This window comes from Pseudophryne corroboree, chromosome 3 (genome assembly GCF_028390025.1).
Source record: "Pseudophryne corroboree isolate aPseCor3 chromosome 3, aPseCor3.hap2, whole genome shotgun sequence".
Lineage (NCBI taxonomy): Eukaryota > Metazoa > Chordata > Amphibia > Anura > Myobatrachidae > Pseudophryne > Pseudophryne corroboree.
This window is the reverse complement of record NC_086446.1, coordinates 584,471,392-584,992,169: the sequence shown is the minus strand read 5'-3', so window position 1 is coordinate 584,992,169 and position 520,778 is coordinate 584,471,392. Positions and strand designations below refer to the sequence as shown.

The following is a 520,778-nucleotide window of genomic DNA, read 5'->3' as shown; positions in this document are numbered from 1 at the left end:
AACCCTGCTTCTGCTATTGTAACTAATACCCCTTTCACATCGCACAAATAACCCGGTACCGACACGGCATATTGCCGTGTCGAACCGGGTCAGTGTGCGATGTGAAAGCACACTGGGCGATTTAGCGGGTCGCCTGACCCGGTAAATCAACCCGGTAAAAAAGAAGGGTTTTACCCGGGTTGATTACCGGGTCAGGTGCGGTGTGAATGGGAGCCGTGTCGATGCGACACGGTTCCCATTCACAAGATTGGGAGAGGCGGCGCTGGAGATGAGCTCATCTCCCGACGCCGCCTCCACCCCCGCCCCTGCTGCTGCTGCGGCCTCCGTTGTCATGGCAACCGACCCGGTATATTGCCGGGTCGGGAAGCCTGCAACGGAGCGCAAATGCCGGATCCCACCCGGTAAGTACACGTTTGTCTTACCGGGTAGGACCCGGCATTTGCGGTGTGAATGCAGCATTAGTAAGCACTCATTTTTAGTATCCCTAAAAAGGCAAAAAAAACAGTAACAATAGCAAATATGCATTTATTGTGATAAAATAATACATTTGCAACACTAAGGGGTACATTTACTAAGCAGTGATAAGAGCAGAGAAGTGAGCCAGTGGAGAAATTTCCCCATCAACCAATCAGCAGCTCTGTATCATTTTATAGTATGCAAAATGTAGATATTACTTCAGTGCTGATTGGTTGCCATGGGCACTTCTCCACTAGCTCACTTCTCCGCTCTTATCACTGCTTAGTAAATGTACCCCTAAGTAAGTTGAGGTTTAAATTGCACCTAGCCGTGAAGGTGTTAACAAAAAATATATACTTTAGTGGTAAGCTCTCATAAGACAGAGGCTTGGAACCTTTGTTATTACTCATTCATCTGGAATGGCCTTTCTTAAGAGTGTAAGCAAAAGCTACTCAATTGAGAATGTGAACATTTATTATGTTCTTCACTTGAATTTTCTATGAATGTTTTTATGAATATGCAGAGGATAAGACTGGATGTGCACACTTGCCCTGTGGCCACATTCTGGTAAACACCAATCTTCTTTAGATGCAAGTCCACTCAACTTGCACCTGTACAAATGCAGAGACTGAATGACACCCAATATTATCCAGCCAACTGCTATATTCCTGTGCCATAAATAACGTGTGGGCGAACCGAATCAACAACAATGTTTGCTGCGTGACTGTAAAGGGGTGGATCCAAAGGGAAAGGGGCGGGGATTTGTTGGACCCCAGTTCCAGTCACTGTGGGGGCGTGCCCAGCAACTCTCCAAAATGCTGGGTTGCCCCCAGGTTCCCTGTACACTGTGAATAGATGCCATGCGCACGGCATCTATTCACCCGCTGCTTACCCTATATCCTGCTATGCAGAGCAGCGGTGTGTGCTCCCCCCAATTCCACCAAAGGATACTGTGGCCCGCGGGTGGGACAGCCATAGGAAAATGGGACAGTTCAGAGGTCCGTGTGTGTTGTATATTTATGGCGCAGGTGCCGCGACAAGACAAGGACCTAGTCTTTAATTTATCCAGTAAAACACTGGATGACGCCTTTAAAAAAACTCCTGTCCAGGGGTCTCTCATTTGTTCCCATGTCCACATAAGCCATTTGACACAGCAGTTGATGTGTATAAATTTGGCCGCAAACTCAGATTACGTGAACATTTCATGTCCGAGTTAGGCACTAATGCTGCACCATTTCATAAACCATCCACGTTTGACTCCACCTCCTCTAACCCTAGTATCAAAACCTTTATCCGCTTGGTTGAGCATGATATCAATACCACTACACCTAATAGATGTTTTGACAATCTTCCCAGAACTGAACGACAAGCCTCGACTCTTCTGAAACAGGATAACAGTATTGTAATCAGACCAGCAGACAAAGGTGGTGCTGTCATTGTGCAGGACTGGGATGATTACAATACTGAGATTCTCAGACAACTAGCGGTTGATAATACCTATACATGCCTGAACATGAATCCCATTTCTGGCTTCAAAGATCGTGTATTACAGAAAGGTCATAACCTACACTGGATTGAGAAAGATACTTTCGAATTTCTTACAGTAGATTATCCAGTTTGTCCTATTATTTACACTCTCCCAAAAGATCCACAAAATACTCTCTCACCCGCCTGGCAGGCCAATCATCTCAGCTACAAATTCATTACTGCAAACCCTTGCAGTATATATCGACTCCTTTTTATAACCCATAGTACACCAGAGTGATAGCTATGTGTGGGATACCTCCAATTTTTTACACAAACTCTCCCATCTCCCTCAGCATTTGGATATTGTATTGGCGACCATGGACGTAGGCTCTCTCTAAACGATTATTCCTCATGAACAAGGCCTACGCACACTTGAAAATGCTTTAAACCAACAACCTCCTGATGGTCCACCTGTTGAATTCATACTTGAACTAGTAAGCCTTGTTCTTAAATACAATCATTTCGTTTACCAAGGAAAATACTATGTACAGTGCTCGGGGATTGCAAAGGGGTTGAACCTAGCACCGGCCTATGTGAATATCTACATGACGGCCTATGAGCAAGAATATAATCTACCCATATATGGTGAACAGATACTGTTCTATAAATGGTTTATTGACGATATATTCTTATTGTGGAAAGGGTCCATGGACACATTTAATGAGATGGTTTTGACTCTGAATGATCTGGACAATCCCGTTAAATTCACCCATTAAACTGATGCACATCAAATAAACTTTTTGAACATTACTGTTATGCTTAAAGGTAATGCTATCAGTACTAAACTTTTCAGAAAACCCACAGACAGAAATACCTTACTATTATCCAGTAGCCAACATCCACCCGCGCTCAAGGACAATCTACCCATCTCCCAATTTTTGAGGGTTATGCGTAATAACTCCAATAAGGATGGAAGAACAACTCCCTGAAATGACTATACGCTTTCATGAGCGAGGCTACATGAAAACTATTCGAAACTGTCTTTTGAAAGCAAGGAAAAAGTTTGGTTCACCAACCATCAGCCAAAACACAACCCCTTCGTCAGATCGTATGGTATTTACCACTACTTATGACAACATGTCCAACAAGGTCAGTGGAGCTCTCCGTAAGAATTGGCCGATCCTTACCACTGATACACACCTAAAAATTGAAAAGAAGTCCTCCACCTATGATGGCATACCGTAGAGCACCTAACCTTAAACAAATTTTACTATGTCCGATGGCTAGTCCAAGTAAATCTACTTCTACAACATGGTTACAAAAGAGAAAGCCCGGTTGCTATAAATGCACCAGTTGTGTTACTTGTAGGATTATGCTGACTGGCCCGACATTCCCACATCCACATACAGGATGACTAATCAAGATTAGATTTAAACTATGCTGCACCATTGAGTATGTACTGTATATCCTGACGTGCCCTTGTGGCACTTATTATGTGGGAATGACCACCAGATGATTTCGTGACCGGATGGCGAATCACAGAACGTCTATACATCAAGCTATCAAATCAGGTACCGCAGAACTACCAGTTGCACAACATTTTTTAAACTCACAACATCAGGTCTCTGACCTACGATGCAAATTGATAGACTGGATACCTCCAACTGTACGCAGTGGTAACCGAGCACTCCTATTAAGAAAAAGGGAAAGCTATTGGATTCACAGATTGGACACGATTGCCCCAAGAGGCATGAATGAGAATAATCTATTGTCTATTTTTTTTAAATAATAATAACTTGTCTCTATTCCTATATTTATGTGTAGTAATATTATGGTTCTCGGTCATCAACAGCTTCTGTTTATGTGATGTACCTATTTTGTAGCATATAATTTATAATATGCTTCATTTATTATTTCGTCTTATTGAGACTGGTTTATAGTTCACCTGCATATGTTATGTTTTATCACTTATTATCTTGTTTTGAATTATTCTTGCTGCACTGTTTTTCACCCCGGGCGTTTGCTCCTCCCAGGTCTGTTTTATACCCCATACCACCAGGTGTTGTCACTACATTTAGATTACATAGTTTAATACTCTACAGTGATCAGCCTGCATGATATGCCATTTAATAATTATCCTTATCTATTATTGAATGCTTGACCACGTGTAGGGTATTTAACAGTCCCGCCCTTATCGGATGTCACGCTAGTATTTCTGGTAGTTGGAACGTACATCCCGGCGCTATGAGTGGCAGTGGGACTAGAGATGAGCGGGTTCGGTTCCTCGGAATCCGAACCCGCCCGAACTTCAGCTTTTTTCTCACGGGTCCGAGCGACTCGTATCCTCACGCCTTGCTCGGTTAACCCGAGCGCGCCCGAACGTCATCATCCCGCTGTCGGATTCTCGCGAGACTCGGATTCTATATAAGGATCCGCGCGTCGCCGCCATTTTCACACGTGCATTGAGATTGATAGGGAGAGGACGTGGCTGGCGTCCTCTCCGTTTATAGAGAAGAGACTAGAGTAGAGAGAAACACAGTATTTAGTAATTTTGGGGAGCATTTTTAGGAGTACTACTACTTGCTGAAGTGTAGTGTGACTGTATATGTATATCTGACTTGTGGGGGAGACAGTGGGGAGCAGTTAGAGTCTGAGAGCAGGAGTACATATTTTAACGTACAGTGCACACTTTTGCTGCCAGAGTGCCAGCCACACTGCCATTGTGACCACACTGACCACCAGTATATATTGTGATTGTCTGCTTAGGAATACTACTTGCAAGTTGCTGATAGTGTGACCAGTGACCTGACCACCAGTTTAATTAATCACCACCAGTTTAATATATATATATAATTGTATAGACATGAGGCAGGGGTCCGGCACAGCCACTGAATAGATAATCACACTAGGTGCCCTCACGAGACGGGTAAACATATACTCAAAGAAGGTGCGGCACTCTAATGATTTTCACACGTCCACGTATAATAACCACAACGTTTCAATGCCTTTAATCGTACGGCATTTTCATCAGGTAGTACAACAATGATTAAAATCTCTTACCTTATAAAGAAGGTATCACCTCGTGGCGCCGACGCCGTAACGGGACTGCACACCCGGCGGCCGCGCTTAATAGTGACGTCATGGCGCTCTACCTGAGTAAGCCAGACGACGTGTAAAAGAACAGCCATCACCATAGTTACATACAAAACAAAACACATTTAACGCACTGTAAAAAATATTCAAATTATCAAAGCAATAAAAACAGATATAAATATATGAAAAAGTATCATATATTACAACTGGAAACATAATGATGGATACCAGAATGTATCAAAGTAGCATAAGTTAATAGCGCATGTTGCATATAAAGATCAATCACTATAGACCAAAAGCTGATATATGTATACAAATATATGAAAACAGCAAATTAACTATTGGTGGCAAGAACATTAATACCTGAATGTTCGTTCAAGCCTCTAGGGGCCAAGGTCCCCAATTTAAAAATCCAACGAGCCTCACACTGCACTAATTTAAAGCCACGATTGCCACCCCTCAACGACAGCGGTATGTGGTCAATCATCCGATATTTGAGTGTGGTCAAATTGTGTGCCGCTACTGCAAAATGTCTCGCGACAGGCTGATCACTAGTACCCGATATCAAGGCTGCCTTAATAGCCGATCTATGGGCAGCCATTCTCTCTTTAAATGTACGTTCTGTCTTGCCTATGTATGATAGGCCACATGGGCAGATGATCTGATAGACTATAAATTTTGAGTTGCAAGTAAGTCTATGTTTAATATATAGAGTTTTGCCTGTCTGTGGGTGATAAAAAGTGTCCCCTGGGATCAGAAATTTACATGTGACACAAGTGCATCGGATACAACCAAATTTGCCTCTATATATATTGGGTACTGGCTCTGAGATATCTGATTTGACCAAAATGTCACGTAGGTTACGACCTCTCTTGTAACATGACAATAAATTAGTGTCAGTTACATTGCATTCCGGGTCAGATTTAACAATAGGCCACAATTTTTTAGAGATCTTGTTAATAGTTGAGCTGGCTGATGTAAATTGAGTGACCCATGGCAAAATCTTCTTGTCATTCTTAATTTTAGGTGCAAGTAAAGTTTCTCGCTCAATATTAAGTACCTTAATTTTAGCTTGCTGTAAAAGGGAAAAATCATAACCACGCTCCAAAAATTTATTAAACAAAATGTCAATCTCTATTTCCGCCTGCTTAGCATCAGATGCAATGCGTTTGGCTCGAATGAATTGAGAATATGGGAGCCCTTTGATAAGGGAAGCCGGGTGACAACTACTGGATAATAGTAGATTATTGCGGTCAGTTTTTTTAGAGTACAGGTTGGTCGCAATCACACCATCCTGGATAGAGATAGCGACATCCAAAAATTGGACCACCTCAGAACTATAAGTAAAAGTAAATTTAACCGGGCTGGTGCCCGAATTATGTAAATTAATATGATTAACCAAATCATTACTTTCTCCCTTCCAAAAAATTAACAAGTCGTCAATATAGCGACAAAAGAAAAGAATCCTGCTAGAAATCATTGGATCAGAAAAAAATATAGACTGCTCTATCTCAAACATGAAAATATTGGCATATGACGGGGCTACCGCCGCCCCCATAGCACAGCCAACCAATTGGAGGTAAAACGACCCATTATACAAGAAAAAATTGCGTGTAAGGACAAATTCTAACAATTTAAGCACAAAAGAGATGTCAGGCCCATTATAGGAGGTTTGACCTCTAAGAAAACGGCCTACTGCCGCCATACCTACCTCATGGGGTATGACGGTATAAAGGCTGGCTACATCTATGGTAAACATGACTACATCCGAGTCCAACCTAGGCAAAGCTAATAATTTAATCAATAATGAAGTAGTATCCAAAAGGTATCTAGGGTGGGCTCTAATGTATGGCTGTAATAAACTGTCTAAATAGACAGAAAAAAATTGAGACAATCCACCACGGGCGGCGATAATGGGTCTGCCCGGGGGGTCAACCAAAGATTTATGTATCTTAGGGGTAGTATAAAATAACGGGACAAGAGGAAATGCAGGTAAAAGGGCTTTATAAAGCTGGTCAGAAATAAATCCATTATCCATGGCTTCCTTCAGGATCCTTCTACTATATTTAAAATGGAACTTTCAAGGATCCTGAAGGAAGCCATGGATAATGGATTTATTTCTGACCAGCTTTATAAAGCCCTTTTACCTGCATTTCCTCTTGTCCAGTTTTTGGATACTACTTCATTATTGATTAAATTATTAGCTTTGCCTAGGTTGGACTCGGATGTAGTCATGTTTACCATAGATGTAGCCAGCCTTTATACCGTCATACCCCATGATGTAGGTATGGCGGCAGTAGGCCGTTTTCTTAGAGGTCAAACCTCCTATAATGAGCCTGACATCTCTTTTGTGCTTAAATTGTTAGAATTTGTCCTTACACGCAATTTTTTCTTGTATAATGGGTCGTTTTACCTCCAATTGGTTGGCTGTGCTATGGGGGCGGCGGTAGCCCCGTCATATGCCAATATTTTCATGTTTGAGATAGAGCAGTCTATATTTTTTTCTGATCCAATGATTTCTAGCAGGATTCTTTTCTTTTGTCGCTATATTGACGACTTGTTAATTTTTTGGAAGGGAGAAAGTAATGATTTGGTTAATCATATTAATTTACATAATTCGGGCACCAGCCCGGTTAAATTTACTTTTACTTATAGTTCTGAGGTGGTCAAATTTTTGGATGTCGCTATCTCTATCCAGGATGGTGTGATTGCGACCAACCTGTACTCTAAAAAAAACTGACCGCAATAATCTACTATTATCCAGTAGTTGTCACCCGGCTTCCCTTATCAAAGGGCTCCCATATTCTCAATTCATTCAAGCCAAACGCATTGCATCTGATGCTAAGCAGGCGGAAATAGAGATTGACATTTTGTTTAATAAATTTTTGGAGCGTGGTTATGATTTTTCCCTTTTACAGCAAGCTAAAATTAAGGTACTTAATATTGAGCGAGAAACTTTACTTGTACCTAAAATTAAGAATGACAAGAAGATTTTGCCATGGGTCACTCAATTTACATCAGCCAGCTCAACTATTAACAAGATCTCTAAAAAATTGTGGCCTATTGTTAAATCTGACCCGGAATGCAATGTAACGGACACTAATTTATTGTCATGTTACAAGAGAGGTCGTAACCTACGTGACATTTTGGTCAAATCAGATATCTCAGAGCCAGTACCCAATATATATAGAGGCAAATTTGGTTGTATCCGATGCACTTGTGTCACATGTAAATTTCTGATCCCAGGGGACACTTTTTATCACCCACAGACAGGCAAAACTCTATATATTAAACATAGACTTACTTGCAACTCAAAATTTATAGTCTATCAGATCATCTGCCCATGTGGCCTATCATACATAGGCAAGACAGAACGTACATTTAAAGAGAGAATGGCTGCCCATAGATCGGCTATTAAGGCAGCCTTGATATCGGGTACTAGTGATCAGCCTGTCGCGAGACATTTTGCAGTAGCGGCACACAATTTGACCACACTCAAATATCGGATGATTGACCACATACCGCTGTCGTTGAGGGGTGGCAATCGTGGCTTAAAATTAGTGCAGTGTGAGGCTCGTTGGATTTTTAAATTGGGGACCTTGGCCCCTAGAGGCTTGAACGAACATTCAGGTATTAATGTTCTTGCCACCAATAATTAATTTGCTGTTTTCATATATTTGTATACATATATCAGCTTTTGGTCTATAGTGATTGATCTTTATATGCAACATGCGCTATTAACTTATGCTACTTTGATACATTCTGGTATCCATCATTATGTTTCCAGTTGTAATATATGATACTTTTTCATATATTTATATGTTTTTATTGCTTTGATAATTTGAATATTTTTTACAGTGCGTTAAATGTGTTTTGTTTTGTATGTAGCTATGGTGATGGCTGTTCTTTTACACGTCGTCTGGCTTACTCCCGTAGAGCGCCATGACGTCACTATTAAGCGCGGCCGCCGGGTGTGCAGTCCCGTTATGGCGTCGGCGCCACGAGGTGATACCTTCTTTATAAGGTAAGAGATTTTAATCATTGTTGTACTACCTGATGAAAATGCCGTACGATTAAAGGCATTGAAACGTTGTGGTTATTATACGTGGACGTGTGAAAATCATTAGAGTGCCGCACCTTCTTTGAGTATATATATAATTGTATATATATATATATATATATATATATATATATATAATTGTATACCACCTACCCGTGTTTTTTTTTTTTTTTCTTTCTTCTTGATACATACTATAGTAGCTTACTGTAGCAGTCTGCGGTGCTGAGCTGACAGTGTCCATCAGGTCCGTCATCAGTCATTACATAATAAATATATATACCTATCCGGCTGCAGTACTAGTGTAGTGATATTATATATATATATATTAATTTAATCTCATTATCATCCAGTCTATATTAGCAGCAGACACAGTACGGTAGTCCACAGCTGTAGCTACCTCTGTGTCGGCAGTCGCTCGTCCATCCATAATTGTATACCACCTACCCGTGTTTTTTTCTTTTCTTTCTTCTTGATACATACTACTATAGTAGCTTACTGTAGCAGTCTGCGGTGCTGAGCTGACAGTGTCCAGCAGGTCCGTCATTACATAATAAATATATATACCTGTCCGGCTGCAGTACTAGTGATATTATATATATATATTAATTTCATCTCATTATCATCCAGTCTATATTAGCAGCAGACACAGTACGGTAGTCCACGGCTGTAGCTACCTCTGTGTCGGCAGTCGCTCGTCCATCCATAATTGTATACCACCTACCCGTGTTTTTTTTTTCTTCTTTCTTCTTGATACATACTACTATAGTAGCTTACTGTAGCAGTCTGCGGTGCTGAGCTGACAGTGTCCAGCAGGTCCGTCATCAGTCATTACATAATAAATATATATACCTGTCCGGCTGCAGTACTAGTGATATTATATATATATATATATATATATATATATTAATTTCATCTCATTATCATCCAGTCTATATTAGCAGCAGACACAGTACGGTAGTCCACGGCTGTAGCTACCTCTGTGTCGGCAGTCGCTCGTCCATCCATAATTGTATACCACCTACCCGTGGTTTTTTTTTTCTTTCTTCTTGATACATACTACTATAGTAGCTTACTGTAGCAGTCTGCGGTGCTGAGCTGACAGTGTCCAGCAGGTCCGTCATCAGTCATTACATAATAAATATATATACCTGTCCGGCTGCAGTACTAGTGATATTATATAATTATATATATATATTTCATCTCATTATCATCCAGTCTATATTAGCAGCAGACACAGTACGGTAGTCCACGGCTGTAGCTACCTCTGTGTCGGCAGTCGCTCGTCCATCCATAATTGTATACCACCTACCCGTGGTTTTTTTTTTCTTTCTTCTTGATACATACTACTATAGTAGCTTACTGTAGCAGTCTGCGGTGCTGAGCTGACAGTGTTCAGCAGGTCCGTCATCAGTCATTACATAATAAATATATATACCTGTCCGGCTGCAGTACTAGTGATATTATATATATATATATTAATTTCATCTCATTATCATCGTCTATATTAGCAGCAGACACAGTACGGTAGTCCACGGCTGTAGCTACCTCTGAGTCGGCAGTCGCTCGTCCATCCATAATTGTATACCACCTACCCGTGTTTTTTTTTTTCTTTCTTCTTGATACATACTACTATAGTAGCTTACTGTACCAGTCTGCGGTGCTGAGCTGACAGTGTCCAGCAGGTCCGTCATCAGTCATTACATAATAAATATATATACCTGTCCGGCTGCAGTACTAGTGATATTATATATATATATATATTAATTTCATCTCATTATCATCCAGTCTATATTAGCAGCAGACACAGTACGGTAGTCCACGGCTGTAGCTACCTCTGTGTCGGCAGTCGCTCGTCCATCCATAATTGTATACTAGTATCCATCCATCTCCATTGTTTACCTGAGGTGCCTTTTAGTTGTGCCTATTAAAATATGGAGAACAAAAATGTTGAGGTTCCAAAAATAGGGAAAGATCAAGATCCACTTCCACCTCGTGCTGAAGCTGCTGCCACTAGTCATGGCCGAGACGATGAAATGCCATCAACGTCGTCTGCCAAAGCCGATGCCCAATGTCTTAGTACGGAGCATGTAAAATCCAAAACACCAAATATCAGTAAAAAAAGGACTCCAAAATCTAAAATAAAATTTTCGGCGGAGAAGCGTAAACTTGCCAATATGCCATTTACCACACGGAGTGGCAAGGAACGGCTGAGGCCCTGGCCTATGTTCATGGCTAGTGGTTCAGCTCCACATGAGGATGGAAGCACTCAGCCTCTCGCTAGAAAAATGAAAAGACTCAAGCTGGCAAAAGCACCGCAAAGAACTGTGCATTCTTCGAAATCCCAAATCCACAAGGAGAGTCCAATTGTGTCGGTTGCGATGCCTGGCCTTCCCAACACTGGACGTGAAGAGCATGCGCCTTCCACCATTTGCACGCCCCCTGCAAGTGCTGGAAGGAGCACCCGCAGTCCAGTTCCTGATAGTCATATTGAAGATGTCAGTGTTGAAGTACACCAGGATGAGGAGGATATGGGTGTTGCTGGCGCTGGGGAGGAAATTGACAAGGAGGATTCTGATGGTGAGGTGGTTTGTTTAAGTCAGGCACCCGGGGAGACACCTGTTGTCCGTGGGAGGAATATGGCCGTTGACATGCCTGGTGAAAATACCAAAAAAATCAGCTCTTCGGTGTGGAAGTATTTCAACAGAAATGCGGACAACATTTGTCAAGCCGTGTGTTGCCTTTGTCAAGCTGTAATAAGTAGGGGTAAGGACGTTAACCACCTCGGAACATCCTCCCTTATACGTCACCTGCAGCGCATTCATAATAAGTCAGTGACAAGTTCAAAAACTTTGGGCGACAGCGGAAGCAGTCCACTGACCAGTAAATCCCTTCCTCTTGTAACCAAGCTCACGCAAACCACCCCACCAACTCCCTCAGTGTCAATTTCCTCCTTCCCCAGGAATGCCAATAGTCCTGCAGGCCATGTCACTGGCAATTCTGACGAGTCCTCTCCTGCCTGGGATTCCTCCGATGCATCCTTGCGTGTAACGCCTACTGCTGCTGTTGTTGCTGCTGGGAGTCGATGGTCATCCCAGAGGGGAAGTCGTAAGCCCACTTTTACTACTTCCACCAAGCAATTGACTGTCCAACAGTCCTTTGCGAGGAAGATGAAATATCACAGCAGTCATCCTGTTGCAAAGCGGATAACTGAGGCCTTGACAACTATGTTGGTGTTAGACGTGCGTCCGGTATCCGCCGTTAGTTCACAGGGAACTAGACAATTTCTTGAGGTAGTGTGCCCCCGTTACCAAATACCATCTAGGTTCCACTTCTCTAGGCAGGCGATACCGAGAATGTACACGGACGTCAGAAAAAGACTCACCAGTGTCCTAAAAAATGCAGTTGTACCCAATGTCCACTTAACCACGGACATGTGGACAAGTGGAGCAGGGCAGGGTCAGGACTATATGACTGTGACAGCCCACTGGGTAGATGTATGGACTCCCACCGCAAGAACAGCAGCGGCGGCACCAGTAGCAGCATCTCGCAAACGCCAACTCTTTCCTAGGCAGGCTACGCTTTGTATCACCGGTTTCCAGAATACGCACACAGCTGAAAACCTCTTACGGCAACTGAGGAAGATCATCGCGGAATGGCTTACCCCGATTGGACTCTCCTGTGGATTTGTGGCATCGAACAACGCCAGCAATATTGTGTGTGCATTAAATATGGGCAAATTCCAGCACGTCCCATGTTTTGCACATACCTTGAATTTGGTGGTGCAGAATTTTTAAAAAAACGACAGGGGCGTGCAAGAGATGCTGTCGGTGGCCAGAAGAATTGCGGGACACTTTCGGCGTACAGGCACCACGTACAGAAGACTGGAGCACCACCAAAAACGCCTGAACCTGCCCTGCCATCATCTGAAGCAAGAAGTGGTAACGAGGTGGAATTCAACCCTCTATATGCTTCAGAGGATGGAGGAGCAGCAAAAGGCCATTCAAGCCTATACAATTGAGCACGATATAGGTGGTGGAATGTACCTGTCTCAAGCGCAGTGGAGAATGATTTCAACGTTGTGCAAGGTTCTGCAACCTTTTGAACTTGCCACACGTGAAGTCAGTTCAGACACTGCCAGCCTGAGTCAGGTCATTCCCCTCATCAGGCTTTTGCAGAAGAAGCTGGAGGCATTGAAGGAGGAGCTAAAAGGGAGCGATTCCGCTAGGCATGTGGGACTTGTGGATGGAGCCCTTAATTCGCTTAACAAGGATTCATGGGTGGTCAATCTGTTGAAATCAGAGCACTACATTTTGGCCACCGTGCTCGATCCTAGATTTAAAACCTACCTTGGATCTCTCTTTCCGGCACACACAAGTCTGCTGGGGTTCAAAGACCTGCTGGTGACAAAATTGTCAAGTCAAGCGGAACGCGACCTGTCAACATCTCCTCCTTCACATTCTCCCGCAACTGGGGGTGCGAGGAAAAGGCTCAGAATTCCGAGCCCACCCGCTGGCGGTGATGCAGGGCAGTCTGGAGCGACTGCTGATGCCGACATCTGGTCCGGACTGAAGGACCTGACAATGATTACGGACATGTCGTCTACTGTCACTGCATATGATTCTCTCACCATTGAAAGAATGGTGGAGGATTATATGAGTGACCGCATCCAAGTAGGCACGTCAGACAGTCCGTACTTATACTGGCAGGAAAAAGAGGCAATTTGGAGGCCCTTGCACAAACTGGCTTTATTCTACCTAAGTTGCCCTCCCACAAGTGTGTACTCCGAAAGAGTGTTTAGTGCCGCTGCTCACCTTGTCAGCAATCGGCGTACGAGGTTACTTCCAGAAAATGTGGAGAAGATGATGTTCATTAAAATGAATTATAATCAATTCCTCCGTGGAGACATTGGCCAGCAGCAATTGCCTCCACAAAGTACACAGGGAGCTGAGATGGTGGATTCCAGTGGGGACGAATTGATAATCTGTGAGGAGCGGGATGTACACGGTGATATATCGGAGGATGATGATGAGGTGGACATCTTGCCTCTGTAGAGCCAGTTTGTGCAAGGAGAGATTAATTGCTTCTTTTTCGGTGGGGGTCCAAACCAACCCGTCATTTCAGTCACAGTCGTGTGGCAGACCCTGTCACTGAAATGATGGGTTGGTTAAAGTGTGCATGTCCTGATTATACAACCTAAGGGTGGGTGGGAGGGCCCAAGGACAATTCCATCTTGCACCTCTTTTTTCTTTCATTTTTATTTGCGTCATGTGCTGTTTGGGGAGTGTTTTTTGGAAGGGCCATCCTGCGTGACACTGCAGTGCCACTCCTAGATGGGCCAGGTGTTTGTGTCGGCCACTAGGGTCGCTTAGCTTACTCACACAGCTACCTCATTGCGCCTCTTTTTTTCTTCTTTGCGTCATGTGCTGTTTGGGGAGTGTTTTTTGGAAGGGCCATCCTGCGTGACACTGCAGTGCCACTCCTAGATGGGCCAGGTGTTTGTGTCGGCCACTAGGGTCGCTTAGCTTACTCACACAGCTACCTCATTGCGCCTCTTTTTTTCTTCTTTGCGACATGTGCTGTTTGGGGAGTGTTTTTTGGAAGGGCCATCCTGCGTGACACTGCAGTGCCACTCCTAGATGGGCCGGGTGTTTGTGTCGGCCACTAGGGTCGCTTAGCTTACTCACACAGCTACCTCATTGCGCCTCTTTTTTTCTTCTTTGCGTCATGTGCTGTTAGATGGGCCGGGTGTTTGTGTCGGCCACTAGGGTCGCTTAGCTTACTCACACAGCTACCTCATTGCGCCTCTTTTTTTCTTCTTTGCGTCATGTGCTGTTTGGGGAGTGTTTTTTGGAAGGGCCATCCTGCGTGACACTGCAGTGCCACTCCTAGATGGGCCAGGTGTTTGTGTCGGCCACTAGGGTCGCTTAGCTTACTCACACAGCTACCTCATTGCGCCTCTTTTTTTCTTCTTTGCGTCATGTGCTGTTTGGGGAGTGTTTTTTGGAAGGGCCATCCTGCGTGACACTGCAGTGCCACTCCTAGATGGGCCAGGTGTTTGTGTCGGCCACTAGGGTCGCTTAGCTTACTCACACAGCTACCTCATTGCGCCTCTTTTTTTCTTCTTTGCGTCATGTGTTGTTTGGGGAGTGTTTTTTGGAAGGGCCATCCTGCGTGACACTGCAGTGCCACTCCAAGATGGGCCAGGTGTTTGTGTCGGCCACTAGGGTCGCTTAGCTTAGTCATCCAGCGACCTCGGTGCACCTTTTTTTCTTTGCGTCATGTGCTGTTTGGGGAGTGTTTTTTGGAAGGGCCATCCTGCGTGACACTGCAGTGCCACTCCTAGATGGGCCAGGTGTTTGTGTCGGCCACTAGGGTCGCTTAGCTTACTCACACAGCTACCTCATTGCACCTCTTTTCTTCTTCTTTGCGTCATGTGCTGTTTGGGGAGTGTTTTTTGGAAGGGCCATCCTGCGTGACACTGCAGTGCCACTCCTAGATGGGCCAGGTGTTTGTGTCGGCCACTAGGGTCGCTTAGCTTACTCACACAGCTACCTCATTGCGCCTCTTTTTTCCTTCTTTGCGTCATGTGCTGTTTGGGGAGTGTTTTTTGGAAGGGCCATCCTGCGTGACACTGCAGTGCCACTCCAAGATGGGCCAGGTGTTTGTGTCGGCCACTAGGGTCGCTTAGCTTAGTCATCCAGCGACCTCGGTGCACCTCTTTTTTTCTTTGCGTCATGTGCTGTTTGGGGAGTGTTTTTTGGAAGGGCCATCCTGCGTGACACTGCAGTGCCACTCCTAGATGGTCCAGGTGTTTGTGTCGGCCACTAGGGTCGCTTATCTTACTCACACAGCTACCTCATTGCGCCTCTTTTTTTCTTTGCGTCATGTGCTGTTTGGGGAGTGTTTTTTGGAAGGGCCATCCTGCGTGACACTGCAGTGCCACTCCAAGATGGGCCAGGTATTTGTGTCGGCCACTAGGGTCGCTTAGCTTAGTCATCCAGCGACCTCGGTGCAAATTTTAGGACTAAAAATAATATTGTGAGGTATTCAGAATAGACTGAAAATGAGTGGAAATTATGGTTTTTGAGGTTAATAATACTTTGGGATCAAAATGACCCCCAAATTCTATGATTTAAGCTGTTTTTTAGTGTTTTTTGAAAAAAACACCCGAATCCAAAACACACCCGAATCCGACAAAAAAAATTCGGTGAGGTTTTGCCAAAACGCGGTCGAACCCAAAACACGGCCGCGGAACCGAACCCAAAACCAAAACACAAAACCCGAAAAATTTCAAGTGCACATCTCTAAGTGGGACATGATGAATTGACACCACTCGGCCACCTGTCACCCCTATGTGTATAGACAATTAACATTTATTACATCAACCGTGGGTAACCTTGAATCTTGATTTTTTTTATGCTTACACATATGTTCATCCGGACCCCTTCCGGTGTCACCGGAAGTGATGCGTGAGCAGCTGAGTCAATGTAGTCGAATATCTTTTATTTTGATCGGTTCATACAACGGTGCGCCATTAATTTATTAGTGTATTGCTTGACCATCTGGAGGGTATGTAATACCTTGTACTGTGTTGATGTTGCGCTACAGATTCCCGCCTCGACCAGAAGTGATGTGAATAGTTCTGGTCGGTGGAATGCAAATTCCGGACGGACGAGTGGCGGTGGTACATGACATAATGACACCACTGAGCCGCCTGTTACTATTGTGCATAGTGCTATTAAGCATATTAATGTACTAGCTGTGTGTATTGCTGATCATAGACTTATACTCCGTCCGGACCACTTCCGGTAATACCAGAAGTGACGCGTGCGCTTCAGTCCATGGAGCGCACCAACCCCCGTTGATGGGGCGGTACTGGCGCTTCTTTCCATAGTTGAAGTGGGTATTTAAAAGGGGCCTGGGATGCTTAGTCCTCAGTTCCAGTTCCTGGGTTTTTATCTCTGTTACTGCTGTGTTTCTGTGACTGTGTTGCTGACACCTTGAGAAAGGTCCTGGTTTGGACTGAAACGTTGGTGAACTTCTTGCATCCCTTATGGAACTGTGAGATAAGATTTCCTATTCTTTATAATTTTTATTTATTGGAAGTCTGGAGAGTGCTATCATTCCCACACCTGTGGGAAACACTGTACTATACATATATATATATATATATATATACAAATATATATCAGAATCAGCTTTATTGGCCAGGTATACTTGCGTATACTAGGAATTTGTCTTCGGTTTGCTATACAACAGCCAAGTAGGTAACAGATAAGCAGGTGGGGGTGGGGCAAATAAAGTCACACAGATAGGTATACCGTCGGGACACAATTTAGTTACATGTACGTCTAGTCAGTCAATATTCAGGAGTTCAGCAGGCGGACCGCTTGGGGAAATAAACTTTCGAGGCTTCTGGTGGACATGGCGGGGACAGCCCTGTAACGCTTATACACACACACGTTATATATATTTACATACACATAGTCGAGTCACATTACTATGACCTCCTCTTACCTTTGATGTTGGCAGCTTGTAGCCCATGAAGTACGTCACGTGTCATGCGCTGGCTTGGTGGGTATATAATGTGTGCGATAGGCTGTGTGCACACATCACTCGTTGCTATCATGGGTAAAAGCGGCAATTTATCACAGTTTCAAAAAGGATGATTATCGGCTTGCGTACCTAGGGTGGCAGTTTTTCTGACAGCACAGTTTGTGAACTGTTCGCGTGCTGCTTTGGTGAAGGTGTATCGTGAGAGGTGAACGTCGGCTCCTCTGCCACGCACCCTCCAGCAGTTGTAGGATGCACTGCAGTCAGCATAGCTCCAGACACAGTACCTGTGCCAACCTAGCAGCACCTTTTTGAGTCACTCCCAGCACATCTAGCTGCTGTCCATGCTGCAAACGGCAGTTACTCTGGCTATTAGGTGGTGGTCATAATAATGTGACTCAACCGTGTACATTCACATATTTTTTATTACACATTATCTTTCGCCATGTGCTATTTTGGTACCAAAGGGGGAAAAAAAATTAAAATAAATCTCTTCACCATGGACCAGAACTTCATCTCACTAATCAGAAAAAAAATGTTAATATCTGCGGAATGTGGTACAGAAGGAAGAAACAGGGAGCGGGGAAGGGGTAAATCTGGGGGAAAACAAGATGGAACATGAACATTTCATAAACAACTGTAATAAAACAAGGCATAAGAAGCAGCAGACCATGGTTGAGGTCATTTAAAACCCCCCAAAACAAAACAACCAGTAACACATAGAACTAAAGGTCTGATTCATTAAGGATTGCAAATGCAGAGCTGCTCGCAGCAGCTTTACATCTGCAATCCAAATGCAGGAGGAGTTGCATGCCACCTCCTCGCTGCATTTGTGATGCAACCGCATATTAGATGAACATCGCAACCATCGGTCACAATGTTCAGCTGTGACGGCAGGCTAAGCTTCAGCTTACTCAGCCATGCCGTCGCAGTGCGGTTTGCGGGGCCAAGAAAACTGCGTCTCGTAATGCAGTCCATGGCCTTGTCACTCCCAGAAAATGGCGGTGATACGCCCTCATTTTCCCGAACACCGGCCACCTCCATCCCTCCCTGAGAACATCTCTGTCTGTCAATGAGGCAGAGGCGTTTGCATATGTGCGCCGCGACAACAGGACCCGTTCTGCACATGCACAGAACGGGTCCTGCGTATGTGCAGCTTCCCTCCTATCGGGAAACTGCACATAGGATTGCCATAATGAATCAGGCCCTAAGATGGGTAAGTTATAGCATTCAAGTTAAATGGTATACGTATCACCCAATAGTGGAACAGACCAGCACCATTTCCTGAAGGAGGATTAAGTAGAATAAAAGGGAATGTCCAGTCTCCATTTCAAAATGGTTCTTGGCGACAATCTTAGCAATGGAGGGAAGTGACAGATTTGTAATTGTAAGGAATGCAAATGTGTGAAAGAAATGTTGGTACAGAACACATACAAACATAGTGCATTCTTGTATTACATGTATATAGGCTGGCATTGCATGTCTTTTCACAGTGTAAGCTGTTAATGTGCAGCTAAGACTGCTTTTTGCGAGCTAACCCTAATGACTCAATAGGAGGACACATACGTTTTATTGTCTACTACTATTATACTGAGCAAACCTACCTGTGCCTTCATGTATAATCTTGAATTACAGTAAGGTTATATGAGAACTCACATGTTTTGGATCCAGTATGAAAAACCAGCGGCTGGGATCCCGGCCATCAGTATACCGACAGCGGAGTCCCGGCTGTCAGTATGCCGGCAGTGGGGTGAGCGCTAGAAAGCCTCTTGCAGGCTTGCCACGCTGTGGGCACGGTGGCTCTCTGCGTTCGCCACAGCTTATATTCTCCTTCTATGGGTGGCCTGAATCCACATTACATTGAGTCCACAAATTAATTTTGCAACCTATTTCAAAATATTTGCATACAGCAGCGATACATGTCAAACACAAATTTATTTTCACATTCTTTAATCCTCTGAGCACATCATTTCTATATTTTAACATATTTTGCTGCTGGTACTGAATAAAACATTTTATTTTATATTTAATAAGTTTTATTATAACCCCCTTGTCCTAGGGCACCACTAGATGACAATCTTTGCTTTCCATGTTTTCTATGTACTTACCCGTTTTCATTGGTAGCACCCCCACTCTAAATGATTATATTGGACACTGAGCCCTAATTATATATATATATATATATATAGCTATCTACAGTACACAAAAATCTGCAAAGTGCATCCAAATACTTAAGACATAATGTAAGGAATAGTAAAAAAAAAAAAAAAAATAATAATAATAATATAATATATATATATATATATATATATATATATATACACTGTATACCATTAATTTAGGCAGCAAAAACATGTTAAAGGCCACCATGTGACCCAACTAGGACCCTATGTAAGGGCAGTAATTTGGGAGATCAAAGGAAAAGTCTGCAATCTGATTTTCCAGATACAGTACTGTAGGTCAATGATGTTTTCTTACATAAATATGACATTTTAGTCTGGAGGAATAGGAGTTTAAATGGTGACATATTGTTGAAGAACCTCAGTTTCAATTTATAGTAGGAGGTCAATCTAGAACAGAGGTTCTCAAACTCGGTCCTCGGGGGCACACACAGTGCATGTTTTGCAGGTAACCCAGCAGGTGCACAGGTGTATTAATTACTCACTGACACATTTTAAAAGGTCCACAGGTGGAGTTAATTATTTCACTTGTAATTCTGTGAGGAGATCTGCAAAACATGCACTGTGTGTGCCCCCGAGGACCGAGTTTGAGAACCTCTGATCTAGAAGACTTAACTATATATTAGGCCAACTCCAAGGTCTCTGGTTTTGTCACAAACAAAGGCACATAATCTGCAAATAAACATAGTTTGTGTAAGGTATTATTAGACCTGGAAAGGCTGAGGAGCTAAGGATTTGTTTAGCTTGATAATCAACACAAAAGTAAGGGGTGGAAAGCAGTACCTCAAAAAGTCAGAAAGAAAGCATAATGGAGTCTAAATGGCTCCCTGAAAGGAAAAAGTAGATGTTGAGTGAAAAGACAACAAATCCATCCCTTGATCTCGACACCACCCAGGTGTAAGCCAGACGGGAGATAGAGGGGCTCAGACAACTAACACTCATTTTAGCAAAAAGCTTGACATCTGTATTTGACAAAGTAAAGGATCTGTAGTTCTTAAAAATCAACTTGTATGCTACAAGAGGAGTCTGTTAAGTCACAATAATAACATAAAAGTGCAGTGTCGGACTGGGGCATGAAGGGCCCACTGGGGAGATGCTTTAGTACGGGCCCATATCTAGGGTTGTGGCCACTCTCCAGAGGGGGTATGGCCAGCAACCACAAAGGCTTGGCTAACCATTAAAGAGTACATGGTCTGGGCCCCTTGATAAATTTATATAGTAAATACTGCTTGTGCATGCATGATAACCAGATTAATAACAGCAATGCACTATAGTCCTGTGCAGTATAAGCCAGGTAACATTTGTATAATGTATAGTACAAGTGCACAGTCTGGAATCTGATCCTTAGAGGAGGAGTTGGGGGGAGGGCAGGCAGTGGGGCCCACCAGGGGATTCCCTTGTACCCCTGTCCGACCCTGTAAAAGTGGGATGTGCTTAAAACATATTTACTAAATTATTTCCACAGTGCACACATTCTGCATAAATTTACAGAGAATAATTCAGTTATTCACATTAGTTTGTGCCTCAGCGGAGTTTACAATCTATGGGGCAGATACATTAAGCATGGAGAAGTGATAAAGCAGTGATAAGTGCAAAGTGATAACGCACCAGCCAATCAGCTCCAATATGTAAATTGGTAGTTAGGAGCTGACTGGCTGCTGCGTTATCACCTTGCACTTATCACTGCTTTATCACTTCTCCATACATCTGCCCCTATATTTCCTATCCCATGGACACATGTACACACCAGAGTTAACTTTTTGTCAGGACTTGGATTGAGTAAAATCTGAACATCCCAAGGAAACCAACCCAAAAACTGGGGCCAGGGCCGTAGAGAGCCATGGAGGACCCCAGTAAAGGGGGTGGGCGTGGCTTAAAAATAGGGCGTGGTGACACCCTTTACTAGTAAAACATTTACATAATATAATCTGCAAGCGGGGGCTACACAGGTGGGAGCTGTTTTAACACGGGGGGGTGGGCTTCCTACCTTACTTTTATCAGGAAGCCGGCCCCTACACTCAGGCCAGTGCCATCTTCCCAAGGATATTTGGGAAGATGATGCTGGCCACTAAAGAGCAAAGACTCTGGTACGGTGCCAAAGTATTTGCTTTCTGTTTTGCTTTCTGTGTGCGGCAGCCATCTTCCAGAAGAGATCACCGAGAAGTTGGCGCCGCCGACGCCAGCAACAGACAAGTAAACCGAGGGCAGGGGTATAGGACCTGGGGCCAATCCAGCCCGGGTAATTTGTACCCGTCCCCCCTCACACTCGGCGCCACTGACTGGGACAATATACAAAGGGCCATGATCTCCATGTTTTTGTCTGGTAAGGGCAGCAAAGGGAGTAAAGGAACATGTAGTGAATATTAAAACTAATATTAAAGCATGGAACATGACCACTGTTTTAAAATGTATTTGCAAACATTTAAAAGCCATTATCAGAGTACACGCTGCTTTGCTATCTGATCTTTGTATTGCCTGCAATCTGTACTTCCAATACAGAATTCAGGGCCTGATTTAGAGATGGACAAAAATGCAAATCTGCTTGCAAGCAGCGTTGCATTTCCGTCCTATTATAAGGAGGAACATGCAGGAGATGTCTCAGTAGAAGAGACGCCACCTGCATGTAGCTGCGATCCAAGCACTGCGACTGACAACGTAAGCTGGGATTCAACATTGTGACCAACGCAAAGGGCCAGCTGATTAAGGTCCAGCTTACTCAGCTGACCGACGGGAGTGGGGGCTGTGAAATTAGGAAGTCTGCATGGTAACAATTAGACCCTGGACTCTCCCCTCCCAGAAAAGGAGGGTGACATGCACCTGTTTCTGGGAATGCAGGCCTTCACCCACCTTCTGCCTACCCCCTCAATGCCGCCTATCAATCAGGCAGAGGAAGAGGGAACTGCAGGTGACAGCGCAAGACACGTTCTGTGCATGTGCAGAATGGACCTTGCGCAGCTGCAACTTGCAGATAATCGGGAACCTGCGTCCCAATCTGAATTAGGCCCTCAATGCAAGTGCAACTATGGGTGATGCTAAGTCGTACACAGCTCAGTCGCATCTCCACTTCAGTTGAAGGGGCTGTAACTGGGTGGTAATGAGGTATTTGCACGTTCAGCTCTGCACTGACCATTGTATGTTTGGCTGAAAGGAATATTCTATGATACTTTAAACAAAGCTTTACAAGGAAATCCATGCCACTGCATAAAACTCACATGAATCACACATAAAAATGGATGTTTTCACTTTTTGAGTCTGTTAGTCCGTTAGGGATGGCACTTTAACTTCATCAACCTAAACAGCGTTACCATTTTCATATGGGGCACACTAATGGTTTCTACACAGATAATTATTTATTATATTTAGAGTGGTTACAAAGCAAATGAAAGGTTCACTGCCTGGGTGTAATTAGGCGCTTCCTCTACTCATAACAGAGACTCCTCTTATGGAAAGAAACACAATCATTTTCCATTTCCCAAGGCATGTGTCAGTTTCACGCCTTTCAGAAAGCTCCTCATTAACAGGAACATTCATCTTTTCTTACACCTTTCATGTAAGGGGAGAATTTGGATAGTGCACAACACAAAGCACAGGGAGGGGGAAACAACACAGATATCAATGCTCATAAATTCTCTTTTCATAATCCTGCTCATTCACTGTTTGTGTTTCCCTGTCTTTGCCAGCAGGCAGCTCTCAATGCCTTTCACACAGTGCCTAGTAGCACATCTCTGTATGTCATGTGATGTGAACCTACTATGGAGGTTCCCATTCACTGCAGTGGCACCTGCTGCCAAGAGCAAAACACTTTGAGCCCTCCTGTAGCTTCAACAAACCATTACTCTGCTGCGGACTTTGTCATCCAGATCTGCTCGTATTTGTTTCCCATGGACAACGTGACAGGCTGAGGGGGAAGTTTAGGGGCCAAAGGCCAAAACAGCCAAAACTACCACAAAGAAAACTCAAAGAATGGTCTATATGGAACTCCAGAAACTGTTGTGTCACCCACTAAAAAGCCAAATTGAAACAAATTCTTTCTAAATAAACATATTTCATATGTCACATCTAAATATTAGATTTAATTACAATCAGCTGTGTAGTGTAGATTCTGCAAAAAAATTACGCAAGGCCCGGCAATTTATTGAAGGTAAATACTGTATAACATAGGCCTATTTGTGGACTGAGCCAACATCCATGAGAACATGACTTATCTTTTCCTTATAAATCGGAAACCACTGAGACAGCTCACAGAATTGACTATTGTAAATTGTAAAAGGATTGAACCATTATAAAAATAATAATTACAGTAATAATTACTAATAATCAAAACCGCTACTACTATTCATAAACCATATATTATTGGTATTCTATACCATACCTCAATAAGTAAGTGCATATTAAAAGGAAATACATACAGTATTAGATGCTCAATTACCTCTTTACTTTTCGATAATAATTTTTTTTATATATACGGCAGCTAATATTTATTTGTAGTCTCAAATGTACCAAAACAGTAACATAAATAAAAGAGCCAATAGGGGTATCCAATTAGCCATGAAATGCAATAAAATATTGCAAAACCATGTTACCGTGCATAATTGGATACCCCTCAATAAGTACAACCATAACGTGAGTAGTTTTCAACATAACAACAAAAAAAAGAACAAAAAGATGTATGAACAAAAAACAAGGAAAGAAAATTGGGGGTGGGTGGCGGAATGTTGACTAAGGGGTAAGCAATTGGGCATAGGAAAATTACACAGTTCTTCGCACAGTCTACTTATTCTCTACAAATGAGCCCAATATTCAGAAGATTCTTTGAATTCCAACCAGGCAAACTATGTAGCAGTAAACTCCTGGGGGTAATATTTACAAAAATGTGATTTTGGGAAGGACTTTATGAATCTTCTAAATCGATTGAAATCAATTCCTTTTGGTGTTTCTAAACTTTTTGAAATTTGCCTTATTTATTAAAAATCGATTTTGCATTCGATTTTGAAATCAAATTCGATGTGGATTCATGTTTGGAAGGGTTTCAGAATTAAATGTATGAAATCCCCTCCTAAATCGAACCTCAAATCCCCATTGAAATCCCCAGCAACAGCGAATGTAAAATCGAATAGAACACCCTCATTGCTTCCTACTGGTCCAAATGTATCACATAAACACAAATTGAAGGGGAAGCTCTCTCTTTACACAGTCTTATACATGAGAACAAATTATTTTATTTATTTGTGGGGGGGGGGTTAATTTTTTGGCGCAATTAACGTCAGCAGAGCACGTCGATTTTGTTTAGCAAAAATATATAAAAATATGCATTTTTAATAAAAAAAATGCATTCCGTCATGGATTGGGTGGCAATATGTGCCTTATTATTAGATGCTTTATTTTTGTACATAGTGGTATCTTACACAACAATCCCTCTGGCATTTGTCCAACAAGATTTTTGACAGATAGGGATGAATTGCTGAGGATGTAGGCATCATAGGATGAATCAGGATAGGCAGTTACTTCACTAATGTTTTTGGTAAATTTCAACGTATTTTTCAGCAAAATTACCACATATTGTGCTAGGGTGCAATCTATTGCATAATAGAAAAAAAATGATTCTAGAAGTTGAAATATCTGCACTATTCAACTCATGAAGCTGCTGATGGTGCTCAGGTTGATACTCCAGGGTTTTCTCAGTTAGGTGGTGCTTTGCATTGTGTAGGTAGGTGCACAACATACCATAGCCTAGGGCTCCATTTTTGCTACTTCCACACTGCCCTATGTGTTTTTGGGTACTTAAAAAGTCATCACTATCAAATTCCTATCTTTACAATAGGTTTAGAAGCCAAAATCGAATGTCTAGGATCATTCTAAACATTTGGAGATTTGAGGTTCGATTTTGAGGTCCATTTCAAATTGAACTTTAAGAAATTTGGGGATTTCATGTTGTTCTATGGAAAAACATTATGTTTTTCAGAAATTCGATTTCTATTGGGATATGACTTGAATCTGCCTTAAGAATCGATTTGACATTCAATTTGGGCTTTAGTAAATCTGTTCAATGGCATTGTGGGTTGCTATTGCACCAGGACTTATTGATATTATGTAATTACCCCGAAATTTAGTATATATGTTATTGATAAATCCAATTGGAGGTGCTGCCGCAGACCAATATTGTATAAAGAAACAAAGGAAAGGCAAAGTGTCTGGTTGTGGCGCACTAGTTAAGGAGGTTCATTAAAAAATACCTTTTATTTATTCAATATTAAAATTATTCAGTTATGATCATATATCGAAACAGCAAAATATTGGATAAAGACTAATGAAGTGAATGAAAAAATATTTTTTTTTTGGTTCATTAAAAACTCAACTGTGTACCCAAATTTTGTCTGTCTCTTTTATAATTAACTTGACTTTACTATCTTCTTGCTTCTACCTACTCACTCTCTTAGGAGTGATTTATCCGGGATTGGTGGGTATATTCGTTATTACCAAATGACTTTAATTTTGGCTATAAAGACTGTGTCACCAATCCTGTGGATAAACTCAATACAGTGTTGCCTTAAATAATTAGATAAATATTCTGTAATAACAACGAATATACCCACCAATCCCGGATAAATCACTCCTAAGAGAGTGAGTAGGTAGAAGCAAGAGGATAGTAAAGTCAAGTTAATTACTAGAGACAGACAAAATTTGGGTACACAGTTTAGTTTTGAATACACATTTTCTTTCTTTTTTCACTTACTTTATTCGTTTTTATTCAATATTTCACTGTTTTGATATATGAATAATTTTAATATTGAATAAATAAAAGGTATTTTTTAAAGAACCTCAACTAGTGCACCAGAACCAGACACTTTGCCTTTCCTATGTTTTTTCATAAATTTGTTCAACCCAAATCGAATTGAAACAGAATTCTAAATTCATTAAATCACCAAAATCGAACTTCAGTAAATTTTGTACCTGGTAATTATTATGGCTGGATAGTGATATGCATGTACTGTTCTGTGAAACCATACAGATATCAAGGGATGATGAGAGGCCTTCCAGTAAAGCGGGATTATAGTTTTTGCTGCATTGATGAAACGCTTGAGCAGAGATTTCTTATATCTAGAAATGGGTTGGTCTATGAATTAAGCAACCAGTATCCAGGGTCAGATGGCATCCCCTCCCTAACCACACCTTTAGTAATCTATATAACAGTTATCCAAAACTCCTGAATTTTATGAAAATCCCACCAGATATGGAGGGAGACCCCGATGTACCGCCATAGTGCCAACATGAGTTAGGAAAACTAGGAAACATTTTACAAAGAACACTCAGGCGCCTATAACATCTTGTAAGAAACGTAAAATGTGTCTAGACATCTCAGGAAAAGTGGGTATATACAGTGCCTTACTAAAGTATTCACCCCCCTTGGCTTTTTACCTATTTTGTTACAAACAAACCTGTAATTGAAAAAATATTTTTACCTGAATTTTATGTGATGAATCTGCACAAAATAGTCTAAGTTGGTGAAGTGAAATGAGAAAAACATTATATAAAAATAATTTTTATAAATAAAAAATTTAAAATTGGCATGTGCATATGTATTCACCCCCTTTGCTATGAAGCCCCTCAAAAGTTCTGGTGCAACCAATTACCTTCAGAAGTCACATAATTAGTGAAATGAAGTGCACCTGTGTGCAATCTAAGTGTCACATGATCTGTCAGTATAAACACACCTTTTCTAAAAGGCCCCAAAGGCTGCAACACCACTAAGCAAGAGGAATCATATCATGAAGACCAAGGTGCTCTCCAAACAAGTCAGGGACAAAGTTGTTGAGAAGTACAAGTCAGGGATGGGTTATAAAAAAATATCCAAATCTTTGATGATCCCCCAGAGCACCACCAAATCCATCATCTTCCAATGGAAAGAACATGGTACCACAACAAACCTGCCAAGATAGGGCCGGCCACCAAAATTCACAGACCGGGCAAGGAGGGCATTAATCAGAGGCAGCACAGAAACCAAAGGTAACCCTGAAGTTGCAGAGTTCCACAGCAGAGACTGGTTTATCTGTGCGTGTAACCACAATAAGCCGTACACTCCATAGAGGTGGGCTTTATGGAAGAGTGGCCAGAAAAAAAGCCATTACTTAGTGTTAAAAATAAGAAGGCACGTTTTGAGTTTGCCAAAAGGCATGTGGACGACACACCAAATGTATGGAGGAAGGTGCTCTGGTCAGATGAGACTAAAATTGAACTTTTTGTCCACCAAGGAAAACGCTATGTCTGGCGCAAACCCAACACATCCCATTACCTCAAGAACACCATCCCCACAGTGAAACATGGTGGTGGCAGCATCATGGTGTAGGGATGTTTTTCAGCAGCACGGACTGGTAAACTGTTTCGAGTTGAGGGAAAGATGGATGGTGCTAAATACAGGGTTATTCTTGAGCAAAACCTGTTTCAGTCTGCCTGTGATTTGAGACTGGGATGGAGGTTCAACTTCCAGCAGGACAATGACCCGAAACATACTGCTAAAGCAACACTCGAGTGGTTTAAGGTGAAACATTTAAATGTGTTGGAATGGCCTAGTCAAAGCCCAGATCTCAATCCAATTGAGAATCTGTGGTCAGACTTGAAGATTGCTGTTCACAAGCGGAAACCATCCAAATTGAAGGAGCTGGAGCAGTTTCACCTTGAGGAATGGGCAAAAATCCCAGTGGCAAGATGTGGCAAGCTCATAGAGACTTATCCAAAGCAACTTGCAGCTGTAATTGTCACAAAAGGTGGCTCTACAAAGTACTGACTTTAGGTGGGTGAATAGTTATGCGCGCTAAAGTTTTCTGTTATTTTGTTCAATTTGTTGTTTGCTTCACAATAAAATAAAAATCTTCCAAGTTGTAGCCATGTTTTGTGAATGAAAAGATGCAAACCTTCAAACAATCCATTTTAATTCCAGGTTGTGAGGCAACAAAACATGAAAAATGCAAAGGGGGGGGGGTGAATACTTTAGCAAGGCACTGTAGGTCCAGATTGTTTTTACCATTGGGCCTCATTCAGCAAGGATTGCAGTTTCTGCTAAAAACCAGTTGCTGTGATCAAATAGTTGCTGTCACGAAATAGAGAAAAACACTTCTTTCTTCTCTTTCTGGGGTATATATACTAAGATTCGTGTTTCTCCCGATTTTGTTAGAGTTTGGACTCGAATTCCATCGTTCGTGTTTTTCTGCAATTTTTTGTGGTCATAATCAGTAATTTACTAAGCTACCACATTTTTGGTTTTTGTATTTTCCGATGTCGATGCTATTCGTATTTTAAAACACATTTCTCGGCCGGATTAGATTTGTTCGGCTGGACATGGGCGGTTGTTCCTTCAGATTCACAATTTTACTACCGCGGCAGTGTGTTTTTTGTTCTCGGCTGCGTTTCCACTTGTACTTTCATTTTTGTCACTTGGTCGTAATTGGTTGAATTTCAGAGGTAGGAGTGTCTTTACATAACCATATAAATACGCCCCAAACCGCTCGAACCTCGTGGGTTTAGTTAGTGGAGAGGTTGTGTTCTGTGGAGTTGGCGAGTAGGTTGGTGGATTGGTGGCTTTTAGCGATTTCTGAGTGCTGTATTATGTGTCATTCTTGTAGCATAGTCATTTATTAGTTTGTCTGAGTTTTGATCCTTGGCTTATTTAATTTTGTGTTTTGGTCCTTGTCTTTTGTTAGTGTTTGTGTGTGGGGTTGGTGTGTGCTGTGTAGTGGTAATGGAGGAGTGTGTTGTTTGTTCTTTTATTTCTCAGTGTTCATTGTTGTTTGTCTTAACGATGTGTGACTCTGAGGTGGAAGGAGATGAGTAAGGTGGAGGAGGTGAGTGAGAGGAAGGAGGTGGGAGAGGTTGCTGCTGCAGCCTCTAGTGACAGTGATGCAGCTCTGCAGCCACGCACCACTACTAAGACTGGCTGCAATGTGAAATTTAATTTCGCTGAGAGCTACTTATGTTCAGGATTCGGACCGGCCCAGGCAGGATCGTGAGTGTATTTTATGTGTTAAAAGTTGTCGTTTTTATTTGGTGTGTATTTTTGTCCGCATGTCTTGCATTTTTTTTTAAATGCTGTAAGTCACCTTCTGCATGTGTCTTATAGTTGTGCATTTTTAAACGTTTTTTTTTATTTGTTAATTTTTCATTTGGCACTTAAGTATATTCACATTAGTGCAGTAATGTTTTCTTGTGTAATGCATATATTGTAATACTTTATACTTATTTGTCTGGGTCATGAGCCTGAGCGCTTTACTCTTGTTTTTTTTTTTTTTTTTAATGTTCAACGGATGTATGTCGTTTAAATTGGCCATAGTTTGGTGTTTTGGAGAAGCTAGTGCATTTGGCTATGTACATGTTATTGTTTATGTTACATTTTTGGTCACTTTGTCTTAAAACAACACCACCACCTTTTTTCCTGTTTTGTCTGGTTGAGGCCATTTTATTATGGTATTGTAAAGGACTAATTCAATCCTGTATATGTTGTAGGGTCATTTTGCTAGGTGAAATAGTGTTTTTTTATACATTTTATTTGGTTTATTTGTTTGCTTTGAAAAAATAGGATTTTAATTACCTACCGGTAAATCCTTTTCTCGTAGTCCATAGGGGATACTGGGAATCCATTTAGCACCATGGGGTATAGACGGGTCCACTTGGAGCCATGGGCACTATAGAAGTTTGATACTGTGTGTTGGCTCCTCCCTCCATGCCCCTCCTACCAGACTCAGTCTAGGAAACTGTGCCCGAGGAGACGGACATACTTTTGAGAGAAAAAAATAGAGAAGGAAAGTGGTGAGATTATGAACCAGCAAAACCATAACAAGAGGAAAGCCATGGTAACCAAACTTGAAAACAGGGACAGCAACAACTGAACCAACAACAGTATGTAAACAAGTAACCGTGCAGGAAGAATGAAGCACCGGGCGGACGCCCAGCATCCTCTACAGACTACGAGAAAAGGATTTACCGGTAGGTAATTAAAATCCTATTTTCTCTTACGTCCTAGGGGATACTGGGAATCCATTTAGTACCATGGGGAAGCACCAAAGCTCCCAAACCTGGTGGGAGAGTGCTGAGGTTCCTGCAGAACAGATTGACCAAACTGAAGGTCTTCAGAGGCCAAGGTATCAAACTTGTAAAATTTAGCAAACGTGTTCGAATCCGACCAGGTAGCTGCTTGGCAGAGCTGTAATGCCGAGACACCCCGGGCAGCTGCCCAAGAGGAACCCACCTAGTAGAGTGGGCCTGTACAGATTTCAGAATCGGCAAATCTGCCGTGGAATAATCATGCTGGATAGTGAGCCTCATCCAGCGTGCAACTGACTGCTTTGAAGCAGGACATCCAATTTTATTGGCATCATAAAGAACAAACAGCGAGTCCGATTTCCTGTGATGAGCAATTCGCTTTGCATATACCTTCAAAGCCCGTACAACATCCAAAGACTTTGAAGTAGCAGAGGTGTCAGGAACAACCGGAAACACAATCGGCTGGTTGATGTGAAACACCTACACCACCTTAGGAAGGAATTGCTGACGAGTCTTGAGTTCAGCTCTGTCCTCATGAAAAATCAAGTAGGGGTTCTTGTGAGACAACGGCCCCAGCTCTGACACGCACCTTGCCGAAGCCAAGGCCAACAGCGTGACTGTCTTCCACATAATATACTTTGTCTACCCCCTGTATCGGTTCAAACCAGTCCGATTGGAGGAATGTCAGAACTAAATTGAGATCCCAAGGTGCCGTGAGAGGCCCAAAGGGAGGTTGGATGTGAACACCACCTTTCAAGAACGTCTGGACCTCAGGTAGAGAAACCAATTGTTTCTGAAAGAAAATAAACAAGGCCGAAATCTGAACTTTTATGGAGACTAGGCGTAGGCCCACATCAACTCTCGATGCAGAAAAAGCAGGAAACATCCCAGATGAAATTCCACCGTGGAATAATGCCTGATCTCACACCAAGAGACATTGGGGGGCATTCCGACCCATTCGCACGCAGCGGTTTATCGCCGCTGTGCGAACGGGTCCAGAATGCGCATGAGCGGTGGCCGCAATGCACGTGCGCGACGTTGCCCGGCGACAGGGGTCGCCGGGTTACGTCGTGTCCTACGAAGAAAGCGGTCGTAGAGCCGACCGCAAGAAGAGTGACAAGAAGGCGTTCCTGGGCGGATCCGGACCGTTGGCTGCCGTTTTCGGGGAGTGGCAAGGAAAACGCAGGTGTGTCTAGGAGAATGGAGGGTGGATGTCTGACGTCAAATCCGGCTCCAGCATCGCAGAGATCGTTGCACAGGGTAAGTAGGCATAGGGCTGGTCTTGATCTGCTTGAAAATTTTTTAGCTTAGCAGGGCTGCACAAGCGATCGCTGCCTGCTAAGCTAAAATACACTCCCCCATAAGCGTGTACTAGTTGATCGCAGCAGCAGCAAAAAGTTGCTGGCTGCGATCAACTCGGAATGACCACCATATTTCTTACAGATACGATGGTAATGCTTCGACGTTACCCCCTTCCTGGCCTGGATCATAGTCTGGATGACCTTGTCAGGAATCCCTCTCCTGGCTAGAATCCGCCATTCAACTTCCATGCCGTCAAACGTAGCCGTGGTAAGTCTTGATAAACGAACAGACCCTGTTGCAGAAGATACTCTCGATGAGGCAGAGGGCATGGATCTTCAATTAGCATCTCGAGAAGTTCCGCATACCAGGCCCTTCGTGGACAGTCCTGAGCAATGAGGATTGCTTGAACCTTTTCCCTTTTTATTCTTTTGAGAATTCTTTGGATAAGAGGAATGGGAGGAAACAAGTACACCAGCTGGTAGACCCACGGAGTAGATAGGGTGACGACCGCTACAGCTTGTGGGTCCCTCGACCTGGAACAATACTGCTTGAGCTTCTTGTTGAGTCAAGAGGCCATCCTGTCGATTTGTGGATACCCCCACTGTGTCAGTCACTGGAACACCTCCGGGTGGAGCCCCATTCCCCTGGGTGCATGTCGTGTCTGCTGAGGAAATCTGCTTCCCAGTTGTCTACTCCTGGAATGAAGATCGCTGACAACGCCAGGGTGTGTTTTTCCACCCAGAGGAGAATTCTTGACACCTCTGACATTGCGCCTCTGCTTTTCATTCCACCCTGTCGGTTTATGTAAGTTACCACCGTCACATTGTCCGACTGGACTTGAATGGCCTGATTCTGAAGAAGAGATGAGGCCCGCAGCAGGGCGTTGTAGATAGCCCTGAACGACAGGATGTTTATTGGAAGAACGACTTCCTGACTTGACCATCTTCCCTGAAACTGTACCCCCTGGATGACTGCACCCCAACCTCTGAGGCTTGCATCTGTGGTTAGAAAGATCCAATTCTGAATCACGAACCTTCGACACTTCACTAGGTGAGAAGTTTGTAGCCACCACATGAGGGAGAACCTGGCTTTCGGCGACAGACGAATCCTCTGGTGCATGTGAAGATGCGATCCGGACCATTTGTCCAACAGATCCAGCTGGAAGGGCCTCGCATGAAACCTTCTGTACTGAATTGCTCTGTAAGAAGCCACCATTTTTCCCAGAAGGCGGATGCATAGGTGTACTGAGATTCGGGTTAGCTTCAAGACGGATGGATTACCATTGCCTTTTACAAGGGAAGGAACACTCTGAGACACTTTCTCCAGTATCATTCCCAGGAAATGAAGCTTCTGCATTGGTTCTAGGTGAGATTTTGGTAGGTTCAGAATCCACCCATGATCCAGGTGTAACCTGGTTGTCAGACCAATGTTCTCCGACAACTGCTCCCTGGACGCAGCCTTTAGCAGAAGATTGTCCAGGTAAGGAATTACGTTCACTCCCTGTTTGCGGAGTAGTATCATCATCTCTGCCATCACTTTGGTGAACACCCTCGCTGCTGTGGAAAGACCAAATGGCAGGGCCTGAAACTGGTAGTGACAGTCCTGCAGTGCAAACCATAGATAACCCTGATAAGGCGGCTAGATCGGAATGTGAAGGTACGCATCCTTGATATCCACAGACACTAGGAATTCCCCCTCTTCCAGACCGGAGATCACTGCTCTCAGAGACTCCATCTTGAATTTGGACACTCGTAAGTATGGGTTCAATGACTTGAGGTTCAGAATCGGTCTTACCGAACCGTCTTGTTTCAGTACTACAAACAGCTGGAATAGTAACCCTTGTTTTGTAGATGAGGTGGAACTGGAACAATGACCTGTAACAGTTTCTGAATGGCATCCTGTAAGGTTATTCTTGCCTCTTATGAAACTGGTAAGCCTGATTTGAAGAATCTGTGAGGTGGGAGATCCTGGAACTCCAGTCTGTAGCCCTGGGATATAAGGTCTATGACCCAGGGATACTGGAAAGATCTTGTCCAGATAGGACTGAAGAATTTTAGCCGGGCTCCCACCCGTCTGTCTCCCAGGCATCGCGGTCCACCGTCATGCGGAAGGTTTTGAGAAGGCAGAGCCTGAGCTCTGTTCCCGTGAACCAGCAGTCGCTGGTTTGCGCGGCTTAGCTCTAGCACCTCTGGTGGCGGTAGAACCTCTGGCCTTGCCCCTAAACTTGGCAGTCTGAAAGGACTGTAAATTGGGTCCTGAGTAGGCCTCCCTAGCTGGCAGAGCTGCAGGAGGTAGATAGGCAGACTTACCCGCAGTAGATCGTGAGATCCACTTGTCGAGTTCGTCGCCAAATAAGGCCTCACCTGTGAAAGGCCCATTTTTTACGGTCTGTCCCGCTGTCCCACCAGCGGGTCGCAGTGTCCCGCAGTGGAGGGGCAGTTGGGAGATCCCCCGTTACTCACTGCTCTGATCAGAGCACCGGTGAATAGATGCTGTGCGCATGCGCACAGTGTCTATTCACGGCAGAGAGGGACAGGGAGCATGACCAGCAGCTCTCTGAGCGCTGTTCATGCCCCCATAATGACAAAAACGGGGCATGGCTTGCGATCGCGGCACTTGCCGCGAGGCCATGCCCCTTTCTGATAGGCCACACCCCCTAATTTCGGGCGCATAATAATGTCCCTCCCTGGTCCACAGCAAAGTTGGGAGGTATGGCTAAACCAGTGCCTTGCCGGGCAGAAACTAGAGCCTTAGATAAGGAAACTAGTTTTAACAGACAATATATTGCTCCCCTCCTTCTACTAAACCTCCTGGCACCAGTGTAAGGTGCTTTAGAGGGTCGTTGGAGTAAAAGTGCTTCCCTGCATGCAGTCTGTAGTGTGATGCAGCAGGAAATGGCGCCTCTGAGCCGCTGGTCCCGCTCTCCGGGAAGCCCCGCCCTTTCATTGCGTGCGGCCCCTGTACTTTATTATACTGGCAAGTCTCTCCAATCTACAGAAAACGGGGACCCGCTAATCGGGACCCCGATTCCTGTACTCACCACACCAGCGTCTTCAGCTCTATTAGGGGTGGCAGCATGCTGTTGGAGTGCGCGCACACACGGGGGGGCGAGCGAAACACCACCACAGGAGCTATGTCCAGTCAGCGGGGATCCGGACCATTAACTCTTCAAGAGGTTGGCACGGTTTCTCCCCTAAGTGCCACCATGCAGGCAGACTGGTGCCAGCCAGTGCTGCCTGAAAATAACAAACTAAAATAAAGTTTTTGAAGAAAACACTCTGGAGCTCCAGAGAATGCACCCGACTCCTTGGGCACATTTTTCTAAACAGAGTCTGCAGGAGGGGCATAGAGGGGAGAAGCCAGCACACTAAAGAAATTTAAAGTGCCAAGGCTCCAATCGACACCATCTATACCCCATGGTGCTAAGACCAACCCAGTATCCCCTAGGACATTAGACAAATTATCGGTAAGTACAATTTGCTATTTTCTTCTACACTACTTCATGGCAGCTATTACTCTGGGACATACCAAAGCATAATAATATAGGAAAGGTGACAAATAGTCCAACAGAGAGAAATTCATGCTTATTGACCCCATTTTATTAATTACTATGCCCCTTCAAGGACATCAGTGTCAAAGTGGGCGCCAACCACATCCAGATAATAGTGACTAGAGAATGTCTGAACAGACAAAGAGGTGGCTACTGTACATACAGATGGAGTCACGCTAATCGTGGCTTCATCTGTGCCTGGGCGTGCCCATCGCAGCATCCGTGATGTGCATGCGTCCCATTCACTTTAATGGGAGTGTCTCTGTGCACTCCAGTAGCAGGGCTAGGTTTCAGGTTTGGATGGAATAATGGTCCCTGTTGTAATAGACCTGGTGTGAGTGGTAACATCCATGGGCTCTCTGCTGCCATTCTCACAACTGTTGGGAAATTACACTTTCGGCCAGAAAGGAAGAACTATAATCACATCTACTTGCTCTTTTCCGATTTTTTTTTAAGACACGAGCAATCATAGGGAAAAGAAGGGAACACATAATCTAGTGTGAAGTTCCATGCTAGGGAGAACACGTTTACTCCGCTTGTTCATGGAAATGGTATCCAGTAAAGAAGATATGGATATTTTTTTTTGCATTCTGATGAGTGCCCATCTGGGACCGTCCAAACCTTATTACAATCTCTTGAATTATCTTTGTGTCCAGTTCCTTTTCTTCTGGCAATACCTTGTGTCTGCTGAGAAAGTCTGCAAAAATGTTTACATGACTATGAAAGCAATTTAATGCAGTCCAAACTGCCCTCGTTTCTCACTTGTTCAAAGAACCTATCTTTCCTGAGGATCCCAGAAACCATGACAACTTTATTGCAATAGATGCACTTCCCAACCTGTTGCACTTACATCGATTGTAAATACCAAGCAGTGGTGTGCTGCAAGGAAGTTGTTCTGTAATTAGATCTGGAATGTTCACCAAGACAAAGAGTCTCCTGTGGCATGACAAGGCTTTAGCTGGTAATTCAAGAAGATTCCTTCTCTGCTGTACTATAGCTAATTCCATTGTAACATTCTCATCCTCCATCTTACCCAACGGATACAGTATGTCCATATTTGATGATGTTGTTGGGGGCATTTTGTGTAACTGGCACTATACTGGGAACTTTATGTGCAACTGGAACTATACTGGGGACATGTGTAACTGGCACTGTACTGGGACATTATGCGTAACTGGCACTACACTGGTGCATTATGTGTATCTAGCACTACAGTGGGCATTACTGGGGCCGTATGTGTAAGCAGCTATTACTGGGGCCATTATGTGTAAGGGGCACTAATGTGGGCATTATGTGTAAGACCACAGCCACTTTCTTAGAAGTGCAGCATGCTCTTTTGGGGGTGGGGGCACACTTCAAAAATGATCCACAAATGATGTTAAAAAATCCAACTGGCCCTTGGCAGAAAAAAGGTTTTTCCACCACTGCCTTAGAACCACATAATAAAAAAATCTTGCAGAAGACTGACTAGCAATAGGTGAAAGCTTCTTATCTCATACAAAATCTTGTGCTGAGAAGGAAACAGTAAAGCTAGAAGAACACAAAAAACAAACAAACGTGTAGATATCTGGATTAGAATATATGTTCAGATTTTGTTTTTTAAATGTCTACAGCACCTGGTATTACCGGTTGTTCTACCATCCAAGTACTAACCAGGCACAACACTGCTTAGCTTTCAAGATCAGACGTATGGCTGAAGTTTGGTATATTTTACTTGATGGACTGGTCCTAAATACATAATGGTGCAGAAAAAATTAACAAGTTCAGGGTGTAGCCCACAGCTCTTTAATTGGAACTTAGATAAATTGAGCAAACACACAGACTATGAGGTGTGCCGAATGCACTACAAGGAAAGCGATCTTTAAGCACTTCAAAACAGATACCGGTTCTTGCATCATGACTTCTATAAGAAGCACAATAAAAGTGAGGTTTCTTATACGTTTTCTTCCTAGCGCCAACGCTGGAGACCCAATGCAGCATAGCATGGTAACCAGACTATAAACACTGACTAAAACTATATTAATAAAGTGCCCTCTACGAGGACCTGCCTGTTTTTTGGGCACATACAGGCTTTTGGGGAGAAGGCCCTCCTTCATATTGGTTCCGAATGCAAAAGCAGACATACCACAGACTTGTAGCACCAATTGGAGGGACCAACAGCTCCATTATTTCTTGGTGTGCGACACCATTTTCTCTGCCGCTGACTGCTAACTTGGGGTGAGTGCATGCTCAGACCATCCCTAACAGTTTCATTCCTTCCTGGGATGGCTATCATCCGCCCCATGCACCGCTCACCTCCACCAGCTGCTCTACAGGGCCAGAGCCGGGAAGCACAGAAACACATGCGGCTGCAGACTGAGGACAGCCAACAGTGAGCAGGACTTGTAAAACATACAGACAGGCACTTATTCGACTGGCCCTTAAAAATTGCCGCACACCAGCCTCTTCCCAGGGTGCCACCCCATCCAGACTCCGGATACCAAGAGGTGCATCTACTGGGTATAGATAATAAGGTATGCCCTAATTAAAGTAAGCCCTTAAACTGCCTCCACAGTGTTTTACAGCTGATGTTGTATAATTCGGATCATAAGCCATTCCAAGGCTTATCCATATTTTTTTTGTTCCCTTCATTTTGGTACATGTTGATCTTCGTTTTATCTGTGCAAAGAATGCTGGTCAAGAACTGGGCTGGCTGTTTTAGATGTTTTTGGCAAAGTTTAATCTGGCCTTTCTGTTCTTGAGGCTTATGAATGGTTTGTACCTTGTGGTAAACCCTTAATATTTGCTCCTGTGAAGTCTTCTCTTTATAGTAGACTTGGAAATGGTATGCCTGTCTCCTGGAGAGTGAAGCGCCTTTTCTTTACCGTGTATTGGATTCTACAATCATACACCACAGTTGTTTTCCGCGGATATCCAGGCTTTTTTGTCTTGCAGAGCTCACCAGTGCTTTTTTTTTCTCAGACTGTAACAAACTGTTGATTTGTCCACCCCTAATGTTCCCGCTTTCTTTCTAATGGATTTATTTTATTTTATTCAGCCTAAGGATGGCCTATTTCACTTGCATTGAAAGCTTCTTTGACAGCATGTTGTGGGTACACAGAAAACAGCTTCCAAATGCAAATGATACACTTGGAATCAACTCCAGCTTAAATTATAAAAAAAATTATGAAGGAATAGCCCACACCTTTCCACAAAGCAGCTTTTGAATGAAATGTCCAATTAAGTTTGGTCCCTTGAAAAAGAGGGGGTTACATATTTAACAACTGTAATTCCTAAACCCTTCCTCCAATTTGGATGTGAATACCCTCAAATTAAAGCTGATAGACTGCACTGTAAAACCATATTCCTTAAATAACTAACATTATTATTATTATTATTATTAACAGTTTCTTATATAGCGCAGCATATTCCGTTGCGCTTTACAATTAGAACAACAGTAATAGAACAAAACTGGGTAAAAACAGGCAGACATAGAGGTAGGAAGGCCCTGCTCGCAAGCTTACAATTTATGGGGAAATAGGCATTGATACACAAGGATAGATGCTACCTATTGCATAATGGTCCACCAGATTGCTAGGTTCTTAATGGGTTGTATGATATGATCACCCCGCAATGTTGGCCAAGTGTCAGGAGGGTGTGAGAGTAAAGAAAGACAAGATATGTGATGTTATGTGTACTGTACAGAGAGGATGTAATTAGATAGGGAAGCACTGACGGTTATGTGGGTGGGTCTGGAATTTGATAGGCTTGTCTGAAGAGGTGAGTTTTCAGGGAACGTTTAAAGGTTGGAGACTAGAGGCAAATCTTATTGTGCATGGGAGGGCATTCCACAAAGTGGGTGAAACCCGGATAAAGTCCTGTAATTTTGAGTGTGAACAAGTAATACGTGTGGATGAGAGATGCAGATCTTGTGCAGAGTGGAGAGGTCGGGTAGGGAGATATTTTGAGATGAGTGAAGAGATGTATGTTGGTGCAGTTTGGTTAATAGCCTTGTATGTCAGTAAAAGTATTTTATATTTAATACGGTAACCAATGGAGGGACTGACAGAGCGGATCTGCAGACGATGAACATCTAGCAAGGAAGATTAGCCTCATAGCTGCATTCAAAATGGATTGTAGTGGTGAGAGCCTATGTTTGGGAAGACCGGTCAGGAGACTATTACAATAATCAATGCGGGAGATAATGAGAGCATGGATTAGAGTTTCTGCGGTGTCTTGGGTAAGATATGGTCGTATTTTGGATATGTTTCTTAGATGTATGTAACATGATCTTGAGACAGATTGAATGTGGGGAACAAAGGACAGTTCAGAGTCAAGAATGACACCTAGGCAGCGAGCTTGTGGGGTAGGGATGATTCCCGAGTTCTCAACAGTGATAGAGATATCAGGTTGGTAACTACTATTGGCCGGTGGAAATATAATTAATTCTGTTTTGGAAATATTAAGTTTGAGGTGGCGAGATGTCATCCAAGATGAAATGGCAGAAAGGCATTCAGTGACACGGCCCAATACAGATGATGACAAATCTGGGGAGGATAGGTAGATTTGAGTATCATCCGCATACAGATGGTATTGAAATCCAAAAAAGTTGATTAGTTTGCCAAGAGATGTGGTATAGATAGAGAAAAGCAGAGGACCTAAGACTGAGCCTTGCGGTACTCTAACTGAGAGAGGTAGCGAAGGAGAGGTGGAATCAGAGAAACGAACACTGAAGATGCGATTAGATAGGTAGGATGAGAACCAAGAAAGGGCTGTGTCCTGAATACCTAGGGATTGTAGTGTTTGTATGAGAAGAGAGTGGTCAACAGTGTCAAAAGCAGCAGAGAGATTAAGGAGAATAAGTAGTGAGTAATGGCCTTTAGATTTAGCAGTGACCAAATCATTCACTACCTTAGTCAGTGCTGTCTCTGTGGAGTGTTGGGCACGAAATCCTGACTAAAGTGGGTCCAGTAGGCTGTGTGAGTTAAGAAAGTATGTGAGGCGAGTGTATGCAAGTCTCTCAAGTAGTTTGGAGGCGCATGGGAGCTCAGAGATGGGACGATAGTTTGAGAGAGAGAGTTACGGTCAAAGTTTTGTTTTTTCAGAATGAGAGTAATCACTGCATGCTTGTACAGAGAAGGAAAGATACCAGTAGACAGAGAGAGATTAAGGGGAGAGGTAGTGTAGTAGGCAGATGAAAAGAATGCAGATACTTAATCTTCATTTGTAAGATCAAATGAAGAGAAGGTGTTAGAGGGTTCAGGCAGTTGAGCAGGTCACTGGCTGTGGAAGAGCGTACCATTTTATTTTGGATCTTATCAATCTTGTCCTTGAAATAGGAAGCAAGATCTTGCACACTGTCAGTGGCTGGTGGGTTGCGTGAGGGAGGAACAAGAATTGATTTAAATGTATTAAAAAGTCGCTTGGGTAAGAGGCTTGAGCAGAGATGAGAGATTGAAAATATGTTTGTTTGGCAGTGTCAAGAGCATTACGATAAGAGTGGTACACGGTCTTATATGTGAGAAAACTTGATTTGCATATCCATATTAATCCCAAAATTAGTCTGGCATGTCCCCTTTCAAAATATTTTAAGTATTCTCACACATCAATTATTCACATGTATGTCTCCAATCCTATGTAACATACATTTCTTTTGCATGCCCAATGCTCAGTAGTTCCATCCTAATTTGGCCCATAAAAATATGTATCTGGTGGTAGTGGGGAAAAGAAAAAAGGGAGATATACCTGCTAATTTTTAAGGCAATGCAATCCAAGAGAGAAGGAAAAAGAGTTTGCAGCAGGTACAGGCCTACCATCATCTTGTGTTTATGTGTATGAATGTATGTATATATGTATGTTGACATCATTAAAGACGCATAAAGGACATCAGCTGGCATCTATGTCTGTGCTGCACAATATGCTCACAAGCCTTTGCATGCTCCATTCCAGTACACCTACTGCATATATGCTGGGGTGTTTAGTATACCTCGGTAAGAACATACTCCGCTACTTTGACATTATTGCTGATGAGGGACCTGATTTTAATAAACAAACAATCTGCAAAACTTTATGACATATTAAAAAGGAATGTTATGGTAGACTTACCATGGTTAACACTCTTTCTGTGAGGTACATTGGTTCCACAGGAAAACATCGGGGTGTACAGTGGATCTTGATCCAGAGGTACCAACAGGCTAAAGATTAGGCTGCCCCAGGATGCATTGGGGCCTCCCCTATAAACCCCGCCTCCAGGTACTGAGAGCTCAGTTTCCTTAACCAGTCAAATGCAGGAGCAGGCAAGAGAGAAGGCAGATGTTAGTCACATAGAACCACATTCTCATGACGAGAGAAGGTACCAGCGGCTAATGCCATACAAACCCAAAGAAGCAAGGTACGCCAGGGTGGGCACCCTGTGGAACCAATGTACCTCGCAGAAAGAGTGTTTACCATAAGCTCCTTTTCTGCAGGATACATTGGTTTCCACAGGGAAACATCGGGGATGTCCTAAAGCAGTTCCTCAAGGGAGGGGACGCACCTTAGCGGGTATGAGAACTCGGCTTCCAAAGGAAGCATCCTGGGAGGCGGAAGTATCATAGACATAGAACCTAATAAACGTGTTCACTGAGGACCACGTAGCCGCCTTGCACAATTGTTCTGCGGATGCGCCACGGCGGGCCGCCCAAGAAGGTCCAACAGAGTAGAATGGGCTTTAATAGCAGCAGGAGCTGAGAGTCCAGCCTGCAGGGCCGTAACTACGTGTGCGCCAAGTGGGCTTGGCACACAGCGCAGTTGCCCTGAGGGCGCACGGCCAGCGGCATGTAATGAGTCAAATTGACTCATTACATGCCTCTGAAGTCTGCGCAGTGCGCCGCCGCCGCGCTGCGGAGGAGAGCTACCAGCGCCGGGCAGGTGAGAAGGAGGAGGAGGAGGGAGGGGGACTGGAGCCGCAGCAGCGCTATTTCATTGGTAGTAAGCGCCGCTGCAGCATCCCCCTCTCCTTCCGTATTGGCTGCCCGGTGCTGCTGTGGATGCTGGGATGCGGTTCCTCCATCCCAGCATCCACAGCAGCGCCGGGCAGCCAATACAGAAGGAGAGGGGGATGCTGCAGCGGCGCTTACTACCAATGAAATAGCGCTGCTGCGGCTCCAGTCCCCCTCCCTCCTCATCCTCCTTCTCACCTGCCTGCACCGAGGGAGCTGCACGAGGAGCCTGACTGCCAGATAGTAAGTATTTCTCTCTCTCTCTCGGGGACACCGTCTGCCATAATGTGTAAAAAGGGAGCCTGGCTGCCGCAATGTGTAAAAAGGGGGCCTGGCTGCCGCAATGTGTGAAAAGGGGGCCTGGCTGCCGCAATGTGTGAAAAGGGGGACTGGATGCCGCAATGTGTGAAAAGGGGGACTGGATGCCGCAATGTGTAAAAAGGGGGACTGGATGCCGCAATGTGTAAAAAGGGGGCCTTGCTGCCGCAATGTGTAAAAAGGGGGCCTGGCTGCCGCAATGTGTAAAAAGGGGGCCTGGCTGCCGCAATGTGTAAAAAGGGGGACTGGCTGCCGCAATGTGTAAAAAGGGGGACTGGCTGCCGCAATGTGTATAAAGGGGGACACCGTCTGCCGTAATGTATAAAAACGGGGACGCTGTCTGCTGTAATGTGTAAAAAGGGGACGCTGTCTGCCGTAATGTTAAAAAAGGGGACGCTGTCTGCTGTAATGTGTAAAAAAGGGGACGCTGTCTGCCGCAATGTGTAAAAAGGGGGACTGGCTGCCGCAATGTGTTAAAAGGGAGACTGTCTGCTGTAATGTGTAAAAAGGGGGATGCTGTCTGCTGTAATGTATAAAAGGGGCTCTACCTGGTGTAGTGGCGCTACTGTGCAGCGTAATTTAATGTAGACTACTGTGCACCGTAGTATGAATTGCTATTATTTTGTGGCCACGCCCCTTCCCCATGAAGCCACGCCCTATATATTTTTCGCGCGCCTGCGGCGCGCACTGCCCCTGTCTTACATGGGGGGGGCGCCAATGTCGTTTCTTGCACACAGCGCTAAAATGCCTAGTTACGGCACTGCCAGCCTGCGCATAAGCTTTTGCAATCACCATTCTAATCCTTCTGGCCAAGGTTTGCTTATTCGCAGGCCAGCCACGTATGTGGAAAACAAACAGTTCAAAAAGGGAATCTGACCTCCTGATCGAGGCAGTCCTCTCCACATAAATACGGAGAGCCCTTACCACATCCAAAGAACGCTCTTTGGAAGACAAGTCTGAATAGATAAAGGCCAGAACCACAATCTTTTGGTTAAGGCGAAAAGATGACACCAACTTAGGCAAATAACCTGGTTGAGTTCGTAGAACTGCCCGTTCACGGTGAAAAATCAAAAAGGGTGGACGACAGGACAAAAGCGCCTAAGTCCAACACTCGTCTTGCAGAGGCAATAGCCAGCAAGAACAGGATCTTGGCCATGAGCCATTTAAGGTCCGCTAACTCAAGAGGTTTAAATGGAGACTCTTGCAGGGCTTTTAGTATAACAGTCAAATCCCATGGAGCCACAGGAGGGACATAGGGAGGCTGAATCATAACTACGCCCTGAGTGAAAGTATGAACGTCAGGTATAGACACAATTTTTCTCTGAAACCATACTGACAGGGCAGATATGTGAACCTTGACGGAGGCTAGACAGAGATCTAAATCAAGGCCTCGTTGCAGAAAAGCCAGAATTCTGGAAGTTCTGAATGTAGAGACATCATAATTCTTATCAGCACACCATGTGAAGTAAGAATTCCAAACCCTGTAATAAATCCGGGCAGAGGCCGGTTTGTGGGCTTTCAACATTCTGGATAACCACCTCAGAGAAACCTTTGGCCCTCAGGAGTGATACTTTGAGAGCCACGCCGGCAAAGCCAGTCTGGCCAGCTCTGGGTAGACACAAGGACCCTGTACGAGTAGGTCCGGGTGCTGAGGAAGTAGAAGGGAATTCTCTGTCAACAGGCCCTGCAGGTCTGAGAACCATTACCTTCAAGGCCACGCTGGAGCGACTAGTAGAAGTATTCCTCCTTCTTGTTTGAACTTCCGTAGTAGCCTGGGCAGGAGTGACACTGTAGGAAACACGTAGGGCAGCCGAAAGTTCCATGAAACCGCCAGTGTGTCCACGAACGCTGCTTGAGGATCCCTGGTTCTTGATCCAAAGACAGGAACTTTGTGATTGTGTTGAGACGCTATTAGGTCTACGGCCGGTAGGCCACATCTGTCCACTAGGAGTCGAAAGACTTCCGGATGAAGAATCCACTCTCCAGCATGCATGTCCTGGCAACTGAGGTAGTCCGCTTCCCAGATTAGGACGCCCGGAATTAACATTGCCGATATGGCTGGCAGATGACGTTCCGCCCAACAAAGGATTTTTGACACTTCCATCATTGCCATGCAGTTTCAAGTGCCACCTTGATGGTTTATGTATGCCAGATGACTGAGGAGGACATCGTGGGAATTTGCCAGAATCAGCAGGCTGTCCAGATATGGCAGGACTCTGATCCCCTGGCGACGGAGATGTGCCGTCATCACGGCCATGAACTTGGTGAAAATCCGAGGAGCTGTAGCCAGTCCAAATGGTAGAGCCTGAAATTGAAAGTGTAGGTTGCCAACAGGAAACCACAGAAACTGCTGGTGTGACGTGGCAATAGGTATATGCAGGTATGCATTCTGTATATCCAAGGATACCATATAGTCTCCGGGTTCCAAAGCCAGTACAATTGAGCGCAGACTTTCCATACGAAACCTGGACACACTCACAAACTTGTTCAGGGATTTGAGGTTGAGTATAGGCCGGAATGACCCATTTGGTTTCGGGACAAGAAACAGGGTCGAGTAATAACCTCTGCCTCTCTGGGACTGAGGTACCGGCACAACCACTCCTGTACTCAGGAGAGGACTGACACTCGTTTGCAAAGCTTGCGCCTTTAATGGATTCGTAGGTAGAACTGTGGTGCAAAACTTGCGAGGGGGATGTCTCATGAAAGAGGCAGCGTACCCATGAGGGGTTCACTATGGTATGCCGGCGGTCGGGCTCCCGGCGACCAGCATACCAGCGGCGGGAGCCCGACCGCCGGCTTACCGACAGTGTGGCAAGCGCAAATGAGCCCCTTGCGGGCTTGCTGCGCTCGCCACGCTACGAGAATAAGTGTCAGTATGCCGGCTGTCGGGATCCCGGCGCCGGTATACTGTGCGCCGGGATCCCGTCAGTCGGCATACTGAAGACCACCCCCCATGAGAGACAACTTCCAGCACCCATGCATCTGAAGTGGTCTTTAAACAGACCTGGGCGAACTGTAGAAGTTGGCCTCCCACCCTGGGGTCCCCCAGGGGGAGGTCCGCCCCATCATGCAGCAGGCTTGTCTTGTCTAGAAGCAGGCTGACGGGCTGCCCAGGATTGTTTGGCCTTGGGCTTTGTGGTTTTGGGTGCACGAGATTGTCTCTGGTATGCCTGACCTCCTTCTTTCCCCTGAGCCCGAAAAAGTGGTACCTTTTGCCTTCTCTGCAGAGGGATTAGTATTTGGGAGGAAAGCAGTCTTAGCAGCTGTTAACTCAGACACAATTTTATTTAGGTCTTCACAAAACAAAATGTCCCCAGTGAAGGGGAGTACCTCCAAGGTCTTTTTGGAGTCTAGGTCCACCTTCCATGACCTCAACCACAAAATACGGCGAGCCAGGACAGACGTAGTTGACGCTTTGGCCGCCAGCATACTTGCCTCAGAGGACGCCTCCTGAATGTAATAGGTGGCGGTGGAAATGTGAGACAGGTATTGTCTGGCACTGTCAGATATATCCTCGGGCAGCTCTTCCTCTAATGCCTGAACCCACGTTTCAATCCCTTTTGCAGCCCAGGAGGCAGCAATAGTGGGCCTATGCACAGCTCCTTTAAGGGAGTAAATAGATTTCTGTCGGTTCCTTCAGTGAGGTGACAGTGGTAACAGGCAGAGTTTATGACACCAAGAGTCGGGTGATGTGAGAATCCACCAGCAGTACATTTTTCCACTTGTTACATAACTCTGCAGGGAGAGGATAGCGAGCCAAGGCCCATTTATGCAGAGGGAATTTCTTCCCTGGAGTAGACTATGGTTTCCTTCTGATGTCCACTAAATGGTCAGAATGGGGTAACAGAGTTTTAACCACTTTTTGCCGTTTAAACATATCAGTTTTCTTTGCCACAGTAGTGGAATCCTCATCAACAACAGAGATTTGTAGGATTTGTTTAATAGGAACCACTAAGGCAGGGACATCAATCTGCAAAGGAGAATCCTCATCAGTAACACCAGATTCAGTGTCTGACAGGACCATAAGCTCCCCCTCCTCTTCAGATAAAACATCTGAGAGGTATGTGGACTGTGAGGAGGAAGTAGCTCGCTTAGATGACCCAGAGACATGAGAGTGACCTAGAGTGGGTTTCTGTCTAACCAAAGACTGAATTAATTGTTGCAGCTGGGTAGATACATTTTCTGCCCAAAGCGGATTAACCATAGGGACAATATGTTGCTGTAGTGGCACAGGCGGTCCCATAGGGGGCATAAGGCGTTCTACCAGAGTACCCAGTATGTCTGTGAACTGCAGCCCAGGGTGGCTCGAGTAGACCCAGAGGCTGCGGACTGGCAAGGAGGTGTATGACACATAGTACACTGACCATCATACAAAACTTTCCCCTCTGGTAAATCCTTGGAGCACGCTCTGCATGATGCAGGAGCTTCCACTGATTTTCTGCCCTTTCTGTTAAGACATTATGATATGAAAGCAACAACAGAGCGACTTAGGGGGTCATTCAGACCTGATCGCACGCTAGGTTTTTTCGCTGCGATCAGGTCAGAACTGCGCATGCGTATACATTGCAGCGTGCAGGCACGTCGCACGGGTACAAAGCGGACTGTTGCTCTTAGTACGATGAGCCACACAAAGTACAATACCTGCGAATAAATCCAGTATTATGGTACACAGTATAATATATGTATACGGATAAATACTGTGTCGCACTATATATATGACCCAGACGTACCTAGTCCTTCAGGGTACAGAATATAGTGACAGATATATCTGGGAAATACTGAAAGTGAAACCATACAGCAGGAACAGGTACACACAGTCACAGGTAATGGAGAAATTATTACAACATTAAGGCTGCACTGGACTAAAATATATACACTGCTCAAAAAAAGCAAAAATAAAGGGAACACTAAAATAACTCATCCTAGATCTGAATGAATGAAATATTCTTATTAAATACTTTATTCTTTACATAGTTGAATGTGCCGACAACATCAAACAAAAATTATCATTGGAAATCAAATTTATGAACCCATGGAGGTCTGGATTTGGAGTCACACTCAAAATTAAAGTGGAAAAACACACTACAGGCTGATCCAACTTTGATGTAATGTCCTTAAAACAAGTCAAAATGAGGCTCAGTAGTGTGTGTGGCCTCCACGTGCCTGTATGACCTCCCTACAACACCTGGGCATGCTCCTGATGAGGTGGCGGATGGTCTCCTGAGGGATTTCCTCCCAGACCAGGACTAAAGCATCCGCCAACTCCTGGACAGTCTGTGGTGCAACGCGGCGTTGGTGGATGGAGCGAGACATGATGTCCCAGATGTGCTCAACTGGATTCAGGTCTGGGGAACGGGCGGGCCAGTCCATAGCATCAATGCCTTCTTCTCGCAGGAACTGCTGACACCCTCCAGCCACATGAGGTCTAGCATTATCTTGCATTAGGAGGAACCCAGGGCCAACCGCACCAGCATATGGTCTCACAAGGGGTCTGAGGATCTCATCTCGGTACCTAATGGCAGTAAGGCTACCTCTGGCGAGCACATGTAGGGCTGTGCAGCCCCCCAAAGAAATGCCGCCCCACACCATTACTGACCCACTGCCAAACCGGTCATGCTGGAGGATGTTGCAGGCAGCAGAAGGTTCTCCTTGGCGTCTCCAGACTCTGTCACGTCTGTCACATGTGCTCAGTGAGAACCTGATTTCATCTGTGAAGAGCACAGGGCGCCAGTGGCGAATTTGCCAATCTTGGTGTTCTCTGGCAAATGCCAAACGTCCTGCATGGTGTTGGACTGTAAGCACAACCCCCACCTGTGGACGTCGGGCCCTCATACCACCCTCATGGAGTCTGTTTCTGATCGTTTAAGTGGACACATGCACATTTGTGGCTTGCTGGAGGTCATTTTGTAGGGCTCTGGCAGTGTTCCTCCTGTTCCTCCTTGCACAAAGGTGGAGGTAGCGGTCCTGCTGCTGGGTTGTTGCCCTCCTACGGCCTCCTCCACGTCTCCTGATGTACTGGCCTGTCTCCTGGTAGCGCCTCCATGCTCTGGACACTACGCTGACAGACAAAGCAAACCTTCTTGCCACAGCTCGCATTGATGTGCCATCCTGGATGAGCTGCACTACCTGAGCCACTTGTGTGGCTTGTAGACTCCGTCTCATGCTACCACTAGAGCAGTGATTTGCTTCTGTTTGGCCACATATTTTATGATTGGCAGCCACCAGCACTGGTTTTGCCTATTATATTGACCATGAATAATTTGAATTGGTCCTGGACCACTAACCCAGGGCACCCCTGCAAGTGTCCCGAGGCACCCCAGGGAGCCAGGGCACACAGTTTGGGAACCTCTGCACTAGAGTGAAAGCACCACCAGCTTTCAAAAGTGACCAAAACATCAGCCAGAAAGCATAGGAGAAGTGGTCTGTGGTCACCACCTGCAGAACAACTCCTTTATTGGGGGTGTCTTGCTAATTGCCTATAATTTCCACCTGTTGTCTATTCCATTTGCACAACAGCATGTGAAATTGATTGTCAATCAGTGTTGCCTCCTAAGTGGACAGTTTGATTTCACAGAAGTGTGATTGACTTGGAGTTACATTGTGTTGTTTAAGTGTTCCCTTTATTTTTTTGAGCAGTGTGTATATATATATATATATATATATATACACACACACACACACACACACACACACACACACATATATATATATATATATATATGTATATATATATATATATATATATATATAACACAGACCAGAGGTATATATTAGAATACTCTTACAATGTATTCTATAACAGGTGCACGCTTTCTTAACTAGCGCTGTCTGTATAAAGACATGTAGAATACTCAAGTGTTTGTAAAGTTACAGCACTGTACACAGGCGGCTTTACAAGGGAGACCTTGCCCTGCAGTCCCGGAGACCAGCCGCAGCTCAGAAGAAGGTGCCCAGTGTCTCAGTCAGGGAGTGCGGGAGAGTGTGAGGCAGCTCCAGGGCGGGAAAATCTACTCAGAGATGGCGCCCTGGGCCGGGGGCAAGCGCCACCTGCCCTGTGCTGGACTTCCGCCCCGGGTACTGTGAGTCTTACTAAATGGGGTGTTAGTACACCCGACCTGTACTCACACGCCCTGGAAGACTAGCGGGATACCGGCTCAAAAACAGTGTCCATGAAGCACCGTGACCCGTCTTCCTAGGTCGCCTACGCAACACGATTTAATGGCGGGTCCCGCCTGGGGAACCCTCTTACCTCCTCCCCGTAGCAGCCACGCGAACTAGGAGAGTGTCTGCGACCAAGTGCCTGAGCCAGGAACTGAGCCGCGGGAGTATGCGACGCCACTTGGGAGGTGATGGAGCTGCAGCGCTGAAGTGTCACCCTGACATACAGCGCTGACAGCCCAGAGAAGAATTCTTCAGGCACCAACTCAAAACTGAGCTCTCAGTGCCTGGAGGCGGGGTTTATAGGTGAGGCTCCAATGCATCCTGGGACAGCCTAAAGCTTTAGCCTGTTGGTGCCTCTGGATCAAGATCCACTCTACATCCCGATGTTTTCCTGTGGAAACCAATGTAGCCTGCTGCTGAAACTAAAATCCAAAATGGTGTGGGTAATTAAAACACGCTTTGGGCAGAGCAGGCAAAAAATCAGTTTGTGCAGTGTAAAGAATGCAACTTAGTTGCAGTGTGTACGCACACAACTTGTGACCATATTTCAAATTCAGCGTCATTTATACCCATTTTCCACTAGCTAAATTTACCAGTGTTTTTGCACTGGGGCGCGCATCGACACAGGTTTTTAGTAAGTGGAAAAAGCTCCCAAACAAAAAACATGGGTTGAGTGACCCCGGAATCTTACTCGGGTAGCTACCTGGGTTGAACACGGTAATGACCCAGGTAATTGTGCAGTGGAAACGGACATTACCCGTGTTTTCAGACCCGAGTAACGCTCTGATTGGTGCTACTGGGTCATCCCTGGGAGACACGCTGGGTACAGCTATTGAAACAGCTTGCACAAAGACACTCCACTCGGCACATGCAGGCATTGAAGCAGCTCGCAAATAAACACTCTGAAGTCACGCTGGGCACATGCAGATATTGCAGCAGCTTCCAAACAGACACTATACAGCAGCAGAAGCTTCAGCACAGCAACATGGCTACCCATACCTGGTCAGACACAGAGATAAAAGAGCTGCTTAATATTCGGGGAAAGGAAGAAATTAGAAGGCAGGTGACTGAAACAGTTAAGGATGCTGTCGTCTACAAGAACATATCCCTTATGCTGGTAGAGAGAGGCATCCAAAAAACCCAGCAACAAGTCGTTAACAAACTGAAGGCACTACGCAAACAATTTACTAAAGTACACGACCATAAGCGCAAGAAAAGTTGCGCTGGTCGGATTTAATGGGCATATTATGACCTATGCTATAGTGTCTTCGGCAAAACTACACTAGCAAATTCCATAGCACTATCGTCATCCAGCTGTGCCAGTAGCCAGATGTCAGTACAGGAGGACCGTGAGGAAACACAACACAGCCTTCCCAGCTCCCAATGCAGTCCACCATCCCTGCTGCTTATATCGGGCAGCAGTTTTGAAGAATCAACCGGCAACAATAATTCCATCAGTGCCACCATTGAGGACATACCAAAGTCTCAGGCGTAGACATCGCAAACCCCCCCCCCCCCCCTCCCCCCAAGACCACGACTTTGCGCTCAAATAGTATTACCATTTACAAACATTTTTATTTACATACATACAAACCACCGTACAGCAGGGGTATAAAAACTCCAGGCACTGCAGCATATGTAGAACTACATATCCTAGCATGCCCTGCCACAGTTGCAGCAGTCCCTACACAAAATCTATGTAAAGGCATGCCGAGATGTGTAGTTCCACAACAGCTGGAGTGCTGCGAGTTTAACACTCCAGTCCTACAGGCTCATTTCTCAACAAGTTTTAGCCATTTCAGTCACAGTGAGGGTACTCCAGTCAATACTGTGGTTTTGCTTTGTCAATGATTGGAACATGGAAATGTTGCAGAGTATAGCTAGTGTGCAGGTGGGAGAAGGCCACAAACACGTATTTGCTACCACTGCTATTTTTATATATAATCATTTGTTGATTAAAAAAAAAATGTTATCCCCTTCACAGTCTATAACGTTCCACAGCGGAAAAAGAAAATGAACAAAACAGAACAAATGGTCAGAGCATTGATGTCCATTATCGTGGAGCACCTGCATGAGGTGGATAGTGAGCCGAACTCCCATGAAAACGCACAAATTGGGAGATATCTTGTGTCCAAAAAGGAAATGCATCAATCATTTATGACGCAATTAATGGCCATGCATGATAGGCAAATGTCATTTTTTAAGCGTACATTTGCATGTACTCTAGCGAATACAACACAAGCACAACAACAAGACCCAGCCTACCCACAGCACCCATATGGTCCATACAACTATGAGCCTCCCTCAAATCTCACAACACAAATCCCGCAATCTTCAGAATATCGGGTGTATAGACATTGGCCTTAAATAAGGCCAGCTGTTGATAAAACAATGTTTGTGTGTTAAGGTTCTGTTTGCATTTTTCTATGTTATATTGTTACCTCAAAGATGTGTGGCAGTGGGATCCACATATTGGCGTTACCCTGATACCTAGAAAGCCAAACGTTAGGGGATTTTTACAGAGTGTTCTGTTTGCACTTTACGCTTTTATAATGTAACCTTAGAAAATGTGCGGCAGTGGGATCCAAATATTGGGGTTACCCTCATACCTGCCAAACATTAGGGCAGGAGTCTTCAACCTGTGGCCCTCTAGCTGCTGTGGAAATACATAGAAAGGCATGCTGGGACATGTAGTTTCACAACAGCTGGAGGGCCACATGTTGAAGACCCCCTGCGTTATAGGGATTTTTACGGAGTGTTCTGCTGGCACTTCAATATTTTATATTGCTATCTCAGAAAATGTGTGCCAACTGTTTGCCAACTGCTTAAAATAAAAAAAAACAACTAATAACTTTTGAACAATTTTTGCAACTGAGAAATTGTAGAAAACAAAATAAACCCAAAACTGTTTGCACACTAAAACTTGTTTGTCTTCTCTATCTACTGCAACATTGAGGGAAGATTGACTGCAATGGTGGCCCTGATGCGCTCACCGGCTATGTCATGCCCCCCCCACCAAGCCTGATGCATCATGTACAGTGATCCCCACCCCATGATCATGCACATTCCACTCGGGGAGAAAGTTTTCCTTTTGTATCTCACATATATTATGGAGAATGCAGCAGGCTGCTACTATATCTGGCATGGTTTTCAAGTCCACATCATTCCTCTTCATGAGGCAGCAACAGCGTCCTTTTAAATGCCCAAACGCATTCTCAACTGCCTGATAATGCTGATTTATATACAGGAATGAAAAGCTATACCTTAAACACACTTTAAATACACTTTACCATGGAGCCGCTGCGGCCGCTATACTTAATACACACTCTACGTACTCTTTACGCTGTTAGCGTAAAGAGTCCCGTACTGTGTACGGACTTTGCGCACAAACGTCGCGCTGAAGGTACAAAGTACACACAGCGCCGTACACACCCAGAGATACACCGCAAACCCTTAACAGCTATGCAATGCGATAATAATACACTTTAAACCTTAGCAGGGAAAGGAAGACACGACACCAGATTGTAATTAAACTGCTGGGTTCCGACACCACAGCATATTATTACTGAAAGGGGGTTACAATATATATAATACAATAGAATAATGGCTACAGTCAATGGTACATACGTGATTGGATTCACCGCGCTACCCAGTCTGGTCCTCAGTCATCTGATAGATAACTTTGTGAGTCTTGTGTCTGACCAGGCCTGCAGCAGGCTCTCTTTATACAATTCATCCAAAACCTAACACAATGGATACTGTAATCTCTTTGTCCATTGGACACAGGGATGGTCATTTACAGTACAGGAGAGGTCATAGGTTGGTTTGAATAGGTGGGCGATGTCTGTTCCAACTGCTCTTGTGGGTGGTCTCCTCTGGATTCCCGCCGCATACATAATATACAGTTTATATCTATATTCTGCTCCTGCACATAACTATTCGCAGGAACATGCGATCTTCTTCAAACCAACACCGGAATATTACCCTTACAATACCCTACGGCTGGATACCAAACACCACCTTATAACCTTGTTCTGTCCCATCCTATCCTGTAAAAGTGAATCCCTTTGTTCTGTTACCATTTAAACTGCTGTAACTTACTGATGTGGTGCAGGGAGACTATTTGTACATTGTGCACTATTTGGATTAAATATGTAATGTGTTTTGATAGCTTTCCATGCGTTCACAAACTCTACCGTAAATACCCATACCACGTGCTAATGCGCAGTAACGACCATAGGCAAATTGCGGATATGTGTACGCACGGCAGAACAAGAACATGCGCGGAGGCCATCTGTGTGTAGTTTGTACTTGATGTGTGTACTGCAATATTTTTCGACTTTGACAGTCCACCCTTTGGCAGTCACCAATAACTGCCACTATCTAATCAATAAACAGAAAAATATCTACACAATATCTACAGAAGTTTGGATGGTCGGGGAAGAGTTGTAGGTGGGAAAAATATGATCTAGTGGGATAGTAAAAAGCATGTATGTATGAATCCATGTCTGAGGGGCATATATCATCGTGCCGTATATGTAATAAGCTTCGAGGTATTGCGAAGTATACATTAAATCCTTCTCATCCCGTATCAAGGGTCTGTAAATGGGCCAACAAACACTACCGAGCTCTTTTCGTCTTCTTGTTCCAACAAATGGGGTGCACATTTAGTTGATGATACATGGAGGGGGAAACATATGTGAGTGCTAGTATATTTGGATATCACCTGTCGACTATGTGGGCCGTTAACTGTAGGTTGCAGAGATGAAGATAAGACACATATATGAAAATACATTCACGTAAACATTTTGGGTAGGGCTGACGTCTTTTTCCGGATGGATGTATCTGGGTAGAGGGGGAGACAAAAGAAAAACGGGTGAAAGAAACAGGCCATGGAATTCATTTGCAATCCTTATCATAACCCTGTCTCTATGGATGGGTCATAAATTAAATCTGCTGCTATAACAGCCCCCTCGCTCCTTAGACTCATTAGAGTTGTGCCGTGCTTGCGCCGCATTAGAATTCAAACACACCTAAATATCGAACCTTATAATTATGACGACTCCCAGGATACAAAGGAGAAACTTCCCAACACCAATAATGACATTCTGAGTCCACTCTCCTAAACCTGAGAACCATTTGCGTGGGTTCAACCATGAGACCCAGCCGGTCAATTCATTACTCACAGTCGCTAAGGTAAGGTTGTGCTTCCTCCTGAACTCCCACTTCAACTGCAAGGTATCGTCCATCTTTTGATCGATGATCTCCGTGGGGTCGTCAGTGCTGTTCGTAATATACGTACAGCACTTCACACCATATTGAGTTGCCAGAGTAACACAGTACCCACCTGTCACGGCTGTGACATAATTAAGGACCAATCTGTGCTGAATCAGTTCCTTCTTGTAAGCTTGTAACTCCCTTCCCGTATACCTGAAGGTGTCATCATACATCTCAGTGATATTATCTATCAAGTTCGCTAGCGCATGGATATACCCATAGGCGTGCACAGGACATTTTATTAGGGGGTGCACGATTAGAAGGGCGTGTTTAGCACCGCCTATTGGACATGGCTATCAGGTGTGTCTACCTCCGCATATTGGCACTCAGTGCAAACTAAATAATATAGAGAATTGATGCACAGATTTTATATATATATATATATATATATATATATAAATCTGTTTACTATATGTTAAATTTGTATATTGTATTACAATAGATTATACCCTAATCTCTCGAAATATATATTGATATTGAATTTGAACTTCTCCTCCAAGAGCAATGCTGTATTCTGAGGCATTGGCGTGGCACATGATGAGGAGAGAGAGAGCGTGGGTGGGAGCATGAGTGGGTATGTGCGTGGCATAACATCATCACAACACATCACACAGGTTAGAGGAACTGGGAGTAGGATTACGTCAGTGATGCTGCACCCATACAAATGAATCATTAACCGTCCCGGGTGTCCGGGCAGCCAGGCTGAGCAGAGGGGGTGGCGGGCGCAACGGGCGGAGGACAGGAATGAGCACACTCGGTGATCGTCGATCACTGCAGCAGCAGGCGTGTGTGAGGGGGTGACAGACATTAGGGGGTGCCTGTGCGCACCAGGAACCCCCCCTGCGCACACCTATGGATATACCTATAATTTATAGTTCCTCTGGCAGTACGGGTGATGTCTAATGCGAGAAGGAACTGAATCCCGGTGGATTCATGGATCAAATCAGAGGCTGCGTGCTCTGCCCTATCTATGAGGTGTCTCTTGATGATGTGTTCATAGTGAGTATGAGTATAAGGAGCCTGAGCACTGCAGTGAACGTCTTTCATCTTATCATGGGTTATGGTCATGACCTCTGGCAGTACTCTCCCAATGTAACACAATCCCTCTGAGCTCGGGGCAAGCCACTTGTACGCCTTCCTCCCACATATAAAATAGGCATCATCTGGGAGAACATAGGGGACAAAATATAACATCACCATATTACAAACTTTCCAATTAAAGAAACCAATCCCTAGTTCTCCCATCTGCTCAGTACAAGTATCGGGCTGGATGATATGGGCACAATACCCTGGCGATACTTTTCCAACCCACACGTCTTGCTTGCACGAGTATACCTATACCAAAAATATCTTCCACTGTTGGCTATTTGGTGTACAAGTTCAGAGTCTATGGGTATCCTATCAGCTCTGTGTGAAAAGGTCAGTTTCTGGTTATTCCATGTCACTTCCCAATTTCCCGGTTTTCGGTAATTGGAAATATTAAAACATAATAAGGACCTGTCTACATGATACTGGTGGAGCTTCAAACTAGGGGGCCTAGAGATGTTGAATTTCTTGTCCACCGGTCTCCCACCCCGTAATTCGAGTACCTCATCTATTGCTAAAGGGTATGGTACTAATCCTGACTTGCTCTGACCTTGAGGTACCTGTGAGCACACCCAGCATTCTGTCTGGTTTAAGACCTTACCCACTAGTGAGTGGTAATCACTCAATGGATGACGATCCATGTCGATATTAAGGTTGGACTGACATCTCTGGATGCACCCATCCTCTACTATATTCTCACAATTCCTACAAATACAATATTCATCAGACAATAACCCCTCACAGTGCCTCCGAGCTCCCTGACTACCAGAGCGCTTACTGATGCCAGCCTTTATTAAAGTGATGTGCTGCTCCTGAGATCCTACAAATTCATACTCGCCATCAGAACCCATTCCAGATCCCTGCTCGACCTCTCTGGGACCCTCACCAAAGCAAACTGTCCTGATCAAAACCAGAATTACTAACAGAACCCGAAACGCAGTCTCTTGTGATCGATCCATTTCGTTAGGGGAAAGGAGGAAAATAAGAAGGAGAAAAGAAAGGAAAATGCAGTGGGAGGTGAAAAAAGAGAAAATGGCACGACAACCGTTCTAGATCTTGTTACTCTCTGTGCTCAGATGCCCTTCAACAGTCCTGCCTCTCAACTTTCCCGGAACAGACACTCCAGTGATACGAGGTTCTCTACACTCTGCTCTTTGTCACGAGTTCTCTCCGGGTCAGCGACCTTTTTGCAATGGGACGAGTGGATCCAAGTCTCTCTTTCGGTGACCTTCAATGCTGTTGTGCTGGTTAACAAGACTTGGTATGGTCCTTCCCACCTGTCTATGAGGCAACCTGAGCGTAAGAAATTTCGAATCATCACATAATCCCCAGGTTCAATTATATATTATAATTATATATTAGCTGACTTACCCTTGGCCAATTCACACGCTCTGGTTAGGGCGACCAACTCAGCAACTTTCACACCAAGACACATTTTCTCCAAATACGGTGGTTAATGTCTAGACGTTACTCCTTTCCTGGCCTGAATAAAAGTGGGAATGACTTCTTTGGGAATACCCTTACGGGCTAGGATCCGACGCTCAACAACCATGCCGTCAAACGTAGCCGCGGTAAGTCTTGATACACGCACGGCCCCTGCTGCAGCATGTCCTCGCGAAGAGGAAGAGGCCGAGGATCTTCTATGAGTAATTCCTGAAGATATGGATACCAAGCCCTCCTTGGCCAGTCTGGGACAATGAGGATCGCTCGAACTCCTGTTCTTCTTATGATTTTGAGAACTTTTGGTATCAGTGGAAGTGGAGAGAAGACATACACCAACCGAAACACCCACTGGGACACTAGTGCATCCACTGCTATTGCTTGAGGGTCTCTCGACCTGGAACAATATCTCTGAAGCTTCTTGTTGAGACGAGATGCCATCAGGTCTACTTGAGGAACTCCCCAAAGACCTGTCACCTCCGCGAAGACTTCTTGGTGGAGGCCCCATTCTCCTGGATGGAGATCGTGTCTGCTGAGGAAGTCTGCTTCCCAGTTGTCCACTGCCCAGAGGAGGATCTTTGTCATCTCTGCCATTGCCGCTCTGCTTTTCGTTCCGCCTTGACGGTTTATGTACGCCACTGCTGTTACATTGTCCGACTTGATCTGTATGGGTTGATCTTGAAGAAGATGCACCGCTTGTAGAAGGCCGTTGTAAATGGCTCTCAACTCCAGAACGTTTATGTGAAGACAGGCTTCTTGACTTGACCATCTTCCTTGGAAGCTTTTCACCTGTGTGACTGCTTCCCAGCCTCGGAGACTTGCATCTGTGGTTACGAAGACCCAGTCCTGAATCCCAAAATTGCGCCCTTCCAGGAGGTGAGAACTGTGCAGCCATCACAGCAGCAAAATTCTGGCTTTGGATGACAGGATTATCCTCTGATGCATGGGTAGATGGGATCCGGACCACTTGTCCAATAGGTTCCACTGGAATACTCTAGCATGGAATCGGCCAAACTGTAAGGCCTCGTAGGCCGCTACCATCTTCCCCAACAACCGAATGCATTGATGAATCGACACTCATGTTGGTTTCAGAATTTGTTTGACCATTCTCTGGATTTCCAGAGCCTTTTCTACTGGAAGAAATACCCTCTGTACTTCTGTGTCCAGTATCATCCCCAGAAACGATAATCTTGTCGTCGGTTCCAACTGTGACTTTGGAAAATGTATGATCCAACCGTGTTGTTGAAGTACTGTCAGGGAGAGTGCAATGTTCTGCACCAACCTTTCCCTGGACCTCGCTTTTATCAGGAGATCATCCAGGTAAGGAATTATATTGACTCCTTGCTGTCGAAGGATGACCATCATCTCCGCTATCACCTTGGTGAACACCCTCGGTGCCGTGAAGAGTCCGAACGGCAACGTCTGAAACTGGTAATGACAATCCCGCACTGCAAATCTTGATGTGGAGGATATATAGGAACATGTAAGCAGGCATCTTTTATGACACCATGAAGTCCCTTTCCTCCAGACTGGAAATCACTGCCCTCAGAGATTCCATCTTGAATTTGAACCTTTGCAGGTAGAGATTCAGTGTTTTCAGATTTAGAATCGGTCTGACCGAGCCGTCCGGCTTCGGAAGTACGAAAAGGCTTGAATAAAACCCTTCTCCTTGTTGCGACAAGGGAACCAGGACAATCACTTGATCCTGACACAATTTTTGTATTGCTGCTGATACCACTTCCCTATCTGGGATAGAAGCCGGTAAGGCCGATTTGAAAAAACGGCATGGGGAAAGTCTTGAAACTCCAGCTTGTACCCGTGGGACACTATATGTAAGACCCATGGGTCCAGGCCAGATTGAACCCAAATCTGACTGAAGAGTTTCAGACGTGCCCCCACTTGAGCGGACTCACGCAAGGGAGCCCCAGCGTCATGCTGAAGATTTGGCAGAAGCAGAGGTTGATTTCTGCTCCTGTGATCCTGGAGACGCTGTGGATTTTTTACCTTTTCCCCTTCCTTTACCGGCAAAGAAAGGGGAACCTTTACCCTTCTTGTATTTATTGGGCCAAAAGGACTGCATCTGAGAGTGATGTGTCTTTTTCGCCGGAGCATTAGGCAAAAAATAAGATTTTAAACCTACCGGTAAATCTTTTTCTCCTTGTCCGTAGAGGATGCTGGGGACTCCGTAAGGAACATGGGTATAGACGGGCTCCGCAGGAGACATGTGCACTATAAAGAACTTTAGAATGGGTGTGCACTGGATCCTCCCTCTATGCCCCTCCTCCAGACCTCAGTTAGAGAAACTGTGCCCAGAGGAGACGGACAGTACGAGGAAAGGATTTTTGTTAATCGAAGGGCAAGATTCATACCAGCCCACACCATCCACAACGTATAACATGGAATATACTAACCTGTTAACAGTATGAAACAAAACAGCATCAGTCCAAGACTGATCAAAACTGTAACATAACCCTTATGTAAGCAATAACTATATACAAGTCTTGCAGAAATATGTCCGCACTGGGACGGGCGCCCAGCATCCTCTACAGACTAGGAGAAAAAGATTTACTGGTAGGTTTAAAATCTTATTTTCTCTTACGTCCTAGAGGATGCTGGGGACTCCGTAAGGACCATGGGGATTATACCAAAGCTCCAGACCGGGCGGGGGAGTGCGGATGACTCTGCAGCACCGATTGAGCAAACATGAGGTCCTCATCAGCCAGGGTATCAAACTTGTAGAACTTTGCAAAAGTGTTTGAACCCGACCAAGTCGCCGCTCGGCAAAGCTGGAATGCCGAGACACCTCGGGCAGCCGCCCAAGAAGAGCCCACCTACCTAGTGCAGTGGGCCTTTACCAAATTTGGGAACGGCAATCCAGCCGTAGAATGAGCCTGCTGAATTGTGTTACATATCCAGCGAGCAATAGTCTGCTTAGAAGCAGGAGCGCCAACCTGCATACAGGATAAACAGAGCCTCTGTTTTCCTAACCCGAGCCGTCCTGGCTACATACATTTTTAAGGCCCAGACTACATCCAGGGACTTGGAATCCTCCAAGTCACTCGTAGCCACCGGTACCACAATAGGTTGGTTCATATGAAACGAAGAAACCACCTTAGGCAAAAATTGAGGACGAGTCCTCAACTCCGCTCTATCCACATGAAAAATCAGATAGGGGCTTTTGTGAGACAAAGCCGCCAATTCAGACACCCGCCTTGCAGACGCCAAGGCCAACAACATGACCACCTTCCAAGTGAGAAACTTTAATTCCACTGTTTGAAGGGGCTCAAACCAGTGAGATTTCAGGAACTGTAACACCACGTTAAGATCCCATGGTGCCACAGGAGGCACAAGAGGAGGCTGCATGTGCAGCACTCCCTTTACAAAAGTCTGGACTTCTGGGAGAGAAGCCAATTCCTTCTGAAAGAAAATCGATAAGGCCGAAATCTGTACTTTAATGGAGCCCAATTTAAGGCCCATATCCACTCCTGTCTGCAGAAAGTGGAGAAAACGGCCCAGATGGAAATCTTCCGTAGGAGCATTCTTAGCCTCACACCAAGATATATACTTTCTCCAGATACGGCAATAATATGTCGCCGTCACCTCCTTCCTAGCCTTTATCAGAGTAGGGATGACTTCTTCCAGAATGCCTTTCCCAGCTAGGATTCGGTGTTCAACCGCCATGCCGTCAAACGTAACCACAGTAAGTCGTGGAACACGCAGCGCCCCTGTTGCAACATGTCCTCTCTGAGAGGAAGAGGCCACGGATCTTCTGCGAGCATTTCCTGAAGATCTGAATACCAGGCCCTTCGAGGCCAATCTGGAACAATGAGCATTGTCCGCACTCTTTTTCGTCATATGATTCTCAATATCTTTGAGATGAGTGGCAGAGGAGGGAACACATAGACGACTGAAACACCCACGGTGTCACAAGGGCGTCCACTGCTGCTGCCTGAGTGTCCCTTGACCTGGCACAAGACCTCCGAAGCTTCTTGTTGAGGCGTGACGCCATCATGTCTATTTGAGGATGTCCCCAACGATCTGTTATCTCTGCAAAAACTCCTTGATGAAGTCCCCACTCTCCTGGATGGAGATCGTGTCTGCTGAGGAAGTCTGCTTCCCAGTTGTCCACACCTGGAATGAATACAGCTGACAGAGCGCTTACGTGATTTTCCGCCCAGCAAAGAATCCTGGTAGCTTCCGCCATTGCCACTCTGCTCCTTGTCCCGCCTTGGCGGTTTACATGAGCCACGGCTGTGACTTTGTCTGATTGAATCAAAACCGGTAGGTCGCGAAGGAGATTCTCCGCTTGACGAAGGCCGTTGTATATGGCCCTCAATTCCAGTACATTGATGTGTAGACAAGCCTCCTGGCTTGACCATATCCCCTGAAAGTTTCTTCCTTGTGTGACTGCTCCCCATCCTCGGAGGCTCACGTCCGTGGTCACCAGAACCCAGTCTTGAATGCCGAACCTGCGACCCTCTAGTAGGTGAGCACTCTGCAGCCACCACAGGAGAGACACCCTGGCCCTGGGGGACAGGCTTATTGTTTGATGAAGTTGAAGATGGGACCCGGACCACTTGACCAGAAGGTCCCAATGAAACATCCGTGCATGAAACCTGCCGAAGGGGATGGCCTCGTAGGACGCCACCATTTTCCCCAGAACTCGAGTGCATTGATGGCCTGACACACTCTTCGGTTTTAACATGTCTCTGACCATGTTCTGGAGTTCCTGGGCTTTTTCCACTGGGAGAAAAAACAAGATTTTAAACCTACCGGTAAATCTATTTCTCCTAGTCTGTAGAGGATGCTGGGGACTCCGTAAGGACCATGGGGTATAGGGCTCCGCAGGAGATAGGGCACCTAAAAAGAACTTTTACTATGGATGTGCACTGGCTCCTCCCTCTATGCCCCTCCCCCACACCTCAGTTAGAGAACTGTGCCCAGAGGAGATGGACAATACAAGGCAGGATTTAGCAATCCAAGGGCAAGATTCATACCAGCCCACACCAATCATACCATGTAACCTGGAACATACATAACCAGTTAACAGTATGAACAAAACAACAGTAACGGTCCAAGACCTATTCCAACTGTAACATAACCCTTATGTAAGCAACAACTATATACAAGTCTTGCAGAGTTTCCGCACTGGGACGGGCGCCCAGCATCCTCTACGGACTAGGAGAAATAGATTTACCGGTAGGTTTAAAATCTTTTTTTCTCTTACGTCCTAGAGGATGCTGGGGACTCCGTAAGGACCATGGGGTTTATAACAAAAGCATCCAATCGGGCGGGAGAGTGCGTATGACTCTGCAGCACCGACTGAGCAAACGCTAGGTCCTCATCAGCGAGGGTATCAAACTTGTAGAATTTAGCAAAAGTGTTTGACCCCGACCAAGTCGCCGCTCGGCAAAGCTGTAATGCCGAGACGCCTCGGGCAGCCGCCCAAGAAGAGCCCACCTTCCTAGTGGAATGGGCTTTAACCGAATTTGGTACCGGCAATCCAGCCGTAGAATGAGCCTGCTGAATCGTATTACAGATCCAGCGAGCAATAGCCTGCTTCGAAGCAGGTGCGCCAATCTTATTAGCAGCACACAGGACAAACAGAGCCTCTGTTTTCCTAATTTTAGCCGTTCTGGCTACATAAATTTTTAAGGCCCTGACTACATCCAGGGATCTGGAATCCTCCAGGTCACTTGTAGCCACAGGCACCACAATAGGTTGATTCATATGGAATGAAGAAACCACTTTAGGCAAAAATTGCGGACGTATCCTCAATTCAGCTCGATCCACATGAAAAATCAAATAGGGGCTCTTGTGTGACAAAGCCGCCAATTCAGACACTCGCCTTGCTGATGCCAAGGCCAACAGCATGACCACCTTCCAGGTAAGAAATTTCAACTCAACCTTGTTCAGCGGTTCAAACCAGTGTGATTTTAGGAACTACAACACCACGTTCAGGTCCCATGGAGCCACTGGAGGCACAAAAGGGGGCTGTATATGCAGCACTCCCTTTACAAACGTCTGGACTTCTGGAAGAGAAGCCAATTCCTTCTCAAAGAAAATCGAGAGGGCCGAAATCTGTACCTTAACAGAGCCTAATTTCAGGCCCATATCCACTCCTGTCTGTAGGAAGTGGAGAAAACGACCCAGATGAAAATCTTCCGTAGGTGCATTCTTGGTCTCACACCAAGACACATACTTTCGCCAGATACGGTGATAATGCTTAAGCGTCACCTCCTTCCTAGCCTTTATTAAAGTAGGGATGACCTCTTCCGGAATCCCCTTTTTCGCTAGGATTCGGCGTTCAATCGCCATGCCGTCAAACGTAACCGCGTTAAGTCTTGAAATACACAGGGCCCCTGTTGCAACAGGTCTTCCCTCAGAGGAAGAGGCCAGGGATCTCCTGTGAGCATCTCTTGTAGATCTGAGTACCAGGCCCTTCGAGGCCAGTCTGGGACAATGAGTATTGTCTGTACGTTTCTTTGCCTTATGATCCTCAACACTTTTGTGATGAGAGGAAGAGGAGGAAACACGTAGACCGATCTGAACAGCCACGGTGTTATCAGAGCATCTACTTCCACTGCCTGAGGGTCCCGAGACCTGGCATAATACCTCCGAAGCTTTTTGTTGAGGCATGACGCCATCATGTCTATTTGAGGAGTTCCCCAAAGATGTGTTACGTCTGCAAAGACTTCTTGATGAAGTCCCCACTCTCCTGGATGGAGATCGTGTCTGCTGAGGAAGTCTGCTTCCCAGTTGTCCACTCCCGGAATGAAGACAGCCGACAGAGCGCTTACATGATTTTCCGCCCAGCGAAGAATCCTTGTGGCTTCCGCCATCGCGACTCTGCTTCTTGTCCCGCCTTGGCGGTTCACATGAGCCACTGCTGTGACATTGTCTGATTGAATCAGAACCGGTAGGTTTCGAAGAAGACTCTCCGCTTGTCGAAGGCCGTTGTAAATGGCCCTGAGTTCCAACACATTGATGTGTAGACAGGACTCCTGGTCTGACCAAAGACCCTGAAAATTTTTTTCCTGTGTGACCGCTCCCCATCCTCGGAGGCTCGCGTCCGTGGTAACCAGGATCCAATCCTGAATTCCGAACCTGCGACCCTCCAGCAGGTGAGCACTTTGCAACCACCACAGGAGAGACACACTGGCCCCTGGGGACAGAGTTATTTTCCGATGTAAGTGCAGATGGGAACCGGACCACTTGTCCAGAAGGTCCCATTGAAAAGTCCTTGCATGGAACCTTCCGAAGGTAATGGCCTCATAGGCCGCCACCATTTTTCCCAGAACTCGAGTGCATTGGTGAACTGACACCCTTTTCGGTTTTAGCAGGTCTCTGACCATGTTCTGGATGTCCTGGGCTTTCTCTATGGGGAGGAAGACCTTCATTTGTTCCGTATCCAGTATCATACCTAGGAACGGTAGTCGAGGTGTCGGAATCAACTGTGACTTCGGTAGATTTAGAATCCAACCGTGTTGCTGGAGCACTCTCAGAGAGAGCGTCACACTGCTCAGCAATTTCTCCCTTGATCTCGCTTTTATCAGGAGATCGTCCAAGTATGGGATAATTGTGACTCCATGCTTGCGCAGGACCACCATAATTTCCGCCATTATCTTGGTGAAAATCCTCGGGGCCGTGGAAAGTCCAAACGGCAACGTCTGAAATTGGTAATGACAAGCTCAGGTATTCCTGATGGGGGGCATATATGGGGACATGAAGGTGCGCATCCTTTATGTCCAGAGACACCATAAACTCCCCCTCCTCCATGTTGGCTATTATCGCTCTGAGTGATTCCATTTTGAATTTGAATCTTTTTATGTACAGGTTTAGGGATTTCAGATTCAAAATAGGTCTGACCGAACCGTCCGGTTTCGGGACCACAAATAGGGTTGAGTAGTAACCTCTTCCCTGCTGGTGCAGGGGAACCTTGATTATCACTTGCTGTGTAGACAGCGTTTGAATTACAGCTAACACTATATCCCTTTCCGATGTGGAAGCTGGTAGGGCCGATTTGAAAAATCGGCGCGGGGACACCTCCTCGAATTCCAATTTGTAACCCTGGGAAACTATTTCCAACACCCAGGGATTCAGGTCTGAACTGACCCAGGCCTGGCTGAAAAGTCGAAGATGTGCCCCCACCGGTGCGGACTCCCTCAGGGGAGCCCCAGCGTCATGCTGTGGGTTTTGGAGCAGCCGGGGAGGACTTTTGTTCCTGGGCACCTGCCGAAGCAGGTGCTCTTATGGCTCTGCCCTTACCTCTGGCGAGGAAAGAGGATCCCCGACCTCTTCTGGACTTGTGCGACCGAAAGGACTGCATCTGATAGGGTGTTACTTTCTTTTGCTGTTGGGGAACATATGGTAAAAAAATTAATTTACCTGCTGTAGCTGTGGAAACCAGGTCCGTCAGCCCATCCCCAAACAATACATCACCCTTATAGGGTAGTACTTCCATATGTTTTTTGGAATCCGCATCACCCGTCCATTGGCGAGTCCATAAGGATCTTCTCGCTGAGATAGACATGGCATTGGCCCTAGAAGCTAGCAATCCAATGTCCCTTTGAGCATCCCTCATAAATAAGACTGCGTCTTTTATATGGGCTAGAATTAAGAATATAGTATCCTTATCCATATTATCAAATTGATCTGTCAGCTCATCTGTCCAAGCTACAATTGCGCTACACACCCATGCCGACGCAATTGTCGGTCTTAGCACAGCACCCGTATGAGAATAAATACACTTTAAGGTAGTTTCTTGCCTGCGATCTGCAGGGTCCTTAAGGGCCGCTGTGTCAGGAGACGGTAGCGCCACTTTCTTAGACAAGCGCGTCAGGGCCTTGTCCACCGTGGGGGATGATTCCCAAATCTCCCTGTCCTGCTTAGGGAAGGGGTATGCAATATAAATTCTTTTGGGGATCTGCGGTCTCATTTCCGGAGTCTCCCAAGCTTTTCCAAAGAAATCATGGGATGCGGGAAAATTAATAATCTGTTTCTTTCCCTTAAACATGTGTACCCTTGTGTCAGGGACCGAGGGTTCATCCTCAATATGCAACACATCCCCTATTGCCACAATCATACACTGAATGGTTTTAGTCACCCTAGGGTGCAATTTTACTTTGTCGTAGTCGACACTGGAGTCAGAATCCGTGTCGGTAGTAGTGTCTTGTGTTAAGGGACGCTTTTGAGCCCCCGACGGGCCCTGTGAGTCTGTCCAATCCGAGGATTGACCCCCTGATGTCCCCCCTAAGTCGGCCTTATCAAGCCTTTTGTGTAAAGATGCCACACTTGCATTCAACATATGCCACATGTCCATCCAATCCGGAGTCGGCACAACCAACGGGGACACAACACTTATTTGCTCCACCTCCTCCTTGGAGAAGCCTTCCGCCTCAGACATGTCGACACACACGTACCTACACCCCACACACACAGGGATTAACCCATAAGGGGATAAAACCCCAACCAGGCCCTTAGGAAAGACAGAGATAGAGTATGCCAGCAAACACCAGCGCTTAAAAACACTGGAAAAAATATGACCAGATAGCGCTTTTTTATATATAATATACCAATTCCCACTCACTGCGTCGCTAATGTGCCCCCCTCCTCTTTTTTCCAGCCTGTGAAGTTCAGCAGGGGAGAGACCAGGGAGCCAGCGTTCATGTATGCAGCTTCTGTGGAGAAAATGGCGCTGGTTAGTGCTGAGGATCAAGCCCCGCCCACCCGACTGCGGGCTACGGTCCCAGTGACTTTTCTATTAAAATGGCGGGGGATCTTAGATTTACTGCCTCCGCAGCCTAATCTATCTGAATTTTCCCAAAATTGAGGAATATTGCTGCCCAGGGCTCCGCGCCCCCCCCCCCCCCCCCCTCCCCTCTGCGCCCTGCACCCTTCAGTGCTGCTCTGTGTGTGTGACCGGGAGCAATGGCGCGCACCTCATGAAGATCTGATGTCTTCTGCCGCTTAAGATGTTTTCTGCACCCGGCTTCTATCTTCGGCATCTGTGAGGAGGACAGCGGCGCGGCTCCGGGACGAACCCCAGGTGAGACCTGTGTTTTCCGACACCCTCTGGAGCTAATGGTGTCCAGTAGCCTTAGAAGCAGTGCCCAACTTGACAAGCCAGCTCTGTTTCTCTCTCCTCAGTCCCACGATGCAGGGAGCCTGTTGCCAACAGGACTCCCTGAAAATAAAAAACCTAACAAAATTATTTTTCAACAGATAACTCTGGAGAGCTCTCTGCAGTGCACCCAGTCTCCTCTGGGCACAAGATCTAACTGAGGTCTGGAGGAGGGGCATAGAGGGAGGAGCCAGTGCACACCCATAGTAAAAGTTCTTTTTAGGTGCCCTATCTCCTGCGGAGCCCGTCTATACCCCATGGTCCTTACGGAGTCCCCAGCATCCTCTAGGACGTAAGAGAAACCCTCTTTAGTTCCGTGTCCAGAATCATGCCCAAGAAAGATAGCAAAGTCGTTGGAACCAACTGCGACTTTGGAAGATTTAGAATCCAGCCATGCTGCTGCAGCACACTCAGGGAGAGTGACACGCTGCTCAGCAACTGATCTCTCGATCTCGCTTTTATCAGGAGATCGTCCAAGTACGTGATAATTGTGACTCCCTGCCTGCGCAGGAGCACCATCATTTCCGCCATTACCTTGGTGAAAACCCTCGGGGCCGTGGAAAGCCCAAACGTCAACGTCTGAAACTGGTAATGACAGTCCTGTACAGCGAATCTCAGGTACGCCTGATGAGGGGGATATATGGGGACATGAAGTTTTGCATCCTTTATGTCTAGAGACACCATAAAATCCCCCCTTCCAAGCTGGAGATAACCGCCCTGAGCGATTCCATCTTGAATTTGAACTTTTTTAAGTACAGGTTTAGGGATTTTAAATTTAGAATGGGTCTGACCGAACCATCCGGTTTCGGGACCACAAATAGGGTTGAGTAGTACCCCTTCCCCTGTTGAACTAGGGGAACCTCGACAACCACTTGTTGTTGACACAGTTTTTGAATCGCAGCTAACACTATCTCCCTGTCTGGGGAATAAGCTGGTAAAGCCGATTTGAAAAACCGACGAGGAGGCACGTCTTCGAATTCCAGCTTGTAGCCTTGGGATACAATTTCCATTGCCCAAGGATCCACGTCTGACTGAACCCAGACGTGGCTGAAGAGTGTAAGACATGCCCCCACCAGGGCGGACTCCCTCAGTGGAGTCCCAGCGTCATGCTTTGGATTTAGTAGAAGCCGGGGAGGACTTCTGCTCCTGGGAACTAGCCGTAGCAGGCAGTTTTTTCCCTCTACCCTTACCTTTGGCGAGGAAAGAAGAACCCCAACCTCTTCTGGACTTATGCGTTCGTAAGGACTGCATCTGATATTGCGGCGTTTTCTTCTTTTGCTGTGGAGAAACATAAGGTAAAAAGGTAGATTTACCGGCGGTAGCTGTGGAAACCAGGCCTGCGAGACCTTCCCCAAATAAATCCTCACCTTTGTAAGGTAAAACTTCCATATGTTTCTTTGAGTCGGCATCACCCGACCATTGGCGGGTCCACAAGGCTCGCCTAGCAGAAAATCGCCATGGCGTTGGCTCTCGAACATAGCAGACCAACGTCTCTCTGAGCGTCTCTCATATACAAGACTGCGTCTTTTATGTGACCTAAGGTCAATAAAATGGTATCCCTATCTAGGGTATCAAAGTCAGCTGACAAGGTATCAGTCCAAGCTGCTACAGTGCTACAAACACAAGCCGACGCTATTGCCGGTCTGAGCAAGGTCCCTGTATGTGTATACATTGATTTTAAGGTAGTTTCCTGTCCGCGATCAGCAGGATCCTTGAGGGCTGCTGTGTCTGGAGACGGTAGTGCCACCTTTTGGACAAGCGCGTCAACGCCTTGTCCACCCTGGGTGAGGATTCCCACCGCAACCTGTCCTTCGCAGGGAAAGAATACGCCATAAGAATTCTTTTGGGAATCTGCAGCTTCTTGTCTGGAGTTTCCCAAGCCTTTTCAAATAACTCGTTCAGCTCATGAGATGGGGAAAAAGTTACCTCAGGTTTCTTTTCTTTAAACATGTGAACCCTCTTGTCAGGGACAGAGGGGTCATCCGTGATATGCAAAATATCTTTTATTGCAATAATCATATAATGAATACTCTTGGCCACCCTTGGGTGTAACCTTGCATTCTCGTAGTCGACACTGGAGTCAGAATCCATGTCGGTATCAGTGTCTGTTATTTGGGACAGGGGACGTTTTTGAGACCCTGAAGGGCCCTGTGACACCGTCAAAGCCATTGATTGACTACCTGTATTATCCCTGGACTCTGCTTTGTCCAATCTCTTATGTAACAAAGCCACATTTGCATTTAAAACATTCAGCATATCCATCCAATCATGTGTCGGCGTTGCCGACGGAGACACCACAATCATCTGCTCCACCCCCTCCTTAGAAGAGCCTTCCACTTCAGACATGCCGACACGCGTACCGACACCCCCACACACTCAGGGATATATGTATTAGGAGACAGTTCCCCAATAAGGCCCTTTGGAGAGACAGAGAGAGAGTATGCCAGCACACACCCAGCACCAACTGACACTGGAAACCAAATTCCCAAACAGCGCTTTTATACAAATATATAATATACACTCACTGCGCCAATAAAAAAAGCCGCCCCCCCCCCTCTTTTTTGCCCTCTGTGACCGTGTTCAGCAGGGGAGAGTCCGGGGAGCCAGCTTCTCTGCATGTGCTGTGGAGAAAATGGCGCTGGTTAGTGCTGGAGGATCAAGCCCCGCCCCCTCAGCGGCGGGCTTCGGTCCCGCTCAAAAAATCCAAAAACTGGCGGGGGTAAATAATATACTGCCTCCGCAGTATATGTACATCTGCCAGTGTCCCTTGAGGCTATTAATTGCTGCCCAGGGCGCCCCCCCTGCGCCCTTACAGTGCCCGCTGTTGTGTGTGTGGGAGCAATGGCGTGCAGCGTTACCGCTACGCGTTCCCTCACTGAAGAACTGAAGTCTTCTGCCGCCTTTCAAGTCTTCTTTCTTCTGCTACTCACCCGGCCTCTATCTTCCGGCTCCGTGAGGAGGACGGCGGCACGGCTCCGGGTCGAACGGCGAGGGTGAGACCTGCGTTCCGACCCTCTGGAGCTAATGGTGTCCAGTAGCCTAAGAAGCAGAGCCTATCAGTTAAGTAGGTATGCTTCTCTCCCCTCAGTCCCACGATGCAGGGAGCCTGTTGCCAGCAGTGCTCCCTGAAAATAAAAAATCTAACAAAATTCTTTTTACAGAGAAACTCAGGAGAGCTCCCCTGCAATGCACCCAGTCTCCTCTGGGAACAGGATCTAACTGAGGTCTGGTGGAGGGGCATAGAGGGAGGAGCCAGTGCACACCCATAGTAAAAGTTCTTTTTAGGTGCCCTATCTCCTGCGGAGCCCGTCTATACCCCATGGTCCTTACGGAGTCCCCAGCATCCTCTAGGACGTTAGAGAAATGTAAATTTATCCACGGTAGCCGCAGAAACTAAGGCATCCAGCCCATCTCCAAACAAGACCTCGCCTTTATACGGGAGAGCCTCCATATTTCTTTTGGAGCATGCGTCAGCATTCCATTGGCGAATCCACAACGCCCTACGTGCTGAGATCGCCATGGTTGCGGCTCTTGATCCCAAGAGACCAATATCTTTCATGGCTTCCAGCATGTATGTAGCAGCGTCTTTGATTGACCTAACGTTAGGAGTATCTCGTCTCTATCTATTGTGTCAATGTCTGATGACAAGTTTTCTGACCACTTTTCATTTGCACCCCGATACTTGATTCAGAAGTGGAGAGGAGGATCAGCGGTTCTTCCCCTGCAGCAGGTGGGAGAAAATGGCGCTGAACAGTGTGCTGGCTGCCTGAGGAAGAAGCTCCGCCCCCTATAATGGAGTGTTTCCCCTCAGAGCTAATTTCTAATCTTTATACTGGCGGGGGTGTAGGACTGTGCCACAACATCATATGCTACCTCTTGCCAGTGAGAGTAGGTTTCATGCTGCCCAGGCCCCCCCCCCCCCCCCGCGCCCTGCTGGGCTCTGCGTTATGGATAGCATGCTCGCACAGCGTTCCCGCTCGCTGCGCAGTACCTTAAAGCCATCACGATGACTGGAGGTCCCTCTCTGCAGATCTTCGGTAACACTACTCACCAGTCTTCTGACTTCTGGCTCTGTTAGGGGGGTGACGGCGTGCTGTGGGAGTGAGCGCATAGCCGCAGCTAGTGTTTAGTACCCTTCAGGGGCTAATGGTGTCCTGTCAGCAGAAGCAGAGCCATGAAACTATTTAGGAAGTTGGTTCCTACTTTTTCCCCCTAAGTCCCAAGAAGCAGGGAGACTTTTGCCAGCAGTCTCCCTGTAAAATAAAAAGCCTAAATAAAGTCTTTTAGCAGAGCTCCACTAGAGTGCGACCAGTCTGCCTGGGCACATTTTCTAAACTGAGGTCTGAAGGAGGGGCATAGAGGCAGGAGCCAGTTCACACTCTGAATAAGTCTTAAAGTGCCCATGGCTCCTGCAGAACAGTCTATACCCCATGGTACTAAAGTGGACCCCAGCATCCTCTAGGACGTATGAGAAACCGTGCTTACCAGTATTTGTGGTCCACTACGGCTTGCAGGACAATGGAATGCCAACCCTCGCGATTATAGCAATCTGCTGGGTTGTCACGGGGGGCGATGATGGGGATGTGGGTCTCATCTATGGCACCTGCACACTGTGGGTAGCCACGCTTCTTAAATCCTTTTAGTCTCATCTAGCCGCTGTCCTTGTGGCAAGGAAATAAAGCGATGGTACATGGTATCCAGTAATGCCCGCGTGACCTGGTAGACAATCTTGCAGACCGTACCAATCCCTTCTCCAAATAAACAGGAGTGTGCGATACTCTCCAGGGGTAGCATACCACCAGAGAGCAATCGCTAATCTCCTGCTCAGCTCAATGGGCTTTTCGGAACCTGGTGGTCTGCTTGGAGATTGTGGGGGACAGTAGTTCTAAAATATAATCGAATGTAGCATGAGACATCCTGAAATGTGCCAGCCACTGCTCCTTCCAACAAGCTAGAATGGGCTGCATGAATGCTTCTCCATGTCTGCGATCTCTCACCCACATTCTTTGGCTTGATGTAGAGCTCATTCTTATGAGAAAATCAACAATGGCTAATATCAGCACTCTCCTCTTCAAATAAGGGCGTCGAGAACTAGCCCTCTCCACAAATAATTGTGCCCTCCTCCTCCAGCTCAGCAGTGGTTAGCACAGGGTGAGAAGCTGCATCAAGCTGTCTGTAGCAGATATAAGCCAAAAAAACTGCAAACAATCTGCAACTCCATGCTAGACACAGCTACTGCATCGGTCTCCATTGCTGCAATGCTGTGAGCAGGCCCCACCCCTCCCTTTTGTTCCCTTTCATGACATCATCTTGTTGAGACAGTAAAAAGCCCATTTTTAATGACATCAATAGGCTTCTACAGAGCTTACCTGGGTTAAGTGGAAACTAATTTAACCTGGGAATAACCAGTGTCGAAGTGCAGTGGAAACGGCGTCTAAAGCCGGGACCGTGACGGGTAGTAAAAATCCGAGGTTGGACCCGATTTTCAGGTGGAAAAGGGGTATTATGAATAAGTTCAGTGCAGTAAGGTGACTCATCTATACTGTAGATTTAAACACAAGGTACTAAAATTAACGTAAGCGTATGAAGGTACTTTGACATGTACAGTATGCAAATGTAGAAATAAGGAGATTTATGGTAAGAACTTACCTTTGTTAAATCTCTTTCTGCGAGGTACACTGGATTCCACAGGGAGTAACATCAGGGTGTAGAGTTGGATCTTGGTCCGAGGCACCAACAGGCTAAAGCTTTGACTGTTCCCAGGATGCCTTGCACCGCCTCCTCTATAACCCCGCCTCCAGGCACTGGAGCTCAGTTTTGTTAACCAATCCAATGCAGTAGCAGGTAAAAGAGACGATAACAGTTAGTAGCCACAGCGAACCACATTCTCACGACAGAAGGTACCAGCGGCTAATGCCATACAAACCCAAAGAAGTTAAGTGCGTCAGGGTGGGCACCCTGTGGAATCCAGTGTACCTTGCAGAAGGAGATTTAACAAAGGTAAGTTCTTACCATAAACCTCCTTTTCTGCAGCGGGGTACACTGGTATTACACAGGGAATGACATCGGGGAGGTCCTAAAGCAGTCCCTCATGGGAGCAGACACACTATAGCGGGCACAAGAATCCGGCGTCCAAAGGAAGCATCCTGAGAGGCGGAAGTATCAAAGGCATAGAACCTGATGAACGTGTTCACTGAGGACCACGTAGCCGCCTTGCACAATTGTTCAAGGGATGCGCCCCGGCGGGCCGCCCAGGAAGGTCCAACAGACCGAGTAGAATGGGCCTTGATAGTAGCAGGAGCTGGAAATCCAGCCTGTACATAAGCTTGTGCAATCACATTTCTAATCCATCTGGCCAAGGTTTGCTTATTCGCAGGCAAGCCACGTTTGTGAAAACCAAAAAACCCCCCCCAGAAAATCAGATCTCCTAAGGGAGGCAGTTCTCTTCACATAGATGCCAAGAGCCCGTACCACATCCAAAGACCGCTCTTTGGAGGAAAAACCAGGAGAGATAAAGGCCGGAACCTCAATCTCTTGGTTAAGGTGGAAAGACGACACCACCTTAGGTAGATAACTAGGGCGAGGTCTAAGAACCGCACGGTCACGGTGAAAAATCAGAAAGGGTGACAGACATGATAAGGCACCCAAGTCTGAAACCAGTCGAGCAGAGGTAATAGCCAGCAAAAACAAGACCTTAAGCGTAAGCCATTTAAGGTCCACAAACTCAAGAGGTTCAAACAGAGACCCTTGCAGGGCATCCAGAACTAGCGACAAATCCCAAGGAGCCACAGGAGGGACATAGGGAGGTTGAACACGTAAAATACCCTGAGTGAAGGTATGAACGTCAGGCAGAGTCGCAATTTCTCTGAAACCACACCGACAAGGCAGATATATGAACCTTTAGGGAGGCCAGATGAAGGCCTGATTCCATGCCCTGTTGCAGAAACGGCAAAAGTTTGGCAGTACTGAACTTGTATGCATCAAAATTCTTAGCAGCACACCAGGTGAAGTAAGAATTTCAGACTCTATAATAAATCCAAGCCGAAGTCGGTTTGCGGGCTTGCAACATCGTCTGAATGACCCCCTCAGAAAAAACTTTGGCCCTCAGGACTGAAGCTTCAAGAGCCACGACGTCAAAGCCAGTCGGGCCAAATCCTGGTATACACAGGGGGTCTGGGCGTTGAGGAAGTAGAAGAGGACGCTCTATCGAGAGACCCTGCAGGTCTGAGAACCAATGCCGTCTGGGCCACGCTGGAGCGAGTAGAATCAGCATTCCTCCTTCTTGCTTGAACTTCCAAATTACCCTGGGCAGGAGTGACACCAGAGGGAACACGTATGGCAGCTGAAAGTTCCATGGAACTGCCAGTGCGTCCACGAACGCTGCTTGAGGATCCCTTGTCCTTGCTCCGAAGACCGTAACCTTGTGATTGTGTCGAGACGCCATTAGGTCTACATCTGGTAGGCCCCACTTGTCCACTAGGAGTTGAAATACTTCTGGATGGAGGCTCCACTCTTTGGTGTGTACGTCTGGATGACTGAGGAAGTCCGCTTCCCAGTTGAGGACACCCGGAATGAACACTGCCGATATGGCTGGCAGATGGCGTTCCGCCCATCAAAGAATCTTTGACACTTCCAACATCGCCATGTGGCTTCGAATGCTGCCTTGATGATTTATGTATGCCACCGTGGTGGCATTGTCCGACTGTATGCCACCATGGTGGCATTGTCCGACTGTACTTGAACAGGCCTGTACTGTACCATAGGCAGTGCCAGTTCAAAAGCATTGAACTCCAGAATATTTATAGGGAGGAGAGATTCCTCCCTGGACCACCGACCCCGAAGAGAGTGTTGCTCCAACACTGCGCCCCAACCCTGCAGACTGGCATCTGCTGTTAGAAGGACCCAGTTGGAGATCCAGAAGGGATGACCCCTGCTCAATTGTTGGTCCTGCAGCCATCAGCTCAGTGACAGACAAACCTCCGGAGTCAAGGAGATCATGTGAGATCTGATCCGGTGAGGCAGGCCGTCCCACTTGGAGAGGATTAACCTCTGCAGAGGGCGGGAATGAAATTGAGCGTACTCTACTATGTAGAAAGCCGACACCATGAGGCCTAGTACTTGCATCGCCGAGTGTATCGACACTCTTGGACGAGAAAGGAAGTATCTTATCCTGTCCTGAAACTTCAGGACTTTCTCCAGAGACAAGAACAACCATTGGTTGTGTGTGTCCAACAATGTCCCCAGGTGCACCATGCTCTGAGCAGGGACCAGGGAGGATTTCTTCCAGTTGATGAGCCACCCGTGAGTTTGCAGGAATTGGACAGTCAGTTCCAGATGACGGAGGAGAACCTTTGGGGAATTCGTCAGGATCAGCTAGTTTTCGAGACACGGCAGGATCCTGATACACTGACGGTGAAGCAGAGCCGTCATAACCGCCATGACCTTGATGAAGATTCTCGGAGCCATGGCCAGTCCAAAAGGTAAGGCCTGGAATTGATAATGTACAGTAGGTTGCCAATAGCAAACTGCAGGTACTGCTGATGCGACATGGCAATAGGTATATGTAGGTAAGCATCCTGAATGTCCAGGGATACCATATAGTTCTTGGGCTACAAGGCCAGAACAGTAGAGCAAAGAGTTTCCATACGGAATTTGTAAACCTTCACAAATTTGTTCAAAGACTTGAGGTTGAGAATGGGCCGTAAGGTTCCATTCGGTTTCGGAACTAGGAACAACGTCTGAGCCAGAGGCACCGGCACTACCACGCCTGTGTCCAGGAGGGATTCTACCACCAAATGGAGAGATTTTGCTTTCACCGAATCCGAAGGGATATTTGTTGAGCAAAACTGGCGAGGGGGACGTTTCTTGAAAGAGATGGCGTATCCGTGAGTGACGACTTCCCTTACCCAGGCGTCTGAAGTGGTCTGTAACTATACCTTAGCAAACTGTAGAAGTCGGCCTCCCAACCTGGGATCCCCCAGGAGGAGGCACGCCCCGTCATGCAGGCTTCTCTGGTTTGGAAGCAGGCTGACGGGCAGCCCAGGAACGTTTAGGTTTGGGCTTGGAGGTTTTGGAAGTGCGAGCCTCTTTCGGGTAAGCCTGACCCTTTGCTTTGGTCGAAAGGAACGAAAGGTGGTACTTTTAGCCTTCGGAGCCGAAGGATTAGTACCAGGCAGACATGCAGTTTTAGCAGACGCTAAGTCAGCAACAATCTACTTCAGATCTTCCCCAACAAGGATGTCTCCCTTAAAAGGGATAACCTCCAAGGTCTTTTTAGAGTCCAGATCAACAGACCAGGACCACACCACAGAATCCGGCGAGCCAGAATGGATGTAGTAAATGCTTTGGCCGCCAGGACACCGGCAACAGAGGCCGCCTCCTGAATATAATGGGAGGCTGTGATAATATATGAAAGACACTGTCTGGCATTATCAGAGAAAGTAGAAGCTAGCTTTGCTTCAACTTCTTGAGCCCAGGCTTCAATAGCCTTTGCAGCCCAAGAAGCCGCTATAGTGGGTCTATGCACAGCACCTGCAAGGGTGTAAATAGACTTCAAGCAACCCTCCACATGCGTATCCATCGGTTCCTTCAGAAAGGTGACGGTAGTAACAGGCAGAGTAGATGACACCACCAGACGTGCGACATGTGAGTCCAATTTTTACTTAACTCTGCAGCGAGGAGATAACGAGCTAGCATCTTCTTAGACAGGGAGAATTTATTTCCCGGAGACTCCCAGGATTCCTGCGTATGTCAAGTAAATGGTCAGAATGGGGCAAAACTAATTAAGTGACCTTCTGACGTTTGAATTTATCAGGTTTCTTAGACATATCTGGAGGTGCATATTCATCATCAATCTGAAGAATCAGTTTGATAGCCTCCAAAAGGTCAGGAACATCCACCTGTGAAATAGATTCCTCATCAGAAGCATCTGCATCAGTGTCTGAGGGGTCAGTGTATATGCCATCTTCATCGGATAAAGTATCCAAAACATGCGTGGATTGTGAGGAATAGCCCGCTTAGATGACCCTTTGATTCCAGGAGAGCGAGGGTTAGGTTTTTATTTAACCAAAGACTGATTTAAATTGCTGTAACTGAGTTGACAAGAGTATCTGACCATGGAGGATTAACTGCAGGGACTCCTGTGGCTGCAATGGCAAAGGAGGTCCCACAGGGGGGCGTAAGTCTCGTTACTAGCGTAGTCAGCAGATTAAAAAAAAGCAGCCCAAGGTGGGTCTTGGTGTGCCACCGGTGCTGCCGGCTGAACGAGGGGTATTGGACCCCAGTACCTAGACCCTCAGCTGGAATATTTTCCTCTGGTGCATCTGTGGTGTCAGCACTGCATGACGCAGGATCCGCCACGGATCTTCCGCAGACATCATTTGGAAACGTAGCCTTAGGGTGTAACAGTACAATTAGCCAGACAAAGTACCAGACAAAAACCCCCTGTGGAGTGTGACTGCTGATGCAGAACAAAAACAGAGGATTTAAGTGGTATATGGTGACTGAAATGCACAGAGAAAAATACCAAGGTAGTATAATCTGTGAAACACTAAAATATATATATAAAACCCTGACGCACATAACCCCCTCAGGGTACAGAATATAGGGACAGCAATATGTGTGAGATACATGGAATATGAACCACACAGCAGTTATCGGCACACACAGTCGCATGTACAATGCAGAAATTATTACAAACAACAATAAAACTGAACTGGACTAGCAATACTAAGTAAAGCTATATATGTATACAGATAATAAGATTTTAATTACCTACCAGTAAATCCTTTTCTCGTAGTCCGTAGAGGATACTGGGGTCCACATTAGTACCATGGGGTATAGACAGGTCCCTTGGGAGCCATGGGTACTTTAAGAGTTTAAATAGTGTGAGCTGTGACCCTCTATGACCCGCCTACCAGACTCAGTCTAGAAACTGTGCCCGAGGAGACAGACATACTTCGAGAGAAGGAAATACACAGATAGTGGCGAGATTCACACCAGCTCACACATAACAACAGAAAGCCAAGCCAACCAGCTTGAAACAATTCAGCAACGGCTGAACAACAGTACTTAACCAAGTAACAGTGCAGTACTTAACCGAGTAACAAAATGCAGGAAAACGAAGCACTGGCCGGGCACCCAGCATCCTCTACGGACTACGAGAAAAGGATTTACCGGTAGTTAATTAAATCCTATTTTCTCTTACGTCCTAGAGGATGCTGGGGTCCACATTAGTACCACCATGGGGATGTACCAAAGCTCCCGGTATGGGAGGGAGAGTGCGGAGGCTCCTGCAGCACCAATTGACCAAACTTCAGGTCCTCAGAGGCCAAAGTATCGAACTTGTAGAACTTAGCAAAGTGTTCGACCCTGACCAAGTAGCCGCTCGGCTAAGTTGTAAAGCCGAGACACCCCGGGCAGCCGCCGAGGAAGAACCCACTTTACGAGTAGAGTGGGCCTTAACAGATTTTGGACACGGCAATCCTGCTGTAGAATAAGTATGCTGGATAGTAAACCTGATCCAGCGAGAAATCGTCTGCTTAGAAGCAGGACACCCAACCCTGTTGGGATCATAAAGGACAAACAAAGCGTCCGACTTTCTGTGACAAGAAGTTCTCTTCACATAAATCTTCAAAGCCCTCACAACATCCAAGGACTGTGAGGTAACTGAGGAGTCAGTAGCCACCGGCACAATAGGTTGGCTGATATGACAAGCCGACACAACCTTCGGAAGGATGGAATCTGGACTTTTATGGAGCCCAAACGCAGGCCCACATCCACACCTGCTTGCACAAAGAGTAGAAACTGCCCAAGTTGAAACTCCACCGTAGGAAACTTCTTGGATCCACGCCAAGACACGTACTTTTTCCAAATTCGATGGTAATGTTTTGACGTTACTCCTTTCCTTGCCTGTATCAGGGTAGGAATAACCTTGTTCGGAATGCCCTTACGAGCTAAGATCTGGCGTTCAACCTCCAAACGTCAAACGTAGCCGTGGTAAGTCTTGTTAAGCGAACGATCACTGTCACAGAAGGTCCTCGCGAAGAGGAAAAGGCCTCGGATCTTCCAGCAGTAACTCCAGAAGATCCGCGTACCAAGCCTTTCTTGGCCAGTCCGGAGCAATGAGGATCGCCTGAACTCTTGTTTTCTTTATTAGTTTGAGAATCCTTGGGATGAGTGGAAGTGGAGGGAACACATACACTGACTTGAACACCCACGGAGTCACCAGGGCGTCCACCGCTGCTGCCTGTGGGTCTCTTGACCTGGAACAGTACAGCCGAAGCCTCTTGTTGAGGAGGGAAGCCATCATGTCTATTTGAGGTACGCCCCAAAGACCTGTCACCTCCGCGAACACCTCTGGGTGGAGGCCCCACTCTCCTGGATAGAGATTGTGTCTGCTGAGGAAGTCCGCTTCCCAGTTGTCCACTCCCAGAATGAAGATTTCAGACAGCACCACCGCGCACTTTTCTGCCCAGAGGATGATTCTTGTTACCTCTGACATTGCAGCTCTGCTCTTCGTTCCGCCTTGTCGGTTTATGTAGGCCACCATCATCATTACATTGTCCGACTGAACCTGAATGGCCTGATCTTTCAGAAGATGTGCCGCTTGTAGAAGACCGTTGTACACGGCCCTTAGTTCCAGAATGTTTTTAGGAAGGATGGATTCCAGACTTGACCACCTTCCTTGGAAGTTTTCCCCCTGGGTGACTGCTCCCCAACCTCTGAGACTTGCATCCGTGGTTTAGAAGGATCCAATTCTGAATCCCGAACCTGCGGCCCTCCAGTAGGTGAGAAGTTTGCCGCCACCAGAGGTGCGAGACTCTGGCTTTCGGCGACAGACGTATCCTCTGGCGCATGTGAAGATGAGATCCCGACCATTTGTCCAGGAGATCCAGTTGGAAGGACCGTGCATGAAATCTTCCATACGGCAGAGCCTCATAGGAGGCAACCATCTTCCCCAGAAGGCGAATGCACTGATGAATTGATACCCGGGCTGGCTTCAGGACATCCCGGACCATTGTTTGCATCACCAACGCTTTCTCCGCCGGCAGAAACACCCTCTGTATTTCCGTGTTGAGGATCATCCCCAGGAAGGACAGGAAGGACAGTCTCCTTGTCGCCTCCAAATGCAATTTTGGAAGATTCAGGATTCATCCATGATCGTGGAGTAGTTGAGTTGAGAGAGCAATGCTCTGCAACAGCTTCTCCCTGGAAGACCCTTTTATCAGCAGATCGTCCAGATAAGGAATTATGATCACACCCTGCTTGCGGCGGAGGAGCATCAACTCCACCATGACCTTGGTGAACACCCTCGATGCCGTGGAGAGGCCAAACGGCAGTGCCTGGAACTGATAATGATAGTCCAGCAGCGCAAATCTTAGATAAGCCTGGTGAAGCGGCCAGATCGGAATGTGAAGGTACTCATCCTTGATATCTAGGGAAACTAAAAATTCCCCCTCCTCCAGACCTGAGATCACCCATCTTGAATTTGAATTCCCTCAAATAAGGGTTCAATGACTTTATGTTCAATATTGGCCTGACCGAACCATCCGGTTTCGGTACCACAAACAGGTTTGAGTAATAACCCTTGTTTGTGAGGTGGAACTGGAACAATGACATTTGACTTTAGCAATTTTTGAATGGCTTCCTGTAGGATAGCACTGTCTGTCAGCAAAGCTGGTAAGCCTGATTTGAAAAATCTGTGAGGTGGGAGTTCTTGAAACTCCAGTCTGTACCCCTGGGTAACAATATCTTGTACCCAGGGGTCCAGGCATGATGACGCCCAGACATGACTGAAATTTCTTTCCCAGCCCGATCTCCAGGCTGGGAGGTCCACCGTCATGCCGAGGATTTTGAGGAAGCAGAACCAGGTTTCTGTTCCTTGGAACCTGTTGGCGCAGGTTTTCTGGATTTTCCCCGACCTCCTCTAAAGAAAGTGGAAGGGGGTTTTGACTTTCGCGGTCCGAAAGGACTGCATTGTAGACGTAGGATAAGATTTCCTAGTCGGCGGTGTTGCGGAGGGAAGAAATGTTGACAAACCCGCAGTTGCCGTGGAGATCCACGCATCTAATGCTTCCCCAAACAGAGCCTGACCTGTGAAGGGTAGGTGCTCCACACTTTTCTTGGATTCTGCATCTGCAGACCATTGACGCAGCCAGAGTCCTCTGCGTGCTGAGACAGCCCTGGAAGAAGCCCTCACATTAAGATGGCCAAGGTCCTTCATGGCTTCCACCATGAAACCTGCAGAATCCTGTATGTCACATAACAATTCAATGTCACTTCTATCCATAGAATCTAATTCCTCTAGTAATGTGCCTGACCACTTTACTATGGCTTTAGAAATCCACGCACAAGCAATAGTGGGTCTTAAAGCTACTCCAGTAGCTGTGTATAGTGATTTGAGCGAAGACTCAATCTTGCAGTCAGCCAGCTCTTTTAAAAAGTGGTGGACCCAGGGAGAGGTAAACCTACCTTTTTAGACAACCCAGATACAGAAGCGTCTACTACAGGCGGGATTTCCCACTTTTTCCTGTCCTCCTCAGGGAAAGGAAAAGCAAGGAGAACCCTTTTTGGGATCTGGAATTTTTTCTCCGGGTTCTCCTAGGATTTTTCAAACAATGCGTTTAATTCCTTAGACGCACGGAAAAGTAAGAGAGGTTTTCTTATTGTCTGTAAAGTAAGCCTCCTCTATCTGCTCAGGTACCTTATCAGTAATGCGTAAAATCATGAGTTGCACCCTCTTAGCAAGGGATGCATCTCCCCCCTTTATATCCCCATCACCGTCCCCTGTATCAGAGTCGGTATCCGTGTCAGCTTGCATTATCTGGGAAAGAGCACGCTTTTTGGGGTATATAATGGGGGCTTTAGATGAGGTAGTGGGAACTGAATACGACAAAACCTCAACAGACTTTCTTAAAATCTGTGTTTCAGTTTCATTTTGAGCTATCCGAGATGAGATCTGGGATATCATGCCCCTAATAGATTCCACCCATGGGGGTTCGGATTAAGAAAGCCGAGAAAGAACCTGGCATTCCTGAGTACATGGGGTTAAATTTACTAAAATTCGTATTTGTGCCGATTTGGAGGGAGAATCATCACGAATGACATCGAATGTGTGATTTTGCAACTTTTTGAAAAATTTTACGCCTAATTTACTAAGCTGTCGTATTTGTATTTTTCTTGTTTTCCGAGGTCGATGTAATTCGTGGTTTTGTAAGCTAGAATGCGGCCGATTTTGTGGTTTTGCGGCCGTGTTCTCAGGTTTTTTTTACGACTGCGTCACATTCCTGTTACGGCAGTGTTTGTCCATTCCCGGCCGCGTTTTTTTTCTAAGTTTCGTTTTTGTCACTCGTCCGTGATTGGTTTGATTCGTGATGGAGGAGTGTCTGTGCACATTACTATAAAAACGCCCCAAACCGTCCAAACCTCGTGGGTTTAGCTAGTGGAGAGGTGAGAGGAAGGTGTGTTAGGAGTTGGTGAGTTTTTTGGAGTTTGTGGAGGATTTGAGAAGGTTATTTTCGATTGTTGAGTGCTGTACTGTGTGTGTAAGTAGTATTGTCATACTTGTTGTGTAGTTATTTAAAAGTCGGTCTAGTTTTTTGTCATTGTTTTTTTTTTTTTTAACGCCTATTGTCATCGTTTGTGAGTGAGTGTGTGTGTGTGTGTGTTTGGTGTGTGGTGTGTAGTGGTAGTGGAGGAGTGTGTTTACTGTTTTTTTTTCTCAGTGTTATTTGTTGTTTGTCCTGATTATGTCCCAGTCAGAAGTGAGTGTGGTGGAGGAGGTGAGTGAGAGGGAGGAGGTGAGTGAAAGGGAGAAGGTGAGTGAAAGGGAGAAGGTGAGTGAGGTGGAGGAGGTTAGTGAGGAGGAGGGGGAGGTTGCTGCTGCGGCCTCCAGTAATAGTGAGAGTGATGGTGTTGTTGCTCCGCAGCCACGCACCACTACAAAGACGGGCCGCAATGTTAAATTCAGCTACGCTGAGAATATGGCTTTGGTGCGGGAGCTGATGAGGCATCTTCGGCAGTTGTTTGGCCATGATGCTGCAAAGGTGTCGTCACGCAGGAAGACTGTTCTGTGGGGGAAGGTCGTTGCGGCTGTTAATATGAGGGTGTGGTGAGGCGGACCGAGGACACGTGTCGTAAGCGTTTCTACGACATAAAGCGCCGTGTCAAGGCGAAGATGGCCAAGGAGGCTAAATCAGCCCGCCAAACCGGGGGTGGACACCCCTTCCGAGCGTCTTATCGGAATTGGGAGGAGCCTGTGCGTACTCTCATTCCGCCAGAAGTGGTTGGTGCGACTCATGTCCGGGATTCGGATCGGCCATGGCAGGATGGTGAGTTATTTGTCTTGTTTAAAATTTAAACATCTGTGCTTTGTCCTTAGTTGTCTGAAATGTCTTCTAGCTAATTGTGATTGTAAGTTGGTTCATTCTTCTAATGTGTTGGTGATGTAGTGCAGGCCTGGCCAACCTGTGGCTCTCCAGCTGTTGTAAAACTACAAGTCCCATCATGCCTTGCCACAGTTTTGCTATTAGGGAATGCTAAAACTGTGGCAGGGCATGCTGGGATGTGTAGTTTCACTACATCTGGAGAGCCACAGGTTGCCCAGGCCTGATGTAGTGTTAATATCAATTATGTATGTTTTTATCCTTTGTATAGTATTTTTTTCTGGTTGCCTTGGCCTTTTTCTGGTGTTTTATGTCAAAAGTAAATGTTTGTAGGTGTATTTTAAAGAAGTGTGATGAATATGTTTTATGCAAAGTATTTTTTTTTTACAATTTCATAGGATTTATGTTTATTGTGTGTTGTTCTGGGTTGTCCTTTGTGTGCTTGATGTGATTTTTCATGCATATTTGGTTTTTATGTTTACATTTTTTGCAGATATTTGTGGCTAGTGTTTTCTTGTTAGCATCAAATATTGGTACCTTAGCGTGCAATATTGTGGTTGTGTCAAGCTACGACGTTTGGGTTTTAAGTAGTATAATATTGTGCATTATGCGCCTTTGTGTATTGATTATTTGGTGAAATTGTTTCTTATTTAAAGTATACACACCCAATGAAGTCAGGCAGAAAAGCATAAGCATCGTTTAGTTTACTTCTCATCAGGTTCCACATATGTTTACATCACAATAAGGAATTTGCATAAACATATCAACAAAATAGTATGTTCATAAGGACATTCTTCATATTTCTACAGTACGAAAGAGAAGCAGCACAGCCAGGCCACATCCAACACTGCCAAGAGATGCAGATGGTGGCAATGCAGGTAAGATTTTACTGTAAACACATATTCTGCAAACACATAGAAATACAAAATGTTAATGTTTATCATATCACATAGGTTCTTCTTCTGCAAACCCCCCTCCACTAAGGCGCCCATCACAGGGCTCGGTTACTGTGGCTAGGAGGCCAACCAAGAGACGCCGTCTTGAGGCTGAATCTCCAGCACCAGCATCACCACCCCAACGGCGCATCTCCGCAGTGTCGGCCCTGCCACCACTAGCTCTTTTGGCCAGCCCACAAAGTGAGGATCCACAATCCCCTCAGTTGTCTGGTGAGTAAACATAACAATTACCTGTACATAAGTAAAAAAAAAACAGTGGGGTAGATTTATTAACCTGGAGAAGGCAGCAGCACAAAATAAACACAACTGTTAATTTACATATTGGAGCTGTTTGCCTTGTGCCTTGTACCTTGCACATATCACTGGTTTTTCAATTCCTTATGCCTTCTCCAGGTTTATACATCTGCACCACTGTTTGTGCACAGCAAAAAAAATGACACAAATGACCAGTCATCCTTGTAATAATCACCAACAACAAGCACATGGTGGTAAGGTTTTTTTAGATGGTTAATTGTCAGATGTGATGTTGGCCATATCAACAAATATTTATAGTTTTCATTTTTGCTAAAAACACCTACATAAATGTTCAGTCTCATCCAATTGTTTTGCATGACCAACATCACCAGTTTGAAACATAGGGCACCTTAATACTTTTTCACCCATTGTTAAGGTGTACATTTTAGACCACTATATTTGTTAACGTTTTGGGCAGACCACTGACTGCCTTGAACAATGTATGAGTGTATTGGTCAACACATTTATTGTATTGTGTGTGTTGTTCCAAAGGAAGCTTCATACCCAATATGTAAATGTAGTAATTTGTATATGTTAGAGTTCTTCGTGTTCGCACATTAATTATGGCTCAGAATCCAACAATTCCCACAAACATTTTACAACTGAGTAGTGAACGTTAGAAGGCACATATTTTTACAAAAAGGTGAACAACATAGTTAAGCTTAGGCCACAATCTATTTAGCAATTCCAACATGAATATTAAGAAGTAATGCATGTTGACGTAAAGCTATAGTAAGACCAATGCTAAATATTTACTAAATAGTGGCTGTCTTCAACCCCATACAGACCTAGCCATCATCACCGAGGATGTCCATCAGGAAAGTGACCAGCAGGATACTTTCACACTACACCTGGAGGCCATCGATCCTACCCAGCCAACCACGCCGCAGGACATACCCCAACCACCCCAAACATCCCACAGCCCCCAATTGAACACAACACCACCCCAGACACAAATGGGCCCTGAGTTTTGGAGCCGTTGAGCCACACAACAGGCGCAACACTATGCGTGCCTCAACACCCACAGCCAATAACTGTCAAGTCTGCCCCATCATCTGCCTAGACTGAGTCGCAACTCAGGCAGACTTATAGTGCAGGTGGACAGAATTGCCAACTCAATGGAGCAGATGAGGGCAGACAACAGCCAAATGCAAGCAAACCTCCAACGCATCATGGATGATCAACAGCGGCAGCAACAATCCCTAATCCAGATAATACAACACAACCAAATTATCAACAACAACCTCTCAAGAATAATAGCAAGCCACACTGCCGCTAATACGCAACTCACTGCAAGCTTAAACATACTTAGTCAAAGCCTTAATGTGTTGGCATCACACCAAGTCACCTCTAGCTCGGGGACAACTACACCAAGCCAGACCCCAGTTCAATCCCCAGTTAGACGCTCAAGTCGAACCCGGACCAACGAGCCAGCCCAATCCTCGGCACCCAGCGCACACACAAAAAAATAAAATAATCATGCCTGCTGATAATAGTTTGTACATTAAAAAATGATGTTTATTTGTTTGAACAAAAATGCCTGTGTTCAACTTAATAAATTGTTAACACGGAATATGTGTATTGTTTAATTAGCTACACAAACCACCTGCACATTAGTGTCTTGGGCCAGATGTCTATTGGTATAAATATATTGCCTGCCCCTAGGTGGCCTCAGCTCAACGTGTGTGTAATCTATGGCACCCAGCACATTGGGCATGGCCGCAAGATCAGATAAAGCTACCCTGACTGCATGCCACTGCGACTCCTGGGTAGGGAAGCAGAGAGAGGCATCTATGTGGCCATCCAAGACTAACAAAACCTGAGTGGACATTCCTAAATTAAAGGTGAGTGTCATGACCTGTAATCAATACAGTACTGTGTTATATTACATTACAGAAGCACCACTTAGACATAGACGTGTATGTATGTTTTAACTCACATGAATTAAATATTTAGAAAAGGTGGCCTGTGAGATACTAATGACATCGCCAGTCACAGGCTGGAAGCTGCCAGTAGACATAAAATGCAACACAGCCAGGAGTTTGTGCAGGCCTGAGACAGAGCGAGAGCGTGCTGTCTCAGGGCCTAGGTTCAGTTTGGCAAGGTCATACAGACGGAAAAATAAGATTTTACTTACCGGTAAATCTTTTTCTCGTAGTCCGTAGTAGATGCTGGGGACTCCGTAAGGACCATGGGGAATAGACGGGCTCCGCAGGAGACATGGGCACTTTAAGAAAGAATTTTAGATTCTGGTGTGCTCTGTCTCCTCCCTCTATGACCCTCCTCCAGACCTCAGTTAGAGAAACTGTGCCCGGAAGAGCTGACAGTACAAGGAAAGGATTTTGATAATCCAGGGCAAGATACATACCAGCCACACCAATCACACCGTATAACTTGTGATAACCTTACCCAGTTAACAGTATGAACAACAACAGAGCATCAGATCAACCCTGATGCAACTATAACATAACCCTTATTTAAGCAATAACTATATACAAGCATTGCAGAAGAAGTCCGCACTTTGGACCGGCGCCCAGCATCCACTACGGACTACGAGAAATAGATTTACCGGTAAGTAAAATCTTATTTTCTCTAACGTCCTAGTGGATGCTGGGGACTCCGTAAGGACCATGGGGATTATACCAAAGCTCCCAAACGGGCGGGAGAGTGCGGATGACTCTGCAGCACCGAATGAGCAAACACAAGGTCCTCCTCAGCCAGTGTATCAAACTTGTAGAACGTTGCAAAAGTGTTTGAACCTGACCAAGTAGCCGCTCGGCAAAGCTGTAATGCCGAGACCCCTCGGGCAGCCGCCCAAGAAGAGCCCACCTTCCTTGTGGAATGGGCCTTAACCGATTTAGGCAGCGGCAATCCAGCCGCAGAATGAGCCTGCTGAATCGTGTTACAGATCCAGCTAGCAATAGTTTGCTTTGAAGCAGGCGCCCCAAGTTTGTTGGAAGCATACAGGATAAACAAAGATTCTGTTTTCCTGACCCTAGCCGTTCTGGCTACATAAACCTTCAAAGCCCTGACCACATCAAGTAACTCGGAATCCTCCAAGTCAGTAGTAGCCACAGGCACCACAATAGGTTGATTTATATGAAAGGATGAAACCACTTTCGGCAGAAATTGTGGGCGGGTCCGCAATTCTGCTCTATCCGCATGGAAAACCAGATAGGGGCTTTTATGTGACAAAGCCGCCAATTCTGACACACGCCTAGCCGAAGCCAAGGCTAGTAGCATGACCACCTTCCACGTGAGATATTTCAATTCCACAATTTTGAGTGGTTCAAACCAGTGTGATTTCAGTAAACTCAACACCACGTTAAGATCCCAAGGTGCCACTGGAGGCACAAAAGGGGGCAGAATATGCAGCACTCCCTTTACAAACGTCTGAACTTCAGGTAGAGAAGCCAGTTCTCTTTGAAAGAAAATGGATAGGGCCGAAATCTGGACCTTAATGGAACCCAATTTTAGGCCCAAAGTCACTCCCGACTGTAGGAAGTGAAGGAAACGGCCCAGCTGGAATTCCAAGCAACATATTTTCGCCATATACGGTGATAATGTTGAGCCGTCACGTCCTTCCTAGCCTTTATCAGCGTAGGAATGACCTCATCCGGAATGCCTTTTTCTGCTAGGATCCGGCGTTCAACCGCCATGCCGTCAAACGCAGCCGCGGTAAGTCTTGGAACAGACAGGGCCCCTGTTGCAACAAGTCCTGTCTTAGAGGCAGAGGCCACGGGTCCTCTGTGAGCATTTCTTGCAGATCTGGATACCAAGTCCTTCTTGGCCAATCCAGAACAATGAGTATTGGTGGTCATTCCGAGTTGTTCGCTCGGTAATTTTCTTCGCATCGCAGCGATTTTCCGCTAATTGTGCATGTGCAATGTTCGCACTGCGACTGCACCAAGTAAATTTGCTAAGAAGTTTGGTATTTTACTCACGGCATTACGAGGTTTTTTCTTCGTTCTGGTGATCGTAATGTGATTGACAGGAAGTGGGTGTTTCTGGGCGGAAACTGGCCGTTTTATGGGAGTGTGCGAAAAAACGCTGCCGTTTCTGGGAAAAACGCGGGAGTGCCTGGGCGAACGCTGGGTGTGTTTGTGACGTCAAACCAGGAACGAAACTGACTGAACTGATCGCAGTGGCAGAGTAAGTCCCGAGCTACTCAGAAACTGCAAAGAAATTTCTATTCGCAATTTTGAGAATCTTTCGTTCGCAATTTTGCTAAGCTAAGATTCACTCCCAGTAGGCGGCGGCTTAGCGTGTGCAATGCTGCTAAAAGCAGCTTGCGAGCGAACAACTCGGAATGAGGGCCATTGTTCTCACTCCTCTTTTTCTTATGATTCTCAGCACCTTGTGTATGAGAGGAAGAGGAGGAAATACATAGACCGACTGGAACACCCACGGTGTCACCAGTGCATCCACAGCTATCGCCTGAGGGTCTCTTGACCTGGCGCAATACCTCTGTAGCTTTTTGTTGAGGCGGGATGCCATCATGTCCACCTGTGGCAGTTCTCACCGACTTGCAATCTGCGCGAAGACTTCATGATGAAGTCCCCACTCTCCCGGGTTGAGGTCGTGCCTGCTGAGGAAGTCTGCTTCCCAGTTGTCCACTCCCGGAATGAACACTGCTGACAGTGCGCTTACGTGATTCTCCGCCCAGCGAAGAATTCTGGTGGCTTCTACCATCGCCACCCTGCTCCTTGTGCCGCCTTGGCGGTTTACATGAGCCACTGCGGTGATGTTGTCTGACTGAATCAGAACCGGTTGGTCGCGAAGCAGGGACTCCGCTTGACGTAGGGCGTTGTATATGGCCCTTAGTTCCAGGATGTTGATGTGAAGGCAAGTCTCCTGACTTGACCACAGACCTTGGAAATTTCTTCCGTGTGAGACTGCCCCCCACCCTCGGAGGCTTGCATCCGTGGTCACCAGGACCCAGTCCTGAATGCCGAATCTGCGGCCCTCGAGAAGGTGAGCACTCTGCAGCCACCACAGGAGAGACACCCTGGCCCTGGGGGATAGGGTGATTAACCGATGCATCTGAAGATGTGATCCGGACCATTTGTCCAATAGATCCCATTGAAAGGTCCTCGCATGGAACCTGCCGAAGGGAATGGCCTCGTATGATGCCACCATCTTTCCCAGGACTCGCGTGCAGTGATGCACCGACACCTGTTTTGGTTTTAATAGGTTTCTGACCAGTGTCATGAGTTCCTGAGCCTTCTCCATCGGGAGATAAACCCTTTTCTGGTCTGTGTCCAGAATCATGCCCAGGAAAGGCAGACGAGTCGTAGGAATCAACTGCGACTTTGGAATATTTAGAATCCAGCCGTGTTGTCGTAACACTTCCAGAGAGCGTGCTGCGCTGATCAGCAACTGCTCTCTTGACCTCGCTTTTATGAGGAGATCGTCCAAGTACGGGATAATTGTGACCCCTTGCTTCCGCAAGAGTACCATCATTTCCGCCATTACCTTGGTAAATATTCTCGGTGCCGTGGAGAGACCAAACGGCAACATCTGAAATTGGTAATGACAATCATGTACCACAAATCTGAGGTACGCCTGATGAGGTGGATAAATGGGGACATGAAGGTATGCATCCTTTATGTCCAGAGACACCATTAAATCCCCCCCTTCCAGGCTTGCAATGACCGCTCTGAGCGATTCCATCTTGAACTTGAACCTTTTCAGGTATATGTTCAGGGATTTTAAATTCAATATGGGTCTGACCGAACCGTCTGGTTTCGGTACTACAAACATGGTCGAATAATAACCCCTTCCTGTTGAAGGAGGGGAACCTTGACCACCACCTGTTGAAGATACAATTTGTGAATTGCAGTTAACACTATTTCCCTCTCGAGGGGGGAAGCTGGCAGGGCCGATTTGAGGTATCGGTGAGGGGGCATCTCTTCGAATTCCAGCTTGTATCCCTGAGACACAATATCTATTGCCCAGGGATCCAACTGGGAGTGAACCCACTTGTGGCTGAAATTTCGGAGACGCGCCCCCACCGGGCCTAGCTCCGCCTGTGGAGCCCCAGCGTCATGCGGTGGATTTAGTGGAAGCCGGGCAGGACTTCTGTTCCTGGGAACTAGCTGCGTTGTGCAGCTTCCTTCCTCTGCCCCTGGCAAGAAAGGATGAACCTCGGACTTTCTTGCCTTTTTGCGATCGAAAGGAATGCATTTGGTAATACGGTGCTTTCTTAGGTTGTGAGGAAACATATGGCAAAAATTTTTACTTTCCAGCAGTAGCTGTGGAGACCAGGTCCGAGAGACCCTCCCCAAACAATTCCTCACCCTTGTAAGGTAGAACCTCCATGTGCCTTTTTCAGTCGGCATCACCTGTCCATTGCCGAGTCCACAGGACCCTTCTGGCAGAAATCGACATAGCATTTGTTCTAGAGCCCAGTAGACTAATGTCTCTTTGAGCATCTCTCATATATAGGACAGCGTCTTTTATATGCCCCAGGGTCATTAATATAGTATCCTTGTCTAAGGTATCAAGTTCCTCAGACAGGGTGTCCGTCCATGCTGCTACAGCACTACACACCCAGGCCGACGCGATCGCTGGCCTCAGTAAGGTACCTGAATGTATATAAATGGACTTCAGGGTACCCTCTTGCTTTCTATCTGCAGCATCTTTTAGGGTGGCCGTATCCTGTGACGGCAGGGCTACCCTCTTGGATAAGCATGTTTAAGCTTTGTCCACCCTAGGGGAGGATTCCCAGCGTAACCTGTCCGTTGGCGGGAAAGGATACGCCATAAGCATCAGTTTGGAAATCTGCAGTTTTTTATCTGGAGATTCCCAAGCCTTTTCACATAACTCATTTAGCTCGTGTGAAGGGGGAAAGGTCACCACCTGCCTTTTTTCCCCATACATATGAACCCTCTTGTCAGGGACTGGGGTTTCCTTTGTGATGTGCAACACATCCTTAATTGCTATAATCATATAACGGATGGATTTAGCCAATTTAGGCAGTAACTTTGCATCATCGTAATCGACACTGGAGTCAGAATCCATGTCGGTATCTGTGTCAACAATTTGGGATAGTGGGCGCTTCTGAGACCCTGACGGCCTCTGCGACATAGGATCAGGCACAGGCTGAGGCCCTGACTGTCCTAAGGTTTCAGCTTTATCCAACCTTTTATGCAAGGAATTAACATTATCATTTAAAACCTTCCACATATTCATCCAATCAGGTGTCGGCGCCGTCGGCGGAGACACCACATTCATTTGCTCCCGCTTTGTTTCCACATAGCCTTCCTCGTCAAACATGTCGACACAAGCGTACCGACACACCACACACACAGGGAATGCTCTTTTTGAAGACAGTTCCCCCACAAGGCCCTTTGGAGAGACAGAGAGAGAGTATGCCAGCACACACCCCAGCGCTATATAACCCAGGAATAACACAGTAACTTAATGTTAACCCAGTAGCCGCTGTTATATTGTTTTTTGCGCCTAATTATGTGCCCCCCTCTCTTTTTACCCTCTTCTACCGTGTATCTGCAGGGGAGAGCCTGGGGAGTTTTCTCTCAGCGGAGCTGTGGAGAAAAAATGGCGCTGGTGAGTGCTGAGGAAGAAGCCCCGCCCCCTCAGCGGCGGGCTTCTGTCCCGCTTCAATGTACAATTTTTGGCGGGGGCTCATACATATATACAGTGCCCAACTGTATATATGCCAAACTTTTGCCAAAGAGTTCCTAATTGCTGCCCAGGGCGCCCCCCCCCCCCTGCGCCATGCACCCTTACAGTGACCGGAGTATGTGAGGTGTGTGTGGGAGCAATGGCGCACAGCTGCAGTGCTGTGCGCTACCTCAGTGAAGACTGGAGTCTTCTGCCGCCGATTTCGAAGTCTACTTGCTTCTTATGTTCACCCGGCTTCTGTCTTCCGGCTCTGCGAGGGGGACGGCGGCGCGGCTCTGGGATCGGACGACGAGGGTGAGATCCTGTGTACGATCCCTCTGGAGCTAATGGTGTCCAGTAGTCTAAGAAGCAGGACCTAGCTTCAGAGAGTAGGGCTGCTTCTCTCCCCTCAGTCCCACGATGCAGGGAGTCTGTTGCCAGCAGAGCTCCCTGAAAATAAAAAACCTAACAAAATACTTTCTTACAGCAAGCTCAGGAGAGCTCACTGAACAGCACCCAGCTCGTCCGGGCACAGATTCAAACTGAGGTCTGGAGGAGGGTCATAGAGGGAGGAGCCAGAGCACACCAGAATCTAAATTCTTTCTTAAAGTGCCCATGTCTCCTGCGGAGCCCGTCTATTCCCCATGGTCCTTACGGAGTCCCCAGCATCCACTAGGCCTTTATTGAAATGTTATTTACATTTAGTCGGACCATTTGTATAACATGGTCATCAGCCAATTTGTAATCGTTTAAACGCCCACTAAAAAAACAAGCCATGCCCAGCCTATGCGGAACCTGTACAACCTGCTGACCATGTTGATTTTCCTGGCCTGGGTTTATTGTAGCCTCATGGAGCAGTGTCAGGTATCCCCCAGCAAACAAGACAGCAGTACTACACACAGTAGCAGCCATTTCAGAGTGAGAGAGGAGAAAAATGTGTTGGGGCCCCTTTTAAAGGTCCAAAAAGTCAGGTGTGAGTAATGTAGAATTGGCAACACATGTAAACACGCTTCTCAAAAGCAGGTCTATTTTTTTTTAGGCTTTTTGTACGATTAGTATTTTTTCACGGCCGCACATGCATTTTCACGGAAGAGATTTCAAATACGAATGGTTAGTAAATGACCGTGTTCAATACCTAAACAGCCGCGGTTGACCGATGGTGTATTCATTCGTAATTTTACTACACAGCCGTAATAAAAATACGAATGCCCTCATCACTGCCGTGATTTGAGTTTAGTAAATTCCCGAGATGACACTTTGAAGAAAAAACACCATCTCGGTCAAAATCGGGAGTTTAGTAGATATACCCCATGGAATAGACTTTTCTGGAGAAGATACACACTCTACAGCACAAGACACAGAGTTCTTAGACATGCTTATGTGAGATATATAAACACACAGGAAAATTCAGACACAGTTTTCCCCCAGAGTACCTTCAGAAAGCCACAGAGTATAAGGAGCCAGCCACACAGCGCTCCAGTAGGCAGTTAATACAAGAAAACGGCTGAACTGAATAACCTTAATAGGATTAAACAGCTATGATAACACTCTCCTACCCTGTCTATAACACCCTGTTACCCGCAGAGGTATGCTGGAGTTATGTGGGGGGCAGCGCTCCCTGACAGTGTCTCTTCAGTGTGATCTGCAGGGAGAAAATGGCGCTGGCGAGTGCTGGATCCGCTCTGAGGAGAAGCCTCGCCCCCTGTAATGGCGCAACTTCCCGCTTTCACAGATTATACTGGCCTGAGGTGTTTTTGCTGCTAACAGTGGGATTAGCCCGTTAGTATATGTGACCAGTATAGGGTATGTTGCGCTGGCCCAGGACTCTCCTCACAGCGCCGTACACTAAGTGCCGCTGAGCCTTCCGGAGCGCAGCCTGTCAGAGCTGCGCTCCCACCTTTGTGCCGCCATTCCCGTCATACTCACCACTCTTCTATTTTCTGGCTCTGTTAGGGGGTGGCGGCTGTGCTGCGGGAGTGAGCAGTCACCTCGTGGGCTTGCGATCAGCACCCTCAGGAGCTCAGTGATTTGTCAGTGGAGATAGAGAACCATTAACTTCTAGAGTTGTTTCCTACTCCCCCCCTAAGTCCCACGAAGCATGGGGGCTGTTGCCAGCAGCCTCTCTGTACCTAACATCTTAAAAAACACAATAAAACCAGAAAAACTCCTTGGAGCTTCTCCTAGCTGTGACTGACTCCACCGGGCACATTTTCTAAACTGAGTCTGTTAGGAGGGGCATAGAGGGAGGAGCCAGCCCACACAATTAAACTCTTGAAGTGCCCATGGCTCCCAAGGGACCTGTCTATACCCCATGGTACTAATGTGGACCCCAGCATTCTCTAGGACGTAAGATAAATTACAATGCACAGTAAATACTGGATGTATGTCACAGGATACTTGTACTAAATACCCCTGTAGTTATGCACTTGTTCTTAACTAACACTGTCTAAACAACATGTAGAATACTTAAAGTGTCCTGTAAATGCACCGCGCTGATGAGGCAGGCAGCTTTACAGAGGAGACAATGCCCAGCAGTCCCAGGATCAGCGCAGCTCTGTGTAATGGCGCCCAAAGGCTGAGAGGGAGTGAGTGGGAGAGAGAGATGCAGCTCCAGGGTGGGAACATCTGCTGTAGATGGCGCCTGGGGCTACAGGTCAGAGCCTTATCCCCTCTGCTGGACTTCACCACCGGGCACTGCGGGGCCTATAGTAAACAGATTTTGGTAAATCCGACCTGTGCCCCTTGCCCTTGTCGATATAGTAGGGTCCCTGCACGGCCGCAGTGTCCACGCCAGCGGCGCTGTCCATCTTCAGAGACCGCGCCGGATCGCGATTTCGGCGGGTCCTGCCTGGGGGACCCTCTTACCTCCTCTCGATGATGCGGCCATGCAATCTAGGACAGGAGCAGCGGTGATGTGTGCCTTATGGGAACTGGAGGAGCCTCCGCTGTATGTACCCGGCAACCAGGGTGTGGGAGTAATACAGCGCCGCTGGGGGAGGTGATGGAGCCGCAGCAGGATATGTCAGTGACATATAGCATCTTGTGCCTGTGCTGCTGCCCTTGAAGTCTTCTTTCTCTTCAGAAAAGCTCTTATCAGGGCTGCTTAGAGCAGCCCATCCTGTTAGCTGCCTGCACTGCAGGCACCAACTTACAAACTGAGCTCCAGGGCCTGGAGGCGGGGACATAGAGGAGGTGGTGCAAGGCATCCTGAGAACAGTCAAAGTTTTTAACCTGTTGGTGCCTCGGATCAAGATCCAACTCTACAACTCACATCCCTGTGGAATACCAGCGTACCCCGCTGCAAAAAACGAGATTTATGGTAAGAACTTACCGTTGTTAAATCTCTTTCTGCGAGGTACACTGGGCTCCACAAGGATTAACATCGGGGTGTAGAGTAGGATCTTGATCCAAGGCACCAACAGGCTCAAAGCTTTTGACTGTTCCCAAGATGCTCAGCGCCGCCTCCTCTATAACCCCGCCTCCATACACAGGGAGCTCAGTTTAGTTAACCAGCCCAATGCAGTAGCAGGTACCAGAGACGACAACCGCTCGTAGCCAAGTACCCCACACACTCACCACAGGAGAGGGTGTCAGTGGCCATGCCAATACCAACCCAAAGAAGCTAAGTGCATCAGGGTGGGAGCCTTGTGGAGCCCAGTGTAACTCGCAGAAAGAGATTTAACAACGGTAAGTTCATACCATAAATCTCATTTTCTGCTGCGGGGTACACTAGGCTCCACAAGGATTAACATCGGGGATATCCTAAAGCAGTTCCTTATGGGAGGGGACGCACTGTAGCGGGCACAAGAACCCGGCGCCCAAAGGAAGCATACTGGGAAGCGGCTGTATCGAAGGCATAGAACCTTATAAACGTGTTCCCCGAGGACCACGTAGCCGCCTTGCACAACTGTTCAAGGGTTGCACCACGGTGGGCCGCCCAAGAAGGTCCAACCGACCAAGTAGAATGGGCCTTGATGGTAGCAGGAGCTGGATGACCAGCCTGTACATAAGCATGTGCAATCACCATTCTAATCCATCTGGCCAGAGTCTGCTTGGAAGCAGGCCAGCCACGTTTGTGAAAACCAAACAAAACAAACAGAGAATCAGTTTTCCGAACAGAGGAAGTTCTCTTCACATAGATACGGAGAGCCCGTACCACATCCAAAGACCGTTCTTTGGGAGATAATTCAGGAGAAATAAAGGCCGGAACCACAATCTCCTGGTTAAGGTGGAAGGTAGACACCACCTTAGGTAAAAAACCTGGTCATGTTCTAAGAACCGCCCGGTCACGGTGAAAAATCAAATAAGGAGACTTGCAGGATAAGGTACCCAAGTCCGATACCCTTCTAGCTGAAGCAATAGCCAGCAAGAGGACCTTAAGAGAAAGCCACTTAAGATCAGCAGAGGCAAGAGGCTCAAAAAGAGACACTTGCAAGCCCTCCAAAACCACCGACAAGTCCCATGGGGCCACAGGTGGCACATAAGGAGGCTGAATCCTGCAACACACCCTGAGTGAATGTATGGACATCAGGTACCCCTCCCCTTTAGAATGTAAGCTCTCACGAGCAGGGCCCTCTTCCCTCATGTGCTTATCCTTTCTTACTTTAATAATCTTCAACTGCATCAACTCCAGCAGTCTTCTGCTACCTGATACTTATTCCAGTGTCATCTGCTGATGTAACTATGTTTATTTACGCTGTACTTGTCCTACACTGTCATCAACTGTAAGTTGCTGTTTTCCTGTTTGATTATTCATGTACTCTGTAATTGGGCGCTGCGGAACCCTTGTGGCGCCATATAAATAAAGGATAATAATAATAATCTTTCGCTGAAACCAAACCGACAAGGCAGAAATATGAACCTTGAGGGAGGCCAGACTCAAACCTAAGTCTAGGCCCTGTTGTAGAAAAGCCAATAGTTTGGCCGTACTAAACTTGAAAACGTCATGATTATGAGATGCACACCAAGTAAAGTAAGCATTCCAGACCCTATGGTATATCCGAGCAAAAGCCGCCTTACGGGCCTTCAACATAGTTTGAACGACCGCCTCAGAAAAACCCTTGGCTCTCATGACGAAAGCTTCAAGAGCCATGCCGTCAAAGCCAGACGGGACAAATCCTGGTAAACGCAAGGGCCCTGAACGAGGAGGTCTGGTCGTTGTTGAAGTAGAAGGGGACGATCCAACGAGAGACCCAGGAGATCGGAGAACCAGTGCCGTCTGGGCCACGCTGGAGCTAGCAGAAATAGGTTTCCTGCTTCTTGCTTGAACTTCCGTATTACTCTGGGCAGCAGTGACACCGGAGGGAATACATACGGCAGTCAAAAGTTCCATGGGATTGACAGAGCATCCACGAACGCTGCGTGAGGATCTCTTGTCCTTGCTCCGAACACCGGAACCTTGTGATTGTGTCCAGACGCCATCAGGTCCACATCTGGGAGGCCCCACTTGTCCACGAGAAGTTGAAACACATCTGGATGTAGGCTCCATTCTCTGGCATGCACGTCCTGACGACTGAGATAGTCCGTCTCCCAGTTCAGAACGCCCGGAATGAACACTGCTGATATGGCCGGCAGATGGCGTTCTGCCCACTGAAGAATCCTTGATACTTCCTTCATTGCCATGCGGCTTCGAGTGCCGCCCTGATGATTTATGTACGCCACCGTGGTGGCGTTGTCCGATTGCACCTGAACAGGTTTGTTCTGTATGAGATGCTGGGCCATAGTCAACGCATTGAACACTGCCCGCAGTTCCAGAATATTTATCGGGAGTAGAGACTCCTCATTGGTCCACCGACCCTGAAGACAGTGTTGTTTCAACACCGCGTCCCAACCTCTAAGACTGGCATCCGTTGTCAGGAGGACCCAGTCGGATATCCAGAATGGACAGCCCCTGCTCAATTGATGGTCCTGCAGCCACCAGCTCAGTGACAGGCGGACCTCCGGAGACAAAGAGATCATGTGAGATCTTATCCGGTGAGGCAGGCCATCCCAATTGATCAGAACTAACTTCTGCAGAGGGTGAGAGTGGAATTGAGCATTCTCCACCATGTCGAAAGCCGACACCATGAGACCAAGCACTTGCATTGCCGAATGTATCGACACTTGTGGACGAGATAGGAAGCATCGAATCCTGTCCTGAAGCATCAGGACTTTCTCCTGAGACAGGTAAAACCGTTGGTTGTGAGTGTCCAGTAACGCTCCCAGGTGTAACATGCTCCGAGCAGGGACCAGGGAGGATTTCTTCAGTTGATCAGCCACCCGTGGGCTGTCATACACTGGACCGTCAGATCGAGATGACACAGGAGACGTTCTGGGGAATTTGCCAGGATCAACAAATCGTCCAAGTACGGTAGGATCCTGACCCCTTGACGGCGGAGGGTAGTCGTCATTACAGCCATTACTTTGGTGAAAACTCGGGGAGTCGCTGTCAAACCAAAGGGTAACAGCCGAACTTAGTAATGAAGGTTGCCCACCGCAAACCGCAGGTACTGTTGATGAGACACCGCAATAGGAATATGCAGGTAGGCATCCTGTATGTCCAAGGAGACCATATAGTCCCCAGGTTCCAAGGCCAGAACAATAGAGCGCAGAGTTTCCATACGAAACTTGGAGATCCACACATGCTTGTTCAGGGACTTCAAATTGAGAATGGGCCGCGAGGACCCGTTCGGCTTTGGGACTAGAAACAGCGGTGAATAGTACCCCTTGCCTCTCTGAGCCAGAGGCACCTGTACTGCCACTCCTGTTGTCAGGAGAGAATGTACCACCAAGTGCAACGTGTTTGCTTTTGCCGGATCCAAAAGCACATCTGTCAGGCACAACCGTTGCGGGGGACGATTCTTAAAGGGTATGGCGTAACCTCGAGCGACGACTTCCCTCGCCCAGGTATCTGAAGTGGTCTTCAACCATTCCTGGGCAAAACCTAGAAGTCGGCCCCCCCACCTTGGGATCCCCCAGAGGGAGGCCCACCCCATCATGCAGCAGGCTTGTCCGTTTTGGAAGCTGGCTGACGGGCGGCCCAGGCACGCTTCAGTCTGGGCTTGGCAGGCATGGAAGCACGCGCTTGCTTTGGGTACGCCTGACCTTTTGCTTTTCCTGGAAGACGAAAGGGCCGAGGGAAAGTACTTTTAGCCTTCTGCGTTGAAGGAGCCGTACTAGGTAGGCAAGCTGTTTTAGCAGTAGCCAGCCACAATCTTATTGAGGTCTTCCCCAAAGAGAATGTCTCCCTTGAAAGGAAGCACCTCCAGGGTTTACTTTGAATCCATATCCACCGACCAGGATCTCAACCAAAGGATACGTCTGGCCAAGACGGACGTAGTAGCAGCCTTGGCCGCGAGCACCCCCGGCATCGGAGGCCGCCTCCTTAAGGTATAGAGAAGCCGTGGCGATATACGAGAGACATTGTTTGGCATGCTCAGATGCATTGGAAGGCAGTTCCGCCTCAAGTACCTGAGCCCTTGCCTCAACAGCTTCAGCAGCCCAAGTCGCTGCAATTGTTGGCCTATGCACAACCCCCGTTAGGGTATAAAAATTTTTTAAACAGCCCTCCACATGTCGATCCGTTGGTTCCTTCAGAGAGGTGACGGTAGTTACTGGCAGAGCAGAGGAAACAACCATACGTGCCACATGAGAATCTACAAGCGGAGGGGTTTCCCAATTTTTACATATATCCGGAGAGAGAGGATAGCGAGCCAACAGTCTCTTATTCGGTATAAATTTAGTCCCTGGATTTTCCCAGGATTCCTGGCGTATGTCAGCCAGGTGATCAGAATGGGGTAAAACTTGTTTAACCACCTTCTTACGCTTAAGCCTATCCGGTTTCTTGGAGACAGACTCAGGCTCAGGATCATCAGTCACCTGAAGAATGAGTCTGATCGCATCAATCAAATCCGGGACATCCACTAATGATTTTCCTTCCCCATCAGAAACATCTGAGTCAGTGTCAGTGGGATCAGTATATGCACCGTCCTTGTCAGAGGATGTATCTGGAATAGCCGTGGATTGGGAGGAGGTAATGGCCCGTTTAGAAGACGACTTAGTATTAGGCGGGCGAGAGTAACCCTTAGAATTAGTCATGGATCGGTTCAAGTGCTGTAACTGAGTAGAAAGCTGATCCTGAAGGAAAAGGGCATTCCGGAGGAAGTTATCCCTACGCTAATTAAAGCTAGGAAAGAAGTGACCGCAAACCATTATCACCGCATATGGCGGAAATATGTTGCGTGGTGTGAGGCCAGGAAGGCCCCAACGGAGGAATTCAGCTAGGTCGATTTCTGCACTTCCTACAGTCAGGGGTGACTATGGGCCTAAAATTGGGTTCCATTAAGATCCAGATTTCGGCTCTATCGATTTTCTTCCAAAAAGAACTGGCTTCACTACATGAAGTTCAGACATTTGTTAAGGGAGTGCTGCATATTCAGCCCCCTTTTGTGCTCCCAGTGGCACCTTGGGATCTCAACGTGGTGTTGGATTTCCTAAAGTCGCATTGGTTTGAACCACTTAAAACCGTGGAACTAAAATATCTCACGTGAAAAGTGGTCATGCTGTTGCCTTGGCTTCGGCCAGGCGTGTGTCAGAATTGGCGGCTTTGTCTTGTAAAAGCCCTTATCTGATTTTCCATATGGATAGGGCGGAATTGAGGACTCGTCCCCAATTTCTCCCAAAGGTGGTTTCAGCGTTTCATTTGAACCAGCCTATTGTGGTGCCTGCGGCTACTAAGGACTTGGAGGATTACAGTACTAATTGTAAAGCGCAACGGAATATGCTGCGCTATATAAGAAACTGTTAATAAATAAATAGTAAACACTTAATATATATCACAGGGTGTTTGTACCACACAACCCTGAATGTATGCACTCTTTCTTAACTAACACTGTCCCAGTGACAGGTAGAATACTTAAGTGTCCTGTAAGAAGCACAGCACTGGCAATCAGGCGGTTGTACAGAGGAGGATTTGCTCCAGCAGTCCTAGAAACAGCTCAGCTCACTCTGTGATGGCCGCTGGTCAGGAGTGAGGGAGAAATATGCAGCTCCAGGGCGGGAACATTGCAGAAATGGCGCCCTGGGGCTGGGAGGAGGGGCCTCAGGTCTAGCCAGCTCCCCCTGCTGGCATCACCACCGGGCGCTGCGGGCAGTACAAAAATAAAATTTTACTCACCGGTAAATCTATTTCTCGTAGTCCGTAGTGGATGCTGGGAACTCCGTAAGGACCATGGGGAATAGCGGCTCCGCAGGAGACTGGGCACAACTAAAGAAAGCTTTAGGACTACCTGGTGTGCACTGGCTCCTCCCTCTATGACCCTCCTCCAGACCTCAGTTAGGATACTGTGCCCGGAAGAGCCGACACAATAAGGAAAGGATTTTGAATCCCTGGTAAGACTCATACCAGCCACACCAATCACACCGTATAACTCGTGATACTATACCCAGTTAACAGTATGAAATATAACTGAGCCTCTCAACAGATGGCTCAACAATAACCCTTTAGTTAAACAATAACTATATACAAGTATTGCAGACAATCCGCACTTGGGACGGGCGCCCAGCATCCACTACGGACTACGAGAAATAGATTTACCGGTGAGTAAAATCTTATTTTCTCTGACGTCCTAGTGGATGCTGGGAACTCCGTAAGGACCATGGGGATTATATCAAAGCTCCCAAACGGGCGGGAGAGTGCGGATGACTCTGCAGCACCGAATGAGCGAACTCTAGGTCCTCCTCAGCCAGGGTATCAAACTTGTAGAATTTAGCAAATGTGTTTGACCCCGACCAAGTAGCTGCTCGGCAAAGTTGTAAAGCCGAGACCCCTCGGGCAGCCGCCCAAGAAGAGCCCACCTTCCTCGTGGAATGGGCTTTTACAGATGTAGGATGCGGCAGTCCAGCCGCAGAATGTGCAAGTTGAATCGTGCTACAGATCCAGCGAGCAATAGTCTGCTTTGAAGCAGGCGCACCCAACTTGTTGGGCGCATGCAGGATAAATAGCGAGTCAGTCTTTCTGACTCCAGCTGTCCTGGAAACATAGATTTTTAGGGCCCGGACTACGTCCAGCAACTTGGAGTCCTCCAAGTCACGAGTAGCCGCAGGCACCACAATAGGCTGGTTCAAATGAAATGCTGAAACCACCTTTGGGAGAAATTGGGGACGAGTCCTCAATTCCGCCCTATCCATATGGAAAATCAGATAAGGGCTTTTACAAGACAAAGCCGCCAATTCTGACACACGCCTGGCCGAAGCCAAGGCCAACAGCATGACCACTTTCCACGTGAGATATTTTAGTTCCACGGTTTTAAGTGGTTCAAACCAATGCGACTTTAGGAAATCCAACACCACGTTGAGATCCCAAGGTGCCACTGGGGGCACAAAAGGGGGCTGAATATGCAGCACTCCCTTAACAAATGTCTGAACTTCAGGTAGTGAAGCCAGTTCTTTTTGGAAGAAAATCGTTAGAGCCGAAATGTGGATCTTAATGGAACTCAATTTTAGGCCCATAGTCACCCCTGACTGTAGGAAGTGCAGAAATCGACCTAGCTGAATTCCTCCGTTGGGGCCTTCCTGGCCTCACACCACGCAACATATTTCCGCCATATGCGGTGATAATGGTTTGCGGTCACTTCTTTCCTAGCTTTAATTAGCGTAGGGATAACTTCCTCCGGAATGCCCTTTTCCTTCAGGATCCGGTGTTCAACCGCCATGCCGTCAAACGCAGCCGCGGTAAGTTCCCTGGACCTCGCCTTTATAAGGAGATCGTCCAAGTACGGGATAATTATAACTCCCTTCCTTCGAAGGAGTATCATCATCTCTGCCATTACCTTGGTAAATACCCTCGGTGCCGTGGACAGACCAAACGGCAATGTCTGGAATTGGTAATGACAGTCCTGTACCACAAATCTGAGGTACTCCTGGTGAGGGGGGTAAATGGGGACATGCAGGTAAGCATCCTTGATGTCCAGTGATACCATGTAATCCCCTTCGTCCAGGCTTGCAATAACCGCCCTGAGCCATTCCATTTTGAACTTGAACCTTCGTATATAAGTGTTCAAGGATTTCAATTTTAAAATGGGTCTCACCGAACCGTCCGGTTTCGGTACCACAAACATTGTGGAATAGTAACCCCGTCCCTGTTGAAGAAGGGGTACCTTGACTATCACCTGCTGCGAATACAGCTTGTGAATTGCCTCCAGCACTGCCTCCCTGTCTGAGGGAGCCGTCGGCAAGGCAGATTTGAGGAAACGGTGAGGGGGAGACGTCTCGAATTCCAGCTTGTACCCCTGAGATACTACCTGTAGAATCCAGGGATCCACCCGTGAGCGAGCCCACTGGTCGCTGAAATGCTTGAGACGGGCCCCCACCGTACCTGGCTCCGCCTGTGGAGCCCCAGCGTCATGCGGTGGACTTAGAGGAAGCGGGGGAGGACTTTTGTTCCTGGGAACTGGCTGTATGCTGCAGCTTTTTCCCTCTACCTCTGCCTCTGGGCAGAAAGGACGCGCCTTTAACCCGCTTGCCTTTCTGGGGCCGAAAGGACTGTACCTGATAATACGGTGCTTTCTTTGGCTGTGAGGGAACATGGGGCAAACTGTTGATTTCCCAGCTGTAGCTGTGGAAACGAGGTCCGAGAGACCATCCCCAAACAACTCCTCACCCTTGTAAGGCAAAACTTCCATGTGCCTTTTAGAATCAGCATCACCTGTCCACTGCCGAGTTCCTGGCAGAAATGGACATTGCGTTTATTTTAGATGCCAGTCGGCAATTATCCCTCTGTGTCTTTAATATGCTCTATGGTTAGCAATATAGTGTCCCTGTCTTAAGGTACAGATAATCCGACCACGCAGCTGCAGCACTGCACATTCATGCTGAAGCAATAGCTGGTCTCAGTATAATTCCTGAGTGTGTATATATACAGACTTCAGGATAGCCTCCTGCATTCTATCTGCAGGCTCCTCTAGGGCGGCCGTGTCCTGAGACGGTAGTGCCACCTTCTTTGACAGACGTGTGAGCGCTTTATCCACCCTAGGGGATGTCTCCCAACGTGACCTATCCTCTGGCGGGAAAGGGTACGCCATTAGTAATCTTTTAGAAATTACCAGTTTCTTATCGGGGGAAACTCACGCTTCTTCACAAATTTAGTTCATCAGATGGGGGAAAAAATAAGAATTTACTTACCGATAATTCTATTTCTCGTAGTCCGTAGTGGATGCTGGGAACTCCGTAAGGACCATGGGGAATAGCGGCTCCGCAGGAGACTGGGCACAAAAGTAAAAGCTTTCTGACTAGCTGGTGTGCACTGGCTCCTCCCCCTATGACCCTCCTCCAAGCCTCAGTTAGGATACTGTGCCCGGACGAGCGTACATAATAAGGAAGGATCTTGAATCCCGGGTAAGACTCATACCAGCCACACCAATCACACCGTACAACTTGTGATCTGAACCCAGTTAACAGTATGATAAACGTAGGAGCCTCTGAAAAGATGGCTCACAACAATAAACAACCCGATTTTTGTAACAATAACTATATACAAGTATTGCAGACAATCCGCACTTGGGATGGGCGCCCAGCATCCACTACGGACTACGAGAAATAGAATTATCGGTAAGTAAATTCTTATTTTCTCTGACGTCCTAGTGGATGCTGGGAACTCCGTAAGGACCATGGGGATTATACCAAAGCTCCCAAACGGGCGGGAGAGTGCGGATGACTCTGCAGCACCGAATGAGAGAACTCCAGGTCCTCCTCAGCCAGGGTATCAAATTTGTAGAATTTAGCAAACGTGTTTGCCCCTGACCAAGTAGCTGCTCGGCAAAGTTGTAAAGCCGAGACCCCTCGGGCAGCCGCCCAAGATGAGCCCACTTTCCTTGTGGAATGGGCTTTTACAGATTTTGGCTGTGGCAGGCCTGCCACAGAATGTGCAAGCTGAATTGTACTACAAATCCAACGAGCAATCGTCTGCTTAGAAGCAGGAGCACCCAGCTTGTTGGGTGCATACAGGATAAACAGCGAGTCAGATTTTCTGACTCCAGCTGTCCTGGAAACATATATTTTCAGGGCCCTGACTACGTCCAGCAACTTGGAGTCCTCCAAGTCCCTAGTAGCCGCAGGCACCACAATAGGCTGGTTCATGTGAAACGCTGAAACCACCTTAGGGAGAAATTGAGGGCGAGTCCTCAGTTCTGCCCTGTCTGAATGAAAAATTAGGTAAGGGCTTTTATATGACAAAGCCGCCAATTCTGAGACACGCCTGGCTGAAGCCAGGGCTAACAGCATGACCACTTTCCATGTGAGATATTTCAATTCCACAGTGGTGAGTGGTTCAAACCAATGTGATTTTAGGAGACTGAACACTACATTGAGATCCCAAGGTGCCACTGGAGGCACAAAAGGAGGCTGTATATGCAGTACCCCTTTTACAAACGTCTGAACTTCAGGCACTGAAGCCAGTTCTTTTTGGAAGAAGATCGACAGGGCCGAAATTTGAACCTTAATGGACCCTAATTTTAGGCCCATAGATGGTCCTGTTTGCAGGAAATGCAGGAAACGACCCAGTTGAAATTCCTCTGTAGGGGCCTTCTTGGCCTCACACCACGCAACATATTTTCGCCAAATGCGGTGATAATGTTTTGCGGTTACATCCTTTCTGGCCTTGACCAGGGTAGGGATGACTTCATCTGGAATGCCTTTTTCCTTCAGGATCCGGCGTTCAACCTCCATGCCGTCAAACGCAGCCGAGGTAAGTCTTGGAACAGACAAGGTCCCTGCTGGAGCAGGTCCTTCCTTAGAGGTAGAGGCCACGGGTCCTCTGTGAGCATCTCTTGAAGTTCCGGGTACCAAGTCCTTCTTGGCCAATCCGGAGCCACGAGTATAGTTCTTACTCCTCTCCGTCTTATAATTCTCAATACCTTGGGTATGAGAGGCAGAGGAGGGAACACATACACTGACTGGTACACCCACGGTGTTACCAGAGCGTCCACAGCTATTGCCTGAGGGTCCCTTGACCTTGCGCAATATCTGTCTAGTTTTTTGTTGAGGCGGGACGCCATCATGTCCACCTTTGGTTTTTCCCAACGGTTTACAATCATGTGGAAGACTTCTGGATGAAGTCCCCACTCTCCCGGGTGGAGGTCGTGTCTGCTGAGGAAGTCTGCTTCCCAGTTGTCCACTCCCGGAATGAACACTGCTGACAGTGCTATCACATGATTTTCCGCCCAGCGAAGAATCCTTGCAGCTTCTGCCATTGCCCTCCTGCTTCTTGTGCCGCCCTGTCTGTTTACGTGGGCGACTGCCGTGATGTTGTCCGATTGGATCAATACCGACTGACCCTGAAGCAGAGGCCTTGCTTGGCTTAGGGCATTGTAAATTGCCCTTAGTTCCAGGATATTTATGTGAAGAGACGTTTCCATGCTTGACCACAAGCCCTGGAAATTTCTTCCCTGTGTGACTGCTCCCCAGCCTCTCAGGCTGGCATCCGTGGTCACCAGAATCCAGTCCTGAATGCCGAATCTGCGGCCCTCTAGAAGATGAGCACTCTGCAACCACCACAGGAGAGACACCCTTGTCCTTGGAGATAGGGTTATCCGCTGATGCATCTGAAGATGCGATCCGGACCATTTGTCCAGCAGATCCCACTGAAAAGTTCTTGCATGGAATCTTCCGAATGGAATCGCTTCGTAAGAAGCCACCATCTTTCCCAGGACCCTTGTGCATTGATGCACTGACACTTGTCCTGGTTTCAGGAGGTTCCTGACTAGCTCGGATAACTCCCTGGCCTTCTCCTCCGGGAGAAACACCTTTTTCTGGACTGTGTCCAGAATCATCCCTAGGAACAGTAGACGTGTTGTTGGAATCAGCTGCGATTTTGGAATATTTAGAATCCACCCGTGCTGACGTAGTACCACCTGAGATAGTGCTACTCCGACCTCTAACTGTTCCCTGGATCTTGCCCTTATCAGGAGATCGTCCAAGTAAGGGATAATTAAGACGCCTTTTCTTCGAAGAAGAATCATCATTTCGGCCATTACCTTGGTAAAGACCCGTGGTGCCGTGGACAATCCAAACGGCAGCGTCTGAAACTGATAATGACAGTTCTGTACCACAAACCTGAGGTACCCTTGGTGAGAAGGGTAGATTGGGACATGGAGATAAGCATCTTTGATGTCCAGAGACACCATATAGTCCCCTTCTTCCAGGTTCGCTATCACTGCTCTGAGTGATTCCATCTTGAATTTGAACCTTTTTATGTAAGTGTTCAATGATTTCAGATTTAAAATCGGTCTCACCGAGCCGTCCGGCTTCGGTACCACAAACAGCGTGGAATAATACCCCTTTCCCTGTTGTAGGAGGGGCACCTTGATTATCACCTGCTGGGAATACAGCTTGTGAATAGCTTCCAATACTGCCTCCCTGTCGGAGGGAGACGTTGGTAGAGCAGACTTCAGGAACCGGCGAGGGGGAGACGTCTCGAATTCCAATTTGTACCCCTGTGATACTACCTGCAGGATCCAGGGGTCCACTTGCGAGTGAGCCCACTGCGCGTTGAAATTTTTGAGACGGGCCCCCACCGTGCCTGAGTCCGCTTGTAAAGCCCCAGCGTCATGCTGAAGACTTGGCAGAAGCAGGGGAGGGCTTCTGATCCTGGGAAGAGGCTGCCTGCTGCAGTCTTTTTCCCCTTCCTCTGCCCCGGGGCAGAAATGAGTGGCCTTTTGCCCGCTTGCCCTTATGGGGACGAAAGGACTGAGTTTGAAAAGACGGTGTCTTTTTCTGCTGAGAGGTGACCTGGGGTAAAAAGGTGGATTTCCCAGTCGTCGCCGTGGCCACCAGGTCTGACAGACCGACCCCAAATAACTCCTCCCCTTTATACGGCAAAACTTCCATATGCCGTTTGGAATCCGCATCACCTGACCACTGTCGTGTCCATAAACTTCTTCTGGCAGAAATGGACAACGTACTTACTCTTGATGCCAGGGTGCAAATATCCCTCTGTGCATCTCGCATATATAGTAATGCATCCTTTAAATGCTCTATAGTCAATAATATACTGTCCCTATCCAGGGTATCAATATTTTCAGTCAGGGAATCCGACCAAGCCACTCCAGCGCTGCACATCCAGGCTGAGGCGATTGCTGGTCGTAGTATAACACCAGTATGTGTGTATATACCTTTTAGGATATTTTCCAGCTTTCTATCAGCTGGTTCCTTGAGGGCGGCCGTATCAGGAGACGGTAACGCCACTTGTTTTGATAAGCGTGTGAGCGCCTTATCTACCCTAGGGGGTGTTTCCCAACGCGCCCTAACCTCTGGCGGGAAAGGGTATAATGCCAATAATTTATTAGAAATCAGCAGTTTTTTATCGGGGGAAACCCACGCTTTGTCACACACCTCATTTAATTCATCTGATTCAGGAAAAACTATGGGTAGTTTTTTCACACCCCACATAATACCCCTTTTTGTGGTACTTGTAGTATCAGAAATGTTCAAAGCCTCCTTCATTGCCGTGATCATGTAACGTGTGGCCCTACTGGACATTACGTTTGTCTCGTCACCGTCGACACTGGAGTCAGTATCCGTGTCTGGGTCTGTGTCGACCATCTGAGGTAACGGGCGCTTTAGAGCCCCTGATGGTGTTTGAGACGCCTGGACAGGCACTAACTGATTTGCCGGCTGTCTCATGTCGTCAACAGTTTTTTGCAAAGTGCTGACACTGTCACGTCATTCCTTCCATACGACCATCCAGTCAGGTGTCGACTCCCTAGGGGGTGACATCACTATTACAGGCAATTGCTCCGCCTCCACATCATTTTCCTCCTCATACATGTCGACACAATCGTACCGACACATAGCACACACACACAGGGAATGCTCTGATAGAGGACAGGACCCCGCGAGCCCTTTGGGGAGAGAGAGGGAGAGTTTGCCAGCACACACCAGAGCGCTATATATATGCAGGGATAACCTTTATAAGTGTTTCTCCCTTCTATAGCTGCTGTATAAGTATTTTCTGCCAATTAGTGCCCCCCCTCTCTTGTTTTACCCTGATTCTGTAGCAGGACTGCAGGGGAGAGTCAGGGAGCCGTCCTTCCAGCGGAGCTGTGAGGGAAAATGGCGCTTGTGTGCTGAGGAGATAGGCTCCGCCCCCTTTTCGGCTGCCTTTTCTCCCGCTTTTTTTAGGAAAACTGGCAGGGGTTAAATGCATCCATATAGCCCAGGAGCTATATGTGATGCATTTCTTTAGCCATATAAGGTTTAAAACATGTTTTATTGCGTCTCAAGGCGCTCCCCCCCAGCGCCCTGCACCCTCAGTGACCGGAGTGTGAAGTGTGCTGAGAGCAATGGCGCACAGCTGCAGTGCTGTGCGCTACCTTATTGAAGACAGGAACGTCTTCTGCCGCCGATTTTTCCGGACCTCTTCGCTCTTCTGGCTCTGTAAGGGGGCCGGCGGCGCGGCTCCGGGACCCATCCAGGCTGAACCTGTGATCGTCCCTCTGGAGCTAATGTCCAGTAGCCAAGAAGCCCAATCCACTCTGCATGCAGGTGAGTTCGCTTCTTCTCCCCTTAGTCCCACGATGCAGTGAGCCTGTTGCCAGCAGGTCTCACTGAAAATAAAAAAAAAACCTATTTAAAACTTTTACTCTAAGCAGCTCTGGAGAGCTACCTAGCATGCACCCTTCTCGGCCGGGCACAAAAATCTAACTGAGGCTTGGAGGAGGGTCATAGGGGGAGGAGCCAGTGCACACCAGCTAGTCAGAAAGCTTTTACTTTTGTGCCCAGTCTCCTGCGGAGCCGCTATTCCCCATGGTCCTTACGGAGTCCCCAGCATCCACTAGGACGTCAGAGAAACCACTGGAAGCTTTTTTCTCCCCAAACATAATACCCTTTTTTGTGGTACCTGGCGTAATATCAGAAATGTGCAACACATTTTTTATTGCCGTAATCATGTAACGGGTGGCTCTATTGGAATGTACAGTAGTCTCATCGTCGTCGACACTGGAGTCAGTATCCGTGTCGACATCTGTCTGCCATCTGAGGTAGTGGGCGTTTTAGGGCCCCTGATGGCTTTTGAGACGCCTGGGCAGGCACGGGCTGAGAAGCCGGCTGTCCCACATCTGCTATGTCGTCAAACCTTTTATGTAAGGAGTTGACACGGTCACGTAATTCCTTCCACATGTCCATCCACTCAGGTGTCGACCCCGCAGGGGGTGACATCACATTTATCGGCATCTGCTCCGCCTCCACATAAGCCTCCTCATCAAACATGTCGACACAGCCGTACCGACACACCGCACACACACAGGGAATGCTCTGACTGAGGACAGGACCCCACAAAGTCCTTTGGGGAGACAGAGAGAGAGTATGCCAGCACACACCAGAGCGCTATATAATGCAGGGATTCACACTACCCACAGTGATTTTTCCCTTATAGCTGCTATAATACACATATTTGCGCCTAAATTTAGTGCCCCCCCTCTCTTTTTAACCCTTTGAGCCTGAAAACTACAGGGGAGAGCCTGGGGAGCTGTCTTCCAGCTGCACTGTGAAGAGAAAATGGCGCCAGTGTGCTGAGGGAGATAGCCCCGCCCCTTTTTCGGCTGACTTCTCCCGCTCTTATAATCATAATGTGGCAGGGGTATTTTACACATATATAGCTTATTAGGCTATATTATGTGTGATTTGCCACTCTTAAGGTACTCTAATTGCTGCCCAGGGCGCCCCCCCCCCCCCAGCGCCCTGCACCCATCAGTGACCGGAGTATGTGGTGTGCACAGGGAGCAATGGCGCACAGCTGCAGTGCTGTGCGCTACCTTAATGAAGACCGGAGTCTTCTGCCGCCGATTTCCTGGACGTTCTTCTTGCTTCTGGCTCTGCAAGGGGGACGGCGGCGCGGCTCCGGGACCGGACGACCGAGGCTGGGCCTGTGTTCGATCCCTCTGGAGCTAATGGTGTCCAGTAGCCTAAGAAGCCCAAGCTAGCTGCAAGCAGGTAGGTCCGCTTCTCTCCCCTAAGTCCCTCGTAGCAGTGAGTCTGTTGCCAGCAGATCTCACTGAAAATAAAAAACCTAAAATATACTTTCTTTTCTAGGAGCTCAGGAGAGCCCCTAGTGTGCATCCAGCTCGGCCGGGCACAAAATTCCAACCGAGGTCTGGAGGAGGGTCATAGAGGGAGGAGCCAGTGCACACCAGGTAGTCCTAAAGCTTTCTTTAGTTGTGCCCAGTCTCCTGCGGAGCCGCTATTCCCCATGGTCCTTACGGAGTTCCCAGCATCCACTAGGACGTCAGAGAAACGGGGTTAATATAGGAGAAAAAACCACCAGACCTGTGCCCCTTAACTATCCCTGGTGGCTAGTGGAGCGGCTGCCCAGTAATCAGTGTCCACGCCAGCGCGCGCCCACTACGGCCGCGCTGGATCGCGGTAAAGTGCGGGCACAGAAGCCCCTTACCTCCCCTTTGTCAGCGGCCTCGCGATCCGTGAGGTCGGTGTGTGTGTGACTGACCTTTGGAAGAAACCGGAGCCTCCGCTGCAGTGACCCGGCAACCAGGGCGCGGGAGTATACAGCGCCGCTGGGGGTGATGGAGCTGCAGCAGAGATGTCTATTAGACCTAGCCTGCTGCAGCCCTTGTAGATTCTTATAAAAAATTTCTTCTTTTCTGTCAAATTTAATAGCTAAGAACAGGCTGCCTGAGGCAGCCCCCGGTTAAGTGACCTGCTACTGCAGGCACCAACTACAAACTGAGCTCCCCGTGCATGGAGGCGGGGTAATAGAGGAGGCGGCGCTGAGCATCTTGGGAACAGTCAAAAGCTTTGAGCCTGTTGGTGCCTTGGATCAAGATCCTACTCTACACCCCGATGTTAATCCTTGTGGAGCCCAGTGTACCCCGCAGCAGAAATTACTTTTAACAGTAAATCAGACCCATAGTAAGTCAGTAATACCACTAATTCTACTGATGGACATATTGATGACATCACATGGACAAAACAAGCAAATTGGCAAAATAATCTACTAGTAAGAGACAAATGGGGTTATACACAGAATTTAACGGCAGATAAGGACCACTTGGCCCACCTAGTCTGACCCTTTTTTATCCTTTAGGTAATCTCAACCTTTTTTGAACCTTACTATATTATCAAGGAAGATCATTTCTTAAATATAGAATCTACATATTACTTACCTTGTAATGCTGATGTAGCTAAATACTTGGGATAACTTTACTGCTCTATGTGGTATACAACTGAGGTCTGTACTTTTCCATGATCTAGATAAACACTGCAACAAAACAATCATTCACCATAATATAAGTGACACTGAAGCATAGTATTCACGGCAGCTAATCCATCTAATCATTGTGTCTTGCTTTAAGCCACTTCCTCAATGGCTAAGGTAAGATATCGGTGCAGAACACCAGCTCCCTGCAGATTGTTTCTTTTTCGAGTTAAGTTCGTGGCCTCTATGTGTTTCTAAACCCAACAGAGAAGGATATCTTTTTTTTGTCCAACCTATATTTAAACAAAGACTTCAGAGTTCATCAACCTCCCACCGAAATTCACAGCTGCTGAACACACTAATCCCCTCTCCCTTCCTTTATGTCTTTCAATGAGTTCCTCGCATCAAAGACATTTTGGGAAAAGACTTTGCCGAGTTGCGTAGAATTCCCTCAATAGAAGTTAGTGCAAGCATTATTCTCAGAGCAAGTGGCTTTACAAACAAATACTGCCTAACAATCCCCTCTTCCCTCCCAAACACACATATGGACACAAAAACATTCTAGCCCCCCAGACATGATGTTATCTAAAACAGGATTAGAGGCCTGATCTCAATGTGGTGGATCTGCCAACTATCGGCCTATCACCTCTCTGTTCCCTTTGTCATAACAAATCCCATTCCTGTATGTGTAATGTGCTGGCCCAGCTCTGTTGCAGCCGGATGTTTGGGGACTGAAGTGACAGAGAATGCTACTATCACAGGACAAAATTACTCCTCATTTAAATATTAATTTATGAGAAAAACGCAGTGGTTAAAAGTTCAATGAGTATCTGTTATTTAAAAATAGATTTTAAAGTCAATGTCATATCCTCTCTAATCACATTTCATTAGGTCCACACAATGACGACAGGTAAAGTATCAACATTATCAGACTAATCTAGTATTTAATTGGCTGCTCAATATCACACATAGGGGCATACTGTAAGTGGTGACATAAACTACCAACCGATTAGCTCTTGTCATTTTTCAAAAACAGCCTGCAACATGGCAGCTAGAAACAGACTGGCTGGTACTTTCTCACTCTCCACTTTATCTCTCTGAAGCTTAATACATCTCCCCCATCAAACTTACACATTGTCAGAATGTCGACATTAGTGTTAGGCTGCACAGGGGTGGGGGTGGGGGGTAGGGTTAGGCATTATTTACAAAGCTACTTTTATGGGGGGGGGTTAAAAAGAAATGTGCAGATGCTTTCACGTGCTTAATAGTCTGTGCTCAGAGTCTTTGAAAGAATTTAAACAAAATAATGCAGCAGGAGGTTAAAATAAAAATAGTCACCTGATTATTCACATGTCGCACTTAGAGCATGGAGTGGCTTGCATTCTTCTATCACAAGAGATTGGTCACGCACATTGTTTGAGGTGTTTATTTTAATGAAATGGGCAGTAAACTACAGGCATACCGTAATTCATTGTGTAAAAAATAGGATTTTAATACCTACCGGTAAATAATTTTTTCATGGTCCATAAGGGATATTGGGGGAAACTAATATGATGGGGTATAGACGGGGTCCAAAGGAGCAGTGCACTTTAAATTTCTTCAACTGGGTGGTGTGCTGGCTCCTCCCCTCTATGCCCCCTCCCACAGACAGTTTAGAAAAAAGTGCCCTCAGGAGAGGATGCACACTCTGGAGCTCCAGAGAGTTTTCTTCAGTTTATTTTAAAACTTTATTATTTTCGGTATGCTCCCACAGGCAGATATAGGTAAAAACGTGACCAAAGGAGAAAGGACATATATGAGAGAAGGAACATAATAACAGAAAGGGTGGTGAGATTTACACACCAGCACACCACTAACATACAACAATCAGCAACAGCTGAACAGGTAACTATAGAACAAGAACCTGCAGAAAAGTGCACGCACTGAGGCGGGCGCCCAATATCCCTTATGGACTACGAGAAAAGGATTTACCGGTAGGTATTAAAATCCTATTTTCTCTAGCATCCATAAGGGATATTGGGGTAAACCAGTATGATGAGGATGTCCCAAAGCTTCCAGAATGGGCAGGAATGTGCGGAGACTGCTGCAGCACTGCTTTCCCAGACTGGGTATCCTCTTTGGCCAGAGTATCAAATTTGCAGAACTTCACAAAAGTGTTCTTCCCCGACCAGGTAGCAGCTCGGCATAGTTGCAAGGCCGAGACTCCACGGGCAGCCACCCAGGAAGAGCCCACTGATCTTGTAGAGTGGGCCTTTAGAGACTTGGGAACAGGTAAGGCTGCCGACACATAGGCCTGTTGGATAGCAAGACTAATCCAACGAGCAATAGACTACTTTGAAGCAGGGCAACCCTTCTTCTGCGCATCATAGAGCACGAACAAGGAATCCATCTTTCTGACCCGAGCTGTATGCTTGACATAGATCTTCAAGGCACGCACAGCATCCTGTGGATCCTCCTCTGGAGGAGCTGAAGCGTCAGAACTTGACAGAACTACAATAGGTTGATTCAGATGAAATGCGGAGATAACCATTGGCAGGAACTGCTGTCTAGTCTGGAGCTCCACTCTGTCTTTGTAAAAGACCAAGGGGGTCATTCCGACCCGTTCGCACGGTGCGATTCATCGAAATCTGTATGACCGAAAGGACTGGACAGATGGCCCCGGATAGGAGCGTCTCGCCGGCGGGGCCCCAGTGGGGAGAAACATGGATTTCCCAGCCGTAACTTTGGAAATCCAGATATCCAATTCGACCCCAAAAAGCCATTCCCCTGAAAAGGGGAGGGATTCCACACTATGCTTGGATTCTGCGTCCGCAATCCACTGACGCAACCACAAGGCTCTGCGCGCTGATACTGCCATGGCAGAACTACGAGCATTAATGTTCCCCATCTCCTTGAGCGAATCACAGAGGACACAGGTAGTGTCCTGAATGAGCTTCATGAGGGTTACCATAGTAACTAAGGGCATATCTCCCAAGAGACCCCCCTGAATTTGAGTGCCCCAAAGATGAATAGCATGGGTCATCCACCAACCCGCAATGACCGGTCTTTGCGATATACCGGCTGCTGTGTATATAGATTTTAGGGTAGTCTCAATCTTCTTATCCCCTGGATTCTTCATGTAAAAGGAGGGTGCGGGTAGCACCGCCTTTCTAGACAAGCGAGATACTGAGACATCCACCCCAGGGTGTTCCTCCCAACATTTTCTACCTTCAGGAGCAAATGGGAAAGTGCGCAAAAACTTTTTAGACACTTTGAATTTTTTATCTGGATTTTTCCAGGCCTGTTTGAATAAGGGAAAAAGACAGGAGGCTTGCTTTGCACAAAGAAAAACGACTGCTGTGATGCAGCATCCTCTAGAGGGAGCTGTAACACATCCCTTACAGGCAAAATGAGGGGTTCAATACCCTGAGCATCATCGGGATCCCCACTAATGAGGTACAGGTCATCCCCATCATCCTGTACATCATCATCTGTATCAGACCACGCTTCTCGGGACCTGCATGAGAGAGGGGGGGGGGGGTTTGCATATGCCCTAACAGCTAAATCTGCAACAGCTTGTGGTAGTAGCTGAGTTTTCTGCACATTAGCATTGAGTTAGGATGACATAGCTGACATTATGGTTTTTAGAGACCCTAACCAGTGGGGCTCTAGACGCTCTCCCTCAGCCCCTTCACTGATTTGTGAAGATTGACTGCATTGTTCACAGGAAACAGAGTCATTACATAAAGGAGAGAATCTAGTGTGACATATACTGCACAGCTTGTGCTTACCCATATTTACTGTAAGCACAATAACAGACACACAGTTATAATGCAAGCCTGCCCTACTGTATGTGAGAGGAGACACAGAGAGAGAGGACACCAGCACACCCTGAGCTGCACAGCCCCAGTAATACTGTCCCCTGTACCACATTTCCAGTGTGTCTGAGGATCAGGAAGCGCTGTGTGTGCTGTCTGTGCTGCAGTAAGCAGAGGAAGGCACCAAAACGCCTTAGGTCCCACTCTGAGGTAGCTCCGCCCCTTCCTATGGCGCCTGGCGCCAGAGTTACATACATAGATTATACTGCCAAAAGTCTCCGCCTGTGGTCAGCCGCATTTTAGACCAGGGACCCCCGGTTTGTACTCTCCACCAATGTCACCTTCAGGCAGCATTAGGGGTGTGCGGCGGCTGTGACAGCCAAGGCGCAGTGCCCCCCTGAACAACCACCCCTCAGGACGGTGGTCCTGCAGCTGGGAAGCGGCTCTGCACCTCGCAAGGCCGATGACTGTCCCCCTACCTAACGGTGCAGGTATCCTGTTACCCAGACAGCAATACCAAAAATAATGAAAGATTTAAAAGAAATTGAAGAAAACTCTCTGGAGCTGCAGAGATGTGCAACCGCTCCTGAGGGCACTTTTTTCTAAACTGCCTATGGGAGGGGGCATAGAGGGGAGGAGCCAGCACACCCAGTTGAAGAAATTTAAAGTGCACTGGCTCCTTTGGACCCCGTCTATACTTCATCATACTAGTTTCCCCCAATGTCCCTTATGGATGCTAGAGAAAGAGGGCTTCAACAATTTTAATCATGTAAAAATGGTGAGACCTAGCTCACTATAGTAACAATGGACAGATTTATTATTATAACCAGTTATTTATTAACTGCTTATTGACCAGAGAGTTTTCACCCTTTCATGACCAGATTAATCAACTTTACGTTGTATTGGTATCACTGTGAATAACTTGTCTATATAGCAATCTATCCAAGAAAATGTTATATAGAGAAAGAGCTTCTTTGGCAATGTATTGGAACAAATGGAATCAGCATGTTAAGCCCAGCGACCGGGATCCCGGCAAGAATAATACTCCCGCCCCTTAAGGAGTTCCGGCGTCGGGATTCCAACGAGTATCGGGATACTGGCATCGGTATTTCGACTGCTGAGATACCGACAGCCGGCACCTTTACCATATCACGAACAGATATCTTGTTATTTTATTGGCTCAATAAAATAGAAGACATAAAATATACTATTCCACGTTTCATCCCAGAACTACTTGTATGTATTTACTCCCAAACTGAGCTGGCTAGTACTCCTTTGTAAAAGCCAATTAAAGGGTTCTGGAGGTTTGAATGGCGAGAGAGGATGAGCTCCATTCATTAGGCCCAGTCCGGGTCTTGAAGGCCTGTAGCCTCAGAGAAGGCTGTGAGCCTGGACAGGAAGTCTCTCATTGCCTGGGGGAACAAGCAGTTAGCTTGCAGAGAGAGAGAGAGACCATTACTGCCTGAAGTTATGACTGTGTTGAACTGCTGTTTTGCGACGCTGGACAGTAGGTCCTACTAACATATAGACCCCGAAAACCTTTGTACAGTTAGTGCCCAGATAGGCTAGGATTTATGTTTATGCTTTGTTTTACTTTTGCTGCAAATAAAATTAGCTGATGCTATTTGCACCAAATAACCTGGACTGAGGGGTCACTATTTCGGCTGCTGTAAGAAAGTGCATCTGTCTATCCCAGTAGACAGCATCATTACCCCAATCCGCTCACAGTAGGGTTAACAAAGATGTGCACATTGTACAATGTCTGACAACATTATGACCTCCTGGGAAAATATTATCTTCTTTACTCATAGAAGCTTTGTTCTTCTGAAGTTCTATCACAACTGCAAGCATTAGTGCATAAATCCTTAAGGTAGGAATAAGTAGGGATGCACAACATTTGGGGCAATTTTTTTTTTCCATTCCAGATCTGAGATCACATGCATTCTTCATGATTATCTATGCATTTTCCATGTCAGTGTCACAAGGAGCGATTAACATCTCTATTTGGGGGCTTGAAAGTAATCTTGGGGGTGATGGGTGTTGGGACAGCTACTGGATAAGTCTTTCTTGATAAGCTATAGAACGGTATTTTTTTATCCCACAATCTTCCCTGAGTGTTTATGCTGGAACAAAGAAGAATATTTTGCAACAATGGGTACCATTTGTAAGCCTAGGTTTTATTGTTATTTTAACTTTTTTTTAAAAAACTTTTAGATTTTGGGCTCCAATGCTACATAGGGGTTAATTCAATTAGGAATACAATTATGAGAGACACCTGTGATGTGTTATGACGGCACTGGCACGCTGGCAACGACGCTCTAAATTTCTTCAGATTCTAGCATATTGCTTTGCAGCTTTATAGGAGTGCTTATCAAAATTTACAGTTTAGTAGCTACGGTAAGTGCAGCCAATGTGCACACTGCATTGCTCACATGTTCCTAACTGAATCAACCCCTTGGAGGGGGGCCCCAAATCCACCTTCATCTTCATGTGCAGTTTTAAAATATATCTGCATGTGTCCAAGTCTTGATGTTTGAGGACATATCTTTAGGATTCATGTGGAATAAGCATGAAAAAACTACAGGCACAGTCTAATTTAAAGCATCTAACTGCAACTCACAATAACTATGCAGAAATGTGTAGTCACACATCAATTACTAGTAGTCATACTTTTCTGGCAGCTTGCATAGATATCTAGCTCTCTCAACTCAGGGTTAATAGCATATAACTGCTTGATACAGGTTAGTTCAAAGATCACAATTAAAAATAAATAAATCTGATAAGCAGATATTGCTTGCATAATGTTCCAGTACTTTGATCTATAGTCCTTGTACGAGCGGTGTGTAATGGGCTGGCATGTACATTGATCAAAGCACAAAGCAAGACTTTCCACAGACTACATAAGCTACTTATGTGGTAGTACCACCTAGTCTGTAATCCGGGCAGTTCAGTCTTTTCAATATTGGGGAAAAACACCCCCTGTAAACCTACAAAATTACACAAATGTTTCAACTAACCCCTGAGGGTCCATAGCAAGAGTTGATTGATATAACTAAAATACCTTTTTAATTACCTTTTAACAAATCCTTGGACTTCATGGAAATTATGACACACCTCAAGTGACCATGTCACTTGTCCAATAGCACCATGGTCCAAAGGGCATTAATGTGTGGCTTCCCAACTCTACAACATAGACTGGATCCTCATGGTCTGCCTCAAAATGAGAAGTGAATAATTTACAACAACTGTAATACAATAAAAAATATGCAAGGCAACTTTATTTTATTGAATGAAAATACACCATGTTTATAATCAAAACACATACACTTGCCCAAAAAATAGCATGATGTATTAAGAGGTTCACAATTGAGGCACTTAACACTAATTGGGGGGAATTTTTTTTTTAACATTTCAAGACTCCAATTCCCGGCACATAGCACCGATACTTATACTAAAAGTTATTTACATTTAGATTGCAATCGAAGTGCTAAAGGGAGGATATATTATTTCTATAGATGACCACGTAATGTTTAACAAACATAAAGCTACTTGTATCTCACATTTGTCTAGATGTTTGAGGAACCTTTGGTAGCCCAGGAATAACTTGTAGGGTTTCCAGAAGTTTCCTGGTTTAAAGAGGATCTATAGTGAGAATGTTATTTCTTTTCTACTTATGGACATGTTAGAAGGTCCCGCAAGGTGTTTTACATTAACTATAAGGCAAGAATCACTTAATCACTTCACCAGCAGAAGGGTGCAAATTAAAAGGACACATGTAGTTCTTGTTAAGATTGTCAGTTATATATTAACCTACCCAGAAGCATGTACACAGCCTATAAAATATGTGCTTTTATTTCATTTGCAGACTATAAAGCAAAATAAAAGTGCATTTGACATGGCTTTAACAGTTAGCTGCAAATGGGTCTGCACTATATTATTATGGATTCTTGTTAGTAATATGATTTTAAAACAAACACCATTTCCACTGCCCAGAGACAAGGACACGTTAGTATAAAATGATGGCACCCACAAATCGTGAGATCAATTTAATGTCAATTGAAGGCAGAGAGCTATGCATCATAGTCACTGGCTTGGTAAACAAAAGCATGAATGTCTTTAGGAGTAAAATGGGATAGAAAAGTCTTTAGCCGTGGAGATATGATTAATAAAGGAAGTCAGTGAGTAGAGTATAGGATAAAAGCAAATTACCTAGAACAGAGAGAGGATGAGAACATTCCTTGATGTAGATGTGGAATCAGGTACATCCATGTATAGTGACAACATACAATTGAAGAATGACCAAGAAAAGGGAATAGGAGGGTAGTTGAATGGAGATAAAGGTTGAGAAAGTCCTTGCATGACAGATCTGGGGGGTCCATGATGATGGGCCTTGCATGGAAACCTGAACCATTACACTCTGGGACAATACTCAGTTACAGAATTTCTAACTTATTTTTCAATTACATCATTCAGCTGAACACAAGATCAAGTTTTAATAACAGGGAGAGATGTTGATAAAATAAGGTATAATAAGGAAATGACCCAGAAAGATGACCTTCATTTCCAGAACATGTAATCTCACCAAAACTTTCTAATGTTTTATATTAGGTAATGCAAGTATTACATTAAGGTCTGTAGCAAATTAGCTATGGTAATTTACAGCAGCTAATGGATTCGGCTGGGGCTATCCAATAAGCCCCGATACGCTGCACTTATCAGGGATTATGCTTCAGGTGCCTGAGCTTAATCTTTGATAAGTAGCCATCTGAGACGTGATGATGATCGCGGGCTATTTTTCCGGCCTAGAAAAATGGCCAATAATTGGATAGTTTGATAATGAAAAATCGCGCTATGAGGCTGAAAAAGGATCGTACCTAATAGGACACCGGCCTAACACTCAAAGCATTAGGAGCTGCTATGATGTTTAATATTTGGACCAATGATAAGAAATACTTGCCATAAGTAAATTCAATATCTGCAGCAAGATATCTAGGTCTCATCTGCATAAAGATTTACTGAACGGACTTCAGAGTAACTGAGACATCTGTTGCTTTGCTCTAACCAATGCAATCCTGTTATTCCCTTCAGCATCCAATCCAGTGATAAGCCATGTTGAACGTTTATTTAGAATATTGTGCTTTCATAAACATATGTAAAATAACGCAATAACTTAAAAGAACAGACCACATGCTATTGAAAAAGACTGAGGTTTAAGTTGTTGGTCATCTATGCTGGTCCAAACTTTAGATGAGATTATTTGAAGAGGAGTTAATACCCCAGAGTCAATGTTATTGCCACGACACAGCATTTTCTCATCTTTACACAGTAATAAATAGGTCCTGGACTTTTAACAATAGTCATTAAAACAAGATTTAGCCACAGTAACAACAAAAATAGATATAAATCGAGCAAACAAAAACCCTGCTGCATAAATAGTATGGGACAACCAAGCATTCAGTAAGTAATCCAATTCTCAAAATGTTTTTAATAATGATTGGTGTAAAGTTGGGAATATACAGAAATAATAGGTAATCCAGATTGTCTTCTGCAGCCAGCCGAACTGTGCAAGGGAATGCAAATCCAAATGGATTCCAGTGATGTACAGTCTAGTATGGTTCATGAGACAGTAGGACACACACATGCTCGGTATGCAGTTATGTACTGATCACACTTCATCTAACAAAGCCCTTTAAATACAGAAACCGTGGGACCATCCTTAACTACTGACATTTACTGTATGTCACACCTCTGGACCTCATACTAAACCTTCAAAAAACACAAGTATATGTAGTTGCAAATTTGTAAAATTGCATAAAAAATTTAAGATGGCTGCCTGCTATTTCTGTGTTAAACTTTTCAGTAATAGTAATGTTTAAGAAGAATATATTGCACTGCTTATATATGAATGAATATGTATATGTTAAATCACTCAGTTAAACTGAGAAAGCTGTGACAGTGGAGCACAAACTATCACCATCATATAGTAAAAAAAAACAAAACTCAAAAACGTTGCAATGTGGACAGATTACATGTGCACACCTCAAATGTCCGCAAGATTGGCTGATGCTACACACCCAACTTGCTGGCGATAGTCATAAGCATTTTCAAGATGGGCATGAAACCGGAGACTTCACTGAAGTTACTGCTGCTGACCACTTGTGTGTGCACAAGAAGACCCTGCTGATAATTCCGACTCTCCACGCAATAGGCAATTTCATGTAGCCCGGCCAGGATGTGCGGGGATAGCTGTGCGAGGGAAAACAAAAGCATACAGGTGTAGACACAATAAGTATATATAATACTGTATACATTATATTTGGGCAAAGGTTTTATAGGTAGGGCTTTTTCCATAACTAAAGCTGGTCCTACACCTGTTTGTCCACCTATTTTATGAATGGCTACCATTCATAAAATATGTGGACAAACAGAAGCGAATCCTGTTCCTCACCTTATAAAGGGGCCTAAAGATGACCTATAAGCACAATTTACGTAATGTAATATTTTTTGGGGAATTTCTCAAAAAGAAATTTATGGCTTAGGGGTACTGCAAAAAAAATTCTGGTACTCTAGGGCGCTGTGATTCAAAAAAGTTTGGGAACCACCTAACTAGTCTGTAGAGAATTCTGAAATATATAATAGGTACATTGGTACTGGCTAACACTTATGCTCTCTAATAATTGATGCCAGCTCTCGCCCTTTTTCTTAAAAGTATAGATCAATGAAAGTTATTTTTTAATAAATTTCATCATATCAAAAAAAATTTCAAGTGTGCCCAGGAAAAGGCCTATAGTTGCTTTTTTTGGTCCTTTTTCTTCTCCTAAGGACCATACCTGTTGTTTTATAGTTGTCATAACTATTTTTCTGGAGCACCACCAACCATTTGCTGAAGCTATTATTTAAGTAGGCATTTATGTTGGTTTAATAACAATACTTATAAATTTACTGAATTGAAATTGTTACATCCTGTGCAGATTTATCTCTTTTTGATAAAATTGCATTTATTGTGCACACAACTCATCCCTAGCTTGAGTCCTCATGTGTTGGGAGTCAGACAATTGTAACTGAGCATAGATCTGCTGCTACTACATACATGTGGGTTCCAAGGTATGGATCCCCACCGTACTCCAATCAGAGGTCAGTTATGAAGTTAATATTATGCCCTCATTTGTAGTAAGCCAAAGCTGCATTTCAGTAAATTGTGTATACTGTGAAGAAGCGTAGCTTTTGATTCAAAGGACAGAAATAAATGAACATTGTAAGCCTATTATAACATTGTTCATAGATACAGGTAACTGACTTACTGTATACAAGTAATATGGTTAATACACCATGATTTTAAAATGATGAAAATAAACCCATCGGCACTTCAACCTTAGTATTAGTTTAATTGATTTTGAATGATGTAAATGTGCAAATGGCTAATCAGTGTGCAGCAAATGAGAACAATGGGACAGATGTACTAACCTGGAGAAGGCATAAGGAAGTGATAAACCAGTGATAAGTGCAAGGTGATAAAAGCACCAGCCAATCAGCTCCAATATGTAAATTAACAGTTAGGAGCTGATGGCTGGTTTGTTTATCCCCTTGCACTTTTCACTGGTTTATCACTTCCTTATGCTGTCTTCAGGCTTAATACATCTGCCCCAATGTGTGCAGAGGAATGAATGAAACAGCAACGTATACATTAGAGATATGGGCGCTCGGATTTACCCGGATCTCCTTATTGGCTCTCGGATGTCATGTGTTTTGGTTAGTCAATAAGAAAAATCCGGAAAATCTGAACTTGCATTAATTCTGGCGTTAAGAACCGAGTAAATCCGAACCCGCTCATCTCTACTATACATACGGAATACATACCGTATACCAGCGGCCGGGATACCAGCCACCAGTATGCCGGCAGCGGGGTTGCTGCATCCGACACAGGTTATATTCTTCCACTATGGTGTGGACACCCAACAGAGGGAGAAAAGTCTGTGGCGCTGGTATTCTGGCGGCGGGATTTCACCACCTGTCGGGTTCTGGCGTCGGCATTGTAGCCCTCCGGGATCCCGACAGGCGGTCTTGTGATCGCCTCCCATACATACATATGTATAGACATATACTTACAGTGTTCTCCCTCAGCTTATCATACAAACACTCCAACTTCTGCAATGCATCCTCCAACTTCCTTTTAGTTTTCTGCAGACACAAAACACATACATAAAATGCATCACACATTATGGACTGTGACCTGGCTTTTTCCTTTCCGAAACAGGATTTCCTCATTTTACAGTATTTTAGGCTCTAAAAATTGTGATGCAAATTGACAATTACTTAGAACTAAAAACGTCCCCTCCTCCTCCCCATACCTTACTTTAAATTGTCTTGTAAATAATCCATGTCAGACTGTAAGACTTTAAGATTACTGTTAGAAAGCTCCTACTGTTTGATTGTGTTATAATGTAATACTTCAAACTCCTCAACAGTGGTGGAACATCAGTCCCGGTACCCAGGTTTTTCCACTGGAGAAAGGAGCAGGTAAAACCAAACCCTCAACTAGAACATTAGAATGATTACTCAAACCGAAGGAGAAATGTATCAAGTCTTGGAGAGAAATAAAGTATTGCAGTTGCCTAAACCAACCAATCAGCTTCTGTCATTTATCTAGCAGTGTCTTTGAAATGACAGAAGCTGTCAAAGAGTAAGGACAGAGCGTAAGACAATAATAGATTTAGAGTAAGTAACAATAATCCTCTCTTTTTCATGATGTACCAAAGTTGTCCCTAGGGGAGTTTATGTCCAGATTAGAATGTGCGCAAAACTGTAAAAATGCTGAATTTCAATGTATCATGTATTAATGGGGGACAAACTGGCTGCCTTGCACAATTCTTCCGCTGGCCAGGCCATCCACGAACCAGTACCCAGCCTGGTAGAATCAGCTCCCTCCAAAATACATAGATGTGATACAGCTAGTGTCAATTTGCCATGCAGTGCGAGACATGTAGAGCGGTGTAGTGTAGCAAATTTCTTGTTTAGATTTGTATCTTATTCACACCTCAGATGCAGCGAAACACCACTCAATCTGTACCAGAGACACCAGGATGGAACTTAAACTGCACAGAAAATAGGTTTATATACTGTAGAGTATGTACAAAGTAACAGGTGAAGCACAATAAAATATGACGTAAAAAAAGGCCACGGCCACTGCATCGTAGCACTTTGTATACAGATTCAGACTCATTCACACACAGATGTACACATACCAAATTAACCAGTGCAGTCTTGTGAAGCGTTTTTGGTCACATCACATTGTAACCAATATAAATAATCAAGCTAATAAGATACTTGGCGCAGTCACACAGGACCTGGCGCGCTGAGAAGGGCCCTTAGGCGAGACTGCGGCAATAGTGTGTAAGGACACATCTGTATGTTTGTTGGTGTCCATCTGGCCAATTTACTGGCTAATCCCTATCTAGTAGCATCTTCCATAAAGGCTGAATCTCTTACGAGCAGGGCACTCTTCCCTTTTGTGCTTTTCTGTCTCTCACTTATACCATCATCTCCTCGCTGCCAACAATGGCACCAACGTTTGGGTTCATCCGTTCCGATGCCAATTTGGGTCTTATGACCGTTGAAGCAGCAATGTTTATAAACCTTGTCCTTGTTCTGCAAAGTACTGTAAGCCACTTTTTTTTGGTGTCATACTGTTCCTGTCTATGTATATTGTAAGGCACTGCGGACCCCTTGTGGCACCATATAAATAATGGAGTATAATAATAATCTATGCAAATAGACAGTGAAAGCCCAAAAAACATAAGGGAGACAAAAATAGCTGCTAATGCCCAAGGCAAGTTCCTGGCCTAGATCTTGCTCAAGATGGAACCAACCTCATGGGAAAACCAGAACCCTAACGCTGATACCCCCTGAGCAGAAGAAAAGACCAGCAAGAAATATACCTTCCAGGTGAGGAAATTCATACCAACAGCATACGAAAGGCATATTTTTGCAATACCAAGAGGAACAATTTAAGATCCCAAAGCAACTGGAGGGACATGTGGCAGCTGACTATAAAGTACCCCCAAGGAAATGAATGAACTTCAGTAATTCTGGCCAACTTGTGCTAATAGAAAATGGAGAGAGCGGAAAACCTGAACCTTTAGGGAGGTCAACTTCAAGCCACTGTGGACACATCCTGCAAGAGACAAGCCAAATGCATAATGTGTCAATCCTTTTATCCTTTCACTCCAAGAGATGTAAATCTTCCAAAACCTATAACAGAATTCTTGTTCATAATTTGAATGACAGTATTAAATAACCTGAAGCAACCGGACCTCAAAAGCCATGCTGACAAAGCGCACCTATGTCTTGATATAAAAACAGGCCTGACATAAAAGATCCACCTGAACGGCCAGTGACCAAGGTGGGTCTGTAACCAGTGATTAAACCTCCTTGAACTTTTTGAGTATGTGAGGAAGCATCAAAATTGTCAAAAGAAGTAAGCCAGTTGGTATCACGGACCATTATTGCATCCACTAGAAATTCGCTGGTATGTACCCCATATTGTGCCACTTTGTGTTTCCTCTGAAAAGGCCACAAAATAGACATTTGGCAGACCCCAATGTTCTACAAGCTGATCTAACACCTACAGGTATTGAGACCACTCAACTGAGATGAATTGCAAGCAAGCTCAGGCTTTCCAGTTTTCTACCCCTGGGATCAAAAATTATGGAAACACAGAACATTCTTTTCTGCTTTATTTTTTTGCATCGCCAAGGAACTCAGGTTATTCCTTGGTGGTTTATGTATGCCGTGGCATTGTCTGGTTGGATATTATGGGACCTGCTGTATAGAAAGAAGTGATCTTGAAGCATGCCAAGGACCAAGATCCTTGAAGAAAAAATAAACAGTGTCACTACACCACAACCCTGCAGACTTGTTGTCACAATGTTCAACTCTCGGAACAGTCAGAGGCCAACCCTGGCTGAGATTGTGTCTGTTCAGTCATCAAAGAAGGGACTAACTGATAGGTCACTGATGACAATATAACACTTGAGTCGCCAAGTGAGGATTCACACATGTGAATCAAATCCCCTCAAAGTAGTTGCTGATGGATCCAGAGAAGAGCGGTCAACCTTGCTTTGATTAGAAGGACATCAACGTATGTAGTAAGAGTAAACCCTTTCTACCATTAAAGCAATGGCATGACAGCCATAAGCTTGGTTAACATGACCTTGGTTAATATTCTCAATACAATGGTGGTCATTCCGACCTGATCGCACGCTAGCTATTTTTTGCAATGCTGCGATCAGGTCAAAACTCTGCAGAACTGCACATGCGTATGCACCGAAAAGCGCAGGCGCGTCGTAAGGGTACACAGCGGATCGGTGCTGGGCGATGGATTTAATGAAGAATCCATTCGCACAGCCAATCGCAAGAAGATTGACAGGAAGAAGGCGTTTATGGGTGTCAACTGACCAATTTCAGGGAGTGGTTGGGAAAACGCAGGCGTGTCCAAGCATTTGCAGGGCGGGTGTCTGACGTCAATTCCGGGACCGGACAGGCTGACGTGATCGCAGCGGCTGAATAAGTTCAGTCCTACTCAGAAACTGCACAAAACTTTTTTGTAGTGCTCGGCTGCACAAGCATTCGCACACTTGCAAAACGAAAATACACTCCCCCATGGGCGGCGACTATCTGTTCGCAGCGCTGCAAAAAATAGCTAGCGAGCGATCAACTCGGAATTACCCCCAAAAAGCTGGGGCCGGTCAGAAGGGAATCACCTTTAAATGGAACTGGGTGTTGCCCACTACAAACATGAGAAACGGCGATGCTCTTCCTACATAGATTGGGACATGTACATAGGAGATTTCTTTTATTTATGGAGATGAAGAATTTGGCCACTTCATGGAACTGGTGATGGAATGAAGAAACACCACAGCAGATGGTCTACCACCATAGACCATATGCGGTCTATCAGCAGCATTGGGACAAGCTTGGCTGCCCGCCTCTGCATACGGGTGGTCTTCTGTATGCCGACTGACGGGATCCCGGCGCACAGTATACCGGCGCCGGGATCCCGACAGCTGGCATACCGACACTTATTCCCCCTCGTGGGGGTCCACGACCCCCCTGGAGGGAGAATAAAATAGTGTGCTAGCGCGCCACCGTGCCTGTAGCGTGGCGAGCGCAGCAAGCCCGCAAGGGGCTCATTTGCGCTCGCCACACTGTCGGTAAGCCGGCGGTCGGGCTCCCGGCGCCGGTATGCTGGTCGCTGGGAGCCCGACCGCCGGCATATCGTAGTGAACCCCTGCATACACCTGCATGTACAGCTTCAGAGTGCATATGGCCACAGCAGACATCTGGAACAAGCAGAGAGCCGTGTCTAAGACAGCATGACCCATGTAGGCTAAAACTGGTCTGATCTACCAAACGTAACAAGTGCGATCTGGACGATCCAGACTGCACTTTCTCTCAACTGCTCATTCTACCTTGCTGGCTTAACAATTCTCTGACAGTTCCTAACTGAAATTTTATTTAAGGGTGCTGTGTTAGGTACTGGGAAAGTGGTGGCATTGTCAAGCCCAGCAATGGGGGCATCCACATAGTACACATCTGCACATTTACCCAAATCCTTCTCAGAGGAAACATAGGAAGAACTAAAATCTCTTCAGGACCTTATACTATGGATTCGGCTTCTATAAAGTCTTCAAATAGAAAGTGTTTAGATGAGAACTGGACTGGGGGAAAAAATATTATTAAAGGAAATTCCATAAACTCAAGATACACTAGCTTCTTGAAAAGCCTGGCTGACTCAACCACACCTGTGCCCTGGAGGAGTCCTTACTCCAGTCTGCAGGGCTCACGATAGTTCAGAGTCTCTACCAACCTCATTTTCAGAGTGGTCTGAACCACGGTCTGTTAGAGAATGAGGCATCACAGAGCTTTTAAAGCACAGAAGTCATAAAGGCCATAATAGTCTGCATGGAGCTGAGTCATAGGGGATCCTAAATAACCATTCTGGGATATATTTCTTTATTTCCCTATATTTCCATAGTAATAAACATTTACATGCCTGGCAGACTAAATATTACTATATTAATGTATAAAAACAGGATGAAGTACCAACATTGCCGCAGAAATACTGGAATTTTATATGGATCCTGGGATATGGGGTATGGCTTGGAAAATTCTAAGGTAGGATAGCCGAATACACAATAGTAAATTTAGTAATAGCTTGGGAAAAAGACAACCTTGATTAGCAAGCACTGATATTGGAAAGTATTCCTGCTAAAATAATAAAACTGCAAACATTAGTAGAATACCACCTGTAAGGCAACAATTTATGGAGAAGATAGCACGAACAAAACATTAGTTTAGGTGGCGTAATAGTGGCTATACAATTAGTGCATAGAATGCACTGCAGACATCTACTTTGTTTAATGCTAGCCAATTCATTACAAATTGAAACCTGAAAACTTTCCCAACCAACTTCAGGTCACAGATGTGCTTGTGAATGGGAGACATTGTACAAATAAAATGAGGTGTGCCCAAGACGCAATGATTATGTCCTGCTTAGCGTAGGGGGCTATGTACAGGCAAGTGAATATACGTATTCACTACCAGCTTTTGTCTCACAATCTATTTAACATCTCATACAAGCAAATTTCCGTGCTGAGATCTTATTATTCATCCTGCTGGGACCCATCCTTCCTGCTGCTTTACCTAGGCAGCCTTCCCTCAGGCATCTTGGTAGATCTGCCAGTCTAATGATGCTCCTCTTATGCTCATTCCATTTAAGATTAATAAGCACAAACATTCTTTTGCAACAATCCAACAATCCTTCCCTTGCCTCCCACTGGAGCGCTGCAGCTTGCAATCTAAGGCTAGAAGATTGAAGTCTCCTATTGCAATTAGGAGCTGCTAATCTTTCTATACATTTCACAACGTGAATTCTGCTTTAGCTGTGTGACAGTTGTCGATTCATTTATCTGCAGATTGTATGACCATGGGCCTTTTCACACACAACGGTTTTGTCCGTACAGAATAAAATTGTAAGATTTTTTCCGTAGACTGTAGTTAAACACAAAAATACATGCTAGCTTTCAGGCGAGACTAATAGGACACGGTCGCCGTGTTACAGCCGTGAATAAACACTGCCAAGGACGGCTGACGTGCAGTCACTGTAAGGATAGTGACATACGTGACATTATGCACGCTTTCACACACCACGGAATTTAGAAGTCCATTGACCTTCTACCTGTACACAGTTTTCAGTTTGACAAGTGTTGTCGTGCAATTAGTGTCAAAATAGATTTTGACACTGACGTACTCATTTCTTTAATCGAGGCTAGACCTGTATTTTGGGACAAAACGCAAGAGATTTATAAAAATAGAACCCAATAAACAGGGCTATGCTTCCAGTTTCGCCGCCACCGATGGAACAACCACATTGCCATGATACGTTTGGGACTCGTGCTCAAGTGAGCCAGTGGAGAAGTTGCCCATGGCAACCAATCAGCTGCTCTGTATAATTTTATAGCATGCAAATTATCAATGTTCCTTCAATGCTGATTGGTTGCCATTGGCAAATTCTACACTCTTATCACTGCTTCATACATTTACCCCTGAGATCCATCTGCATTGTGACTGTCGGGAAAAGTGTAATTTGCAATTTTTTAGGGGCTGTTTAGTTGTAAATTAATAAGTATCTGATTACAGTACTGATATATGTGCAAGGGATCTATCCAATGTGTGCTCTCTTGTTACAACTACAGACAGCAGGTGAATACAGACACAAAAGGGATCAATGATCCCTATGCATGGGATGTCTCATGTACAAGTAATACACACAAAAAACTGGACACAAAAAAATAAAATTGTTCTGTTGCATTTAGGTTTCAGAATGTTCTGTGTTATGAAGCATGTATGCACATACTGTATTTCAGGTGTTCAAATAAATATATATATATATATATATATATATATATATATATCCCCATGGCTAACTTCTGTCTGCAAATACAAGACCAAAACTCAAGCATGGCAGGCTGCCAGGTTGGTCATTCATTCAAGTATAAAAAAAATAAGAATTTACTTACCGATAATTCTATTTCTCATAGTCCGTAGTGGATGCTCGGGACTCCGTAAGGACCATGGGGAATAGCGGCTCCGCAGGAGACTGGGCACATCTAAAGAAAGCTTTAGGACTATCTGGTGTGCACTGGCTCCTCCCCCTATGACCCTCCTCCAAGCCTCAGTTAGGATACTGTGCCCGGACGAGCGTACACAATAAGGAAGGATTTTGAATCCCGGGTAAGACTCATACCAGCCACACCAATCACACCGTATAACCTGTGATCTGAACCCAGTTAACAGCATGATAACAGAGGAGCCTCTGAAAGATGGCTCACAACAATAATAACCCGATTTTTGTAATAATAACTATGTACAAGTATTGCAGACAATCCGCACTTGGGATGGGCGCCCAGCATCCACTACGGACTACGAGAAATAGAATTATCGGTAAGTAAATTCTTATTTTCTCTAACGTCCTAAGTGGATGCTGGGGACTCCGTAAGGACCATGGGGATTATACCAAAGCTCCCAAACGGGCGGGAGAGTGCGGATGACTCTGCAGCACCAAATGAGAGAACTCCAGGTCCTCCTCAGCCAGGATATCAATTTTGTAGAATTTTACAAACGTATTTGCTCCTGACCAAGTAGCTGCTCGGCAAAGTTGTAAAGCCGAGACCCCTCGGGCAGCCGCCCAAGATGAGCCCACCTTCCTTGTGGAGTGGGCATTTACAGATTTTTGGCTGTGGCAGGCCTGCCACAGAATGTGCAAGCTGAATTGTACTACAAATCCAACGAGCAATAGTCTGCTTAGAAGCAGGAGCACCCAGCTTGTTGGGTGCATACAGGATAAACAGCGAGTCAGATTTCCTGACTCCAGCCGTCCTGGAAACATATATTTTCAGGGCACTGACAACGTCTAGCAACTTGGAGGCCTCCAAGTCCCTAGTAGCCGCAGGCACCACAAATAGGTTGGTTCAGGTGAAAACGCTGAAACCACCTTGGGGAGAAACTGAGGACGAGTCCTCAATTCCGCCCTGTCCGAATGGAAAATCAGATAAGGGCTTTTTCAGGATAAAGCCGCCAATTCTGACACGCGCCTGGCCCAGGCCAGGGCCAACAGCATGACCACTTTTCATGTGAGATATTTTAACTCCACAGATTTAAGTGGTTCAAACCAATGTGACTTTTGGAACCCAAAACTACATTGAGATCCCAAAGTGCCACTGGAGGCACAAAAGGAGGCTGTATATGCAGTACCCCTTTTACAAACGTCTGAACTTCAGGGACTGAAGCTAGTTCTTTTTTTTTTGGAAGAAAATTGACAGGGCCGAAATTTGAACCTTAATGGACCCCAATTTCAGGCCCATAGACACTCCTGTTTGCAGGAAATGTAGGAATCGACCCAGTTGAATTTCCTCCGTCGGGCCTTACTGGCATCGCACCACGCAACATATTTTCGCCAATTGCGGTGATAATGTTTTTGCGGTTTACATCCTTCCTGGCTTTGATCAGGATAGGGATGACTTCATCCGGAATGCCTTTTTTTTTCTTCAGGATCCGGCGTTCAACCGCCATGCCGTCAAACGCAGCAACGGTAAGTCTTGGAACAGACAGGGTCCTTGCTGGAGCAGGTCCCTTCTTAGAGGTAGAGGCCACGGATCCTCCGTGAGCATCTCTTGAAGTTCCGGTTACCAAGTCCTTCTTGGCCAATCCGGAACCACGAATATAGTGTTTACTCCTCTCCATCTTATCAATCTCAGTACCTTGGGTATGAGAGGCAGAGGAGGGAACACATACCCTGACTGGTACACCCACGGTGTTACCAGAGCGTCTACAGCTTATTGCCTGAGGGTCCCTGGACCTGGCGCAATACCTGTCGAGTTTTTAATCATGTGGAAGACTTCTGGGTGAAGTCCCCACTCTCCCGGGTGGAGGTCGTGCTGAGGAAGTCTGCTTCCCAGTTGTCCACTCCCGGAATGAATACTGCTGACAGTGCTATCACATGATTTTTTTACGTGGGTGACTGCCGTGATGTTGTCCGACTGGATCAACACCGGCTGACCTTGAAGCAGAGGTCTTGCTAAGCTTAGAGCATTGTAAATGTCCCTTAGCTTCAGGATATTTATGTGAAGTGATGTCTCCAGGCTTGACCATAAGCCCTTGATATTCCTTCCCTGTGTGACTGCTCCCCAGCCTCGCAGGCTGGCATCCGTGGTCACCAGGACCCAGTCCTGAATGCCTAATCTGCGGCCCTCTAGAAGATGAGCACTCTGCAACCACCACAGGAGGGACACCCTTGTCTTTGGTGACAGGGTTATCCGCTGATGCATCTGAAGATGCGACCCGGACCAATTGTCCAGCAGGTCCCACTGGAAAGTTCTTGCGTGGAATCTGCCGAATGGGATTGCTTCGTAGGAAGCCACCATTTTACTCAGAACCCTTGTGCATTGATGCACTGAGACTTGGCTCGGTTTTAGGAGGTTCCTGACTAGCTCGGATAACTCCCTGGCTTTCTCCTCCGGGAGAAACACCTTTTTCTGGACTGTGTCCAGGATCATCCCTAGGAACAGAAGACACGTCGTCGGAACCAGGTGCGATTTTGGAATATTGAGAATCCAATCGTGCTGCCGCAACACTACCTGAGATAGTGCTACACCGACCTCCAACTGTTCCCTGGATCTTACCCTTATCAGGGAATTGTCCAAGTAAGGGATAACTAAAATTCACTTCCTTCGAAGGAATATCATTATTTCGGCCATTACCTTGGTAAAGACCCGGGGTGCCGTGGACCATCCATACGGCAGTGTCTGAACTGATAGTGACAGTTCTGTACCATAAACCTGAGGTACCCTTGGTGAGAAGGGTAAATTATTGACATGAAGGTAAGCATCCTTGATGTCCCGAGACATCATGTAGTCCCCTTCTTCCAGGTTCGCAATCACTGCTCTGAGTGACTCAATCTTGAATTTGAACCTCTGTATGTAAGTGTTCAAAGATTTTAGATTTAGAATCGGTCTCACCGAGCCGTCTGGCTTCGGTACCACAACAGTGTGGAATAATACCCCGTTCCCTGTTGCAGGAGGGGTATCTTGATTATCACCTGCTGGGAATACAGCTTGTGAATGGCTTCCAAAACTGTCTCCCTGTCAGAAGGAGACATCGGTAAAGCCGACTTTAGGAAACGGCGAGGGGGAGACGTCTCGAATTCTAATTTGTACCCCTGAGATATCACCTGAAGGATCCAGGGGTCTACTTGCGAGTGAGCCCACTGCGCGCTGAAATTCATTGAGACGGGCCCCCCACCGTGCCTGATTCTGCTTGTAAAGCCCCAGCGTATACTGAGGGCTTGGCAGAGGCGGGAGAGGGTTTCTGTTCCTGGGAACTGGCTGATTTCTGCAGCCTTTTTCCTCTCCCTCTGTCACGGGGCAGAAATGAGGAACCTTTTGCCCGCTTGTCCACGAAAAGACTGCGCCTGATAATACGGCGTCTTCTCATGTTGAGAGGCGACCTGGGGTACAAACGTGGAATTCCCAGCTGTTGCCGTGGCCACCAGGTCTGAAAGACCGACCCCAAATAACTCCTCCCTTAATAAAGCAATACTTCCAAATGCCGTTTGGAATACGCATCACCTGACCACTGACGTGTCCATAACCCTCTACTGGTAGAAATGGACAACGCGCTTAGACTTGATGCCAGTCGGCAAATATTCCGCTGTGCATCACGCATATATAAAAATGCATCTTTTAAATGCTCTATAGGCAAAAATATACTGTCCCTATCTAGGGTATCAATATTTTCAGTCAGGGAATCCGACCACGCCAACCCAGCACTGCACATCCAGGCTGAGGCGATTGCTGGTCGCAGTATAACACCAGTATGTGTGTAAATACCTTTTAGGATACCCTCCTGCTTTCTATCAGCAGGATCCTTAAGGGCGGCCATCTCAGGCGAAGGTAGAGCCCTTACAAGCGTGTGAGCGCTTTATCCACCCTAGGGGGTGTTTCCCAACGCACCCTAACCTCTGGCGGGAAAGGATATAATGCCAATAACATTTAGAAATTATCAGTTGTCATCGGGGGAAACCCACGCATCATCACACACCTCATTTAATTTCTCAGATTCAGGAAAACTACAGGTAGTTTTTCCTCACCGAACATAATACCCCTTTTTTTGGTGGTACTCGTATTATCAGAAATGTGTAAAACATTTTTTATTGCCTCAATCATGTAACATGTGGCCCTACTGGAAGTCACATTCGTCTCTTCACCGTCGACACTGGAGTCAGTATCCGTGTCGGCGTCTATATCTGCCATCTGAGGTAACGGGCGCTTTAGAGCCCCTGACGGCCTATGAGACGTCTGGACAGGCACAAGCTGAGTAGCCGGCTGTCTCATGTCAACCACTGTCTTTTATACAGAGCTGACACTGTCACGTAATTCCTTCCAACAGTTCATCCACACAGGTGTCGACCCCCTAGGGGGTGACATCACTATTACAGGCAATCTGCTCCGTCTCCACATCATTTTTCTCCTCATACATGTCGACACAAAAGTACCGACATACAGCACACACACAGGGAATGCTCTGATAGAGGACAGGACCCCACTAGCCCTTTGGGGAGACAGAGGGAGAGTTTGCCAGCACACACCAGAGCGCTATATATATATATATATATATATATATATATATAGGGATAACCTTATATAAGTGTTTTTCCCCTTATAGCTGCTGTATAGTTAATACTGCGCCTAATTAGTGCCCCCCTCTCTTTTTTAACCCTTTCTGTAGTGTAGTGACTGCAGGGGAGAGACAGGGAGCTTCCCTCCAACGGAGCTGTGAGGGAAAATGGCGCCAGTGTGCTGAGGAGATAGGCTCCGCCCCCTTATCGGCGGCCTTATCCCCCGTTTTTCTATGTATTTTGGCAGGGGTTAAATGCATCCATATAGCCCTGGAGCTATATGTGATGCATTTTTTTGCCATCCAAGGTGTTTTTATTGCGTCTCAGGGCGCCCCCACCTAGCGCCCTGCACCCTCAGTGACCGAAGTGTGCTGAGAGCAATGGCGCACAGCTGCAGTGCTGTGCGCTACCTTGTTGAAGACAGGACGTCTTCTGCCGCCGATTTTCCGGACCTCTTCTGCCTTCTGGCTCTGTAAGGGGGTCGGCGGCGCGGCTCTCGGACCCATCCAAGCTGGGCCTGTGATCGTCCCTCTGGAGCTAATGTCCAGTAGCCTAAGAAGCCCAGTCCACTCTGCACGCAGGTGAGTTCGCTTCTTCTCCCCTTAGTCCCTCGATGCAGTGAGCCTGTTGCCAGCAGGTCTCACTGAAAATAAAAAACCTAAACTAAAACTTTCACTAAGAAGCTCAGGAGAGCCCCTAGTGTGCACCCTTCTCGTTCGGGCACAGAGATCTAACTGAGGCTTGGAGGAGGGTCATAGGGGGAGGAGCCAGTGCACACCAGATAGTCCTAAAGCTTTCTTTAGATGTGCCCAGTCTCCTGCGGAGCCGCTATTCCCCATGGCCCTTACGGAGTCCCCAGCATCCACTTAGGACGTTAGAGAAATACAGCAAGAACATAAAATATACTGTAAACCCATTGTTCTGGCCAGTATCTCTCCTTACCACTGCTTTGAACAAGATGGAACTTGTAAACAAGATTACATAGTAAAAGTTTTCAGAGGCCACTTATTGGATCACATATCCCAATTGAGACCTGGGCGTCTGCACTGTGTTTAATCTAGCTGGATTAAACCAATTACAAGCATTTATTGCACTCAAAATAAGGGTACATTGTTCAGTACTTCAAACAATTGTCTAAACAAGACTGTGAAAGCAGACTTACTGGGTCAGATGCCACTGCAGAGCAGCGCTGCACAAGACCATTGAAGGTTCTCTGTAGTGGTTGATGCTCTGCAAGCAATTCCTTTTTTTCTATTTTTTCTAAAGGCATACGATGATAACTCTACAACAAAACAAAAATAACTGATTCGGGGAAATTAAAATATAAAGATATATATATCTTATGTATATAACTAGATAAACCAAAGTACAAGTACATGACCAACAAAACGTATAGCATAATCCAAACTATACAGGTAAATATTTAGTTAAGCATCAACGTAAAAATACAAATTCTTGTATTTGTTATATACTACCTACAGACAATTTCTGTTCTCTTTAGATAAGAAAAAAGTAAGCATAATATAAGCAATGACATTACTATCTGAAATAGTTTACAATCTGACTATACTGAAGACACTGGACAAAACCAGAAAGCCACTATAAAATAAGTATCAAGTAATACCCTTTCACACCGCCAATGCCGGATCCCACCCGTGAATTGGAAATGGGTCCTTCCCGGTTGGGATCCGGCATTGGACCCTAACAGATGGCTTCCCGACCGGGCAAAATGCCGGGCCGGGTGCCATAGCGGTGGGGGTGGAGACGGCAGCAGGGGCGGAGCCAGCAGCGGGAGATGAGCTCATCTCCGCACCGCCTCTCCCTATTGTAGTGAACGCGTCTCGGGTCGAATCGACCCAGGAACCCGTTCATGCTGCCACTGACCCGGTATTCAACCCGGGAATAACACTGCTTTATTCCCAGGTTGAATTACTGGGTCAGGCGACCCGGGAATTCGACCATGGCCCTTTCACACCGCACATGACCCAGGTCGATATCGGGTTATTTGTGCGGTGTGAAAGGGGTATGACAGCGGAAAAGATGAATCTGCAGATTTATTGGCTCGTACCTGCATGCTTGCTTCTTTGGGCGCGCCAGGGGGGGTCTGGCTGGGATCCAGAATGCCGCCCACATGAGGCTGGAGGGTCTCTGGCTCTGAGGGTAGGCTCATCACAGGAGCAGTAATGGGAGCTGGAGGAATCAAAGCATTTGGCTAGAAGCAAAAAAAGCACAAGGCTTAGAAGGGTTAAATATAATACAAAGCATTTTGACAAAATATTTTAACACAATTTGTTGTAAAAAGTAATTGCTTCAAAAGGATATTTCACTAATTGTTAAAAGAATAGGGTACTTGCTCAGATAATTACATTTGATATTCTCCATTAACTTGAAAATTATAATTTGCCTGCTACAATTACAAGTGTCTACACTGTTTATAGATCTACAGGGACCTATTCATAAAACTCTGGAGTACATAAACAAGTAGTAAAGGAGAAGGGTGTTTTGTCAGGCTGTATAACAGTCACACTGTTAGATGATGATTATAATAATAATGTTATTTATATAGCACTTTTCTCCTAATAGTACGCAAAGTGCTTTACATTTGTCTTTACAGCACAAAAGACAAAACAAGCTTAACATGGGACATTAGTGAAATACTTGGGTGAACAGGTAAGTATTGAAGATAACATAACACGGTCGAGTCACATTATTATGACCACCAGCTAATAGCCAGAGTAACCGCCATGTGCAGCACGGACAGCAGCTAGACGGGCAGGGAGTGACTCAATAAGGTGCTGGCACACGTACATTTTGACTGTGAGTTGCTCCATTGCAGCGAGTCGGTCGGCCCTCACGCACCTTCCTAGCCAACGTTCACAGTAATGGCACGTGGTGCTCTGCTGTTTCCAAGTCGGTTATTCGCAATGGTGCCATTTGTCACGATACACCTTAACCACAGCAGCACACACATTTCACAAACTGCGCTGTTTCAGAAATAATGCCACTGCTGGGAGGGAGGTTTTGCGTGCACATGAATCCTGTTCTGTGGCATGCTGCAGAACAGGATCCAGCCAGTGGCACACGGGATTTTATAGAACACAGTGCGGCACAGAACACATACTGCACCTACTGTATAGATGTGTTTGTCTCTGCCTCTGACGGGTTGGCCACCCCTGCTCTAGGGTGCTGTTATTCAAAGAAGATTGGGAAACACTGATCTATACCATAGACCAGAGTTTCCCAAACTGTGTGCCGTGGCTCCCTGGGGTGCCTCGGGACACTTGCAGGGGTGCCCTGGGTTGGTGGTCCAGGACCAATTCAAATTATTCATGGTCAATATAGCATGCAAAACCAGTACTGGTGGCTGCCAGTCATAAAATATGTGACCAAACAGAAGCAAATCTTGTCCCTCACCACACAACTGACCCTAAGGATGACATATAAACGCGATCTACTTAAAGTAATATTTCTTTCAAAATTTCTCAATAAGAAGTTTTTGGCCTAGGGGTGCCGTGAAATTTTTTTTGATATTCTAGGGCGCCGTGATTCAAAAATGTTTGGACTGCCATAGACTGACGCATTTTATAATATGGTAACAAAGCAATCAATTTTCAATGCCCTAATGTGAGAAATAGGTTAACTGAGAGTAGCAAAAGAACACACATCTTCTCACTAAAATATTTTAAGGAAATACTGCACAGATATCTTTATTAATATTATTTCAAGAAAAGGTTTTTTTTGTTGTTGTCAAGAGAGTTCACTGGAATGTGAATATTTCAGTTACCATTGGGGTGTTAACACATTGGCTCAGCTGCTTCTCAAACAGCAACATGAATGTAGAACTAAGCAGCAACAAAAAGCAGCAGGGGAATAAAAAAAAAAGTAAAGTCTTGGGACATGTGTGAGATGCAGAAGTGAGAGCATAATTCTGCCTCCGCTGAGCCACGTAGTCAGTACTGATCCTCTCCTACATCAAAAGGAGATGGTTTTAACGAGCAGCTAATCCTGTTGTAGTAAGCACAGCCTGCAGCTGATTCCCAGCCAGGCCTTCTAAGAAAGCCAAAAGCTTTAACTTGTGAGAGCACAGGGGGAAGAGGAAGACCACAGAGAAAGTATACTCTGAGCATCATCAACCCCTTGGCTTCCTGATATATTCCACCACATTGAAACACTCTGACAGGCGCAATCATTGCTGGCCTAAAATGAACTAATTACTCTTTGTACAGAGCATAATACAGGACTGAAGGAGCAGGGACTTCAGCTCGATGTCTTGGTCTGTATTCCCTTGTCCTTACGTACATGTAATGGATCTTCAAATCAAAATCAAGGCATACTGTATACTGCTGTTTTGAAAATGGATACAAGTCATATATGTCACTGCTTTACTTTAAATTAATGTACTTCCATTTTAATTAAGGCTCATTGTCTGGAGACCCCTTGGACCAGATCTAGCTTCTTATGGCCCCAAACTGCCCTAATTACCCCATGGACCTTACAGATAACTTTTTTTAAATTCCTCGGCAGAAGCTCAGTTATAACATACTGTAAATGGTACAATGACATCAAAACTATAAAGACATTACCCACAGTTCTTGCAACCCCTCCTCCCCCACAAAAAAACAAAACCCAACAGCTATAATTTTACATGAAAATCGTACACAAAATAGTTAAATAATGTATGCTAATTTTTGTAACTATATTAACTATACTCCTTTCATGCGCTATGCAACCAAATTATTTTCCAAAAACCACAACAAAGATTTGCAGCGAGTTGCAACATAGCATCTGTGGAAGCTGTACAAAAAAGAAAATAATTAAGTATGAAATTGAAAATTGGTTGACATGCCATTACTCCAAGTCAGAAATACTACTGCCTGTATGTTTTCCCCCACTCTGTTACGGAGGTCATTGCTTTAAGTTTCTGACTGGTGTCCAAATGTTTATCTAGTCCTGCCTGCTAGATTACCTTTTTCCACTGCATACCAGCTTTCAATGAGAGGGAATCAGACCAACCTTCCTGTTCACTAGCTGTTAAGAAAACACATTATATAAGTAATTGTCACTCAACTCTTTCCCATAAGCAATGTAGGCAAGATGAACAAAAACAGGATTTGAAATACCTACCGGTAAATCCTTTTCTCGTAGTTCATAAGGGATATTGGGGACAGATTAGTACGATGGGGTATATACAGGTCCAAAGGAACCAGTGTACTTTACATTTTTTCAACTGGGTGTGCTGGCTCCTCCCCTCTATGCCTCCTCCTACAGGTCAGTTATCGGTAAAGCAATGAAAATGACATACTTGAGAGAAGGAACATAACAACAAAAGATGTGGTGAGATTTACACACCAGCACACCAACATATAACTTAGCCAGCAACGCCTGGCAACATTAACAGCAACAGCTGAACAGGAAAAACAGGACAGAGAATCTGCAGAAAAGTCAACGCACTGAGGCGGGCGCCCAATATCCCTTATGGACTACGAGAAAAGGATTTACCGGTAGGTTATTTTCTCTAGCATCCATAAGGGATATTGGGGACATATTAGTACGATGGGGATGTCCCAAAGCTTCCAGAACGGGTGGAAACGTGCGGAGACTGCTGCAGCACCGCCTTCCCAAACTGGGTATCCTCTTTGGCCAGGGTATCAAACTTGTAGAACTTCACAAAGGTGTTATTCCCTGACCAGGTAACAGCTCGGCATAGTTGCAGGGCCGAGACTATACGGGCAGCCGCCCAGGAAGAGCCCACCAACCTGGTAGAGTGGGCCTTCAGAGACTGTGAAACAGGTAAGGCTGCCGACGCATAGGCCTGTTGGATAGTAAGCCTAATCCAACGAGCAATGGACTGCTTTGAAGCAGGGCAACGCTTTTTCCGCGCTTCATAGAGCACGAACAAGGAATCCGTCTTGCTGATCCGAGCCGTCCTCTTGACATAGACTTTCAAGGCTCGTACTTCATCCAATGCCTCCGGAGGAGCATAAGTGTCAGAACTGGACAGAATCACAATAGGTTGATTCAAGTGAAACGCGGAGACTACCTTCAGCAGGAATTGCTGTCTAGTCCTGAGCTCCGCTCTGTTTTCGTAAAAGACCAAGGGGGAAATTTACTAAGATGGGAGTTCTATTTAAGATGGGATGTTGCTCATAGCAACCAATCAGATTCCAGGTATTATCTTCTAGAAGGTGCTAAATAAATGAGAAGTAGAATCTGATTGGTTGCTATGGGCAACATCCCATCTTAAATAGAACTCCCATCATAGTAAATTTACCCCCAAAGTACAGACTTTTACATGACAAGGCCCCCAATTCTGAGACACACCTAGCAAAAACCAGGGCCAGTAACATCACCAATTTCCATGTGAGGTACTTATCTTCTACCGTCGTCAGAGGTTCAAACCAGGAGGACTGTAGAAAGCGTAACACTACATCCAGATCCCAAGGTGCAGGTTGTATGTGAAGCACCCCTTGCAAAAAGGTCTGAACTTCCGTCAAGAGAGCTGAAATCTGGACCTTAATGGATCCCAGACATAAGCCTTTATCTACTCCAGCCTGCAGGAAACGTAGGAACCTTCCCAAGTGGAATTCCGCAGAGGGATATGTGCGTTCCTTGCACCAGGAGACATATCTCCGCCAGATATGATGATAGTGTTTTGACGTCACAGGTTTTCTGGCGTGCACCATAGTGGCAATGACCTTCTTGGAAAGCCCTTTGTGAGGTAGGATGTTCCGCTCAACTTCCATGCCGTCCAACGAAGTTGCTGTAAGTACAGGTAGACGAACGGTCCTTGTTGAATTAGATCCCTTCTTAGTGGTAGAGGCCAAGGGTCCTCCACGGACATGTCCAGAACAGCCGCGTACCAGGCTCTTCGGAGCCAATCCGGGGCAATCAAGCTTGCTCTTACTCTTTGATGCCTGATCCGCTTGAGCACACTTGAGATCAACGGAATCGGAGGAAACAGGCAGACCAGCTGTTAAGGCCAAGGCGATGTCAGCGCACCCACTGCGTTCGCCTGAGGGTCCCTGGTTCGTAAGCATCGATCTGTGGGCAACCCCACCTGTCGATGATCTGTTGAAACACCTGAGGGTTTAGTCCCTACTCCCCCAGGTGGAGGTCGTGGCGACTCAGGAAGTCAGCTTCCCAGTTGTCCACTCCCGGAATGAAGATCGCAGACAGTGCTCTTGCATTTCTTTCTGCCCAGAGGAGTATTCTTGACACTTCTGGAATGCAGGCCCTGCTTTTTATTGCTCCTTGTCGATTGATGTACGCCTCGGCCGTGGCGTTGTCCGACTGAACCTGGATCGCTCGATCCCAGAGTAGAGGGGAGGCATGAATCAGAGAATTGTAAATGGCCCGAAGTTCCAGGATGTTGATCGGAAGGAGGTCCTCTTGGGCAGACCACCTGCCCTGGAACTGTGCCCCCTGGGTGACAGCCCCCATCCTCTCAGACTCGCATCCGTCGTGAGGAGGATCCAATCCTGAATCCCAAAGCGTCGACCTTCCTGCAGGTTGGAAGACTGTAGCCACAGGAGGGAAATCCTGGCCTGGGGTGACAGCCGAATCATCCGGTGCATCTGAAGTAGGGAACTGGACCACTTGTTCAGGATGTCCAATTGGAATGGTCTGGCATGAAACCTTCCGAACTGAATCGCCTTGTACGAGGCCACCATCTTTCCCAACAATTTTATGCAAGTGTAGTAATGTAGTGATCGTTCAGTAGGGCGAACCGCAGATAGGCCCGATGAGGAGGCTAAATTGGGATATGGATGTAAGCGTCCTTGATATCCAGGGACACTAGGAATTCCGGTTGTTCCAGGCCTGTGATCACCGCTCTCAAAGATTCCATCTTGAATTTGAAAACTTTCAAGTAAGAATTAAGGACTTCAGATTCAGAATGGGTCTCACAGACCCGTCTGATTTTGGTACTACGAACAGACTGGAGTAGTAACCTTGTCCTCATTGTTGTAGGGGTACTGGAACAATGACCTGGGACGACTGGACCAACTTGTTGATGGCCAGTAGTAGCGTACCTCGCATATTTTCCAAAGCTGGTAAGCTTGATTTGAAAAATCGTTGGGGAGGAGTACCGTCGAACTCCAGTTTGTAACCCTGAGAGATAAGGTCCCTTACCCAAGCATCTTGGCAGGAACCGTGCCAGATGTGGCTGTAGTGATGTAACCAAGCTCCCACCATGAGATCCCCTTGGGGTGGGTGGGCACCGTCATGCTGAAGTCTTTGCGGAAGCAGAATTGGTGCTCTGATCCTGAGATCCTGCAATGGCTGGTTTCTTAGGCTTACCTCTGGTGCCTCTAGCTGCGTTGGGAGGCCCCCCTGGCCCTAGATCGAAATCTAGAGGACCGAAAGGACTGAGTAGAAGGCCCGGGTAGGTAAGTCTAGCAGGCGGAGCTCCTGAAGGGAGAAACGTGGATTTCCCAGCAGTAGCTTTGGAGATCCATGCGTCCAATTCACCTCCAAAGAGCCATTCACCTGTAAAAGGAAGAGATTCCACATTACATTTGGAGTCAGCGTCAGCAATCCACAGACGCAACCATATGGCTCTGCAAGCAGACACAGCCATAGCAGAGGTCCTAGCATTAATATTGCCAATCTCTTTAAGGGAGTCACAGAGGACTCTTGCCGTGTCCTGAATGTGTTTTAGAAAAGTTACAGTAGTAGACCTTCCTGAATTTGAGAAGCCCAGGAATGAATTGCATGCGTCATCCAGCAACCAGCAATGACCGGCCTTTGAGCTACACCTGCAGCAGTGTAGATAGGAAAATTGAGGCCACTCTAAAATCTATCTGCTGGGTCCTTCACCGTAAAGGAGCCCGGAGCAGGAAGTACCACCTTTTTAGAAAAGCGAGAGCCTGAGACATCCACTGCTGGAGATTCTTCCCAGAATTTTCTGCCTTCGGGGCAAAGGGGAATGTATGCAGAAACCGTTTGGACACCCGATATTTGTAATCTGGATTTTTCCAGGCTATTTTAAATAAGTCATCCAATTCCTTGGAATCAGGAAATGTGACTGTCAGTTTGTCTTGTGGGAGGAAAAATGACTGCTGAGTATTAGCATCCTCCAGGGCTTTAACACATCCCGAATAGCCAATATGAGGGGTTCAATACCCTGGGTAGGGGTGGAATCCCCACTTATGGGGTCCACATCATCACCATCATCCTGTTTATCATCATCAGTATCTGATAGAAGTGCAGGTAGAGCATGTTTTTGTGCATGCACCTGTTGCAGACAGGGAGGGATGTTTAGCCGTTAAACTTGCCCTTGCTCGTTGCAGTTCCTGAGTCTTATTGGCAGTTGCAGTGAGTTGAGATGACATATCAGACATCATAGTTTTGATAGCCCCCAACCAAGAGGGCCCTGGACTCTCCCCACATTGTTATCAGCATTCTGAGATGACTGACTACACTGCTCGCATGATATTGAGCCAGATGAACTAGGGGAGAATCCAGCATTACAAACACTGCATAACTTCTGTTTTACCATATTGAATAAGAAAAACAGGAACAATACACATACAACACAGCCTGAAATACAATACAAGCCTGTCCTATTGCATGTGAGAGGAGACACAGGAGAGAGGACACCAGCGCACCCAACGCTGCACAGCCTCAGTGCGGCTGTCAGCGTTTTATATATGTAAACAACAGTGAGACTGTATTATAAAAAATCCCTCAGAGGGATGTTACTTTTGCACACTATAGCGGCTCTCCCCCTCTACACTCGGTACCAGTGATCCAGGGACTGTTATGGAAGAGCTGTTGAGCCTGCTGATGCTATGCAGAGGAAGGCACCAAAAATGCCGCTGAGCCCGCTCTCATGTAGCTCCACCCCCAGACATGGCGCCGAAGCTACGGGGTTATATTTATACTGGCCATGTCTCCCTATGTTTGTATCCTCACATAAATGCTTGGTACAGTGTATTCTAGAAAGTCTCATGCAGGGGCTACAGCGGGTGCCCCCCAGGAGGGACCCGTACGCCTCACCCACACTTCAGCCGCACAGTGAACTGGCGAGTACTCACCACCGATTATCACCTTCAGGCAGCGTTAGGGGTGTGCGGCATGCTGCGGCAGCCAAGGTGCCATGCCCCGCTGAACAAACAGCCCCTCAGGACGGTGGTCCTGCAGCTGGGAAGCAGCGCAGCACCTCGTAAGGCCGGTGACCGTCCCACCCCTAACTCCCACGGTGCAGGTATGCTATGGGCCAAACAGCATACCGAAAGAAATAAAAATTTTAAAGAAATTGAAGAAAAACTCTGGAGCTTGCAGAGTGTGCATCCTCTCCTGAGGGCACTTTTTTCTAAACTGACCTGTAGGAGGAGGCATAGAGGGGAGGAGCGAGCACACCCAGTTGAAGAAATTTAAAGTGCACTGGCTCCTTTGGACCCGTCTAAACCCCATCGTACTAATCTGTCCCCAATATCCCTTATGCTAGAGAAAGGTAAACAGATATATGTTTTTACATAGAGCATTAGCTTACTTTAAGGAAAACTTAAGCTTGGTCATAGCTGTGAATTGCTTGGGGTTGTAGAGAGGCTCACTAAACATCAATGTAAAAAAGTTTGTTAATAACTTCCTATTCAAACATAACATCTGCCCTGTCACTGGACAATGCTTTACTCAGAAGCTCCCCTTGCTAATAAAGGGGCCTATTTACTAAGCTTTGGATGGAATTAAAGTGGACGGCGATAAAGTACCAGCCAACTAGCTCCTGTCATTTTTTCAAGCAAAGCCTGTGACATGGCAGTTAGGAGCTGATTGGCTGGTACTTTATCGATTGATTTCTGTGATACCCTATATGCAGAATTCTTGGACAGGGGGATGATACTACTACTACTACTTATAGATAGTAGGCTGATATGAATAAATTGTTTCAAATTTCAAACAAGAAAAAACACCTTTACAGTGAAAAACAGAAGTATGTTCTGGTGATTTTGTGTCACTTGAGGCACAGTACTCACAGACTGGGTGCAGGGTGCTAATGAGTGATACTCAATATGCAGAAAGTGTACAGCCCACTCATCTAAATTACATAATGTATCTGCATTTCGACCAAATCGAAGTTGCTGTTCAGTACAAATATCAGTGTTTATACAATCAGAGCTTTGTATACAAGGATAAAAAACACAGTTTTCAATCTGACTCTCCTCAATGACGTAATGCAGAGCTCAATGTACCATCTAAATCAGGGTTTTTCAACCACTGTGCCCTGGCAGTCTCCAGGTGTGCCGCCATAGAAGCACAGCCAGGCCTGTCAGTGTTTTGCTGCTACTGCTTTGCTGCTACTGGCGCCCTGGAACGATTAATACTGGTGGGTTTAGTGGTTGAAGAGCCAGTTCTAATTTTAGGCAAGGGCAGTGTTGGGCTCTTCTGGCTTTCTCAGATGTGGCTCAGGCGTTACCTATGGAAAAGCTGCGACATGACATCCTAGGACACGCAACTGACCATGCATCACCATTATATATGAGTGTGCCTTGGCAATATTTAAATCTTGTTCAGTGTGCTGCGAGTTGTAAAAGGTTGAAAATCTCTGATCTGAATGTTGGAGACTTGGACATGCAGCAGCACAAAGTGAGATGTTTAAGCTCTCGGGGAGTGTACAAGCTCTACACAGTACAATTTCCCTAGATATTCTACAAGGCAAAATAAAATATCTGATATGCGTTAGGCAAACAAAGAAACGGAACAAATACGCACGTGCAAATATACAAAAGGTGCAACACAAGTCATCAGACTATTACATTTTTGAGCTCAGATCGTCCCTTGCTACATGTGTTAGCAGGCAAAAACAAGGTGTTTTTTTAGGCAATGACAAATACAAAAGTTTGCACTCTTTTATATACATATAAATGCTGTGTCATTTTGTTACATTTTGCCAAGGAATCCTTTAGTCTATCATTTTATTTGTTATGTCCAGGTTCCTCGATCTTAATCAAAGTTGCTGTAATTGCTGGTTTAGGTCTCACTATAAACTAACTGGAATTTAAGTAACAACAGCAAAAAGCTTCCAAAAGCGGCACTACAGCACAACACAAGCGGCACCTGCTGTCCATACTACAAAGCAGCCCAGTAATTCACACTGTTTACCTGCTGCATCTTGTCGGTTCTCCAGCCATGGAAAAGAACCTATAAAGTAAAGGGTCATTCAGACCATTCCATTATGACATGTTTAAGCCACTTTCAAAAACCATTGTGGGGCCTGATTCAGAGATAGATGCAGTCCACACAGCCACTGCGTCTGTATGCAGTGGCTGTGCGATAATAAGCTAATACTGCAGGAGGTGTGGTGTGTACATAGACGCCTCCTGCTGGTGCATCTGCGGAATGACAGTGAAATTCACACTGCTGAAGCCACGGAGTCCAATGACACAGCCACTGGCTTCGCCACGCCCAGAAAATGGGGCCAACACCCTCCCTTTATCTACAACACTGCAAGTCACCTCCCCCAAAAGCAGCATAATCTCAATCCCGCTGCGGTGTTTGTAGCACTGCAAACTACATCACATCCAAAAACATTGGCGATGTATGTAAACATCACGTTTGCACACATCTCTGGATTAAGCCCTGTGTCTTCCTTTTCCGACTGATGCCAGCTTGCTCCAGTTCCCTAACATAGTTGTTGTAAGCCACAGGAACCCCTTATACTTTAAATTAGAGAGTACATAACTTGTTTTTACTATGTAATTACTAAATATGTTTGGATGGGGAAAGAGATGGTTAAAGTCAATTTAAGTTTGAGTTACCAAAAGTAGAATTTTATAATCTACCTTTCACCCTCCATTTATTTTACATCTGATTCAGTTAAGGGCCCTATACACGGGAGAGATGTGTGCTGAGCGAACCGCTCTGCACACATCTCTCCCGCCGCTCAGCACACATCCCGCTGTGCAGGGGAGGACAGGGGGCCGCTCACTTTCCCTAGCGGATGAAATGAGCGACGTGCTAGATTGGCTTGCATGCAGGCTCGATCTAGCACCGGAGATCGCGATGTGCGGGGCCGCGCATAGCTATCGCTGTGGGGGGTACACACGAGTGATCTGTGCTTAAAATCTAAGCAATCTAGTCAGATTGCTTAGATTTTAAGCATGGATCTCTCAGTGAGTACCCCCCTTCTGCCTTTCCAAATCATGACACCCATTGTAAATTAATGTCCTTACAAAGCATGAGGAATGTTATTGTACTCATACTATGAAAGCAGATGCTGGAGACAAACCTGGGAGCAACTGTACAAATTGTAGTCCACTTATAAGTACTTGTTAATTATACGGGCACGGAGGAGCTGCTGTAACATGAACTCCATCCTACCTCTACTTCCAAAGGAGCATGGCCATCCGATCTCAAATGCAGGGCAATACTTAAGTGGCCAGCATGCATCACAAATGCCATACTGTATTTTGCCCTGAATGAAAACACTGTTAACATTTATAACCCTTGCAATGCAATATGGTTTGCTGGTTGCAATTTTTTCTATCAAGCTTATAGTCATACATGGCGTGTTTGCAGAAAGTGGAAGACACAAGGGAGAATCCTGCAGAGCCACTCAGGTCATGGGGTGGGCAAAGTAGGTGGTCTTGGATTTCATTCAAGAATGGGCATATTGTTAAAGCGACAATCACTTACAAGGCAAAACCAGGTTGGTTTTGCCTTGTAAAGGATTGCAGCTTTAAAAATACGGTCATTCTTAAGACAAAATCCTGGATCTCCATCTTTTTGCACCCTATTACATTTACCCCTTTATGTCAAGTGTGGTGCCTGCATTATTAATTACCTAGTTAATTCATAGAGAAGATGAGTGTTGTCCATGGCAACTAATCAAAGGTATGCTTTCATTTTCTGGCCTGTACAAGACAATGCTACTCTACATCTGAGTTGTTGCTTATGGTTGGTTTCTATACCATTATATGCACCATGCTTACATATAAAATGTACCTGTCGGAGGAGGTGGCAGACTTGTCGGTGCTCCGGGTCCTCCATGATGAAATCCCATACCCATTGAGTAGTTAAAAGGAGCATGGGAGGCTGCCATAGAGGGAGGTGTTGGAGGCTGGCCCATCCCTAGAGATGGTCTTGAAGCAGGATGAGAGGCAGACGGATGTGAGGAAGGAACAGAGGTTGGAGTATAGAAGTTAGGTCCAGAAGGTGGAGGAACTCCAGGTACATTCATAAAGAGAGGAGGTACATGTCCCATCGCTGGTGATGGAGGGAGAGAATTAGATGCTGCGGCATGAGGAATTTGTTTAAATTGCGTAGGAGGTGCGAATCCTGAAGACAAATAAACCCAGAGTGAATTCATGATAAAGTGAGAACATTAATTTGATAAAAACATACAGAGAGAGAGAGAGAGAGAGAGAGAGAGAGAGAGAGAGAGAGAGAGAGAGAGAGAGAGTGTGTGAGGAGACCAATATGTATCAACACAATTAAATGTAAATATTATTTGAAATACATATGTCATACTTAATAACCCAGTTCTGCTTCCGTTATGAAAGCGTTATGCTCATCGGTGTGTTGCATGTTTATTGTACAGACACTTCTATTCACTAGTATGACAACAATTACATGTTACTTTACTCTACAGGTTAAAGTGAGCCTGTCATTTTTATTTTAAAGCATTTATCATTACAATGAAGTGTATTTTTTGTTATTTTTTATTTTTATATGAAATTACATCCTTGTAATATTTATTAATTTACATATTTACTTCCTAAAATGTAGGCAGGGCTACAATTCATAGCTACTGTAAACATGCGGCCACTAGAGGGTACATCTGCCCGGCAATCTGCAAAATGTGTTATCCAGCGAGAGAGAAACTTATTCCAACCTGAAGAGTCACAAGTATGTCAGACTCATCTGAACTTATATTTGTCTGCCCATATCTACATGCATTGTTAATATTACTGCAACATGTAAATTGATCTGCAGCATTATACTATAATGCTCCATATGACAGAGGGATGCAGTCAATATTCCGGCTGTCGGGATACTGGCGATCAAGAGACCAACGCCGGAATCCTGACAGCTGGTGAAATGCCGACCACGGAAACCAGACACACGCTCGGCATTCCCACTCGGTTGGTCGGTCCTCGCCACCAACCAAGGGGGAATAGAACATGTGGGGAGCGAAGCGAGCTTGATGTGTGGCGAGCGCAACGAGCGCGCGATCGGACTCGCTGCCTCACTGCCGGGATTCCAGCAGATGGGATGCCGCTGTCATTACAGTGACAGCCGGCATCCCATTTGCCGGGATATCATATGTATCCCATGACAGAGAGCAGAAAGAGCTGGTGAAAGACACAGAGCAGCCTCAACGAACTAAGGGGCAGATTTATTAAGCCTGGTGAAGTGATAAAGTGAAAGGTGATAAATGACCAGCCAAATCAGCTCCTAACTTCCATGTTACAGGCTGGGTTTGAAAAAAAGACAGATGACTGGCTGGTCCTTTATCACCTTCCACTTTATCACTTCACCAGGCTCAATAAATCTGTCCCTTAGTAACAGACGCTACTGTACAATACTGCTGCAGCCTTCGTTCTAGGAACTCCACATGCATATGTAATAAGAAAATAATGATCCATCCAATTAATATATAACATTCAAATAGAGATTCAAAATAATTTTGTCTATATTCTAACATACTTCATTTATTTATAAATATAGTATATATGTGCAAACAAAAAAAGACTAATGAAAAAACATAGGGCCTTATTCAGAATCATCTGAAACGTTGAGATTTTTATTTGGACTCAGGCTGTGATTATTTGCATTGTGCTTGCGTGGCTTTACAACCTGTGGTCCGGGTTGAGAGTGTACAGTCTCAGGAAGTGTGTGTACTTCTGCTCGCAGTGGGTGTGAAGTCGCAGGCAAAGTATTGTAAGGGTGCGGTGTGGGAGTCTAGACACAAAGTAAGACTAAAATGGAAGCTGAAAAGTCTCAAACGCAATCTCCTGAAAGGGTTAGAGTTTTGTTTTCTCTGACCCCGGTTTAAGGGTACAGTTGAAAATTGAAGACTTACTGGGATATTCAATTACCCCCGGAAAGACATTGTGAGTAAAAACTCCCGATGTTTCTTCGGGTTTTGCGTTCAGACTATTTAATTTAATCGGCAGGTAAAAAGTGCAGTTTCACCCAAAAATACACAGGTTCATTGAAACCTGTGTGTTTTCGGGTGAAATAGCCCCGTTGCTGTAATCAGGGATTTTGCTTCGCCTACCGGAGGAAGGTGAAACAAAATCCCAGATAAACCACGGCACGCGCCGGTTTATCGAGGCTAATTAGATAGCCCCCGGCGGCGATACATTACATCCGACAGCAAGTTGGGGTAATTGGATATCCCCTTACGTGTGACTGGTTGCAAATGGTAAAAACACCCCCATTTATGCAGCAGTGCTCCCGGTACAAACTATATTGCTAAGCAAGGGGTGTAGATATATTTTGTTATTTATTTTGCAAGCAAGGAAAATTATGTCTGCTATTGAGTAGTTCTGTATTTAAACCAAATTTTAGAATTAAGAGGTTTGTGTACTAAACTTGGAGAGAGAGATAAAAATAGATGGTGATAATGTACGAACCAACCAGCTCCTAACACTTATTTTTTAAACACAGCCTGTAACATGGCAGTTAGGAGCTGATTTGGTGGTACTTCATCACCGTTAACTTTATCTCTCTCTAATGTTCAGTACATATACCCATAGGAATCAGGATATGCCCCTCCCAACTCAATCTGTTATCTCATTTTAAATTTGCCCCACTTGCCGTATAACAAGGTTTTGCCAAGGAGCAAATTGCTCCTTTTCTTGCTCTGCATTAGGCCCAGGAGCTGGGTTACAATGATAAACTAGACCCTCTGCATCTGTTAAACATTTAGCTTTCACGATAAAGTCCTGAATAGTGGATTTAGGGCCTAATTCAGAGTTGATCGCAGCAGCAAATTTGTTAGCAGTTGGGCAAAAACATGTGCACTGCCGGGGGGGTGGGGGGATTGGTTGGAGTTAAATATAACATGTGCAGAGAGAGTTAGAGTTACTATACTGTAAATTCAGAGCGATTGCTAGCAATACAGGGATATTAAGTCTGAGATTGGGTAACTGCACCATGGTATGAAAAAACTGTGACTGTTGTGGAGACCAGGGTTGGAGAGGTAGAACACAAGCGTGTGCACTGATAGTAGCCACAAAAAATGGGAGCTATCTGATCTCCTGCTAAAATGTAGGAATAATATAATGATAGCACAGAAACAGAGAAAAGACCTCACAAGACTAGAGTAGACTGACTTAATGAGCTTTTCAGCAAGAATTCCTTTGCAGTTAGCATCTCAAATAAAAGACACACGGGGGGGTCCACTAGGCCTTCTCCTCCAGGCATATGTACTAAGCCCATGATTTCTAATTAGATTCAGAGGTACCATATTTGGAAAAATATGTGAGAAACGGTAAAAAGATACATAGGTGGATATCATTTACCTCATTCATTCAATGATAGGCTTCTTCTGGCACTCTGTGTGGTTCTGTATGTGATCCAACCTTATCCATCTCTCAGTGGTATGCAGTCAGAATGTAGACATTGTGAGAATGTCAACACCCAAAATTAGGGTAAGATGAAAATCACATGCAAAACTGCACTGTCAATATATCGACAGTATATCAGTGTTGAAATTCAGACCATGGCCCTCATTCCGAGTTGTTCGCTCGCTAGCTGCTTTTAGCAGCATTGCACACGCTAAGCCGCCGCCTACTGGGAGTGAATCTTAGCTTAGCAGAATTGCGAACGAAAGATTAGCACAATTGCGAATAGAAATTTCTTAGCAGTTTCTGAGTAGCTCCAGACTTACTCAGCCATTGCGATCAGTTCAGTCAGTTTCATTCCTGGTTTGACGTCACAAACACACCCAGCGTTCGCCCAGACACTCTTCCGTTTCTTCAGACACTCCCGCGTTTTCCCCCAGAAACGCCAGCGTTTTTTCACACTCTCCCAGAAAACGGCCAGTTTCCGCCCAGAAACACCCACTTCCTGTCAATCACAGTACGATCACCAGAACGATGAAAATTCCTCGTTATGCCGTGAGTAAAATACCTAACTTTTGCGTAAAATAACTAAGCGCATGCGCATTAAGCGACTAATCGCAATATAGCGAAAATCGGCAACGAGCGAACTCGGAATGACCACCCATGTCAACATTCCTAATGTCGATTTAATATACCCCACCCCTTTCAGCATGTTGCCTCTGTCTGCACCATCAAGTATTTTTGACATTAAATCTTCCATCTAGAGAGTCACCAAAACCCCAATAAATCATATAACACACACAATTCACAAGTCCTTCAGCTGTGCTCCACACAAGGTAATGATCTTCAGTACATCCTCATACACTAGGCCTCAATACGCCATATGCCAATTTGCATCGCAAGCACAGCAATATACCACTCAGTGGGGCAGATGTATTACGCCTGGAAAAGGGATAACAAAGTGATAAAGCAGTGACAAGTGCAAGGTGATAACGCACCAGCCAATCAGGTCTTGTCATTTTTCAAATCCATAATGAATGGCTGGTGCATTATCTCCTTGTGCTTATCACTTCTTTATCCCTTCTCCAGGTTAATACATCTGCCCCAGTGTATCAGAGATGATAGGCTTCAACTGCACAATAATTAGTTTTAACGCACGCACAGATGAAGCACAACAGAACTTGGCATGAGAAAAAGCTGCTGCATCGTTGCCCTTCGTATACAGATTTGTGCTCATTTGCACAGATATATACAAAGGTCACATATCAAACTGATCAGTCCAAGCTAGCAAAGTAGTTTTGTTGCTTTCAGTAATTTTATTTGTGCGAATGACGCACATTTTGAGCAAGAAGATGCTAGGTGCGGCTGAGGTCATCCAGGACATCATGCACCGATAGGTGCTGTTTGACGCAACTAAAGCCACAGTGTATAATAAAGAACACACCTGTAGTCAATTTAGTTTCATCTACAGAGCCACAAGAAACAATGTAAGTAATTATGTGGTAAGGCAGATGTGACTATATGGACACAGCAGCTGCGGTAAGGCAGATGTCACTGTATGGCCAAGGCAGCTGCGGTAAGGCAGATGTCACTGTATGGCCACTGCAGCTGTGGTAAGGCAGATGGGACAGTATGGCCGCTGCAGCTGTGGTAAGGCAGAGGTCACTGTATGGCCACTGCAGCTGTGGTAATGTAGATGGGACTGTATGGCCACGGCAGCTGTGGTAAGGCAGATGGGACTGTAAGGCAACGGCAGCTGTGGTAAGGCAGATGGGACTGTATGGCCACGGCAGCTGCGGTAAGGCAGATGGGACTGTAAGGCCACGGCAGCTGTGGTAAGGCAGATGGGACTGTAAGGCAACGGCAGCTGGGGTAAGGCAGATGGGACTGTATGGCCACGGCAGCTGCGGTAAGGCAGATGGGACTGTAAGGCAACGGCAGCGGTGGTAAGGCAGATGGGACTGTATGGCCACGGCAGCTGTGGTAAGGCAGATGGGACTGTATGGCCACGGCAGCTGTGGTAAGGCAGATGGGACTGTATGGCCACGGCAGCTGCGGTAAGGCAGATGGGACTGTATGGCCACGGCAGCTGTGGTAAGGCAGATGGGACTGTATGGCCACGGCAGCTGTGGTAAGGCAGATGGGACTGTATGGCCACGGCAGCTGTGGTAAGGCAGATGGGACTGTATGGCCACGGCAGCTGTGGTAAGGCAGATGGGACTGTATGGCCACGGCAGCTGTCCAGTTAAGCATCACATCAAAATGGAAAAGATTTTACAGGAATAGAAAATTGTTATACGTTCTATTCGCTAGTTACGTAGAACTTGTACATGATAAACTGTGTTCAGCATTTAGCATATTCTCAAAAGGAGTAAGGGACCATTATACAGTAGCAGAAAAAAAAAATATTTCTTGTTAAAACTGGAGTATTGATGCATCTTTAAAATAGGACAACATATCCGCAGATAACAAGGTAAGCAGGGGTTAACGGAGCAAAACAACTGCATCTTTCTGAAAGTCAAGCAGACAGGCACAGAGATGTCCTCTCGCTAATACACTTGTCAACAGCCTGAAAGTCACAGGCCAGGAGAAACTTATTTCCCTGCTGCCATTATAACTCCAGCCCCTTGTGAAGAGTAGCCCACAAAGAACCAACACAGGAGAATTGTATTTAAACAAAACAGCATCAAGGACCTGCAGAAATCTCCCACAGCCACTGGAGTGTTTGGCAACAGTTGGCAGATTAAGCACTTGAGATGTGACCAGTTCCCCGCCCACCTGCCACCAGTCTTTCACCGATCTAAATGGATTGCAGACAAAGAGTGGCAGACCTCATGCATAAGTCTAGAATCAACCTGATGTTACAGAGAGTCTACACCGTAAAAGCAATTATGTGAGAATTAAATCATAAAAGCAGCTCAGTGTGCTTCAACAGAGAAATTTATGGGATTAAAACCGACATTCCATTAAACCAGACATTAATGCAAGTTTTAAAATATTCTTTCAAAGTTACTTTACAGAGAAAAGAAGTGGCACCTGCAATAGAAGTTTCTGGCTAATCTGTATTAACATGCTGAAGTAGACAGGTTTTTCTATGGTTCTGTCTGTAGGTAACACATGGGGATTGGATAAACCGAAAACCTACACATATCTGCCAGTTACATAACAATACATCATTTATAGATGTCCTGTCAGACTACAGTGAGTTCTCACAGGACACAGAGAGAAGGTGGCTAGCTATTGAGAAGTAAAAACAGTAGCTAGTGTGTCTACAGCAGTGGTTCTCATACTCGGTCCTCAGGACCCCACACAGTTCACGTTTTGCAGGTCACCTAGCAGGTGCACTGTGTATTCATTACTCACTGACACATTTTAAAACATCCATAGGTGGAGCTAAATATTTCACTTGTGAATCTGTGAGGATACCTGGAAGACATGAACTGTTTGGGGTCCCGGGGACCGAGTTTGAGAACCTGTGGTCTACAGGCAATAATATAAACGCACTTAGTGACCGAATCAGAGTTGCAAGTAATTCCTCCTGCATACAGATCTCGCAAGTTTACCAATCAGTGCATGTGTCTGTGTCACAAGAAATGTTGCTATTGAATAATGACACTGATGCTAGAATTTACGTTTAATTATATTAAGTACATTTTAACTCCGTTGTACGGATTCGGTATGATATACCAATGGACGGATGGCAGCGGTCATAATACAGACAGCAGCATCCCGTCCATCAAAATTTCCGACAGCCTCCCAGAAAGTACCCTAATACTCCCCTGCCCCCTACCCTACCCTACCCTCCCTTGTGGGTGCCTAACCCTAACCTGCCCTTCCACGCTGCCTAAACCTAACCCTCCCCGCTTGGTGCCTAACCCTAATCTCCCCTTGTAAGTGCCTAACCTTAACCCCCCCCTCCAAAATGTCTGTACAAATTCACTTTTGATTTTCTATTTGCTCAACTGCGAGAGGCCTCAGAACCAGTGTTGCCTCCAGAGGTGGGGTGCAGTGCCGTTCACATTTCAAATAGGGGAGCCACACCAACTACCACCCCAAACACTGCCAAACTTTGCCAGTTGCAACTCATTGGCAGTTGGTGTGGCTCCCCTATTTGAAATTTGTCCTTTGCTGCAGACACTACTTCTTGGAACCATTTTAGCACAAACTTTTATCATGTTGAGCTCTTGATGCAAAACTTCACTAGGGAATGGGCAGGATGTGGGAGTTCCGATCACTCCTCTGTGGGTGTGGGGAAATAGCTGAAAAAAATAGGATTTTAATACCTACCGGTAAATCCTTTTGTCGTAGTCCATAAGGGATATTGGGGGAACTAGTACAATGGGGTATAGACGGGGTCCAAAGGAGCCAGTGAACTTTAAATTTCTTCAACTGGGTGTGCTGGCTCCTCCCCTCTATGCCCCCTCCCACAGGCAGTTATAGGTAAAAACGTGCCCGAAGGAGAAAGGACATATATGAGAGAAGGAACAAGATAACAAAGGGTGGTGAGATTAATACACCAGCACACCACAACATATAACAACCAGCAACAGCTGGTAACAACAAAATGAACAGCTGAACAGGTAACTATAGAACAAGAACCTGCAGGAAGGTCAACGCACTGAGGCGGTAGCCCAATATCCCTTATGGACTACGAGAAAAGGATTTACCGGTAGGTATTAAAATCCTACTTTCTCTAGCATCCATCTTGGAAAGGCCCTTGTGAGCTAGGATGTTCCGCTCAACCTCCATGCCATGCTTCTGACTGGTAGAGGCCAAGGGTCTTGGACGGACATGTCCAGAAGATCCGCGTACCACGCCCTCTGAGGCCAATCCGGGGCACTTAGAATTGCCTGGACACCATGATTCCTGATTTGCTTTAACACTCTTGGGAGCAATGGGATTGGAGGAAACCGGTAGACCAGCCAGTACGGCCAAGGCGACGCTAGAGCATCCACTGCCCTCGCCTGAGGGTCCCTGGTCCGCGAGCAATACCAGGGAAGTTTCTTGTTGAGACGAGAAGCCATCATGTCTATTTGTGGGCAACCCCACTGGTCGATGATCTGCTGGAACACCAGCCGGTGGACGACTCAGGAAGTCCACCTCCCAGTTGTCTACACCCGGAATGAAAATTGCTGACAAGGCTCTTGCATTTCTTTCCTCCCAGAGGAGTATCCTTGCCACCTCTTGCATGCAGGCTCTGCTTTTGGTCCCTCCTTGACGACTGATATAAACCACCGCCGTGGCATTGTCCGACTGTACCTGGATCGCGCGATCCTTGAACAGAGGAGAGGCTTGAAGCAGTGCACTGCAGATCGCCCGAAGTTCCAGAATGTTGATCGGAAGGAGGCTTTCGTGGGCTGACCACCTGCCCTGGAACTGTGCCCTTGGGTTACAGCTCCCCATCCCCTCAGACTTGCATCCGTCGTGAAGAGGGTCCAATCCTGAATCCCGAAACTCCAGCCTTCCAGGAGATTGGAGGACTGTAGCCACACCAGGAGGAAAATCCTGGCCTGAGGTGACAGCCGAATCATTCGGTGCATCTGTAGATGTGAGCCGGACCGCTTGCTCAGGAGATCCAACTGAAATGTTCTGGCATGGAACCTCCCATACTGGATCGCCTCGTGTGAGGCGATCATCTTGCCTAACAATCTTATGCAAAGATGTACGGACACTCAGAGTGGGTTGGAGCACCATACGGACCACGTCCTGAAGTGTTTTCGCCTTTTCCTCTGGTAGAAACACCTTCTGGGCACCCAGTATCCAGCAACATCTCCAGGAACAGGAGCCTCCGAGTTGGCTCCAGGTGGGACTTCTGCAAGTTGAGGATCCACCCATGGTCTGACAAAAGATGGATGGTGCAGTCGATATGGAGCAACAAAAGCTCCCTGGATCGCGCCTTTATCAAAAGGTCGTCCAGAAAAGGGACCACACTGACTCCCTGGACCCGGAGCTGAAGCATCATCTCCACCATCACCTTCGTGAATATCCTCGGGGCTGTAGACTGGCCGAAGGGCAGTGCTTGGAATTGGAAGTGATTGTCCAGCAGGACAAACCGTAGGTACGCCTGATGAGGTGGCCAAATCGGAATATGGAGATAGGTGTCCTTGATATCCAAGGAGACCATAAATTCCTGTTCTTCCAGGCCTGCAATCACTGCTTGAAGGGATTCCATTTTGAACTTGAGCACCGTCAAATAAGGATTCAAGGATTTCAGATTCAGAATGGGTCTGACCGAACAGTCTGGCTTCGGCACCACAAACAGGTTTGAGTAAAACCCCTTGCAGTGTTGGTATTGGAACAGTGACGTGGGACTGGACCAACTTTTGGCTAGCCTGTTGCAATGTAACTTGCATATCCTCAAAAGCTGGTAAGCCTGATTTGAAAAATTGTTGAGGGGGAGTACTATCGAACTCCAGCCTGTATCCCTGAGAAACAAGATCTCTGACCCAGGCATCCTGGCAGGAAGCCTCCCAGACATGGCTGAAGTGACACAGTCGAGCTCCCACCTCAAGATCCCCTCGGGGTGGGTGGGCACCGTCATGCTGAGGCCTTAGTAATGGAAGCAGAACCGGTGGACTGTTCCTGAGAACTGGTGATTTCTGGTTTTCTGGACTTACCTCTGGTGCCTCTAGCCACATTGGAAGCACCTCTGGCCTTAGATCAAAACCAGTGAGACCGAAAGGACTGGAGAGACGGCGGCAGGGTCCCAGAGGGGAGAAAGTGGATTTTCCAGCCGTGACCTTTGAAATCCATGTGTCCAACTCGACCCCAAACAGCCATTCCCCAGAAGGGGAGGGATTCCACACTACGTTTGGATTCTGTGTTCGCAATCCACTGACGCAACCACATGGCCCTGCGTGCTGACACTGCCATGGCAGAAGTGCAAGCATTAATGTTCCCCATCTCCTTGAGCGAATCACAGAGGACGCGGGTAGTGTCCTGAATGTGCTTAAGGAGGGTTACCATAGTAACTAAGGGCATATCCCCCGAGAGGCCCCCCTGAATTTGAATGGTCCAAGAATGAATAGCATGGGTCATCCAGAAACCCGCAATGACCGGTCTTTGTGAAAGGCCGGCTGCAGCGTGTATAAACTTTAGGGTAGTCTCTATTTTCCGATCCCCAGGATCCTTCATCGTAAAGGAGCCCGGAGCAGGTAGCACCGCCTTTTTAGACAGGCGAGAGACAAAGACATCCATGCCAGGGGGCTCCACCCAAAATTTTCTACCTTCAGGAGCAAATGGGAAAGTGCGTAAAAACTTTTTGGACACTTGGAATTTTTTTGTCTGGATTTTTCCATGCCTGTTTGAATAAGTCATCTAATTCCATAGAATCAGGTAAAGTGACATTAGGCTTGTTTTGTACAAAGAAAAACGACTGCTGTGGGGCAGAGTCCTCTAGAGGGAGCTTCGGTACATCCCTTATAGCCAAAATGAGGGGTTCAATACCCTGAGCAGCATCTGGATCCCCACTAACGGCATCCAGGTCATCCCCATCATCCTGTATATCACCATCTGTATCAGATAGTAGTGCAGGAAAACCACACTTCTGGGGACCTGCATGAGAGAGGGGGGCTGTGCATCAGCCCTAGCAGCTAAATCTGCAACAACTTGTTGCAGCAGCTGAGTTTTCTGCACACTAGCAGTGAGCTGGGATGACATATCCAGTGGGGCTCTGGACCCTCTCCCCCAGCCTCTTCACTAAGTTGGGAAGAGTGACTACATTGTTCACAGGCAATAGAGTCATTAGATAATGGAGAGAATTTTGTGTTTACCCATATTCACAGTAAGCACAATAACATACACACAGACAGTTAATGCAAGCCTGCCCTACTGTATGTGAGAGGAGACAATAGAGGATTATGATACCAGCACACCCAGAGCTGCACAACCCCAGTGAGACTGTCAGCTCTGTACATAACAGTAAACACTTAATAAATGCAGTCCTAAAGAGGCTCAGTATAGTGTACACAAGCGACTCTCCCCCTTAGCTACACCCTGTACCAGTTTCCAGCGTGTCTGTGAGGCAGGAAGCGCTGAGTGTGTGCTGTTGATGGCTGCAGTAAGCAGAGGAAGGCGCCAAAACGCTGCTGGTCCCGCTCTGAGGGAGCTCCACCCCCTCCAATGGCGCTATACATCTTATTTATACTGGCAAAGTCTCCAAATAAGCTTAAAACCTCACACAAGTGCTTAGTTAAGTTAGTACCAGTTTTCACACGGGGAATCTTAGCAGGACCCCCCCCGGGAAGGGTCCTGTACGCCGCGCCCATGGTCAGCCACACTTTGAACAGGGGACCCCACTAGGGGGGTTTGTACTCCCCACCGATGTCACCTTCGGGCAGTGTTAGGGGTGTGGCTGTGACAGCCAAGGCGCAGTGCCCCGCTGAACAAACAGCTCCTCAGGTTCTGCACTTTCTAAGGCCAGTGACCATCTCCACCCCCCCCCCCCCCCCCCCCCCCCCAACTCCCACGGTGCAGGTATGCTGTTGCCCAGACAGCTTACCGAAAAAAATAAAAGTTTTACATTAAATTGTCGAAAACTCTCTGGAGCTGCAGAGATGTGCATTCTCTCCTGAGGGCACTTTTTTGTAAACTGCCTGTGGGAGGGGGCATAGAGGGGAGGAGCCAGCACACCCAGTTGAAGAAATGTAAAGTGCACTGGCTCCTTTGGACCCCGTCTATACCCCATCGTACTAGTTTTCCCCAATATCCCTTATGGATGCTAGAGAAATCAGGATTCCTTCGCAACATGTGGGAGAGTAGGCAAGTATGGCCTAGGTCTGCATACATAATGACGTACAGATGTGTCGCATCTCCACTAGTCTAGTGACTAGACAGCAGCATAAAATAAGTCACTGGTGTGCTGCTGGCATTGAAGGCGATTTAGAGATAAGCATATGCAGAGTCTTCTGCTTTAGCCAATGGAAGGATGGGGGCAGCATGGGCTCATAAAGATGGAAATCCGCATTTATTTTTGCATGTGTGAAGAGACAGGATTTGCATTCTCCTTACATGCAACTCTGAATTAGGCCCATAGCGTAACATAATCGGTAGACAGATAAGCACCTAAACCGCACTACCGCACTAGTCAGTGAAATACAAAGATGCACCCCCCCCCCACCCTCTAATTGCTCTGCTATTGTGTCACTGCACTCACCTGGCACAGCTGGTTGAGGCTGTGATGCTGGGTAAGGCTGTGATGCTGGGTAAGGCTGTGATGCTGGGTAAGGCTGCCAAAATCCATGTCTGGGTGGGCCCGGGGCGGAGTGTAATTGGATGGGTGAAGGAGGCCCCATTGTTGAGGGCATTGACTGAGGTGTAAATACTGAAGGCACTGATGGCTGAGATGGATTTCCAATGCTAGCTGGAAATTGGGATAGAGCCTAAGAATTCAGGATACAAAAGAAGTTTCTTAGTAGTCAAGGAAAAAAAAAGTGTTTTCTATTTGCAGTGTTCATTTGCATAGTTACCAGAAGAAACACATAAAGGAGCGATTTGCTTACTTCCATGCACAATTCTTTGGGCAAGTATTTAATGCATTATTTGGTAGGTTTTGTGAGTCAGTGCTACTGTTAAGGTAGGGGGCAAGTTAAACACAGATGTAGCCGTGCCGCGGGTAGCGTGCACGTGTATATTCACACCCACGGCCCATAGACATTACACTGTCAAGTCCAAGTTTTAAGTATATCCATGCTTAGGCACAGGTGACATAATTAGTACCTCAGTCAGTTTAATTATGCCACCTGTGCACAAGCAGGGATATCCCTAAAACCTGGACTGTTGTGGTGCCTTGAGGACTGCATTTGGGAACCATTAAAGTGTTTTCCTTGCAGCGAAGAATCTTTTGAGTTCTGTTAACAACCTCACACTGAATATATAAATCTATATATTAGGGCAAATATCCTACACAATAAAAGCTGTTTTTCAGTATCGCCCACTCATGCATAGCAATGTATGACCTGGCAAGAAAGCCTGGGATGGAGTGAACCCAGGGGTACCTGAAAATCATTCGGGAGTGTCATTTTTTGGTTGTACATCGCTTCTGTTGCCCTAGCCTTTTGGCTTGATGGGAAAATTTGCATATTGCCAGCTAAATGGCTTGGGCTGTGTTTTTCAGTTATTTATAGATCTACACTGTTTGTCATATCACAATTTTTTGGCGGTGAGTGTGTTTTCATAGATTGGAGGGTGTGGCTACTCTTTTGTGCTCCAATACCTAAGATTTAGGGAATGTGGTCCTGGGGTTCACAACCCCTGAACTTCCGATGTGCACCCTCCAGGTGGAGGGCAAAACTTTCCACTCCCTGGGAAAAGCCTCGGTGTATCCCACCCGTCCCATAAATAAGACTTGCAATAAAATGTGCTCTGAAAACCCTTACCCCTTCGGGAACTCTTTAGCACTTGCGAGCATGTTTTTGCGTTTTTACACTTTTTTTCATGTACTTGGCTGATCGTGAGCACCATCCCAGGCTTTCAGCAGAAGAAAAAAATAAGATTTTACTTACCGGTAAATCTATTTCTCGTAGTCCGTAGTGGATGCTGGGGACTCCGTAAGGACCATGGGGAATAGACGGGCTCCGCAGGAGACATGGGCACTTTAAGAAATAATTTAGATTCTAGTGTGCTCTGGCTCCTCCCTCTATGTCCCTCCTCCAGACCTCAGTTAGAGAAACTGTGCCCGGAAGAGCTGACAACACAAGGAAAGGATTTTGGTAATCGAGGGCAAGATTCATACCAGCCACACCAACCACACCGTATAACTTGAGATAAACATACTCAGTCAACAGTATGAACAACAACAGAGCAACAGGTCAACCCTGATGCAACCATAACATAACCCTTATTTAAGCAACAACTATATACAAGCATTGCAGAAGAAGTCCGCACTTGGGACGGGCGCCCAGCATCCACTACGGACTACGAGAAATAGATTTACTGGTAAGTAAAATCTTATTTTCTCTAACGTCCTAGTGGATGCTGGGGACTCGGTAAGGACCATGGGGATTATACCAAAGCTCCCAAACGGGCGGGAGAGTGCGGATGACTCTGCAGCACCGATTGAGCAAACACAAGGTCCTCCTCAGCCAGGGTATCAAACTTGTAGAACTTTGCAAAAGTGTTTGAACCTGACCAAGTAGCCGCTCGGCAAAGTTGTAATGCCGAGACCCCTCGGGCAGCCGCCCAAGAAGAGCCCACCTTCCTAGTGAAATGGGCCTTAACTGATTTTGGCAGCGGCAATCCAGCCGCAGAATGAGCCTGCTGAATCGTGTTACAGATCCAGCGAGCAATAGTTTGCTTTGAAGCAGGAGCACCAAGCTTGTTGGAAGCATACAGGATAAACAAAGACTCTGATTTCCTGACCCTAGCCGTTCTGGCTACATAAACCTTCAAAGCCCTGACCACATCAAGCAACTCGGAATCCTCCAAGTCAGTAGTAGCCACAGGCACCATGATAGGTTGGTTTATATGAAAGGATGAAACCACTTTCGTCAAGAATTGTGGACGGGTCCGCAATTCTGCTCTATCCGCATGGAAAACCAGATAGGGGCTTTTATGTGACAAAGCCGCCAACTCTGACACACGCCTAGCCGAAGCCAAGGCTAGCAGCATGACCACCTTCCACGTGAGATATTTCAATTCCACCGTTTTGAGTGGTTCAAACCAGTGGGATTTCAGGAAACTCAACACCACGTTAAGATCCCAAGGTGCCACTGGAGGCACAAAATAAGAATTTACTTACCGATAATTCTATTTCTCATAGTCCGTAGTGGATGCTGGGGACTCCGTAAGGACCATGGGGAATGGCGGCTCCGCAGGAGACTGGGCACATCTAAAGAAAGCTTTAGGACTATCTGGTGTGCACTGGCTCCTCCCCCCATGACCCTCCTCCAAGCCTCAGTTAGGATACTGTGCCCGGACAAGCGTACACAATAAGGAAGGATTTTGAATCCCGGGTAAGACTCATACCAGCCACACCAATCACACCGTATAACCTGTGATCTGAACCCAGTTAACAGCATGATAACAGAGGAGCCTCTGAAAGATGGCTCACAACAATAATAACCCGATTTTTGTAACAATAACTATGTACAAGTATTGCAGACAATCCGCACTTGGGATGGGCGCCCAGCATCCACTACGGACTATGAGAAATAGAATTATCGGTAAGTAAATTCTTATTTTCTCTAACGTCCTAAGTGGATGCTGGGGACTCCGTAAGGACCATGGGGATTATACCAAAGCTCCCAAACGGGCGGGAGAGTGCGGATGACTCTGCAGCACCAAATGAGAGAACTCCAGGTCCTCCTCAGCCAGGATATCAATTTTGTAGAATTTTACAAACGTATTTGCTCCTGACCAAGTAGCTGCTCGGCAAAGTTGTAAAGCCGAGACCCCTCGGGCAGCCGCCCAAGATGAGCCCACCTTCCTTGTGGAGTGGGCATTTACAGATTTTTGGCTGTGGCAGGCCTGCCACAGAATGTGCAAGCTGAATTGTACTACAAATCCAACGAGCAATAGTCTGCTTAGAAGCAGGAGCACCCAGCTTGTTGGGTGCATACAGGATAAACAGCGAGTCAGATTTCCTGACTCCAGCCATCCTGGAAACATATATTTTCAGGGCACTGACAACGTCTAGCAACTTGGAGGCCTCCAAATCCCTAGTAGCCGCAGGCACCACCAATAGGTTGGTTCAGGTGAAACGCTGAAACCACCTTGGGGAGAAACTGAGGACGAGTCCTCAATTCCGCCCTGTCCGAATGGAAAATCAGATAAGGGCTTTTTCAGGATAAAGCCGCCAATTCTGACACGCGCCTGGCCCAGGCCAGGGCCAACAGCATGACCACTTTCCATGTGAGATATTTTAACTCCACAGATTTAAGTGGTTCAAACCAATGTGACTTTTGGAACCCAAAACTACATTGAGATCCCAAAGTGCCACTGGAGGCACAAAAGGAGGCTGTATATGCAGTACCCCTTTTACAAACGTCTGAACTTCAGGGACTGAAGCTAGTTCTTTTTGGAAGAAAATTGACAGGGCCGAAATTTGAACCTTAATGGACCCCAATTTCAGGCCCATAGACACTCCTGTTTGCAGGAAATGTAGGAATCGACCCAGTTGAATTTCCTCCGTCGGGCCTTACTGGCCTCGCACCACGCAACATATTTTCGCCAATTGCAGTGATAATGTTTTTGCGGTTACATCCTTCCTGGCTTTGATCAGGATAGGGATGACTTCATCCGGAATGCCTTTTTTCCTTCAGGATCCGACGTTCAACCGCCATGCCGTCAAACGCAGCCGCGGTAAGTCTTGGAACAGACAGGGTCCTTGCTGGAGCAGGTCCCTTCTTAGAGGTAGAGGCCACGGATCCTCCGTGAGCATCTCTTGAAGTTCCGGTTACCAAGTCCTTCTTGGCCAATCCGGAACCACGAATATAGTGCTTACTCCTCTCCATCTTATCAATCTCAGTACCTTGGGTATGAGAGGCAGAGGAGGGAACACATACCCTGACTGGTACACCCACGGTGTTACCAGAGCGTCTACAGCTTATTGCCTGAGGGTCCCTGGACCTGGCGCAATACCTGTCGAGTTTTTAATCATGTGGAAGACTTCTGGGTGAAGTCCCCACTCTCCCGGGTGGAGGTCGTGCTGAGGAAGTCTGCTTCCCAGTTGTCCACTCCCGGAATGAATACTGCTGACAGTGCTATCACATGATTTTCCGCCCAGCGAAGAATCCTTGCAGCTTCTGCCATTGCCCTCCTGCTTCTTGTGCCACCCTGTCTGTTTACGTGGGTGACTGCCGTGATGTTGTCCGACTGGATCAACACCGGCTGACCTTGAAGCAGAGGTCTTGCTAAGCTTAGAGCATTGTAAATGTCCCTTAGCTTCAGGATATTTATGTGAAGTGATGTCTCCAGGCTTGACCATAAGCCCTGGATATTCCTTCCCTGTGTGACTGCTCCCCAGCCTCGCAGGCTGGCATCCGTGGTCACCCGGACCCAGTCCTGAATGCCTAATCTGCGACCCTCTAGAAGATGAGCACTCTGCAACCACCACAGGAGGGACACCCTTGTCCTTGGTGACAGGGTTATCCGCTGATGCATCTGAAGATGCGACCCGGACCATTTGTCCAGCAGGTCCCACTGGAAAGTTCTTGCGTGGAATCTGCCGAATGGGATTGCTTCGTAGGAAGCCACCATTTTACCCAGAACCCTTGTGCATTGATGCACTGAGACTTGGCTCGGTTTTAGGAGGTTCCTGACTAGCTCGGATAACTCCCTGGCTTTCTCCTCCGGGAGAAACACCTTTTTCTGGACTGTGTCCAGGATCATCCCTAGGAACAGAAGACACGTCGTCGGAACCAGGTGCGATTTTGGAATATTGAGAATCCAATCGTGCTGCCGCCACACTACCTGAGATAGTGCTACACCGACCTCCAACTGTTCCCTGGATCTTACCCTTATCAGGGAATTGTCCAAGTAAGGGATAACTAAAATTCACTTCCTTCGAAGGAATATCATCATTTCGGCGATTATCTTGGTAAAGCCCCGGGGCGCTGTGTACCATCCATACGGCAGCGTCTGAACTGATAGTGACAGTTCTGTACCATAAACCTGAGGTACCCTTGGTGAGAAGGGTAAATTTTGACATGAAGGTAAGCATCCTTGATGTCCCGAGACATCATGTAGTCCCCTTCTTCCAGGTTCGCAATCACTGCTCTGAGTGACTCAATCTTGAATTTGAACCTCTGTACGTAAGTGTTCAAAGATTTTAGATTTAGAATCGGTCTCACCGAGCCGTCCGGCTTCGGTACCACAACAGTGTGGAATAATACCCCGTTCCTTGCAGGAGGGGTATCTTGATTATCACCTGCTGGGAATACAGCTTGTGAATGGCTTCCAAAACTGTCTCCCTGTCAGAAGGAGACATCGGTAAAGCCGACTTTAGGAAACGGCGAGGGGGAGACGTCTCGAATTCTAATTTGTACCCCTGAGATATCACCTGAAGGATCCAGGGGTCTACTTGCGAGTGAGCCCACTGCGCACTGAAATTCATTGAGACGGGCCCCCCACCGTGCCTGATTCTGCTTGTAAAGCCCCAGCGTATACTGAGGGCTTGGCAGAGGCGGGAGAGGGTTTCTGTTCCTGGGAACTGGCTGATTTCTGCAGCCTTTTTCCTCTCCCTCTGTCTCGGGGCAGAAATGAGGAACCTTTTGCCCGCTTGTCCACGAAAAGACTGCGCCTGATAATACGGCGTCTTCTCATGTTGAGAGGCGACCTGGGGTACAAACGTGGAATTCCCAGCTTTTGCCGTGGCCACCAGGTCTGAAAGACCGACCCCAAATAACTCCTCCCTTAATAAAGCAATACTTCCAAATGCCGTTTGGAATACGCATCACCTGACCACTGACGTGTCCATAACCCTCTACTGGTAGAAATGGACAACGCGCTTAGACTTGATGCCAGTCGGCAAATATTCCGCTGTGCATCACGCATATATAGAAATGCATCTTTTAAATGCTCTATAGGCAAAAATATACTGTCCCTATCTAGGGTATCAATATTTTCAGTCAGGGAATTTGACCATGCCAACCCAGCACTGCACATCCAGGCTGAGGCGATTGCTGGTCGCAGTATAACACCAGTATGTGTGTAAATACCTTTTAGGATACCCTCCTGCTTTCTATCAGCAGGATCCTTAAGGGCGGCCATCTCAGGCGAAGGTAGAGCCCTTACAAGCGTGTGAGCGCTTTATCCACCCTAGGGGGTGTTTCCCAACGCACCCTAACCTCTGGCGGGAAAGGATATAATGCCAACAACATTTTAGAAATTATCCGTGGTTATCGGGGGAAACCCACGCATCATCACACACCTCATTTAATTTCTCAGATTCAGGAAAACTACAGGTAGTTTTTCCTCACCGAACATAATACCCCTTTTTTGGTGGTACTCGTATTATCAGAAATGTGTAAAACATTTTTCATTGCCTCAATCATGTAACGTGTGGCCCTACTGGAAGTCACATTCGTCTCTTCACCGTCGACACTGGAGTCAGTATCCATGTCGGCGTCTATATCTGCCATCTGAGGTAACGGGCGCTTTAGAGCCCCTGACGGCCTATGAGACGTCTGGACAGGCACAAGCTGAGTAGCCGGCTGTCTCATGTCAACCACTGTCTTTTATACAGAGCTGACACTGTCACGTAATTCCTTCCAACAGTTCATCCACTCAGGTGTCGACCCCCTAGGGGGTGACATCACTATTACAGGCAATCTGCTCCGTCTCCACATCATTTTTCTCCTCATACATGTCGGCACAAAAGTACCGACATACAGCACACACACAGGGAATGCTCTGATAGAGGACAGGACCCCACTAGCCCTTTGGGGAGACAGAGGGAGAGTTTGCCAGCACACACCAGAGCGCTATATAAATACAGGGATAACCTTATATAAGTGTTTTTCCCCTTATAGCTGCTGTATAGTTAATACTGCGCCTAATTAGTGCCCCCCTCTCTTTTTTAACCCTTTCTGTAGTGTAGTGACTGCAGGGGAGAGCCAGGGAGCTTCCCTCCAACGGAGCTGTGAGGGAAAATGGCGCCAGTGTGCTGAGGAGATAGGCTCCGCTCCTTTTTCGCGGACTTTTCTCCTGCTTTTTTATGGATTCTGGCAGGGGTTAAATGCATCCATATAGCCCAGGAGCTATATGTGATGCATTTTTTGCCATCCAAGGTGTTTTTATTGCGTCTCAGGGCGCCCCCCCCCAGCGCCCTGCACCCTCAGTGACCGAAGTGTGAAGTGTGCTGAGAGCAATGGCGCACAGCTGCAGTGCTGTGCGCTACCTTGTTGAAGACAGGACGTCTTCTGCCGCCGATTTTCCGGACCTCTTCTGCCTTCTGGCTCTGTAAGGGGGCCGGCGGCGCGGCTCTGGGACCCATCCAAGCTGGGCCTGTGATCGTCCCTCTGGAGCTAATGTCCAGTAGCCTAAGAAGCCCAATCCACTCTGCACGCAGGTGAGTTCGCTTCTTCTCCCCTTAGTCCCTCGATGCAGTGAGCCTGTTGCCAGCAGGTCTCACTGAAAATAAAAAACCTAAACTAAAACTTTCACTAAGAAGCTCAGGAGAGCCCCTAGTGTGCACCCTTCTCGTTCGGGCACTGAGATCTAACTGAGGCTTGAAGGAGGGTCATGGGGGGAAGAGCCAGTGCACACCAGATAGTCCTAAAGCTTTCTTTAGATGTGCCCAGTCTCCTGCGGAGCCGCTATTCCCCATGGTCCTTACGGAGTCCCCAGCATCCACTTAGGACGTTAGAGAAAAGGGGGCTGAATATGCAGCACTCCCTTTACAAACGTCTGAACTTCAGGTAGAGAAGCCAGCTCTTTTTGAAAGAAAATGGATAGGGCCGAAATCTGGACCTTAATGGAACCCAATTTTAGGCCCAAATTCACTCCGGACTGTAGGAAGTGGAGGAAACGGCCCAGCTGGAATTCCTCCGTAGGAGCATTTCTGGCCTCACACCAGGAAACATATTTTCTCCATATACCGTGATAATGTTGAGCTGTCACGTCCTTCCTAGCCTTTATCAGCGTAGGAATGACCTCCTCCGGAATGCCTTTCTCCGCTAGGATCCGGCGTTCAACCGCCATGCCGTCAAACGCAGCCGCGGTAAGTCTTGGAACAGACAGGGCCCCTGCTGCAACAGGTCCTGTCTTAGAGGAAGAGGCCACGGGTCCTCTGTGAGCATTTCTTGCAGATCTGGATACCAAGTCCTTCTTGGCCAATCTGGAACAATGAGGATTGTTCGCACTCCTCTTTTTCTTATTATCCTCAGCACCTTGGGAATGAGAGGAAGAGGAGGAAACACATAGACCGACTGGAACACCCACGGTGTCACCAGGGCGTCCACAGCTACCGCCTGACGGTCTCTTGACCTGGCGCAATACCTCTATAGCTTTTTGTTGAGGCGGGATGCCATCATGTCCACCTGTGGCAGTTCCCACCGCGTTGTAATCTGTGCGAAGACTTCCTGATGAAGTCCCCACTCTCCCGGGTGGAGGTCGTGTCTGCTGAGGAAGTCTGCTTCCCAGTTGTCCACTCCCGGGATGAACACTGCTGACAGTGCGCTTACGTGATTTTCCGCCCAGCGAAGAATTCTGGTGGCTTCCGTCATCGCAACCCTGCTCCTTGTGCTGCCTTGTCAGTTTACATGAGCCACTGCGGTGATGTTGTCTGATTGGATCAGAACCGGTTGGTCGCGAAGCAGGGTCTCCGCTTGACGTAGGGCGTTGTATATGGCCCTTAGTTCCAGGATGTTGATGTGAAGGCAAGTCTCCTGACTTGACCACAGACCTTGTAAATTTCTTCCCTGTGTGACTGCGCCCCAACCTCGGAGGCTTGCATCCGTGGTCACCAGGACCCAGTCCTGAATGCCGAACCTGCGGCCCTCGAGAAGGTGAGCACTCTGCAGCCACCACAGGAGCGACATCCTGGCCCTGGGGGATAGGGTGATTAACCGATGCATCTGAAGATGTGATCCGGACCACTTGTCCAGTAAGTCCCATTGAAAGGTCCTCGCATGGAACCTGCCGAAGGGAATGGCCTCGTATGATGCCACCATGTTTCCCAGGAATCGCGTGCAGTGATGCACAGACACCTGTTTTGGTTTTAATAGGTTCCTGACCAGTGACATGAGTTCCTGAGCTTTCTCTATCGGGAGATAAACCCTTTTCTGGTCTGTGTCTAGGATCATGCCCAGGAAAGGCAGACGAGTCGTAGGGACCAACTGCGACTTTGGAATATTTAGGATCCAGCCGTGTTGCCGTAACACTTCCAGAGAAAGTGCTACGCTGATCAGCAACTGCTCTTTTGATCTCGCTTTTATGAGGAGATCGTCCAAGTATGGGATAATTGTGACCTCTTGCTTCCGCAGGAGTACCATAATTTCCGCCATTACCTTGGTAAATATTCTCGGTGACGTGGAGAGACCAAACGGCAACGTCTGAAATTGGTAATGACAATCCTGTACCACAAATCTGAGGTACGCCTGATGAGGCGGATAAATGGGGACATGAAGGTATGCATCCTTTATGTCCAGAGACACCATAAAATCCCCCCCTTCCAGGCTTGCGATAACCGCTCTCAGCGATTCCATCTTGAACCGGAACCTTTTCAGGTACATGTTCAGGGATTTTAAATTCAATATGGGTCTGACCGAACCGTCCGGTTTCGGGACTACAAACATGGTCGAATAATAACCCCTTCCTTGTTGAAGGAGGGGAACCTTGACCACCACCTGTTGAAGATACAATTTGTGAATTGCAGTTAACACTAATTCCCTCTCGTGGGGGGAAGCTGGCAGGGCCGATTTGAGGTATCGGTGAGGGGGCATCTCTTTGAATTCCAGCTTGTATCCCTGAGACACAATCTCTATTGCCCAGGGATCCAACTGGGAGTGAACCCACTTGTGGCTGAAATTCCGAAGACGCGCCCCCACCGGGTCTAGCTCCACCTGTGGAGCCCCAGAGTCATGCGGTGGATTTTGTAGAGGCCGGGGAGGACTTTTGTTCTTGGGAACTAGCTGTGTTATGCAGCTTCTTTCCTCTGCCCCTGCCTCTGGCAAGAAAGGACGCACCACGGACTTTCTTGTTTTTCTGAGATCGAAAGGACTGCATTTCATAATACGGTGCTTTCTTAGGCTGTGAGGAAACATATGGCAAAAAATTTGACTTTCCAGCAGTAGCTGTGGAGACCAGGTCCGAGAGACCCTCCCCAAACAATTCCTCACCCTTGTAAGGTAAAACCTCCATATGCCTTTTTGAGTCGGCATCACCTGTCCATTGCCAAGTCCACAGGACCCTTCTGGCAGAAATCGACATAGCATTGATTCTAGAACCCAGCAGACTAATGTCTCTTTGAGCATCTCTCATATAGAGGACAGCGTCCTTAATATGCCCCAGGGTCATTAATATAGTATCCTTGTCTAAGGTATCAAGTTCCTCAGATAAGGTATCCGTCCATGCTGCCACAGCACTACACACCCAGGCCGACGCGATTGCTGGCCTCCGTAAGGTACCTGAATGTGTATAAATGGACTTCAGGGTACCCTCCTGTTTTCTATCCGCAGCATCTTTTGAGGGTAGCCGTATCCTGTGACGGCAGGGCTACCTTCTTGGACAAGTGTGTTAAAGCCTTGTCCACTCTAGGGGAGGATTCCCAGCGTAACCTGTCCGTTGGCGGGAAAGGATACTCCATAAGAATCCTTTTGGAAATCTGCAGTTTTTTATCTGGAGTTTCCCAAGCCTTTTCACATAACTCATTTAGCTCATGTGAGGGGGGAAAGGTTACCTGTGGCTTCTTTTCCCCATACATATGAACCCTCCTGTCAGGGACTGGGGTTTCCTCTGTGATGTGCGACACATCCTTAATGCTACAATCATATAACGGATGGATTTTGCCAATTTTGGCTGTAACTTTGCATTATCGTAATCGACACTGGAGTCAGAATCCATGTCGGTATCCGTGTCAACAATTTGGGATAGTGGGCGCTTCTGAGACCCTGACGGCCTCTGCGACATAGGATCAGGCATAAGTAGGGACCCTGACTGTCCTAAGGCTTCAGCTTTTTCTAACCTTTCATGTAAGGAATTCACACTATCGTTTAAAACCTTCCACATATCCATCCAATCAGGTGTCGGCGCCGTCGGCGAAGACACCACATTAATTTTCTCCCGCTCTGCTTCCACATAGCCTTCCTCATCAGACATGTCGACACAAGTGTACCGACACACCACACACTCAGGGAATGCCCTTTTTGAAGACAGTTCCCCCACAAGGCCCTTTGGAGAGACAGAGAGAGAGAGTTTGCCAGCACACACCCCAGCGCTATAATCCAGGAATAACACAGTAACTTAATGTTAACCCAGTAGCTGCTGTTTATTGTGTTTTTTGCGCCTAATTTATGTGCCCCCCCTCTCTTTTTACCCTCTTCTACCGTGATCTGCAGGGGAGAGCCTGGGGAGCTTCTTCTCAGCGGAGCTGTGGAGAAAAAATGGCGCTGGTGAGTGCTGGGGGAGAAGCCCCGCCCCCTCGACGGCAGGCTTCTGTCCCGCTCAAATATGCATTTTCTTGTCGGGGCTCATACATATATACAGTGCCCAACTGTATATATGTGTACTTTTGCCAAAAGAGGTCCATATGCTGCCCAGGGCGCCCCCCCCCCCCTGCGCCCTGCACCCTTACAGTGACCGGAGTATGTGAGGTGTGTGGGAGCAATGGCGCACAGCTGCAGTGCTGTGCGTTACCTCAGTGAAGAACGGAGTCTTGTGCCGCCGATTTCGAAGTCTTCTTGCTTCTCATACTCACCCGGCTTCTGTCTTCCGGCTCTGCGAGGGGGACGGCGGCGCGGCTCTGGGATCGGACGGCGAGGGTGAGATCCTGCGTACGATCCCTCTGGAGCTAATGGTGTCCAGTAGCCTAAGAAGCAGGACCTAGCTTCAGAGAGTAGGGCTGCTTCTCTTCCCTCAGTCCCACGATGCAGGGAGTCTGTTGCCAGCAGAGCTCCCTGAAAATAAAAAACCTAACAAAAAACTTTCTCACAGCAAGCTCAGGAGAGCTCACTGAACACCACCCAGCTCGTCCGGGCACAGTCTCAAACTGAGGTCTGGAGGAGGGACATAGAGGGAGGAGCCAGAGCACACCAGAATCTAAATTCTTTCTTAAAGTGCCCATGTCTCCTGCGGAGCCCGTCTATTCCCCATGGTCCTTACGGAGTCCCCAGCATCCACTAGGACGTTAGAGAAATAGGATTTTAATACCTACCGGTAAATCCTTTTCTCCTAGTCCATAGAAGATGCTGGGGTCCACTTCAACACAATGGGGTATAGACGGTTCCGCAGGAGCCATGGGCACTTTAAGACTTTTCAAAGGGTGTGAACTGGCTCCTCCCTCTATGCCCCTCCTCCAGACCTCAGTATAGGAACTGGGCCCAGGGAGACGGACATTTCGAGGAAAGGATTTACTTTAATTTAACGGTGAGATTCATACCAGCTCACACCTCAACCATGCCGCATACATGGCATTCAACATAACACACGCCAACGGGCATGAACAATTTCAGCAACATGCTGAAAAAATTAGTGGAACTACAAATTAACAACTGCAGGTAAAGTACGCACTGGGTCGGGTGCCCAGCATCCTCTACGGACTAGGAGAAAAGGATTTACCGGTAGGTATTAAAATCCTATTTTCTCATACGCCCTAGAGGATGCTGGGGTCCACTTCAGTACCATGGGGTTATACCAAAGCTCCAGTATGGGCGGGAGAGTGCGGATGACCCTGCAGCACCGATTGACCAAACTTGAGGTCCTCATCGGCCAAGGTGTCAAACTTGGAAAATTTAGCAAACGTGTTTGACCCTGACCAAGTAGATGCTCGGCAAAGTTGTAATGCCGAGACCCCCCGGGCAGCCGCGCAGGATGAGCCCACCTTTCTAGTAGAATGGGCATTTACCGACTTCGGTATCTGCAATCCTGCAGTGGAATGAGCGTGCTGAATCGTCCCTCTGATCCAGCGCGCAATAGTCTGCTTAGAAGCAGGACACCCAATCTTGTTGGGAGCATACAGGACAAACAGAGCTTCTGTTTTCCTTATCCGAGCTGTTCTTGCGACATAAATTTTCAAAGCTCTAACCATATCAAGAAGCAAAGGATTCTTGTGGCCTCTGCCATAGCCGTCCTGCTCCTTGTTCCGCCTTGACGGTTTATATGTGCCACCGCTGTGATGTCGTCTGACTGTACCAGGACAGATCGACCCTGAAGAAGGCTTCTTGCTTGTAGCAGGCCGTTGTAAATGGCTTTCAACTCGAGAACATTTATGTGGAGAGACGCTTCCTGGAGCGACCATCTCCCCTGGAAGTTTCTTCCTTGGTTGACAGCACCCCAGCCCCGGAGACTTGCATCTGTTGTCAGAAGCACCCAGTCCAGGATAATGAAACGGCGTCCTTCTAGGAGGTGAGAACTTTGTAGCCACCACAGGAGAGAAATTCTGGCTCTGGGAGATAAACTTATCTTCCGGTGAATGTGCAGGTGAGACCCGGACCATTTGCTCAGCAAATCCCACTGAAACACCCGGGCATGAAACCTGCCAAACGGAATGGCTTCGTACGCCGCAACCATTTTCCCCAGAACCAGAGTACAGTGATGGATGGACACACTCTTCGGCCGCAGAAGTTCCCTGACCATCGACTGCAGTTCTAGAGCTTTTTCTTCTGGAAGAAATACTCTTCGTAACTCCGTGTCCAGAATCATGCCCAGAAAAGACAGCCGAGTGGCCGGAATCAACTGAGATTTCGGCAAATTTAGCACCCAACCGTGCTGTCGCAGCACCAACAGTACCAAATTCACACTCCTCAGCAAGCGTTCCTTGGACATCGCCTTTATCAGGAGATCGTCCAAGTACGGGATAATCGTAACCCCTTGCCTGCGAAGGAGAACCATCATTTCTGCCATGACCTTGGTGAAAATCCTCGGGGCCGTGGAAAGCCCAAACGGTAACGTCTGAAATTGGTAATGAGAATCCTGTACCGCAAACCTTAGGAAAGCTTGATGCGGAGGATATATCGGGACGTGTAAGTAGGCATCCTTTATGTCGACTGATGCCATAAAGTCCCCCCCTTCTAGACTGGCAATCACCGCTCAAAGAGATTCCATCTTGAACTTGAAAACTTTCAAGTATGGATTGAGGGACTTTAGGTTCAGAATCGGTCTGACCGAACCGTCCGGTTTCGGCACCACAAAAAGGCTTGAGTAGAACCTCTCCCCCTGTTGAGACGGGGGAACGGGAACAATGACCCTCTGATGACACAACTTTTGTATTGCTGCCAGCACCACCTCCCTGTCCGGAAGAGACACTGGCAGGGCAGACATGAAAAACCGGTGAGGGGGCGTCTCCTGAAAATCCAGCCTGTAACCCTGAGATACAATCTCTAGAACCCACGGATCCAAGTCCGATTGGACCCAGACCCGATTGAAGAACTGCAGACAGCCCCCCACTGGTTCGGACTTCCCCAGGGAAGCCCCAGCGTCATGCGGTGGACTTGGTAGCGGCAGGGGCGGACTTCTGGTCCTGGGCGCCTGCCACTGCAGGCGACTTCTTTCCCCTTCCTCTACCTTTTGAAGCGAGAAAGGACGAACCTTTTCCTCGCCTGCATTTATTTGGACGAAAGGACTGCATCTGCTGATGTGGTGGCTTTTTGTGTTGTGTGGGAACATTTGGAAGAAAAGACGACTTACCCGCAGTCGCGGTAGAAACCAGGTCCGCCAAGCCTTCCCCAAACAGGACATTACCTTTGAAGGGTAACGCTTCCATAGCTCTCTTGGAATCGGCATCAGCATTCCATTGATGGATCCACAGCGCCGTCCTGGCCGAAATCGACATGGCATTGGCTCTTGACCCCAAGAAACCAACATCCCTCGCCGCATCCTTAGGTAATCTGCAGCGTCCTTGATATAACCAAGAGTCAAAAGAACAGTATCTTTATCAAGGGTATCCATATCAGCAGCTAAATTCTCAGCCCATTTAGCAATAGCACTACTCACCCATACCGACGCCACCGCAGGTCTGAGCAATGCACCCGTATTAGTGAAAATGGACTTCAGAGACGTCTCCAGCTTGCGATCCGCCGGATCCTTGAGAGCTGCCGTGTCAGGAGACGGAAGCGCCACCTTCTTAGACAAACGAGATAAAGCTTTATCAACATTAGGAGACGCCTCCCATTTTCCCCTATCAATAGAGGGGAAAGGATACGCCATGTAAATCCTCTTGGGAATCTGCCACCTGTTGTCCGGCAACTCCCAAGCCTTTTCACAAAGAGTATTCATCTCATGAGACGGGGGAAACTGCACCTCAGGTTTTTTCTCTTTAAACAAGCAAATCCTTGTTTCCTGTACGGCAGGTTCCTCAGAAATACGTAACACATCTTTTATAGCCACAATCATGTACTGAATACTCTTAACTAATCTTGGATGTAAAGGAGCCTCAGTGAAGTCGACATCGGACTCAGAATCCGTGTCGGTATCAGTATCTACCACTTGAGTAAACGGCCGCTTTATCGACCCCGAAGGGGTCTGTACCTGCGACAAAGCATCCTCCATGGATTTTTTCCACACCTGCGTCTGTGATTCAGATTTATCTAATCTCTTTGATAAAGAAGTCACATTAGAATTAATTGTATTCAACAGTGCAAGTAAATCAGGTGTTGGCTGCGCCGACAGAGCCAACTCCAGACCCGCATCTGCCCCCCCAATAACCTCCTCTGGTGAATAACATTCAGCCTCAGACATGTCGACACCTAGTATCGACCCACCGACACACACATACAATGCCTCAGCCAGGGGACAGGCCCACAAGGAAGCCTGGATAGAGAAACACAGAGGGAGTATGCCAGCTCACAACCCAGCGCCCATATATCCCCCCAACTAATATATGTACTAGCGCTGCCTCAATAATACCAAACTGCACCAGCTATTGTGCCCCCCCCTCCCCCCCCCCGATAAGCTCCCCGTTACTTCAATGGAGCTTGTGGAGGTCCCGGACCAGCGTCTCCTGCATGCCGCGTGTGAGGAGAAAATGGCGCCTGTGAGCAGCGCGGCTAAGCTCCGCCCCGTCCCTGCGCGCTTCAGCCCGCCAAATTCAAAATCGTGAAAATACCGGCGGGGGTCCCGAAAACGGTGCCGAGGCACCGAACAAGCATCTGCCGGCCATACAAACCTCAATAACATGCTGCCCAGGGCCCCCCCCCAGCGCCCTGCACCCTGTGAGTGCTGGAGGAAGTGTGTGTGTGGGAGCATGGAGCGCAGCGTTACCGCTGCGCTGTACCTGGTTACTGAAGTCTTCTGCCGTCTTGAAGTCTTCTGTTCTTCTCATACTCACCCGACTTCTGTCTTCTGGCTTCTGTGAGGGGGGTGACGGCGTGGCTCCGGGAACAAGCAGCTAGGCGCACCAAGTGACCGAACCCTCTGGAGCTAATGGTGTCCAGTAGCCGAGAAGCAGAGACCTTAAACTAAGAAGAAGTAGGTCTGCTTCTCTCCCCTCACTCCAACGATGCAGGGAGCCTGTAGCCAGCAGGTCTCCCTGAAAATAAAAAACCTACCAAAAGTCTTTTCCAGAGAAACTCAGGAGAGCTCCCCTAGTGAGTGCCCAGTCAGTCCTGGGCACAAAGTCTAACTGAGGTCTGGAGGAGGGGCATAGAGGGAGGAGTCAGTTCACACCCAGTTTAAGTCTTTTCAGTGTGCCCAAGCTCCTGCGGATCCCATCTATACCCCATGGTCCTTTTGGAGTCCCCAGCATCCTCTAGGACGTAAGAGAAAAACCTAACAAAGTCTTTCAGAGAAACTCAGTAGAGCTCCCATGCAGTGCATCAGTCTGCCTGGGCACATTTTCTAAACTGAGGTCTGGAGGAGGGGCATAGAGGGAGGAGCCAGTTCACACCCTTTGAAAAGTCTTAAAGTGCCCATGGCTCCTGCGGAACCGTCTATACCCCACGTTACTGAAGTGGACCCCAGCATCCTCTAGGACGTATGAGAAATAAAAACAACCTGTCTTCCAGTTAAATACATACAGATATGTCCTCTTACATCCTTGCTGCAGTCACACTAAACAGCCCTTTAAGTCACGCCATGACGTGGCGGAACTCTGTAGCGTTGAGTGTCTTCTTTATCTACGAAAGACGCATGAGCAGCATCTTCTGACTAAAATGATATGTGGCATGTCTATATTCTGTGTGTAATTTCGGCTGTATCTGTATCCAAAATGCCACATTACAGTGTTTTCCAGGAAAACACTGATGCATAGCATTTTGTATGCAAATAGTCGCAGTCACACACAGAATATAGACATGCCACATATCATTTTAATCAGCAGAAGCTGCTTGTGCACGTCCTATTACATTACCATATATATCTAAGACACATTTTCGCAGAAAAAATCAAACAAAATAAAAATCGCAAAAAGGGCGCTCAGGGCTACCGAGTCATATGGCACTCAAGCGGTATGTGTAATGCGACTTATAGCTCACAGAGCAAAGATGTAAAAGGACACATCTGTTTTTCAGTGGTTTCCACACTTTCTTGAAACACAGCGCCCTAGACAATCAGCATTTTTCAAGGCACCCCTAGGCCAAATGTTTCTTATTGATAAATAAAAAAATATATATTTTTAATTACCTAAATTGTGCTTACCTGTCACCCGTGGGTTCAGTTATGTGGTGGTGGACATACTGTAGTTGTGGTTCTAATTGTCCACATATTTTAGGATTAACAGTAATCCACACTGGCCTGTCACTTTGACCATAAATAATTTGTTTTGGTCCTGGGCCACCAACTCGGGGCACCCCTGCAAGTGTCTCGCGGCACCCCAGAGTGCCCAGGCACACAGTTTTGGAACCACTGACATATTACACTAAAAACATATTAAACCAGTAGTTCCATTAATTGTATATTTAACCAAAAGGACACATCAGAAATGATATACAAATGTATAAGCATTTGATTCATTACTGTTTTGTTAAACAGTTATTTTAGAATAGTGAACTTAGAAATATATTGTGAAAAAATATTGCTGCACTTTCCTGTTTATAAGCTATATTACATGTGTACATTTAAGTACATGAATGTCAAATAGAAATCAAATTTAAACATATATAAAAATCTCAAAAAAAATGATGGCAATATAGTGTAGTGATGTAGTGTAATACTGCCACCTACTGCTGCAAAAAGGCTACAAATTGAGCATTACCAAGTTCCAATGTTTAGTGATTTATGTGGTGTTTGGCATAAGGATGGTCATACAAACATCTAACATACACACACACACCTGTCTACTTCCCTCTTTGTGCATAAAACCTTCCGATGCTTTGCTTGATTTGGCTGAGGGTGAAGGAAAACTACTGGACACCTTGGAGGCGTATGGCTGTCCATTCACAGTCTGTCCCTGAGCATTCAGAAGGCGATTTTGCAATTCGCGCACTGAACTCTGAAACAATAGATGATCAATAGCACAGGTGTCAAATTACTGGAAGGTAACAAATTATAAAACACTGAAGCTGTAAATGCAGCTTCATTACATTACATGTACATATATCTCCCACGTTTGCTCACTTTACACTGAATTCTACTGTAGTTCACTTTCTATCTGACAAATTCTATTTCAGACTTTTTAAAGACCAACAACAGTAGTTTCCTAGACCTAGTCACTTATGTACCTATAGAAAGGTGAAATCTGAAGTGACTGAGCATCATTAGGAGTAATTTTTCAGTATGAAAAGACAATAATACTGATAACTTTTATTTTTACCTATACAAATTTATAATTTTTTTCTGCTAATACATTGATTTGTTAAACCTAAGTACTATATAGTGACTTAATATGCTAATCGAGAGAAAGTATACCTAATTGGAAACATATGAATTTCTGCAGGAGAGACTCTTAGGGGGATATTCAATTGTTTGAAAAGTCAGTTGGGTGTCTGTTTTTTCCTATCTTATAGACAGGAAAAAAAACAGACACCCAACTGACTTTTCAAACATTTGAATTCCACCCTTAATGTACTAGTCAGTGTCCACATACCTCCTCTGAGTCACTAGGCAGGTAACTCATGGCAGCAGTTAGATTCCCCTGAGATGCCAGCAGACTGGCATATTGTGCTACCTTCCCTGCTAGCACAGGGCCTTGTGGTGGCAGTTCTGTCCCTCGCAGTAATTCAATGGACTTCCTCAATACCATCGCTTTCTCCACTAGGTCCTACAAGGACAATAACAGTCACACCGGAATGTTTGAAGGTCATCCTGATACGGTTAAAAAGAACTTGAAAAATGTACTGCATATACTGATGAGTTGAACCAAATGCATATTATTTATTTTCCCTAATTGTATATTCCTGTGTTCTCATGTCATTTTGACAGCAGGTTCACCTTTCTGATAACTTCCATGCACTGCATCAATTCACAATCAAGCATTAATTAGGATGTGTGTGATTTTATGTCCTTTCTTATTTTGTTTAACTTTTTTCTTACATTCTTCATTTATTCTCTTACGTGATTTTTCTTTTCTTTATTAAAAATGTCAAATGTGTGTTTAGTATACTTTCTACTGATACGCTTTATGTACTTACGACATATAAGTAGATGCAGGGCCTCCTGAACCAATAAATGAAGCCCTGGTTCACATTCCCATATTACCTGCAGTGCAAGAGGAGTAGAGGTTTCATGAGTTCTGACCCAGCACTCTGTCAACATGTCCACATTCCCAGAAGATATGTAGCACAAGCAAGCCTGAGCAGACAACTTTCCATCTCCTTCTGACTCCAACCGGCTTCCAAGGGTATCTAGGGGTAAGGTACTACTTTATTTCACCGATTCAGCACATGCTCCACTAAGCACACTTTGCAAATGTCTCCTGAGCGCAAATGATCTCCAAGAACTGACTTAAAAGTTTAATTGAAATGCAATAATCAACAACATAAGTCATAGTTCCAAGTGAAACCTTACTACCAGCAAATACACAGATTAACTGTATGGAAGACTAGTCGGGGAGTAGATCCAGAAGGGTTACTTAGGAAGCATTATGATAATGACTCAGATAATAAACTGATTACTAGCTAACTAAAACATTGGAAGATGCTATACTCCTAAAAGTACACTCAAAAGGAGAGAAATCACGTGGCGCGCAGGAAGTTGCATGTAAAAGAAAACAAATATCATATAGTAAATCTGCAGGCGTCTTTCCTGTTATGAAACCTGTCAATATATCCTTCCAGACAAGTAGTTTTCTTTTTAGAGTCCACTTCAGCAAATGTACCTCAGACAGGAAAGAGACAACCTTAGTGCAACGTTTGGTATCTAATATATAGCACCTTTACGTAAAGTATCACACTCACATTTAGTAAGTGTATAACTTGCTCATCATCCTCCGAAACTACGATACTTCTTGAAATATCTTCCTCCACTGGAGTATATGTAATTCAAGAGGGAGAAGAACTTCTGCAGGTGGACTTTTTTTGTTAATCCAAGGGGAATCTTGTTGGACACCACCTTCCTTGTTACATCCTAAGGACACCGACTGCTTTGGTGTATGGACCGGCTGGTTCCGATCTCCATTCCAGTGAGAGTCACTAATCCCTGTAAAGGTTTTTATGTGCCTTGTACAATTTTATTTATTGTAAGTGTAACTCTGTGAATAAATTGTTATTGTTTTTAAAACAATGTTGCACTAAATTCTTCTCCCTCTTGAGTTACATATACTCTAGTGGAGGAAGATATTTCAAGAAGTATCGCAGTTTGGGAGGATGATGAGCAAGTTATACACTTACTAAATGTGAGAGTGATACTTTACGTAAAGGTGCTATATATTAGATACCAAACGTTGTTGCACTAAGGTTGTCTCTTTCCTGTCTGAGGAACATTTGCTGAAGTGGACTCTAAAAAGAAAACTACCTGCCTGGAAGGATATATTGACGGGTTTCATAACAGGCAAGACTCCTGCACATTTACTATATGATATTTGTTTTCTTCTACATGTAACTTCCTGTGCGCCACGTGTTTTCTCTCCTTTTGAGTGTATCTATGGCTATGGTTTGGTGAACCATCTGAGTAACCTGGGCTGCACTTCAAAGTTTATTGTGCAACTGTTTTTTTGGTGATTTTCTACGGATAAGTGCATTTTCATTTTCCTAGGCACCTGCAGTGTTTAGCCCCAGCCATACAGACCTCCTGAATAATGCTTACCACAAAGCTCAGCATATTCCTCTGGCCTGGAGTATGTCAGCAGCAGAGCCAACGCTTCTTTCCAGCTCTGCAGGTTACAGCTGAGAACAACATCCCTCCACTTGTGCTGGACTACAGAAGAGAGAAGCTGTGTACAGAGGACACTGGAGCATCATTACATGAACTCATGCCTAAGCAGTATTCTGTATAGATCTTATGAACTTCATTTCAAGTACAAATAGTTAGGATGTTTGTGGAAACACTACTCCTTACTCATGTCATGTAAATCTATTCCAGTTTGGGACAATTGTATATTGCTGTGTATGGGTGATAAAATAAATCTCTAACAAGAGTAAAAAAATAAAAAAAATAAAAACAGCAAATCCAGAAATAATTTACTGTTACTATTACATACGTGATGGCATGGAGATTCACATCTCATCTATATATAGTCTAATGAGTATTTGTCCTTACTACTTAGAAGTATGCATGCTCAGTGTGTTCCTGAAGAACTGCAAAATGAAACTATGCTGATTTGATATGAAACTATGGGGCTGATTAGCAACATGTTTCATCAAACGCAACGAGTATGGTGCTCCAGCCAATCAGCTCTCAACTGTGATTTTTCAAACATGTGACCATTTGGAGCTGATTGGCTGGAGCACCATTTATTATACGCAAGTTTTAAAACTCGTTGTGTGTGGTAAAACTCATTGATAAATCATTCCCTAAGTAATAGTAGCATGAGGGGAAACCTATGTACATGTCAGTGCTGTACTAAACAACTGTTATGCCATGTTAAAACAAAGCTTGAGTTTGGTATACAGTTGATAAAATGTACCTGTGTGTCTAGACTGTGGTCATATAACTGAGGACACACGTCAAGTCATTATCTGCAATGTGTTTCAAGTCTGAACAGATAGCCTGTACTAAAGGTTGAGTATCCCATATCCAAAATGCTTGGGACCAGAAGTATTAGGATATCGGATTTTTTCTTATTGTGGAATAATTGCATACCATAGTGAGATATCATGGCGACGGGACCCAAGTCTAAGCACAGAATGCATTTATGTTTCATATACTGTACACCTTATACACACAGCCTGAAGGTCATTAGTCAATATTTTTAATAACTTTGTGCATTGAATAAAGTGTGTGTACATTCACACAATTCATTTATGATTCATATACACCCTATACACACAGCCTGAAGGGCATTTAATACAATATGTTTAATAACTTTGTGTATTAAACAAAGTTTGTGGACATTAAGCCATCAAAAAACAACGGTTTCACTATCTCAGTCTTACCCCAAAAATTCCGTATTTCGGAATATTTAGATACGGGATACTCAACCTGTATTATTAGCCTGAAGTAACACCCGCTACTGGCTGAGTAGATTTCAATAGCAAGTTTCCCTAATATACTATGGCGTCACTGGGTTGGGTATGCGTGACCAGTGGTCAGGGACATTGGATCTGGAGACCTGTATCTATCGCAGTATCCGGATGATAGAGCTACACTGTCTATTTAGGTCGACACCATATAGCTGACATGCATCAGGTCGACCTGTTCAAAAGGTTGACATGACAATGGTCGACAAACATATGGACAAAAAAGTTTTTTCCCCCCCACATATTTTACAACTTTTGCTTCATTTACCATCCACGTGGACTACGACTGGGAATAGTAACCCGTAGAATGGTAAGCAAAGCAAGCCTGCGAGGGTCCATGTTTGCTATAAATGGGGTCACATATCATGAAATATAACAAATGACACCACAAATACTTAAAAAACTTGTGTTGACCTTTTTTGTGTCGACCATTTCAATGTTGACTTTTTGACCCTGTCGACTGTATGGGGTCGATCTAATGACTGTTTATCTAATTCCTGTAGATCTTCTATACCACACCCATCCATCGGCCAAGCACAGCAACCCACGGTACCCCTGATTAACAATACTAGATTCCCAACATAAGGCCTGATTCTGAGTCGCATGCAATCCACGCACAATGCCAGTGTTCACTCAGTAGACTATCTGTTACTGTGCAAATATTTCAGGAAAACTAGGCAGTGCATGTGTGAAGTGAATGCAGACAAATGAGTCTTGTGGGTGTGTCATGGACAAGTCACGGGCATGTCAGTGACAGCAGCTGCGTTCCCAAATGCACAGCCACTTCCACAAAGACCATGTTCGGATGGAGATACTGCGCACGCCGTTGTTAACAATGAAAGACAAAGCTTTCTATCAGATGTGTACCATGTGACAGGTGTACGTCAATCATTTACTTATCCTACTTACAGATGTAATCTTGTTTTTTTGGTGAGCAAAATACCACTGCTGTGTCTCTCTCAATAGGTCTTCCCCTCCAGCATTAGCCAATATAATGGCATCAGCGTAACGCCCATCCTTCAAACATAAGTCCACCGCTGCCTCAAAGTTTCCCATCAAGAGAGCTTGACTTATCAGGCCATCTGTATCTAAGAATGATCAAAGATGGCGTTAAACACAGTTTATTTTTACAGTGAAAATACACCATCTAAAAGGTAAAGAAAAATCTGCACAAAATCATTCCAATAACAAGCTCTGCTGCTCAAAGTATTGCACAGTAGTAAAAATAGGATTTTAATTACCTACCGGTAAATCCTTTTCTCGTAGTCCGTAGAGGATGCTGGGGTCCACATAAGTACCATGGGGTATAGACGGGTCCACTAGGAGCCATTGGCACTTTAAGAGTTTGAGAGTGTGGGCTGGCTCCTCTCTATATGCCCCTCTTACCAGACTCAGTCTAGAAACTGTGCCCGAGGAGACGGACATCTTCGAGAGAAAGATATTACACAGATAGTGGCGAGATTCACACCAGCTCATACACAAGGCAAACCAAGCTAACTAGCTTGAAACATCAGCTACGGCTGAACAGGATTACTTACCAAGTAACAAAACAGTACTTACCAAGAACTAAGCAGTACTGAACTAAATAACCACTGCAGGAAAACGAAGCGCTGGGCGGGCGCCCAGCATCCTCTACGGACTACGAGAAAAGGATTTACCGGTAGGTAATTAAAATCCTATTTTCTCTTACGTCCTAGAGGATGCTGGGGTCCACATTAGTACCATGGGGATGTACCAAAGCTCCCAGAACGGGAGGGAGAGAGCAGAGGCTCTTGCAGAACCAATTGACCAAACTTTAGGTCCTCAGAGGCCAAAGTTTTGAACTTGTAGAACTTTGCGAACGTGTACGACCGCGACCAAGTAGCTGCTCGGCAGAGTTGTAATGCCGAGACACCCCAGGCATCCGCCCAGGAAGAACCCACCTTACGAGTAGAGTGGACCTTAACAGACGTAGGACACGGCAAGCCTGCCGTAGAATACGCATGCTGGATAGTGAACCTGATCCAGCGAGAGATTGTCTGCTTAGAAGCAGGACACCCAATTTTCTTGGGATCATACAGGACAAACAGACAGTCCGATTTTCTGTGATGAGCAGTCCTCCTCTCATAGGGGGTCATTCCGAGTTGACCGCTAGCTGCCGTTGTTCGCAGCGCTGCGATCAGGCTAAAAATCAGCATGCATGCGTATGGACCGCAATGCGCACGCGCGACGTATGGTTACAAAGTCCTTTGTGGTTTTGCACAGGTTCTAGCGAAGCTTTTAGTCACAAGGCACAACGCAGGAAGATTGACAGGAAGGGGGCGTTTCTGGGTGTAAACTGACCATTTTCTGGGAGTGTTTTAGAAAACGCAGGCGTGGCTGGGCGAACGCTGGGCGGGTGTGTGACATCAAAAGCCAACCCTCCAACGTTAGAATCAATGCACACGAAGAGTAAGTCCAGGGCTGGTCTTGTTTTGCACAAAATGTTTTTGCAGGCGCTCTGCTGCACAGGCATTTGAACTTCCGCAAAGCAAAAATACACACCCCAGTGGGCGGCGACAATGCGTTTGCACGGCTGCTAAAAACTGCTAGCGAGCGAACAACTCGGAATGACCCCAATAGATCTTTAGAGCCCTTACAACATCTAAGGACTTTGATGAAATCGAGTAGTCAGTCGCAACTGGCACCACAATAGGTTGGTTGATATGAAATTCCGACACAAGCTTCAGAAGAAACTGCTGACGTGTCCGAAGCTCAGCTCTGTCTTCACGGAAGATCAAGTATGGGCTTTTACAGGACAAAGCCCCCAACTCCGACACACGTCTAGCAGAAGCTAAGGCCAACAAAGTGACAGCCTTCCACGTGAGAAACTTGACCTCAACCTCCTGTAGAAGCTCAAACCAGTCCGACTGGAGGAAATGCAACACCACGTTAAGATCCCAAGGCGCTGTAGGCGGTGCAAAGGGAGGTTGGATGTGCAGAACTCCCTTCAAAAAAGTCTGAACCTCAGGGAGGGCAACCAACTGTTTCTGGAAGAAAATGGATAGGGACTAAATTTGGACCTTTATGGATCCTAACCTCAGGCCCATATCCACACCAGCTTGCAGGAAGAAGAGAAAACGTCCCAGTTGAAACTCCACCGCAGGAAACTTCTTGGACTCACACCAAGAGACATATTTATTCCAAATACGATGGTAATGTTTGGACGTTACTCCTTTCATAGCCTGTATCAGGGTAGGAATAACCTAGTACCTGGCGTTCAGCCTCCATGCCGTCAAACGTAGCCGTGGTAAGTATTGATAGGCGAAAGGCCCTTGCTGCAGCAGGTCCTCCCGAAGAGGCAGAGGCCTCGGCTCTTCTAGCAGTAGATCCGCGTACCAAGCCCTTCTCGGCCAGTACGGAGCGATGAGGATTGCCTGAACTCGTGCTCTCCTTATGAGTTTGAGAACTCTTGGAATGAGTGGGAGTGGAGGAAACACGTACACCGACTGGAACACCCACGGAGTCACTAGGGCGTCCACCGCCACTGCTTGCGGGTCCCTCGACCTGGAACAATACTGCCGAAGCTTCTTGTTGAGACGAGAGGCCATCATGTCGATCTGGGGTACGCCCCAAAGTTCTGTTACCTCCTTAGACACCTCCGGATGGGGATCGTGTCTGCTGAGGAAGTCCGCTTCCCAGTTGTCTACTTCCGGAATGAAGATCACTGACAGCGCTAACTTGTGCTTTTCTGCCCAGAGGAGGATTCTTGTTACCGCTGACATTGCAGCTCTGCTCTTCGTTCCGCCCTGTCGGTTTATGTAATTCACCGTCGTTACATTGCCCGACTGCACTTGAATGGCCTGATTTCTTAGAAGATGGGCTGCTTGGAGAAGACCGTTGTAGACGGCTCTTAGTTCCAGAATGTTTATCGGCAGGCCGGCTTCCAGACTTGACCACCTTCCTTGGAAGGTTTCCCCTTGAGTGACTGCACTCCAGTCCCAGAGACTTGCATACGTGGTTAGAAAGATCCAGTCCTGAATCCCGAACCTGCGGCCCTCCAGAAGGTGAGGTCATTGCAGCCACCTGGCCTTTGGCGACAGACGTATTCTCTGGTGCATGTGTAGATGGGATCCTGAACACTTGTCCAGGAGATCCAGTTGGAAGGACAGAGCATGAAACCTCCCATACTGCAGAGCCTCGTAAGAGGCCACCATCTCCCCCAGAAGGCAAATGCACTGATGAACCGACACCCGGGCTGTCCCGGACCATTGTTTGTATCACCAACGCTTTTTCCTCTGGAAGAAACACCCTCTGTACTTCCATATCGAGGATCATTCCCAGAAAGGACAACCTCCTGGTTGGTTCCAAATGTGATTTTGGGAGATTCAGGATCCAACCATGTTCCCCGAGAAGCTGGGTCGTGAGAGCTATGGATCGTAACAGCTTCTCCTTGGACGATGCCTTTATCAGCAGATCGTCCAGATACGGAATTATGTTCACCCCCTGTCTGCAGAGAACCATAATTTCCACCATCACCTTGGTGAATACCCTTGGTGCTGTGGAGAGGCCGAATGGCAGGGCCTGGAACTGAAAATGACAGTCCAACAGTGCGAATCGGAGATAAGCTAGATGCGGCAGCCAAATTGGAATGTGGAGGTACGCAGGGATACCAGGAATAACCCCTCCGCCAGACCTGATATCACTGCCCTTAGAGACTCCATTTTGAACTTGAACTCCCTCAGGAAGGGGTTTAGAGATTTTAAGTTCAATATGGGCCTGACCGAACCATCCGGTTTCGGTACCACGAAAAGGTTTGAATAGTAACCTGTGTTTTGCATCTGGGGAGGAACTGGTACAATAACCTGTGCCTCCACCAACTTCTGGATGGCCCCCTGTAGGGTAGCCCTGGCTGCCGGCAAAGCCGGCAAGCCCGATTTAAAGAACCGGTGAGGAGGGAGATTTTGAAATTCCAGTCGGTACCCCTGGGACACAATATCTTGTACCCATGGATCCAGGCCGGACGACATCCAGACGTGACTGAAATGTCTGAGTCTCGCCCCCACCGGCCCTACCTCCAGGCCGCGTGGTCCACCGTCATGCTGAGGACTTTGGCGTACCTGAAGCGGGTTTCTGTTCCTGGGAACCTGCAGCAGCAGGTTTCTTGGATTATGGTCGGCCTCCTCTAAAAAAAGGTGTTGGACGGTTTGGCCTTTCTTGGTTTAGTAACCCGAAAGGACTGTGACGCAGGTGAAGAAAAGGGTCTCTTCGTAGCCGGAGCTGCCGAGGGAAGGAAAGGTGACTTACTCGCTGTGGCCGTGGAGATCCACGCATACAACGCTTCCCCAAAGAGAGCCTGACCTGTGTAGGGTATGGTCTCCACACCTCTCCTGGATTCCGCGTCGGCAGACCACTGGCGCAGCCACAGTCCTCGACGAGCTGAGACAGACATGGAAAAAAATTCCTGCAGCCATTGAACCCAGGTCTTTCAAGGATTCCACCATAAAACCTGCAGAATCCTGAATGTTACGGAGAAACAATTCAACGTCACTCTTATCTAACGTATCCAAATCCTCAAGTAACGTGCCTGACCACTTTACTATAGTTTTGGAAATCCATGCACAGCCAATAGTAGGACGGAGTATCGCCCCTGAATCCGTGTATATGGATTTGAGCGTAGTATCAATTTTGTGATCAGCCATCTCCTTTAAGGCGGTAGATCCTGGAACAGGTAAAATCTCCTTTTTTGAGAATCTGGATATAGACGCGTCCACTATTGGTGGGTTTTCCCATTTCTTTCTATCCTCCTCAGGGAAGGGGAAAGCAACCAGAACCTTCCTAGGGATCTGGAATTTTTTCTCTGGGTTTTCCCATGCTTTTTCAAAAATAGCATTTAATTCTTTGGACGCAGGGAAGGTTAGCAAGGCTTTCTTATTGTCAGTGAAGTAAGCTTCCTCAACCTGTTCAGGTGTTATGTCAGTAATATTCAACACATCTCTAATAGCCTCTATCATCAACTGCACCCCTTTAGCAAGAGATGAGGCCCCCTGAGCACATCCCCATCACCGTCTGCCGTGTCAGAGTCGGTATCCGTGTCGCCTTGCATGATCTGGGCAAGAGCACATTTGTGGGAACCTACAGAGGGGGGTCCTGAGGTAACAGAACTGGACCAAACTACCATAGAATTCAGTAAAATCTGAGTTGCAGATTCATTCTGAGCAATCCTAGCAGAAAACTGAGAAATTATAGTTTTGATAGAGGTTAACCACTCAGGCTCCCTTGCTGGTATCTGCGCTACAATAGTGCAATCCTGATTACATGGAATGAGATCATCCTGAGAGGACATATCCTCAGCTGCATATGACACAGAGTCCCTGGACATAGCTAACTGGAGACCCCAAACACTCCACACACACACACACACACACACACACACACACACACACACACACACACACACACACACACACACACACACAGGGTAGGCTAGACAGAGTTTCCCCCCTGGGAATGGCAAGAGAGACACAGAGTTTGGAGTCAACCCACACACATCTCTGTTTTAGATAAAGGACACCCCTTACCAGCACCCACTGTGTACTGTAATAGTTACACAAATCTAATTCACCACCTCCGCCCCCTTCTACAACCTCTGGTACCGCACAGGATAGCTGGAGTTGCTTGGAGGTAAAGCTCTGTCAGCGTCTGTGTACAGGAACTGCAGGCAGGAAAATGGCGCTGAACGCTGCTGTGTCCGCTCTGAGGAGAAACTCCGCCCCTTGAAGATTGCGCGTCTTCCCGCACAAATTCTTTATACTGGCCTGAGGACTCCGTCGCTAGGCGGGGGATTCCGTCCCCTGTGAGTGTCTGAGTATGGAGGATTCTGACGCTAGCCTGGTGATTCAGTCTCCGGTTAGCGTCTGTGACCAGTGTAGGGTATTAAGACGCTGGCTCAGGACGCCCCTCAAAGCGCCAACACTGTGTGCCGCTGAAATGGCATAAACAGAAAAGTTTAAAGTAGGCGCAAACACCGTAAATGAATCCTTACATAAGTGTCCTTATGAAAAGATAGCAGTGAAATCTTGATTTTGTATATTCAGTGTTCTGAAATCCCTTGTCCACACAAACTCAATGATGTAGAATACTTCTTTCTCTCAATAAAGAAGAAGAGGTCATAGTGCAGATCAATTTCACAGGGACAACGAATTTATTTAATACAGAACACTCACAATATTCATAAAAAAACAAGCATGTAACCACTACAAGTGGATAGAAAGGGGTGCTGGTATCGGATATCTTCTAGTTACCCTCCCAAGATGGCACAAGGGGAAGCACCGGAGTTCCCGGACACCACAGCAGTACAAGGGAAGTCGAAGCACCAAGGTCAGTCCACCCACAGTCCAGAAAGAAGCTAGCACCACCTGCTTAAAGCTTATTGAGAGAAAGAAGTATTCTACACTTATGTAAGGATTCATTTACGGTGTTTGCGCCTACTTTAAACTTTTCTGTTTATGCCATTTCTACTTTTGGAATTTTGTGTGAAGGTTCCTCTGTTTATTAGTGGGCTGCATTTGCATCAGAGGCAGCGCATTTGTACAATAATTTCTCTGTAACTGTGTGCCGCTGAGCCTTCCATAAGTGCAGTCGCTCAGAGCTGAGCTCCTGTCCTTGCGCCACCATATCTAGCCTCTTCTGATCTTCTGGCTCTGTAAGGGGGTGGTGGCATGCTGCCGGGGTGAGCGATCCTCTGTGGCGGGGAACGTTCGATCCCCTCAAGATCTCAGTGTCCTGTCAGCGGAGATAGTGGCTCAGACCCCGCAGGGTGGACACTACTCCCCCCCCTTAGTCCTTCGAAGCAGGGAGGCTGTTGCCAGCAGCCTCCCTGTAAAATAATAAACTCTAAAATAAAACTTTTACTAAAGAAGCTCTGTAGAGCTCCCCTAGCTGTGACCGGCTCCTCCGGGCACATTTTCTAAACTGGGTCTGGTAGGAGGGCATAGAAGGAGGAGCCAGCCCACACTCTCAAACTCTTAAAGTGCCAATGGCTCCTAGTGTACCCGTCTATACCCCATGGTACTAATGTGGACCCCAGCATCCTCTAGGACATGAGAGAAATATTGTACAATGTCATCACATAATCTACGTCAACAACTTAGGTTACAAGTTAAGTTTATGTTTAAGTTATGTATAAAGAGTTGCACCAATGCAAGCATTACACTGCGTAAGTTATGCCCTGCAGTAATGTTATTACTCACTATTACTATCACTAGTAGCAGTACAACAAGCTATAAAGGCTGCATTACTGAGGGCATCTCAAAGTTGATCAAAAGGTACAGTTAGACTTTCTCATGAGCAGAAGACAGTCAGCTGCAGACAGAAATGTAAGAGCTTGCAGCATATTGTGTCATGAGGGTTTAGTAAACATAGTTTCTCTAACGTCCTTGAGGATGCTGGGACTCCGTAAGGACCATGGGGAATAGACGGGCTCCGCAGGAGATAGGGCACTTTAAGAAAGCTTTGGATTCTGGGTGTGCACTGGCTCCTCCCTCTATGCCCCTCCTCCAGACCTCAGTTTTACGCTGTGCCCAGAGCGAGATGGGTGCACTGCAGGGAGCTCCCTGAGTTCTCTGCCTAGAAAGCATTTTTGTTTGGATTTTTTCTACATTTTTACAGGGAGCACTGCTGGCAACAGGCTCCCTGCATCGAGGGACTGAGGAGAGAGGGGCAGACCTTCTTGTCTAAGATAGGCTCTGCTTCCTCGGCTACTGGACACCATTAGCTCCAGAGGGGGTGAACGCAGGTTCTTACTGGGCGTCCAGCCCCAGAGCCGCGCCGCCGTTCTCCTCACAGAGCCAGAAGAAACGAAGTCAGAAGACGTCTCAGGCGGCAGAAGCCTTCAGAGCTTCACTGAGGTAACGCACAGCTCTGCGGCTGTGCGTCATTGCTCCATTACACCTCACACACTCCGGTCACTGTAAGGGTGCAGGGCGCAGGGGGGGGCACCCTGGGCAGCAATAAAACACCTCTCCTATGGCAAAAGTCTATATACATGTACAGGTGGGCACTGTACATGTATATAAAAGAGCCCCCGCCATATTTTAGTAAGTTTGAGCGGGACAGAAGCCCGCAGCCGAGGGGGCGGGGCTTCTCCCTCAGCACTCACCAGCGCCATTTTCTCTCCACAGCACCGCTGAGAGGAAGCTCCCCGGACTCTCCCCTGCTTGACACACGGTGAAGAGGGTTTTAAAGTAGAGGGGGGGCACATATTTGGCGATTATACATTACAGCAGCGCTAATGGGTAAAACATTCTGTGTTTTTTCCTGGGTTATATAGCGCTGGGGTGTGTGCTGGCATACTCTCTCTCTGTCTCTCCAAAGGGCCTAGGGGGGAACCTGTATTCAGATAAGAGATTCCCTGTGTGTGTGGAGTGTGTCGGTACGTTTGTGTCGACATGTCTGCGGTAAAAGGCTCTCCTAAGGAGGAGATGGAGCAAATCTGTGTGGGTGCGTGGTGTCTCTGTCGACAACGCCGACACCTGATTGGATATGTGAAATTATTACAAAAGATTAGAGAACAGACAGGGAATCTACCCATATGTGCCCCTATGTCACAGAGACCTTCAGAGTCTCACAACGCTCACTATCCAAAATAATAGACACTGTTATCGACACGGAGTCTGACTCCAGTGTCGACTACGATAATGCAAAGTACAGCCAAGACTGGCAGACAAGTATTTAATATATGATTATTGTAATAAAAGATGTTTTGCAATCACTGATGACTCATCTGTCCCTGACACGAGGGTACACATGTTTAAGGGGAAGAAAGCGGAGGTAAATTTCCCTCCTCTCATGAAGAAAAAGAGCGGGAATCTCCAGACAAGAAGCTGCAGCTTCCCAAAAAGAACTTTCAGGGAGTATCCTTTCCCTAATGGGGCCAGGATATGATGGGAATCTTCCACTCGTGTGTACAAGGCATTGACACGTTTACCCAAAAAGGTAGCGCTGACTTAACAGCTATCCTAAGGGATCCTGCAGATAGCATGCAGTAAAAGTACTTTGAAGTCCATTTACACACATTCTGGTACACTACTCAGACCGGCAATTGTGTCGACATGGGTTTATAGCGCTGTAGCAGCGTAGTCAGATACCTTATCAGCGGAGGTTGAAACCCTAGACAAGGATGCCATGTTATTGTCCCTAGTGTATATATATATATATATATATTTATTTATTTATATGTAAAAGATGTTGTCATATATATATATATAAGATATGCCCAAAGAGAGGTTCTAGAGTCAACTCTATGTCGATTTCTGCTAGACTTGTCCTGGGGAACATGCAATGGACAGGTGATGCCGACTAAAAGAGGCATATGGAGGGTTTACCTCACAAGGCTGAGGAATTGTGTGGAGAAGGGCTCTCGGACCTAGTCTCCACAGCTATAGCTGGTAATTCTGATCTTTTGCCTTATATTCCCTCACAGACTAAGAAAGCACGACATTATCAAATGCAGTCCTTTCGGTCGCAGAATATCAAGAAAGTATGAGGAGCGTCCTTTCTCTCCAGAGGTAAGGGCACGGGGCACAGCTAGTTCCCAGGAACAGAAGTCCTCCCCGGCCTCTACTACATCCACCGCAGGATGCGGGAGCTCCGCTAAGGGAGTCCGTCCCAGGGGGAGCACGTCTTCGACTCTTCAGCCACATCTGAGTTCACTCACAGGTGGATCCCGGGGCAATAAAAAAATTGTTCTCAGGGTTACAAAGGAATTCGAAAGGTGCCTCCTCGCCGGTTTTCCTTATCGGACCTACCGGCTTCTCCCCCAGAAGGGGAGTTATATTAAATACAATTCACACATTGTATCTCCAACAGGTGGTGCTCAAGGTTCTCCTCCTGCAACAAGGAGGGGGCTATTACTCAACCTTGGCTGTAGTCGCGAATACGTACGGTTCGGTCAGACCTATTTAAATTTAAAACCTCTGAACCTATACTGGAAAAGGTTCAAATTTAAAGTGGAATCGATCAGAGCGTTCATGGCCAGCCTGGAAAGGGGGGATTTGATGGTGTATCTAGACATAAAGGCTGCATACCTTCATGTTCCCATTTATCCACCCCATCAGGCGTACCTGAGAATTGCGGTACAGTATTGTCATTACCAATTTCAGGGTAATTGGCGGAAATGATGGTGCTCCTACGCAAGCAAGGAGTCACAGTTATCCCATGCTTGGACGATCTCCTATAAGGCGAGATCAAAAGAGCAGTTGTTGAACAGCGTGTCACTTTCGCTGAAGGTGTCACAGCAACACGGCTAGTTTCTCAATATCCCGAAGTCACGGTTGGTTCCTATGACTAGTCTGCCCTTCTTGGGTATGATTCTGGATACGGACCAGAAAGGGGTATACCGTCAGATAGTGAGGGCCCAGGAACTCATGACTCTGGTCAGGAACTTATTGAAACCAAGACAGGTGTAGGCATCACTGCACCCGAGTCCGGGGAAAATCATTCACTTCGGCAGGTTCCATGCGAGGTCTTTCAAATGGGACCTACTGGACAAGTGTTCCGGGTCACATCTACAGATTCATCAGTTGATCACCCTCTCCGCCAGGGCCAGGGTATCTCTCCTGTGGTGGCTGCAGGGTGCTCTCCTTCTATAGGGCTGCAGGTTCGGCATTCAGGACTGGATCCTGGTGACCACGGACGCGAGCCTCTGAGGTTGGGGAGCAGTCACACAGGGAAAAATAAAATGTCCAAGGTCTTTGGTCAAGTCAAGAGACTTGTCTTAACTTCTTGGAACTAAGGGCCATATACAACGCCCTACGTCAGGCGGAGACCCTACTTCGCGACCAACCGGTTCTGATCCAGTCAGACAACGTCACCGTAGTAGCTCATGTAAACCGCCAAGGCGGCACAAGGAGCAGAGTGGCGATGGCGGAAGCCACCAGAATTCTTCGCTGGGCGGAGAATCATGTAAGCGCACTGTCAGCAGTGTTCATTCCGGGAGTGGACGACTGGGAAGCAGACTTCCTCAGCGGACACGACCTACGTCCTGGAGAGTGGGGACTTCATCAGGAAGTCTTAGCACAGATTGCAATTCGGTGGAGACTGCCACTGATAGACATGATGGCGTCCCGCCTCAACACCAAAGACGCAGAGTTATTGCGCCAGGTCAGGAGACACTCAGGCAGTAAGCTGTGGACGCCCTAGTGACACCGTGGGTGTTCCGGTCGGTCTCTGTGTTTACTCCTCTTCCTCTCATACCCATGATGTTGAGGATAATAAGAAAAAGAGGAGTGAGAACAATTCTCATTGTTCCAGATTGGACACGGAGGACCTGGTATCCAGATCTGCAGGAAATGCTCACAGAGAATCCGTGGCCTCTTCTTCTAAGACAGGACCTGCTGCAGCAGGGGCCCTGTCTGTTCCAAGACTTACCGCGGCTGCGTTTGACGGCATGGCGGTTCACCGCAGGATCCTAGCGGTAATGGGTATTCCGGAGGAGGTCATTCCTACCCTAATTAAGGCTAGGAAGGAAGTGACATTGAAACATTATCACCGAATATGGCGAAAATATGTTTTCTGATGTGAGGCCAGGAATGCTCCTACGGAGGAATTCCTTTTGGGCCGTCTGCTTCACTTCCTTCAAATTGGAGTGATCTTGGGCCTGAAATTAGGATCGATAAAGGTTCAAATTTTGACCTTATCCATTTTCTTCCAAAAAGAATTGGCTTCTCTTCCTGAAGTACAAACGTTTGTATAGGGAGTACTGCATTTTTAGCCTCCATTTGTACCGCCGGTGGCGCCTTGGGACCTTAACGTGGTGTTACGGTTCCTTAAGTCACATTGTTTTGAACCACTAAAGTCAGTGGTGTTGAAATATTTCACCTGGAAGGTGGTCATGTTGTTAGCCTTGGCTTCGGCTAGGCGAGTTTCGGAATTGGAGGCTTTTATCACTAAAAGCCCTATCTGATTGTCCATATGGATAGAGCGAAATTGCGGACCCGTCCTCAATTCCTGCCAAAGGTGGTCTCATCCTTTCATATGAACCAACCTATGGTCGTGCCTGTGGCTACGCGTGACTTGAAGGATTCCGAGTCCCTTGATGTGGTCAGGGCTTTGAAAATTTACGTGGCCAGAACGGCCACAAGGTTGGCAGCCCTGCTTCAAAGCAGACTATTGCTCGCTGGAACTGTAACACGATTCAGCTGGCGCATTATACGGCGGGATTGCCGTTACCTAAACAGTTTAGGCCCATTCCACTAGGAAGGGGGGCTCTTCTGGGGCGACCGCCCGAGGGGTCTCGGCACTACAGCTGTGCCGAGCTGCTACTTGGCCGGGGTCAAATACCTTTGCAAAGTTCTACAAGTTTGATACCCTGGCTGAGGAGGACCTCCTGTTTGCTCAATTCGGTGCTGCAGAGTCATCCGCACTCTCCCGCCCGTTTGGGAGCTTTGGTATAATCCCCATGGTCCTTACGGAGTCCCAGCATCCTCAAGGACGTTAGAGAAAATAAGATTTTACTTACCGGTAAATCTATTTCTCGTAGTCCGTAGAGGATGCTGGGCGCCCGTCCCAAGTGCGGATTTCTTCTGCAAGACTTGTATATAGTTATTGCTTACATAAGGGTTATGTTATAGTTTATCGGTTGAACCGAGGCTATGTTGTTGTTCATACTGTTAACTGGGTAGTTTTTCACAAGTTATACGGTGTGATTGGTTTGGCTGGTATGGATCTCGCCCTTAGATTTACAAAAATCCTTCCCCGTACTGTCCATCTTCTCTGGGCACAGTTTCCCTAACTGAGGTCTAGAGGAGGGGCATAGAGGGAGGAGCCAGTGCACACCCAGAATCCAAAGCTTTCTTAAAGTGCCCTATCTCCTGCGGAGCCAGTCTATTCCCCATGGTCCTTACGGAGTCCCAGCATCCTCTACGGACTACGAGAAATAGATTAACCGGTAAGTAAAATCTTATTATTCAACTGTATAAATTGTCAGATATAAAGTGGTCTGTATAATTCCAACATATAGCTCTCAACATGTGACACAACCACACTAGTGACGGAATGCAGTGCACTATTTTATAAATGCAGCAAAGAGCAAACAACTTCCTGCACGTGTCCTAAATCATGGGTCTTCAACCTGTGGCCCTCCAGCTGTTGCGGAACTACACATCCCAGCATGCCCTGCTCAGTTTTAGCATGCCTTTATAGCAAAACTGTGGCAGGGCATGCTGGGATGTGCAGTTCCACAGCAGCTGGAGGGCCGCAGGTTGAAGACCTATGTTTTAAATGAATATGACTACTCATTTAAAAAAAATAGGATTTTGGTACTTACCAGGTAAATCCTTTTCTTTGAATCCATAGGGGGCACTGGAGTACTCTTGGGATATGGACGGCTTCCGCAGGAACAGGGCACTGAATATTTAAATTTAGAACATTCCACCCCTCCATATCCCAGAGTACCTCAGTCTTTTTTTACTTAGCCGAACAGGAGCTATAGAGAGGTTGACAATGGAGACTTACATATAACATAAATGACAACAATAAAGTTGACACATAACGTTACTGACTACTAAACAGTTGACACCATAACCGATAGAACTTGATAATTTGAACCAGTCGGTGAGAGTGTGTTACCATAAGATGCCCTGAACTTACCACAAACCAGGTAAAACTGCTCTGGGTGGGCGTCCAGTGCCCCCTATGGATTCAAAGAAAGGGTTTACCTGGTAAGTACCAAAATCCTATTTTCTTTTTCATCCACTAGGGGTCACTGGAGTACTCTTGGGACGTACCAAAGCTTCCCCCATGGGCGGGAGAGCTGTTTGGCACCTGTAACACTAGGCGGCCAAAGCTAGATGCTGATGCCGCAAACGTATCAAACTTGTAAAAGCGCACAAACGTGTGCACTGATGACCATGTAGCCGCACGGGAAAGCTGCGTCGTAGAAGCCTCACGACCAGCTGCCCATGAAGTTCCCACAGAAAGTGTGGAATGAGCTGTTACTGATGTAGGCGGCTGTAACCTAGCATGAAGGTAAGCCTGACGTATGGTCAGTTTAATCCATCTGGATAAGGTCTGCTTAGAAGCTGGCCAACCCATCTTGGCAGCATCATAGAGAACAAACAACGTATCCGTCTTACGAACTGTAGACGTTCGGGATACATAAACGCGTAGTGCACGTACTACATCTAAAGTTCCAGAATCTCCTGTTAACACAGGAACTACTATTGGTTGATTGATGTGAAAAGATGACACTACCTTTGGTAAGAAAGCGGGATTCGTCCAAAGTTCTGCTCTGTCATCATGAAAAACCAAATACGGTGGCTTGCATGACAAGGCACCCAAATCTGAAACACGCCTTGCCGAAGCTAAGGCTAGGAGAAAAATTGTTTTCCAAGTGAGAAACTTAATATCCACTTGTTGTAAGGGTTCAAAATATGAAGACTGTAAGAAATCTAAAACCAGATTCAAGTCCCATGGCGCTGTAGGTGGAATGAATGGAGGCTGTACTCTGAGGACACCTTGCAGAAAAGTGTGTACAGACGGCAATAGAGCCAATCGTCTTTGAAAGTAAATTGACAAAGCAGATACCTGCACCTTTAGTGTAGATAAACGCAGTCCTCCATCTAATCCCGTCTGTAGAAATAACAAAAGACGGGATAATTTGAAAGATGATGTCGGAAACTTCCGAGCTTCACACCAACCTATATAGGCACGCCAAATTCTGTAATAATGAGCTGCTGTAACTGCTTCCTAGCTCGTAACATGGTTGGTATAACCAATTCTGGAATGCCCTCTCTTCTTAAGATGGCGGTCTCAACAGCCACCCCGTCAAACGCAGCTGAACTAAATCGGGGTAAAGAAACGGACCCTGTTGTAACAGGTCCGGACGTAGTGGGAGCGGCCAAGGATAGTCTGCGAGTAGTCCGCGTAGATCCGAGAAGCAAGCTCTCCGAGGCCAATGAGGCGCCACTAGTATGACTGTGGCGGACTCTCTTTTGATCCGTTTTAGCAACAGAGGGAGCAGCGGAAACGGTGGAAACAGATACACGAGGCTGTAAGGCCACGCGATTGTGAGAGCATCCACCGCCACTGCCTTTGGATCTCGCGTTCTGGTCACATACAGGGGCGTTTGCTGATTGTGGCGAGATGCCATCAGGTCCACTTGAGGGTAACCCCACCTCTGGACCAACATGTGAAACACTTATGGATTTAATGCCCATTCTCCTGGATGAAAATCCAGACGGCTGAGATAATCCGCCTCCCAGTTGTCCACTCCCGGAATGAACACTGCCGACAATATCACTTGGTGATGCTCGGCCCAATTTAGGATTCGAGCTACTTCCCGCATTGCCATGCGGCTTCTCGTTCCTCCTTGTTTGTTGATGTACACGACCGCCGTCGCGTAGTCTGACTGCACCTGGAAAGTCTGAGACCGAAGCATGTGTACTGCTCGTCGCAGCGCATTGTAAATTGCCCGGAGTTCCAGGACATTTATAGACAGCAATCTTTCGTGATCTGCCCAGAGACCCTGGAGCTGACAATTTTGAACTATAGCTCCCCAACCTCTGAGACTCGCGTCCGTCGTTAGAATTATCCAATTCCAGGCGCCGAACTGGTTCCCTGCGGTTAGATTGTGTACTTTGAGCTACCAAAGTAGAGATACCCTGGCCCGTGGCTACAACCTCCCACCCTGTGGTGAATCTGCAGATGCGAGCCCGACCACTGTGCGAGCACATCCAGTTGAAAAGGACGTGAGTGAAATCTTCCGAACTGAAGCGCTTTGAAAGCCGCCACCATTGTGCCTAAGAGGCGAATGCACAAATGTACCGAGACTGTGCGTGGCTTGAGCACTAATTGTACCAGATGACGAATAATCTGTACTTTCTGTTCTGGTAGGTAAATTCTTTGATTTACCGTATCGAAATCATACCTAGGAATTTAAGTCGTTGAGACGGAATTAGATGTGATTTCTTGAAGTTGACAATCCAACCGTGCTCAACTAGTACATTGTACGTTAGCAACGCATGTTGGAGGAGCATCTGTTGAGACGGAGCTTTGATGAGCAGATCGTCCAAGTACGGAACTATTATCACTCCCAGGGATCTGAGATGAGCTATCATCACAGACATCCCTTTGGTGAATACCCGAGGCGCTGACGAGAGGCCAAACGGTAGAGCCTGAAACTGGTAATGGTTCTGCCGTATCGTAAAACGCAAGAACCTCTGATGAGGTGGCCAAATCGGAATGTGTAAGTACGCATCCTTGAGATCTAGCGCAATCATGAATTCCTGTGGCTCTAAACCTGCAATTACTGACCGCAGAGATTCCATCTTGAATCTGTAGTAAGTGACGTACTGATTGAGACCCTTTAAGTTCAATATTGGCCTGACGGAGCCATCCGGCTTTGGTACCACAAACAGACTGGAATAATAACCCTGATCTTGTTGTTGTACAGGGAATGGAATCAAAACTGCTGAATCCAGCAGGGACTGAATGGCAATTTGCAGAACCGCCCACTTGTCGTCCGACAGAGGCAGTACTGTCTTGAAAAACCGCAGTGGCGGGAGACAGTCGAACTCTATTTTGTAACCTTTTAACACTAAATTGCGGATCCACTTATCTGTGGGTGTCTGGAACCACGCCAAATGTAACGTCTGAAGGCGTGCTCCCACAATTGGAGATCCGAGATGGGCTGGGAGCCCGTCATGCCACTGGCTTGTCGGTGACCTTAGCGTCCTGACGACTGGTGTTTGTTTGTTGGAAACCACGTCCTTGACCTCGTCTACCAGGCATGGCTGTTCCTCTACCAAGGCCTCGAAAGGACTGAGGTCTAAAGGATTTGAACGCCTGGCCAGAGTATTTCCGTCTAGGTACCGTCGGAGGCAATGGTAAGAAAACAGACTTTCCTCCCGTGGCCTCAGAAATCCATTTGTCCAATTCAGGACCAAACAACTTCTCGCCACCGTAAGGTAACGCCTCTATACCTCTTTTGACCTCTGCCTCCGCTTGCCAAGAATGCAGCCAGAGTGCTCGTCGTACTGTAACTAGCGACGATGAAATGCGAGAAGTGAGCTGACAGACGTCAGTAGAAGCTGTACATAGATACTCAGCAGCTTCACAGATTTGATCAGCAAGAAGTATAAGGTGATCGTCATGTAGGGCAGACTTGAGTTCTGTTATCCATACAATTAGCGCCTTAGTGACCCAAATGCCAACCAACCCAGGTCTAAGCAACACTACTGCTGCTATATACATGGACTTTAGCATATCTTCTATTTAACGATCTGAAGGGTCTTTAAGCGTAGTAGCCGTTGGTACTGGTATGGTTAATTTCTTTGTAAGTTTTGACACAGACAAATCCACCATTGGCGGATTCTCCCATGTACATGTCACAGAATCTGGAAACGGTAAACTAGACTTAAATCTGCGAGGTATAGAAAACCGTTTATCTGGATTCTTTCGTGTTTCTACTAACATCTTCTTAAGTGATTCCGAAACAGGAAAACACATTGGAGATCTCTTTCGTTTAGTAAAGACGACTTCATAATTTGTCAGAGGTTCCTCAGTTTCCGTTAACTTCAGAGACTGACGCACCGCTCTGATGAGATTATCAATGCCTGGGCTGTCAAAATCTTCACTATCTGACTTGCTGGTCTACTTCGCCCTCCTCTTGTGCAGCATAGCAGAAACTGGTAAATCATAAGACAAATGAAATTTATCCCTTCTACCCAAAATGGATTTGGACTTTTGGCAAGGCTGAGACGCCTCCGGTAGTTCTGGCGGTCTCAGCCGAGACTCAGATCTTGCCACTTCCCGCTCTTGTCGAGCGGCGGCCAATTCTGATTGCAATCCAGCCATAACATCTGTTAGCATAGCCCATGGAGGGTCCGGAAATGAAACCAGCTTTGAAACCGGAGCGGAAATTGTATTCGTAGCTGAATTCACAAAACATACTGTACATGTGGTAGATCCATCCGGTAACACACTCTTACAGACATTGCAGTGAAACTGCTTTTTAGTTTTTGCTGGTGCCTTACTCATTATGCAGACAGACAATACAATACACAAAAAACAGACAACTTGCACGACTCAGTAAAATAGTACTAAGGTGTGGCTATATATATATATATATATATATATATATATATCTGGCCAAGTGCAGTACACGTGGCCAGTCCTATATGAAATGTGATCCCAAATTCCCACTAACACCCCTGCGCCTCCGGTGGAGTAGAGATGTAGGACAGGAACGTTCTGGAATCACAACAGGAAGAACAGGAAGCATGGTTAAAATGGCCCCCATGCCATGCTTACAGTTATAATCGCAGTACAGGTTATAATTATGTGAAACCCATATATAACCTGGGAATAGTCTGTTTACTAACAAAGTCTGTTAATAAAGGCTTAATAGCCTATGCTGTCTTATAACCTATGCAGCCTTGTATACTGCTGCTGCTATGGGTACTCCCCCCCCCCCCCCCCCCCCCGTGCAGCTGCGTGTGCTGTGAGACCTCTCCCCCCCCCCCTGTGCTCCGTGTACCGCTGTCTAGTACACGGTGCCAGGGAACTTACAAGTAACCGGGGCGCGTCTAGAGGGAGCCGGGGAGCGGGAGCCGGGGAGCGCGCTCCATAGAGCCGTGAAGCGGCTTTATGGATTAAAGAAAGTGCGGCCAGCGCGGCTCTGAGTGGCGGGACTGAGCAGCTTCGGCATCCGCTCACAACATCAATCAGCGGTGGCGGGCGGCTCACATAGCGGCGGGCGGCGCTTCACAGAACAGTGTCCCCACACAGGGCCCGTCCCCCAACATACCTGGACGCCTGTGGTCAGGGCTATGACGGGGCTTCTCTGCAAGCTCCGTCCAGCCTTTTCTGCAGGTAGTCTGCACTTGGCTGTGAGGGTGCTCTGTAGTGAGGACTGACACGCCACAGCTGCTTGTAGCAGCTTCCACTATCCCGGACCCTCGCCTTTTGGAAGGGGGGAAGGGATGTGGATAAAGTGAAAAAGAAAAATCCAAAATAAAATAAAAATATATTCAAAAGAAGTGTGGGAGCTCCACACAAGCCTTGTTGCTACGTCGAGCACAGAAAAAACACTGAGGTACTCTGGGATATGGAGGGGTGGAGTGTTCTAAATTTAAATATTCAGTGCCCTGTTCCTGCGGAAGCCGTCCATATCGCAAGAGTACTCCAGTGACCCCTAGTGGATGAAAAAGAAATGGGCCAGGTTTCTGTCCCACTGTCAACTCCATTGGATGTAGCATGCACATTCATTTCTATTGCCATAGGTCTACATATCAGATGTGGCATAGCATATCAGACTTGGTGCCAAACATTGCGCAGCATATCAGACTTGTCGCCAAACATTGCGCAGCATATCAGACTTCGACGCCAGATATGGAGCAGCATATTAGACCTCACTTCCACTTTTGTACACATTCCACTCCTTTTTTGCATTTAATGTATTTCAACTTAAAATGTTTTCTTAATGATTTTTCCACTGAGATGATGGAGCAAATCGTATGACTGCATACACAGCTCTGACATTATTAGACACTGTGGGCTGGATGTATTGACACCCGAGATCGCCAGAGTTGCTAGATGCCGGACGTTTTAAAGGGGCAATTATTTACATGCCTTGTGACTGCCCCTTTAAGAAAACGTCTGAGATCAGTCGGCATCTCGCAACTCTGGCGATCTCGGGCATCAATACATCCGGCCTTGTATCGGTAACTGTCCATGTAAAATCTCTGTTTACAAAAGGGTTCTTGCTAAGAGCTTGCCAACACTATTAATATTTGGCCAGGGAAATTTCAGAACCATTGATTTATATTCATGCAAATAAATGTGTAAATATTACTTGTAAATCAGCATCTCTGACACACTGAGCCATCTACAGTATGCTAGGACAGAATATTTACAAGGGTGTTATTCTAAAAAAAAGTATTGAAGGAATAAGTCATCAATACTGATTTTCATATATACCTGCCATACGCCTTATAATTATGCTGGCCAGTGAAACTCCATGATTTATCTTGGTAGCCAAATCTGACTATTTATGAGATTTTGTCACTCATACCTCTTTCACACAACCACTTTGAACCTGGTTACTCTCAGAAAAAATCCTGGTTCGTGACCCCAGAATCCAACACAGTAGCTTGCAGGTTTGGTCCTAGGAAAGACCTGGATTAATGGGCAGTGTAAAAGGATAACCCGGGTTATGCGACCTGGGTCCTGTTAAAACCCTATGGCGAATCAGCTCGCTGGGACTTGGAGATGTCATCTCCAAGTGCTGGCAGAGGAGAAGCACCGGCAATATTCTGGGTCCAGCCTGCGGTGTGTACAGGTTACAAGCTGCTGTGACATGGCTTGAAACCAGGGTTCAGTAACTCCTGCTGGACCCAGGAATTTGGTGTGAAAGGGGTATCAGTTGTAATCTCCTAAAATAGGACACTACAACCACTCTGAACTAGTGGTTCCCTCACAGCTTCTTAGAATAGTCACCCTTAGAGTGAAAATTATACCTAAAAGTATTTCCTTAATGCACCTCCTCCTTCCAAGGCTCCAAGCAATACTTGTAAGCTTTTCTCTAACAGGACACCTGGTGGAAGACTTACACTAGAATCTGCTGTTGTAGTCTCTCGCTAGCATCTATCTACACCCTCACGAAACATAACATACTACCTGGATACTTGACTAGCTTCGCTACTGATTTGCCATGTAATCTGGTAAAACATTAGCCAAATGGAGAAAGCTGCTCTAGGATGTAATAGGAATCATCAACAGCTGGCCGAAAAAATGCGACATGCCCCCATTTCTGGTAACAAAGGCCTACCCCGGCCCCTCAATGCCGCTGTCTTATTTGGGAACTTCAGATGACTTTGCAAGGCCCATTCTGTGCAGCCGTAGATTTGCGATAATAGGGAACCTGTTCGCTACAGCAGGCCTGCACTGAACTCTGAATCAGGCCCTAAATCCTCACAATATATAAAAGGCCACATGATAATGGCTACCAGAGAACTAGTCCCAGGCCCCTCCCTCCTTTGGGACCCTGTGGAGTAATTGGTAAAATGTTAACACTACTCCCCTACAAATGATCCAAGAATTATTTAAGGGAAATCCAGTAAAAAATATTTTTAAAGTGGAAAAAGTCTAGTTATTAAACGTATACACGTAAAGGTATATTTGGATACACAGGAGAAATATATATAGTACTTAGGAGAGTGTTATGTAGATATATATTTAGTCATGAGCGACTTGGTAAATATTTGCATACTTGATTTGAATTTGGTATAAATACAATAAGTAGCAGGTTGAGAATCCATATGATCTGGCACTGTGTATATATATATATATTAGTTTAACAAGCATTTTAGGAAAATTAATTTTGGAAAAAGTCTTTAGGTGTATAATCAAGCAAGGTCGAAACTGCCATCTTGTCGAAAAGACGTCAGTTTTCGACTTTTTCAGGTCGGAAGCTTTTTATTCGACAAGTCGGGGAATTCGACAAGTCGAATAGTACGTGAATTGGCGGTATAGCGGACGATTCACGTGCTTCTGAGGGAAACGGGGCCAAATTCGACAGGTTTTGGCCCCGTTTCCGACCATCTCAATCCGACTTAAAAAAAAGTCGAACTGAGATGAGGGATCTGAGAGGAGAGCCGCGGGCAGGCAGGGACAGCAGCGCTACAGCACAGCGCTGCAGGAGGATGTGGCACAGCCGCCGCTCACGGCAGCGTCCACCAGGCTCCAGCAAGTGAGGTCCCGCTTGCTGGAGTTGGATGGACGCTGCCGAGAGGTCTGGTGGCTGTGCCACATTCTCCTGCACCGCTGCTGTCCCCTGTCTGCCCGCTGGTCTCCCCCTCTTCGGTCCCATATCTCAATTCAACTTTTTTAAAGTCAAATTGAGATGGGGAATAGCCCTGGTCGGATCCATTCCGACAAATGCATGTCGGAATGGATCCGACCTCAAATGAATTATACCCCTTAAAGAGCAAATACTTTTGAACACCAAGATATGTGACTTGTTCATTGAATGGGCAACTGGAGGCTGAATATAATATGGTATTCCTATGGTGTCTGTACCCACTGGCATTCCCACGGCAGAGAGACTGTATCACTGGTACCTTCCATCTTATTTAGTTCCTCCACAGAACCATCAGGCACTGCAAACAGATTAGTATTTATCCCAGCCATGACACTGATTGACCAGTCAGTGCCACTAGCCATGTGTATTAGACGGAGGATCATTAGGGTCAATCAAAGTTTTAATATCACACAAGTCTGTGAAAACATGGTGCCAGGAAGAAAATAATAAGAATTTACTTACCGATAATTCTATTTCTCGTAGTCCGTAGTGGATGCTGGGGACTCCGTCAGGACCATGGGGAATAGCGGCTCCGCAGGAGACAGGGCACAAAAATAAAGCTTTAGGATTAGGTAGTGTGTACTGGCTCCTCCCCCTATGACCCTCCTCCAAGCCTCAGTTAGGATACTGTGCCCGGACGAGCGTACACAATAAGGAAGGATATTGAACCCCGGGTAAGACTCATACCAGCCACACCAATCACACCGTATAACTTGTGATCTGAACCCAGTTAACAGTATGACAAACGTAGGAGCCTCTGAACAGACGGCTCACAACAAATAACAACCCGATTTTTTTGTAACAATAACTATGTACAAGTATTGCAGACAATCCGCACTTGGGATGGGCGCCCAGCATCCACTACGGACTACGAGAAATAGAATTATCGGTAAGTAAATTCTTATTTTCTCTAACGTCCTAAGTGGATGCTGGGACTCCGTCAGGACCATGGGGATTATACCAAAGCTCCCAAACGGGCGGGAGAGTGCGGATGACTCTGCAGCACCGAATGAGAGAACTCAAGGTCCTCCTCAGCCAGGGTATCAAATTTGTAGAATTTTGCAAACGTGTTTGCTCCTGACCAAGTAGCAGCTCGGCAGAGTTGTAATGCAGAGACTCCCCGGGCAGCCGCCCAGGATGAGCCCACTTTCCTTGTGGAATGGGCCTTGACAGATTTAGGTTGTGGCAAGCCTGCCACAGAATGTGCAAGTTGAATTGTGCTACAAATCCAACGAGCAATCGTCTGCTTAGAAGCAGGAGCACCCATCTTGTTGGGTGCATACAATATAAACAGTGAGTCAGACTTTCTGACTCCCGCCGTTCTTGAAATATATATTTTCAATGCCCGGACCACGTCCAACAACTTGGAATCCTCCAACTCGTTAGTAGCCGCAGGCACCACAATAGGCTGGTTCAGGTGAAACGCTGACACCACCTTAGGCAGAAAATGAGGACGCGTCCGCAGTTCTGCCCTGTCCGTATGGAAAATCAGATATGGGCTCTTATATGATAAAGCCGCCAATTCTGATACTCTCCTGGCTGAAGCCAGGGCCAGTAGCATGGTTACTTTCCATGTAAGATACTTCAACTCCACCGATTTGAGCGGCTCAAACCAATGGGATTTGAGAAAATCCAAGACTACATTAAGATCCCACGGTGCCACTGGGGGCACAACCGGGGGCTGTATATGTAGTACTCCTTTTACAAAAGTCTGGACTTCAGGAACTGAAGCCAATTCTTTCTGGAAGAAAATCGACAGGGCCGAAATTTGAACCTTAATGGACCCCAATTTGAGGCCCATAGACAATCCTGTTTGCAGGAAATGTAGGAATCGACCCAGTTAAAATTCCTCCGTGGGGGCCTTCCTGGCCTCACACCACGCAACATATTTTCTCCAAATGCGGTGATAATGTTGTGCAGTCACCTCCTTCCTGGCTTTTACCAGTGTAGGAATGACCTCTTCCGGAATGCCTTTTTCCCTTAGAATTCGGCGTTCAACCGCCATGCCGTCAAACGCAGCCGCGGTAAGTCTTGGAATAGACACGGTCCCTGCTGAAGCAGGTCCCGTCTTAGAGGTAGAGGCCACGGATCCTCCGTGAGCATCTCTTGAAGTTCCGGGTACCAAGTTCTTCTTGGCCAATCCGGAGCCACTAGTATCGTTCTTACTCCCTTTTGCCGTATAATTCTCAGTACTTTTGGTATGAGAGGCAGAGGAGGGAACACATACACTGACTGGAACACCCACGGTGTTACCAGAGCGTCCACAGCTATTGCCTGAGGATCTCTTGACCTGGCGCAATACCTGTCCAGTTTTTTGTTGAGGCGGGACGCCATCATATCCACCATTGGTTTTTCCCAACGGTTCACAATCATGTGGAAGACTTCTGGATGAAGTCCCCACTCTCCCGGGTGTAGATCGTGTCTGCTGAGGAAGTCTGCTTCCCAGTTGTCCACTCCCGGAATGAATACTGCTGACAGTGCTATCACATGATCTTCCGCCCAGCGAAGAATCCTTGCAGCTTCTGCCATTGCTGTCCTGCTTCTTGTGCCGCCCTGTCTGTTTACGTGGGCGACTGCCGTGATGTTGTCCGACTGGATCAACACCGGCTGACCCTGAAGCAGGGGTTTTGCCAGACTTAGAGCATTGTAAATCGCTCTTAGCTCCAGTATATTTATGTGAAGAGACATCTCCAGGCTTGACCATACTCCCTGGAAGTTTCTTCCCTGTGTGACCGCTCCCCAGCCTCTCAGACTGGCATCCGTGGTCACCAGGACCCAGTCCTGTATGCCGAATCTGCGGCCCTCTAACAGATGAGCACTCTGCAACCACCACAGAAGAGACACCCTTGTCCGCGGCGATAAGGTTATCCGCTGATGCATCTGCAGATGCGATCCGGACCATTTGTCCAGCAGATCCCACTGAAAAGTTCGTGCGTGGAATCTGCCGAATGGAATCGCTTCGTAAGAAGCCACCATCTTTCCCAGGACTCTTGTGCATTGATGCACAGACACTGTCCCTGGTTTTAGGAGGTTCCTGACAAGTTCGGATAACTCCCTGGCTTTCTCCTCCGGAAGAAACACCTTTTTCTGAACCGTGTCCAGAATCATTCCCAGGAACAGCAGACGTGTCGTCGGGGTCAACTGAGATTTTGGAAAATTCAGAATCCACCCGTGTTGTTGCAGCACTAGTTGGGTTAGTGCTACTCCGTCCTCCAGCTGTTCTCTGGACCTTGCCCTTATCAGGAGATCGTCCAAGTAAGGGATAATTAATACGCCTCTTCTTCGCAGAAGAATCATCATTTCGGCCATTACCTTGGTAAAGACCCGAGGTGCCGTGGACAATCCAAACGGCAGCGTCTGAAACTGATAATGACAGTTTTGCACCACGAACCTGAGGTACCCTTGATGTGAAGGGCAAATTGGGACATGCAGGTAAGCATCCTTGATGTCCAAGGACACCATAAAGTCCCCTTCTTCCAGATTCGCTATCACTGCTCTGAGTGACTCCATCTTGAACTTGAATTTTTGTATGTACAGGTTCAAAGATTTCAGATTTAGAATAGGTCTTACCGAGCCGTCCGGCTTCGGTACCACAAATAGTGTGGAATAATACCCCTTTCCCTGTTGTAGGAGGGGTACCTTGACTATCACCTGCTGAGAATACAGCTTGTGAATGGCTTCCAATACCGTCGCCCTGTCTGAGGGAGACGTTGGCAGAGCAGACTTTAGGAACCGGCGAGGGGGAGACTTCTCGAATTCCAACCTGTAACCCTGAGATATTATCTGCAGGATCCAGGGGTCCACCTGTGAGCAAGCCCACTGTGCGCTGAAATTCTTGAGTCGACCCCCCACCGTTTCTGAGTCCGCTTGTAAAGCCCCAGCGTCATGCTGAGGGCTTTGCAGAACCCGCGGAGGGCTTCTGTTCCTGGGAAGGAGCTGCTTGCTGCCCTCTCTTACCCTTTCCTCTGCCTCGGGGCAGATATGACTGTCCTTTTGCCCGCTTGTTCTTATAGGACCGAAAGGACTGCGGCTGAAAAGACGGTGTCTTTTTCTGTTGGGAGGGGGTCTGAGGTAAAAAGGTGGATTTTCCGGCAGTTGCCGTGGCCACCAGATCCGATAGACCCGACGCCAAATAATTCCTCCCCTTTATACGGCAATACTTCCATATGTCGTTTGGAATCCGCATCACCTGACCACTGTCGCGTCCATAAACTCCTTCTGGCAGATATGGACATCGCATTTACTCTCGATGCCAGAGTGCAAATATCTCTCTGCGCATCTCGCATATAAAGGAAAGCATCCTTTAATTGCTCTATAGTCAATAAAATACTGTCCCTATCCAGGGTATCAATATTTTCAGTCAGGGAATCCAACCAGACGACCCCAGCACTGCACATCCAGGCTGAGGCGATGGCTGGTCGCAGTATAACACCAGTATGTGTGTATATACTTTTTAGGGTAGTTTCCAGTCTCCTATCCGCTGGATCCTTGAGGGCGGCCGTATCAGGAGACGGTAACGCCACTAGTTTTGATAAGCGTGCGAGCGCCTTATCCACCCTAGGGGGTGTTTCCCAGCGCGCCCTAACCTCTGGCGGGAAAGGGTATAATGCTAATAACTTTTTTGAAATTAGCATTTTTCTATCTGGGTTAACCCACGCTTCATCACATACATCATTTAATTCCTCTGATTCAGGAAAAACTACAGGTAGTTTTTTCACCCCCCACATAATACCCCTTTTTGTGGTACTTGCAGTATCAGAGATATGCAAAGCCTCCTTCATTGCCGTGATCATATAACGTGTGGCCCTACTTGAAAATACGTTTGTTTCATCACCGTCAACACTAGATTCAGTGTCTGTGTCTGGGTCTGTGTCGACCGACTGAGGTAAAGGGCGCTTTACAGCCCCTGACGGTGTCTGAGACGCCTGGGCAGGTACTAACTGGTTTGCCGGCCGTCTCATGTCGTCAACTGATTTTTGTAATGTGCTGACATTATCACGTAATTCCATAAACAAAGCCATCCATTCCGGTGTCGACTCCCTGGGGGGTGACATCACCATTATCGGCAATTGCTCTGCCTCCATGCCAACATCGTCCTCATACATGTCGACACACACGTACCGACACAGCAGACACACAGGGAATGCTCTTATCGAAGACAGGACCCCACTAGCCCTTTGGGGAGACAGAGGGAGAGTTTGCCAGCACACACCCAAGCGCTATAATATATATGGGAACAACCTTATATAAGTGTTGTTCCTTATAGCAGCTTAAATATATCCAATATATCGCCAAAAAATGCCCCCCCCTCTCTGTTTTACCCTGTTTCTGTAGTGCAGTGCAGGGGAGAGTCCTGGGAGCCTTCCTCACAGCGGAGCTGAGCAGGAAAATGGCGCTGTGTGCTGAGGAGAATAAGCCCCGCCCCCTATTTCGGCGGGCTTTCCTCCCGTAGTTTTAGATAACTGGCATGGGTTAAATACATACATATAGCCTTAATGGCTATATGTGATGTATTCTTTTGCCATAAGGTATTAAAATATTGCTGCCCAGGGCGCCCCCAGCAGCGCCCTGCACCCTCCGTGACCGCTTGGTGTGAAGTGTGTGACAACAATGGCGCACAGCTGCAGTGCTGTGCGCTACCTTCATGAAGACTGAAGAGCCTTCTGCCGCCTGTTTCCGGACCTTCAATCTTCAGCATCTGTAAGGGGGGTCGGCGGCGCGGCTCCGGGACGAACCCCAGGGTGAGACCTGTGTTCCGACTCCCTCTGGAGCTAATGGTGTCCAGTAGCCTAAGAATCCAATCCATCCTGCACGCAGGTGAGTTGAAATTCTCTCCCCTAAGTCCCTCGATGCAGTGAGCCTGTTGCCAGCAGGACTCACTGAAAATAAAAAACCTAAAAAACTTTTTCTAAGCAGCTCTTTAAGAGAGCCACCTAGATTGCACCCTGCTCGGACGGGCACAAAAACCTAACTGAGGCTTGGAGGAGGGTCATAGGGGGAGGAGCCAGTACACACCACCTAATCCTAAAGCTTTATTTTTGTGCCCTGTCTCCTGCGGAGCCGCTATTCCCCATGGTCCTGACGGAGTCCCCAGCATCCACTTAGGACGTTAGAGAAACCTAGAATAAAGACACCGAGTGATCAATTTGCATGATTACTTATCACTCTCTCTTTGCTGGTGTCCCCAACACCTTATGCCTGCTGGTTGCATTGAAGAAATAACAGTGCTTACTCCAAAGAATGCTAGTGGTCAGTGGTGTCTGTGGTGAGGTATATAGGTGGAAGCAAGGTTGTGTGGAACGTGAGCAGTTACCAGGGTAACAAGCAAACATGGGCACAGCAGAGAAGAGACTGGTCCTTGATTGTGTGACAAGAAGCTTAGAAACTATATGAACTGTAGCTGCATTAGGAGTGTGCATATATAAGTAAACTGAATGTAGGTTGTTATTGGATTAGATGTTGTTAGAGGGAGGACAATGCCCACTACCAGTTCTGCGTAAATTACAATTTTCTGTCCATGCAATGCAGCTCCATTTTAGGAGCATGATATTTGGGCAGATGTATTAAGCCCAAGGAGTGATAAAGCAGTGACAAAGCAGTGACAAAGAAGTGATAAGTGGAAGGTGATAACGCACAAACCAATCATTACAGGTTTGAAAAATGACAGTTAGGGGTCTATTCATGAAGCAGTGGAAAGTGTGGAGAAGAGAGCCAGTGGAAAAGTTGCCCATGGCAATCAATCAGCTGCTCCGTACAATTGTATAGTATGCAAATTATAAATGTTAGTTTAATGCGGATAGGTTGCCATGGGCAACTTCTCCACTGGCTTACTTCTCCACACTTTTCACTGCTTCATGAATAGACCCCTAAGGCTGTTGCCTTCCACTTATCACTTCTTTACCACTTCTCCAGGCTTAATACATCTGCGTATTGATCTGTAGTGTGTTATCTGATATTGTGCACTCAATTTAAAAAACTGCAGATCTGATTGCACCTGCACATGGAAAACCGGAGGGAACATACATACTGTAACAATTTGAGAAATCCTGAAACTCGTAAATAGGACTGTACACAAACTGTTAAGGGCCCAACACATCCGGCGATGTTTCGCCGAGGTGCCCGACAGCCGATACGGCCGGCGGGCGACCCGGCGGCGAGGGGAGGTGACGGGGGGAGTGAAGTTTCTTCACTCCCCCCTTCACCCGGCTCCATAGCACTGCACACTAATATGGATGAGATTGTCCATATTGGCCTGCATGTATAAGCGACGGGGCACCAACGATGAGCGTGCGCGGGGCTGCGCATCGTTCATCGTTGGTGCCTACACACTGAAAGATATGAACGAGAACGTTCATATCGTTCAGTGTTATCTTCCAGTGTGTAGGGCCCACTAGACTTGCCTTACTCAACCTAAACCTTGTTAAAACCACAAACATGATATTCAGTGCTATAAACCAGAATGCAACTGGATCGAGTAAATAGTGATTTCTGAGTATATGTAACAATATAAATGTAATTAATCCTGCTTCTCTGTTCATTACAGTAATACTGTAGTTTCTGAAGTGTTTATGCCATTTCATAACTGCTCATTTTCATATAGAATTTAAATGACAGCACATGACCCAAAACATAATAATATACTCTGTTAACAAATGTCAGTAATGATATTTGTCTTAGAACTGCACATAACCCAGAGACTGCATGTTTGTACGTACCTGATGTTACTGGGATCTCAAACTTGGCTGAGTCCTGTGGAGGTAGGTTAAAAAACTCCATGGAGGAGGAGGACGACACAGTTTGTCCAGAGAAGCTACTGGAAACCTAGATAAACAAGACATCAGATGTAACTATGAAAGGCTGATCACCTGAAACACATGTATAACATTAATATATAACAGTGTTTCTTAAAACAAACACATTAGCGACAACATGCATGTACCTATGTTCCTATAGGTTGGCCCGTTGGGCAGACATATGGGCTGGGTACACATTGCCGCAGTGTGTACCCAGTTTTACAGAGATTTAGGCGATAATTCCATTCACAAATCTCAGGTTCACATAATTTTCAATCAAGATCCAGCCCTTCAACTTCAGGTCATCACTTCCATTAATGGGCTGATATGTGAGGCTGCTGTAGAGATTACCTACATTTACATAGCATTTATTTTTACTGAAAATTATATTTAACTTAAAAAAAAAAAAAAAAATACTCAGACTAAAAAAGTCCAAAAATAATTATGAATTTACAAAAACATAAAATTTCATATTATAGTTGTACAATATGTAAAAAAAATAAAAAAATAAGATTTTAAACCTACCGGTAAATCTTTTTCTCCTAGTCCGTAGAGGATGCTGGGGACTCCGTAAGGACCATGGGGAATAGACGGGCTCCACAGGAGACATGGGCACTAAAAAAAGAACTTTAGGTATGGGTGTGCACTGGCTCCTCCCTCTATGCCACTCCTCCAGACCTCAGTTAGAGAAACTGTGCCCAGAGGAGACGTACAGTACGAGGAAAGGATTTTGGAAATCCAAGGGTAAGATTCATACCAGCCACACCATTCACACCGTATAACATGGGATATACAAACCGGTCAACAGTTTGAAACAAAACAGTATCAGTCCAAGACTGATCCAAACCGAAACATAACCCTTATGTAAGCAACAACTATATACAAGTCTTGCAGGATGTTGTCCGCACTGGGACGGGCGCCCAGCATCCTCTACGGACTAGGAGTAAAAGATTTACAGGTAGATTTAAAATCTTATTTTCTCTTACGTCCTAGAGGATGCTGGTGACTCCGTAAGGACCATGGGGATTATACCAAAGCTCCAAAACGGGTGGGAGAGTGCGGATGACTCTGCAGCACCGAATGAGCAAACATGAGGTCCTCCTCAGCCAAGGTATCAAACTTGTAGAATTTTGCAAAAGTGTTTGAACCTGACCAAGTCGCCGCTCGGCAAAGTTGTAATGCAGAGACGCCTCGGGCAGCCGCCCAAGAAGAGCCCACCTTACTAGTGGAATGGGCCTTTACCGAATTCGGTAACGGCAATCCAGCCGTAGAATGAGCCTGCTGAATCGTGTTACAGATCCAGCGAGCAATAGTCTGCTTAGAAGCAGGAGCGCCAACTTTGTTGGCTGCATACAGGATAAACAGGGCCTCTGTTTTCCTAACCCGAGCCGATCTGGCTACATAAATTTTCAATGCCCTGACCACATCCAGGAACTCGGAATCCACCACGTCCCTAGTAGCCACAGGCACCACAATAGGTTGGTTCATATGAAAAGAAGAAACCACCTTAGGCAAAAATTGAGGACGAGTCCGCAACTCAGCTCTATCCATATGTAAAATCAGATAAGGGCTTTTGTGAGACAAAGCCGCCAACTCCGACACTCGCCGCGCCGAAGCCAAGTCCAATAACATGACCACCTTCCAAGTGAGATACTTCAATTCAACTGTTTAAAGAGGTTCAAATCAGTGAGACTTAAGAAACCGTAACACCACGTTAAGGTCCCATGGTGCCACTGGAGGCACAAAAGGAGGCAGGATATGCAGCATCCCTTTCACGAAAGTCTGGACTTCTGGAAGAAAAGCCAATTCCTTTTGAAAGAAAATGGATAGGGCCGAAATCTGAACCTTAATGGAGCCCAACTTTAGGCCCAAATTCACTCCAGTTTGCAGGAAGTGGAGAAAACGGCCCAGATTGAATTCTTCCGGAGGAGCAGTCTTGGCTTCGCACCAAGACACATACTTCCTCCAGATACGGTGATAATGTTTCGATGTCACCTCCTTCCTAGCTTTTATCAGAGTAGGAATGACCTCATCCAGAATGCCCTTCTCCGCTATGATCCTGCGTTTACCCGCCATGCCGTCAAACGCAGTCGCGGTAAGTCCTGGAACAGACAGGGCCCTTGTTGTAACAGGTCTTCCCTGAGAGGAAGAGGCCACGGATCTTCTGTGAGCATTTCCTGCAGATCCGGATACCAGGCCCTTCGAGGCCAATCTGAAACAATGAGAATTGTCTGAATCCCTCTTCGTCTTATGATTCTCAGTATCTTTGAGATGAGAGGAAGAGGAGGGAACACATAGACCGACTGAAACACCCACGGTGTCACCAGTGCGTCCACTGCAACCGCCTGAGGGTCCCTTGACCTGGCGCAATATCTCGGAAGTTTCTTGTTGAGGCGTGAAGCCATCCTGTCTATTTGAGGCAGTCCCCACTCTCCTGGATGCAGATCGTGTCTGCTTAGGAAGTCTGCTTCCCAGTTGTCCACTCCCGGAATGAAGACTGCTGTCAGAGCGCTTACATGACTCTCCGCCCATCGAAGAATCTTTGAGGCTTCTGCCATTGCCACTCTGCCCCATGTGCCGCCGTGGCAGTTTACATGTGCCACTGCTGTGATGTTGTCTGACTGAATCAGAACCGGTAGACCTCGAAGTAAAGTCTCCGCTTGACGAAGGCCGTTGTATATGGCCCTTAATTCCAGTACGTTGATGTGTAGACAAGCCTCCTGGCTTGACCACAGACCCTGGAAGTTTCTTCCCTGTGTGACTGCTCCCCATCCTCGGAGGCTCGCGTCCGTGGTTACCAGAACCCAGTCCTGAATGCCGAACCTGCGACCCTCTAGAAGGTGAGCACTCTGCAGCCACCACAGGAGAGATACCCTGGCCCTGGGGGACAGGCGGATCATCTGATGAATCTGTAGATGTGACCCGGACCACTTGTCCAGAAGGTCCCACTGAAAAGTCCTTGCATGGAACCTGCCAAATGGTATGGCCCCGTAAGACGCCACCATTTTTCCCAGAACTCAAGTGCAGTGATGTACAGACACCCTGTCTGGCTTTAACAGGTCTCTGACCAAGCTCTGAAGTTCCTGGGCCTTTTCCATTGGGAGAAAGACCTTCTTTTGTTCAGTGTCCAGAATCATGCCTAAGAAAGGCAATCGGGTCGTTGGAACTAACTGTGACTTCGGTAGATTGAGAATCCAACCGTGTTGTTGCAATACCCTTAGGGAGAGTGATACGCTGTCCAGCAACTGTTCTCTCGATCTCGCTTTTATCAGGAGATCGTCCAAGTATGGGATTATTGTGACCCCCTGCTTGCGCAGGAGCACCATCATTTCCGCCATTAATTTGGTAAAAATCCTCGGGGCCGTGGAAAGCCCAAACGGCAACGTCTGAAACTGGTAATGACAATCCTGCACTACAAATCTCAGGAACGCCTGATGAGGTTGATATATGGGGACATGAAGGTATGCATCCTTTATGTCCAGGGACACCATATAATCTCCCCCTTCCAGGCTTGCGATGACCGCTCTGAGCGATTCCATCTTGAACTTGAACCTCTTTAAGTATAGGTTTAAGGATTTTAAATTCAGAATGGGTCTGACCGAACCGTCCGGTTTCGGGACCACAAACAGGGTTGAGTAATAGCCCATCCCCCGCTGCAGCAGGGGAACTTCGACCACCACTTGTTGAAGGCACAACTTTTGAATTGCTGCCAAAACTACTTCCCTTTTTGGGGAAGAAGTCGGTAGTGCCGATTTGAAAAACCGGCGAGGTGGCACCTCTTCGAATTCCAGCTTGTACCCCTGGGAAACAATGTCTATTGCCCAGGGATCCACCTGAGAGTGAACCCAGACTTGGCTGAAAAGACGAAGACGTGCCCCCCACTGGAGCGGACTCCCCTAGCGGAGCCCCAGCGTCATGCGGTGGATTTAGTAGAAGCCGGGGAGGACTTCTGTTCCTGGGAACTGGCTGTAGCTGGCAGCTTTTTCCCCTTGCCCTTACCTCTGGCAAGAAAGGAAGATCCCCGATCTCTCTTGGATTTATGCGACCGAAAGGCCTGCATCTGATAATGTGGTGCTTTCTTAGGCTGTGAGGAAACATAAGGTAAAAAAGCTGATTTACCTGCCGTAGCAACTAGGTCCGTGAGGCCTTCCCCAAACAGTTCCTCACCCTTGTAAGCATATAAAGGACCGCATCCTTAATATGGCCCAGGGTCAACGAAATAGTCTCCTTATCCATCGTATCAAAATCGGCAGATAAGGTATCGGTCCACGCTATTACCTCGCTACAAACCCAAGCCGACGCTATTGCCGGCCTGAGTAATGTACCAGTATGTGTGTAAATTGATTTCAAGGTAGTCTCCTGCTTGCGATCAGCAGGATCCCTGAGGGCTGCGGTATCCTGAGACGGCAGCGCCACCTTTTTGGACAGGCGCGTCAACGCTTTGTCCACCCTTGGGGAGGATTCCCACCGTATCCCGTCCTTGATCGGGAAAGGATACGCCATAAGAATCCTTTTGGGAATCTGCAGTTTCTTGTCTGGAGTTTCCCAAGCCCTTTCAAATAACTCATTTAATTCAAAAGAAGGTGGAAAGGTAACCTCCGGCTTCTTTTCTTTAAACATGTGGACCCTTGGATTAGGTACAGCGGTATCATCTATAATATGCAGCACATCCTTTATAGCAATAATCATATAATGAATACTCTTTGCCAATTTTGGCTGCAACCTCGCATCATCATAATCGACACTGGATTCAGAATCCGTGTCGGTATCTGTGTCTTCTACTGGAGAAAGTGGGCGTGTTTGAGAGCCAGAAGGCCCCTGTGACATAGGGAAAGGCAGGGCATGACCCCCTGTACAATCCCTGGACTCTGCTTTGTCCAAAAGTTTGTGCAATAAATTGACATTTGCATTTAATACATTCCACATATCCAACCAGTCCTGTGTCGGCGTTGCCGACGGAGACACCACACTCATGCACTCCACCTCATCCCTAGGAGAGCCTTCCGCTTCAGACATGCCGACACGCACATACCGACACTGCAAACACTCAGGGAAATCTCTAATCTGGAGATAGATCCCCCTCAAGGCCCTTTGGAGAGGCAGAGAGAGAGTATGCCAACACACACCCAGCGCCAATAACCCTGGAAAAAATTACCCAGATATAGCGCTCTTTTATATATATACAGGTTGAGTATCCCATATCCAAATATTCCGAAATACGGAATATTCCGAAATACGGACTTTTTTGAGTGAGAGTGAGATAGTGAAACCTTTGTTTTCTGATGGCTCAATGTACACAAACGTTGTTTAATACACAAAGTTATTACAAAATATTGTATTAAATGTCCTTCAGGCTGTGTGTATAAGGTGTATATGAAACATAAATGAATTGTGTGAATGTACACACACTTTGTTTAATGCACAAAGTTATAAAAAATATTGGCTAAAATTACCTTCAGGCTGTGTGTATATGGTGTATATGAAACATAAATGCATTCTGTGCTTAGATTTAGGTCCCATCACCATGATATCTCATTATGGTAGGCAATTATTCCAAAATACGGAAAAATCCCATATCCAAAATACCTCTGGTCCCAAGCATTTTGGATAAGGGAGACTCAACCTGTATATATATATATATATATATATATATATATATATATATATATACACACACACACTGCGCCAATTATGTGCCGCCCCCCCTTCTTTAAAACCCTCTGTCAACGGTGATCAGCAGGGGAGAGTCCGGGGAGCCAGCTTCTCAGCGTGTGCTGTGGAGAAAATGGCACTGGTAAGTGCTGAGGAACAAGCACCGCCCCCTCAGTGGCGGGCTTCGGTCCCGCTCTTTTAAACAAACTGGCGGGGGATTCTCATAAATAACACCAAATAAAGTGTATATATCTATATAGCCAGTCCTAGAGGTATAACATTGCTGCCCAAGGCGCCCCCCCTGCGCCCTGCACCCAACAGTGTGCACTGTGTGTGATGTGTGGTAGCAATAGCGAGCAGCGTTACCTCGGTGAAGCTCTAAAGTCTTCTGCCTTCCTATACTCACCCGGCTTCTATCTTCCGGCTCTGCGAGGAGGACGGCGGCGCGGCTCCGGGACGTACCGCAAGGGGAGACCTGCGTTTTGACTCCCTCTGGAGCTAATGGTGTCCAGTAGCCTAAGAAGCAGAGCCTAGCATTTAAGTAGGTCTGCTTCTCTCTCCTCAGTCCCACGATGCAGGGAGCCTGTTGCCAGCAGGTCTCCCTGAAAATAAAAAACCTAACAAAATACTTTTCTCCAGGAAACTCAGGAGAGCTCCCTGTAATGCACCCAGTCTCCTCTGGGCACAGTATCAAACTGAGGTCTGGAGGAGGGACATAGAGGGAGGAGCCAGTGCACACCCATACCTAAAGTTCTTTTTTAGTGCCCATGTCTCCTGTGGAGCCCGTCTATTCCCCATGGTCCTTACGGAGTCCCCAGCATCCTCTAGGACGTAAGAGAAATAAAAAATAAATAGGATTTTTGGTTCTTATCCTTTTCTCAAAGTCCATGGGGGAACACTGGAGACCTTGGGTATAGGTTAAGCTAAGGAGGCAGGGCACCAAAGAGTTAATTTGTTTGAAGCAGTATCTGCAGCAGAGGCTCCTCGCTTAAAGTCCCTTCGTTGCCCCAGCAGTCAACTAATAGCAAGCCCAAGAGTGGAAGACTAGAAAAGAAAAACCAGGCATACAGAAAACAAAGCTAAACAGCGTGACTCCTACATATGCAGAGCCACAAGCCTTCGTAAACATGGGGCAAAAAGGAGGGTGTCACCCAATGTATTTCTATAAAATGACTTAAGAGGTTAGAAACAAAAATACTATTTTATCTAGCATCTATAGGGGACATTGTAGATCTTGGGACTTCCCAAAGCTGTTTCCCCAAGGGAAGGACCGCCCCTGTGTTGAGCTGAGGACCAGTCACTCAAACTACTATTGAGGCGAAGGTGTCAAATCTGTAGAAGTGAATAAAGGGATGAGTAGAGGAGAATGCGGACGTCTGGCATAGCTGCTCCGCAGAAGCACCACATAGAGCCGCCTAGGAAGCACCCACCGACCTAGTGGAATGGGCCTAGTGAATCCAACGGGTCATGGTCTGTTTGGTGGCGGGCAAACCACGTCATACAAGACAAAAACAGAATCAGACTTGTGAAGAGCAGTACTTCAGTTATCACAGACGAGGAGAGCCCGAACAACATTGAGAGAAGCAAAGGAAGAAGCAGAATTGGAAGAGTCAGTATTTGAAAAAGAAGGAACCCACAATCTCCATGGTTGATAAGAAAGCTGGACACTACCTTTGGGATGTAACCCAGACTGGTACGAATGACTGCTCAATCTGAATGAAAGATGAGGAAAGAGGATTTATGAGATAAAGCACTGAAATCAGATATGCAGCAAGCGGAGTCAATCACCAGTAAGAAAACGGTTTTCCATTCGAGCCAGCAAAGGTCCACAGAATGCAGGGACTTGAAGAGGAGAGACAGGGCCCTTAGGACTAGTAAATCCCATCGGAGAAAGGAAGGGGGGCTGAAGATTAAATAATACATGAAGAAAAGTCTGCACAGCCTGCAAGAGGGAAATCTTGCATTGAAAAAGGACCGTAAGGGCAGAAACCTGAACCTTCAGACATGAGAGATGAAAGCCCATATCCTAATCTGCTTGTGAAACACTGACAGTGGGACATGGTTGGCGGAACATTAATCAAAATAGGCTCACCACACTTGCTAATAAATCCTAGCTGAAGTAGGTTCTCTAGCCAGGAGCATGGTACGAACCACCGTGTCAGAAAACCCCTTCGCTTTCAAAGGGCAGTTTCAATAGGTATGCAGTTCAAGCTAGATGTGTGAGGTGTGGGCGAAAATAAGGACCATGAGACAGAGGTCTGGCCTGAAAGGAAGAAGCCAAGAAAGAGTAGAGATGACGATCAGCATACTAGTATCAGCATGGCCAGTCTAGAGCCACCAGGATGGCTGTCCCTCCAACTTTAGCTTGAGTAGAACCAAAGGAAGCATTAATATTGGAGGGAAGAGGTAAATGAGGTATAATGTCCACAGAATGGAGATGGCAGAAAAGCTCTTGGATCTCAAGTCTGGGAAAAGGACTTGGGAGGCCATCATGTTGATATCAGGATGACCCCAGCAAACTATCAACATCATAAAAACCATGAGAGACCATTCGACCGCATGGACGTCCTGGTGGCTTAGAAAGTCTGTATGTTACTTTTGGACTCCCAACCTTCTGGAGATAAAACCATCATCTGAGACCAAAGATGGAGGGGAGATCGGTTCCACCTTGAGAGAAGTTCTAATTGGAGAGATCTGGAGTGAAATTGACCTAACTCTACCATATCGAACGTGGACACCCATTTCCCCAGCACTCGCATGCAAAGGTGGATAGACACCTTGGGGTATATTCAATTAGGGTCGGATCCATTCCGACATACATTTGTCGGAATGGATCCGACAAGGGCTATTCAAAGCCCATCTCAATTCGACTTTAAAAAAGTCGAATTGAGATGAGGTGGGGGGGGGGGGGGGGGGGGGAGCTGCGGGCAGAAAGAGGAGAGCAGTGGGGAGACGGGGTACAGCCACGGCCAGCAGCGCTGCAGGAGGATGTGGCACAGCCGCCAGACCTCACGGCAGCATCCACCCAGCTCCAGCAAGCGGGACCTCACTTGCTGGAGCCGGGTGGACGCTGCCGTGAGCGGTGGTTATTACACATCCTCATGCAGCGCTGTGCTGTAACGCTGCTGTTCCCTGTCTCCCCGCTGCTCTCCCCCGTCTGCCCGCAGCTCTCCCCCCTCTCAGGTCCCCCATCTCAGTTCGACTTTTTTTTTAAGTCGAACTGAGATGGTCGGAAACGGGGCCAAAACCTGTCGGAATTCCCCGACTTGTCAAATAAAAATGCTCGGGACTGAATTGGTCAGAACCCCTTCCAACCTGAAAAAGACGAAAACGGACGTCTTTTTGACAAGACACCAGTTTCGACCCTAATTGAATATACCCCCTTGTGTGAATTTGCAGTAGCATCCCACTCTTCAATGAGTAAGACTGGTCTAATTGCTGCAAATAAGACCTCCACGTTGACTGGACTGAATGAATCATCGCCCTGAAGAGAGTCTAGATCTGAATCTTGAGGGAAAATTCTCACCAGGAGATCATACAACTGGATGGAAGCGGAGTAGAACTCTGATGCCTGAGAGGTCTCTGGGTAGTTGAAGGTTCCAGCAACTGTTGAAGGGAAAAGGGAAATGAAAACATGAACCAGGCCCGATTGGGATAGCCCATGGACTCGAGAGTTCTATTGGAGCAGGACGAAAAGCTAAAGAAACAGGTAGTGCCAAGGAAGGATCTGAACCAGCGGAGAGGTCCACTAAAGCAGAAGGAGAGGCCTTAGAGGCAGCTTACTGCATGACTACTTTCAACATGGTCTGAGACAAGTTGGGAGTCCCACGCCAGTTGTCTACAGTAAATAAAATAAATAATGCAGGCAGTAATGTCCCTCTCAATGGATGCAGCACCAATCTGTAAAGATGGCTGCCCAGCATGCTGTTGTAGGAGGAGAGACGCCTAGATCAGGATGCACACTGAAAGGTAAGAGAGGAGAGAATCAGGAGAAGGCTCTGCCCACCTGGTTAACCTGCAGGGAGCTGCCGCCGTTATTCAGCGTACCCATTGCAGTGCCATGTCCGTTGGGGTTTAGTGTGCACGAGAAACAACCGGACAGACACCTTGCCAGCCCCCTGTGCTCTGGCTGGTCCCTGCTGTCTGACCTATTAGTGCGTCGGCCACTGGAACTGGGGGGATCCGGTCTCTAGGTCGACCACTATTGGTCGACAGTAACTAGGTCGATAGGGTCTCTATGTTGACAGGTCAAAAGGTCGACATACGTTTTTCACAATTTTTTTCTTTTTTTTTACTTTTTCATACTTAACGATCTACGCGATCTACGATTGATAATAGTAACCTGTGCCGAGCACAGTGGTAGCGGAGCAAGGCACCTTGCCCGAAGCATGGCGAGCGAGGCAAGCCATGCAAGGGGACACGGTGCACTAATTGGGGTTCCCGGTCACTGTGCAGAGAAAACACCACCACAAAAAACATAAAAAACTCATGTCGACCTTTTGGCTGTCGATCTACAGACCCTATCGACCTAGTTACTGTTGACCAATAGTGGTCGACCTAGACACTGTCGACCTAGTTCCTGTCAACCTTCCATACCACACCCGGAACTGGGGTGGTGGAGTGGTCAGTGGGAAGCTGCTGTAAGCTATACCGCTGATCACCAAAGTTTTGAAAAAAATTTAAAGAAATTAAAATAAAATGATATTCAAACCAAAGAGAGCGGGAAGTATAGAACAGATAATGAAAAGAAATGTGCCAGTCTCTATGGGCATGAAAGAAAACACTGGCTGCTGGGGCAGAGGAGGGGCTGTAGGGGAGAAGTCTATTCTGCAGCTGCTGCGTCAAACAAATTAATTCTTTGGTATCCAGACTCCTGGGCTCACCCTATACTAAAAAGGTCTCTAGTGTCCACCATGGATGCTTGAAAAATAAGTACTGTTAATTTATGCTCTACTCTCTACAGAAAGAATCCAATTAAATTAATACATACAATTAATGTTGTAGAGAAAAGAGTAATAAATACACAGTAATTTTGAGAACTGTTCACTATAGTACAGTGTAATAGGATCACTTACTACCTGGCTAGACACAGACTGGATACTCTGTACAAGATCTTCTCCCTCCGAAGGGCTATTTTTGTTTTGCCAGTTATCCCCTAAGGCAGTAGCGATCTGAAATATAGAACCAGCAAGACAATATTCATGTAAACCCAAATTAAGTAATTGATTGGTAGTGCTTTATAGTACCCTTAACATTATGGAACAAAAAAATGTTGTGACCATAATATAAGGAAAGTCTCCATGGAACAAGTGTGCAGCAACTTTAAACACGGTACAGTAAACAGAGCTGGTGATTATATGGGAAACTCATGCAATAATATTTAAATATATGATATGCTCCATAAATTGAACATGTCATCACAATACTAATAAGAATAATTAGTTGAATTCTCTTTTTATTTTGTATCATTTTCCACCATCTCAATGAGTCTTCTTATATAAAAACACATATATACCACACATGTATATGTTTGCACGTGTGTGTTTGAGTGTGCGTGTCTATCTCTATATATATATATATATATATATACACACACACACACACATATATATATATATATATATATATATACATACACACACACACACACACACACACACACACACATATACATATATACAAAAATGCCAAGTCTCGCGCTATGGGAGCGAAGCTGCACCTCTAGAAGGACTCATTGTTAGCATGGGTTCAATAAATAAAATAGAAAAAAAGGATCTGATGGCGCTAAACTAATGCCAGTAATGTATAATGTGATACCACCTTGAATATTATAAGTCATAGACATAGTTACATAAGACAACACTTTTTAATTTGTTAAAAAGTCCATTAAAACATTCCAGACCGAGTGCAGATACATCAAAAAGCATCCATATGCTGTACAGACGTAACGGACATCCGAAGATCACAGTATGATCAAATATTCAAGGAAAAATAAGGATTTGCACTTTGTCATTGGCTCATGCAGATATAGATGGAATTCATATAATACCCAACACGTTTCGTCAGAATGACTTCCTCAGGGGTAAAGCCACTTTCTGCTGTTGTAGGAAGCACATGTGCCGTGTTGCCAATTAATAGTTCTAGATCTATCATTTTGCGCATCTCCCAGATTGCACCTTCAAAGCGGGACATTCTACTCAATTTATTTTTTTATCTCTAATTGTATGGAAGTACTGGATTGATTCCATCCGGTCCCTTATCGGGACATTTTTAGCTAAATTCTTCTAGTGCCAAAAATGCACCTCAACATTATGTTCATCCTTACAGAAGAAGATTTACCAGAGGAAGTCATTCTGACAAATATGATTTTGCGATAAAAACAAGGCTTTTTATCACAATTGCGAAAACTTGGGTATCCAATTAGCTGCGAAAAGTTACCAGAGAAAAGTCCCCATAGGTTTAATCGAAAATTTGATTTCAGCATCACTGAGCATGTGATAAGTAGTGCAAAATCCCTGATTTAAAAGGTAAAAATATGGGTATTTGGTTCAGAACCCCATGGGACACCCCCCTTAATGACTCACTTAGAAGTTTTTAATGATTTTTAACTGCCCAATAATGACATGTCATTTTTGGGTCAAAGAATGCAAATTAATGGAAATTGGTGTACAAGGTATAGGGACAGGTATATTAGGGTGCATTTTTAGTAGAACAAGTGTTTTTAGGCTTACAGATGGAAGTAGTCAGGTTTCTTTTTACTTTAAGTGCTTATAAACTACCCAAATATATACTTATACACATTTTTATGTACCCCTTCTTTAACCACTTAACCGACGATTTTTTCCCAAAAAAACTGCTCCGAAATTGTTGGGGGTTTTTTTTATTAGTGAATTAGGTGAAGAACATGAATTTAACCTTATCCAAAATGATTTTAGTTAAAAAGAATATTTTTCAAACAACGGTCAGGAAGATCGGTAACATCGGAACATCGGTAACATTGCAACATTACTTTTTATCCCCAAGACAGCTGCCAGGTACACAGGGGGGGTCTGGGGGTGGCTTGTTTTACACTTTTCCAGCGGCTGCCATAGTCTGCAGCCGCTGGGTGGGGGGTCCTGCCGTGCTGACCGATCAGCCATGATCAGCAGCATGGCAACACTGAGGTTGCAGGGAGGCAGAGGGACCTTCCGGTCCCTCTGAGATCAGCTGCGGAGTAAAGTTTCTCTTCTTTGCTGCTACTAACATTGTTTATTTGACTGGTCGCATCCTGTGCGACCAGGTCAGATAAAACACTTGCGGGTGTGGTCGCATCTGATGCAACCATGCCAGGCAAGTTGTTAATAAGAGTATTTATTTGCTGAAGAAAATTAGCTATAATGTTTTCCCATGTTACAGATGTAGCCACGCTCATCGTGGCTACTTCTGCGGCAAATGAGCACTCTCGGCATGGCTAGGTGTGCTAGTTGCATATTTAGACGCTTCCATTCATGCAAAGAGGGCGCATGCACATCTAAGACATGCGCGCGCTGAGATGTAGCCACCATGAGCTACGTCTTAGTTTGTCTTTCTTTGGGATACAGGCAGCTCTCCCCATTTTCTCCTATACTTATCTCTGGTTTTGTAGGCTAGAAATTTCGTGTAAATTCCATTATCTTCCTAGTTGTTTCGACTAATACTGCAGTTAGTTTTTTGTCCTCCAGTATAACCTTGCCCCATAACACATGCAGAATGCATTCAAATACATGCATACAGCTCAGCAGAACTTCTTTAAATAACATAGTATATATGCACTGCATATAATTGCGAATGTGCAGCGGTGTGCTTCTCTTGCTGCAAAGTGGTCAAACCCTGGTTCGGTAAAGTGGGGCATAAGCTGGTGGGCTGGCATGTCATTTACAGGTTGCTGCGGCTTGCCCCTTCACTCTCCCCTCTGTAGGACTGTTGGCAGGTAAGATAATGCATGCCACAGACATGTACCCTAAATTGTGATGAATATGTCAATAGTAGGAAAAGCTCTGTAGAATTGTTGAATAAATTTTAAGTTTTTAACTTGAAGCTGGAGTTGGTATATTATCACCAAATCCACTACCCTGCCTCTGACACAGCTGCTGTTTGGATTCTCAGGCATGAAACAAATGTAGAAATGCACAACTCCATTTTGTAAGGACTATTAACAGAGATTTAAAGTTTTTAAACCACGTTTGTTTGGAGGAAAATATGATTTTACATCATAGATCACGAGTGAATGCTCTTCATTGAAAAATTTGTGCGGCTTGGTAGGATTTTTACAATCACATTTCCTTTACGTTTAGTGGCCTTTAAACAAAATTACTCCCCAATTCTATACCAACATGGTATTGCTAAAGTGTAAAGCATGATAACTGAACTACACAACGGGGGACGTAACACTTCACTACAAAAGTACATAGAACAGTCTACAAGTCTTTGATTAAGAAGTGATCAACAGGCACATAACCATCATAAGCTTTCCTATCCAAGTACAGTACATCCCCACTGTATAGTCCACACATATCCTCACATATTTTCTCTTTCTTCACTTTCCCATCCTCCTGATCACGGTTTATCATTGCTTTGTGGCCATATCATGCAGCCCACCAAGAACCTTTGCAATCTGGAGGACAATTATGCAACAGATAGCACCATCCTTGTGTATCAATGCCTATTTCCCTATATCAGAATCAGCTTTATTGGCCAGGTGTACTCACGTACACTAGGAATTTTTTGCGGTACAATGCATTGCCAAGCAGCAACATGAAGGGGGACTACATAGCATAAGAAGGGGGAAAAACGTAGCAAACATTACACGTATTAGTTCATACTGCACATTGCAACTGTATCGATAGACTCAACATATTAGACATGTAAAAACTAAGGGGTATATGCAATTCACGGAGAATCGCGGCAAATTATCGCCGTTTTTTAATTCGACACAATTCGACAGGTGAATTCCGGCAGGTGGCTGCCGGAATTCACCATATTCAATGAAAAACGGATTCGACATTCCCGCGGGTGAAAAACGGCCGATTTGCCGGATTTTGCCGCGAATTAAAAAAACGGGGAAAAACCCGGGAAAAAATGGCGTGAGGCCCCCCTCCAAAGCATAACCAGCCTCGGGCTCTTCGAGCTGTTCCTGGTTCTAAAAATGCGGGGAAAAATTTGACAGAGGATCCCCCGTATTTTTAAAACCAGCACCGGGCTCTGCGCCTGATGCTGGTGCAAAAAATATGGGGGACAAAAAGAGTAGGGGTCCCCCGTATTTTATACACCAGCATCGGGCTCCACTAGCTGGACAGATAATGCCACAGCCGGGGCTCAGTTTTATACAGTGCCTTGCGGCCGTGGCATTAAATATCCAACTAGTCACCCCTGGCCGGGGTACCCTGGGGGAGTGGGGACCCCTTCAATCAAGGGGTCCCCCCCCCCAGCCACCCAAGGGCCAGGGGTGAAGCCCGAGGCTGTCCCCCCCCATCCAAGGGCTGCGGATGGGAGGCTGATAGCCTTGAGTAAAATGACAGAATATTGTTTTTTTCCAGTAGTACTACAAGTCCCAGCAAGCCTCCCCGCAAGCTGGTACTTGGAGAACCACAAGTACCAGCATGCGGGAGAAAAACGGGCCCACTGGTACCTGTAGTACTACTGGAAAAAAAATACCCAAATAAAAACAGGAGACACACACCTTGACAAGTACAACTTTATTACACACTGCCGACACACACATACTTACCTATGTTGACACGCCGACTGCCACAGTCTCCGACGATCCGAGGTACCTGTGAAAAAAATTAGACTCACCTCAATCCAGTGTCCGGGAGATAATCCACGTACTTGTTAAAAAAAAAACACGAACACCCGTACCATGTCGGACTGAAAGGGGTCCCATATTGACACATGAGACCCCTTTCCACGAATGCCGGGACACCACGTGACTCCTGTCACTGAGGTCCCTTCAGCCAATCAGGAAGCGCTACTTCCGTGGCGCTCACCTGATTGGCTGTGCGCGTGTGACCTCTGACAGTGCATCGCAAAGCCTCTCCATTACTTGCAATGGTGGGAACTTTGCCGTCAGCGGTGGGGTTACCCGCGGTCAGCCGCTGACCGGCGGGTGACCTCACCGCTAGCCGCAAAGTTCCCACCATTGAATATAATGGAGAGGCTTTGCGATGCGCTGTCAGCTCAGACGCGCACAGAGCCAATCAGCAGAGTGCAAGGACGTTGCGCTCGCTGATTGGCTTACGAGACCTTTCAGTGACAGCTGTCACGGGGGGGGGGTCTCTCTGCATTCGTGGAAAGGGGTCCCATGTGTCAACATGGGACCCCTTTCAGTCCGTGTGGTACGGGTGTCCGGTTTGTTTTTTTGACAAGTTCGTGGATTTACCTCTGGACCATGGATGAGGTGAGTGTATTTATCTTTTCTTTTCAGGTACCCCTGGATTCTACTTGGAGAAGAGGACCGATGTCGGCGTGTGAACATAGGTAAGTATGTGTGTGTCGACGTATGAAATAAAGTTTTACTTTCACGGTGTCGGTCTCCTGTTTTTATTTGGGTATTTTTTCCCCAGTAGAACTACAGGTACCAGCGGGCCCGTTTTTCTCCCGCATGCTGGTACTTGTGGTTCTCCAAGTACCAGCTTGCGGGGGAGGCTTGCTGGGACTTGTAGTACTACTGGAAAAAACAATATTCTGTCATTTTACTCAAGGCTATCAGCCTCCCATCCGCAGCCCTTGGATGGGGGGGACAGCCTCGGGCTTCACCCCTGGCCCTTGGGTGGCTGGGGGGGGGGACCCCCTTGATTGAAGGGGTCCCACTCCCCCAGGGTACCCCGGCCAGGGGTGACTAGTTGGATATTTAATGCCACGGCCGCAGGGCACTGTATAAAAGTGACCCCCGGCTGTGGCATTATCTGTCCAGCTAGTGGAGCCCGATGCTGGTGTGAAAAATACGGGGGACCCCTACTCTTTTTGTCCCCCGTATTTTTTGCACCAGCACCAGGCGCAGAGCCCGGTGCTGGTTTTAAAAATACGGGGGATCCCCTGTCAATTTTTTTCCCGCATTTTTAGAACCAGGACCAGCTCAAAGAGCCCGAGGCTGGTTATGCTTTGGAGGGGGGACCCCACGCCATTTTTTTTCTGCATTTTACCATTCCATCTAAAAAAATAAATAAAAAAAAATAATAATTTTAAAAATATATAAATAATACTTGTGCAACCAAAAAAAACAAACCAAGTACCTAATCCCTTCTAATATAAATAGATATGCTATTCCCAAAAAAAAAAAACACCAAAAAAAACATGTTTAAATTTTTTTTTATTGGTTTCACCCTCCAAAGTGTGGCGGATTGAAAATGACGAATTTACTGTCTAAAAGCACTGTTGTCGCATTTCCAAACTTGAATTGAATAGACTTTGGTCGAATTGCAGCATGTGTATCATTGCAAAAAAGTCGAATTTGTCTAAAGTCGAATTTCAAAAAGTCGAATTTTGAAAGTCCGTTTTTTTGTCGGAAAGTACTGAATTGCATTGTCGATTTTTTTTTTTTGGCGAAAAATTCCCGAAATTCGACAATTTCGGGAATTCGACCGCAATTGCATATACCCCTAAGACTGCTTGGGAGAGCAGCAACGATGCAGCAATCTGCAGCGCCATCTTAAGCTCATTTATAACGTTACGTGATCCAAAAATTATACTGGGTTCATGAACAGAGTTATTAATAATAATAATTTTATTTATATAGCGTTCTTTCTCCAAACAGGACTCAAGGTGCTTTACAGACATCAAAACAATAAACATAACACAGAAGATTAATACAGCACTACACATGCCACACAGACATAAAAATTAAAACCTAGAACACACATAGTAATCATAATGCAGGATTGGTGTAGGTATTTTGGGTAATAACTTCTCTATATATGGTAGGCCTTGCTACCTCTATGACGTTATGTTCGTTATTAATTACAGAGTTTTGTTTGATCACTGTTGTTTTCAATTGTAAAGCGCAACGGAATTTGCTGCGCTATATAAGAAACTGTTACTAAATAAATAATATATTTCTTAGTTGAACAAGCTGTTTATATGTGCGTTTTAATTGGCTCCTGGGTGCATCTTTAGAAATAGCTACTGTACATTATTTACACAGAGATGCATTATACATGTACTATATAAATGTGCATAAGGTATTATTGCCCAGATAAGCTGCCATAAACAGATGAAGGATAACAGTCAGTTGTCTCCTCCATGTCAATTCTGTCACACTAAATTCCAGCTGCATCTATATTCAGCTCTGAAGGAAAGCTCTGCGTGGAATTTGCTGTGTTGATGCATTATTGTCTGCAGCCTAATGCACAGAGTCCGCTTACATTGCCTACTATTTACAACACTCTTTCATATATGTTTTTGTACCAGAGTGTCTGACTATAATTACTCTCTGCAATCTCTGGTTCTGCTGTTGGAACCACAGTCAAATGCTGAGCTGTTACTACTGCTCGGCTTAGTGTTTGCAACTGTAAGGTGACACTGTCAAACTTTGATCCAGTCACAAATTCCCATTACAGAGCTATCTCTGGATACACTACTTTCTTAATAAGTCCTTTCATAAGTACAAACTGTCGAGGCTGAAGAAAATTATTTGTCTATCCAAACAACATTAAAAACTAAAAAGGATCTATAACATCAAACCAAGTAAATACAGGTTGAGTCCAGAGGTATTTTGGATATGGGATTTTTCCGTATTTTGGAATAATTGCATACCATAATGAGATATCATGGTGATGGGGCCCAAGTCTAAGCACAGAATGTATTTATGTTTCATATACACCTTATACACACAGCCTGAATGTCATTTTAGCCAATATTTTTTTTAATTTTGTGCATTAAACAAAGTGTGTGTACATTCACACAATTCATTTATGTTTCTTATACACCTTATACACACAGCCTGAAGGTCATTTAATACAATATTTTTAATAACTTTGTGTATTAAACAAGGTTTGTGTACATTGAGCCATCAAAAAACAAAAGTTTCACTATCTCACTCTCACTCAAAAAAGTCCGTATTTCGGAATATTCCGTATTTCGGATATTTGGCTATGGGATACTCAACCTGTACTTCATCTGGCACAGAACGAAGTCTACGGGGAAAAACAAAACTAAAAACTTTCTGCATAAAGATCTTTGCTTGTAATAATACGAAAAATTCCTATATACCGTAATCACGTAGTTGAAGAATTTTTTTTCTTTTTTTGAGAAACACTTATTTCTAGTTGGCTATAGTCTTAAACATTCCTGTTTACATTCCCTGCCTAACGTCAGTGACTACAAAATGCAAATGATAGCGAGTGCATACAGTATACTCAGTTTACTCAGACCTAAGGCACTGTATGTAATAGGGAAGAAGTATTCTAGCAATATACCCCTTTGGAATGCTGCACTTTCCTAGCTGGAAAGTACTGTACACCCCACAACTTTGTGACAGTATAATTAGGGGGGCACAAAGTCCCTAAGTAACATTGGCATACTAGATTCTGGCTTCATGCAGAGTATTTTGTTAGCGGCTACTATTCCTGGATATTTAAATCTCATCTGTTTTCTAAATTAAACCAGACCTTCTTATCCAGCTCTTCCTTATTATATCCCAGCAACTTTAAGAACTTTTCCCTTGCATCTTGTTCAAAGTTAACCTGAAATGACAACAAAAACAAAACAAAACAGAAACAGGCTAAGTCAATGACATAAGATTATATAGAACAAGTAACCACACATGGAAAAATTGAATAAATACATCTCATGGAATGGTGTATTTGATCACTTCAACAGCAGGAAATTTATGTGTGTATGTATAATATTATATACATTATAAATCTTTTTACACATTACATAGATGACTTGTTTATGATATAGACAGGGACAAAACAGCAATTCATGGATATGATGCATGATATTAATCTACAGGACTCACATGTTACATATACTTTTGCAAACATCAGTAAGACGGAAATTCATTTTTTTAAAGATGTTTTGGTAAGCATTCAGAATGGTATTTTGAAAACCAGTGTCTTTCATAAACCCACACATTTCAACAACCTGCTGGCACCTACTAGTCATCATCCGGCACCCCTATAAAGGGGTTTACCATATTCCCAATTTTTACGGGTTCACAGGATCTGTAATGATCCGTTTGATGAACAAGAACAAATGAAAAAGATGACTAACAGGTTCTTGCAAAGGGGTTATTCAAATGATCTATTAACTGAAGCTAGAACTAAAGCATTAGTTGTACCCAGATCAGAAATTTTTAAATCCAAAGTACGTGACAAAAAAAATAATTCTATTATTTGGGTTAATAATTACACTTTTTCTAGCCATACGATAGTCAAGACGGCAAAGCAGGTCTGGCCTATACTAAACACTGATACTGACTTGCCTTTATAGAAAGACACGACATTGCTCTCTTGCTATAAGCGGGTTAAAAACCCCAAGGACTGGCTGGTCCACACAGATGTTTCTTCTTTTGAAAAAATAGACACTACACACTTTTTGACAAAAAAAAAACATGGAATTGCAAATGCTTGGGATGTACAACACGTGGGTTTGTGAGACAGGTTCTACCTTTGTACACCCAAGATCACGGAATAGATATAACATCAAGCATGTCTTAACCTGGACTATTTTGTGGTATATATTATAAGATGCCCCTGCGGAATGCTATACGCGGGGGAAAGCTATCACCCAGTTTAAAGACCGGATGGCCAAACACAGGTCAGTAGTTAGGCAAGCTCTGGAGGGAAAAGGGTAGTGAACAATCCCTGGCAAGACATTTCAGGGATCGCAAGCATAACCTTTATTCTTTGAGATACAAGATGATAGAGCACATTCCTGAAAGCATTAGGAGAGGGGATCATGCAAAGGCTCTACTGCAAGCAGAATATAAGTGGATTCACAAGTTAAATACAGTTCAACAATTTGTTTTAAATTAATTATTACCTTTATCCTGCTTTTTATGATATTGGGTCCAGTGCAATATATTTATTTGTCTATTATGAACTGTATGGTACACCTTTAAATTAGTTACTCTGGCTCACTCAAACATTTGCATTGAAGATTTGTAACATTTTGATATACTGCATTTATGAGATATATATATATATATATACACACACACACACACACACACACACACACACACACATACATACACACACACACACACACACACACACACCTAGGGCCTCTTCTAGAATCGTGCACTGCTGTATTTTGTATTCAAAAGGGAAATTTTAAAATGGATTGTGGCCTTGAGTGTATTTTAGTTTATACACACTTCATAATTTTCAAGTATGCATCCAAATTAGGAAACGTCAAATATAAACTTGCTGATGGCTGGTGGTAATTTATTAGCATTTATTATTTGTTAACATTTATTTGAACAAAGCCCACCTATTCCATTGTTCTCTACAAGTGCAAGTAAAAAATAAATAAATAAAACCAGTGCCCCCACCTTACCCTAAAATGTGTGCCCCGTGATCAGCCCAGGGCGGACTCCCCAAGAGTCCAAAATAAAACCTAATTGTTTTCATTTATACTTTCATCAGCATTAACACGAAGGCGCTCAATTTGCCACAAAAGAAGCATACAGCACAAGAACATCAGTATTCTAATCATCAGAGTTGAGGGCTATGTAGTACATTATAGCCGTGATAATTCATGGTGATATTTACCATCAGAAATTCTACAATTTAATACAGCTTACAAAGATTTATAACATGTATATGTGTGATTGGGCGACAAGCCTGTTTGATGTTACAGAAATCTCTAGATAAAACACAGTTGCTCTGCTTAAAAAGTTACAACTAGATCACCCATTTAAATAAGCATATCAAATGGAATATAAAGCAAGTAACAAAATCCACTGGTCCCAATGATGTAGTATGTGTGGATGGCAACTAAATAAGTGGTAGGATGTTAAACAAAATGATGTAGACATTCTAAGTGGAAAGCAAAGCAGGTTTAATATACAATGGGGCAGATGTATTAACCTGGAGATGTCATAAGGAAGTGATAAACCAGTGATAAATGTAAGGTGATAAACGCACCAGCCAATCAGCTCCTAACTGTTAATTTACATATTGGAGCAGATTGGCTGGTGCATTTATCACCTAGCAATTATCACTGGATTATCACTTCCTTATGCCTTCTTCAGGTTAATAAATCTGCCCCAATGTCCTGGAGAAAGTGACAGCAGATCTAATTACAGCGTATCTGATTTGCAGGGATTCCCTACAGAAGTACTGTAAGTCCCTATACAAATAGAGCGCTCACACATATACCACCCATCACTTACAACACTTACCATGAAATATTTTCTTGGAGCAAAAGTGCATTAGAATTCCATGCTATGTTATTATCTTTACTATGCTAGCCTTACTATATAGCATCATACAAGAGGACACTATAGAGGAAGAATGGAATGTACTGTATATCTGTAAATGTTACATTGTATTTTAAGATATTTCACATCAGATACTTTGTGATTTACCAGCAAGTGTAATTAGCTCAAACTGTATTAGTAAATATCACAGTAGTATGTATATACAATAACATAATGCAACAGACCTAACTCCATAGCTATGATTGTAACCAGCACAAATACCTTGAGGAAGTTCCAAATATTCTTGTCAAAGGCATGTGAAGAGTTCTGTACTTTATTCTGGCAGTAACCCTGGAGATTGCCAGACAGCAGAGCTGCTTGTAGCTCACTAGATCGCATTAGGAATTCCTTTTCTGTAGTCACCTGGCTGATATAGACCTGTCGGGATGCAGGCTCCTGCGTTGGCTGCACAGTTGCTTTGGGACAATCAAATGAGACCAATTTTCCCCCAAACTGACATAAAAAACACATAGATTAACAGATCATATGATCATGTGGTTATTTCCATCTACAAATATTTATACTTAAGCAGCAATATAAAATCAAGAAGTAATGAAACTTGTGATGTTGTCAACATTTTAACATTGTATAATCAAACCAGCAGCTCTCAGCAACAAGCTCGTTCCAGATAAACAAAATTAAAATAATGTCATTGCACTTCTTTCCAAACAATCAAAGTGAAACAATGCACAAGAAGGTGATATTTGTTATTAGTCCTTTTCTTTAAAGTCAAATGGGGTATGCAAACATATACTGGGGAACCCAAATACAAGCCACAGAAGAAGGGCACAGATTAAAACAGAATAGGGACTGTACTGCATTTCCCTAATTAATCTCCACACCTCCAGCCAAAGTAACGCTGTTTTATAGCAGTAGCATAGCAACAAATAAGAAGACTAAAAAAATAAAACAAATGTCAGAACAGGAAAAACCCACTCAACTGTTTCATCAGAGGTGTAGCAGAGGATTAATGACACAGGTTTAGGTTTAGGTGGTTTTCCCATTAGACTGGTGAAAGGGATTGCTCCATAAGTACAAAAAGCCAAGGGGGGCATAGACATATAATGAGCCATATAATAATACTGTAAGGCACAAAAGGGGAGGCATTTGATATGCCGGCTGTCGGGATCCCGACAGCCGGCATACCGACAACTATTCTCCCTTTTCGGGGGGTCCACGACACCCCTGGAGGGAGAATAAATAGCATGGTAGCGCGCCACCGTGCTCACAAGGGGCTCTTTTGCGCTCACCCCGATGCCGGCATGCCGGCGGTCGAGATCCCGGCAGCCGGCATAACATACTACACCCGCCCAAAGAAATGTTTAGTCCAAAGTTCCTAAAGTGCAGAAAATGGTTTTCTTTACGTAAGAATTCCCCAGACCTACTACTGTCACAGGAAGCATTTCAGACTGGTCTCTTTCACACAAGGTTTACCAGTCTGTTTGACTTCAGTTCCGGACAACCATTCCGCACACAAATGGCCAGCTATTGACTAGGAAATCTGTGCCACTGAGCTTGCCATCTTATTTTGTCCCAGAATTATGAACTAAAGGGATGCAAACTGCCAGGTCCATCTGTTTGGGAGATGGCATGGATGGTATGAGGCCCAATCCTGGGAAACTGGTATATACAGATGTTTCCTCAATTCGCCATACAACACGAGATGCCTGGTGCAGGTTAGCTGCCAAGTCCAGCCAACTTGTTGGGCGTCTTTTATTACAAAAAATGTGTCTCAGTTAAAACACAATGTGACTTGGACGCACCAGGAGACACTTGTATATTGTGTATGACTTAGTATGTATATGGAGCATAATATAATCTGTATTGGAACAAAGCTGTGGCCGCTGCATCGTAGAACTCTATATACAGATGATTCAGAGGATCAGTTGCACATAGATATACACGTGTGGCATATCAAATTAATCATCAGTGTTTCCTGGTGCATCCTGGTAGCAACACAACATATTTTCTGGAAAAAAAAAAAAAAGACACCACAATGATAGCAGAGTCTCACGAAACCTGGCACACTGAGAGGGGCTGTATGGCATGAATGGGGCACAAAAGTGCCCTATTATGGCATGGGAGGGCAGGGAATCAGATTCGCACTTAGCCCCATGTTACATTCTTAAATGTCAGTGGAAGTTGCTTACCCTAATGTGGCCTAGTTGTACCAGGATGGAAGGACTAAAGGGGGTATCCAATTGTCCACAGCTAATTACCATGGCTAATTGTTTCGCTGGGTGCTATCCAATCAGCCCGATTAACTTGCATGGGCCGCGGCTTATCACGGAATTTGTTTGATCTGCCTCAGGCAGGCGAAACCAAATCCCCAGAAACTGCCCTGTTTTCACCTGAACCTTTTCAACCAAACTGTATAGCCTGTAAACAAATACAGGTGAAACATCAGGAAAAATCATGAGAAAAGTAAATTTTTTGCACTCAATGTACCTACACCTGTAATTGGATAGCCCCCTAAGAATGAAGCCAGTGCTATGAAAAAGACAAGCTGGCAGTAAAGGGGGGATGGGGGCTACTAGGGTCCACTGTGTGCTCTCTCTAGCTCCCGCCATTTTGGACAAGAATTTGCTTATCAATTTCAATGTTGCCAGTCATTTTAAGAAATATTAAAATACGTGGCATTTTGTTGGAGCACAGATTGGGTATATAGAACTCTATACTGCAAGGCAACTTTGAGACACAATTAAAAAAAACCACACATTTGAAATGCTCTGTTAAAAGAGATGAGAGGGGTTGGTTTAACATTTTGATAGGCTTTCCACACAATTCTTAGCAATGCTAGGCTACCGGCCTAGAAACATCCGGTGAGCCCTGATTCCTAACTGCCCCATTTGCTTACTGTGATCTGCAGATGAAGTACTATTAGCAATACGTAGAATCTCCCTTAATTCACATGGGGGGCATGCATTTAGCTTTGCAACTCAGACTATGAAACTCGCTTCCTCGCACAGTTTGAGCGGCCTCCATTCTAGAAAGCTTCACAAACAGACTCAAGATTTACCTGTCTACTCACACATTTCCTTAATGTCCATATAGTTTCTATAAAAATACAAACCAAATGCTTAGCTCTCTTTTCTATTAAGTTTATTTTGGATCTTGTGGGGGGGGGGGGGTTTAAATGCAAAGAACTCATAGTCTTACCAAGAGACAGGTGCTATATAAAATAACAATATTATTATTGTCGCCAACAGCTTCTTACTAAAATGTAGTACTTAACATCCATAAAGAAAATCTCTGCACATTTGAATACCAAACCGCACAAATAACCCAGGCTTGGTACAATTACATTTTTCCCTATCCAATGTAAAAAAAAAAAAATATATATATATATATATATATATATATATATATATATATATATATATGTATATATAAATAAAATATAATTTTATTGCACTGTTTGTTACTGGTAGTTATACGATCAAGCCAGTGTCATACTACGTACTGTTCTACCTGGATGGGTTCACTTTCTAATGCCCTCTGATTATCTGTTAACGTGTTTATATGTCTTCTCGATTGTTGCTTTTGTGGCTTTATGGCATCAGATCATACATATCCTTTTTTTTTTTGTACATGAATTTAAAAACAAAAAGGGGGGTGTTAGTCCAAACATGGGGGATTCTGGGATGACTGTGGGATATAGAGTGGAGCAGTGGAGTCTGGTTACTAAATAGTTAATTTTTATTTCCCAGCAGCAAAGGCTCCCTCGCCCCTATGACCCACCCCAAGCCAATAGAACCAGTTAGTGAACAAGGACATGGAGACAGAAGGGAGAAACAGGCACACCTACCACACACATACCAGAGACAGCTGAGGCAGTAGCCGAAAGCAGACAAAAAGTTCTGCAAGTCAAGAGCATCAGAGTAGGCGCCCAGTGTCCCCCATGACTTTAAGGAAAAGGATTTAACAGTAAAGGACAAAAATCCACTTTCCTCCTTTCAGCCATGGGGAACACTGGGATGACTGTGTGATGCCCTAAATCCATCCCCTTAAGGAAGGGATTGCTCCTGTGCTGTACCATACAACTAATACTATCATCAGGCAAGGCGTAGGTATCAAACTAGTAGAACCTGATGTAGGTATGGGCAGAAGACCAAGTGGCCTCTTTGCAAAGATGCTGTGCAGAAAAACCATGCTAGGCTGCCTAGGAAGCCCCACCCAACCTAGTGATTGGGCACACACCGAGGTTGTGACTGAGTGGTTCATAACTGAATAAGCATCTCTGATTATAAAGCAAAGCAAGTGGGCCAAGGTCTGCTTGGTAGTCAGCCAGCCTCGCTTGTGGAAATCGTAAAAGGCCAAATAAGTAGTCAGATTTCCTAATGTCTTTTGTTCGGTTTTCATAAATCCAGAGAGCCCTGACCAAGTCCAAGGAGGTCTGACCAAATCCAGAGAGCCCTGACCACAAACCTGAGAAATCTCTGATGGTGTTCCCAGATAGGTAAGTACGCATCCTGGCCATTCAGGAAGGTCAAAAAGTCCCCCAGCTCCAACGTCAGCAGGATAGAACATAGGGACTCCATCTGAAATCTGGGAACCGTGAGATACAGGTTGAAGGATAGAGGTTGAGTATAAAGCTAAAAGACCCGCCGGACTTTTGCCACAAAGAGAGATTGGTGTAAAATCCGGCACCACTTTGTGCAGGATGGACTGGGTTAATCATACGAGCGGCCAGAAGAGAGTGAATAAAGTCTATAAAGGCCTCTCCTTTTCAGGTATCGGAAACAAACTGAGTGGAAGGCCACTCCCGTAATGTGAAAGCATATCCCTTGGAGACAATGCCTCTTCCACTTGTCTGAAGTGGTGTCCAGCCAGTTCTAGGGAAAAAGCAGAAGGCGGCCACCTGTGCTGGAAGACACCAGGTGGAGGGCCCACCCTGTCACGCAGGAGGTTTGCGGCCTGCAAGTTTGTAAGCTGGACAACGGTGGACCAGGAATAGCAGCCACAGGGCTTGGTAGGCTTAGACGATGTGCCCTGAGGTCTTGAGTAGGACTGTCGCCCTGTGGGCGAAAGGACCGAAAGAAGAAAGATCCAGACTTGGGAGCCGCAGACAGCAGAAAGGCAGTTTTAGACCCTGCTACCATGGCCACAATCTTAACCAGTTCTGTGCCGAAAAATACATCTCCTGAATAAGGGAGAGCTTTGAGTGCCTTCTTGGAATCAGAGTACGCCATCCAGGACGGCAGACGAAAGGGCCTGTCTAGCGGCCACAGCAGAAGCAGAGATTTTAGAAACCAGAAGAAGCCACCTCACCTAGATAAACAGTGACCTCGCAAATGAGATCCCCCTTAGAAAACAAATAAGAACTGTTAGAGCCCTTACAGACACTTTTTGCAAGGGAGTCCGCCCAGCGTTCAAATGCCTCAGCAACCCAAGCCGATGCTAGTGCTGGATGAACAAGAGTCTCTGCATTAGCACAGACAGACTTCAGAAAGTATTCCAACTTTCTGACAGTGGGGAGGCCTTGTGTGGAATAGGCAAAGTTGTGCACTTGACTAGTCCAGCAATATGAGCATCCACTGGTGTTGGAGTTTCCCCACTTACCCATATCAGTTGATGAGAGAGGGTAAAAGTTCAGGATGTACTTTGAGAACTATAAAAAGCTTGTTTTGGGTGTAGCCAGTCCTCTGGTAGGATGTCCTCTAATTGTGCAGAGAAGGGGGAATACTGCGGTTTCCATCTTTTTCCATTTAAAACATCAGATTCTATCTATTATCTTCTAGAAGCAACTAGCTAAATGTTAATAGGATTTTAATACCTACCGGTAAATCCTTTTCTCTTAGTCCGTAGAGGATGCTGGGGATGCGTCAAGAACCATGGGGTATAGACGGGATCCACAGGAGACATAGGCACACTTCAAGACCTTGATTGGGTGCGAACTGGCTCCTCCCTCTATGCCCCTCCTCCAGACTCCAGTTTAGATTCTGTGCCCAGAGAGACTGGTCACACACAGGGGAGGCTCTACTGAGTTTCTCTGAAAAGACTTTATGTTAGGTTTATTATTTTCAGGGAGACCTGTTGGCTACAGGCTCCCTGCATCGTGGGAGTGAGGGGAGAGAAGCAGACCTACTTCTTAAGAGTTCAAGGGCTCTGCTTCTTAGGCTACTGGACACCATTAGCTCCAGAGGGTTCGATCATTTGGTACGCCTAGCTGCTTGTTCCCGAAGCCGCGCCGTCACCCCCCTCACAGAGCCGGAAGAAAGAAGCCGGGTGAGTATAAAGAAGAAAAGAAGACTTCAGTGACGGCAGAAGACTTCAGTGTTAGAGGTACCGCGCAGCAGTCGCGCTGCGTGCCATGCTCCCACACACACACAGCGGCACTGGCAGGGTACAGGCGCAGGGGGGGCGCCCTGGGCAGCATGGACACTGAAGCTTCTAAAACTGGTATTGTAAGTGCCTAGGCACTAAAATATAAACCCCCGCCAGTATAAAGATGCGAGTTTGAGCGGGACTGAAGCGCGCCGGTGAGGGGGCGTGGCTTAGCCCTCTCAGCACTTCCAGCGCCATTTTCTCCTCACAGAGAAGCTGGTCCTTCCTAAACACTGCTGCATGGAACAGAGTGGAAAATGAGGGGGGGGGGGGGGGGGGCACAGTGGTTTGGTGAGATATAAAGTGAAATAAAAACACTATATCATGGGTGCTGGGGAAAATGAGCTGATAAACTCCTTATGTGTTTCCAAGACTGAATGTACTGGGGTTTATCCCTTATAGCCAGTGAAATGTCGGTGGGTGTTTGGTACACGTGTGTCGGCATATTTGAGGCTGAGGGCTCTGCCACAAAGAGAAGGACTGTGTCGGTGCTGTCGACCCCTGAAGGGTACTTAGTACATGTAAATATGTCAACATGTATGTAGAGGTATATTTTTTCCAAGAGAAAACTATATGGGAGACACAGACGTGGGGGGTGACCCTGTCGGCACCAACAATATCTGACTGGGTAGCTATGGACATGATAATATGATGCATATCAGATAGATCTATACCTATATGTAATATGTATGTATAGTATGTATATAGGTCTGTGGCACGATCACAGACGTGATAATTTTATGGAGGGAGTCATATTCATAGAATAGATTTCTCTCAGACCCTTCAGGGTCACAATTTTTTTTATTTTGCCCAGTTACTACTCCCTGAGATCGACTCGAAAATCTTTCTTAGGTCGACCTTAATGTTTCCTGTTCAGATCCTTAAAAAAAATTGGCATTCATTACCTGTTTATACACATTAGAACGTATCAACGTCTCTAGGGACCTTGTGGTTCCTGACAAATAAAAAAAAATATGTATAATGTATATAGATAGATAGATAGATAGATAGATAGATAGATAGATAGATAGATAGATAGATAGATAGATAGATAGGAGATGTGTGTGTGTATAGGTGCATTGGAAGGTATATATGTATGTATATATGTATATAAAGATATTTATAATGAATGCTGAGGTAAAGTTTGTCCTTCTCAATGGATAGAAGGTGAGAGTTTCCCCCTGTTCTGCACGGGGACCTGTCACAAAGTATCGCATGCAGGAAGAAATGTGATACTCTAATTATGTGTCCGCATGTACGTGGTTTTATACTTGCATTACATGCGCATGGGGGAGTAGTTGTATGCAACTTAAGTTGAGTTATGTCTATGTCATTGCAGCATACCGCCGTGCGACTACAAGGGATATAGGACTCTTGTTTTCGCGGCCCACTTCCATAGCGGTCTCGACTAGGAGGGCGTTGTGGATTCACCAATGGAATGCTGAGACTGACTCCGAGAAGAACTGGAGTATCTTCCCTATGAAGGTGAAACCTGGTTTGGGGATGGCTTTGTTAAGTTGATCTCGGCAGATACCACTGGTAAGTCTACCTTCTTGACCTATGTTCCCTCACAACGGTTGGTGACGCATTTTGGTACGATGCAGTCATTCAGACCGAATGGATACGGTTTCCCTTTCTTTGCAGGTAGAGGAAGGTGAAAAGGTAAGAGGTCAGCAGCCTTTTCAAGTCGCTGAAACAGAAATCATCCTCTGTTTCTACCACATCCACCGCATGTCGCTGGGTCTATCTTGCCGGAGCCCACACCGGTGGGACCACGTCTAATACTCTTCAGTAGGTCTGGCACGGACTTGGACCAGTGAGTTTGAGAGTCCCTAGGGGAACATACTGAAATTGGTAATGACAATTCTGTATTGTGAATCTCAGATAAGCTTGATGTGGAGGATAAATGGGAACGTGTAAGTAGGCATCTTTTATGTCTATATTTACCTTTTTACAGGTACTATATACACAGGCGGACAATTAAATTAAATAATGATAGATTTATAATGTCTAAATATGTCCGTTTGTGTATATAATTTCAGGCGCGATATAAACCAAACTAATTAGCTTTATAAAATATTACTTAAAAAAAAAAGGAAAATCTTTTTACTGAAAACTGGTCACTAAAAAGGTTATAGACCTATAAGGTTATAGACCTATAAGCTGCTCCCACATGGTACTCTGAAACTGTACCAGAATAAAATTACACCATAATCCTTTTGAGCATATATACAAATATATCTCTCTGAGAGCGCTTTTGTCTTTTAACCATTTATTATACAATAAAATACAATTAACTTTCCATTAATCAATTATCATAAAATTTCATAAAATATCATAGGGCTACTTTGAAACACTATAGTGTACTATAATTCCAAGACTATATATAGTATCCTCTCATTTAACAATCATTACTTTCCTGGAGTATGATATTATCTGCGCTAACTCCTTTACAGAAAAAAGAAAGACAGATAGAATAGAAAAAGAAAAAAGGAGAGAGAAGGTATGACAAGAGTGACAAACAAAATGATGCAGCCGTAGATTAAACCAGTACCCTCACTGGTTGGAATTAATTACATGCAGAATTCTTGGCGCAACATTTAAAGACAAAGACTGATGTCAGACTGAAAATAACATTTAATAATATCAAATTAAAAAATTGCTTAATAAGCATAAAATTAAATTAAAAAATGATTAGTTCATTTAATGGATATAGTCCACTCTGTAATGAACCAATTCAGAATTAAAAGTCAATGCCTCAACGGCAAAAAATGTCCTGAGACCTGGTATCCTTAGCCAAATAGGCTTTATGATGTATTTTATTAAACCAGTCTATAGCAGTATTCCAACGGTACAGCCTCTTGTCTTTCTACACTTTGCTATGCAAATAGCTTAATCCACATTGGGAACCTTTCCGCAGCATACAGTCATATAGATAACTTTATGGGGGTAAATCCACTACTTTCTGGTGACACTTTAGCCGATTACAGCGCTCATGTACCTGTTACTGGTAGTATGGTGGATCCCCCGTCTCTGCCGTCCTCGTTCCCCTCTGATAATGTCAGCCGCCTCCCAGAGCCGCGGTGATCCGTCGTTCTACACAGCTAGCAGTCTGTGGAACGCACCGCTCTGGCTTCCGGTTTCGCGGTTTCCGGCTTCCGGTGACGTTAGCCGGCGTGTGTGTGTGGTCCGTAGAAGATTCGGGCTCGTACTTGCTGTAGAACAGTGGTGCAGCTTCCAACGCGTTTCCCCCCTTAGGGGCTTCGTCAGGGATAGCTGCTTCCAAAATGTAGTCCTCTTTTAAAGGTTACATGGATCCCTTAATTGATCCTAATTACATAATTGCTTTTTTAACTCTTGTATGGCATAAAAAAAATTCTCACATATGTGAAAAAATCCATTCAGTCTGACATGAAAAATAGAAGAAGAGGAAAGAGAGAAGGAAGGTTAAAAAAGGGGGGGGGGGGGGGACAAAAGTGCACATGTGCATATACACATCTGGACTCAGGAAAAATGGGGGTGCAATATTGTAACTGTTTTTATACTTTTTTTGATTTATCATAAAAAGGCAGCCAAGTCAAAATCTATATTAAGACCCTTGGGGATGATAGAATCAACTTGATAAATCCACTTTGCTTCCTCAGATATTTCTGTTATTTTGTCGCCACCTCTCCAGTTGTTTTTAATCTTTTTTATCCCCATAAAATTCAATCCTTCAGGGTTGCTATTGTGATAGTTCTTGAAATGTACTGGGACGCTATGTGTTTCTACATTATTTTTTATATTGCGTATATGTTCTGCAATTCGGCTTTTTAGGGGTCTGATGGTCCTGCCTACATATTGTTGCCCACAAGGGCATTCTAGTAGGTGAATAACCCCCTTTGTATCGCACGTAATTTCATCTTCTATTTTGAATTCCCTTCCATTAGTGTTCGAGGAGAAGGTTTGGATCCCTTTAGTGCTTGTCTTTTTTGAATTTTTACAATTCTGGCATCTCAAACAATGGTGAAATCCCTTTTTTCTTCTTCCCTCGCTCATCCAAGTTTGTGCTTTCTCTGTTATTGCATCAGGTGGTAAAGTGCTTTTTACTAACGAGGATCTAATGTTCTTAGCTCTACGGTATATCATTCGTGGTTTCTTAGGGAGTACTCTGCTTAATTTTTCATCTTTTAATAAAATCGGCCAGTATTTGTACAAGATTCTTTCCAAGTTGTGTGATTGAGAACTGTATTGGGTAATAAACGCTACTTCATTGTCCATTTTGTCTTCCTTCTTTTTTGGAGCCAATAACGTTTTTCTATCCACTTTTAGTACTTCCTCATAATTAGATTTTAATTCTGCTTCATCATATCCTTTTTCTATGAATCTCTTCGTCATTTCATCAGCCTGTTTTTCGAAATCTTCCTTTTTTGAGCAATTCCTTTTGAGTCTCTTAAACTGGCCCTTTGGAATATTGCAGAGCCAGTTTGGATGATGGGCGCTGGTTTTCTCAATGTAGGTGTTGCAGTCCACTTCTTTAATGTGCGTTCTAGTTTCCAATGTGTTTTTTTCCACATAAATTTCCAAATCCAGAAATATTGCTTTTTCCTTACTGCAATTGGCGGTGAAATGGAGATTTAGTTCATTACGATTCATGTATATGATGAAATTGTCTAGTTCTTCTTGGGTTCCTGACCAAATGAATATAACATCATCTATGAATCTTTTCCATAGCTTGATGTTCTCCCGCATGGGGTTGTTGTTCCAGATATTTCTGTTTTCCCATTCCGCTACGAATAGATTTGCGTATCCCGGCGCGAATTTCGTGCCCATCGCGGTCCCGCGAATTTGCCTGTAATACGTGTTTTCAAACCAAAAGTAATTGTGACCTAAAATGAAATTAATGGACTCAATAATGAAGTTAATCTGGCGGTGATGAATGGTGCTATCCTCACATAGAATTTTTTCCACAAATCTGCATCCTGCGTCATGTTCAATTACACTGTATAGAGAGGTTATATCGCAAGTGACCAAAATGTAGCCATCCTTCCATTCGAAGTCCTCTAGACCTTGCAGAATGTCCATTGAATCCCTTAAATGACTTTTTTGTTTGGAAACCAATGGCTGCAGAAATTTATCAATGTATTCGGATAGATTACTCGTAAGGGAATTAATTCCGGCAACTATTGGCCTTCCTGGCGGATTCTTTTTATCTTTATGTATCTTCGGCAAGATATAGAATACAGGTAATATCGGATGTTCTTGATTGATGTACTCATATTCTTTTTTATTTAGAATTCCAAGGTGTAGTGCTTCCCTTAGCAAATTTTCCAATTCTATTTTATATTCCCCTGTGGGGTCTTTGGATAGTATCTCATAAGTGGATGAATCTTCCAAGATTTTATTTGCTTCTTTTATATATTGTGGCCTATCCATAACCACCAGGCCGCCTCCTTTATCCGCTGGTTTGATACATATGTTTGTATTGGCTTCCAGTTCTTTTAGTGCTTCCTTTTCCTGTTTTGACAAGTTATATTTTCTACTTTTGGTGCTAAGGTCTTCTATCTCCTTTTCTACCATGCGTTGGAATGTCTCCACAAAGGGACCCTTTTGGTGACTTGGGAAAAACTTAGATCGATTTTTAAGAGTGGTGTGTTCATACATGGAGGTTATGTTGTTTTCCATTTTTTCTGTAGGTGTCTTCATAAAGTATTTTTTTAGTGTTAATTTACGTATAAATTGATGTAAACTAATATAGGTATCAAATTTATTTAAATTCTTTTGAGGTGCATATTTTAACCCTTTACTCAAAACTTCTTCCTGATGTTTGCTTAAGATGGTACTACTAATATTGAAAATCCCCTCTGTTTTTACTTCCTTATTTTTGGTCTTGCTCCTTTCAAGTACTCCTCCTCTCTTTCCTCGCTTGGTCTTAACTTTCTTTTTTGGTTTGAATTCCGCTCTGCTTTTTTTATTGGCGTAGTTAACCCTGCCAATCCTAAAAAACGATCCATATTTTCGTCAGCACTGCCATCGTGTTCTTGATCTCTTTTACTGCCCACTTTGGCATCTCTTCCTTTGGTATAGGTTTCCAAGTTCATGAGCAGTTCTTTTTTTGTTATGATACTTTCCCTCTTGGCTTCATTTATTCCCTTTTGGTACCCTTCCATGGCCTTAAAGTACCTATGTTCATAGCTGGATATGTTTTTCTGTCTGCCCTCATATATTCTTTGATTGGATGTTGTTCTATCTCTTGGAAAATTCCTCCTTCTTACTTCACCACCGTTCCTCCATTCGTTGTATTGTGTTCGTCCCCTAGGGGTATGTTGTCTTTCCCGATTGATGTAATCCTGCTTGATTCCATATCTTCCATAGTCCGTTCTTTTGAAGGAGTGTAGTCTTCCTCTCGTTCCATATTGCTGATCTTGATGGAAATTCCTCTGTTGATACTGCATTTTGCCTATCCCCCTTGACCTAATTTCATTTTGATTCCTAATCTCTCTATCTTCTTGTTCAATTTGTGGGCGATTCACTTCCTGTGTTCCCCTACTTATTTTCTTTCTGTAACCATCCTTGTAGTCCTGAAGGTCTCTTCTGTACTTTTTTTGTTTAATTTTAATCACTTCATCCTCTACGGAATTGAGGTGTTGTTGTGTTATATCCTCCAGTTTCTTATATTCCTCTAGGTGTTGAATTGGGGATAGTTTTTCTTGTACTACCCCAATTTCCTTTTCAATCACCTTCAGACTCCTTTGCCTATCTTTGACAATAAGCTCCATAAGTTTACGTGAGCAGTCATCCAAAATTTGATTCCATTGTATCCCAAATGACTCATCGGTTGAAGCAAATGAAGCTTCCTTATTAATTCTGAGACCTCTCGGAATTAATTTGTTTTCCAAATATTTAGTTAGCGTGGTGGCGTCCCACCATTGCTTTATCTCTGATATGAGTAATTTCTCATATCTAAGAAAAAGAGTACACACATTGTCCGTTTGAACAACTGTTTCCTGAGGTAGTTCTTCTTCACAAAAAATGTTTTTTAGCTTTTCCATTCGTTCCTGTCTTAGAATCAACATTTTTATATATAATAGGTTTGGAGTGCAGCTGACAATCTTTAGGGTTGAGAAATGGGACTTGGAGTATGATATTATCTGCGCTAACTCCTTTACAGAAAAAAGAAAGACAGATAGAATAGAAAAAGAAAAAAGGAGAGAGAAAGTATGACAAGAGTGACAAACAAAATGATGCAGCCGTAGATTAAACCAGTACCCTCACTGGTTGGAATTAATTACATGCAAAATTCTTGGCGCAACATTTAAAGACAAAGACTGATGTCAGACTGAAAATAACATTTAATAATATCAAATTAAAAAATTGCTTAATAAGCATAAAATTAAATTAAAAAATGATTAGTTCATTCAATGGATATAGTCCACTCTGTAATGAACCAATTCAGAATTAAAAGTCAATGCCTCAACGGCAAAAAATGTCCTGAGACCTGGTATCCTTAGCCAAATAGGCTTTATGATGTATTTTATTAAACCAGTCTATAGCAGTATTCCAACGGTACAGCCTCTTGTCTTTCTACACTTTGCTATGCAAATAGCTTAATCCACATTGGGAACCTTTCCGCAGCATACAGTCATATAGATAACTTTATGGGGGTAAATCCACTACTTTCTGGTGACACTTTAGCCGATTACAGCGCTCATGTACCTGTTACTGGTAGTATGGTGGATCCCCCGTCTCTGCCGTCCTCGTTCCCCTCTGATAATGTCAGCCGCCTCCCAGAGCCGCGGTGATCCGTCGTTCTACACAGCTAGCAGTCTGTGGAACGCACCGCTCTGGCTTCCGGTTTCGCGGTTTCCGACTTCCGGTGACGTTAGCCGGCGTGTGTGTGTGGTCTGTAGAAGATTCGGGCTCGTACTTGCTGTAGAACAGTGGTGCAGCTTCCAACGCGTTTCCCCCCTTAGTTTCCTTCTTCTGAGTAAACCGTTATAAGGACACAACGGAGAAACGCGTTAAGGATAATCCACTATTTGGGCTTTTGAAATACTTGCACACCTGGGATACTGTCTTCACCTCTGAGCCGCAGCGGAAACACTGAATACCAATTCCAGCAAGCGAAAGAGCTGAGCGGCACCTAACGAGGAGAGGCTCGGCGGCGTGTAACTGCAGCCGGACACCGCCACTCATACCAACACACCGCTGACCCCGGCTGAGGAATGAAAAGGTGACTGGTTCCGGAAAATAAGCGACTCCAGCAAAAGGTTTCTCCAGCGGCGTGCGACCGCAGCCGGGCACTGCTTTATCCGGATCTCTACACCCAAGTGTGTGACTGTGGTGAGGTGAGAATACACTATCTATAAAACATCTATAATTTGGCAGCTGTCCTAACAACTGTGCTACAATAAGGACTAAAATCGTAGTTGCTATTACTTGATAAAGCAAAATGCACGATTGATCCATAGCCTGCATATATCTATAAAAACAGAATCTAGGAACAACTAGATTTTGGAATACATGGTATAATTATACTCATTCAGACAAATAATTCACTGGAGAGACTTTCTATCTGTTAAATTTGGACTTTTAATACCTCAAGTTACAGCAGTGGAAATTAAAAGGATTCAAAGTATCTTTTCTCATCTAAGTAACAGCTGGTTATGGATGGAAAGTAATGACTGTTAAATGAGAGGATACTATATATAGTCTTGGAATTATAGTACACTATAGTGTTTCAAAGTAGCCCTATGATATTTTATGAAATTTTATGGTAATTGATTAATGCAAAGTTAATTGTATTTTATTGTATAATAAATGGTTAAAAGACAAAAGCGCTCTCAGAGAGATATATATATGTATATATGCTCAAAATGATTATGATATTTTATGTCTACTGACACCATGAAGTCCCCCTCCTCCAGACTGGAAACCACTGCCCTCAGGGATTCCACCTTGAACTAGAACCTTTGCAGGGAGAGATTCAGAGTACACAGGTTTAGGTTTAGAATCGGTATGACCGAGCCGTCCGGCTTCGGAACCACGAAAGGGTTTCAATAAACCCTTCTCCTTGTTGTAACAAGGGAACCAGGACAAAAAAACTTGATCCTGACACAATTGTTGTATTGCTGCTGCCACCACTTCCCTGTCTCGGATAAAAGCTGATAAGGTCGATTTGAAAATACGGCCTGGGGAAATGTCTTGAAACTCCAGTTTGTACCCGTGGGACTCTATTTGTATGACCCACGGGTCTAGGCCAGATTGAACCCAGAACTGACTGAAGAGTTTCAGACGTGCCCCCACCTGAGCGGACTCCCTCAAGGGAGCCCCAGCGTCATGCTGAAGATTTGGCAGGAGCAGAGGTTGATTTCTGCTCATGTGATCCTGGAGACGCTGTGGACTTTATTTCCTTTTCCCCTTTCTTTACCCACAAAGAAAGGGGAACCTTTACCCTTTTTTGTAATTTTTGGGCCGAAATGACTGCATCTGAGAGTGATGTGTCTTTTTCGGCGGCGCAGGAGCAATAGGCAAGAATGTCAACTTACCTGCGGTAGCCGCAGAAAATAAGAATTTACTTACCGATAATTCTATTTCTCGGAGTCCGTAGTGGATGCTGGGGTTCCTGAAAGGACCATGGGGAATAGCGGCTCCGCAGGAGACAGGGCACAAAAAGTAAAGCTTTAGGATCAGGTGGTGTGCACTGGCTCCTCCCCCTATGACCCTCCTCCAAGCCTCAGTTAGGTACTGTGCCCGGACGAGCGTACACAATAAGGAAGGATTTATGAATCCCGGGTAAGACTCATACCAGCCACACCAATCACACTGTACAACCTGTGATCTGAACCCAGTTAACAGTATGATAACAGCGGAGCCTCTGAAAAGATGGCTCACAACAATAATAACCCGATTTTTGTAACTATGTACAAGTAATGCAGATAATCCGCACTTGGGATGGGCGCCCAGCATCCACTACGGACTCCGAGAAATAGAATTATCGGTAAGTAAATTCTTATTTTCTCTATCGTCCTAGTGGATGCTGGGGTTCCTGAAAGGACCATGGGGATTATACCAAAGCTCCCAAACGGGCGGGAGAGTGCGGATGACTCTGCAGCACCGAATGAGAGAACTCCAGGTCCTCCTTAGCCAGGGTATCAAATTTGTAGGATTTTACAAACGTGTTTGCCCCTGACTAAATAGCCGCTCGGCAAAGTTGTAAAGCCGAGACCCCTCTGGCAGCCGCCCAAGATGAGCCCACCTTCCTTGTGGAATGGGCATTTACATATTTTGGCTGTGGCAGGCCTGCCACAGAATGTGCAAGCTGAATTGTATTACACATCCAACTAGCAAAAGTCTGCTTAAAAGCAAGAGCACCCAGTTTGTTGGGTGCATACAGGATAACAGCAAGTCAGTTTTCCTGACTCCAGCCGTCCTGGAACCTATATTTTCAGGGCCCTGACCACATCTAGCAACTTGGAGTCCTCCAAGTCCCTAGTAGGCGCAAGACACCACAATAAGCTGGTTCAGGGGAAACACTGACACCACCTTAGGGAGAGAACTGGGGACGAGTCCGCAGCTCTGCCCTGTCCGAATGGACAAACAGATATGGGCTTTTTTGAGAAAAAAACCACCAATTTGACACTCGCCTGGTCCAGGCCAGGTCCAAGAGCATGTTCACTTTTCATGTGAGATGCTTCAAATCCACAGATTTGACTGGTTTTAAACCAATGTGTTTTGAGGAATCCCAGAACTACGTTGAGATCCCACAGTGCCACTGGAGGCACAAAAGGGGGTTGTATATGCAATACTCCCTTGACAAACTTCTGGACTTCAGGAACTGAAGCCAATTCTTTCTGGAAGAAAAATCGACAGGGCCGAAATTTGAACCTTAATGGACCCCAATTTGAGGCCCATAGACACTCCTGTTTGCAAGAAATGCAGGAATCGACCGAGTTGAAATTTCTTCGTGGGGCCTTCCTGGCCTCACACCACGCAACATATTTTCGCCACATGTGGTGATAATGTTGTGCGGTCACCTCCTTTCTGGCTTTGACCAGGGTAGGAATGACCTCTTCCTGAATGCCTTTTCCCTTAGGATCCGGCGTTCCACCGCCATGCCGTCAAACGCAGCTGCGGTAAGTCTTGGAACAGACATGGTACTTGCTGAAACAAGTCCCTTCTTAGCGGCAGAGGCCATAAGTCCTCTGTGAGCATCTCTTGAAGTTCCGGGTACCAAGTCCTTCTTGGCCAATCCGGAGCCATGAGTATAGTTCTTACTCCTCTACGTCTTATAATTCTCAGTACCTTAGGTATGAAAAGCAGAGGATGGAACACATACACCGACTGGTACACCCACGGTGTTACCAGAACGTCCACAGCTATTGCCTGAGGGTCTCTTAACCTGGCGCAATACCTGTCCCGTTTTTTGTTCAGCCGGGACGCCATCATGTCCACCTTTGGTAATTCCCAACAGTTTACAATTATGTGGAAAACTTCCCCATGAAGTTCCCACTCTGCCGGGTGGAGGTCGTGCCTACTGAGGAAGTCTGCTTCCCAGTTTCCATTCCCGGAATGAAACACTGCTGACAGTGCTATCACATGATTTTCCGCCCAGCGAAAAGTCCTTGCAGTTTTTGCCACTGCCCTCCTGCTTCTTGTGCCGCCCTGTCTATTTACGTGGGCGACTGCCGTGATGTTTTATCCCACTGGATCAATACCGGCTGACCTTGAAGCAGAGGTCTTGCTAAGCTTAGAGCATTATAAATTTACCCTTAGCTATATTTATGTGGAGAAAAATCTCCAGACTTGATCACACTCCCTGGAAATTTTTTCCTTGTGTGACTGCTCCCCAGCCTCTCGGGCTGGCCTCCGTGGTCACCAACATCCAAAACTGAATGCCGAATCTGCGGCCCTCTAGAAGATGAGCACTCTGTAACCACCACAGGAGAGACACCCTTGTCCTTGGATATAGGGTTATCCGCTGATGCATCTGAAGATGCGATCCGGACCATTTGTCCAGCAGATCCCACTGAAAAGTTCTTGCATGAAATCTGCCGACTGGAATTGCTTCGAAGGAAGTCACCATTTTTTTACCATGGCCCTTGTGCAATGATGCACTGATTTTAGGAGGTTCCTGACTAGCTCGGATAACTCCCTGGCTTTCTCTTCCGGGAGAAACACCTTTTTCTGGACTGTGTCCAGAATCATCCCTAAGCACAGGAGACTTGTTGTCGGGATCAGCTGCGATTTTGGAATATTTAGAATCCACCCCTGCTGTTGTAACAGTATCCGAGATAGTGCTACTCCGACCTCCAACTGTTCCCTGGACTTTGCCCTTATCAGGAGATCGTCCAAGTAAGGGATAATTAAGACGCCTTTTCTTCGAAGAAGAACCATCATTTCGGCCATTACCTTGGTAAAGACCCGGGGTGCCGTAGACAATCCAAACGGCAGCGTCTGAAACTGATAGTGACAGTTCAGTACCACGAACCTGAGGTACCCTTAGTGATAAGGGCAAATTTGGGACATGGAGGTAAGCATCCCTGATGTCTCGGGACACCAGATAGTCCCCTTCTTCCCGGTTCGTTATCACTGCTCTGAGTGACTCCATCTTGATTTGAACCTTTGTAAGTGTTCAAATTTTTTTAGATTTAGAATAGGTCTCACCTAGCCTTCTGGCTTCAGTACCACAATATAGTGTGGAATAATACCCCCTTTTCTTGTTGTAGGAGGGGTAATTTAATTATCACCTGCTGGGAATACAGCTCGTGAATTTTTTCCCATACTGCCTCCTTGTCGGAGGGAGACCTTGGTAAAGCAGACTTCAGGAGCCTGCGCAGGGGAAACGTCTCGACATTCCAAACTGTACCCCTGGGATACTACTTGTAGGATCCAGGGGTCCTGTACGGTCTCAGCGTCATGCTGAGAGCTTGTCAGAAGCGGTGGAACGCTTCTGTTCCTGGGAATGGGCTGCCTGCTGCAGTCTTCTTCCCTTTCCTCTATCCCTGGGCAGATATGACTCTTATAGGGACGAAAGGACTGAAGCTGAAAAGACGGTGTCTTTTTCTGCAGAGATGTGACTTAGGGTAAAAACGGTGGATTTTCCAGCAGTTGCCGTGGCCACCAGGTCCGATGGACCGACCCCAAATAACTCCTCTTCCTTTATACGGCAATACACCTTTGTGCCGTTTGGAATCTGCATCACCTGACCACTGTCGTGTCCATAAACATCTTCTGGCAGATATGGACATCGCACTTACTCTTGATGCCAGAGTGCAAATATCCCTCTGTGCATCTCGCATATATAGAAATACATCCTTTAAATGCTCTATAGTCAATAAAATACTGTCCCTGTCAAGGGTATCAATATTTTTAGTCAGGGAATCCGACCAAGCCACCCCAGCTCTGCACATCCAGGCTGAGGCGATCGCTGGTCGCAGTATAACACCAGTATGTGTGTATATACTTTTTATGATATTTTTCCAGCCTCCTGTCAGCTGGCTCCTTGAGGACGGCCCTATCTATAGACGGTACCGCCACTTGTTCTGATAAGCGTGTGAGCGCCTTATCCACCCTAAGGGGTGTTTCCCAACGCGCCCTAACTTCTGGCGGGAAAGGGTATACCGCCCATATTTTCTATCGGGGGGAACCCACGCATCATCACACACTTCATTTAATTTATCTGATTCAGGAAAAACTACGGTAGTTTTTTCACATCCCACATAATACCCTCTTTTGTGGTACTTGTAGTATCAGAAATATGTAACACCTCCTTCATTGCCCTTAACGTGTGGCCCTAATAAGGAATACGTTTGTTTATTCACCGTCGACACTGGATTCAGTGTCCCTGTCTGTGTCTGTGTCGACCGACTAAAGTAAACGGGCGTTTTAAAACCCCCGACGGTGTTTTTGAGACGTCTGGACCGGTACTAATTGTTTGTCGGCCGTCTCATGTCGTCAACCGACCTTGGCGCGTGTTGACATTATCACGTAATTCCCTAAATAAGCCATCCATTCCGGTGTCGACTCCCTAGAGAGTGACATCACCATTACAGGCAATTGCTCCGCCTCCTCACCAACATCGTCCTCATACATGTCGACACACACGTACCGACACACAGCACACACACAGGGAATGCTCTGATAGAGGACAGGACCTACTAGCCCTTTGGAGAGACAGAGGGAGAGTTTGCCAGCACACACCAAAAACGCTATAATTATATAGGGACAACCTTATATAAGTGTTTTCCCTTATAGCATCTTTTTTATATATTTCTAACGCCAAATTAGTGCCCCCCCTCTCTGTTTTAACCCTGTTTCTGTAGTGCAGTGCAGGGGAGAGCCTGGGAGCCTTCCCTCCAGCCTTTCTGTGAGGGAAAATGGCGCTGTGTGCTGAGGAGATAGGCCCCGCCCCTTTTTCGGCGGCCTCGTCTCCCGCTCTTAACGGATTCTGGCAGGGGTTAAATATCTCCATATAGCCCCCGGAGGCTATATGTGAGGTATTTTTAGCCAAAAAAGGTTTTCATTTGCCTCCCAGGGCGCCCCCCCTCCCAGCGCCCTGCACCCTCAGTGACTGCCGTGTGAAGTGTGCTGAGAGGAAAATGGCGCACAGCTGCAGTGCTGTGCGCTACCTTAAGAAGACTGAGGAGTCTTCTGCCGCCGATTCTGGACCTCTTCTCGTTTCAGCATCTGCAAGGGGGCCGGCGGCGAGGCTCCGGTGACCATCCAGGCTGTACCTGTGATCGTCCCTCTGGAGCTAATGTCCAGTAGCCAAGAAGCCAATCCATCCTGCACGCAGGTGAGTTCACTTCTTCTCCCCTAAGTCCCTCGTTGCAGTGATCCTGTTGCCAGCAGGACTCACTGTAAAATAAAAAACCTAAGCTAAACTTTTCTAAGCAGCTCTTTAGGAGAGCCACCTAGATTGCACCCTTCTCGGCCGGGCACAAAAATCTAACTGAGGCTTGGAGGAGGGTCATAGGGGGAGGAGCCAGTGCACACCACCTGATCCTAAAGCTTTACTTTTTGTGCCCTGTCTCCTGCGGAGCCGCTATTCCCCATGGTCCTTTCAGGAACCCCAGCATCCACTAGGACGATAGAGAAACTAAAGCATCCAGCCCATCTCCAAATAAGGACTCGCCTTAATACGGTAAAGCCTCCATGTTCCTTTTGGAATCTGCGTCAGCCTTCCATTGGCGAATCCACAAAGTCCTCCGTGCTGAGATTGCCATGGTAGCGGCTCTTGATCCCAAGAGACCAATATCTTTCATGGTTTCTAGCATGTACGCAGCAGCGTCTTTGATATGACCTAACGTTAGGAGTATCTCGTCTCTATCTATTGTGTCAATGTCTAATGACAAGTTTTCTGACCACTTTTTAATAGCACCACTCATCCACGCACAGGCAATGGTAGACCTGAGAAGTGTCCCATTGGCCACATCAATAGATTACAACGTAGACTCCAATTTGCGGTCTGCCGGCTCCTTAAGTGAAGCCGGCCCAGGCGCAGGGAGAAACACCTTTTTCCTTTAACCGTGACAGGGCACTGTCTAAAATGGGGGGCGACTCCCACCTTTTCCTGTCCTCTGCATGGAAAAAGCTAAGCTGCCTGACTTGGGAATCTGAAATTTCTTTTCGGGTTAAACCAGACTCCCTCCAAGAGACTGTTCTGCTCATGAGGTGGAGGGAAAGTTACAATACTTCTTTACTAAAGTAAGCCTGCTCCTGTGGCAAAGGAGGGGGCCCCGTAACTTCGAATACCTCATTTATAGGTAAAAACATGTTTTGAATGTTTTTCGCTAACTTAGGACCTATTCCCCTGCAATCACTAGTGTCGACACAGGAATCAGTGTCCGTGTCGGTATCAGTTCATACTACTTGTGTAAAAGTTTATGTGACCCAGAGGGGTCCCCTGTGGATGAAAGGCGGAACTATTAAAAATCACATCTTCAACAGATTATTCAGTTTTCTGCAGGAGACTCAGACTTATTCAATCTCTTACTGATATGATTCACACTATCATGTAAATCTTTCACCCAGTCAGGCTCTTGGTGTCACATTACAACTCTGTGTCCCTAACATGGCTCCCACAGAGCGAGAGCTCCCTGCCTCAGACATGTCACACACGTGCACAATCACACCACAGACACTCCGGGGCTTATAGGGGACAGACCCACAGTAAAATCTGTCAGAGGGACACAGAAAAAACATTGCTAGTCCATAACTCAGCGCTTAAATAAAAAATCCCTGTGTTGTGTACTTTGTACACAGAGACTTTCCGCTCTATATATATTGTCAATAATAGGTTATAATACCACAATATACACTTCCCTCCCCCCCCCCCCCCCCTTTTGCATTCTGATACTAAAATCATAAGTTGAGAGGAGGATCAGCGTTTCTTCCCTTGCTTTTTGCTGGAAGAAAATGGTGCTGAGCAGTGTGCTGGCTGCCTCAGGAAGAAGCCCCGCCCCTTGCAATGGCACGTTTTTCCTCAGCAAACATGAGGTAATATTTATACTGGCGGGGGTGTAGGATTGAGCCACGGCCCAATATGCTACCTTTTTGCCAGTCAGAGTAGGTTTCATGCTGCCCAGGGCGACCCCCCCCCCCCCTCCCCGCGCCCTGTTGTGCGCTGTGTATGGATAGCATGTCCGCGCAGCGTTCCCGCTCGCTGTGCGGTAACTTGAGCCGTCACGATGACCGGAGGTCCCTCTTGCATATCTCCGGTAATAATACTCACGCGTCTTCTGACTTCTGGATCTGTTAGGGGGGTGACTGCGTGCTGTGGGAGTGAGCGCATAGCCGCAGCTAGTGTTCAGTACCCTTCGGGAGCTAATGGTGTCCTGTCAGCAAGAAGCAGAACCATGAAACTCTTTAGGAAGTTGGTTCCTACTTCTTCTCCCCAAGTCCCACGAAGCAGGGAGACTGTTGCCAGCAGTCTCCCTGAAAATAAAAGACCTAACAAAGTCTTTTCAGTGAAACTCAGTAGAGCTCCACTGGAGTGCGACCAGTCTGCCTGGGCACATTTTCTAAACTGAGGTCTGGAGGAGGGGCATAGAGGGAGGAGCCAGTTCACACTCTAGAAAAGTTTTAAAGTGCCCATGGCTCCTGCGGAACAGTCTATACCCCATGGTACTGAAGTGAACCCCAGCATCCTCTAGGACGTATGACAAATAGAGAATATTACAAAAGTTCAGATAAATATTAAGAATACAGTGAAAATGTATCTGGATGGGGAGAATGAAATGACAGAAAGAAGGAAAAGAAAGAAACAATATATGCATACAAATCACATTCATGCTGAACCCAGCCTCAATAGGGGAGGAGGAGGCAAGAGTCTACAACCTGGCACAGAGTATGAGGAACTGGGGAGGCAGGAGCCTGTCTGTGTCCCTGTCTCTGATCCGAGTATTGCAGGCAGTGGCAGTAAAATGGCTGCTCTGCTTGTTAAAAGGGGAGGAGGGGTGGAGAGGAGGAGAATCCCAGGGAAAATTGCTGCCGTTAGACACAGTGTCCCATTACCAAGTATCCCATGTTGTCTAGTGGGTGTGCAGAGAAAACGTGGTTTCCAACATTGGCGGTGAAATGCTGCTATATATGCGGCTTCCAGCAAACAGGAAGCCGTCTTACTTGCTCCTGTCAAGCAGCGGCTGTGCTACCTATGTGTGCGCGTAAGTGCTAGCCAATGTCACTGACCCAGTCGCCAATGCGCAGCTGATGTGACTGGGGAGTCATGACGCTGACTCGCCACTGGCTCAGAAAATAAGTAAAGTAAATGAAAGTAAGGAGGCTGTACTGTGCCCGCACCAGGGCACCAAACTAAACTGGTCCTACTGCCTAAGGGAGAGAGGTATAGGGGAGAGGAAGCCTGTGCTGCTGGGAGAGAAAAACTAATTATTTGGTGACCAGGCTCCGCTGCTCCATTCAATACCCCACAGTCAACTCGGTGTCCCCATTGAGTAACAGGAGGAGAATTAAAACAATCAAACAACACCCCCCCCCCCCCCCCCCCCCCTCCCAAAACATTAATATATGGCTATTTCACTGTGTTGGCTTACTGCAAAGGACACTCCAACAGGTCTTCGAATCCAGCGAGGAGGCTTTTTTAAGGGTGGTATAACAGTGGTCTGTGCAGCTTGCTGTGGCACTTGGAGAGGAGGTAGAGGTTGCCCAGTTCCAAAAGGATCTAAATTGTTAAAGGAGGATGATATCTGAAAAAACAAAAGTACAGGTCAAAGATTAAAGGGCAATGTACTAGGCCTTGCAGAGAGTTAAAGAGGTCTACGTACTAAGTCTTGGAGAGAGATAAAGTACCAGTCAGGTCCTGTCATTTTCCCAACAGTCTGTAACATGGCAGTTAGGAGCCGATTGGCTGGTACTTCAGGGTAAACGTACTACAGCGCCATGGATTGTGCTGCTGTAGCTCTACCTGCTTCATAGCACTGAGATGTATTAACAGCTCGTCTGCCGGAGAGGGGGAGTGAAAACTCCCCCTTCTGGCGATGGTGGTCAGACTCCAACAGTGCATCAGCCTAGTGCGGATTCGCTGTGTTTCGTCCCCGGCTGACTCCAATGGCCATGCACAAAATCTTGCAGCCATAAGATCTCCTATGCAGCCCGGAGCCCGGCAGCAGTAGCAGCTACTACAATGACTGTGAAAGACAACACCACCTGCAGCTGTCAAAACTGATAGCTGCAGGTGTCGGAACAGTCAGTGCCACTAAACGTTCTTACATTACACCGCACATTAGCACACTATCTTACAGACAGCAGCACTGATAAATACAGGGGCACTATCATTAAGCACACACTACCACAGTAATACATGGGGGAGATGCGGTATCAGTGCACATAACATGCAGCACTGATGCAACTACTCCCCCATAACAACATCTACCCCTTTATCTCTCTCTACTCTATCACTCTTGAAGTCTTAGTACATCTCCCCTACATAAGATTTAGTAGAAAACAAACTGTACTAATATGGATTACTTTTATATAAAATATTTTAAGCAAGCAAAGATAACATTTAATTATTGTATAGTTAGTAGTGAACAGATTTGTATTCGTCATAGTGATCAAAACGGCCATAGTAGTAGTTATGACAAACAGACAGAGTCTGGGCCTTGTCAGCAAAGTCATACTCACCTGGGACAACCTTTACATAACAGAGAGTGTGTTCCGCTTACGTTTCCATAGTCTGGCAGACATTTGCAATTTTTAGATGTTCCCCGCCAATTGGGACATATTGACAGATAGATAAGATAAGCCTAATGGTGGTTCTAATTTCATCAGAGTTTATCTTAATATCAAGTTTGTCATCGAATCGAAATCCTATCACTTACTGGCCACAAACTGCACAATTATCAATAAAGTTTTTCTTTCAAAAGAAAATGGAAGGACGTACCATGTCAGCCTGGCTCCTCTGCTGAGCTTCCAGACTACCGCCCATGACCGAGTAAACACTGATCCAACCATCGAAAGAAGCAGCAGATAGCACTGAGGGGTTACGTGGACACCACTGGACATCAAAGCACCACTGGTTATTGATTGGCAGCTCATACACCACCTATAATTGGAGTAGAGAATATAAGGCACACAAACGGAGTTTTAATATGGTCTAGGCTACTGTACATTAAACTTCTCTATCTTCACACTAATCTTTAAAACAAGCAAAAAAACCACAAATTGTCAATGTTGACAATTTATCAGTTTAAGACAATTGAAAAGCAATAAAAGCAAACTCAAAAATGATCTTCAGCAATGACAGTTATTATAATAATAATAATAATAATAATAATAATAATAATAATAATAATCAAAAAGTGAACTGCCTCCAAATTTGGAACTATACACTATGTATTCAGACAAAAATAGCATGTGATGTAGATATGATAACTTATAGTAGAGTGATCCTTAATGTGTAAAGGTTTATTTTTTCCTAAAAAATCCCCAATGGATTAAAAACTAAAAAATACCTAATTACTAAATGTACCAGTTCTTGTCCAACATAAATCCCCCCAAAAAAGTTGTATATATTTCCCCCCTTCATGCGTCTTCCATATGATGAAGAATGAGGAATCTTAATTGATTAAATTCCTTACAAAAGTCTGTTTGGTCTGTCAGAATAACACCCCCTAAGATGTGCTATGTGCACAAAACATACAGTATGTTTCTCCATACTTATTGGGTACACAGTATTGTTTTTGGGCACCATGTGCCTGATGGAGCAGGTCAGTTTTTGCTCCGATTGGGAATGCATACCGCAGGCGACTATTATTTCTGATTTTCCCAGTCTAAAGTGAAGGGCGATATGCCGTAGTGGGGTGGGATAAAACATTTGAATCGCCCCCTATGAGTGAAATAATTTTTCATGATTTAAGAGAAATTTTATATTTTATAGCGGAGGATGCTAATAATACATGTAAAACAAAGGCCTGATGAAGACATTACATAACACACAATGGTCTTTGCAATTTACAGCTTCATCTGTACATAGAATTAGAACTTTCCTAGTCTTCAAAAACTGGACTTGCGTTCAAAATCTCAAGTTAATCAATTCAGAGCATAACGCTGAGAACATTGGGGCAGATGTATTAACCTAGAGAAGGCATAATGAAGTGATAAACCAGTGATATGTGCAAGGTAATAAAGGCACCAGCCAATCAGCTCCAATATGTAAATTAGCAGTTAGGATCTGATTGGCTGGTGCCTTTATCACCTTGCACATATCACTGGTTTATCACTTCCTTATGCCTTCTCCAGGTTAATAAATCTGCCCCATTGTGACAAGCGTCATAACGAAAAACGGTGAAAAATGCACCGCATCAGACCTCTCAGTTAAAGCATAAAGAGAACTAGATGTCTAGTAAGTGCTGTGTTCTCACACACTGTTTACATGCACATTAGAAAAAGTATTTTTGTATACATAAAGTGAAAACAACATACCTCACTTGTGCTTGGGTTCCAGCATAGTATACGGTGGTCTTTGGAACTACTGAGAAGTAATTCTGGATCATCTTTGCTCCAAGAAATGGACAGAATGCCCCTATATACAAAATAAACAAGAAGCTCTTTGAAATGCTGTGTTGTATCATTGTGAGTACCTGGGTAGTTTCAGGTGTGCTAAACACGGAACATATTACCTAATCCTAAATACAACAATTTCTGATGCATTTAGGTACTCGTAAACAGCAACATTAATAAAGAAAATGCTCGTGTATACTTCTTATAGTAGTTTTAATGTGAAGTGCTTGGCAAAATAGGTCTATGAGGCAATACAATAGATTGTGAATATTTAATGCAATTCCTTCCTTACAACCTAAACTGCATCACTGGATACGAATGAGAATTACAATTTATATATAGATTATTTATAAATATAATTGCTTAGGTAAGAAGTAAAATAGTATCCACTGAGTCACAGTCTGTGTTATCAGGCAGTATTTAGTGAACCTGTGTCACAGTAATGAAAACACACAGGTTGCAGTTAATTTGCCGGCGGTCAGGATACAGACGCCAGAATCCAGACAGCCGGAATCCTGGTGCACAGGGGTTATTCCCACTCGTGGGTGTCCACGACTACCAATAAAGTGGGAATAGAACCTGGAACCTGTGGTGAGTGCAGCAAGCCCATAAGGGGACTCTGCACTTGCCCCGCTGCCATCATACTGGCGGCCAGGATGCCGCTGTCGGTATACCGCCGGCCGCCGGTGAATCATACTGATTCCCAAACACACAGAGGTGTGTAACAGTTTGGAGCAGAGGATGTGTCTTTGGTTCATGTTCCAGCTCTACCTTGTATGATTCTCCAGCATTTTCAATGGGGAACTGGCAAAACGCAGATCCCAAACTTGAATGACTGGCAGTCGGTCATCTTCGGAGGAGAGGACAAGCTGAGTGGCAATATCAGGGTGCCACAACATTCCTGAGCAGTGCATCTGGGAAGGAAACAGGAAGACAGACATATTTTCAAGACCTTAACAAGTCAGGAGAACAGCAGTGTTATTCAGAGGACAGAGACAGGAGAAGAAAAAGAGCCACAACCTCTTTTCCTAATTAGAAATTACCAAAGTAAATTGGATTATATATGAATCTAACTGTATGTATATGTATATATAGATTATTAGATTAGTTTTAAATTAGGACACACCCATCACAATTTTAAATCTGCCCCAGCTGCAGTGCAATGTTTTTCGGGGGGTGGGGAGGGGATAAGGCCCTACTAGTTCTTGTAGTTACATAATAGAATATAGGTAATGTATACTGAACAGTATGGCACACAGAGGGTATAGTGCTAAGTGGGCATACGAAATGCTTTGCCTATCTAATTGTGATCACAGAACACAGGTCACATTACCGAGATCACATTGCCAGGATTCCGAACACTTGAACGCCCAACAGTCAGCATGCCAACTAACAGGGCTATGCCCACTCGCGGGTGTCCACGACACCCACAGAGTGGGAATAGAACCTGGGGCAAGCGCAGCGAGCCACTGAGCCCACAAAGGGCTTTGTTGCTCGCCCTCAGAGTCTGAGTCAGAAGAGGATAGTGACACATCAATGGGCACTTTGGATTCAGGAGATGAGGAGCTCCCAGAAAAGAAGGCAAGACTACGAGAAGGGGCACAGAAGTATGCAGTGGAATGATAAATGTAGTAAACTGAAGGGAGGAGAGCTGCACAGCACCTGGCATAGCAGTGAGGTGCAAGTACAGACACAAATCCCACAGTCCTGTGCCAGAGGAGAAACTTTATCCTTTGAGGTCCACCCCTAATATGCAGGCTCCCCATTTTCATCCCTACACAGTGCAGACTAGCATTACGATGAAAACAGAAATTTCACACTGACCGATATTTTCAGCGTTTAATCACATATGGGTTTAATGGAGAACAATACACAGCAGCAAATCCCACATTGGATTTAATTGCAGAATAATACACAGCAGCGAATGCCACACTGGGTTTAATTGGAGAACAATACACAGCAGCAAATCCCACACTGGACTTAATTGGAGAACAATACACAGCAGCGAATGCCACACTGGGTTTAATTGGAGAACAATACACAGAAGCGAATGCCACACTGGGTTTAATTGAAGAACAATACATAGAAGCGAATCCCACATTGGGTTCAATTGTAGAACAATACACAGCAGCAAATCCCACATTGAGTTTAAATGGAGAACAATACACAGCAGTGAATCCAACATCTAGCTTTGATAAATCTGTATTCTGGAAGCCCACTACAGCGTTCACAAGATTTTGGGACAACCTTTAATACGTGCACGGTCAGGTCCGGTTATTTTTTTTTTTTTGCCCATCTGACATGGCACCAATGGATAAAAAAATGTGAGATCTTAATTCTCCACCATTAACCCTGTACATGAAGAACTGATGGGTAAGTGTGCCACCATTTAGACCAGTGTAGCAGGGCAAGCAGCTGTATGGGTGAAAACAAAAGACAGAGCAGACAGCTGTACGTCCATTTGAGGTTTAACCCCCTGATTGCTGCCACACCAGTCAGTAAAGTAAGGCACATGGATTGGAAATGGAAGTCATGCAAAAAATGGCAAATGGTAAATCAAGTGTTTGGAGGCACTTTCAATGAGATAAAATTGCAAAGCAATTCAAAGGAATAAAATAGCATATCATTATCAGAGTCTTGAATCTTCCTCAAAGCTACGATGATGATTTCATAGAAGTGAACCTCTTATCAAAGCTGATAATGTTAAAGTGTTCTCAAGAGGAAATGCAGCTGTCATCTCACTGCAATGAGTGATCGCCTATAAAGGCTTAACACATCTTCTGGTCAATACTAAATAACAAAAGGAGCACAATATGGTGTCCGCAGCCAAGAACTGATGGTTTTAAAATATACATACAATAGGGATATTTATGGGCTTGTGCACAGTGGTGGCGTGAGGGTGGGGGGTAAGTACTATTTACCCAGCCCCAGGCCCTATGGAGGGGCCCAACAGGTGCCAAGTCCTCCCCAAAACTACTAGCATATATATAATGCATCTGCATTTGTATGATGAGGTTGTCGTACAGGTGTGACTGTACCACGAATTAGAACACAGCGTTACGCTCTCTTTCTTAAACTATAGAAAACAACTACACACAGACAGCACACACACAAGGAACAGTAACACAGCACACATAAATAGAACAGGAACACACCAATAAAGATAAAGCAGCACAAATATGAAAACGAAAGCAGTAGCATAGTGTATCAAAGGAAGAAAGTCAGGAGACAGACAGACATACACAAGTCATAACACTGGCACGAAGACTTGCCCTGACCAACAAGGAATAAATAGAATTGCAACATACAGTCCATGCGTGATGCATTCAACTGGCAAAGAAAATTATTCTATATTATAGATTTTTAGAGCGATGTGGGTTATCTATTATACACCGTCTTCGCAAAAATGCGATATAGAGCGTATTTTACTCAATATTGAGGACCGGGACTCACTTTTTTAAAATGGGTGGGACCCCGGGGAAGCGCTCCACTGGGAACGGCTACAGTTTTAATGAATGATGTCTCACTTGCCCAGCTGCAGAGAGGACTATAAAAGTGGAGGAGGAGCCAGCCGGGCAAGGTAGACATCATTAATTAAACCTGTAGTCAATCCCACTCGAGCGCATCCCTGGGGACCCCAGCCTATTCTGAACAAGTACATAAGCCGCCAGCAGGGTGCCGCACTCAGGAGTTAAGGTATTCTGCCTCATTCCGCCCACCCACTAATCTCTCCCGCAGCCTACGTCGACATTGTAGGGCTGCTAGAATCCATATACCCTGTGGCCTCAGCACTGCCCCACAGTTCTCCACAGACCGCGCTGCTGTGCCACCGGCAGAGGGGAGATAGGAAGAGAGCACTAACCCCTGCCTCACCTCGAGGGGACCCCCAACAGAGACCAGGACCGCCAGACGTGGGCATCCACAAGGTGATGGGCCACTGCAGATGGGACATAGTTGCAGAAAGAATGGAGAAGGGGTAGCAGGCAAAGTACACAGAAGGCAGTGTGTGGCTGTAGTAACAGGGTAGTAGTGATTGCAGTGTGTGGCAGTAGTGAGGGCGCAGTGATTGTAGTGTGGGGCTGTACTGGGGGAGCAGTGATTATAGTGTGCATCTTTAGTAAGAGTTCAGTGATTGTAGAGAGGGTGCAGTGATTGCTGTGTATGACTGTGGTGACAGAGAGGTGAGCTAGGATGGATTACATATGATTTCCTGGCGGACGGGATGCCGGCTGTCTGTATCCCGACAGCCAGAATGCCGGCAGCGGGGCGAGTGCTAAGAATCCCCTTGCGGGCTCGCCATGCAGCGGGTTCGGTGGCTCGCCACAGGATCTATACCCACTCTTTGGGTGTCGTGGACACCCATGAGTGGGAATAGGCCTGATGCGCCGATATTCCGGCTGTCGGGATTCTGGCATTGCCATCCTGACTGCCAGGATCCCGACAGCCAGCAAATTAACAGCATCCCACTTGGATTACGGCATTTTTTTAAGTGTTATTACACTTACAGCATGAAACACTATTTGCCCCTGCTGCTATCTATCCTTTCCTCCTTTGTACCCCAGTATTGTCTGCCCCTAACCCACATCTTGCCCCCAAATCTAACCCCCAAGCTGCCATCTACCCATAGCCCCTCACTACCCCCAGAACTGCCTGCCTTTAGCCCCTTCTTTACCCCTCAGCACTATCCCAACTGCTGTCTGCACTTACCCCTCCCTACCCCCAGCACTGCCTGCCCTTACCCCCTTTACCCTAACTTCTCCCTGCCGCTACCTCCAGCTTTAACCAGCTTCTCCCTGCCTCTCCTCCCCCCCCCCCCCCCCCATTAAATGTGATGGGAACCAGAAACAGTGGAGTAGGACCCCAATATTTTAATGTAATGGGTCCCTGGGACCCAAATTTTTTGTCGCTCGGCGCGTTCACTGTACACGTATACAAAGTACAGTATTTTTATGGGGAAGAGTGGAGAAGGGATCCGGACTATAGGTCGACCCTATATGGTTGACTGACACATGGTCGACACTGGAAAAGGTTGACAGGTTCATATGGTCAACAAGTGTTTTGGGGGTTTTTTTCTTCATATTTTTTGACTTGTACCTTTTTTGACTATCAATGTCACAAATCAGAACCTTTAGTAACCCAATGGCGAGGGAAACAAGACGCCATGCCCAAAGCGCGGCGAGCCCACGAGGGGACGTATTTCTACAAATGGTGGACCCAGATGAAAAAACTAACCACATTAAACCCATAAATTAAAAAAAAAAAACCTTTAACCCTCCCGATCTTTTGTACCGGTCGAACTTTTACAGTGTTGACCGTTCATATGTCGACATTTTGTCCATGTCGACCATATGGTGTCAACTTAATGCAAGTACACCTAATGAATGCAGACCTTAATGACAGTACACCTAATGAATGCAGACCTTAATGACAGTTCACCTAATGAATGCAGACCTTCTACACCACACCTGTAGAGTAAGTCCGGGTAATTAACAAGACGATCTATGCAGAGGACTGAAACACCATAATTATGCTCCTATTTCACAGTTCTTGCAATCAAAACTGTGTGCGTAGGCACCCTGGGGTGCCTTGGGACATTTGCAGGGGTGTCTCAGATTGGTGGTCCAGGATCAATTCAAATTATTTATGGTCAATGTAATAGGCAAAACAAGTTTTGATGGCTATCAATCATAAAATATGTGGACAAACAAAAGCAAATCTCGTCCCTGACCATACAACTATTTATGGGCAGGGGGGGGGTTTAGCAGCTTTGCTCATCTAAATTTAGTACTGCGGAGCACACATGCATGATGTGGACAACAATTGTACAGCCCTGGTGGGTGCCCAATACGTTTGGGCGCCCACAAAACAACTGTATTGGCCCCTATATGTCAAATCAGGGGATAATTTACTTACCGTATATACTCGAGTATAAGCCGACTTTTTCAGCACATTTGTCTATGCTGAAAAAGCCCCCCTCGGCTTATACTCGAGTCAATGGCTGCAGCAGACGCCGTGGGCTGTGTGGGCGTCCGCTGCAGCCGGCTCCAGGACAGACACTAGAGGTCATTATTGACCTCTAGTGTCTGTGCGCGTTGCTATGGGAGAGACGTCATGACGTCTCTCCCATAGAGATGATCGGGTGCCGGGGAGCGGGCGGCTGGACAGAGCGGCGGCCGGACGGAGCGGACGGACGGACGGAGCGAGCGGACGGACGGAGTGGAGCAGCGCAGCAGCAGAAGAAGCGGTCGGGAAGCAGGAGCGGGGCAGTGGTAAGTATTGTTTTTGTGTGTGTTTGTGTGTTTGTAAGCGGCGACGGGGGCACTGCAACAGGGGGCAAAGAAAGAAGGGGGCACTGCAACAGGGGGCAAAGAAAGAAGGGGGCACTGCAACAGGGGGCAAAGAAAGAAGGGGGCACTGCAACAGGGGGCAAAGAAAGAAGGAGGCACAACTACTGGGGGCAATGAAAGGGGGCACAACTACTGGGGGCAATGAAAGGGGGCACAACTACTGGGGGCAATGAAAGGGGGCACAACTACTGGGGGCAATGAAAGGGGGCACAACTACTGGGGGCAAAGAAAGAGAGGGCATAACTACTGGGGGCAATGAAAGAGGGGGCACAACTACTGGGGGCAAAGAAGGGGCATAACTACTGGGGGCAAAGCAACGGCGGCATGTTTTTATCTGGCACTGTGGGGGGATATCTGTTACTGGGGGTATATGTGGCACTGGGGGCACAACCCTAGCAACAAGCATTACCCCCTGGCAACAAGCATAACACCTACCGCATGAAACCCCTGGCAACGAGCATGACACCCTGAGCATGAAAACCCCTGGCACCGTACATTTCCCACCCTAGGCTTATACTCGAGTCAGTAATTTTTCCCAGTTTTTTGTGGTAAAATTAGGTATCTCGGCTTATATTCGGGTCGACTTATACTCGAGTATATACGGTATATCATGTTTCCATCCGCCCCTTCATATAATGTAAAAAATTAATAGCCTATTATGTAAATGTTATCAAAAGAAATTTTACATTGGCAGCCTGGCAGCTGATTGACAGTCAGGGCACTCACAATCAGTGGTCTGTTCCCACAGTAGTGGCCTCTGATTGGCCGGCAGCTCTGAAAATTACGGAAACCAAGAAGGCTCCCACATTTGCAGAGAGTAGCTATATGTGTATACACATGTAACTCCTTTAGGTTCGGATTGGGTCGGCTCAGGTCACTCGTTTTTTTTTATATTTAAAGCCCTGGGATGCTACATGGAGAAGTGGACCAACCAGCACAAGGGTAGGTGAGTATGTTTTTTTTTTTTTACCCACCATGTAGCAGATTCTACTGGACAAGTAGTCCGAGTGGCACCTGGGACAAGGTGAGTATATGTGAGTGTGTGTGTTAAAGTTGTACTGTCTACGGTGTGTGTATCTTGTGGTCTTTTCAATATTTCTTTTACAGGGGGACTATAGGTACTAGCAAGCCCTTACTGCACCACATGCTAGTACTTGTGGTTCTCCAAGTACCAGCATGTGGAGGAGGGATGCTGAGACCTGTAATCCTCCTGTAAGAGACAGCAGTTATGTAAATTACATACTACTATTATCAACGCAACACCCACCACCCATGGGTGCCGGGGACAGCTTGCAGCTTCACCTTAGCCCTGGGGGGTCCTCGGGAGAGGGGACCCCTTCACGGGGGGGGGGGGAGGGGGGGGTCCCCTTTTTCTGAAGATTCACAGGGCTGGAGTGCATAGTTGGAGGGTGAAAGCTTTGGCCGGGGGACCCCATCCAGTGTGTCCCCTGGCCAAGGCATTGCTCCCCTGCTAGTGAGCGCTCTGTGCTGGTCCTTGTACTCTAAGAGACTCCTGTGCCGTTTCCTCTCATATTTGCTGAAACAGGACTGGCTCACACAGCCTGGTGCTGGTTTTTGCTTTTGAGGGGGACCACACACCATTTTTCTTCCAAATAAACCCTTAAATCTCCTTAAAACACAAAATCCTGTTCAGATTTTGCTGATCTATGCAGGCTTCACAACACACTTATTAAAGTGCACTGGGGTGCGATTCTGAGCAATTTCGCAAAACCAATTCTTAGTAAATGTGCAATTTGCAATGGTACCAATGTTATTTTGACGATGTTTGTTCCGATGGTGACTTGCCAGGATTTAGTCTGCGAAATAGAGTTTGATGTGCAATTTCCATGCGAATTGACCATTAGTAAATTTGTGATTTGCAAAATTTCAATTTTACAGCTGAAAAGCTCTAAACCGACCAAACGTGATACTTAGTAAATAACCAACCCCTACCCCCTTCCCCCAAGGAGACTATAAATACCAAATAAATTCATACTTGTAATAACAGGGGGAAAAAAACACCAGTTATTAAGTGGTGAATAAGCTGTTCACATAATAGGATGGTAATATGGCCACAGACTTTAAAAAGTAAAACTGAATAACCATTAAACTGGAAACATATTTATTTGTGAAGTTGAACGAAAAGCTGTTAAAACGTATTTTGTAAGTTTGCAAATGACAAAAAAGAGGGAAAATGCAATTACATAAAGAGTCTGGCGATTTACACATACAGGAGGGTCCTCATAGTGCATCAGTTTTCGTTCTGAGCTGGGTCTATGCTTGCTACATGCTGCATAATGTAACTGCAATTTGAAATAAAGATCATCTGAAAACACTGAGAGTGCACACAAGCATGCAGTGAGTGGGTGCTGCACATCCTATAGTCTGGTGTCCATGGCCTGTCCAGCGCTCATTTGATTTTGCAACTCACAGACAGTTCTACAGCAGGTGAACGGCCTCCATTTATACAAAAGACACATTTAGAACACCAGAGGAAAACCCTGGACTAGCAAGTAGGTAACACGAGTTTTATGGTAAGAACTTACCTTTGTTAAAACTCTTTCTGCGAGGTACACTGTGCTCCACAAGGATAGACACAGGGGTGTAGAGTAGGATCTTGATCCGAGGCACCAACAGGCTAGGCTGAAAAGCTTTGACTGTTCCCAGAATGCATAGCGCCGCCTCCTCTGTAACCCCGCCTCCCTTCACAGGAGCTCAGTTTTTAGTTAACCAGCCCAATGCAGTAGCAGTAAAGGAGACGACAACGGTTAGTAGCCACATACACCACACTCTCACGACAGGAGAAGTGTCAGCGGCTAATGCCATACCAACCCAAAGAAGCTAAGTGCGTCAGGGTGGGCGACTTGTGGAGCCCAGTGTACCTCGCAGAAAGAGTTTTAACAAAGGTAAGTTCTTACCATAAAACTCGTTTTCTGCTGCAGGGTACACTGGGCTCCACAAGGAAAGACATAGGGGATGTCCTAAAGCAGTTCCTTATGGGAGGGGACGCACTGTAGCGGGCACAAGAACCCTGCGTCCAAAGGAAGCATCCTGGGAAGCGGCAGTATCGAAGGCATAGAACCTTATGAACGTGTTCACAGAGGACCACGTAGCCGCCTTGCACAATTGTTCAAGGGTCGCACCACGGCGGGCCGCCCAAGAAGATCCCACAGACAGAGTAGAATGGGCCGTAATGTGAGCAGGAGCCGAGAGGCCAGCCCTCACATAAGCATGTGCAATCACTATTCTAATCCATCTGGCCAAAGTTTGCTTATGAGCAGGCCAGCCCCGTTTGTGAAATCCAAACAGCACAAAGAGAGAATCAGATTTCCTAATAGAAGCAGTTCTCTTCACATAGATACGGAGAGCCCGTACCACATCCAAAGACTGCTCTTTGGGAGACAGATCAGGAGAAACAAGTGCCGGAACCACAATCTCCTGGTTAAGGTGGAACGAAGAAACCACCTTAGGTAAATATCCGGGACGAGTCCTAAGAACTGCCCGGTCACGGTGAAATATCAGATATGGGGAACTACAGGACAAGGCACCCAAATCCGACGCTCTTCTAGCTGAGGCAATAGCCAGCAGAAACACCCCCTTAAGGGAAAGCCACTTAAGATCAGCTGAACCAAGAGGTTCAAACGGAGACTCTTGTAACGCCTCCAAAACCACCGACAAGTCCCAAGGAGCCACAGGCGGGACATAGGGAGGTTGGATACGCAACACACCCTGAGTAAAGGTATGCACATCAGGTAAGGTCGCAATTTTTCTCTGAAACTACACCAACAAGGTAGATATTTGAAACTTGAGGGAGGCCAGACGCAGGGCTAAGTCCAGGCCCTGCTGAAGAAAGGCCAACAACTTGGCTGTACTAAACTTGGAAGCGTCATAATCGTTAGATGCGCACCAAACAAAGCAAGAATGCCAGACCCTATAGTAAATACGAGCCGAAGCCAGTTTCCGGGCCCGCAACATAGTTTGAATGACCGCCTCAGAAAACCCTTAAGCCCTTAAGACGGAAGCTTCAAGAGCCACGCCGTCAAAGACAGCCGGGCTAGGTCCTGGTAGACACAGGGGCCCTGAACGAGGAGGTCTGGGCGTTGTGGAAGTAGAATTGAACACTCTGGCGATAGGCCTTGCAGATCTGAGAACCAGTGCCGTCTGGGCCACGCTGGAGCTATGAGAAGCAGAATTCCTTTTTCTTGCTTGAACTTCCGAATTACCCTGGGCAAGAGTGACACCGGAGGGAACATGTACGGCAGCCGAAACCTCCACGGCACTGCCAGCGCATCCACGAATGCTGCTTGAGGATCATTTGTCCTTGCTCAGACGACAGTAACCTTGTGATTGTGTCGAGACGCCATCAGATCTACGTCTGGAAGGCCCCACTTTTCCACTAGGAGTTGAAACACTTCTGGATGGAGGCCCCACTCGCCGGCATGTACGTCCTGACGACTGAGAAATTCCGCTTCCCAATTCAGGACTCCCGGAACGAATATTGCCGATATGGCCGGTAGATGGCGTTCCACCCAATGTAGAATCCGTGAGACTTCCTTCATTGCCAAATGGCTTCGAGTGCCGCCTTGATGATTTATGTAAGCCACTGTGCTGGCGTTGTCCGACTGTACTTGAACAGGACAGTTCTGAATTAAATGCTGGGCTAGGTTCAATGCATTGAAGACCGCCCGCAATTCTAGAATGTTGATCGAGAGGAGGGATTCCTCCTTGGTCCATCGACGCCTGAAGGGAGTGTTGCTCCAGCACCGCGCCCCAACCTCTTAGACTGGCATCTGTCGTCAACAGGACCCAGTTGGATATCCAGAAGGGACGGCCCCTGCACAATTGTTGGTCCTGGAGCCACCAGAGCAGCGACAGACTGACCTCCGGAGTCAATGAGATCATTTGAGACCTGATCCGGTGAGGCAGGCCGTCCCACTTGGCTAGAATTAGCTTCTGGAGGGGGCGAGAATGGAAATGAGCATACTCCACCATGTCGAATGCTGAGACCATGAGGCCCAGCGCCTGCATCTCCGAATGTATCGACACTTGCGGACGAGAAAGGAAGCAACGAATCCTGTCCTGAAGCTTCAGGACTTTCTCCTGAGACCAGAACAACCTCTGGTTGTGAGTGTCCAATAGTGCACCATGCTCTGAGCAGGGACCAGGGAGGATTTTGTCCAGCTGATGAACCACCCATGGGCTTGTAGAAACCGGACAGTCATATCCAGATGACGTAGGAGAAGTTCTGGGGAATTTGCCAGGATTAACAAGTCGTCCAGATACGGCAGTATCCTGACCCCTTGACGGCGGAGTACCACCATCATCACCGCCATAACTTTGGTGTAGACTCGCTGAGCCGTAGTTAAACCAAAAGGTAACGCCCGAAACTGGTAATGGAGGTTGCCAATGGCAAACCTCAGGTATTGCTGATGTGACGCTGCTATAGGAATATGCAGGTAAGCATCCTGCATGTCCAGGGAGACCATGTAGTCCCCCGGTTCCAAGGCCAGAACTATAAAGCGAAGGGTTTCCATACGGTACTTGGAAACCTTCACAAACCTGTTCAATGCCTTGAGGTTTAGAATGGGCCGGGAGGACCCATTCGGTTTCGGGACTAGAAACAGCGGAGAATAGTACCCCCGGCCCCTCTGCGCATGAGGCACCTGTACTACGACTCCTATATCCAGGAGGGTCTGTACCACCGAATGTAGAGTGTTTGCCTTTGTCTGGTCCAACTGAACATCTGTCCGGCAAAATCGATGAGGGGGTCGGTTTTTGAAGGCTATGGCGTAACCTCGAGTGACGACTTCCCGAACCCAGGCATCTGAAGTGGTCTTCAACCATTCCTGGGTATACCCAAGAAGCCGGCCCGCCACCCTGGGATCCCCCAGGGGGAGGCCCGCCCCGCCATGCGGCAGGCTTATCTGTCTTGGAAGCTGGCTGACGGGCCGCCCAGGCTCTTTTGGGCTTTGGCTTACCAGGTTTGGAAGTGCGGGCCTGCTTGTTGTACGCCTGACCTTTTGCTTTACCTGAAGGACGAAAGGAAGTACCTTTAGCCTTCGACACAGAAGGAGCGGTATTTGGCAGACAGGCAGTTTTGGCAGTCAGCCACAATCTTATTTAAGTCCTCCCCAAACAGAATATCTCCCCTGAAAGGGAGTACCTCCAGGGTTTTTCTAGAGTCCAGATCCACAGACCAGGATCTCAGCCACAATATCCGACGAGCCAGGACTGATGTAGTAGAGGCCTTGGCTGCTAGGATACCGGCATCAGAAGCCGCCTCTTTAATATAGTGAGAAGCTGTGACAATATATGACAAGCATTGTCTAGCATGGTCAGAAGAGATTCCAGCTTCTAACTCCAAGGCCCATGCTTCAATAGCCTCTGCAGCCCATGTTGCTGCAATAGTGGGCCTTTGTGCAGCACCCATGAGGGTGTAAATCGCTTTCAGACAACCCTCCACATGTTTATCCGTAGGCTCTTTTAGAGACGTGACGGTAGTGACAGGTAGAGCTGAGGAAACCACCAACCTAGCCACATGTGAGTCTACTGGAGGAGGCGTTTCCCAATTTTTAGACAGCTCTGGAGCAAGGGGATAGCGAGCCAGCAACTTCTTTTGAGGCACAAACTTCTTACCCGGGTTTTCCCAGGGTTCCTGACGTATATCCAGTAGGTGGTCAGAGTGAGGTAAAATAAGAATTTACTTACCGATAATTCTATTTCTCGGAGTCCGTAGTGGATGCTGGGGTTCCTGAAAGGACCATGGGGAATAGCGGCTCCGCAGGAGACAGGGCACAAAAAAGTAAAGCTTTACTAGGTCAGGTGGTGTGCACTGGCTCCTCCCCCTATGACCCTCCTCCAGACTCCAGTTAGGTACTGTGCCCGGACGAGCATACACAATAAGGGAGGCATTTTGAATCCCGGGTAAGACTCATACCAGCCACACCAATCACACCGTACAACTTGTGATCTAAACCCAGTTAACAGTATGACAACAGAAAGGGCCTCTTAAAGATGGCTCCTTAACAATAACCCGAATTAGTTAACAATAACTATGTACAAGTATTGCAGATAATCCGCACTTGGGATGGGCGCCCAGCATCCACTACGGACTCCGAGAAATAGAATTATCGGTAAGTAAATTCTTATTTTCTCTATCGTCCTAAGTGGATGCTGGGGTTCCTGAAAGGACCATGGGGATTATACCAAAGCTCCCAAACGGGCGGGAGAGTGCGGATGACTCTGCAGCACCGAATGAGAGAACTCCAGGTCCTCCTTTGCCAGGGTATCAAATTTGTAAAATTTTACAAACGTGTTCTCCCCCGACCACGTAGCTGCTCGGCAGAGTTGTAATGCCGAGACCCCTCGGGCAGCCGCCCAAGATGAGCCCACCTTCCTTGTGGAGTGGGCTTTTACAGTTTTAGGCTGTGGCAGGCCTGCCACAGAATGTGCAAGTTGAATTGTGTTACAAATCCAACGAGCAATCGACTGCTTAGAAGCAGGTGCGCCCAACTTGTTGGGTGCATACAATATAAACAGCGAGTCAGATTTTCTGACTCCAGCCGTCCTTGCAATGTATATTTTTAAGGCTCTGACAACGTCCAACAACTTGGAGTCCTCCAAGTCGCTAGTGGCCGCAGGCACCACAATAGGTTGGTTCAGATGAAATGCTGATACCACTTTAGGGAGAAAATGCGGACGAGTCCGCAGTTCTGCCCTATCCGAATGGAAGATTAGATAAGGACTTTTATAAGATAAAGCCGCCAATTCAGATACTCTCCTGGCAGAGGCCAGGGCTAGTAACATAGTCACTTTCAATGTGAGATATTTCAAATCCACCTTTTTCAATGGTTCAAACCAATGGGATTTGAGGAAATCTAAAACTACATTTAGATCCCACGGTGCCACCGGAGGCACCACAGGAGGCTGTATATGCAGTACTCCCTTGACAAAAGTCTGGACCTCAGGGACAGAGGCCAATTCTTTTTGGAAGAATATTGACAGGGCCGAAATTTGAACCTTAATGGATCCCAATTTGAGACCCATAGATAATCCTGATTGCAGGAAATGTAGGAAACGACCCAGTTGGAATTCCTCCGTCGGAACCCTCCGATCCTCGCACCACGCTACATATTTTCGCCAAATGCGGTGATAATGTTTCACGGTGACTTCCTTCCGTGCCTTAATCAAGGTAGGAATGACTTCTTCTGGAATGCCTTTCCCTTTTAGGATCTGGCGTTCAACCGCCATGCCGTCAAACGCAGCCGCGGTAAGTCTTGAAAAAGACAGGGACCCTGCTGTAGCAGGTCCCTTCTCAGAGGTAGAGGCCACGGTTCGTCCGTGAGCATCTCTTGAAGTTCCGGATACCAAGTCCTTCTCGGCCAATCCGGAACCACTAGTATTGTTCTTACTCTTCTTTGCCGTATGATCTTCAATACCTTTGGTATGAGCGGCAGAGGAGGAAACACATACACTGACTGGTACACCCAAGGAGTTACCAGTGCGTCCACAGCTATTGCCTGTGGATCTCTTGACCTGGCGCAATATTTGTCCAGTTTCTTGTTGAGGCGAGACGCCATCATGTCTACAATTGGTCTTTCCCAACGGTCTATTAACATGTTGAAGACTTCTGGATGTAGACCCCACTCTCCCGGATGAAGATCGTGTCTGCTGAGGAAGTCTGCTTCCCAGTTGTCCACGCCCGGGATGAACACTGCTGACAGTGCTATCACGTGATTCTCCGCCCAGCGAAGAATCTTGGCAGCTTCTGCCATTGCACTCCTGCTTCTTGTGCCGCCCTGCCTGTTTACATGGGCGACCGCCGTGATGTTGTCCGACTGAATCAACACCGGCTTTCCTTGCAGGAGAAGTTCCGCCTGGCTTAGAGCATTGTAGATTGCTCTTAGTTCCAGAATGTTTATGTGAAGAGACTTTTCCAGACTCGTCCATACTCCCTGGAAGTTTCTTCCTTGTGTGACTGCTCCCCAGCCTCTCAGGCTGGCGTCCGTGGTCACCAGGATCCAATCCTGAATGCCGAATCTGCGGCCTTCTAATAGGTGAGCCTTCTGCAACCACCACAGAAGTGACACCCTTGTCTTTGGTGACAGGGTTATTCGCAGGTGCATCTGCAGATGCGACCCTGACCATTTGTCCAACAGATCCCTTTGGAATATTCTTGCATGGAATCTGCCGAATGGAATTGCTTCGTAAGAAGCCACCATTTTTCCCAGGACTCTTGTGCATTGATGTACTGACACTTTTCCTGGTTTTAGGAGGTTCCTGACCAGATCGGATAACTCCTTGGCTTTTTCCTCTGGAAGGAAAACCTTTTTCTGAACCGTGTCCAGAATCATTCCTAGGAACAGCAGACGAGTTGTCGGGATTAAATGGGATTTTGGAATATTCAGAATCCACCCGTGTTGTCTTAGCACCTCTTGAGATAGTGCTAAAGCTGTCTCCAGCTGTTCTCTGGACCTTGCCCTTATTAGGAGATCGTCCAAGTATGGGATAACTAATACGCCTTTTCTTCGAAGAAGAATCATCATCTCGGCCATTACCTTGGTAAAGACCCGAGGCGCCGTGGACAATCCGAACGGCAGCGTCTGAAACTGATAGTGACAGTTTTGAACAATGAACCTGAGGTACCCCTGGTGTGCGGGGTAAATCGGAACGTGTAGATACGCATCCTTGATGTCCAAGGATACCATAAAGTCCCCTTCTTCCAGGTTCGCTATCACTGCTCTGAGTGACTCCATCTTGAACTTGAACTTTTTTATGTAGAGGTTCAAGGACTTCAGATTTAGAATAGGCCTTACCGAGCCATCCGGCTTCGGTACCACAAATAGAGTGGAATAATACCCCTTTCCTTGTTGTAATAGGGGTACTTTGACTATCACCTGCTGAGCGTACAGCTTGTGAATGGCTTCCAACACCCTCTCCCTTTCGGAAGAGACGGTTGGTAAGGCAGACTTCAGGAAACGATGAGGAGGATCCGTCTCTAATTCCAACCTGTACCCCTGAGATATTATCTGCAGGATCCAGGGGTCTACCTGCGAGTGAGCCCACTGCGCGCTGTAATTTTTGAGACGGCCCCCCACTGTCCCCGAGTCCGCTTGAGAGGCCCCAGCGTCATGCTGAGGTTTTTGCAGGAGCCGGGGAGGGCTTCTGTTCCTGGGAAGGAGCTGCCTGTTGGTGTCTCTTCCCTCTTCCTCTGCCTCGTGGCAGGTACGACAAGCCCTTTGCTCTCTTATTTTTGTAGGAGCGAAAAGGCTGCGGTTGAAAGGTCGGTGCCTTTCTCTGTTGGGGAGTGACTTGAGGTAAAAAAGTGGATTTCCCGGCAGTAGCCGTGGCCACCAAGTCTGATAGACCAACTCCAAATAACTCCTCCCCTTTATACGGCAAAACCTCCATGTGACGTTTTGAATCCGCATCGCCTGTCCACTGTCGTGTCCATAAGGCTCTTCTGGCTGAAATGGACATAGCACTCACCCGAGATGCCAGTGTGCAAATATCCCTCTGTGCATCACGCATATAGATAAATGCATCCTTTATTTGTTCTAACGACAGTAAAACATTGTCCCTATCTAGGGTATCAATATTTTCAATCAGGGATTCTGACCAAACTACTCCAGCACTGCACATCCAGGCAGTTGCTATAGCTGGTCGTAGTATAACACCTGCATGTGTGTATATATTCTTTTGAATAACTTCCATCTTTCTATCTGATGGATCCTTAAGTGCGGCCGTCTCAGGAGAGGGTAACGCCACTTGTTTGGATAAGCGTGTGAGCGCCTTGTCCACCTTAGGGGGTGTTTCCCAGCGCGCCCTAACCTCTGGCGGGAAAGGGTATAATGCCAATAACTTTTTTGAAATTATCAACTTTTTATCAGGAGCAACCCACGCTTCATCACACACGTCATTTAATTCTTCTGATTCAGGAAAAACTGTTTGTAGTTTTTTCACACCATACATAATACCCTGTTTTACGGTATCTGTAGTATCAGCTAAATGTAACGTCTCCTTCATTGCCAAAATCATATAACGTGTGGCCCTACTGGAAAATACGTTTGAATTTCTACCGTCGTCACTGGAATCAGTGCCCGTGTCTGGGTCTGTGTCGACCGACTGAGGCAAAGGGCGTTTTACAGCCCCTGACGGTGTTTGAGGCGCCTGGACAGGCATTAATTGATTGTCCGGCCGCCTCATGTCCTCAACTGACTGTTTAAGGGAAGATAAACCATCACGTAATTCCACAAATAAAGGCATCCATTCTGGTGTCGACCCCCTGGGGGGTGACATCTGCATATTTGGCAATTGCTCCGCCTCCACACCAATATCGTCCTCATACATGTCGACACCACGTACCGACACACACCGCAAACTCACAGGGAATGCTCTAATGAAGACAGGACCCACTAGCCCTTTTGGGGAGACAGAGGGAGAGTCTGCCAGCACACACCACAAAGCGCTATATATACAAGGGATATCCTTATATTAAGTGCTCCCTTATAGCTGCTTTAATATATATATATATAGCCATTAATGTGCCCCCCCTCTCTGTTTTACCCTGTTTCTGTAGTGCAGTGCAGGGGAGAGACCTGGGAGCCGTTCTGACCAGCGGAGCTGTGACAGAAAATGGCGCCATGTGCTGAGGAGATAGGCCCCGCCCCTTTTTCGGCGGGTTCTTCTCCCGCTATTTTTCCAGTCAGGCAGGGGTTAAATATCTCCATATAGCCCCTATGGGCTATATGTGAGGTATTTTTAGCCTTGTATAAGGTTTATATTTGCCTCTCAGAGCGCCCCCCCCCAGCGCTCTGCACCCTCAGTGACTGCCCAGTGAAGTGTGCTGAGAGGAAAATGGCGCACAGCTGCAGTGCTGTGCGCTACCTTATGAAGACTGAGGAGTCTTCAGCCGCCGGTTTCCGGACCTCTTCACGCTTCAGCATCTGCAAGGGGGTCGGCGGCGCGGCTCCGGGACCGGACTCCACGGCTGGGCCTGTGTTCGATCCCTCTGGAGCTAATGGTGTCCAGTAGCCAAGCAGCAAATCCACTCTGCATGCAGGTGAGTTTACTACTTTCCCCCTAAGTCCCACGTTGCAGTGATCCTGTTGCCAGCAGGACTCACTGTAAAGAAAAAAACCTAAACTAAACTTTCTCTAAGCAGCTCTTTAGGAGAGCCACCTAGATTGCACCCTTCTCGTTCGGGCACAAAATCTAACTGGAGTCTGGAGGAGGGTCATAGGGGGAGGAGCCAGTGCACACCACCTGACCTAGTAAAGCTTTACTTTTTTGTGCCCTGTCTCCTGCGGAGCCGCTATTCCCCATGGTCCTTTCAGGAACCCCAGCATCCACTTAGGACGATAGAGAAAACTTGCTTAACCACCTTCTGACGCTTGAACCTATCTGGTTTCTTAGGAGGGACGGATGGCTCGGGATCATCCGTAATCTGTAAAGTCAACTTAATAGCCTCCAAAAGATCAGGAACATCCACATGTGAACTACCCTCCCCATCAGCAGTATCTGTGGGGTCAGTGTAAGTGCCGTCTTCATCAGGCGAGGTGTCAGTGACAGCAGTGGATTGTGAGGAGATAAGAGCTCGCTTAGAGGACCCCTTGGGCTTAGGCGAGTGAGGGTCAGACTTTTTAGTAGTCAGGGACTGGTTCAACTTCTTCAATTGAGCAGATAAATTGTCCGCCCACGGCGGGTTAGCTGCAGGGACCACATACGGTTGCACCGGTATAGGGGGTCCCATAGGGGGTGTTAGTTTATTAACTTGCGTATGTAGAAGCGTGGAAAAAGCAGCCCACGTGGGTCATTATGTACCTCTGTTGCCACAGTCCCACTGGGGGGGCAAGGAGCCACCGGAGCCCACAGCTGCTATATTCTCCTCATAGGGATCTGTGGCTTCAGCAACATCGGCAGTGTGTTCAGCCCCAGAACCGTTACCCTCAGAAGCAGACATAATATAACTTGCAGTACCAGGTAACACAGTACAAATGGCAGCAGCACAATACCTCTTACCCAAACCCCTGCACAGTGTAGTCAGCACAAGCAAAGATATAGGAGAGATATGGTGACTAAAATCACAGAGAAAAATACGTATTAAGGTATATCTTGTGAAAATCCAATATAAATATAAAACCTGACGCACCAAGCCCCCTCAGGTAATAGAATATAGGGATAGCAAGTTGAGTGAGAGACACGAAATGGACACCACTCAGCGAGCTACTGCACACACATATAGTCACAGTTGTACAATGCAGAGGTTATTACTAGTGATGTGCACCGGAAATTTTTCGGGTTTTGTGTTTTGGTTTTGGATTCGGTTCCACGGCTGTGTTTTGGATTCGGAAGCGTTTTGGCAAAACCTCCCTGAAAATTTTTTGTCGGATTCGGGTGTGTTTTGGATTCTGGTATTTTTTTACAAAAACCACTCAAAAACAGCTTAAATCATAGAATTTGGGGGTCATTTTGATCCCATAGTATTATTAACCTCAATAACCATAATTTCCACTCATTTCCAGTCTATTCTGAACACCTCACAATATTATTTTTAGTCCTAAAAATTGCACCGAGGTCGCTGGATGGCTAAGCTAAGCGACCCAAGTGGCCGACACAAACACCTGCCCATCTAGGAGTGGCACTGCAGTGTCAGACAGGATGGCAGATTTAAAAAATAGTTCCCAAACAGCACATGATGCAAAGAAAAAAAGAGGTACAATGAGGTAGCTGTGTGACTAAGGTAAGCGACCCAAGTGGCCGACACAAACACCTGGCCCATCTAGGAGTGACACTGCATTGTCAGACAGGATGGCAGATTTAAAAAATAGTCCCCAAACAGCACATGATGCAAAGAAAAACAGAGGTGCAATGAGGTAGCTGTGTGACTAAGCTAAGCGACCCAAATGGCCGACACAAACACCTGGCCCATCTAGGAGTGGCACTGCAGTGTCGGACAGGATGGCAGATTTAAAAAATAGTCGCCAAACAGCACATGATGCAAAGAAAAAAAGAGGCGCAATGAGGTAGCTGTGTGACTAAGCTAAGCGACTCAAGTGGCCGACACAAACACCTGGCCCATCTAGGAGTGGCACTGCAGTTTTCTAGCGAGAGGATGTGAATCTGAACCACTAGCCATGAACATAGGCCAGGGTCTCAGCCGTTCCTTGCCACTCCGTGTCGTAAATGGCATATTGGCAAGTTTACGCTTCTCATCAGACGCTTTTAATTTTGATTTTTGGGTCATTTTACTGAAATTTTGTAGTATACTTGACGACACAGAGGTAGAGCAGTGGACTACTGTACCGTACTGCTATATATATATATATTATATATATATATATATACTGCAGAAGGCGGCGGCACTCAAGCAGGCTCACAACTTAGATTGAAAAAGCGGTGGTTTTATTCCGACATGTTTCGGGGGAACTCCCCGTCCTCAGGGCTTAACGGTTAAGCCCTGAGGACGGGGAGTTCCCCCGAAACATGTCAGAATAAAACCACCGCTTTTTCAATCTAAGTTGTGAGCCTGCTTGAGTGCCGCCGCCTTCTGCAGTACATATTGAGGATCAGCCTTGGTCCCCTAGGAAGGCACCGCAGCAAGAGTCTTTGTGGGTGAGTGAGTGCCGGGACTGCAGTATCCCCTATATATATATATATATATATATATATATATATATTCACAGCAACATTCTGCACTGTCCCCTCCTACTATATACTGCGCACAACTAAAATGCAGCACAGGTATGGATGCATAGTATACTTGACGACACAGAGGTAGAGCAGCGGACTACTGTACCGTACTGCTATATATATACTGGTGGTCACAGCAACATTCTGTACTGTCCCCTCCTACTATATACTGCGCACAACTAAAATGCAGCACAGGTATGGATGCATAATATACTTGACGACACAGAGGTAGAGCAGTGGACTACTGTACCGTACTGCTATATATATATATATATATATATATATATAAAATAAGAATTTACTTACCGATAATTCTATTTCTCGTAGTCCGTAGTGGATGCTGGGAACTCCGTAAGGACCATGGGGAATAGCGGCTCCGCAGGAGACTGGGCACATAAGTAAAGCTTTAGGACTACCTGGTGTGCACTGGCTCCTCCCCCTATGACCCTCCTCCAAGCCTCAGTTAGGATACTGTGCCCGGACGAGCGTACACAATAAGGAAGGATTTTGAATCCCGGGTAAGACTCATACCAGCCACACCAATCACACCGTATAACCTGTGATCTGAACCCAGTTAACAGCATGATAACAGAGGAGCCTCTGGAAAGATGGCTCACAACAATAATAACCCGATTTTTGTAACAATAACTATGTACAAGTATTGCAGACAATCCGCACTTGGGATGGGCGCCCAGCATCCACTACGGACTACGAGAAATAGAATTATCGGTAAGTAAATTCTTATTTTCTCTGAAGTCCTAGTGGATGCTGGGAACTCCTTAAGGACCATGGGGATTATACCAAAGCTCCCAAACGGGCGGGAGAGTGCGGATGACTCTGCAGCACCGAATGAGAGAACTCCAGGTCCTCCTCAGCCAGGGTATCAAATTTGTAGAATTTAGCAAACGTGTTTGCCCCTGACCAAGTAGCTGCTCGGCAAAGTTGTAACGCCGAGACCCCTCGGGCAGCCGCCCAAGATGAGCCCACCTTCCTTGTGGAATGGGCTTTTACAGATTTTGGCTGTGGCAGGCCTGCCACAGAATGTGCAAGCTGAATTGTACTACAAATCCAACGAGCAATAGTCTGCTTAGAAGCAGGAGCACCCAGCTTGTTGGGTGCATACAGGATAAACAGCGAGTCAGATTTCCTGACTCCAGCCGTCCTGGAAACATATATTTTCAAGGCCCTGACTTCGTCCAAAAACTTGGAGTCCTCCAAGTCACTAGTAGCCGCAGGTACCACAATAGGTTGGTTCAGATGAAACACTGAAACCACCTTAGGGAGAAAATGAGGACGAGTCCTCAATTCCGCCCTGTCTGAATGGAAGATCAGATAAGGGCTTTTACAGGATAAAGCCCGCCAATTCTGACACGCGCCTGGCCGAGGCCAGGGCCAACAACATGACCACTTTCCATGTGAGATATTTTAACTCCACAGATTCAAGTGGTTCAAACCAATGTGACTTTAGGAACCCCAAAACTACATTGAGATCCCAAGGTGCCACTGGAGGCACAAAAGGAGGCTGTATATGCAGTACCCCTTTTACAAACGTCTGAACTTCAGGAACTGAAGCTAGTTCTTTCTGGAAGAAAATTGACAGGGCCGAAATTTGAACCTTAATGGACCCCAATTTTAGGCCCATAGACACTCCTGTTTACAGGAAATGCAGGAATCGACCTAGTTGAAATTCCTCCATCGGGGCCTTACTGGCCTCGCACCACGCAACATATTTTCGCCAAATGCGGTGATAATGCTTTGCGGTTACATCCTTCCTGGCTTGATCAGGGTAGGGATGACTTCATCCGGAATGCCTTTTTCCTTCAGGATCCGGCGTTCAACTGCCTGCCGTCAAACGCAGCCGCGGTAAGTCTTGGAATAGACAGGGTCCTTGCTGGAGCAGGTCCCTTCTTAGAGGTAGAGGCCACGGGTCCTCCGTGAGCATCTCTTGAAGTTCCGGGTACCAAGTCCTTCTTGGCCAATCCGGAGCCACGAGTATAGTTCTTACTCCCCTCCAATAATTCTCAGTACTTTTGGTATGAGAGGAAGAGGAGGGAACACATACCCTGACTGGTACACCCACGGTGTTACCAGAGCGTCCACAGCTATTGCCTGAGGGTCCCTTGACCTGGCGCAATACCTGTCCAATTTTTTGTTTAGGCGGGACGCCATCATGTCCACCTTTGGTTTTTCCCAATGGTTTACAATCATGTGGAAGACTTCTGGGTGAAGTCCCCACTCTCCCGGGTGGAGGTCGTGCCTGCTGAGGAAGTCTGCTTCCCAGTTGTCCACTCCCGGAATGAACACTGCTGACAATGCTATCACATGATTTTCCGCCCAGCGAAAAATCCTTGCAGCTTCTGCCATTGCCCTCCTGCTTCTTGTGCCGCCCTGTCTGTTTACGTGGGCGACTGCCGTGATGTTGTCCGACTGGATCAGCACCGGCTGACCTTGAAGCAGAGGTCTTGCTTGGCTTAGGGCATTGTAAATGGCCCTTAGCTCCAAATATTTATATGAAGTGATGTCTCCAGGCTTGACCACAAGCCCTGGAAATTTCTTCCCTGTGTGACTGCTCCCCAGCCTCGCAGGCTGGCATCCGTGGTCACCAGGACCCAGTCATGAATGCCGAATCTGCGGCCCTCTAGAAGATGAGCACTCTGCAACCACCACAGGAGAGACACCCTTGTCTTTGGTGACAGGGTTATCCGCTGATGCATCTGAAGACGCGATCCGGACCATTTGTCCAGCAGGTCCCACTGGAAAGTTCTTGCGTGGAATCTGCCGAATGGAATTGCTTCGTAGGAAGCCACCATTTTTCCCAGGACCCTTGTGCACTGATGCACTGACACTTGGCCTGGTTTTAGGAGGTTTCTGACTAGTTCGGATAACTCCCTGGCTTTCTCCTCCGGGAGAAACTCCTTTTTCTGGACTGTGTCCAGGATCATCCCTAGGAATAGAAGGCGTGTCGTCGGGATCAGCTGCGATTTTGGAATATTGAGAATCCAACCGTGCTGCCGCAGCACTATCTGAGATAGTGCTACCCCGACTTCCAACTGTTCCCTGGATCTTGCCCTTATCAGGATATCGTCCAAGTAAGGGATAACTAAAACTCCCTACTTTCGAAGGAGTATCAACATTTCGGCCCTTACCTTGGTAAAGACCCGGGGTGCCGTGGACAATCCAAACGGCAGCGTCTGAAACTGATAGTGACAGTTCTGTACCACAAACCTGAGGTACCCTTGGTGAGAAGGGTAAATTGGGACATGTAGGTAAGCATCTTTGATGTCCAGAGAGACCATATAGTCCCCTTCTTCCAGGTTTGCAATCACTGCTCTGAGTGACTCCATCTTGAATTTGAACCTTTGTATGTAAGTGTTCAAGGATTTTAGATTTAAAATTGGTCTCACCGAGCCGTCCGGCTTCAGTACCACAAATAGTGTGTAATAGTACCCCTTTCCCTGTTGCAGGAGGGGTACCTTGATTATCACCTGCTGGGAATACAGCTTGTGAATGGCTTGCAATACTGCCTCCCTGTCTGAGGGAGACGTCGGTAAAGCAGACTTTAGGAAACGGCGAGAGGGAGACGTCTCGAATTTCTTGAGACGGGCCCCCACCGTGCCTGAGTCCGCTTGTAAAGCCCCAGCGTTATGCTGAGGACTTTGCGGAGGCGGGAGAGGGCTTTTGTTCCTGGGAACTGGCTGTTTGCTGCAGCCTTTTTCCTCTCCCTCTGCCACGGGGCAGAAATGAGGCGCCTTTTGCCCGCTTGCCCTTATGGGGCCGAAAGGACTGCGCCTGATAATACGGCGTCTTCTTAGGTTGAGAAGCTACCTGGGGTAAAAATGTGGATTTTCCAGCAGTTGCCGTGGCTACCAGGTCTGATAGACCTACCCCAAATAACTCCTCCCCCTTATAAGGCAATACTTCCATGTGCCTTTTAGAATCCGCATCACCTGACCACTGCCGCGTCCATAAACCTCTTCTTGCAGAAATGGACAGCGCACTAACTCTTGATGCCAGTCGGCAAATATCCCTCTGTGCATCACGCATATATAGAAATGCATCCTTCAAATGCTCTATAGTCAGTAATATACTGTCCCTATCTAGGGTATCAATATTTTCAGTCAGGGAATCCGACCACGCCAGGCCCGCACTGCACATCCAGGCTGAGGCGATTGCTGGTCGCAGTATAACACCCGTGTGAGTGTATATACATTTTAGGATATTCTCCAGCTTTCTATCGGCAGGTTCCTTTAGGGCGGCCGTATCAGGAGAGGGTAGTGCTACCTGTTTAGACAAGCGTGTGAGCGCTTTATCCACCCTAGGGGGTGTTTCCCAACGTGCCCTATCCTCTGGCGGGAAAGGGTACGATGCCAATAACCTTTTAGGAATTATCAGTTTTTATCGGGGGAAACCCACGCCTCATCACACACTTCATTTAATTCCTTGGATACAGGAAAAACTACAGGCAGTTTTTTCTCACCAAACATAATACCCTTTTTAGTGGTACTTGTATTATCAGAGATATGCAATACATTTTTCATTGCTTCAATCATGTAACGTGTGGCCCTAGAGGAAGTCACGTTTGTCTCCTCATCATCGACACTGGAGTCAGTATCCGTGTCTGTGTCTGCCATTTGAGGTAACGGGCGTTTTAAAGCCCCTGATGGCGTTTGAGACCCCTGGACAGGCACAAGCTGAGTAGCCGGCTGTCTCATGTCGTCAACTGTCTGTCGTAAAGAGCTGACACTGTCACGCAATTCCTTCCATAAGCTCATCCACTCAGGTGTCGACTCCCTAGGGGGTGACAACTCTATAATAGGCAATTGCCGCCTCCATCTCATTTTCCTCCTCAAACATGTCGACACAATCGTACCGACACACCGCACACATGGAATGCTCTGATAGAGGACAGGACCCCACTAGCCCTTTGGGGAGACAGAGGGAGAGTATGCCAGCACACACCAGAGCGCTATATATAGACAGGAATACCACTATAAAATGTGCTTTTCCCTTTATAGCTGCTGTTAGTATTAAAACTGCGCCAAATTAGTGCCCCCCTCTCTTTTTTACCCTTTTCTGTAGTGCAGGACTGCAGGGGAGAGTCAGGGAGACGTCCTTCCAGCGGAGCTGTGATGGAAAATGGCGCCCGTGTGCTGAGGAGATAGGCTCCGCCCCCTTCTCGGTGGCCTTTTCTCCCGCTTTTTGGTGAGTTCTGGCAGGGGTTAAAATACATCCATATAGCCCTGGGGGTTATATGTGGTGTATTTATGCCAGCCAAGGTGTTTACATTGCTGCTCAGGGCGCCCCCCCCCTAGCGCCCTGCACCCTCAGTGACCGAAGTGTGAAGTGTGCCTGAGTAACAATGGCGCACAGCTGCAGTGCTGTGCGCTACCTTGTTGAAGACTGATGTCTTCTGCCGCCGATTTTTCCGGACCTCTTCTTGCTTCTGGCTCTGTAAGGGGGCCGGCGGCGCGGCTCTGGGACCGAGCTCCGAGGCTGGGCCTGTGTTCGGTCCCTCTGGAGCTAATGGTGTCCAGTAGCCTAAGAAGCCCAAGCTGGCTGCAAGCAGGCAGGTTCGCTTCTTCTCCCCTTAGTCCCTCGATGCAGTGAGCCTGTTGCCAGCAGGTCTCACTGAAAATAAAAAACCTAAAACTAAACTTTCACTAAGAAGCTCAGGAGAGCCCCTAGTGTGCACCCTTCTCGGCCGGGCACAAAAATCTAACTGAGGCTTGGAGGAGGGTCATAGGGGGAGGAGCCAGTGCACACCAGGTAGTCCTAAAGCTTTACTTTTGTGCCCAGTCTCCTGCGGAGCCGCTATTCCCCATGGTCCTTACGGAGTTCCCAGCATCCACTAGGACGTCAGAGAAATAAATATATATATATATATATATATATATACTGGTGGTCACAGCAACATTCTGCACTGTCCCCTCCTACTATATACTGCGCACAACTAAAATGCAGCACAGGTATGGATGCATAGTATACTTGGCGACACAGAGGTAGAGCAGTGGACTACTGTACCGTACTGCTATAAATATACTGGTGGTCACAGCAACATTCTGCACTGTCCTCCTACTATATACTACAATGCAGCACAGATATGGAGCGTTTTTCAGGCAGAGAACGTAGATATTTTCAGCACACTGAGCATAGATATTTACAAGCACACTGAGCACAGATATTTGCAGCAAACTGAACACAAAAATTGAGAGAACGCAGCCACGTCCTCTCGCTATCATCTCCAAAGCACGAGTGAAAATGGCGGCGATGCGCGGCTCCTTATATAGAATACGAATCTCGCGAGAATCAGACAGCGGGATGATGACGTTCGGGCGCGCTCGGGTTAACCGAGCAAGGCGGGAAGATTCGAGTCTGCCTTGGAACCGTGTAAAATGGGTGAAGTTCGGGGGGGTTCGGATCCAGAGGAACCGAACCCGCTCATCACTAGTTATTACTAACAATAATACTGCACTGGACTAGCTTATATAGCTATGTAGTCAATAGATATAACACTGCACAGCAAGAACTGGATGTATATCACAGGGTAATTGTACTAGAAAACCCTGACTAAATGCACTTTCTTAACCAACACTGTCTAAAAGACAGGTAGAATACTTAAGTGTCATGTAAAGTCACAGCGCTGACAACCAGGCGGCTTTACACAGGAGGATTTGCCCAAGCAGTAGCTGAGAGAAATGGTACCCAGACACTGACAGGGAGTGAGAGAGAGACAGATATGCAGCTCCAGGGCGGGAACATTTGCGGGAAATGGCGCCCTGGGGCTGGGGTAGGGGCTCCAGGTTTAAGCCTTATCCCCCTGCTGTCAAAACCACCGGGTACTGCGGACTACTATTAAAATGATTTTAAGGGAAAACCTGACCTGCACCCATGCCCTGGTGATCTAGTGGGATCGCCTGTACTGCCACAGTATCCACTGACCGCGTCGGATCACGATAAAGTACGGGTCCCGCAAGCGTGACCCTCTCATCACCTCCCGAAGCCCGGCCACGTGATCCCGGAGGAGCCCCCGTCGTGTGTGCCTGACCATGAAGAAAACCGGAGCCTCCTGCTGTAGTTACCCGGCAACCAGGGCTCGGGAGTGTACAGCGCCGCTGGGGAGAGCTGGAGCTGCAGCAGTGAATGTCTCCTGACATTTACACTGCGCTGCTGCCCGTGAAGTATTCACTTTTTCTTAAAAAAAGCTCTTCAGTGGGGGCTTCCTGGAGCAGCCCCTCTGTTATGTGCCTGCTATCTGCAGCACCAACTACAAAACTGAGCACCTGTGCAGGGAGGCGGGGTTATAGAGGAGGCGGCGCTATGCATTCTGGGAACAGTCAAAGCTTTTCAGCCTGTTGGGTGCCTCGGATCAAGATCCTACTCTACACCCCTATGTCTATCCTTGTGGAGCCCAGTGTACTCGCAGCAGAAATTAAGCTACTGACTAAAGCCCCATCTGTATACACTATCAGATAAGTCACACACTAGCTAGCCTTGGATGTTTATGAAGAAATTAAAACATAGGTCTTGTCAGCCACAAATCAGCGGCTTGGTCAGGACCTATTAAAGGGTTGTCAACAGCATTAGAAGTGTGCTTCATGTACTTACCCTGTTGCTGTGATCACTGACTTTAATTACAGGCTCATTCTTGCGTAGATCCCATACTACAGCTTTACCACTAGGGTGAGCAGAGGATAAGATGTGCTGGACTTGCTGGTTCCAAGAAATGGCGGTGATGTCTTCTACAGGCTGTGTATTAATAATAAAGAAACGTTGTATTATTGGGCCCATTCAAAGCTGTATTTATGTCTGTGTTCTACATAGGCTATACATTTCCATATTGTGCATAAGCATACATGCATATACACGTTAATGTGCACCGCTGACTTGCACCTCATTACATCTGGAGAGGTGATTGACTGTCAGCAGCCCTAATTAGCCACATCTGATTGGCTGATTTCATCTTGAAACGTTCAGCTTATACATGTCAACCATTAGCATCATGGTTGTCTATTTTTCACTATTTAACTGACATTTCCATTTGTACTGGGGCAAGAAAGATTTCCCCTTTGATGTTAAAAAGAGAAAAAAGCTATTTAGTGTCATTTTTTTATTTCAATTTGTAACTAATTACGTATTGGAAGAATAACTTTTTAATTTGCAATTTTTTTATCCTGACAATATTGTGTACAAGTAGGGTAGTGTCACACACCCTGAGGAAGGAAAAGTATTCCGAAACTTGTTGGTGGTGGCTAGGAGTACCCCAGGTTTGACTTTTTCACTTTTGCACCCTTTGTGGTACCATTCCATCTGGTTAGGGGAGCTTCCTCCTATTGAGAAATAATTTAAAACTTATTTCCTTTTAAAGGGAGGTTTTTTATGGTGTGTGGTGGAACAAACCATTTACTATTAGGGGGATACTTCATGCTGTTTTTATATGAGTGAATGTTACCCATGTGGTAAATAATTTTTATACTTTTTACTGTATAGGAATAAATGTTTAAAAAAAATGAACAAACTCGTCCTCAACCATTTGTTTGTATGACTATCCATAGTGGACTGGGAGCTGCATACTGAAAATGAGAATCACGTGACCACTGAAAAATCCGGTGTAAAGATACTGTACCTTTCAGTGAACATAAGGAATAGCACCTAGGCGAGTGTTTCCCATGAGTGGTATATTGGGGTTTAGTATGAAATACCTACAATCAAAATCCCGACAACAACTGACCGACGGTCAAAATCCAGACAAGGTCAAAATCCCAACATTTAAAATACAGACAAGGTCAAAATACTGACATTTAAAACGTCGACAGGTCAAAAAGTCGACACAAGTTTTTATTTGTGTGTGTGTGTCGACATAGGTCGACGTGGACTCCGTACAAGTGTACCGTGTCAACTCGCACTCGGTAAACTATTATATTCCCCATCCAAGTCTACTGGGATAGTAAAGTATGAACAAGTCGGTTTCAATTAAAAAATCATGAAAAAGTCATGTCGACATTTTAAATGTCTGTATTTTCACCTTGTCTGTATTTTAAATGTTGGTGTTTTGGCCATGTCGGGATTTGGATAGTAGGTAAATTGACCGCATCCCGTATAATGATGTCCACCATGGTTTTGTGAAATTGTGTGTGAAGACCTAAAGAAACCTCTTGATGCATGCATCTCATTTACTGAGGTTAGTCCAGAGGTTCCTGTAGAACCTAAGAAAGATTACCATATATTGTCAGTTGATGAGATCTCCTGTTCTTCTGGTCGAATCTTCTTTTGAGAATAAAGGCTATCCTTACATAAACCCCTGGGACTGACAACAAATCTGTCTAGCAGCAATTGTGGATGGGTGTAGTACGGCTGACCGGCGGTCTCCTGACCGCCGGCAGCATACCGACGCCGGGATCCCGGCGGGGAGGGGCGAGTGCAGCAAGCCCCTTGCGGGCTCGCTGCGCTCGCCACGCTGCGGGCTCGGTGGCGACCTTCGGTCGCCACGGGTTCTATTCCCACTCTATGGATGTCGTGGACGAGTGGAAATAGTCCCTGTTGGTCGGCATGCCGACCATCGGGACAGTGACCCGTCGGGCTGGTGGAGGAGGTCATGTGACTGTCGGTCAGCTGACCGGCGGTCACATGAATACCACCCCTTGTGGACCACTCTATTTTGGTTCTACAAGTAGGGTAGCATGACTTTAGCATTACTACTAACACTAGTAACGTTTCCATGCCTTCTCTTAGCTACTGTTAAATGTTAAGTATAAACGCTTGTGGACCCGATGTTTGACTGTCCCACATGCTACTGTTTCTGACGGTGTTACTGGATGCACCAAAGTAATCACCTTATAGTAACTATATAGTTCCTATTGAAAAAAATATCAAAGGCACACTTTACGGTATCCGGATAGACAGTGTCTAGTTAGACAGTCAATAGATAGACACCATATGTTAGACAGACATTAGGTCGACAGGGTCAAAAGGTCGACATGAAAAAGCTTGACAGTACAAAAGGTCGTCATGGACAAAATGTCGACATGAAAATGGACGAGAGAGAAAAAGATACACCTTTTTTGAAATCTTACATGTTTTTGGACTATTTCATATCTTCTCTATCCATGTCGGCACAGAGTTGGTTATAAACCTTGTGGCAAGCGCAGCGAGCCACCGAGCCCAAAGCGTGGTGACCGAAGTGAGCCCAGCGAGGGTATGCCTTTCTACAATTGGGGGTCCCAGATGACAAAACTCTACACAAACCACAAAAATGCAAAAAAATATGGTGTCTACCTTTTTTTGTCGACCTTTTGACCCTGTCGACCTTTTGTACTGTCATGTCGACCTTATGACCCTGTTGACCTACTGTTTGTCTAACATATGGTGTCTATCTATTGACTGTCTAACTAGACACTGTCTATCAACCCACACCCCACTTAACTATTTTTACTGTATATCATTAAGCAACTTACATGTATGTACATATGCAGGCATCTACTGCATCACACAATACTGGATAACTAAATTACTTTGTTGGGCACCTTATCTACTGACAACAAATACCATGGTTCTATGAGTAAACAGTTAAGAGGGTGAAACCTATTCTTTTGGACACTACCTTCTTTTTTTACTCACAGTTGGTGGTCGCCAATGACCTCCCTGGCCTTGCTGACCACAAGAGCAATTTATACGATCGCATTTGACAAGAATATGCCAGTGACACTGCACAACATCAGGGTGTAAACAACTTTAAAGTTCCATATGTACTTGACACTTTTCTTATTGCTCACCTGGGATTTTGCTCCTGGGGTCATTGGCACATTAAAATTATTCAAGTCCCATATGAAAACTTCAGAATCATTGGCACCAGAAGCCAGGAGATTGTTCTGTAAATGGTAATTATACGGGTGGAGTTAACAGACTGACTGGGACGTTGTTGGCTTATTAATACTGACAATTTTGCAAAGTAAAAGAATCTATATTGCTACAATAACACACAGAAATGTAAGCATGTAATCCAGCTTCTAAATATAGCTAGGCAGATGTATTTCAGATCATAAGAAATGTAACTGGATCAATAAAGTAAATTATGAATAATGTAGAATGCCAACAGTAACAAGACTAGCGGTATTTATTGATGGGGACTCAGAAGTACCTGAAATGGGTTTAAGTCAAGTGCACGTACGGGACCGGTATGTTTTCCATTCTTTGTGATAACCGGATCTTTCCCAGATGCCAGAATCTGTGAGGCACTGTATAGTGTTATCTCTCCATTATCTCCTCCACCTACAATCACTCCAGAAGTTCCAGATAACCCCCCTTCAAAACTGCCCCAGATTACCTTGTGAAACCTGTAGGAATATGTGATACGGAAGTAATGAAATTAAAAGAAGAGTAATAACATTTTAGATTCAAATGAAAAATGTCCTGGTAAAAACCCATTACAATATTTCCCCTCACACCTGCTGGATGCTGGGTAGACTCCTTTTCTTTTCATGTCTGGATGAGAGTCCCCAAAGTCTACCTCAAATATCTCAAGGGCCGCATTGGTGTTGAAGGATGCATCCAGCTGTTGTGCAGATGTACCTTAGTTGACAAATTAAAGTACGTATTCTGAGCAATGAATATGTAAATTAAACAAAAACAGTCAGACAGAAATGCTTTTGCTAGACAATTCCATCACAGTACACTGTGTGATGCTTGCAAGTGGGGAGAGGAGGAGGAGGGGGTAAATCCTTTGAAGAATAGACAAAACATTTGCTTCTGTAAAATGGAATAATAAAGTCAATCATGTTTCACTCTCAGTACAATGTTATAAAGCATGCTGTTTCCCTGTAAGCTTCATATGGCACTAAGTGAACTGTAACGTAGACCTGAAATGTTTAGGGGAGCAGTGGTTTAGGGGGGGAAAGGAAAAATACCTGTTGCTAAGTAAATTGGATGTTGTTTGGCTGGGCTCCAGGCCTGGACCGCAGATCGTTCAATTTCTTTTAGCTTCATTTTCTGCTGTATAACAATGTGAAGCATACATCAAGTGTTAGTCCAAAAGGTACAATAGCAACAAATACATATGTATACACACTACAAGACTTTTTCTTGAATATAGCACTTTAAGGCAATTACTGTGTTTTACAATGGTGATAAGTAATTTGCCTGCTCATATCACTTTGAGTATAGTTTTCAGAAAGAAGGCCCAGGAGAATTGAATACTGAAGTCCTATTAAGTAATATACAGGTAACAATGGATATCCTATGAAGACAACTGCATAATTATATAAGGGCTTACAGCAGTGGTTTCCAAACTTTTTTGAATCACGGCACCCTAGAATATCAGAATTTTTTCACGGCATCCCTAGGCCAAAAATTTCTTATTGAGAAATTTAGAAAGAAATATTACATTAAGTAGATCGCGTTTATATGTCATCCTTACGGTCAGTTGTGTGGTGAGGGACAAGATTTGCTTCCGTTTGGCCACATATTTTATGACTGGCAGACACCAGCACTGGTTTTGCCTATTATATTGACCATGAATAATTTGAATTGGTCCTGGACCACCAACCCAGGGCACCCCTGCAAGTGTCCCGAGGCACCCCAGGGAGCCATGGCACACAGTTTGGGAACCTCTTGCTTACAGAATAACAACTAAGCCTTACTGGCTACATGTTCTATCATTACATTTACAGGTAAATTAAAGATTTTCAGTAAACTACAGCCACCAAGTAAACACTAGCTTTCTTTGTCTAAAGTAACAACTAAAAGCAAATTGCTGATAGGTTGCTGCTGTGCAATGTACATTGTGCGCCAAAGTGGTATTAAGGGCCTAATTCAGACTTGATCGTAGCTGCACGGCTACAATCAGTTACTCAGACATGCGGGGGATGCCCAGCACAGGGCTAGTCTGCCGGCATGTCTGGCTCTGCCCCGCCGCACAAGTACAAAAGCATCGCACAGCAGCGATGCTTTTGTACTTGACAAGTAGCTCCCTACCAGCACAGCTCCTGCGTGCTGGTAGGGAGCTACTAGTCACTGTCCGGGTCGCAGCGGCTGCGTGACGTCACGCAGAAGCTGCGGCCGCCCCCCGCACGATCCTGCATGCCTGTGTTGCCCAGAACGCGCCCCTAAAACGGCGGCCAAATGCCGTCGCCCCGCCCAGCGACCGCCTCTGCCTGTCAATCAGGCAGAGGCGGTCACAGGGCTGAGATGGCCGTCGGCTGTCTGGCATGCGGTGCCGGTGCACTTCAGACCTGATTGGCTGCTGTGCGAAAACGCACAGCAGCGATAAGGTCTGATTTAGGCCCTAAATGAGCATTTACAGCTAAACTACTGCCAAGAGGAGTTGACTTTAAACAGCACACTTGGTTATATGTTTGAAGTTCAGCTGGGGTGGGTAGTTGGGTGGTAAATAAACCCCCTGGACTTAACAATGTCCCACTCTCAGTGTAGGTTCAGTGCCCTCTATTGCAAATAGAACAAGTTGTTTAGTAGAGACAGCAGGGAAAGAGATTTGATTGTTGAGGTTTTGCTGTAATCAAAACCTCAAACCTTATGATTTTTCTCCAGGTCATAAACCCTGGTTTCATCAGGAGTAAAGTCTGGAGCTATACCACATGTAAATTCACCTTATCTCTTACATGTTGGTATTCATATATTAGCCCTAATTGAGGCAATTTAGTTCTGCACTTCCCGCTGGTCATATAATGACGTGCACTGGCTTAGCAGCACCTGCCTTACATTATCGAATATGTAAGAGTGTACTTATTTATTCATACATGGTTTGTTCACATTGTCTTTATTTATTGAATAAAAAATAGGCCAAAGCAAAATCTGTTATGGGTTACTTGTCACACGAGATTAGTTTTATAATATTTTAGCATTTAGTGAGGACTAAACTTTCACAGATTTGAAATAGGGAGTACTCTGTTTTCATACTACTGTATTTCAGTTCACATAGCACATTAGGATTTCTGACATTTTATATTTTTTTATTTAACAGGTCAACTCAAAACAGTCCCCGAGGACATTGCAGAGGTTTGTGAAGTGGTCTTTTCTCTGGCCCAGCAATTAACAAGCTTGTAACCTAGATATATGTGCATCCACTAGATGCCCTATGGCAAAGGATTTGAAAGGAGCTCTGCCAAGTCATCCATTTGGAGGAGATTCGGGCACTCTCCTTTTGCAGATCAGAATTCCAAGAATATATCTTAAAGTGATTCAGTGTGCCATGCAGCTTCTTGTTGTATCTGCTGAGATACAGTATCATGCCATTAATCAGATATCTCGTTCGTAGAGTCTTATGGGCCCTACACACTTGGCGATATTCTGAAAGATATGAACGATCTCGTTCATAAATGAACGAGAACTCGTTCATATCTTTCAGTGTGGAGACTTAAGCGATGAACGATGCGCGTCCCCGCGCTCGTTCATCGCTGGTCTCCCGTCGGCTATGCATACAGGCCAATATGGACGATCTCGTCCATATTTGCCTGCACTTCAATGCAGCCGGGTGACGGGGGGAGTGAAGAAACTTCACTCCCCCCGTCACTGCCCCCCCGCCGCCGGGTCGCTCGTCGGCCGTATCGGCCGACGGGCACCTCGGCGGCGCATCGCCAAGTGAGTAGGGCCCATTAGAGATACCCTTCATTATAACACAGATTAATAAGGTAAGGAAATAAGTCCATAAACACCCTCATAAGCACAGGGCAGCCCTCGAGCAGCAAGATTTTGAATCTGTACTGGTATTACAGACAGGCAAGTGCAATCACTTTAATATAAAACAGAAGAGATAAAGAGAGGCATAGAAGGACATTTAGATTCTGATACATTTATTGTTGGTTCAGCTCAGGACAACAGATTCATGCTGGTCAACCTACAGAAAATTTATTGATATTATCTATGAATTAAAGATAAAAAAAAATGTGGCATGTTGCCAAATACAACACTGACAAATGCAAAGGCCATCCGTAACCTCTGATAATTAAGCCTATATACAGTCCTGTACTACCTGCACTTGTGGCCCACTGTTTGTAGATATAACTTATCTTAATATGGAATCTTACCGCATGTTTTCTCTATAATGCCTATATAATATTACTAAAAGTAGTTCGACATCCTTATGTAGTTTGATTTTAAAACTTTAACAATCACAATTTATTAAAATTCTAATTTTATAAAGCATCAGATGAGAAAAATACATTTAGATATTTTGTCATACAGTACATTACTTTAGTAAACATAGTTTCTCTAACGTCCTAGAGGATGCTGGGGACTCCGTAAGGACCATGGGGATAGACGGGCTCCTCCCTCTATGCCCCTCCTCCAGACCTCAGTTTGATACTGTGCCCAGTGGAGACTGGGTGCATTTCAGAAACTCTCCAGAGTTTCCTGTAAAGAGAGCATTTTAGTTAGGTTTTTTATGTTCAGGGAGCCTGCTGGCAACAGGCTTCCTGCATCGAGGGACTGAGGAGAGAGAAACAGACCCACTTCTCTGAGTTTCAGGGCTCTGTTTCTTAGGCTACTGGACACCATTAGCTCCAGAGGGATCGGTACGCTGGTCTCACCCTAGCCGTCCGTCCCAGAGCCGCGTCGCCGACCTCCTCGCAGAGCCGGAAGATTGAAGCCGGGTGAGTATTGAGGAAAAGAACATCAGAGGCGGCAGAAGACACCTTGATCTTCATAGAGGTAACGCACAGCACTGCAGCTATGCGCCATTGCTCCCATTCACCTCACACACCTCGGTCACTGTAAGGGTGCAGGGTGCAGGGGGGGGGACGCCCTGGGCAGCAATATAAACCTCTCCTGTGGCATATATAAATATATACATGTACAGCTGGGCACTGTACATGTATATAAAGAGCCCCCGCCATGTTATTGAGAAATTTGAGCGGGACAGAAGCCTGCCGCCGAGGGGGCGGGGCTTCTCCCTCAGCACTCACCAGCGCCATTTTTCTCCACAGCACCGCTGAGAGGAAGCTCCCCGGACTCTCCCCTGCTTAATACACGGTGAAAGAAGGGTTTTAAAGTAGAGGGGGGGCACATAATTGGCGCATATACATAACAAAAGCGCTACTGGGTAAACATACTGTGTATTTTCCTGGGTCATATAGCACTGGGGTGTGTGCTGGCATACTCTCTCTCTGTCTCTTCAAAGGGCCTGGTGGGGAACCTGTCTTCAGAAAAGAGCTTCCGTGTGTGTGTGTGTGTGTGTGTGTGTGTGTGTGTGTGTGTGTGTGTGGTATGTGTGTGGTATGTGTGTGGTATGTGTGTGGTATGTGTGTGGTGTGGTGTGTGTGTGTGTGTGTGTGTGTGTGTGTGTGTGTGTGTGTGTGTGTGTGTGTGTGTGTGTGTGTGTGTGTGTGGTGTGTGTGTCGGTACGCGTGTGTCGACATGTCTGAGATTGAAGGCTCACCTAAGGAGGAGGGGGAGTGTATGAATGTTAGGTCTCCGTCGGCAGTGCCGACACCTGACTGGATGGATATGTGGAATGTTTTAAGTGCTAATGTTAATTTATTGCACAAAAGATTAGACAAAGCTGAAGCTGGGGTACAGTCAGGGAGTCAACCCATGCCTCCCCCAATGTCGCCTGGACCTTCGGGGTCTCAGAAGCGCCCACTAGCCCAAATAGTTGACACAGATACCGACACGGATTCAGACTCCAGTGTCGACTACGATGATGCAAAATTACAGCCAAAGGGGGCTAAATGTATTCGATATATGATTATCGCAATAAAGGATGTTTTGCATATTACTGAGGAACCCCCTGTCCCTGACACGAGGGTACACATGTATAAGGGAAAGAAATCTGAGGTCACCTTTCCCTCATCACATAAGCTGAACGAATTATGCGAAAAAGCGTGGGAAACTCCAGACAAAAAACTCCAGATTCCCGAAAGGATTCTAATAGCGTATCCTTGCCCGTCGCAGGACAGAATCCGGTGGGAATCCTCCCCTAGGGTAGACAAAGCTTTGACGCGCTTATCAAAAAAGATAGCGCTTCCATCCCATGATACGGCTACCCTCAAGGATCCTGCTGACCGCAAGCAGGAGGTTACCTTGAAGTCCATTTATTCACATTCTGGTACATTACTCAGACCGGCTATTGCGTCGGCCTGGGTTTGTAGTGCTGTAGCAGCATGGACAGATTAATTATCAGCGGATATTGAGACCCTTGATAAGGATACCATTTTAATGACCCTAGGCCATATAAAAGATGCTGTCTTATATATGAGGGATGCTCAAAGAGACATTAGTTTACTGGGTTCCAGGATAAACGCTATGTCTATTTCTGCTAGGCGTGTCTTATGGACCTGACAGTGGTCAGGCGATGCCGACTCCAAGAGACATATGGAATTGTTGCCTTACAAGGGTGAGGAATTGTTCAGAGAGGGACCTCGTCTCCACGGCTACGGCTGGTAAATCTAATTTTTTGCCATATATTCCCTCACAATCTAAGAAAGCGCCTCATTATCAAATGTAGTCCTTTCGTTCCAATAAAAGCAAGAGAGTATGTGGATCGTCCTTTCTTGCCAGAGGTAAGGGCAGAGGGAAGAAGCTGCATAACACAGCTAGTTTCCAGGAACAGAAGTCCTCCCCGGCCTCTGCAAAATCCACCGCATGACGCTGGGGCTACCCTGAGGGAGTCCGCCCCAGTGGGGGCACGTCTTCGACTGTTTAGCCACATCTGGGTTCAATCACAGGTGGATCCCTGGGCAATAGAAATTGTTTCCCAGGGTTACAAGCAGGAATTCGAAGAGGTGCCTCCTCGCCGGTTTTTCAAATCGGCCCTACCGACTTCCCCCCCTGGAAAGGGAGATAGTGTTACATGCGATTCGCAAATTGTGTCTTCAACAAGTGGTGGTAGAGGTTCCCCTGCTTCAAAGAGGGAAGGGGTACTACTCAACTCTGTTTGTGGTCCCGAAACCGGACGGTTCGGTCAGACACATTTTGAATTTAAAATCCCTGAACCTTTACTTAAAACGATTCAAGTTCAAGATGGAATCGCTCAGAGCGGTCATCGCAAGCCTGGAAGGGGGAGATTTTATGGTATCTCTAAACATAAAGGATGCATACCTGCATGTTCCCATATATCCTCCTCATCAGGCGTACCTGAGATTGCGGTACAGGATTGTCATTACCAATTTCAGACGTTGCCGTTTGGGCTTTCCACGGCCCCGAGAATTTTCACCAAGGTAATGGCGGAAATGATGGTGCTCCTGAGCACACAGGGTGTTACAATTATCCCGTACTTGGACGATCTCCTCATAAAAGCGAGATCACGGGAGAAGTTGCTGAACAGCGTCTCACTTTCACTGACTGTGTTACAGCGACAAGGCTGGATTATCAATATTCCGAAGTCGCAGCTGAATCCTACAACTCGTCTGCCCTTCTTGGGCATAATTCTGGACACAGACCAGAAGAGGATTTTTCTTCCGACAGAAAAAGCGCAGGAACTCATGACTCTAGTCATGAACCTGTTGAAGCCAAAACAAGTGTTAATACGTCATAGCACTCAGGTCCTGGGAAAAATGGTGGCGACATACGAAGCCATTCCCTATGGCAGATTCCATGCAAGGACATTCCAATGGGACCTATTGGACAAATGGTCCGGGTCACATCTGCAAATGCATCAGCGGATCACCCTGTCCCCCAGGGCCAGAGTATCTCTCCTGTGGTGGCTGAAAAGTGCTCACCTTCTAGAGGGCCGCAGGTTTGGCATTCAGGACTGGATCCTGGTGACCACGGACGCGAGCCTCCGAGGTTAGGGAGCAGTCACACAGGGAAGAAATTTCCAAGGCCTTTGGTCAAGTCAAGAGACTTGTCTTCACATCAACATCCTGGAACTAAGGGCCAAATACAACGCCCTACGTCAAGCGGAGATCTTACTTCGCGATCGACCAGTTCTGATCCAGTCAGACAACGTCACCGCAGTAGCTCATGTAAACCGCCAAGGCGGCACAAGGAGCAGGGTGGCAATGGCGGAAGCCACCAGAATTCTTCGCTGGGCGGAGAATCATGTAAGCGCTCTGTCAGCAGTGTTCATTCCGGGAGTGGACAACTGGGAAGCAGACTTTCAGCAGACACGACCTGCATCCGGGAGAGTGGGGACTTCATCAAGAAGTCTTCGCGCAGATTGCAAGTCGGTGGGGACTGCCCCAAATAGACATGATAGCGTCCCGTCTCAACAAAAAGCTACAAAGGTATTGCGCCAGGTCAAGAGACCCTCAGGCAGTAGATGTTGACGCCCTAGTGACACAGCGGGTGTTCCAGTCGGTCTATGTGTTTCCTCCTCTTCCTCTCATACCCAAGGTGTTGAGGATAATAAGAAAAAGAGGAGTGAGAACAATACTCATTGTTCCGGATTGGCCACGAAGGACCTGGTATCCGGATCTGCAGGAAATGCTCACAGAAGATCCGTGGCCTCTTCCTCTAAGGCAGGACCTGTTACAACAAGGTCCCTGTCTGTTCCAAGACTTACCGCGGCTGCGTTTGACGGCATGGCGGTTCAACGCCGGATCCTAGCGGAAAAAGGCATTCCGGATGAGGTTATTCCTACGTTAATAAAGGCTAGGAAGGACGTGACATCTAAACATTATCACCGAATATGGCGTAAATATGTTTCTTGGTGTGAGGCCAGGAATGCTCCTACGGAAGAATTCCATCTAGGCCGTTTTCTTCACTTCCTACAGACTGGAGTGAATTTGGGCCTAAAGTTAGGCTCCATTAAAGTTCAGATTTTGGCCTTATCCATTTTCTTTCAAAAGGAATTGGCCTCTTTACCTGAAGTACAGACTTTTGTGAAGGGAGTAATGCATATTCAGCCTCCTTTTGTACCTCCGGTGGCGCCTTGGGACCTTAACGTGGTGTTACGTTTCCTTAAGTCATATTGGTTTGAACCACTTAAAACAGTGGAGTTGAAATATCTCACTTGGAAGGTGGTCATGTTGTTAGCCTTGGCTTCGTCTAGGCGAGTTTCGGAATTGTCGGCTTTATCACATAAAAGCCCCTATCTGGTTTTCCATATGGATAGAGCGGAATTGCGGACCCGTCCTCAATTCCTACCTAAGGTGGTCTCATCCTTTCACATGAACCAACCTATTGTCGTGCCTGTGTCTACACGTGACTTGGAGGATTCAGAGTCCCTGGATGTGGTCAGGGCTTTGAAAATTTACGTGGCCAGAACGGCTAGGATCAGAAAAACAGAAGCACTGTTTGTCCTGTATGCAGCCAACAAGGTTGGCGGCCCTGCTTCAAAGCAGACTATTGCTCGCTGGATCTGTAACACGATTCAGCAGGCGCATTCTACGGCAGGATTGCCGTTACCGAAATCGGTTAAGGCCCATTCCACTAGGAAGGTGGGCTAGTCTTGGGCGGCTGCCCGAGGGGTCTCGGCACTACAGCTGTGCCGAGCTGCTACTTGGTCGGGGTCAAACACCTTTGCAAAGTTCTATAAGTTTGATACTCTGGCTGAGGAGGACCTCCTGTTTGCTCAATCGGTGCTGCAGAGTCATCCGCACTCTCCCGCCCGTTTGGGAGCTTTGGTATAATCCCCATGGTCCTTACGGAGTCCCCAGCATCCTCTATGACGTTAGAGAAAATAAGATTTTAAACCTACCGGTAAATCTTTTTCTCCTAGTCCGTAGAGGATGCTGGGCGCCCGTCCCACGTGCGGACTACTTCTGCAAGACTTGTATATAGTTATTGCTTACATAAGGGTTATGTTATAGTTTCATCGGTTTTGGACCGATGATATGTTGTTTTTTCATACTGTTAACTAGATAGTATATCACAAGTTATACGGTGTGATTGGTGTGGCTGGTGTGAATCTTGCCCTTGGATTAACTAAAATCCTTTCCTCGTACTGTCCGTCTCCTCTGGGCACAGTTTCTCTGAGGTCTGGAGGAGGGGCATAGAGGGAGGAGCCAGTGCACACCCAGAGTCAAAGTCTTTCTTAAAGTGCCCATGTCTCCTGCGGAGCCCGTCTATCCCCATGGTCCTTACGGAGTCCCCAGCATCCTCTACGGACTACGAGAAAAAGATTTACCGGTAGGTTTAAAATCTTATTTTTCACCCTCATTGTAAAGGAAGCATTTTTTACTCCAATCACGGATTCTCTGAATGAGTACTCTAGTGTTTAACCCTATGCGTTTCATCTCAAAAAGACTTCTTCAGGGGGTAATTCTTCAAAGAATGCTTAATATAGAAAACACATTAAAACTGGAATTCATCATAATAGGACCAAAAGAAAAAGGCTCAAGTTGGGCCACTGGTTCCCTTGACAAGCTCAGGGTCACAGATAAAAAAAGGTATTCCACCTTAGATATGTGTATAATTAGCACAAAAAGACTATTTGACCATAAGCTGAAGCTGGCAAAGTAAATAACAGGCCACAATTCACCTACAAAGTATCCTCTTATGTGTGGATGAAAATCCCACAGATAATTGTTGTCTCTGCCCAGTGCACTAATTACCAGAGGCAGAAATTTTCCTCGCAGCGAAAAATCTGCGCATACCCCCTGGTCTACAGTCCTCTCTTCAGCCATTATGAAATGGCTTACATGAAACATTTATATACAGATGTGTCCTCTTACATCCTTGTTGCAGTCACGCTAAACAGCCATTCACGTTGCGCCATGTCATGGTGGGACTCTGTTGTACCATGTGCCTTATTAGACGCAAAGTATTGTAGTAGGATGCACAAGCAGCTTCTGCTGATTAAAATGATATGCAACATGCCTATATTCTGTGTGCAACTGCAGCTCTATCTGGATCCAAAATGCCACATTGCATTGTTTTCCATGAAAAGTGTAGCATATCATTTTATATGCAAATACAGTCGCAGTCCAACACAGAATATAGGCATGCTGCATATCATTTTAATCAGCAGAAGCTGCTTGTGCGTCATGTTACATTACCTTGCATCTATTAAGCATTTTCGCGGAACATAAAAAAAAAAAAAAAGACTCTCTGCGCTACAGAGTCACACGGCACTCACATATTATGTGTAACGTGACTTGTATCGCCTTCTGCGCTAAGGGTGTCCTCACTACACATATTACTTCATTGAGCCCTTGTCCCCCTTTCAACTTAAACAAACCCTCAATTGGGGACTCTGGTGCTTGATCTGTATATGTTGTGATTTCTTGAACACAATACAGCTCAGAATGAAGACATTTTCAATTTAATGTAAGTATAATTAGCTGCAGTCATTTATGAGGACCACATGATATACTTTCTGAAAGGTAGCTATGACAATATGTGAAGTATCTTGACAAAATGCACCAGCTTACAAAATAATACTCTACAGTACACAAGTTCATTGTTTGCATTAAGTTATTTATACAAAAGTCAAACATGCCCTGACAGGTCAAGGATGACATTACAAACTGGCAATTGTGGGTCTACAATAGTTTTTGAGCCACATTTGGCCTACCTTTGCTATTGTGTCATTTAATAACCAGTTTGCTAGTGCTTAAGCTTTGTTCTTGTTTAAATTCATCCTTGCATTATCCAAAACTGAACCCCCCAAACAGCGAGTGAGAGCTTTATTCTTAACAGTACAAAGATTGTATAGGATTTCATGCACAAACTGCGGCCCAAGGGCCAGCCTCATTATAAAGAATGTTGCCCTTTGGTGGGAGCCCCAAACAGGGACACCACCCTGGTGGATTTTTTTGATTTTTTTTTTTTATAGCTCTTCCAACACTGTGAAGTGGGTTGAAATTCTCACTGGACATGACTCAGACAGGAAGTTGGCAGCCATTCAAATTAGCTTCCATGCATATGCAGAGCTCTCAGTCTCAATTATTTGCCACTAAGTGCCTGCCCAGAGGTGGACACAGTGCACTACTGCACATGCGCAAAAAGTCTAGGAAACCATTACTGCACATTAGTATTATCCTTTATTTATATGGCGCTACAAGGGTTCCGCAGCGCCCAATTACAGAATACATAAACAAATAATCAAACAGGAAAACAGCAACTTACAGTTGATGACCGTATAGGACAAGTGCAGGGTAAATAAACATAGTTACATCAGCAGATGACACTGGAATAAGTATCAGGTGGCAGAAGACTGCTGGATGTGGTGTAGTTGAAGATTATTAAAGTAAGAAAAGATAAGCACATGAGGGAAGAGGGCCCTGCTCGTGAGAGCTTACATTCTAAAGGGGAGGGGTAGACAGACAGGGGTGACACAGATGGGGTACATAGAGAGCGTAGAACAGAGTGTTAGGATGAGATTTGGCTGGGTTTGGTGAAGAAGTGGGTCTTGAGAGACCGTTTGAAGTTTTGTAGAGAGGTGGAGAGTCTGAGGGGGAGAGATAGGGAATTCCAGAGAAGTGGTGCAGCACGTGAAAAATCCTGGAGGTAGGAGTGAGAGGAAGTAATCCGTAGGCAGGAGAGTCGGCGTGCATTAGCAGAGCGAAGAGGACGGGTGGGAGTGTAAAGGGAGATAAGGTCAGAGATGTAGATGGGAGAGGAGTGGGTGAGGTCTTTGTAAGCGAGTGTGAGAAGCTTGAAATGGATTCTGAAAGGGAAGGGGAGCCAGTGAAGGTCTAGTAAGAGAGGAGAGGTGGACGTAGTGCGTTTGGTGAGGAAGATGAGCCGGGCAGCAGCATTGAGGATAGATTGGAGTGGAGAGAGGTATTTGCCAGGAATGCCAGTCAGGAGCAGATTACAGTAGTCCAGTCTGGAGATGACCAGTGAGTGGATAAGAGTCTTAGTAGCATCCTGGGTCAGAAAGGGTCTGATCCTGGAAATATTTTTTAGATGAAAATGGCAGGTTTGTGAGAGGTGCTGAATGTGTGGTTTGAAGGAGAGGGAGGAGTCAAGGATTACACCAAGACAGCGCACTTGGGGGCTAGAGGAGATAGTAGTGCCATCAATAGATAATGAAATTGTAGGAGGTGAGGTTATGCGGGAGGGAGGAAATATGATCAGCTCTGTCTTAGACATATTAAGTCTAAGAAAGCGCTGGGACATCCAGGAAGAGGTAGCAGAGAGACAGTTGGAGATACGAGTGAGGAGAGCAGGGGAGAGGTCTGGAGAGGAAAGATAGATTTGGGTATCATCAGCATAGAGATGATATTGGAAACCAAAAGAACTAATGAGCTTACCTAGTGAGGACGTATAGAGAGAGAAGAGAAGAGGACCAAGGACAGAACCTTGGGGTACCCCTACAGTTAGTGGAAGTGAGGGGGAGGTGGAGTCATGAGAGGAGACAGAGAAAGAACGGTCAGAAAGGTAGGAGGACAGCCAAGAGAGGGCAGTGTCACGCAGACCAATGGAGTGAAGAATTTGCAGTAGGAGAGGATGGTCCACAGTGTCAAAAGCAGCAGAGAGATCAAGTAGAATAAGTATAGAGTAGTGTCCTTTATATTTAGCAGCATGGAGGTCATTGCATACTTTTGTATGGGCAGTTTCAGTGGAGTGGAGAGGACGGAAGCCAGACTGGAATGGGTCAAGCAGTGAGTGTGAGGAAAGAAAGGAAGTAAGGCGGTTGTAGACAATACGCTCAAGGAGTTTGGAGGCAAAAGGGAGGAGAGAGATGGGTCGGTAGTTGGAGAGAGTGTTTGGATCAAGTGTAGGTTTTTTTAAGAATAGGAGAGATGAGTGCATGCTTGAAGGCCGAGGGGACAGTGCCTGATGAGAGGGACAGATTGAGAAGGTGGGAAAGATGGGAATAAGCAGAAGGAGAGAGGTAGCGGAGGCGGCGGGAGGGGATAGGGTCAAGTGGGGAGGTGGTGAGGGGACAGGAATGAATGAGGGCCATGACTTCCTCTCCAGATGCATGGGAGAAAGATGTCAGAGTAGGTGCGAGGGATGGGGAGGGTTGGTAAGGGATGGGAGAAAGCTGGTTACTGATGGTCTGGTGTGATGTGATGTCCTGACGTATGGAGTCAATTTTGGATGTGAAGTAAGTGGCAAAGTCAAGAGCAGAGAGTGAGAAAGGGAGACGAGGTTCACATATGTGAACCAAAGTGTATGCTAGCGTACACATTCACATACAACACCGTTAATTCTTGAGACAGCTTCTGCGATTCTTGGGCTTTTCAATGTAAGGACTGGGAGGTGGCCTAAAGTCTTCACAAATAGAGGAGGTGTCATGGGTGTACTATGGGAGTATCATGGGTGTGTTTCAGAATGTAGCTGCAATCTCTTTCGTGGCACCGTAGTCACAGTGGCCTATGAACCTTTAAAAAAAAAAAAAAAAGACTTAACAAGGGTAAGTCTACATAACTCTTATTTTCCTCTTCAGGGTCCATAGTCTCCACAGGGGATGTCTCAAAGCAGTTTCCCCTAGTAGAGGGGATGCACCTGAGCAGAAACGAGAACCCGACACCCAAAGGCAGCATCCTGAGAGGCGAAGGTATCAAAGATGGAGAACCTAAGGAAGGTGTGGATGGAAGACCATCTGGCCTCATTGCACAATTGTTCAGCAGAAACGCAACAGCCGACCGCTCAAGAGGGTCCCACAGAGTGAGTAGAATGTGCTGTAACTGTATCTGGGACAGGGAGGTCAGCCTGCATGTAAGCCTGTGATATAGTCATGCGAAGCCAGCAAGCAAAAGTTTATTTGTTAGCTGGCCAGCCTTTTGTTAAACCCATATATCACAAAGAGAGCATCAGATTGGTGCAATCCACATAAATCCAAAGAGCACTGAATACATCCAGGGATGCGCCTCCTGCAAAAAAGTTTTGATATTAAAAGGATGAAACCACAAACATATACAAAGACCCAAACTGGGGTGCCTGTAAAGCGCAGAGAACCAAAGACAAGTCCCACAGTGCCCCTGGAGGGACAAAGGAACTAAATGTGGAGAACGCCCTGAAGAAATGTTCTAACGTCAGGTAGGGAAGTGATTGATCGCTGGAACCACACCGACAGAGCAGAGACATGAACCTTGAGGGACGCCAACGAAGGCCGAGGTCCAACCTGGCCTGGAGAAGGGCAAGCATCCACGAAAATCTGAAAACCAGGGGATCGTGGCCCTTGGTAGAACACCACTTAAAGTAAAAATAGGATTTTAATACCTACCGGTAAATCCTTTTCTCTTAGTCTGTAGAGGATGCTGGGGTCACCATAAGAACCATGGGGTATAGACGGGATCCGAAGGAGACATGGGTACTTTAAGACTTTGAAAGGGGTGTGAACTGGCTCCTCCCTCTATGCCCCTCCTCCAGACTCCAGTTATAGGAACTGTGCCCAGGGAGACGGACATTTCGAGGAAAGGAATTATTTTTAAACTAAGGTGAGAAACATACCAGCTCACACCTCAAACATGCCGTACAACATGGCATTCAACAGAAAAACAGCATGAACATAGAGCAGAGTTGAGGACTCGTCAACAATTTCTGCCGAAGGTGGTTTCATTGTTCCACATGAACGAACCTATTGTGGTGCCTGTGGCTACTGACGCCTTAGTGGAGTCGAAGTCTCTCGATGTGGTCAGAGCTTTAAAAATCTATGTCGCCAGGACGGCTCAGCTTAGGAAAACGGAGGCTCCGTTTGTTCTGTATGATCCCAACAAGATCGGGGCTCCTGCTTCCAAGCAGACTATTGCACGCTGGATCTGTGCTACGATTCAGCAGGCTCATTCTACGGCTGGATTGCCGTTACCGAAATCGGTGAAGGCCCATTCTACCGGAAGGGTGGGCGCGTCCTGGGTGGCTGCCCAGGGGGTCTCGGCGTTACAACTTTGCCGAGCAGTACTTGGTTAGGTTCAAACACTTTTGCAAAGTTCTACAAGTTTGATACCCTGGCCGATGAGGACCTAAAGTTTGGTCAATCGGTGCTGCAGAGTCATCAGCACTCTCCCGCCCGTTCTAGAGCTTTGGTATAACCCCATGGTTCTTATAGTGACCTCAGCATCCTCTTTGACGTATGAGAAAATAGGATTTTAATACCTACCGGTAAATCCTTTTCTCTTAGTCTGTAGAGGATGCTGGGGTCACCAAAAGAACCATGGGATATAGACGGGATCCGCAGGAGACATGGGTACTTTAAGACTTTGAAAGGGGTGTGAACTGGCTCCTCCCTCTATGCCCCTCCTCCAGACTCCAGTTATAGGAACTGTGCCCAGGGAGACGGACATTTCGAGGAAAGGAATTATTTTTAAACTAAGGTGAGACACATACCAGCTCACACCTCAAACATGCCGTACAACATGGCATTCAACAGAACTCTAGTCAACAGCATGAACAATGTCAGCAACCGGTTGATTATAAATGAAACACAACCTGTGTGTAACCAGAACTAATAACTGCAGATACAGTACGTACTGGGACGGGCGCCCAGCATCCTCTACGGACTAAGAGAAAAGGAGTTACTGGCAGGTATTAAAATCCTATTTCTCATACGTCCTAGAGGATGCTGAGGTCACTATAAGAACCATGGGGTTATACCAAAGCTCTAGAACGGGCGGGAGAGTGCGGATGACTCTGCAGCACCAATTGACCAAACTTGAGGTCATCATCGGCCAGGGTATCAAACTTGTAAAACTTTGCAAAAGTGTTTGAACCTAACCAAGTACTGCTCGGCAAAGTTGTAACGCCGAGACCCCCCGGGCAGCCGCCCAGGACGCGCCCACCCTTCTGGTAGAATGGGCCTTCACCGATTTCGGTAACGGCAATCCAGCCGTAGAATGAGCCTGCTGAATCGTAGCACAGATCCAGCGTGCAATAGTCTGCTTGGAAGCAGGAGCCCCAATCTTGTTGGGATCATACAGAACAAACGGAGCCTCCGTTTTCCTAAGCTGAGCCGTCCTGGCGACATAGATTTTTAAAGCTCTGACCACATCGAGAGACTTAGACTCCACTAAGGCGTCAGTAGCCACAGGCACCACAATAGGTTCGTTCATGTGGAACCACCTTCGGCAGAAATTGTTGACGAGTCCTCAACTCTGCTCTATCTTCATGGAAGATCAAGTAAGGGCTCTTGTGAGACAAAGCCGCTAACTCCAATACCCGCCTTGCGGATGCCAAGGCCAACAGCATGACCACTTTCCAAGTGACGAATTTTAACTCCATCTTCTGTAAAGGTTCAAACCAATGTGATTGAAGGAACTGCAACACCACGTTAAGATCCCATGGTGCCACTGGGGACACAAATGGAGGTTGGATGTGCAACACGCCCTTCACGAAAGTCTGAACTTCTGGAAGGGAGGCCAATTGTTTTTGAAAGAAAACCGATAAGGCTGAAATTTGAACTTTAATTGAGCCCAACTTTAAGCCCGCATCCACCCCTGCTTGTAGGAAATGGAGAAAACGTACTGACTGAAATTCTTCCGTAGGAGCCTTCTTGGATTCACACCAAGACACATATTTTCTCCAAATACGGTGGTAATGTTTAGACGTTACCCCTTTCCTAGCCTGAATAAGTGTGGGAATGACTTCACTGGGAATACCCTTTCGAGCTAGGATCTGGCGTTCAACCGCCAAGCTGTCAAATGCAGCCGCGGTAAGTCTTGATACACGCACGGCCCCTGCTGTAACAGATCCTCTCGTAGAGGAAGAGGCCAGGGATCTCGTATGAGTAATTACTGAAGATCTGGATACCAAGCCCTCCTTGGCCAGTCCGGAACAATGAGGATCGCCTGAACCTTTGTTCTTATGATCTTTAGCACTTTTGGAATGAGAGGAAGCGGAGGGAATACATACACCGACTGAAACACTCACGGTGTCACTAGGGCGTCCACTGCTATTGCTTGGGGGTCCCTCGACCTGGAACAATATCTCTGAAGTTTCTTGTTGAGACGAGACGCCATCATGTCTATTTGAGGAATTCCCCAAAGACCTGTCACTTCTGTGAAGACCTCTTGATGAAGACCGCACTCTCCTGGATGGAAATCGTGTCTGCTGAGGAAGTCTGCTTCCCAGTTGTCCACTCCTGGAATGAAGATCGCTGACAGGGCGCTTGTATGTCTATCCCCCCAGCAGAGAACCTTCGTGGCCTCTGCCATTGCCGCTCTGCTTTTTGTTCCGCCTTGGCGGTTTATGTACGCAACCGCTGTTATATTGTCCGACTGAATCAATACGGGCAGATTGCGAAGCAGACGTTCCGCTTGAAGAAGGCCGTTGTAAATGGCCCTTAACTCCAGAACGTTTATGTGTAGACAAGTTTCCTGGCTTGACCATCTTCACTGGAAGTTTTCCCCCTGTGTGACTGCCCCCCAGCCTCGTAGACTCGCTCCGTGGTTACTAGGATCCAGTCCTGGATCCTGAACCTGCGCCCCTCTAGGAGGTGAGAGCTGTGTAGCCACCACAGGAGTGAGATTCTGGTCTTGAAAGACAGGATTACTCTTTGGTGCATGTGCAGGTGGGATCCGGACCACTTGTCCAACAGGTCCCAATGAAACCCACTGGCATGGAATCTGCCAAACTGAATGGCCTCGTAGGCTGCCACCATTTTCCCCAGCAACCGAGTGCATTGATGGATTGACACTCTCGCTGGTTTCAGAATTTGTTTGACGAGGTTCTGGATTTCCAGAGCCTTTTCCACTGGAAGAAAAACGCTCTCTACTTCTGTGTCCAGAATCATTCCCAGAAACGACAGTCCCGTCGTCGGCACCAACTGTGATTTCGGCAAGTTTAGGAGCCAACCATGTTGTTGCAGAACAGTCAGGGAGAGCGTAACGTTCTGCAGTAGCTGGTCCCTGGATCTCGTCTTTATCAGGAGATCATCCAAGTATGGGATAATTGTGACTCCTTACTTGCGCAGGAGAACCATCATTTCCGCCATGACTTTGGTGAAAACCCTCGGAGCCGTGGACAGACCAAATGGCAAGTTTAGGAGCCAACCATGTTGTTGCAGAACAGTCAGGGAGAGCGTAACGTTCTGCAGTAGCTGGTCCCTGGATCTCGTCTTTATCAGGAGATCGTCCAAGTATGGGATAATTGTGACTCCTTACTTGCGCAGGAGAACCATCATTTCCGCCATGACTTTGGTGAAAACCCTCGGAGCCGTGGACAGACCAAATGGCAACGTCTGAAATTGGTAATGACAATCCTGAACTGCAAACCTCAGGTAAGCCTGATGCGGAGGATAAATGGGAACACGTAAATAGGCATCCTTTATGTCTACCGACACCATAAAATCCCCTTCCTCCAGACTGGAGATCACTGCCCGGAGAGATTTCATCTTGAATTTGTATTTTCTTCTGTAAAAATGGAGGGATTTCAGGTTCAGGATTGGTCTGACCGAGTGTCCGGCTTCGGGACCACGAACAGGCTCAAATAAATGACGGGGGAACCCTGACAATGACCTGATTTTGACACAACTTTTGTATTGCGTCGCATACTACCTCCCTTTCCGGAAGAGAAGCTGGTAAGGCAGATTTGAAAAATCGGCGAGGGGGAACGTCTTGAAACTCCAGTTTGTACCCCTGGGACACTATTTCTACAACCCATGGGTCCAGGTCCGAACTAATTCAGAATTGACTGAAGAGTTTGAGACGTGCCCGCATCGGTGTGAACTCCTGCAGAGAAGTCCAAGCGTCATGCGGTGGATTTGGCAGAAGTCGGGGAGGACTTCTGTTCCTGGGAACCTGCCACGGCCGGAGATCTTTTACCCTTTCCCCTTCCTCTAGTAGCAAGGAAGGAAGAACCTTGGCCTTTCCTGTATTTATTGGGCCGAAAGGACTGCATCTGATAGTGGTGTGTTTTATTTTGTTGTGCAGGAACATAAGGTAAAAATTATGACTTACCTGCGGTAGCCGTAGACACCAAATCAGCGAGGCCGTCACCAAACAAGACACCACCTTTGTACGGTAGACACTCCATATTTTTCTTAGAGTCAGCATCAGCATTCCATTGATGAATCCACAATGCTCTCCTAGCTGAGACCGCCATGGCATTGGCCTTTGATCCCAAAAGGCCAATATCCCTCGCAGCTTCCTTTAGGTATGCTGCAGCGTCCCTGATATGACCTAGTGTCAAGAGAACGTTATCCCTATCTAGGGTATCTATATCAGATGACAAGTTATTTGCTCACTTCTCAATAGCACATAGCTGGCCTGAGCAGCGTACCTGTGGTGACATTTTCAGTGTATTTTCCTGCCTACGATCCGCAGGATCCTTAAGGGCTGCTGTGTCAAGGGACGGAAGAGCCACCTTTTTGGACAGCCATGAAAGAGCCTTGTCCACAATAGGGGGTGACTCCCACTTTTCCCTATCTCCAGAGGGAAACGGGTATGCCACCGGAATCCTCTTGGGAATCTGAAACTTTTTGTCAGGACTTTCCCAAACCTTTCCAAATAGAGTGTTCAGTTCATGAAAGGGAGGAAACGTTACCTCAAGCTTCTTTCCCTTATACATACAGACCCTTTTGTCAGGAACAGTAGGGTCCTCTGATATATGTAATACATCTTTTATCGCCATAATCATGTACCGAATGCTCTTTGCCAATTTCGGATCTAATCTGGCATCACTATAGTCGACACGGGAGTCAGAGTCCGTGTCGGTATCCGTGTCTGCCAACTGGTCAAACGATCTTTTTTGTGACCCCGAAGGGGTCTGGACTTGCAACAACACATCCTCCACAGATTTCTTCCATGCCTGGTTCTGAGACTCAGATTTATCCAATCTCTTATTAATAAGAGCCACATTAGCATTCAACACCTTTACCCAATCAGGAGTCGGCGGTGCCGTCAGGGTCACTCCCGCAACCGTCTGTGTCCCTAACACAGTCTCCTCCTGGGAAGAGCACTCCGCCTCAGACATGCCGACACACGTGTACCCAATACTCACAGACACACTGGGCAGATAGAGGACAGACCCACAGTAAAGTCTGTCAGAGAGACACAGAGGGAGTTTGCCAGCTCACAACCCAGCGCTTCACCAACTGTTCTGAAACACTAAACAATGCCCCAGACCTGCAGCGCTTTTATGATAACTATAAATTGCACCAAAATTACTGTGCCCCCCCCCCCCCCGCGCCCTGCACCCTGTAGTGCTGCTGTGTGTGGGAGCATGGCGCGCAGCGTGCGATCGCTGTGCGGTACCACATATGCTGTCACTGAAGTCTTCTTTGCTTCTTCTACTCACCTGTCTTCTGACTTCTGGCTCTGTAAGGGGGGTGACGGCCGGCTCTGGGAGCAAGCATCTAGGCGTACCTAGCGATCAAACCCTCAGGAGCTAATGGTGTCCTGTAGCCAAGAAGCAGAGCCTTTAAACTCACTAGAAGTAGGTCATACTTCTCTCCCCTAAGTCCCACGAAGCAAGGAAACTGTTGCCAGCAGTTCTCCCTGAAAATAAAAAACCTAACATAAGTCTTTTCCGAGAAACTCAGTAGAGCTCCTCAGAGTGCATCCAGTCTCACTGGGCACAATTCTAAACTGGAGTCTGGAGGAGGGGCATAGAGGGAGGAGCCAGTTCACACCCCTTTCAAAGTCTTAAGTGCGGATCCAGTCTATAACCCATGGTTCTTATGGTGACCCCAGCATCCTCTAGGACGTATGAGAAAGTGGCAAATTCTGTAGTAAACATGGGCAGAGTTAGGCTTACGAGCCTTGAGCATCGTCTGAACAACAGAGTGTGAAAAACCCATGGATCTTATGAGGGATAACTCAAGAGCCTTACCATCAAAGACTGACGATCTGGGTCCGGGTGCAGACAGGAGCCTTGAGTCAGAAGATCTGGCCGAAAGGGAGTGTCTATGAAGAGGCTCTGCAGGTTGGTGAACCAATGGCGCCTCGGACAGTCTGGCGTTATGAGTAGCATGGTGCCTCCTTCCTACTTGAACTTGAGAAGAACCCGCGGAAGGAAGGATACTGGAGGGAAGAGGCACCACATTGAAGGTCCACCAAACCGCTAGAGCGTCCACAAAGGCGGCTGCATGTTCCCAGGTTTTGGACCCGTGTATGGGTAATTTGTGGTTGTGTTATGAGGCCATTAGGTCCACGTCCGGCAGGACCCATTGGTTCACAAGGAGTTGGAAGACGTCTGGGTGTAGAGCCCACTCTCTAGCGTGGACGTCCTGTCTGCTTAGGAAGTCCGCTTCCCACTTGAGGACTCTTGGAATGAACACCACCGAGATGGCCGGGAGAATGACGAGGCGTGCTACATGAAAATCTACCATAGGGGGAACCTCCCACTTAGCACACTCTCCAGTTAGAAGAGGGTAAATGGACACAAGCCTTTTTAGAAGCTGGTACCACCTGTTAGGAGTAATCCATACTTCACACATGAATTTGGGAGGCTTATCATAGTGAGGGAATTCAGCCTTAACTTTTCGGCGCTTAAATACTGGAGCCTTAGGATTAGGAGCTGGTTCTTCATCCTCTATGTCAAGAACCAGTTTGACTTCCTTCACCACTGTGGGGACATCCAAGGTAGAATGTCGTTACTCCTCAACCAAAGGAGACTCGGGAAGAGAGAAATCTGCATTATCTACCTCCTCAGATGACACTTCAAAATCTGAAACCTGCGTAGACTGTGAGGATGGCACAGCCCCCCTATGTTCTTTGGCTGCTAACAGTCTGTCCCACTGTAACATCTGAAAGGTGACAGATGTTTGTGCAAGATTCTGAACGGAGTAGGAAAAAAATTGGATTTTAGTACCTACCGGTAAATCCTTTTATCCTAGTCCGTAGAGGATGCTGGGGACTCCAAAAGGACCATGGGGTATAGACGGATCCGCAGGAGCTTGGGCACAATATAAAGACTTAAACTGGGTGTGAACTGGCTCCTCCCTCTATGCCCCTCCTCCAGACCTCAGTTAGAAAACTGTGCCCAGGAGAGATGGACATTTCGAGGAAAGAATTTATAATTTAAACACAGTGAGTGTTATACTAGCTCACACCACAAACATACCGCAAGACATGGCCTTCAACAGAATACCAGCCCACGGTATGAAAAACAGACAGTCATATGCGGAGAGAATATGTAACACAACCTGTGTGTCAACCCAACCAATAATAAGAAACCACAAGCCAAGGCATGAACAACGTCAGCAATAGCCGACAGATAAGAAATACCACAAAGTGCCAGCAAAATCAATAACTGTAGACACAGTACGCACTGGGACGGGCGCCAAGCATCCTCTACGGACTAGGAGAAAAGGATTTACCCGTAGGTACTAAAATCATATTTTCTCTTAAGTCCTAGAGGATGCTGGGGACTCCAAAAGGACCATGGGGTCTATACCAAAGCTCTAGAACGGGCGGGAGAGTGCGGACGACTCTGCAGCACCGATTGCGTAAACATGAGGACCCCATTAGCCAGGGTATCAAACTTGTAGAGCTTATCAAAGATGTTTGAAACCCGACCAAGCAGTCGCTCGGCAAAGTTAACCCGCCGAGACACCTCGGGCATCCGCCCAAGAAGAGCCCATCTTCCTAGTAGAATGGGTCTCCCCCGACTTCGGCAACGGCAATCCAGCCGTTGAACTAGCACGCCGAATCGCATCACAGATCCAGCGTGTAACAGACTGCAGAGACACAGGCGCCCCAAGCACTCTGGGAGCATACCGGACAAACAGAGCCTCTGTTTCCCCAAACTGAGCCCAATTGGCGACATAAATCTTCAAAGCCCTGACTACATCGAGAGACTTTGAATCAGCCAATGCTGAAGTTACCACAGGCATCAAAATAGGCAGGTTTTTGATAAACCCGAAAACCCTTTTCGTCAGTACTACTATCCGAGTTCTCAATTCTATCCACTTGGAAGATCAAACAGGTGCTCTTGAGACAAAGCCGCTACTTCCGACAACCGCCTCGCAGTCGCCCAAAGGGCAAAAGCATGATCACTCTTCAAGAGAGAAAATTTAACACAACCTTTAATAAAGGTTCCAATAAGTGAGACACAAGAAACTCAACACCATGTCAAGATCCCACTGTGCCAATGGGGGCACAAATGGAGGTTGGATGTGCAGTACTCCTTTCACGAAAGTCTGAACTTCCGGAAAGGTTGACAATTCTTTTCTTTTTTTTCTTTTCTTTTTTTTATAAAAGAAAATTTATAAGGCCAAAACTGCCCTGAAACCCAAATACGGTGGTAAGGCTTTGTCGTTACTTCTTTTCTAGCCTGAAGAAGTGTGGAAATGACCTCACTGGGAATACCCATTCGGACTAGGATATGGCGTTCAACCGCCACGCCGTCAAACGCAGCTGCTGTATGTCCTGATACACGCCCGGATCTTGTTGTAACAATTCCTCCCGTAGAGGAAGAGGCCAGGGATCTTATATGAACAAATCTTGAAGAACTGGATACCAAGCCCTCCTTGGCTAGACCGGAACAATGAGGATCGCCGGATTCTCTGTTCATCTTACGTTTATCACCTTCAGCAGAGTGAAAGCGGAGGGGACACATATACCGACTGAAAACACCCAAGGTGTCACGAGGTCGTCCACTGCTATAGCTTGAGTGATCCTTGACCTGGAATCCTATTCCTGCGGTCTCTTGTTGAGGCGAGACGCCAACATGCCCAATTGAGACACTCATCAAAGACTTGTCACTTCTGTGAAACTTCTCGATGACGACAGTCTTTCTCCCGGATGGAAGCGCGTCTGCAGAGGAAATCTATTTCTCCTTCGTTTTCGTCCGGAATGAAGACTGCTAGTATAACGTTTACCAGTCTTTCCACTCAGCGGAAAACTATTTCAGCTTCTGCCTTTGCCGCTTTGTTCCTTGTTCCACCCTAGCGACTTACTTACGCCCCTGCTGTCAAGTCGTCCGACAGAATTAACACGGGCAGATCACGAAGAATATGTTAGTTGAAAACCGCTCTTAAATCAAGAAAGCTTATTGTCGACAAGCTTCGCAGCTTGACCCTTTCCTCTGGAAATACTTCCCATGCAAGGGCTGCTCCCCAGCCTCGGAGATCTGCATACATGGACACCAGGATCTAATCCTGGATCCCGAACCTTCGTCCCTCTAGAAGGTGAAAACTGAGTAGACACCACAGGAGTGATATCCTGGCCCTTAGAACTATATTCCGGTGCATGTGCCGGTGAGACCCGGACCACATTCCCAACAGGTCCCATGAAAACCACTCTGGCATTCGACCTGCTCACCGAAAAGACCTCTTAGGCCGCACCCAACTTCTTCATCAACGGAACATATTGATGGAGTGGCACTACAAATCTGATCCGACTCAGGATCCTCAGACCTCTTTCCCACAGGAAAGCACAGAACCTCAACCGTTCAGTATTTACCCTGATACTACCTCCGACATCTGTGTCGTTGGGAACAACAGCCCTTCCCTGTGTTGAAGAACAGTCAGAGAGAAACAACGATTTGCACTACTTGTTCCTTGACCTCGCCTCAATCAGGCGAACATCTCAGTACAGAATAACAATGGCTCTTACTATTGAAAGAAAACCATCATATTACCATCACTCCAGTGAAATGGCCAAGACAATCCTGGCTATCCCTCCATGTAATCTGAATGCGTAGAACAAAGCATGTAAACTTTTTTTTTTTTTATTACCGGGACAGGAGGACAAGGCCCTGAACCTGACGCACCCCTGGTATGGCGTCGTGTACTACCTCCCCTTCCAAAGTGGAAACGGCAATATCCATTAGAAAATCAGTGAGGGGAAACATCTGTAACTCCAGAAGTCCCCCTTTGGATTCTATAAGTAACTCACCGGTCCTAGTCTATTCCCGGACTAACTGAAAGTAGTAACTGAGTCCTCACCGGAGCGGGGTCCCGGGTATGTGGTAGAAATAGAAACGACATCCTCTTCTGCGAACCTAACAAGGCTGCAGAACTCTTACCTTTTCACCTTTCACAGGCTGTACAGAAAGGGAAAAACAAAAAACTGTATTTAACCGATTAAAATGACTGCATCCCCCAAAAATAAGATTTTACTCACCGGTAAATCTATTTCTCGTAGTCCGTAGTGGATGCTGGAGACTCCGTAAGGACCATGGGGATTAGCGGCTCCGCAGGAGACTGGGCAAAACTAAAGAAAGCTTTAGGACTACCTGGTGTGCACTGGCTCCTCCCACTAAGACCCTCCTCCAGACCTCAGTTAGGATACTGTGCCCGGAAGAGCTGACACAATAAGGAAGGATTTTGAATCCCGGGTAAGACTCATACCAGCCACACCAATCACACCGTATAACTCGTGTTACTATACCCAGTTAACAGTATGATAACAACTGAGCCTCTCAACAGATGGCTCAACAATAACCCTTTAGTTAGGCAATAACTATATACAAGTATTGCAGACAATCCGTACTTGGGATGGGCGCCCAGCATCCACTACGGACTACGAGAAATAGGTTTACCGGTGAGTAAAATCTTATTTTCTCTAACGTCCTAAGTGGATGCTGGGGACTCCGTAAGGACCATGGGGATTATACCAAAGCTCCCAAACGGGCGGGAGAGTGCGGGTGACTCTGCAGCACCGAATGAGCAAACTCAAGGTCCTCCTCAGCCAGGGTATCAAACTTGTAGACTCTTGCAAGAGTGTTTTAACCCGACCAAGTAACAGCTCGGCAAATTTGTAAAGCCGAGACCCCTCGGGCAGCCGCCCAAGAATAGCCCACTTTCCTCGTGGAATGGGCTTTCACAGATTTAGAGTGCGGCAGTCCAGCCGCAGAATGTGCAAGTTGAATCGTGCTACAGATCCAGCGAGTCATAGTCTGCTTAGAAGCAGGAGCACCCAGCTTGTTGGGTGCATACAGGATAAATAGCGAGTCAGTTTTCCCGACTCCAGCCGTCCTGGAAACATATACTTTCCAGGGCCCTGACTACGTCCAGAAACTTGGAATCCTCCAAGTCCCAAGTAGCCGCAGGCACCACAATAGGTTGGTTCACATGAAAAACTGCTACCACCTTAGGAAGGAATTGGGAACGAGTCCTCAATTCCGCCTTATCCATATAAAATACAGATAAGGGCTTTTGACAAAGCCGACAATTCTGATACACGCCTGGCCGACGCCAAGGCCCACAGCATGACCACTTTCCACGTGAGGTATTGTAGCTCCACGGATTTAAGTGGCTCAACTCAATGCGACTTCAGGAAATCCAACACTACTTTGAGATCCCACGGTGCCACTGGAGGCACAAACGGGGGCTGACTATGCAGCACTAACTTAACAAAAGTCTGAACTTCAGGCAGTGAAGCCAGTTCTATTTTGGAAGAAAATCGATAGAGCCGAAATCTGGGCCTTAATGGAACCCAATTTTAGGCCCATAGTCACCTCTGACTTGTAGGAAGTGCAGAAAGCGACCTAGCTGAAATTCCTCCTTAGGGGCCTTACTGGCCTCACAGCACGCAACCTATTTCCGCCATATGCGGTGACAATGGTTTGCGTTCACTTCTTTCCTAGCTTTAAATAGCGTAGGGATAACTTCCTCCGGAATGCCCTTTTCCTTCAGGATCCGGCGTTCAACCGCCATGCCATCAAACGCAGCCGCGGTACGTCTTGGAACAGACAGGCCCCCTGCTGCAGCAGGTCCTGTCTGAGCGGCAGAGGCCATGGGTCCTCTGAGATCATTTCTTGGAGTTCTGGGTACCAAGCTCTTCTTGGCCACCCAGAACTTCTTACTCCTCTCCTTCTTATTATTCTCATTACCCTGGGCATGAGAGGCAGAGAAGGGAACACATACACCGACTGGTACACCCACGGTGTTACCAGAGCGTCCACAGCTATTGCCTGAGGGTCCCTTGACCTGGCGCAATATCTTTGTAGCTTTTTGTTGAGGCGGGACGCCATCCTGTCCACCTGTGGCCTTTCCCCACGGTGTACAATCATTTGGAAGACTTCTGGATGAAGTCCCCACTCTCTCGGGTGGAGGTCGTGTCTGCTGAGAAAGTCTGCTTCTCAGTTGTCCACTCCGGGAATGAACACTACTGACAGTGCTAACACATGATTTTCCGCCCATCGGAGAATCCTTGTGGCTTCTGCCATCACCATCCTGCTTCTTGTGCCGCCCTGTCGGTTTACATGAGCGACCGCCGTGATGTTGTCTGACTGGATCAGCACCGGCCGGTGTTGAAGCAGGGGTCTAGCCTGACTTAGGGCATTGTAAATGGCCCTTAATTCCAGAATATTTATGTGCAGGGAAGTCTCCTGACTTTTCCATAGCCTTGGAAGTTTCTTCCCTGTGTGACTGCCCCCCAGCCTCGAAGGTTGGCATCCGTGGTCACCAGGACCCAGTCCTGTATGCCGAATCTGCGGCCCCATAGAAGATGAGCACTCTGCAGCCACCACAACAGCGACACCCTGGCCCTTGGAGACAGGGTTATCCGCCGATGCATCTGAAGATGCGACCCGGACCACTTGTCCAACAGATACCACTGGAAAATCCTTGCATGGGACCTGGCGAATGGAATTTCTTCGTAAGAAGCTACCATCTTTCCCAGAGCTCGCGTGCATTGATGCACCGACACCTGTATTACTACTTGCAGAACCTAGGGATCCACCTGTGGGCAAGCCCACTGATCCCTGCAGTTCCCGAGACGCGCCCCCACCGCACCTGTCTCCACCTGTGGAGCCCCAGCGTCATGCGGTGGACTCAGAGGAAGCGAGGGAAGATATTTGATCCTGGAACTGGCTGACTGGTGCAGCTTTTTCCTTCTTCCCTTGTCTCTGTGCAGAAAGAAAACGCCTTTGACCCGCTTGCTTTTCTGAAGCCGAAAGGACTGTACCTGAAAATACGGTGCTTTCTTTAGGCTTTTGTGAGGAAACCTGAGGTAAAAATTTTTCTTCCCAGCTGTTGCTGTGGATACGAGGTCCCAGAGACCATCCCCAAACAATTCCTCACCCTTATAAGGCAGAATCTCCATGTGCCTTTACTACCCTCCTGGCAGAATGGACATTGCATTAATTCTGGATGCCAGCCGGCAAATATCCCTCTGTGCATCCTTTATATATAAGACAACGTCTTAAATATGCTCAATGTTAGCAAAATATTATCCCTGTCTTAGCGTATTAATATTATCTGACAGGGTGTCAGACCACGCTGCAGCAGCACTATTTATGCTGAGGCAATTGCAGGTTTCAGTATATAACCTGAGTGTGTAAATACAGACTTCAGGATCGCCTCCTGCTTTTTATCAGCAGGTTCCTTCAAGGTGGCCGTATCCTAAGACGGCAGTGCCACCTTTTGACAAACGTGTGAGCGCCTTATCCACCCTAAGGGATATCTCCCAACGTGACCTATCCTCTGGCGGGAAAGGGTACGCCATCAGTAACTTTTTAGAAATTACCAGTTTCTTATCGGGGGAAACCACGCTTCTTTACACACTTCATTCATTTATCTGATGGGGGAACAAAACACTGGCTGTTTTTTTCTCCTCCCCAAAATTAAAACCCCTTTTATGTGGTACTTGGGTTCATGTCCGAAAATGCGTAACACATTTTTTCATTGCCGAGATCATGTAACGGATGTTCCTAGTGGATTGTGTATATGTCTCAACCTCGTCGACACTGGAGTCGGACTCCGTGTCGACATCTGTGTCTGCCATCTGAGGTAACGGGCGTTGTTTGAGCCCCTGATGGCCTTTGAGACGCCTGGGCAGACGCGGGCTGAGAAGCCGGCTGTCCCACAGCTGTTACGTCATCCAGCCTTTTATGTAAGGAGTTGACACTGTCGGTTAATACCTTCCACCTATCCATCCACTCTGGTGTCGGCCCCACAGGGGGCGACATCCCATTTATCGGCCTCTGCTCCACCTCCACGTAACCTTCCTCATCCAACATGTCGACACAGCCGTACCGACACACCGCACACACACAGGGAATGCTCTGACTGAGGACAGGACCCCACAAAGTCCTTTGGGGAGACCGAGAGAGAGTATGCCAACACATACCAGAGCGCTATATAATGCAGGGATTAACACTATAACTGAGTGATTTTTCCCCAAATAGCTGCTTGTATACATATATTGCGCCTAAATTTAGTGCCCCCCCTCTCTTTTTAACCCTTTGAGCCTGAAAACTACAGGGGAGAGTCTGGGGAGCTGTCTTCCAGCTGCACTGTGAAGAGAAAATGGCGCCAGTGTGCTGAGAAGCCCCGCCCCCTTTTCGGCGGACTTTCTCACGCTTTTTCTGTGATACTGGCAGGGGTAATTTTACATCTATATAGCCTCTGGGACTATATATGATGTATATTTTGCCAGCCAAGGTGTTATTTATTGCCCTCAGGGCGCCCCCCCCCCAGCGCCCTGCACCCATCAGTGACCGAAGTGTGAGGTGTACATGAGGAGCAATGGCGCACAGCTGCAGTGCTGTGCGCTACCTTGGTGAAGACCGAAGTCTTCTGCCGCCGATTTTCCGGACCTTCTTCGTGCTTATGGCTCTGTAAGGGGGACGGCGGCGCGGCTCCGGGAACGAACACCAAGGTCGGGTCCTGCGGTCGATCCCTCTGGAGCTAATGGTGTCCAGTAGCCTAAGAAGCCCAAACTACCACCTGTTAGGTAGGTTCGCTTCTTCTCCCCTTAGTCCCTCGCTGCAGTGAGTCTGTTGCCAGCAGATCTCACTGAAAATAAAAAACCTAAATATACTTTCTTTCTAGGTGCTCAGGAGAGCCCCTAGTGTGCATCCAGCTCGGCCGGGCACAAGAATCTAACTGAGGTCTGGAGGAGGGTCTTAGTGGGAGGAGCCAGTGCACACCAGGTAGTCCTAAAGCTTTCTTTAGTTGTGCCCAGTCTCCTGCGGAGCCGCTAATCCCCATGGTCCTTACGGAGTCCCCAGCATCCACTTAGGACGTTAGAGAAAGAATGCGTCACCAACTGTTGCCAGGGAATCTAACTCCCGAAGTTAGACTTACCAGGAATATCCACCGAGATTGGCTGAACTGAGGCATCCCCCCAACCAGCGGTACACCGTCCCAGGGAAAAAACTCCAGTAACTCTCAGAGTCAGCCTCAGCAGTCCCCCGGCCACACTACCTGTATACGTACGGCAGCCTGCCACAAATTTATAGAGAAGATCCAACATAAGGAACCTCACCTCTCTCCTTAGGGTAAATCTATTTTATGACTTACCGAACACAAACACTCCCTCATGTGCCTGTAATGCAAAAAGCCCACAGCATAGAAAAATCATCATATCACTTAGCTTTCCTGTATACGGTCCTTTGAGACAGGGCCCCGTGTCGACCAGTCGTTGACTTTCACAATATTCCATCCGTGGCGGAAAAAGAATAACCCTTCGGACCTCTGGAGAGGGTGTGAGTCACGGCCGACCTAGAGCTTTATCAACAGAGCGACCAGCACATGAGAAGGAATACTATTACTTCAGTATTCATCATAAATCATAATATGAAGTTACAGATTGTAATACACATATAGCCACATATCCTAAATATATATATAACATACATATAATCGGATTGTCCCGAGCCTTCTGGTCCCCAGTGACCTTAATGTGTTCTGAACGTGTATGACCATGTACTGAAAAGCCCCAGTTGTGGATCTACCAGTAAACATTATAGTCGACAGAAAACCACAAGATTTTCGTTGACAGCAGGGATTAGTAATCAGGCAAAATCACCGTCTTGCGACCCCAAGCGGTCCGAGGGAAGTAACGTACAACTGTATATACACAGGTATAAGTCAGATACAGCATGTCCATTTACCCCCGGTGACTACAGTTGATGCTGACAGGGTCACCCACATACCATTGTGCCTCCCATATAATATTTACTTTTTATGTTGTAGCAATTACCCACGTGCGTCGGCGATGCCGACAGTGAACCCCATAGGTGTTTATAACAGCACACTCACGCCTGTCAACACGTGTCGACAAGTGTACTAAAATGGGTATATCTGACAGGGAGCACACAGAAAATACACACAAGAATGATTTCATGCTCATTCCAAACTCAACTAGTGTTATATATGTGTAACATAACATTAAAACACTGTGCCCCCCCCCCGTTTGTGCATTACATACTTCTTGGCGGGGACAGAGAAAATGGCGCTGACCCTGTATGTGTGAGGGCCAAGCCCCGCCCTCCTCGGCGCACTATAGCTCCATTGTATTATATATATACAGGTCGGGCACCGTATATAGTGTAAAGACCCCCGCGCGCCCTGCACCCAAGCAAACCGTCGGCGTGTGGGAGCACTGGCGCGCAGCGCGCCCTCAGCTATCAAATGGTGGGGGTATCGGCCGCAGCATCCGGGGCCCATCGTATGCCCCTTTTTTCCAGGGAAACCAGCCCTCAGTAACTGCCGCTCAGGGCGCTCCCCCCCAGCGCCCGGCACCCATGGGAGCCGGCCGCGCTGGAGAAATGGCGCGCAGTGCGTTATAACCTGCTGGCGGGGGTCTGGGACACGGAGCCCCGGAACCGTCAATGTAATACAGTACAGCCCTTTAAAAAAAAAAAACTGTAACTTGCTGCCCAGGGCGCTCTTCCCCCAGCGCCCTGCACCCGTGTAAGCCGGCGGCGGGGGATCAATGGCGCGCAGCGCGCTGTAACATGCTGGCGGGGTTATGAGACACGGTGCCGAGGCACCGAAAATGCTTTCACTGCCAGCCTTATCCAGAAATCAGTAACCTGCTGCCCAGGGCGCTCCCCCCCTCAGCGCCTTGCACCCTGAGAGTGCTGTTGGTGTGTGGGAGCATGGAGCGCAGCGCGACCGCTGTACCTCCGTTACTGAAGTCTTCTGCCGTTACTGAAGTCTTCTGCTCTTCACATACTCACCCGGCTTCTTTCTTCTGGCTTCTGTGAGGGGGGTGACGGCGAGGCTAGGGGAACAAGCAGCTAGGCGAACCAAGTGATCGAACCCTCTGGAGCTAATGGTGTCCAGTAGCCTGAGAAGCAGAGCCCTTAAACTAAGAAGAAGTAGGTCTGCTTCTCTCCCCTCACTCCCACGCTACAGGGAGCCTGTAGCCAGCAGGTCTACCTGAAAATAAAAAACCTAACAAAGTCTTTTAGAGAAACTCAGTAGAGCTCCCCTAGTGTGTGTCCATTCATTCCTGGGCACAAAGTCTAACCGAGGTCTGGAGGAGGGGCATAGAGGGAGGAGCCAGTTCATACCCAGTTTAAGTCTTTATAGTGTGCCCAAGCTCCTGCGGATCCGTCTATACCCCATGGTCCTTTTGGAGTCCCCAGCATCCTCTAGGACGTAAGAGAAACATCCATCCAGGGAGGATGCATAATGGGGACTGGAAAAGCAGGTTGTAACTGCTGTGGAAATCCCATTATAGAAGGCACAGTGGGAGTGGATAAGCGATCCACTAACTTCGTTATGACTTCAGAGAAGGAAGACACCCAAGGTGGTTCCTGGACAGGGGATTGTGGAGCGGGCTGGCAAGGTGGTATATAACAGGTAGCACACAGACCGTCCTATACAGTATCCTGACGGAATAAGCCTGCTGAACAGGTTCTACATGTAACCAGCCCAGGAGACTCAGCCTCCTTATTACTCTTGCCTTTGGAAGACGTACAGTAGTAATAGCAATACAATAAGCACACAGTGAGTGTATAGCCAGAAAATACAATGTGACAACTCTCACAAACACAAGTAAATGTGAGATACTGTTGGACCCCTACAGTATACACCTGGTAAGGGTTAAGAAAGGAGCAGAAGAAATAGATATAACAAAGTAAAAAGGCAGGGACAGTTTAACACAACAGTAGAGCTAACAAAAGTCATATACAATGCATATATATTTGTGGGCACTAAGTCAACTACACATGCCTTAATAGGCTTGTAGGATCAGTGCTGCATAACCTCGGCATGGGGAGAGGTATACAAGGACCCGACTGAGATTTGCAGCTGCAAACTGTCAGAAAATGGCTGCTGATCGTCTCACTGGGGTAGAAGGGTGATGTGGAGCAGCTCATAGGCGGGAAGCCTCCGTAAGGGATTGCGCTCTGAGCCGGGGGAGAGACTTTCGGGGAAACAGTGTACTTCCCCTACATTGGCATTATCCCCCAGGACAAATGGCCTCTAAAATGTCCCCGTTGCTACAATAATGTGCCCTGGTGACCTAGTGGGGGATACGGACAACCGGAGATAAAAGCTGCACAATATGCAAACGGGAATATCCTTGCCTGTCCTACCTAATGTCTGGCTGCAGCCAGGATCACCAGAGGAGCAGCTAGCATAGCTTTGTCGGCGACCGCCATAATCACTGGACCGCTTACCATTGTTGCGGCACCAGTGGGAGGATCTGAAGAAAAAGAAGTAAAAAATAGGATTTTAATTACCTACCGGTAAATGCTTTTCTCGCCATGGGCACTTTAAGAATTTGATAGTGTGGGCTGGCTCTTCCCTCTACCAGACTCAGTCTAGGAAACTGTGCCCGAGGAGACGGACATACTTTGAGAGAAGGATATAAAAGGATAGTGGCGAGATTCCGAACCAGCACACACAAACAAGAGGAAAGCTACGCGAACCCAAATAGATACAGGAACACCAACAGCTAAACCAACCATACTTAACCAAGTAACAGTGCAGGAAGAATGAAGCACAGGGTGGACGCCAAGTATCCTCTACGGACTACGAGAAAAGGATTTACCGGTAGATAATTAAAATCCTATTTTCTCTTACGTCCTAGAGGATACTGGGGTTCCATTTAGTACCACGGGGAAGTACCAAAGCTCCCAAACCAGGTGGGAGTGCTGAGGTTCCTGCAGAACTGATTGACCAACTGAAGGTCCTCAGGAGGCCAAAGTATCATACTTGTAGAACTTAGCAAACGTGTTCGAATCCGACCAAGTAGCTGCCGGCAGAGCTGTAAAGTTGAGAAACCAAGGGCAGCCGCCCAGAGTGGGCCTGTACATATCTTGGAACCGGCAAGCCTGCCGTGGAATAACCATGCTGGATAGTGGGCCTGATCCAGCATGCAATTGACTGCTTAGAAGCAGGACACCCAATCTTATTGGGATCATAAAGATCAAACAGTGCATCCGATTTTCTGTGATGAGGTGTTCTCTTTACAGACACCCCCAAAACCCTTCCAAAGACTTTGAAGTAGGAGAGGTGTCGGTAACCACAGGAACCACAATAGGCTGGTTGCTTTGAAACGCCGACACCACTTTAAGAAGACGAGTTCTGAGTTCAGCTCTATCCTCATGGAAAATTGAATAGGGGCTCTTGTGAGACAACACCCCCAGCTCCGACACACGCCTCGCTGAAGCCAAGGCTAACAGTGTGATGGTCTTCCACATAAGATATTTTATGTCTACCTTCGGTAATGGTCCAAACCAGTCCGATTGGAGGAATTGCAGCACCACATTGAGATCCCAAGGTGTCGTGGGAGGCACCAAGGGAGGTTAGATGTGCAGAAAACCTTCGTCTGGACCTCAGGCAGAGAAGCCAATTGTTTCTGAAAGAAAATGTATAAGGCCAAAATCTGGACTTTTATGGAACCCAGCTGGAGACCCATATACACACCTGTCTGCAGAAAAGCAGTAAACGTCCCAGATAAAATTCCACAGCAGAATAATCTCTGCTCTCACACCAAGAGACGTATTTCTTCCAAATACGGTGGTAATATTTAGATGTTATCCCCTTCCTGGCTTGGATCATAGTCGGAATAACCGTGTCAGGGATCCCTCTCCTGGCTAGAATCAGCCGTTCAACTTCCATGCCGTCAAACGTAGCCGCAGTAAGTCTTGATAAACGCACGGGCCCTGTTGCAGAAGATCCTCACGAAGAGGTAGAGGTCACGGATCTTCAAGAAGCATCTACAGAAGGTCAGCGTACCAGGCCCTTCTTGGACAGTCCGGAGCAATGAGTATTGCTTAAACCTTTTCTCTTTTTATTCTTTTGAGAATTCTTGGGATCAGAGGAAGTGGTTGAACACATACACCGTATGATAGACCCATCGAGTCGTCAGAGCGTTTACTGCCACTGCCTGTGGGTCTCATGACCTGGAACAACACTGCTGAGCTTCTTGTAGAGACAAGAAGCCATCATGTCGATTTGTGGATATCCGCATAGACGTGTCAAGCACCTGAATACTTCCAGGTGAATGCCCCACTCCCCCGGGTGCAGGTCGTGTCTGCTGAGGAAGTCTGCTTCCCAGTTGTCTACTCCAGGAATAAAGACCGCTGACAACACCACCACGTGTTTTTCTGCCCCGAGGATAATACTAGACAACTATGACATTGCTGCTCTGCTTTTCATTTTATGTACATTACTGCCGTCTACCATTTTATGTACGTTACTGCCGTCACATTGTTCGACTGGACCTGAATGGCCTGATCTTGAAGTAAACATGAGGCTTGCAGAAGGGCGTTGTATATGGCTGAGATCCAGAATGTTGATTGGAAGGACGACTTCCTGACTTGACCATCTTCCTTGAGACTGCACCCTCTGGGTGACGACTGCTCCCCAACCTCTGAGGCTTGCATCTGTGGTTAACAGAATCCAATTCTGAATATCGAACCTCTGACCCTCGACGAGGTGACAATTCTGTAGCCACCACAGAAGGTAGATCCTGGCTTTTGGCAACAGACAGATCCTCTGGTGCATGTGGAGATGCGATTCGGACCATTTGTCCAACAGGTTGAGCCAGAAGGCTCTTGCGTGAAACCTTCCGTAGAGAAGCCACCATTTCCCCCAGAAGGCGAATGCATAGATGAACCGATATCCGGGTGGGCTTCAGGACATCCCGAACCATTGACTAGATTACTAATGCCTTATCCAACAGAAGGAACACCTTCTGCGACTCCATGTCCAGTATCATTCCCAGGAATGGAAGCCACCGTGTCGGCCCTAGGTGAAATATCGAAAGGTTCAGAATCCACCCGTGAACCTGGAGAAGTCTGGTTGAAAGACCAATGCTGTCCAGCAACCTCTCCCTGGACGGTGCCTTTATCAGAAGATCGTCCAGGTATGGAATTATGTTCACTCCCTGTTTGTGGAGTAGAAACATCATCTCTGCCATCATCTTGGTAAACACGCTCGATGCAATGGAGACCAAATGGCAGGGCCTAGAACTGGTAGGGACAGTCCTGCAGTGCAAACTGTAGATAAGCCTTATGAGGCGAAAAAAAGGGGTATTCAATGAAAAGAATCCCAAGGACAAAAAGTGGGCGCTGATTAATGTAACAAAAGATTATTACAGAATGTAAAAATATTAAAAAGAATTATTATAGTAAAATTACTATTGTATAAGGATCGCCCTGCTAGCTGCCCACAATGGTGGACCTGGATATCCACCTAACTGATACAAAGAAGAAAAATAATTATGTGGGCGCTCAAGGGAAATCTTAGTACAACGGCTGCTGGTTTTGTAAAAATTCAATAGAATTTATTGGTAAAAAGATTTTTTAGAGCAAATCAACATATATATGGCTTAGAATGCCATAGGCAATATCTATACACCAAAAAGATAATATAAAACAAGTTACAACAGTGGTATAAGAATATTAAAAAGTTAGTAATATTAACTGTGTCCTGGGTCCCAGGACTTTATAAATGTTAAGGCACTATCCCTGATTTAAGTTGTTAGTTCTTTTGCATGCATACAACAGCTGTAATTAATGATGAGAGTTTAGTGCTTGTACAGTCTTACGTGCACTTTGCGGGAAAGAAAGGCCAAAGATGGACAACGCCTGTGTATACTTCACCAAATGGTGTAACTGGATTTGGGGTATGCCAGTCCCGCAGCTGTCTCCCTCCGTGTGGCTGGCCGCACTGCGGCGGTTCTCTTAAGGCTATGCCTGCTGTGTGTAGTACAGTGTCCTTCAGGCTTGCACTTAGCTTTAGCAGGAACGGAGACAGGGAGCCGTGTGTAAAAGTACTGGGTAGCAGGGGACGCTACGATGCCGCGGTTAGCGGCTTCCGGTTACGGTGCTTCCGGTTGCGGTCCACCTGCGTTCCACAGTCGTAACAAGTCACCTGACGCGTTTCTCCGCCTCCACAATGGGCGGTTTCTTCAGAGGTATGTCTAAAGGTGATTACGGTCTCTATTTATACCAGTTTATCAGTCCTTATTGGTTACCAGAACAGAGGGATTATGTTTAACCCTTTCCATATGCTTAGAATTCTAAATAGAAACCAGCAGTATATCAGCAGGGATTAGTTTTGTTAATGTTATCATTTGTATTTAAATATTCAATTAAAAGACACTTTTAGACATATAGCTATATCTACATATTCAGTAAATACCTATTGGACCACACTGAGATGTTATTCATTACTATACAATGTATCATACAAAAGATATAATTCAAAGTAGAAGCAAAGACAATAATCAATATTAGATACACATAATAACGGCTTAGAGATAAATTTTTATAAATTTTGTATTTATTTTCTGTTTGTCTATTTATTTTAGTATATAGGGCAGATTTCAATACTTATATACTGCCTATATCTCTAATACTTTTTTCTTTTGATTTTTGGAAACAACTAATTATTATGCATTTATGGCATCAATTGTTGATAATTAGTTAAAAGAGACAAGAAGGGAGGAAGTATTTTCATTCTGAAACTAAATCTTATATAGTAGCCTGCCCTTACAAAAATGACAGCCATTTTATATCAATGAACACATACCCTTTGGTTTAATAAACATATAGGAGAGAGAGGAGAGGAGCAAAGCGGGGAGAGAGAGAACATCTAACATAGATACTCTGTCCCTAAGGTATATAGATTATAGATTATAAATGAAAATCAACCTAAATAGGTAATTATGACAGACAACCGTTTTAATGTCGATAGAGATCTTTGGTGAAAGGTACCCCAAACACAACAAAAGTTATGAGTTGTACAGTTAAAATGTAATAATATTAATCAACCTCTCGCCCTCACCAACACCTACAAGGTTATTGGAAAGGGATAGAGGACGACCACAGTATGAGCATGGATGTACAGAGAAAGAAGGTAAAGGGGGGGAGAGAGCACAAAAAAAAAAAAAAACTCCCCAAAGTATATAATCAGCATGTTCAAAGGAAAAACACTCTCGTATATAAAACGCACTAAATGTTATTCAACTCGATATTTTCGTTAAGGCCCAATGGTTCTAACGTCCTTAGACGGAAGATCCAGAAGGCTTCTCTTCTACACAACAATGTAAAGCGGTCTCCACCTCTGTCAGTAATTCTTACTTGTTCTAAAGCTGTGATCCGAATATTGGCTATGGCACCATGTTCACACATACTCGTATGTCTGGAGAGACTGTGGAGGGGACACTTTTTTATGATATTTCTTCTATGTTCTAAGAACCGCACTTTAAGCTTCCTTATAGTGCGTCCGATATACTGGGTGCCACATCCACATTCAATCAAATACACGACATATGTGGAATTGCAGTTCAAAAATTGTGTTATGGTAAATTCTTCACCTGTGGTTCTGGACCTAAAGGACTTTTTTCTATGATCTATATTCTTGCACGTTATACATCTGGAAGAGGCGCACCTAAAAAATCCACTAGGTTTAATCCCTAGCCAGTCAGAGGAGAAAACTTTCGTTAGATTGGTATTTATACTCGACTCCCTGGTAGGGCTGTTCTCAATATTAGTCATCTTTTTACCCCTGTTTGAATTCCTGTTAGTCCTAAACATACTAGGTGCTAATTTGGATTTTAGTGTATCTGATCTTTTATATACTACTTTAATCTGGTTGCCTATTTCCGATTCCAATAAGGGATCAATTTTCAGTAATTGGGTGTTTTTAGAAATAATTTTTCTTATTTGTGTGGCATGTGTATTATATTGCGTAATAAATACACAATTATCACTTAAGGTGTTATTTCCCCTTGAACATTTCACAGCCTTTTTGTCCTCCAATAAGGTAGTTCTGTTTCTACGATCCACCTCATGTAGAGCATTTCGCAAGATGTGATCGGGATAACCCTGCTCCTGAAAAGCCAAGTACAGTTTAAGTGCTTGTTCTTTGTATGTCTCTTCTCTAGAACAATTCCTTTTAAGCCTTAGGAACTGACTTTTGGGTATATTATTACGCCATGCTTGGAGATGGCTGCTACTATACATGAGGAAGCCATTTGTGTCAACGGATTTAAAGTAGGTCTCTGTATGTATGCAGTTATCTGTAGACAGGAGCGCAATATCCAAAAAAATTCTGTAGACAGGAGCGCAATATCCTTATGAGGCGGCCAGATCGGAATGTGAAGGTACGCATCCTTGATATCCAGAGACACTAGGAATTCCCCCTCCTCCAGACCTGAGATCACCGCTCTCAGAGATTCCATCTTGAATTTGAACACTCTTAAGTACGGGTTCAACGACTTGAGGTTCAGAATCGGCCTTACCGAACCGTCCAGTTTCGGTACTAGAAACAAGTTGGAACAGTACCCCTTGTATTGCTGATGAGGTGGAACTGGGACAATGAGTCATTACCAGTTTTTGAATGGCGTCCTGTAAAGTTATACTTGCCTCTTGTGAAACTGGTAAGCCTGATTTGAAGAATCTGTGAGGTGGGAGCTCTTGGAACTTCGGTCTGTAGCCCTGGGAAATAAGATCTATGACCCAGGGATCCTGGCACGAACTTGTCCAGATGTGACTGAAGAATTTTAGCCAGGCTACCACCTGCAGGTCAGCGCGGTCCACCGTCAAGCTGAAGGCTTTGAGGAAGCAGAGCCTGAGCTCTGTTCCGGAGAACCGGCAGTTGCTGGTTTGCGTGGTTTACCTCTTGTGCCTCTGGTGGCTGTAGAAGCACCTCTGGATTTGCCCCTAAACTTGGCTGTCCGAAAGGACTGTAAATTTGAAGCTGAGTAAGCTTTCCTGGCTGGGGGAGCTGCGGAAGGAAGATATGTAGACTTACCCGCAGTAGCTTTGTAGATCCATTTGTCTAGTTTGTCTCCAAATAAGGCCTGTCCTATGAATGGTAGACCTTCCACACCCTTCCTGGAGTCCACATCAGCAGTCCACTGGCGTAGCCACAAGCCCCTGCGTGCCGACACTGCCATAGCAGTGGTGCGTGCATTAAGCAAGCCTATATCTTTTATCGCTTCCACCATGAAGTTCACAGAGTCCTGTATAAATTGCAAGAGTAAAACAATCTCCCCCCTAGGTAAGGAATCTAACCCCTCAATTAGGTTACCTGTCCATTTAGCAATGGCTTTTGTAATACACGCACATGCAATAGTGGGTCTCTGGGCCACCCCAGCAGCTTCTTTTAGGGAGGCTGCACCAGGTACAGGTGTCATGATTGGACGCCATTCTGACGCCAAAATGTGCATAACTGCAAATAATATTGTATTGATCAATCTCTGCAAATGCCGTGTGTGGTTATGTATTAATCCTGTGTGAAAAGGTCATAGGAGACTTCGGCCTGACAAGCCACTGCTCCCATGCTGATCTTAAAGGGGGAGGTGTAATGATCCAGGCTATTTCAAGTAGGAATAGGCCTGTTAATAAGTAGTGTGATATCAATATATATGATACCAGGATATCCGAGTGACGTATCAATGGATGTGATGCCAATGCATCTGGGTTATATTGAAATGGGCATGATTGAAATTTGTATTATCCCAATTGATGTATCAATGTACCATTGTATTATACCAGTTAAGTGTCTTTGCATGTTAAATGGTAGATACCTAATTGATCTGCTTGTATAGAGCTGTTTACAGTATGGAGGTGACAGATACCCTTTGATGCAGGGACTCAGATGGTTGGGAGAATGCATTTGTAAGTTGTAAAAGAGCAGGATGTGTATACAGGCCTTATTTCTGCAGTTGTAAACACTAGCTCAGGGATTCAAACAAGCAAATTAAAAGATAATGCAATTTGGCCTGCTAGTATTTCTAAAGAGACCCCACAGTGTCTTAGTATGATTGATAAAGCTGATTGCCCAGCTTCAAAAGTAAGGGGAAGAGTAATTAGCCAGCCCCTGCGTATATGACCAAGAGACCCCATGTTACAGTTGAATTACACAATTAACTCTGATCTGGAAAATTTTAAAATTAACTCTCCAGGGGAAGGGGGGCAGAAGGGGCAGCCTGAGTTTTAAATAGGAGGAACACAGGCTGCAAAACGTCCATTATCAAAGAAGCGAGTCAGGAGAACATACTGGCTCTGTAATGTTTTGATATCTGAAGAGGCTTCACTTCATGCCATCATCCCATGCTCCATGTGCTAGGATCGGTGGGTTTTTCTCCCGATTTGTATTTTTTTGAAATTATCTTTTCTGCTGTGACTTTGACTTTTTATCATTATATTCTTGGAACTTTCTTTTTTCTGTAACATAAACTTTGAAGTGTTTTACTTTAATTAAATAATCTAATTTTAGATCTGGTTTCTGTTGTGTATCCAACCCAACTCTCTGAAAGAGGCGTTACCAAAATATTATTAATTCTGGGTGCAGGCAAAAGCCATAAGTTTGCCTCGGGTCATACCCTAAACGTTTGCACTTTGGCTAGTGGCAGTGATTGAGTCGAAATTAACACGCGCTCAGGTATCTAGTAGCGGTGTCACGTGGCAGGGATTCGCAGATTGGCGTATCTGGGGAATCTCCGTGCCTAGGATCGTGACAACAGGCAATATTATTTTCCGTGACAGCCTGGATACTGATGCATCGACCATCGGTGGATGTTCCCATTTTTTCCTATCCTCAGGAGGAAAAGGAAAAGATGAGTTACCTTTTAGGGATTTGAAATTTCCTATCAGGATTAACCCATGGTTTTTCAAACAGGGTATTCAATTTCTTTGACACAGGAAAAGTGACTGAGGACTTCTTATTTACATTAAAATAAAATTCCACACACTCCTTTGTCATCTTATCAGGAATTATCAGGACATCTCTGATAGTTTCTATAAGAGCTGGTATTCCCTATGATAGAGCAGCATACCCCCCTTCTGTTTCCCCCTCCCCCTCCTCCATGTCTGACCCTTCAGCGTTAGAGTCAGACTGCAGGACATGGGCCCGAGTTAGTTTTTGTGGACAAATGGTAGGGGATTGAGACGCTGATTTGGGGACTGAGCCTTTGTTCATAACTCATCCACAGATTGTCTTAAGTATTGCGTCTCTTTCTCATTGCGGGACAATTTATTAGAAATATTGGAAATCATTCCTTTAATGTAATCCAGCCACGCTGGTTCAGCCCCGCTAGCCTGAAAAGGTGCACTACACAGAGTACATAGTAGTGAGCCTCCTGGGGAAGAGGAACACTCTGCCGTACATGAAACACACTCTTTGCCTGACATATTGTAAATGTGACAGCACACACACATGAAAGGTTAAAAATACAATTAACCCACAAAGAGCCCTCCAGGAAGACACAGAGGTATTTGGGGCCAGCCCATCGCGCTCTTATTGCTAATGCCAAGCTTAGCCGGGCCATAGACTAAGGGGTACATTTCATAAGCAGTGATAAGAGTGTAGAAGTGAGCCAGTGGAGAAGTTGCCCCATCAACCAATCAGCAGCTCTGTATAATTTTATAGTATGCAAATTATAGATGTACTCTGTCTCCTCTCATAACTCTACCTCCCCCTCACTTCCACTAACTGTAGGTGTACCCCAAGGTTCTGTCCTTGGTCCTCTTCTTTTCTCTCTCGATACGTCCTCACTAGGTAAGCTCATTAGTTCTTTTGGTTTCCAATATCATCTCTATGCTGATGACACTCAAATCTATCTTTCCTCTCCAGACCTCTCCCCTGCTCTCCCCACTCGTATCTCCAATTGTCTCTCTGCTATCCCAGCGCTTTCTTAAATTTAACATGTCGAAGACCGAGCTGATCATCTTCCCTCCCTCCCGCATATCCTCACCTCCTACAATCTCATTATCTATTGATGGGGTCAAGAGGAGATAGCAGTGCCAAGTACACTGTCTTGGAGTAATCCTTGACGCCTCCCTCTACTTCAAAGCACACATTCAGCACCTGCCGTTTTCATCTAAAAAATATTTCCAGGATCAGACCGTTGCTGACATAGGATGTTACTAAGACTCTTATCCACTCACCGGTCATCTCAAGACTGGACTACTGTTATCTCCTCCTGACTGGTATTTCTGACAAATACCTCTCTCCACTCCAAACTATCCTCAATGCTGCTGCCCGGCTCATTTTCCTCACCAAGCGCACTACGTCCACCTCTCCTCTCTTACAAGACCTTCACTGGCTTCCCTTCCCTTTCAGAATCCATTTCAAGCTTCTCACACTCACTTACAAAGCCCTCACCCACTCCTATCCCATCTACATCTCTGACCTTATCTCCCTTTACACTCCCACCCGTCCTCTTTTCTCTACAAATGCACGCCGACTCTCCTGCCTATGGATTACTTCCTCCCACTCCAACCTACCCCACTTCTCTGGAATTCCCTACCTCTCCCCACAGATTCTTCACCTCTCTACATAACTTCAAACGGGCTCTCAAGACCCACTTCTTCACCAAACCCAGACAAATCTCATCCTAACCCTCTGTTCCACGCTCTCTATGTACCCCGTCTCTGTCACCCCTGTCTATCTACCCCTCCCCTTTAGAATGTAAGCTCTCACGAGTAGGGCCCTCTTCCCCCCTCATGTTCTTATCCTTTTTCTTACTTTAATAATCTTCAACTGCCCCAAATCCAGAAGTCATCTGCCACCTGATACTTATTCCAGTGTCATCTGCTGATGTAGCTTTGTTTATTTACCCTGTACTTGTACTATATAGTCGTCAACTGTAAGTTGCTGTTTTCCTGTTTGATTATTTATGTACTCTGTAATTGGCGCTGCGGAACCCTTGTGGCGCCACATAAAATAAGATTTTAAACCTACCGGTAAATCTTTTTCTCCTAGTCCGTAGAGGATGCTGGGGACGCCGTAAGGACCATGGGGTATAGACGGGCTCCGCAGGAGACATGGGCGCTCTAAAGACTTTAGAATGGGTGTGCACTGGCTCCTCCCTCTATGCCCCTCCTCCAGACCTCAGTTAGAAAAACTGTGCCCAGAGGAGACGGACAGTACGAGGAAAGTATTTTTGTTAATCTAAGGGCAAGATTCATACCAGCCCACACCATCCACACCGTATAACCTGGAATATACGAACCAGTTAACAGTATGAAACAAAACAGCATCAGCCCGAGACTGATCAAAACTGTAACATAACCCTTATGTAAGCAAAAACTATATACAAGTCTTGCAGAATTTAGTCCGCACTGGGACGGGCGCCCAAAAGATTTACCGGTAGGTTTAAAATCTTATTTTCTCTTACATCCTAGAGGATGCTGGGGACTCCATAAGGACCATGGGGATTATACCAAAGCTCCAGACCGGGCGGGAGAGTGCAGATGACTCTCCAGCACCGATTGAGCAAACATGAGGTCCTCCTCAGCCAAGGTATCAAAGTTGTAGAATTTAGAAAAAGTGTTTGAACCCGACCAAGTAGCTGCTCGGCAAAGTTGTAAAGCCGAGACACCTCGGGCAGCCGCCCAAGAAGAGCCCACCTTCCTAGTGGAATGGGCCTTTACCGAATTTGGTACCGGCAATCCAGCCGTAGAATGAGCCTGCTGAATCGTGTTACAGATCCAGCGGGCAATAGTCTGCTTAGAAGCAGGGGCGCCAACCTTGTTGGCTGCATACAGGACAAACAGTGCCTCTGTTTTCCTAACCCAAGCCGTCCTGGCTACATTAACCTTTAAGGCCCTGACTACATCAAGAGACTTGGAATCCTCCAATTCCCCCGTAGCCACAGGCACCACAATAGGTTGGTTCATATGAAACGATGAAACCACCTTAGGCAGAAATTGAGGACGAGTCCTCAACTCTGCTCTATCCACATGGAAAATCAGATAGGGGCTCTTGTGAGACAAAGCCGCCAATTCGGATACCCGCCTCGCAGATGCCAAGGCTAACAACATGACCACTTTCTAAGTGAGAAATTTCAACTCAACTGTCTGAAGAGGTTCAAACCAGTGTGACTTAAGGAACTGTATCACCACGTTAAGGTCCCATGGTGCCACCGGGGGCACAAAAGGAGGCTGGATGTGCAGCACTCCCTTCACAAAAGTCTGGACTTCTGGGAGAGAAGCCAATTCCTTCTGAAAGAAAATAGATAGGCTCCATTAAGGTACAGATTTCGGCCCTAACTTCAGGCCCATATCCACTCCTGTCTGTAGAAAGTGGAGAAAACGGCCCAGGTGGAAATCTTCCGTAGGAGCATTCTTGGATTCACACCAAGAAACGTACTTCCTCCAGATACGGTGATAATGTTTCGCCGTCACCTCCTTCCTAGCCCTTATCAAAGTAGGTATGACTTCCTCCGGAATACATTTCCCAGCTAGGATTCGGTGTTCAACCGCCATGCCGTCAAACGTAACCGCGGTAAGTCTTGGGACACGCAGGGCCCCTGCTGCAACAGGTCCTCCCTGAGAGGAAGAGGCCATGGATCTTCTGTGAGCATCTCCTGGAGATCTGAATACCAGGCCCTTCGAGGCCAATCTGGAACAATGAGTATTGTCTGCACTCTTTCTTCGAATGATTCTCAATATTTTGGAGATGAGAGGAAGAGGGGGGAAAACATAGACCGACTGAAACACCCATGGTGTCACCAGGGCGTCTACCGCTACTGCCTGAGGGTCCCTTGACCTGGCACAATACCTCCGAAGCTTCTTGTTGAGGCGAGACGCCATCATGTCTATTTGAGGAAGTCCCCACTGACTTGTTATCTTTGCAAAAACTTCTTGATGAAGTCCCCACTCTCCTGAATGGAGACCGTGTCTGCTGAGGAAGTCTGCTTCCCAGTTGTCCACTCCCGGAATGAAGACTGCTGACAGAGCGCTTACGTGATTTTCCACCCAGCGCAGAATCCTTGTGGCTTCCGCCAGTGCCACTCTGCTCCTTGTCCCACCTTGGCGGTTTACATGAGCCACGGATGTGACGTTGTCTGATTGAATCAGAATCGGTAGGTCGCGAAGAATATTCTCCGCTTGTCGTAGGCCGTTGTATATGGCCCTTAATTCCAGTATGTTGATGTGTAAACAAGCCTCCTGGCTAGACCATGTTCCATGAAAATTTCTTCCTTGTGTGACTGCTCCCCATCCTCGGAGACTCGCGTCCGTGGTCACCAGAACCCAGTCTTGAATGCGGAACCTGCGACCCTCTAGAAGGTGAGCACTCTGCAGCCACCACAGGAGAGACAGGCTTATTTTCTGATGAATTTGAAGATGGGACCCGGACCACTTGAACAGAAGGTCCCACTGAAATGTCCTCGCATGAAACCTGCCCTAGGAATTAGCCTCGTAGGTCGCCACCATTTTTCCCAGTACTCGAGTGCATTGATGGACTGACACTCTTTTCGGTTTTAACAGGTCTCTGACCATGATCTGGAGTTCCTGGGCTTTTTCCATCGGGAGAAAAACCTTCTTTTGTTCCGTGTCCAGAATCATGCCTAAGAAAGATAGCCGAGTCGTTGGAACCAACTGTGACTTTGGTAGATTTAGAATCCAGCCATGTTGCTGCAGCACTCTCAGGGAGAGCGACACACTTTTCAGCAACTGATCTCTTGATCTCGCTTTTATCAGGAGATCGTCCAAGTACGGGATAATTGTGACTCCCTGCCTGCGCAGGAGCACCATCATTTCCGCCATTACCTTGGTGAAAATCCTCGGGCCGTGGAAAGCCCAAACGGCAACTTCTGAAACTGGTAATGACAGTCCTGTACAGCGAATCTCAGGTACGCCTGATGAGGGGGATATATGGGGACATGAAGGTATGCATCCTTTATGTCTAGTGACACCATAAAATCCCCCCCTTCCAGGCTGGAGATAACCGCCCGGAGCGATTCCATCTTGAATTTGAACTTTTTTAAGAACAGGTTTAGGGATTTTAGATTTAGAATGGGCCCGACTGAGCCATCCAGTTTCGGAACCACAAACAGGGTTGAATAGTACCCCTTCCCCTGTTGAACTAGGGGAACCTTGACAATCACTTGCTGTTGATACAGCTTTTGAATTGCAGCTAAAACTATCTCCCTCTCTGGGGGAGAAGCTGGCAAAGCCGATTTAAAAAATCGGCACGGAGGCACCTCTTCGAATTCCAGCTTGTATCCTTGGGATACAATTTCCATCGCCCAAGGATCCACGTCTGATTGAACCCAAACGTGGCTGAAGAGTCGAAGACGTGCCCCCACCGGCGCGGACTCCCTCAGTGGAGCCCCAGCGTCATGCGGTGGATTTAGTAGAAGCCGGGGAGGACTTTTGCTCCTGGGAACTAGCCGTAGCAGGCATTCTTTTCCCTCTACCCTTACCTCTGGCGAGGAAGGAAGAGCCCCGGCCTCTTCTGGACTTATGCGGCCGAAAGGACTGCATCTGATACTGTGGTGTTCTCTTCTGCTGTGGGGGAACATAAGGTAAAAAAGTAGATTTACCCGCAGTAGCTGTGGAAACCAGGTCCGCGAGACCTTCCCCAAATAAAACCTCACCCTTGTAAGGCAAAACTTCCATATGCCTCTTTGAGTCGGCATCACCCGTCCATTGGCGGGTCCACAGGGCTCGCCTAGCAGAAATCGCCATGGCGTTGGCTCTCGAACCTAGTAGCCCAACGTCTCTCTGAGAGTCTCTCATATATAAGACTGCGTCTTTAATGTGACCTAAGGTCAATAAAATGGTATCCCTATCTAGGGTATCAATGTCAGCTGACAAGGTATCTGTCCAAGCTGCTACAGCGCTACAAACCCAAGCCGGCGCTATTGCCAGTCTGAGCAAAGTACCCGTATGTGTATAAATTGCTTTTAAGGTAGTTTCCTGTCTGCGATCAGCAGGATCCTTGAGGGCTGCCGTGTCTGGAGACGGTAGAGCCACCTTTTTGGACAAGCGCGTTAAAGCCTTGTCCACCCTGGGCGAGGATTCCCACCGTACCCTGTCCTGTGCAGGGAAAGGATACGCCATAAGAATCCTCTTTGGAATCTGCAGTTTTTTGTCTGGAGTTTCCCAAGCTTTTTCAAATAACGCGTTCAGCTCATGAGATGGGGAAAAGGTTACCTCAGGTTTCTTTTCCTTAAACATGCATACCCCCGTGTCAGGGACAGGACACGAGGACATGCACTGAGACTGGAGGGGGGGGGGGTTCAGGGGAAATTTGCGGAAAAATTATTTCACAGAAAGGGTAGTGGACAAGTGGAATAGCCTCCCATCAGAGGTGGTAGAGGCTAAGACAGTAGAGCAATTTAAACATGCATGGGATAGACATAAGGATATCCTTACAAAGAAATAAGGATCAAATAAGGTTAGAGATAAAAATAATATAAAAAAAAAAGGGGCAGACTAGATGGGCCAAGTGGTTCTTATCTGCCGACAAATTCTATGTTTCTATGAGGGGTCATCTGTGATATGCAAAACATCTTTTATTGCAATAATCATATAATGAATACTTTTGGCCACCCTTGAGTGTAACCTCGCATCATCGTAGTCGACACTGGAGTCAGAATCCGTGTCGGTATCAGTGTCTGCTACTTGGGACAGGGGACGTTTCTGAGACCCTGAAGGGCCCTGTGACACAGCCAAAGCCATATATTGACTCCTTGTTTCTTCCCTAGACTCTGCTTTGTCCAATCTCTTATGTAATAAAGACACAATTGCATTTAAAACATTCCACATATCCAACCAATCAGGTGTTGGCGTTGCCGACGGAGACACCACAATCATCTGCTCCACCTCCTCCTTAGATGAGCCTTCCGCTTCAGACATGCCGACACACACGTACCGACACCCCCACACACTCAGGGATATATCTATATGGAGACAGTCCCCCAATAAGGCCCTTTGGAGAGACAGCGAGAGAGTATGCCAGTACACACCCAGCGCCACCGGACACCGGAATAAAATCCCAGTTAGTACAGCGCTTTTTTATATAAATATATAAATACACTCACTGCGCCAATTAAATGTGCCCCCCCCCCCCCTCTTTTTTTGCCCTCTGTAACTGTGTTCAGCAGGGGAGAGTCCGGGGAGCCAGCTTCTCTGCAGTGTGCTGTGGAGAAAATGGCGCTAGTTAGTGCTGGAGGATCAAGCTCCGCCCCCTCACCGGCAGGCTTCGGTCCCACTCAAATTATTTATACTGGTGGGGGGTTTTCAATATAGCGCCTCCGCAGTATGTAATCTATATGCCAGTGTCCCTTGAGGTTAAAATTGCTGCCCAGGGCGCCCCCCCTGCGCCCTGCACCCTTACAGTGCCCGCTGTGTGTGTATGTGTGGGAGCAATGGCGCGCAGTGTTACCGCTGCGCGTTACCTCAGTGAAGATCTGAAGTCTTCTGCCGCCTTTGAAGTCTTCTTTCTTCTTAAAACTCACCCGGCTTCTATCTTCCGGCTCTGTGAGGAGGACGGCGGCGCGGCTCCGGGACGAACGGTGAGGGTGAGACCTGCGTTCCGACCCTCTGGAGCTAATGGTGTCAAGTAGCCTAAGAAGAAGAGCCTATCATTTAAGTAGGTTTGCTTCTCTCCCCTCAGTCCCACGATGCAGGGAGCCTGTTGCCAGCAGTGCTCCTTGAAAATAAAAAACCTAACAAAAAGTATTTTTCAGAGAAACTCAGGAGAGCTCCCCTGCAGTGCATCCAGTCTCCTCTGGGCACAGGATCTAACTGAGGACTGGAGGAGGGGCATAGAGGGAGGAGCCAGTGCACACCCATTATAAAGTCTTTAGAGTGCCAATGTCTCCTGCGGAGCCCGGCTATACCCCATGGTCCTTACGGAGTCCCCAGCATCCTCTAGGACGTAAGAGAAATAAAGAATAATAATAATAATAATACTTCAGTGCTGATTGGTTGCCATGGGCACTTCTCCACTGGCTCACTTCTCCGCTCATCACCACTTAGTAAATTCCCCCCTGAAGTACCCAGATCGGGGACTTAGTACACTAATAATCGCTCCCCCTTGCTATGACCCCCCCTGATACCGCTGAGGTAATCTGGAGTCACATCGGAGGAGCTGCGCATCCCTGTCAGTCAGCGTCTGTGTCCACTGCAGAGGGAAAATGTCACTGGGGAGCTGCTGGATCCTCTCATAGAGCCCCGCCCCTTCAATGGCACGCGGTCTTCCCGCTTTTTTTATACTGGCTGAGGTAATTTGCGCTTAAAATGGAGACAGAACTATTTTAAGGCTTTGTTTGCCAGTGTGGGTACTGTGAACAGAGACGCAATCCACCCGTTAGAAGCCGTGAGTCTCCGTACCCTCATGCCGCCATAATGGCTGGCGACCCGCTAACCAGGACACCGGCTTAGTACTCGCCACTCTTCTTTCTTCTGGCTGTTAGGGGTGGCAGCGTGCTGCGGGAATGTACGCTCGCCGTGGTGGGGCTTGCAAATAGTTCCCTCAGGAGCTAGTGTCATGTCAGCGGGTAAGGGGACCATTAACCCGTCAAGAGGTTGGGCCGTTCCCTCCCTTCCCAAAGTCCCACGAAGCAGGCAGTCCTGCCTCAAAATAACAAACAGAAAAATAAATGCAGAAAACTCTTCAGGAGCTTCCATAAGTGTGACCGGCTCCTCTGGGCACATTTTCTAAACTGAGTCTGGTAGGAGGGGCATAGAGGGAAGAGCCAGCCTACACTATCAAATTCTTAAAGTGCCCATGGCTCCTAGGGACCCGTCTATACACCATGGTACTAAATGGAACCCCAGTATCCCCTAGGACGTAAGAGAAATAAATAACATAAAAGAAAGCTTGGGGCTGCTTAAAAGCTGTCCCCCTGTTGAAAAAAGTGTATCCAACTCCAGCCGACACCAAACGAAAACTGGCTGGCCTTTGGCTGGGGGCGGGGCAGAGGAGGAGGAGGGACCAAGGCATCCTGGGAGCTGAAAGCTTTAACTGTTTAGGTAGGTCACAAGGTCCCTTCAGCCCCTCCGATATAGAACCAACCTAACTGTTTAGTGTCCGGTCCTCTCCAACTACTTACATACCATGGTAACCCTGTAGAGCAGAGATTTTCAACCTTTTACAACTCGCGGCACACTGAACAAGATTTAAATATTGCCAAGGCTCATTCAAATATACTGGTGATGCATGGTGCAGTTGCGTGTCCTAGGATGTCATGTTGCAGCTTCTCCATAGGTAATGCCTGAGCCACATCTGAGAAAGCCAGAAGAGTCCAACACTGCCCGGGACTAGTATTGATCATTCCAGGGCTTCAGTAGCGGGAAAACACTGACGGGCCTGGCTGTGCTTCTATGGCGGCACACCTGGAGACTGCTCAGGGCACACTAGTGTGCCATGGCACAGTGGTTGAAAAACACTGCTGTAGAGGCTATGGACCCTGGAGAAGTAAAGGGAGGTGTGTCAAAGTTTGGATAACATTAATTTAGCCTGCTAGTAGTACACTTCCTTCAGCCATACTTGAAACATACTCAAAACATTTGGTTGAAGAGTGCTAAGTGCAGATAAAGGGTTAGAGTATAGGAGTATAGTATAGGGTATAGTATAGAGTATAGTATAAGGTGTTGATTACTTGCTACTTACTAGCAAAGACCTCCCTTTAGGGCAGTGGTCAGGGAACAGCGGTAAATTACCCCAAATGGGGTAAAAAATAAGAATTTACTCACCGGTAATTCTATTTCTCGTAGTCCGTAGTGGATGCTGGGTACTCCGTAAGGACCATGGGGAATAGACGGGCTCCGCAGGAGACTGGGTACTCTTAAAAGAAAGATTAGGTACTATATCTGGTGTGCACTGGCTCCTCCCTCTATGCCCCTCCTCCAGACCTCAGTTAGGGAAACTGTGCCCGGAAGAGCTGACATTACTAGGAAAGGATTTGGAATCCAGGGTAAGACTCAACCAGCCACACCAATCACACCGTACAACTTGTGATAACTATACCCAGTTAACAGTATGAACAATAACTGAGCCTCATTCAACAGATGGCTCATAACAATAACCCTTTAGTTAAGCAATAACTATATACATGTATTGCAGAGAGTCCGCACTTGGGACGGGCTCCCAGCATCCACTACGGACTACGAGAAATAGAATTACCGGTGAGTAAATTCTTATTTTCTCCGACGTCCTAGTGGATGCTGGGTACTCCGTAAGGACCATGGGGATTATACCAAAGCTCCCAAACGGGCAGGAGAGTGCGGATGACTCTGCAGCACCGAATGAGCAAACTCAAGGTCCTCCTCAGCCAGGGTATCAAACTTGTAGAATTTTGCAAAAGTGTTTGAACCCGACCAAGTAGCAGCTCGGCAAAGTTGTAAAGCCGAGACCCCTCGGGCAGCCACCCAAGAAGAGCCCACCTTCCTCGTGGAATGGGCTTTTACCGATTTAGGATGCGGCAGTCCAGCCGAAGAATGTGCAAGTTGAATCGTGCTACAGATCCAGCGAGCAATAGTCTGCTTTGAAGCAGGAGCACCCAGCTTGTTGGGTGCATGCAGGATAAATAGCGAGTCAGTTTTTCTGACTCTAGCCGTCCTGGAAACATAGATTTTCAGGGCCCGGACTACGTCCAGCAACTTGGAATCCCCCAAGTCCCTAGTAGCCGCAGGCACCACAATAGGTTGGTTCAAATGAAACGCTGATACCACCTTAGGAAGAAATTGGGGACGAGTCCTCAATTCTGCCCTGTCCATATGGAAAATCAGATATGGGCTTTTACATGACAAAGCTGCCAATTCTGACACACGCCTGGCCGAAGCCAAGGCCAACAGCATGACCACCTTCCACGTGAGATATTTTAGCTCCACGGTCTTAAGTGGCTCAAACCAATGTGATTTTAGGAAATCCAACACGACGTTGAGATCCCAAGGTGCCACTGGAGGCACAAAAGGGGGCTGAATATGCAGCACTCCCTTAACAAACGTCTGAACTTCAGCCAGTGAAGCCAGTTCTTTTTGAAAGAAAATAGACATGGCCGAAATCTGGACTTTAATGGATCCTAATTTTAGGCCCATAGTCACTCCTGACTGTAGGAAGTGCAGAAATCGACCCAGCTGAAATTCCTCTGTTGGGGCCTTCCTGGCCTCACACCAAGCAACATATTTTCGCCATATGCGGTGATAATGTTTTGCTGTCACATCCTTCCTAGCCTTTATCAGCGTAGGAATGACTTCATCTGGAATGCCCTTTTCCACTAGGATCCGGCGTTCAACCGCCATGCCGTCAAACGCAGCCGCAGTAAGTCTTGGAACAGACAGGGCCCCTGCTGGAGCAGGTCCTGTCGGAGCGGCAGAGGCCATGGGTCCTCTGAGATCATTTCTTGTAGTTCTGGGTACCAAGTTCTTCTTGGCCAGTCCGGAACTATGAGTATAGTTCTTACTCCTCTCTTTCTTATTATCCTCAGTACCTTGGGTATGAGGAAGAGGAGGGAACACATAAACCGACTGGTACACCCACGGTGTCACTAGAGCGTCCACAGCTATCGCCTGAGGGTCCCTTGACCTGGCGCAATATCTTTTTAGCTTTTTGTTGAGGCGGGACGCCATCATGTCCACCTGTGGCTTTTCCCAACGATTTACAATCAGCTTGAAGACTTCTGGATGAAGTCCCCACTCTCCCGGGTGGAGGTCGTGCCTGCTGAGGAAGTCTGCTTCCCAGTTGTCCACTCCCGGAATGAACACTGCTGACAGTGCTAGCACGTGATTCTCCGCCCATCGAAGAATCCTTGTGGCTTCTGCCATTGCCATCCTGCTTCTTGTGCCGCCCTGTCGGTTTACATGGGCGACCGCCGTGATGTTGTCTGACTGAATCAGCACCGGTTGGTTTTGAAGCAGGGGTTCTGCTTGACTCAGGGCATTGTAAATGGCCCTTAGTTCCAGAATATTTATGTGTAGGGAAGTCTCCTGACTCGACCATTGTCCTTGGAAGTTTCTTCCCTGAGTGACTGCCCCCCAACCTCGGAGGCTTGCATCCGTGGTCACCAGGACCCAGTCCTGTATGCCGAATCTGCGGCCCTCGAGAAGATGAGCACTCTGCAGACACCACAGCAGAGACACCCTGGCCCTCGGGGACAGGGTGATCAGCCGATGCATCTGAAGATGTGATCCGGACCACTTGTCTAACAGATCCAACTGAAAGATCCTTGCATGGAACCTGCCGAAGTGAATTGCTTCGTAAGAAGCTACCATCTTTCCCAGGACTCGCGTGCAGTGATGCATCGACACCTGTTTTGGTTTCAAGAGGTCCCTGACCAGAGATGATAATTCCTGGGCCTTCTCCTCCGGGAGAAACACCTTCTTCTGTTCTGTGTCCAGAATCATGCCCAAGAACAGCAGACGCGTCGCAGGAATCAGCTGCGACTTTGGGATATTCAGAATCCAGCCGTGCTGTTGTAGCACTTCCCGAGAAAGTGCTACGCTGACTAACAACTGCTCCTTGGACCTCGCCTTTATAAGGAGATCGTCCAAGTACGGGATAATTATAACTCCCTTCTTTCGAAGGAGTATCATCATTTCGGCCATTACCTTGGTAAATACCCTCGGTGCCGTGGACAGACCAAACGGCAACGTCTGGAATTGGTAATGACAGTCCTGTACCACAAACCTGAGGTACTCCTGGTGAGGTGGGTAAATGGGGACATGTAGGTAAGCATCCTTGATGTCCAGCGACACCATAAAATCCCCCTCTTCCAGGCTTGCAATAACCGCCCTGAGCGATTCCATTTTGAACTTGAACTTCCTTATATAAAAGTGTTCAAGGATTTCAAATTTAGAATGGTTCTCACCGAACCGTCTGGTTTCGGTACCACAAACATTGTGGAATAGTAACCCCGTCCCTGTTGCAGGAGGGGAACTTTGATTATAACCTGCTGGAGGTACAGCTTGTGAATTGCCGCCAGTACTACCTCCCTTTCTCTGGGAGCAGCTGGCAAGGCTGATTTGAGGTAACGGCGAGGGGGAGTCGCCTCAAACTCCAGCTTGTATCCCTGAGATACCACTTGTAGAACCCAGAGATCCACCTGTGAGCGAACCCACTGGTCGCTGAAGTTTCGGAGACGCGCCCCCACCGCACCTGGCTCCACCTGTGGAGCCCCAGCGTCATGCGGTGGACTTAGTGGAAGCAGGGGAGGATTTTTGTTCCTGGGAACTGGCTGTCTGGTGCAGCTTTTTCCCTCTACCCCTGCCTCTGGGCAGAAAGGATGCGCCTCTGACCCGCTTGCCTTTCTGAGGCCGAAAGGACTGTACCTGATAATACGGTGCTTTCTTAGGCTGTGAGGGACGCTGAGGTAAAAAAGTCGACTTCCCAGCTGTTGCTGTGGATACGAGGTCTGCCAAACAATTCCTCACCCTTATAAGGCAAAACCTCCATGTGCCTTTTAGAATCAGCATCACCTGTCCACTGCCGAGTCCATAATACTCTCCTGGCAGAAATGGACATTGCATTAATTCTAGATGCCAGCCGGCAAATGTCCCTCTGTGCATCCCTCATATATAAGACAATGTCTTTTATATGCTCTATGGTTAGCAAAATAGTATCCCTGTCGAGGGAATCAATGTTATCTGACAGGGTAACAGACCAAGCTGCTGCAGCACTACACATCCATGCTGAAGCAATTGCAGGTCTCAGTATAGTACCGGAGTGTGTATACACAGACTTCAGGATAGCCTCCTGCTTTCTATCTGCAGGCTCCTTTAAGGCGGCCGTATCCTGAGACGGCAGTGCCACCTTTTTTGATAAACGTGTGAGCGCTTTGTCCACCCTAGGGGATGTTTCCCAACGTAACCTGTCCGTTGGCGGGAAAGGGTACGCCATCAGTAACCTCTTAGAAATCACAAATTTCTTATCTGGGGAACACCACGCTTCTTCACATAATTCATTTAACTCATCAGATGGGGTAAAAGTCACTGGCTGCTTTTTCTCCCCAAACATAATACCCTTTTTAGTGGTAACCGGGTTAATGTCAGAAATGTGCAACACATTTTTCATTGCCGTAATCATGCATCGGATGGCCCTTGTGGACTGTACATTTGTCTCATCCTCGTCTACACTGGAGTCAGACTCCGTGTCGACATCTGTGTCTGCCATCTGAGGTAGCGGGCGTTTTTGAGCCCCTGATGGCCTCTGAGACGCCTGGGCAGGCGCGGGCTGAGATGCCGGCTGTCCCAAAGCTGTTACGTCATCGAACCTTTTATGCAAGGAGTTGACACTGTCGGTTAATACCTTCCACATATCCATCCACTCTGGTGTCGGCCCCGCAGGGGGCGACATCTCACTTATCGGCTCTTGCTCCGCCTCCACGTAAGCCTCTCATCAAACATGTCGACACAGCCGTACCGACACACCGCACACACACAGGGAATGCTCTGATTGAGGACAGGACCCCACAAAGTCCTTTGGGGAGACAGAGAGAGAGTATGCCAGCACACACCACAACGCTATATAATACAGGGATGTACACTATACTGAGTGATTTTTCCCCTATAGCTGCTTATTAACACAGTTTGCGCCTAAATTTATGTGCCCCCCCTCTCTTTTTTACCCTTAAAGTCTGGAAACTGCAGGGGAGAATCCGGGGAGCGTCCTTCCAGCGGAGCTGTGAAGAGAAAATGGCGCTGGTGTGCTGAGGAAGATAGCCCCGCCCCTTCAGCGGCGGGCTTCTCCAGCGTTTTTAAATAGTTAATGGCGGGGGTTATTGCACATATACAGTTTATTAGACTGTATTATGTGCCTTTTTGCCAATAAGGTAATTGCTGCCCAGGGCGCCCCCCCCCCCCCCAGCGCCCTGCACCCATCAGTGACCGGAGTGTGTGGTGTGCTAAGGGAGCAATGGCGCACAGCTGCAGTGCTGTGCGCTACCTTAATGAAGACAGGAGTCTGCAGCCGCCGGTTTTCAACTTTCTCTTCAGTCTTCTGGCTCTGCGAGGGGGACGGCGGCGTGGCTCCGGGAATGGACGATCGAGGTCGGGCCCTGTGTTTGATCCCTCTGTAGCTAATGGTGTCCAGTAGCCTTAGAAGCACAAGCTAGCTGCAAGCAGGTAGGTTTGCTTCTCTCCCCTCACTCCCACGTAGCAGTGAGTCTGTTGCCAGCAGATCTCACTGAAAATAAAAAACCTAACAAATACTTTCTTTTCTAGGAAGCTCAGGAGAGCCCCTAGGGTGCATCCAGCTCTGGCCGGGCACAGATTCTAACTGAGGTCTGGAGGAGGGGCATAGAGGGAGGAGCCAGTGCACACCAGATATAGTACCTAATCTTTCTTTTAAGAGTGCCCAGTCTCCTGCGGAGCCCGTCTATTCCCCATGGTCCTTACGGAGTACCAAGCATCCACAAGGACGTCAGAGAAATAGGATTTTGGTTACCTACCAGTAAATCCTTTTCTTGTAGTACGTAGAGGATGCTGGGGTCCACATTAGTACCATGGGTGTGGGCTGGTCCTCCCTCTATGCCCCTACTACCAGACTCAGTCTAGAAACTGTGCCCGAGGAGATGGACATCTTCGAGAGAAGGATTTAACACAGATAGTGGCGAGATTCATACCAGTTCACACATACAAGGCACATCAAGCTAACTTAGCTTGAAAACTCAGCAACCACTGAAACAGTACTTACCAAGAAACAATGCAGTACTTAACTAAAACAAAGTTGTTCTGAACCAGATAACAATTGCAGGAAAACGAAGCGCTGGGCGGGCACCCAGCATCCTCTACGGACTACGAGAAAAGGATTTACCAGTAGGTAACCCAAATCCTATTTTCTCTTACGTCCTAGAGGATGGTGGGGTCCACATTAGTACCATGGGGATATACCAAAGCTCCCAGAACGGGAGGGAGAGCGCGGAGGCTCCTGCAGAAGTGATTGACTGAACTTCAGGTCCTCAGAGGACAAAGAATCAAATGTGTAGAACTTTGCAAACATGTTCGACTCAGACCAAGTTGCTGCTTGGCAAAGTTGTAACGCCGAGACACCCCGGGCAGCCGCCCAGGAAGACCCCACCTTACGAGTAGAATGGGCCTTAACAGACATAGGACACGGCAACCCTGCCGCAGTATATGCATGCTGGATAGTGAACCTGATCCAGCGAGAGATCGACTGCTTAGAAGCAGGACACCAAATTTTCTTGGGATCATACAGGACAAACAGAGTCCGATTTTCTGTGACGAGCAGTCCTCTTCACATAGATTTTCAAAGCCCTTACAACATCCAAGGACTTTGATGAAATTGAGGAGTCAGAAGCAACTGGCACCACAATAGGTTGGTTGATATGAAATGCCGAAACAACCTTCAGAAGGAACTGCTGACGTGTTCGGCGCTCAGCTCTATCTTCATGGAAGATCAAGTATGGGCTTTTACATGACAAAGCCCCCAACTCCAACACACGTCTAGCAGAAGCTAAGGCCAACAAAGTGACAGCCTTCCACGTGAGAAACTTGAGCTCATCCTCCGGTAGAGGTTCAAACCAGTCCGACCGGAGAAACTGCAACACCACGTTAAGGTCCCAGGGCGCCGTAGGTGGTACAAAGGGAGGCTGAATGTGCAGAACTCCCTTCAATAAAGTCTGAACCTCAGGGAGGGCAGCCAACTGTTTCTGGAAGAAAATGGATAGGGTTGAAATTTGTACCTTTATGGATCCCATCCTCAGGCCCATATCGACACCTGCTTGCAGGAAGAGGAGAAAACGTCCCAGTTGGAAGCCACCGTAGGAAACTTCTTGGAATCACACCAGGATACATATTTTTTCCAAATACGATGGTGATGTTTAGACGTTACTCCTTTCCTAGCCTGTATCAGGGTAGGAATAACCTTGTTCGGAATGCCCTTCCGAGCTAGTATCTGGCGTTCAACCTCCATGCCGTAAAACGCAGCCGCGGTAAGTCTTGATAGGCGAACGGTCCCTGCTGCAGCAGGTCCTCCCCATAGAGGAAGAGGCCTCGGCTCTTCTAGCAGTAGATCCAGAAGATCCGCGTACCAAGACCTTCTTGGCCAGTCTGGAGCTATGAGGATCGCTTGAGCCCTTGCGCTCCTTATAAACGTTAGCACCCTTGGAATGAGCGGGAGTAGAGGAAACACGTACACCGACTGGAAAACCCACGGAGTCACTATGGCGTACACCGCCGCTGCTTAAGGGTCCCTCAACCTGGAACAATATCGCCGAAGCTTCTTGTTGAGACGAGAGGCCATCATGTCTATTTGAGATACACCCCAAAGATCTGTTACCTTCTTGAACACCTCCGGATGGAGACCCCACTCTCCCGGATGGAGATCGTGTCTGCTGAGGAAGTCCGCTTCCCAGTTGTATACTCCCGGAATGAAGATTGCTGATAGCACCAACGAGTGTTTTTCTGCCCAGAGGATGATTCTCGTTACCTCTGACATTGCAGTTCTACTCTTCGTTCCGCCTTGTTGGTTTATGTAAGCCACCATTGTCACATTGTCCGACTGCACTTGAACGGCCCGATTTCTCAGATGATGGGCCGCTTGAAGAAGACCGCTGTAGACGGCTCTTAGTTCCAGAATGTTCATCGGTAGGCCGGCTTCCAGATTTGACCACCTTCCTTGGAAGGTTTCCCCTTGAGTTACTGCGCCCCAGCCCCGGAGACTTGCATACGTGGTTAGAAGGATCCAGTCCTGAATCCCGAACCTGTGGCCCTCCAGAAGGTGAGGCAGTTGCAGCCAACAGAGGAGTGAAATCCTGGCCTTTGGTGACAGACGTATTCTCTGGTGCATGTGTAGATGGGATCCCGACCACTTGTCCAGGAGATCCAGTTGGAAGGACAGAGCGTGAAACCTCCCGTACTGCAGGGCCTCGTAAGAGGCCACCATCTTTACCAGAAGGCGAATGCACTGATGAACCAACACCCGGGTTGGCTTCAGGACATCCCGGACCATTGTTTGTATTACCAACGCTTTTTCCTCTGGAAGAAACACCCACTGCACTCCCGTGTCGAGGATCATTCCCAGGAAGGACAAACTCCTGGTTGGTTCCAAATGTGATTTTGGAAGATTCAGGATCCAGCCATGTTCCCTGAGAAGTTAGGTCATGAGCTATGGACCGTTAAGCTTCTCTTCGGACGATGCTTTTATCAGCAGATCGTCCAGATATGGAATTATGTTCACCCCCTGTCTGCGGAGGGGAATCATCATTTCCGCCATCACCTTGGTGAATACCCTCGGTGCTGTGGAGAGGCCGAATGGCAAGGTCTTGAACTGAAAATGACAGTCCAACAGTGCGAATCGAAGATAAGCTTGATGCGGCAGCCAAATCGGAATGCGGAGGTACGCATCCTTGATATCCAGAAATACCAGGAATTCCCAATCCTCCAGACCTGATATCACTGCCCTTAGAGACTCCATTTTGAACTTGAACTCCCTCAGAAAGGGGTGATTTTAAGTTCAGAATAGGACTGACCGAACCATCCGGTTTCGGTACCACGAAAAGGTTAGATTAGTAACCCTTGTTTTGCATATGAGGTGGTACTGGCACAATGACCTGTGCCTCCACCAACTTCTGGACGGCTTCTTGAGGAGGGAGATTTTGAAATTCCAGCCTGTACCGCTGAGACCCAATATCTTGCACCCAGGAACCAGGCCGGATGACAGACTGAAATGCCCGAGTCTCGCTCCCACTGGCCCCACCTCCGGGGCGTGCAGTCCACCATCATGCGGAGGACTTTGGTGTACCTGAAGCAGGTTTCTGTTCCTGGGAACCTGCAGCAGCAGGTTTCTTGGACTTGGGCTGACCTCCCCGAAAGAAGGTGTTGGACGGCTTGGCCTTTCTGGGATTGGTAGACCGAAAGGGCTGTGATGTAGCTGAAGAAAAGGGTTTCTTCGGAGCAGGTGTAGCTGAGGGAAGAAAAGGTGACTTATCCGCTGTAGCCGTGGAGATCCACGCATCTAACGCCACCCCAAAGAGAGCCTGACCTGTGTAGGGTAGGGTCTTCACACTTCTCCTGGATCCCGCGTCGGCAGACCACTGGCGCAACCACAGTCCTCGACGAGCTGATACAGACATGGAAGAAATTCCTGCAGCCATGGAACCCAGGTCTTTCATGGATTCTACCAGAAATCCTGCCGAATCCTGAATGTTACGTAAAAACAATTCAACATCACATTTTTCCATAGTATCCAAGTCCTCAAGTAACGAGCCTGACCACTTTACTATAGCTTTGGCAATCCAAGCACTGGCAATAGTGGGACGTAGTATTGCCCCAGAAGACGTGTACATGGATTTGAGCGTATTATCAATTTTACGATCAGCCGGCTCTTTCAAGGCGGTAGCTCCTGGAACAGGTAAAACCACCTTTTTTGAGAGTCTGGATACTGACGCGTCAACAATAGGCGGGTTTTCCCATTTTTTCCAATCCTCTACCAGGAAAGGAAATGCTACCAGAACCCTTTTAGGTATCTGGATTTTTTTATCCGGGTTTTCCCAAGCCTTTTCAAAGATAGCATTTAATTCCTTTGACGCAGGGAAGGTTAGCGAGGCTTTCTTATTTTCAGTGAAGAAAGCCTCCTCAACCTGCTCTGGTGTTATATCAGCAATATTCAACACCCCTAATAGCCTCTATCATCAACTGCACCCCTTTTGCAAGAGATGCTGCCCCCCCCCCCCAGAGAGACACAGAGATTGGAGCCAACCCACAATAAGCGCTTTTAATATCAAGGGAAACCCCTCATCAGCGCTGACTGTGCACCTTAATAGGTTACACAGTCGTTTTGCAGCCTCCCCCCACTTCTACAATTCTCTGGTACAGTGAGAGATAGCTGGAGTTGCTGTGGAGGGACTTGCTCTTCCTGGACAGCGCTGTGCAGGCAGGAAAATGGCGCTGAACGCTGCTGGGTCCGCTCTGAGAAGCTCCACCCCCAAAATGGCGCTGTCTTCCCGCTCTTCCTAGGATTATACCGGCCTGTGGATTTATGCTGGCTGAGATGCCGGGACCCCAACAGGCTGTGTGACCAGTGTAGGGTGTAGGTGCTGGCTCAGGGCGCCCCTCACAGTACCACACTATGTACCGCTGAGCCTCTGGAGCAAAGTTAATACTGCGCTCCTAACCGGATGCCGCCATCTTCACACCGGCCCCCCCGCTTGCTAGGGGGGGTCGGTGACTCACTCGCCACTGATCTTCAGCTCTGTAAGGGGATGGCGGCATGCTGCTGGGGTGAGCGATCCCCTGTGGCTGGGAACGATCTATCTCCTCAGGAGCTCAGTGTCCTGTCAGCGGAGATAGTGGCTCAGACACCGCAGGGCGGACACTACTCCCCCCCCTTAGTCCCACGAAGCAGGGAGGCTGTTGCCAGCAGCCTCCCTGTAAAATAATAAACTCTAAAATAAACTTTACTAGAGAAACTCTGGAGACCTCCCCTAGCTGTGACCGGCTCCTCCGGGCACATTTTCTAAACTGAGTTTGGTAGGAAGGGCATAGAGGGAGGAGCCAGCCCACACTCTCAAACTCTTAAAGTGCCAATGGCTCCTGGTGGACCCGTCTATACCCCATGGTACTAATGTGGACCCCAGCATCCTCTAGGACGTAAGAGAAAATGAAATTCCTGGGGGTAATGGACGGTCGCGCTGCCGAGACACAGCCCCGTCCAGCACCGGCCCTGCACTGTGCTCCTCGCCGCGGTGTGACGTGCTGACGTCACACCACACTCCCTCATGCCCGCCCGTCCTGCGCTGTCTTGTCCTCCCGCCAGCAGCCCTCCAACCCACACACAGAACTTGAAGTGTTCTGTGGCTGACCGCTGACGGTGTTCCGCAGGATCAGACCGTGGCCCACATAACAGTGGGAAATTCCCACTGACATTATTGAAGTGAGGATGTGACCATCTTTCTCCTAAAAGTCGTATGTGTCCCCCCCCCCCTTCGCCCCTCATACATCTTTCTTACTTTAATTCTACTGTTTTGGGGAGAAGTGTTAATTAACTCATTCATTGGCAAAAAATAATTGGCGAAAATAGATAAAAAAATAATATATATATATATATATATATATATATATATATATATATATATATATATATATACACACACACACACACACACACACACACATATAAATACACACAGTATCTCAGAAATTCCATATAATCAGTGATAACCAGTATATATACACACACAATAATATATGATTTCCTTCCTTTCAAATCAAGGGGGTAACATCGGCGTATCTAAATATATTTTGGGGTCAAAGGTAAAAAATTTCCCTGGCCCCTGCTTTAGGGTCTGCCACTGTTTTATAGGAAGTAAAGGGAATTGTGACTCCCCTGCACCTGATGAAGAACAATCTTTATTTTAGATGGCTTGGGATTCATGAACCGAGTTTGCTGTAGAAATATCAAATCTGACTGTTCAACTACAAGATTTAGTTTATTTTTTATTTGCAGTGTTAGCAATTAGCACAAAAACCAAGCGTTGTGGTAAAACCTACCCTTGTTAACTCTTTTTCTTTGGGTTCCATAGGATCCACAGGGTTGACCTTGGGTATGATGGTGGAGACCATGATAGGGCACCAAACAGTTAAGCTTTTTGCTCCCAGGATGCACTGGTCCCCTTCTCCCTCATACCCAGCCCACAGCCTCAGCTCCTTAGTTTTTGTTAACAAGCCCAAAGCAAGAGCTGGAGAGGAGAGAAGGAAGAATGGTACACAAAGGAAACACACTCTTACTACCAGGAGACGGGAACTGGTGACCAAGAAGCATAACCCATTGAAGCTAGGTGCATCAGGTTGGGTGCCCTGTGGATTCTATGGACCCTTGAAGAAAAGAAAAAATTAACGAGGTTAAGTTTTACCATAACTCTTATTTTCTTTTTCAGGGTCCGTAGGTATCCACAGGTATGACCTTGGGATGTCCCAAAGTAGTTGAAATAGGGAGGGGATGCTCCTAAGCCAAGAGGAGAACATTGCGTCCAAATGAAGTATCTTGAGAGGCAATCGTATCAAAGGCATAGAACCTAAGAAACATGCGAACAAAGGACCAAGTGGCTGCCTTGCACAGTTGTTCTGCAGACGCCCCACAGCGTGCTGCCCACTAAGGACCTACAGAGCGAGTACAATGAGCTTTCACTGATTCCGACAGGGGAAGATCCATAAAATCCATAAAGCATGAAGAGGGAATCGGTCTTCCTGATGGAGTCAGTAAGTTGCAGGTATATTCTTAAGGCCCAGATCACATCTAGTGAAGCTTTACCCGCTGAGAGGTCTGATGATTGGAAAGCCAGGACTACAATTTCCTCATTCCGATGGAAACTGGATACCACCTTAGGCAAATGGTCGGTTGTTGTTCGAAGAACAGCTCTATATTAATGAAATACCAGAAATGTTGAACTGCATGAAAGTGCCGCTAAGTCTGATACTCTACGTGCAGAGGCAATAGTGAACAAAAATGATGTCTTGGCTGTGAGCCATTTTAGGTCTACCAAAGTCAGAGGTTCAAAAAGGCACTTCTGCAAGGCCCTCAGAACAAAGACCAATCCCACAGAGCCACCAGAGAGACAAAGGGAGGCTGAATTCAAAGAACTTCCCTTTAGAAATGTCCTAACCTTCCACAATGGTGCAATCTGTCTCTGAAACCACACTGACAGAGCTGAAATATGAATCTTCAGAAAGGTCAGACGAAGTCCTATATCTAATCCAGCCGAGAGCATCATTGGCTGGGATCTGATTAGATTTGCATATTCCACCATGTTGAATGCCGACACCATCGATCGCAGGACCTGCATCGCCGCCTGGACTCACACTCAGCGACTGTATAGTAACCTTTGTACTTTCTGTTGCAGTGCTAGGATTTTGTCTGCAGGTAAAGATTCTCTGTGCTTGAGAATCCAGCAGAGCTTCCATATGTACCATTCACTGCAGATTTCTTCAAATTGATCAACCAGCCGTGTGTCTTAAGAAAACAATGGTTATCTGGAGATGGCAGTGTAGGACCTACAGGGAGTGTGCTAATATCAGCAGGTAGTCTAGGTATAGGGGTATTCTAATCCACTGACGACAAAGCTGAGCCACCATTACTGGCATAATTTTGGTAAATACTCTTGGAGCTGTAGACAGACCAAATGGCAGTGCCTGAAATTGATAAAGCAGCTGCTGAACAGCAAAGCGAATATACAGTGGGTGAAAAGATGCTATAGGCACATGTAGGTAAGCAATCTGATTGTCTAAAGATACCATGAAGTCCCCAGGCTGCATGGCCAGGACAATAGAGTGGAGAGTTTCCATACGGAACTTGGGTCCTCTGACGTACAGTACTTGTTCAGAGATTTCAGGTTTAGAATAGGCCTGTAAGACTCGTTTGTTTTTGCACCAGTTATTAAGAACTGTTTTGGGGGATGCCTTATGAATGAGATGGCATACACCTGGGAGACCACTTCTCACACCCAGGCATCTGTGGTGCTACGACACTAGTATGTACGAACTGAAGAAGTCATCTTCCCACCGTGGGATGCCCCCGGGAGGGGGGCGCACAAACAGCCAGGTTTAGGGCTTATCTGCAAACTTGGCCTCTAAGGGCGAAAGGACATAAACCGAGGTCTTGGTGTAGGTGCTGAATACTAGAAATTGGTCTAAGCCGTTGCCAGAGAAGACACTAAGGGCCTAATTCAGACCTGATTGCTGTTGTGCGAATTTGCAAGGCTGACGATTATCGATAGGCTGCGCATGCTTACAGATCATAGTGCGCTCGCGCAAGGTCAAACTGCGAAAGAATACAGCCTCTCTTTTGTTCGTTAGGCGTACGCAAGTTGATTGACAGGAAGCGGACGTTTTCTCGTAGTGTCAGGAAAAACACAGACATTTTCAGGAAGGGTGTGTGACGTCGGCTCTGGCCCCGAACAGCCTGTTTCTATCGTACTGTAGGAGTAGGTCCTGGGCTAAGCACAGACTGGAAAAAACATTAGATGGTGAGTGAGTTGCGAAAGGATTTGCAGCTGACCAGCGTTTGCAAAGGTTTTCGCACGGCATACGCAAAATTGCACGGGGCAGGTAGTCACTCTGTCTGGGCGGTGACTATCTGATCGCAAACCTCTGCAAATTCGCAGAAGAGCGATCAGGTCTGAATTAGGCATTATCTTACCTAACTCTGCTCCAAACATCTGATAACAGATGTTAACATATGATAACAATTCTAAAGCCTTTTTAGAATCCATAACAGCTTTCCATAAGCATAGTCATTAACTACAGCGAGCCAGTATAACTGTAGCTGAAATCATGGATATCAGGATACCCAAACCCCTTCCTTCAACATATGTAGCCGAATCTCTGATCTACGAGGGATATATCAGAAGCGAGACTAAGGAATGTTTCACTCTTCCTATCCGTAGCCTCTCTGAAAGAGGATGCTGTAGGAATAAGAAGTGTAGAACTTTTAACCAGGCTAGTCATATGGGAGTCCACTACTGGAGGGGTTTCTCATTTAACACAATATGCAGCAGGGATAGGGTAAAAGGAAGTCAAACGCTTAGATACATGGAACTTCTTTCCTGGTGTGCTCCAAGCTTCACCCATTAACTGAGAAATTTAGACTGAGTGAGGGAATTCCTCTTGGACTATTTTCTTCCGCTTGAAAAGCAGAGCTTTAGTTCTAGGCGTGGGTTCACTATCCTCCATCTGGAGGGTAGATCTAACCCCCATTATAAAGGCAGGCACATCAATTGTGAATTAATGTCCGACACCTGCGTGGATTGTGACAAAGGCGCAGCATGTCTGACGGCTTTGATAGGTGTGGATCCCTGACACTGTAACAACCTCTGAAGAGCAGTAGATGAAGCAGCGAGGCTAGTTGCTGAACTGTTCAGTGTAACCACCCATACAGGGGGCATAGCTGTGACCGGTATGGTCTTGTGCACTAACTGTGGTGGCCCTGTAGGGGGGGCACAGCTGAGGCTGCTTAATTGTCTGCAATCTTAAGCAGCATTAGTGAAAAAGTAGCCCAGGGAGGTTCCTGATTTACAGCTGGAGGGGTAGACTGATGAGGCGAGATGTATCAGGCTGCACACAGCCTATCCTGCCCCATATACCCTGGAGATAACCCTGCAGAGCATACACTTCGTGAGACCAGTGAGGGAGAGGCAGGCTGCTTGTTGACCTTCCGTCTGCTAGACATAGCTGCAGGGACTTGTATTACACACAGTAAAAACAATGTGCAGCCCAGGCAGCATATGGATTTTACCACACACTATCAAGCACTGAGCTGTGATATCTACACAAAGGGCCGGACTGCCCATCTGGCACTTCTGGCAAATGCTAGTAGTGCCATTGAGCTGGTGGGCCAGTCCGGTCACACAGAAAGATGGGAAGGCCGCATGCAGCGCAGCTCCCAGGTCTCTGCTTATCAGGTGTCCCCACCCGCTGCTCTGTTTGCTCCCCCGCTGCACCTGTTTCTTAGAAATATGGGGGCATGCCACGAGTCCATGCCCCCCTGACTTGTGGCACACCCCCAGCGCCAAGTCCACGTGCCCCTGCACCCCTCCCGTAGTGTCAGGGCCGGATCTAGGGGGGGCGAAGGGGGCGACCGCCCCCCTAACACAGTCATAGCCACGCCCACTTTTGAGCAGAAGAGAGCTCTCTTGGGAGAGCCTGAGGCAGAACGATGTGCTGCAGTTTATACCACAGCAGCACAGAGGAGCCAGGAGAGCAAGGGTTACAGAGCATTTTCCTCTCACTTGCTGGTGTGTGGGTACTAGGGCTAATAAATACAATTACCCCAAAGCACAGTCACATGTACATAGAACAATCACAAAGCTCTCTTAGTCTCACTCAAAAAGTTAAGTCAGAATTGAGAGAGGAGGAGTTAGGATTGCAGATGGGAGGAGTTGGGACTGTAGAGGGAGGAGTCAAGATTAAACAGTAAACCGTCCCCCCTTTAGAAAAGTCTAGATCCGTCCCTGCGTAGTGTGCATTTCAATAAAATCGGTATGTGACAACTTGTTTTCACAGATATAAGTAAATGATATTTACAAGCACCCTCCTAATACACCAGCTTCTGAGGGTTTTAGAAGTAAAACAGACAGCCGAGCTAGCACAAATCACATACAATGTAGAAAACTATTTGTAACTGCTAATGGGAGCTACATCAACGACAAAACCTCTTGTGGGTGGTAGGATTTTAGAGCTGTATAACCTGACTCCAAGGAGAGGCATACCGGTAGACTGGACCCAGCGTCCCCAGGAAACTTTAAAGTTTGCAAAGATGGCTGCTGTGAGTCTCTGAGGGGAAGAGGGAGGAGGAGGAACAGCTCAGAGGCAGGAAGACTGCAGTGGAATTGCGCCCTGGGCTGGGGAAGGGGCCGCAGGGGAAGCGCTGACCTCCCCTGGCTAACATACACCACCCTGGTTCCCTGGCCTGATAAATGGTCCCCAGCGCCAGTACAATTAGCCCTGCAGGTCAAGTGTAGTCCAAGGCTGGAGTCTAGGTACACATCAGCAACTTCTGGTCCGTCTCCCGGGACCGAAGGATAGACTGCACAGATCGCGGGTCCCGCTTTACCTGCCTCCCATGCTCCGGCTGCAGTCTGGGAAACCTCATAGGAGCTGTACTAGCATGGCTCTGGAGGTGCCCGCCGAAAGTACCAGTGTCATCACTGGAGTTGCGGCGCTGGTGGGAAATTGCTGCGGGGGGAGCAGCACTGGTATCCTAAGGACTGCCAGGCACTGCTGCTCAATATAAAAATTACTAAAAATAAAAGTAACTCATAAAAATAAATCTTTGGGCTGCACAAGCAGCCTGTCTAAAAGATGCATGCAGCTCCTGCTGGCACCAAAACTAAACTGAGGAGCCCGAGCTGTGGGCGGGGTATGAGGGAGAAGGACCAGTGCATCTTTGGAGCAAAAAGCTTAACTGTTTGGTGCCCTGTTCCTGTTCTTCACCAGCTTACATAAGGTCATCCATTTGGATGCCTATGGACCCTGAAGAAGACAATATTTTAGGTTCAACAGCTTATTAAAAAATGAACTACAATGAGGCCCCACATTGCTTTACATGAACTTTTGACCCCAAGATGGGATGGTCCCTCAAATTCCTCTTTTACACTATTATTTGGAGTTATCCTGATACATGGAGCAGCCATCTTTAACACAGATGTGTTAATCATATACTGTAGAGGTTCCAATAAATGTATTTTTTTACCTATATAGAAGGGTATGTGTGAGTGTGTGCGTATGTCAGTGTGAGTGTGTGTGTGTGTGTGTGTGTGGGGGGGGGGGGGTTGTTAAGTGACTGTTCTCATAGTACATAAAATCTATTTTCAGGCTATGCCTATATAAATATTGGCATTAAGACTGTATTTACCATACAGAAGGACTAGGCAGATATCTTGGCCAGCAAAGAAATGTTTTGTTCCTAGAAAAATAACGGCGGAGTGGATGACTACAAAGGGGTACCAGCATGCGAGACACACAAACACTTAACCACTTTCAATTCCAGGGCAATAGCAACTGTAAATATGGCCCTGCATCCAGTGCCTTGTTTTATCTGTTAAAATATTTTTCTTCAGTCTCTCATGCACAGGATACTGGGGTACAGAAAAATAAAAAGTGACAATAAGCACAATGCGCCCTACAGCTGCTACAGCTGCTGTCATTCAGCCAAAAGACAGAGGGAGGTTTTATGCTTAAGATAGCAAACGTAAGTGTTTACTCCCTGTTCCTGTAACATTAAAATTATATAATTAACATTCAGCAATGTGTAGCACACATACATAAAAGAGTATGAGTAAGACAAAATTAACATATCAAGACTTGCTGGATGAGTCATGGCAGGTGGAGAGCGAATGTCATACTGTATATTGCTTTCAAAGATACAGAATCATTTAAAGCACGCTTGTCCAACCTGCGGCCCAACCAGACTAGTTGCTTAACACTGTGCAGTGGTTTTGGGTTGCAGTTTTCTTAATATCCCACTGGTGTACTGTAATGTGGGCGCCGCGGCCATCTTGATGTTGCCCATACCTCCGTCCCGGCATGCCCCCATGCTCTCCTCTTTATCACTGTGCCGCCAGCGTAAGTACGCTAGTTGTGCGGTCACAGTGATAAGCTAAGTGGCGCGCATCGCAGGGCCTCTCTCCTCACTGTGCGGCACTTAGATACGCCAAACGTGCATCGCGGGTCTCTCTCCTGACTCCTCACTCGGCGCTTAGACACGCCATTAATGCTCAGGCCCTGTTCCTCCTCCGTCTCTCAAGGACGTTAAGTGGACCCACTCTCTTCTCTGAAATCTAGTGGCCCCTTACACCCCATTACTGTTACTAACTTGTTCCTTATCATACCAGGCAGCCATATTTCCAGCATCCTTAAAGGCAGACAGGCCTCATTCCAGCATCCTTACCCCCAGGCAAGCCACTTCTGGTAGTCTTCTGTCGCTCCCTCCATCCATATAGCTCCCAATTTAACCAAGGATCTTCTCTCACTCCAGGCCTCCATAACCGCAGCCCTCATTCGAGCAACTTCTTCCATCAAAGAAAATATGGAAGCACTGGTGGCCAGAAACAATATCAAACATCTCACCAACGTCGATTCCAAGTACGTTTAATATGTTAACTATGTTTTCTATGTTTTTTTGGATGGTGTTTATGCGCGGCCCAAACCAACCCGTCTTCTTCCAATGTGTCCCAGGGAAGCTAAAAGGTTGGACACCCCTGATTTAAAGAGACACCTCGCTCCTCTAACTTCAGCTGAGCTCTCTTCTAATTAGAATGTAAATTCGCTCACAATACGGGACCTCTGTACCATTTGTTTTTAACTGCATTCATTTTATCTACTATAACAATACGACGAAAGATAAAATGGGATAAGCACAAAAGGTCAGCCATCCTTCGTTAATTGACCAATTAAAAAGGTATACAGTTAAAACAGCACACAGTGGGGGTCATTCAGAGTTGATCGTAGCGGTGCTAAATTTAGCACAGCTACGAACAGGCACTCAGACATGCAGGGGGACGCCCAGCGCAGGGATAGTCCGCCCCGCATGTCAGTGCTGCCACCCCCCTGCAGAAATGCGAAAGCATTGCACAGCGGCGATGCTTTTGCATTTGAGGAGTAACTCCCGGCCAGCACAGTTCCTGCGGCGGGCCCGGGAGAACTTCTTCGCTGCCCGGGTCGCAGCGGCTGCGTGTGACGTCACACAGCTGCCGCGGCCCGTCCCCCCAACGGTCCAGCCACGCTGGCGTTGGCCGGACCGCGCTTCCTAAACGGCAGTGGTCCAGCCCCCTCCCGCCCAGCGACCGCCTCTGCCTGTCAATCAGGCAGAGGTGATCGCTAGGCAACGACAGCCTTCGGCCGTCTGGCATGCGCCAGCGCACTGCAGCGCCGGTGCATGCGCAGTTCCGACCCGATCGCTGCGATAAACTGCAGCGAGCGATCGGGTCGGAAAGACCCTCCTCGGAGGTGGAAAGCTGAAATGAGCTAAGCGACCCGTTTGGGCACCCAAACAGCACTTTCGCAAATGGCGTTATCGTTAGGATTACTGTGTCACAGCACTAAGGTCATGGGTTCGGGTGTGGTATGTTAGATAGACTAGACTTAGGTCGACCACTACTGGTCGACAGTAAGTAGTTCGACATGGTTTCTAAATCGACAGGGACTCCACATGAAAAAAGGTCGACACGAGTTTAAAAAAAAAAATTGGCAGCGTTTTCTTCGTAGAGTGACCGGTAACACCAATTAGTGCACCGTGTCCCCTTGCATGGTGGGCGAAGGTACATCGCTGCGCTTGGCACAGGTTACCATTCCCAATTGTAGTCCACGTGGATTGTAAAGTATGAAAAAGTTCAAAAAATGAAGAAAAAAAAAGTGTGAAAAACTCATGTCGACCTAGACATTGTCAACCTAAGTCTTGTCAACCTAGAGACCGGATCCCCATGGGTTCAATTCCAACCATAACCCTAACTGTTTGGAGTTTGTATATTCCCCTCGTACTTGCGTATGTTTCCTCTGGGTACTCCGGTTTCCTCCCACAATCCAAAAACATACTGGTAGGTTAAATGGCTCCCAACAAAACTAACCCTAATGTGTCTGTGTGTACATGTGGTAGGGAATATAGAGTGTAATCTCCACTGGTGCAGAGACTGATGTGAATGGCCAAATATTCTCTGTAAAGCACTGCGGAATATGTGTGCACTATACAAATAACTGGTAAAAAATAAATAATAAACCAGCCCTCTATGGGCGCGATCAGTATGAAAAAGAGATACAATTGAATATCACCCCCGTGATCTCCCATAAATTTAGATGGGAGATAAGGCACGATACTCAATTGAATATCGCCCACATATTGTGTGATAATGGCTTTTTGTCATACATTGCTGTATGTGGTATGTAAAAAGTTTCAAAAACCAAAACGACACTGCTGATACACTAAAATCACTGACCAGCAGGGAATGATAGGAGAGGCCAAAAATCACAATAGAAGGTGCAAACCCACAGCACAAATGCTCATTTATGATGTCACACATCTAGATTTGCGCAAGTGTCTGGTTTTATGAGAAACAGCATGGATTTCAGGAGCAAGACTGCTGCAAATGTGCAGTTGTAAAACTCTACAGCAGCTGATGGGAGGAACTGGCTAATCAAGGGACTTTGAATGTTTCAGAAACAAGGTTTAATTTTGCTGGAAATGATTATTGAAATAAGATAAAAGAGCACATTTACAAGGGAGTTCTACAGTATGATGTCAGGGAAGGCTCAGGCAGCCTTGAATCACCACCTGAGGGGACCTGGTGTGCAGGCCTCATCCGTATATTTATAGTGGGATGTACTTTGACCCTACCAGCTGCACTTGTACTAAAAGTGCAGTTCGACCTAGGTAATAAAATTCATCAAGCAAACAAACCTGACACATAATAAAGGCGGGCACATTGTCCAATTAGTCTAAATTGTGCACAAATTTAGATCTGAATAAATATGTTTGGTTATGATGCAACCTTTACAGTTTCCACCTGCCATATTTCCCTAAGCCTCTACCACCCAACTGCTTTTACAGGTGTCTTTTCTAAAGAGTGAGAAGTAGAAGAACTTGCACACATAAATAAACACTATATTTTGCAGTCTTTAAATAACGTGTGTTGCTTTTTCGGTTTATTTGTAATACAATATTTTGTAAACTTGTAGCATTTGTACATCAAACAGAGAAAGATAAGCGTCACTCCTCGCCTTATTAGTAACTTCGATAAGCAGATACAAATCTGCAGCAGCTGAAAGAGATGATGCCAACCTCCGACAATACAGTTATTTCATAGATTATTATATACATAGGGGGAATTCAATTCACTAGATCACAGGTTCTCAAACTCGGTCCTCAGGACCCCACACGGTGCATGTTTTGCAGGTCTCCTCACAGAATCACAAGTGATATAATTAGCTCCACCTGTGGACCTTTTAAAATGTGTCTGTGAGTAATTAATACACCTGTGCACTTGCTGGGTTACCTGCAAAACATGCACTGTGTGGGGTCCTGAGGACCGAGTTCGAGAACCCCTGCACTAGATGACGTCCAACAGAGCAGTTAAATTGTTGCTCTGTTCGGGAACACATTTCAGCTCGCAACTTCCTGAGGTGGCAAGCTGAAATATGTGAAGATTAACCCGATGGCACATTTCGCGTTGCACCCAGCAGTTTGGTCGGGTATAGCGGCTAAACTCAGTCTGGGTGGCCACGACCAGCGCAATTAAAAAAAAAAAAAATTAAAAAGCACACCGCAATCTCCTGTTACTTTAGACAGGAGACCGGGTACTGGTGGGCGCGAAAAAAAACAAATGAAATCCCCCTAGAGAAACTTACAAGTTTAATGTGGGTTTATAAAAGCTAATTGGACAGTATCCAATTTAGATGGTCGACCATGTTATGGTCGACAGTCATTAGGTCGACCACTATTGGTCGACATTGACATGGTCGACACGGACACATGGTCGACACAAGAAAATGGTCGACGTGTGAAAGGGTCAACATGAGTTTTTAAAAAAAAAAATCCTTTTGTGGAACTTTTCCATACTTTACCATTCCCAATCGTAGTCCATGTGGATCGTAATCTGCCCGAAGCTCGCGAGCCATGCGAGGGGACGCGGTGAACTAATTGGGGTGCCCCGTCACTTTACACAAAAAAAAAAAAAAAGACACCAAAAAAAGTTTTAAAAAACTCATGTTGACCTTTCCATGTGTCGACCAATAGTGGTGGACCTAATGACTGTTTACCATAACATGGTCGACCATTCATACCGGAACCAATTGGACACCTAATAGAACAGAGCTCAATTCACAAATACATTGTTCCTTTACAACGTTTTTATGCTTATTATGATAGATAGATATTTTTTGTGGGAATACTAGTTAGTTTCTATGTATGTAATAATAAGAATTTACTTACCGATAATTCTATTTCTCGTAGTCCGTAGTGGATGCTGGGGACTCCGTCAGGACCATGGGGATTAGCGGCTCCGCAGGAGACAGGGCACAAAAGTAAAAGCTTTAGGATCAGGTGGTGTGCACTGGCTCCTCCCCCTATGACCCTCCTCCAAGCCTCAGTTAGGATACTGTGCCCGGACGAGCGTACACAATAAGGAAGGATTTTGAATCCCGGGTAAGACTCATACCAGCCACACCAATCACACTATACAACCTGTGATCTGAACCCAGTTAACAGCATGATAACAGCGGAGCCTCTGAAAAGATGGCTCACAACAATAATAACCCGATTTTTGTAACAATAACTATGTACAAGTATTGCAGACAATCCGCACTTGGGATGGGCGCCCAGCATCCACTACGGACTACGAGAAATAGAATTATCGGTAAGTAAATTCTTATTTTCTCTGACGTCCTAAGTGGATGCTGGGGACTCCGTCAGGACCATGGGGATTATACCAAAGCTCCCAAACGGGCGGGAGAGTGCGGATGACTCTGCAGCACCGAATGAGAGAACTCCAGGTCCTCCTCAGTCAGGGTGTGCCCCTGACCAAGTAGCTGCTCGGCAAAGTTGTAAAGCCGAGACCCCTCGGGCAGCCGCCCAAGATGAGCCCACCTTCCTTGTGGAATGGGCATTTACATATTTTGGCTGTGGCAGGCCTGCCACAGCATGTGCAAGCTGAATTGTACTACACATCCAACTAGCAATCGTCTGCTTAGAAGCAAGAGCACCCAGTTTATTGGGTGCATACAGGATAACAGCAAGTCAGTTTTCCTGACTCCAGCCGTCCTGGAAACCTATATTTTCAGGGCCCTGACAACATCTAGCAACTTGGAGTCCTCCAAGTCCCTAGTAGCCGCAGGTACCACAATAAGCTGGTTCAGGTGAAACACTGACACCACCTTAGGGAGAAACTGGGGACGAGTCCGCAGCTCTGCCCTGTCCGAATGGACAATCAGATATGGGCTTTTGTGAGACAAAGCCGCCAATTCTGACACTCGCCTGGCCGAGGCCAGGGCCAACAGCATGGTCACTTTCCATGTGAGATATTTCAAATCCACAGATTTGAGCGGTTTAAACCAATGTGATTTGAGGAATCCCAGAACTACGTTGAGATCCCACAGTGCCACTGGAGGCACAAAAGGGGGTTGTATATGCAGTACTCCCTTGACAAACTTCTGGACTTCAGGAACTGAAGCCAATTCTTTCTGGAAGAAAATCGACAGGGCCGAAATTTGAACCTTAATGGACCCCAATTTGAGGCCCATAGACACTCCTGTTTGCAGGAAATGCAGGAATCGACCGAGTTGAAATTTCTTCGTGGGGCCTTCCTGGCCTCACACCACGCAACATATTTTCGCCACATGTGGTGATAATGTTGTGCGGTCACCTCCTTCCTGGCTTTGACCAGGGTAGGAATGACCTCTTCCGGAATGCCTTTTTCCCTTAGGATCCGGCGTTCAACCGCCATGCCGTCAAACGCAGCCGCGGTAAGTCTTGGAACAGACATGGTACTTGCTGAAGCAAGTCCCTTCTTAGCGGCAGAGGCCATGAGTCCTCTGTGAGCATCTCTTGAAGTTCCAGGTACCAAGTCCTTCTTGGCCAATCCGGAGCCACGAGTATAGTTCTTACTCCTCTACGTCTTATAATTCTCAGTACCTTGGGTATGAGAAGCAGAGGAGGGAACACATACACTGACTGGTACACCCACGGTGTTACCAGAGCGTCCACAGCTATTGCCTGAGGGTCTCTTGACCTGGCGCAATACCTGTCCAGTTTTTTGTTCAGGCGGGACGCCATCATGTCCACCTTTGGTCTTTCCCAATGGTTCACAATCATGTGGAAGACTTCCCGATGAAATCCCCACTCTCCCGGGCGTCGGAATGAACACTGCTGACAGTGCTATCACCTGATTTTCCGCCCAGCGAAGAATCCTTGCAGTTTCTGCTATTGCCCTTCTGCTTCTTGTGCCGCACTGTCTGTTTACGTGGGCGACTGCCATGATGTTGTCCCACTGGATCAATACCGGCTGACCTTGAAGCAGAGGTCTTGCTAAGCTTAGAGCATTGTAACTTGCCCTTAGCTCCAGTATATTTATGTGGAGAGAATTCTCCAGACTTGATCACACTCCCTGGAAATTTTTTCCCTGTGTGACTGCTCCCCAGCCTCTCAGGCTGGCATCCCTGGTCACCAGGACCCTTCCTGAATGCCGAATCTGCGGCCCATTAGTAGATGAGTACTTTGCAGCCACCGCAGAAGAAACACCCTTGTCCTTGGAGACAGGGTTATCCGCTGATGCATCTGAAGATGCGATCCGGACCATTTTTCCAGCAGATACCACTGAAAAGTTCTTGCGTGAAAACTGCCGAATGGAAATCGCTTCGTAAGAAGCCACCATTTTTCCCAGGACCCTTGTGCAATGATGCACTGACACTTTTCCTGGTTTTAGGAGGTTCCTGACTAGCTCGGATAACTCCCTGGCTTTCTTCTCCGGGAGAAACACCCTTTTCTGGACTGTGTCCAGAATCATCCCTAGGAACAGCCGATGTGTCGTCGGAAACAACTGCGGTTTTGGAATATTTAGAATCCACCCGTGCTGTCGTAGAACTACTTGAGATAGTGCTACTCCGACCTCCAACTGTTCTCTGGACCTTGCTCTTATCAGGAGGTCGTCCATTTTCTTTGAAGAAGAATCATCATTTCGGCCATTACCTTGGTAAAGACCCGGGGTGCCGTGGACAATCCAAACGGCAGCGTCTGAAACTGATAGTGACAGTTCTGTACCACGAACCTGAGGTACCCTTGGTGAGAAGGGCAAATTGGGACATGGAGGTAAGTATCCCTGATGTCCCGGGACACCCTATAGTCCCCTTCTTCCTGGTTCGCTATCACTGCTCTGAGTGACTCCATCTTGATTTGAACCTTTGTAAGTGTTCAAATATTTCAGATTTAGAATAGGTCTCACCGAGCCTTCTGGCTTCAGTACCACAACATAGTGTGGAATAATACCCCTTTCCTTGTTGTAGGAGGGGTACTTTGATTATCACCTGCTGGGAATACAGCTTGTGAATTGTTTCCAATACTGCCTCCCTGTCGGAGGGAGACGTTGGTTAAGCAGACTTCAGGAACCTGCGAGGGGGAAACGTCTCGACTTTCCAATCTGTACCCCTGGGATCCTACTTGTAGGATCCAGGGGTCCTGTACGGCCCCAGCGTCATGCTGAGAAACTTGGCAGAAGCGGTGGAGGCTTCTGTTCCTGGGAATGGGCTGCCTGCTGCAGTCTTCTTCCCTTTCCTCTATCCCTGGGCAGATATGACTCTTATGGGGACGAAAGGACTGAGGCTGAAAAGACGGTGTCTTTTTCTGCAGAGATGTGACTTAGGGCAAAAACGGTGGATTTTCCAGCAGTTGCCGTGGCCACCAGGTCCGATGGACCGACCCCAAATAACTCCTCCCCTTTATACGGCAATACTTCTTTGTGCCGTTTGGAATCTGCATCACCTGACCACTGTCGTGTCCATAAACATCTTCTGGCAGATATGGACATCGCACTTACTCTTGATGCCAGAGTGCAAATATCCCTCTGAAATCAGTGTCCGTGTCTGTGTCTGTGTCGACCGACTGAGGTAAATGGGCGTTTTAAAGCCCCTGACGGTGTTTGAGACGCCTGGACAGGTACTATTTTATTTGCCGGCCGTCTCTGTTGACATTATCACGTAATTCCTTGAATAAGCCATCCATTCCGGTGTCGACTCCCTAGAGAGTGACATCACCATTACCGGCAATTGCTCCGCCTCCTCACCAACATCGTCCTCATACATGTCGACACACACGTACCGACACACAGCACACACACAGGGAATGCTCTGATAGAGGACAGGACCCCACTAGCCCTTTGGGGAGACAGAGGGAGAGTTTGCCAGCACACACCAAAAACGCTATAATTATACAGGGACAACCTTTATATAAGTGTTTTTCCCTTATAGCATTTTAATATATATAGTCATATCGCCAAATAAGTGCCCCCCCCTCTCTGTTTTAACCCTGTTTCTGTAGTGCAGTGCAGGGGAGAGCCTGGGAGCCTTCCCACCAGCATTTCTGTGAGGGAAAATGGCGCTGTGTGCTGAGGAGAATAGGCCCCGCCCCCTTTTCGGCGGGCTTCTTCTCCCGTTTTTCTGAGACCTGGCAGGGGTTAAATACATCCATATAGCCCCCAGGGGCTATACGTGATGTATTTTTAGCCAGAATAAGGTACTATCATTGCTGCCCAGGGCGCCCCCCCCAGCGCCCTGCACCCTCAGTGACCGCTGCTATGAAGTGTGCTGACAACAATGGCGCACAGCTGCAGTGCTGTGCGCTACCTTATGAAGACTGAAAAGTCTTCTGCCGCCGGTTTCTGGACCTCTTCACTTTTCGGCATCTGCAAGGGGGTCGGCGGCGCGGCTCCGGGACGAACCCCAGGGTGAGACCTGTGTTCCGACTCCCTCTGGAGCGAATGGTGTCCAGTAGCCTAAGAAGCCAATCCATCCTGCACGCAGGTGAGTTCACTTCTCTCCCCTAAGTCCCTCGATGCAGTGAGCCTGTTGCCAGCAGGACTCACTGAAAATAAAAAACCTAACAAAACTTTTACTCTAAGCAGCTCTTTAGGAGAGCCACCTAGATTGCACCCTTCTCGGCCGGGCACAAAAATCTAACTGAGGCTTGGGGGAGGGTCATAGGGGGAGGAGCCAGTGCACACCACCTGATCCTAAAGCTTTTACTTTTGTGCCCTGTCTCCTGCGGAGCCGCTAATCCCCATGGTCCTGACGGAGTCCCCAGCATCCACTTAGGACGTCAGAGAAAATCTATTAAATAAATTATAATTTTGTTTGCACACTGGCTAAATAATTTCAGGTTTATCAGTGCAGCAAACTTACAGTATCTTTCTTAGCATGTGTGCATATCTAGAAAATGAGACCATGGCTGGGCTTTGTTTGATGCACACCAAAAACAAACATGTTTAGGATAACCACAAGAAATGCATACATTTATACCCCTTTTCCACCTCTAAGCACGGGTCGCAGCCGGGAGCCTGACACGTGTGCTAACCGGATGCGGCCCGTGCTCAGCCCCCTTTCCCACTGAGCTTACCAACCGGCATATTGCCGGGTTGGTGACGTGGTAGGGGCGGCGCTGGGAGATCACATGATCTCCCAGCGCCGCCCTGCCAGACTGTGAACGGGAGCCGTGTCGCTACGACGCGGCTTCTGTTTACACTGCACAGCTTACCGGGTTGAACTCGTGTTCATCCCGGTAAGCTACCCGGGTAGGATTCCCGGATCACTTGATCCGGGTTGACCCTTTTCCACTAGCAAAAAACACTGGTAAATGCGCGCCCCCGTGCATTTACCCGGGTTTTTTGAGCTAGTGGAAAAGGGGTATTATATTGCAGAGTTGCTTTTTGTATGGAGTTTATAATCAACAGGTTGCTTTTCAATTGGGAGACAGCTGAGACACAAGCGCTTTAAGAAAGGAGGGTGCCTGTGTGCAGGCTCTGATTGGGCCCCCTCCGCCCCAGCGGTGCAGTAGACTATGGCATTGTGCCCGTACCGCATTCCCGGGGGCATCTCTATTGCGCATGCATGAATCAGCGGAAAATGGCCAAGTGATATTTGCATCTCTGCAGCCAGAGCCAGGATGATGGAGCAGTAAGTATAATTAAATGGATGCAGGGTATGCAGTGTGTGGGCCTCCATGGAGCCAGGGGCCTGTGTGAACCGCACACCTTGCACCCATTATAGATACGCCAGTGAGTGTTGTATCACTATGAGAAGAGAGGGTAGTAACTGTAGTAGCACAACCTACAGTATGTGCAGTACAAATCTCTGTGGCCATGTGGTCTCCTCAAGAAGCGTTCTCATGTCAGCTTCACAAGCGATTTCATGGGGTTCATGCATTGACAGCTCTGGGCCTAGAGGTATGGGAGGCAGAGTGTGCCTCTTTTATTGGCCGAGTATGTACAGGAGAGCTTTTTTAAGGCTCATGTGGAATGAATTATGTAATTGGAGGTACTGACAGAATTTGGTGAGGGGAAAGAAGCATTTATGACTATGGGCAATATCCCTACAATAAGGTTAAAATGTATTACGCCTGGTGCTACCCATGTATATTTGTTGAGTCTATCTTATGTACACCACAGTTGAGAATGAAATTACTAGGAATGAACAATGTCTGACATTACATATTATCTCACCAGCAAGGTATTGTACCACATGTACTCAGGTATATTTGGAAAGACTGCGCTTGCGCAGAGAAGAGCAGATACTCTTTACATCTTCTGTGCTATTTTTCTGAATATATCACCAGAAGGTTGGTGCTGCTAGAGAAGTATACGGAAGGGCGGCTCCATAAACCCATGGGTTCGTGTGCACCCTGCACTCATGATACATATGCCACTGTATTGCACTCTCAATGCAGTTCTGCCAATTTAATTAAAGCTGCAGTAACCACTTTAAAACGCAGAATGAGGATGGAAGTAGGAAGACATAAACCACAATGTCTTCTGTAACATTTCACATGACCTGAAGAGGGGGCAAAGCAATGCTTGCTAATATTTCTGGCTGATCACGAAACATTACAAACTACAGCCAATACGGCCACATTTTTCAGTAAGGACAGAGTAACAAAACATAAGGGTCTTTTGCTTTCCGGTTGATTATACCAGGCGCAGACAAATGCAGACATTACCCAATCGGACTCTAGTCTAAATAATGACAATCTGAATTAAGGCAAAATCCACCAACCAAATAGTATAAATGACAATGGGTTCCATTTGCTAACCTTGCACTTGGATGCAAAATTTTAACAAACCAACCAAACTGTTAGATTTTTTTTTTATTGCCTTGTACATGTCAGACAATTAAATATTTGACTGGTTGGATGCTGTGATTCATTAGTATTCCGAACTAAGGTGCTAATTCAGACCTGATCGTTGCTGTACATTTTTCGCACAGCGGGCGATAAGGTCTGAACTGCTCCGTAGTGCGCATGTGCATGCCTGAGATGCGATCGGCATCTCAGCCCAGCGATCGCCCCTGCATGACTGCCCGGCAGAGGCGTTCACTGGGCAAGAGGGGGCGGACCGGCAGCGTTTGGCCGCCGTTTTGGGGGCGCGGTTTGGGCAACGCAGGGGTGCCTGGACCGTACGGGGGGCAGGCCATCCCGAAAAGCAATGCTGCGCAGGTAGGGACTTAGTCGACGAGTGCGATAGCATCGCCGCCGTGCGATAGCATCGCACCCGTGCGGCAGGGGGAGGGCCAGACATGCGGGGTGGACTAGGCCTGTGCTGGGTGTCCCCCCGGATGTCAGGGTGGCTGATCATAGCCGTGCAAAAGTTTGCACGGCTACGATTAGGTCTGAATCAGGCTTTTAGGGCCTGATCGTTGCTGTGTGTTTTCGCTCAGCGGGCGATCAGGCATTAACTGTGCATGCACCTCAATGCACACGTGCGTCGCCAAACAACAACAGGCATCGCTGGTCAGCAAATTCTAATAGCACGGCTATTCGCATGCTGATTGACAGGAGGAAGCTGTTTGTGGCTGCTCACTGACCGTTTTCTGGGAGTGTCAGGGAAAACGCAGACGTGCCAGAGTGTAATGTCAGCTCCGGCCCCAATCAGCCTGTTCTGATCGCACTGTAGGAGTAAGTCCTGGGCTGCGCACAGACTGCACACTCTGGTAAAAACCATTCAATGGTGAGTGAGGTTTGAACGGATTTGCAGCTGTCCGCTGACTGAGGGTTTTTTTATTAGCTCAGCGTACACATACGATCGCACACTTGTACTTGCACTGCGAAAATACACTCCCTTGTGCAGCAAGGGATCACAGGACAACAATTTTAGCAGTCTAGCGATCAGGTCTGAATCACCCCCTAAAATTCTGCATTTTACAACTTGTGATGACCACCAGGCAGTTTTATGCAAGTAGTTATTGCGCAGATATTGCCGACATAGAATATCTGTATAAGAACAGAAAGACAAAAAAGGTATGCAGAGACTAATGAAGTGTATCACGCATCAAATATCATGTAAACAATGCAATTTGTACTGTTCATTAAGAGGCCATCTGAATTTGGTCCAATGCAGATTATCTGTAATTTGATGCACTCTTGTCAGTATATCGCACTGAACAAGTCTGTCTACTTTCCACCTGAGCATCCACTAGCCACTTACTCCACATCTGTTGCGCTCACACCCAGTTTTTGTCTGCTAGTCCACTCTGTACATTTCACCACGGCAGCAGTTTGGCTGATGCTAGCAATCATTCTGCATTACATAATTTACCCCAGGGCTCAACAAATCCTGGGGGCCAGGTCACCATGGCCCCTAGTTTTGTTGCCTGGCTACCAGATTATGTAGGGAGGTAGAAAGCAGATCCTTGCCAGCCCCATCAGCCCTAGCAGAGTGCATGTGCTTAGTGTCTATCCCAAATAGCGCTGCCTGCTGTGCCTGTCTGTCCCAGCCTGCACTGACTCCTCCTATCCGTCCCAGTATGCTGTCGCCAAACTGCAGCCGCATAGAGCTCTCTGGTAAGAGGGTCTATGCGTGGTCGGAGATTGCGGCTTCGTAAGCAGTAGTGAAGTGGCCATGTGTGTGTGGAATTGTTTGCCCAGAAGGTGACTTCGGAAGGGTGGTTTGTCTGGGGGTACGACTTGTGTGGCCATGGGGGTTGGTTGCCCGCAGGGGTTAGTTGCTCATTAATGTGGTCGGGGGGGCTGGTTGCTGTTTGTCCGGGGGGAACTGCACAGCAATGTGGCTGAGAAGCATTGGTTTGCCTGGGGGTACCACCTTAGATATGTGGCCGTGGTTATTGGTTTGCCCAGGGGGTTTGAGGGAGGGACGGAGCTATTCAATAATGTGGCCCAGTGACGGTGGTCTTGCTCCTAGTTTTTGAAAAATTTGACAAGCCCTGGTTTACCCATTATTTCATGAGAAATACACTTCATTAGTCTCTGCATGCCTTCTCCTTTTCACTCTTACACACATTCAAACACCATACTTTAGCATTATCTGTGGAATAGCTACTTTTCATAAAATCATCCAGTGATTTATTTATTAACAGGTTCTTATATAGGGGGTCATTCCGAGTTGTTCGCTCGGTAAATTTCTTCGCATCGCAGCGATTTTCCGCTTAGTGCGCATGCGCAATGTCCGCACTGCGACTGCGCCAAGTAAATTTGCTATGCAGTTAGGAATTTTACTCACGTTTTTTTCTTCGTTCTGGTGATCGTAATGTGATTGACAGGAAGTGGGTGTTTCTGGGCGGAAACTGGCCGTTTTATGGGAGTGTGTGAAAAAACGCTACCGTTTCTGGGAAAAACACAGGAGTGGCTGGAGAAACGGAGGAGTGTCTGGGCGAACGCTGGGTGTGTTTGTGACGTCAAACCAGGAACGACAAGCACTGAACTGATCGCACTGGCAGAGTAAGTCTCGAGTTACTCAGAAACTGCACAGAGATGTCTTATCGCAATATTGCGAATCTTTCGTTCGCAATTTTAAGAAGCTAACATTCACTCCCAGTAGGCGGCGGCTTAGCGTGTGCAAAGCTGCTAAAAGCAGCTTGCGAGCGAACAACTCGGAATGACCCCCATAGTGCAGAAAATTCCGTTGCGCTTTACAACTAAACACAATTAGAAGACAAAACTGGGTAAAAACAAACAGTCAGAGGTAGGAGGGCACTGCTCACAAGCTTACAATCTATGGGGAAATAAGCATTGATACACAAGGATATGTGATATCTATTGCATAGTTGTCCACCAGATTACAAAGGTTCTTGGTGGGCTGCATGATATCACATCACAGCAGTGATGAACCAGGGTCAGGAGGAAGGGAGAGTGAAGAATTAAATAGGTGGGGGATATGTGTGGACTGTACTGTGGGGATATAACTGGATAGGAAAGCTATGAAGGTAATGTGAGCGGCTCTGGAATTTGATAAGCTTGTCTGAATGGGTGTAGTATGGCTGACCACCGGTCAGCATAACGACGCCGGGATCCCGGCAAGGAGGGGCAAGTGCAGCAAGCCCCTTGCAGGCTCGGTGGCGACCCACTCTATGGGTGTCGTGGACACACACAAATGGAAATAGTCCCTGTTGGTCGGCATGCCGACCATCGGGATAGTGAGGGGTCGGGATGGTGGAGGGGGTCATGTGACTGTCGGTCTCCCTACCGCCGGTCACATGAATACCACCCGTCTGAATAGGTGAGTTTTCAGGGAACGCTTGAAGGTTTGAAGACTAGAGGAGAGTCTTATTGTACGTGGTTTGGCATTCCATAGAGTGGGTGCAGCCCGAAGAAAGCCCTGTAATCGTGCATGGGAGCGAGCAATGAGTGTGGATGAGAGACGTAGATCTTGTGAAGACCGAAGGGGCCGGGTTGGGAGATATTTTGAGATAAGAAAAGAGATGTATGTTGGTGTAGTATGGTTAATAGCCTTGTGTGTGAGTAACAGTAGAATACAGGTAACCAATGGAGGGACTGACAGAGTGGGTCTGCAGACGATCATAAGTGATCATAATAATGTGGCCACTCAATGTATAATCTACAACATTCCTCTATGGGGGTCATTCAGAGTTGATCGCTAGCAGAAAATGTTCGCTGAGCAGCGATGAAGCTAAAAAACGGCACCTCTGCGTATGCGGTGCACGCGCTACGTACTTTCACAACGGCCGATGTAGTTTTGCACAGGGTCTAGCGATGCATTTCAGTCTCACTGCTGACCGCAGAGTGATTGAGATGAAGTGGGCGTTTCTGGGTGTCAACTGACCGTTTACACGGAGTGTTCAAAAAAACGCAGGCGTGCCAGAAAAAAATGCAGGCGTGGCTGGGCGAACGCAGGGCGTGTTTGTGATGTCAAATCCGGAACTGAATGGTCTGAAGTGATCGCAAGCGCGGAGTAGGTCTGGAGCTACTCTGAAACTGCACAATTTTTTTTTAGCCACTCTGTGATCCTTTCGTTCGCACTTCTGCTAAGCTAAAATACACTCCCAGAGGGCGGCGCTTAGCGTTTGCACGACTGCTGAAAACTGCTAGCGAGCGATCAACTCGGAATGATCACCTATATACTTACGGTAATATGTTTTAGAGGTTCATAATCTTATATACCTGATATTCTATTATGCAGAAATTATTTATACCCATAAGCAAAGGTCATATGCGTTCTGGTCAGTAACAGTATCGTACGTTTATACTGTGCTATTTTATGGCATGTACACATCAGAGACACTTACGTGCCACTAGCACCCATGTTGTAAACCATTTAACACACACATTAGATTTTACAAATCACTAACTACAAAAATCCCTGTAGTAAAAGCAGAAACTCCACATCACCAATACGAAAAAAAAACTTAAGCACACTCTAAAACACAATCTGTGCCTGTCATCGTCATTTGCCCCTTATTACCCTCAAAAAATACAGTTTTCTGCGGGATATATGCATCTTTTCTCCGATCGAGATGTGTCCACAAATGCACAAACACTCCTTTACTGTGCTTGTCCTTCCACATTACAGCCATCCATGTGCAGGCAGTGTAAGTGACAGAATTACACACATCTGCAAGCCCACATATATACGTGCACACTGAACTGGGCATGCACACTACACATTCACACAAGGTAAGCTACGCCAACTGGCATTCACTCTGTGTTAGCCCAATAGTGTTTAAATGCTGTACAGTTGTTTTAGGATTTGAAAAAACGTTTCTATTCTCCTGCAATTCCCCAAAGGTATCACAAGGTAAATGTAAACCTGTCACTACATACATCTGTCACTGTCATTACCCTTGGCATTTGCTTTCTGCGACTGCAGGAAATCCAGATCATAGACGACAGCTACCACTCATACCTGGGACAAGGAGGCTATTCTCAGTAAGAATCAATAAGCCATTGGCATCAATGACAGGAATTGTTCCAAAAAATCACATTTGTCATATGCTGACCCAAAAGCATAAAACAACCTTGTTGCAGGAAAATTCCTATTTGGCTTGTATAAATAAACGAATGTCCAGCGCTCAGGGATTTGTTTATGTAATGAATTTGGACATAAGAAGCTATTGCACTCAAGAAAAACTTAACATGTGTATCTGTACTTGAAAAATAAGATTTCAAACCTACCGGTAAATCTTTTTCTCCTAGTCCGTAAAGGATGCTGGGGACTCCGTAAGGACCATGGGGTCTAGACGGGCTCCGCAGGAGACATGGGCACTCTAAAGACTTTAGATGGGTGTGCGCTGGCTCCTCCCTCTATGCCCCTCCTCCAGACCTCAGTTAAAGAACTGTGCCCAGAGGAGATGGACAGTACGAGGAAAGATTCATACCTGCCCACACCATCCACACCGTATAACATGGAATATACGCAACCAGTTAACAGTATGAACAAAACAGCATCAGCCAAAGACTGATCTTAACTGTAACATAACCCTTATGTAAGCAATAACTATATACAAGCCTTGCAGAAATATGTCCGCACTGGGACGGGCGCCCAGCATCCTCTACGGACTAGGAGAAAAAGATTTACCGGTAGGTTTAAAATCTTATTTTCTCTTACATCCTAGAGGATGCTGGGGACTCCATAAGGACCATGGGGATTATACCAAAGCTCCAGACCGGGCGGGAGAGTGCGGACGACTCTGCAGCACCGACTGAGCAAACACAAGGTCCTCATCAGCCAGGGTATAAAACTTGTAGAATTTTGCAAAAGTGTTTGAACCCGACCAAGTAGCTGCTCGGCACAGCTGTAATGCCGAGGCGCCTCGGGCAGCCGCCCAAGAAGAGCCCACCTTCCTAGTGAAATGGGCCTTTACCGAATTTGGTAACGGCAATCCAGCCGTAGAATGAGCCTGCTGAATCGTGTTACAGATCCAGAGAGCAATAGTCTGCTTAGAAGCAGGAGCGCCAGCCTTGTTGGCTGCATACAGGACAAACAGTGCCTCTGTTTTCCTAACCCGAGCCGTCCTGGCTACATACATTTTTAAGGCCCTGACTACATCAAGGGACTTGGAATCCTCCAAGTCACCTGTAGCCACAGGTACCACAATAGGTTGGTTCATATGAAACGATGAAACCACCTTAGGCAAAAATTGAGTCCTCAACTCTGCTCTATCCATATGGAAAATCAGATAGGGGCTTTAAGCCGCCAATTCGGACACCCGCCTTGCAGATGCCAAGGCCAACAACATGACCACCTTCTAAGTGAGAAATTTTAAATTCAACCGTTTGAAGAGGTTCAAACCAGTGAGATTTTAGTAACTGTAACACGTTAAGGTCCCATGGTGCCACTGGGGGCACAAAAGGAGGCTGGATGTGCAGCACTCCCTTTACAAAGTCTGGACTTCTGGGAGAGAAGCCAATTCCTTCTGAAAGAAAATAGATAGGCTCCATTAAGGTACAGATTTCGGCCCTAACTTTAGGCCCATATCCACTCCTGTCTGTAGAAAGTGGAGAAAGCGGCCCAGATGGAAATCTTCCGTAGGAGCATTCTTGGCATCACACCAAGATACATACTTCCTCCAGATACGGTGATAATGTTTCGCCGACACCTCCTTCCTAGCCTTTATTAGAGTAGGGATGACTTCCTCCGGAATACCTTTCCCAGCTAGGATTTGGTGTTCAACCGCCATGCCGTCAAACGTAACCGCGGTAAGTCTTGGAACACGCAGGGCCCCTTCTGCAACAGGTCCTCCCTGAGAGGAAGAGGCCACGGATCTTCTGTGAGCATTTCCTGAAGATCTGAATACCAGGCCCTTCGAGGCCAATCTGGAACAATGAGTATTGTCTGCACTCTTTTTCGTCTTATGATTCTCAATATTTTTGAGATGAGCGGAAGAGGAGGGAACACATAGACCGACTGAAACAACCATGGTGTCACCAGGGCGTCCACCGCTACTGCCTGAGGGTCCCTTGACCTGGCACAATACCTCCGAAGCTTCTAGTTGAGGCGTGACGCCATCATGTCTATTTGAGGAAGTCCCCAATGACTTGTTATCTCTGCAAAAACTTCTTGATGAAGTCCCCACTTTCCTGGATGGAGACCGTGTCTGCTGAGGAAGTCTGCTTCCCAGTTGTCCACTCCCGGAATGAAGACAGCTGACAGAGCGCTTATCTGATTTTCCGCCCAGCGAAGAATCCTGGTGGCTTCCGCCATTGCCACTCTGCTCCTTGTCCCGCCTTGGCGGTTTACATGAGCCACGGCTGTGACGTTGTCTGATTGAATCAGAACCGGTAGGTCGCGCAGAAGATTCTCCGCTTGTCGTAGGCCATCGTGTATGGCCCTCAATTCCAGTACGTTGATGTGTAGACAAGCCTCCTGGCTTGACCATAGTCCCTGAAAATTTCTTCCTTGTGTGACTGCTCCCCATCCTCGGAGGCAAGCATCCGTGGTCATCAGAACCCAGTCTTGAATACCGAACCTGCGACCCTCGAGAAGGTGAGCACTCTGCAGCCACCACAGGAAAGACAACCTTGCCCTGGGGGACAGGCTTATTTTCTGATGTATTTGTAGATGGGACCCCGACCACTTGTCCAGAAGGTCCCACTGAAATGTCCTCGCATGGAACCTGCCGAAGGGGATGGCCTCGTAGGCCGCCACCATTTTTCCCAGTACTCGAGTGCATTGATGGACTGACACTCTTTTTGGTTTTAGCAGGTCCCTGACCATGTTCTGGAGTTCCTGGGCTTTTTCCAATGGGAGAAAAACCCTCTTCTGTTCCGTGTCCAGAAACATTCCTAAGAAAGATAGCCGAGTCGTTAGAATCAACTGTGACTTTGGTAGATTTAGAATCCAGCCGTGCTGCTGCAGCACTCTTAAGGAGAGCGACACGCTTTTCAGCAATTGATCTCTCGATCTCGCTTTTATCAGGAGATCGTCCAAGTATGGGATAATTGTGACTCCCTGCTTGCGCAGGAGCACCATCATTTCCGCCATTACATTGGTGAAAATCCTCGGGCCGTGGAAAGCCCAAACTGCAACGTCTGAAACTGGTAATGACAGTCCTGTACAGCGAATCTCAGGTACGCCTGATGAGGAGGATATATGGGGACATGAAGGTATGCATCCTTTATGTCTAGTGACACCATAAAATCCCCCCCCCTTCCAGGCTGGAGATAACTGCCCGGAGCGATTCCATCTTGAATTTGAACTTTTTCAAGTACAGGTTTAGGAATTTTAGATTCAGAATGGGTCTGACCTAGCCATTCGGTTTCGGGCCACAAACAGGGTTGAATAGTACCCTTTCCCCTGTTGGACTAGGGGAACCTTGATAATCACTTGCTGTTGATACAGCTTTTGAATTGCAGCTAAAACTATTTCCCTCTCTGGGGAAGAAGCTGGCAAAGCCGACTTGAAAAATCGGCGAGGAGGCACCTCTTCGAATTCCAGTTTGTAGCCTTGGGATATAATTTCCATCGCCCAAGGATCCACGTCTGACAGAACCCAGACCTGGCTGAAGAGTCGAAGACGTGCCCCCACCGGCGCGGACTCCCTCAGTGGAGCCCCAGCGTCATGCGGTGGATTTAGTAGAGGCCGGGGAGGACTTCTGCTCCTGGGAACTAGCCGTAGCAGGCATTCTTTTCCCTGTACCCTTACTTCTGGCGAGGAAGGAAAAGCCCCGACCTCTTCTGGACTTAAGCGACCGAAAGGACTGCATCTGATATTGTGGTGTTTTCTTTTGCTGTGAGGGAACATAAGGCAAGAAAGAAGATTTACCCGTGGTAGCCGTGGAAACCAGGTCCGCGAGACCCTCCCCAAATAAGACCTCACCCTTGTAAGGTAAAACTTCCATATGTCTCTTTGAGTTGGCATCACCCGTCCATTGGCGAGTCCACAGGGCTCGCCTAGCAGAAATAGCCATGGAATTGGCTCTTGAACCTAACAGCCCAACGTCTCTCGCAGCGTCTCTCATATATAAGGCTGCGTCTTTAATGTGACAAAAGGTCAATAAAATGCTATCCCTATCTAGGGTGTCCATGTCAGATGACAAGTTATCTGCCAATGCTGCTACTGCGCTACATACCCATGCTGACGCTACTGCCGGTATGAGCAAGGCACCCGTATGTGTATAAATTGATTTTAAGGTAGTTTCCTGTCTGCGATCAGCAGATCCTTGAGGGCTGCTGTGTCCGGAGATGGTAGCGCCACCTTTTTGGACAAGCGTGTTAAAGCCTTGTCCACCCTGGGCGAGGATTCCCACCGTAACCTGTCCTGCGCGGGGAAAGGGTACGCCATAAGAATTCTCTTGGGAATCTGCAGTTTCTTGTCTGGAGTTTCCCAAGCCTTTTCAAATAAAGCGTTCAGCTCATGAGACGGGGGAAAGGTTACCTCAGGTTTCTTTTCCTTAAACATGAATACCCTCGTGTCAGGGACAGAGGGGTCATCTGTGATATGCAAAACATCTTTTATAGCAATAATCATATAATGAATACTTTTGGCTACCCTTGGGTGTAACCTTGCATCATCGTAGTCGACACTGAAGTCAGAATCCGTGTCAGTATCAGTGTCTGCTACGTGGGACAGGGGACGTTTTTGAGACCCTGAAGGGCCCTGTGACACAGCCAAAGCCATGGATTGACTCCTTGTTTCTGCCCTAGACTCTGCTTTGTCCAATCTCTTATGTAATAAAGACACATTTGCATTTAATACATTCCACATATCCAACTAATCAGGTGTCGGCGTCGCCGACGGAGACACCACAATCATCTGCTCTACCTCTTCCTTAGATGAGCCTTCCGCTTCAGACATGCCGACACACACGTACCGACACCCCCACACACTCAGGGATATATATCTATATGGAGACAGTACCCCAATAAGGCCCTCTGGAGAGACAGAGAGAGAGTATGCCAGCACACACCCAGCGCCACCGGACACTGGAATAAAATCCCAGTCAGTACAGCGCTATATATATATATATATATATATATATATATATATATATATATATATATAAGATTTTACTCACCAGTAAATCTATTTCTCGTAGTCCGTAGTGGATGCTGGGAACTCCGTAAGGACCATGGGGAATAGACGGGCTCCGCAGGAGACTGGGCACTCTAAAAGAAAGATTAGGTACTATCTGGTGTGCACTGGCTCCTCCCACTATGACCCTCCTCCAGACCTCAGTTAGGATACTGTGCCCGGAAGAGCTGACACAATAAGGAAGGATTTTGAATCCCGGGTAAGACTCATACCAGCCACACCAATCACACCGTATAACTCGTGATACTATACCCAGTTAACAGTATGAAATATAACTGAGCCTCTCAACAGATGGCTCAACAATAACCCTTAGTTAGGCAATAACTACATACAAGTATTGCAGACAATCCGCACTTGGGATGGGCGCCCAGCATCCACTACGGACTACGAGAAATAGATTTACCGGTGAGTAAAATCTTATTTTCTCTGACGTCCTAGTGGATGCTGGGAACTCCGTAAGGACCATGGGGATTATACCAAAGCTCCCAAACGGGCGGGAGAGTGCGGATGACTCTGCAGCACCGAATGAGAGAACTCAAGGTCCTCCTCAGCCAGGGTATCAAATTTGTAGAATTTAGCAAACGTGTTTGCCCCTGACCAAGTTGCAGCTCGGCAAAGTTGTAAAGCCGAGACCCCTCGGGCAGCCGCCCAAGATGAGCCCACTTTCCTTGTGGAATGGGCTTTTACTGATTTAGGATGCAGCAATCCAGCCGCAGAATGCTCCAGCCGAATTGTGCTACAAATTCAGCGAGCAATAGTCTGCTTAGAAGCAGGAGCACCTATTTTGTTGGGTGCCTACAGGATAAAAAGCGAGTCAGTTTTCCTGACTCCAGCCGTCCTGGAAATATAAATTTTTAAGGCCCTGACTACGTCCAGTAACTTGGAATCTTCCAAGTCCCTAGTAGCCGCAGGCACTACAATAGGTTGGTTCAAGTGAAAAGCTGATACCACCTTAGGGAGAAACTGGGGACGAGTCCTCAATTCTGCCCTATCCATATGGAAAATCAGATAAGGGCTTTTACATGACAAAGCCGCCAATTCTGACACACGCCTGGCCGAAGCCAAGGCCAATAACATGACCACTTTCCACGTGAGATATTTCAAATCCACAGTTTTAAGTGGCTCAAACCAATGTGATTTTAGGAAACTCAACACCACGTTGAGATCCCAAGGTGCCACAGGAGGCACAAAAGGGGGCTGAATATGTAGCACTCCCTTTACAAATGTCTGAACTCCAGGCAGTGAAGCCAGTTCTTTCTGGAAGAAAATCGACAGAGCCGAAATCTGGACCTTAATGGAACCCAAGTTTAGGCCCATAGTCACTCCTGACTGTAGGAAGTGCAGAAAACGACCCAGCTGAAAATAAGAATTTACTCACCGGTAATTCTATTTCTCGTAGTCCGTAGTGGATGCTGGGGACTCCGTAAGGACCATGGGGAATAGACGGCTCCGCAGGAGACCTGGCACATCTAAGAAAGATTTAGGACTATCTGGTGTGCACTGGCTCCTCCCCCTATGACCCTCCTCCAAGCCTCAGTTAGGAACTGTGCCCGGAAGAGCTGACACAATAAGGAAGGATTTTTGAATCCCGGGTAAGACTCATACCAGCCACACCAATCACACCATATAACACGTGATAGGAACCCCGGTTAACAGTATGATAACAAATGGAGCCTCTGAAGAGATGGCTCACAACAAAACCCGATTTTTGTAACAATAACTATGTACAGGTATTGCAGACAATCCGCACTTGGGATGGGCGCCCAGCATCCACTACGGACTACGAGAAATAGAATTACCGGTGAGTAAATTCTTATTTTCTCTGACGTCCTAGTGGATGCTGGGGACTCCGTAAGGACCATGGGGATTATACCAAAGCTCCCAAACGGGCGGGAGAGTGCGGATGACTCTGCAGCACCGAATGAGAGAATTCCAGGTCCTCCTCAGCCAGGGTATCAAATTTGTAGAATTTTGCAAACGTGTTTGCCCCCGACCAAGTAGCTGCTCGGCAAAGTTGTAAAGCCGAGACCCCTCGGGCAGCCGCCCAAGATGAGCCCACCTTCCGTGTGGAATGGGCTTTTACAGATTTAGGCTGCGGTAAGCCTACCGCAGAATGCGCCAGCTGAATAGTGCTACAAAGCGAGCGCGCAATAGACTGCTTAGAAGCAGGAGCACCCAGCTTAGCGGGTGCATACAGGATAAACAGCGAGTCAGTCTTTCTGACTCCAGCCGTCCTGGACATATACATTTTTAGGGCCCTGACTACGTCCAGCAACTTGGAATCCTCCAAGTCCCTAGTAGCCGCAGGCACCACAATAGGTTGGTTCAAGTGAAAAGCTGAGACCACCTTTGGGAGAAACTGAGGACGAGTCCTCAATTCTGCCCTATCCATATGGAAAATCAGATAAGGGCCTTTACAAGACAAAGCCGCCAATTCTGAAACCCGCCAGGCCAACAGCATGACCACTTTCCACGTGAGATATTTTAAATCCACAGTCTTAAGTGGTTCGAACCAATGTGATTTCAGGAATGCCAAAACCACATTGAGATCCCAAGGTGCCACTGGGGGCACAAAAGGAGGCTGAATATGCAGTACTCCTTTGACAAAAGTCTGAACTTCGGGTAGTGAAGCCAGTTCTTTTTGGAAGAAAATCGACAGAGCCAAAATCTGGACCTTTATGGACCCCAATTTGAGGCCCAACGTCACCCCTGCTTGCAGGAAGTGCAGGAATCGACCCAGTTGAAATTCCTCCGTCGGGGCCTTCATGGCCTCACACCAAGCAACATATTTCCGCCAAATGCGGTGATAATGTCTTGCGGTGACATCCTTCCTGGCTTTGATCAGGGTAGGGATGACTTCCTCCGGAATACCCTTTTCCTTCAGGATCCGGTGTTCAACCGCCATGCCGTCAAACGCAGCCGCGGTAAGTCTTGGAACAGACAGGGTCCCTGCTGCAGCAGGTCTTGTCTGAGCGGCAGAGGCCAAGGGTCCTCTGTAAGCATCTCTTGAAGTTCCGGGTACTAAGCTCTTCTTGGCCAATCCGGAACCACGAGTATGGTTTTCATTCCTCGCCTTCTTATTATTCTGAGTACCTTGGGTATGAGAGGTAGAGGAGGAAACACATAAACCGACTGGTACACCCATGGTGTCACTAGAGCGTCCACCGCTATCGCCTGAGGGTCTCTTGACCGGGCGCAATATCTTTTCAACTTCTTGTTGAGGCGGAACGCCATCATGTCTACCTGTGGTTTTTCCCACCGGTTGACCAGCATTTGGAAGACTTCTGGATGAAGTCCCCATTCTCCCGGGTGGAGGTCGTGCCTGCTGAGGAAGTCTGCTTCCCAGTTGTCCACTCCCGGAATGAACACTGCAGTCAGTGCTAACACATGATTCTCTGCCCATCTGAGAATCCTTGTGGCTTCTGCCATCGCCATCCTGCTTCTCGTGCCGCCCTGTCTGTTTACATGGGCGACCGCCGTGATGTTGTCTGACTGGATCAGTACCGGCTGGTTTTGAAGCAGGGGTCTTGCCTGGCTTAGGGCATTGTAAATGGCCCTTAGCTCCAGGATATTTATGTGAAGAGAAATCTCCTGATTTGACCACAGTCCTTGGAAATTTCTTCCCTTTGTGACTGCCCCCCAGCCCCGAAGGCTGGCATCCGTGGTCACCAGGACCCAGTCCTGTATTCCGAATCTGCGGCCCTCTAGTAGATGAGCCCTCTGCAGCCACCACAGCAGCGACACCCTGGTTCTGGCCGATAGGGTTATCCGCTGTTGCATCTGGAGATGGGACCCGGACCATTTGTCCAACAGGTCCCACTGGAACGTCCTTGCGTGGAACCTTCCGAATGGAATTGCTTCGTACGAAGCTACCATTTTTCCCAGGACTCGTGTGCATTGATGTACCGACACTTCCTGGTTTTAGGATGTCTCTGACCAGAGATGACAATTTCTCGGCTTTTTCCAGTGGAAGAAACACTCTCTTCTGGTCTGTGTCCAGAATCATTCACAGGAACAGAAGACGTGTCGTCGGGACCAGCTGTGACTTTGGAATGTTTAGAATCCAGCCGTGCTGTTGTAGCACTTCCTGAGAAAGTGCCACCCCCACTATCAACTGTTCTTTGGACCTCGCCTTTATCAGGAGATCGTCCAAGTACGGGATAATTAAAACTCCCTTCTTGCGAAGGAGTATCATCATTTCGGCCATTACCTTGGTAAAGACCCTCGGTACCGTGGATAACCCGAACGGCAGCGTCTGGAACGGATAGTGACAGTCCTGTACCACAAATCTGAGGTACTCCTGGTGCGGAGGGTAAATGGGGACATGCAGGTACGCATCCTTGATGTCCAGGGATACCATGTAATCCCCCTCCTCCAGGCTCGCAATAACCGCCCTGAGCGATTCCATCTTGAACTTGAACCTTTTGATATAAGTGTTCAAGGTTTTTAAATTTAAGATGGGTCTCACCGAACCGTCCGGTTTCGGTACCACAAACATTGTGGAGTAGTAACCCTTTCCTTGCTGAAGGAGGGATACCTTGACGATCACTTTCTGTGAATACAGTTTTTGAATAGCCACCAACACTGCCTCCCTGGCAGAGGGAGTTGCCGGCAAGGCAGATTTTAGGAAACGGCGGGGGAGAGACGTCTCGAATTCCAGCCTGTACCCCTGAGATACTACTTGAAGGACCCAGGGATCCACTTGTGAGAGAGCCCACTGTGCGCTGAAAAACCTGAGACATGCCCCCACCGTTCCCGATTCAGCCTGAGCAGCCCCAGCGTCATGCTGTGGACTTACCGGACGCAGGGGAGGACTTCTGCTCCTGGGAACTAGTTGTGTGCTGCAGCTTTTTCCCCCTTCCTCTGCCCCTCGGCAGAAAGGATGAGCCTCTAGCCCGCTTAGTTTTCTGGGGCCGAAAGGACTGTACCTGATAATACGGTGCTTTCTTTTGCTGTGGGGTAGCCTGTGGCAAAAAAGTCGATTTCCCAGCAGTAGCTGTGGAAACGAGGTCTGAAAGACCTTCCCCAAAAAATTCCACCCCTTTATAGGGTAAAACTTCCATGTGCCGCTTGGAGTCGGCATCACCTGACCATTGCCTAGTCCATAACCCCCGTCTGGCGGCAATGAACATAGCGCTTATTTTTTATGCCAGCCGGCAAATATCCCTCTGTGCATCACGCATGTATAAGACCGCGTCTTTAATATGGTCAATCGTAAGCAAAATATTGTCCCTATCCATGGTATCAATGTTTTCCGACAGGGAGTCTGACCACGCAATAGCGGGTCTCAATATAATGCCAGTGTGTGTGTATATAGCTTTTAGGGTACTTCCCAGCTTTCTATCAGCAGGTTCTTTTAGGGCGGCCGTATCCGGAGACGGTAGTGCCACCTTCTTTGATAAGCGTGTCAATGCTTTATCTACCCTAGGGGGTGCTTCCCAGCGTGACCTATCCTCTGGCGGGAAAGGGTACGCAGCCATTAACCGTTTAGAAATGATCAATTTCTTATCTGGGGAAGTCCACGCTTCCTCACACACCTCAGTTAATTCGTCAGATGCAGGAAAAACTACTGGTAGTTTTTTCTCACCAAACATAATACCCTTTTTTGTGGTACCTGGGGTATCATCAGAAAAGTGTAAAACATTTTTCATAGCCTCAATCATATAACGGGTGGATCTATTGGAGGGTACACTCGTCTCATCATCGTCGACACTGGAGTCGGTATCCGTGTCGACATCTGTATCTGTCATCTGAGGTAGCGGGCGTTTTATAGCCCCTGATGACATTTGAGACGCTTGGACAGGCACAAGCTGAGTAGCCGGCTGTCCTATGTCGTCAAACCTTTTATGTAAGGAGCTGACACTGTCACGTAATTCCTTCCATAAGTCCATCCACACTGGTGTCGACCCCGCAGGGGGTGACATCACATTCACAGGCATTTGCTCCGCCTCCACATCATTATCCTCATCATACATGTCGACACAGCAGTACCGACACACAGCAGACACACAGGGAATGCTCTTACAGAGGACAGGACCCCACAAAGCCCTTTGGGGAGACAGAGGGAGAGTATGCCAGCACACACCAGGGCGCTATATAACACAGGGATATCACTATACAGAGTGTTTTCCCCTATAGCTGCCTATAATATATATATACTGCGCCTAAATTGTGCCCCCCCTCTCTTTTTTACCCTTTCTGTAGTGCAGGACTGCAGGGGAGAGCCAGGGAGCTTCCTTCCAGCGAAGCTGTGAGGGAATAATGGCGCCAGTGTGCTGAGGGAGTTGGCTCCGCCCCTTTTTCTGCGGGCTTTCTCCCGCTATTTTATCGTTTCTGGCAGGGGTTAATATACACCTATATAGCCTCTGGATCTATATATGGTGTTAGTTTTGCCAGCCAAGGTGTTGTTACTGCTGCTCAGGGCGCCCTCCCCAGCGCCCTGCACCCATCAGTGACCGCAGTGTGTGGTGTGCATGAGGAGCAATGGCGCACAGCTGCAGTGCTGTGCGCTACCTTGGAGAAGACAGAAGTCTTCAGCCGCCGATTTTCCGGACCACCTTCTTGTTTCTGGCTCTGTAAGGGGGACGGCGGCGCGGCTCCGGGAACGGACGACGAGGTCGGGTCCTGTGATCGATCCCTCTGGAGCTAATGGTGTCCAGTAGCCTAAGAAGCCCAAGCTACCACCACTTAGGTAGGTTCGCTTCTTCTCCCCTTAGTCCCTCGTTGCAGTGAGCCTGTTGCCAGCAGGTCTCACTGAAAATAAAAAACCTAAACTATACTTTCTTCTAGGAGCTCAGGAGAGCCCCTAGTGTGCATCCAGCTCAGCCGGGCACAGAAATCTAACTGAGGCTTGGAGGAGGGTCATAGGGGGAGGAGCCAGTGCACACCAGATAGTCCTAAATCTTTCTTAGATGTGCCCAGTCTCCTGCGGAGCTGTCTATTCCCCATGGTCCTTACGGAGTCCCCAGCATCCACCAGGACGTCAGAGAAATTTCTCTGTTGGGGCCTTCCTGGCCTCACACCACGCAACATATTTTCGCCAAATACGGTGATAATGGTTTGCGGTTACTTCTTTCCTGGCTTTTATCAGCGTAGGAATGACTTTCTCCGGAATGCCCTTTTCCTTTAGGATCCGGAATTCAACCGCCATGCCGTCAAACGCAGCCGCGGTAAGTCTTGGAACAGACAGGGCCCCTGCTGTAGCAGATCCTGTCTGAGCGGTAGAGGACATGGGTCCTCTGATATCATTTCTTGAAGTTCTGGGTACCAAGCTCTTCTTGGCCAATCTGGAACCACGAGTATCGTTCTTAATCCTCGTTTTCTTACTATTCTCAGTACCTTTGGTATGAGAGGCAGAGGAGGGAATACATAAACCGACTGGTACACCCACGGTGTCACTAGAGCGTCCACAGCTATTGCCTGAGGGTCACTTGACCTGGCGCAATATCTAGTTTTTTGTTTAGGCGGGACGCCATCATGTCCACCTGTGGCCTTTCCCAACGGTTTACCAACAGTTGGAAGACTTCTGGATGAAGTCCCCACTCTCCCGGGTGTAGGTCGTGTCTGCTGAGGAAGTCTGCTTCCCAGTTGTCCACTCCCGGAATGAACACTGCTGACAGTGCTAAGACGTGATTTTCCGCCCATCGGAGAATCCTTGTGGCTTCTGCCATCGCCATCCTGCTTCCTGTGCCGCCCTGTCGGTTTACATGGGCGACTGCCGTGATGTTGTCTGATTGGATCAGTACCGGCTGGTTTTGAAGCAGAGGCCTTGCCAGACTTAGGGCATTGTAAATGGCCCTCAGTTCCAGAATATTTATGTGTAGGGACGACTCCTGACTTGACCAAAGTCCTTGGAAATTTCTTCCCTGTGTGACTGCCCCCCAGCCTCGAAGGCTGGCATCCGTGGTTACCAGGACCCAGTCCTGTATGCCGAATCTGCGGCCCTCTTGAAGATGAGCACTCTGCAGCCACCACAGTAGAGATACCCTGGTCCTTGGAGACAGGGTTATCAGCCGATGCATCTGAAGATGCGATCCCGACCACTTGTCCAAGAGGTCCCACTGAAAGGTTCTTGCATGGAACCTGCCGAATGGAATTTGCTTCGTAAGAAGCTACCATTTTTCCCAGGACTCGTGTGCAGTGATGCACCGATACCTGTTTTGGTTTCAGGAGGTCTCTGACTAGAGATGACAGCTCCTTGGCTTTCTCCTGCGGGAGAAACACTTTTTTCTGTTCTGTGTCCAGAACCATCCCCAGGAACAGTAGGCGTGTGGTAGGAACCAGCTGTGACTTTGGAATGTTTAGAATCCATCCGTGCTGTTGTAGCACTTCCCGAGATAGTGCTACTCCGACCAACAACTGCTCCCTGGACCTCGCCTTTATAAGGAGATCGTCCAAGTACGGGATAATTAAAACTCCCTTTTTTCGAAGGAGTGTCATCATTTCTGCCATTACCTTGGTAAAGACCGTCGGTGCCGTGGACAGTCCAAACGGCAGTGTTTGGAACTGGTAATGGCAATCCTGTACCACAAATCTGAGGTACTCCTGGTGAGGATGGTAAATGGGGACATGTAGGTAAGCATCCTTGATGTCCAGGGATACCATGTAATCCCCCTCCTCCAGGCTTGCAATAACCGCCCTGAGCGATTCCATCTTGAACTTGAATTTTTTTATGTATGTGTTCAAGGATTTCAAATTTAAAATGGGTCTCACCGAACCGTCCGGTTTCGGTACCACAAACAGTGTGGAATAGTAACCCCGTCCTTGTTGAAGTAGGGGCACCTTGACTATCACCTGCTGGGAATACAGCTTGTGAATTGCCTCTAACACAGCCTCCCTGCCTGAGGGAGTTGTCGGCAAGGCAGATTTGAGGAAAAGGCGGGGGGGAGACGCCTCGAATTCCAGCTTGTACCCCTGAGATACTACTTGAAGGATCCAGGGATCCACCTGTGAGCGAGCCCACTGATCACTGAAATTTTTGAGGCGGCCCCCCACCGTACCTGGCTACGCCTGTGGAGCCCCCGCGTCATGCGGTGGACTCAGAGGAAGCGGGGGAAGAATTTTGATTCTGGGAACTGGCTGACTGGTGCAGCTTTTTCCCTCTTCCCTCGTCTCTGTGCAGAAAGGAAGCGCCTTTGACCCGCTTGCTTTTCTGAAGCCGAAAGGACTGTACCTGATAATACAGTGCTTTCTTAGGCTGTGAGGAAACCTGAGGTAAAAAAATTTCTTCCCAGCTGTTGCTGTGGATACGAGGTCCCAGAGAACATCCCCAAACAATTCCTCACCCTTATAAGGCTCTATGTGCCTTTTAAAGTCAGCATCACCTGTCCAGTGTCGGGTCTCTAATACCCTCCTGACAGAATGGACATTGCATTAATTCTGGATGCCAGCCGGCAAAATATCCCTCTGTGCATCACTCATATATAAGACGACGTCTTATGTTCGCAAAATAGTATCCCTGTTTGACAGGGTTACAGACCACGCTGCAGCAGCACTATCTGCAGGTCTCAGTCTAGTACCTGAGTGTGTAAATACAGACTTCAGGATAGCCTCCTGCTTTTTATCAGTAGGTACCTTCAAAGTGGCCGTATCCTAAGACGGCAGTGCCACCTTTTTTGACAAACGTGTGAGCGCCTTATCCACCCTAGGGGATATCTCCCAGCGTAACTTATCCTCTGGCGGGAAAGGGTACGCCATCAGTAACTTTTTAGAAATTACCAGTTTCTTATCGGGGGAACCCACGCTTTTTCACACTTCATTCACTCATTTGATGGGGGAACAAAACACTGCCTGCTTTTTCTCCCCAAACATAAAACCCTTTTTTAGTGGTACTTGGGTTAATGTCAGAAATGTGTAACACATTTTTTATTGCCGGGATCATGTAACGGATGTTCCTAGTGGATTGTGTATATGTCTCAACCTCGTCGACACTGGAGTCAGACTCCGTGTCGACATCTGTGTCTGCCATCTGAGGGAGCGGGCGTTTTTGAACCCCTGATGGCCTTTGAGACGCCTGGGCAGGCGCGGGCTGAGAAGCCGGCTGTCCCATAGCTGTTACGTCATCCAGCCTTTTATGTAAGGAGTTGACACTGTCTGTTTATACCTTCCACCTATCCATCCACTCTGGTGTCGGCCCCACAGGGGGCGACATCACATTTATCGGCATCTGCTCTGCCATCACATAAGCCTCCTCATCAAACGTGTCGACACAGCCGTACCGACACACCGCACACACACACAGGGAATGCTCTGACTGAGGACAGGACCCCACACAGCCCTTTGGGGAGACAGAGAGAGAGTATGCCAGCACACACCAGAGCGCTATATAATTTTGGGATTAACACTGTATTGAGTGAATTTTTCCCAATAGCTGCTTGTATATACAATATTGCGCCTAAATTTTGTGCCCCCCCTCCTCTCTTTTTAACCCTTTGAGCCTGAAAACTACAGGGGAGAGCTTGGGGAGCTGTCTTCCAGCTGCACTGTTAAGAGAAAATGGCGCCAGTGTGCTGAGGGAGAAGCCCCGCCCCTTTTTCAACTGACTTTCTCCCGCTTTTTCTGGAATACTGGCAGGGGTAATTTTACATCTATATAGCCTCTAGGACTATATATGATGTAGATTTGCCAGCCAAGGTGTCATATATTGCCCTCAGGGTGTCCCCCCCCCCCCCAGCACCCTGCACCCTCAGTGACCGGAGTGTGAAGTGTGCATGAGGAGCAATGGCGCACAGCTGCAGTGCTGTGCGCTACCTTGGTGAAGACCTAAGTCTTCTGCCGCCGATTTTCCGGACCTCTTCTTGCTTCTGGCTCTGTAAGGGGGACGGCGGCGCGGCTCCGGGAACGAACACCTAGGCCAGTTCCATGTGGTCGATCCCTCTGGAGCTAATGGTGTCCAGTAGCCTAAGAAGCCCAAGCTAGCTGCAAGCAGGTAGGTTCGCTTCTTCTCCACTTAGTCCCTCGATGCAGTGAGCCTGTTGCCAGCAGGTCTCACTGTAAAAATAAGAATTTACTTACCGATAATTCTATTTCTCGTAGTCCGTAGTGGATGCTGGGAACTCCGTAAGGACCATGGGGAATAGCGGCTCCGCAGGAGACTGGGCACAAAAGTAAAAGCTTTAGGACTACCTGGTGTGCACTGGCTCCTCCCCCTATGACCCTCCTCCAAGCCTCAGTTAGGATACTGTGCCCGGACGAGCGTACACAATAAGGAAGGATTTTGAATCCCGGGTAAGACTCATACCAGCCACACCAATCACACCGTACAACCTGTGATCTGAACCCAGTTAACAGCATGATAACAGAGGAGCCTCTGAAAAGATGGCTCACAACAATAATAACCCGATTTTTGTAACAATAACTATGTACAAGTATTGCAGACAATCCGCACTTGGGATGGGCGCCCAGCATCCACTACGGACTACGAGAAATAGAATTATCGGTAAGTAAATTCTTATTTTCTCTGACGTCCTAGTGGATGCTGGGAACTACGTAAGGACCATGGGGATTATACCAAAGCTCCCAAACGGGCGGGAGAGTGCGGATGACTCTGCAGCACCGAATGAGAGAACTCCAGGTCCTCCTCAGCCAGGGTATCAAATTTGTAGAATTTAGCAAACGTGTTTGCCCCTGACCAAGTAGCTGCTCGGCAAAGTTGTAAAGCCGAGACCCCTCGGGCAGCCGCCCAAGATGAGCCCACTTTCCTTGTGGAATGGGCTTTTACAGATTTTGGCTGTGGCAGGCCTGCCACAGAATGTGCAAGCTGAATTGTACTACAAATCCAACGAGCAATAGTCTGCTTAGAAGCAGGAGCACCCAGCTTGTTGGGTGCATACAGGATAAACAGCGAGTCAGATTTTCTGACTCCAGCCGTCCTGGAAATATATTTTCAGGGCCCTGACTACGTCCAGCAACTTGGAGTCCTCCAAGTCCCTAGTAGCCGCAGGTACCACAATAGGCTGGTTCAAGTGAAACGCTGAAACCACCTTAGGGAGAAATTGAGGACGAGTCCTCAATTCTGCCCTGTCCGTATGAAAAATTAGGTAAGGGCTTTTATAGGATAAAGCCGCCAATTCTGAGACACGCCTGGCTGAAGCCAGGGCTAATAAAATATCTCACATGGAAAGTGGTAATGCTAAGTCCACAGTGGTGAGTGGTTCAAACCAATGTGATTTTAGGAATCCCAAAACTACATTGAGATCCCAAGGTGCCACTGGAGGCACAAAAGGAGGCTGTATATGCAGTACCCCTTTGACAAACGTCTGAACTTCAGGAACTGAAGCCAGTTCTTTCTGGAAGAAAATCGACAGGGCCGAAATTTGAACCTTAATGGACCCTAATTTTAGGCCCATAGACAGTTCTGTTTGCAGGAAACGACCCAGTTGAAATTCCTCTGTAGGGGCCTTCCTGGCCTCACACCACGCAACATATTTACGCCAAATACGGTGATAATGTTGCACGGTTACATCCTTCCTGGCTTTGATCAGGGTAGGGATGACTTCATCCGGAATGCCTTTTTCCTTCAGGATCCGGCGTTCAACCCCCATGCCATCAAACGCAGCCGCGGTAAGTCTTGGAACAGACAGGGTCCCTGCTGGAGCAGGTCCTTTCTTAGAGGTAGAGGCCACGGGTCCTCCGTGAGCATCTCTTGAAGTTCCGGGTACCAAGTCCTTCTTGGCCAATCCGGAGCCACGAGTATAGTCCTTACTCCTCTCCTTCTTATGATTCTCAGTACCTTGGGTATGAGAGGCAGAGGACGGAACACATACACTGACTGGTACACCCACGGTGTTACCAGAGCGTCCACAGCTATTGCCTGAGGGTCCCTTGACCTGGCGCAATATCTGTCTAGTTTTTTGTTGAGGCGGGACGCCATCATGTCCACCTTTGGTTTTTCCCAACGGTTCACAATCATGTGGAAGACTTCTGGGTGAAGTCCCCACTCCCCCGGGTGGTGGTCGTGTCTGCTGAGGAAGTCTGCTTCCCAGTTGTCCACTCCCGGAATGAACACTGCTGACAGTGCTATCACATGATTTTCCGCCCAGCGAAGAATCCTTGCAACTTCTGCCATTGCCCTCCTGCTTCTTGTGCCGCCCTGTCTGTTTACGTGGGCGACTGCCGTGATGTTGTCCGACTGGATCAACACCGGCTGACCCTGAAGCAGAGGCCTTGCTTGACTTAGGGCATTGTAAATGGCCCTTAGTTCCAGGATATTTATGTGAAATGACGTTTCCATGCTTGACCACAAGCCCTGGAAATTTCTTCCCTGTGTGACTGCTCCCCAGCCTCTCAGGCTGGCATCCGTGGTCACCAGGACCCAGTCCTGAATGCCGAATCTGCGGCCCTCTAGAAGATGAGCACTCTGCAACCACCACAGGAGAGACACCCTTGTCCTTGGAGACAGGGTTATCCGCTGATGCATCTGAAGATGCGATCCGGACCATTTGTCCAGCAGATCCCACTGAAAAGTTCTTGCGTGGAATCTGCCGAATGGAATCGCTTCGTAAGAAGCCACCATTTTTCCCAGGACCCTTGTGCATTGATGCACTGACACTTGGCCTGGTTTTAGGAGGTTCCTGACTAGCTCGGATAACTCCCTGGCTTTCTCCTCCGGGAGAAACACCTTTTTCTGGACTGTGTCCAGAATCATCCCTAGGAACAGCAGACGTGTCGTCGGAATCAGCTGCGATTTTGGAATATTTAGAATCCACCCGTGCTGTCGTAGTACTACTTGAGATAGTGCTACTCCGACCTCTAACTGTTCCCTGGACCTTGCCCTTATCAGGAGATCGTCCAAGTAAGGGATAATTAAGACGCCTTTTCTTCGAAGAAGAATCATCATTTCGGCCATTACCTTGGTAAAGACCCGGGGTGCCGTGGACAATCCAAACGGCAGCGTCTGAAACTGATAGTGACAGTTCTGTACCACAAACCTGAGGTACCCTTGGTGAGAAGGGCAAATTGGGACATGGAGGCAAGCATCCTTGATGTCCAGAGACACCATATAGTCCCCTTCTTCCAGGTTCGCTATCACTGCTCTGAGTGACTCCATCTTGAATTTGAACCTTTGTATGTAAGTGTTCAAGGATTTCAGATTTAAAATAGGTCTTACCGAGCCGTCCGGCTTCGGTACCACAAACAGCGTGGAATAATACCCCTTTCCCTGTTGTAGGAGGGGTACCTTGATTATCACCTGCTGGGAATACAGCTTGTGAATGGCTTCCAATACCGCCTCCCTGTCGGAGGGAGACGTTGGTAAAGCAGACTTCAGGAACCGGCGAGGGGGAGACGTCTCGAATTCCAATTTGTACCCCTGAGATACTACCTGCAGGATCCAGGGGTCCACTTGCGAGTGAGCCCACTGCGCGCTGAAATTCTTGAGACGACCCCCCACCGTACCTGAGTCCGCTTGTAAGGCCCCAGCGTCATGCTGAGGACTTGGCAGAAGCGGGGGAGGGCTTCTGTTCCTGGGAAGAGGCTGCCTGCTGCAGTCTTTTTCCCCTTCCTCTGCCCCGGGGCAGATACGAGTGGCCTTTTGCCCGCTTGCCCTTATGGGGACGAAAGGACTGAGCCTGAAAAGACGGTGTCTTTTTCTGCTGAGAGGTGACCTGGGGTAAAAAGGTGGATTTCCCAGCCGTTGCCGTGGCCACCAGGTCCGATAGACCGACCCCAAATAACTCCTCCCCTTTATACGGCAATACTTCCATATGCCGTTTGGAATCCGCATCACCTGACCACTGTCGCGTCCATAACCCTCTTCTGGCAGAAATGGACAGCGCACTTACGCTTGATGCCAGAGTGCAAATATCCCTCTGTGCATCTCGCATATATAGAAATGCATCCTTTAAATGCTCTATAGTCAATAATATACTGTCCCTGTCCAGGGTATCAATATTTTCAGTCAGGGAATCCGACCACGCCAGCCCAGCACTGCACATCCAGGCTGAGGCGATTGCTGGTCGCAGTATAACACCAGTATGTGTGTATATACTTTTTAGGATATTTTCCAGCTTCCTATCAGCTGGCTCCTTGAGGGCGGCCGTATCAGGAGACGGTAACACCACTTGTTTTGATAAGCGTGTGAGCGCCTTATCTACCCTAGGGGGTGTTTCCCAACGCGCCCTAACCTCTGGCGGGAAAGGGTATAATGCCAATAATTTTTTTAGAAATTAGCAGTTTTTTATCGGGGGAAACCCACGCTTCATCACACACCTCATTTAATTCATCCGATTCAGGAAAAACTACGGGTAGTTTTTTCACACCCCACATAATACCCTTTTTTGTGGTACTTGTAGTATCAGAAATGTTCAAAACCTCCTTCATTGCCGTGATCATGTAACGTGTGGCCCTACTGGAAAATACGTTTGTTTCCTCACCGTCGACACTGGAGTCAGTGTCCGTGTCTGGGTCTGTGTCGACCATCTGAGGTAACGGGCGCTTTAGAGCCCCTGACAGTGTTTGAGACGCCTGGACAGATACTAACTGATTTGCCGGCTGTCTCATGTCGTCAACAGTCTTTTGTAAAGTGCTGACGCTATCACGTAATTCCTTCCATAAGACCATCCAGTCAGGTGTCGACTCCCTAAGGGGGTGACATCACTATTACAGGCAATTGCTCCGCCTCCATACCATTTTCCTCCTCGTACATGTCGACACAACGTACCGACACACAGCACACACACAGGGAATGCTCTGATAGAGGACAGGACCCCACTAGCCCTTTGGGGAGACAGAGGGAGAGTTTGCCAGCACACACCAGAGCGCTATATATATATATATATATATACAGGGATAACCTTATATAAGTGTTTTTCCCTTATATAGCTGCTGTATTGATTAATCTGCCAAATTAGTGCCCCCCCTCTCTTGTTTTACCCTGTTTCTGTAGTGCAGGACTGCAGGGGAGAGTCAGGGAGACGTCCTTCCAGCGGAGCTGTGAGGGAAAATGGCGCTTGTGTGCTGAGGAGATAGGCTCCGCCCCCTTCTCGGCGGCCTCTCTCTCGCTTTTTAAGGAAAAACTGGCAGGGGTTAAATGCATCCATATAGCCCAGGAGCTATATGTGATGTATTTTTTTTGCCATCTAAGGTGTTTTTATTGCGTCTCAGGGCGCCCCCCCCAGCGCCCTGCACCCTCAGTGACCGGAGTGTGAAGTGTGCTGAGAGCAATGGCGCACAGCTGCGGTGCTGTGCGCTACCTTATTGAAGACAGGACGTCTTCTGCCGCCGATTTCCCGGACCTCTTCAGTCTTCTGGCTCTGTAAGGGGCCGGCGGCGCGGCTCTGGGACCCATCCATGGCTGGGCCTGTGATCGTCCCTCTGGAGCTAATGTCCAGTAGCCTAAGAAGCCCAATCCACTCTGCACGCAGGTGAGTTCGCTTCTTCTCCCCTTAGTCCCTCGGTGCAGTGAACCTGTTGCCAGCAGGACTCACTGAAAATAAAAAACCTATACTTAAACTTTTTACTAAGCAGCTCAGGAGAGCCACTTAGTGTGCACCCTTCTCGTTCGGGCACAAAAATCTAACTGAGGCTTGGAGGAGGGTCATAGGGGGAGGAGCCAGTGCACACCAGGTAGTCCTAAAGCTTTTACTTTTGTGCCCAGTCTCCTGCGGAGCCGCTATTCCCCATGGTCCTTACGGAGTTCCCAGCATCCACTAGGACGTCAGAGAAATAAAAAACCTAAAATAAACTTTCTTTCTAGGAGCTCAGGAGAGCCCCTAGTGTGCATCCAGCTCGGCCGGGCACAGAAATCTAACTGAGGTCTGGAGGAGGGTCATAGTGGGAGGAGCCAGTGCACACCAGATAGTACCTAATCTTTCTTTTAGAGTGCCCAGTCTCCTGCGGAGCCCGTCTATTCCCCATGGTCCTTACGGAGTTCCCAGCATCCACTAGGACGTCAGAGAAATTCTATTTCTCGTAGTCCGTAGTGCAGTGATTTTCAACCTTTTTTTACTCACGGCACACCAAACAATATTTTAAAACTGCCAAGGAACACCATCAGTTACCCACAGAAAAAAACAAAACACACACATTGGCCCTTATAGTAAAAAAAAAAAAAATCTACACATACATTGGCCTACACAGAAAAAACAATCACATTGCTCCCCACATGAATTATTCACATTGTTCCCCCCATAAATCCATATTCTCCCCACATAAATCCTATTGTTCCCCACAGAAGAAAAAAAAATAACAAATATTAGCCCCTACCGGTCAGCTGTCCTCCTCCCTGTCCCTCAGTAGCGGGGATTGTTCATAGTGGAGTGCTGCGAATACTGAGCAGAGGGCGGTCGGGTAGGTGTGGATGTGGGTGGGCAAGGAAAGCTATGTATGCAGGCAGGTACTGGAAGATGTGTATGCAGGCAGGTGGGCTGGCTGGGCGGTGAGAAGCGGCGGCCATGACCTATGATATCACACCACCGCGTCTTCAAGGCATACGTCACGGCCGGAGTACGACTGATCCTCTAAGAAGAGCCCGGGCCAACAGTTCACTCTGAAGGTGCAGGAAGCTGCTCTGGCTCCGCGGCACACCTTGCAACTGGTCGCGGCACAATAGTGTGCCACGGCACACTGGTTGAAAAAGCCTGCCGTAGTGGATGCTGGGGACTCCGTAAGGACCATGGGGAATAGCGGCTCCGCAGGAGACTGGGCACAACTAAAGAAAGCTTTAGGACTACCTGGTGTGCACTGGCTCCTCCCTCTATGACCCTCCTCCAGACCTCAGTTAGGATACTGTGCCCGGAAGAGCTGACACAATAAGGAAAGGATTTGGAATCCCGGGTAAGACTCATACCAGCCACACCGTATAACTCGTGATACTATACCCAGTTAACAGTATGAAATATAACTGAGCCTCTCAGATGGCTCAACAATAACCCTTTAGATAATCAATAACTATATACAAGTATTGCAGACAATCCGCACTTGGGATGGGCGCCCAGCATCCACTACGGACTACGAGAAATAGATTTACCGGTGAGTAAAATCTTATTTTCTCTAACGTCCTAAGTGGATGCTGGGGACTCCGTAAGGACCATGGGGATTATACCAAAGCTCCCAAACGGGCGGGAGAGTGCGGATGACTCTGCAGCACCGAATGAGCGAACTCTAGGTCCTCCTCAGCCAGGGTATCAAACTTGTAGAATTTAGCAAATGTGTTTGACCCCGACCAAGTAGCTGCTCGGCAAAGTTGTAAAGCAGAGACCCCTCGGGCAGCCGCCCAAGAAGAGCCCACCTTCCTCGTGGAATGGGCTTTCACTGATCTAGGATGCGGCAATCCAGCCGCAGAATGTGCAAGCTGAATCGTACTACAGATCCAGCGAGCAATAGTCTGCTTTGAAGCAGGAGCACCCAGCTTGTTGGGTGCATACAGGATAAATAGCGAGTCAGTTTCCTGACACTAGCTGTCCTGGAAACATACATTTTCAGGGCCCTGACTACGTCCAGCAACTTGGAATGCTCCAAGTCCCGAGTAGCCGCAGGCACCACAATAGGTTGGTTCAAATGAAAAGCTGATACCACCTTAGGAAGAAATTGGGGACGAGTCCTCAATTCCGCCCTATCCATATGGAAAATCAGATAAGGGCTTTTACATGACAAAGCCGCCAATTCTGACACACGCCTGGCCGACGCCAAGGCCAACAGCATGACCACTTTCCACGTGAGATATTTTAGTTCCACAGTTTTAAGTGGTTCAAACCAATGTGACTTTAGGAAATCCAACACCACGTTGAGATCCCAAGGTGCCACTGGAGGCACAAAAGGGGGCTGAATATGCAGCACTCCCTTAACAAATGTCTGAACTTCAGGTAGTGAAGCCAGTTCTTTCTGGAAGAAAATCGATAGAGCCGAAATCTGGACCTTAATGGAACCCAATTTTAGGCCCATAGTCACCCCTGACTGTAGGAAGTGCAGAAAACGGCCCAGCTGCAATTCCTCCGTTGGGGCCTTCCTGGCCTCACACCACGCAACATATTTTCGCCATATGCGGTGATAATGGTTTGCGGTCACTTCTTTCCTAGCTTTAATCAGCGTAGGGATGACTTCCTCCGGAATGCCCTTTTCCTTCAGGATCCGGCGTTCAACCGCCATGCCGTCAAACGCAGCCGCGGTAAGTCTTGGAACAGACAGGGCCCCTGCTGCAGCAGGTCCTGTCTGAGCGGCAGAGGCCATGGGTCCTCTGAAATCATTTCTTGAAGTTCTGGGTACCAAGTTCTTCTTGGCCAATCCGGAACAATGAGTATAGTTCTTACTCCTCTTCTTCTTATTATCCTCAGTACCTTGGGTATGAGAGGAAGAGGAGGGAACACATACACCGACTGGTACACTCACGGTGTCACTAGAGCGTCCACAGCTATTGCCTGAGGGTCTCTCGACCTGGCGCAATATCTTTCTAGCTTTTTGTTGAGGCGGGACGCCATCATGTCCACCTGTGGCCGTTCAACGGTTTACAATCAGCTGAAAGACTTCTGAATGAAGCCCCCACTCTCCCGGGTGGAGGTCGTGCCTGCTGAGGAAGTCTGCTTCCCAGTTGTCCACTCCCGGAATGAACACTGCTGACAGTGCTAACACGTGATTTTCCGCCCATCTGAGAATCCTTGTGGCTTCTGCCATCGCCATCCTGCTTCTTGTGCCGCCCTGTCGGTTTACATGGGCGACCGCCGTGATGTTGTCTGACTGGATCAGTACCGGCTGGTTTTGAAGCAGGGGTCTTGCCTGACTTAGGGCATTGTAAATGGCCCTTAGTTCCAGAATATTTATGTGTAGGGAAATCTCCTGGCTTGACCATAGTCCTTGGAAGTTTCTTCCCTGTGTGACTGCCCCCCAGCCTCGAAGGCTGGCATCCGTGGTCACCAGGAACCAGTCCTGTATGCTGAATCTGCAGCCCTCTAGAAGATGAGCACTCTGCAGCCACCACAGCAGAGACACCCTGGTCCTTGGAGACAGGGTTATCAGCCGATGCATCTGAAGATGCGATCCGGACCACTTGTCCCACAGATCCCACTGAAAGATCCTTGCATGGAACCTTACGAATGGAATTGCTTCGTAAGAAGCTACCATCTTTCCCAGGACTCGCGTGCAGTGGTGCACCGACACCTGTTTTGGTTTCAGGAGGTCTCTGACTAGAGATGACAACTCCTTGGCCTTCTCCTCCGGGAGAAATACCTTTTTCTGTTCTGTGTCCAGAACCATCCCCAGGAACAGTAGACGCGTTGTAGGAACCAGCTGCGACTTTGGAATATTCAGGATCTAGCCGTGCTGCTGTAGCACTTCCCGAGCTAGTGCTACTCCGATCAACAACTGTTCCCTGGACCTCGCCTTTATAAGGAGATCGTCCAAGTACGGGATAACTATAACTCCCTTTTTCCGAAGGAGTATCATCATTTCGGCCATTACCTTGGTAAATACCCTCGGTGCCGTGGACGGACCAAACGGCAACGTCTGGAATTGGTAATGACAGTCCTGTACCACAAATCTGAGGTACTCCTGGTGAGGAGGGTAAATGGGGACATGCAGGTAAGCATCCTTGATGTCCAGTGATACCATGTAATCCCCCTCCTCCAGGCTTGAAATAACCGCCCTGAGCGATTCCATCTTGAACTTGAACCTTTTTATATAAGTGTTCAATGATTTCAAATTTAAAATGGGTCTCACCGAACCGTCCGGTTTCGGTACCACAAACATTGTGGAATAGTAACCCCTTCCTTGTTGAAGAAGGGGTACCTTGACTATCAACTGCTGAGAATACAGCTTGTGAATTGCCTCTAGCACTGCCTCCCTGTCTGAGGGAGTTGTTGGCAAGGCAGATTTGAGGAAACGGCGAGGGGGAGACGTCTCGAATTCCAGCTTGTACCCCTGAGATACCACTTGTAGAATCCAGGGATCCACCCGTGAGCGAGCACACTGATCGCTGAAGTTCTTGAGACGGGCCCCCACCGCACCTGGCTCCTCCTGTGGAGCCCCAGCGTCATTCGGTGGACTTAGAGGAAGCGGGAGAGGACTTTTGTTCCTGGGAACTGACTGTATTTTGCAGCTTTTTCCCTCTACCTCTGCATCTGGGCAGAAAGGACGCACCTCTAACCCGCTTGCCTTTCTGGGGCCGAAAGGACTGTACCTGATAATACGGTGCTTTCTTTGGCTGTGAGGGAACATGGGGTAAAAATGTTGACTTTCCAGCTGTTGCTGTGGAAACTAGGTCAGAGAGACCATCCCCAAACAACTCCTCACCCTTGTAAGGCAAAACTTCCATGTGCCTTTTAGAATCTGCATCTCCTGTCCACTGCCGAGTCCATAAACCCCTCCTGGCAGAAATGGACATTGCACTTATTTTAGATGCCAGCCGGCAAATATCCCTCTGTGCATCTCTCATGTAGAAGACTGCGTCTTTAATATGCTCTACGGTTAGCAATATAGTGTCACTGTCTAAGGTATCAATATTTTCTGACAGGGAATCTGACCACGCAGCTGCAGCACTGCACATCCATGCTGAAGCAATAGCTGGTCTCAGTATAATACCTGAGTGTGTATAAACAGACTTCAGGATAGCCTCCTGCTTCCTATCAGCAGGTTCCTTTAGGGCGGCCGTGTCCGGAGACGGTAGTGCCACCTTCTTTGACAGGCGTGTGAGCGCTTTATCCACCCTAGGGGATGTCTCCCAACGTGACCTATCCTCTGGCGGAAAAGGGTACGCCATTAGTAACTTTTTAGAAATTACCAGTTTCTTATCGGGGGAAACCCACGCTTCTTCACACACTTCATTTAATTCATCAAAAGGGGGGAAAACCACTGGTAGTTTTTTCTCCCCAAACATAATACCCTTTTTTGTGGTACCTGGGGTAATATCAGAAATGTGCAACACATTTTTCATTGCCGTAATCATGTAACGGGTGGCTCTATTGGAATGTACACTAGTCTCATCATCGTCGACACTGGAGTCAGTATCCATGTCGACATCTGTGTCTGCCATCTGAGGTAGCGGGCGTTTTAGAGCCCCTGATGGCTTTTGAGACGCCTGGGCAGGCACGAGCTGAGAAGCCGGCTGTCCCACATCTGCTATGTCGTCAAATCTTTTATGTAAAGAATTGACACTGTCACGTAATTCCTTCCACATGTCCATCCATTCAGGTGTCGACCCCGCAGGGGGCGACATCACATTTATCGGCACCTGCTCCGCCTCCACATAAGCCTCCTCATCAAACATGTCGACACAGCCGTACCGACACACCGCACACACACAGGGAATGCTCTGACTGAGGACAGGACCCCACAAAGCCCTTTGGGGAGACAGAGAGAGAGTATGCCAGCACACACCAGAGCGCTATATAAAACAGGGATACACACTACACAGTGAATTTTCCCCTATAGCTGCTTATATAACACAGATTTCGCCTAAATTTAGTGCTCCCCTCTCTTTTTTACCCTATGTAGTCTGGAACTGCAGGGGAGAGCCTGGGGAGCGATCCTTCCAGCGGAGCTGTGAGGGAAAATGGCGCCAGTGTGCTGAGGGAGATAGCCCCGCCCCTTTTTTGGCGGACTTCTCCCGCTTTTTTTATACAGTTACGGCAGGGGATTTTTACACATATATAGTCTTAAAGACTATATTATGTGTTAATTAGCCAAGTAAGGTACTCATATTGCAGCCCAGGGCGCCCCCCCCCCCCCCTAGCGCCCTGCACCCATCAGTGACCGGAGTGTGAGGTGTGCATGGGGAGCAATGGCGCACAGCTGCAGTGCTGTGCGCTACCTTAATGAAGACCGAAGTCTTCTGCCGCCGATTTCCAGGAACGTCTTCTTGCTTCTGGCTCTGCTAGGGGGACGGCGGCGCGGCTCCGGGACCGGACGACCGAGGCTGGGCCTGTGTTCGTTCCCTCTGGAGCTAATGGTGTCCAGTAGCCTAGAAGCCCAAGCTAGCTGCAAGCAGGTAGGTTCGCTTCTCTCCCCTAGGTCCCTCGTAGCAGTGAGTCTGTTGCCAGCAGATCTCACTGAAAATAAAAAAATAAGAATTTACTTACCGATAATTCTATTTCTCGTAGTCCGTAGTGGATGCTGGGGACTCCGTCAGGACCATGGGGATTAGCGGCTCCGCAGGAGACAGGGCACAAAAGTAAAAGCTTTAGGATCAGGTGGTGTGCACTGGCTCCTCCCCCTATGACCCTCCTCCAAGCCTCAGTTAGGATACTGTGCCCGGACGAGCGTACACAATAAGGAAGGATTTTGAATCCCGGGTAAGACTCATACCAGCCACACCAATCACACTGTACAACCTGTGATCTGAACCCAGTTAACAGCATGATAACAGCGGAGCCTCTGAAAAGATGGCTCACAACAATAATAACCCGATTTTTGTAACAATAACTATGTACAAGTATTGCAGACAATCCGCACTTGGGATGGGCGCCCAGCATCCACTACGGACTACGAGAAATAGAATTATCGGTAAGTAAATTCTTATTTTCTCTGACGTCCTAAGTGGATGCTGGGGACTCCGTCAGGACCATGGGGATTATACCAAAGCTCCCAAACGGGCGGGAGAGTGCGGATGACTCTGCAGCACCGAATGAGAGAACTCCAGGTCCTCCTCAGTCAGGGTGTGCCCCTGACCAAGTAGCTGCTCGGCAAAGTTGTAAAGCCGAGACCCCTCGGGCAGCCGCCCAAGATGAGCCCACCTTCCTTGTGGAATGGGCATTTACAGATTTTGGCTGTGGCAGGCCTGCCACAGTATGTGCAAGCTGAATTGTACTACACATCCAACTAGCAATCGTCTGCTTAGAAGCAAGAGCACCCAGTTTATTGGGTGCATACAGGATAACAGCAAGTCAGTTTTCCTGACTCCAGCCGTCCTGGAAACCTATATTTTCAGGGCCCTGACAACATCTAGCAACTTGGAGTCCTCCAAGTCCCTAGTAGCCGCAGGTACCACAATAAGCTGGTTCAGGTGAAACACTGACACCACCTTAGGGAGAAACTGGGGACGAGTCCGCAGCTCTGCCCTGTCCGAATGGACAATCAGATATGGGCTTTTGTGAGACAAAGCCGCCAATTCTGACACTCGCCTGGCCGAGGCCAGGGCCAACAGCATGGTCACTTTCCATGTGAGATATTTCAAATCCACAGATTTGAGCGGTTTAAACCAATGTGATTTGAGGAATCCCAGAACTACGTTGAGATCCCACAGTGCCACTGGAGGCACAAAAGGGGGTTGTATATGCAGTACTCCCTTGACAAACTTCTGGACTTCAGGAACTGAAGCCAATTCTTTCTGGAAGAAAATCGACAGGGCCGAAATTTGAACCTTAATGGACCCCAATTTGAGGCCCATAGACACTCCTGTTTGCAGGAAATGCAGGAATCGACTGAGTTGAAATTTCTTCGTGGGGCCTTCCTGGCCTCACACCACGCAACATATTTTCGCCACATGTGGTGATAATGTTGTGCGGTCACCTCCTTCCTGGCTTTGACCAGGGTAGGAATGACCTCTTCTGGAATGCCTTTTTCCCTTAGGATCCGGTGTTCAACCGCCATGCCGTCAAACGCAGCCGCGGTAAGTCTTGGAACAGACATGGTACTTGCTGAAGCAAGTCCCTTCTTAGCGGCAGAGGCCATGAGTCCTCTGTGAGCATCTCTTGAAGTTCCAGGTACCAAGTCCTTCTTGGCCAATCCGGAGCCACGAGTATAGTTCTTACTCCTCTACGTCTTATAATTCTCAGTACCTTGGGTATGAGAAGCAGAGGAGGGAACACATACACTGACTGGTACACCCACGGTGTTACCAGAGCGTCCACAGCTATTGCCTGAGGGTCTCTTGACCTGGCGCAATACCTGTCCAGTTTTTTGTTCAGGCGGGACGCCATCATGTCCACCTTTGGTCTTTCCCAATGGTTCACAATCATGTGGAAGACTTCCCGATGAAATCCCCACTCTCCCGGGCGTCGGAATGAACACTGCTGACAGTGCTATCACCTGATTTTCCGCCCAGCGAAGAATCCTTGCAGTTTCTGCTATTGCCCTTCTGCTTCTTGTGCCGCCCTGTCTGTTTACGTGGGCGACTGCCGTGATGTTGTCCCACTGGATCAATACCGGCTGACCTTGAAGCAGAGGTCTTGCTAAGCTTAGAGCATTGTAACTTGCCCTTAGCTCCAGTATATTTATGTGGAGAGAATTCTCCAGACTTGATCACACTCCCTGGAAATTTTTTCCCTGTGTGACTGCTCCCCAGCCTCACAGGCTGGCATCCCTGGTCACCAGGACCCTTCCTGAATGCCGAATCTGCGGCCCATTAGTAGATGAGTACTTTGCAGCCACCGCAGAAGAAACACCCTTGTCCTTGGAGACAGGGTTATCCGCTGATGCATCTGAAGATGCGATCCGGACCATTTTTCCAGCAGATCCCACTGAAAAGTTCTTGCGTGAAAACTGCCGAATGGAATCGCTTCGTAAGAAGCCACCATTTTTCCCAGGACCCTTGTGCAATGATGCACTGACACTTTTCCTGGTTTTAGGAGGTTCCTGACTAGCTCGGATAACTCCCTGGCTTTCTTCTCCGGGAGAAACACCCTTTTCTGGACTGTGTCCAGAATCATCCCTAGGAACAGCCGATGTGTCGTCGGAAACAACTGCGGTTTTGGAATATTTAGAATCCACCCGTGCTGTCGTAGAACTACTTGAGATAGTGCTACTCCGACCTCCAACTGTTCTCTGGACCTTGCTCTTATCAGGAGGTCGTCCATTTTCTTTGAAGAAGAATCATCATTTCGGCCATTACCTTGGTAAAGACCCGGGTTGCCGTGGACAATCCAAACGGCAGCGTCTGAAACTGATAGTGACAGTTCTGTACCACGAACCTGAGGTACCCTTGGTGAGAAGGGCAAATTGGGACATGGAGGTAAGTATCCCTGATGTCCCGGGACACCCTATAGTCCCCTTCTTCCTGGTTCGCTATCACTGCTCTGAGTGACTCCATCTTGATTTGAACCTTTGTAAGTGTTCAAATATTTCAGATTTAGAATAGGTCTCACCGAGCCTTCTGGCTTCAGTACCACAACATAGTGTGGAATAATACCCCTTTCCTTGTTGTAGGAGGGGTACTTTGATTATCACCTGCTGGGAATACAGCTTGTGAATTGTTTCCAATACTGCCTCCCTGTCGGAGGGAGACGTTGGTAAAGCAGACTTCAGGAACCTGCGAGGGGGAAACGTCTCGACTTTCCAATCTGTACCACTGGGATACTACTTGTAGGATCCAGGGGTCCTGTACGGCCCCAGCGTCATGCTGAGAAACTTGGCAGAAGCAGTGGAGGGCTTCTGTTCCTGGGAATGGGCTGCCTGCTGCAGTCTTCTTCCCTTTCCTCTATCCCTGGGCAGATATGACTCTTATGGGGACGAAAGGACTGAGGCTGAAAAGACGGTGTCTTTTTCTGCAGAGATGTGACTTAGGGTAAAAACGGTGGATTTTCCAGCAGTTGCCGTGGCCACCAGGTCCGATGGACCGACCCCAAATAACTCCTCCCCTTTATACGGCAATACTTCTTTGTGCCGTTTGGAATCTGCATCACCTGACCACTGTCGTGTCCATAAACATCTTCTGGCAGATATGGACATCGCACTTACTCTTGATGCCAGAGTGCAAATATCCCTCTGTGCATCTCGCATATATAGAAATGCATCCTTTAAATGCTCTATAGTCAATAAAATACTGTCCCTGTCAAGGGTATCAATATTTTTAGTCAGGGAATCCGACCAAGCCACCCCAGCTCTGCACATCCAGGCTGAGGCGATCGCTGGTCGCAGTATAACACCAGTATGTGTGTATATACTTCTTAGGATATTTTCCAGCCTCCTATCAGTTGGCTCCTTGAGGACGGCCCTATCTGGAGACGGTACCGCCACTTGTTTTGATAAGCGTGTGAGCGCCTTATCCACCCTAAGGGGTGTTTCCCAACGCGCCCTAACTTCTGGCGGGAAAGGGTATACCGCCAATAATTTTCTATCGGGGGAAACCCACGCATCATCACACACTTCATTTAATTTATCTGATTCAGGAAAAACTACAGGCAGTTTTTTCACACCCCACATAATACCCTTTTTTGTGGTACTTGTAGTATCAGAAATATGTAACACCTCCTTCATTGCCCTTAACAAGTAACGTGTGGCCCTAAAGGAAAATACGTTTGTTTCTTCACGGTCGACACTGAAATCAGTGTCCGTGTCTGTGTCTGTGTCGACCGACTGAGGTAAATGGGCGTTTTAAAGCCCCTGACGGTGTTTGAGACGCCTGGACAGGTACTATTTTGTTTGCCGGCCGTCTCTGTTGACATTATCACGTAATTCCTTGAATAAGCCATCCATTCCGGTGTCGACTCCCTAGAGAGTGACATCACCATTACAGGCAATTGCTCCGCCTCCTCACCAACATCGTCCTCATACATGTCGACACACACGTACCGACACACAGCACACACACAGGGAATGCTCTGATAGAGGACAGGACCCCACTAGCCCTTTGGGGAGACAGAGGGAGAGTTTGCCAGCACACACCAAAAACGCTATAATTATACAGGGACAACCTTTATATAAGTGTTTTTCCCTTATAGCATTTTAATATATATAGTCATATCGCCAAATAAGTGCCCCCCCCTCTCTGTTTTAACCCTGTTTCTGTAGTGCAGTGCAGGGGAGAGCCTGGGAGCCTTCCCACCAGCATTTCTGTGAGGGAAAATGGCGCTGTGTGCTGAGGAGAATAGGCCCCGCCCCCTTTTCGGCGGGCTTCTTCTCCCGTTTTTCTGAGACCTGGCAGGGGTTAAATACATCCATATAGCCCCCAGGGGCTATATGTGATGTATTTTTAGCCAGAATAAGGTACTATCATTGCTGCCCAGGGCGCCCCCCCAGCGCCCTGCACCCTCAGTGACCGCTGCTATGAAGTGTGCTGACAACAATGGCGCACAGCTGCAGTGCTGTGCGCTACCTTATGAAGACTGAAAAGTCTTCTGCCGCCGGTTTCTGGACCTCTTCACTTTTCGGCATCTGCAAGGGGGTCGGCGGCGCGGCTCCGGGACGAACCCCAGGGTGAGACCTGTGTTCCGACTCCCTCTGGAGCTAATGGTGTCCAGTAGCCTAAGAAGCCAATCCATCCTGCACGCAGGTGAGTTCACTTCTCTCCCCTAAGTCCCTCGATGCAGTGAGCCTGTTGCCAGCAGGACTCACTGAAAATAAAAAACCTAACAAAACTTTTACTCTAAGCAGCTCTTTAGGAGAGCCACCTAGATTGCACCCTTCTCGGCCGGGCACAAAAATCTAACTGAGGCTTGGAGGAGGGTCATAGGGGGAGGAGCCATTGCACACCACCTGATCCTAAAGCTTTTACTTTTGTGCCCTGTCTCCTGCGGAGCCGCTAATCCCCATGGTCCTGACGGAGTCCCCAGCATCCACTTAGGACGTCAGAGAAACCTAAATATTACTTTCTTTCTAAGAGCTCAGGAGAGCCCCTAGTGTGCAACCAGCTCGGCCGGGCACAAAATTCTAACAGAGGTCTGGAGGAGGGTCATAGAGGGAGGAGCCAGTGCACACCAGGTAGTCCTAAAGCTTTCTTTAGTTGTGCCCAGTCTCCTGCGGAGCCGCTATTCCCCATGGTCCTTACGGAGTCCCCAGCATCCACTTAGGACGTTAGAGAAATAAGGATAGAATCACAACCTTCTCATGTGCACAACCAAATAAGGGAGGGATCATAGTGCCCCCCCATATTGACTTGGAAAAAGAGGTTTAATCGTAAGAACCTAAAATCTTACTTTCTCTTTCTTCCATCTGGAGGACACTTCCTGACGATGGAAATGTACAAAAGCTCCTCCTAGAGGTTGGTGTTCTCAGCATTGGCTGAACACAATGCTTTCCATGCAAATGAAGCATCCCAGGACGTATGGTCATGTAATCTGTAAAATTTGGTGAATGTACACATGGATCCACGCTCATCTGAGGCAGCTCCATCGCAGGCGAGCACTCCCGGCATGACTAGGCGATCCGTCCGCCTTGTCACGCCGGGATTGCACAGAGATGCTGTCCCATTCAATGAATGGGAGAGCGTCTCCGTTCGGGCATGCGCGCCTGCCCAGAGACGCTCTCCTATTCCAGTGCAAGGGGCGTATCTCCATCACGGATGCACGCTCCCACCAGGACGGAGAAGCCTGTAGTCGCTCCATCTGTATGTACCAAGTAGCTGCAACATGCAGCGCCGCCCACGAAATTCCAACTGCACAAGAGGAATGAGTGGAGATACTAGGTCGTTCTGCTTCCTGATATGCCTACTGAATTGTGGCCCTAATCCATCTGGATAGAGTCTGTTGGGACACTGGTCAGCCTCTTTTCTCAGAGTAAACTATCAGTTTTCCTTATAATGGTTGCTCTCTCCAGATACATTTTTAGCACTCTTACTACGTCTAATAGAGATAACTGACCCTGATCAATTGTTTTAGTTTACATATACTACAGTATATATACACACACATGCATACACATACATAATGTAGGACTACGTGTTATGTTGGCACGTTTTATGTCCAAAACTGTACACATTTTTTAATGGGACCTAGGACTAAATGACTTACACTTGTTTTAGCGCATAGGCTACAGTTCCAGCAGTATTTGGCTCACACCAGACTAGTCCATTTTATTGGCAGTATAATATATTCCCTGGATGAATATTCAAAGGGTTCTTGTTTCTTACTTTTTGTGACTTTCTGCACCCGGTTACTTTGAATCATCGATCCACGTTAGTTATATAAATACCTGAATTACGTGTTATGTACAAATTAAATATAGTGTAACAAAATGTAATTAGAAATGGTGTACACAAAACAGAAACATGACAAAATGACTGATATCAAATGGTAGTACGTGGACTACAGAACAGAATGATTATATGATGATCAATGTTCTAGGCTTCCATAGGTTAACGCAGACTTGTTACCCGCACACAGCTGTACATTACACATATCTAAAAGGGACACCATATAATCATGTAAAAGGTTATGGTTTATTCAGTGTTCACCTTTGTACATGTCTACCTGAATTTAGCAATCTTCTGTTCATGTATAAATATTAATCGTACTCACGAGAGTGTAAACAACCCATGAATTTGCAGGAGCATGCTCTTTGTTCTTCTGATAAAAACATTCATCTGACTTTAGAAAGTGACAAAATAAGTGGGAGATCTGTGTCATGTGACAACTTGCAACATGAGTGGACCTGAAGGTATGCAGAAGGGGTTCTGAATGGCATGTGGGACCATTTCAGAGAGTGTGAAGATATTTTGGAGCAAGCAAGGAGTCTGAGAGGGTTACATATTATTTACCGGTGGGCAGGATGCCAGCTGTCAAGATCCCGACAGTGGCATCCCGCCCGCCAGAATGCCGGCAGCAGGGCGAGCGCTAAGAGTTTCCTTGCAGACTCGGTGGCTCACTGCGCTCTCCACGGGTTTTATTCCCACTCTATGGGTGTAGTGGACACCCACAAGTCGGAATAGCCCCTGTGTGCCGGGATGGCATTGTTGGCTGTCGGGATTCCGGTATTATCTTGACTGCTGGGATCCCGACAGCCGACAAAATGATTGCATCCCATCTGAGAGGCATGTGGTGGAATTTCAGTGCAAGTTGGGAGCAGTAAGCCAAACCACTGACTGATTTTACTAGAGATTAAAAGGTTTGGCTTAGTGATTACACAGCTCTGCCCGCCCCCAATTCATACTGAACCCCTCATTACCTCTTGTAATGCTTATTGTTTTTCCCTTCATACTGGTCTTCAATACAATCTATTGCATTCCATTATTATATAATTATACTAATATACCTTTTTTTCTGTCTGCCACTTTTGCTGCAGTAGTGTTTATTCCTAGGTTTAAACTGCTGCAAAATCTGCTGAGCTGCACAATGTGTTACAACGCTACTACATAATAATAAGAATAATAATAATTTTATTTGTATAGCGCTCTCTCTCTAACAGGACTCAAGGTGCTTTACAAACATCAAAAACAATGAACATAACACACAACATATAAGTAATACAGCAATAGACAAGCCACACAGACATAAAAGTGTGGAACAAGGAATGATAAAGTACAAAGTAATTCACAAAGTGCAATTTTCATTAAACTATTCTGCGTCACAAGAAATTATACCAAGGTATTATAACCAAAATTCATATAATAAATACCACAAATATGGTTTGGTAGAATATACACTACCAAAATATGGTATAGTTTGCCTTTTCCCCCCACTACAAGCTAGGGCTCCTTGCCTTGTTATGAGGGCTCTGCAGTTACAGAATAACCCACAGAGCAAGCTGTGGGGTGTCAATGGCTCTCACTCACATTAGGTCAACAGCCTATTTGGTACAATGCAGTGGGTACATCCTAGTGTTGTACAGCCCACTTGGTATAAGCTAATTAATTAGGCTAATTGTTATATCCTGAATGCTGCAGCTTGGGGGTGCTGGCTAACTGGTGTAACCCACCGGCTCTTGCTGGTGGGTGCAGGCTAATTGATACAGGTCATTGACATGCCTGGGTACACTGCTAATTGTTACATGTCACTGACGTGCCTGGGTACACTGCTAATTGTTACATGTCACTGACGTGCCTGGGTACAGCCCAGGCATGTCAGTGACTCAGCCTATAACAATCACCATAACACAGTGAGCAGAACTCTGGCCACCTATGCATGCCAATAACATAATGCATTGTATAGAAATAATGTCCCGGAGTACATCCCAGGCGGCTGCACCTCCTCACATTACACAGGCAGGCAGTAGTGTATCCCCCCCCTCCGCCGTCACAGCGCTGCCAGCGTGCTCACCCACTCCCCGCATGCTGCCACCCCCTCCTCCTCTCCCAGTGACAGGCCCGGCAGCAACTACTACGTCATAGCACAACTCCTGAGCGCTAGGTGATGCCCTGCTCCCTGCACTCCCATGTTATTACCCCGCTCTCCGCTGGTGCTGTTCCTTACCGGGCTTGACGATCGCGTTGTCCGGGTTGGCGTAGTTACGGCGGCCGGAGCGGGACGCACCGAGTAGAACGCGCTGGAGCACAGGACTCCCAGACGTTGCTGCTGCTGCCCAGTGTGCGCGGTGTGCTGCTGCTGCTGCTGCCGCTGCCGGGTCACGGCAGCCAGGGGAGGAGGGTGCGCTGCTGCCATCTGCTGGCGGTGCTCAGAGAAGCAGGCTGCCCGGTCCTCGCATACATATAGGTAATAATAATCTCATAACAATGTATTGTATATTTCTCTATCGTCCTAAGTGGATGCTGGGGTTCCTGAAAGGACCATGGGGAATAGCGGCTCCGCAGGAGACAGGGCACAAAAGTAAAGCTTTTACAGGTCAGGTGGTGTGTACTGGCTCCTCCCCCCATGACCCTCCTCCAGACTCCAGTTAGATTTTTGTGCCCGGCCGAGAAGGGTGCAATTCTAGGTGGCTCTCATAAAGAGCTGCTTAGAGAGTTTAGCTTAGGTTTTTTATTTTACAGTGATTCCTGCTGGCAACAGGATCACTGCAACGAGGGACAGAGGGGAGAAGAAGTGAACTCACCTGCGTGCAGGATGGATTGGCTTCTTGGCTACTGGACATGAAGCTCCAGAGGGACGATCACAGGTACAGCCTGGATGGTCACCGGAGCCACGCCGCCGGCCCCCTCACAGATGCTGAAGCAAGAAGAGGTCCAGAATCGGCGGCTGAAGACTCCTGCAGTCTTCTTAAGGTAGCGCACAGCACTGCAGCTGTGCGCCATTTTCCTCTCAGCACACTTCACACGGCAGTCACTGAGGGTGCAGGGCGCTGGGGGGGGGCGCCCTGGGAGGCAAATGTAAACCTTTAAAAAGGCTAAAAATACCTCACATATAGCCCCAGAGGCTATATGGAGATATTTACCCCTGCCTAAATGTACTAAATAGCGGGAGACGAGCCCGCCGGAAAAGGGGCGGGGCCTATCTCCTCAGCACACGGCGCCATTTTCTGTCACAGCTCCGCTGGTCAGGAAGGCTCCCAGGTCTCTCCCCTGCACTGCACTACAGAAACAGGGTATAACAGAGAGGGGGGGCAAAATAAATGGCAATATATTAATATAAAAGCAGCTATAAGGGAGCACTTAATCATAAGGCTATCCCTGTCATATATAGCGCTTTTTGGTGTGTGCTGGCAGACTCTCCCTCTGTCTCCCCAAAGGGCTAGTGGGTCCTGTCTTCGTATAGAGCATTCCCTGTGTGTCTGCTGTGTGTCGGTACGTGTGTGTCGACATGTATGAGGACGTTATTGGTGTGGAGGCGGAGCAATTGCCAAATATGAGGATGTCACCTTCTAGGGGGTCGACACCAGAATGGATGCCTTATTTGTGGAATTACGGGATAGCGTCAACTCGCTTAAGCAGTCGTTTGCCGACATGAGGCGGCCGGACACTCACTTAGTGCCTGTCCAGGCGCCTCAAACACCGTCAGGGGCTGTAAAACGCCCCTTGCCTCAGTCGGTCGACACAGACCCAGACACAGGCACTGATTCCGGTAGTGAAGGTGACGAATCAACCGTATTTTCCAAAAGGGCCACACGTTATATGATTTTGGCAATAAAGGAGATGTTACATTTAGCTGATACTACAGGTACCACTAAACAGGGTATTATGTGGGGTGTGAAAAAACTACCAGTAGTTTTTACCGAATCAGAAGAATTAAATGACGTGTGTGATGAAGCGTGGGGTGCCCCGATAAAAAACTGCTAATTTCAAAGAAGTTATTGGCTTTATACCCTTTCCCGCCAGAGGTTAGGGAGCGCTGGGAAACACCTCCTAGGGTGGACAAAGCGCTAACACGCTTATCAAAACAAGTGGCGTTACCCTCTCCTGAGACGGCCGCACTTAAAGATCCATCAGATAGGAGGATGGAAAATATCCAAAAAGGTATATACACACATGCAGGTGTTATACTACGACCAGCTATTGCGACTGCCTGGATGTGCAGTGCTGGGGTAGTTTGGTCAGAGTCCCTGATCGAAAATATTGATACCCTGGACAGGGACAATATTTTACTGTCGTTAGAACAAATAAAGGATGCATTTCTTTATATGCGTGATGCACAGAGAGATATCTGCACACTGGCATCACGGGTAAGTGCTATGTCCATTTCGGCCAGAAGAGCTTTATGGACACGACAGTGGACAGGCGATGCGTAGAGGAGTTATTTGGGGTCGGTCTATCGGATTTGGTGGCCACGGCTACGGCCGGGAAATCCACCTTTCTACCTCAAGTCACTCCCCAACAGAAAAAGGCACCGACCTTTCAACCGCAGCCTTTTCGTTCCTTTAAAAATAAGAGAGCAAAGGGCTATTCATATCTGCCACGAGGCAGAGGACGAGGGAAGAGACAGCAACAGGCAGCTCCTTCCCAGGAACAGAAGCCCTCCCCGGCTTCTACAAAAGCCTCAGCATGACGCTGGGGCTTCGCAAGCGGACTCGGGGGCGGTAGGCGGTCGTCTCAAGAATTACAGCGCGCAGTGGGCTCACTCGCAGGTAAATCCCTGGATCCTGCAGATAATATCTCAGGGGTACAGGTTGAAATTAGAGACAGAGCCACCTCGCCGTTTCCTGAAGTCTGCTTTACCAACGTCCCCCTCAGAAAGGGAGACGGTTTTGGAAGCCATTCACAAGCTGTATTCTCAGCAGGTGATAGTCAAGGTATCTCTTCTACAACAAGGGAAGGGGTATTATTCCACTCTTTTTGTGGTACCGAAGCCGGATGGCTCGGTAAGGCCTATTCTAAATCTGAAGTCCTTGAACCTGTACATAAAGAAGTTCAAGTTCAAGATGGAGTCACTCAGAGCAGTGATAAGCGAACCTGGAAGAAGGGGACTTTATGGTATCCTTGGACATCAAGGATGCGTATCTCCACGTTCCAATTACCCCTCACACCAGGGGTACCTCAGGTTCGTTGTACAAAACTGTCACTATCAGTTTCAGACGCTGCCGTTTGGTTTGTCCACGGCACCTCGGGTCTTTACAAAGGTAATGGCCGAGATAATATTTCTTCTTCGAAGAAAAGGCGTATTAATTATCCCATACTTGGACGATCTCCTAATAAGGGCAAGGTCCAGAGAACAGCTAGAGATGGGTTTAGCACTATCTCAAGAGGTGCTAAAGCAGCACGGATGGATTCTGAATATTCCAAAATCCCAATTAATGCCGACAACTCGTCTGCTGTTCCTGGGGATGATTCTGGACACAGTTCAGAAAAGGTTTTTCTTCCCGAAGAAAAAGCCAAGGAGTTATCTGACCTGGTCAGGAACCTCCTAAAACCAGGAAAGGTGTCTGTACATCAATGCACAAGAGTCCTGGGAAAAAATGGTAGCTTCTTACGAAGCAATCCCTTTCGGCAGATTCCATGCAAAGGGATCTGTTGGACAAATGGTCAGGGTCGCATCTTCAGATGCACCTGCGGATAACCCTGTCGCCGAGGACAAGGGTATCTTTTCTGTGGTGGTTGCAGGAGGCTCATCTATTGGAGGGCCGCAGATTCGGCATGCAGGATTGGATCCTGGTGACCACGGGTGCCAGCCAGAGAGGCTGGGGAGCAGTCACACAGGGAAGAAATTTCCAGGGAGTGTGGTCGAGCCTGAAAAAGTCTCTTCACATAAGCATTCTGGAACTAAGAGCAATCTACAATGCTCTAAGCCAGGCGGAACCTCTGCTTCAAGGAAGACCGGTGTTGATCCAGTCGGACAACATCACGGCAGTCGCCCATGTAAACAGACAGGGCGGCACAAGAAGCAGGAGGGCAATGGCAGAAGCTGCCAGGATCCTTCGCTGGGCGGAGAATCACGTGATAGCACTGTCAGCAGTATTCATCCCGGGCGTGGAAAACTGGGAAGCAGACTTCCTCAGCAGACACGACCTTCACCCGGGAGAGTGGAGACTTCATCCAGAAGTTTTCCACATGCTATTAAACCGTTGGGTAAAACCAATGGTGGACATGATGGCGTCTCGCCTCAACAAAACACTGGACAGGTATTGCGCCAGGTCAAGAGATCCGCAGGCAATAGCTGTGGACGCGCTGGTAACACCTTGGGTGTACCAGTCGGTATATGTGTTTCCTCCTCTGCCTCTCATACCAAAGGTATTGAGGATTATACGGCAAAGTGGAGTAAGACTAGTGGCTCCGGATTGGCCAAGAAGGACTTGGTACCCGGAACTTCAAGAGATGGTCACGGACGATCCGTGGCCTCTACTTCTGAGAAGGGACCTGCTTCAGCAGGGTACTTGTCTTTTTCAAGACTTACCGCGGCTGCGTTTGACGGCATGGCGTTTGAATGCCAGATCCTAAAAGGAAAAGGCATTCCAGAAGAAGTCATTCCTACCTTGATCAAGGCAAGGAAGGAAGTCACCGCGAAGCTTTATCGCCGTATTTGGCGAAAATATGTTGCGTGGTGCGAGCAGCGGAGTGCTCCGATGGAGGAATTTCAACTGGGTCGTTTTCCTACATTTCCTGCAATCAGGATTGTCTATGGGTCTCAAATTGGGATCTATTAAGGTTCAAATTTCGGCCCTATCAATATTCTTCCAAAAAGAATTGGCCTCAGTCCCTGAGGTCCAGATTTTTATCACAGGAGTACTGCATATACAGCCTCCTGTGGTGCCTAAGGTGGCACCGTGGGATCTAAATGTAGTTTTAGATTTCCTCAAATCAAATTGGTTTGAACCACTAAAGAAGGTGGATTTGAAATATCTCACATGGAAAGTGACTATGTTACTGGCCCTGGCTTCGGCCGGGAGAGTATCTGAACTGGCGGCTTTGTTTTATAAAAACCCTTATTTAATTTTCCATTCGACATAGGGCAGAGCTGCGGACGCGTCCGCATTTTCTCCCTAAGGTGGTATCAGCGTTTCACCTGAACCAGCCTATTGTAGTGCCTGCGGCTACAGACGACTTGAAGGACTCCAAGTTGTTGGACGTTGTCAGAGCCTTAAAAATATACATTTAAAGGACGGCTGGAGTCAGAAAATCTGACTCGCTGTTTATACTGTATGCACCCAACAAGTTGGGTGCACCTGCTTCTAAGCAGTCGATTGCTCGTTGGATTTGTAACAAAATTCAACTTGTACATTCTGTGGCAGGCCTGCCACAGCCTAAATCTGTTAAGGCCCATTCCGCAAGGAAGGTGGGCTCATCTTGGGCGGCTGCCCGAGGGGTCTCGGCATTACTACTCTGCCGAGCAGCTACGTGGTCAGGGGAGAACACGTTTGTAAATTTTTACAAATTTGATACCCTGGCAAAGGAGGACCTGGAGTTCTCTCATTCGGTGCTGCAGAGTCATCCGCACTCTCCCGCCCGTTTGGGAGCTTTGGTATAATCCCCATGGTCCTTTCAGGAACCCCAGCATCCACTTAGGACGATAGAGAAAATAAGAATTTACTTACCGATAATTCTATTTCTCGGAGTCCGTAGTGGATGCTGGGCGCCCATCCCAAGTGCGGATTATCTGCAATACTTGTACATAGTTATTGTTAACTAATTCGGGTTATTGTTTAGGAAGCCATCTTTCAGAGGCTCCTCTGTTATCATACTGTTAACTGGGTTTAGATCACAAGTTGTACGGTGTGATTGGTGTGGCTGGTATGAGTCTTACCCGGGATTCAAAATCCTCCCTTATTGTGTACGCTCGTCCGGGCACAGTACCTAACTGGAGTCTGGAGGAGGGTCATGGGGGGAGGAGCCAGTACACACCACCTGACCTGTAAAAGCTTTACTTTTGTGCCCTGTCTCCTGCGGAGCCGCTATTCCCCATGGTCCTTTCAGGAACCCCAGCATCCACTACGGACTCCGAGAAATAGAATTATCGGTAAGTAAATTCTTATTTTTTCTCACTGATGATTCCGAAAAAGGTGACATTTTTCATTTCGGTAAATTTATTAATAGGTGTCAGTCATACCGAGATGTGTCATATAACTCCCGATTTACCATTACAGAGGATACATTTGCTAAAGAGCAGGTTTACAAAAGCGGTGTTTCCCATAACAATGAATCAATCAAAGGCTAACTATGTATAACTTGAATCATGGATTTAACCATTTTGTCTGAATCACTGTTCTTGTCCGTTTTCCATATGCGACCATCCATTACATGATTTCCATTCCAACCAGCCAGCTTGGACAGATGATCTGCTCATACCCTCCAACATTTTTCACAAAAAGGGGGACATTTACTAAGCAGTGATAAGTGCGGAGAAGTGAGCCAGTGGAGAAGTTGCCCATGGCAACCAATCAGCACTGAAGTAACATCTATAATTTGCATACTATAAAATGATACAGAGCTGCTGATTGGTTGATGGGGCAATATCTTCACTGGCTCACTTCTCCTCTCTTATCACTGCTTAGTAAATGTCCCCCAAAAATCGGTACAAATTCAAAAAGGGGCGTGGCCACGGAAACCTTTTCCTATACTTTCAATGGAAGTTTGGAGAGCCAAAAATCGGTACAGACCATAAAAAAAGGTACTGTACCTGCCAAAAAGGTACAGTTGGAGGGTATTTGTATAGATAATTGTATAGTGTATGCCCAGCTTTATTGTGATCAGCTGATGTCTATCCAGTTGTTTTAATCAGGGATGTATGTAGGAGTCCGAGCGCCACCGCCCCCCCACACACACACACACATATACACATTTTAATTCTTATTAGACATTTGAATTAAAATAATAAGTTATATTTTATTTCCTTAAGTGTCCCACAAAAACAACATGCCCCAGTCATTGCCCTTCTCACATCACCCCCACCTACCACCTCATCTTTACCCACCTCACCTCAGATCACCCCCCATACTTGATACTTGCCTACTCTCTTGGAATGGCCGGGAGGCTCCCAGAAATCGAGTCCGCAACCCCCCGCATTCCCTAGCAAATCCTCCCCCCCCCCCCCCACACACACACACACACTTCTGTCCAAAGTGGGCTGCCCGGGTGGTCCGATGAGGCGATTCGCGTCATCCCGGCCCCGCCCCCTGCCTAGCAATGCCGCTAATCTCGGCATTGCATAGCGGGCGCAGGGCCACAATGATGCGATCGTCTGTCATCCTCACCACGCCCCCACTGCTGCATCACGCCACCCGTGGCTCCAACCTGGTTGCCCCCTCCCACATCATTACCCACCTCAAAGCACCCCCCTTATCATTACCCCCACAACACATCATCCCCCCTGATGACCCCAACCTCACACCATCTCCCTCATCATTATCCACCTCACAGCACCCCCCTTATCATTACCCCCACATCACACCATCCCCCTCATCATTACCCCAGCCTCAGACAATCTCCCTCATCATTATCCACCTCACAGCACCCCCCTTATCATTACCCCCACATCACACCATCCTCCTCATCATTACCCCAGCCTCACATCATTACCCACCTCACAGTACCCCCCCCCCTTATCATTATCCCCACATCACACCATCCCCCTCATCATTACCCCAGCCTCACATCATTACCCACCTCACAGCACCCCCCTTATTACCCCCACATCATACCATCCCCCATCATTACCCCGACCTCACACCATCCCCTTCATTACCCACTTTACATCAGCCCCCACATCATTACCCACCTCAAAGCACCCCCTTATCATTACCCCCACATCACATCATCCCCCCTCATCATTACCCCAACCTCACACCATCTCCCTCATCATTATCCACCTCACAGCACCCCCCTTATCATTACCCCCACATCACACCATCCTCCTCATCATTACCCCAGCCTCACATCATTACCCACCTCACAGTACCCCCCCCTTATCATTATCCCCACATCACACCATCCCCCTCATCATTACCCCAGCCTCACATCATTACCCACCTCACAGCACCCCCCTTATTACCCCCACATCATACCATCCCCCATCATTACCCTGACCTCATACCATCCCCTTCATTACCCACTTTACAGCAGCCCCCAGATCATTACCCACCTCAAAGCACCCCCTTATCATTACCCCCACATCACATCACCCCCCCTCATCATTACCCCAACCTCACACCATCTCCCTCATCATTATCCACCTCACAGCACCCCCCTTATCATTACCCCCACATTACACCATCCCCCTCATCATTACCCCAGCCTCACATCATTACCCACCTCACAGCACCCCCTTATCATTACCCCCACATCACATCACCCCCCCTCATCATTACCCCCACATCACACTATCCCCCTCATCATTACCCCAACCTCAGACAATCTCCCTCATCATTATCCACCTCACAGCACCCCCCTTATCATTACCCCCACATCACACCATCCCCCTCATCATTTCCCACATCACAGCACCCCCCTTAACATTACCCCCACATCACACCATCCCCCTCATCATTACCCCAGCCTCACATCATTACCCACCTCACAGCACCCTTCTTATCATTACCCCCACATCACACCATCCCCCTCATCATTACCCCAGCCTCACATCATTACCCACCTCACAGCACCCCCCTTATTACCCCCACATCATACCATCCCCCATCATTACCCCAACCTCACACCATCCCCTTCATTACCCACTTTACAGCAGCCCCCACATCATTACCCACCTCAAAGCACCCCCTCATCATTACCCCAACCTCACACCATCTCCCTCATCATTATCCACCTCACAGCACCCCCCTTATCATTACCCCCTCATCATTACCCACCTCACAGCACCCCCCTTATCATTACCCCCACATCACACCACCCCCCTCATAATTTCCCACCTCACAGCACCCCCCTTAACATTACCCCCACATCACACCATCCCCCTCATCATTACCCCAGCCTTACATCATTACCCACCTCACAGCACCCCCCTTATCATTACCCCCACATCACACCATCCCCCTCATCATTACCCCAGCCTCACATCATTACCCACCACACAGCATCCCCCTTTTCTCATACGTCCTAGAGGATGCTGGGGTCCACTTCAGTACCATGGGGTATAGACAGTTCCGCAGGAGCCATGGGCACTTTAAGACTTTTTCAGAGTGTGAACTGGCTCCTCCCTCTATGCCCCTCCTCCAGACCTCAGTTTAGAAAATGTGCCCAGGCAGACTGGTCGCACTCTAGTGGAGCTCTACTGAGTTTCACTAAAAGACTTTATATTAGGTTTTTTATTTTCAGGGAGACTGCTGGCAACAGTCTCCCTGCTTCGTGGGACTTAGGGGGAAGAAGTAGGAACCAACTTCCTAAATAGTTTCATGGCTCTGCTTCTTGCTGACAGGACACCATTAGCTCCTGAAGGGTACTGAACACTATCTGCGGCTATGCGCTCACTCCCACAGCACGCCGTCACCCCCCTAACAGAGCCAGAAGTCAGAAGACTGGTGAGTAGTATTACCGGAGTTCTGCAGAGAGGGATCTCCGGTCATCATGACGGCTTAAGGTACCGCTGCGCGAGCGGGAACGCTGCGCGAGCATGCTATCCATAGCACAGTGCACAGCAGGGCGCGGAGGGGGGGGGGGACGCCCTGGGCAGCATGAAACCTACTCTCACTGGCAAAAGGTGGCATATGATGCTCTGGCACAGTCCTACACCCCCGCCAGTATAAATATCTAGTTCAATAACTGAGGGAAAACGCTCCATTGCAGGGGGCGGGGCTTCTTCCTCAGGCAGCCAGCACACTACTCAGCGCCATTTTCTTCCAGCACAGAAGAAACGTTGATCCTCCTCTCCACTTCTGAATCAAGTATCAGGGTGCTAAAAAGGGGGAGGAAGTGTATATTGTGGTACTATCACCTAATATTGGCAATATATATAGCGCGGAAAGTCTCTGTGTACAAAGTATGCGACACAGGGATTTTTTTGTCTCTGTGTACAAAGTACACAACACAGGGATTTTTTCTTTAGGCGCTGAGTTGTGGACTGGCAATTCCTTTCTGTGTCCCTCTGACAGATTTTACTGTGGGTCTGTCCCCTATAAGCCCCGGAGTGTCTGTGGTGTGATTGTGCACGTATGTGACATGTCTGCGGCAGGGAGCTCTTGCCGTGAGGGAGCCAATTTAGGGACACAGAGTTGTAATGTGGTGGCGCTGCCGGCACACCATGAGCCTGAATGGGTGAAAGAATTACGTGATAGTGTGAATCATATCAGTAAGAGATTGGATAAGTCTGAGTCTCATGCAGAAACCTGGAGAAAATCCGTGGAAGATGTGATTTTTAGTAGTTCTGCTTTTTCATCCAGATCATTTGCACAAATAGTACAAACTGATACCGTCACGGACTCTGATTCCTATGTCGACACTAGTGATTCCAGGGGAATAGATCCAAAATTAGCGAAAAACATTCAATACATGATTGTGGCTATAAAGGAGGTTTTAGAACTTACGGAGCCACCTCCTTTACCACAGGAGAAGGCTTACTTCTATAAAGAAAAGAAACTTAATGTAACTTTCCCTCCATCTCATGAACTGAACAGTTTATTTGAGGGAGTCTGGGTAAACCCTGAAAAGAGGTGGGAGTCACCCCCTGTTTCAGAAAGTGCCTTGTCACGGTTAACAAAAAAGGTGATTCTCCCTGCACCTGGGACGGCTTCACTAAAAGAGCCGGCAGACCGCAAGTTAGAGAATACGTTGAAATCTATTTATGTGGCCAATGGGACATTACTCAGGCCTACCATTGCCTGTGCGTGGGTGAGTAATGCTATTGAAAAGTGGTCAGAAAACTTGTCATCAGAAATTGACACAATAGATAGAGACGAGATACTCCTAACTTTAGGTCATATCAAAGACGCTACTGCGTATATGCTAGAAGCCATGAAAGATATTGGTCTCTTGGGATCAAAAGCCGCTACCATGGCAATCTCAGCACAGAGGGCGTTGTGGATTCGCCAATGGAATGCTGACGCAGATTCCAAAAGGAATATGGAGGCTCTCCCGTACAAAGGTGAGGCCTTGTTTGGAGATGGGCTGGATGCCTTAGTTTCTGCGGCTACTGCAGGTAAGTCGACATTCTTGCCTTATACTCCTGCACCGGCGAAAAAGACACATCACTCTCAGATGCAGTCCTTTCGGCCCAATAGATACAAAAAGGGTAAAGGTTCCCCTTTCTTTGCGGGTAGAGGAAGGGGAAAAGGAAAAAAAGCCCACAGTGTCTCCAGGATCACAGGAGCAGAAATCAACCTCTGCTTCTGCCAAACCTGCAGCATGACGCTGGGGGGCTCCCTTGCGGGAGTCCGCTCAGGTGGGGGCACGTCTGAAACTTTTCAGTCACTCATGGGTTCAATCTGGCCTAGACCCGTGGGTCGTACAAATAGTGTCCCAAGGGTACAAACTGGAGTTTCAGGACATTCCCCCATGCCGATTTTTCAAATCGGCTTTACCAGCTTCTGTCCCGGACAGGGAAGTGGTAGCAGCAGCAATACAAAAATTGTGTCAGGAACAAGTCATTGTCCTGGTTCCCTTGTTACAACAAGGAGAAGGGTTTTATTCAAGCCTATTTGTAGTTCCGAAGCCGGACGGCTCGGTCAGACCAATTCTAAACCTGAAAAATCTGAAACTCTACCTGCAAAGGTTCAAGTTCAAGATGAAATCTCTGAGGGCAGTGATTTCCAGTCTGGTGGAGGGAGAATTTATGGTGTCAGTGGACATAAAGGATGCCTACTTACATGTTCCCATTTATCCTCCGCATCAAGCTTATCTGAGATTCGCAGTGCAGGATTGTCATTACCAATTTCAGACGTTGCCGTTCGGACTCTCCACGGCACCAAGGGTGTTCACCAAGGTGATGGCGGAGATGATGGTCCTCCTTCGACAGCAAGGAGTCAATATAATTCCTTACCTGGACGATCTCCTGATAAAAGCGAGGTCCAGGGAAAAATTGGTGCAGAACATTGCACTCTCCCTGACAGTACTTGAACATCACGGTTGGATCGTAAATTTTCCAAAGTCACAATTGGAACCGACGACAAGATTATCGTTTCTGGGGATGATACTAGACACAGAACTACAGAGGGTATTTCTTCCAGTAGAAAAGGCTCTGAAAATCCAGAGAATGGTCAAACAGATTCTGAAACCAACAAGAGTGTCGATTCATCAATGCATTCGGTTGTTGGGGAAGATGGTAGCGGCCTACGAGGCCATACAGTTTGGCCGATTCCATGCCAGAGTATTCCAGTGGGACCTATTGGACAAGTGATCCGGATCCCATCTACACATGCATCAGAGGATAGTCCTGTCATCTAAAGCCAGAATTTCGCTCCTGTGGTGGCTACACAGTTCTCACCTCCTAGAGGGACGCAGGTTCGGGATTCAAGACTGGATCCTGGTGACCACGGATGCAAGTCTCCCGAGGCTGGGGAGCAGTCACACAGGGGGAAAGCTTCCAAGGAAGATGGTAAGTCAAGAAACTTGTCTTCACATAAACGTTCTGGAGTTGAGAGCCATTTACAACGGCTTTCTACAAGCGGTGCATCTTCTTCAAGATCAACCCGTACAGATCCAGTCGGACAATGTAACAGCAGTAGTGTACATAAACCGTCAGGGCGGAACGAAAAGCAGAGCGGCAATGGCAGAGGTGTCAAAGATCCTCCTCTGGGCAGAAAGACATGCAAAAGCTCTGTCGGCAATTTTCATTCCGGGAGTGGACAACTGGGAAGCAGACTTCCTCAGCAGACACGATCTCCACCCAGGAGAATGGGGCCTCCACCAAGAAGTCTTCGCAGAGTTGACAGGTCTTTGGGGAATTCCTCAAATAGACATGATGGCGTCTCGTCGCAACAAGAAGCTTCAGAGATATTGTTCCAGGTCAAGAGACCCTCAAGCAATAGCAGTGGATGCACTGGTGACCCAGTGGGTGTTTCGGTTGCTATATGTTTTTCTCCACTTCCACTGATGCCAAAAGTTCTCAAAATCATAAGAAGAATGGGAGTTCGAACGATCCTCATTGCCCCAGACTGGCCAAGGAGGGCTTGGTATCCAGATCTTCAGGAGTTGCTTATAGAAGATCCTCGGCCTCTTCCTCTTCGTGAGGACCTGCTGCAGCAGGGGCCATGCGTGTATCAAGACTTACCGTTTGACGGCATGGCTGTTGAGTGCCGGATCCTAGCCCGAAAGGGTATTCCCAAAGAAGTCATTCCCACTCTTATTCAGACCAGGAAAGGAGTAACGTCTAAACATTACCACCGTATTTGGAGAAAATATGTGTCTTGGTGTGAAACCAAGAAGACTCCAAAGGAAGAGTTTCAGTTAGGACGTTTTCTCCATTTTCTCCAGGCAGGTGTGAATGCGGGCCTGCGATTGGGTTATATCAGTGGTTCTCAAACTCGGTCCTCAGGACCCCACACAGTGCATGTTTTGCAGGTAACCCAGCAAGTGCACAGGTGTTTTAATTACTCACTGACATATTTTAAAAGGTCCACAGGTGGAGCTAATTATGTCACTTGTGATTCTGTGAGGAGACCTGCAAAACATGCACCGTGTGGGGTCCTGAGGACCGAGTTTGAGAACCTGTGGGTTATATCAAGGTCCAGATTTCGGCCTTGTCTGTTTTCTTTCAGAAACAATTGGCCTCCCTTCCAGAAGTTCAGACATTCGTGGAAGGTGTGTTACACATCCAACCTCCATTTGGGCCTCCTGTGGCACCATGGGATCTTAACGTGGTGTCGCGATTCCTTCAATCGGATTGGTTTGAACCTCTCCAGGAGATAGAGTTGAAATTTCTCACTTGGAAAGTGGTCATGCTGTTGGCCTTGGCATCCGCAAGAAGGGTGGCTGAGTTAGGGGCCTTGTCTCACAAGAGCCCTTACTTGGTTTTCCATGAAGATAGGGCTGAGTTAAGAACTCGTCAGCAATTTCTTCCAAAGGTGGTTTCTTCTTTCCATATAAACCAACCTATTGTGGTGCCAGTGGCTACTGACACCTTTGCTGCTTCAAAGTCTCTGGATGTGGTCAGGGCTTTGAGAATCTAGGTTGCAAGAACGGCTCTGATACGGAAAACAGAGGCTCTGTTTGTCCTGTATGCTCCCAACAAGATTGGGTGTCCTGCTTCTAAGCAGACTATTGCGCGCTGGATCAGAGGTACGATTCAGCACGCTCATTCCACGGCAGGATTGCCGATACCAAATTCGGTGAATGCCCATTCTACTAGAAAGGTGGGCTCACCCTGGGCGGCTGCCCGGGGGGGGTCTCGGCATTACAACTTTGCCGAGCAGCTACTTGGTCAGGGTCAAACACGTTTGCTAAGTTTTACAAGTTTGACACCTTGGCCGATGAGGACCTACAGTTTGGTCAATCGGTGCTGCAGGGTCATCCGCACTCTCCCGCCCATCCTGGAGCTTTGGTATAACCCCATGGTACTGAAGTGGACCCCAGCATCCTCTAGGACGTATGAGAAAACAGGATTTTAATACCTACCGGTAAATCCTTTTCTCCTAGTCCGTAGAGGATGCTGGGCACCCAACCCAGTGCGTACTTTACCTGCAGTGGTTATTTAGTTAAAAATGTTTCAGCAAGTTGCTGTAAGGTTCATGCCTGTTGGCGTGTGTTTTGTTAAATGCCATGTATGCGGCATGGTTGAAGTGTGATCTGGTGTGAATCTCACCATTAACTTAAAAGTAAATCCTTTCCTCGAAATGTCTGTCTCCCTGGGCACAGTTCCTATACTGAGGTCTGGAGGAGGGGCATAGAGGGAGGAGCCAGTTCACACTCTGAAAAAGTCTTAAAGTGCCCATGGCTCCTGCGGAACCGTCTATACCCCATGGTACTGAAGTGGACCCCAGCATCCTCTACGGATTAGGAGAAAAGGATTTACCGGTAGGTATTAAAATCCTGTTATCATTACCCCCACATCACACCATCCCCCTCATCATTACCCCAGCCTCACATCATTACCCACCTCACAGCACCCCCCTTATTACCCCCACATCATACCATCCCCCATCATTACCCCAACCTCACACCATCCCCTCATTACCCACTTTACATCAGCCCCCACATCATTACCCACCTCAAAGAACCCCCATTATCATTACCCCCACATCACATCAGCCCCCTCATCATTACCCCAACCTCACACCATCTCCCGCATCATTATCCACCTCACAGCACCCCCCTTATCATTACCCCCACATCACACCATCTCCCTCATCATTACCCACCTCACAGTACCCCCTTATCATTACCCCCACATCACACCATCCCCCTCATCATTACCCCAGCCTCACATCATTACCCACCTCACAGCACCCCCGTTATCATTACCCCCACATCACACTGTCCCCCTCATCATTACACCAACCTCAGATAATCTCCCTCATTATTATCCACCTCACAGCACCCCCCTTATCATTACCCCCACATCACACCATCCCCCTCATCATTACCCCAGCCTCACATCATTACCCACCTCACAGCACCCCCGTTATCATTACCCCCACATCACACTGTCCCCCTCATCATTACACCAACCTCAGATAATCTCCCTCATTCTTATCCACCTCACAGCACCCCCCTTATCATTACCCCCACATCACACCATCCCCCTCATCATTACCCCAGCCTCACATCATTACCGACCTCACAGCACCCCCCTTATTACCCCCACATCATACCATCCCCCTCATCATTACCCCAGCCGCACACCCAGTGTCGGACGGAGCATGAAGGGCCCACCGGGGATATGCAGTGGTAGGGGCCCATGATTAGAGGTATGGCCAGCCTCCAAAGGGAGTGTGGCCAGCCACCACAGAGGTTTGGCTCACCATTATAGAGTACCTGGTCTGGACTAATTGATAATTTATATAGTAATTAATGCTGGTGCATGCATGATAATGTGCCAGATTAATGACAGCAATGTACTGTAGTGAATAGAGATGAGCGGGTTCGGTTTCTCTGAATCCGAACCCGCCCGAACTTCATGTTTTTTTACACGGGTCCGAGCGACTCGGATCTTCCCGCCTTGCTCGGTTAACCCGAGCGCGCCCGAACGTCATCATCACGCTGTCGGATTCTCGCGAGGCTCGGATTCTATCGCGAGACTCGGATTCTATATAAGGAGCCGCGCGTCGCGGCCATTTTCACACGTGCATTGAGATTGATAGGGAGAGGACGAGGCTGGCGTCCTCTCCATTTAGATTATAAGAGAGAGAGATTTACTGGAGCTTAGGACTAGGAGGAGTACTGTAGAAGTGTAGAGAGTGCAGAGAGTTTACTAGTGAGTGACCACCAGACAGTGCAGTTTATTTAATATATCCGTTCTCTGCCTGAAAAAAGCGATACACACAGTGACTCAGTCACATACCATATCTGTGTGCACTGCTCAGGCTCAGCCCAGTGTGCTGCATCATCTATATATATTATATATCTGTCTGACTGCTCAGCTCACACAGCTTATAATTGTGGGGGAGACTGGGGAGCACTGCAGTGCCAGTTATAGGTTATAGCAGGAGCCAGGAGTACATAATATTATATAGTGAGTGACCACCAGACAGTGCAGTTTATTTAATATATCCGTTCTCTGCCTGAAAAAAGCGATACACACAGTGACTCAGTCACATACCATATCTGTGTGCACTGCTCAGGCTCAGCCCAGTGTGCTGCATCATCTATATATATTATATATCTGTCTGACTGCTCAGCTCACACAGCTTATAATTGTGGGGGAGACTGGGGAGCACTGCAGTGCCAGTTATAGGTTATAGCAGGAGCCAGGAGTACATAATATTATATTAAAATTAAACAGTGCACACTTTTGCTGCAGGAGTGCCACTGCCAGTGTGACTGACCAGTGACCTGACCACACTGACCACCAGTATAGTTAGTAGTATACTTATATTGTGATTGCCTGAAAAAGTTAAACACTCGTCGTGTGACTTCACTTGTGTGTTGTTGTTTTTTTTATTCTATAAAAATAAAACTCATTCTGCTGACAGACAGTGTCCAGCAGGTCCGTCATTATATAATATATAATATATACCTGTCCGGCTGCAGTAGTGATATATATATATTTTTTATATCATTTATCATCCAGTCGCAGCAGACACAGTACGGTAGTTCACGGCTGTGGCTACCTCTGTGTCTGCACTCGGCAGGCAGTCCGTCCATAATTGTATACCACCTAACCGTGGTTTTTTTTTCTTTCTTCTTTATACATACATAGTTACATAGACATCTCTTTATCAACCAGTCTATATTAGCAGCAGACACAGTACAGTACGGTAGTTCACGGCTGTGGCTACCTCTGTGTCTGCACTCGGCAGGCAGTCCGTCCATAATTGTATACCACCTAACCGTGGTTTTTTTTTCTTTCTTCTTTATACATACATACTACTACGACATCTCTTTATCAACCAGTCTATATTATTAGCAGCAGACACAGTACAGTACGGTAGTTCACGGCTGTGGCTACCTCTGTGTCTGCACTCGGCAGGCAGTCCGTCCATAATTGTATACCACCTAACCGTGTTTTTTTTTTCTTTCTTCTTTATACATACATAGTTACATAGACATCTTTATCAACCAGTCTATATTAGCAGCAGACACAGTACAGTACGGTAGTTCACGGCTGTGGCTACCTCTGTGTCTGCACTCGGCAGGCAGTCCATAATTGTATACTAGTATCCATCTCCATTGTTTACCTGAGGTGCCTTTTAGTTGTGCCTATTAAAATATGGAGAACAAAAATGTTGAGGTTCCAAAATTAGGGAAAGATCAAGATCCACTTCCACCTCGTGCTGAAGCTGCTGCCACTAGTCATGGCCGAGACGATGAAATGCCAGCAACGTCGTCTGCCAAGGCCGATGCCCAATGTCATAGTACAGAGCATGTCAAATCCAAAACACCAAATATCAGTAAAAAAAGGACTCCAAAACCTAAAATAAAATTGTCGGAGGAGAAGCGTAAACTTGCCAATATGCCATTTACCACACGGAGTGGCAAGGAACGGCTGAGGCCCTGGCCTATGTTCATGGCTAGTGGTTCAGCTTCACATGAGGATGGAAGCACTCAGCCTCTCGCTAGAAAACTGAAAAGACTCAAGCTGGCAAAAGCACCGCAAAGAACTGTGCGTTCTTCGAAATCCCAAATCCACAAGGAGAGTCCAATTGTGTCGGTTGCGATGCCTGACCTTCCCAACACTGGACGTGAAGAGCATGCGCCTTCCACCATTTGCACGCCCCCTGCAAGTGCTGGAAGGAGCACCCGCAGTCCAGTTCCTGATAGTCAGATTGAAGATGAAGATGTTGAAGTACACCAGGATGAGGAGGATATGGGTGTTGCTGGCGCTGGGGAGGAAATTGACCAGGAGGATTCTGATGGTGAGGTGGTTTGTTTAAGTCAGGCACCCGGGGAGACACCTGTTGTCCGTGGGAGGAATATGGCCGTTGACATGCCTGGTGAAAATACCAAAAAAATCAGCTCTTCAGTGTGGAGGTATTTCAACAGAAAAGCGGACAACAGGTGTCAAGCCGTGTGTTGCCTTTGTCAAGCTGTAATAAGTAGGGGTAAGGACGTTAACCACCTCGGAACATCCTCCCTTATACGTCACCTGCAGCGCATTCATAATAAGTCAGTGACAAGTTCAAAAACTTTGGGCGACAGCGGAAGCAGTCCACTGACCAGTAAATCCCTTCCTCTTGTAACCAAGCTCACGCAAACCACCCCACCAACTCCCTCAGTGTCAATTTCCTCCTTCCCCAGGAATGCCAATAGTCCTGCAGGCCATGTCACTGGCAATTCTGACGAGTCCTCTCCTGCCTGGGATTCCTCCGATGCATCCTTGCGTGTAACGCCTACTGCTGCTGGCGCTGCTGTTGTTGCTGCTGGGAGTCGATGGTCATCCCAGAGGGGAAGTCGTAAGCCCACTTGTACTACTTCCAGTAAGCAATTGACTGTCCAACAGTCCTTTGCGAGGAAGATGAAATATCACAGCAGTCATCCTGCTGCAAAGCGGATAACTGAGGCCTTGACAACTATGTTGGTGTTAGACGTGCGTCCGGTATCCGCCGTTAGTTCACAGGGAACTAGACAATTTATTGAGGCAGTGTGCCCCCGTTACCAAATACCATCTAGGTTCCACTTCTCTAGGCAGGCGATACCGAGAATGTACACGGACGTCAGAAAAAGACTCACCAGTGTCCTAAAAAATGCAGTTGTACCCAATGTCCACTTAACCACGGACATGTGGACAAGTGGAGCAGGGCAGGGTCAGGACTATATGACTGTGACAGCCCACTGGGTAGATGTATGGACTCCCGCCGCAAGAACAGCAGCGGCGGCACCAGTAGCAGCATCTCGCAAACGCCAACTCTTTCCTAGGCAGGCTACGCTTTGTATCACCGCTTTCCAGAATACGCACACAGCTGAAAACCTCTTACGGCAACTGAGGAAGATCATCGCGGAATGGCTTACCCCAATTGGACTCTCCTGTGGATTTGTGGCATCGGACAACGCCAGCAATATTGTGTGTGCATTAAATATGGGCAAATTCCAGCACGTCCCATGTTTTGCACATACCTTGAATTTGGTGGTGCAGAATTTTTTAAAAAACGACAGGGGCGTGCAAGAGATGCTGTCGGTGGCCAGAAGAATTGCGGGACACTTTCGGCGTACAGGCACCACGTACAGAAGACTGGAGCACCACCAAAAACTACTGAACCTGCCCTGCCATCATCTGAAGCAAGAAGTGGTAACGAGGTGGAATTCAACCCTCTATATGCTTCAGAGGTTGGAGGAGCAGCAAAAGGCCATTCAAGCCTATACAATTGAGCACGATATAGTAGGTGGAATGCACCTGTCTCAAGCGCAGTGGAGAATGATTTCAACGTTGTGCAAGGTTCTGATGCCCTTTGAACTTGCCACACGTGAAGTCAGTTCAGACACTGCCAGCCTGAGTCAGGTCATTCCCCTCATCAGGCTTTTGCAGAAGAAGCTGGAGACATTGAAGGAGGAGCTAACACGGAGCGATTCCGCTAGGCATGTGGGACTTGTGGATGGAGCCCTTAATTCGCTTAACAAGGATTCACGGGTGGTCAATCTGTTGAAATCAGAGCACTACATTTTGGCCACCGTGCTCGATCCTAGATTTAAAGCCTACCTTGGATCTCTCTTTCCGGCAGAACAAGTCTGCTGGGGTTGAAAGACCTGCTGGTGACAAAATTGTCAAGTCAAGCGGAACGCGACCTGTCAACATCTCCTCCTTCACATTCTCCCGCAACTGGGGGTGCGAGGAAAAGGCTCAGAATTCCGAGCCCACCCGCTGGCGGTGATGCAGGGCAGTCTGGAGCGACTGCTGATGCTGACATCTGGTCCGGACTGAAGGACCTGACAACGATTACGGACATGTCGTCTACTGTCACTGCATATGATTCTCTCAACATTGATAGAATGGTGGAGGATTATATGAGTGACCGCATCCAAGTAGGCACGTCACACAGTCCGTACTTATACTGGCAGGAAAAAGAGGCAATTTGGAGGCCCTTGCACAAACTGGCTTTATTCTACCTAAATTGCCCTCCCACAAGTGTGTACTCCGAAAGAGTGTTTAGTGCCGCCGCTCACCTTGTCAGCAATCGGCGTACGAGGTTACATCCAGAAAATGTGGAGAAGATGATGTTCATTAAACGAATTATAATCAATTCCTCCGCGGAGACATTGACCAGCAGCAATTGCCTCCACAAAGTACACAGGGAGCTGAGATGGTGGATTCCAGTGGGGACGAATTGATAATCTGTGAGGAGGGGGATGTACACGGTGATATATCGGAGGGTGATGATGAGGTGGACATCTTGCCTCTGTAGAGCCAGTTTGTGCAAGGAGAGATTAATTGCTTCTTTTTTGGGGGGGGTCCAAACCAACCCGTCATATCAGTCACAGTCGTGTGGCAGACCCTGTCACTGAAATGATGGGTTGGTTAAAGTGTGCATGTCCTGTTTTGTTTATACAACATAAGGGTGGGTGGGAGGGCCCAAGGACAATTCCATCTTGCACCTCTTTTTTCTTTTCTTTTTCTTTGCATCATGTGCTGATTGGGGAGGGTTTTTTGGAAGGGACATCCTGCGTGACACTGCAGTGCCACTCCTAAATGGGCCCGGTGTTTGTGTCGGCCACTAGGGTCGCTAATCTTACTCACACAGTCAGCTACCTCATTGCGCCTCTTTTTTTCTTTGCGTCATGTGCTGTTTGGGGAGGGTTTTTTGGAAGGGACATCCTGCGTGACACTGCAGTGCCACTCCTAGATGGGCCCGGTGTTTGTGTCGGCCACTAGGGTCGCTAATCTTACTCACACAGCTACCTCATTGCGCCTCTTTTTTTCTTTGCGTCATGTGCTGTTTGGGGAGGGTTTTTTGGAAGGGCCATCCTGCGTGACACTGCAGTGCCACTCCTAGATGGGCCAGGTGTTTGTGTCGGCCACTAGGGTCGCTAATCTTACTCACACAGCTACCTCATTGCGCCTCTTTTTTTCTTTGCGTCATGTGCTGTTTGGGGAGGGTTTTTTGGAAGGGACATCCTGCGTGACACTGCAGTGCCACTCCTAGATGGGCCCGGTGTTTGTGTCGGCCACTAGGGTCGCTTATCTTACTCACACAGCGACCTCGGTGCAAATTTTAGGACTAAAAATAATATTGTGAGGTGTGAGGTATTCAGAATAGACTGAAAATGAGTGTAAATTATGGTTTTTGAGGTTAATAATACTTTGGGATCAAAATGACCCCCAAATTCTATGATTTAAGCTGTTTTTTAGTGTTTTTTGAAAAAAACACCCGAATCCAAAACACACCCGAATCCGACAAAAAAAATTCGGTGAGGTTTTGCCAAAACGCGTTCGAACCCAAAACACGGCCGCGGAACCGAACCCAAAACCAAAACACAAAACCCGAAAAATTTCAGGCGCTCATCTCTAGTAGTGAATACATCATAATCCTGTGCAGTATAAGGTAACATATGTATAATATATAATTCAAGTGCAGTCTAGAAACTGATCCCTAGAGGAGGAGGGCCCCCCAGGCAGTGGGGCCTACCGGTGGTTTCCCCTGTACCCCTGTGGGCCAGTCCGAGCCTGCGCACACCATCTCCCTCATCATTACCCACCTCACAGCACCCCCCTTATCATTACCCACACATAACACCATCCCCCTCATCATTACCCCAACCTCACAGCATCTCCCTCATCATTACCCACCTCACAGCAGCCCCCACACCATTACCTACCTCACAGCACCCTTTCTTCATTACCCCCACCTCACAGCAGCCCCCTCATCATTAACAGATTGGGCTGTGTAGTTTTGGGCTCCCGGAAGAGGGTCAGACATTTTTCTGCGACACAGCGGATTCGGCTGTAGGAGTCGCTGTACACCCGACTAGGGCCCTCATTCCGAGTTGATCGCTCGCTAGCTGCTTTTAGCAACAGTACACACGCTAGGCCGCCGCCCTCTGGGAGTGTATCTTAGCTCAGCAGAAGTGCGAACGAAAGGTTAGCAGAACTGTGCGTAAAACATTTTCATGCAGTTTCTGAGCAGCTCCAGACTCACTCCTACCTTGCGATCACCTCAGTCAGTTTAGTTCCTGCTTTGACGTCACAAACACGCCCTGCGTTCGGCCAGCCACTCCCCCGTTTCCCCAGACACGCCTGCGTTTTTACCTGGCATGCCTGCGTTTTTTAGCACACTCCCGGAAAACGCTCAGTTACCACCCAGAAACACCCACTTCCTGTCAATTACTCACCGATCAACAGAGCAACAGAAAAGCGTCGCTCGCCCTTGTGTAAAACTGCATAGTTTTGTGTGAAAGTACTCCGTGCTTGCGTACTGCAGCACGTACGCATGCGCAGAAGTGCTGCTTTTTCAACTAATCGCCGTGCTGCGAACGAAAGCAGCTAGCGATCAAATCGGAATGAGGGCCTAGGTGTCCGTGCAACTGGCATAGCCATGCACCACCCCCTCCCTCTCCTGGCACCCAACTTGCATTTCTCGATGCTGGTGGAGGACATGAACCCGCTGCTACTGCAAGGGATGCAGGGAAAGCTTTGGATGGTGGCAGGTGTGTGGGATGCCAGCCGAGCAGCTGGAGTGAGCCCAGCTGAGCGACATCACCTGCCTGGCCACACACTACGCCGTGTGCGACTTTTGGGAGTTCCTGAGTCAGCAGGGAATTCAAGAGCATGGTGCCCGTTTGTACCAACTTTAGGGTAATCCTGCTCATGGTTGCAGGTGGCACAGCTGGCCGGCGCCCCTGGCTAGTGGCATACTGGCAAAGGGGCAGATACGCCCCTGGTTTTAATCATTTTATGGAAGTATATATATAAATGTGGACCTTTCATTGCATACTACACTTTTATTCTCCTTTATGCATGTATGGTAGCATCATCCTAAGATTATCCTTTGCAAACAAAAGGAGATTTATGGTAAGACTTACCATGGTTAAATCTCTTTCTGCGCGGTACACTGGATTCCACACGGAATAACATCGGGGGGTAGAGTTGGATCATGATCCGTGGCACCAACAGGCTTTGACTGTTCCCAGGATGCACCACACCGCCTCCTCTATAACCCCGCCTCCATGCACAGGAGCTCAGTTTAGTTAACCAGTCCAGTACAGTAGCAGGTAAAGAGACGGTAGATGTCAGTCACATAGAACCACGTTCTCATGACAGGAGAAGGGACCAGCGGCTAATGCCATACAAACCCAAAGAAACTAAGTGCGTCAGGGTGGGCGCCCTGTGGAATCCAGTGTACCTAGCAGAAAGAAATTTAACCATGGTAAGTCTTCCCATAAATTTCCTTTTCTGCAGCGGGGTACACTGGGATTCCACAGGGAATAATATCGGGGATGTCCTAAAGCAGTTCCTCATGGGAGTGGATGCACTGTAGCGGGCACAAGGACCCGGCGTCCAAAGGAAACATCCTGGGAGGCGGAAGTATCAAAGGCATAGAACCTGATGAGGACTGCGTAGCTGCCTTGCACAATTGTTCAGCTGACGCGCCACGGCGGGCCGCCCAAGGAGGTCCAACAGACCAAGCAGAATGGGCCTTGATAGCAGCAGGAACTGGGAGACCAGCCTGTGCATAAGCTTCTGCAATCACCATTTTAATCCATTGTTAGGGTCTCCTGCCCTGTGCTGCCACGTCGTCATGGCAACCGGGAGACAAGTGCTAGCGGAGTAACCTGAGTGCAGCTGATACTCCGGTTCGGGTCTTTTGCTGTGCAGTGGTTATAGGCTCTGTGCACGGCAGGGGATCCGGTGCTGGTTTTTGTGCTCACAGTCTGTGAGGTCTGAGTGGGGCGTGGACAGCACCTGCTTTATAAGGCCTCTTCTCAGGGTAAGCAGATGCTGCTGAATCTTTGTTGGTTAGTCAGTTCCTGAAAGTTAACCAGTACTGTGTAGCTTTGTATTTGTTTGTTGCTTACTGCAAATAGGCCTTGGGATTTGGTATTACACTCTGCCAATCCAGACCTAGCAGTAAGACTGGAGTCAGTCGTTTAGCTTGCTGGGGTTCTGTTACTACTCTGTGAACTTAGCAAGTTTGCGGCTGTATTCTAAGACTAGCCTGTCTAATCCTGTCTCACTGTGCTAGGTGTCAGGGGTCAGTTTAGTGGCAGTAAGCTGAACCTGTGCACTGCAAGTGAGAATTAGGATTGTGGAGACTCTCCTTGTGTCTATCATTCCATCTCTGACCAAGGAGTTTACTGCCACACCCGTTGGTAACCCTTTAGGGTTTTGCTGTTGCCCTTAGCAACAGCATTTCGGGTTCTCTACGTATTAAAACACAACATCTTGCTTTTCCCATCTGAGCATTTCTAATACAAGGGAGATACCCAGTTCCTTAGCCTCTGGGCTTCTCTGTTCACTTTGTGTGTATTTTGTTACCCTATCACCTTCTGTGTACGTTATGTCATATTCCCCAGTCTGTCTGTGAGTCCATTTGTTTTGCATAACAGTTCAAACACCAGTACATTCCTGCAGGCACTGGAGTGCATAACAGTTCTGACACCAGTACTTTCCTGCAGGCACTGGTGTGCATAACATATTCAGCAGCCTAATACTCCTGTTGAAATTTTGTGGGAATATGGAGCATACCCCTCAAAATACGTTGCAACAGGTGGTCGATCAGGTGCAGGTCCTGACTCGACAATTTAATGATTTGTCCATTAAAATGCACACCTCCCAGGCTGCTGGCGGAGCTCCCGCAGCAGCAGCACCTGCAGGGGTTAAGGAGCCGAAAGTAAATCTCCCGGATCGTTTTTCTGGAGATCGCTCGCAGTTCTTTTGTTTCAAGGAGAGCTGCAAGCTATACTTCCGGCTTAGGCCTCAGTCTTCTGGGTCGGAAATTCAGCGGGTGGGCATAGTGATTTCCTTGCTACAAGGAGACCCACAGGTCTGGGCATATGGGTTGCAGCCTGACTGTCCGTCGCTTAAAAGTGTTGATGCTTTTTTTACGGCACTGGGCATGTTGTATGATGACCCTGACAAGACGGCCTCAGCCGAGGCTCAGATTTCGATCCTTAAGCAAGGGCGAAGGCCAGTTGAGGTTTACTGTACGGAGTTTCGGAGGTTGGCCCATGATACCCAGTGGAATGACCCAGCCCTGAGACACCAGTACCGAAGAGGTCTTTCTAACCAGATAAAGGACCAACTGGTACAATATCCCTTGCCTGATAGCTTGGATCAGCTCATGCAGTTATCCATCCGGGTGGATAGACGGCTGAGAGAGCGTAGGCTTGAAAGGGAGACTGAGATTTCCTTCCTTCCCAAGGGAACCTCAGACTCTGAGGAATTTTCCGAGGAGCCTATGCAGATTGGGGCTACCCGCCTCTCCTCGCGTGAGAAGACGCGGAGGAGACAGCAGGGGTTGTGTTTGTACTGTGGGAATAAAGGTCATGTGGTAGTATCATGCCCAGAAAAGCCGGAAAACTTCAGGGCCTGAGGGTGATGGGAAATATCCTGTCAGGCCAGAAGTCAGAATTTCCCAAGAAGACTTTTATCATTCCGGTGACCTTGAAGATCCTCGGTCAAACTGTCAAGACTGAGGCCTTTGTGGACAGTGGGGCCGACAGGGTTTTTATGGACCGCCAATTCGCCCTGAAACACTCTGTTCCCTTAGTACCCTTGGCATCGGAAATTGAGATTTGTGGGTTAAACGGGGAACCATTATCCCAAGGTAAAATTACCTCTTGCACTAGCCAGATTTCTTTGTTTATTGGAGCCACACACTCTGAAAAATTGTCCTTTTATGTGACTGTCTGTACTTTTGCCCCATTGGTGTTGGGGTTACCCTGGTTAAGGGCCCACAATCCTCAATTTGACTGGGTCTCTGGGGAGATTCTTAGTTGGGGTACTGATTGTTTCAGGAGTTGCTTGAGCCTTCCAGTCAGGCTCTCGCAGCTAAGTTTGCCAGGATTGCCAGGGTGTTATGCAGATTTTGCGGACGTGTTCTCCAAAAAAGTTGCAGAGGTACTACCTCCCCATCGCCCCTATGACTGTGCCATTGATTTGTTGCCAAATGCTAAGCTTCCCAAGAGCAGGTTGTACTCCCTGTCACGTCCTGAGACTCAGGCTATGGCAGAGTACATTCAGGAGAACTTGGCTAAGGGATTTATCAGACCTTCACAGTCTCCAGTTGGGTCGGGGTTCTTCTTCGTGGGTAAAAAGGACGGTTCGTTGCGACCCTGCATCGACTTCAGGGAATTGAACCGTATCACGATTAAAAACTCATACCCACTGCCTCTCATTTCGGTCTTGTTTGACCAGCTTCGTACTGCCACCATTTTTTCTAAGATTGACCTACGCGGTGCGTACAATCTAATCCGAATAAGAGAGGGGGATGAATGGAAGACTGCCTTTAATACCCACTCAGGGCATTATGAATATTTGGTGATGCCTTTTGGGCTCTGTAATGCCCCGGCAGTCTTCCAGGATTTCATGAATGATGTGCTCAGGGAATATTTGGATAGATTCTTAGTTGTATACTTAGATGACATCCTAATCTTCTCCCATTCCCTGGAGGAACATCGGAAGCATGTACGCTTAGTCCTCCAGAAACTCAGAGACCACCGGCTTGGGGCGAAGCTGGAGAAGTGCGAATTTGAAGTTCAGCAAATCGCATTTCTAGGATATATTATCTCCCCAGAAGGTTTCCAAATGGAGGGTTCCAAGGTACAGGCAGTCCTGGATTGGGTGCAGCCCACTAGTTTGAAGGCGCTTCAGCGTTTCCTGGGCTTTGCGAATTTTTATAGACGATTTATCGCTGGATTTTCGTCTATAGTGGCGCCCTTGGTGGCACTCACTAAGAAAGGGGCGGATGTTGCTCACTGGTCTTGTGAGGCTAAAGCGGCTTTTGCCCGTCTCAAAAGGGCATTTGTTTCGGCCAAGGTGCTGCGACACCCAGATCCAGAGCGTCCTTTTGTGGTGGAGGTGGATGCCTCTGAGATGGGTATTGGGGCAGTGCTTTCTCAGATGGGAGTGTCTGATAATCGCCTTCATCCCTGTGCTTACTTTTCCCGTAAATTTTCGCCTGCCGAGATGAATTATGACGTGGGTAACCGGGAATTGTTGGCTATTAAGGATGCACTCGAGGAGTGGAGACACTGGCTTGAGGGGGCTAAGTTTGTGGTCTCAATTCTCACTGACCATAAGAATCTGGCATATTTAGAGTCAGCGAAGCGTCTCAATGCCAGGCAGGCACGATGGGCTTTGTTTTTTGCTCGCTTTAATTTTTTGATAACATATCGCCCTGGGTCAAAAAACATCAAGGCTGATGCGCTCTCGCGGAGTTTTGCTCCAATCCAGGAGACCACCGAGGAGCCGTTGCCCATTGTTTCCCCATCATGTATTAAAGTGGGCATTACCCAGGACCTCTTATCATTAGTCCTTAGAGCACAGGAGCAGGCTCCTCCAGACCTTCCGGTAGGTCTTTTGTTTGTGCCTCCTAGGTTAAGACAGCGAGTGTTCCTGGAATTCCATGCCAAGAAGTCGGCAGGTCACCCGGGTATTGCCAGAACTCGGGAGTTGCTATCTAGGGCGGTGTGGTGGCCCTCGGTGGCTAAGGATGTGGATCAGTGGGTTCGGGCATGTGACATCTGTGCCCGAAATAAGACTCCTAGAGGGGTTCCTGTTGGCCCATTACATCCACTCTCTATCCCATCTAAGCCATGGACCCACATTTCAATGGATTTTGTGGTGGACTTGCCCAAATCCTCGGGGATGACAGCCATCTGGGTTGTCGTTGACAGGTTTTCGAAGATGGCGCACTTTGTTCCACTGGTTGGGCTGCCATCGGCCAGACGCCTGTCTGAATTATTTATGCTGCATGTTGTGCGTCTCCACGGGTTGCCACTTGATGTGGTCTCTGACCGCGGATCCCAGTTTGTGGCCAAATTCTGGAGGGCATTTTGTTCCGATCTCCAGATTTCTGTCAGCTTGTCGTCAGGCTACCATCCGCAGTCTAATGGGCAGACTGAAAGGGTGAACCAGTCCTTGGAGCAGTTCCTCAGGTGTTATGTCTCCAAGTGTCAGACTGACTGGGTTGCTCATCTGTCCATGGCGGAGTTTGCCTATAACAACGCGGCTCACTCTGCTACAGGGATCTCTCCCTTCCTTTGTGTGTATGGGCATCATCCTAAGGCCAATTCTTTTGACCCCCTGGACTCCACGCCTGGTGGTTCCTCTGTAGTTTCGGTCCTTAGAGGTATTTGGCGGAAAGTGAAGAAAGCCCTTGTGTCTGTGTCATTAGTGACCAAAAGGGTTTTTGATAAGCGGAAAAGACCCTGCAGCTTCAAATTAGGAGACTTCGTCTGGTTGTCTACCAAGAATTTGAAGTTGAGACAGCCATCTCATAAGTTAGGCCCCCGGTTCATCGGCCCTTATAAGATCACCAGGGTTATCAATCCGGTGGCATTTCAGTTAGATCTGCCCCGTTCTTTGGGTATCAATAAAACATTTCATTGTTCCCTTTTAAAACGGGCGATTAGTAATCCTTCTTCCAGTGGAAGACCTTCCCCTCTTCTGATACGTGGCCAGAGGGAGTTTGTTGTTGAAAGGATTCTTGACTCCAAGGTGGTTCGGGGTCGGCTGTCATTTTTGGTGCACTGGAAGGGGTATGGCCCGGAGGAGCGGTCGTGGGTGCGCAGTTGTGATCTTCATGCCCCCAGACTGATACGCTCTTTCTTCTCGCAGTTCCCCGATAAACCCGGTGGTAGGGGTTCTTTGACCCCTCGTCAGAGGGGGGGTACTGTTAGGGTCTCCTGCCCTGTGCTGCCACGTCGTCATGGCAACCGGGAGACAAGTGCTAGCGGAGTAACCTGAGTGCAGCTGATACTCCGGTTCGGGTCTTTTGCTGTGCAGTGGTTATAGGCTCTGTGCACGGCAGGGGATCCGGTGCTGGTTTTTGTGCTCACAGTCTGTGAGGTCTGAGTGGGGCGTGGACAGCACCTGCTTTATAAGGCCTCTTCTCAGGGTAAGCAGATGCTGCTGAATCTTTGTTGGTTAGTCAGTTCCTGAAAGTTAACCAGTACTGTGTAGCTTTGTATTTGTTTGTTGCTTACTGCAAATAGGCCTTGGGATTTGGTATTACACTCTGCCAATCCAGACCTAGCAGTAAGACTGGAGTCAGTCGTTTAGCTTGCTGGGGTTCTGTTACTACTCTGTGAACTTAGCAAGTTTGCGGCTGTATTCTAAGACTAGCCTGTCTAATCCTGTCTCACTGTGCTAGGTGTCAGGGGTCAGTTTAGTGGCAGTAAGCTGAACCTGTGCACTGCAAGTGAGAATTAGGATTGTGGAGACTCTCCTTGTGTCTATCATTCCATCTCTGACCAAGGAGTTTACTGCCACACCCGTTGGTAACCCTTTAGGGTTTTGCTGTTGCCCTTAGCAACAGCATTTCGGGTTCTCTACGTATTAAAACACAACATCTTGCTTTTCCCATCTGAGCATTTCTAATACAAGGGAGATACCCAGTTCCTTAGCCTCTGGGCTTCTCTGTTCACTTTGTGTGTATTTTGTTACCCTATCACCTTCTGTGTACGTTATGTCATATTCCCCAGTCTGTCTGTGAGTCCATTTGTTTTGCATAACAGTTCAAACACCAGTACATTCCTGCAGGCACTGGAGTGCATAACAGTTCTGACACCAGTACTTTCCTGCAGGCACTGGTGTGCATAACATCCATCTGGCCAAGGTTTGCTTGTTTGTAGGCCAGCCGCGTTTGTGAAAACCAAACAGTAGGAAGAGGAAATCTGACCTCCTGATAGAGGCAGTCCTCTGTACATAAATACGGAGAGCCCGTACCACATCCAAAGACCGCTCTTTGGAGGACAAACCAGAAGAGACAAAGGCTGGAACCACAATCTCTTGGTTAAGGTGGAAAGATGACACCAACTTAGCAAATAACCAGGGCGAGTTCGAAGAACAGCCCGGTCACGGTGAAATATCAGAAAGGGTGGACGACAGGAAAAGGCACCTAAGTCCGACCCCCTCCTAGCAGAAGCAATAGCCAAGAGAAACAGGACCTTAAGCGTAAGCCATTTCAGGTCCACAGACTCAAGAGGTTCAAATGGAGACTCTTGCAGGGTGTTAAGAACAACAGACAGATCCCATGGAGCCACAGGAGGGACATAGAGAGGTTGTAGCCGCAAAACACCCTGAGTGAAGGTATGAACGTCAGGAATAGACGCAATCTTCCTCTGAAACCACACAGACAAGGCAGAAATATGAACCTTGAGGGAGGCCAGACGAAGGCCTAAGTCCAGGCCTTGTTGCAGAAAAGCCAGAAGCTATGAAGTTCTGAACTTACAGACATCGTAGTTCTTAGCAGCACACCAGGTGAAGTAAGAGTTCCAGACACTGTAGTAAATCCGAGCCGAAGCTGGTTTACGGGCCTTCAGCATAGTTTGGATGACCGCCTCAGAGAATCCTTTGGCCCTCAGGACTGATGCTTCAAGAGCCATGCCGGCAAAGCCAGTCTGGCCAGGTCTGGGTAGACACAGGGACCCTGAACGAGGAGGTCTGGGCATTGAGGAAGAAGTAGAGGACATTCCATCGATAGACCCTGCAGGTCTGAGAACCAATGCCGTCTGGGCCACGGTGGAGCGACCAGAAGCAGTACTCCTCCTTCGTGCTTGAACTTCCGCAGTACCCTGGGCAGGAGAGACACCAGAGGGAACACGTACGGCAGCTGAAATTCCCATGGAATTGCTAGTGCATCCACGAACGCTGCTCGTGGATCTCTTGTCCTTGATCCGAAGACCAGAACCTTGTGATTGTGTCGAGACGCCATCAGGTTTACATCTGGTAGGCCCCACTTGTCCACTAGGAGTTGAAAGACCTCCGGATGAAGGCTCCATTCTCCAGCGTGTTCATCCTGACGACTGAGGAAATCCGCTTCCCAGTTGAGGACATCCGGAATGAACACTGCCGATATTGCTGGCAGATGGCGTTCCGCCCAACTAACAATTCTTCACACTTCCGTCATTGCAGTGTGGCTTCGAGTGCCGCCTTGATGATTCATGTAAGCCACCATGGTTTCGTTGTTTGATTGTACTTGAACAGGCCTGTTCCTTATCAGAGGCAGGGCCAGCGTCAATGCATTGAACACTGCCCTCAGTTCCAGAATGTTGATGGAGAGGAGAGACTCCTCCTTGGTCCAGCGACCCTAAAGAGAATGTTGCTCGAACACCGCACCCCAGCCCCTCAGACAGGCATCCGTAGTCAAGAGGACCCAGTGAGGAATCCAGAAGGGACGGCCCCGGCTCAACTGTTGATCCTGAAGCCACCAGGCTAGAGACAAGCGGACCTACGGAGTCAGGAATATAATTTAAGACCTGATCTGCTGAGGTAGACCGTCCCACTTGGAGAGTATTAACCGTTGGGGAGGACGAGAATGGAATTGAGCATACTCCACCATGTTGAAAGTCAACCAAATCAGGCCTAGTACTTGAATCGCCAAGTGAAGGGAAACTCTTGGGCGAGAGAGGAAGTATCTTATCCTGTCCTGAAGCCTCAGGACCTTCTCCGGAGACAGAAACAGCCTCTGGCTGTGCGTATCCAGTAGAGCCCCCAGGTGCACCATGCACCGCACAGGGACCAGGGTGGACTTTTTCCAATTGATCAGCCACCCATGGGCTGTGAGGAATTGCACTGTCAGCTGGAGATGACTCAGAAGGACATCTTGGGAGCTTGCCAAGATCAGCAGGTCATCCAGATACGGCAGGATTCTGATTCCCTGTTGACGGAGATGAGCTGTCATCACGGCCATGACCTTGGTGAAAATCCAAGGGGCCGTGGTTAGTCCAAACAGCAGAGCCCTGAATTGATAATGGAGATTGACAATAGCAAACCGCAGATATTGCTGATGTGAAATGGCAATATGTATATGCAGATAAGCATCCTGTATATCCAGGGATACCATGTAGTCCCCAGGTTCCATGGCCAGTACAACGGAGCGCAGTGTTTCCATACGGAACTTGGAAACTCTCACAAATTTGTTCAGTGACTTGAGGTTGAGAATAGGCCGGTAAGACCCATTGGGTTTCGGAACTAGAAACAGGGACGAGTAGTAGCCCCTTCCTTTTTGAGAGATAGGTACCGGCACCACCACTCCTGTCTACAGGAGGGATTGTACAACGAAGTGTAGAGCTCGCGCCTTCAACGGGTCCGATGGGATGACCATTGTGCAGAAGTTGCGAGGGGGACGTCTCTTGAGACCGCGTACCCGTGAGAGAACTTCCTGCACCCACGCGTCTGAAGTGGTCCTTAAACAGACCTGGGTGAACTGCAGAAGTCGGCCTCCCACCCTGGGGTCCCCCAGGGGGAGGCCCATCCCATCATAGAAGACCAAGACAAAAAACTGCAACAGACGAGCGCCTAATCATCAAAAAAATTAAAACCAATAAATATTTCATAAAGTTGAATAACCACAATTTTCTATTCCTGATAGGCTGCGCTTGCCGGAATACTATGTGTAGTATTATGGAAATAGCATAAAGAAAAACAGACGGCTGCGCTGAATATCAGGAGGAAGATATAATGTACAGAGAGCCAACGTAAAAAAATCACAATATTTATTAATAAAACATGTAATAAATTATGTATCATATAAACCGGTTAATAAATTTAAGAACATTCACTTAACGTGAACTGATGGTCTATTGTGATAGCTCAGCTTTTATGGTGAAAAGTTCCGTGTTCCACTTGTTAAATAGTTGGTAAGTACCAGGTGTAATAATGGAATCCTAGTAGATTCAAGGTCCCACAGTTGAAATTGAAATTCAGTACCTTTCCAAATGGGCTGGTAAGAGCCGAGCGTCCTCGGCTTCAATGTCCTGCAGTGCCCATACACGCTAAGCAGCGGAAAAGGAAAAGACCGTCTCTCTCACCACCCGGTCGTAGCGGCGTGTGTGCTGAAGCCGCGGGTGCTGTAGACGGAGAGTGCAGCGGGGACCAAGGTGCACCTGGAAAATTTCACCTGAGCTTGGTACGGATAGGGGCGGGTCCTGACGCGTTTCGTCACGTTCACGTGACTTTCTCGAAGGTAGATACCTGCCTCCTAGGTCATCCGGTATTTAAAGGCTGATTTGATTAGTGTGGACAGGTGTCTGTCATCAGCAAATGTTAAAAACAATGAAAAAGCATGCAACGAAGGCTCTCATGTACTGACATATAACATTAAAGAAAGTTGGCAGAAATGACTAGGTAGAAATACATTTATAATTAACCTATTGGTGTCGGAGACGGACATTAATTTAATATAATATCATACTTTATATTAAAGTATATAATAAGCCATTAAAGATAATGGTTTCAGCTCAGATGTAATAACAGAGGTATTAATTCGCAACACCCTTAGTCACCTACTAGCCTCTCCTATAATAAATAGCAGACATTTGTCACAAGATACACTGGATAAATTTTATTAACTATATATAGAGACTAGTGGTGCCGTCTTACGCTAAAGGAGTTTAATCAAGAGAAGAAAAAAAAATATATATATGTATTTATATATATCACATCTACATAAAAAATCGGACCGAAAGGGGAAGACTTTAATATATTGGTATTGACATGATTCGAACTCTAAGATTCTAAACTGATACTAATCTGTCCTCTAACTTGATGCGCCACTGAGTCTGAGGTTTGTATAGGAGACAGATTGAGAGATTGACACAATAGTTTACTTGTTTCAATATTTTCTAACAAGGGTGAGGATAATCTGACAGATGTATATCTCATAGAAGGACATATTCCAAAGTCTATAGATAGATCTTATTAGTGATTAGAAATCCTTTATATGCAACATCATTATCAATATAATAAATAAATAAATGTATCTTCTTAGTTGTGCTATATTTATAATGGATAGATGATAAAACTAAAAAGAAATATAAACATGAAAATGGAGAGTCCTACACATAAAAATGATAATATATTGCAGATGGACTTCCTTCAAAATACTCTGGATGTTTCAAAGTATCATAACCAGACAGATAATACCTAAGTGCGTATTCATGATACAGATATTTTATTTCATATGAATACGCACTATGGATGTTAAATTAATATATATGCACGAAGGTCGGGGGGGGGGATAGTTTCAATACTGGAAGTTATTAAACAGTCTTCACAGATATCACTCAAGTGTAGTATCGGAGAGTCAAAAGCACCGGGTGCCCAGTAAAGATAAGTTTTCATGAAAGATCAAATTCGATGCTTTCATTGAGCCCTTCTGGTGTAAGTGTTCTTAATTTATGTATCCAATAGTTTTCCCTAAGACATAGTTTTCTATATCTATCTCCCCCCCGTGTTGTGGGTTTGATGATCTCTATGCCCACTAATTGTATGTCATCCGGGTTTTTATGACGCTTTTCTAAAAAATGTCTAGAGACACTATGAAATATTAGGCCCTTTTGGATGTTACATCTATGCTCAAGGAACCTCGTCCTGAGTTTACGGGTTGTTCTACCTACATACATTAAGTTGCATTTGCAAACCAATATATAAATGACAAAGGAACTATTGCAATTAATATGAGAACATATCTCAAATTCAGATGAGTCTAAAGCACCAAAGCTTTTTGTATTATTCTGAATATATGAACATGTGATGCATTGTTTAGCACCACATTTGAAACACCCTACTATTTTCGGGAGCCACTGTGTATTGCCAGCTGATGTTGAACTCTCATTAGTGAGTCTTCTATGAACAAAGAGGCTAGGAGCAAGTTGTTGCTGTAGATTATTAGATTTTCTAAATATCACTGAAGGAGTATCTTTCAGTTCAGATCTAAGGATCTGATCTGTAAGAAGAATAGAGTAATTATTGCAGATGATATTTCTAATCTTAGAGGAAGCACAGTTAAACTGTGACATGAAATGTGGCTGATCTTGTGCAAATTTACATATATGAGTTTTTGTTTTCAGAAGATCCCTTCTGTCTAAAGCATCCGTTCTCTCCCGTGCTGTTTCAATCAATCTTGCTGGATAGCCACGATTGCAGAAGGATTTAGATAATTCATCTGCTTGTAATTGATAATCCACTCTATTGCTGCAGTTACGCTTAATGCGTCTAAATTGTCCGAAAGGGACATTGTTCAACCATGACTTGTGGTGTGAACTTCTATAGTGGATAAAGTTTAGAGTGTCAACCTCTTTGCGAAACGTTTTTGTGGATATATTGCTCTCAATTATATCAAGTGAGATATCCAGAAAGGTGATAGATGATTGGTGCGCAGTACCAGTGAAAAATAAATTATAACTGTTATTATTTAAAGAGGTGATCAAATCTGAGGATAAGGATATATCACCATCAAAGATAAAAAACATGTCATCTATGTAACGGCCATAGTAGACGAGGTCCGCGCCAAAGCTCCGCCCCCACACATGCTCCTCCTCAAAGGCACCCATGTACAGGTTAGCGAAGCTCGGCGCGAACCTCGTCCCCATGGCCGTCCCAAGTATCTGTAAATAATATTCTTTATTAAATACAAAAAAATTATGAGAAAGTATAAAATTTATTGAATCCAGTATGAATTTTTGTAACTCTGAATCGATCATACTTGTTTTAGAGAGAGATTCTGCTATCGTAGAGAGACCTCTCTTATGCGGAATATTAGAATATAGTGCCTGCACATCGCAGGTCATAAAAAAATATGAACTTTTCCAATTAATGTTTGAAATATCATTTAGAAAACATGTAGTATCCTTGATGTGAGAACGTAAAGAAGAGGCAAGTGGTTGTAAAAAATGATCAACAAAGTGTGATAAATTAGAGGTGAGGGACCCTACACCAGAGATAATTGGTCGACCTGGGGGTGCAGTGAGGGATTTGTGAATTTTGGGTAAATGATAATAAGTAGGAGTGACAGGGTGTGTGGGAATGAGATATCTAAATTCTTCCTTAGTTATGATGCCTTTATCTAAGGCATCTTTAACTATAATAGATAGTGATCTGTGAAAATCAAGTGCAGGATTGGTTGGTAATTTGACATATGTGTTCCTGTCATTAAGTTGCCTAAGAGCCTCTGTTAAGTAATCCTCAGTGTTTTGAATGACAATACCTCCTCCCTTGTCTGCCGACTTGATGACAAGGGAGGGGTCACTGGCAAGTTTTTGTAAAGCCAATCTCTCCTGGACTGTTAAATTATGTCTATATTTAAATCTTTTTGATTCTTTCTTACATAGACTATTGAAATCATCCAGTGTTTTCTTATAAAATATATCAATAGCAGGGCTCCTGTGGTGTAACGGATAGAATTGCGATTTATTTCTAAATTTGAGATTACGTTCATTGGTACGACTTTGATTATAGATCTGTACCCCAGAGTCTAAAGTATTGTTTTCAAGGAGTAAGGATTCCAGCATATCTACGCCTACTCTATCTTGATCATCTAATAGGATCGGTGTACCATCAAGTTTACGTTTAGTCAAATTCTTAGTTGCAAAGTACCTTTTGCGTGCTAAAGTACGTGTATAGGTATTGAGTTCCACAAATAAATTAAAAAATGTTGGGGGTTTGGAAGGGGCAAATTTAAGGCCCTTAGCCAGAAGTGTGGACTCTGCTGGAGAAATATGGGTGGAGGACAAATTATAGATATTAGTCTGATTTATAGTCTCATGTCTCGCTTTTTTTCTTTGTAACCTCCTGCCTCCTCTACATCCTCTATGCCTTCTTCCCTTGCTCTTTTTGGGGAGTCTATTCTTAGTATGTCGTAATGGTTGTGCATATGATAAGGGAGTTTTTGTTTTAGAATCCTCTGATCCCTCTCTAAAAAATTACTAGAGTTAGAGAGACTAGTTTCACAAGGGGGATTAATATGTGTAGTATTCTTTGGTCTCACCGAAGGGTCTGTCCCGGACGTATTACTAAGGGGAATCTGTCCAGGATCCTGTCTATTGGTATTTAGAGAATATGAATATCTGTCTGTCTGATACTGCTGAGCTAAGTTTGCCCCTTTCTTAACATTGTTTTTATAGTTATTATGATGGCTCCTATCTCTTTTCAATCTTTGATTTGAAAAGCTCCTGGATCTCCCCCTAATAGAAGAGTGAGTTCTCTTATTAAAACTCCGGACTTTATCCTGATTGTAGTCCTCAGTGTCTCTGGTAAATTTCCTATTTTTCCCGTCTATCACCTCCTTCTCATATAACTCAATTTTATGATTTAATTTGGAGTCATTGTGTTGAAATTGAGGATGATCAGAATATGTGCTTAAACGTTTCCTGAATTTCCTGCGATAGTATGAGGGTCTTCTCTCTACGATAATTAATCAGAAGTTCCATTAATGAGTAGGAACAGTCATCTAGTAGGGAGTCCCATTTGGTTTTTAATGAGGGATCATCCACAAATGATAACGTTTTAAAAATCCTCAGACCTCTGGGGATCTTTTTGTTCTTAATATATTTTTGTAACGTAATCATATCCCACCAGTGGCGGGTTTCAGTTTTCATCAAGTCCTCCAATTTGTAAAAGAGAATGTTAAATTCCTTCTCATAATCATTCTGAGTTACAGAGGAGGAGGTGATTAAGGGATCCTCATTAAAATTAGCCTCATAGCACCGTCTCCTCCTAGCACATTCAGATAAACAAGTCAGATCTGCCATGATTAACACAGACTAATACTAACTGGGGTTAATTAAATTAAAATTAATAGATGATAGGACAGCTAGCAGGATATCCACAGATATCTACAATAGAAGACCAAGACAAAAAACTGCAACAGACGAGCGCCTAATCATCAAAAAAATGAAAACCAATAAATATTTCATAAAGTTGAATAACCACAATTTTCTATTCCTGATAGGCTGCGCTTGCCGGAATACTATGTGTAGTATTATGGAAATAGCATAAAGAAAAAACAGACGGCTGCGCTGAATATCAGGAGGAAGATATAATGTACAGAGAGCCAACGTAAAAAAAATCACAATATTTATTAATAAAACATGTAATAAATTATGTATCATATAAACCGGTTAATAAATTTAAGAACATTCACTTAACGTGAACTGATGGTCTATTGTGATAGCTCAGCTTTTATGGTGAAAAGTTCCGTGTTCCACTTGTTAAATAGTTGGTAAGTACCAGGTGTAATAATGGAATCCTAGTAGATTCAAGGTCCTACAGTTGAAATTGAAATTCAGTACCTTTCCAAATGGGCTGGTTAGAGCCGAGCGTCCTCGGCTTCAATGTCCTGCAGTGCCCATACACGCTAAGCAGCGGAAAAGGAAAAAACCGTCTCTCTCACCACCCGGTCGTAGCGGCGTGTGTGCTGAAGCCGCGGGTGCTGTAGACGGAGAGTGCAGCGGGGACCAAGGTGCACCTGGAAAATTTCACCTGAGCTTGGTACGGATAGGGGCGGGTCCTGACGCGTTTCGTCACGTTCACGTGACTTTCTCAAAGGTAGATACCTGCCTCCTAGGTCATCCGGTATTTAAAGGCTGATTTGATTAGTGTGGACAGGTGTCTGTCATCAGCAAAAGTTAAAAACAATGAAAAAGCATGCAACGAAGGCTCTCATGTACTGACATATAACATTAAAGAAAGATGGCAGAAATGACTAGGTAGAAATACATTTATAATTAACCTATTGGTGTCGGAGACGGACATCCGATTTTTTATGTAGATGTGATATATATAAATACATATATATTTTTTTTTTTCTTGATTAAACTCCTTTAGCGTAAGACGGCACCACTAGTCTCTATATATAGTTAATAAAATTTATCCAGTGTATCTTGTGACAAATGTCTGCTATTTATTATAGGAGAGGCTAGTTGGTGACTAAGGGTGTTGCGAATTAATACCTCTGTTATTACATCTGAGCTGAAACCATTATCTTTAATGGCTTATTATATACTTTAATATAAAGTATAATATTATATTAAATTAATGTCCGTCTCCGACACCAATAGGTTAATTATAAATGTATTTCTGCCTAGTCATTTCTGCCAACTTTCTTTAATGTTATATGTCAGTACATGAGAGCCTTCGTTGCATGCTTTTTCATTGTTTTTAACATTTGCTGATGACAGACACCTGTCCACACTAATCAAATCAGCCTTTAAATACCGGATGACCTAGGAGGCAGGTATCTACCTTCGAGAAAGTCACGTGAACGTGACGAAACGCCTCAGGACCCGCCCCTATCCGTACCAAGCTCAGGTGAAATTTTCCAGGTGCACCTTGGTCCCCGCTGCACTCTCCGTCTACAGAACCCGCGGCTTCAGCACACACGCCGCTACGACCGGGTGGTGAGAGAGACGGTCTTTTCCTTTTCCGCTGCTTAGCATTTATGGGCACTGCAGGACATTGAAGCCGAGGACGCTCGGCTCTTACCAGCCCATTTGGAAAGGTACTGAATTTCAATTTCAACTGTGGGACCTTGAATCTACTAGGATTCCATTATTACACCTGGTACTTACCAACTATTTAACAAGTGGAACACGGAACTTTTCACCATAAAAGCTGAGCTATCACAATAGACCATCAGTTCACGTTAAGTGAATGTTCTTAAATTTATTAACCGGTTTATATGATACATAATTTATTACATGTTTTATTAATAAATATTGTGATTTTTTACGTTGGCTCTCTGCAGAGCCGTAACTACGTGTGTGCCAAGGGGGCTTGGCACACAGCGCAGTTGCCCTGGGGGCGCACGGCCAGCGGCATGTAATGAGTCAAATTGACTCATTACATGCCGCCTCTAAGTCTCTGCGCCGCGCTGTGAAGCTAGAAGACATCAGCGCCGGAGGCAGCGGAGAAGGAGGAGGGAGGGGGAGCAGGGAGCCGCAGCAGCGCTATGTTATTGGTAGTAAGCGCCGCTGCAGCATCCCCCTCTCCTTCCGTATTGGCTGCCCGGCAGCCAATACAGAAGGACAGGGGGATGCTGCAGCGGCGCTTACTACCAATAACATAGCGCTGCTGCGGCTCCCTGCTCCCCCTCCCTCCTTCTCATCTCACTGCCTGCACCGAGGGAGCAGCACGAGGAGCCTGTCAGCGGGGAGAAGGTAAGTATATTCCCCCCTCTCTCTCTCTCTCTCTGTCTCTCTGTCTCTCTCTCTCTGTCTCTCTCTCGGACACCGCCTGCCGCAATGTGTAAAAAATGGGACTGGCTGCCGCAATGTGTAAAATGGGACTGGCTGCCGCAATGTGTAAAAAATGGGACTGGCTGCCGCAATGTGTAAAAAATGGGACTGGCTGCCGCAATGTGTAAAAAAGGGGGATGGCTGCCGCAATGTGTAAAATGGGACTGGCTGCCGCAATGTGTAAAAAAGGGGGATGGCTGCCGCAATGTGTAAAATGGGACTGGCTGCCGCAATGTGTAAAATGGGACTGGCTGCCGCAATGTGTAAAACATGGGACTGGCTGCCGCAATGTGTAAAATGGGACTGGCTGCAGCAATGTGTAAAAAAGGGGGATGGCTGCCGCAATGTGTAAAATGGGACTGGCTGCCGCAATGTGTAAAAAAGGGGGATGGCTGCCGCAATGTGTAAAATAGGACTGGCTGCCGCAATGTGTAAAATGGGACTGGCTGCCGCAATGTGTAAAAAATGGGACTGGCTGCCGCAATGTGTAAAATGGGACTGGCTGCAGCAATGTGTAAAATGGGGTCCTGGCTGCCGCAATGTGTAAAATGGGACTGGCTGCCGCAATGTGTAAAAATATGGGACTGGCTGCCGCAAAGTGTAAAAAAGGGGGACTGGCTGCCGCAATGTGTAAAATGGGACTGGCTGCCGCAATGTGTAAAAAATGGGACTGGCTGCCGCAATGTGTAAAAAATGGGGACTGGCTGCCGCAATGTGTAAAATGGGGTCCTGGCTGCCGCAATGTGTAAAATGGGACTGGCTGCCGCAATGTGTAAAAAGGGTCTATCTGCCGCAATGTGTAAAATGGGGTACTGGCTGCCGTAATGTGTAAAAAGGGGGACTGGCTGCCGCAATGTGTATAAAGGGGGACACCGTCTGCCGTAATGTGTAAAAACGGGGACGCTGTCTGCTGTAATTGTAAAAAAGGGACGCTGTCTGCCGCAATGTGTAAAAAGAAGGACCGGCTGCCGCAATGTGTTAAAAGGGAGACTGGCTGCTGTAATGTGTAAAAAGGGGGACTGGCTGCCGCAATGTGTAAAAAGGGTCTATCTGCCGCAATGTGTAAAAAGGGGGACTGGCTGCCGCAATGTGTAAAAAAAGAGTCTATCTGCCACAATGTGTAAAAAGGGGGCCTGGCTGCCGCAATGTGTAAGAAAGGGTCCTGGCTGCCGCAATGTGTAAAAAGGGAGACTGGCTGCCGCAATGTGTAAAAAGGGGGACTGGCTGCCGCAATGTGTAAAAAGGGGGACACTGTCTGCTGTAATGTATAAAAGGGGCTCTACCTGGTGTAGTGGCGCTACTGTGCAGCGTAATTTGAATAATATAGACTACTGTGCACCGTAGTATGAATTGCTATTATTTTGTGGCCACGCCCCTTCCCCGCGCACTGCCCCTATCTTGCATGGGAGGGGGGGGGGGCACCACTGTCGTTTCTTGCACACAGCGCTAAAATGCCTAGTTACGGCACTGGCTCTCTGTACATTATATCTTCCTCCTGATATTCAGCGCAGCCGTCTGTTTTTTCTTTATGCTATTTCCATAATACTACACATAGTATTCCGGCAAGCGCAGCCTATCAGGAATAGAAAATTGTGGTTATTCAACTTTATGAAATATTTATTGGTTTTCATTTTTTTGATGATTAGGCGCTCGTCTGTTGCAGTTTTTTGTCTTGGTCTTCTATTGTAGATATCTGTGGATATCCTGCTAGCTGTCCTATCATCTATTAATTTTAATTTAATTAACCCCAGTTAGTATTAGTCTGTGTTGATCATGGCAGATCTGACTTGTTTATCTGAATGTGCTAGGAGGAGACGGTGCTATGAGGCTAATTTTAATGAGGATCCCTTAATCACCTCCTCCTCTGTAACTCAGAATGATTATGAGAAGGAATTTAACATTCTCTTTTACAAATTGGAGGACTTGATGAAAACTGAAACCCGCCACTGGTGGGATATGATTACGTTACAAAAATATATTAAGAACAAAAAGATCCCCAGAGGTCTGAGGATTTTTAAAACGTTATCATTTGTGGATGATCCCTCATTAAAAACCAAATGGGACTCCCTACTAGATGACTGTTCCTACTCATTAATGGAACTTCTGATTAATTATCGTAGAGAGAAGACCCTCATACTATCGCAGGAAATTGAGGAAACCAGGAAACGTTTAAGCACATATTCTGATCATCCTCAATTTCAACACAATGACTCCAAATTAAATCATAAAATTGAGTTATATGAGAAGGAGGTGATAGACGGGAAAAATAGGAAATTTACTAGAGACACTGAGGACTACAATCAGGATAAAGTCCGGAGTTTTAATAAGAGAACTCACTCTTCTATTAGGGGGAGATCCAGGAGCTTTTCAAATCAATGATTGAAAAGAGATAGGAGCCATCATAATAACTGTAAAAACAATGTTAAGAAAGGGGCAAACTTAGCTCAGCAGTATCAGACAGACAGATATTCATATTCTCTAAATACCAATAGACAGGATCCTGGACAGATTCCCCTTAGTAATACGTCCGGGACAGACCCTTCGGTGAGACCAAAGAATACTACACATATTAATCCCCCTTGTGAAACTAGTCTCTCTAACTCTAGTAATTTTTTAGAGAGGGATCAGAGGATTCTAAAACAAAAACTCCCTTATCATATGCACAACCATTACGACATACTAAGAATAGACTCCCCAAAAAGAGCAAGGGAAGAAGGCATAGAGGATGTAGAGGAGGCAGGAGGTTACAAAGAAAAAAAGCGAGACATGAGACTATAAATCAGACTAATATCTATTATTTGTCCTCCACCCATATTTCTCCAGCAGAGTCCACACTTCTGGCTAAGGGCCTTAAATTTGCCCCTTCCAAACCCCCAACATTTTTTAATTTATTTGTGGAACTCAATACCTATACACGTACTTTAGCACGCAAAAGGTACTTTGCAACTAAGAATTTGACTAAACGTAAACTTGATGGTACACCGATCCTATTAGATGATCAAGATAGAGTAGGCGTAGATATGCTGGAATCCTTACTCCTTGAAAACAATACTTTAGACTCTGGGGTACAGATCTATAATCAAAGTCGTACCAATGAACGTAATCTCAAATTTAGAAATAAATCGCAATTCTATCCGTTACACCACAGGAGCCCTGCTATTGATATATTTTATAAGAAAACACTGGATGATTTCAATAGTCTATGTAAGAAAGAATCAAAAAGATTTAAATATAGACATAATTTAACAGTCCAGGAGAGATTGGCTTTACAAAAACTTGCCAGTGACCCCTCCCTTGTCATCAAGTCGGCAGACAAGGGAGGAGGTATTGTCATTCAAAACACTGAGGATTACTTAACAGAGGCTCTTAGGCAACTTAATGACAGGAACACATATGTCAAATTACCAACCAATCCTGCACTTGATTTTCACAGATCACTATCTATTATAGTTAAAGATGCCTTAGATAAAGGCATCATAACTAAGGAAGAATTTAGATATCTCATTCCCACACACCCTGTCACTCCTACTTATTATCATTTACCCAAAATTCACAAATCCCTCACTGCACCCCCAGGTCGACCAATTATCTCTGGTGTAGGGTCCCTCACCTCTAATTTATCACACTTTGTTGATCATTTTTTACAACCACTTGCCTCTTCTTTACGTTCTCACATCAAGGATACTACATGTTTTCTAAATGATATTTCAAACATTAATTGGAAAAGTTCATATTTTTTTATGACCTGCGATGTGCAGGCACTATATTCTAATATTCCGCATAAGAGAGGTCTCTCTACGATAGCAGAATCTCTCTCTAAAACAAGTATGATCGATTCAGAGTTACAAAAATTCATACTGGATTCAATAAATTTTATACTTTCTCATAATTTTTTTGTATTTAATAAAGAATATTATTTACAGATACTGGGGACGGCCATGGGGACGAGGTTCGCGCCGAGCTTCGCTAACCTATACATGGGTGCCTTTGAGGAGGAGCATGTGTGGGGGCGGAGCTTTGGCGCGGACCTCGTCTACTATGGCCGTTACATAGATGACATGTTTTTTATCTTTGATGGTGATATATCCTTATCCTCAGATTTGATCACCTCTTTAAATAATAACAGTTATAATTTATTTTTCACTGGTACTGCGCACCAATCATCTATCACCTTTCTGGATATCTCACTTGATATAATTGAGGGCAATATATCCACAAAAACGTTTCGCAAAGAGGTTGACACTCTAAACTTTATCCACTATAGAAGTTCACACCACAAGTCATGGTTGAACAATGTCCCTTTCGGACAATTTAGACGCATTAAGCGTAACTGCAGCACTAGAGTGGATTATCAATTACAAGCAGATGAATTATCTAAATCCTTCTGCAATCGTGGCTATCCAGCAAGATTGATTGAAACAGCACGGGAGAGAACGGATGCTTTAGATAGAAGGGATCTTCTGAAAACAAAAACTCATATATGTAAATTTGCACAAGATCAGCCACATTTCATGTCACAGTTTAACTGTGCTTCCTCTAAGATTAGAAATATCATCTGCAATAATTACTCTATTCTTCTTACAGATCAGATCCTTAGATCTGAACTGAAAGATACTCCTTCAGCGATATTTAGAAAATCTAATAATCTACAGCAACAACTTGCTCCTAGCCTCTTTGTTGATAGAAGACTCACTAATGAGAGTTCAACATCAGCTGGCAATACACAGTGGCTCCCGAAAATAGTAGGGTGTTTCAAATGTGGTGCTAAACAATGTATCACATGTTCATATATTCAGAATAATACAAAAAGCTTTGGTGCTTTAGACTCATCTGAATTTGAGATATGTTCTCATATTAATTGCAATAGTTCCTTTGTCATTTATATATTGGTTTGCAAATGCAACTTAATGTATGTAGGTAGAACAACCCGTAAACTCAGGACGAGGTTCCTTGAGCATAGACGTAACATCCAAAAGGGCCTAATATTTCATAGTGTCTCTAGACATTTTTTAGAAAAGCATCATAAAAACCCGGATGACATACAATTAGTGGGCATAGAGATCATCAAACCCACAACACGGGGGGAGATAGATATAGAAAACTATGTCTTAGGGAAAACTATTGGATACATAAATTAAGAACACTTACACCAGAAGGGCTCAATGAAAGCATCGAATTTGATCTTTCATGAAAACTTATCTTTACTGGGCACCCGGTGCTTTTGACTCTCCGATACTACACTTGAGTGATATCTGTGAAGACTGTTTAATAACTTCCAGTATTGAAACTATCCCCCCCCCCCGACCTTCGTGCATATATATTAATTTAACATCCATAGTGCGTATTCATATGAAATAAAATATCTGTATCATGAATACGCACTTAGGTATTATCTGTCTGGTTATGATACTTTGAAACATCCAGAGTATTTTGAAGGAAGTCCATCTGCAATATATTATCATTTTTATGTGTAGGACTCTCCATTTTCATGTTTATATTTCTTTTTAGTTTTATCATCTATCCATTATAAATATAGCACAACTAAGAAGATACATTTATTTATTTATTTATTATATTGATAATGATGTTGCATATAAAGGATTTCTAATCACTAATAAGATCTATCTATAGACTTTGGAATATGTCCTTCTATGAGATATACATCTGTCAGATTATCCTCACCCTTGTTAGAAAATATTGAAACAAGTAAACTATTGTGTCAATCTCTCAGTCTGTCTCCTATACAAACCTCAGACTCAGTGGCGCATCAAGTTAGAGGACAGATTAGTATCAGTTTAGAATCTTAGAGTTCGAATCATGTCAATACCAATATATTAAAGTCTTCCCCTTTCGGTCCGATTTTTTATGTAGATGTGATATATATAAATACATATATATATTTTTTTTCTCTTGATTAAACTCCTTTAGCGTAAGACGGCACCACTAGTCTCTATATATAGTTAATGAAATGTATCCAGTGTATCTTGTGACAAATGTCTGCTATTTATTATAGGAGAGGCTAGTAGGTGACTAAGGGTGTTGCGAATTAATACCTCTGTTATTACATCTGAGCTGAAACCATTATCTTTAATGGCTTATTATATACTTTAATATAAAGTATGATATTATATTAAATTAATGTCCGTCTCCGACACCAATAGGTTAATTATAAATGTATTTCTACCTAGTCATTTCTGCCAACTTTCTTTAATGTTATATGTCAGTACATGAGAGCCTTCGTTGCATGCTTTTTCATTGTTTTTAACATTTGCTGATGACAGACACCTGTCCACACTAATCAAATCATCCTTTAAATACCGGATGACCTAGGAGGCAGGTATCTACCTTCGAGAAAGTCACGTGAACGTGACGAAACGCGTCAGGACCCGCCCCTATCCGTACCAAGCTCAGGTGAAATTTTCCAGGTGCACCTTGGTCCCCGCTGCACTCTCCGTCTACAGCACCCGCGGCTTCAGCACACACGCCGCTACGACCGGGTGGTGAGAGAGACGGTCTTTTCCTTTTCCGCTGCTTAGCGTGTATGGGCACTGCAGGACATTGAAGCCGAGGACGCTCGGCTCTTACCAGCCCATTTGGAAAGGTACTGAATTTCAATTTCAACTGTGGGACCTTGAATCTACTAGGATTCCATTATTACACCTGGTACTTACCAACTATTTAACAAGTGGAACACGGAACTTTTCACCATAAAAGCTGAGCTATCACAATAGACCATCGGTTCACGTTAAGTGAATGTTCTTAAATTTATTAACCGGTTTATATGATACATAATTTATTACATGTTTTATTAATAAATATTGTGATTTTTTACGTTGGCTCTCTGTACATTATATCTTCCTCCTGATATTCAGCGCAGCCGTCTGTTTTTTCTCCATCCCATCATGCTGCAGACTTGTCCTGTTTGGAAGCAGGCCATCGGGCAGCCCAGGATTGTTTAGATTTGGGCTTACTGGTCTTGGAAGCACGAGGCTGTCTCGAGTACACCTGACCCTTTCATTTAGCCTAAGTCCGAAAGGAACGAAAAGTCAGTCACAATCTTATTTAGATCTTCTCCAAAAAGGATGTCTCCCTTAAAAGGGAGCACCTCCAGAGTCTTCTTGGAATCCAGGCCCACCTCTCAGGACCACAACCAGAGAATACGGTGAGCCAAAATAGACGTAGTGGCCGCTTTGGACGCCATGATGCCCGCGTCAGAGGACGCCTCCTGAATATAGTGGGAGGCTGTGGTAATGTGAGACAGACACGGTCTGGAAATGTCAGAAATATCTGAAGGTAGCTCATCCTCCAATACCTAGACCCATGCTTCGATACCTTTTGCAGGCCGTAATAGTCGGTCTATGTATCGCCCCATTTAGGGAAAAAATACACTTCAGGCCTCCCTCCACATGCTTATCTGTCGGTTCCTTCAAGGTAGTGATAGTGGTGACAGGCAGAGAAGAGGACACCACAATCCGTGCAACATGAGAGTATACCGGAGGTGGAGTTCCCACTTGGTACTCAACTCTGTAGGGATAGGATAGCAAGCTAGCATTTTCTTAGAGAGTGAGAATTTCTGCCCTGGTGAAGCCCATGCCTCCTGACGTATGTCAATTAAACTGTCAAGAGTGAGGGAAAACAACTTTAACCACCTTCTGACGCTTGAATTTATCAGGCTTCTTTGACACAGTAGTGGGATCTGCTTCATCATCAATCTGGAGAACCATATTGATAGCTTCCACTAAGTCAGGGACATCAACCTGAGTTACAGGCCACTGGTTCAGAGTCAGTTGGATCAGTATAAGCCCCATCCTCATCAGAAGTATCCGAAACATGAGTGGATTGGGAGGAGGAAACCACACGCTTGGAGTGCCCCTTGGCCCCAGAGGGCTGAGGTGTAGGCTTCTATTCAACGAAAGATTTATTCAAAATCTGTATCTGGGCAGAGTGTCCGCCCAAGGCGGATTTGCTACAAGGACAATTTGTGGCTGTAATGGCACAGGTAGTCCCACGGGGAGCGTAAGACATGTTACCAATGTTTGTAACATACAGGAGAATGCAGCCCGGGGTGGCTCTTGATTGGCCACAGGAGCTACAGGTGGAGTGGGAGAGGTATGGCACCCAGCATCCATGTCCCCAGCAGCAGTTTCCCCCCTTGGTAAATCCATGGGATCAGCACCGCCTGAGGCAGGAGCGTCCACAGAATTCCCGCCCTGTGTGGCAGACATTATGAGGAATGTAGCCGTGGGGAACACAGTACAATATAGCCAGACAATAAGAATTCTGTATACCAATCCCCTGATTTATGTGCTAATAAAAGCAGGACCCAAACAGAGAATTAAGTCGGTATGGGATGACTGGAATACACAGGAAAATACACTGAGCTGTATAGACTGTGTAGCACTATATATATAAATAATGTGGACCCTGACACACTTATCCTCTCAGGGTACAGAATATAGGGGGTCATTCTGAGTTGATCGCTAGCTGCCGTTGTTCGCAGCACAGCGATCAGCCTAAAAATCAGCATTTATGCGCATGCGTATGCACCGCAATGTGCACATGCGTCGTACGGGTACAAAGGCCGTTGTGGTTGTGAACAGGTTCTAGCGAAGTTTCAGTTGCACTGACGGCCGCAAGAAGATTGACAGGAAGGGGGCGTTTCTGGGTGTCAACTGATCGTTTTCAGGGAGTGTTTGCAAAAACGCCGGCGTGTCTGAAAAAACGCAGGCGTGGCTGGGCGGGTGTATGACATCAAATCCGGACATGAATAGGCTGAAGTGATCGCAAGTGCTGAGTAGGTTCAGAGCTACTCTGAAACTGCACAAACTGTTTTTGCAGAGCTCGGCTGCACATGCGTTCATACTTCTGCTAAGCTAAAATACACTTCCCAGTGGGCGGCGGCATAGCGTTTGTACGGCTGCTAAAACTAGCTAGCGAGCGATCAACTCGGAATTACCCCCATAGTGATAGCAAGGGTGTGATACACTAAATGAAAGCACAGAGCAGCTATAGGCACACTCAGTCACAAACACAATGCAGATATAAAGTGCGCAACAATAATACTACACTGGACAGGCAAATTACATATGACCAGGGGGCCGGTTCTAGCCCTTGTGGCGCCCCGGGCAAAAATGGGGGCGTGGCTTCATAAAGGGGCGTGGTCAGTCATGCCCCCTGTAGAGTTGTGCCCCCGTTTGTGCCCCCAGTAGAGTTGTGCCCCCAGTAGAGTTGTGCCCCCAGTAGAGTTGTGCCGCTTACAAAAGAAATAAATGAATTAATACTCACCATCCCCGCTCCTGATACCCGACCGCTGCTGCCCTCCGTCTCTGGCCGCCGGCGCCGCTCCTCTGATCTATGGGAGAGATGTCATGACTCCTAGTGTCTATGTGCCGCTCCCACAATGCCATGCGGTGCGCGATGACTTCATCGCGCACCCCACTGCACCGCATCTACCGAGGACCGGGGGGCACCAGTAGCGGATCTTGCTACGGCAAGATCAATGCACAGTAATACTGGATGTATATCACAGAATAATTGTACCACCTATTCTGTTATAATTACACTTGTTCTTAACTAACGCTGTCTAAACGACATGTAGAATACTCAAGTGACTGTAAAAGCACGGCGTTGTGACAGGCGGCTTTACAGAGGAGACATCAGCCCAGCAATCCCGTTGAGAGCAGCCCTTGCTATAGAAATGGCGCCAGATCTCTGCAGGGAGTGAGGGAGAAAGTGAAAGCAGCTCCAGGGCGAGAACACCTGCGGAAGATGGCACCTGCAGCTGCGGGGAGGGGCTATAGGTCAGCGCCTTATCCCCTCACGCTGGACTTCACCACCGATACTTATGGAGCCTTTATCAAACGGTATTTCAAGAAAACCGACCTGCGCTCCGGCTGCTCGGGTGGATATAGTGGGGTCCCTGAGCCGTACAGTGTCCACGCCAGCCGCATGGTCTGTCTCCTGGAGACCGCGCGGGATCCCGATTTTGCCCGGCAGGTCCCACCTGCGGGACCCTCTTACCTCCTCCCCGTGTCTTGCAGCCACGCGATCCTGGAGATGTGCAGTGGCGGTGTGCCAGAATACCGGTGCGTTTCAGAAGTAAGTACCCGGGAACCAGGCCGCGGGAGTATACAGCGCTGCAGTGGGGAGGAGATGGAGCCGTAGCACAGTATGTCTTCTGGACATAAAAAGTACTGCGGCCCATGAAGTATCTTCAATAAAGCTTTATTCTTCTTTTCTTCAGGGCTGCCTAACGCAGCCCCCCTGTTTTTGACCTGCTATGCAGGCACCAACTTTAAGACTGAGCTCCTGTGCACGAAGGCGGGGTTATAGAGGAGGCAGTGCAGTTCATCCTGGGAACAGTCAAAGCTTTTAGCCCAGTGGTTCCCAAACTGTGTGCCCTGGCTCCCTGGGGTGCCTCGGGACACTTGCAGGGGTGCCTTGGATTGGTGGTCCAGGACCAATTCAAATTATTTATGGTCAATATAATAGGCAAAACTAGTGCTAGTAGCTGTTAGTCATAAAATATGGGGACAAACAGAAGCAAATCTTGTCCCTCACCACACAATTGTGCCTAAGAATGACATATAAACACAAACTACTTAATTTAATATTTCTTTATAAATTTCTCAATAAGAAATTTTTGGCCTAGGGGTGCCGTGAAAAAAATTCTGATACTCTAGGGCGCCGTGCTTCAAAAAAGTTTGGAAACCACTGTTTTAGCCTGTTGGTGCCTCGGATCAAGATCCAACTCTACACCCCGATGTTATTCCCTGTGGAATCCCAGTGTACCCCGCTGCAGAAAGAACAGATACATTTTGGCATATGTAATAGGGTCCAAGTTTGCCGGTGCTGCAAGATGCCGGCTGGTCTCTTGAGTTGTTTTTTTAAAGCGCCGAAAATTTACAGTACAAGGCAAAACCATGCCTTGTAAATGATTGTCACTTTAAAAAAAAGTCTGAGATTCGCCAGCATCCTGCACCTCCAGCAAACTCGGACCATATTACATATGCCAGCTTGTAAGGAATCAATGAGCTGGCATCTTCCTCTAAAGAAAATAAGTCATTTATGTTTTTAGTTTAGTTTTTCTTATTAACGATTGGCCACCATTATTTTGGGGCAATTCCTCCTTTTTTGTTTTTAACTTTTTTAAAAAATTTTCAGATGGAATCACAGCAAAGCACAGCTGATACGAAGGAGGAAGAAACAAATCCAGTGTTACATAACTCAATACAAAGGCAGTGGGGTGGACAGGACAATTCAAAAAGGGATTAAAATAGATTAAAAAGAGTACTGGAAACACCATTAGCAGAATGACTGTGTTTTACCAGTCACCTAACAGGAATAGTTCCAAGGATCTGGAAAATAGTGTACTGTAGCTCTTCTTCAACAAGGGTGTAAAAAATTGTTAATAGGATTTCCATATTAAGAAAATGACTTCTTTGAACACAGACACAATTTGTGTTCTCAGTTTGCCTCCCAAGTCCCAACAACTAGATATTGGTTCTTTGCTGAGTACATATCAATCTAAGAAACATTAAATTACTGAAAATATTCTGAACTAAACATTTTTAATGATTGTAGCAATGTTACTCACTGTGATTAAAAGCTGTAATAATGTAAACAATGGAGCTGTGACTTTGCAGGTCTCAGTTCTTGTTATATTATGGTCCCATTCCCTATTCTCTTTAAAATAAGAATTTACTTACCGATAATTCTATTTCTCGTAGTCCGTAGTGGATGCTGGGAACTCCGTAAGGACCATGGGGATGAGCGGCTCCGCAGGAGACTGGGCACAAAAGTAAAAGCTTTAGGACTACCCGGTGTGCACTGGCTCCTCCCCCTATGACCCTCCTCCAAGCCTCAGTTAGGATACTGTGCCCGGACGAGCGTACACAATAAGGAAGGATTTTTGAATCCCGGGTAAGACTCATACCAGCCACACCAATCACACCGTACAACTTGTGATCTGAACCCAGTTAACAGTATGATAACAGAGGAGCCTCTAGGAAGATGGCTCACTACAACAATAACCCGATTTAGTTAACAATAACTATGTACAAGTATTGCAGACAATCCGCACTTGGGATGGGCGCCCAGCATCCACTACGGACTACGAGAAATAGAATTATCGGTAAGTAAATTCTTATTTTCTCTGACGTCCTAGTGGATGCTGGGAACTCCGTAAGGACCATGGGGATTATACCAAAGCTCCCAAACGGGCGGGAGAGTGCGGATGACTCTGCAGCACCGAATGAGAGAACTCCAGGTCCTCCTCAGCCAGGGTATCAAATTTGTAGAATTTAGCAAACGTGTTTGCCCCTGACCAAGTAGCTGCTCGGCAAAGTTTTAAAGCCGAGACCCCTCGGGCAGCCGCCCAAGATGAGCCCACCTTCCTTGTGGAATGGGCATTTACTGATTTTGGCTGTGGCAGGCCTGCCACAGTATGTGCAAGCTGAATTGTACTACAAATTCAACGAGCAATAGTCTGCTTAGAAGCAGGAGCACCCAGCTTGTTGGGTGCATACAGGATATTTTCAGGGTCCTGACAACATCTAGCAACTTGGAGTCCTCCAAGTCCCTAGTAGCCGCAGGCACCACAATAGGTTGGTTCAGGTGAAACGCTGAGACCACCTTAGGGAGAAACTGAGGACAAGTCCTCAATTCCGCCCTGTCCGAATGGAAAATCAGATAGGGGCTTTTGCAAGATAAAGCCGCCAATTCTGACACGCGCCTGGCCGAAGCCAGGGCCAACAGCATGGCCACTTTCCATGTGAGATATTTTAAATCCACAGATTTAAGTGGTTCAAACCAATGTGATTTGAGGAACCCCAAAACTACATTGAGATCCCAAGGTGCCACTGGAGGCACAAAAGGAGGCTGTATATGCAGCACTCCCTTGACAACGTCTGGACTTCAGGAACTGAAGCCAGTTCTTTCTGGAAGAAAATCTACAGGGCCGAAATTTGAACCTTAATGGACCCCAATTTGAGGCCCATAGACACTCCTGTTTGCAGGAAATGCAGGAATCGACCCAGTTGAAATTCCTCCGTTGGGGCCGTCCTGGCCTCACACCACGCAACATATTTTCGCCAAATGCGGTGATAATGTTTTGCGGTCACATCCTTCCTGGCTTTGATCAGGGTAGGGATGACTTCCTCAGGAATGCCTTTTTCCTTTAGGATCCGGCGTTCAACCGCCATGCCGTCAAACGCAGCCGCGGTAAGTCTTGAAACAGACAGGGTCCTTGCTGGAGCAGGTCCCTTCTTAGAGGCAGAGGCCACGGGTCCTCTGTGCGCATCTCTTGAAGTTCCGGGTACCAAGTCCTTCTTGGCCAATCCGGAGCCACGAGTATAGTTCTTACTCCTCTCCGTCTTATAATTCTCAGTACCTTGGGTATGAGAGGCAGAGGAGGGAACACATACACCGACTGGTACACCCACGGTGTTACCAGAGCGTCCACAGCTATTGCCTGAGGGTCCCTTGACCTGGCGTAATACCTGTCCAGTTTTTTGTTGAGGCGGGACGCCATCATGTCCACCATTGGTTTTTCCCAACGGTTCCCAATCATGTGGAAGACTTCTGGATGAAGTCCCCACTCTCCCGGGCGGAGGTCGTGTCCACTCCCGGAATGAACACTGCTGACAGTGCTATTACATGATTTTCCGCCCAGCGAAGAATCCTTGCAGCTTCTGCCATTGCCCTCCTGCTTCTTGTGCCGCCCTGTCTGTTTACGTGGGCGACTGCCGTGATGTTGTCCGAGCGGATCAGCACCGGCTGACCTTGAAGCAGAGGTCTTGTTTGGCTTAGAGCATTGTAAATGGTCCTTAACTCCAGAATATTTATGTGAAGTGATGTCTCCAGGCTTGACCCCAAGCCCTGGAAATTTCTTCCCTGTGTGACTGCTCCCCAGCCTCGCAGGCTGGCATCCGTGGTCACCAGGACCCAGTCCTGAATGCCGAATCTGCGGCCCTCTAGAAGATGAGCACTCTGCAACCACCACAGGAGAGACACCCTTGTCCTAGGGGACAGGGTTATCCGCTGATGCATCTGAAGATGCGATCCGGACCATTTGTCCCGCAGGTCCCACTGGAATGTTCTTGCGTGGAATCTGCCAAATGGGATTGCTTCGTAGGAAGCCACCATTTTTCCCAGGACCCTTGTGCATTGATGCACTGAGACTTGGCCTGATTTTAGGAGGTTTCTGACTAGCTCGGATAACTCCCCGGCTTTCTCCTCCGGGAGAAACACCTTTTTCTGGACTGTGTCCAGGATCATCTCTAGGAATAGAAGACGAGTCGTCGGGATCAGCTGCGATTTTGGGATATTGAGAATCCAACTGTGCTGCCGCAGCACTACTTGCGATAGTGCTAACCCGACTACCAACTGTTCCCTGGATCTCGCCCTTATCAGGAGATCGTCCAAGTAAGGGATAATTTAAAACTCCTTTCCTTCGGAGGAGTATCATCATTTTGGCCATTACTTTGGTAAAGACCCGGGGTGCCGTGGACAATCCAAACGGCAGCGTCTGAAACTGTGGCAGTTCTGTACCACAAACCTGAGGTACCCTTGATGAGAAGGGTAAATTGGGACATGACCAGAGACACCATATAATCCCCTTCTTCCAGGTTCGCGATCACTGCTCTGAGTGACTCCATCTTGAATTTGAACCTCTGTATGTAAGTGTTCAAAGATTTTAGATTTAAAATAGGTCTCACCGAGCCGTCCGGCTTCGGTATACCAACAGCGTGGAATAATACCCCTTTTCCTGTTGCAGGAGGGGTACCTTGATTATCACCTGCTGAGAACACAGCTTGTGAATGGCTTCCAATACCGCCTCCCTGTCGGAGGGAGACGTCGGTAAAGCAGACTTTAGGAAACGGCGAGGGGGAGACGTCTCGAATTCCAATTTGTACCCCTGAGATACCACCTGAAGGATTCAGGGGTCCACTTGTGAGTGAGCCCACTGCGCTCTGAAATTCTTGAGACGGGCCCCCACCGTGCCTGAGTCCGCTTGTAAAGCCCCAGCGTCATGCTGAGGACTTGGCAGAAGCGGGAGAGGGCTTCTGTTCCTGGGAACTGGCTGTCTGCTGCAGCCTTTTTCCTCTTCCTCTGCCACGGGGCAGAAAAGAGGAGCCTTTTGCCCGCTTGCCCTTATGGGGCCGAAAGGACTGCGCCTGATAATTAGAGATGAGCGGGTTCGGTTTCTCTGAATCCGAACCCGCACGAACTTCATGTTTTTTTTCACGGGTCCGAGCGACTCGGATCTTCCCGCCTTGCTCGGTTAACCCGAGCGCGCCCGAACGTCATCATGACGCTGTCGGATTCTCGCGAGACTCGGATTCTATATAAGGAGCCGCGCGTCGCCGCCATTTTCACACGTGCATTGAGATTGATAGGGAGAGGACGTGGCTGGCGTCCTCTCCATTTAGATTAGAAGAGAGAGAGAGATTGACCTGATTTACTGGAGCTTAGGAGTACTGTAGAACTGTAGAGAGTGCAGAGTTTACTAGTGACTGACCACAGTGACCACCAGACAGTGCAGTTTTATTTAATATATCCGTTCTCTGCCTGAAAAAAACGATACACAGTGACTCAGTCACATACCATATCTGTGTGCACTGCTCAGCCCAGTGTGCTGCATCATCTATGTATATATCTGACTGTGCTCAGCTCACACATCTTATAATTGTGGGGGAGACTGGGGAGCACTGCAGTGCCAGTTATAGGTTATAGCAGGAGCCAGGAGTACATATTATTATTAAAATTAAACAGTGCACACTTTTGCTGCAGGAGTGCCACTGCCAGTGTGACTGACCAGTGACCTGACCACACTGACCACCAGTATAGTTAGTAGTATAGTATACTATATTGTGATTGCCTGAAAAAGTTAAACACTCGTATCTGAATGTGCTCAGCTCACACATCTTATAATTGTGGGGGAGACTGGGGAGCACTGCAGTGCCAGTTATAGGTTATAGCAGGAGCCAGGAGTACATATTATTATTAAAATTAAACAGTGCACACTTTTGCTGCAGGAGTGCCACTGCCAGTGTGACTGACCAGTGACCACCTGACCACACTGACCACCAGTATAGTTAGTAGTATAGTATACTATATTGTGATTGCCTGAAAAAGTTAAACACTCGTCGTGTGACTTCACTTGTGTGGTGTTTTTTTTTTTATTCTATAAAAAACTCATTCTGCTGACAGACAGTGTCCAGCAGGTCCGTCATTATATAATATATACCTGTCCGGCTGCAGTAGTGATATATATATATTTTTTACATCATTATTTATCATCCAGTCGCAGCAGACACAGTACGGTAGTTCACGGCTGTAGCTACCTCTGTGTCGGCACTCGGCAGTCCGTCCATAATTGTATACCACCTACCCGTGTTTTTTTTTTCTTTCTTCTTTATACATACATACTACTACTACATCTCTTTATCAACCAGTCTATATTAGCAGCAGACACAGTACAGTACGGTAGTCCACGGCTGTAGCTACCTCTGTGTCGGCACTCGGCAGTCCGTCCATAATTGTATACCACCTATCCGTGGTTTTTTTTTCTTTCTTCTTTATACATACATACTACTACTACTACATCTCTTTATCAACCAGTCTATATTAGCAGCAGACACAGTACAGTACGGTAGTCCACGGCTGTAGCTACCTCTGTGTCGGCACTGGGCAGTCCGTCCATAATTGTATACCACCTACCCGTGGTTTTTTTTTCTTTCTTCTTTATACATACATACTACTACTACATCTCTTTATCAACCAGTCTATATTAGCAGCAGACACAGTACAGTACGGTAGTCCACGGCTGTAGCTACCTCTGTGTCGGCACTGGGCAGTCCGTCCATAATTGTATACCACCTACCCGTGTTTTTTTTTTCTTTCTTCTTTATACATACATACTACTACTACTACATCTCTTTATCAACCAGTCTATATTAGCAGCAGACACAGTACAGTACGGTAGTCCACGGCTGTAGCTACCTCTGTGTCGGCACTGGGCAGTCCGTCCATAATTGTATACCACCTACCCGTGGTTTTTTTTTCTTTCTTCTTTATACATACATACTACTACTACATCTCTTTATCAACCAGTCTATATTAGCAGCAGACACAGTACAGTACGGTAGTCCACGGCTGTAGCTACCTCTGTGTCGGCACTGGGCAGTCCGTCCATAATTGTATACCACCTACCCGTGGTTTTTTTTTCTTTCTTCTTTATACATACATACTACTACTACATCTCTTTATCAACCAGTCTATATTAGCAGCAGACACAGTACAGTACGGTAGTCCACGGCTGTAGCTACCTCTGTGTCGGCACTCGGCAGTCCGTCCATAATTGTATACCACCTACCCGTGGTTTTTTTTTCTTTCTTCTTTATACATACATACTACTACTACATCTCTTTATCAACCAGTCTATATTAGCAGCAGACACAGTACAGTACGGTAGTCCACGGCTGTAGCTACCTCTGTGTCGTCACTCGGCAGTCCATCCATAATTGTATACTAGTATCCATCCATCTCCATTGTTTACCTGAGGTGCCTTTTAGTTGTGCCTATTAAAATATGGAGAACAAAAATGTTGAGGTTCCAAAATTAGGGAAAGATCAAGATCCACTTCCACCTCGTGCTGAAGCTGCTGCCACTAGTCATGGCCGAGACGATGAAATGCCAGCAACGTCGTCTGCCAAGGCCGATGCCCAATGTCATAGTACAGAGCATGTCAAATCCAAAACACCAAATATCAGTAAAAAAAGGACTCCAAAACCTAAAATAAAATTGTCGGAGGAGAAGCGTAAACTTGCCAATATGCCATTTACCACACGGAGTGGCAAGGAACGGCTGAGGCCCTGGCCTATGTTCATGGCTAGTGGTTCAGCTTCACATGAGGATGGAGGCACTCAGCCTCTCGCTAGAAAAATGAAAAGACTCAAGCTGGCAAAAGCAGTAGCACCGCAAAGAACTGTGCGTTCTTCGAAATCCCAAATCCACAAGGAGAGTCCAATTGTGTCGGTTGCGATGCCTGACCTTCCCAACACTGGACGTGAAGAGCATGCGCCTTCCACCATTTGCACGCCCCCTGCAAGTGCTGGAAGGAGCACCCGCAGTCCAGTTCCTGATAGTCAGATTGAAGATGTCAGTGTTGAAGTACACCAGGATGAGGAGGATATGGGTGTTGCTGGCGCTGGGGAGGAAATTGACCAGGAGGATTCTGATGGTGAGGTGGTTTGTTTAAGTCAGGCACCCGGGGAGACACCTGTTGTCCGTGGGAGGAATAGGGCCGTTGACATGCCTGGTGAAAATACCAAAAAAATCAGCTCTTCGGTGTGGAAGTATTTCACCAGAAATGCGGACAACAGGTGTCAAGCCGTGTGTTCCCTTTGTCAAGCTGTAATAAGTAGGGGTAAGGACGTTAACCACCTCGGAACATCCTCCCTTATACGTCACCTGCAGCGCATTCATAATAAGTCAGTGACAAGTTCAAAAACTTGGGCCGACAGCGGAAGCAGTCCACTGACCAGTAAATCCCTTCCTCTTGTAACCAAGCTCACGCAAACCACCCCACCAACTCCCTCAGTGTCAATTTCCTCCTTCCCCAGGAATGCCAATAGTCCTGCAGGCCATGTCACTGGCAATTCTGACGAGTCCTCTCCTGCCTGGGATTCCTCCGATGCATCCTTGCGTGTAACGCCTACTGCTGCTGGCGCTGCTGTTGTTGCTGCTGGGAGTCGATGGTCATCCCAGAGGGGAAGTCGTAAGCCCACTTGTACTACTTCCAGTAAGCAATTGACTGTCCAACAGTCCTTTGCGAGGAAGATGAAATATCACAGCAGTCATCCTGTTGCAAAGCGGATAACTGAGTCCTTGACAACTATGTTGGTGTTAGACGTGCGTCCGGTATCCGCCGTTAGTTCACAGGGAACTAGACAATTTATTGAGGCAGTGTGCCCCCGTTACCAAATACCATCTAGGTTCCACTTCTGTAGGCAGGCGATACCGAGAATGTACACGGACGTCAGAAAAAGACTCACCAGTGTCCTAAAAAATGCAGTTGTACCCAATGTCCACTTAACCACGGACATGTGGACAAGTGGAGCAGGGCAGGGTCAGGACTATATGACTGTGACAGCCCACTGGGTAGATGTATGGACTCCCGCCGCAAGAACAGCAGCGGCGGCACCAGTAGCAGCATCTCGCAAACGCCAACTCTTTCCTAGGCAGGCTACGCTTTGTATCACCGCTTTCCAGAATACGCACACAGCTGAAAACCTCTTACGGCAACTGAGGAAGATCATCGCAGAATGGCTTACCCCAATTGGACTCTCCTGTGGATTTGTGGCATCGGACAACGCCAGCAATATTGTGTGTGCATTAAATATGGGCAAATTCCAGCACGTCCCATGTTTTGCACATACCTTGAATTTGGTGGTGCAGAATTTTTTAAAAAACGACAGGGGCGTGCAAGAGATGCTGTCGGTGGCCAGAAGAATTGCGGGACACTTTCGGCGTACAGGCACCACGTACAGAAGACTGGAGCACCACCAAAAACTACTGAACCTGCCCTGCCATCATCTGAAGCAAGAAGTGGTAACGAGGTGGAATTCAACCCTCTATATGCTTCAGAGGTTGGAGGAGCAGCAAAAGGCCATTCAAGCCTATACAATTGAGCACGATATAGGAGGTGGAATGCACCTGTCTCAAGTGCAGTGGAGAATGATTTCAACGTTGTGCAAGGTTCTGATGCCCTTTGAACTTGCCACACGTGAAGTCAGTTCAGACACTGCCAGCCTGAGTCAGGTCATTCCCCTCATCAGGCTTTTGCAGAAGAAGCTGGAGGCATTGAAGAAGGAGCTAAAAGGGAGCGATTCCGCTAGGCATGTGGGACTTGTGGATGCAGCCCTTAATTCGCTTAACAAGGATTCACGGGTGGTCAATCTGTTGAAATCAGAGCACTACATTTTGGCCACCGTGCTCGATCCTAGATTTAAAACCTACCTTGGATCTCTCTTTCCGGCAGACACAAGTCTGCTGGGGTGCAAAGACCTGCTGGTGACAAAATTGTCAAGTCAAGCGGAACGCGACCTGTCAACATCTCCTCCTTCACATTCTCCCGCAACTGGGGGTGCGAGGAAAAGGCTCAGAATTCCGAGCCCACCCGCTGGCGGTGATGCAGGGCAGTCTGGAGCGACTGCTGATGCTGACATCTGGTCCGGACTGAAGGACCTGACAACGATTACGGACATGTCGTCTACTGTCACTGCATATGATTCTCTCAACATTGAAAGAATGGTGGAGGATTATATGAGTGACCGCATCCAAGTAGGCACGTCACACAGTCCGTACTTATACTGGCAGGAAAAAGAGGCAATTTGGAGGCCCTTGCACAAACTGGCTTTATTCTACCTAAGTTGCCCTCCCACAAGTGTGTACTCCGAAAGAGTGTTTAGTGCCGCCGCTCACCTTGTCAGCAATCGGCGTACGAGGTTACATCCAGAAAATGTGGAGAAGATGATGTTCATTAAAATGAATTATAATCAATTCCTCCGCGGAGACATTGACCAGCAGCAATTGCCTCCACAAAGTACACAGGGAGCTGAGATGGTGGATTCCAGTGGGGACGAATTGATAATCTGTGAGGAGGGGGATGTACACGGTGATATATCGGAGGATGATGATGAGGTGGACATCTTGCCTCTGTAGAGCCAGTTTGTGCAAGGAGAGATTAATTGCTTCTTTTTTGGTGGGGGTCCAAACCAACCCGTCATATCAGTCACAGTCGTGTGGCAGACCCTGTCACTGAAATGATGGGTTGGTTAAAGTGTGCATGTCCTGTTTATACAACATAAGGGTGGGTGGGAGGGCCCAAGGACAATTCCATCTTGCACCTCTTTTTTCTTTTATTTTTCTTTGCGTCATGTGCTGTTTGGGGAGGGTTTTTTGGAAGGGACATCCTGCGTGACACTGCAGTGCCACTCCTAGATGGGCCCGGTGTTTGTGTCGGCCACTAGGGTCGCTAATCTTACTCACACAGCTACCTCATTGCGCCTCTTTTTTTCTTTGCGTCATGTGCTGTTTGGGGAGGGTTTTTTGGAAGGGACATCCTGCGTGACACTGCAGTGCCACTCCTAGATGGGCCAGGTGTTTGTGTCGGGCACTTGGGTCGCTGAGCTTAGTCACACAGCTACCTCATTGCACCTCTTTTTTTCTTTGCGTCATGTGCTGTTTGGGGAGTGTTTTTTGGAAGGGCCATCCTGCGTGACACTGCAGTGCCACTCCTAGATGGGCCAGGTGTTTGTGTCGGCCACTAGGGTCGCTTAGCTTAGTCATCCAGCGACCTCGGTGCAAATTTTAGGACTAAAAATAATATTGTGAGGTGTGAGGTATTCAGAATAGACTGAAAATGAGTGGAAATTATGGTTTTTGAGGTTAATAATAATATGGGATCAAAATGACCCCCAAATTCTATGATTTAAGCTGTTTTTTAGGGTTTTTTGAAAAAAACACCCGAATCCAAAACACACCCGAATCCGACAAAAAAAATTCGGTGAGGTTTTGCCAAAACGCGGTCGAACCCAAAACACGGCCGCGGAACCGAACCCAAAACCAAAACACAAAACTCGAAAAATTTCAGGCGCTCATCTCTACTGATAATACGGCGTCTTCTTATGTTGAGAGGCTACCTGGGGTAAAAATGTGGATTTCCCAGCCGTTGCCGTGGCCACCAGGTCTGATAGACCTACCCCAAATAACTCCTCCCCTTTATAAGGCAATACTTCCATATGCCTTTTGGAATCCGCATCACCTGACCACTGCCTCGTTCATAACCCTCTTCTGGCAGAAATGGACAGCGCACTTACTCTTGATGCCAGTCGGCAAATATCCCTCTGTGCATCACGCATATATAAAAATGCATCTTTTAAATGCAATATAGTCAGTAATATACTGTCCCTATCCAAGGTATCAATATTTTCAGTCAGGGAATCCGACCAAGCCACCCCAGCACTGCACATCCAGGCTGAGGCGATTGCTGGTCGCAGTATAACACCAGTATGTGTGTATATACATTTTAGGATATTCTCCTGCTTTCTGTCAGCAGGTTCCTTAAGGGCGGCCGCATCAGGAGACGGTAGTGCCACCTGTTTTGACAAGCGTGTGAGCGCTTTATCCACCCTAGGGGGTGTTTCCCAACGTGCCCTATCCTTTGGCGGGAAAGGGTATGATGCCAATAACTTTTTAGGAATTATCAGTTTTTTATCAGGGGAAACCCACGCTTCATCACACACTTCATTTAATTCATCAGATTCAGGAAAAACTACGGGTAGTTTTTTCTCACCAAACATAATACCCTTTTTAGTGGTACTTGTAATCTCAGAAATGTGTAAAACATCTTTCATTGCCTCAATCATGTAACGTGTGGCCCTACTGGAAGTCACATTCGTCTCTTCACCGTCGACACTGGAGTCAGTATCCGTGTCGGCATCTGTATCTGCCATCTGAGGTAACGGGCGCTTTAGAGCCCCTGATGGCCTTTGAGACGCCCCGACAGGCCCAAGCTGAGTAGCCGGCTGTCTCATGTCAGCAACTGTCTTTTGTAAAGAGCTGACACTGTCACGTAAGTCCTTCCATAAGCCCATCCACTCAGGTGTCGACCCCCTAGGGGGTGACATCACCATTACAGGCAATTGCTCCGCCTCCACATCAGTTTCCTCCTCATACATGTCGACACAAACGTACCGACACACAGCACACACACAGGGAATGCTCTAATAGAGGACAGGACCCCACTAGCCCTTTGGGGAGACAGAGGGAGAGTATGCCAGCACACACCAGAGCGCTATATATAGACAGGAATACCACTATATAACGTGCTTTTCCCTTTATAGCTGCTGTTATTATCAAAACTGCGCCAAATTAGTGCCCCCCCTCTCTTTTTTACCCTTTTCTGTAGTGCAGGACTGCAGGGGAGAGTCAGGGAGACGTCCTTCCAGCGGAGCTGTGATGGAAAATGGCGCCCGTGTGCTGAGGAGATAGGCTCCGCCCCCTTCTCGGCGGCCTTTTCTCCCGCTTTTTGCTGTATTCTGGCAGGGGTTAAAATACATCCATATAGCCCCGGGGGTTATATGTGGTGTATTTTCGCCAGCCAAGGTGTTTACATTGCTGCTCAGGGCGCCCCCCCCCTAGCGCCCTGCACCCTCAGTGACCGGAGTGTGAAGTGTGCCTGAGGAGCAATGGCGCACAGCTGCAGTGCTGTGCGCTACCTTGTTGAAGACTGATGTCTTCTGCCGCCGATTTTTCCGGACCTCCTCTTGCTTCTGGCTCTGTAAGGGGGCCGGCGGCGCGGCTCTGGGACCGGACTCCGAGGCTGGGCCTGTGTTCGGTCCCTCTGGAGCTAATGGTGTCCAGTAGCCTAAGAAGCCCAAGCTGGCTGCAAGCAGGCAGGTTCGCTTCTTCTCCCCTTAGTCCCTCGATGCAGTGAGCCTGTTGCCAGTAGGTCTCACTGAAAATAAAAAACCTAAAACTAAACTTTTTCTAAGAAACTCAGGAGAGCCTCCTAGAATGCACCCTTCTCGGCCGGGCACAAAAATCTAACTGAGGCTTGGAGGAGGGTCATAGGGGGAGGAGCCAGTGCACACCGGGTAGTCCTAAAGCTTTTACTTTTGTGCCCAGTCTCCTGCGGAGCCGCTATTCCCCATGGTCCTTACGGAGTTCCCAGCATCCATGCGCTCTACAGATAATGGCCTAGCCTCACTCTGTTTTCATTAGATTTTGCCAGAGGCGGAACTACCATTGGTGCAGCAGGTGCATTGCTGCCCGCCCACCTCCCCCCACAGATCATGTTGAGCAAGGACAGATGAATGGCCCAGTGCAGAGAGCAGGATGAGCCCTACTTATCTTAGGTAGGTAGGGTGTGCCATACTGATTTAGTAACAGTGTGCCTCTAAGTAACAGACAGCTGCACATTTTAGTCAGGGTCGGTTCTAGCCCTTGTGGCGCCCCGTGCAAAAATAGGGGCGTGGCCAGTTATGCCCCCTGTAGAGTTTTACCCCGTTTTTGCCCCCAGTGATATTGTCCTCAGGTACAGTTGTGCCCCCAGTGGTATTTCCCCAGTACAGTTGTGCCCCCTAGTTGCGCCGCTTACAAAAACATAAATAAAAATAATTTAATTAATACTCACCATCCCCGCTCCTGATTCCCGACTGCTGCTGCCCGCTGCCCTGTCTCCGCTCATCTGATCTATGGGAGAGACGTCATGACGTCTCTCCCATAGCACCACATAAACACTAGAGGTAAATCATGACCCCTAGTGTCTATGTGCCGTTCCACAATGCCGTGCAGTGCACGATGACATCATCGCGCACCGCAGAGCAGTGACAGCCAGCACCGGGGGGCACCACCAGTAGCAGATCTTGCCACGGCGGCGGCACCCCGGGCAAAAATCCTGTGTGCCCGTACCAAGATCCGCTACTGATTTTGGTAACAGTGTGCCTCTAAGTAACAGACAGCTGCAATTTTTTTATGATTCATTGCTGTCTGTGAATTAAAGGCAGCTCACAACTGGTGTAACTGGCACTGTCAGAGTCTGGCTGACCAAGTGCCAAACTGAGGAAAGTACAAGGGGCCCCTGTCACAGGCAGAGCAGTGGCCACTGTATGTTCCTGTCCCCACCAAAGTATATGCCCCCTGTTCACCACACAGGACATTGTGCTTGTACCCCTGCTACCCACTGACTCTCCCTGTCACCCACTACCTCCCCGTCACCCACTGCCGTGCGGCATATTATGGGGTTGGGGTGGAAGAGGGGGGCCCAAATTATATTTTTGCACCTAAGCCCACCACTTACAAGTTCCGCCACTGCCCCAGACTCATACTCCAAGATTACCTCTCATATGCCATCCCAGAGCCCAAGGACCCAGAGTGTTATTCAGAGTTGTTAGCAAACCAAAAAAGTTAGCAATTGGGCAAAAATTGCACTGCAGGTGGGGCAGATGTAACATGTGCAGAGAGAGTTAGATTTGGGCAGGTATGTTCAAACTGAAATCTAAATTGCAGTGTAAAAATAAAGCAGACAGTATTTACCCTGCACAGAAACAATATAACCCACCCAAATCCAACTCTCTGCATGTTACATCTGCCCCCCTGCAGTGCAATATGGTTTTGCCAAATTGCTAACTTTTTTTAGTTTGCTAAAAAATCTGATTAATCCTCCCAATCTGTAATCTCATCAAATACTACACCAGGCCATATGCTAATCAGATATTGCCATGGTCTCGATTCATTTCAGGTCATATGCTGCCTCCGGTCTTCGGCTTGCCCACAGTGTTTTTTGGCTGGGTGGGAGACCCAGGAGTGGTTTGGGTGGATGGACTAGGGATGGGATACTGCATTCACTTAGTTGGCGTCCCATCAACTCAGTCTGTCTCTCGAGCAGGGTGTGTGGAGTGCTCTTCTTTCTCTGATGTTTAGAGCTGCTCTCATGTGGGTGGAAGTGCAAGGGAGTAGCTTCACCAAACTACAGGTCCGACTGGTGCAAGTAATGTGACACGTTTGTCCTTGAGGCGTAGTTTGGACACCCCTGTTCTACACAAGAGTGGAAGTAAAGAGGTTTCCACTACAGACCAGTGTGATGGACACTGCTAGTGGGGAAATTGATGATAACACTGGTGAAAGAATTGTACAAGTCCTAAGCAGCATGAATATAGCAGAAGGAGACCATGTCAATGAAATCTAATAGGGTTTTATTTTTTTACTTTGTGATTAACAAATAGATCAAGGTGAAGCTGTAGATGTAGCATATCTAGATTTTACTAGGGGCTAGGATTGTCTAGGCTGCCAGTTTAAAATGCATGGTTTTCAATTACAGAAAATTCAGCATAAACTTATAATATATGGATTTCACACAGATTGGTGCATTTATAAAACAGGTGTTACAGGGTTCTATGTGAGGATCATGTAGCTTTTCATGGTAGCTTGACCTGTAGATATACTGTAGGAAACTTCAAAATTGGGTTGTGTGATCAAAAGTTTGTGCGGTTCCCATACACGCAAAACAAATTGTACTGGTATTGAGAGAGTAAACCCTGCAATGGTGATGTGCACGATAAGTAAACTGTCTATGCAGCATTCTGTGAGGGGTGCACGGTGGTTATCAGATGTGTAGGCAACTCAAAAAGGCAAATTAGTATGTGACCCAACCACAAGTGTTGGTAGCCATTTAGAAGATGAGCCAATATTCATGCGGACTTTGTAAATCAATCCCTTAGAGGTATATTCAATGAAACCCCACAGCTAATTGTTGGGTTTATTACCACACAGCGAGAGGAAAGGCTATTCAATTAAACAGACTTTTTCCCACACTGTAAATCAGGTATTAACATGCAGAAACTCAGATTGCACGTAAAGTGTGGAATCAATGGGTTTTCCCTATGTGTTAATCCCCGATGGTGTCTTTCTCAGAGACTTTTCCTTGCAGCTATGAGGAAAAGTACACTTCTTGCGTATTAAAGTGCAAGTTCACCAGGCCGGCATGGCAATTAACAGCGGGGTAAACCCCATGGCTAATTGAATATACCCCACACACTGTAATATACCTTATTGACTAATCTCTCGCAGACTGTATCCACCTTCCTACTCGCAGTCAGCGACTGTGATCCTTTCTGGCACTAGGGGATTTAGCTCTAAAGTGGAGAGACAAAGGGTCCAATTCAGACCTAATCGCAGCAGCAAAAAATTTCTCTAATGGGCAAAAACATTTACATAACTTCAGTGTAAGCCATCATTATATAACAAATGCAGTTGAAGTCTTCATTTGTCAAGCAATAGCAATATTCTGCAGTAGTTACTGTAGATCTAACTTCTAGGGTGTAACTATGTACCGCTTTCACATCGCAATGCCGGGTCCCACCCGGGAATTGGAAATGGGTCCTTCCTGGCTGGGACCCGGCCTTGGACCCTACACACCGCCATCCCGACCCAGCAATATGCCGGGTTGGGTTACCACCCTGGGGCGGGGGTGGGGACGGAGTCGGCGCTGGGAGATGACATCATCTCAGCACCGCATCTCCCTATGCAGTGAACATGTACTGGGTCGCATGGACCCAGGTAACCTGCTCACACTGCGTCTGACCTGGTAATAACCTGGGGATAATCCTTCTCATAACCCGGGTTGAATTACCGGGTCAGGCAACTCAGGATTTCTGGAGTGACCCTTTCACACCGCACAGCGACCCGTGTCGACCTGGCAATATACTGGGTAGATTCCGGGTTATTTGTGCGGTGTGCGTCTTTTTGTCTTATTCGCATCACCATGTGTTACTTTGAGATAATGACAGCAGAAAGGGTCAAATATTTATCTAGGAAGACTAATTCCAAAGTCACCATGGAGATTACATTTGCTGAACGAATACTGTGTTCATACACAGGTTATACTTATATTGTTTCTATCAGCTCTTACACAAATAAAAGGATTTTATTTTGGTCATTCTGTCTTTTACAACAACCCTTCCACAAACGGACAAATACAAACATATTTAATAAATATTTGTTTAGGCTGCCACTTTATTGTATTATAAAGTACAGTTGCAGAGCTTTTTATCTATTTGAACACATAATTCTTTACTTCAGGAGGTTCCTTAGCAGGATCCCCACCACGTTCCAAGTACAAGTTGTTGTAAGGATATTGCTTGGGAGCCTGTAAAAAAAATAAATAAAAAATTATAAAAGTGAGGTCTCAGCAGAGGGTCTCTGAATACAGTACATGAATATTTTCAGTAATGTGAATAATGTTAATGACAGTATAAATTATATTGTAATATAATACAACAGTATAATTCATTAATCACTGTAACGTAAAAGGGTCATTTCTATGTAATACTGTTGTTTAGTGTTTATTTAATAAATTTATATTATTTTATGTCTGATGTGTTACATTATAAATAAATGCCACTACATAATAGCGCTGCAGATGTAATTTGTTTAGGATTTCTCGCTGTCTCGGAGTGGCACCTATCTGTAAGAAAAATGATGACTGCTCTAAAACCAAATTAGACAGCATTGTTACAAATAGTTCAGGATCAGTTATTGAACAAGTGAAGTCTGACTTCCTAACAAGGTCACAGTGGACTTTAAAGTGGACTAAGTAAAAAATTAGGCATACATGAAAAATACTTATTGGACATCTTATTTTGTATCATTTAGCACAGTAGTGTGTCTTATATTCACAAGCAGCAACAAACAAAAACAAGATAGCCGACTATCTATAGAAAGCACATCGTTACTGTCCCAGAGGACCAGGTCTAAACGACGCTGCGCTGGTCCCCTGGGTGATAATCTCAGCTGGGAGGCAGTGAAAGTTTGGAAGAATGTACGACCAATCAGTGGTAAGAACTGCAGGATCCTGTGGCCCTGTGACTCCCAGATGTATTAAGGCACAGGATCTCAAACTCGGTCCTCAGGACCCCACACGGTCCATGTTTTGCAGGTCTCCTGTAGATTTTCAAAATGTGACAGTTGATGATACACAGTGCACCTGCTGGGTGACATGGAAAACGTGAACGGTGTGGGGTCCTGAGGACCGAGTTTGAGAACCACTGTATTAAGGCATTATTTCAGGTAATACACTGTGCACTGCTAATCAGAAGAGTATTTGAGACATGGAGAATGCAGCACAGATATGGCTAGACAGCCTCCATTAATTATTTCAGACCTGCAATCTTTCAGTCCCACATAAGCACAATTTAGAACAGTTTCTGCTCCAACACAAGGGCATACGGACAAATCTTCATGTAGAATTTTAATGCTACTGATATGTGGTAATGGCAAGTCATAGAAGCGTGACTGAATTGTGATACCAGGTTTGACCACCATGAGCTAATTCAATTGGCCACAGACTGATTGTTGTGTTCTGGTAACACAATCACACACACAGGTCAGTCCAAATGATTAAGTATAGTTAATACATACAATAGCTGGATAAACTGGATATAATTCTCCAATATAGAACATGACGAGCATAGCCGTGATGAATCCAACCACAATTTTACACATGGTATTAAATGGCACAGTGGTTGGTGATGTGTCAACCCGTGTCCGGATGAACTTATCAATGTCCCAATGCATCTAAAAAAAAAAAAAAAAAAAGATAAAAAATGTTTCGTTGCACAGATTTTCCTTAACAGTAAAATAGAATTATTGTAAAGCAAGAGGGGGCTGCAAAGCATACTTGTCACCAACAAGCAGGGTTACTGATTTAAGCAACATTCAAAAGCATGAACCTAACTCTATACTCATCTGCTCCTTTGTTAGATTTATTTACGCCACAAAACAGCCTCCTTCACAGTGTGATGACAATGGGGTACATTTACTAAGATGGCAGTTCTATTTAAAATGGGATGTTGCCCATAACAACCAATCAGATTCCAGGTATTAAGGTGCTAGATAAATGCTAAGTAGAATCTGAATGGTTACTATGGGCAACATCCCATCTTAAATAGAACTCCCATCTTAGTAAATTTACCCCAATGAGTACACTTGGAGGTTGATGTATCCAGCAGTGAAAAGCGTGGAGAGGCAGACCAGTGGAGACATTTCCATAGCAACCAATCAAATTCTACTGATCATTTTATAAAATATACTTGATAAATGCTACTACGAAGGGGACTGGTTGCTATGGGCAACTTTTACACTCTTCATTGCTTGATACATCAATCCCTTAGTCTTTCACAATGGTGTAAATCAGTACCATAACTAGACATTTTAGCGCTGTGTGCAAAAAATAGCAATGACACCCCCCCCCCCCATATTGAAAAGAGCCAGTGTGCGCCGTAGGCACGCCAAAAAATAAGATTTTACTTACCGGTAAATCTATTTCTCGTAGTCCGTAGTGGATGCTGGGGACTCCGTAAGGACCATGGGGATAGACGGGATCCGCAGGAGACATGGGCACTTTAAGAAAGAATTTAGATTCTGGTGTGCTCTGGCTCCTCCCTCTATGTCCCTCCTCCAGACCTCAGTTAGAGAAACTGTGCCCAGAAGAGCTGACAGTACAAGGAAAGGATTTTGGTAATCCAGGGCAAGATTCATACCAGCCACACCAATCACACCGTATAACATGTAAAAACAACCAGTTAACAGCATGACAAATGACAGAGCATCAGGTCAAACCCTGATGCAACCATAACATAACCCTTATTGAAGCAATAACTATATACAAGCATTGCAGAAGAAGTCCGCACTTGGGACGGGCGCCCAGCATCCACTACGGACTACGAGAAATAGATTTACCGGTAAGTAAAATCTTATTTTCTCTAACGTCCTAGTGGATGCTGGGGACTCCGTAAGGACCATGGGGATTATACCAAAGCTCCCAAACGGGCGGGAGAGTGCGGATGACTCTGCAGCACCGATTGAGCAAACAAGAGGTCCTCCTCAGCCAGGGTATCAAACTTGTAGAACTTTGCAAAAGTTGTAATGCCGAGACCCCTCGGGCAGCCGCCCAAGAAGAGCCCACCTTCCTAGTGGAATGGGCCTTAACTGATTTTGGCAGCGCCAATCCAGCCGCAGAATGAGCCTGCTGAATCGTGTTACAGATCCAGCGAGCAATAGTTTGCTTTGAAGCAGGAGCACCAAGCTTGTTGGATGCATACAGGATAAACAACGACTCTGTTTTCCGGACCCTAGCCGTTCTGGCTACATAAACCTTCAAAGCCCTGACCACATCAAGCAACTCGGAATCCTCCAAGTCAGTAGTAGCCACAGGCACCACAATAGGTTGGTTTATATGAAAAGATGAAACCACTTTCGGCAGAAATTGTGGACGGGTCCGCAATTTTGCTCTATCCACATGGAAAACCAGATAGGGGCTTTTATGTGACAAAGCCGCCAACTCTGACACACGCCTAGCCGAAGCCAAGGCTAATAGCATGACCACCTTCCACGTGAGATATTTCAACTCCACCGTTTTGAGTGGTTCAAACCAGTGGGATTTCAGGAAACTTAACACCACGTTAAGATCCCAAGGTGCCACTGGAGGCACAAAAGGAGGCTGAATATGCAGCACTCCCTTTACAAACGTCTGAACTTCAGGTAGAGAAGTCAACTCCTTTTGAAAGAAAATGGATAGGGCAGAAATCTGGACCTTAATGGACTCCAATTTTAGGCCCAAATTCACTCCGGACTGTAGGAAGTGAAGGAAACGGCCCAGCTAGAATTCCTCCGTAGGAGCATTCCAGGCCTCACACCAAGCAACATATTTTCGCCATATACAGTGATAATGTTGAGCTGTCACGTCCTTCCTAGCCTTTATCAGCGTAGGAATGACCTCATCCGGAATGCCTTTCTCTGCTAGGATCCGGCGTTCAACCGCCATGCCGTCAAACGCAGCCGCGGTAAGTCTTGGAACAGACAGGGCCCCTGTTGCAACAAGTCCTGTCTTAGAGGAAGAGGCCACGGGTCCTCTGTGAGCATTTCTTGCAGATCTGGATACCAAGTCCTTCGTGGCCAATCTGGAACAATGAGGATTGTTCTCACTCCTCTTTTTCTTATTATCCTCATCACCTTGGGTATGAGAGGAAGAGGAGGAAATACATAGATCGACTGGAACACCCACGGTGTGACCAGGGCGTCCACAGCTATCGCCTGAGGGTCTCTTGACCTGGCGCAATACCTCTGTAGCTTTTTGTTGAGGCGGGATGCCATCATGTCCACCTGTGGCAGTTCCCACCGACTTGTAATCTGTGCGAAGACTTCCTGATGAAGTCGACACTCTCCCGGGTGGAGGTCGTGTCTGCTGAGGAAGTCTGCTTCCCAGTTGTCCACTCCCGGGATGAACACTGCTGACAGTGCGCTTGCGTGATTCTCCGCCCAGCGAAGAATTCTGGTGGCTTCCGCCATCGCCACCCTGCTCCTTGTGCCGCCTTGTCGGTTTACATGAGCCACTGCGGTGATGTTGTCTGACTGAATCAGAACCGGTTGGTCGTGAAGCAGGGTCTCCGCTTGACGTAGGGCGTTGTATATGGCCCTTAGTTCCAGGATGTTGATGTGAAGGCAAGTCTCTTGACTTGACCACAGACCTTGGAAATTTCTTCCCTGTGTGACTGCTCCCCAACCTCGGAGGCTTGCGTCCGTGGTCACCAGGACCCAGTCCTGAATGCCGAATCTGCGGCCCTCGAGAAGGTGAGCGCTCTGCAGCCACTACAGGAGTGACACCCTGGCCCTGGGGGATAGGGTGATTAACTGATGCATCTGAAGATGTGATCCGGACCACTTGTCCAGTAAGTCCCATTGATAGGTCCTCGCATGGAACCTGCCGAAGGGAATGGCCTCGTATGATGCCACCATCTTTCCCAGGACTCGAGTGCAGTGATGTACTGACACCTGTTTTGGTTTTAATAGGTTCCTGACCAGTGTCATGAGTTCCTGAGCTTTCTCTATCGGGAGATAAACCCATTTCTGGTCTGTGTCTAGAATCATGCCCAGGAAAGGCAGACGAGTCGTAGGAACCAACTGCGACTTTGGAATATTCAGAATCCAGCCGTGTTGCCGTAACACTTCCAGAGAAAGTGCGACGCTGTTCAGCAACTTGCTCTCTTGATCTCGCTTTTATGAGGAGATCGTCCAAGTACGGGATAATGGTGACCCCTTGCTTCCGCAGGAGTACCATCATTTCCGCCATTACCTTGGTGAATATTCTCGGTGCCGAGGAGAAACCAAACGGCAACGTCTGAAATTGGTAATGACAATCCTGTACTACAAATCTGAGGTACGCCTGATGAGGTGGATAAATGGGGACATGAAGGTATGCATCCTTTATGTCCAGAGACACCATAAAATCCCCCCCTTCCAGGCTTGCGATGACCGCTCTCAGCGATTCCATCTTGAACTTGAATCTTTTCAGGTATATGTTCAGGGATTTTAAATTCAATATGGGTCTGACCGAACCGTCCGGTTTCGGGACTACAAACATGGTTGAATAATAACCCCTTCCCTGTTGAAGGAGGGGAACCTTGACCACCACCTGTTGAAGATACAATTTGTGAATTGCAGTTAATACTGTTTCCCTCTCGTGGGGGGAAGCTGGTAGGGCAGATTTGAGGTATCGGTGAGGGGGCATCTCTTCGAAGTCCAGCTTGTATCCCTGAGACACAATTTCTATCGCCCAGGGATCCACCTGGGAGTGAACCCACTTGTTGCTGAAATTTCGAAGACGTGCCCCCACCAGGCCTAGCTTCGCCTGTGGAGCTCCAGCGTCATGCGTTGGATTTTGTAGAGGCCGGGGAGGACTTCTGTTCCTGGGAACTAGCTGTGTTGTGCAGCTTCTTACCTCTGCCCCTGCCTCTGGCAAGAAAGGACGCACCTCGGACTTTCTTGTTTCTTTGTGATCGAAAGGACTGCATTTGATAATACGGTGCTCTCTTAGGCTGTGAGGGATTAAAAAGGAAAAAAAATTGACTTTCCAGCTGTAGCTGTGGAGACCAGGTCCGAGAGACCCTCCCCAAACAGTTCCTCACCCTTGTAAGGTAAAACCTCCATATGCCTTTTTGAGTTGGCATCACCTGTCCATTGCCGAGTCCACAGGACCCTTCTGGCAGAAATCGACATAGCATTTATTCTAGAACCCAGTAGACTAATGTCTCTTTGAGCATCTCTCATATATAGGACAGCGTCTTTAATATGCCCCAGGGTCAACAATACAGTATCCTTGTCTAAGGTATCAATTTCCTCAGATAAGGTATCCCTCCATGCTGCTACAGCACTACACACCCAGGCCGACGTGATTGCCGGCCTCAGTAAGGTACCTGAATGTGTATAAATGGATTTCTGGGTAACCTTCTGTTTGCGATCAGCAGCATCTTTGAGGGTAGCCGTATACTGTGACGGCAGGGCTACCTTCTTGGATAAGCGTGTTAAAGCTTTGTCCACCCTAGGGGAGGATTCCCAGCGTAACCTGTCCGTTGGCGGGAAAGGATACGCCATAAGAATCCTTTTGGAAATCTGCAGTTTTTTATCTGGAGATTTAGCTCGTGTGAGGGGGGAAAGGTTACCTCTGGCTTCTTTTCCCCATACATATGCACCCTCTTGTCAGGGACTGGGGTTTCCTCTGTGATGTGCAACACATCCTTAATTGCTATAATCATATAACGGATGGATTTAGCCAATTTAGGCTGTAACTTTGCATCATCGTAATCGACACTGGAGTCAGAATCCATGTCTGTATCTGTGTCAACAGTTTGGTATAGTGGGCGCTTCTGAGACCCTGACGGCCTCTGCGACATAGGATCAGGCACGGGTTGGGACCCTGACTGTCCCGAGGCTTCAGCTTTTTCTAACTTTTTATGCAAGGAATTAACATTATCATTTAAAACCTTCCACATATCCATCCAATCAGGTGTCGGCGGAGACACCACATTCATTTGCTCCCGCTCTGCTTCCACATAACCTTCCTCATCAGACATGTCGACACAAACGTACCGACACACCACACACACAGGGAATGCCCTCTCTGAAGACAGTTCCCCCACAAGGCCCTTTGGAGAGACAGAGAGAGAGTATGCCAGCACACACCCCAGCGCTATAAACCCAGGAATAACACAGTAACTTAATGTTAACCCAGTAGCTGCTGTTTATATTGCTTTTTGCGCCTAATTATGTGCCCCCCCCCCTCTCTTTTTACCCTCTTCTACCATGTATCTGCAGGGGAGAGCCTGGGGAGCTTCCTCTCAGCGGAGCTGTGGAGAAAAAATGGCGCTGGTGAGTGCTGAGGAAGAAGCCCCGCCCCCTCGGCGGCGGGCTTCTGTCCCGCTTAAACATGCAATTTTTTGGTGGGGGCTCATACATACATACAGTGCCAGCTGTATATATGCTTAACTTTGCCAAAAGAGGTCCCAAATGCTGCCCAGGGCACCCCCCCCACATGCGCCCTGCACCCTTACAGTGACCGGAGTATGTGTAGGTGTGTGGAGCAATGGCGCACAGCTGCAGTGCTGTGCGTTACCTCAGTGATGAACACAGAGTCTTCTGCCGCCTGTGAAGTCTTCTTTGCTTCTCATACTCACCCCGGCTTCTGTCTTCCGGCTCTGCGAGGGGGACGGCGGCGCGGCTCCGGGACCGGACGGCGAGGGTGAGATCCTGCGTACCGATCCCTCTGGAGCTAATGGTGTCCAGCAGCCTAAGAAGCAGGACATAGCTTCAGAGAGTAGGGCTGCTTCTATCCCCTCAGTCCCACGATGCAGGGAGTCTGTTGCCAGCAGAGCTCCCTGAAAATAAAAAACCTAACAAAATACTTTCTCTCAGCAAACTTAGGAGAGCTCACTGACAAAGCACCCAGCTCGTCTGGGCACAGTATCAAACTGAGGTCTGGAGAAGGGGCATAGAGGGAGGAGCCAGTGCACACCAGAACCTAAATTCTATCTTAAAGTGCCCATGTCTCCTGCGGAGCCCGTCTATCCCCATGGCCTTTACGGAGTCCCCAGCATCCACTAGGACGTTAGAGAAATAGAGGGGCGTGGCTTCATGGGGAAGGGGTGTGGCCACAATATAATACCAATTCATATTACGCTGCACAGTAGTCTCCATTATTCAAATTATGCTGCACACAAATTATGCTGGAGCAGTGACAGAAGCCTGTGCGGGGAAGGGGGGCCACGAATGGGGTTGAGGGGGATGCTGGAGCAGTGACAGAAGCCTGTGTGGGGAAGGGGGGCCACGAATGGGGTTGAGGGGGATGCTGGAGCAGTGAGAGAAGAGCCTGGGGGGGAGGGGGGCCACAAATGGGGGTGAGGGGGATGCTGGAGCAGTGAGAGAAGAGCCTGTGCAGGGGAGGGGAGGCCGGGGGGTGCCGCGAATGGGGTGAGGGGGATGCTGGAGCAGTGAGAGAGGAGCCTGTGCAGGGGAGGAGAGGCCAGGAAGTGCCGCGAATGGGGGTGAGGGGGATGCTGGAGCAGTGAGAGAAGAGCCTGTGCGGTGGAGGAGGGGCCATGAATGGGGGTGAGGGGGGATGCTGGAGCAGTGAGAGAGAAGCCTGGAGGGGGGACCGGGGGGTGCTGGAGCAGTGACAGAAGCCTGTGCGGGGAAGGGGGGCCACGAATGGGGTTGAGGGGGATGCTGGAGCAGTGACAGAAGCCTGTGTGGGGGGGGGGGGGGGGGTGCTGGAGCAGTGAGAGAGGAGCCTGTGTGGGAGAGGGGGGGCCACAAATGGGGGTGAGGGGGATGCTGGAGCAGTGAGAAAAGAGCCTGTGCAGGAAAGGGGGGGGGGGGGAGGAGGGGGGGCCTGGGGAGTGCAACTCACCTCATCATTACCGTCAATAGGGACTGCTGCGGCTCGCCTCTGCTGCCTGAGTGCCGTGAACAGGTGAGCAGACTGGACTCTGTAGGACAGGGCTGGCCAAACCAGTCCTCAAGATCTACCAACAGTTCACATTTTCCAGACCACCTAGCTGGTGCACAGGTGTAGTCATTACTAATTAAGATGTGCTGCATTCATTCCTAACTGACAATTCTACAGATCTCCAGGAGGTCTGGAAAACATGAACTGTTGGTAGATCTCAAGGACAGGTTTGGCCAGCCCTGCTGTAGGAGATCTGGGCCTCTGCAGCAGACAGGGAGTGAGGCTCCTTCTCCTCAGCTGCTGCGCCGGTGACAGGGGCAACGGGAGGAAGCGGTTCGTCAGTGGCAGGACCAGAGACAGCTGGCGCAATGTATGGAAGCCTGCGCAGGTGCCCAGATGCCCTGGGCAATTGCCTATTGGCTAGGGACGGCTGTGGGCAAAGCACACGGGGTACTGACATTGCTGCCCAGCGCTTCCAGCTGTTGTATATTAGCAGCAATGCGTCCGGCAGAGAGGGAGCCGGGCGCACCTCTACAGTTTTAAAATGTAGCGGGCAGTGCTGGTGTCGGCCAATCGGGGTGTATGCCGATGGTGCGCTAAGCACCATCAGCCCACACCTAGTTACAGCCCTGGTGTAAATTAATCTGAAGTGTGCAGCAGTCTGCAACAGTAGAAATCTGGTCCCTGAGCTTTCATCTTTTTATTCCCTTATGTTTCATTCCACTTTAAACCAGACAGAGATGTAATAGTTAATGAATCAGATTCCCAGATATAATAAGAATTTACTTACCGATAATTCTATTTCTCGGAGTCCGTAGTGGATGCTGGGGTTCCTGAAAGGACCATGGGGAATAGCGGCTCCGCAGGAGACAGGGCACAAAAAGTAAAGCTTTAGGATCAGGTGGTGTGCACTGGCTCCTCCCCCTATGACCCTCCTCCAAGCCTCAGTTAGGATACTGTGCCCGGACGAGCGTACACAATAAGGAAGGATTTATGAATCCCGGGTAAGACTCATACCAGCCACACCAATCACACTGTACAACCTGTGATCTGAACCCAGTTAACAGTATGATAACAGCGGAGCCTCTGAAAGATGGCTCACAACAATAATAACCCGATTTTTGTAACTATGTACAAGTATTGCAGATAATCCGCACTTGGGATGGGCGCCCAGCATCCACTACGGACTCCGAGAAATAGAATTATCGGTAAGTAAATTCTTATTTTCTCTATCGTCCTAGTGGATGCTGGGGTTCCTGAAAGGACCATGGGGATTATACCAAAGCTCCCAAACGGGCGGGAGAGTGCGGATGACTCTGCAGCACCGAATGAGAGAACTCCAGGTCCTCCTTAGCCAGGTTATCAAATTTGTAGGATTTTACAAACGTGTTTGCCCCTGACTAAATAGCCGCTCGGCAAAGTTGTAAAGCCGAGACCCCTCGGGCAGCCGCCCAAGATGAGCCCACCTTCCTTGTGGAATGGGCATTTACATATTTTGGCTGTGGCAGGCCTGCCACAGAATGTGCAAGCTGAATTGTATTACACATCCAACTAGCAAAAGTCTGCTTAGAAGCAAGAGCACCCAGTTTGTTGGGTGCATACAGGATAACAGCAAGTCAGTTTTCCTGACTCCAGCCGTCCTGGAACCTATATTTTCAGGGCCCTGACCACATCTAGCAACTTGGAGTCCTCCAAGTCCCTAGTAGGCGCAAGACACCACAATAAGCTGGTTCAGGTGAAACACTGACACCACCTTAGGGAGAGAACTGGGGACGAGTCCGCAGCTCTGCCCTGTCCGAATGAACAAACAGATATGGGCTTTTTTGAGAAAAAAACCACCAATTTGACACTCGCCTGGTCCAGGCCAGGTCCAAGAGCATGTTCACTTTTCATGTGAGATGCTTCAAATCCACAGATTTGACTGGTTTTAAACCAATGTGTTTTGAGGAATCCCAGAACTACGTTGAGATCCCACAGTGCCACTGGAGGCACAAAAGGGGGTTGTATATGCAATACTCCCTTGACAAACTTCTGGACTTCAGGAACTGAAGCCAATTCTTTCTGGAAGAAAAATCGACAGGGCCGAAATTTGAACCTTAATGGACCCCAATTTGAGGCCCATAGACACTCCTGTTTGCAGGAAATGCAGGAATCGACCGAGTTGAAATTTCTTCGTGGGGCCTTCCTGGCCTCACACCACGCAACATATTTTCGCCACATGTGGTGATAATGTTGTGCGGTCACCTCCTTTCTGGCTTTGACCAGGGTAGGAATGACCTCTTCCTGAATGCCTTTTCCCTTAGGATCCGGCGTTCCACCGCCATGCCGTCAAACGCAGCTGCGGTAAGTCTTGGAACAGACATGGTACTTGCTGAAACAAGTCCCTTCTTAGCGGCAGAGGCCATAAGTCCTCTGTGAGCATCTCTTGAAGTTCCGGGTACCAAGTCCTTCTTGGCCAATCTGGAGCCATGAGTATAGTTCTTACTCCTCTACGTCTTATAATTCTCAGTACCTTAGGTATGAAAAGCAGAGGATGGAACACATACACCGACTGGTACACCCACGGTGTTACCAGAACGTCCACAGCTATTGCCTGAGGGTCTCTTAACCTGGCGCAATACCTGTCCCGTTTTTTGTTCAGACGGGACGCCATCATGTCCACCTTTGGTAATTCCCAACGGTTTACAATCATGTGGAAAACTTCCCCATGAAGTTCCCACTCTGCCGGGTGGAGGTCGTGCCTACTGAGGAAGTCTGCTTCCCAGTTTCCATTCCCGGAATGAAACACTGCTGACAGTGCTATCACATGATTTTCCGCCCAGCGAAAAGTCCTTGCAGTTTTTGCCACTGCCCTCCTGCTTCTTGTGCCGCCCTGTCTATTTACGTGGGCGACTGCCGTGATGTTTTATCCCACTGGATCAATACCGGCTGACCTTGAAGCAGAGGTCTTGCTAAGCTTAGAGCATTATAAATTTACCCTTAGCTATATTTATGTGGAGAAAAGTCTCCAGACTTGATCACACTCCCTGGAAATTTTTTCCTTGTGTGACTGCTCCCCAGCCTCTCGGGCTGGCCTCCGTGGTCACCAACATCCAAAACTGAATGCCGAATCTGCGGCCCTCTAGAAGATGAGCACTCTGTAACCACCACAGGAGAGACACCCTTGTCCTTGGATATAGGGTTATCCGCTGATGCATCTGAAGATGCGATCCGGACCATTTGTCCAGCAGATCCCACTGAAAAGTTCTTGCATGAAATCTGCCGACTGGAATTGCTTCGAAGGAAGTCATCATTTTTTTACCATGGCCCTTGTGCAATGATGCACTGATTTTAGGAGGTTCCTGACTAGCTCGGATAACTCCCTGGCTTTCTCTTCCGGGAGAAACACCTTTTTCTGGACTGTGTCCAGAATCATCCCTAAGCACAGGAGACTTGTTGTCGGGATCAGCTGCGATTTTGGAATATTTAGAATCCACCCCTGCTGTTGTAACAGTATCCGAGATAGTGCTACTCCGACCTCCAACTGTTCCCTGGACTTTGCCCTTATCAGGAGATCGTCCAAGTAAGGGATAATTAAGACGCCTTTTCTTCGAAGAAGAACCATCATTTCGGCCATTACCTTGGTAAAGACCCGGGGTGCCGTGGACAATCCAAACGGCAGCGTCTGAAACTGATAGTGACAGTTCTGTACCACGAACCTGAGGTACCCTTAGTGATAAGGGCAAATTTGGGACATGGAGGTAAGCATCCCTGATGTCTCGGGACACCATATAGTCCCCTTCTTCCCGGTTCGTTATCACTGCTCTGAGTGACTCCATCTTGATTTGAACCTTTGTAAGTGTTCAAATTTTTTTAGATTTAGAATAGGTCTCACCTAGCCTTCTGGCTTCAGTACCACAATATAGTGTGGAATAATACCCCTTTTCTTGTTGTAGGAGGGGTAATTTAATTATCACCTGCTGGGAATACAGCTCGTGAATTGTTTCCCATACTGCCTCCTTGTCGGAGGGAGACCTTGGTAAAGCAGACTTCAGGAGCCTGCGCAGGGGAAACGTCTCGACATTCCAATCTGTACCCCTGGGATACTACTTGTAGGATCCAGGGGTCCTGTACGGTCTCAGCGTCATGCTGAGAGCTTGTCAGAAGCGGTGGAACGCTTCTGTTCCTGGGAATGGGCTGCCTGCTGCAGTCTTCTTCCCTTTCCTCTATCCCTGGGCAGATATGACTCTTATAGGGACGAAAGGACTGAAGCTGAAAAGACGGTGTCTTTTTCTGCAGAGATGTGACTTAGGGTAAAAACGGTGGATTTTCCAGCAGTTGCCGTGGCCACCAGGTCCGATGGACCGACCCCAAATAACTCCTCTTCCTTTATACGGCAATACACCTTTGTGCCGTTTGGAATCTGCATCACCTGACCACTGTCGTGTCCATAAACATCTTCTGGCAGATATGGACATCGCACTTACTCTTGATGCCAGAGTGCAAATATCCCTCTGTGCATCTCGCATATATAGAAATGCATCCTTTAAATGCTCTATAGTCAATAAAATACTGTCCCTGTCAAGGGTATCAATATTTTTAGTCAGGGAATCCGACCAAGCCACCCCAGCTCTGCACATCCAGGCTGAGGCGATCGCTGGTCGCAGTATAACACCAGTATGTGTGTATATACTTTTTATGCTATTTTCCAGCCTCCTGTCAGCTGGCTCCTTGAGGACGGCCCTATCTATAGACGGTACCGCCACTTGTTCTGATAAGCGTGTGAGCGCCTTATCCACCCTAAGGGGTGTTTCCCAACGCGCCCTAACTTCTGGCGGGAAAGGGTATACCGCCCATATTTTCTATCGGGGGGAACCCACGCATCATCACACACTTCATTTAATTTATCTGATTCAGGAAAAACTATGGTAGTTTTTTCACATCCCACATAATACCCTCTTTTGTGGTACTTGTAGTATCAGAAATATGTAACACCTCCTTCATTGCCCTTAACGTGTGGCCCTAATAAGGAATACGTTTGTTTATTCACCGTCGACACTGGATTCAGTGTCCCTGTCTGTGTCTGTGTCGACCGACTAAAGTAAACGGGCGTTTTAAAACCCCTGACGGTGTTTTTGAGACGTCTGGACCGGTACTAATTGTTTGTCGGCCGTCTCATGTCGTCAACCGACCTTGCCGCGTGTTGACATTATCACGTAATTCCCTAAATAAGCCATCCATTCCGGTGTCGACTCCCTAGAGAGTGACATCACCATTACAGGCAATTGCTCCGCCTCCTCACCAACATCGTCCTCATACATGTCGACACACACGTACCGACACACAGCACACACACAGGGAATGCTCTGATAGAGGACAGGACCTACTAGCCCTTTGGAGAGACAGAGGGAGAGTTTGCCAGCACACACCAAAAACGCTATAATTATATAGGGACAACCTTTATATAAGTGTTTTCCCTTATAGCATCTTTTTTATATATTTTTAACGCCAAATTAGTGCCCCCCCTCTCTGTTTTAACCCTGTTTCTGTAGTGCAGTGCAGGGGAGAGCCTGGGAGCCTTCCCTCCAGCCTTTCTGTGAGGGAAAATGGCGCTGTGTGCTGAGGAGATAGGCCCCGCCCCTTTTTCGGCGGCCTCGTCTCCCGCTCTTAACGGATTCTGGCAGGGGTTAAATATCTCCATATAGCCCCCGGAGGCTATATGTGAGGTATTTTTAGCCAAAAATAGGTTTTCATTGCCTCCCAGGGCGCCCCCCTCCCAGCGCCCTGCACCCTCAGTGACTGCCGTGTGAAGTGTGCTGAGAGGAAATGGCGCACAGCTGCAGTGCTGTGCGCTACCTTAAGAAGACTGAGGAGTCTTCATGCCGCCGATTCTGGACCTTCTTCTTGTTTCAGCATCTGCAAGGGGGCCGGCGGCGAGGCTCCGGTGACCATCCAGGCTGTACCTGTGATCGTCCCTCTGGAGCTAATGTCCAGTAGCCAAAGAAGCCAATCCATCCTGCACGCAGGTGAGTTCACTTCTTCTCCCCTAAGTCCCTCGTTGCAGTGATCCTGTTGCCAGCAGGACTCACTGTAAAATAAAAAACCTAAGCTAAACTTTTCTAAGCAGCTCTTTAGGAGAGCCACCTAGATTGCACCCTTCTCGGCCGGGCACAAAAATCTAACTGAGGCTTGGAGGAGGGTCATAGGGGGAGGAGCCAGTGCACACCACCTGATCCTAAAGCTTTACTTTTTGTGCCCTGTCTCCTGCGGAGCCGCTATTCCCCATGGTCCTTTCAGGAACCCCAGCATCCACTAGGACGATAGAGAAAATTGTTTTTGTGTTCACACAGCAATTGTGAACAGTAAGGAAATCACCAAATGTGCACAGCCACCTGTCCACCATGGATAACAGAGCAGTAGGAGTAACTCCTTTTTCAATTTCGTCCTAGAGGATGTTGGGCACTCAATAGACCATGGGGTATAGACGGGATCCGCAGGAGACATGGGCACTAAGACTTTCAAAGGGGCGTGACCTGGCTCCTCCCTCTATATCCCTCCCCAGACTCAGTTTTAGAAATGTGCCCGGACGAGACACAGGACACGGGGGAGCTCTTAGAGTTTCTCTGAAAAGACTTAATGTTAGGTTTTTTATTTTAGGGAGATCTGCTGGCTACAGACTCCCTGCTTCGTGGGAAAGAGGGGAGAGCAGTCTAGAGCCACTTCTAATGAGTTTCAGGGCTCTGCTGCTGCTGACAGGATGCCTTCAGCTCCTGAGGGGAGATGAACGCCGGGCTCTCCTGGATGCTCTCTTCCACAGCTTGCCGTCCCCCCTCTTCAGCCAGAAGTCAGAAGACAGGTGAGTATTAAGGAAAAGACATCTTCTTCAAAAAGACGGCATATAAGAGGTACCGCATAGCGGCTTGCTCAGTGCGCGCCAGGCTCCCGTTCAGGTCACACCTCTGGGTGCAGGGCGCTGGGGGAGGGAGGGGGGGGTGCGCCCTGGGGAGCTGGTTACCTCTATAAACTGGCTGGCAATGATATTCAGTGCCCAGGCACTGTCCGCAATACCCCCGCCAGGATAAATATATAAAATTAAGCGGGACGAAGAGTGCCATGTTGAGGGCGGGGCTTCTTCCTCACTGCTCACTGGCGCCATTTTCCTCCTCCTCAGTGAAGTCGCTGGTCCATCCTCACCCGCAGCAAGTACCAGGGGGCTCAAAACAGTAGGGGGGGCATATTTATTTATTTTAAGTAAAGCGCAGCAGCTCTGGGACATTTATTAGTGTCGTCAGACCTGCTTATTTGGCGCTGGGGTGTGAGCTGGCTATTTCCCTTTGTGTTCCCTCACAGACTTGGTGTGTGTGCTGTCTCTGGGTAGTCGACATGTCGGAGGCAGATTATCCTTCTTCGGGGGATAATTTATCAGGGACACCGAATGTTTTGGGGGTGGCACTGTCGGCACCACCGACTGAAGATTGGTTAACTACATTGAATGCTAGTGTCACGTCATTAAATCAAAAATTTGATCAGTCTGAATCTCAATCCCAGGTGTGGAAAAGATCAGTGGAGGACGCTTTATTACAAATGCAAGACCCTGCGGGGTCGCACAAGCGTAGTTTTGACCAGTTAGTTGACACGGATACCGACACGGACTCGGAGGCCGATGTCTATGCTGATTCTAGGTTGGACCCTAAATTGGCTAAGAGTATTCAGTATATGATTGTTGCTGTCAAAGATATCTTGAATATTAATGAGGACCCTATTACACCTGAAACCAGGGTCCTTATTTACAAGGAAAAGAAGCGCTCAGTTACCTTTCCTCCTTGTTTCGAACTGAACGCCCTCTTTGATAGCATTAGGAACAGCCCTGATAAAAAAAATTCTGATTCCTAAAAAGGATCAGAGTGGCGTACCCCTTTCCCGAGTCCGATAGGGATACGTGGGACAATCCCCCCACAGTAGACAAAGCCCTGCCGCGTTTGTCAAAACAGGTAGCCCTCCCTGCAGCCCAATCGACGGCCCTTAAGGAGCCGGCGGACCATAAGCAGGAGGCTACCCTAAAGGCTATTTTCACTACTACTGGGACGCTGCTCAGGCCTCTTATTGCGTCTGCGTGGGTCAGTAGTGCTATTGAAAAGTGGGCGGACACTTTGTCTTCTGATTGGGATACTCTGGATAGAGATAACATCCAGGTAACGCTTGGTTATATCAGAGATGCAGCTGCATTCTTGAAAGAGGCTGCAAGGGATGCTGGCCTGCTAGGTGCTAAGGCGAATGCTATGTCCGTTGCGGCTAGGCGAGCGCTCTGGACTCACCAGTGGAATGCTGATTCCAAGAGAAATATGGAGTCTCTTCCTTTTAAGGGAGGTGAACTTTTCGGTGACGGTCTTACTGATTTAGTATCAGCATCTACCGCGGGTAAATCTATCTTTTTACCTTCTGTTCCTACGCAACAGAAGAAACCACCACATTATCAAATGCAGTCCTTTCGGCCCAACAAGTATAGAAGAGGCCGAGGAAACTTCTTCCTGGCTACCAGAGGAAGAGGCAAGAGGGTACCCGCATCCTCGGGTTCCCAGGAGCATAAGTCCTCCCTGGCTTCTGCCAAATCCTCCGCATGATGCCAGGTCTCCCTTACAGGGGCCCGCACCGGTGGGGGCACACCTAAAGCTTTTCAGTCAGGTCTGGGTTCGCTCGGGTCTAGACCCTTGGGTATTGAGTATTGTGTCCCAAGGGTACAAACTGGAGTTTCAAGACGTTCCTCACCGTTTTTTCAGATCAGCCTTACCAGCTTCGCTTCCGGACAGGGCTCTGGTCTGCGGTGCAGTACAAAACTTGTGTCAAAATCAGGTTGTGGTCCCGGTACCCCTGGCGCAGCAGGGGCAGGGGTTTTATTCAAGCCTGTTTGTGGTGCCGAAGCCGGATGGCTCGGTAAGACCAATCCTCAACCTGAAATCTCTCAATTTCTTCCTGGTGAAATTCAAATTCAAGATGGAGTTTCTCAGAGCGGTTATCTCCAGTCTGGAGGAGGGGGAATTCATGGTCTCATTGGACATCAAGGATGCCTACCTTCATGTCCCCATTTATCCTCCTCATCAAAGTTTCCTGAGGTTTGCTATCCAGGATACGCAATACCAGTTTCAGACGTTGCCGTTTGGTCTATCCACGGCTCCGAGGATTTTCACCAAAGTAATGGTAGAAATGATGGTTCTCCTGCGCAAGCAAGGGGTTACAATTATCCCGTACTTGGACGATCTCCTGATAAAGGCGAGGTCCAAGGACAAATTGTTGCAGGACATTGCATTATCCCTGTCAATTCTACAACAGCACGGCTGGCTCCTGAACTTGCTGAAATCACAGTTAATCCCGCCAACCCGGTTGGCGTTTTTGGGCATGATACTGGACACGGTCCAACACAGAGTGTTCCTCCCATTGGAGAAAGCTCGGGAAATTCTGAGTCTGGTAAGACTCTTGCTAAAACCGAAAACGGTCTCCATTCATCAATGCATTCAATTGCTGGGAAAAATGGTGGCGGCATACGAGGCCCTCCAGTTTGGGAGGCTCCATGCCAGAGTGTTCCAGTGGGACCTGTTGGACAAATGGTCCAGATCCCACCTTCATATGCACCGGAGGATAATTCTATCTCCCAACACCAGAGTCTCACTTCTGTGGTGGCTCCACAGCTCTCACCTCCTTGCAGGACGCCGGTTCGGGATCCAGGACTGGATCCTGGTAACCACGGATGCAAGTCTCCGAGGTTGGGGGGCAGTCACTCTGGGGGTGAGCTTCCAAGGAAGATGGTCAAGTCCGGAAACGCATCTTCACATAAACGTTCTGGAACTGAGAGCCATTTACAACGGCCTCCTACAAGCGAAACATCTTCTTCGGAACCTGCCGGTTCTGATCCAATCGGACAATGTCACGGCAGTGGCTTACATCAACCGCCAAGGCGGCACGAGAAGCAGAGCAGCAATGGCAGAAGCCACAAAAATTCTTCGTTGGGCGGAAAAACATACAAGCGCTCTGTCGGCAATATTCATTCCGGGAATGGACAACTGGGAAGCAGACTTCCTCAGCAGACACGACCTTCATCCAGGAGAGTGGAGCCTCCATCAGGAGGTCTTAACACTGATAACAGTTCGATGGGGGGTTCCCCATATAGACATGATGGCGTCTCGCCTCAACAGAAAACTTCTGAGGTATTGTTCCAGGTCCAGGGACCCTCAGGCAGAGGCAGTGGATGCGCTGGCAACACCTTGGGTGTTTCCGTTGATGTACATTTTCCCTCCGCTTCCTCTCATCCCAAAGGTGTTGAGACTTCTAAAAATAACAAACATTCCAGCACTCCTTGTAGCCCCAGATTGGCAAGGAGAACGTGGTACCCGGATCTTTAGACTTTACTAGTCGACGATCCCTGGCCTCTTCCTCTTCGCGAGGACCTGTTGCAGCAGGGGCCGTTTGTCCACCAAGACTTACAGTGGCTACGTTTGACGGCATGGCGGTTGAACGCCAGATTTTAGCCCGGAAGGGTATTCCCAGTGAAGTCATACCTACTCTTATTCTTGCCAGGAAGGCTGTGACGTCAAAGCACTATCACCGTATTTGGAGGAAATATATTTCCTGGTGCGAGTCCAAGAGAGCTCCAGTGGAGAAATTTGACCTTGGAAGTTTTCTCTATTTTCTACAGAATGGAGTGGATGCGGGCCTTAAATTAGGCTCCATTAAAGTGCAGATTTCTGCCTTGTCCATTTTCTTTCAGAAACAATTGGCCTCACTTCCTGAAGTGCACACCTTTGTGAAAGGGGTGTTGCACATCCAACCTCCTTTTGTGCCCCCTCTGGCATCTTGGGACCTTAACGTCGTATTATCGTTCCTTCAGTCACATTGGTTTGAACCTTTGCGTAAAGTGGAGTTAAAATTCCTCACTTGAAAAGTTGTCATTTTGTTGGCGTTGGCATCCGCAAGGTGGGTGTCGGAGTTGGCGGCCTTGTCTCACATGAGCCCTTACTTAATTTTCCATGAAGATAGAGCAGAGTTGCGAACTCGGCAACAATTTTTGCCAAAGGTAGTTTCCTCTTTTCATATCAACCAACCTATTGTGGTGCCAGTGGCTACTGGTGCTTTGGCTGAAAATAAGTCTCTGAATGTGGTCAGAGCTTTAAAGATTTACGTAGCCAGGATGGCTCCATTGAGGAAAACAGAGTCTGTTTATTTTGTATGCTTCCAATAAGATTGGGGTTCCTGCTTCCAAGTAGACCTTTGCCCACTGGATATGTCAGACGATTCAGCAGGCTCATTCAACGGCAGGCTTGCCGTTGCCGAAATCAGTGAAGGCCCATTCCACTAGAAAGGTGGGTTCGTCCTGGGCGGCTGCCCGGGGTGTCTCGGCATTGCAACTTTGCCGAGCTGCTACTTGGTCGGGGTCGAACACGTTTGCTAAATTCTACAAGTTTGATACCTTGGCTGATGAAGACCTTAAATTTGGTCAATCGGTGCTGCAGAGTCATCCGCACTCTCCCGCCCGCTATTGAGCTTTGGTATAAACACCATGGGCTTTTGAGAGTGCCCAACATACTCTAGGACGAAATAGAAAATAGGATTTTAAATACCTACCAGTAAATCCTTTTCTATTAGTCCGTAGAGGATGTTGGGCGCCCGTCCCAGTGCGTACTGTATCTGCAGTTTATTTCTGGTTACACACGTTGTGTTTTTGTTTTTTTCTTCAGCTTGTTGCTGAGGTTTTGTTCATGTCCGTTGACATGTGTTCAGTTATCTGCCATGTTATACGGCATGCTTATGGCGTGAGCTGGTGTTGGCTCACCTTGTTTTGTTAAGTCCTTTCCTCGTAATGTCCGTCTCGCCGGGCACAGTTCCAAACCGAGTCTGGGGAGGGATATAGAGGGAGGAGCCAGGTCACGCCCCTTTGAAAGTCTTAAAGTGCCCATGTCTCCTGCAGATCCCGTCTATACCCCATGGTCTTTTGAGAGTGACCAACATCCTCTACGGACTCATAGAAAAGGATTTACCCGTAGGTATTTAAAATCCTATTATTTATTAAATGCAGCCTTCTGAAATGGAAAAATCATCCCCACCAACCTATGAATGTTCTACAAGAAAGGATGTGCTATGAACAGCCACCAATTGCAGGACAATAGGAGAAACACTGGAAAATCACTAATGTTTTCTAAGCAAATATATAGTGCATTCATTCCCTCAGCCAAACATTAGTTCTAGTTCTCACCGGTTCTCCAAAATTTCTCCTAATGACAGGATAGTCCCATGAATACCAGGGGTCATTTTCTTCCTGGGACTTGTCAGGAAGCATTGGATAATCCCCATACCTAGGAAATAATACACATGAAAGATGTCATTCATGTAAGATACATGCACTTTATAAGACAAACCACACATTTCTAGGAATATTATATTTTCTTTCATCCTTGTTTTCAAAACAGACTGTGATTTTTTATTTTCAATAATAAAATCACAGACCTCCAAAAAGATGACATTCTGCATTAATCTGACAATAACTTCCACTGCATTGGCAAACACACAGTCTCCGTCAAAATCTACACAGTCCAGTCAGGCATAGAAGCTTGTACCCTATAGGGAAGATTCAACAGGCCAGCGGGAAATGTAACTAACCCCCCCCCCCCCCCTCCAACCCCAAGTAAGTGTAGTGTGTGCATGAGGGTGTGACCCCCCCAGGCAGCTGCTGAGAACTACAACTCCCAGCAGCCCTTGCACCTCCCAGCAGCCCCCTCCCCAGTGCAAAGTTGTATTATTTTTTCACGCAACTCTGTGTTTCAGTGTTGAAAACCCTACAACTGCCTTTTTTTTTTTTTAAACTATACATCACAGTATCGGGAGAGCACATAACCGCGGCAATCCAAAAATGGGTGCGATGTATGCAAGATTTTTTTACCTTGCTAAACACTGTGCACAACTGAATTTCCCCGTATAATTAGCCATCAGTGCAACTGATAAAATCCCGAAACGTTCAATTTTCTGTACTGTTTCCCATATTTAAGAAGGCATCAATATGAGTATTTAGTATTATCTAAGTATTATGTAAATCTTTACATGTAAAATATGCACCAAACCATAGGTTACAGACGTTCAGTGCACATCATGAATCTGCATTAGTAAACAACTTCTATTGGCTGCAAGCTCTCGGGTATATATTTTGCATTGTGTGATGTAGGGAGAAAAACTGACAGAAAATGTACCTGCTTTATTAAGCAGTTATTACAGAATCAAGAAAAATGTATATATTTTTCCTTTTTTTTTTTTTGACAATTGGCAATGTAGTTTGCTGTAATCTTTCCCGAGAATAATAATAATAATAATTTTTTTTTAAAGTTACTGCTTTTTTTTTTTTTTAATCAGTTTAATATCAAGGAATGGTTCTGTGCACAGACTGGGAGCAATTAAATTCCTAGGACGATATTGAATTGTTTTGCGCTCTTGATCTTTCGTCTAAAGTTATGGGGGAACGCCGGGCGCAATTCAATTGCTGTTTTTTTCTCACTCTGAACGCGCTCATAGAGGTCGAGTATAACCGCATAAAATAGCTAAACCCCACAAAAGTGCTGGGTGCGATCGTGAAAAGTGGCACATGGATGCCCAAACGGGTCACTTTTCACGCATTTCAGCACGCCAACCCCCTGGGGGTGCGAGTTGAAATTCAGGTACTGGCAGCCATTGCGCCCAAACGGAGGGTCAATTGAATAGCTCCGTTGGACGCCATCTAGCGGCTGCCGGCGGACAAAACCTTTGAATTCCCCAGTATATGGAATGTTTCCCCGGCAACACAAACTTTTGCAGTAGCACTAAAACCAGCTACATAGTGATTTTATAGTTAGCAAATAAAGTGGCAAAATAATCAACAACAAAAAAAATTAAAAGGTTTAACAAACTGTATACATACAAATTTTGTATTAAATTACCTGCTCCTCTGTATGGTTGTTACTGCCAACAGACAACGGGAAGGATCCCCATAAATCAGGTAATGGAAATGGGACATTTAAACATATTTAAGTGAAGTCGAAACTTCTTTTTAGAAAAAAAATAAAAAAATGTATACAGTGGAATTATCCTTTATATATCCCATTTTAATAAAACTGGGATAGCGTATTAAAAATATATTGAAATGTAGTGGTTAGCATTGCTGCATGCAGTGCTGGAGGCATTGGCTCGGATCAAACTTTATTCAACAGTTTCGTCCCACACTCCAAAGACATACTGATTGCTTATTTATCTTCTGAGGACATTAGCAAACCAGAGAGATGGGGAAAGATAGAGGGGGACAGTGAGACTACAATAATATAAATAAAATGAGCTTTCAACTGGCTAACTAGACAAAGAACCACAAGGGTATCATGACTTCGCATTCAAATTCAAGTTCTATTTCCGAAAACACACGAGGCAAAAGGACAAGTCTGAAGGAAGTACTCATATCCCCCAAGCTACAGAACAACATGGTTAACTGACATAATCAATATATGTTCATGGATTTAGTACATTGTGTAAATGGCTTCACGGCATTGGCGCACAAGAGGATAAAACTGCTGTGAAATATATTGGATCGTATTTACCTTAAATGTTCTAATACACACCACATTAAAAAGAAAAGAAAAACAGCAAAATGATTAAAGATTCACAAAAGGAATATGGTCAAGCCTTTTGTGGCAAGTGGCTAGCAGTCCACATACAAGGCAGCTCACCCCATTCCATCATCTGGGTACGGTTTATAGTCCTCTAGAAGCATGTTATATTTCTTAGCTGCAGCTGCTCGCTCTTGCTCTGTTTTGGGATAAGGTCCAGGCAAAAGGTCCTTCGGAAGGTCTGAGGCTATATTAAAATATAAATGAATAAGAATAAATAATGCATAACAGGCATGTCTGCTTTTAAGGGCATATAACCTATCTGTATTAACTAGGATTACTTTGTATACAGCTGCAAGAAACAAATATCTATTACATACCCATACAATTACATATCTATTTGTGCCTGTAATACAAACCAGCTTTTAAGTATAGGAATGAAAGAAACACGTATAGAATATTTACTCACTGTGTACAGGCACTGTAAACAATGTCTAGATGCTTTCAGGCAATGTGGGAGGGATCAGTATGATTTGCCGATGGAAGGGATGCCGGCTGTCAGTATACTGACAGCGGTATTCCGTCCATCAGAATACCAACAGCCCCCCAGTAAGCCCCCTAACCCTCACCTTTACCCTATCCTAACCCTCCTTTGTGGGTGCCTAACCTTCCCTTGCCCCGCTGCCTAAACCTAACCCTAAAGATGGATCAGGATTCTGTGCGTCGGTATTTAGACGCCGTGATCCCGAGTCCTGTCTGGATGTTGGCGTCTGTATTCCAGCTGTGGACGGGATTCCAGCGTCGGTATTTCGAGCGCCGGGATTCCGTCCGTCAGTAACCTCACTGCATCCCATGTGGGAAATGCTATTTGAAAACTTTCTAACATGGGGCCTAATTCAGAGTTGATCGCAGCAGCAAATTTGTTAGCAGTTGGGCAAAACCATGTGCACTGCAGGGGGGGGGGGGGCAAATATAACATGTGCAGAGAGAGTTAGATTTGGGTGGGTTATTTTGTTTCTGTGCAGGGTAAATACTGGCTGCTTTTATTTTCACACTGCAATTTAGATTTCAGTTTGAATACACCCCACCCAAATCTAACTCTCTGCACGTTATATCTCCCCCCCTGCAGTGCATATGGTTTTGCCCAACTGTTAACAAATTTGCTGCTGTGATCAACTCTGCATTAGGCCCATTGTCTAACTAGAACGATGGATGGTGCTGCTCTTGGTTTTAAGAGGTTTCAGGGTATCAAACTTTGTGAGGAGGTTCTGGTAGCCCCTTTTATTCCACCTGAAATATCCTGGGATTTTGCACAGCAGCGCACAAAATCCCGGGACTGCAGGCGGTGTAAAAGGATCCTTCGAATCCAACCCGGCTTGTATGCAGGGTTGGACACGGGTAAGACCCGGGTAGGAAGTGGTGTAAATGGGTAAGCTGGGTCAGCCGCCGACACTGCAAACCTCCCGTACTGCAGTGTCCGGCGGGCGGGCGGCTGGGGGTCACGCCGCACGCTGTCTATGCAGACAGCGGCGCCGTGCTGGTTGCCATGCAGCGGCTGGGGACATGGCACATGCTGTCTATGCAGACAGCAGTGCCATGTCTGGTGCCTGGAAGCACCGGAGACTGGGGGCAGCACAGCAGCTTCCAGATTGCTGGGCTTGCCCCCGGCGAGACGCTCCGGAGCACCGCTCAGCAGTGTTTCCCGGCGCTTGGAGATGACATCATCTCTAAGCGCCGGCCCACAAGACACTGCACCCGGGTGCAATGTAAACGGTGCCAATCCGGGAATATCCCGGAACGGCACTGCGTTATAAACGGGAGGTGGGGGTATTTGTCCCGGATCTGACCCGGCTTGGAACAGTGTTCTAAATCCTGGGTCAGACCCGGGATTTTGGAGTAAAAGTGGTACAAGTGGCTTTCAGGCAAAGTAGGCAAATAACTTCCCAAATTGCCTAACATATTTTAAGGCCCATATACACTAGAAGATTTTTTTCCAGCGATAACGATGGTTTTGAACAATCTATCGTTCAAATCGTCTAATGTGTACACAGCAAACAATGAGTGCACCCGCACTCCTTTGAAGCAGATCTGTCTTCCATGCATGCAGCTCAATCCCAGCAGAGCAGATAGTTCGTCAAATCGCTCAGTGTGTACAGTCCATATAGTTTAACAGGGAGTTCAAGGGAAGTCACTCATCTTCCAAATCATTCATCTTTCAAGTCCTCTAGTGCACAGGTTCTCAAACTCAGTCCTCATGGCCCCACAAGGTGCATGTTTTGCAGGTCTCCTCACAGAATCACAAGTGACATAATTAACTCCACCTGTGGACCTTTTAAAATGTGTCAGTGATTAATTAATACACCTGTGCACCTGCTGGGTTACCTGCAAAACATGCACTGTGTGGGGTCCTGAGGACAGAGTTTGAGAACCACTGCACTAGTGTGTATGGGCCTTTAGACATTATTAACGACTAGTAAAGCGACCTCACTGTCAGCCGGCTGTTCCGACCCATTCTCTGTAAAGCCTGCGCCCAGCACCATACTCACCACATTCCTGGAAGCGCACTCCTCTTCTAGCACCTGCCAGGCTACGGTCAGTCCCTACTGTGGCACTTGAGCCACTGGGGTATGCACATCTTGGAGACAGGACAGACCTTACTCAATCATTATATAGATTCCTTGGCATACATATTCCGCACACTTCATCTTCAACCTATTACTGGTTATATAGCAGTAGTAATCTACTATACTATACACTGAATCTTCAGCCTGGTAAGTCCAAAGTGGACCTGGATTCACATGTTTGCGTGTTAAGGGCCCCATACACAACAACGATATGTCTGAGGCTGAAGTCGGAGGCGATTTCCCTTGAACTCTCCCGGGAGCGGTTCCATGCGATTTGGTACATTTTGCAGTTGATATATCATATGCAATCCCACCCATGCCTGCGGGAACAGACATATCAGGAGTGCAGCACTAATGACCTAGAGCTACACTCACAGCGCATCGGATCGGATTCACAACCAAAATGCCCGATTTCAGCCAAATATATCGGGCCGAATGCCCGAATTGGGCTGAAATCGGGCATAATCGTTATAGTGTATGGGGCCCTTTACACTTGATGGCAACAGTAATAAAGATAAATCAAGGTCCAATCGATCATCAAGTTAAGCAGTTATGAGTTTGCCTTAAAAACCTGTACCATTATGGTGGAGTGTGAGAAATTACCTTTATTGTTGTACAAGATTACAAGTTTCCTGCAAGAATGTATGAGTATTGTGATTGAGTGGTGCATTTAACCACACACATCAATAAGTCAGACATAGCAGCACTGATATCAGGAGCTCCTGATGGCTGACTGTAACTATAATGTAAGTAGGTATATACAGTTGCACCACTGTGAGCGGTCATGTTGTACAGTGTGAAGGTGACACTCGGACAGCCCACAGCCAACATGTCTTCCAGAGCTTCACCGTTCACTGCCAGCGCACTTCACCCACCTGCTCTCACACTGCAGCCCTGCAGCACCAAACCGGCGCCGGCCCTGCGCCCAGCGAGTGTTGCTAGGGCGGTCCTGCGGGTCATCGCAGCCAGCAAACCGGCCCTAAGCGCCGCCATGATTGCCAGCTCTAGGTCCCACTGCGCCGACGCCTTGGTACAGCTTCTACGTGAGGGCAACGTCTGCCGCCCACATGAAATATGGCGGGCACGTAGGGACAAACTTGTGATTATTGCATTGCGTTTTTCGTTTTTTCCTAGTACAGCGATTGCTTTATTTTGCTATCGTCGTTCACTTGCAGAAAACGAACAGCAGCAATAGTACAAATGCAGCAAGGATATTATAACTTAAGGAGCATCAGTGAATGCTTGCTATAAAATAATTTAGTATAGGGAGGGGCAGTAGCATGACATGGCTGCAAATGACCTTTGATCATCATTATCTGGATGTGGTTGGTTGCTGTATCACCAGATACATTTTATCTATGCGCTGGTTAAACAACAACAACAACTACGAGTATCCAATTCAATTATCACTGGTAATTGTATCGCCGCAGGCGATCCAATTAGCCGTGTTATAAAATTGAATCAAGAATGGTAAAAATAAATACCCTTGATTATACATGATTATTTTTAAGCAGTCATTGTGCTTCTACTGTTATAGCCTATACTTCGCTATGTACTCATTTACCTAATGTGCAATTTTCTCATCTTTAGGGAACATTTCAGGAGCTAGCAAGATGGTGCGTATTGTCATTTTTGTAATATTTCTAAAATTGTTATTGCTTTCTTTAACTGTAGACTGGAGTAAAATTGAGGTTCTTTGCATACTTTTGGCCAAAACATGGGCCCATCTGACTCCATCAGGTAAGTCCCTAACACAGGGCCGTAACTACAATTGTGCTAGGTGTGCCTGGCACACAGCGCAGTCGCTCTGAGGGCGCAACTGGCAGCATCCCCGTTCCAAGGGGACTTTAGTCAGCGGCATTGTAATGAGTCAAACTGACTCATTACAAGCCGCCTGTGTGTGCGAGGAGAGGAGCAGTAGCTTCGGGGGGAGGGGAGAAGGAGGAGGAGAGAGGGACTCGGGAGCCGCAGCAGTGCACTGTAATTGGTGGCGGCGCCGCTGCAGCTGTCCCTCTCCTTCCACATAGGCTGGCCGCCGCTGCTGTGAATGCTGGGATGCGCTTCGCGAGTCCCCCTTCCTCCTCCCCTGCCTAGGATCTGCCAGCAGCTGCTGCACCGAGGACCTGACTGCCTGAGCCAGTGGGGAGAGTAAAGGGCCCTACACACTGCACGATAGTAATGAAAGATATGAACAATCTCATTCATTAATGAACAAGATACTGTTCATATCTTTCAGTGTGGAGGCACCAGCGATGAACGATGCGCGGCCCCGCGCTCGTTCATCACTGGTGCCCCGTCGCTTGTGCATGCAGGCCAATATGGACGATGTCGACCATATTTGCCTGCACTGCTATGGAGCCGGGTGACGGGGGGAGTGAAGAAACTTCACTCCCTCTGTCACTGCCCCCCCCCCCCCCCCCCCCGCCGCCAGGTCGGCCATATCTGCTGTCGGGCAGCTCGGCGGCGGATCGCGCTGTGTGTAGGGCCCATTAGTCTATCATCTGGTCTGTCTATATCTATTTATCTATCTGTCTATCTATCCTGTCTACCTAATGTGTAAAAGGTGGACTCTGCCTGCCATAATGTGTAAAAAGGGGACGCTGTCTGCTGTAATGTGTAAAAAGGGGACGCTGTCTGCTGTAATGTGTAAAAAGGGGACGCTGTCTGCCGTAATGTGTAAAAAAGGACTCTGCCGTAATGTGTAAAAAGGAGCGCTGTCTGCCGTAATGTGTAAAAAGTAGCGCTGTCTGCCGTAATGTGTAAAAAGGGGACGCTTTCTGCCGTAATGTGTAAAAAAGGACTCTGTCTGCCGTAATGTGTAAAAAGGAGCGCGGTCTGCCGTAATGTGTAAAAAGGGTAATCTGTCCGCCGTAATGTGTAAAAGCGGGCTCTACCTGGTGTAGTGGCGCTACTGTGCAGCGTAATTTGAATAATGGAGACTACTGTGCACTAGGGTGCATCAAACGCCCTGACATTCGGAATGCTTGCTGTCCCTATTCTTAAAATGTACCTTTTTAGCATAGAAACAACTGTGCAATTTTCTCTGACGTCCTAGTGGATGCTGAAGACTCCGTAAGGACCATGGGGAATAGACGGGCTCCGCAGGAGACTGGGCACTCCAAAAGAAAGATTAGGTACTATCTGGTGTGCACTGGCTCCTTCCTCTATGCCCCTCCTCCAGACCTCAGTTAGAATCTGTGCCCGGCCAGAGCTGGATGCACCTAGTGGGCTCTCCTGAGCCTGCTAGTAAAGAAAGTAATGTTAGGTTTTTTATTTTCAGTGAGATCTGCTGGCAACAGACTCACTGCTACGTGGGACCGAGGGGAGAGAAGCAAACGTACCTGTTCACAGCTAGGTTGCGCTTATTTACGCTACTGGACACCATTAGCTCCAGAGGGTTCGAACACAGGCAAAGGTCCTCGGTCGTCCGTTCCCGGAGCCGCACCGCCGTCCCCCTCGCAGAGCCAGAAGATCAGAAGTTGGTGATGAAATCGGCGGCTGAAGACTCCTATCTTCATTAAGGTAGCGCACAGCAACGCGGCTGTGCGCCATTGCTCCCACTGCACACCACACACTCCGGTCACTGTAGGGTGCAGGGCGCTGGGGGGCGCCCTGGGCAGCAATAAGAATACCTTTGGCATAAAAAAGACACATAATACAGTCTGTGACTGTATATGTGTAAAACCCCCGCCATTTTTTAGTCAGAAACAGCGGGACAGAAGCCCGCCACTGAGGGGGCGGGGCCTTCTTCCTCAGCACACCAGCGCCATTTCTCTTCACAGCTCCGCTGGAAGGACGCTCCCCAGGCTCTCCCCTGCAGTCTCCTGGCACTAAGAGGGTAAAAAAAGAGGGGGGGCACATAAATTTAGGCAAAAGGTGTATTGATACAGCAGCTA

At 46.8% G+C, this 520,778-nt stretch overlaps 2 protein-coding genes across 8 annotated transcripts; both read right to left on the bottom strand.

Annotated features, from left to right (window-relative positions):
- Window positions 1-120,561: 120,561 nt before the first annotated feature.
- Window positions 120,562-423,081, bottom strand: SEC31B (SEC31 homolog B, COPII coat complex component). Of its 7 annotated transcripts, none has more exons than XM_063961423.1 (27): window positions 422,772-423,081; window positions 299,659-299,743; window positions 299,200-299,323; window positions 298,893-299,088; window positions 298,528-298,623; window positions 295,364-295,504; window positions 267,492-267,634; window positions 266,643-266,742; window positions 265,102-265,263; window positions 263,753-263,905; window positions 239,616-239,846; window positions 236,572-236,646; window positions 228,025-228,120; window positions 217,220-217,325; window positions 187,595-187,773; window positions 185,313-185,439; window positions 183,768-183,913; window positions 183,157-183,330; window positions 182,404-182,562; window positions 163,696-163,921; window positions 150,973-151,305; window positions 149,131-149,169; window positions 141,995-142,056; window positions 139,097-139,240; window positions 138,191-138,310; window positions 125,403-125,474; window positions 120,562-123,542 (listed from the first exon to the last, which is right to left on the bottom strand). In XM_063961423.1, exons 1-27 carry the CDS (start codon window positions 422,958-422,960, stop codon window positions 123,363-123,365), a joined length of 3,858 nt encoding a protein of 1,285 aa, XP_063817493.1. In that variant the 5' UTR covers window positions 422,961-423,081; the 3' UTR covers window positions 120,562-123,362. The 7 variants fall into 7 exon arrangements, with proteins under 7 accessions (XP_063817493.1, XP_063817496.1, XP_063817494.1 ...); XM_063961426.1 differs by having other exon boundaries at window positions 299,659-299,740; XM_063961424.1 differs by having other exon boundaries at window positions 228,028-228,120; window positions 422,772-423,079.
- Window positions 423,082-490,880: 67,799 nt separating this feature from the next.
- NDUFB8 (NADH:ubiquinone oxidoreductase subunit B8) lies at window positions 490,881-517,933 on the bottom strand. Its single transcript, XM_063961422.1, has 5 exons — window positions 517,758-517,933; window positions 514,379-514,505; window positions 511,894-511,993; window positions 492,314-492,469; window positions 490,881-491,042 (listed from the first exon to the last, which is right to left on the bottom strand). The coding sequence occupies exons 1-5, from the start codon at window positions 517,873-517,875 to the stop codon at window positions 490,947-490,949; spliced, it is 597 nt and encodes a 198-aa protein (XP_063817492.1). The 5' UTR covers window positions 517,876-517,933; the 3' UTR covers window positions 490,881-490,946.
- Window positions 517,934-520,778: the final 2,845 nt, after the last annotated feature.

Coding starts and splice junctions, on each gene's coding strand:
- SEC31B (XM_063961423.1), bottom strand. CDS start 422,960: ATGGCAGCAGCGCACCCTCCTCCCCTGGCTGCCGTGACCCGGCAGCGG. Junction 187,774..217,219: donor TGAGATCCCAGTAACATCAG/GTACGTACAAAC, acceptor GATCATTCTTAG/ATACAGATGGCCTGATAAGT. Junction 149,170..150,972: donor TCTGCCACCTCCTCCGACAG/GTACATTTTATA, acceptor TTTACTTTATAG/GTTCTTTTCCATGGCTGGAG.
- NDUFB8 (XM_063961422.1), bottom strand. CDS start 517,875: ATGGCGGCGCTTAGGGCCGGTTTGCTGGCTGCGATGACCCGCAGGACC. Junction 492,470..511,893: donor GGAGAAATTTTGGAGAACCG/GTGAGAACTAGA, acceptor TTTTTTTTTTAG/ATGCATTGGGACATTGATAA. Junction 491,043..492,313: donor ATCCAGTTTATCCAGCTATT/GTATGTATTAAC, acceptor TTTTTTTTACAG/GCTCCCAAGCAATATCCTTA.